This window comes from Dasypus novemcinctus, chromosome 16, assembly GCF_030445035.2.
Source record: "Dasypus novemcinctus isolate mDasNov1 chromosome 16, mDasNov1.1.hap2, whole genome shotgun sequence".
NCBI classification, from domain to species: domain Eukaryota; kingdom Metazoa; phylum Chordata; class Mammalia; order Cingulata; family Dasypodidae; genus Dasypus; species Dasypus novemcinctus.
The window spans coordinates 77,145,257-77,721,972 of NC_080688.1; the positions used below are offsets into that span (position 1 = coordinate 77,145,257).

At 37.8% G+C, this 576,716-nt stretch overlaps 2 non-coding genes across 2 annotated transcripts; one reads left to right on the top strand and one right to left on the bottom strand.

The window, feature by feature from the left end:
• Positions 1–87,763: 87,763 nt before the first annotated feature.
• LOC111767229 (small nucleolar RNA SNORA31) lies at positions 87,764–87,895 on the top strand. The gene has a single exon (XR_002799106.1). It is a non-coding gene; the product is annotated as a small nucleolar RNA SNORA31 (small nucleolar RNA).
• A 116,393-nt stretch (positions 87,896–204,288) lies between these two features.
• LOC111767227 (U1 spliceosomal RNA) lies at positions 204,289–204,449 on the bottom strand. The gene has a single exon (XR_002799104.1). It is a non-coding gene; the product is annotated as a U1 spliceosomal RNA (small nuclear RNA).
• Between the last annotated feature and the right edge of the window lie 372,267 nt (positions 204,450–576,716).

Genomic DNA, 576,716 nt, shown 5'->3' on the forward strand with positions numbered 1-576,716 from the left:
CCTTTCATTTACCTGTAGAGTCAATCACAGCTCAGATTGTGAATGTGACCTTAATAAATTGATGCTTGGCTCTTTGGATATGAGGAATGGCATGCTAAATAATAATATTTCAGCAGATGCTCCTTTGCCACAAGTATGCAGTTTATCATTTCAATGGCTATTTGATTTTAGAGAACAGAATCAAGAAATCTGTGGAATCTAATTTAAGGTATTTAACAGGGAAGCTCAGAATGGTGATTAAAGTAACAGAGCTTCTCAGAGCTTTTAGATTTAGAGCTGCTATCAACTCTTTATTTGAATTGACCATTTGTCACATTTTTCTTCATAATTGGTGGGAAGAAATTGGGGGAGATAGATACAGATAGTCTAGGTCGGAAATAAAGTGTGCTTTCATTCCAGAGACAAAACAAAATAAGTTTATTTTGAAATAGCATGTAAAAAGTAAACTATGAGCCAGATAAGACAGACATTTCATCTTGTTCTTCCTGCCAGTCACAACAAAAAATCTGGACAAGTATATATGACGTACCAGAAGACTCTGAAAGGGGTAGAAAAGAAGACGGATTGGCCAGTGACCTCAGGACTTGATAATAACACATGAAGATTTCCCTGGGGCTTTTATTTGTCTTCTGTATACCCCAGCCCCAGGGTTAAAGAAGCTCACAACCTGGAAATGCCAAAAAAAGACAACAACAACAACAAAAAAGGTAGAAGCCGACTCCTAGACCATACAGGACTGGGAAAAATGGTGGCCCAGTAGGCCACCTCTTTCTGAAACAAGATGGCGGCTTTCACCTTGCTGCAGTGACAGGGAGACCTCCCTCCCCAGTGGAGCCTGTGAGCAGAACTCTGACTCTGAGCCAGCACTGAGGAGGTAGTGTGGTAAAAGTGCCTGGATGGCACATAAGTGAAGCAGAACAGAGGAGCACTGAAGATGCTTTATAAACTAAACTGGCATTTTAACCTCAGCCCGTGAACATCAGCCAGGATTTCTAACCTAATAGGCTCAAATAGAAGACTTAAATAGGAGCAAGAGACTTATAACACAATACTCAAAATGTGCAGAGTACAGTCCAAAATTACTCATCAAACCAAGAGCCAGGAAAATCTCAAATGAGAAAAGGCAATCAAAAGATGCCAACACTGAGATGAGGTGAATGGTGAAATGATCACACCAGGATTTTTAGAAGCTGTAAAAAAAAAACTCTCCAATGAATAATTATAAACAAATCTTGAAATGTAAATGAAAAATTAGAAAAGCCTCGCAAAGAAATCGAAGATATAAAGAAAAATCAGTAGAAATTTTAGAAATGAAAGAAGAACTGAGAAGGAAACAAACTTCCCTGGATTAATTTAGTAGCAGGATAAATATGACAGAGTAAAGAAACAGTGAACTTAAAAATAAAAAAATAGCAACCATCCAATCTGAGCAATGGAGAGTGAATAGATTAAAATATTATAACTCAGAAAATATGAAATAAATACCAAAATCCTATCTTACATGCATTAGATTGGCAAAAAAATAAGGTTAATCAGATATTGGCAAGAAGATGGAGCAAAGAGAAGACTTAAATGTACTGTTGAAGGGGGGGAGGTTAAATCAGTATACTCACCTTGGAAAGGACTTTGTCAATATTTGAGAGTGACACCATGCACATAATCCTACCATCAAGCATTTCCAAGAGTCCATCCTTTAGAAACTTTGCTGCAAGGTACCCAGAGACAAGATATTCTTTGAAGGATTGTATGGAAAAGTGAAAAATCTGAAGCAATGTTTATAAATTAGGTAGGTATATTTTGGAATATTCAAACAATATTTGAGTACAAAGAAACTAAAATTAATTAGTTATACTTTCATATACCAGCATTTAAAAATTTTGAAATTTTAGGGTAACAGAAAAAATGCAAATTACACAATAACATTTCAGAGTATGAAATGCATATTGCTATATACTATTAATATCCTTTTTTAAAAACAAAAATATTATAAATTCATTGTGAATATATCAAGATATAGTAATGTATAAAAATATATGCTGATTAGTGATTGCCTTCTAATTGTTTATTACTTCTGGGGTATAATGAAGCTGAATAAGTTTGGAAAGGGCTCTAAAATGGACTTCAAGATCCATAACTTTTTTTCTTTTTTAAAATATTCAAAGCCAATATAGCATAATGTTAACATTTTAAAATTCTGATAGTCCATGAGTAGTTGGGTTGTATATAAGCAGAGTAATGTATATAAACAGGAGTGTATATAGATGGAGAGTTTAATGCACAGTGTTTGAAACAGTTTATTTTTCTAAAAAGTGCAGCTATTCTTGTAGGGTCTTCTCTAGCACCAGGAATGAAACAGATTTTCTGTGTTCTTCAGCCTGACTTTAATTCACCTCTAACATGTACTCATTGTTCCTTTACCTCCCAGTTGTTCTAAATTTCGTTTGAAATAGTGATATTTCATTTAGCTCCTTACTTCTGAGTAACATTGACCATGTGCTATTTCCAGGAAGATGAAAACCCCAGCTAAAGGGAAACAGATGCCTAAGAAGAAAGTATCCTCACCCACTTTCTCTCTCTACTAAGAATATTTTTATTTTAATTTCTAATAGAATATTTTAAGACACAGCAATGTAGAAACATAGATATTGTTGGGAGAAATAAAGGTCAGTGCAAATAAAATAGGTTACCTAAGAGCCAAATAAATTTAGAAAATATCTTTTAGGATGTGATGACATGTGTTATAATCATGAAAATAATTGGTATTATTTGTTGGTTTTGTGCAGTGCAAAATAACTTACAAAGTAGAGTTCACTTGTATTAGCAAATGTAATCCTTCCAACAACCTCATGAAGACAGATCTTATTATTTCCCCTTAAGGACAATGAAGTAAAGAAATGTTTAAGCAACTCACTGAAGGTGACACACACAGAATAATTATAGAGCTATAATTTGAAACTAAAAAGTAGGATTCTAGAGCCTGTACTCTTTATCTATGAAAGACTCTTACTACTTTATCTTACCATGAAATTAACCACATCAGTTAAGATGGGCAAAACTATGTTACAGTGTTCTAAGACCTCTAAAATCTCGGTTTAAGTTAACAAAGGTGTAATGTTTGCTCTTGCTACACAAATATTATCTCTGTTTGTTTGGAAGCTCTGCTTCACATTTTTACCTCTGGAATCAGGCTGATGTTGTAACTACCATCCACCGCACAAGGAGAGAAAGCAAGACCATTGCCCTCTGGCTCTTAAGATCCCACCTGAAAGCAGCACTTGGCTTCTGCTCACATTGACATTGGCCAAAGCACTGCACATATGCATTTAAAACTTTATAGTTAGGTGCAGGAAATGTCATCTTTCCATGTACCTGGGAAGAGGAATGATTGTTAAGCCACTGAACAAAATCATGTAAAAAGTCTTCCTTGTTTAAATCCTTAATCATACTATTTCAAAGGTTTTAACAAATGTTCTCTCTCTCTCTCTCTCTCTCTCTCTCTCTCTCTCTCTCTCTCTCTCTCTCTCTCTTATTCTTGCTATTCTTAAGCATCTCTCTCTCTCATTCTTGCTATTTTCAAGCATCTATCACATGAGGGATAGATTTTCAGTAAAGATGACAGATTTAAAGCAATAATCTGAGTTCTCTAAGACTAATAGGCCTACAAATTCAAATGGGCACTCTAGAATTCCATGGAATGTGTAGCAGTTTGATATTATTTATTAATTCCAAAAGTAGATATTGGATTCAGAGGTTTCACTTTTACTTGATTAAACAATGATTAAGGCTTTGATTGGGCCATGTCAGTAGGACATTCAGTCCCTGCCCCTTTGGTGGGCTACTCACAGAAAAACTGCACTGCAGAGAAGGGAGGTTGGAGTTTTGATCCTGGAGCCCTGGAAGTAAACAGAGAAGCAGATACTTCAGAGGCCACAGGAAGAGAGATGAGCCATTTGCCTGATAGTTTACAGCTGGTCTGGTGGAGAGAGTAGAGCAGCTGAGCCTGGAGAGAAATGAGGCCTGGGAAGAGAGGAACCCAGGAAGCCTGAACCCTGGCAGCCATCTTGCTCCAACACATGGCAACAGACTTTGGTGTGGGAAGTAACTTATGCTTTATGGCCTGGTAACTGTAAACTTCTACCCCAAATAAATACCCTTTATAAAACCCAAAAGCTTTCTGCTATTTTGCATCAGTGCCTCTTTTGGCTGACTAATATAGAGACCTTGAATAAATTTCAAGTAAATGAATATGCACATGAACATTTAAATATATGCATTTTTTAAAATGGGAACATAGATTTTTAAAAACATTTTTCCTCCCAAAAATAGACCAATACATTTTAAAGGATGTTACCAGAAATATACAAGATGCTTGAAAAATCAAAAAAGTCTTTAAACAAATTAATTTGGGATATTATATCACCAATTTGAATATTTACAATGATTATTCCCACACCAAGCTCCTAAGAAGCTAAGAAACCCTTTTTATCCTTTATTAACTCAGCATTTCCAAGCTTATCTGACCACAGACAAATTTTCTATCACCTTATTCCAGAAATACCAATAATTTCTATTCCTCTCACATTCCCTTTGTAAAAATCTTGCTTACGCAGGTCCCTGGAGTAAGCAGCCTGGCCTTGCCTGACTTCTTGAACTCTCCAGACACTGCTTATTGGACCACCTATGGGCTTTTGATCAAGATGGCAAATCAGACAGCTGTCCAAAAAGACTGGCATTTGGACCTAGGTACTCATTTGGAAAATTTTGGAAAATTAAGTGGAAAAACTTGGGCGCTGAGGCCAGTGTTTCAGGACAATCATGGTAGGGAATGTGCAAGTAGATAAATTAACTGTAAAACCATTGAGACAGAGAGAGAGAGAGAGAGAGAGGGAGGGAGAGAGGGAAGGAAAGAGTGAGAGCAATGAGAGAAAGAGAAACTAGTCACCCAAAGGCAACTTACTTATTCTGAGCTTAATACTACATTTACAATTGAATTCCAAAGATTTCCTTACATCTTTGTATTAAATATCATTTTTAATTGAGCTATTTTTACCATTAATTAAACCCAACCCTAGCTATCATCCTAATGGGTGCATAATATCATCCTAATGGGTGCATCCTAATGGGTGCATAATTCGTTTAAGGAATCTCATATTTTTGGTCAGGTAGTTTCCAATATACCTCCTAATTCTGGACCAGCTTAGTGTAAAAAGACCTAATCTCAAAAAAATAAATTAAAAAAAGGGGAGTGGGTGTAGTTCAGGGGATTGAGAGCCTGGGTTCAATCTCTGGTACCTCCTACAAAAAGAAAAAAAAAAAAAAAGACTTAAATTCTCAGGCCTCTCTATGCCTCTCCTTATTGTATCTTCCTATACTCTGGACAAAAGAGGGCAGGTTTGACCTTTGCAGCCTTCTCTGTTATAGTCTCTCCTACCCTAATGCAGCAAGCTACCAGAACCCATTGTCTTGAGAAAACAAGAAATCTTTTCTATACTGATGGATGTACTTGTATTATCTGAGACTGCCAGGCTTAGTTCTGATATGCTAGAATTTAGAAAATCCCCACTCTCTGGAGAAAGCCAGGTTTTCAAGCTTATTGTCTTCCTGCCAATTTAAACAATACACACACAAAATATCTCATTTGACAGTCAAAGCTGAAATATAACTTCCTTGTTTTAGAGAGTACTCAGTGAAGCACAGAAAGCCATTTCTTCGAAGGGAATAGAGGGTGGGGGGAGAGAAGTCTCTAGAATGACAGCGTTTATAGCATAAGGAAACATATCTGAAAATATTTTAAGATATTATCACTATTATGCATAATGTATTATAGCTTTGAAGCAATATATTTAGTCAAATCACAAAACAATTATGAAAAAAATGAAAAGAAAGAAATAGGAAAATATAAAGTGTCAAGAAAAAGCAGGCAAACATCTAAAATAAGAATTTGTTTAAAATGGGAGAATAGACTGTAGTAAAAATAAAAACTTTTTCAGGGGAAATAATATACAGAGTGTTATGTCGTTAGCATGATATGAATATTGTAAGATACACAGGCACGTAACTTCCCTGCTGGTATACAGAATTTTTTTAAAGCAGAAAGAATAATTAATGGGACTTGATAATCTTTACAACTGGGTAATGATACAAACCCAAATCCTTCATTAATTGGAAAATCTTAAAAGATAGAAGCTAAGAAAGATTTTTAAAGCAGTAATATAAACCCACATTGTGGTTACATTGTCTTCCAATAAAGCGTATATGCCTTCTTTGGAAAAGCTTAAAGAGACCATCATCATGAAAGTGTTAAGAGATGTTTCTTAAAAAGATGCTAAGCCTCTGGCAGGCACCAGAATGAGGTGCTCAAAGGTCCATCCTATTTTACTACCTTTCTTCTCTTTCAGCCTTTCACATGCAGATCCCAGAGTGTGTTTTTCAGTTTGTTGAGACCTGTTTTTGTATCAAGGGAACTAGCCACTCCTCTGGATAATGTTGGATTCAAAATAAATTTAATCTCGTACGTTCCATATAAATGCTACAAGCTATTTATAACAAGGTCAGTCCTTCCACTGCATAGCTCTTATTTATAAACACAGGGGCAAGTGAACACTTAAGAAGGTGAAGATGGACAGGAATAGTAAGTTATCTTATGCCCATGTCTGCCTGGCTCTACAAAGAGCATTACAATGAAGTACGTTTGTGAGTTAGAAGAGACACACCAGGCCGGATAGGGTGCTTACCTTTACCTCTAATATACTGGGTGGCTTTGCACAAGCCATTTATTTCTGCTCCTGTGTCTCTTTTTTTTATTTATCTCCCCTTCCTCTGCCCCCCCTCCCCAGTTGTCTGCACTCTGTGTCCATTCGCTGTGTGTTCTTCTGTGTCCACTTCTATCCTTATCAGCGGCACCCGGAATCTGTGTTTCTTTTTCTTGCGTCACCTTGCTGTGTCAGCTCTCCATGTGTGCAGCGCCATTCCTGGGCAGGCTGCACTTTCTTTCGTGCTGGACATCTCTCCTTACGGGGCATACTCCTTGCCCGTGGGGCTCCCCTAAGCAGGGGACTCCTCTGCATGGCACGGCACTCCTTGCACACATCAGCACTGCGCATGGGCCAACTCCACACGGGTCAAGGAGGCCCGGGGTTTAAACCGTGGACCTCCCATGTGGTAAGTGGAGGCCCTATCCATTGGGCCACGTCTGCTTCCCTCCTGTGTGTCTTTTATTAGAGGAGGAATGATAATCCGTGGTTCCTCTGGCTCTCGTGAGAAGTAGTTCAGAGAGGATCATAGCTATTTTGGCACATTTGGCAATCAAAGTACATATCATCTGTCAATTGTCATTTTAGGGAGTATCCAATCTGTACTTGAATTTTGGATTATTTTACTGTTCTTGTTAAGGATTAGCAATTTTATTTGTTCATTCATTCACTCATTTATCTACTTATTTAATTTACTTTTTCAGGAGAGACAGAAAATATCACAACTTTCTTTCTCAGCCAAAGTTCTAAAGATTAAAGTCCCCAACACAATAGATAATTAGAGATGACAGACTCCAGATTCTCAAATTTGGAGGTGAAAATGTATTCTATTAAGTTTCTTCCACAGTAACTGAATTGTATAAGAATTTACCTCCTTTCCTCAAACACTGTGATTTCTTTTCACCTGAAACATCCTTAACATTTTAGTGTAAGACTTACTGACTCATATCTTTCTCAGTTCCAGGATGACATTTTGTAAGTCAATATATAAATATTGACTATTTGTATTTTAAGTATTGGGCACAGTATCTAGCCCAATAGTTTATAGTCAAGGTTTGAAGTAAAAATTAATGCCCCTGTTGGATTAGAATTTAAGCACAATTTCAAAATAAAGTTCTGAAAATTTCAAGGAATATTCATTTTTTAATGTGTCTGAAATTACAACAAATTTACAATTAGAGGACATGCTGAGAATTATTCAATTTATAATTATAAAGTTCCTGATTCATATTCTAGAGAGGAAGCAGTGAAGAGGCCAACAAAGGACAATGACCTGGAAGTATTTTTAAAATCTCATAATGAGAGAATGGGTTTGGAAACTCTAACTCTAATACACCTGTGCTAGAGCTACAAATTCAGCACAAATTTGGGGGACTATTTTGGAAGGTGTATGCAAGAGATTAGGAAGATACAGGTAAATTTGGATTTAAGGTTCTCTAATTACCTTATGAAATCTAAAATTAAAGTCAGTTTTATTACAGTTTTTGACCCAGAATAAGAATTACACTAACTTTAACTATTAACGTATAAGCTATGAGTAGATCCTGATTGTATGAAATAATGCAAATGCAATAGTAAAGTAAAATAAAACTCACAGTTCAGCCTTTCAAATGCAAGTTTAATTAAGAGAATTTATAGACTAACAGATTTCAACTCTGTAGCCTACTTATAATATGGCTTCATTTTCTAGCTTTTAGATAAAGGATTAAATGCCCAAAATATTAATGGACTGTTGATTTACTCTTCAGTTAGAATTCAACTCATTTGTTTGAGTTAATTTTTGAGTATGGTGTGATAGAAAGGTTGATGTTTTTCCAAACAGATACATAGTTGTTTCAGAACCATTGTTCCAGAGATCATTGCATTACCCGAACTTTTACCAAAAAACAATTGACCTAAATGTGTCAGTTAATTTCTAGACTTCTATTCTACTACAGTATTTGATATATCTAACCTTATACTGACACCACACTGACTTCTTTACTGTTTTACAATAATCCTTTAATTATCAGTTTGGTGAAGGTTACTGGTGATATTGTTCTGATCCTCTTTGCCGTCATTTAATTTTGGTCACTTTTTTTCTACTACTCAATATGGGTGTTAATATTTCCTGCTGTATATTTGAACTAATCTATTTCTCCCTTTGAGCTCATGCCATGTTTGCTTCATGTGAACTGTGGCTCTGTTATTGAGAGTGTATATTTATTATTGTTACAAATTCATGATGAATGAACACTTTCATTATTATAAAATATTCCTGTCAATCATTAGTATCTCTCTTTGTCTGGAAGATGACTTTATCTGACATTATGATAGGCACTCCTATTTTCTCATGCTGCTACTTGTTTGCATGATACATTTTTTTCCATCTATTTATTTTCAAGTTGCCTGTCTTTGATCTGTAAAGTTTCTTGTAAACAGCATTTATTTGGGTCCTGCTTTTTTAATCGATTCTGATGACCTGTGCCTTTCACTTGGTATATTTAATTCACAATTATTTAACCTAAACCCTGATAAAATTGCATTTAGGTCAACCATTTTATTATTTCTTTTCTGTTTGTTCACATGGATTTTTGTTCCTCTTCCTTTGGATTATTTGAATATTTGAGAATGCTATTTTAATTTATTTATTGGCTTTTTAGATATACCTGTTTTCATGATTGTTTTGGTGGTTGATTCAAGGAATAAAACATACATCCTTAACTTCTCACAGACCAATAAGAGTTAATATTGTTCTCATAAAAAGTAAAAGCTGTTTAATGGTGATAGAACCATTTACCCATGTGCCCACAATTCTTTAAGCTAAAGTTGCCCTATGTATTATTTCTACGTACATTGTAAATCCACAAGGCAATGTTACACTTTTTCTTTAACAGTAATATGTTCCTTAAAGAAGTTAAGAGGGAAAATATTCATTTATATTTACTTAGATATCTACCTTTCCCAAAGCTTTTCATTCATTCATAAAGATCTGAATTCCCTCTGGGTATCACTTCCCTTAGCATGGATTGTTTTGCAAGTCTGGTGGCAACAATTCTTTTAATTTTAATTTATCTAAAAATACCTTTGTTTTACTTTTATTATTTTTTAATAAACTTTTTTTTTAAAGAAACTTAGCTTACATAAATGTTACACAAAAAATATTGGGGATGGGAAGCAGCTGAGGCTCAATCAATTGGGCTCCTGTCTACCATATGGGAGGCCCTGGGTTTGCGTCCCAGGGCCTCCTTGTGAAGGCAAGCTGACCCATGCGCCACAGAGAGCTGACAGCCTGCGCCCGCGGAGAGCTGGCACAGCAAGATGACACAACAAAGGGAGACACACAGACACAGAAGAACGTGCAGTGAATGGACACAGAGAGCAGACAGCAAGCAAACTGCAGGGGAGGGGGGATAAATTTTTTTTAAAAAGTAAATATAAAAAAAAAGGACGATAGACTTTAAAAAAAAAAATAGGGGATTCCCATATGCCCTGCTCCCTAGCTCTCTTACATTTTCCCACATTAGCAACATCCTTCATTAGTGTGGTACATTTGTGACAATTGATGAACATATATGGGGGCATTACCACTAAGCAATGGTTATAGTTTACACATTTACACTCTCTCCCACACATTTTTGCAAGTTATTACATGATATACAATGACCTGTATCTGTCACTGAAATGTCATTCAGTTACCTAGTCCATAAAATGCCCCCAAATTATACCTATTTTTCACTCTCCCTCCCCTCAGAGTTTTTGTGACTGTAGAAGTCTCAGTTGAGAGTTTTTATTCTTTGTTTTCATATCAGCCCTTTATTGAAGTTGCTCATGTATTTTGATGCTCTTTTATTAAGAAAATACACATTTATAGCTTGTGAGAGAAATCTTGGTGTCATTCTGTAACTATTCCCTTGTATGTAATATGTCATTTATTCTCTCTGCTTTCAGGATTTTCTCTTTATCTTTAGTTTTTGGCAATTTGGCTAAGATGTGCCTAGGTGTGAGTTTTTGTTTTATTTTTATTGTGTACTAATTTCACTTTGTATTTTGAATGTGTAAGTTTATGTTTTTCACAAATTTACTAAATACCTTGGCCATTATGCCTTCAAATATTTTTCTACTCCTATCCCTCTTTCTCTTTCTGGAACTCCAAGTACACACATTTTAAATGATTTGATACTGTTCTATATGTCCATGAGTCTCTGTTTTTTTTTTTTCAGTATTTTTCTTTTTCCATATTAGATATTTCATTGATCTGTACTAGAGTACCCTGTTTCTTTTTATCTCCATTATGCTATTAATCCCAGATAGTGTACTTTTTAGTCATAAAATATCCATTTGGTTTTTTTTAAAAGTATTTTCTATTTCTCTGCTGAGGTTTTCTATGTTTTATTGCTGGTGTATTTTCCTTTACCCTGTTGAGCATAACTGCACTAATTGATTTAATGTCCTAGTCTGATGAATGCAACATATGGATCTTTTTGGTGTTAGCTTCTGTTCATTTTCTTTTTCCCTTGAAAATGAACCACATGGGTGGTGGACTTGGCCCAGTGGTTAGGGCGTCCATCTACCACATGGGAGCTTTTCAAACCCCGCTATTCAAACCCCGGGCCTCCTTGACCTGTGTGGAGCTGGCCCATATGCAGTGTTGATGTACACAAGAAGTGCCGTGCCACACAGGGGTGTCCCCCGCATAGGGGAGCCCCACACACAAGGAGTGCACCCCGTAAGGAGAGCCACCCAGTGCAAAAGAAAGTGCAGCCTGCCCAGGAATGGCGCCGTCCACACGGAGAGCTGACGCAACAAAAAGAAACAAGATTCCCATGCCGCTGACAATAACAGAAGTGGACAAAGAAGAAGATGCAATGAACAGACACAGAGAACAGACAACTGGGGTGTGGGGAGGGGGCAGAGAGAAACAAATAAATACATAAATCTTAAAAAAAAAAGTAAATGAACCACAGTTTACAAGTATGTGCCAGTGACTCTGGACTTGGTTATATTTTTTGTAGATGTGATAATGTTTTTGTATTAGGAGCAAATATCTTGGTTAAACTTGTATTGATATCAGCTGTATGTGTATTCAAGAATGGTAGGGGTTGTGTGTATATTCAAGCTTGCTTAGTTTCCTAAAAGCCCTTAAGCCCCAAGAAACTGAAACCAAATCCAACAAAGAAAGTCCTTTCACATTGAAACACCTCCTGACCCCACCCCCAAATCCTCTGTGTAAAAGGGACCTGAAAACCCTGCTTGGGGCTCACCCTTTGGAGGCAAGTCCACCGGGCCTGGCCAGCTATTAATAAACCTTCCTTCTCAGAAGAGTCTTGTGTCCTGGTCTTCAATACTGTGATCACCGAATCATCTCAACTGCTACAACATTTCTGGGGGCTTGTCTGGGATTGCTATGAAGGCCAGCGATGGCAATGTTCAGTTGCCCCTCTCAGATGCCTCTGAGGAGGCCCAGAGGACCCAGTGAACCCTGGCCCAGGGTGCCTGGACCCCTTTAGTCCAGAGAGGTTGTGGAGTCCACTGGAGCCCTCCCAGAAGAAACCAGAGGCACCAAAGGTTTGAGGGAGACCCTGAAAATGAGGCAGAGGAACTCCACATGCCAGACTGGTAAGTCCCCAGGGGGCATAATGTAGGGAAAGCCTGACACTGGAAGTCAGAAGGGGAGGCTGATCACCTCCCAGGAAGACCCACGTCCTCCCAAGAAGGGAGGACACTGTCTTCTCCAGATCTGAGAAAGGAAAGGAAGGAGGTGGTTGTGTGCATGTGATTGAGAAGAATGTATGAGATGCAAAGAAATTTGCAGGGGTAGTGTAGAGTCTCAACCCATGGTTCCATAGAGGCCTCATATTGTTAGAAGCAGTGGAGGAGCTCTATTGAGGGCCCTTCATCCAAGACAGGGGTTTATACCATCCTCCCATACTAAGAGGTGCTCTAAGTCCCTGCAAGGGGAGTGGCTGGAGACAAAGTGAAAGACTGAATATGTGTCGCACAGCACCAACACAGGGTGGGAACATGGGAAACACACAAAGTAGGACCCCACTAGCTTCCATGCTGAAAACCTTTACCCAAATTTTCACCTTCCTACTTCTTGCCACTGAATTTCTTTTTACAGGTTTGTATTAGAATGCTTTGGAATGTTTTAAAAAAACATTTAATGAAAATAATAACACCACAAGGTAACATTTGATTTACCTTTATCAAGGTAGTAAAGGTTTGGCAGTAATGGAAGAGGTTTCATGGGTTAGAGGCCCACTCCCTCTCTCCTTTTAAGGGGAAGACTGCTGCCTTTTGGTGCCTTTATTTTAGCTGTTCTCTCTCTCTCTCTTTTCACCACCATTGGAAATGAGGCGTTGGTACCCCAGTGCTTCCCACTAGGATGCATCCTGAAAATTTGGTCTAAATTTGGGGAATCTTGGGTACAGAGATATAAATTAATTAATTTTTGTAATGAAAATGGTCTAAATATAGAGTAGATAACAGAAAATATTTGGCCAGAAATGAGTCTTTAAATTTTAATATTATATTGCAATTAAACCTCTTTTGTAAACAGAAAAAAAAAAAAAAGGCAAAGGTTCCCCACATGTTCAAATCTTCTTTGAGTTGTAGAAAGATAAAGGAACCAAAAATTGTTGGTTAATGCTGTGTGAGTCCCCTTTAGTCCCACTCAAAGATCTTAAAAGCAATGAAATAAAAAATGTGAAATGATGGAAAGCTTGGAAACAACCATACCAAAAGAGTAAGAATTATAAATCAAATTAGCAAACTTTATGTTTCTGTTGTTATATTTTAACTCTTTTGTGTTTGTCTGTTTGTTCAGTGTATATTTTCATACTTCCAGATGGTAATATTAAATTATGTGGAAAAGGGTGGCAGACTTGGCCCAGTGGTTAGGGCGTCTGTCTACCACATGGGAGGTCCGTGGTTCAAACTCCGGGCCTCCTTGACCCATGTGGAGCTTTCCCATGCGCAGTGCTGATACATGCAAGGAGTGCCATGCCACGCAGGGGTGTCCCTCACATAAGGGAACCCCAGGGGCAAGGAGTGTGCCCCGTAAGGAGAGCTGCCCAGCATGAAAGAAAGTGCTGCCTGCCCAGGGATGGTGCTGCACACACGGAGAGCTAACACAACAAGATGATGCAACAAAAAGAAACACAAATTCCCATTCTGCTGACAACAACAGAAGTGGACAAAGAGGAAGACACAGCAAATAGACACAGAGAACAGACAACCGGGGTGGGGGGGGAGGGGAGAGAAATAAATAAATAAATCTTTAAAAATAAATAAATAAAGTGGAATGGTAAACTTTAGTCAGGCTAGGACTTTGGGATGCCAGATCAGTCAACTAAAAAGGTGCTTCTTCATGCTTCCTAATGTAATGGGTGTGGCCTCTAGCAAACTCCCCATAGGAATCTCTTCTCAGGATTTGGGAAATTCTGCCTACTGCTTATCCACATGGCCACAGTATAGCCAAAAACGGCCTCTGTATGAAACACTGAATTCCAGTTAAACCAGTGTAAGAGGACAAATAAATCTGAGGCCCAAAAACCTCATGTTGTGTTTCCTTAAAGAAATGAGGAAAAATACTTCAAACTTCTCAGTTTAAACTCAGTTGTGCCTATACAAGGTATGAATAGTGATCAAGATAAAGGGAGTTCATATGCCATCAATTAAAATCAAAGAGTTTCTAAAAATGCTAACAGTGTAAAATTCTCTCTTCTGTTTTAGTCTGTGCTTAGCTCTGTGTTCAACTTTAAAATATGCATTTAACTTTGTCAGTTTGCTTATGCCTAGGAAATCAGATTTGGGGTTCACCTGTTAAAAATTGGATAATGGTGAAAGGTAACTTAAAAATGAACCTTTAAATGTTAGTACTACCTTGCTAGTGGATTTAATGTATAAATCACAAGCAGAATTTATTTAATTGCTGAAAAGCAGAGAAACTTCACAAAGTTGTTACTGATAAAATTCTTGTGGCTTAGTTAATGAAAGTACCCATTTCATCTTAGGTAAAACTTACTAAAAACTCTAAATTCTAAACTGACCTTACCTTCGTTCATGGTCATTACAAGCCTAGCCTCACCCTCTGTCTTTGCTTATGGTTATTTCAGAGTTGAGATTATTTATAGATGCCTTTATATTATAAAACAGCAGAAGGATAAAACTAAAATTATGTTTGGGTGAATTTAGCCTAACAGCCTCTGCCCCTATGGCTCAGGGGAAAATAAACTTGAGATATTCCTGTCTTCTGTCCTACTGGTCCCTAAGGCTTTAATAGCCTCAATGAATATACACATAATCAGTCTTGCTTATCCAAGTTCTGCTAAAGTTACAGTAAAATAGAAGGTTCTAAAGCAAGAGAAAATTGTATGAAAGCATTGGGGACATTTTGGTTATAAGCCATTAATTAGGAAACAAAATTCTTGTGCAAAACTGCATGGTTACAGTGCAAATTAAAGAAAAGCCTTCAACACTCTCAAATGAGCCCTCATGTAAACACCAAGCCTTGGGCTCCCAAACCTTAGCAAACCATTCTACCTCCCTTTATATGAAGCCACAAAGGGGGAAACTGTGAATCCCTAGTCTGGGGAAGCCCAAAAGGGAAAGCCTTCAAAGAGATCTTTCAAATGTTGCTTTACAGTTAAACTTGTTTTGTAAATAAATGAAAGTTTTAAGTAACTAAGCTGTGTTTCCATGTCAAACTATTCATGTCTGCCTATTTGCTCAATGTATGTCTTCACACATCAGGATAGTAATATCAAACTAACAAGTAATTCTTAAAAGATCTCTATTCTAATTGTTAAAAACTAAATATGCATTTATGTATGTGATAAATATTCCTAGAGCCCAAATTAGCCTAAAACAAAAAAGTCATATAAAAATCTAAATATATCAACTATTAAAAAAGGGAAAAAGATTTTCCTGAGCTCTTTAACCCACCCAGCTCCCAGGGTAGCTCTTTACAAGAGCTCTGAGGGAAGGGCTACGTGTAACAGATTAAAACTCCTGTAAGCAAAAGGAATTAAGACTCGATTAATTGATTCTTAATTACTTAAGGATTAATTGATTCTTAATTAATTAATTAATTAAAAAGGGTTTAGCTCCCTGAAAAGACATTTTTAAAAATTCTTTGTATAAACTATAACAGTTTCAATTTATTTAGCTTAGGTGTTATCTCTTTATAAAATACCAAGTTAATAAATTGAAATTATATGTATTAAATCTTTAAAATAATCAAAATTCCAAGTTCATATCTAATGAAATTAAGTTAAAGAAATGTAGACCTGCCCTCTCTTAAATACCTAAAGTGAAATCCATGAGTTGCTAATTACAATCAAAGGTAAATGAACCAATCTATGTGGTTGTAGTTAATTATAAGGAGTTTGTAAGAGCATCTTCCATTCTAAAGCATTTAAATGACTAGTTCTAAGAAGCCATTATTATCTAGAAACATAAATTGATGTTAATGGTGAAAAGTAACTTCATAGCAGTGAAATCTGTCTGAAAGTCATCTCAATGTGTATGTTCAAGTAGTGGTAATAAAAAGTTACTTTGATTTCATTGGGAATCTTCAGTTTTCATTTTAAAAATGCAAAACATAGTTTTTCCTCTACTGCGAAACTAATAATACCTGCTAATTAACATCTTCATGGTAAAAGTATAGAAGTAAAAAGCAATATTAAAAAGTTAAGTTCATTTAATATGTTACATGTTGCCTTGGAAGTGTTTAAAAAGTGTATAAAGATCAAGAGATAAACTTCAGCATTGTCAAACTTTCTTGTGCATTCAAACCAGGACTTAAATACACTGCAGGTTGCTACTCCATTTGAGTTATTGGTTAGGTTGGTCACTGACCCCTAAAAAAATAAATGTATCTACTACATCTCCAGCTGTACCTCCTAAAGTCAATGGAAATTATGTTGCAGTTCCAAACTCCTGCAGCAGCCAACGATGGTTCAGTACCATCAAATATACAATGAATATTGCCTCCAAACTGGCACAGTGGAATATTGGAAACCACTTTCCTAGCTTTTCTCTAGGGTCAATGGTGCTGCAGCTTCTGTGAAGAATATACCAAGTGGAGCAGTGAATACCAGAGTACTGTGAATAAAACTTAAACATAATTAGCATTATAGCCTGCTTCCATGGAGAGATAACATGTAAAGTATTGCAAACCTGAAAATTAAATCAATTAATTACAGCTCAAAGAAAAACTTATGCATTGAAAAATATGTTAATTAATATTAAATTCTGTACCTATATACTATTCCCTCAATCTTCTAATAATTATGGTGATAATCCTACTAGATCATATGCAGAAAAGCACTGAACTTGCTAAAAGTCCTGGTAAACTTCATCTTCTGAGTAGTTAATGAACATGTCTATAAAATAAAGAAATGGCTACCTTGCCTGAGAGCAGTGGGGCCAACAGTCCTTTTAATTGAGAAAGTCACCAAACTAACTCAGGGTCAACTACTGGTAGAGGCCCCTTCTCCACTCCTGCCTTGCTCTTAACCAAAACTACTCAAACAGGCTAGATTTTAAAATGAGCCTCTTGTGAACCCACACACTGAATAGTTCACAGATAAAATCAGTTTTATTAAGGAAGAAATTAGAAGAGAAAGCTATGCAGTGGTTTCTCAATTTGAAACCATAGAGGCCAAAGCTTTTTCCCCTGGAACTTCAGCTCAGAAAGCAGAGCTGATTGCCCTTACCCAAAGTTTAAAGCTAGCAGCAGGCAAATAGGCTAATATTTACACAAACTCTAAGTATGCTTTCCTTGTCTGTCACACTCACTCTGCTGTACAACAAATGAAACTTACTAACAGTAAATCACCTATTAAGCACAGGTCAGAAATCCTAGACTTACTAGAAGCCATACTGTTACCTCAAAAAATAGCAGTTATGCATTGTCCAAGACATCAGAAAACTCTACTACAGAAAAGGGAAATGCTCAAGCTAATGCAGCTGCTAAAATGACAGCACAAACTCAAGTTTCCCTTCTACCCCTTATTCCAGCACCTATACCAGTACTTAAAGTTTCACAATATACCCAGGATGAACTGACCAGGGCAGCTAGCTGGGATTCACCCTGGAAGCTGATGGGTGACTTGTTAAGAATACTCAAGTCTGCTTGCCAGGAGCAGTGCAGTGAAAAGTTCTTCATGGACTTCACCAAGTCACTCATCTGGGGAAAAATGCCCTAACCAGCTTAGCCAAATGGGTTTTTGAAAAACAAAGCCTGGTAAAAACAGTCAAATTACCAGAAGTTGCTCAATTAAATCCAAAATGTAAAAAAACTTTACTCTGTAGTTCAGGTCTCTCCCACAGCTATTAAAGTCAAAAGAATTTCCAGCATGTTGCACTAATCCTGAGTGAAGCCAGCTCCCCAAGAAAGTGCAAGTTCACCAGAAGCATCTGAAAAAAATGTATGAATGCCAGTCACTGGATGGCCTGAAATACCTCTTCAAGAGAAAATTAAGTAGTGTCTATGTCAAAGTCAGTTGTTCCCTCTAACTCTAGCCCAAATGCCTATTGCTAGAGGGAAAACAAACCAAACACCCCTTTAAGAAACTGTGTCTGTTTTCATCTCCTTTAGCTTACTTTAAAAAAGCAATGCTTCTTCCCATTCTACTGAAGGAAGAATACTGTGTCCCACCAACTTTGGGAAAATGCACCCTTTGCAGGCACCTGACCTTTTCTACTTCTGTGATCCAGTGTTCCCTTAGTGGGACCATATAGTCTCAAAAATCTAATCAAGTTTATTTCTTCCAGAATCAACATCTTGTTAGCCATATGGAAACTTCATTCAGCTTCACCCAGAATGCCAGACCCATCTTTCTCCAACTGAGATAAAATATCAAGAGAGATTTACACCTTGTCAGGCAGGATCTACTGTTCCTAACCAGCATGAATTAGCTACAGAAAAAGAAAGATCATTTCCCTTCAGCACCCCTTTAAGATCAAAGGTGTAAACTCTCTGAGAGGGAAATGAAGCAGGCTAGTAAAATAGAAAATCAATAGATGGATCTGGAACCTGGCAAGAAGTCCATGCAAACATCAATAACCCTCAAGATGGCTGCTGGAAGACTCTCCCAAAATTCTGCCACTCAGAAAAAGACTTCCTTTGGAAGCCAGGAGAAGCCAAAGATATTCCCCCAAAATCTTTATCACTGGGCCCTTCTGGAAGATTGATTGGAAAAATAAGCAGTCAAAGTGATGAGTAGCTGGAACTCCTCCCATGCTTTCCCCATACTTCCCTGCTTCCTCCCCTTAATAATAGCTAGGGTACCTGCTTTTATAAGTAATGCAGTAAGAACACAAACAGCCGCCCACCTCATGCCCCTGTACACATACCAGCCAGTCCAAGAAAACTCCGACAATAAGTGATGCTGAAGCTTAGTGAATTTAAGCAGGCATCAAAGGGGGAAGTGATATGGGCTGCATGTGTATTCAAGAATGATAGGGACTGTGTGTATATTCAAGCTTAGCTAGTTTCCTAAAAGCCTCTAGGCCCCAAGAAACTGAAAACTAATCCAACAAAGAAAGTCCTTTTATGACAAAATGCCTCCTGATCCTCTGTATAACAGTGACCTATAAACCCTGCTTGGGCTTGACTTTTGGACACAATCCACCAGGCCCAGCTGGCTGTTAATAAAACTTCCTTCTCAGAAGTGTCTCACGTCCAGGTCTTCAACACTGCAATCACTGAATCCTCTCGACTGTCACAACAGTAAAACAAACCCAGTCTTGCATGTAGTGGATGGCAGCTCAGATGTAAATTCAGTTCTTTTTTCCTTATCTAGGTTCTCAGTTTGTCTTGCACTGAACTGGATGGAGTTTATACAGAAAGTTCTCTGTCTTCTTATTTCCTGGATTCTCCCTTATGCTTTCATGGCCCTGATTATGCCAAGTTCCTTTCCTTGACTTCTCTAGTTGAGACTGTAGATGTACTCAGGTAAAAAGCATATATATGAGAACCTTACATATACTTATTGCTTGCTCCAAGTTTCCGGTCCTCTACAACAACTGCCTGCTTACAGTCAATTTCCAAAGCCCTTAGAGGGGAATTTTGTTGTTTTCATACAGAACTGCTATCTGTAGCAGTTCAGATAGCTGTTAATTCATTTCTCTTTGGCTGCTTTTGCTTTCAGTATTTTTGATGTTATGAATAATAGTGTTTTAAAATTCATTTCATATAGTAATATGTGTGTAAAGAAATATAATTTATTTTTTGCAGCAATGCTAAAATCACATATTAATTCTATTAGAATTTTTGTAGATTCCTAAGGATTTTCTACATACATGATCCATCTCATCTATATATAAAAATAGTTTTGTTTCTTTCTTTACAATCAGCATGCCATTTTTTTTCTTGTCTGGTTGCATTGACTAGAACCTCTAGTACCATGATGGATAGAATATTTTTTGGAATCTTAAATGGAAAGATTAAGTATGTTCTTATAAATAGGTGTTTTGTAAATGTCATTTGTTAGATTGAGGAGCTCTCTTGCATTTTTAGGATGCTGATAGCTTTTGTCATAAATATTGACAAGTGCCTGTACCTGCCCTTTCTAGCTACTGCTTAGGATGTTTTTTTCCTCTTGCTCCTGCACTGTATAAATTGCTGTAATAAATCTAAGTCATCAATAAAACCTTTTATTAAGTCACCTGAGTCCCTCCAGCACATCACCAAACTAGTATTATCAAGTTCAAAATATTTTCTAAAGTTTCTTTTGATCTCATCATTTACCCATATGTTATTCAGAAGTTCAAATTCAACATTTTTGTGGGTTTCCCAATATTCTTTTCAAATATCAATTTCAAATTCAATTCCACTGTAGTCAGAGAGCTTTTTATGATTTCAATAATTTAAAATTTATTGATATTATTTTGTAGCCTAGTATAAAATCCATCTTTTTTTAATGTTCTGTGCATGGTTGAAAGAAATATATAAGACATTTTTGAATGCAGACCAATAAAAACTTATGTTCACACATACACACACAAACCTGTACATAAATGTTTATAGCAGCTTTATTCAAAAAGTCAAAAACTGGAAGCAATTCAAATGTCCTTCAGTAGGTAAAGGATTAAACAAACTGTGGTACAACCGTACCATTGAATACTGCTCAGCAATAAAAAGGAATGAACTATTGATACATGCAATAACTTGGATAGATCTCAAGGGAATTATTCAGAGTGGAGTATATGTAGTTATAAAATGGCAGCACAAAGGAGCCTGGTGGTGATGGATCAGTTCTGCATATTGATTGTGGTAGTGGATACTCAGTTGTGCACACAAGGTGAAACTGAATAAAGTTACACATGTACTACACACATAGCTACAAATGAGTGCATTATAAAGCTGATGCAATCTGAATGAGTTTAGGAGATTGTACCAATGTCAATTTCCTGGTTTTACTCTTGTTCTAAAAATTGTTGCTGGGTCAATTAGTTAAGCCAAGTAGGAAAAAATAATAATCTTAGTCCCTACTTTATACTACACTAAAAAATCAGCTAACCTTGTTTGTAGAGCTTAATATGAATCCTATACTAATAAAACTTTTAGGAAAACAAAGGAGAATATCTTCATGATTTGGAAGTAAGAAAAAGTTCATACACTATTAACAATTGATAAATTAGACTACATAACTAACGAAAGACCTGCATTCAGAATAGATTTTTTTAAAAGCCTCCAACAAACAGTAAGAAAAATACAGAAACCATTTTTTAAAAAATGGGCATTAGACTTGGGCAGACAGAACACAATAAAGGACATACAAATAGCCAATAATTGGGTGAGAAATACTCAAAAATTGTTACTGTATATTGGTCATGTATACAGCAAATTTCTAAAACAGATTTATTAATTGTAATAATTTTCTGTATTTTTTCATATTTTCTTTTATTTCCTTCATAAATCATGATATTTACAAATAATAGTTTTATTTCTTTCTCTCCAACTTATATGCACTTCCTTCTTTCTTCTTTCATTTTGTATTACCTTATTGGCCTGGTTAGGAGCTTTAGTTCAATTTTTTTTTAAAGATTTATTTTTTATTTCTTTCTTTCCCCTTCCCTCCCCCTGCCCCCAGTTGTCTGCTCTCTGTGTCCATTCTCTGCATTCTTCTGTGACTGCTTCTATGTTTATCAGCGGCACCAGGGATCTGTGTTTCTTTTTGTTGCGTCATCTTGTGTCAGCTCTCCGTGTGTGCGGCACCATTCCTGAGCAGGCTGCACTTTCTTTCGCACTGGGTGGCTCTCCTTACGGGGTGCACTCCTTGCGCGTGGGGCTCTCCTACGCGGGGACACCCCTGTGTCGCACGGCACTCCTTGCATTCGTCAGCACTGCGCATGGGCCAGTGCCACACGGGTCAAGGAGGCCAGGGGTTTGAGCCACGGACCTCCTGTGTGGTAGGCGGACGCCCTATCCATTGGCCAAGTCCGCTTCCCTGGTTCAATTTTTAATAGAAGTGTTAAGAGTGGGTCTTCTTGTCTCATTTCAGTCACATGGGGAAAGTTCTGGCTATGTCACCATTAAGTATGATTTTTCTGTAGCTTTTTGTAGTAGATATTCTTTATAAGATTAATGAAGTTCCCTTTCACTCTTTGCTAGTGTTTTTAAAAATAACAAATCAGCATTAAATTTTTCCAGTTTTTATAAAATTGATCATAAGTATCTTTCCATTTTAAATCAGTGTGGTGAATTGCATCAATTGATTTTTTTAAAAATAATAAACTACAGTTCCTTTCCTGGAATCAACTCATTTACAATACATTATACTTTTCGTGTATCATTGAATTAGTTCAGTTCATGTTGCCTTTAGAATTTTTGTGTCTACATTCATATTTGAGAAGACAATGTAACGTCCCAGATCACAATTCTGTAGAGAAGAGAGGAGATGAACTAGGGTAAGCTCAGCACCACTACTGAAAATGAATTAAATGCATATGTCACCAATTTGACTCCAGTAAGTTCATCTTTGAATTGAGGAGATATGTCATTATACATATATATATATACACACATATTTGTAAATTGAAAGCAAAGTACTCTTTAATGTAACTCCATTAGGTGACTATTCTTCCATTATGAATAATTTGTACATGTAGTCAAACTGTACTGTTGTCAGCTTTGAGCTTTCCGGTTTTGTTTTTCAAAATCAAATTGTTTTGCTCTGGTATTTGACTCTAAGATTCTAGGTCTTTAGCTGGAGGCAATACAAACCTTATAACATTAACTTTCAGTAGACTTCCTTTCTCTCAGTAACCTTTAAGAGATTATATCTTATTAAAGTACCTATACAATCTTATTTCCTGGTACTCCACTTCACCTTCTGTGGCAGTTTCATGTTATTGATTAATTAATCTAGCATAGTGCTAGATTCTGGGCTGAATAATTGAACAACAAAATGCAAATTCCCTCTCTTTCATAGAGTTTGTCACCTAAAAAATATTAACAAATAACTCTATCATTACTTACTTAACTAAATTACACTACAAATATGTATATATGATATTTTATTTTGATGCTACTTTAGCATGTGTAGCTTATGATTGTCTCCATTTTATGATTATTGTAAAGGATTGATGAACTGCTAATAATGTGAAAATTTTACAACTCTGGTCACCTTAAATTTTGTTAGTATATTTTATCATTTCACTTTCTAAGAATGTTTATGCCTTTTTTAACCTTGACCATTTATTTTCTGCTATGTTTTTCATGTTTGTGTATGTGGGGAAAGCAGTATTCAAACTTTATAGTTATATCATTATATTGTCCTAAATTATTCTTGGAATTATTTTGACATTTTCTCCATAAGGCTTAGTATATCTCATCAGTGCCATATTTCAAACAATCTTCATGTTTTAAAGTTATTTTCTTTCAAAATCTGTTTATATATTTACCTTCCTATCTCCAAGATTAGTTCAAAATATCCCTGGTTCTATATTGTTTCTTAAGGTTGTAGAATATTAGCTCCATTTTATGTGGGTTGAAAAATTATATCTGCTCCAATTCCAGGTTTTGTGGTATTTCTGTTACAAATGTTTTCTCTTAGCATTACCTTATAATTCCACTAAATTTAATCTTTCTCCATCTAGGGTGGCCTTTATCTCTGCTTTCTTCTCAAGTCAAAATTTCACATTGCAGGTGAATTTTTTTTAAAGAGGTACTGAGAATTGAACCCAGGACCGCTGCTCCCCAATGTGAGTGGTTTTTCATTTGTTTGCTTTTTAAAAAAGGTATCAGGTTGAACCCAGGACCTTGTACATGGGAAGCAGGTGCTCAACCACTTGAACTACAGCCACTCCCTGAAGATGGATTTTTGAACAATGCAAATAAAATTTTTCTGCCTCACCCAACTTTTATTAAATTGTGAGAATGAATTAGAGAATGGATTTCTGTGTAAGAAGATATTACAGGGAATGGAGAAAAGCAAGGTACATCATCAAAGTAGCCAGAGCTTCACGAAAGCATGTGGATGGGGATTTAGTCCTGTGACAAAAATTTTAAAAAATGAGTCCAACAAGATAAGAGTCTTTTTAACAGAAAAAAAAGCAAGGTGTATGTGAAAAAAATGCAATGAAGAAGACTGAGTTGGGAATCTATTTATTCATGTGGGGAAAGATAATTTTTAAGTAAGAATGTGTATCAATAAGCCCTTACTCTTAAATGGGCCCCTACAGGTTTTAATATCTACTTATATTAGTAAACAAAGTAGGTTGGAAAGTAGCAGCAATGTTAAAATAATATACTAGACACTACATTATTCTAAAGAGGAGAAATTAATTAGCACAAATATATTAACAATAATCAGAACACAATATGTTATGTTAGTATGAAGAGAGTGATTATAGGAGAGTGAGCAAAGAAAACACAAAATAATCTAAAGAAGCAATTGAGAAACGTTAATTTACTATTATTCTTGCTTAACTCAAGAAATCAGCATGGAAAACAGAATGATGCCTCCAATGCCAGCTTCTCACTGTAGCACTATTGACATTTCGGGGCAGGCTAATTCTTTGTTGTCCTGAGCATTGTAGAGTATTCAGCACAGGACAAGGTATTTAGCACGTCTACACACTAGATGCCAGTGGCATCCCAATTCCACAGCTGTGAAAACCAAAACTGTCTCCAGACATTGCCACATATCCCCAGGGGCTAGGGAGAGGGCGAAATTGCTCCTTATTGAAACCAGTGATTTAATGAGATATTCAGATTTTAAAAATTAAAATAAAAACCAACCAGCTTCATTAGTCACAATATTGATTTTATTTAAAACAAACAACTCAGATATTGTCTACCCTTTTAAAACGTACACGGGAGATGATAAAAGCTTTACCTGTGGCACAGCTATTAAATGCTACAGTCTCATTGTTAGCCACTCAATGCATATTTTATAAATGAAAGTGTTGATAGTTGTGTTAGCAAATCCTGTGTTATACATTTTTAACAGCTGAGGCAAAGGTCAGTGTCTCAGGAATCCCGTTTTAAGGAAATCTGTCTGCTCAGAATCACCTCCATCAACTGTGTTACAAAGGAAAAAGGCCCTATTGAAAACAACAACAAAACAAAAACAAAAAAGGTTACTGATCTTGGCTGCCTAGCTCTTATCTCAGCACCCTTTCCTCCTTCTATGGAGTAGGAGCTTTTATTATTATGGCTTTAATCTCCTTGTCATGGAACCTGCTGAGCCTTAGACCTGTTAAGAAGCAATTCTGATGGCAATAAGACAAGGTTGTTTTGACAGCTACTCTTCTAAGTGGCCTGAACTGAAAGTTCTCCAGACTTTTTTTTATCTATCATGCACCATTATACATGTTTTTAAAAGTTTTTTTTCACTATAGTATATAATTTTTTTTTTTTTAGGAGGTACTGAAAATTGAACCCGGGACCTCATACCTGTGAAGCATATGTTCAACCACTGAGCTCTACATACTCCAGTATATAGTATTTATAAATTATATACCGGTATTATTTCACTAATATAATATGCATACCATATACATACAAAAATAGATACTATTCAGGGATGGGATTAATATAATATTACGAGATAAATTTTAATTTTTAATAGTACAAATTTTTTTGATTTCACTAAAGATATTATTCATCCAATTTTAGGGAAAATGATGTGATTGAACACCCTTGGAAATGCGGTTTAAGCACTTTGAGATGCAGCATTTCAAAAATCGGGTTTGAAGTTCATTTTGATAGATGAATCACAACGACCATAGTTTAAAAGATATATCATAATGGCACAATTCATAAAATAGAGAATATGTATTTGGGACAGGTTCACCATTATCAACAGAGGATGTAAATCTATACTTGAAACTGCACTTCTCCTCTTTTAAACACTTGGGTTAATTTCGATGAGTTTGCCATTGTCATTTAGCAGTGTAGTTGAGGAAGAGCTTATACTAGGAGGAAAATGTTATCCCCCACATTGTATTTTTCCTTGAAGATACCATGCATACTCCAGTTGGTGTTGAAGGGCATGAACATCTACCTGTATATTAAAAAGCAAGTATAAATTAGATGGAAATACATGGAAATGGAAATTAGCCATATTCTTTCTGTGCACCTATGGAAAGTCTTGGCCCTTCCTTGGCATTCCTTTAAAGCCTACTAATGTATGTGTTATTCCTCTTTCTAAGCCTTCTATTTTGACTTTCTTTTAAGCAAATACAAATATTTTCTAGATTTTGTAAGCAGTCAAGATAGGTCTTTTATTTGTCACTCTTCTAAGTTTCCTGTGTCCCACATCCAAACATAAAATATAAAAAGGCAAGACCTTGTAATGACACAGCATTTTAGTTTTAATTGGACACTAAAGAAGTCAGGAGTGGAAAAATGTTCTCTGGCTGTGAATGAATTCAGCAGTTTGTCAAGATTCTTAAGGACTAGAGAATAAACAACAAAATTATTTTATTGATAAACAATATAAATATTTTAAAAGCTCAATTAACAGCAATTACATATGAGAGCAATTCAGAAGAATGTGTTATAATTTACACTATTTTATGTCCTTAACAAATGGCAAAATCTATCAGCCCCGCTGAGTCCTTATTTCTGTTTTCCAACATCATAGTCAATGACCAACAGGTCACATTAGTCAATCAGACAATTGATTCCACTTTTACAAGTCCCAAAATTGCATAAGGATTTTAATCTCTGACACAGTAAAATACAATCCATATACATTTACACATTCATCAGAGAGATAGAAACCAGCGATATATTTTGGCTATGTTGGATGCAAGAGGTTACAGATGGAGTAAAACACTATTATCCAAATTTAAAAAGGGTAAATATATACAGAAGCAAATCCCTCAGAAAATAAGATTTATAATGTTCTCATAGAACTATGTTGCTGAGGCCATACAGTTGGTTTTTCCATTGTAAAGAAATAACTGAATGTACCAGACTTCTAGTCTCACAATCGATATGAACATGAATTGCAAGGCTAGAAGTTCTAGATGAGAATTTAGAAATACCTTTTAGAATGAATAAACTTCTTATATTTTTGTATTGTCATTTTTGCTCAAAACTCTTACCTAACTGTTACAGAATTTGTCTATTCAAATTTTACCTTGTCTCTATTTGAAGCATTTCTTTCATAGAAACCATATTAAAAACAAAAATTACTGTTTCAACAGTCATCTCTACTGATTTCAAGCCTCATCTTCACCTTCTCTTGCTCAAGCTAACTCAAGCTCCTTGCTAAGGCTGCACTCATGCTTCTCTAGGAGCACTTTCTGGATGAATATAAACTATTCAAGATGCTCCTTCTGTAGAACCCCTTTCCACCCTGTCCCTATTCCAGTATTATATTTTTTCCAGTGCATACCAAGCAGTATTGAAGCTTGAGACAAAAGGGAAAAAAACAATAATATTGATCTTGTCTTTATTTAAGGTGTTAATATTTTCATCATGAAATTTTCTCATTAATTTTGGGTCTTTTAAAGCATTGCATCGAAATATGATTTATCTAGATTAGAGTTGTGGGTTTTGTTTCTTTTTTTTTTTTGTGGTGCCACATTAAATTTGTGCCTGAGGAGAGTGCCTCACTAGACTTACCCAAGTCTCAGCCTTGCTTATAACATATGTTCTTAATCTTTTTGCACATCTCTCCCCTGCATAGAAACTGTGGATTTTCTGAGAGCAGAGGCAAAGTCTTTCCAACTTTGTGTCACCAGCACCTAACACAGGTTTAGCACTAGAGAATGCAATAAACACTTACTGAATATTGATACACATGCAGGCATTTAATCCTATGTGTGCTTTTAAAAATCATTCTTAATAAGTCCACTTGGTTTCAAATATAAATTTTAGAACCAGGAAACATAGTCATCATATATTCTTGATTTTCCTGAATAACATTGATTCTAGTATTTCTTTTTAAAATTCCAATTGCTGTGACATTACATCCAACCCACATTGACTTTGCTTGTTAGAGAAAATTGGGAACTTTTCCCTAATTGGTCTCCTATAACTCATACTTTTTCCATTTTTTGCTAGCTTTTTGTCCAATTTAATTGAGTTTTATTTCAAACGAACTGCTGCCAAGTGTCATTAGAGCTTTGATGTACATCTCAATAAGGCATGCAGCAGGGCACAGAGAAGGGTCACAGATTGGAGGGGCGAATGGTGACCTCATAAGTCGGCAGAGGTTTACCAGTTAATGACAGGGTTGTTGCTAGAGACAAAAAAGAAACGGATTAAATTGGAACCTGAAAATGAGAAGATCAGTAATAGAAATTGGGATAAAATAGGTACACTTGTAATTGGACTCTTCTATTTTATTTTTCTAGATTCTCAAAACAAGAAACCTTAATATTTAATTTGGAAGAACTCTATGTTTCAGTACTTGGCTTATAGTATGAGCACTGTACTGATTAACAGTATATTAACATTATAACTACCATTAAAGGTGGTGGGTATAATGTTCCAAATCAGGTCGCTTGGTTTAAAAAAAAAATGGTTAAATCAATCTCTTCTAATACATTTATTTCTGGGATATTTTAATGGATAATAGAATTCATGCTTCCTGCTGCCCCTCCTTTGGGCTTACCTCCAGGATAGAAAATATAGTGGTATACTGCTACTCTCCAGATTGCATAATGAAACGGCACTAAGAAAGAGCAAGTACAGTTGTAGACCAAATATTAAAATCATTTTTAAAATAAGAGAATGCAATAGTTCTGAGTATCTTCCTAAATCTGCAGAGAACAGAAAATGGTTCAAGTTCAGGTATTTCTGTCATATAATTTTAGCCTCAGCACAGCGCTGAAAATCTAGCATCATTTTATTAGTATTTTAAACTTATGTATGTTAAAATATAAAATATATGCTATAACTTATAACTATCAATACCGTTTGTGGATATGTAGTGTACAGCAAAGCTGGGGATCATATCCAAGGAAACAGTAGTTAAGAATGTGAGATATTCCCTTAAAATTGCCTCATTTGTTTGGTTGGAACTTTATTTCTCTTTGCAGTCTGATGATTGTGGCGATACATAAAGTTATCTTTCTGTTACTTCTGGGCACTGATCATTTGTCCTCTCTGATGAGTATATTTATTGGTAGGAAATCAATTATCTTCTAAAGAAGAATCTTCCACCTTGAGCAATTTTAGTTGTTAGAAAAGTCTTCTCTACGTTAATCCGCAATATGTGTTCTTATAACCTTGTTTCATTGACCTAGGACTTTTCCATCTCAGACATCTAAAATCTTGCTTGTAAGCAAAACTTTGAATATTAGAAGTCAGCCTTTATGAACTCTCCCTTGCTATCTTCCATTCCTAGTTAAATATTCCTAGATTCTTCATCCCTTCTTCAAATGATGCAATTCCTTATTCATTGTATTTTATCTTTTCTGGATATCATACTATTTTTCAATATTCTTAATATGTTGGCCAGAAATGAATACCATTCTATATTGGTGATCTGACTGCATGTAGCCATACTTTTAGAAATGCAGTAGTGTAAGATAGCAACAATCTTGGCTCACTGTAAACTCCATAGAATTTTGCATTCACATTTTAAGCAAATTCATCCATTCAGGTTTTTTTATGTATGTTACTATGCTCACATTTCTTTCAAGCAGTTTTCATGGGACCTAAAGTAAAGATTTCAATATTTACATGATTGAACTTCATCTTTTGAGATTTAGCCCACCATCTATCACCTGGATTCTCTTTTATAGAATATTAGGTATTCCTCTTAGTTTTACTTTATCAGCATGTCATCCATTTTTCTGCTAGGTGAATAAAACCTGATGAATAATCAAAGATACTGTCAACATTTTTCTTATTTTTGGCTTCTTCATCTCAATCTATAAACCTATTCAATTTTTCTCATCTTGAAAAAAATTAAACAAATGCCAAAAAACTCTCCATTAATTCTTCCCTCTTTAGCTCATCTGCTTTTCTGTGTTAAGTGTCTTTAAATAATAATTTATATTTGATACTTTCATCTCCAATCCATTATTCACACGTCCATTTCCTCATTCTAACTTCAATTTCCATCAGTTTTGGAGAACTGCTGTTGCTATAGTCACCCATGGCAATCAAATTCACTAATCTGAAGGTCACTTGTCAACTCCAAAGAACTTGACTGTTAAAGCTTAGTAAAACTCTCACAGAACTTGGCACGAACGCACTCTTCTCTCTAACATCTGATCATTCCTTGTTCCTCTTCATGGGCTCAGGCTCTTCTTTCTCTGTCCATGGCATACATGTGGCTGGTTGTTGGGCTTTCATTCCTTGTCTTCTCAGTCTATACACATTTCTCACTTGACCATATCCATGTTCCTGGTTTCATTACCAACAAAAGAATTACTATCAAACAAAAATCATTATCACTTGAAATCTTTCTTGTATATAGGATCTCTCTAACTAGATGCCCCACAGGTACTTTCAAATTAACAAATATATTAAGCATAATTTTCCTCCTAATAATCTCCCCATTTATCACTTTGTTTTTATTAGTGCCAGAAATATGGGTGTTATTTGCCTTTTTTGTTGTTGTTGTTATTTGCCTTTACTTACCACATCTTGTTTGTCACAAATACTATTGCTTTTCACTCCAATATCTTGACTGAAAAGATATCTCTTAAATATTTTTCTTTTCCATTTCATCTCCACAAAAATCACCTGAGTTTAGGCCATCATCATTTCTTGCCCAGATTATCACAACAACCATTTTAATTAAAATCTTATCGAAATAATTATAGATTCACCTGAAGTTGTATTAAAAAGTAGTGCTGAAAGATTCCATGTAGAATTTACCCAGTTTCCCCCAATGGACATTTTGCAAAACGTTAATAAAATATCACAGCCAGGATAATGACATTGACATACACCACACACTTTATAATGATTTCCCCAGTTGTACTAATTTGTGTGCATGTGTGTGTATTTAGTTCTGTACAATTTTTACCACATGTATAGGCTCACATAACCACTATCACAGTTAAAATTCACATCTGTTCCATCACTACAAGAATCCCTCTTGCCCTTTTATAGTCACACACATCAATCATCTCTCTAACAACTAGTAAATCTGTTCTCCATTTCTGATATTTTGCTATTTCAAAAATAATATGTAAGTGGAATCATACATTATGCAATCACTTGAGACTGGCCTTTTCCATTCAGCATAATTTCCTGGAGATTCATCCAAGACTCTGTGTGTATCAATAATTTGTTCCTTTTTATTTCTGAGTAGCATTCCACATTTTGTTTAACCATTTACGCATTGAAGGGCATTTGAATGGTTCAAAGTTTGAGCTATTATGAATAAAGCTCCTAAGAACATTTATGGACAGAGATTATAAGGCACGCCATTACTAGGAAATCTACAGGACAGGCAAATCTAGAGAGATATATAAATTGAGATTTGTTTACCTGGAGCCAAGCCTCTGAGCCATAAACTGGTAGAAACACTTAAATGATAATTTAAGTGAATTGCTGGGAAATTAGTATAGAATAGCCTTCCTGGGGACACACGCAAGAGGGATTCCCTCACAGCTCTGACTGGAGGAGGGGAGGAGCCCTCATCATGAAACAGGGGAGAGCATTCCTTCTATGGGTCATGTGCTCCCCAGGGAAAGAGCTTTGCCCAAGAGTAATACCAAAACCTTATTCCAGCGGGGGAAGGGAATTTTCCCCCTGCTCAGTCCAGCCCCCTCCTCCTTTATGTCTCATAAATAAAACAGCCATCGGGGAATAGGATTTTAAGGATATTGATTGGAAATGCAGTAGCCACCAGAATACTGGGCAGAGGGAAAAGCCACGGCTCTGGAGCAGGGATAGAGAAACTTTTGAAGGCCACAGCCTCGAGACACAGGCCCATAAAGGAAGATGATAGAATACCCACCTTCCACCCACCTTACAACCACACTAGCACTGCTGCATAATAAAATGGATGAAAGCGGGAAAAAATGCGAGACACAAACTCTTCTTTGAGTATTTGTATACAAGGAAGTCCCAAAGCTAAAAGGGTAGAACAAAGGACGGATACCAGAGGAATTCAAAGCCACTGATACTTATAGCTACAACAAACATTACACATGGCTCAAAATCTGGCCAGATCAACATAAAGCCCCATGCTGAAAGCTTATTTATCTCACATTCTATCACCCATTAGAGCTTGTTTGGCTTTCAATAAAAATTACAAGTCATGCCAAATGGCAAGAAAAATAGCCTGAAGAGACAAAGCTCTCATCAGAATTAGATTCACATATGACACAGATACTGGAACTACTAGACAGAGAATTTTAAATTACTATGATTAATATGGTGTGGTAGGTTGAATTACAGACCTCAGGAAAATATAATAAATAAAATCAGTGAGTCAGGATCCTAGCCCAAAGGGTCTTAGGAATCAACAAATTTAATTTTCCTATTATCAGTAAGAGGTTTACTTTATCTATCAAATATATTATTTATTCAATCTCCTCTACTAGACTTTAACCTGTCACTAAGTTTTAAAAGTAAATAAAATGCCAAGTAATAGACATTTATGGTTAACCAAATGATAAATATAATCAATTTGGAGCACATTATTTAGCCTATTCTCTTTTATTTTTGATCCTTATTATTATCTAGGGAAGTAAAGAGAGAGTTGGAGAACTGGTGAAATCACCTAAAGGTCCTTCCAAACTCTACTCCCAACAACTCTCTGAATCTCAGTCTAATATAATGAAGGTTAGTACATTCCTGAAAGTTCATTATCTTTTCCCTGTGCTGCTTTGGGCCTTTGCAGCTAGTGGGATTATTTCAAAGAAAATAAATCATGATTAGTTATTTAAACATAAAAGGAGGTTTGCTGTTTAGAGCTAAGTAACAGTGCTATGCTAAATAAGTAAGATCTTAAAAAAATAAAAAGCTAAAGGTCATTTCTCTTCATTGCTGCCACTAAGGAGTCATTAATATTGAAAGACCCAATATCAAGAAAGGAAATGTCTCCCAGCACCGAGCCTGAATTACATGAGGGAATTGGATTTCTGCAATTAAAATATCACATGAGAGAAAAGCTGAAGCAGGGCTGTAGAGTATCGCTGGAAGAGTCCATATGGTAAATGTGAGAGAAAGGAAGATCATAAACAACGGATTATGTGATTTACACTCCTGATGATATGACAGGCACGTTTCTGGCCTCACTTCTGTCATTATGGGCTTCCATCATGGCAAATCCATTTGCTTCAACAATTGAGTGAGTGCAAAAAGAAACTTCTTCCTTCTTATCTTTCATGTACAGCCTACATAAAATGCAATTTTATTAAGCACTCAGAGTACATAGAATGAGAGATTTACATTTACTCTAGATTTAATGGACTCTCAAACCACCAGCATAGTGGTGGCCCTCATCACATGGCTGTTAAATGAGGTCGCCCATCAGTGGTGCTGTGATAAACTGTCAACCCTGGGGGTTTTGAGGCTTCAGGAACAAAGATGACCAGTAAAGTGCTCTGGAAAATTAAATACTAGCCGCTTTAGGGCTAATTCTAATTTGCTCCATATTTCTAGCTCCAGCAAATTAGGTATTTCTAAAGCTCTTTCAATAAAGTCTCTCAAAGTTCAAGAACATCAAAGAAAAACATCCTTGGATATATATTTTGTTAACACTGAGAAATTATTATGTTCTCTGTTTTCTACAATGTTTGAAGGCTGTGACTAAGGTCCAATAAAGGATATGCTATTCTATTCATAGAGAAACTAATGAAAGTATAGTAAAAAAAAAAAAAAAAAGTAAAAGTGAGAGCAAGCCTTTAAAATGGCTACTTTATTTCTTTTCTATCAAAGTTATTATTATTTAATGTTGTTTCTAAATTCTACTCTGATTAGTTCTGTATCTTACCTAATGATTATAGAAGCTCTCTTAGTCATAGGGTCAAACCATTTTAAAATATTAACAAAAGGCATATTCACTGAACTCAAGTATATAGTTAATTATATGGTTAAAATCTCCTTGCCAAAAATGAACTAATAACATTATTTCCTCTAGCTGTGTGAAGATTATGTACCAAACACATTTTCACAGTGACCAAAATTAAAGAATGTGCAGAGAGGTCAAATATAGTTCTTCTGAAATATGAATCTTTCAGTTATATATTGTCATGTAACAAGTCATCCCAACATTAGTGCCTTAAAAAATGATCATTCTCACAAATCTGCATTTTGGGCCATCTCAAACTAAACTTTGCATTAGCTGGAGTGACTCAAAACCTGCATTACCTGTAGACTTGTTCATTCACACCTAATGCTTTGGTTAGAAAGATTCAAAGAGCCCAGCCATGCAGTAGCAGAATCTATAACATTTGATGTATTACTAGTGCTTTGAAGTTCTATTACTAGTGACATCAACCATTTGTTTTCCTAACAAAGAGAAAGCATAAAACTGAGAGAAGCATGAATTCTGAGGCAGAAAACCTGAATTGAAATTGACTACCCATTGCCCCCTCCCCCAATTTCCCAGCATATTATTCAACAAAATCTACTTCAAATAGTTATACTCCAACAAAGAAGTAATGATTAGAAATGAAATAGTATAAGATAGGTTAAAAAAATAGAATTACACAAATCAGGTGAAAGACACATGAAACAGATTGAAGATAAACAATATATATTAGAAAATTGCCCCAGAGTTTAGGATAAAATATTAATAAATTTCTATAACTCATGATTTCTTGGCAAAAAACAAAACTGAATTAATTTTAAAAGATACAACAAAATTAGAAAATGAGCAGAATATGTATGTGTTACTGAGCTTAGAAAATAAATGAAAAATATTTAATCATTATCAAAATTAAAGCCACCTTAGAAGCAACAGAAAGTAAACCTGACAGTGTTAAAAGTGTAGGTGGGTGTGTTAGTCAGCCAAAGGCATGCTGATGCAAAATACCAGAAATTGGTTGGTTTTTATAAAGGGTATTTATTTGGGCAGGAGCTTGCAGATACCAGGCCATAAAGTATAAGTTACTTCCCTCACCAAAGTCTATTTCCTTGTGTTTGAGCAAGATGTCTGTCAATGTCTGACAGGGTTCAGCTTCCTGGGTTCTTCTCTTCCCAGGTCTTGCTTCTCTCGAGGTTCAGGTCCTCTGTTTTCTCCACAAGGTCAGCTGTAGACTATTAAGCAAATGGTTCTGTCTCTTTCTCCAGGGTTTCTGCCATGTCTAAGGAGCCATCTCTATTCCTCTATGTTCTTCTCCTGGCTCAGGTCCTCTCTTCCCAGGGCTTGCTTCTCTTTCCTCTGTGTACTTACTTCCCAGGGCTCCAGTTCAAGACTCCAGCATCAAACTCCAAATAAAAACTCTAACATTAAAAACCCTCCAACTCTCTCCTTTGCCATGCCTTTTATCTCTGAGTCCCCACCCCTTAGTGGGTGGGGACTGAACACCCTACTGAAGTGGCCCAATCAAAGTCCTAATCATAATTTACTCACACCCAGGAAAAGACCAGTTTACAAACATAAGCCAATATCTATTTTTGGAATTCATAACTATATCAAACTGCTACAGTGGGACAAGAAGTCTGGAGTTGTAGAAATAATACAAAATTAAATGGAATGGGAATGTAGAATGGTGCAGCCTCTGTAGAAGACAGTTTGGCAGTTCATCATGAAGCTAAATATAAAACTGCATTATGATCTGGCAGTCCCTGTACTAGAATATATCCAGAAGGACTGAAAACAAAGATGCAAACAGACATTGGTACACCAATGTTCATAATGGCATTATTCACAATTGCCAAAAGATTGAAGCAACCCAAGTGTCCAACTGATGAACGGATTAACAAAATGTGGTATATATATCATGGCATACTATATTTTTTTAGAAGAAATGAAATTGGGGCACATGTGATAACATGGATGAATCTTGAGGACATTATGATGAGTGAAGTAAGCCAGAAACAAAAGGACAAATACTGTATGGTTTCATTAATATGAACTAAATATGAAGAATAAACTCATGGAGTTAAAATCTAGAGTATAGGATACTAGGAGATAGGATGAAGGTTGAGAAGGGGTATGATGTTTAATGCATGTAGAATTTTTAATTAGCTTAACTGTAAAAGTTTGGAATGGATAGACTTGATGGTAACACATTATAGTGAGTATAACTAACACAGCTGGTTTATAAATGGGATTATGACTGCAAGGGGTAGTCCAGGGAAGTAAATGTCAATGGAAAGAAAGCTAGAGAATAACCTAGGGACTGTATAACATAGTGAGCCTGGTAGTGGATGAGGATTATGGATAATAGTACAAATACAAGAATATTCTTCTATAAACCAGAACAAATGCATATTGCTATTATATGGTGGTAAGAAAATGGTTATGCATGGGGAAAATACAATTAACGTAACTTATGGACTATAATTAGTGATACTGTAATATTCTTGCATCAATGTCCAAGAAAATACTATATCAATGCTAAGTTTCAATATTGGGAGGTGTAGCAGTTTGATATGGTTTATGAATTTCAAAAAAATTATGTTTGTAAACTGGTCTCCACTTGGGCATGATTAAATAATGATTAGGGCTTTGACTGGACCATGTCAGTAGGATGTTGAGGATTTGAGGAAATAATACAAAATTAAATGAATCCCCATCCATGGTGGGTGGGGACTCACAGATAAAACAACATGGCAGAGCAGAGAAGTTAGTTGGAGTTTTGATGTTGGAATTTTGATGCTGGAGTCTTGGACTGGAGCCCCAGGAGGTAAGCACACAGAGGAGCTTGGTCATGAGGAAAGAGAGAAGGTTCAAGGAAGAAAAATAAGCCATTTGCCTAATAGTCTACGGCTGGCCTTGTGGAGAGATACAAAGCCTATAGAGCAACATAGTCTAAAGCTCACCTTGTGGAGAAAACAGAGGAGTTGAGCCTGGAGAGAAATGAACCCCATGAAGAGAAGAACCCAGGAAGCCTAAACCCTGGCAGATGTGGGCAACCATCTTGCTCTAACACACAGCAAAAGACTTTGGTGAGGGAAGTAACTTAGGTTTTATGGCCTGGTAACTGTAAGCTCCTACCCCACATAAATACCCTTTATAAAAACCAACCGATTTCTGGTACTTTGCATCAACACCCCTTTGACTGACTAACACAGGAGGTATGGGATTTTTTTCTTTTGGACTAAGAAAAGTGGTCAAAAATTTACTGAGGCAATGACTGCACAATTCTGTGATGAAACTGAGAGCCACTAAGTGTATACGTTGAATGGATTGTACAAGGTGTGGAACATAGTGAATCATATCGTAGATGATGGACTGTGCTTAACAGTACAAATATGAGAGTGTTTTCTCATGAACTACTGCAAATGTAAAATACTAATACATAGTGTTAATAATAAGATGGTGATGGAAAAATACACCATATATAAGCTATGGACTATAGTTTGTAGTAGTATTTTGATGGATGTTCGTTCATAATCTGTAAAAAATGTTCCACAACAATGTAAGGTGTTGGTAGAGGGGTGATGTATGGAAATTTTGTACATTATGCATGATTTGTAAGGTCACAACTTTACTAATAAAAAATATATTAAAGAAGAAATGAAATGGAAATCATCAAAAAGATAAGAGTGAAACCATGAAAGGCAAAGTGAAATATGTGAAAGACCAAATGAAGACACAGAATAATGCATAAATGATACTGCTAGAGAAGAGAACTAAACACCTGAATTTTTTTTTTTTTAATCAAAGATATTTCCTGAAGTACAGAAAAACTAGAACTTGCAGGAATAAGCACAATGAATTTGAGGAGAAAATGGTAAAGAATGATTACTACCAATAGATATCCTGGCAAAAATTTTAAAAATACGTAAAATAAAAATAAAGAAAGAATCGAAATAGCATACAGAAAAGTTGCCTTGGGGAAAATAAAGGTGATCTAAGCATTCCAAACAGCACATTTTACTACTGGTCTCATTTCTAAAGGAATGAAAGTTTATACCGAGAGTTTTATATTCAGTCATATGGTCATTCAGATTTTCTCACATACATAAGAGTTTTAAGAATATGATGGTCACAAAACTTTTAGAAAAAAACAACACCTTACCTAAATAAAACTGATAAACAATAAATGGATTCCAACAAAATACATAAATCTTAAAAAAGATTGCAGTCGAAGCAGTTTGTACTTGGGATGTAGAAAGCTGTGAAGAGATTGCCTCTACTGTTGCAACAAGTAAAGGCCAGATGTATTAGTCAGCCAAAGGGGTGCTGATGCAAAATACCAGAAATTGGTTGGTTTTTATAAAAGGAATTTATTTGAGGTAGGAGCTTACAGATACCAGGCCATAAAGCATAAGTTACTTCCCTCACCAAAGTCTATTTCCAAGTGTTGGTGCAAGATGCCTGCCGACATCTGTGAGCATTCAGGCTTCCTGGGTTCCTCTTTTCCCAGGTCTTCCTCTCTCTGGGCTTAGGATTCCTCTCTTCCCAGGGTTCCAGCTTCAGCATCAAACTCCAGCATCAAAACTCCAACATTAAGAACCCTCAACTCTGTCCTTTGCCATGACTTTTATCTGTGAGTCCCCACCCACCGAAGGGTAGGGCCTCAACATCCTACTAGCACAAGAGGTTTACATGATTACTTAATCAAGGAAACCTATGAATCCAATATTATCTAATATGCCCAGAGGAAAAAATCAGTTTACAAACACAGTCCAATATTTCTTTTTGAAATTCATCAATAATATCAAACTGCTGTACCAGATAATTTACAAAATCATAACTTCTCCTGAAATCTTTGAAAGGTGGAGGTCTAATGTCAACCAACCAGCCAAAATCTAAATAAGGACAAATACTGCTGAAGGTAGATGGGAAAAAAACCTTGGGACAAATCAGGGCAGGACACAGGAGGAAGATGGGGCCACCTCACAGAATAGTAAGAATTTAGCTAAAATAGTCTAAATTGCTAGAGGCAGTGTGGCATAAGAGTGTAGAAGCCCCTGGAGGCTCAGACAGCAGGAGTTGGTACCCACTCACAGATCCTGCTCCTTGGAATTCACCATGTGCTCCAGAAAAAGATGGGGCAATGAGAGAGCAGGAAAATGCCTCCCTTGGGATGTAAGCCTTGGGGAGGAGAGAAGCCCCTTGAAAGTGGGGATCCTTTTTCCCATGGAGCAAAGGACTTAAGCCCTTGGGTAAGAGCAGCAAACCTTTTTGTCCGTCTCTGGGGCTGGGGTGTAGAGGAGTGGTCAGAAAACTATCCTAGGCCAAAATCTTAGAGAATCTTTCCATTATGGGAAGTTCTGAAAAAGCCCAACCCCTGAGGACAGGATTACCTTCCAAGGATTGAGTGAACCAGGACAACTGGAGCCTTTCCTTATGCTTTCCACACTGCTTTAAAAATTCTACTAATTCTTCAATACTGTGGGAAAGGGTTACGTTTAATTTTCACAAAGCAGAAGCCAGAGCCAGCTCTGTCACTTGAGGAGGGAGGGAAAGGGATTCTAGTGGCTTTGGTGCACCAGGAATTTGAAAAGTGGTGCCCAAATGAGGGGGAGCCAATGGTGAGTACTGGGAGTGGGGCCAGAGTGAGAAAGGCCAATGGTGAGACGTGGGGACAGGGCCAATAGTGAAAATGGCGCCACATTTGAAAAGCTGCCAGGAGTGAATGTGGTGAATACAGCCCTCTGGGGTGTAGAGAGAGTGGGAGTGGTGACTGACAGTGGGAACCACGGAACTTAGTCAGACAATTCGGATAGGCTGTAACCCCTGAAGTACTCGATCAATGGGGAACCGAGGAGGGACCCATGTGTTAGGTTTAGGGTATAGACGTCAGTGTTTCTTGCTGTTTGGTGCACTGGCCATTTTATCCAGATCGTGCGCCCGTTCTTGCAAGATCATTAATAAAATACTTTTCTCCTCCACAATCGGGTGAGCTTTTGTTTTGTTATAGGTGCAGCTTTCTTTCTAACTATCTTGGGGGCTTGTCCAGGATCCAAAGCTTCAGAGGGGGACCCCAGGGCTGATGAAGGGAAGGCATGCCTTACTGACTGAGTGGCCGCAGACTCCACTATTGGGGGCCCACCTTTGACAGCTGGAAGGATCTGAGACCAGATGCTTAGATGTGCCAATTGTGGATGAGAAAAGGGGAAGGGAAAACCTGCCTCTTGCTGACCAGGTAACCCTGTGCATTGACCAAGGTAAGAAAAGGGACTGTTGAGTAATGCCTTAGAGGTGGAGAAATTCTCAGAATGGGGAACAGAGGAAGCTGGTCAACTGGGGAGGGGATATCTGTAAGATCCCCCAGGGACATTCTTTGGATAGTCCATTAGGGAGGATGTTATAACACTGGACCAATAACGATCAGACCAAGGGAAAGGAAATGATCACCTGATGTATTCTGGCCAATATATGGGGCAGATGAAATTTGGCTCTGTGCCAACCTTACTTTGATGATTCTTTTTGTGTTTTTCTGTTTGTTCAGAGTATGTTTTAATACCTCCAGGTGGTAATATTGAATTGATGATGAAAATTCTTAAAAGAACTCTATTCAAATGGCTAAAAATCAACAAAAAAGAACATATTAATAAATAAAGTATGGAAATCTTGAAATGCCTAAATTGAGAAGAATAGTTTATTATTATTTTCACAGAACAGAATGAGGAATATGAGACTTAAGTAGATATAGAAAGGCATAAAAGGTTTGTGGGAGTGCTGACTAAAACTTGGTAAGTTTGTTTAAAAGAATGTGTTTTTTCCTAAGATAAGATAGCTGTTTTTCTTAAAATCAGAATGGAAGTATGTAGGACAAAACTTGAACGCATATGGCAAGTTGTAGAATGTATTATAGAAGGTAGCATTAAGTAAGAGAATGTGTCTTGTGAGGGAGAATTTGTCTTGAGATGAAGCAACTATTGTCTTTGTTGTTATGGATAGTTATAAGAAGTTTTTAGAAGGAATGTTTAAATCAAAATATGTGAATGGCTAATTGCAGTAAGTTATTATTAAACAGAAACTGAATTTATTTCAATAACAAAATGTAGCTTCTTAACAGGAAAAACTGTCAGAGGCCACCTCATTCAGCATATTAAAGTGGTAGTAAAGGAAGATAATCTTGATTCCTTTGGGCATCTGTACTGCTGAAGTAAAATACTTGTTAATTAATGTCATCATGGGGAAGGTGTAGAAGTAAAAATCTCCATGATGCTGAAGGATGCTATGCACCAGGCCAGTGGAATACTGGAGCCTACCATGCTAGCTTCTTTCTAGGGTCAATGGTGCTGCAGCATGCTGGCTGTGTGAAGATCATGCCAAGTGGAGCAATGATCACCAGAGTACTGTGAGTAGACCTTAAACACATTTGGCATTATGGTCTGCTCCCATATAGAGACAACTTGTGTGGTGTTGCAAACCTGGAGCTTAGATCTATTCACTGAGACTCAAAAAGCAACTTATGCATTCATTAGTGCATTGATTGATATTAAACACTGTATTTATATCTCTCCTATTCTAGATATATGCTTGATGATTATGGTGTTATCTTTTCTAGATCATAAGCAAAGGGATAATGAACATGTTAAAAGGTCCTGGTAAACTTCATTTTCTAAGTAGTTAATGAACATGCTTAATCCAAGTCTCCTTCCTAGCCCTTATTCTAAAACCTATCCCACTCATATCCTGGGGAGTACTGGCAAACCCACATGCCATCCTGCCAGGACTAAGCATTTGTCTTGTTAGCCATAGAGAGATTTCAGCCAGTTTCACCCAGGATGCCATAGTCATCTTCCTCCAACCATGACAGAATAGCAGGAGGGATTTACAGCTTGTCAGGTAAGGACTACTGGCCCTAACCAGCAGGAAGCAGTTACAAAAGAGTGACCATTGTCCTTTCACATCCCTTTAAGAATGAAGGTGTAAGCTCTCAGGGGGAGATAAAGGCTTTAGAGGGGCTAAAACAGGCACTGGTACAAATTCCTGTTCTGGCCCTCTCTTTCCTTGAGAAGCCTTTCCACCTGTTTCTTACAGTAGATAGAGCGACAGCCTTGGGGACTGTGACCCAAATCTGGGGAAGTCAAAGGTAGCCTACCTTTCCAAGATTTTGGATCCTGTCTCCAGGGGATGGCCCAGATACACTCAAAGCTGCGGCAGCAACTGCTCTCCTGGTAGAAGAGAGCAGGAAGCTGACTTTCAGGGGAGCCTTAGTCATTAGCATCCCTCATCAGGTCAGAACTATTCTGTCTCACAAAGCAGGAAGGTGGTTGACTGCTTACAGAATTCTGACATATGAGACTCTCCTAATTGGAAAAATGACTTGATATTGACAACAGCTCCTGAGCATGATTGTTTAGACCTGATTGAGTACCAGACCTGAGTCCAATCTGACCTTGTGGACTTTCCCCTGCACTTGGGGGAAAAATTACTCATGGATGGATCCTCCAGGGTTCCAGAAGGAAGGAGGCACAATGGCTATGTAATTGTGGATGGACTAACTTGTGAGGTGAAAGAAGCTGGCTGATTGCTCATTGACTGGTCAGCTCAAACTTGCGAATTGTATGCATTAAATCAAGCCCTGGATTGAGGAAGAGGATGGTACAGTCTACATGGACTGTATGCCTTTGGGGTAGTCCATACCTTTGGAACAATTTAGGAAGAGAGGGGATTGATTAATAGCAAAGGAAAAGGGCTAGTCCACAGGGAATTAATAAAACAAGTACTGGCCAATCTATTTTTACCCAGGGAAATATCAGTGGTGCATGTAAATGGACACCAGGAAGGTCATATGTTTGAAGCAAAGGGCAATAGTTTAGCAGATGAAGAGGCTAGGGAAGCCTCCCTTAGTTCCTCTTTGAAGTTGTTGATCCTGATACTTTCCATTGCTGAAGAGTTTGGGGTCCCCACATTCTCTGAAAAGGAGGTGAAAGAGCTGGAGCAGTTAGGAGTGACCCTGGATGATCAAGGGAGATGGCTCCACATGGATGGCAGGCAAATGTTGCATAAACAAGTGATGAAAGAGGTATTAGCAGTCCAACACCAAGGGAGTCACTGGGGGTACAGGCCAGGTGTGATCTGGTTCTTAAGTATTTTGGATGCGTGGGCCTTTATACTGTAGCTAAACAAATGAGTGAATGATGTATAATTTGCCAAAAGGTCAGTAGGAAAGTCTTAAGGAAGCAATAACAAGGGGGATGGGAGCCAAGCCTCAGGGCATCCCAGACGATTCAGGTTGATTACACTGAAATGCCCCCAATGGGTCTGCTAAAGTATATTTTGGTTATTTTAGATCATTTGACAGGATAGGTGGAGGCATATTCTCTGGCCTCAGCTACAGCATTGGGAACTTCTAAAATTATCCTCAAACAAATCATTCCCCATTATGGGTTAATGGAAAATATAGACCCAGACAATGGTAGCCACTTTACCTCCCATGTACTTCAGGATATTATGAAAAACCTGGGTGTCACATTGGACTTCCATACACCTTGGCACCTGCTGTCTTCAGGGAGAGTGGACAGAATGAATCAACTTTTAAAGAAGCATCTTCCTAAATTGGTCTTAGAAACAAAGTTACCCTGGATTAAGTGCTTACCCATAGCTCTACAGAGGATTAGAACTGCCCCTAGGAAAGAACTGGGAATCTCCCCTTATGAAATGCTTTTTGGCTTGCTTTTTCCTAGGAGGACTGAAGACCTCCCTTCCTTGGAGTTGAAGGGTCTCGTCCTTAAGAATTATATACCAGCTTTGTCCTCTACTTTGTCATCCCACAGGCATCATGGTTTGCTGGCCCAGACCCCACCTTTCAAATTCAATGTCCATCAACAGGAACCCAGCAGTTGGGTCCTAATCAAGTCATGGAAGGAGTCCAAACTTCAGCCAACCTGGGAAGGACCCTAGCAAGTTTTGTTGGCAACTGAAACTGCAGTCTGGACAGCAGAAAAAGGCTGGACCCACTATATTCAAGTATAAGTACCAGTACCTGTACTGGACGATAAATATCCAAAAAAACCATCCAAGTCCTGGGAAGTAACTCCAGCTTTGGATCTCTTAAGGATTACTCTGAGAAGGCAATTGTTGTGAGAGCATATCAGAAAGGGAGAGGGACTGCTCAGACTCTCTATTAATGAACTCTGCAGGAAGATATCCATCCACTTAGAGAGAAGGTTATTACTTGTATCCACCTTATCTAGTGCCTTAATAGACTAGCAGATGAGGGATTTAAACTTTATGAAAAATGAGAATAATTATACTGACTATGATGCTCAGATTCCTGTCATGACAAACCCCATTAAATTGATAGTAAATATAACTGAAGGTCTGGAGTCCCAGACCGTGCAGTTTGATGCCTGCCAAGTAATAGACTGTGGGAATTTGGAGCACAGTGATGGCTGAGTGGGGAAAATAAGCACTTATGCCTAGAGCCAGTGGGGAATGGTTACAGTCAAGCCCCACCCCCTTGCCCCTCCTGGGATGATGTATGGTAGACTACCCAGTATAAGGGATGGATCATGAATACAGGATGGGTCTCACCAACTTCGAGGCCATTAAAGGGTAAAAATATCCTTTTATGAAGGTACTACCCTGCCAGACTGCAAAAGTCTTCAGTAGTAATAACTATTACTAGTAGTAGAGTAATAGTTATCCAGTAGTAATAACTATCAAGAAGGCAGACAAATCAATAACTGGAAGCAGTACCAGGGACCAAGTAGTCAATAGAGTATATGGAATAGGGTGGCCATTACAGATAAAGATCCTCTGGGGAGGTTGCATATTCGAGTCCTTCCTCCCCCTGTAGATATGACATCAACAATGCCCTCTCCAGTTAACCTTTCAGAGATACTAAGGGAAACCCCACCAAAAGCCAGTTCTCCAATACGGAATGATCCCAAAGCAGTCAGGATATTTAAGGCAGAAGACTTAATGCAGACCATAGAAATAGAGACAAGATATAGAGAAAGCAAATGCCTGGGTAGAATGGGTCAAATATACAATCCAGAGTCTGAACAAAAGCAATTGTTATGCTTGTGCAATAAGCTGACCTACAGCTCATATTGTACCCTTTTCACTAGGTATGAGAAAGCATGAAAGGGAGTTTAAGTGCATGATACTCCTCTTCCAAAGTGCTACTCCTGGTGAAAATTGAAATACATTGCACTCTCTCTTCCCTCCTGTCAAAAAGGGAAACACCAAAGTCTTACTGGCTTCCCACCTTGGTTCAGGCGGTCACTCTGCCTGTCTCTGTAGATGGGGAAAATGGCTCCAGGACCTTGGGACCTTGGCCTTGTATACATGAGTATGGAACATGAATGAGGATAGTACTGGCAATTTCTCCAGTTTGGCCATGCCCTGAGCAGACCTTTGGTGGTACTGTGGAAAGGGCATCCTCTGACCAGTGTTACCTGAAAAGTGGGGAGGAAGCTGTGCTCTGGTTCAACTGGCCATCCCATTTACCCTGGCATTTGAAAATAAGAAGAAACACAAAACCAGGGAAAGAGAACAAAAAGAAGTTTACTTGGTTCCTTCGATGACCAAATTTATCTAGGTAGTATAGGAGTTCCCCAGGGAGTCCCTAACGCATTTAAAGCCAGAAAGCAGGTAGCTGCAGGATTTGAGTCATTCTTGTTCTGGTGGGTCACCATTAATAAAAATGTGGATTAGATTAACTACATATATTATAATCAACAAATATTTATCAATTACACTAGGGATGCGATTAAGGGAATAGCAGAACAGTTGGACGCTACTAGCCGAATGGCATGGGAAAATTGGATAGCCCTAGACATGATGCTAGCAAAAGAAGGAGACATCTGTATTATGATCTGAGGTAGTTGCTGTACCTTAATCCCCAATGATACAGCCCCAGACAGGACTATCACCAAAAATTTAGCAGAAAAGTCTGGTGTTAAGAATCCACTCATGGGATGGTTAGAGAGCTGGCTTGGAAAATGGAAAGGAGTGGCACTGTCTGTCTTGACCTCCCTTATCATCGTGGCTGGGGTACCCACAGCAGTTGGATGTTGCATCATCCTGTGTGCCTGAAGCGGTCCTAACCAAACAGATGCCCATACAGTATAAGCAAAACAACTTGTACCCCCTTAAAGAGGAAGATCTCTATGATGAAGAATGTAAGGAGGCTCTTAGCAGATTTGAGAAAATGAATTGTGAAAATTAAGAGTCTAAAAGAAAGAGGGGGGATTTGTGGGAAAGGGTTACAGTTAATTTTCACAAAGCGGAAGCCAGAGCTGGTTCTGTCACTCCAGGAAGGAGGGAAAGGAATTCTTGCGTTTTTGGCACACCAGGAATTCGAAGAGTAGTGCCAGAAAGGGGGAGGGAGGGGCGGGGGGAGAGGGCAGGCATTGGTGAGTGCTGGGGGAGGAGCAAGAGCGAGAAGGCCAATGGAGAAAAGTGGGAGCAGGGTGGATAGTGAAAATGGTGCCAAATTTTAAAAGCTTCGGGGAGTGAAAGTGGCACAAAACCCTCCCAGTCTGCCGGGTGTAGAGAGCACACGAACAGTGACTGAGACCTGGAACCGCGGAACTTAGTTAGACAATTCAGATAGGCTGTAACCCCTGAAGTACACAATCAATGGGAAACGGGAGGGACCTGCACGTTAGGTTTAGGGTAGAAATGTCACTGTTTCTTGCTGTTTGGTGCGCCAGCCATTTTATCCAGGTTTTCTCCCCATTCTTGCAAGATCATTAATAAAATTCTTTTCTCCTCCATAATCAGGTGAGCTTTTGTTTTGTTATAGGTGCAGCTTTCTTTCTAACAAATACCTAGTCAAAATAGCTCCGTCTTTTATTCTCTTCCAATTTTCTCCTATCATAACCATTCAATCATTCATTCATTCATTCACTAATATATAAGAATCTGCTCTGTCTTTAAGTAGAGTTGCAGCAGTGAAATATCAAAGAAAACCTTTGCCTTCCAAGTACTTATATTCTAAAGAAGACACCAAAATAACCAAATATATATACAACGCCCAGCAGTAAAGAAAATTAAAGCATTGTAAGAGGTTAGAGTGACCGGGAGAGTAAATTGAGATGAGATATTCAGGAAGGACTCACTGAGAGGTGAATTAGCAGCTGAGTGAAAGATCAAGTAAGGCAAATAATGGGGAAAAGTCAGTCCTGGCAGAGAGATGAGAAAGTGAATTGTTCTGATGCTGGGACATATGTCATGTGTTGAATGACCTGCAAAGAGACCAGTGCAGCTAGGCCATTGTGAGCAAAGGGGAATGCACTGTTTATTCCTCCATGTCCTTGTACAAAAGCTGTCCCCCTACCCCCTTGGGCACTGTAGCTATTAAATAATTATATGTTGGTGGGTTTTGTGTCAGGTCGTCATAGTCTGGTTGGTGTTATTATCTTAGCCTCACTTGCCTGTAACCTGGGAGGGAATCATGTGTCATTCATTTTGGAATCTCAATATCTGATTTAATGATAGCTCAGTTGAAGTCCAACTAAGACCAGCATTTTCTAAAGCTGAAGAAAGAAAGCAAAAATCTGTATCAGCTTTCATGCTGAAGAAAGATCTTTGCACATAGGTCCTTCCTGAATAAACCAATGATAAGTTGCTTCTCAGACCACCACCTATATCTTTTGCTTCAGCCCCTTTGGAAACAGTTTCTGGGTCCCCAAGAACATCTGCCTTGACTGTAAGACCACGTTAGCTGACTCAGAAGACCTGATGTATCCATGTAGCAATACTAACATTGGTAACAATTTCCAAAGCAAAGACGGAGAGTTAGATTGAGACTAAAATTGGTTTTTCTCTTGAAGAATTTCTGAATACTTGGTTTTGTAGGTACTGTTTTCTCTGGAACGGGTCTAAACCTCAGTAAATTTCAATGGATTTGGGATCCACTGTTAGATTTCAGTTAAACTAATGATAATCTCTCCCTTTTTCTTGCTTACGGGTAGATGGTTGTTCAAATAATCTAATCATTTAACAAAAATGTCTTAAGTGACAATCATTACACTTCCTTTCATTAATTCCCTCATCTTTAAAAGCAAGTCCTGGTACCAGCTAAAATCTAGTCCCTTCTAGTTCCCACCTTCCATGATCCAAGGGGCCTTGATAATCAGACTTCAACAAACATTTCTTCAGTTGGAAATACAGCAGATTCTGTGCATCAGGCTCTTTGCTCTTTTATTTTCCTCTTAGAGATCCATATTTCTTACTAGAAATAGAAAAGAAGGTACCAGAGAGAAAAAAAGTAGTGGAACAATTTCATATATTCATGCCTGATACTTTACAGAATCAGATTTCTCCATGAATATTACAAAGGAGAGGTCAGACAGTTTAGCTTTGATACAAGAAACCATTTTAAAACTCTAATTAGATAAAAAAGAAATGTGGTTTTTTAAATTAAATCCTGCAATGACTTTAGTTTAAAATTTCCCTTCTGTGCTAATACTGATACTTTTTATCTACTAGGTTCCAAACAACCACTGATTAAAAGAATGAAATCTCATCATAAGATGGAAATTTAATGAGTTCTCATGAACAATTAAAAAGATTATTTTCACATTTTTAGCTACTTGGAGGAAAAGATACCAAGAGTAAATGTTTAGCAATAAGCATATGCTGAAAAGGAGTGGACAGGGAAACACTGAAAGCGTTCCATGTTCCTCCTGAAGCCATGGCAGTTTCAGGAGCCCGGTAGCAGTTCAGGCTTAGCATCCACATCAGAGCAACCTGGTTTACCACACCTAGGAATTTGGCAGGTATATATAACAGATGCTCCATTTTTGGTAGTTTTATCCCTCTAAGAAAAAATTAGGAATACAGAGAGGACCCATGTCAGCTTATGTTCACCGTGGCATATATTGCAGCTATGAGAAGAGGGAAATTAAACTCAAAGCAGAGCTGGAGAAGCGTCTGACCAGCTCTCTTTGGAGAATCTTATCTGTTGACATTTAGTCTTTGTCACCCAGTCCCTGGCACACTGATGCCATCAAAAACATCTATTCCTAAAGTCAAGGCTGGAAGGAACTTTGGCTTCAGATTAAAAAATGTTCAACCTACGATGTGATTTCAAACGAGCCATTTTCCTCTATATATCCATGGATTATACATGTAAAAAGATTGAAATAAAATTTTAAAAACTACCTTTTTTGATGATCAGGAAGAATGTATAGAAAACACCCATTGCTTGGGATTTACTCACATTAAAGTAATATCCATTAACAATCAAGCAGCACATCATTAGTGGAAAGAATGCTCAGGTTAGTCTCTAAAATGTGGGATACAAACAGAATCAGTAGAGTCACCTCAGATTCTGAAGACCAGTAAGGGCTTTTGTCTTGGTTTTCCATTACAGTGCACCTTCCAGCTGACCCTTTAATTAACACTGACACTGGAATACACTTCTTGTATATGGAACAAGCAAACTGAAGCTACTGGACAAGCCCTGTAGCATTTGCTTTTGCTGCCCTGAACCTCAGTTCTTCAGCTGACTAATTGCAGGCACATCTCTGAGAGGTCATATGACTTATGCTGACAGTGTCTCATCTGAAGATCTGCACATCTCTGTTTTTCTGCCTCAGAGATCTTCAGAAGCCACAGCAACTGCCTGACTCCAGCCTATAAGTACAAGATGATGGGGTTGGAGGATGGAGTTAATGTCACAAGCAACCTTTGACCAATGGGGACAGGAGCCAGTGGGAAAAATGTCCTAACCTCCTCTCCTTTGGGAAGGAAATTCTAGAAAGCATTCTTCTTCCTCCACAGAGATCCCTGCTGCACTGAGCCCCATTTCAGGCAACAAGGACTTCTGTAATGCAGAAGTGTCTTTTGGTCCTTTCTTGTCTCTCCATCCTACCCTCTCTAGCATCATTTGTTAAAGAAACTCCCTGTACTCAAGTCCTTGTTTCATGATCTGCTTCTATGGGGTTGTCCAGGAAAGGGATAAGCTGAGAACTGAACTCCTGGGCCCAACGACACCAGAAATTGCTGTTTTGAAAAATTCTGAGCTTCTGGAAAGTGTGTCCCTGAAGAACAGTGCTCCATGTGAGGGTTAAACTGACCGTGAAACTAATCAGATATTTCATTGCAAGCCAGGCTTAAAGTTATCCTGGAAGGATCTATGGAAAGTCCTATTATCTGATGGTTTGGGCCTCTGTGTACTATATGCAAAACTGACAAGTTTTGGGCAGAAGATTTGTATGAATGGAACCACTGGCAACCTGGACTAAAAGAGATAGAAAAGGAACAGATTGAGGTAAAATCTCTTCAAAGGCGGAACAATAGAAGCTGAGCTCTGGACTAAAGACATCATCTCAGGCCAAAAATTCAAGCCCATCTATGTGTATGAAAAGAGTGAATGTGCTCTGTAGCTTGGAAAAGGCAGGCCTTCCACCCCATTGCCCAGGAAAAGTGCTACCACCTCAGTTTCTCAGATGACTGGGGGATTGTGGAAATTCTGACCACCATGCCAATGCTTGAGAGGGCAGGAACTTCACCCCAGCATTTAGGGAGAGCGTGGCTTGTGTGCATGCACTTGAAAGGGGTGGGGCTGCTGCTTCATCAGGTTCAGAGGACAAAACATCATTTCATGGATGACTCTTAGACCTTGAAATGTAATGGAGTATACCCTGAGAGGTATCAGAATCCCTCCAATTTCTCCCTATGGGAATGTTTATCTTATGACCATCTCTTCACTGTATACTGGAAACAGATAACTTGTTGTCTAGGTTCCACAGGCCCACAGTTTTAGGGGAATTGTGCCCCAGAACAGACCACACCCATAATCCTGTAACCAGTTTTGATGAGACTTTGTACTTAGAATTGTTTTTGAGTGGGCTTAAGACTTTGGGCATGTTGTGATGGAATGAATAGATTTTGCACATAGAAAGAATATATCTTTTGGGGGCGCAGAAGGTGGAGTGTGGTGGCTTGAAGCTGTGTGTAACGCAGAAGAACATGTTCTTTGTTCATCCATAAGAACCAACTCCTCATCCATCAAAGTTTTAACATGAGATTGCAAAATTCTCTTGCTATTTCCAATACATCTGCAGTTACTTCCTCCACTGAAGTCTTGAACCCCTCAATGTCTTCCATGAGGGTTGGGATCAACTTCTTCCAAACTCTGTTATTGTTGATATTTTGACCTCTTCCCGTGAATCATGAATGTTTTTTTTTTAAAAAAAAACTAATCAATTTTGTTGATACATATTAATAACATACAATTCAAACAAAGTGTATAATCAATGGGATTTGGTATAATCACATAGGTGTGCATTCATCACTTTAATCATTATTAGAGCATTTTCATTATTTCAATAACAATAACAATAAATGAAAAAGAGACAAACAAGAAAATTTCTTACCTCTCAATCTCTCTATGTTTCCCCTGCTGTACATGGCTGCTATCTCTGGCTATTCTTGCACAATTACTTATTTATTAAGCAGGTTTATAGAGATATATTCACATACCATATGGTCTATTTAAAGCATATAATCAGTTGGCTTTTAGTATAATCACAATATTGTGCATTTATCACGAAATTTTTAGAACCATTTCATTACTCCAAAAAGAAAAAGTCCAAACCTCTTAGCATGCTTTCTCCAGCCCTAAATAATATATATGTATTTATATATCTATAATTCAGTCAAACAATAGATATTTAAACCTATTAGTACATTATAATCCTACATATAAATAAAATGCATCAATATGTAGACACTAGGCTTTTTTTGCTTATTCCTTATTTCTAAGGTTTATGCAGTAACCATATGTCCCTTTGAATTTTTTTTATTTTTTTTTATTGTCTTTTTTTAAAAAGATAAATCAATCATACAAAAAAATTACATTAAAAAACATAAGAGGTTCCTATATACCCCACTGCCCACATCTACATCCCCTTTCATAAGTAAGGCACATTCATTGCATTTGGTGAATATACCCTGGAGGACTGCCAAACCGCATGGACCATAGTTTACATTATAGTTCACACTCTTCCCCAGATGAATGTTCTTAATGGCATCTTCAGTAGTGACTCCTTTACAGAAGGTTTTCAACTGACTTTGACTAGATTCATAGAGGAATTGCAATCCATGGCCGCTGGAGCTGTACAAAATTTATTTTTTAAACAATAGGACTTGAAGGTCAAAATGACTCCTTGATCCATGAGCTGCAGAATGGATGTTGTGTTTGCAGGCTTGAAAGCAACATTAATCTCATGGTCCATCTCCATCAGAGCTCTTTGGTGACCAGATGCATTGTCAGTGAGCAGTGATATTTTGAAAAGAATCTTTTGGTGAGCCGTAGGTCTCAACGGTGGGTTTAAAATATTCAATAAACCATGTTGTAAACAGTTGTGCTGTCACCCAGGCTTTGTGTAGATTTAGCATAATTCTTAAGGGCCCTAAGAGTTTCAGAATGGTAAAAGAGTACTGGCTTCATCTTAAAGTCACCAGCTATGCTTGCTCCTAACAAGAGGATCAGCCTGTCATTTGAAACTTTGAAGCCAGGCATTGACCTCTCGCTAAAAGTCTTAGATGGCATCTTCTTCCAATATACACTGTTTTGTCTACATCAAAAAGTGTGGTTTAGTGTAGCCACCTCAATTATCTTATCTAGATCTTCTGGATAACTTGCTATAGCTTCTAAATTGTCACTTGCTGCTTTACCTCTTTCTTTTATGTTGTGGTGATGGCTTCTTTCCTTGAATCTCATGAACCAACTTTTGCTAGCTTCATACTTTCTCCTGCAGCTTCCCCACCTCTCTCAGCCTTCATAGAATTGAAGAGAGTCAGGGCCTAGCTCTGTGCCTTAGTTTGCCACAAGGCTGCTGATGCAAAGTACCAGAAATGGGTTGGGATTTATAATGGGGATTTTATTTAGGCTAAAACTTACAGTTCCAAGGCTGTGAAATGTCCACATCATTCTTACCAAAGTCACTACTGGTGATTGTGGACTCCTGCCATGTGGTGATCAGGCATATGGCAGGGTTTGTCTCCTTAGCTGCAGGCTGCCTCATGGGCCTAGCCCTGGGGGCCTCTCTCCATGCCTCTGTGCTCTGCTGGCTCCAGACTCTGGGACCTCTCTCAGCCTCTCCAGGCTTCTCTGTTTCCCTATAGTTCTGTCTTTCACATGGAAGGATCAATATAATATGGCATCCTCCTTTCTCTGTGTATCTCCTTTCATGTAAGAACTTGCAATAGGGTGGAGACTCAACCTGAGTCTGCCTCATTGATGTAATCTGATCTAAAGGGTCTCATATCCACAGGAATGGATTAGTTCAAATGCCTGGTCTTTTTCTATTGGAGATTCATAAAAGCACTTCAAACTATCACACTCTCAATTAGGCTTAGGCTTACAGCCATTTTGTAGGTGGTTTGATCTAGCCAATCCACTAAAACTTTCTCCATATCAGCAATAACACTTTCTTGTCATTTCTGTGTTCACAGGAGTAGCACCTTTAGTTTCCTTCAAGAAGTTTTCCCTTGCATTCACAACTTGGCTAACCGCTTAGCCCAAAATACCTAGCTTTCAGCCTCTCAGCTTTTGATGTGCCTTCCTCACTAAGCTTGAGCACTTCCAGGTTTTTTGTTTTATCATCATCCGCCCTCCCGAGGTGGTTCTCTCATCTGTCTGCTCATTGCTTGCTCACCTTCTCCAGGAGGTGCTGAGAACCAAACCCAGGACGACCCACGTGGGAGGCAAGTGCCTAACACCCTGAGCCACATCCGCTCCCCATGGCCTGTGATGTCTGCTGGCTTGTGGCATCTGCTTGTTTAGGTGTCTGCTCATTATGGCAGGTGCAGCATCTAACTCACTGTGGTGGGTACAGCGTCTGGCTCATTTTCTTTAGGAGAAACTGGGACCAGAACCTGGGATCTCCCATGTGGTAGGCAGGCACCCCACTTGTTGAGCTACATCTGCTTCATCATGTCTAGCTTTTGATTTAAAGTGAGAGATGCTCAACTATTCCTTTCACTTGAATGCTTAGAGACTATCGTAGGGTTATTAACTGTCCTAATTTGATTATTATTGTGTCTCAGGGAATAGGGAAGCCCAAGAAGAAGGAGAGAGATGGGAGAATGGACAGTCAGTGGAGTAGACAGAACACACACAACTTTTATTAAGTTTGCCATTTTTTATGGGTTTGGTTTGTGGCATCCCAAAACAATGACAATAGCTAGAGCAAGGATCCTGATCACCAATGACCATAACAGATATAATAATAATGATAAAATTTGAAATATTGTGAGAATTACCAAAAGGTGACACAGAGTCAAGAAGTGAGCACATGCTGTTGGAAAAATGATGCCAATAGACTTGCCCTATGCAGCCTTACCACATACCTTCAATTGATTAAAAGTGCAATATCTGTGAAGCACAATAAAGCGAAGCACAATAAAACAAGGTACACCTGTAACAACATGTAACTCAATTATATAGTGCCTTGCATTCATTTTACTTGTTGTTATATAAATAGAGGTAATGGGTTCCTAGAATATATGAGATATTAAAATGCAGATGAGAATCTTGTTTGAAGGGGATTTTTATAATTTTTTCACATAATACATTCAATTTTTTCATGTTATTTTCTGAGGCCTACAAAATTAATACTAGCCATTTAAATGTTTAATTAAAGAAAATTTCTAATACATATAGAATATACAGAATAATGTAATTAATCTCCATGTAACCATCACCCAGCTTCAATAGTTAGTATTTTCCCAATTTTGTTTTATCTTTCCCCTAACTTTTCCTTTGAAAATTTTAAAGCACCTCTAAGAAAATCATTATACCAATAAACAGTTCAGTGTAAATAATTTTGCCGAAAGTAGGAATCTTTAAAACATAATTCCAATGATGTGATCATACCTCACAAATTTAACATTAGCATCTCAATCTCATGTAATATCCAGGTCATATTAAATGTTTTCCAATTGTCTCAAAAATGTGTTTTGTTTTTTTTAATAATTACTTCATTTGAAGATTCAAACAAGGGTCATTTATTATATTTGGTTGTTATATCTCATAATTTATTTTTTATTATAGATCCTCTGCCTCTTATTTAAAAAATAAATTTATTGAAGTCTAGTGAAGATACAATAAGAAGCAGAGATTTTAAGTGTACAATATCGTGAGTTTTGACGAATGTATATATCAGTAAACTATCCCCCCAATCAATACGTGGGACATTTATATCACCCCAGAATGTTCTCTAATGCTTTACACTAATCATCACTCACCCCTCCTGAAAAGTGAGACAACTACCATTACTTGGTTTTTCTTCTAGAACTATACAATAATTGAATTATAAGGTGTGTATTCTTTTGTGACTGGCTTTTTTTTCTTTCAACATAATATTTTTAAGATTAATCTATATCATTGTTTGTATCAAACTTAGTACTGTGGGATAGTATTCCATTGTATAAATATAGCACTGTGTATCTAGTCACCTCTTCATGTGTGGTTTCTACTGTTTTACTGTGAGAAATAAAGTTCCTCTGAACATTCTTGTACAAGTGTTTTTGTGAACTTATGATTATATATTTTTATTTCTCCTGGGTAAATATCTAGAAGTGCAATTTTATGGGTCATATGATAAGTATGTGTTTTAACTTTATTAAAAAAATAATCATACTTCTTTCCAATGTGGATGTACTCCTTTTAAGCTTCAATTGACCAAGCAGGAGTTCTATTTCCTCCTCACCCTCACCAAAATTTGATGTCTCATTCTTTAAAGAAAAAAAAATTGTCAATTTCTTGGGAGTCTATTTGTTTTAAATTTTTATTTTCATGATAATTAATGATTTTTTTAAAAAACAAACTAATTGTATTGATACATATTAATAAAGCATAAATCCATCCAAAGTGTAAAATAAATGGTATTCAGTGTAATCACATAATTGTGCATTCATCACTTCATTCATTCTTAATGTTTTTTTATAAGTGTCTTTTTACATGTTTATTGGTCATTCCTGTTTTCTACATTATCTGTTGAATTCTTCTGTCCATTTTAATTATTTTTGTCTTATTATTGTGGTTTAGAAACTTTTTAAGTACTTTGGTGCAAGTTATATGTGAGATATTTACATTGCAAATATATTACCCAATCTGTGGCTTGCCTATTTATTTTCATAATGGTTTATTTTATGAAGAGTAAAAGTGTTAAATTTTATATTTTATATTCCAGTTTATCATTTTTCTTCTTTAATTCAAGCGCTTTTAAGTCATTTTTTTTTAATGTATTGCTTACACTTAGTTACAAAGATATTATCCTAGGTTTTCTTAAAGAAGTTTCATAATTTTAGCTCTTGTATTTATATCTGTGTTCTATTTCAAATTAAATTTTTGTGTATGGTGTGAGATAGCCATCAAGTTCATTTTTTTTCATATAGATACCCAGTTGCTACAGCACTATTAATTTGAAAGGTTATCTTTTCTCTCACTGAATTAGTCATTTTTGTGAAAAATAAAAATAAAAAGCAGTTCATTGAATATATGTGGATCTATTTCTGAACTCTCAATTCTATTGCATTGATCTATTTGTATCACCAAAGGCACTAATATTACACTTCTTAAACCTTTTTCTTTTTTGTTAATATTGTTTCTGGCTCTTTTGGATCCTTTGCATGTCTGTATACATTACAGAATACACTTGTTAATTTATTTAAAGTGACTACCAGCATTTTTATTGGGATAGAATTGAATATATATATCAATTTAGGTGAAATTAATGTCTAAACAAAATTGAATCTTTCAATCTATGAACATGGTATGCCTAATTTTTTAGGGCCTCTTTTTACTTATTTTGGTAATATTTTGTAGTTTGCAGTGTATAGGATTTTATCAATATTTAACTAACTTTATTCTTAAATATTTCATGGTTTTTGTTACTATTTGGAAATGATTTTTATTTCATTTTTCAAATGGATATTCCTAGTATGTAGAAGTACATTTGATTTCTTGTATCTTGACTTAGTGTACTGAAACCTTGCTAAATTATTATTTCTGGTGTTTTGTTATATTTTTTGGTACATAATTTAGAATTTCCTAACATAACCAGTCATGCTTTCTGAGTTTTTCATTGTTTTCAGATATTATTAATATAGATGAATAAAAATAGAAAAGCCATATTTTTGGTTCATCAAGTAAAAGTAGGTGGAATATATTTTTCCAAAGGAGTTTCTTTTTCATAGCACTGCATAGGTATTGTCAGATTCTAAATATAGAATAAAATGAGGTCCCAAGACAGAGTCCCATCTTAATTTTAATTGCCTTGGACACAACTCTAATCTTTTATATTTTTTATTTTTTGCCCAAAGGAATATACGCAAAGGTTATTTCATTGTCAGCCAAGAAAGTTGTGATGAAACCTGCCAACTACTTGTGTAACAAGGGAAAGCTCTTCCCAACAATGCTGTACACACAGATGCTGTCAGAATGTTGTATTATAGACGTGTATGCTGTGTGTGATTTCTGCTGTCAGTAATTTAAAAAGAGCTTTTTGCTGTGATAGGAACAGAGAATGTGATTTGAAAATTTAAAGATATTAGAGGACATTTCTCATTAGTTATCAATTCAGATAAGTATTGGGAAACAGAAAATATTGGTACTGTAGAGATAATATAGTTTCCTCCTTGAGATCAGTTGGATGATGTTGATAAGAATTGCTTTGAGCGTCTCATAAATCCCAACGCTTAGACCTTTAAGTCCAAGAAATGCACATCCCTGTCATCAGGCAGGGCAAGATGTTCCTCTTACAAAGCACATCTCCAGGCAAATCTTGCTGGTGTTGAGTTCTGTCTTGATTACCAAATTAGCCAAGTCACAATGTGTCCTCTATGACCAATGGCCTAGCAAAAAGTGTATTTGATGCTCACTATTAATCTTCCTGTCCTTTGAAAAGATGACATTGATATAGCACAGGGGAATTAAGCTCCAGTAAGGAAAACAAAGACAACGGGAAAACATTTCAAAGTGCTCTGAATTTTATGTTCCTTCATGATGTTTTTTCCAACTATCCAAACTTGCAGTTATTTATAAGAGAGAGATGCATCCAAAGATGCAAATTTTCCTCTGTTAAATTACAAATGGTACCATAGTATCTGCTGCTCACATGATATGGAGAGCTGTTCGAGCAAATAATTTCTAGAAATGAGAAAGGAAAAAAATATATTTTGTCCCAGTACTGAAGACAGTAAAATAAAGGAATTTTTTACATTATTTTTTAACAATGTTACAATTAGCATCATTAATAATGGTAAAGCAAACAAAGAATAAATCATTTTCTATCTCTCAGAAGAAACCCATTTTTGTGGTGCCTGTTACAGGAAATAAGCCGCAGAGGTATGATGAATGGAAAAATGATTAATAGCTGGGATAATCAAGGGACCAAGGAATATGAAGTCGGCACTAATATTTTTTCCTTATATTGGAGAGACAAGGTTTATCTAAAATCTGAAGACAAATAATGGAACAAACATTCATCTTCATATTGCCCTGCTTAAGCATTAGAACATCATTCTAATTATTAAAGAGTTCTCTTTAAGCTTCTGTGAACTCTCCATGAATTACCTTATATCCTCTCCTGAATCGCCAGTTTATCTTTCATTTCCTATAGAAATATTTACCTATTACTAAAAATTTATTATTCCTTTTTGAAGAGTTTTTAAACTTTTTATAAATGTTAATCTTGCTGCAAATCATTCTTCTGCACAATCTGTTTAAAAAAAAAAAAGATTTGTGAGTTTTATTTATCATCAAACCTGTAGCTGTCTAATTTGTTTTCACTATTGCATAGTATTCCAAGACATGAATATATGACAATTTATTTCTCTTTCCTACCTCAATGAATATTGAACTTGCTTCCAGTTTTTCTACAAATAAAAACATGCTGTGTACATTTTTATTTATTTCTCCTGGGAAACATGGGCAAGATTTAACTAGGTTATGTACTTAGGAACAGAATGCTTTTTATCATCTTCAACTCTCCTTGAGCATAACAAATTAATTTCCAAGGTGCTGTTCCAATTTATATTCCCACCAGAAATGTACATATGTTTCCTTGGCTCCACATATCTTCTTTGGCTCCATATACTTAGGTATTATCACTCTTGACTTTTTTGCCCATTCCAAACATAAGAAATGACACATTGTTTTAAATTGCATTTCCCTGATTTCAAGTGACTTTGAGCATCTTATTAAATATTTATTGACCATTCATGTTTCCTCTTTTGAGAAATTGATATTCATAACTTTTCCCCTTTTTTGAATGATTATGTTGTGCTTATCGATTTGTTGGATTTGTTTACATATTTTAGACAGTCATCCTTTATAGGGAATATGTGCTGCAATATTTTCTCCCAATTTGTCACTGTTTCTAATAATCTTTACAATGTCTTTTGTTGACGAGCTTTCTTAATTTTAATATATTCCCAATTTATGTATGCTTTAGTTTTTGATATATACCTTTTTTCTTGTCCAACAAATTTTAACCAGCCTCAAGTCATAAAACTAGTCCTGTCTTAAACAATATTAAGGCTTTCACTTCTACATTTAGACCACCCTGGCGAGGATTTTTCTGTATAAAGTGAAGTAAGAATCATATATTTTGTCACATATGAATACATGCTCATCTGAAGACTTACTGAATCAGCAACCCCAAGTTCATAATATGTATGTGGTTTATTTTTGTATTTGATGTTCCATAGGTCTACTTTTCCATAGATACCCTCTTTTTATAGTTACATTTGTTTCATAAAAGTTAAAAGTTGAAGCATCTTCAGACAACTTATGCTTTAGAAGCATTTTGACTAATTTTATCATTTATGTTTTTATTTTAATTTTGGAGTCATCTTTTGAAGTTCCCCAAATCTTCTGCTCTATTCTTAGAAGTGTACTAAATCTTGGATAAGTTCAGGAAAAAAATATACCTGGCATCTATTCAGTAATGAATCGTCTTATTCACAAGCATGGTTTATCTCCCCAGTTATTTTGCATGGCATTCTCATCTTTTCATAAAGGTTTATAATTGCCTCCATAAAGTTCATCATCTGAGTCATTTACTCCTTACAATTTTTGCTGTTATTATAAAAAGGATTTTTAAAAATTACATATTCTGTCTTCACCATTATGTATAGAAATGGAATAGTTTTTTGTGCATTGAATTTATTTTGTATTTTGACCTTATTAACAAAAACATGCTAAAAGTACTTCATCATCTAATATTTCTTTGATGCCTTCTGTAGACCATAATTAAAGATATTAAATGAAAGTCTGGTTTCTAATTTTTTAGTTTTTCCACTTTCATTTATCTTGTATTACTGAATAGTGTGTAATAATTGGCATCCTTGCCCTTTTTTCTGATTTTAATGATAACTTTTTATCACATTTAATCATTAGTATATTTGCTTTAGATTTTTGTGACTGGGCTTTGGAAGGCTAAGAAGTGATCATTTATTACTTTTTAAAAAGAATTTTAACACTGAATGAAAATTGAATTTCATTAAATGCTTTCCTATCTGTTAATATGATCATATGATTTTTGTATTTTAATCTCTTAATCTGTGGATCATGAAACCTAATTTTTTTGAACAATTTTCTGTCATTTTTAAAACAAATTGGATGGAATGTATTTTTATTATTTTACTAAATTATCTATCAGTTTGTTGAAATTTTGTTTAGGATTTTTGCCTCTGTCTTCAAGAGAAAGAAACATTTTCTAAAATATATAAATAGACTCAGGAAGTATAAACATTGCCTGGCTTCTTTCGCTCAAAGAAATTTTTTTGAAATTCATCCATATTGCTGCAAATATAAAGAGCTCATTCCTTTTTCTTGCTGAGAAGTATTCCATTGTATAAATACACCACAATTTGATTTGTATCCACCAGTTCATGGCATTAGGATTGTTTCAGTTTTAGTCTACTACGAAGAAAACCTCTGCAAATGATCATGTACAAGCCTTTGTATAAATGAAGGTTTTCCTTTCTTTTGGAATGAATGAGACATGTGGTAGATGTATCTGTAACATTTTAAGAAATTGCCAAACAACTTTCCAAAGTACATACACCATTCTAAAATTCCCACCAACATTATTGGAGAGTTTCAGTCACTTTTCACTTCCTTGACAAAAGTTGCTAGGGTCAGTTTTTGTTTTCTTTTTTGGTTGGGGGTGGGAGTTAGCACTCTAGTGATTATGCAGGCATATCTCTAATGGGTTTAATTTGCCTTTTCCTTATGATAAGGCTGTTGCTTATCTTTTCATGTGCTTATTGGTCATTTATATAACTTCTTCAGTGGTGTATCTGTTCAAAACTTCCAATTTTTATTAGGTTGTTTGTCTCTTATTATTGAAATGTAAGAATTCTTATATATTCTACATAGAAGTCATTTGTCTGAAAATGTACTGTAATATTTTCTCTCTTTCTATGCTTTGTTATTTAGTGTTTTTAAAGAAAAGTTCTTTTTATTTTGATGAAGCACTACTTGTCAATTTTTTTTTCTTTTATATTCAATGCCTTTGTGTTCTATGAAATCTTTTCCTAATCGAAGGAAGCAAAAATTTTCTCTTATGTTTTCTTTTAGAAGTTTTGTTGTGGAATTTAAGAGAAGTTCAATTATTTGAGTATAGAGAGGCCAGGACTCAGGAATGATTTTGAGAAGGAAAATGGTTTATTGACGGCCGGCCGGACTCGGGAGCTTTCAGTTTGAATCCCGAGCCCGGAACAAGATTTTCAAACGTCTTTTATACAGAGAGGAAAGGCCAAATGGTCCCTTTGTTTCAGTTCTCAATAGGCTTCAATTAGCATATATCTCTTTCACATCTTAGGTAAGCTTTTAGCAAGGACTCCAGACATTTTAGATAAGCCTTGGTTTTTGCATTTCCCCTAAATACTTAAAGTTTATAGCCCCCGCATTGTTAAACATTTCCTGGGACTGGAGCCCTGCTAGTCCCCAAGGGCAGGACTGCAGCCTCTTATCTTTCCACACTCACAAGTCAAACAGCTTAGTTATTTCTGAAGAGACAAAGAGCCTTCCACCCATAGCTCACATCATTCCCCCCTTTCTGCCAAAGATTAACTTGCTAAGCTTTGGCATAATTATTGTTGGAGCTATGAGGTGGATGGCTGTTTGTTGTTTTGATTGATTATTTATCAGTCTTTAGTACAGCATCAGGACTGTTTTTAGAAGTTTAGAGCTTTTCATTCTGGACAGCAGAATCTTGGGCAGGGGCCTCCTGCAGTTATTCTGTTGCCACTGGCACTCACATGGATTTCCAGTCAGGTTCCAGATCCATCTATTACTTTTCTTTTACTCTTAAAGAGTTTACACCTTTAATTTAAAAGGGGTGCTGAAGGGAGACGATCTCTTTTCTGTAACTGCTTCCTGCTGGCCATGGGCTGTAGTCATTGCCTAATAAGGTATAAAACTCTTAATTTATTCTAACTGGAGGAAGATGGATCTGGCATTCTGTACGAAGTTGGATGAAGTTTTCATATGGTTAATAAGATGTTCACTCTGAAAGAAACAAACTTAATTAAAAATTTGGAATACCCGTTTTTTTAAAAGAGGACACATTGGATTACAGAGGTAGACAAGGTTAGGTGCCTATAAAGATGGCACTCCTTAAAAGCTGGTGGGAACAGCATATATTCTTTTTTAAGTTATCCATCTTTAGAGAGAAATTGCAACAGACACTTAGCTTTGTCTGAAGACACATTCCAAGCTGTTCAATGATTGACACTCATTCGCTCTGTCAGATGCTCCTGGTGAACTGGCACTCCTTGGGCAACTGGCTTCACTCAGGATTAGAACACTAATTTGGAAATACTCTTAGTTTTCACCTGTGGGAGTGATCAGAACTACAGAATAAAGATTTTTACACCTTGGTTTTCATTGTACAATTTCTAGCAATTTTGACTTGTTCAATAGGTGACTCACCATCAGCAAGCAAGCCTCACTTTTGCTAACTTGAGACTGGCTGAGACTGCCACCTTATTCTATAGACATGTTATTAACTGTTTAGAAAATGATTTTACCAGGAATTTAACATGTCTAATATACTTCTGCACTTGATCCAAAATAGAAAAGATAACATTACAATTATTAGGCATATATTTAGTACAGGATAAAAGTACAGCACTTAATATTAACTAATGTATTACTTAATGCATAAGGATTCAGAGTTGCCATTATTAGTTTTGAGTTTCAGGTTTGTAATACTTTACATGTTATCTCTCCATGAGAGCAGGCCATAATGCCAATTGTGTTTAAGTTTTACTTACAGTCTCCTGGTATCATGGCTCCACTTAGCATGTTCTTCAACGCAGGAGCAAGTTGCAGCATCCTTCCAGTATTCCAGAGATTTTCCAGTATTCTACTAGCCCGGTGCATAGCGCTCTCTGGCACCATGGAACAGTGCCAGTCTGGAGGCGATATCCATTGTACACTTGGCTGTACCGAGTCATTATTGGCTGCAGGAGCTTGAAACTGCAATATAGTTTCCATCGACTTCAGGAGCAGAACCAGAGACTGATATAGCACATATTTTTAATTGAGGGGTCAGTGACCAGCCTAGCCAATAACTCACATGGAGAGGCCACCTGTAATGTATACAAGGCCTGGTTCGAATGCACAAGAGTTTGACAATGTTAAAGTTTATTCCTTGTTTTATATATATTTTAAACAACTTAACGCAATACATATATCAAATGACTATTTACTTACACAATTTTACTATGAAGATAACAGTAGGTATTTTACTTTAGTAATAGAGGAAAAATACTTTTCATTGTTAGAATGAAAACAGAATATTTCCAATAGAATCAAGACAACTTTTTATTACCATTTACTTAAATGTGTATTTTGCAGTGGCCTTCAGACAGGTTTATTATCATGAAGTTATTTCTGCTACCAATACCAATCTAAGTTTCTTTAGTTAACAATGACTTCTACAACTAGAATTATTTAAACATTTTCAGTTTGGAAGATGTTTTACAAACTCTTTATAATTGACTATAACCGCATTGACTAGACACCTCATGTTTAAATAAACTTACTAAATTACAATTACCAATGAAAGAAATTTACTCTCTATTTAAGAGAGCATATCTACAATCTTTTCCCTTTAGCCTAATTTCACCAATGTGAACTTACAATTTTCACTTACAATTTTCATTACTGTAAAGATTTTGTACATATGTTAATTTAGTTTATAAATTAACTATGGGAGATTACACTCAAGTTAAATAAAATTGAAACCATAATAGTTTATGCAAGGAATGTTCTCTTTTTCCCTTACAGGAAGCTAAAAACTTCTTTTCTTTAAGTTATCAAAATTATTAAATTAAAAGCATACTGACTACCAGGTTTTAAAACACATTACACAATTACTTAATTTTTTAAAAATCATAACCCAGGAAAGATCTCTCTATAGTTTTTATGGACTTTCCTTTACTTACTGAAATTTGTTAATAGAGCCACTAATTACCTTATTTTGTTGGAAAGAAATCTTCTGGAAGAAAATAAGGCTCACCAGATTGTGGAGAAGAAAATACTTTATTCTCAATCTTGCAAGAAGGGGCGCAGAGCCAGATATGGCTGGTGCCCCGAACAAAGAAAAATGACACAATTTATACCCCTAAGCCTAGCATGCAAGCTCTTCCTCTGTTTTCCATAGATTGGATACTTCAGAAGTTACAGCTTATCTGAGATTTAACTTTCCCACGCAAAAGTTTGATTTAACTGCTTCCTCTATCACATTCCAACCATTTTAGTTTTTACCTGCTCCCCCCTTTTTCAAATAAGGAATAGAATTTAGTGCTGAAATGGCACCGACTTAGTTAGCTCCTTCTTGGGCATCCTTCCACTGCCCATAGGACTGGCCTAAACTGGTCTCCTCCACTGCTGTCCAACCCGGGAGTGGGAGACTGAGGCAGCAGGCCGCCGGGTTACATCAACATTTTTCTTCTGTAAAAATTAACCTAATCTTTGTTTTGTTTTGTTTTTTTTCCAATTTATGGCTGACAAAGGTTTAAACTGGGAAATTACCAGGCAAACTGATTCTTAATTCCCTAGCCTAGTAGATAGGTTTAATCTGCCACACCTAGTCTTGCCTTAAAAGCTCTTGCAAAGAGGAGGCCCTTTCCCAATTGTTTCCATAATCAGATTTCTATGACTTTTTCATCCTGCTTAGTTCAATTTGGGCTTTAAGAATATTTATAAATATAACTGCATATTTTTAACAATTTGAGCAAATAGGCAGACATGAATAGTTTGACACAACAACATGACTTTAGTTACTTTAAACTTTTCAAAGACTTTTGAAACTCTTCTTAATTTGCACTATGACCATGCAGTTTACCACAAGAATTTTCTTTCTTACTTAATGGATTGTAATAACCAAAATGTTCTCAATGCCTTAGCACCATTTTGTTTTAGAACTTTATATTTTACCTTGAAATTAGCAGAATTTTGGATAAGCAACAAGATTAGTTTTATATATATTTACTGAGGCTATTTGAAGCCTCAGGGAGACAGACTGCTTTCTCTCATGAATTGCCACTCTTAGGAACACTGACCGTCAAGGCAGGAGACTTCTCCCCCTCCACCCCCCTTTTGGTTTTGGAGATAATAAAACTCCAGTGGTCATTTAACCTTATTCTATCAGGCAGCAATTTATTTAGTTTACACTTGAATTCATGAGAGAAAGGGTTACTAATACCAGGAGAGGAGACAGTGCTGTCCCAGCTCTTCTCAATTATGAAATAACCATAGGCAAAGGCAAAGGGTGAGGTTAGGCTTGAAGTAACCATAAACAAAGGAAAGGTTAGTGTAGAATTTACACTTAAATAATAGTTTCAGGCTAAATTCACCCAGCTATAATCTCAGTTATTGTCTTTCCACTGTTTTATAATATAAATGCATTTATAAATGATTTTAACTCTTAGTTACAGTTTTTATTAATTTTTTAAAACCTATTAATTTTATAACACCTTTAAATACCTTTCATTCAACTTATAACATATTAAATGAACTTAACCATTACTTTAATTTTTCCTTTAAAGTGAAAGAATAAATCTCTTGCAGTTAGTTTGAAATAAAAGGCTACTTTTCAGGATTTGATTTCTAGAACATAAAATGTTCTTTTAAAAGAGGTAAGACTCTTCTTCAAACATTGAGGATATGATGAGGTTAAAGCACAAGAAGCTATTGATAAAAGATTTTCTTTATATATTGATCTTACTCAATTTAATCATAAAAATTTCCCTTCCACAAACCTTCTACACTTTCAGTATTCATTCAGGTTCTGTCCCACACTCTACTCTTTCCAATAATCAATCATTTTATCTTAGGACAAAATCATCTTCTGTTTCCTTAACAATAAAAACCCACTCCATATATCCCACATACTAAGTTACCAGGCAAACTTCTTACAACATATAATTGCCATTAATACTAAACAAGTTTGTTAAAATAATGAACTTTTCTTCACTTTAAATACTTAGTAGCATGTAATACCAGAAACAGTTTTTTTGGAAGCAAGTTGGCAGGGGAGATTGGCTGCCGAATAAGTTTGTTATAAAATTGCCTTTTATTATTATTATCAATTCAGTTTTGTTAAATAATGACTTTCTGCAATTAGCCACTTAAATACCTTAAACAATGCTTTGTAAAACTTTTATAATTATTTATACCCTTAATACAAAGTTTACCTTCACAGAACACATTCTCTCACTTAAGGTTACTACAATACCTTCTAAGAACCTGAGCAGAATGCAAACGTATTTTGGCTTTGACACCCTAAGGAGGGAAATTTACTGCATTTATTCTGATTCTGCTTTTCACCTCCTTCACTTCCCCCCCTTCCAGGCAGTCGGGTGCACAACAAACAGGAATGCGGCTTATGAATAGAAGGGTGGACTCACTGGAAAGGGGCAAGCTGCTCCCCCCTTTCCAGCTTTCAGCCAAAATGGGCAGACAGAACCTACTCAAATTTGGCAACTCTCCCAGGAACCCAGCCGCCCTGACTGGGACATTCCCAACAGACTTGGGTGCTTGGCGCGGACACAGATGGCCTCCAAGCCCCGGCAAAGGGCCAGACCAGAGACAAGACAGCAGAGCACGCACAAACATCTAGACTCCTCAGCTTTTGCCCCAGAATCATTTCACCCCCTTGCCAATGGCAAGGGAGGGCTCCAGCTCAGCTGTAATTCTACTTCATGTAAGGACACAACTCCAACACTAACATTGAGCTGACACAGACAGAAGCACAAAGGTCACTAATCTGACTCACAAGTTTATATATTTATTTTCACCACGGCTGCCCCCACAGCCATCACAAACCTCAGAACACTTAACATTTGGTATAAAGCAAATTCATTCACAAATTAGCACCATAACAAAAGATTCCAGCTAGACTTTTCCACTGTTTAAACTTTACACCCAGACCAAGCTCCACCAGAAAAGCCGATCCATTTTCCTGTAACCAAGTTTTGTTTTCCTTAATCTAGACAAATTTCCAGGATATTAGGACTCGAACCTATAAATACCCTTCCTATTAAAATCGAGACTCCACTCCTTTAGTGGATATTAGACCAGTACCAGATTCTAACATGCAGTTAGACAAACCCAAAACACCAGGGCTTTTCCCCGGTTTTCCTCCTTTTCCCAAGCCTAGAGAGAACGGCTTCCCCCCAGCCTTCTGGGGCTACTAGGGTTCTCTCGGGAGGTGATCAGCCTCCCCTTCCTAGCAATTAAAGCTAGGGCCTTCCAGACTCTGCTCACCCGGGGAGTCTTACCTTCTTCCCTGTTCGGAGCTCTTTTTCGTTCCCAGAATCTTTCTCTTCAGACCTTCCATTGCCCCTTGATTTTGTCGGGAAGATTCTGGTGGAGCCCACATCTTTTCTGGATTAAATTTAATCCAGGGGCGCCCAGATTTGGGGTTCACCCGAGTCCTCCCGGCTTCCTCGGGGATTTGGAAGGGGCAGCAAAATGCTACCGTCTCTGGCCTTCATTTATTGTCCCTTCGTGGTCGCCATTAATGTTGTGGAATTTAAGAGAAGTTCAATTATTTGAGTATAGAGAGGCCAGGACTCAGGAATGATTTTGAGAAGGAAAATGGTTTATTGACGGCCGGCCGGACTCGGGAGCTTTCAGTTTGAATCCCGAGCCCGGAACAAGATTTTCAAACGTCTTTTATACAGAGAGGAAAGGCCAAATGGTCCCTTTGTTTCAGTTCTCAATAGGCTTCAATTAGCATATATCTCTTTCACATCTTAGGTAAGCTTTTAGCAAGGACTCCAGACATTTTAGATAAGCCTTGGTTTTTGCATTTCCCCTAAATACTTAAAGTTTATAGCCCCCGCATTGTTAAACATTTCCTGGGACTGGAGCCCTGCTAGTCCCCAAGGGCAGGACTGCAGCCTCTTATCTTTCCACACTCACAAGTCAAACAGCTTAGTTATTTCTGAAGAGACAAAGAGCCTTCCACCCATAGCTCACATCAGTTTTATAGTTTTAGGTTTTTTGTTTATGTCTATGATGCAACTTGAATAAAATTTTGCATAGTGTATGAGTTAAAATGATTGTTCATTGTTTTCTCATATGGATATCCACTAGATCAACCACCATTATTTAAAATATGCTTCTTTCAACCTTGAACTCACTCAGTACCTTTATCAGAGAACAAATGTCTATATGTACGTAAGAGTCTACTTCTGCTCTCTTTATTCTGTTTGGCTGATCTATATGTCTATCTTTTGCCAGTAATACACAGTCTTCAACTGTAAATGTCTGGAAAGCCTTAAAATCAAGCAGGACATTCTGAAAATTATATCTTTATTCTTTGGTTATTTTAGGCCCATTACAATTCTATATGTATTTTAGAATTCACTTGTCAAAATCTACCAAAAAACAAAGCAAAACAAAAACAGCTAGCTGAATTTTTATTGATAATTCATTGAATCTGTAGACCAATTAGGGAAATTAACATCTCAACAATAATGTATCTTGAATCTGTCAATTGGTATATTTTTCCATTTATTTAAGTCTTCTGTGATTTCTCTCAGCAATTTCTTATAATTTTCAGTGTAGAGGTATTGAATATCTTTTATTAAATTTTTTCCTAGGTATTTTAATTTTTTTGAGCTCCTGTGAAGGGGATTGTTTTATTTCATTTTTCAATTGGTTGCTGTAGGTATAAAATAATAAAAATTATGTTTGTATATTAATTTCATATCCCGAATCTTTTAAAAATGTATATTTGGTAGTAGTTTTCAAAATTCCTTAGGTTTTCTGCAAATAGGGATAGTTTTATATTTTTTCCCTTTCCAATCATTACTTCATTTATTTACTTTATTGTTTTATTGCTATAGTCAGGACTTCTACTTCCATGTTGAGTAAAAGTAATGAAAGTGGACATGTATCTTTCCTTATCTCAGAGGAAAACAATTCAGTCTTGTACCTTTATGATATTGCCTGTAGATTTTTCATAGATGCCTTTTATCAGTTTGAGGAAATTTTCTACTATTCCTATTTGCTGGGAATTTTGATCATGAATGGGTTTTGAATTTTGCCAAATGTTCTTTCTGTATCTATTAAAGAGATCACAAGGGATTTCTCCTTTTTCCTGTTAATGTGATGTTTTACTTTGATTTTTGATATAAACTTCCTTGCAGTCCTGGGATAAATGCTACTTAATCATAATCCTTTTTACCTTTAGATAGGGTTTACTAATGTTGTGCTAAGTAATTTTGGATCTGTATTTGTGAAGAATATTTATTGGTAATTTTCTTTTATGTCATAAAATTTCCTATCAGCTTTTAGTGACCAAGTTTTGTTGGCCACATAAAACAAGTTAGGCATGTTCCCTGTTTCTCTATTTTCTGAAAAAAAAAATTGTAAATTTTGTAAAGTTTCTTCCCTGAATGTTTATGGATCTTACCATACAAACCTTGAATTTTCTTATTTCAAGAGTTTTAAATAAGATTCAATTTCTTTAATAGAAAGTGCAGATTTTCTTCTTGCGTCAAATACAATAGGTGGAATATTTCAAGATATTTATCAATTTCACCTAAATCAGAATATTTGTTAGCATAAAGTTGCTCATAGTATTCTCTTCTTATCCTTTTAATATCCTTAGGCTCTGTGGTGCCAAATCCTATTTTTCTTCTGAGTTGGTGATTTAAACTTTTTTTCCCTTGATCAGTATAGCTAAAGCATTTTTAAATTTTGTTTATATTTTCAAAAGACCAGATTTTGGCTTAGTTGATTTTTTCTATTGTTTATCTCTTTAGTGTTTAATTGATTTCTTCTATTATTTTTATTATTTTCTTCTTTTCTACATTCTTTTCATTTACTTTGCTCTTCCTTTTAATTTCTTAAGGTGAAACCCCAAGTCATTGACTTTCTTTTTTTTAAATATTTATTTTTAATTTATTTCTCTTCCCTTCCTTCCCCCTCCCCGAGTTGTCTCCTCTCTGTGTCCATTTGCTGTGTGTTCTTCTGTGACTGCTTCTATCCTTATCAGTGGCACCGGGAATCTGTGTTTCTTTTTGTTGCATCATCTTGTTGTGTCCAGCTCTCCATGTGTGCGGTCCAATTCCTGGGCAGGCTGCACTTTCTTTCGTACTGGGGGGCTCTCCTTACAGGGTGCATTCCTTGCAGGTGGGTCTTCCCTACACGGGGGACACCCCTGCGTGGCAGGGCACTCCTTGTGCGCATCAGCACTGCTCATGGGCCAGCTGCACACGGGTCAAGAAGGCCTGGGGTTTGAACCATGGACCTCCCATGTGGTAGGCGGATGCACTATCCATTGGGCCAAGTCCACTTCCCATCAAGTCAGTGGCTTGAGATCTTAATTCTTTTTAGATAGGATTAATTTCTAATATGTTTCCACTTATGTAATGTTTTAGAAAGAGAAAATTACAAATATCCCTTATAAACATAGATACAAAAATATTATCAGATTAATTCTAAAAATACATAAAAAATATTATGGCATCACATTCAAATATAATTTATCCCAGGAAAACAATCAGTTTAACATTTGAAAATCAATAAATGTAATTCACCATATGAACAAATTTAAAAAACAAAATTATATGATAATCTAAAAACATACATAAAGTGCATTTGACAAAGTTTAACATCCATTCACCATGAGAGTTCTCAACATACTACTAATAGAAGGGAACATCCTCAAGTGGATAAGGGCATATACAAAAGATCTGGAGCTACTTAGTACTTAACAGAGCATATTGAATGTCTTCTCCCAAACACAGAAACTAATAACTGGCTGTCTGTTCTTACAATTTTTATTGATTATTTTATTGGAGATTCTAGCCATTGCAGCAAGGCAAGAAAAGGAAATAAATTGCACAGTGATCAGAACCAAACCATGAAATTTTCTCTTTTATGATGATATGATGTAGAAACTCATAAAGAATCTATAAAATAAATTTAAGAACTACTAAATGGATTTAGCAAGATTACAGGGTACCCAGCTTAATATACACAATCTGTATTTTATGCTAGCAGGAAATAATTGGGAAATACTTTTTATTTCTACTATATTACAAAAATTATAAAATATTTAGGAATATTATTTAAAACCATGCAAAACCTCTACAATAAATACTCTGAGCCATTCTAAAAGAAATTCTAAAAGACCTAACTAGATGAAAAGCTGTACCATGATCAAGCCTTGGAAGACACTATATTATTAGGTCAGTTTATCCTAATTGATTTGTAGATTCAATGCAATACCAGTCAAAAGTTCAGTGTGCCTTTTGGTAAAAAATTGACAAGCTCATCAAGATTATATAAAGTGCATGTGAAGGAGACTAGAAAAAACAGCTTGAAAAAAGAACAGAGTTAGAAAAGGACTACTTAATTTCAAGACCTTCTGTTAATTTACAGTCAAGATAATGTGGTACTAGCACAAATATAGACACAAAGACCAATGGAATGGAAGAAAAAGTCCAGAAATAGAACCACATCTCTGCCTTGCAATGGGGCAAAGGTCCTCCGAATGAAGGAGAGCCCTGCATCAGGGAAAGCCTTCTGCCTGCCCCAGCTTGATGTTCTTCTGCCTGTCCTATACCCACAGTTCAGGTCATGGGCAGGGGACTTTGTGAGGCTGGCCAGTTGAATCCTGCTGACTCTGCGTTTTGAGGTCCTGGCTCACTGTCCCCTCTAATCTGAATCAGCGGTGATTGTATTCTTTTTATTTCTGCCCCATGGAGTAAGGGAAGAGTCTCCTGGAGGATTCTACCCTGGACATTCATAACCCAGCTCAGACAAATATTAAATGTAAATTAAATTGAACTTGAACTTAATCAGGTTCACAGTTAATTGAGATGCCTTGTAGGGAAAAGATGAGCAGCAGTGTTTGCTCTTAAGTCTAGAGAAAGACACCCATGAAGAAGGAGACTTCACAAAGAAACTTTAAGTTATCTGTGAAAAACACATTTGTTTCTTTCCTCACTTAGGAGACAAATTCCTTTGTCATGGTCTCACTAAATCAGTTCTGTAGAAATGGAGTTTTCCAAAAAGACAAGTTATTGCCTCTTTAAATGCTGCAGAGACACTCAAACTTCTCAGAATTTCTAAGAAGAATTTCCAAAATTTTTAAAGTATTTTTCAAACATCACAATTTCTGCCAATGTGTGACTGTGACCTTTTTTTTAAACGAATGATTTGAAGTTTCCAAAATTCAGTCTTTAGCCTTGGCTCTGCCACAACACCATGGAAATTATTCTTTAGCAGAAAGCTGGTCCCCTGATCTAGGAAAACAGAGGCTCCAGGGTTAGGTTGTTTTGCTCTCTGCTGTGTTGAATGTGGAAGATAATCCAGTTTTCTTCTCAGGCTTCAAGGCCAGAGCAAGGACAAAATAGCTTCAAGTGGTCTATAGTGGTACACATAGTACTTTAAAAGGGATAATTTTTCCTAATTGATCAAGAAAATGCATCTTTCCTCCAGTAGTAATGAAAATAGAATTGATAATGCTTGCTGTGCTCTAACTAAGGTCTTTACCATACTGTTTGTCAAAAAGGATGCGGCATACATATTATTTTGGGAGCAGAGAGGTTGAATTTAATCAGTGCCTTTTGTTTTCTTGCTATTTGCTTTGATTGCTGCAGTTTAGCTGTTTGGCTCTGTTGAGTCATTATCTGTTCCTCCCTCCCCTTCCTTACTTCTCTTTGTTTCATTAGCATCTTTATTTTATAATTTCTGTATTGTTTGAGCTATGGCACTCAGTGTTCAAATGATTGTTTTGCTTAAAAATTTCATTTTTTCCCAAGAAATTTTATTTCAAATTAAAGTAGTTTAAGAAAATCTTATTTAGAATTATCTTTATATATTTGATATCTACGTCTTCATATGTCGTTATATACCTGAGAGTGGCATACTATTTAGTGATATTGATAATCATGTATAGCACAATGCCCTTTAGGTAGGGTGGGTTAGATTGATTACATTGACAGGCACAGTGAATGTCCTCACTACACACATGCCTTTTGCAGTGCGACTTTGCTGTTCCCCTCGTGGTGAGCTACAACCTATGTCCCCACTCCTGGAATCTGGACTGGTCTTGTGAATTGCTTTGGCCAAGGGAATGACTCAGATGAGGCATTTTCCAGTTCCAAGCCTAGGAACATTTGTGAGTGCCTTCATCTTTCAGGACAATAAGCCTTGACTAGCCAAATGGAGGATTTGGTACCTCCAGAAGGACAGAGAAGTATCCCGAGTGGAGACCATCCTAGACCAACTAACCTTGAGCCAATCCACAAACTGAGTGCAAGTGCATGAGCAAGTCTACTCAAGATCAGCCATCCCTGGTCATAGCAGCAGAACCACTCAGTTGACCCATAGACTCAAAGCAATAATAATTGTGAATGTTTCCTACCACTAAAGTATCATGGTTATTGTTACACAGCATGATCAGACTGTTAAGTAACTGATACATCAGCTTTCTTTTTTCATTATTGCACACAATTTTTTCCATCTAATTATTTCAAACATCTTATAGCAGAGTACTGAGATAAGAACTAAAGGCACAGAAATGCATGTCAACGACCCTTCCCACACCTGAAATGCTCATGTGGAAAACAGAGAGAAAGGCCAGTCAACATTTATAATAAAGTGTCTTGTGCTAAATCAGCTAAGAACAGGGTGCCATAGAGCCCTGAATAAGACATCAAGGTAGACTTCCTGGCAGTGATTGATGTGTGTGGAACCTTGAACGAGGATGAGTAGGAGCCAGGTAGGTTAAAAAGATGTGGCAGAAAAATATTCTAGGAAACAGTAAAATATTTTTTAAGTTATGAAAAAACAAAGTTATTGCAGAAATGGCAAATAGTTTTAAGAAGTCTTTGTAATGTGGCTTTAGCGGAGATAAGTTTGGGAATTTAAGGAAAAAACAGACTAGAACATAAATATCCTTGTTTGTCAAATTTTGAAAACCATGAAAATTGTAGAAAAACATTGAAGAATGTTAAGACGTACAGTTGCTATGGTTATCATAACCATTTATTGAGCTCTTATGACATCTACGGAGAAGAAAAATGGATCAAAGACAGGGAGTGTGTAGTAGGAGGCTAGGGAGGATTCAGGCAATGAGAGAGGAATACCTGAAGCCATGCAAACAATGCAAAGAAAGAAAAGAGGAAAGGGTGAGGGCCTAGGGAGTGCTAATATTCAAAGAATGGCTATAAGGAGGATGAGAAATGCAAAAGAAAGAAGAAAGACAACTACCACCTGTATAGAAAGAAAACCAGAAACTAAGTTTGCCAATAGCATCAATTACATGGTTTGGCATCTGGGGTAATTTCCAAAAGTTGCTGAGGTAGTGGCTGAACAAGTGATGTCTAGGAGGTAGAAACTGTAGTGTGGCAGAAAATTTGAATTCAGAAACTTTTGGGGACTGAATTTATGTCATGAAGTATAAATAGTTTTACAGCTCCTGGTGCCAGGGTCATTATGAAGAATTTCTCAGAAGGAGATGTAGTGGATGGCAAAATGGCCACACATGCTTTTCCTTCCTTTGGGAGAAACGATCTCTTTCTTTAAGTTCAGTTAACCTGCTCTAGGCCAAGAGACCACATGGAACAAAAAGCAAGCAACCAAAGCTAGTGGTGCCCTTCAGTCAACCAGGGCCAGCACCAAAGAACTGGCTATGGATGCAAGCATAAGTGCAGTTGATACCAGGTGAAGAACCTTCTAGCTTACCCCAGACCAAAACGCAAATGCTTGAAATTGTGAGCTTTATATACGACTGGAATTTTTAAGCTACTATGTTTATGATGATTTCTTTTTAATAATAAAAGCTAACTAATAAAGAAGGATTCCTATAAAGGTGGTTCCAGGATATCATAGCTTCCAAATGCACACAAGATACTACTCTTGTTCATGTTTCTACATTCCACAATAGTATCTGCAGAATATAAGAATATAAAGCAAAGAAAATGAAGCAGGATGGAAAGAAAATGATGTCTTTCTCCTTAACTAAACTAGGTAGGGATAAAATTGATAACCTTTATAGTTGGAATTCATCCACCCATTTTACCCTCAATTTAGTTTTATGACTTTGAAAGCTTCTGTCCGACTTTACAGATTTCATAAAAGAAATAATTTTCTTTCAAAATTTCAGGATTGCCTTTTTCTTCAATTAAACCATGATGCCAGGGCAACTAATGCTGTTGCGAGTTGACTATCTTGTATGTCTAGGCCAAGTGAGTACGTTCTGCATTTCTCTTTCTCTGCCTTGGATGAATTATTCATTGATTGAACTCACATTTCCAGGAACACAGATGGAAAACGGTTTTAAAAATGTGCCCTTTAATGAAGTGTTCTATTTTTTTTTTCTCATTATTTGTCTCTGTTCAGTCAACTTTTGTTCCCAACCAACCACAGTTGTGCCCTGGTGGCTCATTATCACTAGAGGTTCTTTTATTCTCCTGTAATACTCTTTACTCTATATCTGAGTTTGCTACTCCAGAAATCTTACAGAATTACTTACAGAAATCTGTAATGCTCATATTTGAAATCATAGTTTTATTCTCTTTTACCTGCCAAATGAAAAGTATGAAATGCATGTAATACATGGGACTGAGATAAATGCTCAGTTTCTATTCTTCCCTGCTCCCTTTCCTCTTCTTGTTCCTTCTCCTCCCCTTCCTCCCTTTCTTTTTTTTTACTTTTCAGAATATTCATTGCTTATTTGGTATATTGTTTTAGCTTGGATTAGTATCCAATATATTCTTAAACTCCACTCTGTTTTAAATGTCTCACTTTTTATTGAATCCATCATAAAAGTCTTGCTTTTTTCCCCCCTTAAATTAACGCAGCATATTAGGAAGAGAAGCACTTTTGAAGTCATATATATTTTGTAGTTTAGTCCAGACTGCACCACATACTTGCTAAGAAATGAGTTAAATAACCCAAGAGATTCTCACTGTCTTATCTATAAAGTAAGATAAAAAGACTATTTTGGAAGACAGTAAAAAAAATAGTATATTTATAAAAAAATAAAAAAACAACTTTTGACACAGGTGGTACCTTAAAACACTATAGAATTGTGGGAGAATACCAAAAGAGTAAAATTAATATTAAGGTCCTAAAGTGAGCTGAAGTGGAGAAAGACTTTTCCTGGAGTTAAAATTTTAAATGACCCTTGAAGGGTTTTAAAAAATTACATTATTGAGAAAGGAGAGTTCTTCCAGGAAGAAACTTTTAAAATATCTGGGTTCCTAATGGCTATTTCTGGAGTCTTCTGAATACTTAAAAATGAAACATATGCATTTTCATGATTACTCTAATCTAATATTTCACATTCCAAGCCTAAGATCTTGAAATAGTATACATATATATACTCTTGAATAAGTAGCAAATGCTTTTCTCTTTCATTCTATTTTAACTTTTATAAAAGAAGAACTGTCCTTATATAGGAAGAATATTTTTCCAAATCCACGTTCACAGCTTTTCTTCCATTTTCATCTTTATATTTAACCACATTTTTCACTTAACAAACTTGGCACATACATTATTCAAGAAAGCAGGAAGTATTATCTTAAGGGGAAAATAGTATATTGCAAATAGAGTTGGAATAGACTCCAAAATTAAATTTTTTTTGCTCAGCCTCGTTCTCTATTTTTCTCTTTTTTAGCCAGTTATTTCTTTTAGGGCTCTCTAATAACTGGTAAAGACATAGTGAGCAAATTTTAGGAAAGAATTCTTCATCTCATGAAATATGGTTTAACGAGGTAAAATTAAGATTTCCACCTCACTTTGCCCTGTTCGTTATGCTAACTTAGGTATTCTTTACTGCATAGGTTAAGGATACCATTTATTTTTAAACTTGTAGAACTAAACATGTGTTTGACCGTAGAAACCCTTAGTTTGCATTTTCTATTATGGACTCCAGAGGGCAGCAGCCATTCTTTCAATACTATAGAATGTTAATAATCCTCTATCTATCCATCTATCATCTATCTGTCCATCCATTTATCTTTCCATCCATCCATTCTGTCTGTGTTTCTGGGTGTGGGCAAGTAGGTATTAAAAGAGCACGTGCTTTGGGAGGTCTATGGTTCAAACCCCAGGCCTCCTTGACCCGTGTGGAGCTGGCCCATGTGCAGTGCTGATGCGCACAAAGAGTGCCCTGCCACGCAGGGGTGTCCCCGCATGGGGGAGCCCCACGCACAAGGAGTGCATCCCATAAGGAGAGCTGCCCAGTGCGAAAGAAAGTGCAGCCTGCCCAGGAATGGCACTGTACACACGGAGAGGTGACACAACAAGATGACGCAACAAAAAGATTCCTGTGCCACTGACAACAACAGAAGCGGACAAAGAAGACACAGCAAATAGACACAGAGAACAGACAACAGGGGTGGAGGTGGGAAGGGGAGAGAAATAAATAAATAAATAAATAAATAAATCTTTAAAAAATAAAAAATAAATAAAAGAGCACATGCTTTACTATCAAAGAAAGGTTATGAGTAAGATGGAAATACCATTTTTTAAAGTTATTAGATGATTTCTTTGCATTTCTGAGAGGACAAGTGCACTGTGGCCAACCAAATAGAATCCTTCTCTCTGAACCTTTCAATAATACTAAATATCAATTAGTTGAATAAATTATTTCATTTTCATAAATAAAAAACCTTATTCACTTTTATAAATAAGGCATACAAATGGATACTGAAAATTACTCCATTTCCTTCAAGAACCAGAAGACACACCTAGACAGGTAAATACTGACTTTTCTCATGACAAATAGTGAATTTTTCTAAGAATAAAGAGTGACTTGGGAAACGGACTTGGCCCAGTGGTTAGGGCGTCTGCCTACCACATGGGAGGTCTGTGGGTCAAACCCCGGGCCTCCATGACCCGTGTGCAGCTGGCCCATGCACAGTGCTGATGGGCAAGGAGTGCCCTGCTAAGCAGGGGTGTCCCCGGCGTAGGGGACCCCAATGCACAAGGAGTGCGCCCTGTAAGGAGAGCCACCCAGTACGAAAGAAAGTGCAGCCTGCCCAGGAATGGTGCCGCACACATGGAGAGCTGACACAACAAGATGACGCAACAAAAAGAAACACAGATTCCCATGCGCTGACAACAACAGAAGCGGAAAAAGAAGACGCAGCAAATAGACAGAGAGAACAGACAACCGGGGGGCGGGGGGGGAGAGAAATAAATAAATAAATAAATAAATCTTTAAAAAAAAAGAGTGACTTGGTAGCATGTTCTGAACATAACAGATCTCTTGATAAATTGTGAGGAAAACAGAGCTACTCCCTTTGTTAATGGCTTTCTTATGCATTTGATTGCTTAGATGTTTCACAGGTCAAGACCATTCACTAACCATTTATAGACTGTTAGTGGGTAACCAACAGTGGGGGTCAGGTGGAAATGGTAGGCATGTTGCCCAACTGATGAAATTTTTAATGCCCTTTCCTGACAAGCTACTTAATAACAATTCAGGAGGGCTGAGAGATTTATTCCAATTCATTCTCTCTTAATTCCATTTGTTGGTTGTCTTTACTCAAGAAAAAATATGGAACAAAATGATTGTTTTCACAGAGACATTTCAGTTAATGTCTGAGATAAGGACATCGACCTTGAATTTAGCACTGAAAATTTCAATCAACTGGGAGAGATTCTAGTTACAGAGAAAGGAAGACAAGGAATGGGGACCATGGAGAATGTCAAATATGAGGCATGTTATTAATAATTATACACAAAGTCACAACAAAATTTTCAACAATTTTTTTAAGTTGTGACTAATGTTTAAAAATGCAAAAAATGGAAAACGTATTATTTTGCTATGATATGCTTCCCCATTCACATTTATCTATGGTTATTTGTAGGACTTGGTGGGTTCAACTTTCACAATTACACTTATTTTTCAGGAAGGGGGAGCCCAGGTTCCTATAATTCACTTGCAAGAAAATAACACTTGGAGGAAAAGTGCAGAACAATGAAAAGGTGTTCTTAGCAAATCAGGCCATTTTTCTTTTCACTCTTAACAAGTTGGAATGAAGCTACATCTAAGGGATTCTTCTTTAACATCAGCAGAGTAATTTACATGCAAAATAAATTCAGGTGGTAGCTATTTGGGGAGCCTAGGTGTAACAGGATCGCCATTTGTCAGAGATTATTACTCTAGAAGGCTCCCTAGGAGAGGCATAAATTTGCCCTGAAATAACACGCTGCATAATAACAGCATGGAGCTTGTCTCTGTGCTCCTCACGGACTGCACACCTGCTCAGGAGGACTTTCCTACTGAGCCCATCGAGCCAACCTGTTCATTCATGTGGCAATCCCAGCCCTTAGTTAGGAACTACTAGAGCGATCACCCACCAACATGTCCTCTTTAGGGAGCAAAGAGAGAGAGATGGGTTTTGTTTGTTTTTAAGAAGGACAGATTTAATAGGAAGATAATACATTTTGGAGTCAAATCATTCCAGGTAAAAATTTTGTTTGGCTGTCTTAATAGTTATGAAGCCCTGTGTCCTCATATTTAAACTGAAAATAATAAAACTCTCCTTATAGAGTTACTATGAAGATTAAAATTGCTTTAGAAAAAGTATCTAGTGCAGTGCCTGGGATATAGTAAGCATTTCTTTCTGTGTTGGAATTAGGTGACTTTTTATAGCACAGCTACAAATGTTGCCCTTCATACGAAATGAGAAAGAACCCCATAGCAGTGTCACCTCATGCTCCGAGCAGTAGCATTGACCACTCCTGTTGTGTGTCCCTGCCCACTTTTAACTAATGGATTATGGTTATTAAAGGCTGGTTGAGCACATGGGGTAATTCTGACCATGGAACTGTAGAAAGTTAAAGGACCTTTAATGGGGACACACCTTGTGCTCATTCATCACCAAGTTGCAAATAGCACCATTCATCTAACTAGTTCTTGAACCGCTTGTAAGGAAGTTTTAAGGCAAAGATAGCCCTTTGAAGGTGGGAGCAAACCTCTTTGTTGTATTCTAAACTAAACTGGTACTCTTTGATGTTGAGTACCATTTTAGTTAATTGTATTATTAAGCCTTTTCTTCTTTACTGCATTTATAGATTCACTGTCATTTTGTCATTTTCAAAGAGTGATATGAAGGTGCGTACTGATTTATTGAGCCTCCACTAATAATTGGTAAATGTGGTTTTGCCCAACCTTAAATGAAAAGCTAAACTCAGCAGTTTAATCCAAATAATGAGCTACCAATAATTTTCAGGATCTTAGAGCCCTTTTTGGTTATTAATTGCTGTTTGCAGACAGTAACTAGTCAATCATTTTTACCACAAAGCCTGTTATGATGTAAAATGGTTTTAATCACTAAAAATGCTTGGAGTTTCAGAAAGTTAGACAGCACCAAAATATCTAATAATATACCTCTAATCCAGCTACAATGAATTTCAACTTTATCCAGCTCAAAAGAGAAAAATTGACTAAAATATTTTTGGTGAATGAGTAACAATGGGTTTCTACTACATATATTATTTCCAAGAGGGATGTGTATATGGTTAAGCAGAGTAAGAATGGATTGATTTAACTAAAATGTTTTTCATTAAAAACATAAATAGCAATCATATAGGGAAACATGACAAGCAATCATATAGGGAAACATGACAAGAACCTTCAAGGCACTATAATTTGTGTTATATATTATATATATGTATTTATGTATATGCTTAGTGTGGCAGTTTGATATTATTTATGAATTCCAAAAAGAAATATTGATTATGTTTGCAAACTGGTCTGTTTCTCTGAGCACGATATCCTTCGATTGTATTGGATTTAGCTGAGATGGCTTTGATTAAGTTATGTTAAGATTAGGACTTTGATTTGACCACTTCATTAGGGTATGCAGGATTGATTCCTAACCCCTTTGATAGGTGGACTCTCACACAGAAAAAGACAAGGCAGAAGAAGAGAGAGAGCTTGTTAGACACAGTAGAGGCTCCGGGAAAGAGAGGAGCCTGATAGTCTGCAGGTGACCTTGTGAAAAGTACAGAGCAGCTGAGCCTGGAAAGAAACGGGCCCCAGAGAGAGACACTAGCCTTATGCCAATGTGCAACTGAGTTGAAAGAAGCTGAGACCACAGAGCCTTAAGAGGAAGAGGAAGCCTGGACCCTCACAGATACCACTTGCCATCTTGCATCAACATATGGCAATAGACTTTGGGTGAGAAAGTACCTCTTATGTACCTTGAGTTGGACTCTAGGGATTTATGACTGTAAGCTTCTACCTCAAATAAATACTCTTTATAAAAGCCAACGGATTTCTGGTACTTTGCATCAGTACCCCTTTGACTGACTAATACACTTAGCTATATATGAATGGAATCTACATAAAAGGACCTCTCATTAAAATAATTAATATTATAAAATATTTTGACCCCCATTAAAGTGTCTTCCTTATATTTTTATAAACCATCTTTCTTTTTTATTACTATAAATATTATAAATTACCAGTGAATGAGATTATCATAAACCTAATTTTAAAATAAGAGAACATGAAGTCCTTCGAGAAAAAGGCAGTAGATAAATTTTCTAGGAATTGCTTTAGCTTATATAGAATCACTAATTCAAGAAAAGAGAGGGTTCCAATAGTATTTAGTATATTCCATATTGTACAAATTCAACCACATTTTGTTGGTGTGCATAGTGAAAGATTGTCATAGTTGATGTGATTAAATTTAAGACTATAAAAGATGTGTTAGACTTATATAAACAGGCTAAAGCAGAGTCCATAATGGGACAATAAAGATTTCTTCTTCTTCAAGAGAAAGAAGAAGTCCAAATAGGAAGCATAAAAATTTCAGAAGAATAATATCAGGATCTACTTTTGCAACTAGTTCATCTTCTAGGCTAGATTCCAAGCTCCTTGTGAAGAGCCATTAAAGTAATTCAATCATTCAATGCAGGTTTATTAAGAGCCAACCAGCAATCACTCTTCTAGATGCTGAGGACACAATAGTGAATTAAAGTCAATGTCCTCATGGAATTATTCTAAAGGAAATAGGCAATGGACAAAAATGAAATAGGTTATATAATGGCAGGTAGTGACAGTGCTGTGAGCAAAAAAAGGAAAGTGGTGTAAGGGTGAAGAAAATGGTGAGATTGCTATTTTAGACAGAGTGGAGAGAGAAAGCCTCCATAAGAAGGTAAATTTTGAAGAGACAATTAAAGAAAGTGAGGAAATCAATTAAACAAGTATCTAGGGGAATCACATTCTAAGTCTTAAATAGCAAATTCAATGGCTCCCTGTGGAAATATCCCTGAAATTTCCACAGATCCTCAAGGACGTGACTTGACTGGAGTTACAATAACTAAGCAGGACAGTAGATTATGAATGGGCCTGATCATGTAGCGACTTGGTTTTTACTTTGTGATTGGAAATCAGTTGTGGGTTTTACACAGGGGAGAAACATAATCTAACTTGGAGTTTTAAAGGATTATTCTGACTGCTGTGGTTTTAAATTTAAAGAGAGACCAGTTGGCAATGTTTTCCACATTCCTTCAGCCAAGTTCAACCACACAGGTGCAGGCATGGGGTAGGCAGATTTAGATTTAATTGGGATTAGAGTTGTACCAGGAAAATATTATAGAGGAACATATGGGAAAAATAGGTGAGGACAGTAGTGCTTTTAATTGTGTCCTATAAAAGATTAGCTAGATAAAAATGGAAGTGAAGATATAGAAAAGATGAAAAGACAAAAGTGATCCTGGAATGGGAGAATTGTTGAAATCTGGTTACTAGAGATAGGCAGTTGCATATAGCAGTGGTGGCTGGGAAACAGAATAACTGAAACTGGGATCGTGCTGGAGGTGCAATTGCTTGTCAAGTGTAAGGCTTGACCATGTATGTGTAAAGGCTGAGGTAAAGAGGACAAGGAGAGGAAGTGAGAAGGTAAAGGAACTGAGGAGTCATTAGGTTGGCTTGATGACCAAAGTGTCCATTGAATTACCCAGAATAAGGACTAGACAAGAGGTGGGAAGTAAGGTAGTGAGATGGGTGCTACTTAATAACTTCAAGGGAAGAGGGCGGAATGTCAGGCAAGAAATTGTCATTGCACTAAGGTTGATGAGCAGGTGGTGAAATCTGATTCCCTATGCTTCAAGGGAAGGTTTGTAGGATGTTCTAGAAATGGCAAAGAGAAGCAAGGAGAAAAATTACTCCTATTCAGGCCCCTTGACACAGGATATATATGAGAGAAAAGGACCACTATTTGTGAGGGATGTAGGATAATTATAATCCTAGGGGAAAAAAATCCTAGGGAAAAAATTCAGTACAAATATCGAGGAAACAGAAGATGCTGCAGGTGAGTATGAGTTGCACAGAATACATTGAAAGGGTTTGCTGGGTCAGAGAAAGGGTGTCTTAGCTCCCAAAGGCTAGTAACAAAGTGCCACAAATTAGGTGGCTTAAAAGAACAGAAATTTATTGTTTCAAATTTCTGGAGGTTAGAAGAGCAAAACCAAGGTGTCAATATGACCATGCTGACTCTGAACCCTGCAAATGAGACTCTTCCTTGCCTCATTTAGTTTACCAGCAATCTTTGGTGTTCCTTGGCTTCTAGATGCATCACTCCCATCTCTGTCTCTGCCATCACATGACTTTCTCCCCTGTGTCTATCTGTCTCTGCATGCAAATTTCCCTCTAATTATCAGGAAAATGGTCATTTTGGATTAGGGCCCACCTGATGTCAGTTTTGGCCTCATCTTAACTAATAACATCTTCAAAGGCACTATTTTCAAATAAGATCACATTCATGGGATGAGGGATTGAGACTTGAATTTATATTTTATGGGACATAATTCACCCCCTAAGAGGGTGAGATAGAGATGAAGGGATGTACAAGGCTACATGGGGGTAGAGTAGGGATTAGAAGAAATCAGATAACCATTTCTAACCCTTAGGAATCTGTAGTTCTCTTTTCCTGTGAAGCATTTGTCTGTTCCATATCAGGGTAATCCAAGCCTGAAGGGTAAATTTGGAATATTTGTACAGGCAGGGTTAGTCTCATCAGAAGCTAGTGAACCTATGGGGCTCCCCTTTAAATCCCATTGGATGAGAATCTCTATAAGACTGAGTCATAAAAGAAGAATTACTAGGTCCAAGTATATGTGGCAGTTTGATGTTATTTTAGGAATCCCAAAAAGAGAGAGATGATGTGTTTGAACTAATACATTCCTGTGGTTCTGATACCCTTTGATTACTTTAAATTCCGTTGAGGGCCCTTTGATTAGATTATTGTTGAGAGTACTTTAAGCTTTTGATTGGACTATGTCAGTGAGGCATGACTCAGGTTGAGTCTCCACCCTTTGCCCAGAGCTGATAAAAACGGAGACACAGAGAGACAGACACAGGAAAAGGAAGCCACCAGTTTTGATCCTGCCAGGTGAGCTAGGACCAGAGAATCACTGCAGCACGAAGCCACTAAGAGGCTGGGCCCATGCGGCAGCTCAAGAAGAGACTGCTAGATGCCTGATAGTTGACAGCTGACCTCAGGAAGAAAGCAGAGCAGGTGAGACTGATAGAGAAGGCTGGAAAGAGATAAGCCCTAGCCCAGGTTGCCCACTTCTGAGCAGAATAGAAGGCTGAAACCTTGGCAGAGCTCTTGCTTTGCCACGTGCCCAGACAATAGGGCCAACAGGCTCTAACTCTGGTGAGAAAGCACCTCTGATGGTGCCTCAGTCTGGACTTTTCACTGCCTTAGAACTTTAAGCTTTTACCCCCAATAAATCCTCTTTATAAAAGCCAACCCATTTCTGGTACTTTGCATTGAAAGCCTTTTGGTAAAGTGAAACTGTGTATGAGCATTTTTAAAGTTGACTATTGTTTGTATAAAGATGATGTTGGCTCTTAAAAAAATTTCAGTAATAGCGCTTAGGGCAAAAACAAAGAAAAAACAAATCCCATCATTCAGAAATAACTATAGTAAATAATATGTAACTTTCAGAGACAGCTCTCTGTATAGGCAGATAGAAAAAGAATTAGAAAATATTGGTAAGCTATTTTGATGATTCTTTATGGGCCACATTTCAATTTTTAAAAGCTGAACATTATTTTATTATATTGCAAATAAAAGGATGGTGAAATAAAGCTGAGGAAACTGCAGAATTTTTAATAAACATTTTTACACAGAAAATAAACTATTTCATAAGAAATTCCAGAAAGTAATGAAAAAGATTATGACAAACATTTAAAAATTGGAGTTACTGTATTTTAAGTACCTGTTTGAATTTTGAAGATTATTTATTCCCCACCAAGAATTATGACAAATTTAACTTTTTTACTTTTTCTTTTATCAGTTTCTCCAAATCTCTTATATTATATTATTTTTTATATTGTTAAGGTTTGTAACATTTATATTGTGCTTTTTTAACACATTTCATAGAGTTATTTCCTCTTACTGTCATATTTAAAAGGATTTGATGATAATTACTTGGGGGTTTTGGGTTTTTTTTTTTAACCAAAGGTGGTCTGCTCTTGAATTGTTTTGATTCATATGGCGGATGCCTGGATTTCATCAGCAAGTGATAGTGTCTTGAAGAAATGTTCAAAAGAAATATATTCTTCATGCTCTTGCTCTTGCACTTCATGCTCTTGCACTTCAAAATCTATGCTTTTCCCCTTTATATTAAATAAAAGCTTGCCTGCCTGTAATATTCTTGAAGCACATTATCTTTTATTCCATCCTTTGTAGACATTACTCCAGTGTATTTTAATACTGTCTGTTCCTGCGTAGAATGATAAAGCCAACTGGAATTTTTCTCCTGGCACCAACTTGCATTTTCTGCCTAGAACTTTTTTCCATATATTTAAGAATTTACCTAGGATTTGACACAGTGTCTCTTGCTATGTGACTTTTTTTTTTATTGGAATAAAAATCTCCTTTCAAACTGCATGTTTACCTTTCTTCAGTTGGGGAAATTGTGTCTACTACAACTTTAAAAAGATCCTTAGTAGGTGTTTAGTAGTAAAAATAATATTTCTGAAATGTGTACATATGCCCAGGTACCTCTGACCCAGTTTAAGAAAGAGAATGCTTTTATTACCCAGATGCCCTGTGTTTCCACTCCTAAATTCACCTCCTTCCTCCCTCTTCAGAAGTAGCTACTACCCTGAATTTTGTATTGGTTATTTCTGTGATTTTTAAATATTGTTTTACATCATGTTTTTTCCCTGAAAACAAAATGCTTAGTTTTGCATGATTTTGAAATCTATATAAATGGAATAATATCAGTTATTTTTAACTTATATTTATATTCAATATTATTTTCTAGAGACTCATTCCATGTGGCCATATTTAATTTTACTGGTGTATACTATTATAGGTATTGTTTATAACGTATTTATTCATTGTGCGAGTAAAAGTATTTGGGTTATTCCCAGTTAGGAACTGTTATTAACAACACTGCTATAAACTATTGTACATGGCTTCAGGATACATGTGCAAGAATTTCTCCAAATCTAGGCGCAGAATTTCTGGGTCATGGATTTGAGGCATCTTCATCTTTACTAAATAATGTCAAATTGTTTTCTAAAGTAGTTGTAAAAATTCTCACTCCCAAGAATTCTGTTTATGAGTTTAGGTTTCTATATGTCATCACTCATTAAAATTTGTAATTGTCAAATTTTAATTATTATTTTGTCAGATGTGAAACAGTAGCCGATCATGGTTGGACTTTGCAATCACATGCTATTGGCATTGGTCCTTAACTGTGTTCTTTTCTGTCAATTGCTTGTTCATAATTTTTGCTCACTTTAAATTGGGTAATACGTCTTTGGATTGTGGACTTGAAGAAGTCCTTTGTATATTTCAGTTACAAATTATTTATCAGTTATATTTTTACAGACTCTCTTTTCCAGTTTGAGGATTATCTGTCATGTTTTCAAATGACTCCACTTTCTTTGCAGAGTCTTTTGATGTAAGGATGTTCTTAGTTTAATATAGACAAAACTACTACCTTTTCCTTTATGCTCTGTGGTTTGTAAATCTCTTTAAAATTATAAATTACTCATATTATAAATAATATAAATGTTAAAGGCTTGTCTTTCACATTTGATCTTATACTTCCATGTGCCTCTGACAGACCTAGAGCAGTTAATGTCTGCTGCTAAGGTTTCCACTACAGATGCAAGAGAAAGAGGGTCCTTGGACCCTTCTGTCTATCTAGTTGTGGCAGCCAAGACTGAATGGGGGAATACAAGAAATTCTAAAAAGACAGGAAGGGAAATAATTTTTGCAATTCAGAAATAAACTTACAAACAGAAAAAAAAATCACTTGCAATTGGATTGTAGATCTATATGTAAAAGACAAAAATAACACTTCTCAGTGAAAATGTAGAAACATGTCTTCATGATCCTGGTGTATATAAAAAGGTTAGCACCATAACGGGGGAAAAGGATAAATTAGAAATTAGGAAGGCAAGACTTGGAATAGGAGAAGATATATGGCAGGACAGATACGCAACAGAGGACCATATCCAGAATATATAAAGAACTGGTGCAAATCAATAAGAAAAAGATCAAAGATCTAAGAGAAAAGGACAAATAATTTGAACAGACAAATAACCCAAATAAATAGTCACAGTGAGAAGTAAGGTAATACTGCGATTCATGAAGTAATAGGATTATTTTACATGGCACTATACTTTTGTTCTTCTGGAACCTATTTATTATTTAAAGAACAACAGAGAAATTGGTACATTTTTATTTTGAGTTACTTTAACAAATGCCTGGAAACATTTATTAAATGTTATTTTTATATTTACCTTATAAGGTAAAATATTTGCAGTTGCTTTTTATTTTTATCATAGGTTTGGCTATAAATACCTTTACAATGACATGGCTTAAGAACTGGCTTTAAAAGAGAAATCAGTGAGGACAGACCCTGATCTTAAAGATGAGAGATTTAGTCTTCTAAATCAGTAAATAAAATATTTCACTTGGCAGTTTTCCCAAAATGTGTAGAATTGAAAGCATAAATAAATGACCCGCGTTGAAAAAGAAATATGGATCATAGTTCTTAAGTAAAGATAAGCATAAGTAAGGTTCATAAATAGAATTATTATACAAATTCTTAGTTGAGTGGTTAATCATCCAGGTCATATTATTAATGACCAGAAGTTTATAGAAATTTTGAATTTTGTTTTTATTTCAATCATCTTTTCACTACTATTGCTCAATAATGTATTATTCCTCCCAGCCCCTTAAGAAACAATTCTCTTCCAACTGAAAAATGCCATCAAATTACATAAGTTTTTATAATCACTTTCTAGGCCTTCTAAGGTCTAATATGACTATAGCTTTTTAATGCAGTGTACTTGACATAATACCTTCTCTAGGCCTGTATATAAATAATTTTATAGTACTAGATTGTAGATAAGAGATGCAAGATGACCAGTTAGATTTATTAATTGAGCATCTATTATGTTAGAGGTTTCAGCATATGTGTAAGGCACTTTCTGTGCCATTAAATAGTACACATTTTAAGGAGGATCAAGTTGGTAAAGAGGAATAGGGTGGGGGGGGTGAGGGGTATATTTTTTTAATGTACCATTAAAAAATAATAAAGAAAAAAAAGATGAATAGAAAAATAAGCTAAAATATACTTAGAAGGAGCTAAGTGCCATGATAGAGATAAAACCAAATGCAAGAAGGGTTGAAGGAAAAGGAAGACAGCATCCACAGTGGAGAGAGTGTCTTGGAGAAGAAGACATGGATAAAAGGTACAGTGATGCGGAAGCATCTGCTCCTGTAGATTTGGTTCATGAGGATTTGATTCTGACTCATATGTTAACATGGTCTGTTGCTAATTATTAATGAAAAAATTTATAAACTAGGCTGTGGGAAGGTTCATTTCTCATTGCTAAACTGATTCTTTGATGCTATTTTCTTAGCCTAACCATTGGTTTTGATGTTGATGCATTTTATTACACAGTTTTGCTGCCTAAAATGAGACTATGGTCACTTGTGGGTTTCTATTCTATATGTTATCTTACAGGATCAAAGAGGATTCCAATGACATCTTCTTTTCAAAATAATATTTAGTTGAGAACTAAAGAATGTATGGACATGATATGTCTAGAAGAACGTAATGCCAACAATGAACAACTAAGGAATTTTAGAGGTTATTGAACTGGGAAGGAAGATTCTTTATTGCAAGTTCTTCTTATCATCAATAATTACAGAGTTAAATCAATGAGGAATGTGGATATTTGAAGATAGATGGTCAGTATAAGTAGATGTGTTGATGGTTATAATTTTATTTTAAATATAAAATCCATTATTTTAATATATGTTTTAGAATATATGTGGGATTATAATAGAGGAAGGTTTCGAAACATAAGTTCTTTCTACTCTCCCCTTTACTGTATATTTTCATCTCAAACAATATTTTCCCTTATATGTGGGATGGTAAATGTTTTTCCACTCAATATGATGAATAAAATAATTGGCAAGTCATCTACTATGCCATAGATATTGTACTGGCCACTAAAGACACAAAAGTCCATGAAAAGGTCCATGGCATGATAGCATTGATGTTGATTTTCCTATGCTACTATAATAACTAGAAGGAAAGAGTAGAGTCCAGTATCACTCAACAAAACTACTGTGCAAGGTAAACAAGGTAAACAGGGAAAAAGTCTCTAGTACCTCCTCAAGACTAAATCAAGACCCACAGCATTTCACAATGTGGTATGAATGGTCCCCCTTGCTGTTGGGAAGTATTGACTAAGCACATGGGTTAGTGTAACCAAGAGTAAGTAGGTTCAAATGATTGAGGTAGTCAAACTGGTACAGAGGAAAGTTTCTGTTTTGGAAAGTAGATATAACTGAATGGTTGCACATATATTTGTATGTTTTAGGGGTATATATTTGACTTGCAGAAACAATGTCTGGATAGGCTTGCATCTGCTCTGGGAAAAAGGACCCCAAACAATCTAATCTGGTAAAGGTGGTGCCAGAGAGAACCTGCAGACAATTTGTGATCCATCTCCTTGAAAGCTGGAGCTAATAAGTCTTGAAAGAGCTATGTTCTAAACTAATTTTTTCCTTCACTCTTTTTATAGTACTCAAGAAAAAGATGACAGCCTACCACTTAGAAAACATTTCTCTTAATGATTGCTTATTTGCAATCATGAAATCTTAACATACAGGGTTCTATAATTGCCAACTTCCTTACCGAAATTACCTGACTTCATATCTGCACAAATACAATATGCCTATGGTTTTGGGAAAAATGTATTCCACTAATATCACTAATGACAGACTTATTTCAATCTTGCCTGCTGAGATAATGAAGGAAATGGTACATGGACCACTCTTAAATTACATACTGGTGAAAAAGAAATTGTCTTTCTATCAGTCATTATTTTTCGCTCATGCACTGTGCAATTTGTGCCTCCATTCATTCCTCCAAATTGCTTTGCTATCACTGGCATATTCAAATTTGCCAGGAAGAATTGTGTAGAATTTGGTTAGGGAAAAAGGATAGTGTTTCACATATTTAATGTATACTAATATAATGCATTGAAGAAGTCATTATTAATTAAGTTATTGAGGTTATTCAAGGGCAGAGAGAAGTAACTTGATCAGTCTTAACTCCTTAACTCTTAATTCATCTAATCCTGTGGAAGCATAGCTCTCTGCACAGTGCCGCACTGTGGAGAAAACCTCCAGGTGGGTGGGTAGATATTCTCCTGTATGACATAGGCTTTTAGGAGTCTTGGCCTTCATCCATCCCTGTACCTTGGTGGGGCGAAGTCCTCTACTGAGGGCAAATTCTTTACTGTGGAAAGAGATGGCAAACCTGGTGCTTTTGTGGAGTGAGAGCCCTTCACAATTTCGGGGTGTGTAGTCACACAGCCCTCGGGGCTGTCTTTGACATAAGTAGAATTCAAGGGCCCTGCTTCTGTTCTTTCCATCCCTCCTACCTTTTCAGCTGCTGTGGACCAGTGCATCTTTCTAGAGGCAAGTATTCTACCCTGAGCTTTGCAATTGCTCCTCTCCATATCTTTCCTGCAACATGTTATAGATGTTGCGGCCTTAAGTTACTCCTGTCCTTATAAGCAGAAAGTAGATACCACACTGCGCTGAAGGCCTATGGAAACCAGTCACCCCCTGGCTAAGGGCTCCTACCTCTTCCCTTCCTACCTGTGGCACTGAACCACTCCCCTGCTGCCTCTGCCGAAGAGATTCCCATTCCTGCAGCGCTTGTGTCTGCCAAGGGTAACTCGGCTGTCCCTGTCCTGCTACCGAACCTGAAGGAGAAGGTGGTAGCTGGTCTCTCCCTCAGTAATGTCATTGTTTCTATTCCCTCTTTCTGGCAGCTGGCCTATCCTCTCTGAGACACAGGGTGGGATAGGGTGGAGCGTGGAGAGGAATGGGCACTCAAGCTGTAACCCCCAGAAGGAAATAGCTAAGATTCTTCTAGGGGTAACTTTGTACGCTGTTCCCTGTTCCCTAAACCCAAAGTTGTCTCCTCAAGCCTGTGGGCAGACTTTTAAACAGTTTTCTCTGTTGGTCCCCTGTGTTTAGCTGCCAGGATTTCTCCATATGTGTGTCTGGGGTTTTTCTGGTTACTGTTTTAAAAGGTGCACATTTGGGATCAGCATTGTGACTTGGAGATAATAAATTTTAGACTGAAAAAAAAAAAGGTTAGGGCTTTTTCTGTGTACACAATCATGATGAAAGGTAGCAGGATCGTTAAATGAACTTTCCTATTATGAGGAAATTTCACATAGCCCTTTCGTCTAGGCACCCAAATGTAAAGGTCATCTTGTAGTGGTCTGTCACAATTTGCTTGGCTCCGACCTCACATTCCCCTCAAAATAAAATCAAAGCATTCATCTTTCTAGGCACTACAATAGTCACCAGATATAAATCCTCTGACAAATTGAAATAGTGAGAGATGAAGGGTTTAAAAAAACAAGGGAAATTAATGGGCTTCCAACATTCTGCAACTTACATATAATAAGTGGCCAGCCCAATGCCCTCCTCTCTATTCTCACATCTTCTATTATATTACTTGTACTTCAGTCTTGTCCTGGCTTTCACCTGTGTTTGCCACAAGATCCTGTGTACTCCTTAAAAACAGGAGGTACTTAAACATCTCCTGTATTAATCAGTCAAAGGGGTGCTGTTGCAAAGTACCAGAAATTGTTTGGTTTTCATAAGGGGTATTTAATTTGGGGTAGAAACTTACAGTCACAAGGCCCTAAAGAGTCCAACTCAAGGTACCCTAAGAGGTACTTTCTCACCCAGAGTCTGTTGCTCTGTGTTGATACAAGATGGTGGATGATCTCTGAAAGGGTTCAGGCTTCCTCTTCCTCTTCCTCTTTCTCTTCCGGCTCTGTGGTTCCAGTTTCTTCCAATATCAGCAGTAGGCTGGGATAAATCTCATCTCTCTCCCAGGGCTTGTTTCTCTCCAGGCTCAACTGCTCTGCTTTTTCCACAAGATCAGCTGTAAACTCTCAGGTGAATGGCTACTCTCTCTTCCTGGGGCCTCTGCTGTGTCTAATGGAGCCTTCTCTCTTTCCTCACATATCTGCTTCTCTGTGTATTTACTTCCCAGGCTCCTGGATTAAAACTCCAACTAACTACTCTGCCTTGTTGTTTTCTCTATGAGTCCCCACCCTCTTGGCAGGTGGGGACTCAACATCCTACTGATGTGGTCCAATCAAAACCCTAGTCATAATTTATTAGTGAAACCTCTGAATTCAATACAGTCTAAAGGTATCACCAGCCCAGAGGAACAGAGCAGTTTACAAACATATCAGTATTTCTTTTTGGAATTCATATTGATAATATCAAACTGCCACATCCTCATTATCTCTCTAATGCCCCTCACAGTGTCACACACATAGTAGATGTTGGAGAAATACTTGCTGGGTACTCAGCTTGTGGGGATTCCTCTGTTTTCTGTTGATATAGTTTTCTCCCTCCTGCTCTGGGTTCTGTGGTGAGCCTGCCACCCACACTGGCACAATCTTTCTGTCCCTGAGTATTTCATACACTAATGTCCTCCTGCCTTCAAGCTGGCATCCTCTTTCTCCAGGATTGTGGCAGTTGTGCGCCTGGGGCTGCTTCCAGCTGAGCCTCCTGTAGCACCACCCACAGCTCTAGGATGCCTTTCTCTGTTCTGAGGTCTGTGCTTTTGTCCTGGGTAGGATTATTGTTCCTTGCTTGTCTTGGGCTTTCCATTGGATTTTTAACTCCCTTTATTACTATTGGAAATACCTATTTGAAAGTGTTTCTCTTTGAAAGTGTTCCCAGGGAAAAATCAAAGCCTGCTAATATTTCAGGGCTTTCCTCTTTGCCTCAACTAACTCATAATGGTGATCATTTTACAGTTTTTGGAATAGTACATGAGAATTAAAATCTCTGGGACAATTCACATGGTTCAATATAAGCATAAGAATCAATAAGCAGCTCAAATAAAATACTTTTCCAACTCCTTCCCAGCTCCCATCCATTTCAGGAGTCCAGGGAAAATTGGATGAGAGAGTTGCCTCCTCCACAGTGGTTAATCACTGAAGGAAAATGGAACCTTATATGGGTATAGGAAGGCAAGATATTAGCTCCTAATGGGACTAGGATTTCCTGGTTGTGGCCAAGATCTGAAAGCTTCTCCTATGTTTGGGGTAATCTCCCTTATGTGTCATGTTGTGAGGTAGATACCACATTCAACTATAAAAGTTAAAAATGCAGGACTCTTGCCCTGCTGCCTCTAAGCAGCTGGAGTGCAAGTACATATTCTAGGCTCCACCAGTTGGATTCTTTCTTACCAGATTCTGAATCTAGAGCTAGGGACATAAATAGCTTTGCATGATGCCTTCGTTATCATGTTACATAACAAATTACACCACAGTTTAGTTGCTTAAAACAACTGTTTATAATCTCAGTTTCTGAGCGTTGAGAAGCCAGGTACATGTTAGCTGGATCCTCTGTTTCAAGGTCTTCCACAAGTCAGATATTGGCCAGGTCTGCAGCCATCTCAAAGCTCACATAGGAAGGACGCATTGCCAAGGTAATTCACACAGCTGTTGCCAGGATTCAATTCCTCACTGCTTGCTGGCTGGAAGCCATTCTCAGTTCCTTGCCACGCAGACCCCTTCACAGGGCTCGTTGGTCCTATGTCCTTTTAGGGGAAGAAGGTAGTTGTACATGTCTGTGAGGTGAGAAAAAAGGGATTAAAATGTGGAAAGGTTCTGAGGGCCAGTGGCAATTAATCCAGCACTGGCCATTCTGTGCTGCATTCACTTTGGCTAGGCTTGGAGGCAACTTTGAGTCAGGAAGGCCTTTTGTATGGCCTTTGGGGATTGGTTTATGGGGTCGTCTTTGGTTTTCCTTGTCTTGGGGTACTTTTATATGTAGGAAACAACATTGATTTTAGGGAGTAAGAGAAGGAGTGATGGAATCAGAAAAGGGGGAGCTGGCAACTTCTAGCAGTTATAGACTTGGCAGTGCATGTGTTTAGGTTTCCTTACAGTTCTTCTTCCAATATAGCCCATGAGAATTTGAGAAAAAAACATTCAAGGAAAACACTTAATCTAGGAATAAATAGTGTAGGTTTATTTGACACTTCCCTTGCAATATGTTTTGTTTTTTCACCTGTTTTGTATAATACAGAATATTTAAAAATACCAACCCTTTGGAATTTTTGTATAACCTGACATTATTCCCAAACTGTACAGCCACCAAAGCACAGAAATTATTGTTCAGCTGAAGCACAGTTGTGAAGAGAAATCCTCCCAGGGGACAAAAACTTAAAGCAGTATACCTGGTTGTTCATTTTCTGGGAGAGGAGAAATGTCTAGAGGTGCATTTGTACACTGATTCATGGGCTGTGGCCAGTGGTTTGGTGAAGTGGTCTGGGACTTGGAAGAAGAATAATTGGAAAATTGGTAACTAAGAGACCTGGAGGAAAGGTATGTGGATAGAGTGGGCCAAGAACAAGAAGTTATTTGTGTCCCACATGAATGCTTTTCTTGGGGAATTCATTGAAACCTTCATCAGAATTCCCAACTTGCAGTGCCCTGTGGAATTTGGAGTTATCAATCTCCACTGTTGCATGATCCAATTCCTATAATAAATCTCATAATATTTACATAAACAGAATCTGTGGGCTCTGTTTCTCTGGAGAATCCTGACTATCTTTCCTGATGTGAGTCCCAAACCAGACAACACTGCCACAGAAATTATTATGCAGAACAGAAATATCTCAGTGTCTTTAGAAAGGACAACCCAGTTCAGAGAGAGAAAGATATCACCATTAAAGTCAAATTTCTATGTTATGTATTTTTATATTAAATTTGTCAAAATGTTTTGTCAAAAGAAGCAAAATCATTACATGTTTTAATTTGTATTCCACTGTGCATCCATATATCAGGAGCTAGATAACATATTTTAATATATAACTGAGTTTCCTTTGTTACACAGAAGGTACAAACTGTAGATGGACTTGCCATTTCTCAAATCCTTCTAAATGAAAGATTTAGAATGCCCTCCAGCAAAATCAAGTTCATAAAGGAAAAGAAAATTTCAATTTTAAAAAAGGACACAAACATTTCTGATTTTTAAAAGGGAAAGTCATTTAAAGGGAAAAAAAGTTAATATTTTTTCGTTTAGGTAAACTCTTTACCTCTATTATTTGGGATTTAAAACTCTTTAGGAGAGTAACTTTTCCATTATTGAGTTTCTCCTGGGTAGAGGCCTCTCATATGAGGATAAAAATCAAAGTAAAGGTAATTTATGGTCCACTAAAATTTTCATCTTCTGTCAGTTTCCAAAATATGAGAACATAGATATGAACCCAAATACAAATTATGAAGATTAATTTTATGAACATGCAGCAACAAGCAGAACTTTTCCCCAATAAAATAAATCTTTCAGATGGATTAGAGATCTTGAATTTAAGCCTCTGATGTTATCTTGCCCTCTTAAAAAAGATTATAAAATGATAGTTAACAGAATTGTTTAAAGAAATTACCATGGCTTCTTTCAGAAAACACAGCATAACACATTTTTCTTCAGGTTTTGAGGAGCTGATGAGTATGTAAATAAACGAATGAAAAGCTACTCATGTTCAGAAATTATTTATGTTAGGTATATTTTAACAAAATTATATAGTAGGTGTATTAGTCTGCCAAAGAGGTGCCGATGCAAAGTACTAGAAATCTGTTGGGTTTTATAAAGGATGTTTATTTGGGGTAAAAGTTTACAGTCCCAAAGCTGTGGAAAGTCCAACTCAGGGCAACATAAGAAGTGATTTCTCACCAAAGTCAGCTGCCACATGTTGAAGCAAGATGGCGGGTCATCTCGGCCTGGTCTCTCCTTCCTCTCTGGGCTTCCTCTTCCTCTTGAGCTCTGTGGGCCAAGCCTCTTGAGGCGTCATGCTCAAGTGATCCCATAGTCCTTTCACTTCTGGCATGGGGCTTGTTTCTTTCCAGGTCTTGCATATCAGTGTCTGTTGATATGCTCTCTTCCTGAATTCAGCTATAAGCTATCGGGCAAAAGGGCTCATCTCTCCCTGGGGACTCAGCTATTTGCCCTTCTCCTTTCTGCCCTGTGGCAGAATGTGACAGCGCTCTCTCTTCTGTGTGACTGTCTGTGTGAGTCTCTGTTTATATCAGACCCTGCAAGGGAATGAGGGCTCAGCCAGACTCATGCCCTACGATGTAGTCAGAAAGCTTTAAAGCAACCTCAACAGGTAATCTAAGCAAAAAGCCACTCGGATGAATGTAATGCACACAAGCTCTGTCACACCCAAAGGAATAGATTAGTTTACAAAAATAATCTTTCTCTTTTGGGCATTCATAAAATAATATCAAGCTGTCACAAAAGATTTCTAAATCAAGCCTTTTAAAGCAGACCTTGTGATTTAAACATTTAAGATAAATACGATAAAAATGATGGCCTGCTAAGTCTTTCTACAATCACCAGAAACACCCCATCCCTCAGAAGCCACAGCAGAAATTCTGTCACCTCAGGGCCGAATCCGGGTGTTCTCCTGCGCACATGGACATCTGTACTTTCCTCAAAGATAGGCTCATGCCATTACACCCAGAGAGTGTTGAAGGCATCAGAACACTCCTGGGGGTGTACCAGCAACCTGCAGACAAGCTCTGTACCCTCAGGTCTGTGGCTGCTGGGGCTGCGGCAGCATGCTAATTGTCATGACTTGAATTATTTAATTTTTGATCATATGTAATGATAAGAATAAATCCTCGAGGACTAGGAAGTGCTTATTACAGCTGAGGTCAAGTGTTTTCCTCTATTTACTCTGCTGTAAGGCAGTGGATTCAGTTATTTAAGTGCTCACGTACTTAAGGTTTCTAGGGCTCTAATTTTCCTCTTGGCTTCTTGATGGAATTACCCGATGTTCCTCTTGTGACATTTTGAAAGAATTTCGATCACCAAATCTAAGCCTTTATATTTCTCATTTGTAAACAAGTCTTTGGCTTTCTTGTAGAGCCTTCCATTAGCAGTTGATATAGGGAGATAGAACTAATTTATATTAAAACTTTTCAAATAATCGAAGCTGTGCATTTTTGCCATCTTATCTGATGGGATACCTCCAAATGTTTCAAACTTTTGAATCCTTCATGTCATAACAAGCCAGGAGTGTCCTAATCAGGAGAGGCAGGGCCATGTAGGGCTCCTGTATCTGGACATGGCTGCCCTGGTGTGGTTCTAAGCTCTTTAGGCATGCTGTTTTTAATCTGTATGAGGTGGATAAAAATGGTACTTGTCTTTCATAAACTGGATCAAAAGTCTTTGACCTCTGATAGCAGCTTGCATAAGGGTATGGCCCTTCCAGTCCTGGCCACAGCCCACTCTGTGGCCCATCCCTCCAGCAAAGGTAACTGACACCCAATAAGTACTGTTCCTTGGTTCCCTGTGGCCCCTTGACTTTCATGGTAACTGCTTCAGGCCCTCCCACCTCTTGCCCTTTCCCCCACTGCCTCCTCATGGCTTCTTTCTGCAGTATATCAATTTATATTAAGGTCTACTTACTCATTCTGCCTTCACTCACTTCTTAATAAAGAAAGTCTAAGCACCAAATATGCAGTAACAGTAGTAATCATAATTATGATAATGCCTTATTTTTAAGAGTTCCACCAAAATACTAGCATTCTCCTAGGCCCCTACCCCTAAAGAGGAAATATTTGGTAAAATTAATATGGTCTGGTGATTGAAATAAAACTACTGAGGGACCATATTGAACTGGAGGTGCAAATTGGATGAGACCGTGTTTGGCACATTCACATCCTCCGAAAGGCTTAGAGCCATATCGCATTTTTATTGGGACCATATTATAATTTTTCCTTTATTTGGCCAATATTTATTTTTGTGACTCCTATAGATCTGCCTCTCTATTGACATAATAATAAAAATTGAGTATTATATAGAGAACAAAAGGTAAATTGTAGCTCATAGTCTAAAAAAACAAGCAGACTTGTCAAAAGGAAATCATGTGGGAAAGGCGAGACTAGAGCAGGGCTCTGAGTTCCTTTCCTGTGAACACCTTTATGGGCATCCTTGTCAGTGAATTAGCGGGAGGGATACAGGTGGGGAGGGCTGAGGTAGCACAGATTAGGACATGAGGCTAGATGAGGTAGAAATGCACGTGCGGACCTGATGGACGGTGCAAGGCTTGGAGCTAAACGGGTGAGCTTTCGGGAAGTCTTTCTAGTTGCACAGTAACACCGTGCAAAAACCTGTCAGAGTTCTGCACAACCTCCTCCTCAAATAGGAGTGTGCTCAAGATTTTATCTTTCGGCTGAGAGAAAGAGAATCCTCTGATCATATGTCATTTTCTTAAATCTGTGCAAAGTCAGTTACATATAGTACAATTCTCATATCTTTATTTTCATGCTTTTGTTTCAGAGCAAATTGGCTGAAAAATATTTTATCTTCACCTGACCACAAACTGAATATGGTTGGACTATTTTGAACTCCACTTACCAAATTTTGGAGGATTTTACTGCATCCCTATGGAAATTTTGTTAAGTTTCCAAAAGATTATTCATAGGGAACCTTATATCATTAGACATATTAACCTAAATAAATTATTCCCCCAAATGATTCATGGTAGTGCCTGGGGTTTTTGTACGTATGTGGCAGGATTACTTTTAAGCTTCTGGAAGCCACATCCAGAGAAAAGGTCCCAAACCATATCTTAACAATTTTGTCAATCCAGGTATAATGATTCCCTCTGTGGTCCATATTCCAGCAGAGGCACAGGGAAAGATAAACACAGGTTCTTTCTTTTCCCAAGATAATAAAAAGTTAAACTTCTGAAAGACAGGCTTGATGCCAAATGGTTGCAGCCATTATCCACAATTTTATTAGTGAACTCCTGATTTCATATAAGAGTAGTTTGTAGAAGCTTCACTTAGAAAACCTGATTATTATATTTGTTTTTCTTTAAATATGCAGATGCAGTGGGAAACCATGCATGAAGTTTATTAGGCCAAGCTAATTTTCTATCAATTCTAGGAATCCCAAGTTTAGCCGTGTGCAGTTCAGAGTTGGCTTTGCCAAAAGACAAAAAGGTCACTTAGAAAAAGTGAGAAGCACTTTGTTCCTTAAAAATTAAAGTGATATGAGATGTAAAATATCACAGTACAGTTTGGAAAAACTAGCAAAGTTCTTGGAATCAATCAGTCGAAGATAATTGTGTTATTAAGAAACCATTTGACTGTGTGTAGATGAAAAGCCGTATTTTGTTCCATCTACAAAATCTTTACAGTGTATCTGAAACATCTAAATTACTTTTCTTAATATATATAAAATGTATAATTTTTTTGTAGTATGCTGGATTAATTGCCTAACAAAGTAAGTGCGTCCCATGAGCATGCTATGGCTAATCGTTTTGTAAAAGGTCATTTTTATTAGCAACTGTGGTCAAATCAAGTATGCAATTTCTGGAATAATGTGGAACATAATGTGCTGATACATTGAAATACTATGGCTATTAAGCCCAAAAAAACTTTTTTAGGAGGCTGAGTTTAAATTAAATGAATTTGATGCATTATTTGTGATTTCTCAGCATCACTTATTCCACTGATGTTCACAGATGGTGTATTAGTGAGGGTTCTTTGGGGAAACAGAACTGATAACAGATACCTGTAAATATTATGAGATTTTATAAAATTGTCTCATGCAACCATGGAGATGCACAAGTCCAAATTCCATAAGGCAGGCTACAAGCCAGGAACTTTGATCAAGGTCCTTGATGAGTTCTGCAGGAGAAACTGCTGTTCTGAAGTAGAGATGGGAATTCTCGCTCTGAATGCTGAAATCATTTGTCCTTTTAAGGCCTTCGACTGATTGATGAGACATCTCTTACTGCTGGAGGCAATCTCCTCAGGTGATTATAGGTGAAATTAAATGTAGATGTGATCAACTCACTGATGATTTAAGGTCATGAATTGTCCTTGTATTACAATTAGCCATGTACTTGCTTGACCAGACCACTAGGCACCAGTGCCCGGCCAAGGTGACACATGGCACCTACCATCAGTGATGGGCCACTGAGTATTTATCAATGGAAGGGCAGAGCTGCCCTCCCTTATTTATTCTCACCTTTGCAGCCTTAGAGTACTTTATTTCCAAACTTCTAGCATGTGGGCACACAGGAGATGTTCAGTAAATAACTGGTACTTCCACTCATGAAATATTTGTTGGGTGCTTTCTATGTATAAGACACCATTCAAGGTCTCTGGGATACAACAGTGAACAAGAAAGACAAGGTTCCTCCTCTCAGGGAAATCACCCTCACTGGGAAAGACAGACCATAAATAAGCAAACAAAGAAGCAAACAGCATCACTTCAGATAGCAGCGACAATTCTTAAGCAAGGCAGTGTGATAGAACGTGACTGGGAGAAGTGGGCATTTGATAGAAGGAACTGGGAAGACTTCTTGGAGGAAGTGGCTTTTCAGCTGAAAACTGACCAACCAATCCTAAGGTGCCAGGCAAACAAAAATTTAAGGGAAGTGCATTTCAATTGGAAGGAGCTGAGGCAAAAACCCCAAGTCCTGAGGCCATTTTTATCACAAGTATTTTCCATAATTAAGTATATATTTCTAAGACCCAGGTTGTTTCTTATTTTTCTTCAAGAGCAGAGGTTCCAAAACCCTGCTGGTGGGCTGGATGTTGCCTGCAAACCTGTTTTATTTGGCCAGCATTGTATTTTGTTATTGTTTAGCATGTTTGTTGTCGTTTGTTGTTTGAGACCTACAATCAAAAGTGAGATGTCAAATTAAAATTGAGATTTTTAACTTATCTTTGGAAATCAGAATATCTGGAATCATAAGGCCTGAATTTCAGTACAAAGGGCATCCGCTGGAATGGGTGGTAGTTACGTTCTTTACACAGAGGTGAGGTTTAGCATCTTATTTTTTGTCACATAGTCTCTTTCTTCATTGGCCCAACTCTGAGGCCAAGGGTCAGTTGTCATTTCATACCATCTTCTCACTCACTATTGGTTTTCTTTGTAACTATGTTGCTATCATAGTAGGGAAAGAAAAACTAGATCTAGAGGATCATGTGTTTCAAGAAAAATGGTAAAGGAAAATGTAAATCCATTTGCATGTCAGTTAAATATGACCCAGCCCTTTCCTCTCATTTATGTTTTCTTCTTGGTCCTATTAGTTATATGAGTTGAAGCACTTGGACTGGAGTTTTAAAAATCAAAAGCAGGATCCAAGTTTTGATTCTGAAAACATAAAATAAAATTAGAGTAACTGAAATTGTTAGATGCTGCTGCAGGACAAGTTTGGGTATGTGGTCTATCTGAACTTGGATCTTTGTTGCAACACTTAACTATTACTAGAATGAGTCAGTTTTATGTTCCCTCTCTTTCTCAGTGTCCTTGTCTGTAAATCTGTACATGTTGTTATAAAATAATCAATCTTGCCACATTATGAATAATTATTTTAGCTTATGTTAGTGCATAATACAATAAAAGTATATAGTTCATGTAAAATCCTCATTGCTCCATGTATGATTTTGTTTGACACAGAAACCCTCAGAAGAATGACTTACCTCATCTTAGTTATATTCTGAATTTCTAACAAAGTTATTAAAGGAGGAAGAGGGGAGGCGGATGTGGCTCAAGTGATGGGGCCTCCGCCTACCATATGGGAGGATCTGGGTTCAATCCTCTTGGTGAAAAAGAAGAAGAGAAAGCATGCCTATATGGTGTCAGTGAGCCAGTGCCCGTGCTGTGAGCTGAGTGCCCACATGAGTGCCCACATGGTGACAGTGAGCCAGTGCCCGTGCTGTGAGCTGAGTGCCCACATGAGTGCCCACATGGTGACAGTGAGCCAGTGCCCGTGCTGTGAGCTGAGTGCCCATATGAGTGCCCACATGGTGACAGTGAGCCAGTACCCGTGCTGTGAGCTGAGTGCCCACATGAGTGCCCACATGGTGACAGTGAGCCAGTGCCCGTGCTGTGAGCTGAGTGCCCACGTGAGTGCCCACGTGGCGAGCCAATACTCATGCAAGTGAGTCACACAGCAAGATGATGGTGCAACAACAAAAAAGAGAGACTAAAGAGACGGTCAAGGTGAAGCACGGCAGAGACCAGGAACTGAGGTGGCGCAATTGACAGGGAGCCTCTCTCCACATCAGATGTCCCCAGGTCAAATTCCTCTGAATCCTAGAGGAGAAAGAGGAGAAGAGAAGACCAGAAAAAGAGAGAAATGGGTACAGACGATCATACAACGAATGGATACAGACAACAAAAGAAAGTGGGGTAGGGGGGAGGGGAGGCGGAAAATAAATAAAATCTTAAAAAAAAAAGGCGAAGAGACTAGGGAGGGAGACTGTGGAGGGGCAAATTCGTTATTTGATATATAATGTGCGCCAGCTATGTACCAGCTTCTTTACCCACATTTCTATTATAACAAACTTTTAATGTTATATGTTAACCCCATTTTACAGCCAAGGAAGAGGAGATACAGAGTTACATAACTTGCCAAGGTCACACAGGAATAGGAGTGAGGGAGATGCTAGCATGCAAACCTTTCACAGCCCTTCCCTTTTCTAGAATAGATGCAGAGCTACTGTATAACCATAGAAATGAATATGTTTATAGTTCAGGGGTTTTGCTAATCTTGGGCATGCGTAAGAATCCACTGCAGAACTTATTAAAATTCCTTACCATTAAGGATTCTGATTCAGTGAGTAATCCATCCATCTCATCCTGAGAAGCACCAGTGGATATCTATCTGATCCCAGGAGCTAATTTTTAAGTGAAAATTGTAGAGCATGTCGATGAATTCCAAATGGTACCTGAAGATAAGATACTGCCTGAGAATGGACAAAACACAAGCTTCTAATGTCACAGAGAAATCTTGAAAATTGCCTCAGGTAGTCTTTTCATTAGGGTAATGTTGAGAGGACAAACAATACTCAATAGAGTGAGATTTAACTAAAATCATTCAATTCTAGTGAAAAATTTGGGGTCATGCTTTGTTCTTTTTGTGTATATTCAGATATATTTTACATAGTTTACTTATTCCAGTATAAAATATAAGAATGTTGAATTGCATACTAAAATATAAATTAGTAGGACCCTTCTTAATTGCATTTTATAAGAGCCATTCACATTTAAACATCTCTAATTTCCAAAATACTTCCTCTTGAAATGGGAGTCTTTCCTGCATCTTCTACCAGTTTCATTAAATCTTTCCTGACTGAGACTCCAAGAAGACTCTTTAGAGAAAACAGCAGACACTACTGGAGATTACTTTCACCAGGATGCGAAGGCTGGGTACTGTGGATATAAAAAGAAGTAACATTAAGTCTCTGTCTTCCTTATTTTTCAGGTAGAATACCTGTAAATATTAAAGTCGTCAAATATTCACTTACTATTTTAAATATCTTTTCTCTCTGTGATTAGTCTGCTGTGAAACCCCATTATTTTCTGGTGTAGAACTTAGGAAATACAGACCTCTTTTTGAAGTCAATATGTCCTGAGTTTGAATTCTGCCTCTGCTGTCCTTCATGGTACCTTGGGAAAGTTACTTAAAATTCCTGAATTTTAGCTTCTTCATCTATAAACTGGGGATAATATTGTTTCTGTCATAGAGGAACAATTAAAATAAATAAAAGGAACACGGGAAGACTATGTATGATAATATATGTGAAACACTTAGCATGGTTCCTAAAAGTCAGTAAGAGGTAGAAATCAATAATTAGCATTTAAAGACACACTGACAAGTGTGGCCGAGAAAAAATGAATGCCAGTCATTCTGCATCTCTGTCACAGCTCAGACAGAATTGAACATTAGGAATCTAGATTCTCTTAAGCTCAAGGAACCATGGAAACTGGAGGAGGAAGGAAGGAGGCAACTGCCACCAAGCAGAGGCTCAGATACCTAGGAAATGTGGGATTGCCTCTAGGAGAGCAGACGGGCAGCTCTGATCAAAGCACAAGGGTCCTGGGCAAATTTCAGAAGGGTTTGGTGTCAAGATGTCCAGCTGGATCAGCATCACAGCAGGACAGGGCATGGAGACAATGGGGATGATGAGCACAGTTGTAGGTTGGTGCCACCAGGTCAATCACAGGCAATTTGTCTAAAGTCAATGGACCCAAGGACCTGTTTACCTAATAATAAATTGATTTATGTCTTCATCACTGCACTTCATATTTGAAATATTAAATATTTAAGTATTCTTGCTTAATTTCTTTTGTTTTTGGCTTTGATTGACAATAAAATAAATGATTAAAATCTAAAAACCTATGAGACTCTTTGATTTATTTTACTGTGAGAAATAATACCGCATTGCACAAATTTGGATATAAATAAAGCATTTTTTCCTGTATTTATAATAATTACTTAAACTCTGAGTAAGTAATTATTCTAAATACATCAATAGTTAAGAAAGTTTTAAAAATTACTACATCAGTGGTTAAGGTTTTTAAAATTTCTTAATTCAAGATCGTTTTCCAAAGTAGTTGTGCAATTTACATACCCAATAGTAGTGTTAAATATTACTCATTTAACCAAATTTAGACTAGATTGCTTAATATTGTTTTAAACAATTTTTGTTAATTTGATTTAATTTATGGGTAAATATTTTTATTTATTTTGGTTTACCAAATGTAGCTCAGCATTTATGCACTGGCTGTCCATGACTTTTCATCCTTTATCAGCCAGGTCTTGGTGTTTTGACATCAGTGTGAATTGACTCTTTTTGTAATGAAAGATACTATATTTGTTTCAAGCAGTTTTCCCAATCAATTGTTCATATTTTTAACTTATGCATTTTTGTCTTTGTGAAGCAAAACTCACATGTAACTTTTAAATGTTTATACAACCTAATTGTACCCTTTTTTCCTTTGCATGCCTCTGATTGCTTTTTATCTAAATCCCTTCTTCATCCAGAAATCAGATAAATACATGATGATATTTTATCTGATTTTTCTATGGTGTAATTTTTTTTACTCCTTAGTGCATCTGAAATCTATTCCTTAGTATGGGGTGAAGTGAGGTTTCTAATTTCTGGCTTGCTATTCATCAAATGAATGTTGTTCATTATAATTCCAAGTACTCTTCTCTTTTAATCCCTAGAGTCTTCACTTCCGCCATGGCCAAAGAAAGAGAGAGAGAAAAGGTAAAAGAGAAGTGTAAAATACTGTGATCTTCATTTCCCTAATTAACATAGAGTGAGATCTATAAGAGAGTGACTTTTTCTGAATATCCTCATTTTCTGGTTAATAACTTGACTTTTGTTTGTTTATATCAAATTAGGGCAGAAACGATTTAGATAGCTTGGCCAAAACGCACATAAAATACTCATAATTAGGCAAAATAGAAAAATAAAGGGACAAAGAAACTCTCAACTTTTGCTAGAATCTATCATATGTGAAAGGCAAATATGAATTTATGATTTTAGAGTATAAGACAAACTGAAAATGCACATTTGTTTTAGGCAAATTATGGGAAAATCATCTGAAAAGGGAAGATCCCTGTACCTGGGCAGATCAGGTGTGCTGGACAGTGAGATGGGCAGGGGATAACCTGAGCAACGACGTCGACATGAGGGAAGCCGAGGGGGCAGGGACAGGTTCTGCAGCTCTTGTCTGCAAGGTGGCAAGCCTGTACGTAGGCAGAGCAATCCAGCAGAACTGGGGAGGACAGGCTCTGCAGAAGCCCAGACCTAAGGAGAGGGCTCAAGTGGTTTACGCGTTTCTGGAGGAAATGCAGAAGGCCAGTCGGTGCCTTGACGGCTGCTGCGTCAGTCCCCCAGGCTTTCTCTGGGCAGTGGCTTTTGCCTGGATCTTTAAGCAGAAAAGTAAATTTGGTGAGTGTGCAGAAAAGGACAAGTTAGAACTGGGCAGCTAAGGCAGATATAACTGAAATTGAGTTCATCCCCAAGTCACTGGCTGGAAAGAGTAGAAAGCGGGGCAGAGTGAGATGACTATAGTCTGGCAAGGCTTGTCTAGCTTTCAAAAAAAAAATAGTTTTGTTTATTTGTTTGATAGTGTGCTTGCTTGTTTGCTTAAATGTGTTTGTGTACCAAATGTTATCTTTAGAACCAAAGTTAACTCCAAATGGTCTGAAACTACCCACCCTCCCATTATTCACTGAGGTTTTACTATGGACCATCACTCATATTAGGTGTTTCAGATACATTCAAGAACAAAATATACATGGTCCATGTCTTTTTATTTATAAGTTTAACATATAGAACACAAAGAGGGTAATATAACACTTCCGTGCCCTCTCCATATTTAGTAAATATTAATATTTTACATATTTGTTTCAAAATTTTTTAAATGTAAATATTCCTTTTGATTTCTGTTTTTAAGCAGTGGTGTTATATACATAAAATAAACATACACAGTTAATGATAAAATAAATATAAAATGTAAAACTGTCACAGCTACCACATTAGCTAGCAGTGTTCCAATGATAAACCAACTGTCTAGAATATGTTTCTCTGATCTCCACTGACTGCCAGGAATGTTAACATCACCCACTGGTGGGTTCTATGTAGTGGTTATCTTTAAATGAGAGAGTAATATCTTTAAATGAGAAAGTAGTTTGTATCAAAATAGAAATTGAAACATTTGTTTCTACCTTTATGTAGAAACAATCCCTAGAACAAGCTTCCAGTTTGAAGCATCTTTATTCAAACATTTACATTTTAAATTTCCGTCCACAATCTCATTACTGCTGACTTAGACACTCATGTCCACACATATTTTAAGGGGTTCCTTTACTCTTAACATGCACTCCATCCCTATTACGCTTGTTCTTCAGTTCTTCATAAATAAGAAATAACCTCTATTTTATTTACTAGCATAAAAACACCATATGTTGGAGAAGGCATTTTAGAACCCTTAGAACAGGATTAAGTATACAATCTTTAAGTTTGTATCAGGACTATTTCACTTTACTAGAAGTTTTAGGACAAGTAATTCTCAGTTGTGATGTCATCCTGCAATGGCAAGGAATGAGCTCCATGGTGACAAAAGTATAAGCCCTAACAATTTCGTGTTTAAACCTTTTCCTCATTTAGGAGTGAGGCATTTACTATCATGATGTAAACACAGCCCATGTGATAACTCTGGTTGTTTTTGAAGAGTTTTAGTGTTTATCTACATGTCTTAAAAATACCTTATCAAAATCAGGAAAGAGGTGATAACCTTGGCCATAAATCTATTTTTATGTGTAATTTTTCATATTATATAAAACTTTGAAAACTTCAAAGACTAAATAAGTTAAGAGTCAAGAAGAAACCACTTAGGACAGAATGCGAAAGAATACCAAAGGGGTTAAACAAAGCCTATGTACAATATTGGATTCCAAAATTCTGGATATTTTTTCAAGTTTTGAGTTTACTTCAGCTTATTTAGGGTAAAAAAGGACAGTTAAAATATTAAGAGAATTGCACAGCCACAAGGAGACAAATTGATAAACAATTCAAATATTCCTTTTGGGATTGTTGTTATTTATTTTCCTCTCATATCCTCATTTGGAACATTTTTCTGGTTCTCTTGATGGCATGGGTGATGATTTAATTAGTGCTGATGGTTCTTTTTCAGCAATGAGAATTCCTTTTTCCTTCTTTCTGTTTGCCTTGCATTTTGCAGGTTCCATCAGGGTCCTCTGGCTCTTAACAAAAGGCCTGTCAAAAGCCAAAACGGCAAAAAAGAAAATGGAGAATACAGGTAGGAGACGAGGACCAAATTCACTACTAGAACATTTGTATCTGACTGAGCTGGCTGCCCTTGGGGTAGATGGAGCTAGTGAACCCTGGGACTACAGAGCAGATGTTTCCTCTCCAGAGACATAAAAGACCACACAGCTCCTACTGCTCTGAAAATGAAGATGGAAGGCGTCAAAAGACTTGCCAAATAAGCTTTTCTATTTCTTCCAGTGCTTTTACCTACATCTTAAATATGCTAGAAGTCAGCACTGATTATGCCCTTCTCCTTCACCACCTCACGTAGAAGCAAAACAAATACAGCTCCACAAATTAACTTCAATGCTAGAGTTCACTGAGTCACTGTACTCATACTCATAGCCTGAAGAGCAGTCCTTTGGTAAAGAAAAAGGGAACACTAATTTCAAAATAAAAATTGGCAATGATATCTTCCAGTTAATATTATTATTGCTAAAAAAAGTATAAGGCTATATCTTTGTAGTCCCCAACTAAATATAATGTGCTTGATTGATGAAGATGCTTAAATGAGTCCCTTTTTAATCACATAAAAGTGTTTCCAATGTCAGGGTTTAATTTCTAATTATTTTGACACCATCAGTGGTAAATTTCCAGAACTGTCCAGCCCAGGTTAAAATGATCGTTCATTTTTTTAAATGAAATTGGAGAGAATTGGATCCTGTGTTTCCAGTAACATTTTTACTGAATTTCCTTATTTTTGAAGTGAAAGTTTAACATTTTAATAATCCCAAGTGTAATTTTAAACATATATATTTAAAACAGTGTTATCTCCAAATTTTTAGCTATCTCATTTTCATTGAGAAAGGATATTTTATTATCCTAAGAAAATTAATTGTAGATGCTCCTTTGTCTTTTAAGACCAGGAAAGATAGGACAGTAATATGATGTCTCAGACTTTGGAAGACAGGCAGCTACAACTACCCACAATCATGTTTCCCAAGGGATTAGTCAACTCATGAAAATAATCTAGCTGGTGAACAAAACGCATAACTCTGTGACCTATAAATTTTTCATGTGAGAAAAATCATGCATAAGCTGCATGTGTACATTGTAAGCTTCTTCCTAGAATTCTGGAGAGAATCCTCTTTGAGAATTGGGAGAAATATCATGAGACAAAATTGAACATTTATTCAAGTCTCCTGAATAAATGCCAGTTTGGGTGTGGCATATTTTTTTGCATTTAAATGTTAATAGAAATATTGAAAGAACCCTCAGAAAAACTGGCTAAGTTTTCCAAACCCCAAGTTTTTATTTCTTTTAATTCTGTTATTAAGTAAATTATTCCTGACAATTTAACAGGCAGGTTGGTCTTATTCTGGAAAAAAATCTTCAAACTCTATTGTCATAGTGTTTTATATTAAATAGAAATATCAGCCTCTGAAATTTGTTACTTGATAATCATTTTGTAGTTCAAGATTAAAATTGGATCTAATTTGTCTGACCCAGTTTTTCACCATTTAGTATCTCTTACTAAGATAAAAGAACTGGTAAAGCAAAGAAAGCAATTGCCAACATTTCCATTATAGCCAGGACCTTAGAGATTTGTTCAGTTTTCTTCAGGAGGCAGGCCTTCAGTTTCACTCAACTGATGGAGCACCCACACTCTACTGCCCCATTACCACTGGACTTTCTCTTCCTCAGAAACATATGTTCTCTTCCAAGCAGAAAATCAGGAATCCATCTTTATTCCATGTGGGTGCAGCCATTGGGCCACTCCCATCAGCAGTTTTCTTTTTACGCTCATTGAAAAGTGGAAACATTTTATTGAAGTAAGCATAGGAGATAATGTTGGCACATGGCATTCAGAGAAGAATGGTCCTATAATAAGCCTTCAATGGTGATGGGATTAGCAAAAGCTCTAAGGAGTGTTTCCTGAGGTTTGTATTTTTTTTTCCACCTTTCAGAGTGAAAGAGGTTTAAAAAGTAGAAATTGAAAAAATCTCATCATAGTTCAGTAGAGTTACACTTCATAAAATATTGCTAACAGAAATTACAATTTAATCCAAGATCTGTGTATATTAATTGGATGTCTGGTAAGTGGATTTCCATTGGCAAATAATCTCAATCGAGGGTACCCATCTGAAACTGAGAAAACAAAACATCAGCAACAACACAAATAACAAAGGGGCCTGTGTAAAAACAGGGCAGGAAAAAAAAAGGAGGGAAATGTCGTCCTAAACTTGAAAATAGGAAGGCACCAAGAACTGTAACTGTGATAAAGAGAATTTATAAAACTTTTTAGACTCATAGAATGCAAAAAAATATACAATGTGTATGTTGAGGATGTGAAATGTGTACAAAAAGAACAGACTAACATGAATATACAACAGGATGAAATTAAATCAGAGGTGGATGAGAAAAGGAAAATTAGCAGAAAAATTCAAATGCTATGAAAAATTAAATTCACAGTAGAGATGAAAATTGATTTTAAAAATCAAATCAGTGATAAAATTAAAACCTCAATTTTCCGAGAAGGTAGGAAAAATGACTGGGAGATTAAAAAGAAGAGGAAAGGAGCTAAAAAGATAATCGAGGGGAGTGGATGTAGCTCAGTGATTGAGCACCTGCCTCCCACATAGAAAGTCCCAGTTTCAATCCCTGGTACCTCCTTTTAAAAAAAGATAATAGACATGGAGAACAAAGAATGGAAGAATGATTATTTTAGGTGTCTTAAAGAAAAAAATAAATTGAACACAAGTAAGATCTAAAACAAAAAAGCAAATGAAAATCTGAGTAAACCAACTGAAAAGCCCCACCACATTATACATAAAATAAATGAAAAAGTCCATACCTAGCCTCTGTTGGCAAATTTTTTTAATTGAATGTTAAAAAAAAAGAAAATTGAAAGAACACCCAGAAAAGCTGGCTGTCTTCATGTTTTCCTTCTGCATTACTAAGTGCCAGAAAATTTTGGCATAGCATTTAAACTGTTATTAAAGTAAAAGGTTGTAACTAAGAATTTCTTAACTACCAAAATTGTCTTTCATTTGTGAAATCAACAAAAAGTCATTCTCCTGTGCACAAAAGTTTTCAAAATCACATACCCATTTTCAAAACAAATAACTAAGATATTTTTCAGATGAGGTAAAAATCAGAATTAAGAATTTAAAAAGGTAAAAGTAGTGGTAGAATCTATACCAACAAATTGGTGTTTATTTTCCCCTTCTAAGAAATGTGCCATGATAAAATATTTTAGTGACAAGAAGATAAAGTCATGTAAAGAAATTGCACATATACCTTTATCTCTAACATTTTATTTCTTTAAAAAGAGATTGGAACTAAATATTAGAAAATCTTAACTTCTTAAAAATTTTGGGCAGAAGGTTTTCTATTTCTCTATATGTAGTTTTTTAGAATTATATTTTTCAGAAATAAAAGACCATAGAAAATAGATTTTAAGAAAAATTTACCAAACCTCATCTTTGGGTAGTGGTAATATGACTCTTTTTCCCCTCTATTTTACATTTTCCGTTTTCCATTAACTTCTTTATGTTTCCTAGGGAAAATAACACTGGCCCAAATGAAGGAAAACCATTCATCAGAGTGTCTTGGAATGAATGTAGGGTTTAGAAATAAGAATTTTTTTAAAAACTACTGTCTACCAATAATTAGTTAAATGAAACTTAACATCCCTGTCAATGTCCTTGTCCATAAAATAAAAGGGTTAAACATGTACTGCTTCCTGGAATTATTATGAGGATAAACTAATAAAATGCTCTGAAGCAATACATCTCTATAAGAAGGATATTTTTCGAATGGCTATCATTTTTTCTGGGGAGCTGACTCTAACTGGAATCATATCACTTTGGCATGTGCCTCAGAGGCACAACAATTGCTCTTTCAGTTAGAGTTTGAGCTAAGTTGCTGAATGAAGCTCTCTTTAACAGGGAAAACAGGGTGAAACTATACCAATATCATTCTGAGATTGTGGCAACATTCGTCTAGTCATCTTAGTTAGTTCTTCGTTCTCAATCCATAGCTTGATTATATTTCCCAACCTTCCTTGCAGTTAGATTCACCCAGTAACCAAGCTCTAGCCAACAGACTAAAAGCACAAGTGATGTGTCCAAGCTCTGAAGGCCATGTGCATGAGGTCCCATGCTCTGCCTTCTCTCACTGGTTCGATGCCTTTACCCATAGTGACCTTGGATGACACATGCTGACAAGAGCAGAGCCACAGAGCAGATGGAGCCTGGGCCCTGATCACTGCAGAGGCTAACCAGGAACACTCCCTTGAGTTTTCCATGAGCAGAAAATCAACTTTTAGTAGATTTAGCTACTCAAACTTTTAGTTTGTGTGTTATGGAGGCTAGCGTGACCCTAACTGATACAGCTTTCCTGAAACCAGGAAGCACCAAGATGAGAATACAAAAACAAAAGGCCAAAAACTTGAGAATAGAAGGGTGAAAATAAAAAATAATGGCAGTTCCCACAGACTATCTCAGGAAAAAAGGATTTTGAATCAAGGTAGCAGAGTGTGGGAATCAGGAACCTAACAGTGCTAGAATGAAAATTTGTTCATTTTAAGTGCCTTGCGTGGATCTTAATGTTATATAGATCATTTGCATCAACCATGGAATCATACCAAACTGGAAGTCAAAGGGATTTTATGTAATTTCTTCTTCCCATTAGCATACAAATATATCCCAATAGCTCCCACTTTTTGAAAATAACAAAACAAACAACAAAACACTTTCCTTGATTCAATATCTCCCCTATAATGACCACTCAATTTCTCAGCTCTTACCTCCAGCCAAACCTCAGGAAAGAGGAAATTGTCTATGTGCGCTATTTCCTATCATTTCCCAAGGAGTCTTCATCATACTCCAATGTTGTATATGCTCCCACGAATCCAATATAATTGCTTCTATGAAGGTGACGAAGGCCCTTCACATGGAAACTTTTGAGTTCTCATCAAACTAAACTTTCAGCAGCTTTCAAAGGATTTGGACATTTTTTTTCTACTTAAAACTATTCATTGCTTTTTTCTGAACATAGAATAAGATAGTAGAGTGTTTAGCACAGCCTGACTATCTACATGAGCTGCACATTGCCTGCCCTATGCTATACCCAAGTAATGTAACACAGACACTGCCTACATTCAGATTCTTGCTTCAGCACTTTTTAACTTTGACCTCTGCAAATCACTTGCTTTCTCTCTACCTCAATTTCCTTTATGCATAAAATGAAGAGAATTATAGTACCTACCGATATCAATTTGTTATGAAGATCAAATAACATAATGCATAAAAAGTTGTTGGAACCATGCCTGGCACATATTAAAATCTCTACTCTTATTATTACACTGCCATCCTTTCACATGGTTAAATATCTTCTAGCCACACTTAATTCTCCCTGCTCCTTGAATGAACCAAGTTTTGTTTATTCCCCTTGCCCCACCTTGACAACTTCCATATACTCTTTCCCTGCCTGGATTGTTCATTCCCCAATCTTCCTGACTGGTTCTTTTCATTCTTCCTTTTGGAAAGGCTTTTTTTCTAACTATCATATCTAAAATTGATTCCTGCTTTTATTTTTTCACAGTGTCCAATTCTATTCTATCATAAAACACTTTGCAATTGTTTTGTAACACACACACACACACACATATATTCAATGCTTCTCTAACACATTGAACTATCAGTTTCATAATGTTAGGTACCATGCATGTCTTGTTCCCCTGGGACCTACCACAGTGCCATGCACATATTAGGTTGTCAAAATATGTATTCAATAAATGAATAATGTAAGTGCTTCTTGAATTGGGGTTATAACCTTCTGAGTGGGTAGGCCTGCCTGTAAGAAGATTTGGAGCAACTGGTAGACTTTATTGTAGATGGAGGATGCAAATAACAAGGTAATGCTACAAATGAAGCCATGATATATTGTGAAATATTTAAGATTTAGATGTGTTTGTTTTTAAAGTAAACAAGAGCAAATTCAGGTTCAGACAACACTTTGCCAATATTTTATATAGCATAAAGTGTATAAGATTTGATTTCAGAAGTCTTCACAGAACCTTTAAAATACAGAAATGAGTGATTTATGTGCCAAGTGCTATAAGCTCATTGAAGGGACATCTTGAATGGTGCCTAAGCCAAGGCATTGTAGAAAGAAGATGCTTGATAAATACTGATTAATTTACTAATTAGTTAACAATTCCCTTGATGTTGTTGAGTGGCTGTAAATTGCCTAATAGATCCTAAGTGAATTGCACTTCATTCCATACTTATATGGAAGCAATCTGCCAAGTGAAATTGGCTAGAATCTCTGGCGAAGCTCAGCTTCCTTTAATATTTTTGGCTTTTCCCCAAAGTATTTATAGATTTTTTCACCTTCAGTGATTTACTATTCAACTGTGGTTCACAGAGGTTAAGGCATCAACCTTAGTACATATACAGTGTTGCTGTCAAAGTCTTGAACAAAATTTCTCTATCCAAGGGTATGGCAAATAATTGCCAAGCATAAATTTTATGCCCTCTTTTACATTTATTCATAAACATTTTAAACTGAGAGCGTATTATACAGCAGACATTACCTTTGGAAGTGACTTTAGTGGACTCATGGAGAGAGGGATAAGAAATGTGCCTCCTTATAACACAAGAACTTTGCTCTTTTGGTTAATGGTTTGAGTATCACAGTTGCTGCCAGGCTTCCTCTGTGAAATTTTGAGCCTACAGTAGAGAGAGAGAGCAAACTCTAATGTTCCTGGTATATAACATGAAAAATAAAGTATTATTATGATTACCATTGTGATGGTTAGGCTAATGTGTCAACTTTTCCAGGTAATGGTGCCTCGTTGTTTGGTCAAGCAAGTACTGGGCTAATCATAATAAAAGGGCATTTCATGGACTTTAATCATCAGCAAATTGATTGTGTAGATGGCTGGTTACATCTACAATCAACTGAGGAGATTGCCATCAGCAATGAATAACATCCGCTTCATCCAATCAGTTGAGGGCCTTAAAAGGAGATGTGATTTCAGCATTCAGAGAGAGAATTTCCATCTCTACATTAGGCAGCAAGCATCTCCTGGATAACTCATCCAGGAGAGGATAACTCATCCTGCCTTATGGAATTTGGACTTGTGCATACTCACAGTCACACGAGACAATTTTATACAACCTCAAATTATTTACAACTATGTCTTGTTGGTTCTGTTTCCTTAGAGAACCCTGACTAATACACCGTTATTGATTAAAGTGATGTTAAGAAACCTTCTCCCAAAGGGCATGCATCCCTCTCAAAGAATACATAAGAGAGGGTTGTATGATGAAGATCATCGTTACATGACAAGTATCTCAAAGTTAGAGAGGATGGTTCAACTATGTGAAATAAAAACAAGTTTAGTTCTCCAAGGGCCAGCCATCTTCAGCACTTTCAGCAGACCCTTGTGAGAATGGTGAGAATTATCCATGTGCCCCCTTCTCCATGGCTCCATTTACAATCTTTCCCCAACTCATTTCCTTCTCCCCAACAGAGAGGTTTCCTACCCAAAGTGTTAACATTATACCTTGCAGACCCTAACATTATATCTTTTCTGTTTTCTCCACCATTTCTGAATTTCACCATTCTTTTACAGGACAACAGATAACAAATTAGTCTCTATTATTGACCCCAATCCTAAGTGGGAAAAATGGGGATTCGTAAAGATAATTCTTTTTTGTTTTGTTTTGCTCACTTATCTCTTACATTCTCTTTTATTTCTATTACTACTAACAGTTTTAGTGTTTTGTGTTTTTTGGTCCCATATGTTTCATGTGCCCTTCTGGAACAATTTCAGTTTTTTTTCCCTAATGCAGATTAGTAAACTATAAATTTCTGCTAAACTATTTTTATTTTAGCTCAAAAAGTTCTTTTGTTGTTTTAATCTATTCTTATCTCTCTCCTCATTTCCACTTACCTTCTATTTAGCCAGATCCAATCTCTTCTTATCCAGCTGCTAGTACAAAACTAGACTGTCCAGTTTAAATTTGGCTAAACATCTTCATTCATTCATTAATTCAATGAGCATTTAGTAGACCAATGTGGCAGAATCTACCACTTGCCCCCAAGTCATCACCCTTGCCCCCAAGTCTAGTAAGTGAAAGAGTAGATGAAGTGTATGCTAAAAGTAAAGAAGAGAAAGCAAACTTTGACCTGGTTTGAGATTTATTTAAATCCAAGCATGAAGTCTTTAAACATAAAAGAGGTATCATAAAGTGTGTTTGGGGATTGCAATGTCAGTTGAGTTATATTGGTGAGTTGCTGCTCAATCTTGCTCATATTACAAGTAGGTTTTTGCTTTGTTTTCCCCAGTACTTATTTATATAGGGTTGGAAGAGGAAGCAATAACTCTGAATTTTGTTTCATTAAAAAAAAAAAAAAAGCTAATATCTTATATCAACATAAAATTCCTGGGTAGATTTGTGGACTTAAGTTTAGGATATCAAACAAATCTCTCTACCACTGATCCTTTCACAACTTAGATTGAACCCTGGATGAGAGAATTCCCAAGGCCCCAGGCAGCATATCAAACCTCTCCCCAGAGCCTAAGAATGCAATACAGGACACTGATCTGCAGTCTTGCTACATCTTGTGCCTGGTCTCCTGCTGACAGTAACAGCATGCCTTTTGGGGGCTGTAGAATGACCTCTGATAGAAGAAACCAGGAATTCATTCTAAGGGTCGAGGGCAGCAAGCTCATAGAAGCTATTGCAGAGCTCGGTAGGGAATGATTGCAAGTTGATGGTGAGTGTGCTTTTCCAGGCATGTAGAAGGGCTTTAGTATTGCAGGAACAATTACCACTTAGCAAAGAATCAGCACCTTCTTACTGAAATTAGAGCATAAAATGAGTCAGACTGGTGGACAAATTGCCGTACATGGCCCTGCTGTGTGAGTGACCTATATTCACTTTCCAAACTTAGTAGGAAGCTCCGTGTCTGGCCCTAGCAATTTAGTGGAAGGTGGCAAGGAAGATAATGCATTCAAGGGAGGAACAGGGAGAATTCAGTTTCATAATATCTTCAGATATCAAAAAGTTGATGATATAGTACAATCAACTTCCATCCTCTAACTTTAAAAATAATAACACTGGGAGAAGTCAAGTGTGCAAAGATGTGGATAAGGAAATGGAGCCCCTGGTAAGATAACAGGATGGCAAGGTTGAACACATTTAGGAGCTTGACTGCCATTAAAAATGGGTGAGCAACGCATCTAAATGTTCAACACAGAAAATGAGAAAGCTAGGTTTCAAGAATGCTTTTCATGGATGATATGCTTTTAAGTTTTTATTGGTGAGATTTAGAATGAGGTTATCAGTCCAGAAATTTCTACTTTTTCAGAGTGGTCTTCATCTGAATCACCTTGTAAATGGAAGTAAGCAGATAAATTTGATTGCAAACAAATTATAATATGACATTTTCTGGGAAAAATGATTAAAATGATATAATAGGACTTGCATAGAACTTACATATTAACTATGTTTCATTTTTTATTAGCTTTAAAATAAACATGGGCAGAAAATAAATGTTAAGGAAATGGGAAAATACTAAGAAATAAAGGTATCAAGTCCACATCTAAATGAAGTCACAGGAAAAAAGAATAGAGTATGAATTTTGCCTAATTTAAAATAACTGATATTGACAGGCTGATACTAGTTTAGTTTTCAGAGCTTGGAATCAAAATTAAACTTTAATTGCTAATTGCATTTGATTTCAATACAATGTAAAAAAAATATTTACTAAGCACCATTATAGACACTAAGGATGAAAAAAATTAAAGACTTAAAAAAAAAAAAGAAATCAGTCTTTTCTGATCCTAGAAAATTAAGTACTCTCTGAGTGCAAAGGCATGGTGAAAGAAATGAGTAAAAGATGTGTGTTTAAAGAATTCTGGCAGCAATTGGGAGAGTTCATTTTTAGTGACCAACTACTCAGTTTTGACTAGAAATCTAAGCCCAAGAATGTCCACATACACCAGGAAAGGGTAACATTTTAAGAAAAAGAAACATGGCAAACACTATGAAATCATCCAAATTTTAAGGAGCATAAGAACTGAAAAAAATATATGACATATCTATTATGAGTTGAAGTAGACTTGCAAAACTGTGTCGTAAAGAATTAGCTATATGTATTGCTTCAGATGTCTCATGGACTTTGCCTTCTTTCACAGTCCCTGAATTTGGCGATTAGCCTCTCCCGGGAGCAAACTCTTGTAGACTTGCCATCCATCCTTTGGAGCTGTAAATAATGAAGACTTTTTTCCTTTCTGTTATTTACTGCCATTCAAAGAACCTACTATTATACTTAATGCCTTAGAATTATAAAGCACCAATTGAAAGTTCTCAATATTTGTATTGTGGACACGCAGGTAGCAATTTGACAGAATAATGTTATTGTTTTTTGCAAACTTAGCACTTTTTTCTCCAAATCCACCCTATTAATATTTTTACAAAATATATATTTATGACAGAAGTTGTAAACTCACAAAATAATCATGTACATGTGCAGAATTCCCATACAACACCCCTTTATCAACACATCACACCATGATGGAACATTTGTTACAGATTATGAGATAATATCATCAGACTATTACCAGGCCAATAGCATCTGGCTTTTCCATACTTCCCCATTACCGACACAATACATCTTTGGCATAGATGAGTGATATTACAGTATTACTGTTAACCACAGTTCATAGGTCATTCCAATTATATTTTTTCCATGCTTCTCCACTTACCCACCACTCTGCAATAGTGACGTACATCTTCTGTAGCACACAAAGGACACTCCTGCATCTGTATCATCAACCACAATTCTTATCCACCTGTGGGTAAACAGTGTCATTCAGTCTCTAGATTATTCTCTAGCTTTCTTTCATTTGGCATTTACATCCTAGATTACTCTTTTCAGCTGCATTCTGATTTATAAACCAACTGTTAATATAATGTGTTACCATCAACGCTATACATTTCCACACTTTTACAACGAAGTTAATTAAAACTTCTACATACATTAATCATCAGTAGTCCATCTCAGTCCTCCTCTTATCTCCTTTAAAAATCCACCACCTACCACCAGGTCTTGAAGATGTTTTCCTACATTTTCTTCTAGAAGCTTTATGGTTCTTGCTTTTATATTTAGGTTTTTGATTCATTTTGAGTTAATTTTTGTACAATGTGTAAGATAGGGGTTCTCTTTTGTTCTTTTGGCTATGGATATCCAGTTCTCTCAGCAATATTTGTTGGACTATTCTACCTGAGCTGAGTGGGTTTGACAGGTTTGTCAATTCAAGAAAACAAAAAAAAGACCTAAATAATTGGAAGAATATTTCATGCTCATGGATTGGAAGATTAATCATTAAGATGTCAGTTCTACCCAAAATGATATACAGATTCAATGCAATCCCAGTAAAAATTCCACCAGCATTTGTTAAATAAATGGAAAACATGATTATCAAATTTATTTGGAAGGGTAAGGGATCCCAGATAACCAGAGACAACATATTACCTAGTACAGTAGTAAAAACAGCGTAGTACTGGTATAAAGACAGACACATAGATCAATGGAACCAAACTGATGGTTCAGAAACAGACCCTCACATGAGTTGTAGTTTTCTGAATATAAGTAGTATAGACACTCTGGCTTTTTTTTTTTCCCCATTATGCATGGAATGTCTTTTTCCAGGCTTTCACTTTCAATCTATTGGTATCCTCGGGTCTAAGGTGAATCTTTTATAGACAGCATATAAGTGGCTCATATTTTCTTATCCATTCTGCCAGTCTGTGTCTTGATTGGGGAGTTAATCCATTAATATTCAATGTTAATCTGTAAAGGCAGTTCTTATCTTACCCATTTTGACCTTTAGGTTTCATCTGTCATATTTTATTTACACCACTCTTTTGAGACTCTTCGTTACTTTTACTGATATAATCTCTCTTCTAAGCCTCTCTCTCCTGCCTTTTCTTTTCAGACTATAACACAGCCTTTACTATTTCCTGCAAAGCTGGTCTCTTGGTTACAGATTCTCTCAGATTCTGTTTATCTATGAATATTCTAAACTCACCCTCATTTTTGGAAGACAGTCTTGCTGGATATAAGGTTCTTGGCTGGAAGTTTTTCTCTTGCAGTATCTTAAATATATCATACCACTGTCCTCTTGCCTCCTTTCTGATGAGAAATTGGCACTTAATCTTATTGGATATCTCTTATATATTATGTATTGCTTTTTGCTTGCTGCTCTCAGCATTCTCCTTGTCTTCGGCATTTGACATTCTGATTAATATGTGTCTCGGAATTGGTCTTTTTGTATTTCTTCAGAAGGGAGTATATTGTACTTCTTGGACGTGGAAATCCATGGCCTTCAGTAGGGTTGGGAAATTTTCTACCATTATTTCTTAGAATATTCCTTCTGCCCCTTTTCCTTCTCTTCTTCTTTTGGGACACCCATGGCACATATATTTACACATCTCTTGTTGTCTTTTATTTCCCTGAGACCTTATTCATTTTTTTCCATTCTTTTCTTCATCTGTTTTTTTTTTGTGTTTGCTTTCAGAGGCCATGTCTTCAAGCTCACCAATCCTTTCTTCTGCCTCCTCAAACTGCTTTTATGTGATTCCAGTGTATTTTTCATTTAATTTATTGTGCCTTCCATTCCTGTAAGATCTGCTATTTTTCTTTGTATGCTTTCAAATTCTTCTTTGTGCTCATCTAATGTCTTCTTAATATCCTTAATCTCTTTAGCTATTCATTGAATTTATTAAGATTTGCTTGAACATCTATGATTAGTTGTCTCAACTCTTTTAAGTCATCTGGAGGCTTATCTTGTTCTTTTAACTGGACCATATCTTCCTGTTTCTTGGTATTGATTATAATTTTTTGTTGGTATCTTGACATTTGGCTTACTAGATGTATTCTGAATGCAGTTTCTATCTTTAGTTTAGGGCTCCTTCCCTTTCTCCCTTGCTGGTTGTATATAGGAGCCAAGGATGTATTTGGTGCTATAATCTGTGGAGGCTTATGTGCATTGTCCAAGGGACTGATGAAACTTCTCCCAACTTTCTCCTTTGCCAAGGGTAGGGACAGAGCCACAGCCATGTGTAATAATCCAAATCATGTAGGCCTAGACTAGTTGCCCAGAGAAACTGATGAAGCTTCACATCCCCTTTCTCCCCTGCCTGGGATGGGGATGGAGCTGCAGGTGTGGGCAGTAATCTATGCTGTGCAGGTCCAAAATGACCACAGTTGCCCCAGTAGTCTTCTGACTATTCAGTCTGTGCCAGCTGAACGTACCCACAGTTACCTGGAATGGCTGGTGCAGGCCCTGCTAGAGTTGGGGCTGAAGTTGGGGGTCAGACTGCAGTCCAGTCTGGGTGAAAGGAGCTGGTCCCTACTGTCACTGTGATTTTCAGTCAGCCTGGCTTCCCCTCATGCTGGGGGGTAGAGCCAAAATGGCAGGTCCAGGCCTCTTTCTGACTTGGACAGGTTCAAACTTTAGCTGTTCCTAGGGTTATGCTTCAGTAGGCCGAGTTTTCTAATCAATAGCTGAAGTTGGTGGCCAACCATCTTTCACACCCCTGTTTTTAGGAAATGGAACTTCCAACTCCAGCCACAGAATAGCTACTGAGGCAGCTTGTGCCACCCGATTAGGATGAAAATACTATGGCGTGGCCTGTATTTTCCTGGAGAGGCTGCCATAGGTCCCCCCAGCTTCCTCCCTGACTGAAGTGGGGCTGGGGCTTAGGCTAGAGCTGCAGTCTGATCTGGATGGAAAGAAGCTGGTCCCTATCAGCACTGTGATTTTCAGTCCACCCTGCTTCCCCTCATGCCAGGGGCATGACAAGTTCAAAGTTTAGCTGTTCTTAGAATATATTTTAGCCTGCTGAATTTACTAATTGTAGCTGAAGGTGCCCAACTGTCTCTTCCCCCTCCATTTTTGGGAAGCAGAGCTTCCAATTCCAGCCACGGAATGGCTTCTGAGGAGGCTTGTACCACCAGTGGAGGATGGCACCACCTCTGTGAGTTGAGTGCTTCACTTATGAACCTTCTCTGCAGATGGGCAGTCTCCTCCGTCCATTCTTTCAAGGAATTTTCAGGATACTCTTTTCATCTTCTGGAGACCACAAGCAGTTACTTTAGAGAGCTCTGGGTGATTATTGACTGCCCTGTAGCACGGGCTGCCTCTAGGAGCTCCTTACTCTTCCTCCATCTTGCTGGTTGTCTAAACTTAGTATTTTTATTTTAAGTAATCCTAAATGGTGGTATTTCTTCTAAAAACTCTATTTCTCTGGTTTTTTAAGATAGTGCATTCATCTCTGAATGCTTCAATTTATAGGTTATTTTAAACAATTCAAATATTCATTCTTAGAAAACTTTGAGAAAGAAAATTCTTTATCTTTTGTTATAAATAAGCACAGAGGTATTTATATAGAATAAGTAGTTTTCTCAAGATCATATAATTATTTAAGAGTAGATAAAAACCTGTAACTTTTTATAATTCTTCAGTCAGAGCCTCTCCATCTATTCATATAATGCTTCTTCCTTCTCTGATTCCTTTGAACTCTAAGCAGCTATCTTTTCCTCAAGAAAAAAATCTCCGGAGGGTTTTGTAGTGATGGTAAAACATCACTGGTTCATTGGTTAACAGAAATAGATCATCTTCATATGTAGAGTTATTCTACAATTGTGGTTTGGAGGAACGAAAGGGCCAGGTATGGGAATAGCAAGGAAGTTGGCACTCATGATAGCATATGCTCTCAAAATTAATGAGCATCTTTTTCCAGTCTCAGATTGAAGTTCAAATATTGAACTTCAGAAAGATTTTTAAGTGGAAGTTGTTACTTTAGAGTTTTTATAGGATCAAAAAAAGCACAGTGCTTCACCTCAATTATGCTTCCAAAGGCCACAAACTCTAACTTACCCTAAGGCCAAGGGCCTGGGGACTGCCATCAGTTCCACATTGGGATAACTCGATGCCACAAGGTGGAGGGTCTGCAGTCAAGAGACACTTGACCATGTATATCAGTAATACAAGACATACTGACTTAAATCAGTTAAAGTTATCAAAATGCCTTAAGAGAAGAACCAAAAATAACAGACATAATGGATAAGTATATGGATATATGAATATATTTCATGTATATATACGAAATAGGAAGGAAGATTTTGACCTAAGTCTTTAGCTAAGATCTAAGGAACTTGCAAAATAAGACAAATCAAGAAATGACAATACAAGCATATTATTTGGAAAAGTAAGGACAGACAAAAGAAGAACTATATGTGGAAACAAAAGGTCTTGGTTTCCCCTAAGAAAACCATTGCTCTTGTGCCCAATGCTTTGCAGCAGCAGCAGGAGAAAATTATTTTCATTATAGAGCTTTTTGAATAATAGTACTTTTAAAAATCATATATATGTAATTTAATAATTTTTAATTCAAAAATAAAATAAATTTTTAAATCCTGATGATTTTGAGATCCGTTTGCAATAGTGAGAAAATAAAAAATAATATTGGAGGAACAAATAAGATGATTTCACCTCATAAAACTTGTCTGATGTCTCTAGGCAGGTAGTTGGCAAGTGATAGTGAAAGATTAGAAATTGTAGGGCGAGGGAATACCCCTGCCTTTTTTCTTTACCTAAGGTAGTGTCTAGTAGTAGGAAAGTATTTCTAGTCAGAGTGCAAAACTATTTTTCCCTCAGAAACATCATCAACTATTTTTATGAATGTGAAGACACTTAACATTTCTATCTCACTGCACACTGTTCTTACTGTCTATAAAATGGGAGAAATATCCTTACTTTGATTTATATATATCTTCTCAACAGTTTTGTAATAATCTTTTTTTCATATTATTTATTTATAGCTATTCTTATTTTATTATCAGGTGTAATGCAATTTTATTGTCATGCTGTAATAAATTCTCCTTAGAAGGACTTCTAAGTATCAGCAAAACGCATGCTACTCCTGAATACACAGCAAGTTCTAATTGTCTGAGTTGTAAAACAGAGGAATTAAATAGTGATCTATTAACCCTGGGTGTGAAAGTGTCACTTACAGAACTATTTGCCATGACCCAAACTCTACCTGCTAATCAGTTTAAATGAATTCCATATCGAATGTGGGAAAAAATAAGCAAACAAATGTGTCATTGAGACCCTATAAAGCCTATTCCTACAGAGAACCCATAAATTGAATTTGGAGAAGTTCTTTTCAAGTTGTAATGAGCCACCTGCCTCAGCAATAAAACCCAAAGAGGATGGAAAGGAAATAAACAGAACAACATATAGGCAATTTCTAGCTTTGTCCAAAGGCTTCTCTCTAGTAAAGTAATCTTTTGGTTAATGTCACCAGCTTTGATGGATAGGCTAATGTGTAAATGTGGCCACATAATGGTGCCAGTTGTTTGTCAAGTAAGCACTGGGTTAACTGTAATATAAGGACACTTTAATGGACTTTAATCGTCAGTGAGTTGATTGCATAGATGTCTGATTATATCTACAATCAACTAAGGAGATTGCAGGCAACAATGAGTTATGTTTCATCCAATCAGCTGAAGGCCTTAAAAGGAGAAGTGATTTCAGCATTCAGAGGGAGAATCCCTATCTCTACTTCCAAAAACCAGCATCTCCTGGGGAATTCAGTGATGACCTTCATCTGAGTTCCTGGCTTGCTGCCGACCCTATGGAATTTGGATTTGTGCATCCTCACAGTAGCATGAGATAATTTTATAAAAACTCATACTATTTCCAGATATCTCCTATTGGTTCTGTTTTACTAGAGAACCCTGAATAATACAGCTTGGCACCAGGAGTGGTTCTTGAGAAACAGAATCTTAAAATGGGATTTCTGAAGTGGTTCTGAAATTTTGCAATTGGCTCCCTACTCTGATTATATTCAAGGGCACTAATGACTCCATATCCAATAATCAAGAGGCCACAACAGTCCATGGCATGAGTTGGAAATAGAAATATGCAAAATATCACCGCTGGATTTGACTACTTCCATGCTTATAAGAATCTGGGTGAGAGTGTTTGTAGCACCTTTACAGAGTTCTGTATACTTAAAAGTTAAGATGATGTTGACTGGCTGTTCCTAAATATGCTGGATACAGTTACAAAAGAAAGGGATGAACTAAAAAGGCTTCAAATTTGCAACTTCAGTGCTGCATGAATGATGTGAAAGTTTCTATGTTGCCCTAAAAAATACCTTTTGTGCAGCCACAGACTTCAGATCTCTGAAAACCAGACTCAGAGTCTTGTATGAGTAGCAGTGTTACAATAAAAACTAAAATCACAACCTTGCAGGGTGTCTGCTGTTAAAGTGAGGGCTTTGATAAGAAAGGAGTGGAATCCTGAAGATTGGGATGGAGACATATGGGTTGATGATAATGGCAATGGGAACATGGAAACCCTTAATTCTACTGAGACTTTGCCAGATAAACCTGTGATGGTCTGCCCTGAGAAGAAAACCACCCCATGTCAAATCTGTATCACCAACCTCCAGACTGCCCTGAGGAGGATATTTGACCTTATCATTTACTTTTTAATGCATCTTCAATTAAAAAGGATAAAAAAATGAAAGTGCAAATTTTATTTTTGAGAAATGGTTATTAAATATTTACTGAATATTAGTCACCATAGTTGGTGCTATAGACAAAAAAAGGAAGAAGCAGCAGCAATAGGCATCAACATGAAAGGACCATTGAGTCAGAGGAAACCATTATGGATCATTTGAAAAAAAACTCTATCTACTTCATAGACACATATATTGCAAATTTTGTTTGTTTTTGTTTGGTTTTGATATATTTCAGAGATGTTTGCAGAAATATCTGTCATAGGCCCTGTATTAGCCAGTCAAAAGGGTCCTGATGCAAAGTACCAGAAATCGGTTGGTTTTTATAAAGGGTATTAATTTGGGGTAGAAGTTTACAGTTACCAGGCCATAAAGCATAAGTTACTTCCCTCACCAAAGAGCAAGATGGCTGCCAATGTCTGCAAAGGTTCCAACTTCCTGGGTTCCTCTCTTCCTGGGGCTCATTTCTCTCTGGACTTAGTTCCTCTGTTTTCTCCACAAGGTCAGTTGTAGACTATCAGGAGACCAGCTCTGTCTTCTTCCTCAGGGTTTGATTTTCTCTGGACTCATCTGCTCTGCTCCTCTGTGGGCTTACTTCCCAGGCTCCTGCTCAAAACTCCCAACTGTCCTTTTCCACGTCTTCTCTCTGTGAGTCCCTACCCACTAAGGGAGCAGGAAAGCAAAGTCTTACTGACTTGGCCCAATCAAAGTCTTAATCATTATTTAATCAGGTAAAAGTGGAATCTTTGATAATATGCCCAGAGGAAAAGACCAGTTTACAAATAAATCCAATATTTCTTTCTGAAATTCATCAGTAATATCAAATTGCTACAGGTCCTTTTGAAAGGGAAAGACAGAGAGCAGATTGCCTACTGCATATTTTCCAGAATAGAGGTACACTAACCTGTGCTTCTAAAGCAACTAATAGTTAATTAATAAGGGGAAACATCTTTCAATTTAAAGAAATATAGATAAACCTTTTAAATTTGGGAATAATAGGGACAGAAAGCTAAAGTGACTTAAAATGCATAATTTGTCCATTTTTAATGGAGTTTGATGACTTTAAATACATCTAGGTAAGGGTAACAGAGTAAATCTTTCTTGTTATTATATTCTTTTTATTTTTGCTGTTTTTATTTGTTTGTTCTTAGCAAAGGAATGATATGATCAGAGGTATTCTTTGGGAAAGATAACTCTGGCAATGATAAGGAGGAATTGAAGGCAGTAAAACTATTAGGAAATAATTGAGAAACCTAGGCAACCTGAGAGAAGTGAGCAATGATAAGCCTGTTAAGATAAGTGTGAATATAATACACATTATGGGGGATAGGAATCAACAGAACTGTGCTTTCTTTATACTTTTTCTTTCTCTAATGCACCCAGATAAGCTGTCTATACTTAGAGGTTTCCCTAATACCAGCTGGTTGAATAAGTGAATGCTCACTTTGAAAGGACAAATGTTTGCCAATATGAATGAATGGCTTAACATTTACAGGATGGTAGAAATGAGCAACAATGAGGCAATGATAAATTTACAGTGATAAGCCTTAGTGGCTGTCAGTATTAGAGGTGGTCTTAGGTTAGGAAATGTTTTCACACTGACACTAGTTCTCACCAGTTTTGAAATTGTTGATCATTCTGGTTGAGGTGTCCAATTCTGGGAATGCAGGTCCATGGTACATAAAGATATTGTGGATGTGGAAGTGGAGGGATGTTTATTGCTAAAAGTGGGAACATATAGACCCAGTCACAAGACTTTGTGGGGACAGGGGAAGAAAAGGAATAGGAAAACAGAAGGGGAAGGAGAGGGCAGAACCTTGAGGAACAATGTTCAAAATGGGTCAGAGTTATACAGCCATCTAGTAAAGATGACATGGGCATTGTCAGGAAAGGTCTTTTCTAATAGGTATTAACTGTAAATTTAAAAAGTTGTTCTCCTAGATAACAGGAAACTTCTAAATTGGTAACCCTTTCACTATTTTCAACAAAGATCCCACTTGTCCTCCAGTCTTAAATAAGTAAAATAAAAACACTTGAACTAAATCATAAGTTAACTATCAGTTTTTTTACCCTGTCCCACAACTCTTTTTTTTTAATTTTTAAAAATTTTTATTTATTTTTTAACTGTATTTCTTTGATGATACATAGATCACAAAAATTGTTACATTAAAAAATGTAAAAGGTTCCCATATACCCCACACCCCACCCCACCTTACTCCTCCTACATCAACAACTTCTTTCATCATTGTGGCACATTCATTGCATTTGTGAATACATTTTGGAGCACTGCCGTACCACATGGATAAAAGTTTACATTGAGGTTTACATTCTCCCCCAGTATATTCAGTGGGTTATGGCAGGATATATAATGTCCAGCATCTATCCCTGCAATATCGCTTAGGACAACTCCAAGTTGTCTACACATGCCTCTTCTGTCACTTTTACTGAAACTGTGGTTGGTGCTGGGGTTGGTGTATATCAAGCAGACTTGAATCTCTGGACTGTCCATGTGCCAGCTGGGCCCTGAGCCTCAGCAGAGTTGCAATTCCTACTCTCCAGTTCATTAGACCTTCCCAGCTCAGCTAACAGGGAGGTGAAGATGGTCAACCACCACACCAGGGAACCCTGAGTGCCTACAACTGCAAGCAAGAGAATCACATCCATCAACCATGTGGGATCTAAGACCCCTCTCGATATAGAAATGGAGTGGACATCACCATTCCAAGGTCCACAGGATGGAGGAGGAATAAAATATGGATTAGAGTGAATTTACTGGTATTCTACTATAGAACTATTGTGATTAGTAAGGGAAGAAATTGTATCATTCATGTGGAGAAAGTGGCCATACTAGTGGCTGAGGGCAGGGAGAGGAAAGAAGAGATATAATGTGGGGGCATTTTTGGGACTATAAGTTTTAGATGCTGATATGGGGGAAATTATTAATGAAATCCCAATTATAGAATGCTTTTTTAAAAAGTTTTTCATCAATAATGTAATTTTTGTAAAAATTATTAAATTTTGATTGTATGTTTCATTTTACAAAGCATAGCTTACTTTACTATAAATTGTTAGAACTTAAATCCTAAACTATGAGTGCCAATACAAATCTTAGATCTAAAAGTTCAAGCCACCTTTTATTTTTTAAACACAAGGCTAAAATAATATTTATTTTAGTTTAGGAAATGATTACAATTACATAATATATTCCAGATATTGTATGAATTAAATTAATATACTATGAAGAAACAGAATCATAAGATTTTTTGAGATACATCATTTTTATCATGTTATTTTCATATTCATTAGAAACCTCAGAAGTTAAAAATATATGGTAGGTGGAATGGGAAGGCAATCTTCAAGGAATTAATATATTAAAAAACAAAAATAATTTGTGAAATTTGTGACTAAAGACCAGGCATTATTGAATTATATCTGATAAATATTTGAAATAATAGATATCCATTCACTAACCAGGGACATGATAGTAATACAGGCTCCATGTTTTTCAAATTACTTGGGCTCTGACTCTTTCGTCTGCTAAATTCTCCCTGCAGTCTTGAGCTTGCTTTGTCACTATTGCTCTTCTGCCTTTTTTTGCTTCTGTATCAAAATGTGCATTTTTTTTTTCTATTGCAAGCAGTGCATTTATTGATTAAACTGTCTCTTCAAGTGCCTAGTCCAGGGATGTGCATAGTGTTTGAAGAATAAATTAAAATGATGGAGAAGCTGTGGTGCTATTCTTTGTTCAAATGAACCAAGCTAGATATTGATAATTTTAGAACATTAGAGCAAGCCATTTGTAAACAGTGTAATGGACATTTACCTCCCTAACTCTGGCAACATAGTTTTGTATGAAGTCTCGGAAAGGTAAACAGGCTTGCTAAAGTCACCAAACTAGTTAATAGCAAAATTAATTTGGTATGCTTTCTTTGGGGGCACGAGAGCAGTATTTTAGGGTTGGTGAACAAGTGAGGGAGGAGCCGGGGGAGTGGGAGAGATGCAAGCTGTGGACCACAGTACTCAAAGTACAAAATAAAGAAAACCCAAATACTCATTCTTTCAGCTTCACATCTTTTGCTTTTAAGCTCAGTGCTATTTCAACTGAATTTCATTCCTTAGAGAATAATGGAATAATCAGAGGAGTATTCATTTCTGTGAGATTTACAGTCCTACTATCACCCTACAGTCTACTACAGAATTCTAAACTGTGTAGAAAGAAATAGTAGGATACCCCAAATTTTCTTGAAACAAAAAAGGATAAAACCCACACTTTGTTCTTTGCTTCTCATCCCATGTGCCTTTTTGTACCTTCTTGGGTATTCGAACACTTAGTTAAGGCAGTGTCGTCGTCTCTATGACACATGATGAATTTGCCTATGGAGGAAGGAGACTTTGAACAGGAAAAAAGCAGCAGGGACAAACAAGCCATTAAAGTACAGCGATCCCATTTTCAGGTAAATGACCTTGCTAATGAAGGGAACTGTACTGGAATGCCAATGACGACCTAAATAGAATCCTCCCAAAATCCACTCTAAATTTAACATTCTATATAAAGCCTAGTTGAAAATTTTCCATAACCTATTAAAGCATTTTAGTGAATATCATATTGGGATGGAAGGAGGCCATTACAGGGAGCATCCATTGTGGGGGGGAGTTTGCATTAAATAGCGAAAAAAGTATTGGTCTCTGGCTCTTTAGCAACTGCTAGTGATTTCTTGTTAGTTTTTTTTTTTTCCTGCTCTAAGATGACCTTGTTCTTTTTCTTAAAACTGTATAGTCCCAAGGGGAAGATGGTCTCAAAGAATGGTTCTTTTTAAAGTGCTAGTTTTATGAATGTGCTTATTGTCAAACTAATTTTCAGAAAGAGACAAACTCCTTTCCTCTCATTTTGGGTATTCTACTATTTGGGGGGGAGATATTTCACTATTTATTTTCCACACAGTTTAGAATTCTAATGGTAGAACAGGACTATCACTCTCGCAGATGTGATTAATACTGCTTTGAGTATTCTGCTTCTCCCTGAGGAATGAAATTCAGTCAAAATAATGTTGAGCTTAAAATCAAGAGGTGTGCACCTAGTCCTGACTGGGGAGATGCTGAATTTGGGGGATTGCTTTATCCTAATGAAAACTAAAATAATGACCTTTAACACTTGCGGAGTGTTTACAATGTGCATGTATTGCTTGTAATAACCCTAGGCAGGTGATGTTAATAATATCCCCCTTCTACACATGAGGAAACTGAGGCAGAGAGAGATTAACTGGTCCACAATCACACGACTACTAGGTGGTACACCCAGGATTAAAATTAAAGCAGCTGGACTAGGTTTTGTTTTGTTTTGTTTATTTTATTTTATTTTTATATGAGGATTTTTTAATTGTATTTTTTTGAAGATATATAGATCACAAAAAATGTTACATTAAAAAATATAAGAGGTTCTCACATAATCCACAGCCCTCCCCCCCCCCCCCCCCCCCCCCCCCGCCAACTTCTCCCACATCAACATCTTCCTTCATCATTGCGGCACATCCTTTGCATTTGGTGAATACATTTTGGAGCACTGCTGCACCACATGGATTATAGTTTACATTTTAGTTTACACTCTCCCACAGTACATTCTATGGGTTATGGCAGGATATATAATGTCCTGCATTTGTCCCTTCAATATCATTTAGACAACTCCAAGTCCTGAAAATGCCCCCACATCACATCTCTTCTTCCCTCTCCCTGCCCTCAACAACTACCGTGTCCACTTTCTTCACATTAATAATACAGTTTCTTCCATTACTAGTCACAATAGTTCTGTAGTAGAATACCAGCAAGTCCACTCTAATCCATATTTTATTCCTCCATCCTGTGGACCCTGGAATGGTGTTGTCCACTCCACCTCTACATCGAGAGGGGGTCTTAGATCCCACATGGTTGATGGATGTGATCCTCTTGCTTGCAGTTGTAGATACTCTCAGTTTCCTGGTGTGGTGGTTGAACATCTTCACCTCCCTGTTAGCTGAGCTGGGTAAGTCCAACGAACTGGAGAGTTGGAGTTGCAACTCTGCTGAGGCTCAGGGCCCAGCTGGCACATGGGCAGTCCAGAGATTCAAGTCTCCTGGATATACACCAACCCCAGGACCAACCACAGGTTCAGTAAAAGTGACAGAAGAGGCATGTGTAGAAAGGTCACACCTGAGTCCAATTCCATTACACTCAGGAACACAAATTCCAAAGTGGGGTCCACTGACAACACACTGAACTCCAGAACCAACTACCATGACCGTAGAACATGTGTCTCCATAGCCCTCAGGAGAACCAGTACCATCTTCCTTTGTCTAACTGCGACAGCTCCCAGGTAACCATTAGATAGAGATCAGTCTAGAATCTCTCATTTGGATGGATATTGTTGAGGCAGGTTAGTTTAGGATAAGGGTAGATGAGTCTAAGATCTGGCAGAAAAACATGGCCACAAAACACGTGGCCCTGGAAACCCCCTAAGGGAACAACGGCCACCAAGGAGGCTGCTGGAAGGCCTCCTATTTGGAATGAGATCTCATTGGGTTCTAGGAAAAGTCCGAATACCCTCAAGTGGCCTCATCACTGGGCTTCCTGGGGAACTGACTGGTGGTGTCATCCATCAGAACAGCAACCAGCCGGGAACTCTCCCCCAAACATTAGCAAGAGGAGGAAGAATTAGTGGCTAAAAGGTGACCACACAAGCTAAATCTCACTCTCTCCACTTAGAGGGGCCCACATCAAATCTCAGTGTGTATGTCTGTCCTCTCCCATTTCTCAGCATGCTCTGATTTTTTCCCCCATTTCTCAATAAATTCTTTTTAATGGACTAACTAAACTTGTGCATTCTTAAATTCTTTTATGCGACCTAGCCAAGAAACTGGAGGAATCCAACCCTTCCCCAGCTCCCTTGTGAGTTCCCAAATCCTGGAATATTAGAGTTTAAATGGACTCTAATAATCATGTATTTCAAAACCCCATTTTACAGCTGAAGATCCCAAGGACAGTTATGAAGCAAGTGAAGTTAACGTGCATATCTAACACTTTCTTTTTCCTTCTATCCTGCATTGACTCTTAGAACACTTGGAGAGAGAGGGTCACCTTATCATATGCTTGGAAAATGTTATTTGTACTGATAAAAATAATTTCAATAAATGTTAGCTACTATATACCAGGAAATAAGTTAATTGCTTTTATATATACAGTCCCTAACTTACTATAATTGTTACCCTTATTTTAAAGATAAGAAATCTAAGATTTAGGTCACATGCTACCAAAATGGCTTTTGAGGTAGTTTTAATTCATAGATTGCCCTTTTCCTGTTGTCAGGAACCTGTCATAATTGGAAGTTGCACTGTCCACCAAGAACCTCCCTTTAGACAGAAGGATTTACACACTTAGCTGCTCCCTCTCAGAGGGAGATTGCCTGAGTCGAACAAAGCTTCCTCACCCAAGTCCCTCCCCCAACCAGGAGGCAGCACATATCCAAAGACTGCACAGGGCACCTTTGAGAGCTGTCTTAGCCTCAGAGCTCCCTGTGGGACGGTTGGGATGACCTCTCTAGGTGCAATCCTGCCTCCTTTCCGTTCCTTCTACCACAGGTCTAAATCCCCAAAGCCCATCCTCCAAAATTTCATGCCTGCTAATCTCCATCTCAAAATCTTCTTTCTGGGGAAATGGACACATGACATTTACCACCATGTTTCACTTGAATTAAGCAATCCTTACCACAAGGTGCACGCCCCTCCAAGACCATCTCCTGGTAGATGCAGTAAAAAACTGAGAGTCAAACACAAATAGAATAAACAAAGAGAGAGAGAGAGAATAAAGTCATCATTCATGAGTCATTTCTTTCTGAGCACCCATACCACCCATGCCTGATCTCAAGGTTAGCACCCATTCATGATCTGAGCATCATTTCTCGGAAGAGATGCAGTTGGCAGTGGTTTTTGTGCTCCTTATTCTTGAATCTGAATTTGACACTGTTAGTTTATTACTTTCTTTGTTCTTTGAATGGCAGCAGTTGTGAGGGGATCTAGTTCAGTCTGACAACACCCTGTGAGTAAATGAATTGTCCCTCTTACTGGTGCTCTGGTTTTTTTCAGTAATCCCAAACTTCCATATCCCCTCTCCATATCTGTTCCTACTGGGAACATGGTCAGTTTCCTGCAAGATCCTCTCCTCCCACATTGTTATCAGAACTTTAGATTCATTTCTCATTAATGTACGTATTCCTATGACAACATTCAGCAGACATACAGCAGACAAGCTTTATACCAGAGAAACAAAACAAGTAGGATATGGAGATATATATGTATATATATAAATTTTTTTCAAGGAATTGACTCTGGTGACTGTGGGGGACTGGTAATTCTGAATCCTGTAGGACAAGCCATGAGGCTGGAAACTCCCAGGCAAGACTTGATGCTGCAGTCCCCAGGCAAAATTCCTTCTTTTTCCAGGAAACCTTGATTTTTTGCTCTTAAAGCCTTTCAGTTGATTAGATAAGGCCTCCTAGATTATCAAGGATAATCTCCTTTAAGTAAAGTCAACTGATTGTAATTGCTAGCCACATCTACAAAATACCTTCACAGCAACACCTAGATTAGTGTTTAACTCAGTAACTGGGCAGTCAGTGAAAGCCAAGTTGACACATGAATCTAGCCGTCACAGGAAGGATGGTCTATTTTTATCTCAACCACTTTATCTAGTTAAAGGAGAATATTAGAAATCAGTTTTGTCTGCTGGGTAACTAAAGACCCCATACAAAATTATTTCACCCATTGTGGATTTCTTTTTTATAATAGTTTATACCAATTGAACCTTGCAATTTTGATCTTTTACAGAGCAGCTGAACATAAGAATGTTTTACAGGGGAAGATCCTCAACACATAGTTGACACCTATTGTTTCTTTCTTTATCCTAACCAAACTTAGATATGCACAAAGAAATATTTTTTTTCATTTGATAATTTACCTAAGGCCTCAAACTGATGAATAAGAGAACTTGGACTTGAACCCATGCCTTCCTGATATCAGAGCTCACTCTTGCTTAAATTCACTAAGCCATTAAGTAAAAAGGCCAGGGCTAAAACTCATGGTTCCTGATTAAGCGTTTTTTTCTCTTCAGCAATGCTGATGGTGCTCTGTAATCATACAATGGAGGCATACTGGCAAGTGCTTCATCTGAGGAAGAATGGACAGCAAAACACCAGTTATTTTTAGCTGCAAATGTTATTTTTTTAATTCTGTGGATTGTATTTTTCAAATCTAAGGCAAAATGATTCTATTTAGATTTACATAGGCTAGCACATCTCATGTGATAAGTAATAAGAGCAGGAAAGAAGAATTAGGTTCTTTTTGAAAATCTACTCACATACCCAGTTTACATGAAATAAAATTTAATCTTATTATGATTGTTATACTTACAAATTACACTTACAAACATAATTTGACAATAGATTCAATCTTCTTTTATAGCAAAGCACCAGTCTAAGGTAATTTTCCTTGGAGTGGAGTAAAACTGTGTCTTAGAAACAAAAACACCAGATCATCATGACGCAGGACCTCAATAATCCAGATGTGTATGCTTTTTTATATGACAATAGAAAACTTGCAATACTTAACAGAATTGCACAAGAAAAACTTATTAAAGAATTTCAGGCTACTATAATGTATCTTTCATGGTCAGGCAAATTTATGAAGCAAATTGAAGTTGACTTTTGTCAGCTTGGACATATTTTCATAATTCTTATTCTTGTGCCCATCGTTCCTTATTAATCTCCCTAGCTCTAAAATTCGACAGCAGTTAGTTGAATAACCTCATTCATTGTTACCGCGAGGAATATTACTTACAATTTAGTGTAATTACTCAGCTTCATAATTTTCTATGAAGATTTCTATGGGATTTTAAATGATCAGCAGGAATGGGTTATAGAAACCAGAAATTCTTCCAAATTTCTGTCTGTTCTTTCCAAGTCTGCAAAGGCTTAGCTCATTTTCTTATTTGAAATTGAACTCCTTTGGTAAACAATCATGTATGCCTAAGAATGTTTAATAGCATTTACTCTCCTAATATACTTCAGCATTCCATTCAACCCTGTTTTTTTCCTAGAAACTCAAATCTCTCAGCAAAGTGCTGATTTTAGCAATTCTACCAAAACAGGATAATTATGAATAGGGATGTATATACACATTGTAACTGGGTATGACATATTCAGAGGGAAAGCTTAGAGCTTATCTGAGTGAATAGTATTCAACAAAGGCAATGCATATTTTTACATAAGTTCATTTGAATAATAAGGAATTCAGCTCAGTGTGTCATAATTTAAATAGTTCGTGTGTTACCTGAGTTGAGGGAAAACTGTATGATCTAATCATATCACCGTAAAGTACAATGACATCGTAATACCTGCTGCAAGCCCCTCACTCCAGTGTGGAGTGCATCACCCTGTATCTTGGAAATTAAGCCAAATGGGTATCACCAATTAATGCCCGACTCTAAGGAATGATTTTCTTTCTCTTTCGGTTTTGCTTTCTGAGTAAGGTTTGCTGGAGCTCCTTCCTTCCTAGCAGTCCAGACTTCACCTGAGAGAAGGGAAGCGTGCTGTTCCTAAATGGTCACTTGGGTTGAGCTGCACCTCTCTTACCCACAAAGAGACATGGTGCAATGCAGCCGATTCACGTACCCTGAGATGGGGGCTAGTCCTACAATGGGCAAGTCTGAGTGAAACACAGGGATGCTCCTTGTCACCTCTTGCATTTTCACACATGGTAAACAAGAATAATTTTTTAAAGTAAGCTTTTTATTTTAAAATAATTTTAAATTTATAGAAACATTGCGAAGTGAGTACAAAGAGTTCCCATAAACCCCACACTCAGTTTCCCTTATTATCAACATCTGATATTGGGATGGCACAGTTGTCACAATTCATGAACCAATATTGATATCTTATTATTTACTCAAGTCCATACTTTATTCAGATTTCCTTAGTTTCATTTATTTTTTATTTTTTTTAAATTTTTTTTAAAAAGATACTTAGATTACATAAATATTACATAAAAAGTGTTGGGGATTCTCATATGCCCCACTCCTTATGCCTTCCACATTTTCCCACATTAACAACATCCTTTATTAGTGTGGTACATTTGTTACAATTGATAAACACACATTGGAGCATTGCCACTAAGTATGGATTATAGTTTACATTACAGTTTAAATGCTCTTCCACGCAATTTTGTAAGTTATGACAAGATGTACAATGACACATATCTGTCTCTGCAATGCCATTCAGGACAACTCCAATGTCCTGAAAATGCCCCCAAACCATACCCATTCCTCCCTTCTCCCTCCCTTCAGAACCTCTGGTGGCCACTGTCTCCACATCAATGATAAAAGTTCTTCCATTGCTAGAATCACAGTTACGTCTATAGTAGAATAACAATAAGTCTACTCTAGTCCATCGTTTATTCCCCAATCCTGAGGATTCCTCAGTTTTAAAGTAATGTCCTTTTTCTTTTTGAGGATCCCATCTAGGATACTACATTATATTTGTTCATGTCAACTTTGGCTTCTCTTATTATCACAGTTTCTCAGAATTTCCTTGTTTTTGACCTTGACAGTTTTGAGAAGTACCAGTCAGATATTTTGTCTGAAGTTATGGGAAAATCACAGAGGTGAGGTGTGGTTCTCATCACATCTTATCAAGGGCATATACTATCAACACAACTTATCACTGTTAATGTTGACCTTGACCACCTGGCTGAAGTAGTGTTTGTTAGGTTTCTCCATTGTAAATTTATTCTTTTAACCCCCTTTCCACACTATGCTATTTGGGACAAAGTCATATGCGCAGTCTGCAGTTCAGGTTATACTCCATCTCTTTGAGCCTGGTGTATCTACAAAAATTATTTGGATCCTTCCATAGGATGGTTATCTCTTCTCCTTAGTTTGTTTATTTATTTTTCAGTTATTTATTTATATCAGTATGGACTCATAGATACTTGCCTTATACTTTATATTATAATCTAATACTATTTTATTTATTTTATCACTCAAATTGTTCCAGCTCTGGTTTATTAGTCAGCCAGAGGGATGCTGATCCAAAGTACCAGAAATCTGTTGGCTTTTATAAAAGGCAAGTTATTTGGGGTGAAAGCTTACAGTTACAAGGCCCTAAAGAGTCCGACTCAAGGCTGCTTTCTCACCAAAGTCTGTTGCCATGTGTTGAAGCAAGATGGGGTACCATCTCTGCCTGGTCGCTCCTTACTTCTTCCTCTTAGGGCTCTGTGGAACCAGCTTCTTCTTATTTTAGCTTTGGCTGGCCTAGGGCTTGTCTCTCTTTCCAGGGCTCTAGTTGTTTGAGCCTTCTTTCTGTCACATGGCTGGACTGAAATTACAAGTTCTCTCTTCTGTGTCTACAGAGCTCTCTTCCCATGTCTTCTGTGTGTCTTCTTGAATGAGTGTCTGTTTATAGCAGTCTACCAGTGGGATGGGGACTCAACCTTGAGTCATGCCCTACTGACACGGTTGAAGCAAAGGCCTAATCTTTTATCAAATAAACTTAAAACTCTTGAATTTAATACAATCAAAGGGTTTCAGAGAAACAGACCAGTTTACAAACATAATTTTTCTTTCTGAGGATTAATAAATAATCTCAAACTGCCACATCTGGCCCTTGGGAACTCTTTTAGTTGGCCTCTATGTCCTTTTAACATATCCCTATCATTCTGGTTGCGTGTGTGTGTGTGTTTGTGTGTATGTATTTTAGCATTTCCTTACTTTCTGGCACTACAAGATGCTCCAGGCTCAACTTGTCTATGTCTTGCCCCAGATCTAGAATCAGTCATTTCTCCAAGGAGCTTGTTCCCTTTAACTGGAGAATAGTGATAAAAACGAAGATCTGGGTGCTAGGTGTGCTCAGAAGACTTATTTTGAAAAAGAAATGAAGTCACTAAAGGGCACCGGACACCTAAGGGAAGAAAGGCAACTTTGGAACAGCAAAGTATGTGGATATCAAGGATACCATGAGCCAATTGGATGTATGCCCATAACTTTGAGGCTTGCCCTTTTTGCTTGCTGGTTTTTGCTTCTTTTTTGTTGCTGTTGTCATTATAAGATAGGAAGGTGTTCAGACAGGATCCTAAAATCTCCAAACCTCAAATTATTCAAATACCACTGTGGCCAGTTTTAGCTTTCTCCTAAATATGGACACAGAGGCCCACTGGCCTGCTCCTGTATCTCTTTGCCTAATGGTTTTCTCAGGCCACCAAGTCTGCTTTGGTCATGTATCCAAGATTACACTCCAGTGGCCCAGTCATAATTTGCTACACCAGGCATATTTCAACATTTTATTTCCATTCCCAATCACATTTTCCCAGTCCCCTATGGTGTTGTTTGGAATCACATCCCAAGTAAACAGTTTGCACTTGAATATTTGTCTTAATACTTGTCTGGGGAACGCCAATTAAGAGAGCAATGTAGGGTGCTGAGAACATTAAATGAAGTTCTATATGACAAGTATTTGCATCAGTGCTTGATGCTTAATAATAGCAGCTCAATAAATGCTGATTATCATGGTAATTTGAATTCCCAGACCTATTGAGCTGACCTGGACTCCTTTTTCTCCTCTAGCCTAAAGTCTAAGCAAAATTTAGCTCTTATTAATCAACCTTTTCCCCCCTGTACATATCTTAATACAGCTTCTAAGGATTCCCCAGTCTAATTGGGAAAAGAACCCCTAAAGATGAATATGTATCATGGGCCACAGTGTGTTTCCTTACAGGGGTTGGGGCAGAAAGTGCCTGAGCAAATCTCCGAGTGTGGTGGGGTCTGTGAAGTGGCTCCAGTTCATTAGTTTGAAGGGCTTCTTTTCCACAAACTTGTGAGGTTGTTTGCTCGCACAGGGAGTTGCAAGTGCAGTGTGGTTGGACTGAGGGTTTCTGCGTACAGCTTCACTGTACATCAGAAATGCCCCCAAGATAAGAATGTAATTCTGATTATACATACAATTTAATCATCTAGTCGACTGACCACTTGGAATCCAGCAATTTTTTTTTCTAAAGCACAGAGCTAAGAGTCAAGACCTGGGATTTAGCCCTGGCTGTGCAACAAATTCTGTTTACCTTGGGTAAATAATTGGATTTCCTATGAGTCTCAGATCATGCATGTGAAGATTGATAGATACATTTAGGTGGTCTCCAAGTTTTCTAAAATCCTAAAAGGGTATGGGTTTTCTTTGAGTCAATTACTAAATTATGAGATACATAAACCTGCACATGTGCAGCAGCAAGTAAAAAGAACTGGCCCAAAATTGGAATATGAGATAAACTATGAAAACACTGCAGTGCTAACATGCAAATTTGAAGTTTGTTTTTTAAAGAATGCACACAACCAGCAAGTGCATAGGATAAAACATAGGGAAATATTCCAGACCATGCTACTTATCATTTGAAAGTAGTTTTTTGTCTTGTTTTTTGCTTTTTTGAGGTTCTGGGGCCAGGGATTGAACCCAGGACCTCCTATGTGGGAAGCTGATGCTCAACCATTGAGCCACATTGACTCCCCTGAGTTGGTTTTTTCATTTGTTTGCTTGTTTTATTTTGTTTTGTTTTTAGTAGGCACCAGAAACTTTACCCAGGACCTCTCATGTGGGAAGCAGTGTTCAACCATTTGAGCTTCATCTGCTCCCCTGAAAGGACAGTTTTTAATAGTCTGATGGTGGCATGCAGGGGCCTAGTCTGAGACGTGTGCTGGAGCAGGAGTCACTTGCAGAGTTCTGCAGGCTGTAGATGAAAGGAACTATACACTACTGGACAAACTATGACATGTAGTATGGATTATCTGACGAAAAATCAATAAACTGCTCTTTTTCATGCTTGTGCATGAACATACATAAATGAAACTGACTTGAAATCAAAATGAAACAGACTCACCTATTTCTTTGACCTAGATAATTATAGAACAGAACTGAGCCAAGAGCAGGCAGGATAAGAAGTAAATGGGTTTTCAACGATTTTTTTTTCCAACATTTGAAAACAGAGCATGTATCTTTCCTTATGCCCTTCTCTCAGTCAGTACAAAATTACTAATCACCCAAATTTGAAGCCTTAGAGCTGACTTTGCCACCTTTAGGACCTTCAAGGAATACATGCACAAAAGACAAAATGAAGAAGAGAGTGCCTCATCAGAGAGAGTACATTCCTCTCCCGCCCTCTTCAGCAATAATAAGAAACAAAGAACTGCACCCAGAGAAGGGCATTTTCTGACCTCTGCTTTTGGGTACTCTACTCATTTTTTTCACCCTTTCCATCCAGTTCTATTCAGTCACCAAAGCTTATTGCTTCTTTGTCTCCTACATCTTTCTTATATTCCTTCTTTCCATTTGAGAGCAGTTACCTCAATGAAACCCTTACCTCTCAGACCTCCACAACATTCACATAAATGGAATTTTGCTTTTACTAATTTTCCTTCTTTAATCAAGCCTACAATGTGCCATCCAATTAATGTTTACATAATCCTTCAGTCATAGACTTCTGCACAAAAATGTGCTAGAGCTTTCCATCTCCAACAGGCTAAAGCACAGACTTCTTAACTGGAATATTAATATCAACATAACCAGATAGTAAACTAGCTTTCCAGACTTATCTCTAATCCCTCCTTACACTGCACTTCCCAACCAATTAAACTAGTCTTCTCAGCATATTGAGCTTCCTTCCATCATTACAGTTTGGCTGATAGTATTGTTCTCTATTTAGAATGACTCTTTAATCCCTCGAATTCATTTAGTTAACTTTTCTCAGCCTTCAAGGACCAGCACATATAAGATGCCTTTTTCCAATTACTTTTCCTTTTAAGATTAGAGAAAAAAATATAACTTCAAACTTATATAAACCTGGCTAATTTTTTTTACCAAATCTCTTTGTGGCCCTATTATTAGATATAATATGCACTAATCTTTGTCACAACAGCCTGATAACTTTATAGATCTGTGTTAACCTAGTACATATATTTAACAGAAATAAAATCTGGATATTTTGCAAATCAGTTAACTGATTTACAGGCCAATTTAAATGGCTCACAGACCAATCATTTAAGTGATTTACAGGCCAATAAATTGTACTTATTGAATAAATACATATAAAATGCATAGGCAATCAATTTTTAATATAATAAATAAACCTAATATTATTTTTTCTGTGATGGAAATGTTCTACAATTGGACCGTGATGCTGGGTGCACAACTCTGTAGACTTACTAAAAAATCACACTTAGCAAGGTAAATTTTATAGTCTCTAAATTATATCTCAGTAAAGCCATTAAAATGGTATCGTCATGCCTGTTATGAAGGCTTCTTAAAGATACGTGTTTAAGATTATAAAGAAAATACCAATCAACATTGACTCTTCACTCTACACTCAGTTTATCACCCTCTTGAATTATAGAGTAAATTTATACCCACTACCATTATTTTCTTGCCCTTCAAACTTGCTCAAGGTTTCAATGTGCCTAAAACATTCTCTGGACTCCTCAAATCTCCATTTATCATATTCTCTGCCAAGACCATTTTGAAAGGAACTTTCAGGAAAAATAGACCAAACCCCTATGTTCATATGCTACGCACACACAATTTAATACTGTTTAGGTTCCATTTGTTTAACTAGGTTTTCTCTGAAATCTGCAGTAAAAAGACCATGGAAATTTCAGAGAGAATGAGGGCAAACCTAAGCTCCAGACCTCCTTTAACAAACAACCGCTGTATAGCAGTCTCATTCTAAATGCCACCCAATCAACCCAGAATATTCCCTCAGTCAATATATCGTTAACTCAATGCCTTTCAGATCAACCTTCCCTGCTCCTCTCTTGGCACACTAAGAGTTAGTACCACTGGCTCTGCTGTGTGTCTGGTACTTGACAGTTCAGAAGCACCTCATCTCTCCAACAACCAGAATGCAGTATCACTAATAGGGTCTCCTGTAGTTTAGAACCTATAAGTGTATTCTAAAATATCACGTCACATCTGTGTAGGGTAAGTCTGATAATTTACTGGAAATAAGCTTTTTAATGTAACAAAATAAAACAAATATGTACACACAAAGTCCGTTTTTATCAATATGCTACATAACTAGACTCACTCCTGGAAGCCATTGCCTTTATCTCGACTTCCTTTTTATCCCCTTTGATGCCTTTCAACTTGCAAGTTTTATGCAACTCTTCCTTAATTGAACTTGTTTTCTCTTCACAACATTTCAGGTTTTAGTGCTTGAATGAAGGAGATGCATGAAAATGCAAGTGGTGAGAAAATGCAAGTGGTGAGAAAATGCAAGTGGGTTTTCTTCTCAAATAAAACAGACTTGAAACCTCGGACTCATGACTTGTGAATCTTCATTCTCCTTACCTCTACAATCTGATCAGCTGTCTCTGCCTGCACATCTTCTTTCACACACTAAGGCGACATAGGCATGGGGGTGGGTCAGTGTGGGGGTGGTGGTGAAAAGAATAAGCAGAGAAGAAAGACCAAAACCAAATGAGGACCTCTTCATCTCAGCATTACTTGACTTACATCTCATCTAAAGTTTGATTTGCATAAGGTCTTCATACCTGGAAGAGAAGTTGTAAAAAAAAAAAAAAAATACAACCAAGGATGGAGGGGGTGGTCTGTTGTGCCTTAAAGTTATTATTCCCCACATTATAGCACCAGATCAAATTTTAAGGATTGGGACTGACTTGCACCCCAAAGATCTTGGTAATCCATATGTTTAATCATATTTCAGCTAAGAAATATTGTCCAACATCTGTAATTCATGGCCATTGTTATAGTTTTGTCATACATTTACAACAGAAAGAACATATACCTGTAGGAAAAAAATACATGTCTAATTTGCTGATTATATCCACAAAATCACAGAAGCATTACATAATCTATGTATAGGAAACTTTTGGTTTATGGCATATTTTCCAATTCACAAGACATGTTAATTAAACACAACTAAAATAGTTTTTAAAATTATTGATAATATATTTTCTATCAAATTACAAAGTGTTTCATATAAAATGGATGATTTCATTCCTGTGATAAGGAACAAATATTTTGTACAGCAGTACTATTTCTATGTCTCAAAAGAAAAAAAAAATCTACAAATTGCAATGGTGTTCACATAGAAAATCACTGAAAATTGCAGTTTGATTATCTAAGGAAATCAAGTACAAATGATAAAATGAATATATCTTGCATTTAGTGGGATTATTGTGAAGGTTAATGAAATCAAACAACCTTGAAGGGAGGTAGGTGGCGGGTAATATACCACAATGAATTTTTGGATTAATATTAAAAGAAAACGATCTTATTCATTTCTGTTTATTCCAATATTCAAACCAAGTAAAACTTCTGGGAATTATTAGAGAGACAAATTAAAACAACAGATGGACTTGCATTTGCCAGCATAAGAATGTCTTTTCACAAAGCCTCCTGACAATTTCAGAGATTCTAAGGTATGCAATTTAATTTCAAATAAAAAACACTACATTTTTTCCCTTTTACCGCACTGTCAATCTCAGAGGGCTCCAAAGAAAATAATTTGAAAACATCATGAAAGCATTTTCTCTGGCCTTTTATAATACACATCTTGTAAGATAGGTATAAGACTCACTCTTTGTTAATGATGGAAGAAAAATTGTCGCAATTTTTATCTCCCAAAGTATGAATCTTCATTTTTGGTATTATATGAGAACAATTATTTTTATGGAATACAATTTGACATGGATCTTAAAGGAAAAACAACCAATTTCCTACTATGTCTTTATTCCAAATAATTCAGTGACATTGTTCTTATTTTTTGGCTCACTGAGTTGAATCAGTCATTCAAATAGTGCCTGTGTTATCACCTGGCTCTGTGTAGGATGCCTCTAAAACCTCCAGTCTATAGATGGGTAATTTTGTTCCATATTGTTATTGAAAACACTTTGGATAAATACATGTTTTGACTATTCAGTTATTTAACCTTTGTAAATAAATTTCTTTAGGTTTTTAAAGAAGATTAATGTCAACACCAAAAATATATAATGGAATCCTCTAGTTGATAAAATGCCTAATTTCAAAGCTGGTTGTACAAAAGGTCCAAGTAAAGAAGATTCAATGCCTGTAACAACACATTATCAAAATAGACCCTTGGAATTTATTTCTGCTTCTAGTGATATCAGAGGAGATTTTTTAATAATCTACCTTCCTGCTAAGAGCAACTGTAAAGCTGAGAACAACTGTAAAGCCTGGTGTCATAGTTTCCCAGCACCTATGTTGCAAAGTACCACAATCTGGGTGGCTTAAAACAACAGAAATCTATTATACAGTTCTGGAAGCTGGAAGTCTGAAATCAAGGTGTCGGCTAGCGCCATGTTTCCTTTGAAGTCTATAGGGAAGAGTGTGCTCCATGGCTCTAGCAATTTACAGTGTTCTCTGTCTCAGTCATCAAATGGTGTTCTCCCCTCCATCTCTCTGTGTCCAAATGTCCTCTTATAAGGACACAAATCATACTGGATTAAAGCCTACCCTACTCCAGTATGACCTCACTGTTACTTGCCTGTTTTATCTGTAATAAATGTTTCCAAATAAGGTGACATTCTGAGGTACTTGCGATCAGAATTTCAACTTATCTTTTTGGGGGACACAATTTAATCCATAACATCTGGACATTTTTTTTTAAAGTCTGTGTGAAAGAACCAGAGAGCTACAAAGGGACTTAGGTGATCAAAATCCCAGAAGGAAAGAAAGCTCTGAAAGAAATGAACACAACATTCATTCCCACTTTTCTCTTTGAGAAATGTGTTGATTCTCAAAAAAGGTGAGAGAAGAAAACATTGGTTAGAGGTTTAGAAGCTGAGCTTCGAACAATGTTATATGACTAAGAGGGGGGACATTTTTTAATATATCACCCACAAAGGAGAAGGGACTCTGTTAAACACACCAGACTCTCAGTTGAAATTGATGGAGGGCTATATCCTCTGTAGAGATAAATGAATGGATCAGATTTCACAGAGACTATTGGATTAAGGGGATCTGTCCCTAATCTAAATGCTTACCAGAAATAAAACTAAATGTCCTGTAGACAAATATAACACAATTATTTCTAAGTATTTTCATAAATTATGTGGGCCCTCAATAAAAAATTTAAGTGTATTTCATAAGCCTGGATAACAGAATGCACACAAAAAGAGAAAAAAACAGATAGTAGAAGTAAACATATGACCTCTAGATATTCAAGTAATTAGACATAAGATTTAGAATAACTATTAATATATGTTCAAGAATAGAGATAACATGGTAGAAATTTTTGTTAAAGAACTGAATGCAATAAAAAGAACCAAAATTCAGATCTATAACTGAGAAATACAGTAACTAAATAAAGAAATAATAGATGGGTTTAACACTAAATTAGACAAACTAGAGAGAATTAGTGACCTGGATGATAATTCAATAGAAGATATGAATGAAACACAGAGAGAAAAAAAGATGAGGTGTAAGGGACAATGAAAGGGTCCAATGTGTTTAACTGGGGCCAAGGAAGGGGACATAAACAGACAACTGAGAATCTTCTAACACTGATGAAAATTAAACATCCACAGAGCTAAGAAGCTCAATATATTAAGCACATGAACAGGCAGAACTAACCATTACTGTTAGAAATCAAGATAGTGAGTACTTTTGGAAGGCTAGGAACTGGAAGAGAACATGAAGGAGCTTTTGGGATGGGCATTGTTCTCTCTCTCCATCTGGGTGTTTGATCTGAATACAAAGGTATGTTCAGCTTGTACAAATTCATTGTATTGCATATTCAAGACATGCACTTTTCTCTATTTTACACTTCAATTTAAAGTAAAAAATATAATAATGATAACCAAGATGCTATACAAATTCGCAAGCAGGGTGAATACAATGAAAACCACTCTAGGCACAACATAGTAAAATTTCTGAATAGGAGACCCTACTATATACTGCTACAAGATACATATCTTTAATGAAAGAAGAAAGAAAGATTGGTTTAAAAGGATTGAAAAAAGATAAATCATGAAAACATTCACCAAAATAAAGCTTATATAACTATATTATTATCATACAAAGTAGACATCAAGGTGTAAAGCAATACTAGATACAAAAAGAGACATTCCATGGTGATAAAGGAGTCAATCCAGCAGGAAGATATAACAGTTATAAATTTATATGTGATCTAAAAGGTAGCTTCAACATATGGAAAGAGATATGGACAAGAGATATATAGAAAAGACATATAAACAAATCTGTGATCACAGGGAGATATTTTAATCATCTGTTTTTATAAGAGACCAAAAAGTAGGCTACAAGTTAGGCTATAGAAGATCTGAACATCACAATTGGAAATCCAATAAATTATGACATATGTCAAACTATATGGAAAATACATACTATTGTCATGTGTGCACGGAGTACTTAACAAAATTGACCCAGTCAAAATGTACCTAGTCTCCTCATTTGTAAAGTGAGGAAGTTGAACTGATGATCTCCGTGAACAAGAGAAATGAAGCAATTGGCTTAAGGTCATAATGATAGTGATAGCGCTTGTAACAGAATGTGGATCTGAAATCCAGTCCACAGTATTGCAGCCTCCTCAACTTAAATAAGCAGGACCAAAAGTACATTCTAATAAATGATTTGCAAATTGATCTGGCTGCACAAAAAGGAGACAGCTGCTATGAAGATTGTGCCAGAGACATAAAGAGAAAATTCTAGTGACTGTCACTTTCTATTCTAACTAGTGGTAAACCAGTATTAAGACAGTAGGCAAATTCAGTGCCATAAAAACTCTGAGAGGGGCATTCCATTTATGTGTGGCAATATGATAGTGTGTAATGACCCCAACATAGCTTACACTGGGCTGTAATTTGCTGCTGCTTTGGCCCAGGGGAGAGTAGTAGACTGTGCTGGGCATGAGTCTTCTAACCCTTAAACCCCAAGCTGCTATAATCAGGTGGAATTTGACAGTAACTAGTGGGTCTCAACACAGTTTTGCTGAGTATGTATTGAACAGGAGTGCAATTCCATTCCCCCCTGAATTTCTGTGCAAATAGGAATAGACGTAGAACAAACAGAATAAATTTTTGGCAAATCTTCTATATACAAAGTATTAACATTAACCACAGCTGAGAGTAAGACTGAATGTGCAATGCAATTAGTATGCTAGCCACCATTTATTTGATATTCATTATGTGCCAGGCATTGTACTAGATAATTTACATATGTTACATTTAATCTTCCCAAGACAATTTCAAGGTAGATTTATTCTCCCTTTCTCATAGTTGAAGAACCAAGTATTTTGAGGGTTTAAGTTATTTGCCCAAGGTCAACAAACTGAGTTTTGGACTCATAGCATGTCTATCTTCCTTCAATGGCTATCTCATTGTATTTCTACACTGAAATATGACACAGGAAAGTAATTATTCCAGGGGACACTACTGTGAAAGTAGGGAGATGTGAAGCACAGAAGAGCAACAGCAGATCATACAGAAACAGAGTACTGAGAAGAGAAAGGCCAAACAACACAAGAGCAGAGATGGGTCTGAGGGGAATTGGACATTTCTTAGAGTAACCCAGGTTGTATTACTCAGAGTTTGGGATGAATGTGTGAGTGTGTATGTTGAAGTTTATATGTGTGTGAGAAAGACTGTGCATCTTTTATAATTAACTGTTAATAAAACGTGTTTTGCTTTTTTCATAGTATGCTTACAGTAATTTTCAATTGATCCTTTTAGTAACCCATCCTCCTAGGTCAGTGATTCTCAAACTTCAACATGCATCAGAACTATCTGGAAGACTGGTTAAACACAGCTTATTGGGTGCCCCCCCGTCCCCGAATTTGTGGTCCAGTATATGTCAGGATGAGATACAACTTTTCTATTTCTAGCAAATTGCCAGGTGATGCTGATAATGCAGGTCCTGAGACCATGCTTTGAAAACTACTGTTCTAGATATTGTTCTAGGGTAAAGAGAAATTTTCAGTTAGGAATAAACAAGTAAATTGGTAATTAATAAAGTAAGATCTAATATTTACTGATAAATTTTTCTTTTCAGGCACAACGCACAATAGTGACCTCATTTAACCTCCACAACAATCATTTGAGAAAGGTACTGTTGGTTTATCATTTTATAGATGAGAAAATGGTGGCCTAACAAACATAAGAAACTGTCCTAAGTTATAGTGCTAGAGTCAATTGAACCCAACTAGCCTGGTGTCAAAAGGCCAGCTGGTAACCATGAAACAATACTGCCTGGTTCTCCAATATCAGTGAGCAAAGAATTTCATAAAAATGCAGATTCCCGAGTTCCATATTCAGGGATTATTCAATTTAAATTGAAGCTCAGAAACCTGCATTTTTAATGAGCAACATATTGGATTAAGCAATAAAAGACTGTGGTTCCAGAGTAGGCACGCCAGGTGAGTAAGAGGATGCATTTTATTAGGTTATAGAATAAAGGCTTATTCTTCTCTCTTTTTTTTTTTCTTCTTATTCTTGAGGTTATTTCCAAAATGTGATTTTGTGACTTAGTCAAACAAGATTCAGGGGGAGAAGAGACTGCTGATGACAAAAATTATGAGCACTCATATGACTCCTGGAGAAAAGTGATAGAAAAATTGATGGTCAATATCTGGGTCAAAACCCATTTTATGGATGTGAATGTTTCCTCCGGGAACAAATGGCTTGATGTGGGGAAGATCCACTACGGACGTTCAAAGGGAGCACACCGCCCCATCTTCCTGCGAGATGGTTCGTGCCTTCGCAATTTAGCCTACCAACCTGGGAATCAGCAGGTCTCTGCCAGTTTTGCAGGTCTTCACTGAGAAACTTAAAAAACCTCGCTCTCACATGGAGCAGTTTCTTCCCTTGCCTGGGGCACTGGAACCATATAATGTAAGTATGGTGAAAGCAAAGGGCTGCCTAGGACCGGAAGTGTTTTGAGGAGAAAAGGTTGACAAGCCATAATATTTGAAAGGAGGTACAGGAAAGTGAACCCAGGACCTACTACTTGGGAAGCAGATGCTCAACCACGGAGCTACCTCCACTCCCCAGTCTCTTTTTATTACTGAGTGTTCCACTATGTGACTATATACCACAGTTTATCTGTTCACTTGTTGATGGTTTTTTTGGTATCATCAGTCTTTTTAATTTTAGCCACTCTGGTGGGAATGTGGTAGTATCTCATTGTGGTTTTAATTTGTATTTCCTTAATGAATAAAGAGCATTTTTTTCATGTGTTTATTTGTCATCCATGTATCTTGAGACATGCAAGGGCAAAAACTTGGATACCCAGCCCCAGGCTTATGGCAGTCAATCCAGGTCAGCCGATCACACCAGGAGAGGGACGCGCGCTTCCTGAAACATGAACACTGATTTGGGGAGATCTGCAGCCAGCTTGCAACATCATAAAGCTGTGAGATCAGTCATCAGCCCCCATCATGCAAGGAAACACCAGCTTCTCCACAAGTATGAATGCTGAGCGGATGGGATGGGGATGGAGTTGAAATACTGGCATGTCCTATTATTCTTTTTTTCTTCTTGTTCTTTATTAAGAAAGCTGTGGGGTTTTTTTTCAGAAAAGTCATACATAAAACACAGGATTCCTATGTATCACCACATCACCAACACCTTACATTTTGTGTCAAACACTTTTTACAGTTGATGATAGCACACTTTTACAAATGTACTTTTTTTTTGCATAAGGCATAAGAAGATCTTTATTTCTCCTTCACTTTTTCTATATTTTTTAATTTATTTTTCAAAATTTATTTAATTGCCTTTTTTATAAAGATACATAGATCACAAAAAATGTTACATTAAAAAATATAAGAGGTTCCCATATACCCCACACCCCACCCCACTCCTCCCACAATAATAAATGTACTATTAATTAAAGTCTATGGTTTAACTTAGGGTTCACTGTATCATGTAGGTTTATGGATTTTTAGAATAATTTTTATTTTACCATATGTAAAATCTACCATTTCCCCTTTAATCATATTCAGATATATATTTCAGTGCTGTTAATTATCTTCAGTGTTGTGCAACCATCACCACCATCCATTACCAAAACATTTCCATCACTCCAAATACGAACCCCATTCCCTATCCCTACCCCATTCCCTGATAACCCATATTCTGAATCTAATTGTTTCAATCAATAAGATCATACAATATTTATCCTTTTATGTCTGGCTTATTTTACTCCACATGATGTCTTCAAGGTTCATCTTCATTGTCACCTGTGTCAGGGCTTCATTCCTATATGTGGCTGAATGATAGTCCATTTGTATGTGAATATATATATACATACATACCACATTTTATTTATCCATTCTTCATTTGATGAACACTTGGGTTGCCTCCATCTTTTAACAATTGTGAAAAATGCCAATATGAACATTGATGTGCAACTATCTGTTCAAGTCAGTGCTTTCAATTTTTTCGGGTATATACCCAGTAGTGGGATTGTCAGGTTATATGGTGGTTCTATATTTAGCTTTCTGAGTTACTACCAAACTATATTCCACAGTGGCGGCACCATTTTACATTGCCACCAGCAATGAGTGAGTGTTCCTATTTCTCCACATCCTCTCCAACATTTGTTATTTCCTGTTGTTGTTTTTTTAAAATAGCAGCCATTCTGATGGATGTGACATTGTATCTCATAGTTTTGATTTGCATTTCCCTGATGGCTAATGGTGTTGAGCATCTTTTCATGTGCTTTCTGGACATTTGGATATCTTCTTTGGTGAGCTGTCTTTTCATGTCTTTTGCCCATTTTTAAATTGGGTTGTCTTTTTGTTGTTTAGTTGAAGGATTTCAGGATATTAATCTTTTATCAGATATGTGGTGTCCAAATATTTTCTGCAATTGTGTAAGTTGTCTTCTTACTTTCATGATAAAGTCTTGTGTGGAACAAAAGTTTTTAATTTTGATGAGGTCCCATTTATCTATTTTTGCTTTTGTTGCTTATGCTTTGAGTGTAAAGTCTAAGAAATCATTGCCTAACATAAGGTCCTGAAGATGCTTCCCTACATTTTTTTAGGAGTTTAATAGTTCTAGCTCTTACATTTGAGTCTTTGATCTATTTTGAGTTGATTTTTGTATATAGTTTGAGGTAGGAGTCCTCCTTATTTTTGCAAATAGAAACCCCATTTTCCCATCATTACCACTTGTTAAAGAGACTGTTCTTTTCCAATTGAGTAGTATTTGCACCTTGTCAAAAATCAGCCGGCCATACATGTAAGGGTTGATTTCTGAGCTCTCAATTCAATTCCACTGGTCTTTATGTCTGTCCTTGTGTCAGCACCATGCTGTTTTGATTATGGCTTTGTAATTAAGTTGCAAGATTGGAAAATGTGAGTTCTCCAACTTCATTCTTCTTTTTCAAGATGACTTTAGCAATTCAGGGCCCCTTATTCTTCCATATAAATTTGATGATTGGCTTTTATATTTCTGCAAAGAAGGTTGTTGGAATTTTGATTGGAACTGCATTGAATCTGTATATTGCATTGGGTAATATTTACTACTTAATGATATTTAGTCTTCTAATGTATGGACACAAATATTCTTCCATTTATTTAGGTCTTCCTTAATTTCTTATTGTAGTTTTCTGTGCATAAGCTTCTTCCATCTTTGGTTAGATTTATTCCTAGATATTTTATTCTTTTAGTTGTTATTGTGAATGGAATTTTTTCTTTGATTTCTTTTTCATATTGCTCATTAGTAGTGCTTAGTGGCTTTTGTTTCACCCTTGGCCTTTGCAGACTTGTGTCTCTATGCCTGGATATGTTTGAGTTCACTGCCTTGAGTTGCTCTATAGTCTGCATCTGTGGCAGGAGGAACTAGGGCTGCATCTGCCCAACTCCCAAGTTGTGTGGACCTAGTGAGGGCTAGGGGTCCAGACTGACAGCTCCAGGAGGAAATTTTCCTACCTGATCTTGGTGATTATTCCTCTTTTTATTTGATTCAGCCTTTGTGGAGTCCTTCTCCTTCTCTATCATCTTCCAGAGTTCTAAGAAAGTGGGATTTGTCCTTTTATTAGTTAATTCTGAGGAAAGACTTTTCCAGAGAGTGTCTTATGTGGCCTTGTTGATGATGTCACCTCCTGAAGGCTTATTCTTGTCTGTGGGAGTTATACAGAATCCACCGAACTTTTTCATTAATGTAGAATATTAAGTAAAGTTAGAGTTTAACTTATCGTTTAACCATAAATTTAACAATTCAGTCAAACTTAAAATACATAGACTATTATTTATGGTAACTGCATTATTTCCCATTGATCTCAAAGAACTTTTCCCACTCATCATCCATTGCCTGTTTAAACTGTAACAGTGGTTCTCAACATTGAAGTGTATCCAAATCTCACTAGAGTTTTGCTGGTGGTGGTTAGTTGGTTGTTTTTAATGAGGTTTGGAAGTTCTGATTTAGAAGGAGTGGGATGGGGATCAAATGGTTGTGTTTGTAAAAACAGCCAGGTGACTCATAGCATTAACCAGGTATGGAAACCACTGTTTCAGACCATTTTTTCTAATTAGGGTTATTTCTAACTCTAAAGAGCTAAATTTCAGATAGTGAATTGTGCCTTTTGCTCAGCTGTTTTTGAGTATGTGTTCTACTTTAGTCCTTTCACTTTATTTCCTCAAGGAGTCACAGATGGTTGTCCTGTCAGTCACATCCGCACAGCTTAAGATGAGACTGTGAGGAAGGTGGAGAGGGAGCTGAGCAGCAGAAGAGATCTCACTCTTCTAACTCCTGGTTATGATACTCAGTGGGAAAAATTATGATTATTCCTTCATTTATTTTCTCTGGCAGTCAAATAATTTCAAGTAGAAAAGCCATCAAACTGATTTGTACAAGTAGCAGTAGCAAGAGTGTGAAGATGGTCGTTGGAAGGGAACAGGCCTAATATATATGTGTTGCAAATCTACTATGTGCCAGTCACTGTTCCCAGCACAGGTGACCATGTGGGAAGCCAGAAGACAAGGCCTCTGCCTTGCAGTGGTTTAAACGGATTAGAGGGAAAAAGCAAATAAAAAAGTAAAAAAAAAATGAATAGCCATGATTCCAATAGTGATAAATATTATACAGAAAACATAAAATGGAATGATCTGAAAGCAAGTACTGGGGATGAGATTGTACTACTTAAATAAGGTGGTGATGAGAAAAATTAATGAGGTGTTTGTTAGATAAAATGTTATATGATGAAAAGTGATTAGCCATGTGAGGAAAAAGGATTTCAGATAGAAGAAAGAGCATGTATATTTTTCCTGAGACTGTTCTAGCTTGGAGTATCCCCAGAACAAAAAATGAATTGGTCAAAGGAAAGGAAGGGCTATATCATGGAGAGTTTTGAGCATTGACATTAGGAATTTGAATGTTGGTCTCAATGCAGTGATAAGTCACCATGGAGTTTTAAGCAGGCAAGTGACATTCTCTGGTTTATATTTTGTAAAATTTTCACTGCTATTTATTGTAGAGAATAAGTTGCATTGTAATACAGAAAAAAATAAGCTTTTAGAAAAGGTAATATTTAATATTTGCAATATAAAAAAATTTAAAAATTGTGTAAGGCTTTATTAAAAAATAATTATAATACTATATAATACTGTGTTGAAAGACCTTAAAGATAATCTAAATAAATGGTAACATGAACCTGTCCTTGGAGATAAAGGGAATGTCTTAAAATAACAAATGTTCCTATGTATCTATGAGTTCCAGTCAAAAGTATTTCCAATCAAAATATTTACTGGTAATTTTGTGGAACTTGGTAAAATTAATTAAAAATTTGTAGAGAGATCCCAGAACAGTGACATATTTCAATTATATAAGCAAAATAATCTATTTCAAATTTTAGAGGCAAATATCTCTTCTTTTTTTTCTTTCTTTTTCCTTCATTCATTCTTTCTTTCCCTTCCTTCCTCCTTCCTTCTCTTTATCCCTCCATTGCTTTCTTTCTTTCTTCCTTCCTCTCTCTCTTCATCCTTGTCTCTTTTCTTTTCTAGCAATGTATGATTACTTCTGGAACATATATATATCCCAACCCAATCCAAAGGCAACATCATGCTGAGAAAATCTGAGAACAATCTCGTTGAAGTCAAGAATAAGTAAACAATGACTTATATCATCAATCTCATTTAACACTGCATGGGAGATAATGGATAACACAATTATTAAAGAAAAAGAAATTGGAAGCATAAAAATTTGAAAGAAACAAAATGATCCCTTTTTGCAGATGATAAGATAGAAAACTAAGAGACTCAGTCACCTAAAAATCAATTTCAAAGAGTGGTGGTGTCCCTTTCTGGGACAACCCTAAAGGACAGTGGTGAGGGCAAATCTCAGTGAGCAGAACTTCAATTAGTGCACCTGGCTGTTCATTTGCTTGGAAGAAGAAATTGCCAGAGGTGCATTTGTACACTGATTCATGGACTTTTGCCAATGGTTTAGCTGGATGGACAAGAAATTGGAAGGAAAATGATTGGAAAATTGGTGACAAGAAGGTGTGAGGAAGAGGCATGTGGATAGAAAATTCTAAGTGGGCAAAAAACATGAAAATATTTGTGTCTCACAACAGGAATGCTCACCAGAGGGACTTCAGCAGAGGAAGATTTTAATAATCAAATGGATAAGATGACCTGCTCTGTGGCTAATGCTCAGCCTCTTTCCCTAGCCACTCCTGTCATTGCCCGATGGGCTTATGAACAAAGTGGCCATGGTGTTAGGGATGGAGGTTATGCATGGGTTCAGCAACATGGACTTCCCCTCACCAAAGCTGACTTGGCTACTGCCACTGCTGAGTGCCCCATCTGCCAGCTGCAGAGACCCATACTCTGGTCCCAATATGTCACAAATCTCTGAGGTAATCAACCTGCTGCATGGAGGCAGGTTGATTAACATAGGACCACTTCCATCATGGAAGGGGCAATGATTTGTTCTAACTGGAAAAGACACATACTCTGGATATGGGTTTTCCTTCTGTATTAGTCAGGGTTCTCTAGGAAAATAGAATCAACAAGGGATATCCATCAATAGTAAGAGATTTATCAGTCTTTTACACAGCTGTGGGGATGAATAAGTCCAGGTTCTGCAGGCAGGCTGCAACCAGGAGCTCCAATGAAAGTCCAGTGAAGAGCCTTGACAAGTTCTGGGAGATGCTGGCTCTCCAAAGATGGGCTGGGAAATTCTCTCCCAATGCTGGAATCACTTCCCCTTTTAAGGGGTTCAACTGATTGACTGATTGGGTTAAGTGTCACTCACTGCTGATGGTAATCTCCCTGATTGATGTAATTATAACCAACTATCTATGATTTACCACTGCAGTAAAGTCAATGGTGACTAAAGTCCATAAATGCCCTTGCATTACAGTTAGCCCAGTGCTTTCTTGACCAAACAACTGGGCACAATTACCTGGCTGAGTTGACACAATAGCTTAACCATCACACCTTCCAAAACTACCATCCTTGGATTTACTGAATGTCTTATCCACCACCATGGCATTTCACATAGCATTGCTTCTGATTAAGGAACCCACTTCATGGCAAATGATGTGCAGGAATGGGTATATGTTCATGAGTTCACTGGTCTTACCATGTTCCTCATCATCCTGAAGCAGCTGAATTGACAGAACTGTGGAATGGCCTTTTGAAGACTCAATTATGGCACCAACTAGGTGGCAATACCTTTCATGGCTGGGGCAGTGTTCTCCAGGAGACTGTGTATGCTCTATATCAGCATCCATTTTATGATGCTGTTTCTCCCATAGCCAGGATTTATGGGTCCAGGAATCAAGGGGTGGAAATGGGAGTGGCACCACTCATTATTACCCCTAGTGATCCACTAGGAAAATCTTGCTTCCTGTACCTGCAATCTTAAGCTTTGATGATCTACAGGTCTTAGTTTCAAAAGGAATGCTCCCAGCAGGGAACACAACAGTGATTCCATTGGACTAGAAGTTAAGACTGCCTTCTGGCTACTTTGGGCTCCTCATTCCTCTGAATCAACAGGTAAAGAAAGGAATTACTCTACTGGCTGGGGTGATTGGTTCTGACTATCATGGTAAACTAGGACTGCACCTACATAATGGAGGTAATGAAGCATTTGCCTGGAATACAGGAGATCCTCTAGGGCATCTCCTAGTACAACCATGTCCTATGATTAAAGTCAATGGGAAATTGCAACAACCCAATCCAAGCAGGACTAACAATGGCCCAGAATCTTCAGAAATGAAAATTTGGGTCATCCCACAGGCAAAGAACCACAGCCAGCTGAGGTGCTTGCTGAGGATAAAGGGAACATGGAATGGATAGTGGAAGAAGGTAGTAATAAATACAAACTTTGACCATGTGACCAGTTACAGAAACGAGGACTATAGTGGTCATGAATATGTCTTCCTTTTTTGTTGTATTATTGTATATGTATAAAGTGATTATCTTTGTTTTCTTCCCTAACATTTTCCCATATCATATGAAATAAGTTGTATTAGTTTCATGTCGTAATGTTTAAGGATGTCAAGTTTAATATATTACCCAAGGACTTGCACCTTATTCTAGAGGGAATTAGTGTGTTTCCAGTTGTATGTAGGATAGTGGACTATTGTTAGGCAAGAAAAAATATATATATATATATATCAAAAATATATATATATCAAAAAAATATATATATATATTTTTATTTAGAGACTAAGTTTGGTTTAAGGTGATGTGTATGGCTGCCATGTTGACAAGGTGTGGATTGTAATGGTTAGGCTAATGTGTCAACTTTGCCCAGTAATGGTACCCAGTTGTTTGGTTAAGAAAACACGGGGCTGGGGGAAGCGGACTTGGCCCAGTGGATAGGGCATCCATCTACCACATGGGAGGTCTGCGGTTCAAACCCTGGGCCTCCTTGACCCTTGTGGAGCTGGCCCATGTGCAGCACTGATGCACACAAGGAGTGCCATGCCACGCAGGGGTGCCCCCTGCGTAGGGGAGCCCCACGTGCAAGGAGTGCACCCCATAAGGAGAGCCGCCCAGTGTGAAAGAAAGTGCAGCCTACCCAGGAATGGTGCTGCACACATGGAGAGTTGGCGCAGCAAGATGATGCAACAAAAAGAAACACAGATTCCTGTGCTGCTGACAACAGCAGAAAGCAGACAAAAAGAAGAACATGCAGCAAATGGACACAGAGAACAGACAACTGGGGTGGGGGGTGGGAAAGGGGAGAGAAATAAATAAAAGAAATCTTTAAAAAAAAGAAAACACAGGGCTAATTTTAATACAAGGACATTTCATGGACTTTAATCATCAGTGAGTTAATTACATAGATGACTGATTATATCTACAATCAACCACGGATATTGCTGTCAGCAATAAGTGATGTCTTATCCAACCAGTTGAAGACCTTAAAAGGTGAAGTGATTTCAGCATTCAGAGAGAATTCTACTTTGGACAGTCAGCGTTTCCTGGGAACTCACCAAGGATCTTCATCAGAACCCCTGTCCTGTAGAACTTGGACTTGTGCATTCCCACAGTTGCATGAGAGAATTTTATAAAATCTCATACTATTTACAGGTATCTCTGTTGATTCTGTTTCCCTAAGAACCCTGACAATGTAAAGAGTAAGAGAATTCAATAAGGCAAGAAAAAATTAAATAGACAAAAATATGTAACTTTTAATATTTATAAACTACACCCAGCTAAAGACATGATAGAGAAAAATAAATCTATTTTTCATTACCAAAACAAAGATTAAATACTTGTGATTGATCTTCACAAAACTATGCAATAAATATCTAAAGAAAATTTTAAACGCTCCTGAAAGTTATGCACATATATGAAAACTTGAATAATTATAAAGGCAAATTATATTCTTATATGGACAGAATAAAAAACATACAGATGAAAATTTTCCTCAAAGAAATAAAAAGAAATACTTTTGTACCTTGATAAAGTGATTCTAAAATTAATATAAAAAACAAGCAAAAGAGTGAAAAATAAAATTAGTGAGAACTAGCTCTTTTAGATTTCAAAATATAAAGAAAGCCTCAATAATTTGAAAAGTAAGGTTTTGGAACATAAATGAATTCCATCCATCATATTGAGCTATCAGTGGAGCAGAATAAAGAGTCAAAGAATGAAAGCAAACAGATATAGAATTTTAGAATATGATAAAGATGGCGTTTCAAATCAGTAGGGATATTGATAAATTGTGATAGAACAACTGGATAACCACCTGGAAAGCAAAATAAAGGTGAATCTACATCTCATCCACAGATCAGAGTAAGTGTCATATAAAGAATAATATTTATGTTGTATGTTAAAATAGTTTATTTACTTTAGAAAATGGTTTGGCAGTTTCTTTTAAAGATAAACGTGCTTACCATGTAACCCAGCCATTCTGTTTATATTACTCAGTAAGAAGTGAAAACATATTCAAGTGTTTATATTGGATTTATTTATAATCATCCAAAACTGGAAACAACCAAAATATCCCTCAACCTAAATGGATAAATGGAACACTATCAACATAAAAAGGGACAAATTACTGCCATATGTTTTAACATGGATCAATCTCAAATGCATTATGCTAAATGAAAAATGTCAAGTTCACACGATTTCTTTCTGTATGATTCCTTTTATAAGACAGCTGGAATAGGCAAAACTGGAGGTACAAAATGCAGCTCAGGGATCAAAATGCAGCTCAGGGGATAGAGAGTGGGAATTGACTAGAAAAGGGCATGAGGAACTTCTTGGTGGGATGAATTTACTCCATGCATTTGTCAAAGATTCATAAATGTGCACATCCAAACATGATGAATTTAACTGTATGTAAAATTTACCTCAATAGATCTGCCTTAGTCTTGTTATTATGGTTTATTAAACCTTAAAAACATTAGAAGAAAAATTTGGAAGAATTATTTTATGACCTCTGGTGAGAAGACTTCTAATAATGATTCCAAATAAGAGTTCTAAAAGAGCTCAATGATATACTTCACTGCCTGAAAATTAAATCCTTATGCAAAGGAAAAGCGTTGCTAAAAAGACAAATGATATATTTGAAAAGATACTTACAACTCATATCACAGAAAAGTGTTCTTCCTAGTGTGAAATTAGGAAGTGGACAATTCTACAAATTGCTAAGAAAAACAGTCCAATAGAAAAACGGTCAAATGATATCAACAGATAGTTCACATAAAATGAATGAAAATTAAATAAATAAAAAGAGCTCAACTTCAAGAAAAATAAGGAAAAAATTAAAATTTTATTCTGATTGAAATATTCACCTATTGTATTGACAAAAATACAAAACATAGCCTGTGAGTAAGGGCTGTAAGAAAATAGGAGGGAATAAGGACTAGTATAGAGTTCTGTGGAGGTTCATTTCCAATACTTCAGATTTACAAAGTTAACATGAATATACTCCGTGATTAGGCAATCAATTTGTCTTTTAGGAGTCTTTGGGAAATGAAGTGTTTGCATGAGGCAATGTCTATAACAAAAAGAGCCAAAGTTTATTTGGTATTTAACATGTGATAGTTCCATCCTAAGAACTTGGTAGCAGCTATTAACTTATTTACCTCCTATAACTTCTGCATCAGGTAGGTGCTATTACTTAAATTTACAAATAAAGAAACAGAGCATAGAAAAGTTAATTCACTTGTCCCAGATTTAGAGTTGGTAAATAGTAGACTGGTGTTGACACTCAGGTGTTCTCCTGTTTCTGCTCTTAACACTTACACTACACTACCAAATGATTGGAAACCACATATGTGCTCATCGGTAAAAGATTGGTGAAATAAAATATTGTATGCTCATAAAGTAGAATACCATGTAAGAAAGAATGAGGAACACTTCATGTACAAATAAAGAAAGATGTTCAAGATATTACTTTCAGGGAAGCGGATGTGATTCATACTATTGGGCATCTGTCTACCATATGCAAGAACCTGGTTTGATCCCTGGTACCTCCTGGTAAAGGCATGCCCACATGGTGAGCCAGGCCTGCGTAACACAACAAGGTGATGATGCAACAAAAAGAGAGATGCCAGAGGGAGTCAAGGCAAGACACAACAGAAACCAGGAACTGAGGTGGTACAAGTGACAGGGAACCTCTCTCCCACATCAGAGGTACCAGGGATTGAACCCCAGTGAAGCTAGAGGAGAAAATGAGAAGTCAAAAAGAAACAGACACAGAAGATCACACAGTGAATGGACACAGTAAAACAGCGGGGGGCGGGGGGGGGGGAAGGAAAAAAGATACTACTTTCAGTGAAAAAGAAACGGCACCTAATGTATCTAATGTGGTATAGTATGCTACCATTTGTGTAAAAGGGTGGGAAGAGAGGGAAGAATATATATATACATTTAGTTGTGCATTAAAAATCTTTTACAGTATATAATATGCTCGTAACAGTTGTTCCTGTGAAATGAGGAACAAGGTAGAGAGAAGGTGTGTAAATGGACAGGCACCTAGTACCTGGACTATAGGGCCAGGGGGGAGACTTTTGATTATATACCTTTGCATATTTTGATGATTTAATTAAATAATGTGGATATAATACCTACTGTAAAAGTAAATATGAAAATAAAATAATTATGAACTATATGTCAAAAAACTCTATGAAAAGGCTGAAGAAAACACTATAATATACTTGCAGCTCTTATAATCAGCACTGGATTCCTTTCCAGAATATATAGAGAGCACCTTTAATTCTAAAAGAAATAGTTTACATAAGCATAGAAACTTGAACAGGTATCTCACAGAAGAAGAAGCACAAAGTAGCTAAACATATAAAAAGTGGCTTAGCTTCTTTCGTAATCAGGGAAATGTGACTGCAAAAATAGAAACATCTGATAATCACAAAAGCTGGTGAAGATGTAGAGAAAGAGGAAATAATACTCCCAGCTGTTAGGAATCTAAATAGATTAAGAAATGATGCTGTGCTCATACCTAGGAATACTCTTACGTAAGTAACCTAGGAAATATACTCAAGAATGAGCATAGCGGGACTGTTTGTAACCATGGAAAATCTAAATGTTCATCAGGAGGAAAATGGACTAATAAATTGTATATATACATCCAACAGAATACTATAACTGTAAAAGATAACTAAATGATAGCTACATTTATCAAATAGCCTATCACATACATAATACTGAGCAAAGGAGGTAATTGTAGCAGGATAAAGTATATGATTTTTATAAATATTAAATTATGAATATCACCTTCATATATTTTCAAGGATGTATACATATGAGTAAAGATATAAAGAGATGCATGGGCCTGATAAACATTGTACAGGTTGGTGGATACATATGAAATTAGGAAGTAGGAATTAGGGTAAGTTACCTAGGGAAGTGCAGCTCTTTGGTAATATTGTTTAAGTTGGATGGTGAGTTTAAATATGTTTCTTGTATTAGCCTTTATATCTTTCTGATGTCTGAAATAATTAAAAAATAAGATAAATATAAGTTGTGAGGTTTTGCTTCAGGGGGGAAAGGTTGCTTCAGGATGTAAATGGGAATGATAATCACACTTGCAGCACAGGTGCCTTTTGGGGATCATAATCCTTAATAAATAAAATGATTTTAAGATTGAACTCAGTGTATTCTAAGTGTACTAAGTATACTAATATTGTAAGGGCCCAATAAATGTTACTGCTATTATTATAAATTGGCCATATTTATAATTATTATTGAGAGATTTCATATGAATAACTAGCAGACATTGGTTTATTGATGCATTCGTTCACATATTACGTAAATACTAGGAAGTTCAAGATTAACTAGATAGATATCCTACCATAAAGAAATTAAAAGTCTAGTTGGGAATAATACCATATAAACATAACAAGAACATCAGCAGCAACCACCACCGTAATTATAGCACAAAGTAATAAGTGCTGTAATGGAGGCATATATCAGATTTGTTTGGAAGCATAAAGAAGAAATTGAGTCCATCTGCCTGCAAGGCAGAGGGAGGAGGCAAAAAAGGCTTCATAAGAACCCTGGAGATTGGGAAGGAATTCACTTTACAGTTAAAAGGAGAAAGTCATTTTAGAAAGAAGAATATTAGATGCAGAAACGTGCAGCCATGAAAAAACCTAGCACAATTAAGAAAATGTAGTAGTTACTCCAGCACCCAGCACAGTGCTTTACATGGTACCTATTCAAATGTTAGATTAATATATGATTGAGTGAATGCATGCATGAATAAAGTAACCTTAGGACAAATTTTTGGTAGTAGTTTAAGTCAATAATTCACCACCTGATTTAAATTAGCCTGTAAGCTTGAATGAAAGTCCAATTCATTTGTTGCTTAGCTTTTGAGAGAGTGCATAACTAAATTTTTTACTAGTCTATGGAAACTATTAACACTTTTCTCATGAATGTTTTTCTGCCAATTATAATACAGGCTCATAATCTTAAAAAAAAAGCAATTTTCATGAAATTAACAGAAAATAGGTGGTTAAAAACAGTAAATATTAGGTTATCTTATTTAACACTATTGTTTTAAAACCTCGTTATTATAAATTTAATAATCAGCATGATATTAGGTAATTAACACTACAAAAATAAAATGATTTTTCTTTGGAAGGATTAGATGAGATACTAAAATAAGAATATAATTGTTTCTCATTTTTCTTTAACAAATTTGTGTAGGAATTATAAATATGGAGGCATTCTAGAATATTTCAAATATTCTGAAAGTTTTTATTTTGTTTTGTTTTGCTTTTAAAATAATATTTTAATGTAAAAGCATCTCAATTTTATATAAATATAATTTAAATACACCATGTTCCATTTTTTTCCTTTAGTCTTTTAAATGGAGTTCAGTGAAGGGAGATTAAAAAGAGATATTATAAGTTGCTTCATTGAATATTTTCACACAGCCAGTCCTTGTAGTGCTTCAATTCTGCTGAAACTGCTAATGTGACACTGAATTCATTAGATTGATTTTTAAATTTAAGTGTAATTGCTGAAGAATCCATAGCTTCAGATTTTTCTATTATTAGGTTATTTCTAAACTCTAATGAAAGTCTATATATTTCCCTATTTTGTTTTATTTAACAGTAATCTCCCATTTCCGGAATCAAGACCCAAAGATGTCTTATGAGTAAGCACAGTGTAATAGTGTTTAATCCTAATCACATGCATTTAAGTTGTCACCATAAGGCAGTGAGGTAAATATTGACTAACCTCACCTATTATCCTCATATCTGAATCCTCAGTCTCCCAACCCTGTTGGAGCCTTTCCTTCAGCCTAAAACATGCTCTGTTTTTCCTGTCACTCCATCTCTTCACTTTCTTAATATTTCTATACTCAATTTTATACCCAATTCCTTCTTACATTTATAGATTATGCAACCTCAAGCATCAACTGGACTTTGATGGTGGCCACTCTAAAGAGAGACTTTTGTTGTTCCATTGGGTAGCTGATAACCTTGGGGATTGCTCTGACACAAAGGATTAAAAAGAGGTAAAATCTTCAACTCCTCTTCCCTTCTTGTCTCTCTTTCTCAATGTCTCCAATTGATGGCTATGTTTTGTGGGCTTTATGTTTGCTTTTTTGTCCTTAAATCAATTATGAGCAAACACATTTCCCTCCTGTGGTAGTTTTTCTCTACTACCATACCTTAGACCCTCCTCCTTATTTTACAGTACATCTCCCCTTGTTATGCTAAGGGCACTTCTTTCATGCAGTATTTTCAACAGACTACTTGAAATTAGATGGTTTGTGCCATCTGAAATGAAAGACAAAATCATCAATGTTTTGGTCTTGATGATGGGTACTTGGGGAGGGGCAATGGCAGGGAGGGATGAGAAGAGATAGAATTTCAGCCCACCATGCCCTTCAAAGAAACTCACCTGCAGAGGCTACATTTAAAATCATAGTGGGCAAATACCACTGTCCCTCTTTTTTCCTAGTTCACATGTTCACAACAAAGGTTTCACTGTTCACATCATGCTGTTTCATGCCTCTGTATCTTTCCTTCTGGAATGTTTTTCCCACCTCTCTTGATTTGGAAACATTTTATTCATCCTACAGAAACAACTCCAGGTTGGGTTAAATGCTCCCATTCTACCTTATGCAAATATATAATGTAGGTTTTACCGCTAATCTATTTTTGTCTGTTTCAATACACTGTAAGCTGATTGAGGGTAGAAAATGTACTTTTTCTCTACTAGGGTTGTCTAAAAGGTGCTCAGTAAATGTCTGAAAATAATTTGGTTAGGATTAGTCCAACTACTTTTATTTTACCTTACTTTTCGATAGCATTTACACACATTTACATGCTGAGTTTGGCTTCGAGACTGTCCACATTTGAGCAACACAGAGTCTCTCAGGAGGTAACTCTTAGGCACCCTGCAGCTCTAGGCCTTGTTCTTATTTCAGGTGCACAGGCTCACAAGCATAGTCATTAGTATCAAGGGCTCATTGTTGGACCTTCATTCTTTTTTGGTCTTTGCTGTTGCACTTGGGGGACTGTTGCTGTTCCTTTAGGGACTGTGATAGAGCTTCCCTGGCTAGGATCTCAGCACTCCATCAGTTGTTGTTTTTAATTGTATCCACTATGAAAATATCCAAACATTTTTATGTACCCTGGATATATGCCCTGTAGAACTCCCTGCCAACCATGTGTCCCCTGTCAATAACATCCCACACCAGTATTCCTCTGCTGCCATTGTTGAACCTCTCTGTGATCCAAAACTTCCTGAAAAGTGAAGCCCAATATATTGCCAGGTTCCATTAATAGTGAAATGGAATATAGCGATGAGTTTAAAGGTTAGATATAGAATACATATTAATTTGGAAAAATTACGGTAAAAATAAATTGGGGTATCAAAAAATTAAAAAATGCAAATTGTATATATGAATTACTGTGATCTAAAACTCTTGTGAAGGTAAGCTTAATAATTAGAAAAAAGAAAAGAAAAAGATAGAATGAAGACACTGAGGAAAAGATGGAAGTAGTTGCCTTGCCAATTTGCATACAGGGCAACATTTATTGCAGTGATGGAAGGCGAAACATCAAAAACAAAGCTTTTGCATCAAATAGAGCCCTTTCTAACCCCTCAAGCTACAGTGTTGAATCCAGAATTTCTGCTTAGTGGGCCCATATCAATAAACTCCGCCTGATCCAACTTTATATTCCTTCCACCATTATCCCATCCCTTAGTATCCCTTCCCACACATATTCCCCTGATTTCTGTCTATGTAAGTTGGAAAACTCATGCAGTTCTTCTTAGTATATCTTACTTCCTCATGGGTCACACTTTTTATTTCACCTTTGGGGGTTTGTTGTGATTTTAGTCTAGTAATAGGTCTCGAGGACAAGAGAGGTGGTGGGGTGGGTAAGGAGAAGGATTAGAAATGCCTTGCAAGCTACTGACCTCAGGGCATTCCTTTGTATTTTCTTCTGGTGAGACTGGATTAATCTCCTCAGGCAGGGGTTGGAAGGCAGTTTCTTCAGGACAGACTGGAGGCTTGGCAGTGCATGCTGGAATTTGGCTGGTATGTGCCTATGGCTGGGAGAAGGTCCAGACTCCCTGGGGCAGGCCAGAGGCTGGGCAGGCCAGGCTTCAGTTTGACAGGTACCCACCTCAGAGCTGGAAGTTGTTTCAGACTCCCTGGGGGCAGGCCAGAGGATGGATGATACAAGGTTGACAAAGTGTAGCCTGGACAGGGCAGGCCATGGCAGGCTTATCTGGCAAAGTCTCAGCAGAATTCAGGGTTCCAATGTCTCCATCAATATCATCATCCCATATGTCATCATCCCAATTCTCTGGATTCCACTCTTTTCCAATCAATGCTTTCCCTTTAACTGCAGGGTTGAGATTTTAGGTTCCTTTGTAACTCTGCTACTCAAATAATGAAAGTCTGAGTTTGGTCCTCAGCTATTTTGAGGTGTAGCTACAGGAGACAAGGTTTTTTTTCAGAGCACAATTAGAAATTTTAGCATCATTCATTCGGTTTTTAAGTTTCAAAATCGAAGCCTTTAACTCATCTCTTTCTTTGGTAACAGTATGCAGAGAATCTAGGAGGAACCATCCAACATCATTATACTGTTTGACTCTATAAAACTCTGTTAAGGCATTGAAAACACTCTCACCCAAATCCTTGCTTCTTAAACACATGAAAGTAGGGGAATCCAGTGATGCTATTTTGTGGATCTCAATTGCCAACTCATGCCATGGACTGTTAGCACCCACTTCATTATTGGAAAAGGAGTCGTCAGTACCCATGAGTCCAATTAGAGTAGAAAGACAATTGCAAGACTCCCAGAACCACTTCAGACATCCCATGTTTAAGACTCTGTTCCTCGGGAAACGGACTTTGGCCCAGTGGTTAGGGCGTCCGTCTACCATATGGGAGGTCCGCGGTTCAAACCCCGGGCCTCCTTGACCTGTGTGGAGCTGGCCATGCGCAGTGCTGATGCGCGCAAGGAGTGCCGTGCCACGCAAGGGTGTCCCCCGCGTGGGGGAGCCCCACGCGCAAGGAGTGCGCCCGTGAGGAAAGCCGCCCAGCGTGAAAAGAAAGGCAGCCTGCCCAGGAATGGCGCCGCCCACACTTCCTGTGCCGCTGACGACAACAGAAGTGGACAAAGAAACAAGACGCAGCAAATAGACACCAAGAACAGACAACCAGGGGAGGGGGGGAATTAAATAAATAAATAAATCTTTAAAAAAAAAAAAAAAAAAAAAAAAGACTCTGTTCCTCAAGAACCACTCCTGGTACCAAGCTATATTAATCAGGATTCTCTAGGGAAACAGATTCAACAAGGGATATTTGTTGATAGTAAGAGATTTATCAGAGTCTCTCACACAGCTGCGGGTATAAACAAGTCCAGGTTCCACAGGAAGGCTGCAACCAGGAGCTCCAATGAAGATTCTTGATGAGTTCTGGGAGATGTTAGCTGTCCAAAGACAAGCTAGGGAATTCCCTCTCAATGCTGGAATCACTTCTCCTTTAAAGGGATTCTGGGTAATTCTTTCTCAATTCTGGAATCACTTCCCCTTTTACGGGATTCAACTGATTGGGTTAAGCATCACTCACTGTTGATTGCAATCTCCCTGACTGATGTAATTATAACCAGCTATCTATGATTTACCACTACAGTAAAGTCAATGGTGACTGAAGTCCATAAATGCCCTTGCATTACAGTTAACCCAGTGCTTTCTTGACCAAACAACTGGGCACAATTACCTGGTCAAGTTGACACAATAGCCTAACCATCACATTGTGGGAATGAAAGATTCACACACCAAAAGTCATATGCAGGAAGGACTTCATCTGGTTATTTCTCTTGCTTATATATGAGCCAAGGGCTGTCATTAAAGTTAAATTTCTCAAGGATGTTTTGTCTTGGAACAAGAAACCTTGTCCCTAGGCTTATATCCTATCTAGTGGCAGAGATGCAAATGAAAAGAGATAGCCTGTGTAGAGATAAGCAAGGACAGAGCTATTTTTGCTCTGAAGCAAGAACAGATGAGCTTTAATAAATCCTTTAACCATGCCCTTGCTGAGGTAGTGGGACTAATCCCCCCATCTCTTGAAGAGGTATTTCAGGCTGTCCAATGACTGGCACACATACATCCTGTCAGGTACTTTTGGTGAGGTGGCACTTCCTTGGGCAGTTGACTTCACTCAGGCTAAGTGCACCCAGCTGGCAATTCCTTTAACTTTAATAGTTGCAGGAGTGATCAGAACCACAGAATAAGGTCCCTTCCATTTTGGCTCTAATTGAGAGTGAGGCCTGTTCTCCTGCCAGGTTTTGGTCAGAACCTGATTTTCAGGTCTTCGGTAAAAAAAGGTTATCCATAGACCATCCAGAAGGGGCTAAGCTTAAGTGGGTCCTAGCCACCTGTTTGTTGTTTCCCTTCTGGTGGGAAATGCTTAACTCTGGTAGGATGGCATGTGGGTTTGCCAGTCCTTCCCACGGTATGACTGGGATAGGTTCTGGAATAAGGGCTAGAAAGGAGACCTGGGTTAAATACATCTTTCACCTGATGTGGGTGAAGATGTGAGAGGTCACCCCCAAGTTAATCTGGTGGCCTTTTTTAAATAAAAGGACTGTTGCCCCCACTGCTTTCAAGTATGGTGGCTATTCCTTTATCCTACAGGAGTGCTTATTTACTTAGAAAATGAAGTTTACCAGGACTTTTAACATGTTCAATACCCCTCTGCATATAATCTAGAATAGGAATGATATCAACATAATCATCAGGCATATATCTAGAATAGGATATAGGCACAGTACTTAGTACTAATTAATGTCTACCTAATGCATAAGTTTCTCTTTGAGCTGCAATTAACAGATCTAAGCTCCAGGTTTGCAATACCATATATGTTGTTTCTCTATGGGAGCAGGCCATAATGCCAGTTGTGTTTAAGTTTTACTCATATCACTCTGCTCCACTTGATATGTCCTTCACAGACAGCATGCTGCAGCATCATTAACCCTAGAGAGAAGCTAGAGAAGATTCCACCAGCCTGGTACATAGCACCCTTTGGCTCTATGAAAAGTGCCAGTTTGGGGGCAATGTCCATTGTGCATCTGGCCATATCAAGCAATTGCTGGCTGCTGCAGGAGTCTGAAACTGCAATGTAATTTCTAGCACTTCAGGAGCACAACCCGAGATATAGTATATAACTTTATTGTTTTAGGGGTCAGTGAACAACCTAACAAGTAACTCCAATGGAGAGGCAACCTGCAGTGTATTGAAGGCCTAGTTTGAATGTATAAGAGTTTGACAATGCTGAAGTTTCTTTTGATTTTTATACATTTCTAAACACTTCCAATGCTATGTATAACATATCAAATGAACTTAACTTATTAGTACTTTGCTTTTTACTTCTACTCTTTTACCATGGTGACATTATTTACACAGGTATTTTATTTTAGCAGCACAGGAAAACTTACTTTCTCAGTTGTTTTATGAAAACTGAAGCTTTCCAATGGAATTAAGACTATCTTGGGAGCGGACTTGGCCCAGTGGTTAGGGCATCCGTCTACCATATGGGAGGTCCCTGGTTCAAACCCTGGGCCTCCTTGACCCATGTAGCGCTGGCCCATGCACGGTGCTGATGCATGCAAGGAGTGCTGTGCCACGCAGGGGTGTCGCCTGCGTGGGGGAGCCCCATGTGCAAGGAGTGTGCCCTGTAAGGAGAGCTGCCCAGCACGAAAGAAAGTGCAGCCTGCCTAGGAATGGTGCCACACACACGGAGAGCCGACACAAGATGACACAACAAAAAGAAACACAGATTCCCGTGCTGCTGACAACAACAGAAGCGGACAAAGAATATGCAGCAAATAGACACAGAGAACAGACAACCAAGGTGAGGGGGAAGGGGAGAGAAATAAATAAATAAATAAATCTTTAAAAAAAAAAAAAGCCTATCTTTCCTTACCACCACTTTAACATGCAGATTGAGGTGGCCTTTGACAGGTTTTCCTGTTATGAAGTTACATTTTGCTATTAATATCAGTTTAGATTTCTATAATTAATAATGCCTGCTTAGAATTAATCATTTAAATGCTTCAGTTTAGAAGAAAACGCCTTATAATTAACCACATAATTAACCATATAGACTGGTTACTTTATCTTAAGATAAGCTTATTAAATTTCAGTTAGCAACCAATGAAATTTACTTTATCCATTTTAGAGAGGGCAGATCTACATTTTCTTCTTTAGCTTAATTTCATTAAACATGAACTTACAACTCTCATTATTTTACATGCAAACTAAATAAACTGAATGTTCTTTTTCCTTCCTTTATAGGAAGCTAAAATTTTAAAAAATAAAATAATATCAGTTTCTCAAATATATTACAATTGTTTAATTTGTTTTAATCATAATTTAGAAAAGACCTTTCCATAGCTTTCAAGGACTTTTTATTTACTTACTGAAATTTGGTAATAGAATTAATAAGTACCCTTATTTTAAGCCTGTTATAAGGTTTAACTTGAGGAGTTAAAGGACAAACTGACTCTTAATTCCCTAGCCTAGAAGAGTTTTAATCTCTTACACCTATCCCCCTACCCCCCAGAGTTTTTTGCAAAGAGAAGGCTGAGTAGGTCAAAGAGCTCAGGAAAATCTTTTTCTTTTCCCTAATAGTTCCTATATTCAGATTTCTATATGACCTTTCTATTCTGTTTAGCCTAATTTGGGCCTCAAGAATATTCGTTCACATATATAACCACATATTTAATTTTTAACAATTTGAATAGAGCTCTTTTAAGAATTTTTTTTGTTAATTTGATATTATCATCCTGATGTATGAAGATATACACTGAGCAAATAGGCAGACATGAATAGTTTGACACAAAAACACAACTTTCTAAAGTTACTTAAAACTTTCATTCTTTTACAAAGTAAGTTTTACTATGAAATAATATCTGAAAGGTTTCTTTAAGGTTTTTTCCCCTCTAATTTGCATTGTGACCATGCAGTTTTGCTCAAGAATTTTATTCCTTAATTATTAGCTTATAACCAAAATATCACCAGTGCTTTAATAAAATTTACTTTGCTTCAGAACTTTGCTTATTTCCCACTTTGACTTTAGCAGACCTTGGATGAGCAAGACTAATTCTATGAATACTCACTGAGTCTATTAAAGCCTCAGGGAAACTGGGTTCTCTCATGAATTGCTGCTTTTAGGAACCCCAACAGTCAAGGTAGGGTGCCTCCTCACTTCCCAGTCCTCAGAGATAACAGAACTCTAGTGGCCACTGGATCGAAAGAGTGGATGTTCAACCCCAAGGGTTAAGAATTCTACCAGGCAGCAATTTAGACCATACTTGGTACCATGAAATAAAGGAGGGTCACTGATACCAGTGCAAGGACAGGAGATAGGGGTGTCTCAAGTTTGCTTTTCCCTGAGCTATAGGGGGCAGAAGTTGTCATGAAATAACCATAAGCAAGACAACAGGTGAGGCTAGACTTGAAGTAACCATAAACAAAGGCAAACTCAATTTATAATTACCACCACAATAGCTGAAGTTTAAGTGCTAGGTGAACTTAGTTGCAGAATAACCATAATCATAGGTGAGTTTAGTTTAAGATTACCATTACAATAGCTAAGTTTAGGCTACATCCACCCCGTTATAATAATTTCAGTTACTATTTGTCTGCTGTTTTATAATATAAAGGCATTTATGCAATCATCTTAACTCTTAGTTACAGTTTCTAGTAAATTTTCGTGTAAAAACAATTTGAGCACTTTCGTTCATTAAGTAACTAAAACAATTTTATTAGTAATAAATTTGCTAAGTTTGTGATTTCCTTATATATCGATTTCAATTGCAAGACAGCATTGACATTTAGACTCATTTTTTAAGGTTATCTTTCACCATTATCCAATTTGTAAAAGGCAAGTCCCAAATCTGATTTACAATTTCCTAGGCATGAGCAAACTAACAAAGTTAAAGTAAGCCCAGATTGGAACAACAGAGAGCTTACACACTTAGCTTAGGGAAAGACTTGACTTTAAAATCACCTGGACACAAAGCTCCCAGTGTCTATCCATGGCAGAAATTTCGTACAGGACCATCCAGCTTCATTCCTCCAGGAAAATCCCTGGGCACCTGCTATCTATGGAGCTAATGGGTCTAGAGAAGCCCTGTCCCCAGTGAGACATGAATTAGTTACTCCCACAAGGGGTAAAGCCTTTTTTGCTGGAGAGATTGGAGTGTTACAAGGAAATAGGGAGCTAGGAAAGCCAGGAACCTTTTAAGCACAATTGATGGCATATGTGGTATTCGATGTGAGAGTGAGACAATTGGGCAGGTTAATAATAAGCTTGCAGCTTCTGCAAGTTGTGGCTGTTATGGGGGCTAGGGATGGGACCTAATTCTGTCATTCTCGAGTTTTTATTATAATAATAATAGTAAATAAAGTAAGTCTGGGAGTGGATGGCCAGGCTCTCATGTGAAGGGTGGAGGAAAGGGGGTGTCAACTCATTCTGGCTGCTTCCTGCTGTTAGGGGGGCAAAAGAGGTTTCCTTCTCATGTGGCACAGCTGGTGGGGTTTTGCTTTCTGAAGTGGTTATCTATTGTTGCTCTTGTAACAGGAAGGCCCCATTTACATATTCTTGGGTAGTTGTTTGAACAACCTGGTGGATGAATTGGGTGAGGAGCTGTAGGAGACAAGGGCCACACATGAGAATTAGAAAAATAATTATTAGTGAGGACATCTGGGTCTGCCCATGCAAAAGCAAAGATGTTTTGAGAGTTTTCATCTAGGGGGATTGTAAAAAAGACATCTCTGAGTTCTAGTACTGTGTAATATGTGGTTTGGGGAGGGATATGTGATGAGAGGCTATTGGGTTGGGCACTAAGGGGACCATAGGCTGGGTTGTCTGGTTGGTAGCTTTTAGATTTTGTACTAGACAATAACTGCCATTAAGTTTTTTAACAGCTGGGATAGGTGTATTGAATGCAGAGTTGGTGGGGTGTAACAGCCCTGTGGCACAAAGATTGTTACTGGTGGGTTTAAGTCTACACTTGGCATTGAAGGAGAGAGGATATTGGGGAATGCTGATGAAAGAAGAGCTCTGTTTTAGGGTGATTTTTAAAGGGGAGAGTCAGTTTTCCAGACTTGGGGATTTACTTCCTGTTGTAAGATAGGAGGGATGTTGGTAAGAGGGGAGGAAGGAGTTAAGGCTGGGGCTGGGGACAAAAGGAAAAAGATCAAAGTTGAGATTTTCAGGAGATTTGGGAGGTGGGTGAGAGGGAGATGAAATTTTCTGATTGAGCAATAGGATTTGGTAAGAGGAACACAACTGACAGAGAGAAGGATGGTTTTGGAGAAATAGGAAGGCCTGAACATAAGGGACCTCTAGCCACTTGCCACTGCATTGGATGAAGTTTTCCAGATCTCTAAGGATCTGTATGTCAAAGGTACCATGTTCCAATCATTGACTTTCATGTTCTAATTTGTACTGAGGTCAAATTGTAATGTAGTAATAGATCCCATTTTTGGAAGCTGGGATAAGGTCAGAGACTCTAAAGGTAAAGTGAACAAGTCAGGCATCCCCGACTTAGTAAGAGAACCTTATCAGCAGTAAGTCCACACCTGGACCAGACATCTCTGATTCCTGAGTGGCTTCTAGGGATGCAGATCAGGCACCTGCCATGGTCCCCAAAAACGGAGAGAATCACTGACTTAGCTACAATTTATGGAGTTGTAAAACAATGAGAGAAACAACAGGATCCTCCAGAGGAGAATTCCCTTAACTCACCCAGCTGGTAATCAAGTCTGGTGTTGGATGGAGCTACAGCAGCAGCAAGGGTAGATCTCTCACCAACCTGCCAGTCTCAACAAAATCCCAAGAGTCTCTGGGTTTGCTCTGGGGAGTTCTGGGAGAGGGCAAAAAGGAGGATAGGACCCAGAGTTGCATGATCATGATCAAGGAGTAAGCCTGGGTAAGCTACCACTGTCCATTGCTTCCTCTTTCCAAGATCAGGCAACAAGCTGACCAACCAGGATCTGGGAGTAAGCGCAAACAAGCTGCCACTGTTCACTGCTTCCCAGGTTGCAAGGTATGGTAACAGGGGTCTCCTCTTCCTGGATCCCAGGTTTCCAGCACCAAATTTGTTAGATGTCAGAGTGAGACCACTGGGATGCACAGACCAGTGATTGCAGGCAAGGATTTATTGGAAAACTCTCCCAATGGAGGGAGTCTGAAGAATAAACTTCAGCCCACCTCTGGCACAGGTAGTCATGAATTTCTACAGTGCATCTATAGGCAGGAACATGCTTAGTTAGTGGGAGTGGGTTTTGGCTTGGGTGAGACCCAAGGGCCTGTAGGGAAGGCTAGGGGACAGTGGTCTAGGGGCAGTGAATTCTAGGGGTATGGGAGGGGTTTGTGGGGGTCATGTGGCTTCTTTGTCTATTCTTGTGAGGAAATGAACTGTATCTGGACATGAAGGCTCAGGATAGGGGGCTCTTCTATGTTATGAGATGTGGCTCCTTCTGCATAAACAGCTTGTCGCCCTTCCACAATACAGCAGGTTAATAATAAACTTGCAGCTCTGCAAACTGTGGCTGTTATGGGGCTAGGGATGGGGCCTAGTCCTGTCATGAAGAGGTTCCTTATTCTACAGGGGAGAGGTTTGGTAATTAGACTGCTTTTCTTCATCCCTTTAAGGCAGAGAGTATCAGCTTTCTTTCTTTTTTTTTTTTACATTTAAAAAAATTTATTGAAGTATATCACTCACACAAATGTATGTGAACAATAAATGTATAGTAATAGTTGTCAACTTACAAAACAAACATACGTAGCAACATACAGGATTCTCATAACACCCCACCACCAATACCCTGCATTGTTGTTAAACATTTTAAACTAATGATTAAAGAGCATTGTCGAAATATTACTACTAACCGAAGTATTTTCCCCCAACCCACTCTATTATTATTATTATCTTTATATCATTTATTTATGAACATACATAAACAATGAGTATATAGTAAAACTTGTGAACTTACAAACCAAACATGCATAACATTATACAGGGGTACCATATATCAACCTTCCACCAATACCTTGCATTGTTGTGAGACATTTTTTACAGATTATGAAAGAATATTGTCAAAATCTTACTACTAATTATAGTCCTTATCTTACATTTGGTATATTTTTCCCCAAACCCACCCTATTATTATTTTTTAAATATATTTTTCATGACAGAAGTTGTAAACTTATAAAACAATCATGCACATGTGCAGAATTCCCAAACAACATCCATCTATCAACACACCACACTGTGGTGGAATATTTGTTACAGATAAAATAATATCATCTATTCTTACCACATCCATAGTGTACATTTGGCACACATTCTCCATACTGCCACATTATCAACACAGTACATCTTTGGCATAGATGCAAGAATATTATATTATTACTGCTAACCACAGTCCATAAGTCACTCCAGTCATATTTTTCCCATGCTTTTCCACATTCCCACCACCCTGCAGTAGTGATGTACATTTGCTGTAGCTCACAAAGGACACCTTGCATCTACCATCAGCCACAATTCTCATCCACTTCTTGGTTTACTGTGCTATTCAGTTCCTATATTATTCTCTAGCATTCTGTCAATTGGCATTTACATCCCTAGACTACCATTCTCAGCCATATCTCCATTTATAAAGTAGTTGTTACTTGTTATTTGTTACCATCCACTCTATACATTTCCACACTTTTGCATTAAAGCTAATTAAAGCTTTATCTCCTTTAAGAAGCCACCACCTACCACAAGGACTTGAAGATACTTTCCTACAATTTCTTCTAGAAGCTTTATGGTTCTTGCTTTTATATTTATGTTTTGATCCATTTTGAGTTAATTTTTGGATAAGGTGTGAGATAGGGGTCTTCTTTCCTTCTTTTGCTATGGATATCCAGTTCTTTCAGGACCATTTGTTGGATGGACTATTCTGCCCGAGCTGTGTGGATTTGACAGGCTATTCAAAAATCACTTGACCATACATGTGAAGGTCTCTTTCTGAACCATAAATTTGGTTCCATTGTCTATGTGTCTGCTTTATGCCAGTACCATGCTGTTTTTACCACTATAGCTAGTTAATATAATTTAAAGTCGTAGATGAGAGTTTGCTTTTCCTTTTTAAGATGTTTCTGGCTATTCAAGACCCCTTACCCTTTCAAATAAATTTGATAATTGTGTTCTCAATTTTAAAAATTGCTGGTGGAATTTTTTATCAGGATTGCATTGAACCTGTATATCAATTTGACTAGAATTGACATCTCAAGATATTTAGTCTTCCAATCCATGAGCATGGAATGTTCTTCCAGTTATTTGGGGCTTTTTAAATTTCTTTTAACATTGAGTTGCAGTTTTCTAAATACAAGTGCTTTACATCATTGGTTAGTTTATTCCTATTTGAGTTTTATCTGTCATATTTTATTTTCCCCTCTCTTTTGACACTTTTCTTTACTTTTATTGATATAATCTTCATTTTCTAGACTCTCTTCCAGGTCTTTCTCTTCTGTCTTTTCTTTTCAGGCTCTCGCACACCCTTTAGCATTTCCTGAAAATCTGGTCTCTTGGTTAGAAATTCTCTCAGTTTCTGTTTATCTGTGAATATTCTAATCTCGTTCTCATTTTTGAAAGACAATCTTGCCAGATATAAGATTCTTGGCTGGAAGCTCTTCTCTTGTAGTATCTTTAATATACCATACCACTGTCTTCTTACCTCCCTGGTTTCTGGTGAGAAAGCAGCACTTAATCTTCTAGAGTATCCCTTATATGTTATGCATTGCTTTTCTCTTGTAGCTCTCAGAATTCTCTCTTTGTCTTTGGCATTTGACATTCTGATTAGTATGTGTCTTGGAGTTAGTCTATTCGGATTTTTTAGGATGGGAGTACGTTGTGCTTCTTGCACATGAATATCTATATCCTTCAATAGGATTGGGAAATTTTCTACCATTATTTCTTCAAATATTCCTTCTGGCCCTTTTTCTTTCTCTTCTCCTTTGGGGACACCCATGACATGTATATTTGCATGTCCTTTCTGTCTTTAAGTTCCCTGAGACCTTATTCAATTTTTTTCGTTCTTTTCTTCATCTGTTCTTTTGTATGTTCACTTTCAGAGGCCATTTCTTCAAGCTCACTAATTCTTTCTTCTGCCTCCTCAAATCTGCTATTATATGATTTCAGTGCTTTTAAATTTCATTTATTGTGCCTTTCATTCCCATAAGATCTGCTATTTTTCTATGTATGCTTTCAAATTCTTCTTTGTGCTCATCCATGTCTTCTTAATATCCTTAATCTCTTTAGCCATCTCATTGAATTTATCAAGGAGATTTGTTTGAACATCTATGATTAGTTTTCTCAACTTCTTTATGTCACCTTGAGGCTTACCTTAGTCCTTTAACTGGGCCATATCTTCTTGTTTCTTTGTGTGGATTATAATTTTTTGTTCGTCTTGGCTTCTGGTTTACTAGAGTATTTATTCTGGTTTCAGTTTTTCTCTTTAGTTTAGGGCTTCCTGCCCTTTCTCCCTTGCTGGTTGTGTAGTAGGAACCAAGGATGTAGCTGATGCTATAAGCTGTGGAGGCTCAAGCTGCCCTCCGTGCCCGAGGGACTGATGAAGCTTCTCCCAACTTTCTCCTTTGCCAGGGGTAGGACAGAGTCATAGCTGTGTGGAATAATCCAAGTCACGGAGACCTTGACTATATTTGCCCAGAGAGACTGATGAAGCTTCACACCCCTTTCTTCCCCGCCTGGGGCAAGGATGGAACTGCAGATACAGACAGCAATCTATACTGTGTGGGTCCAAGATGACTGCAGTTTCCCCAGTAGACTTCTGATTATTCAGTCTGTGCCAGCGAAATGTATCTGCATTTACCTGGATGGGCTGGTGCAGGGCCTGCCATCTTCCTCCCTGTCAGAAGTGGGGCTGAAGCCTAAGCTAGGGCTGCAGGCCAATCTGGGTGAAAGAAACCAGTTCCTACCATCACCGTGATTTTTGGTCCCATACAAAGCCCACTCTTGGCCATACTGCAGCCATGTGGTATAGCAGGAAGAGTAGATGAGGCAGGTTGTCCCAATTTAAGAGGCTCCCATTATCCTAGGGGAAGAAAACACATTCATCAGTTTGGATGGCATCCTACCACTGTCTTGACAGAACAGGGTTGCTTGCTGAGCCAGTGTCCTGGAATCGACCTGGAATCGGGAGCCCTGCTAGCTGTCCCACATTCTGGGGATTGGGAGTTTTGTCTCTGGGCATCCCCAGAGTCTTAGATGTCTTGGGGGCATCTGGGTCTGGTTCCCATACTGAAACACCCAAGTTGGGCTAACCCTAGGAAAGAGGCTGGCTAGGGACCTTTAAACACTTAAGCCTATTTTGCAGAGGTCTTATGAGCTGACCCTGAGTGAGCTCAACCCAAAGCCGCTCCCAGGGGCTGAGTTCCTCAGTTAAACCCAACATTAAAAGCCCATAAAAACTAGAGACTAATTGTCCTGTGACATGCTGGCAAACTCCCTCAGAGTTCATCACCCCACCCCAGACAATCTCCAGCCTGCTACCAGGGTGGGGGTGTTGAGAAATAAAAAGCATAACCTTGCAAAATATCTAACAAGTCACTCCTTCCCCTGCTTCTGTGGATCAGTCTGTGAGGCCATGGCCTTGCACGAGAATATCAAATAAATAACTCCTGCCCCAGTTTCTGTAAATCAGCCTGTGAAAACATGGCCTAGTGGAAAGATATCAAACAAGTGACTTCACTCCCCCACTTCTGTAAATCAGCCCACAACCTTGCAGCTATATTCTGTCTCTGTAACCATCCCCGCAGCTGCTTGCAAATTTTCACCTAGCAACGCATTAGCTAATGAGCAAAAGTTATGCTGATCCCACCTGAAATCCTATGTAAACCTATGAAAACTGAAAAACAAGGCTCAGAATTTGGAGATTGACTCTTCTCTGGGCCTGCCTGTAATAAAACTGTTCATCTACCTTTCTGGAGTGCTGGTTGTGAGTTTCTACGGTTCAGAACTCCTGGCTTTGCTGTGACAGGGGAGCAAGGCCTCAGGGCACTGCTGAGGGTGGGGCTTAGGCCTCACTCTAACAAAGGCATTTTCAGTTTCTAAGGCACTCTAAAGCATCTCACAGACCCAAAATGGGACAGCAGCAGCTGGAAGAGCAAAGACACCTTTAGTTAAAAGTAGGTAACTAGCAATCTAAGTTAACAATAAGGGCGATAGCCTTTCTGGACTTAGAAAGGGTCTGGTACCTCCCTGCGGACTCCTGCCAGCTTCCTCCATGTGCCCACTCAGGTCTCAAGGGCAGTTTCACCCACCACCCAGAACTTCCTTGGATCTACACAGCATGGGGGCTAGCCCCTACCCCCTCTGGAGAGGGAGCCGGAAGTCTGGGCAGACCAAGTTTATGTCCTTTGGGAGCTTCTCCAGGAACCCCCTAGCCATTAACCCCTTTTAAAATGGCAGAACCAAAAGAGGGCACAAACAGCCTTAAAACTCACCAGTTTCTGGCAGGGGCCTGGGAGTGCCACTCACTTATATTAATATTTCTCCTAGCAATGGCTTGCCAAATGAAGACAGAGAAGCACTGGGTTCCTCCAGGTTCTTGGCCATGATGCATAAAAGGATTTATGAACATGCCAATTTAGTTAGGCCAGTGAAAAGAATTTCTTTGGGAAATGGAGGAAAGAACAGAGTTTGTGGAGAAATGGGCGAGAGACAGAAATACCAAGTTTTGGTGCAGACCCTCTAGGCAGAGAATGCCCATACTTTTATTTTTGAAACAGTCTCTCCTGTGGTCTCTTGAACACTCTTCTTTGCTTTTTCTGTCTATTGATAAATCTGATTTCCTAGCACCCACATAATGCTCCATTCTCTCTCTTTATATCCTTGCTTCATAATCTTCTTCCTTTCATCCCCTACTCCCCTTCCCTTTAACTTCCTCTCAGTACAAACTTTATTCACTTAGCATTTGATGGTTTCTCTTATGCATTTATGATGCCCAAGTCCTTATCTTCTTATCTATTGATTGAGATATAGTTTTCCTCCTGATTGATAGACATTCTCAAATATAGACTTTTCAAGGTTAACATGACTAAAACCAAATTAATTCCATAAAAACGCCAGTAGCGCTTTTAGCAGGTTGTTATTGGATAATAGAATCTCTCTCTAGTCAATTGCTCAATCTAGAGGTCTCAGATTCATCTTTGGATGTGGAATATAAGAAAAGAATATCAGTCTGGTTGATTTTCACTCATACATGTCACTCAAGTCTATCTGTTTAATTTCCACTGCATCTACTTTAGTTTAGGCCCTCACTTGTTTTTTCCAAGATTATTGTAGCAGCTTTTACCATATCTTCCTTTGTGCAAGATCCCCCACCAATCCACTTTCCAAGCTGAACAAAATTTGATCAATGTTCATTTCCTCTTATTTTATGTTAGATTTAAATACTCCAAAATCTACCCTGATACTATTGCCATGCTGAACTATTTTATAGCTCCCTGGAATTAAGACATAATCTCATGTCACTATATTTTTGCTCTCTCTGGATTATTCTTCTACGAGAGTTAATATATATAAAATGTATGTGGACAGTGTCAGACACATAGTAAACATTAAAATAATGATTATGATGATGATGATAATAATAATATATTCTGCAGCATTCTCTGACTTTTTGAGAACAAAGTAATTGCTATTCCTCTACATTGCTGTAGTATTTTTAAAATAACTATCTTGTACTGCTAAATGTGTTATACTGTATTCAACTGTTTTTCATTACCCACCTAAATTGTAGTTTCTAGAGGTGCAGACTACATCCATTTTCTTTTCTTTCTTTCTTTTTTGATAGATACATTTTGGCTGAGAGCCTAAGATATGGAAATTAATAAATACTTAACTAATCTATCAATGAACCATTTAATGGAACCCCAGTTTATAAATAAATAAATAAAAGGAAGCATCGAATGTTAAAATGACTTGTCAGGATTGAACAAATAGTAAGCCAAAGTCAACTTCTAAATCTAAGGCCAATGTTCAAACAATTAGTACATATTTTACATTCATTTCCTCAGAAAACAATTTGTGACACTTAGTAGGCATTCAAAAACTATTAAGGTGAATTATTTTCTGTTATACATATTTGGTGCCATGCTGATAATTTATTCCTTACCAGGATAATGACCACTGTATGTGCTCCCTATTATGTGCCAGGCACTGTTCTAAGTGCTTCACGTATATTAATTCCGTTAATCTCCACATTTTCTGAAAACAATTAGTCATTAGCATCTGGATTCTAAAATTGCCTTTGAGAAGACTGTTCTCAGTTTAAATGTCTTTTTATTATAGGTAATCTGACATTTACATCTTGTTGCTTTTAAGATGTATTCTTTGTCTTTGGTGTTTTGCAATTCACCAGGATATGGCTAGGTATGGATTTGTTTATTTTCTGCTAGAGATGTGTTATAATAGCTAAAACTAGGAATTTGTGTCTGTGATCAAAGCTCAATCTTTTGGATGTTGCATCTTTGAATATTGCCCCTCCTGAATTATGTCTTGTCTTTTCCTTCTGAAAGTTTTATTGCATGTGTGTTGAACCTTCTCATTTTCCTCTCATGCCTCTTAATATCTTTTTTACATTTCCCAGCTTTTTGTTCTTCTTTGAATTCAGAGTAATTACCTCAAAACTGTGTTTTGGTTCACCAATTTTTCTTCCAAATGTACAAACCCTGCTTGCTGTTCAATCTGTTCACAGTTTTTAATTTAGACTTTTGTATTTTTAAATTTTAGAGGTTCTAGTCTGTGTTTTAAAAATGACTTTTTGTGTTTTGTGTTTTTCTCATGATTTCATCCTATTCTTTTATAACATTATTCATATGAAACACGTTTTATTTTGTAACTTAGTGGCCCATAGGCAGTTCTGGCATCACTCCTCGTAGGGTAATTGTTAATGAGCAGGAACACTTGTGGTTGTCACGATATCTGGGGTCAGGTGGGATATTATTGGGTTTTAGTGCCAGGATAGAGCAAGAATGTTAAATATCCTACAATACACAGGTCAATCCCACCCAGTGAAAAATTGCCTTGCCCCAAATCGCAGAGATGTTGTTATTAAGAAAAACTGATTTAACCCTAGCTGATAGTACTTTTATCTCTAGGTCTTCTTGCATCTCTTGACTCTTCGACATTATAAATTTCTTCTTTGATTGTTTTATAATTTTAGTTGTGAGCTCGTCTTTAGACATATTTATCTGTGGAAATCTTATGCTGAGCTTCAAGGAGGGTAAGTCTCTCCAGAATGGTTTTATGTTTACTTATATCAGGTGCCCCTGGAGTACTAATAGTCAAGTTCATTTTTTTATACTCGTCTATAAGCTTTGGTCATATACTTACATATGGACTGGGTAAATTTGAATATGAAAACTGTATGATGGCAGGCAGGCTGTGGCTATGTGATTTTCTGGGAGGCTTTTTCATTGCTGTATTCACTCAGAATAGAAACTAGGGCATTTTAATGTCATCTCCCCTTGAGGAGGCAAATGTTTTACCTACCGGCCCTTCCTTGTAGTGATGGTAGCCTTTAGAAGGCCCTGACTTTGTGTCTGGGATTCTCAGCTGCAGTTTACCAACATGCATAGAATGAAGACCGTATCTCTGCCAACAATACAGGCCTTAAATCCATGCTTCTACATTACCAAGACTGGCAATCCAACCCGCACCCTGGCTTAGGGCAGCCACAGTAAGCCCCTGCCTAGAACTCTGGGTTTCAGAGGTCCAGTATGTTTTCCAATCATAGTTAAAATCAACAATGTATTAAGAAGGAAATTATTTTATCTAACATTTCAGGTTTTATTTTTTCAGCAGAAATGTCAATTACCTAGTTTGCCATGGTATCCTGTTCTTCACATTCTGGAACCAATGATCTTTTTTTTCTTGCGTTAGAGTAAAAGATTTAAAAGAGACAGAACTGAGTAAATGCTGGATGTGGAGGTTTTGGCATTTGCTAGCCTTTTTGATATTAAATATTTAAATTTAAATGAAGCTTTAAAGTTCAAATGATATATCCTAAAGTTGGCTCCGTTTACAACAGCACTTAATATTTATAGACATTTTTAATCTAATGGTTTAAGCAGTGCGATAGTAGATTTTTCAGAGCTTGATGGTAGTGTAGCTAATTGAAGTTATAGAGCTAATGCACTGACCTATTCACAAGATGATTATCCAAGATTTATGGCTGTCACAGAACAGCAAAAATGTGCTGATTTACTTAAGAAATTTGTAACACATGGAAATGTGAAACGGTTCAATAGGAGACCATTTACCGCTGTCTTAATCTCTTGTCTCTTCCCATAGCAATACACAAAACTGATCAATGCACATTTTCTCTTCTACTTGTAAAAACTAACAGCTTTTCAAATTCTAGTTAACAATGCATTCCCCATTTACTTTTGAATCCCGAATGTGCCGTAGAAATATAGAATTTCAAAAGGCAGATTGTTATTCATTTTCTGAATTTGATTCTTTTAATTATCTGCACAGAATAGTCATATTCAAGATAGACAAAAATAGGAAGTAATTGCTGTTTAATTTATAGAGTGTACTACAGGCAGAAGTGTTACTAGGAGAGAGCATCAAGTTGCAAATTAGGACATAGTTTCAATTAATGGATTATAAATCCAGTATGTGAATGTAAACCCATTCCTCAATTGTCAACTAAATTCCACTTTCTCATAAAGATCTGGTAAATATAAGAGCAATAGCATATGTGAGATTGTTTTGATCATTGGGGGAAAAATGTTTATTTAAATCAATTGCATTCTTAGAGTTTTTGATGACTAAAACATTGGCAGTGTAAAGTGTAAGTGCATCATTTGTGTGAATTTAACGTATTGGATTAAATGAAATATATATAATCACCTAATAAGCATTACATCTGATAATACAGTTATTATATAGCAAAGATAATCTCAGTAGAAGAAATCCGAGTGGTAAGGATAAAGAAGCAAGGGGAGTTTGGGTTTCTAACCTGGTCCAGTGGCCAGAAGGACAAAAAAGACAGAAGAGTCACTGAAGCTGAGACTATGGAAGCATCTCTTTTCCTAGGATTCATAAATAAGTTCTATGACCTGAGGAATGCAAGGATTGCCCCAAGAAAACCAAATGAACTCTTTGAGTGCACCATCAGATTTGGCCAAGACAAGGCAAAGAGCTAGAGGATGGAAAAGCAGTGTTTTTTCTCTCTTCTCTATGGGCAGAAATTGCATTGCTCAATAAAGCTAAGGGAACCTATGTTCCAAGGCTGTAAGAGTTCTCTGGTTGCTGTCTTTTGATGAATTTGGCTTTCATATAAATTATCAGTGCTTGGGCTACCAGGCTCAAATGCAATTATGTTAAAATCATACTTTGATCCTCCAGCATTTAGTGCTGTTTCCAAGACCTGAATTTCAAGCATTAATGTTAAACTGAAGTACAGTGTTAATTACTTAAGTATTACATGGTTAAAAGGGATCATTGTTGAGTTTGTGCTTTAATCACTGAAGCCTTATTTGACTCTTAGATGAAAAGAGAGGTAGTTATTCCCCCTGGGTAAATTTAAAACTGAGTTCATAACCTTGCCTCTATGAACACTCAATCCACAAGTACTTTCTATTATTGGGTTGCATTTTTTGGTCTACTCTTAATATTAATTCTCCTACTGAATCACATGTCGTGATAGTTTGGTTGTTTCTCTTTTTACTGACATCACCTGAAGTAAAAATGTTGCTTTTGTCACAATACCACAAACTCAAGAATACTAATTGTTATTTCTTTGTAAAATTTGTGTTTTGAATAGTAGTTCTATAGAGGAAAATGACATACAATGTATAAATAAGACCTTGTAGAGAAGTTCTCAGGGTAGAATTTGAGATCTGTTTGGTATGTGGAGATAAATGGACATCTGACAGGAGCCACAGGCAAGGTGATAGCAGGTGTGTATGTGTGTGTGTGTGTGATGGTGTGTGTGTGATGGTGTGTGCGTGATGGTGTGTGTATGTTGTTTGTTTTTTAAATAATACCCAAAGGCAATGTGGGCCATTACAATCGGGTGCAACTTGGGCTCTAAATTAAGTTGATTAAGGGATATTATTGAAGGGGAGAAATACTTCCGCATCAGTAAGTGCACCTACCTGAGGATCTGTCAGTCAGAGAAGGCAGCGATGATCTAAAATGAATAATTTAATTACATACAAATACAAAAGATGCACATTAAGAGGAAAGCAGTCATTCAATAGTCTCAGTATTATAAATATACTCTAAAGGCTTTGTGATCTATTCCATATTAATCTTATTTTTATTTCTTTGGTAAACAAAGAAGTCAACTTGTTATTGATTAAATTATAAGGCTCAGGTATCATTTGCCATTATTAATTAATCCAGTTTGCTATGCAGCTTAGTTTCGTGCTTTAATTACAGGGATAGCCTTATACTAGAAAGCTCCAAAACCTGAGGGCTAAGCGGAATTTACTAAGCTGTGATTTTAAAGATTGTTTTATGAGCTTACAGATGACACCTGGGCCTCACTCAGTGTACACATCCTCAATTACTTATACTTAGAGTGACTATTTGACACTTCCATCCTATCTAGACCTTAATAATTTTGAACACATCAAAAATCTCTATAAACACCCACAGACATTGATAAGATAACTTTTGAGTAAAATATTTAACATAATTTACAATTTCCTGGCCCCTACTCATCCAGTCCCACATAGCAACACTTTTCTTGGCACCTAGCAAGGGTTCAGGCATGGTTGCTGAGTAATTGAGGAACTGTAGGTATATTGGAAAGAACATATTGCCAAACAGCGCTGGACTTACATAGTTCAGCCATGTGACTTGAGGCAAGTTCTTTAAACTTCTGGGCTTCAAATTCATTCTCTATTCATAATACCTACCTGTCAGGACTGCTGCAAAAATGAAATAAGACAGCATGAATAACATACATAGGATATGGCCTGGGACATAGTAAGGGTTCAATAAATATTAATTTCTCTCATCAGATATCTTGTCAATGCCGCACATATTAGCAAGTGAGTCGTGCACCTCAGCCAGCGTGGAATGGTTTTGCCTCATTTATTTAATTAAAGGTAAATATAGCCATTGTGCAAAATAACAGTAAGAATAGTAGAATGGTAGATAAAGAAAAAACCCCACTGGATCATATGAATTTGCTTGATCTAAAATTTGAAATGAAATAAGAAATAAAGAGTGGTTTAGACTTGGGTTGCTATTCATTTGGGGATAAATGTTTTGTCTAGAATGGTGTCACAGAGAGCAACTGATTATAAGGAACAGAACTGACTCAATCTGACTAAACTGAGACATGACTATATTATAAGGTTATGGTGCTATATTAGGAACATAGATAGAAACTTTCGGTGGCCTACAAGAGGTCCTAAAACTGTTGGGAAACAAGCCATGAAAGCCCTCTGTCTCCCCAGTCTCCTTTCACTCTATAGTCATTCTCATTCTTTGCAAAACTCAGATTTTTCCCCTTTGAATCTCCCATTCCTCATACCTGGTCACTCCAATTCCAGCTGTTCATGACTTCCTTTATCAAGTCTCTAATAGTGATTAGCTAGAGTGGCTAAGTATCAACTCCAGACTTATGCGTGAGCAATTTGACTGACTCAGTGGGAACCCATAAGTGGCTCACGCTGGACCAACTGATCACTCAGGTCCAAATCGGATGGCCCTCGGAAAGCTGTGAAAGCGTGGATGAAAGTCAAAGCAGAGCCCGACAGGCCAAGTTAATATGATATCCTGATTCAGTCTTATAACCACAACAATAAGAATATCAAAAAGATAGAGGCTTTGTTCTAGATACTGTTCTAGAGCTTTACATGTATCAGTCATTTAATTTTCTCAGCAATGTCGTGGGGGAGCTGCTGTTGGTGTCCGTGTTTCAGATGATGAAAACGAGGCACTGACATATGAAGCAATGTTCCCAAAGCCCCATCACCGGGGAATGCCAGAACTGGGCTGCTCATGCAGACAGTTTAGCTTCAGAGTCCATGCCCTGCCAGGAACTGCCCTGCTATTCTGCCTCTCTCTGTTATTGCTTTTACCTGTTAAACAAGTTTAATTTTAGGACTTGTTGCTATAACTAAGAGTCAAATTTCTAGGACCTTCCTGCTCAGAAGAATTTCAAGGACAGAGCTGTGTTTTACTGACAGTCCAGCGCCCCATGGGTAACCTCCACCAGCTCAAAGCAGCTGGATGGAGTCAAGACAGAACCACCTGTTCCATATGTTATCAGTGGAAGGGAGAGCCTGCTTGTACCTCACCAAGTTGGGTACAAAATGCTGACAAGAATGCCCTCTTTTACCCATTCAACCGTGAACAAATCTATCCTATAGAAACCCATTTTCTCTATGAATCATCCATGAGTTTTACCAGTTTTACCACAAAGTCACAATAGACCCCACTGATTTCCATTTTATTAATATGAAGAGATTAGAGGAATCTTACTATTGATATTATAAAAATCACGTCAGGTGCCTAACATGACCATGAAAATGTTTGCAGAGGCATCATGCAGTATGGCATAATCTGTGAAGTACCGGTCTGATTATTTCCTGTCTTCCAAAATGTACTTATCACTGATGCAACTTAAAATAGCAATTTTAAGAAAGAAAAGCTTTCTGGAAAATAAGAAATGTTAAATCAGTTTTATTATACATTTCAAATAGAATTTTTAGTGTCTCAGGTAATTAACTTCATAGAATATTATTATAATAAGTTCATTATGTAAAACAAAGGGAGTGTTTATACCTGCTAATGATTTCTCCATCAGCCATGTGTGACAAAATATTTTTAAAAGACGCAGCTAAAAATGTATCTTAACAATCTTTGAGAGGCATATTTCAAAACTTCCATCTAACAGATGTGCCTGTGACAGTAAAAAGAAAAATAAACTTCCAAATATTCATGGGCATGTTTGCCCACCTTCCAAACCCAGTGAGCAATTGCTGTATGCTAGAAAATCAACAACCTGTAACGTGGAATAATTGATTGACTGTGACTAAAGGCTGTGCCAAAGTTTTGAAGCCTTCTTCAGGCTCCATAACAAAACACATATAACAATGGTTGGTCACAAAGCTAACATTGACAATTAAGTTTCATGAACTAACTGAGATTTGCAACCTTCTGGTTTCAATTTTACAGTTCAGTTCTGCCAGATGGAGTAGGGAGAAAATAACACACATAATTAAAATCAATGAAGTTATATCAACCCCAAACACCAAAAAAAAAAAGCAAGGAAGCAAGCCAGAAAGAAGTCCCAATTTTTTGTTTCCCACATCTGTAGCCAAAGTTAAAAATATGCAAGTCAGGACTTAGAAATTTTGAAGAATAAATCTTAGCTGTTTATACAAAAAGCTTCAAATAAATCACTAAGATCAGAACAATATCCAAGAATATAGACACTTCTATCTAACCATATATTCATTTGGATGAAGAAAAACTATGGCCATGAGGATGTTCAAAAAGATCAAAAAATGATAAATTTGAAGTTAGTAAGTGTGCTATGAGGGTAAGAACGGATAGACTCTTTAGTGGGAAGAAGAGAGAGTAGTACAGTGGCTGGTATGTTGTAAGACCACAATTACTTTTAGCTCATTATTGACCTATTGACCCCATAAAATACCCTACTTTGTATATCAGCATTTTACACTTGATAGAAGCATGCAAATTAATGGGTAGCAGACAACTAGATGACTATTTGTGGGTGGGAGAATCAATAATACTAACTCCTGATAAACATCAGATAAATTAAGCTTAAGGTATTTCTGAGGCATCCATACTTTCTGACAATGAAGTATGTCAAGTGTAACTATAATCTTCTGCCATAAACGTTATTAATCACTTTTCAAGGAGCCCTAGTTCCTCGTAGTTGAAAAAAGTACTGGAGACCAAATATGTAGGCACTAAGGGCAGAAATTCAATTGTTTCATAATCTGGCTCCATTAGAACACTATATAAAGATAACAAAAATTTCCCCTTTCCCTCACACATCCTGGGTTCATGTTTATAGTTCTAATTTAATTAATTACCTTTTTACCTTCTCTAATAAAAGTTTTTCAGTCCAATTTTCTTCTCTTTCCACTAATTGTAATATCTTAAACCCAATGTATCCAAATAGTATTGTCCTCAAATTTGGAAGGCTCCAATTGTTTTATTTTATTTTTGAACTTTTGGGTTCAAATGCCCTGAAACTGGCTTGAAAGTGTACAGGACTCAATGATCCCTATCTTTCCCCATACCAACTCTTGGTATTACTCCAGTGCTAACCAAATGAATAGAAAAGAAAGGAAAAATTACACCTTCTGAAGGAACCCTAATCAGGGCATATATGTAGAATCCCATATAATAAGGATATGTTAGAAATGAAAGGGAAAATGCAGACAAATGCACAGTTTTGATAATTTGCTGAAAATTCTCCTAAAATGTTTAATTTTCATAACTAGCAGTATCATTGTTGTTCACATATCATAAACAGCTTGAGGGTTAAATCACAATGTTTTAAAATCTTTGGGAAAATACAGGTATTTGGGAGCTGATGTGGCTCAGTGGCTGAATGCCAGCTTCCCACCTATGAGGTCCTGGGTTCAATCTCTGGCCCCAGTTCCTCAAAACAAACAAACAAACAAAAACAAACAAAAAATCCAGGTATTTATTAAATTATTTTTGTATCAAATAATTTCAAAAATTAAAGATTTCAAAACATAATCAAATCAATGTGAAAAATCATAAACATCCTTTAAATTCTATCAAATATTAAATTGAAATTATCTCTGCATTTCCACATTTTACCTTGTTTTTTCCACATTACACAAGAACTAACATGTAAGAGATGCAAATGTATTTGGATTATAAATGCAGTCCACCTATAATTTTAGATTAACATTACTTTTAGTTATTTTTCAAAGTGTTTATAAGAAATCCCCATGCATTTTTTTATCCACTTGCAGAGATTTTAATTTTCTAAATAAACAAATAAATAACTAACACAACATTCAGCAAATTACAGCAATGGAAAGTTTCAATAAAATTGTACAGATATTTATATGAATTAGAATGTCCACCATCCATCATACAGCTTTTTCAGCTGTATGCATGATTTTAAGAAGAAAAGTTTACTTTTTTCCTGCAATTTGGCTCATTAAAGCCTCAAATTTAAGCTGTAATTATTTCATCTGAAAAAAACTATAATTTACCCTATATCCAAATAGTTTGACCATTTGTCAGTCTTCCAGCTGGGCAGACTAGGGTGATTGATTTTTAATTACTTGTGCTATATCAAAGAGGATCCCTTGTTCAAGCAATCCCTATGATGAAGCAGCTACTTGGGGGACAGTAACAGACATTCTTGTTTTGTTGCTAAATAAGCACCTCCCTTTGTGGGGAAGGGATCCTACCTGAAGGCGCCATGTAGCTACATTCAAGGCCTCCTTTTGAAATAATTGTATTTTGCAAAATGAATGTAATATTCTACTGCTCAAGAAAACACAACAAACATTGTTACAACCCTTCAGTTTAAGAAACAAGACCAAAAAGATTAAAAGCCCTTTTCGAGAACACCTTCCTCTTACTGCCCACCTTGTCCTCAGTGTCTCAGAAAACTTATTTTGAATTTTGATGTTATCATTGCCATGCATATTATTAAAATGTATATTTATGTATTTTTAAAGTATGGGATTTTTGGCATATTTTTAAAATCTATAAGTCTATATAAGTCACACTATATATATTCTATTTCCTCTTTGTTTTCATCAAGGATATATTTATAAGATTTGTCCGTGTTAATGCAAGTTTTAGTTTACTCACTTTCACTGTTGTATAGTATTACATTGTATATTATATTTTATACTCATGTGCCAAATGATACAAAGGTAATTCCATTTTTAAAGTGTTATAAGTATGTTGATATAAACGTTCTTATATATTCTTATTACATAAGAATATATAAGAGTTTGAGAATTTCCCTCAGCTATGTGAGTGGGATCAAATTATGATATCCTCATATATTAGGTAATACTAAATGTTTTCCAAGGTGATTTACACTCATGCCAACAGTGTACCAACGTTTCTGATGGTCCATGTTCTTGATAGCTCTTGTTCTTTACTCATTAATATTTAATATATATATTTATTTGGGGCGATTAATTGTCATCTTTATGCTATTAAAACACCATGTCTATGAAAAGTCCATATTTCTCCTGTGTTTGGGTCTTCCTTAATGTCTTTCCATGCAGTTTTATTATTTTTCATTGTATTTATTCCTTGGTATCCTATATTCTGTGACTATTTATATTTTATTATTTCCCCCAACAGAGTTTTGAAAATTTTCAAACCTACAAAAAATTTGAAAAATGTGTAATGATCATAGTACATCTTTCACCTTTTAAAATATTTACCTTTTAAAATATTTCTCACATTTTCTCTCTTTATCTATTTTTCTCCCTATCTGTCATTTACCTGCCTACCAATATACCTATATAATGATCTGTCAACATCTTTGGTGAACCATTTGCAAGTATCACATATTATGAAACTTCACATCTAAATACTCAGTATGTATTTCCTAAGAAAAAGTGCTTTCTCCTGCATAATCACAGTAGCAATATAAATAACGCTTAAGCGTGGGACATGACACCCGGGGATGAGCCTCCCTGGCAACGAGGGACCACTATCAACTACCAACTGATGATGCAACTGGAAAATGACCTTATACGGAAGGTTCAATGCGGATCAGCAGAATATCCATGTCTACATAAAATACCATGACTTTAAAATGCTGTTTGACCTAAAGTAAGGGGGAAATGGAAAGGAGAAATGAGTTTATATGGCTACGAGTTTCTAAAAAAGAGTCTGGAGGCTGGCAGAAGGTTTGCCCTCATGCACAACTGAGCAGAGTCAGAGAGACAGATAAAGCAGATACAACCCCCAGATATTGGTTCCTTTGAGGGCTAAAGAGACCCATGGGAGTTATGGTCATGGCCGATGGGGTTAACTACCAGGGCAGATGGCCCCTCTTTGGAAATGGTGTTTATGTGTGATGAATCTGGACTCAGATGGGATCTCCCTTCATAAGACTTTCATGCTAATGTGCTGGAGGTGCAGTTAATGTTGGGGTTTAAGATATATTTAGGGGATTTGAATCTCTGGACTGACAATGTGATAGCCAGATCCTGAGCCTCAACAGACTCCAGCACCTACAATCTGATTTATTGGACTTACCACACTCAGCTAAGATGGAGGTGAAGAAGGACAACCACCACACCATGGAGCCTAGAGTGATTACAACTGAAAATGGGAGGATTGCATCCAGCATCCAGGTGGAATCTGAGCCTCCTCTTGACATAAAGGTGCAATGGACACAACCAATCCAGTGTCCACATAGAAGAGGTGGCATTGGATTGGGAAAAGTGGACATAATGGACAAAGGGTATGGGGAAAGGCAGGAAGAGATGAGAGGTGGAGGCGTCTTCGGGACATGGAGCTGCCCTGGATGGTGCTTCAGAGGTAATCACCGGACATTGTAAATCCTCACAGGGCCTACATGATGGAATAGAGGAGAGTATGGGCCATGATGTGAACCAATGTATATGAGGTGCAGAGGTGCCCAAAGATGTACTTACCAAATCCAATGGATGTGTCATGATGATGGGAACGAGTGTTGTTGGGGGGGGGGGGAGAGGGGGGGTGGGGGGGTGGGGTTGAATGGGACCTCACATATATATTTTTAATGTAATATTATTACAAAGTCAATAAAAAATAAAAAAATTTAAAAAAAAAATAAATAAATAAATAACGCTTAATACTATTTCCTAATATAAAGTCCTTATTCAACTTTGCCCCATTCCAATAATATAATTTCCTTTTCTAAAAGCCAGAATTCAATCAAAGGTCACATATTCTTTATCTTATATCTTCAATCACATTTAATCTTTTGTCTTTCTGAGATGTAGACACTTTTAAAGAGTCCAAGCCAGTTGTCTTGAAGAATGCCCCACAATTTGAATTCTTGTGATTGTTTCCTCATGATAAAGTTCAGGTTATGTTTTTGGCAAAATTTTTACATAGAAGATGTGTACTTTCCATTGCATCACATATTAAAAGCATATAATATAAGTTTGTCCCATTGTTGGTAATGCTACATTGGATTATTTGGTTAAGGTGGTATCCACCATATTTCTCCATTGCATAGGAACTCTTCCCCTTGGTAATTAATAAGTAATCTATGGGGTGAAACTTTGAAAGCACATGAACGCCATGTTCCCCCATAACATTTTTGACAATGGTTTTAACAACTATTGAAGATACTTGCTTGAATCAATTATTATACCATAGGTTTGCAAAATCATAATTCCATAATTTTCATTCCTTTTACACTTACTATCTTGAATTTTTCCATGAAGATATTGCCTTTCCCATTCTTCTTTATTATTGCTAGGGGCAAATGACTTTTTTAAAAGTTTCTATGTTCTATTTCTTTTTTTTTTTTTTAAGATTTATTTTTCATTTATTTCTCTCCCCTTTCCCTCTCCCCCCGGTTGTCTGCTTTCTATGTCCATTCACTGTGTGTTCTTCTTTGACTGCTTCTATCTTTATCAGCAGCACTGGGAATCTGTGTTTCTTTTTGTTGCATCATCTTGTTGTGTCAGCTCTCCGTGTGTGCGGTGCCATTCCTGGGCAGGCTGCAGTTTGATTCACGCTGGGCGGCTCTCCTTACAGGGCGCACTCCTTGCTCACATTAGCCCTGCGCATGGGACAGCTCCACATGGGTCAAGGAGGCCCAGGGTTTCAACTGCAGACCTCTCATGTGGTGGGCGGATGCCCTATCCAATGGGCAAAGCCTGCTTCCCTATGTTATATTTCATTGCAGTCATCATTATTTTAATGTTTAAACTGTCCAGACTTTGGTGGGAGCTCTTCAAATTGGATTCCAGATTCTGTGCTTTTGGCATACTGTCGTCATTTCTTTTCATTATGGTACAATAAGATATTTCATGCTCACCTGAGTACTTTCTGTGCTCAAACCTGGGAACAAAAATTTCTCCAAGGGGTTATGACTCCATTTATGATTTATATTTAGACACCACAATCTGGGCTCTAGGGATGCTCATTGTTACGTAGATGTTACTGCTTCTGGGTCCTTTCAGTAGTCATAGTAGGGCACATGTGTTCATTCAGATACCTCCAACTTCGATCACACACCACACTGTTCATAACTTTCCTCCCAGTTTATAATGGTGTCTTCTTTCTCAAAACATTATATATTTACTTATTGGCTTTTTCCTACAATACCCACAAAATAACTTGAGAATCACTATATTGATACTACTAAAAACAATAAAAATGCTAAGTGAAGTTGAAGATTTCTTTGTTGGCTTTGCTATTGTTGGTTATTGTTGTTCTTAGAATAATCTCATTTTTGGTATCTAATCAAAATACTCTGTTGAAAGGTCATTTGAAATAGTTATTTTGTTTGTGTGATAATGTGAATTGTCTGCTTATGTCTTAGCCCATTTTAATTGGGATTAAATATTTTCATTTTTTAAAACATATTACAGGAGATTAGTCCTTTATCTGCTGTGCATTTTGCAAACTGTGATTCTAAAATCATCTTGCAAAGACTGTAACATTTTGAAAGCTTCCCTACTTAAATATCACCCTCTCTCTCCTCAGCTTTACCTGATCTCCTAAATAAGTTGCCTTTTCTTTAGGGCTTTCTCAGGTAAAAGAACAATCACATTGCTAGGGCGGAAGACAGATCTATAATAGCTAAATTAAAACTCTGGTAAAGAGCCAAGTAAAGGCTACAGTTATGGATTTTTCAAAACCTCTGGAAGAGAGGCAGAAATTTGAAGCAGAAGTCAGGATTTTGTTAGGTTGTTATTGTTCTGGAATACAGAGCTGTAGTTTTTCCCTCAGATGAGGACAATTGTTTAAAAGTTGAAAGTAGATTTATATAACCCAGATATATAAAAACAATTGCCTTAAAAGAGCAAGAGAAATAAAATATTTATAACATTAAAAAATTTCAGAAACCTTCCTGTTAATGGAAAATTGGAAAAAACATAAAATTATAAACTAAATAAAGATAAAAAAAGATCTTAGAAAACTTTCAAACAGTTTTCTGGAGTAGAGTCAACAGCTAAAGTAAAAGGTGAAATGCCCTCTCTTTTTGTATGTGAGCTCAAAAGCAGAATAGAGAATGTTTAAAAAATTGAAATATAAAATTGTCGATTAGAAAATATCTTCTCTGTGGATAGATATTTCCTAAAAGCCTCAAAAAGTTAACAAACTAGACATCATAGAATGTGTGGTTCTCTATAGAAAACAACCAAAAAGCTTCTATCATTAAGGATGCTTGTAGATGTTGCAAACAGAAAAGCCACTTCCGGACCAAATTTCCCTGTTGGGTAAGAAATCTAGAAATGACTGTCCCAAAACTGCCAGAGATGCCACTATGAAGGAATTAGTAGCATCCAATATTTCCTGTCCTTCCTTTAAATTCCCCATTGTATCATTACAAATGTACATTACAGCTTTATTAGTTTTTGGCCATCATGATATCTGCCAGCCTACAACTACTATAGAACATCATATAGGTCAGAGCAAAATTATAAAGATCCTTGAAAAACAAGAAGGAAGGCAAATTTACATGAAGGTAAGTCATCAAAAGAAAGGGAGGACAGGAGAGAGGAAGAGAGAGAGAAATTTTACCCTAAAATAAAAATAGATGGTTGTGCCAGATTGTGAAAAAGACTAAAGAGCTTGATGGTATACAATCTGTTGTGAAAGACTTGAGGTCGAATGGACTTTTTTGCTTTGATTGTTACAAACTCTCAAGTTATGAAAATTTCTAACAAATTCTTTCCCAAATTGCAAACTGTAACTTTTATTTTAGGATTCTTATCAGAAGACTACTCCTTTCTCCAAAGGGACATAATTCCTACAACTTTAATAGGAAATAAATTAAAATAGTAATTTCCAGATAAAATATACTCCAGAGATATTATTTTAGAAGTTTTAAAAATGTCCCCATACATATTCAGTTTATGCTGATCTTGACTTCAGAATACCTACATTATTTACAAGTCAAGAAATTATCAAAGAATTAGCTGTGGTCCCAGTACCTCTATCGATAAAATAATTTTGTGACATAGATATTTTAATTGTAGCAGAGTCATTGATTTTTCCCCTAGATGAGCATCAGTCTTTCTTTTCATATGTTTATAGAAATTTCAGCCATACTCAAGGACTGGCCAAGGCTGAGATTCCTTACCTCTGAGCAATGACAGGCCTCAAATAAGTTAGTCAAAGCATCTTCAGGTCTTATATACAGATCAGTAAATCTCTTTATACCACATAGAGTAAATCCTTAGTACTAAAGGAAAACATCAAAATTTTTCTACTGATTGATTAACCTATTATGGATTATTGTTGAGTATCCTTCTCATAACAACATCCACATGTGTAACACTCTTAAAGTAGCAACTCTTGAACCATTACCCAGCATAGGAGAATTTCCTGAGTGTGTTTTTTAGTTCATGCCTGTTCTGGGCATGGACATGAACAATTACTTTGAATGCTTTCAGAAAAAGTCCTGACTTAATGTCTTTAACTTATTGGTCTTATATAAAAATGAAAACAAAAATGAGTATCAGACTGATATGCAATAGTGAGTCTCTTATAGGATCTTGTTTTTCACTGGAAGTCAAGTAAGTTCAAATGGCCCAACTGTGGTACTTTCTAGGGCATGTCAGATAGTGAGTCTCTTATAGGATCTTGTTTTTTACTGGAAGTCAAGTAAGTTCAAATGGCCCAACTGTGGTACTTTCTAGGGCATGTCAGATTACCAAAATATAATACTAACTATATATACCAATAGTATGTTTTTAGAATAACACATTTCTTTAAGATGTACTGAAAAAAGAACTTTCTTGACCTTCTTGGGTATACTTCAAAAGTGAAAAACAGATTTGAATTACTTCATATCCTGATGCTATAAACATATCTGCTATCATTAGGTAAAGGTTCAAAATAGAGGAACTACAATAAAAGATAATATACTGTACTATGGCTACCAGGAAAACCTCAATATATAATAGAGATTCTAGGATTTAAGAGTCCAATACCCTCCCCTTACAAAAGGTCAAAGGAATAAAACTATTGCTAAGATTACAAACAATTGATGAAACAGAGATTTAAAGGTATTAATGCCAGCAATATGGACTGAAGAAAGCAAGGTGGTCTTTAAAAACTTGGCTCTCAGTTTCGTTGGTACAGTAAATAATAAAGCCTACGTTTTGGGAGTTCAACAAACTCATTAAATATCCTTAGCCCAAGTAGTTATGGACAGTAGAATAGTATTGCATTTCCTTTTGGCCAACAATTGAGGAGTCTGCACCATTTCTAAAAATTCTAATATTGACCTGAATTAAGACCCTAGGGAAATAGGATGGGGGTGAGGTGGGGTAGGATGGATATTCAGTGGAAACTACAAAGCCTTAAAAGTATTGGTTAAAAATTAACAAAGGTTAAAAAGCAAAGAATTAAAGGATCCTCACAAGAACCCAGAAGAAGAAGAATAAAACACATTACAGAAAAGGAAAAAATTATGAAAATAAAATGTGTTCTTATCTATATTTTGGATATGGTCTATCAAACAATAAGAATGGTAGGCCAAAGTACCTGATTAAAATTAGTTCTTTTTCCTATAAGCTTATATCAAATTTTTTGCATGTATAATTGTTTTGTTTTCTGTATGGTTTCTTCTGCACAGTGCAGAGATTACTTTATTAGCTCTTGAGCAAGAATTAGAAAACAGACAGACATTGAAATGTATTGAAGAGAAACAGAATAAAACTATGAAAGCAAGAGTCGCAGACATGGTGTTTTGATGCCTTGTTTATTCTCATTTCATGTGGTCCCAGAGGTAAATTTTCTATGTAAGAGAGCGTTAATCCAATAGTTGATGTAAATAGAAAATACAAATGAATTATAAAAGTGTTTGTAATGTTTAATAAGAGAAGTCGAGATACAATTAAACTTAGAGCTATGGGGTAAACAACTATGTACTACTGTAACACACGACTTACAGTCATAGTTGTTCTTAGAGTTTTTAGAGTGGGGAATCCTCAGAGCTTATTTTCACCAAGATGAAATGACTGCATTACAAATAACTTAAAATGACATGAATATTTCCAACTGATTTTTAACAGGTCAGATACGTTTGGAAAAGTGAATAATCTCTTCAACAAATACAGGATTTGTTATTAAACCCTTTCCATAGTTATTTATCTCTAGGCTACCACTTTGATGCCACTTTGATGCCATCACTTTGATCAAAGTGATATCACTTTGATGCAAGGACTCTGGTTCTGTCAACTTGCTCTGAAACTTGTATGCACAGTTCAGAGTCACATAAGGGGCTGCATCCTGATTTTAGGGAGGAAGTTAAATATATGCATAAAATCAAATTTTCATTCTCTCTCAGTAGATCCCTGTAGCTAGGGAAGAAAACTAAAGCTCTTCTGATTGCACTTGGGTTACAGCCGCACCAAATTAGAGAAACTCAGCTGCAGCTTCTCCAAAATTGGCAAAAGCAGGCCAGCAAGGGGCCATGTTTGCCTTTTGGGTTATTTGAAAATCTCTCTGCCATCTAGGGTGTTTAGAAGGAAATGTCTGATGCTGGTCAAAGTTAGTCAATGTTCCAGATTTCCTTGTTGCTCTCAGAAAAGCTATGCAAGGAAACCAAGAACCATTCAAAATCTAAATTAGGTTTTATCACCTATAAAGTAGGCTACGTTTAAAGAGGTAACAACTTGCTAATCAGAAGAAAAATTATTAGCTTAAGGAGAAATGGGAAAATGCAGGTCCTTACAAGGACCATCATCTAAGTAAAGACTCACTGGAAATGTTCCACATCTAGTAAATAGAAACATATTAAGAGCAAGAAGAAAACCTTGGACATCTCTTTTTGGAAAATGTTCAAGACTATCATTAGAAAACATTTTCACCAAACTTAGGTTTAAGAGAATAGCACAGAGTCATTACTTCAATTCTTTTGACTAACCAATGAACTTTGGAAAATACAGTTCCTTAATTCTGAAACAACTGCAGTAAAGAACTTGATCCAAATAGATATACTGATCAATCTTTTCCAGAATTGATGCTTCTGGAAGATGCCCTGAATGTCACTGGTGTGAATCACAATGAGGTATTTAAAACTCTGCAGTACTGGGATTTTTTAAATAATAAAAATAACACTGAAAATGACTAAGAATCACTGTTTCAGTCTGAAAAGTAAACCTTTTTTTCAGCCAAAGCATGGCAACAGTGTGTTTTTTAAAAATCCATCTTGAGTATGTAGTTTTCCACTCAAATGATGACAGATGGCTTTACTCAAATAAATGATTGCACCATGTACAATAATAGGTAGAATGCTGTTTTTCCAGGAGCAGCTACACAGTTCTGCAGCAGCACATATCAAAGGATTTCACCTTTGGAGGACATGAGGATGAATTGACTTGCAGTCATTATGTTTCCAAGATATACACAATACTGCTGAGGACTTTATAAGGATGCATAAAACCATTAAGATGCAGGTTTATGGTCATCATAGATGGAGACATTTTGAGGTCAGGCCCAAATTTCTTTTGTCAAGCCTTACCATGTTCTGGTTGAAGCTGTAAGAAATAAGATCCACAAAGAAAAAAAGGGAAAGTCAGAGATTTTAGTCCCATTTTTGAAAAAGTTTGGTTCCTTATCAGCTTGTGAAAAGCTGCTGGAAAGTAACAGAGATTTTGCTGCCAGGTCTTAACTGCAGGGGTGGAATTGGCAGTAGTAAAACCAAAAAAGATTGAGCAAATAAAAGATAATATAGATTGTCTCCTGTTGTGTCTGTTTTCAAATTACTGTGTTTAAATGAACTTCTTTTTTAGCAAACTGTCTTTAGTCTCTCTCTGCTTGGCCTCCAGTGACCTTTCACCGATTCTTTATCTCTTTTGTGTCCCAAAGCATCTAAGACTTCGATCTTACTCTCAAAAGCTTCATGTGAATAAATATAGTATAGACTTTTTTGGATAAACAGCTTGATGAAGATTTATGGATTCTGAGGAACAAAATGTAATTCTACATTATTCTTCTATTTGATGGGTCTAGTAAAATAAAAACAATTAAGAAAAAAGAAAACAAAAACAGTATGTAAACCTGGTGCATTTCATCTATAGAGAAGGTCTGATAGTAATGGAATAAGACTGCCTTTTTCATGTGGTCTGTAATATCAACTTCAACTTGATAGAATTACCTTTGATAGAGTAATAGGATTTCCTTCCACTTTTGTGTGCTAAGGAGCAACAAGACTTCAAAGAGAAAGCCAGCACTCAGGAAAGACGAATAAGTACCTATAGTCATGCTTCTACTAAGTTGAACTATATGGAATTGCAACTATATGACCATATGTGATCAAACAAAAAGCGATGATTTCATAGGGGTCAACATAACAGGTATCTTTGGGAGACTAGGCAGATAGATATAAGACTAGAATCAGAAGGAAACATCATAAGCTTTTGTAAAATCTTAGGTAAGAATCTGACCTTTTTTTACGCAAGGATAGGCAATCATCCTAAGCACCATTTATGGACTAGTTGGTCCTTGCCCCATTGATATGGAGTGTCATAGATTGAGCCACGTTCCCCACGAATGCTCAAGATCGAATCCCCGGTTTTGTGGGGATGTAATCTTTGTAATTAGGGTTGTTTTCATTTCCCAGCTGCTAAAACAAATACCATTCCACAGATTGGCTTAACAACAGGAATTTATTGGCTCACGGTTGCAGAGACTAGAAGACTTACTTGCTTTATTTTGAGTATCTTCTGGCTAGTTGGCAGTCTTTCGGGTTCTCTGGCTTTTCTGTCACATGGCAATACACGTGGCAGCGATGTCTCCTTTCTCTTCCGGGTTCTGTTGACTTCTAGCTTCAGGCTACTTCTGGTGGCTTCCTTCCATATCCCCTTTCCTTTGCTTGTAAGGACTTCAGACTTACTGGATGAAGGCTCACCCTCATTCAGTTTGGGCTCACCCTAAGTAATAACATTTTCAAAGGTCTTACTAACAAATGGTTTCACACCCACTAGACCTGAACATGCTGTTTGAATCCCCAACAAGGATCTTCAGAGATCCTATTAAGATGAGATCAGACTGAGTCACAATGGACTTTATTCTGGTACTATGGAGTCCTTATAAGCAAAGGAAATTTGGACATGGAAGCATACATCACAGGAGGTAGAAAGAGATAGAATACAATGTGGCAGAGGCAGAAGCAGAGATTGATTGCCAGTAAACTACCATAAGAATGCTACAGACTTCAGAGAAGGTATGGCCTTCCAAAAGCATTATTTTGGATTTTAGACATCCAAACCATGAGCCAATAATTTCCTGTTTTTTAAGTCTCCCAGTTAGTGTTATTTGTCATAGCATCTCTTGCAAACTAAGACATATGATTATGTTTCTATTTTTTTCATCATTGATTTATTTTTTATCCCTGAACAAAATTTATATATTTCTATAGTTTTGGCTTAGTATTTGGACAAGCAGTCTCCCCACTTTATACATACACCCCTAATTCTTCAAAGTTATTTAACTATTTTTAATCTCCTTACTTGTAGTTTTCACTGCAGTTGCATTAAATTTATGGAATAATTCTGGAAGAATTAATATGTCAAAGACAGCGACTCTTTGCATTAATAAATAGGATATGCTTCCTCCACTCATTGAAGTCACAATGTTCTTAAATAATATTTAAATTTTTTCCCATATAGACTCCATTAGTTTCCTATGCCTGCTGTATCAAATTAACACATACTAGGTGTCTTAAAACAACAAAATTTATTCTTTCACATTTCTCGAGGTCAGATGTCCAAAATTCAGGAGTTGGCAGTGCTACACACCCCCTGGAGGCTCTAGGGGCAAATCTTTCCTTGTCTCCTCCAGCTTCTGGTCGCTGTTGGCACTTTCTGACTTGTAGCCTTGTGGCTGCATCCTCCAGTTTCTGCTTCCGAGGTCACTTGGCCTCCTCTTCTGCATGTCTGTTCTCTGTGTATCTCTTATAAGGATACTTGTCACTGGATTTAGGATAATCTCACCTCAGGATCCTTAACTTAATAACATCTGCAAAGACCCTTCTTCTCAACAAGGTGATATTTGTAAGTTTCAGGGCTTTGATGTGAATATTTGGGGAGGTTTTTTTTTTTTTTTTTTTTTTGCTTATCACAGAGATTTTGCACATTTTTATTAGATTTTTTTGCCTAGCTACACTATATTTTTGGTTTCTATTGTGAACAGAATCTTTTTATTCTACTAATTGTCTAATTGGTAGTTGTGAATATAGAAGATTATATTAGTTGTTTAACTAGCATATTTACTAAACTGATCTAATACTTCTTATATTAGCCTTTCTCAGATTATATGTTAGTAAATAATGTATATTTGTCCTTTCAAAATTTATACATCTTAATTATATATAAATATATCTTGCTACATTAGATAAGACTACTAGTATGATACTACAGAGAAATAGTAATAGTGAACATCCTTGACTTTGTCTGCATTTAATGTGAATAATTCTCAAGCCAGTAACAAAAGCCGTCATGGAACACTTACATGTCACATTATTCTATGTAAATGTATACATTCATTTAGCTCTCACAATAGTAACCTGAGGAATCATTATGATATATAATTTACATATGAGGAAGTGGATACTCATCACAATCTACTTCAGGTTAATCCAGACTTAATTCTGATTTAATAGAGAAAATTTGCTCCAAGATAGCTTCGTTTCTTACCCTTCCTGTTTCTTACATTGTAATACTTAATCACTTCTATATATGCTATAAATTCAACAACGAAGTGTTATAATTATTGCTCTCAATAGCCTTGTGTTGTTTAAAGAAATTAAGAGAGTAGAATATAAATATATAGTCTTAAATTTGCCCACATAGTTACTATGGCTATCTTTTTCTGTGTAATGGTGCTCTATACAGTGTATTATTCTGAGCTGTAAAAATATGCTCCTTCTTTAAATTTTTTTAATTAGAGAAGTTGTAGGTTTACAGATCAATTATGCATAAAATACAGAATTCTCATACACCATCCCACCACCAATATCTTGCATTAGTGTGGAACATTTGTTACAATTGATGATAACACATTTTTATAATTGCACTATTTTTTTTTCCAGAGGAGAACATGAACACAATCCCCCACTACCACAAATTATGCAACTGAGTTTCCTCATTTGGGGAAATCGCACAGGTCAGCACATCCGGAGTGCAATGGATAAACCTCATCCTGGGAAGACCACCTTCGTGATCATGGTATCTCCCCTGCCAGGTAAGTATTACAATTGCACGATTAATTAAAGTCCATGGTTTGACTTAAGGTTCACTGTGTAGTGTAGGTCCAAGGACTAAAAAAATTATTCTTTTAACATATGTATAATCTAACATTTCCCCTTTTAATCAGATGTTGATAGATAATTCAGTGCTGCTATTATTATCCATTTTGATGCTGCTCATTTCTTCCTGTGCATTCAAGTTACTGTCTATTGTCATTTTCTTTCATCCTGAAGGACTTCTTTCAGTGTTTCTCATAGGGCAGGTCTACTAGCAATGGATTTTCTGGTTTGTTTGTTTTTTTGTATTTTTTTCTATTTGGGAATGCACTTATTTTCAAAGGAAACTTAGATGGATTTAAAATTTTTGCCTGACTTAGCTCTTAGTGGTTCGAATGTGTCCTTCCCTTGCCTTCTGTCCTCCACTGTTTCAGATTAGAAGTCTACAAATGTTCTTAAACTTGTTCTCACATGTGTGATGAGTTGGCTTTCTCTTGCTGCTTTCAAGATCATCTGTTAGTCTTTGACTTTCAGAGGGTTTGATAATTATGTATTTAGGTTTGAATTCTCTGTGTTTATCTTAAGTTTTACTTAGATGTGTAGATTAATTTTTTTTTTATCAATTTGGAGAAATTTGGGACCATTTTCTCCTCAATTTTTCACCCCTTTCCTTCCCTCCTCTCTTTTTGGGACTAACATTGCATGTCAATTGGTGTGCTTGACATTTTTCCACAGGTATCTGAAGCTCTGTTCATTTTACTTCAATTTTGTCTCTTGCCTTTTCTTCCAATTTGATAATTACTATTATTTATCTTCAAGTTCACTAATTCTTCTGTCATCTCAAATCTTTCAATGAACACTTTGAGTGAATTTTTCATTTCAATCTTTGTATTTTTCAATTCTAGTATTTCATCTTGGTTCTTTTTTGCATAGTTTTCTTTCTCTCTTAAGAATCAATATTTGTTGATTCCATGTCATACTCTGCCTTAATTCTTTGATGGTTGGGACATAGTTTTTTTAATTATTTGAATATATTTATAATAGCTACTTCAAAGTCTTTGTCTCCTAAATGGACAATAGGACCTGCCCATAATTAATTTCTCTTGACTGCTTTTCTTCCTGAGAATGATCATATTTTCCTGTTTCTTTGCACATTATGATATTTCTTATTGAATACTGGAAATTTTACATATTTTAGGAACTCTGGATTTGAATATTCTTTCTGAGGTTGTTTTTATAATCTTTTTATAACTTGCCTATATTTAAACTCTAGAATCTTCCATATAGTGATTGTCTTCTGATGTCTCTCTTCAATTCTTTTATTATTCCAATTTTTTGACTGGCTTCCTTGTAGTTGGCCCTGTGTCTGCATAGCTTAGTTTTAAGTTAGTCATTGGGGCAGAGGTTGTACTTAAACACCTGGAGTCTACAATTTCCACTCACTGCTGATCTGTTCAAGTCAGGATTGGGAGGACAGTCATAGTTGAGCTGTTTCTTAAGTGTCACCTGGCCTTTATTTTCTGCCTGGATCTCTTGGGTTCCCCTGCATATGTAGTTTTCTAGATAAGAAGGTATAGATAGAGAATGAACTTAGCTTCTCACTGGATCTCTCCTCTCGAGTCTTTTTGTGAAGTTCCTCCTGATCCACTACTCATTCCAACTGAAACAACATACTCAGGCTAGCAAAGCTGCAGGTTTTCCCCATTCATTTCCAACTGAGTTAGCCATATTTAGCTGACAATGTTATGGGGATTTTCTTTCCATTCCAAATCAAAGCCACCCTTTCCAGTAGGGGATATGCTGGTTTTTTCATCCAGACACACAAGTAAACCATTATTCTCACCAACTGACTATGGGGTCAGGGTTGGGAGAAGCCTCCAGCAAGAAGTGCACAGACTCCCACTGTTCTTAAACAGCAAAGTTCTCGCTGTTTTAAAAAATAAACACTTCTCTAATTTGTCCACATTTGGTTAATTTCCTGAGTCCTGAAATGGTTTTTGTTGTTGTTTGTTTTCACAAATTTACCAGTTTTATATTTGTTTTTCATTGTTGTTTTTTCAGGTTTTGTTTTTGTTTTTTTTCAGATGAGGGGCAATTCAAGAAACACATCTTAGACCCAGGGATTCACAGAGGTCCCTGAACTTTCAACATATCATGTGTGGAAGTTGCAGTCAACAGTATCATTTAAAATAATTTCTGGTGCTCAATTTTGCAAATGAACAAAGATAAATCTGTAATTTTATTATCACTATTTAGTAGGTAAAAAAAACTGAGCTCAGAAGAAGATTTGTACTACATTATCTATATCTAGATTATATAAGTGATAGAATCAAATCTGAAGTAAGTTTTTTATGATGCAAATGCTCTGCTTTTCACATTATATCATGCTCCCTTTCAATTAGAATTTCAATTAGAGATGTACTTTATTTTTTTTTAGACCAATGGATTTTAATATAACCAAGTATGACAATTTCATACTGTTTTAGATTCCACATTGTAATAAACTATAAGAAGTTTAAGTGTAGTATCAAAGAACATTGATAATTATCTGAAAAGGCTATTGAAATACACCTCCCTTTTCTAATTACATATTTGTGTGAGGCTAATTTTCTTCATCTATGGAGATGTACTTTAAACCAAAGAATTAGTCATAATGATGATTCCATGGAGTAGTTGGAGATTTCCCAACCTATAGACAAAAGTCTTACCTCCCAAGACTGCTATGACCCATGAATAAGCGTATAACCACTTACAGGAGCCATTAACCCCCCCTTTTCCTTGCAATTACTTACACATCCAGAATCACCTCTCCTCATCTGTCTGTTTCTCTCTATTTCCCCTATACTTTTATAACATCAAAAACACAAGTAAACTCAAAACTAGATCTTCATGAGGGAATGTTCATTGCTAATTTAGGAAAAGGAAAAATAGAGTGTAAACTTGTTCCTATGTCTTCACTGGTAATTACTAAATGTGAAAATAAACTTGCCAATAGATTTGAGAATTCCACCAAAATATTGGATGGATGGAGAGATAGATCGATAGACATAGCCATACTATTTGCTAGCCACTGTGCTAGATGTGATCAGAACTATGAAGAGTAAATCTTAGTGTCTGTTTTGATGGCACTCAGTCTAGTGGAAGTATTGGAAATATGGATAGTGGACTTGTCATTTTTCATTATATTGTCTACCATAATTTTGTATAGTAAATATAACCCTTTGGCTGATGATTCATCCATCTTCGTATTTAGAAGAATATAAATGACATTTAGAAATAATTCCAAGTTCTGTAAAAGAGTAAGAAAATTAGACCAAAAATTTTATTCTTGCCATCTGTGCCCTTCCTATTTATTTAGTAAAAGATATCTCGAGATTATGGGGTATATGAATATCAAATAATTTTTACTTTCAATACTATATGTGAATATTTACTATAAAAGAACATGGATTATATGTTATTTGCCTATAAAAGTGTTCAATGGGAAGGAGAGAGACTGAAAATGTATATAAATTTGTGCACCTTAATTCAGGGTATGAACAGAGTCAGTAAAATGCTGAATAATCATGTATGTTTATTTTGGTACTCTTTACAAAGCACTCCCTTGGTAAAGGGAACTGCCACTTTTTCAGGATTTTTCCCAAGTACCTATTTCCATACTATAAAACTAGGAAACATGTGACTATAGACTTGCCAATAATGTGCATAGAGGAAGTGCTTTATTCACTATCAATGTGCAGGATGAAAACATCAAGATGCAATTATTAGATAGGCTTATGAGTTGGGAGAGGAGAAAGAGATGATTTGACCAAAGTTCAACCCCATGTTCAGCCTTGGGTTTAGAGTACCACAGGTGCAGCCCATTCCATCACTGATCCCATGCTTATACATATCCAGCACTGCACTAATTTACATTGATTCCCAACACCTGTTCCAGATGATGAACACTAGATTTTACCTTGTCATACATTTTCTTTCTAATGTTGCATCAGACATACAAGCTGCAGAATGAGTGCTGAAGTCGGTTTGCCTGTGAGCTGAGTCATTGAGTAATATATTTGCACAGAAGTTTACATCTTTTAGTTTATTTATTTTTTAGGAGGTACCAGAGATTGAACCCAGGACCACATATGTGGGAAGCAGGCACTCAACCACTGAGCTACATCTGCTCCCCCCTTTCAGTGTATTTTTATCTCTGATTAAAAAGCCAGAGGTTTTTTTTTTAAAGATTTATTTATTTATTTATTTCTCTCCCTTCTCCCCCTCCCGGTTGTCTGTTCTCTGTGTCTATTTGCTGCATCTTCTTTGTCTGCTTCTGTTGTTGTCAGCGGCATGGGAATCTGTGTTTCTTTTTGTTGCATCATCTTGTTGTGTCAGCTCTGCATGTGTGCGGCGCCATTGTTGGGCAGGCTGCACTTTCTTTCACGCTGGGTGGCTGTCCTTACGGGGCGCACTCCTTGTGCGTGGGGCTCCCCTATGTGAGGGACACCCCTGCGTGGCAGGGGACTCCTTGCGCACATCAGCACTGCGCATGGGCCAGCTCCACAACCTCAGACGCCCTAACCACTGGGCCAAGTCCGCCGCCCAGAGGTATTTTCAATTGCTGTTATTGTGAACTGTGACAAAGGTGAAAATTATGAAACCCTGTAGGATCCCAAGTCATCTGAGCCCTAGAGATAACCTATTATGTCAATATATTACATAGAGGAAGGACAGCATGCTGGGCTGGGCATAGCACTGCAGGACAGGCCCATAGCTGCTATTCTTACTGCTGATAAACCATTTTTAGCCTCTAAATTTTCTTCAAGTACCACCCACGGTAAATCTTTTCTTCTTAAAAAAAAGTATTTTTTGGCTCTGACTGACCCACATTACTGATCTCAAATAAACTATTTGTAGACAAACTCTGTGTGGTGCTTCACACATAGTGCATGGTAAAGAAATCCATGTCCCTTTATTAGTTTCCATGGCAGTGTTAAGAGTTTAGAATTGACATTAATTAATTTTCAGATTTAAAAATTATGCACAATTGACATAATTTTAACTAAATACTGAAATTATTTTGTCTGGTAATTATTTGCAACTAATATTTTAGTTGGTTAATGTAATTTTCAGCATGAGTTGCATCTCTCATTTGCCTTATAACTATTATTAAATTTTCATTCATCAATATATTTTTCATGATTTATCAAAATAATATCAGAATTACTTGGATATATCTGCATGAGTTTGTGTTTATATGTATGCTTGTATATAATATTATTTAATAGCATATATTAGCTAAGTACAGGAATCTAGACTTGTCCTGCTTGGCTGAAAATAATAACACTAAATTGTAATCAATTTGAGAACAGGGGTTATTATTTTCCTATCTTTTTTCACCTAGGATCTAGCCCACAAAGCAGCCCACAAATAAATAGTGTTTCAAATAATGATGAATAAATACATGAACATATACATATTTACTATTGATAAAGATATATAGTATGTCTTACCATGAGTTTAGACACTTGGAGGCACATATTTTATTATTATAATTTAGAAAGCAATATATTCTTAAATATATTTTTTAAATTCTAGGTCACAGCAGCAAAAAACATATTTTTTGAAAAAGTTCAAAATACTCCACTATCATGTATTTAAATCTACTTCACAATCATCCCTAGGTAAGTACCAGATTATTTCCTCCTAATCCATGGGGGGATGAAATGAGATAGAATCAGTGAGCTAGAAAAAGAAAGAGATTCTTCTTGATATCTATCTTGATATACAGGGATTTTTTTTTTTTTTTTTACCAGTTTCTAAAACCAAACAAAGAAAAAACTTGCAAACATCACTACTCCACAAACAGAAAACCTCCCAATAGCATGAGGGCAATTCTTAGGATGTGAATCCTCTAAGAAGAGGCAATAGTGTAACTAGTGTGACTAGTTGCTGTTCTGTCTTCATTCATCCATAATGTCACTCATATGTTAATTTCTTTCTTTAAATATTAATGGTGTAATAACTTGCTTATTTAACCAACATTTATTGGGCACATACTATCATAGACACCAAAGACTCAGAAATGGATAAAATAGAGTCCCTGCCTTAGTAGAGCCTATGTTAGGAGCAATATATTCACAAATATGTAACTATACTCAAAGTGGAAATGTAACAATAGCGATATGCACAACATATTTTCAAGGTCAAATAGGAAACCATACCAATTCTTGTGATGAAGCAGAACAGATGGGACAAGGAGTCTTCCTTGAGATTAGCTCTACTCAAGGGGCACAATCTCATTCAAAGTTAGTTGCTTAGGAAGGGGGTAAAATTTGCTCTGTGAACCTGAAAAGATCAGTTATTTTCTCCATTTAGTTTCCATATCACTAAAATGTCAAAGTAGAACATGATCTCTGGATTTGTCTCTATTGCAATATCCTATCATTCTTAAACAGCAGGCAAGCAAGAAAAAGTCCATCACCAACCCACTCATGACAGTCTGCAAGCTGTCACTTACAGTTTTACAGCCACAGGTGGCTGGAGCAGGCTCCCTCCGAATGCAGGGCTCCCCAACATAGTTAGGAAACTTTAGAGGTGGCCCACTATTTGCACAAACACTTGTAAAATAATTGTAACACTAAGCACAGCCAAATTCAAATGAGGGAAATTGTAAAGAGGGGGAAAAGATTAGCTTGTCAGCAAGGGTGCCTCTTATGATATATTCCAAAGAGCCATGCCAGAAAGCTACAGGTGCACTCGGTGAGGGCTGTCGGATGAAGCCAGGAGGGGGTATGATGACAATTCTGAATCCATGTGAGGCTCATCCTAGTGCATGCTTACCCATCTGTTAGGATGTGGCGTATCCTTTTCATTAGTGCTTTCCTACCCCCTCCAAGAGCCACTGTTGGAGAACCAGCAAGGAAAGGGAAATTGAGAGACTGAGAAGTTAACAAAGCATATATGCATTGATCTGGAATCTCAGCCCTTTTCTCTTATTAATAAAATTGATTCAATATTTGTATAAGTGAATCATATGTATGAATGTCTGCATATTATGTCTATTTATCTCTCTCTCTGTCATCTATCTAATCTTCATAAAATCTTATAGGAAATTGGAAAACAAAGCAATCTCTCAAGATCAGGTTAATTTTTTAAACTATCATACTGACTGTACTTTATAAAATATTTGTTCTGTACTACACTGAATAGTTTTATTTGACTCCAAGTAAGGCAACAAACTTCCCTCACTTAATAATTGTAAATCTAACCTAATTTTGAGGGTGCAGTGAATCAGGGTGATGCCACATAGCTCATTTCAATAAAGCAACCAAAGGCAAACTAAGGTGCAGCAAGTCACACAACTTTGTGTTTTAGTTCATCAATATGTGGACTTTCTGGAATGCTAAGGATAGCTACCTATATGTATCACATTCGAATAACCATCTTTTAAATAGGGTTTGAAGAGAGCAGAGTGCTGTTGGCTGAGCTGGCCTTATACCTATAAGTCCCATGTAGGTAGTTATATTAAATTAAATTTAAAAATTAAAAATTAAAAATAATTTTCTATGTGTTTTATTTTTGATAGGTTTTTCAAGATAAGGAGAAAGAAAGTGCCCAGCAAATGGGCATTTTACAAGAAAAAAAAATAATGGGAAAGACATGTGAAAGATCAGATGCAAGTTTTTCAAGTTTAGCTATAAGCTGCAAATGTGCAATGTTATTTTCACTTTCTGTGTTAAATAAAGATAGTGACACCCATTAGTAAAAATCCAGCTTCTCCTCCATGACAGTAAGGATAAAATCTGTTGATGCTGTTGTTTATATCTACGCTGTGTTTAATCATCCATTTCTCCATTTATTTGTTCTTTCATTCAGCAAATGTTCATTGAGCATTTATGATGTTTTTGGCATGGCTAAAATAATTAAATCATCAAATATAAAGACAAAATTCCTAGTTTCAAAAACTACGTGGTCCGAGGGAGAATACAGACACTTTTTTCAGACTGTTGCAATATAATTTAATAAGGGCTAATATGGAGATAGGTATAAATTGCAATTATAGAGAGAGGAGAGAGTAACTGGGACTATGTACATCGGAGAGGGAAAAGGCAAGGAAAACTTTGAAAGGAAGTGTCATTTGGATTAATTCTTCTCTGTGGACATTTCCGGAGGGATAGGTTTGGGAAGTGAAGGGATTGGCATGGGCAAATGAATAGCAGAATAACAACATGCTTAAAACAAAGAAGTTCAAATTGTTTGGTATAAAGGAGAAAAGAGAGGAGAAGAGATTGAATAAGCAGGTAGGAAACAAAGAATGAGCCGAGCATCATAGTGATATATATATGCATTGCCTATGTCTGATTTCTACATCATAATACTCCAAACTTTCTCCTTCTCAAATGTTAAGTACGTTTACTAACTTTGCTAAATATTTAAGGTGATTATTTGTAAAAGTTAATTGTCTTTTGTAAGTATTATTATCAGAGTGAAGAGTGAGAGAGGACTTGTGAAAGTAGAAAGTAAATTGGTAATAGGGACAGACTTTTTGGCCCAGACATATTTCAAAACTTACCCAACCAAATCAACAAACAACCTACTGCTTTACCGATCAGTGTTCAAAATAGGCATAAACCACACAGGTTCAAAGAGAGGGACACAAAGGACATGGAAAATTTAAGTGCAAACATCATGCTAGCTATAGACTGGATACCCTGCTTTACAAGGTACTTTATAATCTCCTAAGTGCAAGCTTTTTTGTTTTCTGTGGTTTTTTCCTATAGTGTCATGTTTACTTTTTTATTAGAAAAGTTGTATGTTTACATAAATATCAGGCATAAAATACAGAGTTCCCATATACCACCTTATTATCACACCTTGGATTAGTGTGGTGCCTTTGTTAAAATTCATGAAAGAATATTTCTATAATTGTACAAATGCAATTAGTTCTAAAGGTAATTATGGATGCAAGTAATAGGAAGGTATGGATTCAGATAAGGTTATTCATCTTACCATATAGTTTTCCAGTTTTATGGACTTGCCCCATCCTTTAATATGTAACAAGAATTAATAGCATATATTCACAATCAAGTCACCAAGAGTAGTTTGAATCTTGTCATATTCAATATACTTAGTATTCTGCTGGACTCTAATTCTGAAAAATTCATTACTTATTCATTGATTTGACAAATGTTTTTGAGGGCCCACTACCTACTGCTTCCTTTCATTATGATGTTACTCTAATCAGAGCTCTAAATAAATTTAGAAATTTATTTATATTTGTACATACCTACAATCACAATGCTGAGTAACAAATAAATAAACCATAATGCTGAGTAAACAAAATCCCCAGAAAGTAAACTGTGATCTTCTTACTCAAGGCTCCACCTCTGAACTAACCAGCTCTCCTATGGGCTCTGGTCTGGCTCAGTGCACACCAGGAGCCTCATTCTTCAGTTAGTGATGACATAAGGCACGCTTTTCTCTCGACCCAGAAAGCCATGCTAAAAGAGGCAAGCCCTCGGCTGTGTCATGCCCTCTCCTGTTCCTTGGCCAAGGTGAGTCTCACAGGGCTAATCCCAAGTCAATTGGGTGGGCAAGTATGTTCTCCCCATGCTAGGTGGCAGCATCCTGTCCAGAGGGAGGGTGTGAGTTGGAAACCATCCACCACCTATAAACACTGGAAAATATTTACGTGCACTTCTCACCTAAACATTCTAGCTTCATTCCTTTCACTACTGCTGCCCAAATCTCATTTGATTGCCTCTCTGATTATTCTACCCACACCTAATGCCCAATCTTACTGCCCCCTTTCAGTAGGTATTAAGTCCAATACTCTCACTCTCTCCTTTCTATCTTATTTGCTGCTCTACCACAGGCACTTCAGGCTATTTCATTTAACTGTTAGCAATTCAGATAACTTTGCCAGTTCCAGGTGACACGTCCTGTCATACAAATTCCCACTGATGGCTTTTAAGGAACACCACCATAATAATTTGTAACACCCACCTTCAACCCTTAGCATCTAATTGTCATTCTCCTCACCATCTCTGCTAAGGCTTTCCCAGAAAGATCACAAGGGCAGACGTGTTATATCATCAAGTTCTGTCTAAACCTTGGTGTCATTGATAATCTTCAGTCACCATTTGTAGAAGAACCACATTTGCCATAGATGGAGGTTGCATATTTACCTGCAATCTGAGCCTGTATATGGTGTGGTGATTGAATTCTACTGTTGTATGATTTTATATGTTCACATGCATCCACTGTTAACCAGATCTCAAAAACTTCTAATGCTCAGTAATAAAGGCAACTATTTTTCTTACTAAATCATAGAAATCTCACATGTATTATTTATTTTTTTCTTCCCAGCAAGCTAGCAGGTAGGTTTTGTTATGCTACAGAAATGAAAACTGAAGGAGACGCCTTTCCCAGGTTGTAATTCCTGCTGACTCTAGCCTCTGAGTGCAGATCTTTCTGTTCCTAAAGCCATTTTTCGACCAGTAGACTATACTCTCTTCCAAAGTGAAGGATCTTGATTCCCTAAATCTCAGGGCTTATTCCGTAACATAGGGGCTGTGCAAACACATGTTCTTATTCATTTGGGGATGAAAAAGATTATGGCCAGTAAAGTGTTGATTGGCCAGCAGAAATTTATGAAGACTTAACTGCAGATTCAAAACAATGGGATATTTATATCTCTTGTTGTATATTTGTAAGTTCCCAATTCTATGATGGTTATTTTTATTTGTAAACTTGATTAGGTTATGGTGCTCAGTTTTTTTGGTCAAATACTAGTCTAGATATTGTTGTAAAGGTATTTTGTAGATCCTATTAACATCTGTATTCAATTAACTTTAACCTCAATAATAAAGGTGGGTCTTATACAATAAATTGGAGACTTCATGAGAAAAAACCTGAATTTTCCCAGAAAAAAAGAAATTCTGCCTCAATACTGCAATGTCAAGTTCTGCTAAATTTCCAGCTTGCCAGCCTGTCCTACATATTTCTGGCTTGCCAGCCCCCACAATCACATGAGCCAATACCTTAAAATAAATCTTTTCATATATGTATACATATATTTTATTGGTTCTGTACCTCTGGAGAATGCTGCCCAATACATATACTAGTATAGAAATGTAATTATATAATTGCTACAATTAAAAATATCAATGAATTTTGTGTTTAATAACATAACATATTTAGGATACCTACATATTTAATTCATTTTGCTTTTGGACAGTGACCTTAAACTTGACTATCTGCCTTCAAGCATTACATGGGCTTGTTAAAATTGGCATTAAAAGAACAGATTTATGGTTTGCTGATGAGATATTTCCTTTAATGTGAGTGCAGTATCTAGTTGTTCATTTTTGACTTTTTGTTTAAGGTCAAGTGCAGGATCAATTTAAAATTTTTAAAGTCTCTGTCTAAAACTCTGTCCTACCATAACCAAGATGATCTACAAGGCTGCTTCCATCTCTCATTTCAATATGTGAAAGTTCTATTAGAATTTCAGGTGACAAATTGCTTGCAGCATGAAGCTGCAAAAAACAAATTAGAGAACTCCATTGCAGTGCTGTTAGGGCATTCTCTCTACCTATCAAACAGCAGAGTTTAAAATCAATTGGATTATATAAAATGCATTTTTCAGCTTGAGCTCATGTTTCTCTTTTCCATGAAAAATAAGAAAATTGAAGCAACAGGGATATGAAACAGGAATAGAAATCAAAAATTGTTAAAGTATTGAAAAACTGAGGACCTCATCTTTAAGGTCTAACATGTTAGAAATTTCGTACTGCCATAGGTTCTGCAGCTGATAAAATGTAGGGGAAATGGTTCACTTTTAGAAATGGGATGGAGATTTATGAAAAATAGAATGTGAGCCATATTCTCCCAGTACACAAACTGCATGCTATTATAAGCTGTGCACTTTTTATAGCAGAGTTAACTCTTTGTAAGTATGAGTTCCTTTCTTTTTCCTTTCTTGCACTTACTTCCTAAAGAGTGAATATCTGTCTTTCTACAATTCTTGTTCCTCCTGCCCTGCCAGTCAGTCCCTAGACTGGGCTGGTGCTCTCATGCACTTTCATAGATTCAACTCTAACATCCTCATAGACTAGCTGCACAACTCCAACTCTAACTTCACTCCTGATTATTAGTCTCACTTCTCTAATTACCTGCTGGTCATGATTTCCTGGCTTCCCTGTGTTAGCATACTAACATTAATATCATTCTGTTTTACAAGCAGTATTTCCTCCAAGAGATCCAATGCTAGTCTATTGTGCCACATGCTTCCACCCACTCAGGTTTAATAACTTGGAGTCTTACATAATTCCTTCGTTTTATTTTCTCCCGTGATTAATACCACACTTCATTGATCTTTTCAGTATAATGTCCCTCTCCCTTTTCAGTCCTTCAACTTCCCCTATATAAATTATTATGATCATTTTTTCTTTATACATCAGTTTCACCCACTCCAATCCATCCTACATATTAATGGTGTATGTATCTTGCTGCAAAAACGTTATGCTGTTCCCATTGCTCTCTCGCTCAAAAGTCATTAGAGTCTCTCCACCTCCTAGATGATAAAGTTTATATTAATCACCTGGCCTGCAAATATCTTAAAACAGAGTTCTTAGTTTTCTTTCTAACCTTACCTCTCACTGTTCCCCTACACAATCCCTTTAGTCAATCCATTGTTTCCTGGGCATGCTATAAAGCACCAACCTTATTTGTGCTAATGCCCCTTCCTTGAATTATTTTTTCCTTATTTTTCATAAATCCCCAATCAGGCAAGCCTCTATAATGACCTCTCTCAAACCCTTCTGTGGTTCCTATGCTCAACTTCTATGCCACTTCACATCTGTTCCTCGCATGAAAGATCAGTAACAATATACCCGAACTTCTGGCTCTCCATGTGTATTGTAATACTTTGAAGGAAAGGCTTCTTATTTCCCCCATTTCTAACATTCTGTGTTCTATATACAGTAGGCTTAAGAAATATTCTGTGTTCTATATACAGTAGGCTTAAGAAATATTCCCTTGGTCTTGTTGAAGATGATTATAAGGATAAAATTGGCAATATAAGTACAGGGTTGTCAATAGAAACAATTTCATGGTAAATAGACTTGGGACCCTCCCAGGTCCACGTTCACCACCCCCGTGTGAAAGAATAAAAATAATGGCAGAAATAAATCTCACAACAAAAAATATACATACATGGTTCCTTTTATATGAAGTTCAAAAGCAGGCAAAATTAATCTATTGCTTAAAGTCAAAAGAATCATTATCCTTGTGGGTATTGTCAAGGAAGAGGCATTGAAAAAGCCTTCTGATAAGCTGGGAGTGTTCTATATCTTGACCTAGGGCATGGTTATATAAGAAAATACAAATGTAAAAGCACAGAACAATAAACTTAGGGTTTTTTTTCCTTTTAGCTATAGCTAAATAAAAAGAAACAAGTACTAAAAGAGTAAGTTATATACAAGTAAACTATTAGTGCGATTTCTTACTATTTAAAACATACTTCAAATATTATAAACAAAAAGACATTGACTGCAAATATAGCTCTTTTATGAAATCTGTGCACTCAAATGTACTTGAGCATGTATGCTTCAGTGTGAAGCAGGAGTTCAAGATGGACTTGAATTTTTCCCTGAATTTTTCTACCATGAGTTTTTAAAAAAATGAGGCCTAGGCACAGAAGCCTTGGGAAATTTAATTTTACTATAGTTATAGCAAAGTAGGATCACTAATGTTTCAGGGAATTAAATCTTCAATGATATAGAAAGACTATTATCATCATCCTCATAAGCACTCAATAAATGGTAGCTATTATTTTCTGCCGAGCACTGTGGAACCCATTCTGAAAGCATTATCTCATTTACCTCTCACAGAAGCTCTCTATACATTTGCGATTATTATCTGTATTTTAAAGATCAGGTAAACGAGGTTGAGAAATCAAGTAATCTTGCAATTAACACAAATAGTAAATGGCAGAGCCAGTATTCAAAACCAGGTTTGAGGCCAAGGCTTGTATCCTGTTAATTATATATTATACTATACTGTCTCAAGACACTGGGAAATTAAAAGAAATTGTATATGGAAGCACTTTGGGAATAACTATTAGAATACGAGTACTTCACATTTCCCTCCTACCTATACCTTTCCCATATCATGAACATAAATAATAACATACAGAGAATGAAACGTCACCTATATTTATTTAAGGAAAGGACACACACAGCTATTGTTTAACAGTTAAAAATATAAATCTAAATGCAGACTTTTATTGAAGGAAAATTTAAAGGGTGTAGTCACAAAAATCCTTAAGAAAAACTCCACTTTTCTTTTGCCTCTATTTGCTGGAGAGTATGGGGGTAAATCCCATAGAGGGGAGAGCTGGAGCAGAGGACTCCTTAATTCTATAGACAAGCAGAAACAAATAAAAGGCTCAGCCCCGAACTGAGCATGCATGGAACAGACTCCAAGCAGCAGGTCAAAGGCTTTGATTAATCCAGATAGACCTATTTGGGACAGACGGAACTCAGCGTAGTATTAAAAACTAAACTGACATTGGAACTGGGATCCAAATACTTAGCTATTCAGAGTTCTTGTTTCTGGTATTTTGGATACCTATTCCATAAAAAGGGAATCATACAGTATGTTATCTTGTTTGTCTGGATTCTTTCACTCTAATAATGTCTTTGGCATTTGCCCACATTGTAGCATGTATCAGTACTTCATTCCTTTTTATGTCTTCAAAATATTCCATTGCAAATGTGTGAATATACTCTCTGTGTGTATACATATTGTTTATCCATTCATCTATTGGTGGACAGTGGACATTGGACATTTGTATTGTTTTTACATTTTGGATATTGTGAATAATGCTGCTATGGACATTTGTGTACAAAAATTTGTTCACATACCTTTTTTTGAGTTCTCTTAGATATATACCTGGGAGTTACTATGTCACATGATAATTGAATATTTAACTTCTCCAGAAACTATTTTCCCACAGCATCTGCATGATTTTATATTCCCACCAGCAATGTTTGAGCATTCCAATTTTTCCCTATTCTCACCAACATTTGTTATATTCTGGTCATTTGTCTTTTTATAGCCACTCTAGTGGGTGAGAAGTGCTATCTCATTGTGGTTTTGATTTGCATTTCCCTAATTATCAATGATATTGAGCATCTTTTCACATACTTGTTGACCATTTATATATCTTTGGAGGAATGTCTATTCAAGGTCTTTACCCACTTTTTAGTCAGATTGTTTGTCCTTTGTTGTTAAATTGTAAGAGCTTTTAGTATATGCTAGATCCCTCTCAGGTATATGGTAACCAAGTATTTTCTCTCATTCTCTGGGTTATCTTTTCATTTTCTTGGTAATGTTCTTTAATATATGAAAGTTTTAAATTTTGATGAAGTACAATTTATCTATTTCTCTTATGTTGTTTATGCTTTTGGTGTCATATCTAAGAAGCCACTGCAAAATTTAAGGTCATTAAGATTTACCCCCATATTTTCTTCTAAAATTTTAGCTCTTACATTTAGGTTGTTCATCCATTTTGAGTTAATTTTTGTATATGGTGTGAAGTACAAGTCCAGCTTCATTCTTATGCATGTGGATATCCAGTTTTCCCAACACCATTTCATGAAGAGACTATGATTTGTCCATTGTATAGTCTTGGCGCCATTGTTAAAAATTCTATTTCTGGACTTTAAATTCTATTTTATTTGCCTATATATCTAACATTATTCCAGTACCAGATAATTTGTATCACTAGCTTTGTAGTACGTTCTGAAATCCAGAAGTGTGAGTTCTCCAACTTTGTTCTTTTATGACACTGATTTGGCTGTCCATGGTCCTGGCAACTCCATATGAATTCCTCTTCTGAAATTTTATTTATTTATTTATTTTAAAAGCTTTATTTATTTATTTATTTATTTCTCTCCCCTCCTCGCCCCACCCCCCACCCCAGTTGTCTGTTCTCTGTGTCTTCTTCTTTGTCCACTTCTGTTATTGTCAGCGGCACAGGAATCTGTGTTTCTTTTTGTTGTATCATCTTGTGCTCTTGTGTCAGCTCTCCGTGTGTGCGGCACCATTCCTGGACAGGCTGCACTTTCTTTTGCGCTGGGGGGCTCTCCTTACGGGGCACACTCCTCGTGCGTGGGGCTCCCCTACACGGGGCACTCCTTGCGCACATCAGCACTGCACATGGGCCAGCTCCACACGGGTCAAGGAGGCCTGGGATTTGAACCACGGACTTCCCATGTGGTAGACAGATGCCCTAACCACTGGGCCAAGTCCACTGCCTTCTGAAATTTTAATAGGAATTGCACTATTCCTGTAGTTCCCTTTGGGTAGTATTGCCATCTAAACACTAATAAGGGAGGGGAAGTAAGATGGTGGCTGAGTGAGCTTGCCTTTCGGTCTCTCCTGGGAAGAGGCAGCTGGGCGCAGCTGGAGGTTCTCCGAGAACAGGCTTTTTTGGGATTTTTGCAGGGCAGGAAGTGTCTGGACATTGATTTGGAGGGAAGGTAACGGAGAGGATTGGTCTATAAGATATAATTTGGGTTCTATTGCCGGGAGGTGAGACCTGCACACGGGTTGCCCCCTCCTTGGGGGTGGGTGGAGCCGTGGTATCGCCGCTGCCACCGCGTTTTTTGGTGGCTCTGCGGTGCTGGGGAATTCGCAAGTCCTGGGCGGGCTGTTGGGCTGATGGGACAGGACGCCTTTGCAGATAGATTTGGGGAGACAGACGGTGTTTTGTGGTGAAGCGGGGGAATTTTTGATTGCGGACACAAATAATAGCGCTTCCGCCTGGAGCCCTGACCCCACAGGCCCGGCTGCCTATCTGCAATGGAATTAGAGTGTTGACAATAAAGGGACGTAATTGGGAGATTGTTATAGGGTGCGGCGAGGGAGGGGGACACATCTGGTAGGCGATTGGGGAATATTTTGTGAAGCTTGGGAACACAGGTTTTGTCGGAGTTTCCAACTGGAGCCCCACCCACCGGCCAGACTTTTGATCTGCGCCATTAAATTGGCCGAGGTGTAGAGGTGCCCTCAGGCGGCCGTTGTGTAGAATCACAGGGTGGGAGCTGTCCAAAAGCTGAATTGACGATATATCCTAATATAATAAACTGAGTAAGTGAATTGCAGGGTTCAGACATAATATAGAATTTGCGGATCTGACTTCCCCCATAGGGCTGGCACCCAGCTGTGGGGGTCCCTGAGGGCTGTGTTACACTGCGGGGCTCCTAGACTTCCTGTTGACCAGATTTGAGGTGGCCAGGTCTGAATCCCCTAAACTCTGGTGGCCCACACCCCAGAGACTCACACCTCTTGAGTCTTCCATATCTCAGACTTTCCACCCCTGAATCCATCATGCCCTGAGGTCCATCTGAGGTCCTCGAATGCCCTCGCCTTAAATGTTTGCGTTTTTTCCTTATTGTTTCATTTTGTTTTGTTTTTATTTTCATTTAATCTTATTTTTTACTTTTTTTAATGTCCTGATTGCTAATATTGCATTATCCCCTAGTCTTTTCTCCCAGCGTATCCCCCAAAGTCCTTTTTTTTATTCAGTTATTTAGGGGTTTTTTGTTGGTGTAGTTCCTGTTGTAATTGTGGTTCGTGTATATCTATTTTTGTCTTTCCCCTACTTGTTCCCGACCCTTTGCCCACCCCCTTTTTCTTTCTTACTTTCTTCTCTTCTTTCTTTTTTCTTTTCTGTCTTTTTCTGTTTTCTCTCTCCCTCTTGTCCCTCATTTTCTCCTTATTTTATTTTAACTCAATTATATAATAGGTGCTACAGGGAACACCTCACAGTTGCTGGGTTTTCTCATCCTCCACTCTCTCATCTCTGTGTGAACCAATTTAGACTACCTACACTCTCCCCTTTCCCCTACATCTTGATATCCGTCATCATCTACTGTCTTTCCTATATTCCACCTCCCACCTCCCTTTCTTTGATCCACAAAGTGTCTAACTCTTAATTTCTAATACCTTTGTTTTGTCTTCTGTCTGTTATCCACTCTTGAAACAATTACCTTTCTTTTCTCTTTCCCTCTCTCACGAAAATAATAGCTTTCTACCTCATACCATATTCCTCCCATATTCACTCATCTACCTCATAATAGGTACTCTACCTACTGCTATAACTCTACACAATTTACATGAATTTAACCTCCATCCTCCCAGATCTCATATTCTTGCTTTGTTAACATATATCACCAATACTACTTTACACTTTTCCCTTGCTTACACAATTGCCTTTCCTTGGCACTAATACTTTCCTTTAAAGTGAACTTAACCAGAAACAAGAAATTAGAATAAGAAGAACAAAGGGACAAAGAGAAGATATAACACTTACACAAAAACAACAGCTAATTAATCTCCAAGACTAGACAAAGAAGCAAAGGAACTGATTAAACCCGTCAGGATAAAATGATGACAAGACAGCAACAAAAATCTACAAACCAAACCAGTAATCAGGAAAACATTGCTGAATCCAATCAACAAACTAAAAAAATCAGGAAGGGGAGCAGAACTTCGCACAAGCAATGAAAGATCTCAGAACATTTATCACCGACAAATTTGATGAAGTAATGAAAGAGGTTAACAACATGAAGACAACACTTGAAGGGGAAATTGCAGACATATGCAAAAACATAACAGATACGATGGGAATGAACACCACAGTTCAAGAAATCAAAAATACACTTGCAGCAAATATCAGCAGACTAGAAGAGGCAGAGCAGAGAATTAGTGATGTGGAAGACAGTACATCAGAAATCAAACAGATAGTAGAAGGGGTCGATAAAAAGATAGAAAAAATCCAGCTAGGACTTAGGGACCTGAATGACAATGCAAAACGCTCAAACATACATATTATAGGCATTCCAGAAGGAGAAGAGAAGGGAAAGGGGTAAGAAGGAGTGTTGCAGGAAATAATGACTGAAAACTTCCCAAATCTACTGAAAGAGACAGATGTACATATCCAAGAAGCACAGAGCACTCCAATAGTCATAAACCCCAAAGGCCCACCCCAAGACATATACTTGTCAAATTATCCAATGCTCAAGACAAAGAGAAAATCCTAAAAGCAGCAAGAGAAAAGAAAACCATCACATACAAGGGAAGCTCCATAAGATTAAGTGCTGATTTCTCATCTGAAACCATGGAGGCAAGAAGGCAGTGGTATGATATAGTCAAGGTACTAAAGGAAAAAAATTTCCAACCAAGAATACTCTATCCAGCTAAACTAGCATTCAAACATGATGGAGAGTTCAAAATATTCGCAGATAAACAGGAACTGAAAGAGTATACCAACAAGAAACCTCCCCTTCAAGAAATTCTAAAGGGAGTTCTGCAGGAAGAAAGGAAAAAACAGGACAGGCAAAGTTGGAGGAGAGTATAAGAGCAACAAAAAAAGACAAAAATAGAAGGGAAAAAAATACAAACAAAATATCACAAACACAAATCCAATCAAAATATGGCTAACACAAATAATTCCTTGAAAGTAATAACACTGAATGTCAATGGATTAAACTCACCTATCAAAAGATTCAGACTGGGACATTGGATAAGGAAATATGACCCATCCATATGCTTTCTACAAGAGACACATCTTAGACCCAGAGACACATGGAGATTGAAAGTGAATGGCTGGAAAACAATCATACAAGCAAACAATAACCAAAAAAAAGGCAGGAGTAGCTATATTAATATTAGACAAAATAGACTTTAAATATGAAACAATTGTGAGAGACAAAGAAGGATACTACATTTTAGTGAAAGGGAAAATCTGTCAAGAAGATATAACAATCATAAATATTTATGCTCCTAACAAGGGTGCCTCTAAATATGTGAGGCAAATGCTGGAAAAACTAAGTGAAACAATAATTCATCTACAATTATACTGGGGGATTTTAATACACCTCTATCAACTCTGGACAGAACATCTCAAAAGAGAATCACTAAAGAAACAAAAATTTGAACAGTATATTAGAGGAGCTGGACCTAATAGACATATATAGATCATTACACCCAAACACAGCAGGATATACATTTTTCTCAAGCACACATGGATCATTCTCCAAGATAGACCAGATGCTAGGCCACAAAAAAAGGCTGAATGAATTCAGAAAGATTGAAATCATACAAAACAATATCTCTGACCACAGTGGAGTCAAGCTGGAAATTTGCAAGGGACAGAGGCCCAGATTTCACATCACGATTTGGAAATTAAACAGCACACTCTTAGAAAAACAGTGGGTCAAAGAGGAAATCTCAAAAGAAATCAATGACTACCTTGAAACAAATGATAATGATAACACAACATACCATAATTTATGGGATGCAGCAAAAGCAGTACTAAGAGGGAAATTTATAGCCATAAATTCATATATCAAAAAAGAAGAAAGAGCAAAAATTGAAGAATTAACTGCACATTTGAAGGAATTAGAAAAACAGCAAAGTAACCCAACAGGAAGAAGGAAGGAAATAACAAAGATAAGAGCAGAACTAAATGAAATAGAAAATAAGAAAGCACTTGAAAACATAAACAAGACCAAGAGCTGGTTCTTCGAGAAGATCAACAAAATTGACAAACCTTTAGCGAGACTAACAAAGAAAAAAAGAGAGAAGATGCAAATACACAAAATAAGAAATGAGAAAGGCGATATCACCACCGACCCCACAGAAATAAAGACTATCATAAGAGGATACTTTGAAAAACTATATTCCAACAAAAATGACAATTTAGAGGAAATGGACAAATTCCTAGAAACACATAAGCAACCCATATTGACGAAAGAAGAAATTGATGATCTCAACAAACCAATCACAAGCAGAGAGATAGAATCAGTCATTAAAAATCTCCCAACTAAGAAGAGCCCAGGGCCAGATGGCTTCACAGGTGAATTCTACAAAACATTCCGGAAAGAACTAACACCAATCCTGCTGAAACTATTCCAAAAAATCAAAACAGAAGGAACATTGCCGAACTCGTTCTATGATGCCAACATTACCTTAGTACCAAAGCCAAACAAAGATACCACAAGAAAGGAAAATTACAGACCAATTTCTCTAATGAACCTAGACGCAAAAATACTTAACAAAATACTTGCTAATCGTATTCAACAACACATTAAACGAATTATACACCACGACCAAGTGGGATTTATTCCAGGTATGCAAGGATGGTTCAACATAAGAAAATCAATCAACGTAATGCACCATATAAACAGACTGAAGGAAAAAAATCACATGATTATATCTATAGATGCAGAAAAAGCATTTGACAAAATACAGCACCCTTTCTTGATAAAAACACTACAAAAGATTGGAATACAAGGAAATTTTTTGAACATGATAAAGAGTATATATGAAAAACCTACAGCCAACATTGTTTACAATGGAGAAATCCTAAAATCCTTCCCTCTAAACTCAGGAACAAGACAAGGATGCCCATTGTCTCCGCTCCTATTTAACATTGTCTTAGAAGTATTTGCTCAAGCACTGAGGTAAGAACCAGATATAAAAGGCATTCAAATTGGAAAGGAAGAAGTCAAAATTTCCTTATTTGCAGATGACATGATCCTATACATAGAAAACCCTGAGAGATCTACAACAAAGCTTCTAGAACTCATAAATGAGTTTAGTAAAGTCGCAGGTTGTAAGATCAATGCGCAAAAATCAGTAGCATTTCTGTACATCAATAATGAGCAAGATCAGGAGGAAATCAAGAAACAAATACCATTCACAATAGTATATTAAAAAATCAAATACTTAGGAATAAATTTAACTAAAGAGGTAAAAAACTTATACACTGAGAACTATACAAGACTGTTCAAGGAAATCAAAGAAGACCTAAATAAATGGAAGAATATTCCCTGTTCATGGATAGGAAGACTGAATATTATTAAGATGTCTATCCTACCAAAACTGATCTACACATTCAATGCAATCCCAATAAAAATCAACACAACCTTCTTTAAGGAACTAGAAAAACTAACTATGAAATTTATTTGGAAAGGAAAGAGGCCCCGAATAGCCAAAGACATATTGAAAAAGAAAAACGAAATTGGAGGAATCACACTCCCTGACTTCAAAACATACTACAAAGCTACAGTAGTGAAACAGCATGATATTGACATAAGGAGAGACACACAGACCAATGGAATCGAATTGAAAGCTCTGATATAGAACCTCACATATATAGCCATATAATATTCGATAAAGCCACCAAACCCTCTCAACTCGGAGAAAGTGGCCTATTCAACAAATGGTGCCTGGAGAACTGGATAGCCATGTGTAGAAGAATGAAAGAGGATTACCATCTCACACCTTATACAAAGATCAACTCAAGATGGATCAAAGACCTAAATATAAGAGCCAGACCATAAAAACCTTGGAAAGCAGTGTAGGGAAACATCTACAGGACCTTGTAATAGGAAATGGATTCATGAATATCACACCAAAAGCACGAGCAGCAAAAGAACTAATAGATAAATGGGACTTCCTCAAAATTAAAGCCTTCTGCACCTCAAAGGAGTTTGTCAAGAAAGTAAAAAGGGATCCCACACAGTGGGAGAAATTATTTGGCAACCATATATCTGATAAGAAACTTATAACTTGCATATATAAAGAACTCCTATTTCTTGAAAATAAAAAGATAAACAACCCATTTAAAAAATGGGAAAAAGATTTAAATAGACACTTCTCCAAAGAAGAAATACAAATGGTTAAAAAGCACATGAAAAAATGCTCCAAATCTCTAGCTATCAGGGAAAGGCAAATCAAAACTACAATGAGATACCATCTTACTCCCATAAAATTGGCAGCTATGAAAAAAACAGAAGAATACAAATGCTGGAGAGGATGTGAAGAAAGGGGAACACTCATCCACTGCTGGTGGGAATGCAGAAGGATTCAACCATTCTGGAGGACAGTTAGGCGGTTTCTCAAAAAACTAACCATAGATTTGCCATATGACCCAGCAACACCACTGCTGGGTATATACCCAGCAGAACTGAAAACAAGGACACAAACCAATATATGTACACCAATGTTCATAGCAGCATTGTTCACTATCGCCAAAAGTTGGAATCAACCCAAATGCCCATCAACAGATGAGTGGATCAATAAAATGTGGTATATACACACAATGGAATACTACTCAGCTGTAAGAACAAATACACTACAAACACATGTCATAACATGGATGAATCTTAAAAACCTTATGTTGAGTGAAGCAACCCAGGCATTGAAGGACAAATACTACATGACCTCAATGATATGAAATAAGAAAACTGCCTCAGAGAGCTAGAGACTGAACAATAGGCTTACAGGAAATCGGGGGGTGGAGGAAGGATTTGAGCCGACGTCTGCAGGGGTGGAATTTATGATGAGCTGGCAGTAAGTATGAACACAAAGAAGAGATAAAATGGGGGCAAGGGGTTGCCTTTGGGTGGGACTTTGCGGGTTTGAGGGGGGCTGGGGCTGGGCGGATGGGTAATATTGCCCAAAAAGTGGGGGGAGGGAGGGGTATCATACGAACATAGGAGAGTGTCAGATGTTGGTTGAGAGTAAAATGCTGAGAAAATCGTATCAAAATATAATTAGGAGGGTTACTTGTTTAGGATGCTCGGAGGGGATAGTCTGATGCGGGATGGGCTCCTGGGAAATGTCTGAATGCTTATTTTGCCAGAGTGGGTGGTACCATTGGGTAGAGACCCAAGTAGTGAGAGTGTGGGTGGACCCACATCCTGGGGAGGACTAATGCCATCAAATAGAGGGAACCGTATCTCTCAAGAGTAAGGGTGGCTCCCAGGGCATTGGGGCAGTTGAGCAAGTTGGGCCCTGAACACTGTTGCAAGTGTCTCTGGACGTGGCTCCTCGGGAAATGGAGATTGGCTGTCACTGTGGGCACCAAGGGGACGGGAAAATGGATGTTAAATGTGTGGAAGCAAAGTAAATGTGGGGTAAGAGAGGAGTTTCGCGAGAGTGCACAGGGATGGATATAAAACATGTAATATTACAACATAAACATATAGGGGACAACAGACTAATAATGTAAACCATAATGTAAAACATAGGATAACTAAAAATTTAGAAAACTGTATATCCTAAAGTATGGACCACAATGTAATTGCGGATGTTGCCTTGTTTGAAAGCTATTGTCTCAGAGTCTGTACATCACTTTAAGTAAATATGATATTAATAAGTTATAAGAATATCACTGTGGAAGGGAAAAGGTTCTATGGTGGATGTGTGGGAGTACTGTATATTGTATATATGAATTGCTGTGGTCTAGGGCTCTTGTGAAGAGAAGTTCAATAATTAGGGAAAAAAAAAAAGAAAAAGAAAAAGATAGGATGTAGAATTTTCCCAAGTCAACACATATTCTGTATCTGACCTTTAAACTCATCACCTTATCCCATTTTGCTAGTAAGGGATCCTGATATTATATTGGGCTTCAATTTTCAGGAGGTTTTGGATCACAGAGTGGTTCGGCAGTGGCGGCGGAGGAATACTGGTATAGGACACTATTGACAGGTGATATATGGCTGACAGGGAGTTAAACAGGGCATATGTCCAGGGTGCATGGTAATGTTTGGATATACTCATAGTGGCAACAATTAAAAACTAAAGCTGGGGGGTACTGGGTTCCTGGCCAGGGGTGCTCTGTCGTGGCCCCTAGGGGAGCAGCGGCAGTCCCCCAGGTGCAACGGTTAGGACCAGGAAGGAATAAGGGTCCAACAGTGAGAGCATGATACTAATGACTATGCTTGTGAACCTATATGCCTGAAATAAGAACAAGGCCTAGAGCAGTACTGTGCCTGGGAATTTCCTCCTGACAGCCTTCGTGTTACTCAAATGTGGCCAGTCTCGAAGCCAAACTCAGTATGTAAATGCAATGCCTTCCCCCCAGCATGGGACATGACACCCGGGGATGAGCCTCCCTTGCACCGAGGGATCACTACCAAGTACCAACTGATGATGCAACTGGAAAACGACCTTGAATTGAAGGTTCAATGTGGATCAGCAGAATATCCCTGTCTACATATAATAACATGACTTTAAAATGCTGTTTGACCTAATGTAAGGGGGAAATGGAAAGGAGAAATGAGTTTATATGGCTACGAGTCTCTAAAAAAGAGTCTGGAGGCTTTCAGAAGGATTGCCCTTAAGCACAACTGAGCAGAGTCTAAGAGACAGATAAAGAAGATACAACCCCAGGTATTCGTTCCTTTGAGGGCTAAAGAGACCCACGGGTTCTGTGGTCATGGCAGATGGGGTTTACTGCCATATCAGATGGCCCTTCTTTGGAGCTGGTGTTTCTGCGTGATGGAGCTGGACTCAGATGGGATCTCTTTGCACAAGACTTTCATGCTACTTTACTGGAATTGTAGTTGGTGTTGGGGTTTAAGATATATTTAGGGGATTTGAATCTCTGGACTGACAATATGATAGCCAGGCCCTGAGCCCCAACAGACTTCAGCTCCTACAATCTGATTTATTGGACTCACCTCACTCAGCTAAGATGGAGTTGAAGAAGGACAACCACCACACCATGAAGTCTAGGGGGCCTACAACTGAAAGCAAGAGGATTGCATCCAGTATCCATGTGGAATCTGAGCCTCCTCTTGACATAGAGGTGCAACGGACACAACCAATCCAAGGTCCACAGAGAAAAGGTGGCATTGGAGTGGGAAAAGTGGACATGGTGGCTGATGGGTATGGGGAATGGCAGGAAGAGATGAGAGGTGGAGGCGCCTTTGGGACTTAGAGTTGCCCTGGATGGTGCTTCAGGGCAATCACCGGACATTGTAAATCCTCCCAGGGCCCACTGGATGGAATGTGGGAGAGTATGGGCCATGATGTGGACCATTGACCATGGGGTGCAGAGATGCCCAGAGATGTGCTTACCAGGTGCAATGGATGTGTCATGATGATGGGAGTGAGGGTTGCTCGGGGGGGAGTGGTGGGGTGGGGTTGGTAGGGTTGAATGGGACCTCATATTTTTTTAATGTAATATTTTTACAAAATCAATAAAAAAATAATAAAAAATGAAAAAACAAAAAATAAATAAATAAATAAATAAATAAACACTAATAAGTCTTTCAGTAAATAAACACAGGATCTCTTTCCATTTATTCATATCTTCCTTAATTTCTTTCAGAAATATTTTGTGTTTTACAGTATACAATTCTATCACCTACACTGTTAGCTTTATTCCTAGATATTTTATTATTTGGTAAGCCATAGAAAGTGGAATTATTTTCTAAATTTCCTTTTCGGAGTGGTGATGTGCTAGCGTATACAGTTACAACTGATTTTTGCATGTTGATTTTGCATGTTGAAACTTTATTGAGTTCATTTACTGCACTTATAACATATTTTGTGAATTATTTAGGATATCACATGTATATAGATCATGTCACCTGCAAATAGAGAAAGTTTTACTTCTTCCTTTCTAATTTGAATGCTTCTAAAATCTTTTTTTCCTACATAATTGTTCTGACCAGACCTTCTAATACAGGATAAATCCCATTTGTTCAAGATGTGTAATGTTTTTAATATGCTGTTAGGTTTGATTTGCTAATAGTTTATTGAGGATTTTTGCAACCATATTCTTAAGAGATATTGGTCTGTAGTTTTCTTTACCTGAATTCTCTTTGTCTTGTTGGAAAGTTTTTGATAACTGATTCAATCTCTTTACTTATTATAGATCAGTTCAAATTTTCTATTTCTTGTGTCAGTGTATTTCTAAGATTATGCCCATTTCATCTTGGTTATCTAATTTTTGGGCTTACAATTTTCCTCAGTATTCCTTTTTTTTCTCTTTTGTAAGGTATTGGAGATTTAACCGGGGACCTGTCATGAGAAACAGGTACTTAACCACTGAGCTATACCCCCTCCCCAATATCTTCTTCTAATCCTATTTATTTTGTAAGGTAAGTAGTAACATCCTCACTTTTATTCTTGATGAGTCTTCTTTTTTTTTCATGGTCCATCTTGCTAACTGTTTGTCACTCTTTTTGATCTTATCACAGAAACAACTTTTAGTTTTGTTAATTTTCTTTATTGTTTTTCTATCCTCTATTTTAGTTATCTCTGCTCTGGTCTTTATTACACTTACATGATAAGTGTAATGAGGTTGTAATGCAGCAGTTTGTCTAGAGGTACTCACTTTGTGGCTTGCTAGGCTTGCTCCATTTGTGTTTGAATGTTTAATGTTGCCTCGAATTGGAAATGAATCTTTAGTTGGACAAATGTCAATAATAATTAAAATAGGCTAAATTGTGTATTTGAATATATAGAAAAATACAAAAATAGCAAATGTTGAAAGCCTTAAAGAGGTCAGTGATTTCTGAAGAGAAAATATTGAATTATGCTAAAAGTGGCCTAATTAAAATTTATTGAAATACAATTGAGGAATAAACCAAATGCCTAATCATTTTTAAATGTTTTTCTTATTTTGAATTTGAACATTTATCAAGTTTTCTAAAGATCAAGATGATACCTCTTTATGCAGGTCTGTATATCCCCACATGTTTTTCTTTTGTAATTTTAATGTATCAAATAAACTTGTGCAGACCTAGAAACAGAGCTCTGATTCCACAGTATTCTGCAATGAGGGCATTTAAAAGAAATCTGTCAAGTAAAGTAATATTTAAGCTGCATAATTTAGTGAAGGAAATGCTTATTTTCAGAATATCTTCTGAAAGTATGGGGCTCTTAGGTAAGCAGGGTTAAACCTAAAGAAATCTTCACATGGCAAGTAAATAATTAAGGATGATTGCATTTCACATCAACTTCACTCACAATTGATATTCAAAATAATAGTACCAAAATGCCCCCATTATTACCACACCAATATAAAATGAATACTTGATTAGTCACTAAAATTTAGCCAACTGCAAGGCTTCTCACAAGCATTAGATAGCTTATTGCTTATTTGAATAAGATGGTTATGTACAAAAGATAATGGAAGAGTTGATTATAATAACTAATTTTTAGAATTCCTACTATTGATGGATCTTGAGTAAGTTCTTTAGACACGTATTTACGTAAACCTCACAACAACCGTACATAGTGGGTTTCTCATCACCATTTTATAAATGATGATACTAAGGCTCAATGAGCCAAACTGCACTGTCTGAGCAAAGTATTTGATAGGAATCAGAATAATAAAGTGCAACGATGATCAATTTGTGATCCAGACCACACTGACTGCATGACTTCAACAAAGTAACATTTTTTTGAACTTCAGTTCAGCTCCCTCATTTTAAAAATGAGAACAGCAGCCTTTATGTTGTAAATCATGCTAAAATCTAACTAAAATTTTCGTGAATTGTCTGATGTATAAGAGTTGCTCAATGAAGGATCATTATTCTTACTGCTAAAGCAGAGAAAACATCCCATTCCAGGTCTATTTGCTTATAAAGCTCTTTTTTTAATGCCATTATGATTTTTTGCTTATAAACAAAATAAAACAAAATGAAAATAAAAAATACAGCCCCTGCTTTTATACACAATTACAAGGTCACACAGTGGTGGGAAGGATACTAGGTTTGCCACTGAGAAATGTGTACTTTTTCTTATCTGGGTCCTTAGCTAAGGCAACTGTGTAAGCTTGGACAGCTCAACCCTATACCATGCCAATCTTTGGTCTATAAAAAGAGAATAATGTAATTTTCCTTGCTAACAGGACAATTGTAAGTATAAAATAAATCTAAGAAATATAAAAGTATGAAGTGAACTATAAAGTATAATTTATAATATATAAAATAAGAGGTATTATTACAATTATTTTATTTTAATTATATTGTTTCAGTTTGTGAAAGTACAGATTTTCACTTAAAATTTGACTAAAGATAAACTAACAGAATCAAAAATGAAAGCATTTATTTCATCAAGCGACAATTTTTAAGTATACTTAACAATAGTAATAGCTGCATTTATTAAGTACTTACATGTGCTAGGCAGTATCTACATGTTTTACATGTATTTGTTCATCTTATTCTAAGCACATATCCTTCTAAAAATCTGAGTGTTTGTCTTTTTCTTATAAAATATTAATGAAACTTGGTAAGAGTTGTATAATGTAGCATTCGTTGCCCTGTTGCATTTAGGTAGGCAATTTAAGGAACCAAAGAGTTGGGTCTGATTTATTAGTTCAATTGAGGTTACTTTATAATTTGGCTTCAGAGGGGCACCTTTCTTTATATGAGCAAGATCCTTTTCATTTTCAATCAAGAGTCTGTCAAGACAGATGCTGATAGTTCACAGAGAGGTTTTCCAAACATATGAGGTATCCACTTAATAGCTCAGCCAACATTACTTTTCTCAATTTGTTTTAAAGACAACCCTCTGGCTGAGTGACAATGAATACCCCATTACAACTATATTTGTCTTCAGGATAGCAGCCACAGGCTCACTTTAAAAATATTAGCTTCACTAATTTGATCAAAACTATAATTATCAGAGCCAGGGTACTAACAGTGGCTAGCAAATGTGATTGTTGTACACTATCAGAAAGTTTGAAAAAACATTCTAACTGTAATTCTACTATAATAGAGGACAGACCTACTTATTCGTTTTATACAAGTTCTTGAGGGTAATATGAACTGTCTTGCCAACTAGAGAATATGGTCCCTTTTAACTCAGTTGTCTGAAAAAAATCAAGGCCAGTATTTAATCTGCTATAGTCCAAGGACAGGGTATGATTTAGTAAGTTTTTAATAGGGAAGACCGTCATGGGAAATCTTTTCTTATTGTGACAACTAAGCCTATCCTCTCTTCATTCTTGTCTTATTAATACCCTCTTCTTATTTGTTCCTTCCTTCCTTCATTGCTTCATTCATGTTTTAGATTTCTATTACATGCAAGAAACATACAAAGGTATAATGCTGACAGGGTTCACACAAGGAGCAGTTTAGTGCCCCTGCCTCAAAGAGCTAGTGAAGTATGGAAGAATTGACTATATGATATGATTTTGCAGTTCTTCAATGTGATTTCAATGTTCTGGATTCTAATCACCTAGGAACCATGGTGTATCAGTATAAAGTCATTTTTCCTTATTAATAGAATATATCAGTACTTACAGATCTGAACGTTTTCTCATGCCTTGAATACTTAATTGCATATGTTAGCTGATCTATTGGATGACAAGTGCATCCTGATTCAACTTTGTATCTCTTAAACCAATTATTCCAATATGCATTGTTGCTGCTCAAAGGATTTACTCAATGAAAGAATGAATAAAGAAAATGATTGGATTGGGGAGTGGCTGTGGCTCAAGCAATTGGGTACCCACATCCCACATTGGAGGTCCCTGGGTTTGGTTCCCAGTGCCTCCTTAAGAAGATGAGCAGACAACAAGCAGACAGACAAGGGAGCCATCTGGTAGGGGGGTGAGAATAAACAACAACAACAACAACAAAAGATGCCAACATTAAAAAAAAGAAGAAGAAAATGACTGGATTGGAGATTATATAATAGAATATTTCTTATCCCTTCTATTTACTTCTTCAAAGCTCATTCATTTTCAAAAGACACAGTAAACTCATACAAATAAGAGCAAAAGAATGACTGTACAGCACTTGCTGCAAATGGAGAAATAAGGGAGCCCAGAGATCATCTTGGGTCCTCAGATTTGCAATTTCAGGAATGAAAGAAACCAACTAATGAGGCAATTCTGCTATTTGGTTTGGCAACTTATTTCTTTTAATTCCTCACAAAAACCCATAAGGAAGGTATTATCTCAGTTTTGCAGATGAAGAACCTGAGATTCGTGGAACTTGTCCATTGCCCAAGATCATGCAGTTAGGATGTGGATGATTTGGGACACAAACTTCAGTTTATCTGATAACTCTACTGCTTTGTTCAGAAAAATATGTGTGATTTGTCTAGGGTAGATTGAGCTCAAGAGGATTGAGCTCAAGGAGGAAAAAAAAAAAAAGAAAAAGAGAAAAGCAAGCAAGCAACATTCTAAGTAGCTGCGGGTTCCTCTTCAATTTGAGTTCTTTACTCTAAGATTCACTCTATTCACCAATACAAAGTTTCTGGTGTACTTCCCTGGGTAACTAACATTGGGACTTCATATCAGACTATTCAGACTTTTGATAGTTTCCATGTATCTGGAATTGCTAGATTCTATGCGCATGCATCTGCCATCTATTCTGATTGGATTTTTTTTAGGAGGTACTAGGGATTGAATCCAGGACCTCATACATGGAAAGCAGGTGCTCAGCCACTGAGTTACATCTGCTCCTCTCTGACGGGGGTTTTGAACCACATGAAAACAAGGTTGACTTTTTTCTTGTCAATTTTTAAATCTAAGGGAGTTTATTTAAACTTTCCCTCGACTTGAACTTTCAGAACTTTACAAATCCAATTAGAGAAGCTTCCTTGGAGGAACCCACAATCAGGATTACTTCTACAAAATGGGTTGAAACTTAATTGCAGCAATTTCAAGTGGATTTTCTTTTTTAAATGGTAAGAATGGTTGGTTTGCAGAGAATTACAGGCTATTATATCTTGTCAATTTTAACATTTTTCCCCATCAAGTAGAGTTTTTGAAAACATTGTGGTACCCAGCATAGATAGAAATCAACAGGAAATTTAGTGAAAGGACATCCTGCTATTTCATAGTATATCTCAACCCCAAATGAAAAAATAAGTTAGTCATGACTATGCACATGAGTGCCCTATAAACCCAGCAATGGAAATGGAAAGGGAAACTAACAAAGTGTGTTGTAGAAAATACAAAAATGCATCTTGAAAGTAACCAATCACCTATTATGTTTTGCTTTTTTTTTTTTTACTAAGTCTAACCTCTGCTGCTTAAAACAATGTGTGTTGTTGGTTTCCCACTTCTTTAAATAGCACTTGCAGTATTAACAGCCAACAAGAGAATCATTTAAACAAATGGATTTGTAAAACATGATTGTTTTAAGCCTGTCCGTGTCAGGACTACAATTTGAATTAAACATAAGGTGACTTCTTTCACTGAATCAATAAGTGCAAATAACATCTCTCGAAACCATGTTTTATTTCACAGACAAAAATGGTTCTTAACAGTTTTCTGAAGGCTATGCTTTAGCCACCTGCTGTTAAAGTTGTTTGCTTTCTCTTGCAAAATTTGTTCTTTTGCAAAATTAAAACAGAGGGGATTGCAGTCAGCTCACTTGGGGCTAGAGTCTAGAATGTTTGAAAGGCACTTTTCTTAATGAATGCCATAACTTCCTGCATGCTTCCTACTGGCAAATCAGAACAATAGGAGGAGCAGAGGTGTTGGCCTGAAACTTGTTTTTCTAAAATTCTTACCAGAATTAGCTGACTCCTAGTCAGAGGCAATTTCTACCACTTTCTTATAGGGAGTCTAACAAGTGGTCGATGTGAGTTTTTGACTTCTAAAAACACAGTGTTTATTGACAAATAATTAATTCCACAGTGGTCCTGATTAGTAGAATGTAAGGAACTTCATTACATCTACTCCTATCTTATCTATTGTTTCTATTTCTGAAAATAAGATAGAGATCATTATAATATTTTTTATTCTTAGAGTTATTGGGTCTCCACAAAAGAAAAGTGGTGACTTTGGGCATAAAAATGGCCATGATGTGCAGCAGTGCTCAGAGATATATTCACCAAATGCAATGAACGTCTAATGATGATGGAGGAGATTGTTGTTATGGGGGGAGGAGTGGGGTGAGGGGGATGGGAGGTATATAGGGATCTCATATTTTTTTAATGTAATATTAAAAAATAAAAACAAAAAAAAAAGAAGATTCTAGGGAAAAAAAATGTGCATAGCTTCTTCAACTTATAATGTTGACTGATGCAGTAAAATTTGGAGAAGAGAAGACAAACTGATGAGAAAGATACTTCATCATCACTCCTGCTTGGCAAAATTCCTAGAAATAGGTATTACTAGCTATCCTATCCTGTCTAATCCTCTACTATTCTCCATATTGTAAAATGAATACCTGACAGTGGAGTCATGGACCCAGTGGAGTCACTGGGTGAAAACAAACAAACCAACAGCTCAAGGATTTAGAAGGTTTTTTTCTGTCAAAATCTTAGTGTTTTATTTTATGATCTGGAAAGTAATATGTGTTCTGTGTGAAGCAAAGGCAAGATACTTGAAATTAAGTCAAAAAGAAAATAGTGGGATAATGACACTGTCATAGGATTAAAGATATAAAATTAATATTTAGTTCACAGAGACTTCACAGTGGTTGATGTGTGTAAATTTTCAACAATTTTTTTAGAAAATTAAGTAAAATCTTGAAAGTTATATATAACTTTAATTTTTTCCAAAAAAATTTTTTATCTATTCCTCTAAAATAAATTCCACTATTTCATTCAACTTTAAATTTCAGTTTTAGACATATGAAGTAAAATATTCATCTTAAGAATACATCTTGGAATATTGTGACTTGGTGTGGTTGGCACAATTCTAAGCTGCCACCCCCTACCATGAGTGTTACCCTCTGGTGTTCATGTCCCATAAATCACTTTCCCTTGAGTGTGGACGGGGCCTGTGAATTCCTCTGGCCAAGAGAGTATGACAAAGGTGAAGGGATTTTAAATATGTAATTAAGGTTCCAAAACAGAAGATTTTGAATTAATCAAAAAGGATATTTTTTCCAGAAGGGCCTGACATAACCAGGTGAGAATCCTTAAAAAAGAATTTGGCTCTCCTTCAGATCAGGGGCTCATCTTGCAGACTTGATGAAATAAGCACCCATCAATGGAGAAGCTCATTTGTCAAGCAACTGTGATTGGCTCCTAGGACGTCAGTGTGACTTCCCAGGAAAAGATGCAAAAACCTAGGGTCCTCAGCCATAATCCTCAAGGCAGTGAATTCTGCCCACAACCTAGATAAGATTGGAAGTGGATTATTCTTTAGTCAAGCTTGCAGATGATAATGCACCTAGCCACCACCTGATTACAACTTTGTGAGACACTAAGCAGTTAGAGGACTCAATTAAGCCATGCCCAGACTCCAGACCCACAGAAACCATGAAGTAATTAATAGGTTTTATTCTAAATTGCTAAGTCCATGGTAATTTGTTATGCAGCAATATAAATCTAATACACATGAATACAGGTGCTGAAATATCCTATATCCCATCTTCATCCCTTATTCCCCACACGTATATTTATATAACATATCCCAACTGAAATGCCTAAATGATACATTTTGAAGGATTTATTTAATTAGTGCTGGACGCTTTGGAAGATAGCCACAAGACATAAAATTTAATAATAAACACTACAGGAGTTTTAAGAGGTCTCCTCATTCTAAAGAAAATTGTAAAAGACAATTGCTAGCTCTTCTTCCTTTGAAAGAAGTGCATTGACACTAGAAATAAGAAAAGAAGACTTAAACCTAGATTTTAATTTGGATGATCAAGTGCAGAAGTGAAAGAAGAATATGAGGGAATGGGAAATTGTTTTTTCACAACAGCATTCAGTGGCCATGCCAAATAAAAGCTAGGGGCTCATAGTTCTGCCCTGTGACACTGCATGTACCCCTCATGCTACAAAGATATTTCCTAACAGGGCAGACAACAGCACCAGAAAGGAGATAAAACTTACCATAAAATTTAGTTTCAGTCTGCAGAAAGATGGAAAGAAGAACCTTCACAAAAATAGTGAATAAATTCCACACAGAGGTGAATTTTCCCACTTGGAATGATCCATGGTCCCAGGTCCTACTACATTCTGTTCAGCATTCCAATTTAAGATTTGAAAGATACTTTCATTAGCATCTAGATGGCTTTTGAAGTGACTAAAGGAGAATCTATGCCCACTATTTTAGGATGAATACCACATCTATTTCACCTTTGAAGAGTAAGTAAAATGCAAGGACAGAGGAAATGGATAAATAGATTGTGTTATGGATTGAATTGTATCCCCCAAGAGGATATGTTGAAGTCTTAATTGCAGGTATCCATGATTTGACCTCATTTGGATATAGGGTCTTTGCAGATGTAATCTAGTTAAAATGAGGTTATACGGGATTAGTGGGTACCCTTCTCCAATAGATAGATAGGTAGATAGATGATAGATAGATGACGGATGCATAGTTAGATAGAAGATGAGAATATTCAATAAAATAAAGGAAGAAGTTGACAAGACAGTTGAAGCATTAGGGATAAGAAGTACGGAAACAAATAATTTTAGCATGAGTCTGACCCTGTCCACATTCTATGCAATCTCTTCCAAAGGGTTCCAATCTCAGTGAAACTAAAAGCCGACATACTTACCATGACTTTATTCAACACTTCATAGTCAGTGTCTCCTTATTCTTTGTCTTTGGCTGTTATTCTTACCTTTAACCTCCTGCTTGGTATCACTGGCCTTTTTCTATCACTGGAATATGTTGTACATGGTCCCATCTTCACCCCTTTTATCTTGCAGTTCCCACTGTCTAGAATTTTCTTCCTCCAGATAGCTTTATGACCCTCTGTCTTTCTGAACTCCAAGATTTTGCCTACATTTCACCCTCGTGGTGCACTCAATCCCCAATCATAGCACCCCCTAGCTCTCTTAAGAACCTACTTTACTTTCCTCCAAAGTAATATCATCCGACATATTACATGTTTGGTTTCTTCTTTTTTTTCCAGTCATGGAATATAAGCTTCTTGAGTAAAGGGATGTTTTTCAAATGAAAAGCTCAACATCCCTTGAGTAAAGGGTGTCCCCAGTGCAAAAGGAGGCATTTAATAAATATTTGTTGAATGAAATAATGGCTTGGGATTAAAAGAAACCTTAGACAATATAGTCCAAAACAAGAAATAGCAGAAAAATTTTAAAATATATGAAATAAAGAGTAGGAGTCACCACTCTGCTGAGGCTCAGGGCCCAGCTGGTACAAGGTCAGTCCAGAGATTCAAGTCTCCTGAGTACGGACCATCCCTAGGGCCAAACACAGGTTCAGTAAAAGTGACAGAAGAGGCATGTGTAGAAAAGTCACATTTGAGTCCAGCTCCATTACACTCAGGAGCAAAATTCCAAAGTAGGGCCTTCTGACATGTCACCGAACTCCAAATCCATCTGCCATGACCAGACACCCTGTGGATCTCTGAAGCCTTCAGAAGAACCAGTACCTAGAGTTGTAACTACTTTGGCTTTTTCTGGGGTCCTGCTGAGGTGTGCATAAGCGTGACCCCTCTGGTGACCTCCCTACTCTTTTTGGAAGACACTCAGCCATATAAACTCATTTATATTTGCCATTTCCCCCTTTTGTTCAAGGTCAAAAAGCAGTTTTTAACACTTGATCCAACATGTAGGCTGAGATATTCTGCTGGTCTGAGTTGACCCTTTCATTCATGGTCTCTTTCTAGTTGCTTCACCAGGTAGTGTTTGGTAGTAATCCCTCGGCACCAGGGAGGCTCATCCCCAGGAGTCATGCCTCATGCTGGGGGGAAGGTAATGCATTTACATGCTGAGTTTGGCTTAGAGAGTGGCCACATTTGAGCAACACGGAGGCTCTCAGGAGGTAACTCTTAGACATCCTGCAGCTCTTGGCCTAGTTCATATTACAGGCACACAGCCTCCTAAGCATAGCCATCAGTATCAAGGGCTCATTATTGGACCATCTTTCCTTGTTGATCTTAACCTTTGCACTTGGGGGATTATTGTTCTTCCATTGGGGGAATGTGATAGAGCTCCCCTGGATAGGAACTCAACACTCCCTCAGTTGACGTTTGTAACTGTAACTACTATAAAGATACCCAACATATATCATAACATATTTATGTCCTCTATATACCTGCCCTGGAGAACTCCCCCCCACCCATGTGCACCCCATCAATAACACCCCACACCAGAGTTCCTCCCCTGCCATAGTTGAACCTCTCCATGGTCCAAAACTTCTTCAACAATGAATCTTAATATATTGCCAAATTCAATTAATAGGAAATTGAAATATACTGATGGGTTTAAAGTTTAGAAATAGAATACATAGTAATTTAGAAATACTAAAATAATGTAAAAATAAATTGGTGTATTAATAAAATGAAAAACATTATAAAACTTTGTTTCTAAAGTTTTGCCTTTCATCATTGTAATAGGTGTTGCCCTGTATGTACAGTGGCAAGGCACTTTCTTTCATTTCTTCCTCAGTGTCTACATCCTTTCTTTTTTTTTTTCTAATTTTTAATTTTGTCTTCAAAAAAGTTTTAGATCACAGTAATTCATACACACAATATAGGGGACTATTATCTATGTGGTACAACAGTGTCCCAAAATGTGTTCATGTAGTGTGATGAGAGTGCCACAATGATGGGGGAGGTGGTTGGGGTGGGAGGAGCAGGATGGGGAGGTGGTGGGCATATGGGAACCTCTTATGTTTTTTAATGTAACATTTAATTGTGATGTATATATCTTCAAAAATACAATTTACAAAAATGATGAGGGGATGGGGAGTGGGTTATATGGGAAACTCATGTTTTTTTACTATTTTTTAATGTAACATTCCTTGTGATCTATTAACTTTAATAAAAAATTTTAAAATTTTAAAAATATATACAAAATAAAGGAAAAGCTTAAAAATATCCTTCCAGAATATAGATTATTAAGAACAAATAGTATACAATTAAAAACAACTACAACAGATCAGGTGAATCTCCAACATAAAACACATATCATTGCTGTTTCTGAAGCAAAAACAAGTGACAACTAGGCAATAATAAAATATAGAGGGAAGCGGGTGTGGCTCAAGTGATAGAACTTCTGCCTACCATATGGGAGGACCTGGGTTCAATCCCTGGGGCCTCCTGGTGAAAAAGAAGAAGAGAAAGCATGCCCATGCAGTGAGCCAGTGCCCTTGCAAGTGCCTGCGTGGCGAGCAAGTGCCCACATTGTGAGCGAGTGCCCACGTGGTGAGCCAATGCCCGCATGAGTGAGTCATGCAGCAAGATGATGATACGTCAAAAGAGAGACAAGGGGAGAGTCAAGGTGAAGCACAGCAGAAATCAGGAACTGAGGTGGCACAATTGACAGGCAACCTCTCTCCCCATCAGAGGTCCCCAGGATTGAATCCCAGTGAAACCTAGAAGAGAAAAATGAGAAGAGATGACAACACAGACAGAAAAAACAGCAGGGCAGGAGGGGGGGGGGCAGGAAATAAATAAATCTTTAAATGTATAAATATATATATATATATATATCATAAAAGCAAATGTTCCTAACATGGGGACCTAACTGTAATCAAAATGTGTTTACCATTTCCAGAAGAAAATTAGTTTAGAAATGGCTGTCAGCTGGAACAAAACACAACAATAACAGAAACCCCAAATCATAGAGCAGTGAAAATATATTTCAAAATGAATAAATAATGACTTTTTTCAGACAAAACCTATAATACCAAAAAGAAGGTTGAATATACACAGAGAAATGATGTCCTCCAGAAATGGTACAAATGAACATTTATATAATGAATATTTTTTCATTATTAATTACCCTAAATGTTTATTGACTGCCTAAAGCTAAGTAGTATCCATGTAATATGAATGTATAGACTATATAAAACTAGAAAGTCTGACAAGAATAGCGCAAATGATGGGTGGGAGGAATTGAAGGTACTCAGTTGTAAAATTTTTACACAAATGAAAAGTGGTGTAATATGGCTTGAAGGTATTCTTTGATTAATTAAAAATGTATATTGTAAACCTTAGGGCAAAATTCTAACTTTTTAAAAGAAGGAATAAATAATGAGCCAAGAACAGAAATGAAATACAAACAAACAAAAAACTTACTCAATTCAAAAAAGGTCAATAAATAGGGGGAAAGAACAGATGGACAAGTAGAAAAAATTCTAGTATGAGGATGGATTTAAAGACAACCATTTCAATAATTATATCAAAAGTATGTGGTCTAAACACACCAACTAAAAAACAGAGATTGTGAGATTGAATACAAAAGGAAGACTGAACTATATAATGTCTACACAAAATGAACCTTAATTATAAAACCATATGTATGTTAAATGTAAAATAAAAATGAAGAAATTATACTATGCAAAAAGTATTAAAAGAAAGCTTGGATAGCTATATTAATATCACACAAAATAGATTTCTGAACAAGGGATAGCAGAGATAAAGAAGAACTTTATATAATTATAAAGAATCTAGTTCAAACTGGACACCATGGATTATTGACATGCTACTGCCCAAAACCCTAAACATGGCTCTACCAGCATTGTGGTCCAGACTTCTGGCCCCAAGACAGTAAATTAAGCAAGACAGTTTGTGACACTTTGTTCCGGCAGCCCTAGGAAACCAAGATGAATAACTCAGAGGGCAAAGTGTAAGTCACAGGATAATACAGAAAATAGTTAGAATTAAATGAAGATAAAAACCTAACATAAGATTTTGGGGATATAGAATATGAAGCAATAATTCAAGTTGGAGTAGTGCTTAGAGGGATATTAAATGCTTTTATTAGAAAAGAAGAAAGAAACATCTATGATCTATATTTCCATCTTAAGAGCTAGAAAAATTAAAGGAAAAGAAAAAACAAGGGGAAAGAAATAATGTAGATAAAGGTAGAATTAAATGAAGTTGATAACATATAAACAATAGATAAAAGCAGTCAAACCAAAAGCTGGTTGGTCCTGTGGAAAGATCAGTAAAATTAATAGTTCCATAGCCATGATGGTAAAGAAAATAAAAACATAAATTATCAATATCAAGAAGAAAGAGGGGATACAACAGATCCTACAGAAATTAAAAGAGAATATTATGAACAATTATATACCCATAAATTTGACAACATAGATACATTGAACAAATTCCTTGGAAGACACAAAGGTATGTATTATAGACCCTAGAACATCTACTAAAAAGTTTTAAAGAAAGGAGGGTAACAATGTTCTCTTAAACACTGAACAATTTGTGACACATAACAGTATCATCGAATATTTATTGAATGAATGAATTTTCAGTTAGAAGTATGGAAATAATATTTACATAGGTCAGAAGCATTTGAAAATTGATCCACAGTGATGCAAGGATACAGATTGGAATTTCATAGATTATTAGGCTTCATGCAGCCCAGATTGCTAGCTGTGCTGTTTTTCTCTTTCAACTTAATTTGATGGCAGATAGTACAGCTATTGGTATACTGGAAATAGTATTGGCCACGGAAATCAGAGCCAATCCTTGTCCTGTAAATAACACTCTGCCTCCTTTGGGAAGATTTCCTCCTTCCCACAGTTTCTATTTCTTCCATTGAAATTGAATCATCTTACCTTTCTTGATGTGCTCCACAAAATAACTTTCCATGAAAAAAATAATTTTGGGAAACCCATATTACTTCCACTCAGAGAGAGGCCAAAGTCTAATATAGAACTAGGCCTTAACCCTGTTCAATTCTGTGAAGGATGAGAGGAAGAGGAAACTGCAGAAGAAAAGTTTGAAGCTAGCAGAGGTTGGTTGTGAGGTTTAAGGATGAAGCCATCTCCATAACACAAAAGTTCAAGGTGAAGCAGCAAGTGCTGATGTAGAAACTGCAGCAAGTTATCCAGAAGATCTAGCCAAGATAATTGATGAAAGTTGCTACACTTAACAGCATATTTTCAGTGTAGATGAAACAGCATTATACTGGAAAAGATGTCATCTAGGACTTTCAGAGTAGAGAGGAGAAGTCACTATCTGGCTTCAAAGTTTCAAAGGATAGGATGACTCTTTTATTAGGCACTATGCAGCTGGTTACCTTAAAATTGAAGCCAGAGCTCTTTACCATTTACAATTCTGAAAATCCTCAGGTCCTTAAGAATTAAGAATAGGCAGTCTATTCTGCCTGTGCTCTGTAAATAGAACAAAGCCTAGATGATAGCACATCTGTTTATAACATGGTTTACTAGATATTTTAAGGCCACTGTTGTGACCTACTGCTCAGGAAAAAAAGTTTCCATTCCAAATACTACTGCTCATTGACAATGCACCTGACCAACCCAAGAACTATGATGGAGATGAAGTAAGATGAATTTTGTTTTCATGCCTGCTAACACAAGATCCATTCTGCAGCTCATGGATCAAGGAGTCATTTTGACTTTCAAGTCTTACTATTTTAAGAAATACATTTTGTAAGGCTATAGCTGCCTCTGATGGATCTGAGCAAAGTCAATTGAAAACCTTCTGGAAAGGATTCACCATTGAAGATGTCATTAAGAATATTCATGATTCATGGGAGGAGGTCAAAATATCAATACTAACAGGAATTTGGAAGAAGTTGATTCCAACCTTCATGAATGACTTTGAGTGGTTCAAGATTTCATTAGAGGAAGTAACTGGGGATGTGATGGAAATAGCAAGAGGACTCAGACTGAAAGTGAAACCTGAAGACAAGACAAAATGGCTGCAATCTCATAATAGAACTGTGATGGATGAGGAGTTGCTTCTTATGGATGAGCAAAAAGTGGTTTCTTGAGATGGAATCTTCTCCTAATGAAGATGCTGTGAACATTGTTGCAGTGACAGCAAAGGAATTAGAATAGTCCACACATTTAGTCAATAAATCTGTGGCAGAGTTTGTGAGGACTGACTCCAATTTTGAAAGAAATTCTACTGTGGGTAAAATGTTGTCAAACAGCTTCACACACTAGAGAGAAATCTTTCATGGAAGGAAGAGTCAATCGAGGCAAACTTCATTGCTGTCTTATTTTCAGGAATTGCTACAGTCATTCCAACCTTTAGCAACCACCATCTTGACAGTCAGCAGCCATCAACATTGAAGCAAGACCCTCCACCAGCAAAAAGATTACAACTCTAAAGCTTAGATGATAGTTAGCATTTTTTTAATCAATACAGTATTTTTAAAAATAAGGTATATACATTGTTCTTTTAAAACATAATGCTATTGTACACTTAATAAACCACAATATAGTGTAAACATAAATTTTATATGCACTGGTAAACCAAAAAATTCATCTAACTTGCTTTATTGTGATATTCATTTTATTGTGGTGGTCTGGAACTGAACGTACAATATCCCCCAGGTATGCCTGTAAAACTACAAGTTAGCAACAAAAACAGAGATGAGAAAAAATCCATGACCTGAAATTAGAGACAATAAATTTCTCTTACAAACTTCTAAAATAAAAAAGAAAGCAAAATTTAAAATTTATATAATATGGGACATGGCTAAAACTATTCACACAGGAAAATACAGAACCTTGAACAAGCTAAGTAAGAAGGAATATAAAGTAAGAATAAAATATTCAGTGTAAAATGTTTGGAAAAAATAAGAAAATTAAACCAATAGAAAGTAGCAAGGAGAAGTCATAAAGATACTAGCAGGCATTAATAAATTATTTCAAAAAGTAACTTCAATCATTACATTCAGAATATCTTCCTTTGAACAAAATCAATAAATAGATAATTTAAAAAGCAAGGAAAACCCACAAAATCACAAAACTTAAATTAAGAATGAGAAAGAAAGAGAGAGAGAGAGAGAGAGAAAAGAAAAGAAAAGAAAAGAAAAGAAAAGAAAAGAAAAGAAAAGAAAAGAAAAGAAAAGAAAAAAGAAATTAAGATAACCCTTGGGGACTATCTGTGTCAACGCTATGAAAATATATTTTAAATCAGAGTGAAATGCAAGATATGCTAGGAAAATACAAGATAGAAAAAGGGAAGAATGCTGAGCAGATTAAAAATTGATATCTTTTGTTAGCTCTGCTAGACTTATAGGCATATTTATAGATTTCCTAATATAATTTGGGTGATTTTTTAAAGTTTTAAAATTTAGAAAATAAGCTATGGGCTCAATATTATTTGTTTAATTGATAATTCAATACAGAATAAAGTCCTATCAAAATGCAATATGTTGAGCCTATAAAAGAAAGCAACAGTCGTATGATAGAAGTAATTTGAAAGGAATGATATTGAGTTGCCTTAACTAAAAAAACAAATGCCACCTCAAAGGTTCCTTCCTTCAGTATCACTTTCTGATTTTGCCAGTCTGTTAACTGTCTCCTTTGGTGCTCCTATAGATGCCGTCTAGTTTAGTACCCACTACTCTCTGCTGTAATTATGTATTTATATGTGTCCCTTGAAATCAGTGACTCTTATTTTATTCTGTAATCCAGGAACTTGTCACAAAGTTTGGCTCATTATAAGGATTCAATGACTATTGAATTCATTCGTGAGTTAATTCATTTATTCATTTAACAAACATCATTTGAATTTTGACTTTGGTTAATGAAAGAATCATAAGTCCTCAAACCTACATTTTGTGCAGCTCTGCTGTGTTCAAATCCTTGTGAGTAACTAATATTTACTTGTAGCTCTTCCTGTGCCAACATCAGGACACCTTGGGAAGTATGGTGGCTTAGCTATCTCTAGGCAAAGAGAACTCAAAATCATCTGGGGAAGGATGTTCATCAGAATTACAAAGAGATGGGAAAAATACCACATCTAGAGTAAAGCATTGGTCACATGAAAGAAGGAATCAGTTAGTGGTAGAGTTGAAGCAAAGACAAATATTAGGGAGAGGGGACTGGTCTAGCTCATTGTCAAGATCTCCTCCAAAGAATGGCCAATACCCCCAGCACTCAAGTTACCATTTTCTACAGCCCCAAGACTGGGAATAATTTGGGGAAATGTATTGCCTTGATTGTGCCCAGATTGTAAGTTTCCCCACCTCTGCAGACAAGGCTGTGAAGAAGTCACTGATCCATCAAACTCTCTTATCTAAGTGGTCCAATGTCTTTCCTTATTGGAGACCCTCTAACCATAAAGAGAACTCCGTGCAGCTCATTAGGAAAAAAACCTGAAAGCTAAAAGAAATGTTCTTTCCAAAGTTTCACTTAAACTGGAGCTGTGCCCAATGACTCACTATTATTCTAAGTGAAGGGAACACAGGGTAGCCATCAATCCTCAGACTGCAGAGCTATTTGAGCTACCCAGGAGGCTGATGCCAGCTTCTAACAAAACGGCATTTCCACAAAGATCTAGTCAATGCTCCCTTACCATTCCTTTCACCTTCCTCGTATTCTTCAATTCCTGATATCCCTTAAGTTTATCAGAAAGTCCCTCATGCAAAAATGAATTTTAAAATATATATCTAGCATTTTCTTTATGTATTTTATTCAGTTTACCCTAAAATAAGTCCTGCAATCTGAGTTTAAGTTTTTAAATGAGGAAAAAATGCTAACAAAGAATATATTACTTCTGAATAATCACAGTTCTGGCATGAATGAGGCACACAATAAATGTTCATTGAATGAATGAATATTAATTTGTTGTGAATTCAGCTGAGCCCCTCAGACAGTCTTTAAAAGGTAAACAAAAATAAATGTCTCTAAACTTGCATGATATTTCATTTCTATATCATTTGTTTGCATGAGAAAAAAGAAGATAATGAATGTGAAATCTGTTATCCTCAAATAAGCCAGATTTGTAAGGCATGTTGCCCACCCGCTACTTTATTTCATTTTTGTGAATTAACCTTCAGGTAGTTGCCACCAGGAGGCAGCTTTGAAGTTATACATACAAGGTTAACTGAAAGGGACATCAAAATATATTATTCAGTCCTGGGTTTGAATATAAACAGTCTGATTATTACAATATCAAAATAAGAGTATCTAAAAGTTTAATATACACATTTACACCATGCGCTAAGAAAATACCATTTAAAGCAAAATAATAAGTAGAACTAATACCAAAGTTGAAATAGCTGTTGTTTTGAAACTTGTGTTAGGAGTAGAAGCTGTCCAGAGTATGTTATAAATCAGTATCACCATAGGCCCCCAGGAGCTCCAGGTTTTGTTCCTCTTGTCTAAATTCTCCTTTGTGCCTATTACAGGAAACCCTCGTCTCTGCCAGACCCTCACTGCACTTTGGTACCTGGCTCTATTTTTAGACTCCTCCCCAGGTATCTGAGTCATATGGAGGTTATCAGTTCAGCCTACTCTTGATTTCCATGAATCCAGGATTCTGCTCACCCAACCAGACACCAGGTATCCATCGGTATCCCTTACTGATCAGCAAATCTCATTACAATGCAGACTTTATCTACTTCACAGCTCCGATTTGTCCCTGCATTAGTGAAGATGCATGGAAGTCACCTTGACACTTTATGAATAAAAACTCTTCTTTATGTTGAGTTTCATTTGACAAAACCTAAACAAAATTTCACCAAGCCATCCCCAAAGGCCTTTCCTTCCCTGGCACTGCCTTTTCTTTAGTTATGGCTTCACAGACTGAATGCAGCCAGCACTTATCTCCTTGCAATGAATTCTTAACCTCCTTCCTTTCTGTTAACTTCTGCCTGGTCAGTGTTACACTGTGGCTAGTCAACAAACATTCAGATAACTTTAAGGGGTCATTGCCTTTTTACTCTAGAACTTTTAAAACATTTGGACATAGTATGTACATTTCTCACATAAAAACAGTTTTATGCTATGATTTTTTTTCTCCGTGGGGAGGGCTTCATCTGATAAGTCAGTAAATATCTCACCTCAGAAGATGTGCTTGTGTTCCATAACAGAAAACATCTGAAATTCAGCGAAGTTTGTTTCCCTTGCAGCTCAAAACTTGTGTTAGTCTAAGGGATTTACACTAAATCATGCCACACGTTGCTGTTCCTCCACTATCCTAGTTCCGTGACTTCTTTATTTCATAAGGGTTTACCTTTAAATAGTTTCTTTATCTTGTTTTGCTTAAAGAAATACAAGTGCTTAAGCAAACTGATAGAAAATCAGCCTGCTTTGCAATTACATTTTTTAAGCTGGTAACATACAAAAGCAACTACAAGAAGGAAGAACATTTGCCTAGCTCAGTTCTAAGAGATGGGACATTGAGTCCTGGTTTCCCCATGTCCTAACCTTTAGTATAACCTCAATTGTTTATTTGATAATGTTGGCCTGTTTTCCTGATGGTGTGTTAGATTGGGCTATCTCAAAGGAGATTCTCAATCATAGCATCCTATGAAAACTCTACTATTTGCCATATAACCTTATATTGAAAGCAAATAATTTGGTAAATTAACTCTTTGCATACCACTATTTAATGAGGAGTATTCTGTGCCCTTACATCTAAAGAATTTGAGCTTCCTTTGGCTCAGTAAGGAAATACCTGTAATAAGCATTCAGTAAATATTTGACACAAAGAGGAAAAAAGAAAGGAAGAAAGAATATAATGGAGGAAAGTAAGCTTTCTCTCCACTATTGGGAACATCTCCAACTCACCTAAACAGCAAGAGCCAGGCTGAATTATGATCTGTTCCTGGAAACTCATAGACTTTAGAATATGTTTTCTTTGGCACACATGCACACACACACACAAAGCCTCCACACTCTTCATCTTAGTATTTCTTCGCTTTGCTGAAAATATGGAAGCAATGTTTTCCTTCCCATACCGGTTCTCCTTTGTGCTTATAAGCCGTGCAGTTATTCAATGTAATTGTCTGCATGACAGCTTTGAGATAGAATATTAGGTCAGCAATGAGTCACATATCAAACTAAGAAGGTATTATGGGACAAACCACATTTTAATCAGTTGGAACTTAGATAAATGCAGTAATATTGATAGCATTTATGGTTTACATAACAGCCCATGGTGTGACAGAGCAATAGCGCTTTGAAATATAGCCAGTGGATGTTAATTAACAGTAAATCATAATGGAACTCCTGTGGTATTACATGATGTCCATGTGAATTCACTAATAATTTATAATGCTTGATGTGGTCCCCCAGCGTGTAACAAGAAGTGTGATTATCTGTATTTCTGCTTGATCTGTAACATAAAATTTACTTTACAGACAATGGCAGTGTTACTAGGACACACCCCTTGCAGGAGTGTTGCTTTCATGGAGACTTGTCAACTTTATCAGGATCAAGATAAGAAGCCGAGGACTCAACTAAAACATAATTGTGCAGTGACTAAACATTATCTCACAGGAAATACATAAATACCATTTTTTTATCCTGGAAATAATAAGTGGAAAGGAGTTTCTTAATTACTAGTTCATAGCTGGCTGGTCTCAGATGCCATGAATTTGAGTCCCTAATGCTCTAATCTTAGACTAATTGCATCCTTGACATCTAATTGTTCTGTTCCAACTCTGACAGCCATGCTGTTCTTTCAGATGCTTCCTGGGGAGGTGGGAAAAGGGAAGGGATAAGAAGAAACTTATAATAGCAGACTTAAAAACATTTAAACATACTTAGCCCTATTCCCAAAATTTTTCAGTCTTTAAATTTCAAGAGTCGAAGAATCATGACACACGTTAATGATATGTTCCCTCCACATTTCTAAACTTCTCCCACCAGTTAACAACTGTTAGGTAAGTGGCAAATGCCCCCCCCCAAATGCTAATTGGTTTCAACAGGCATTTTTTAAAAAACTGGTACCCACAAACTAGCTGCTGTTAATCTACTTGTGAATATCAGTTGCAAAGTTACGAGAAGCAACATTCCTCAAGCAAATGACGTATACTTTTCCTGGGCTCTCTTTCCTTTTCCCTGCCCACCTACCTTTACACTGAAATTGGAGCTACAGAGTGAGGGGCAGAGAATTTTGGCTGGAGTGAAGGGCTTCATCTGCCACTTTCTATGCAAAACCAACAGACCCTTAGCCCATAATACCAAATCCACATTTCTTCCTTTTGAAAATATCACAGAAGCAGCTGCTCCTCAGCTATTTTGAGTGGATTTTCTGAGAACAGCTTGTAGCAGCAATATTGTACATGGTGGATGGTTGGCAAGAAGCTTACAGTGCGTGGCGAGTGCGTAAAACCTAACAACCAGTGTAAACTACAGTAACTGACAAATGGGGATCGGGGATGGGGAGTAAGTAAGCCCATGCCCAGAAACGGAAAGGGAAGGATGGGAAGACTCCATTATCCCCTGGCAAAGGCAGTAGATGGTTTTATTTATCTAAATCAAGCATAACACTTCTAACTTGTTAATGTCATTTTAAGTGAGGAAAGACAGATTTTGGTGGTAAAGACAATAGCAAAAAAGAATCAAAAAAATTAAAGAAAGAGAAATAAATTCAAATGCAAATGAAAACCCAAGCTTCAGCCAGGCAGCAGGAAATAGCATCTTTGCCTCAATGACAGCTCAGCAGAGGAGGAACCTGCATTTTTCTTCCACCTTGACCTGCACATCTTCTCTCTAGCTGAGAGCTAAGGCATTTTTAAGTCCCAGCTCTGGGTCCTAGGAGCTCTTCCCTTAGGGCAACAAGGTAGCATCGTTAGCCTGTCTGGTCAGTTGCTGTGGATCTTGACATGCTAACTACCTGATGTGCAACAGCATCCCTTTGAGAAGCTAAGCTGAGAAGAGCACCTTAGAACCCATGCTCTTCTTAGCAATCAGAGGCTCACAGTGTAGTTACCTAACACATCCCGAAGGACCCTTGCTTTATTTTGTACTGAACTTTCCCTCTCAGTTTTCCAACCCAGGTTAATGACAATCCAATATTCTCAAAACCCATTGTGCTTTTTATTTACTCATTCTCCAGATCTTAGCTACTTTCCATCCCAACATCACAAGTCTAGTTCTGTCCTAGATCCTCCCATAAATAGGTCTTAAGGCTCATAATACTTTCACCTTCTTTTGTTTTAAATACTTAGAGATACATAACTGCTCTGACTTACACAGGCTTTCTTATTTTGACAGGTTTTTTTTATTAACTCCTTACACCTACCCTTAATTGTGACTTTGACTACATGTAAGTATTTAATGAAAAATCATGGATCGATAAATTATATAAGGTAAATAAATTTTCTGAAAATTTTTAAACACTTCCCTATGATTTAGATTATAAATCCCAAATAATAGATTTACAAACACTAGAAGAATTGCTAATAGTGACCCTGTGTGTTCTGGAAATCTGAAAGGATGTCAATGATTGGTGGAGTAGGTCACTTCTAGAATGTAATGGACAAGTTCCTGGGATACTAAATGCCCTGATTTATAGTCCTTCACAAATGAAAAATTTCCCTGCATTCTGCAAGACTTTCAGATATCTCTTAAGACATTCTTATAAATGAAATATATTTATAATTATAACATAACTACCTTTTGAAGGTAAACATATTTTGCATGGGTTTACTATACTTTGGCTAGTTTAGAAATGTAACAAATGCATAGAGAGGAAAGATTGCAAGATTCACCAAGAGTTCATTACCATTGTGAGAAGTCTCAACACCTTATGGAAATGCACTCTGGAAGTTTGAGTTGCAATACAGTAAACCTGTATCTGGCAGCATCTGCAGCAATCACATTCATGGTGATTCTACATTTAGGTGCAAATACCTGACCATTTCATTAGCTCTCCAAATGTTGTCATGCCCAAATATTTACATCTAAGAAATAGGTATTATTTTAAACTATTTTTAATTCTCCTTAATTTTATAGTTAAAGCAGTAAATGATTTGTTTGCTCAATTGTATAGTTAGGTTATGTTATCTATGAATTCTATGTCAAGATTAAAGGAGGCAGGAAGTGGATGTGGCTCAAGCAATTGGGCTCCTGTCTACCATATAGGAGGTCCAGGGTTTGATTTCTGGGGCCTCCTGGTGAAGGTAAGCTGGCCTGCGCAGTGAGCTGGCCAGAGCAGAGTGCTGGCCCTCATGGAGAGCTGGCACAGCAAGATGATGCAACAAAAAGAGACACAGAGGAGAGAAATAATAGACACAACAGACCAGAGAGCTGAGGTGGCACAAGAGATTGAGCACCTCTCTCCCATACCCGAAGGTCCCAGGATTGGTTCGCAGAGTCACCTAAAGAGAAGACAAGCAGACACAGAAGAAAGCACAGCAAATGGACACAGAGAAGACAATGGTGTGTGTGTGTGTGGGGGGGGAGGAATAAATAAATAAATAAATCTTTAAACTATTAAAGGGGCATGATAAAATAATACATTTTTATATAAAAAAGAAGGAATTAAGTCTGACAGCAATAGAACAATATTTTTAAAATTTATCGATCAAATGCATGATGACAAGTTTGCTCCTTTAGACCTACTCTTCTCCCCATAATCTATATTTAGATATTCTACTTGTTGCATCCCTATAATATGTTGATTTCAAATCTGCTTCCACTATTCACGGGAGATGGCTCCAAGTGGAAGACTGTCTAGGTTCCTCTGAACAGCAAAACAAGCATTCACCATTGCACCATTCTGGATCCCTGATTTCTAGACTTTTCTTCCCTGCTGAAAGGGCTATTGAGAGGACAAGAGAAGACCATTTCAGTGTATTGCTTCATCATTCATTGATGCAGATTAGGTTAGACTTGAGCACAGATTTGAAGCCACTGGAGCATCAACAGGCCAGCAGTACCAGGAAGATCTCTCTCTCTCTTTAAATCCTGAGTGCACAGGTTCCTGTTAAGCCTTTTGTAACTCAGATTTAGTCATCCTCCCAAGATGTGATTCTTGGTCTACAATACAAATATCTCCTAACTGCCTCCCTAGACCTTTCCCTAAATGGGGCCTCCCTAGACCAATTATAAACCTTAGTTACTGTTGGCCTTATTTGCACGAGGTTTTTCTTCTTTTCTTGTAATTGCCACAGGGAAGGACCTACCTCTTGGGTTTCCACAAGAGAAGCATGCTCAGTGCAACTTGTGTCAAGACTCTTAACTCTACTTGGTCTGATGCCTGCAGTGTTCTTTGCTGCTCTCACTCTTGTAGTCAGGCCCTGCCACTTCTCTCTTGCCTTTCATCTCTCCCTCCTCAAGCTCTTGCAGACCTGAGCAATTTCTCTGGAATTTAAGAATTTGAGTTTTTTTATGTCTACTCATGTCTACTACGTAATTGTATTTCCCCTCCTCCTAAAAAGCCTCCTCACAATCAGTATATAACTCTTGCTCTTAGATGATAATAGTAGCTACATCGAAATAAAATGTTTTCTTTTTTCTTCAGTAGGCTGGATAGATAGATGTAAAGCTTCAAAGTCTTGTCCTTACAGTAAATAAGTTATGGAAGTAGAAAGGCACACATTAGACATCAGAGCCATTGCAACTAGCCAAGTACCTTCTCTTTTCCTGATTCAAATGGCCCCAAGGAACTTTTTGTATTTGGCTTCCTATATAGAATTTCCTACAGAAGTGAGACTGAATTGATCAATTGGCACAAGGTTCTTGTACTCTTTGCACTTGCATTGATCATTACAAATCAATAAATTGACATTCATATTTCTATGTAAATCATTTACTATGTAAATCTTTTGTGGGTTGAGTTGCCCTAGTCTATTCCCTGTGTCTGATTAATTTTGGGTATGCTAGCAATATATAAAATTCATGGATATGCAAAATTGAGAACCAGATCATAGATCAAGGTATTCACCTTCAAAACTATGTATGTAAACAACTAACTTCCAAAGGAAGAACATCAGACTACATAAAGACAACATGGTATAATGTGGGAAACTTAAAATATAAATTCGAGAGTCAGAAATACCAGGAATTGAATCCATGCTTAGCCATTTATTACTGGGTATGGTGTAACATTGAAGAACTAAGTGTTACTGCACCAGTCTCTAAGACTTACTTTAAATGCTTAGCACACACATGCATGCCCACACACACATTAACTTGGTATTTGCTGTTTTAAATTCTTAGATTGCATATGCACACTGCTATTTGCACTAATAAGAATGGACTTCGTTACTAAGGAAATGGCCCTGGTGCTTAGAACTAAGGGAATGTCTTAGTAAAGGTTAAATAAAGGCTTATTCTTTGGATATTATTCTCTACTACTCCCATACTGTCCTGGGTTGTCAACCGCTATTATGATGGAAAATGACAATCCTAGATATTTCCTATGTTTGCAATCCAGCCAATGGCTTTCTTCATTGTCACTCCTCCTTCTTTTTTTTCTGGCAAATAGACAGTAGTTGTGTGATATGGTAGGGCCTACCTGTGAAATGGGGACCAAGGGCCGTTTTTGTTTTGTTTTGTTTTGTTTTGTTTTATTGATTTTGTAAAAATATTACATTAAAAAAAATATATGAGGTCCCATTCAACCCCACCACCCCCACCCCACCACTCTCCCCCCAGCCACACTCATTCCCATCATCATGACACATCCATTGCATTTGGTAAGTACATCTCTGGGCACCTCTGTACCTCATGGTCAATGGTCCACATCATGGCCCATACTCTACCCCATTCCATCTAGCAGGCCCTGTGAGGATTTACAATGTCTGGTGATTGCCCCTGAAGCACCTTCCAGGGCAGCTCCAAGTCCCAAAGACGCCTCTACATCTCGTCTCTTCCTGCCATTCCTCATACCCATCAGCCACCATGTCCACTTTTCCCACTCCAATGCCACCTTTTCTCTGTGGACATTGGATTGGTTGTGTCCATTGCACCTCTATGTCAAGAGGAGGCTCAGATTCCACATGGATACTGGATGCAATCCTCCCGCTTTCAGTTGTAGGCACTCTAGGCTCTATGGTGTCGTGGTTGTCCTTCTTCAACTCCATCTTAGCTGAGTGAGGTGAGTCCAATAAATTGGATTGTAGGTGCTGGAGTCTGTTGAGGCTCAGGGCCTGGCTATCACATTGTCAGTCCAGAGATTCAAATGCCCTAAATATATCTTAAACCCCAACACCAACTACAACTCCAGCACAGTAGCATGAAAGTCTTATGAAGAGAGATCCCATCTAAGTCCAGACTCATCACGCACAAACACCAGCTCCAGCGAAGGGCCATCTGACATGGCAGTTAACCCCATCTGCCATGACCATAGCACCCATGGGTCTCGTTAGCCCTCAAAGGAACCAATACCTGGGGGTTGTATCTACTTTATCTGTCTCTTAGACTCTGCTCAGTTGTGCATAAGGGCAATCCTTCTGACAGCCTCCAGACTCTTTTTTAGAGACTCATAGCCATATAAACTCATTTCTCCTTTCCATTTCCCCCTTACATTAGCTCAAACAGCATTTTAAAGTCATGTTATTTTATGTAGACAGGGATATTCTGCTGATCCGCATTGAACCTTCCATTCAAGGTCATTTTCCAGTTAAATCATCAGTTGGTAGTTGATAGTGATCCCTCGGTGCCAGGGAGGCTCATCCCCGGGTGTCATGTCCCACACTGGGGGGAAGGCATTGGATTTACATGCTGAGTTTGGCTTCGAGACTGGCAAGGGCCGTTTTTAAGTAGCATCTACTATCCTCCCCCATTTCAGCAGAAACTGTTAAAGAGTTCCAGGTGGAAACATTCACCCTACCTACAGGGTCGCTAATCAGGAACTAGAGTTCTGTATTTTAGCTGACTGCCAGTGCTCTAGATTCTTTTTTGTAGTGAGTACCTCAGAGGCATGGTTCTGGGCCATGGATGACTGTAGAATCCTTGCAAGAAGAGGGGAAAGACCCTCAGAGCCTACCAAACAACAATCTTGGATAAATCTGTTTTTGACACAAATGCTGTCTTTTTAGATAAAAACTATGTAACTCTTCTTTGTGTTTAAGCAAAGAGAAGGCTGAAACTATTATGTTTGCCCTTGAGAGCTCCATAGGTTTGGGGATGAAGCGAATCAGTCTAATAATGTCAACACTTTATGGGCTGTAAGTCTTCCAGAATTCTCTCTGAGACTTATTAGTTTAAACAGATATAATATCCACCTTCAAAGGATGTTGTGAAAATTAAACATAAAAATACATAAAGGGACTTGTATATAATTAGCCTTCAAAACATGATAGTTTGTTTTTTTCTTTTAATTACTATAAATCAGTACTGACCAGGATTTCACATCCTGGTGGTGGTGGGGGGCGGGGGGTCAACTCATCCAAACAACCAAGTAATTGTGAATAACACTCCATTTTCACTAAGTTTTAATTGTGGGAACTATTCAAAGACTATTCTCATAAAATGAATAATAAGTTCCTTGCAAACTGCAATAACTTTCTACATTTGTAAATGCAAATATCCAGTCTATTCTGCCAGAACTAAGAAAACAGCCAAAGAATTAATGATAAATTAATTTTAATATATTTGAATTAGTATAAATGGAATTCACATTCTGTGGTAAAAATATTTCTTTACTATTAAATTATATATTTGTATGTATTTACTATTAAATTATATATATTGTATATATTTGACCCATCATTTAACAGGTTTGAGAGACTATGAGGATGTAGAGGAGAATACATACTTTCAACCATGGGCTTTAACAATTGTGCAGGATAGCTGGCATGCACAAAAGATTCTATATGAAAGTTGCATATTTCATTCAACTAGTTCATCACATTTCTTGACCTTAAGCTTGTGAAGAAAAAAAAAACCTTGAATGAACAAATCCTGTGCATATGTTTACTGAACTCATGCAAAGAAATCAATGTTGGTTACTTTGCTGCAATTGTTTTAGGGTGCTGTCAAAAGAAATATGGGAGGTGGGGGGCAGAAATCCCATTGTAGAAGCCTGGAGGAGACAAGGTGACACCCTATCGCCAGAACTGCAATATGATGTCAAACTGTGAATCCTTTAGATTGTGCAATGTTTTCAGGTAAAGAACTTTATAAGAAAGAAAGAATGACTTGAAAGAAGAATTTTAGGGTAAGGTATCTCCTTTTGGTGAGAAATAAAGTTCAAGAGAACTTATCTCAGAATGTACACAATGCTTATTTTTATAAAAGAGAAAAATTTGAGAAAAACTCGACTCTTCATCCACCACAAGTTACTGAGAGAAGAACAATGTTGAAAATCTAATAGCCTAGCATATATACTAGAATACAGTCCAAACCATGAAAGTATACAATAGATTAAAATGGAAACAGTGGGAAGGAATAGTTTATTTTATTTTACAGAAGAAAGTACAATGTCAGAATAAGAACCATCCAAATGGGTAAATATTATGAGATAAAATCTAATGAGATATAAGGAACTAAATCAGGAATTACATTTGGAGATGCATAGTACTTTGGAATAATAAATGTATTAAATAGTCATTAAAGTAACTCTGAAAAAGTGAAAAGTATTTGAACCATGCCTTCAAAAATATTACATCAAATTACTTTAAAATAACAGAGTCATGAAATAAGCTAATTTTTCTATCCTAATTATGTTCACTTTCATATTTTTGAAAAATGTATGCAAGAGAGAAAAACAGTCATTACGTAAAAGAGAAGTAAGGAGTGCCCTCAGAACTTGTAAATAAGTGAAAACATAATGCCCAAAGGCATTATAAAAAAATGAAAAGACAGCCTACAGAATGCGAAAAAAATAATTAGAAATAATTTATCTGATAAGGGATTAATATCAAGAATATATAAAGAACTCCTAAAATTCAACATCTAAAACACAATAACTAATTAAAAATGGGCCAAGGATTTAAATAGACAAATCTCCAAAGAAGGTATACAAATGGATATTAAGCCATTGTGGAAAACACTTTGACATTTCCTTAGAAAGTTAATCATCAAATTACCATATAACCTGGCAATTCCACTTCTAGGGATATGTCCCAAAGAAGTGAAAACAGGGGTTCAAACAGATACTTGTACACCAATGTTCATAACTGCATTATTTACAATTACAAAAAGATGCAAATTACCCATGTCCATCAACTGATGAATGGATAAATAAAATGTAGTATATACAGAGAGTGTAATATAGTTAAAAAAGGAATGAAGTTCTGATGCATGCTTTAACATGGATGAACCTTGAAAACATCATCTTGAGTGAAATAATCCAGACACAAAAGGATAAATATCATATGATTTCTTTTATATGAAATACTAAAAAACAATAATCAAGTTCGTCAAGACAGAGAGCTGAATAGCAGTTTCCTAGAGCTGGGGGAAGGAAAGAATGAGGAAATATTGCTTAATTGGTATGTGTTTCTGTTTGGGATGATAATAATGTTCTGGAAACAGATTGGTGAAGTTACAAGTTATGTAACTTTGTCAGTGTACTAGATGTCACAGAAATACACACTTTAAAATGGCTAAAATGATTTTATATATATTTTATCACAAAATTTTAAATTAATAAGTTAAACGATGTATATTTTAAAAGAATTTCAAGATTGCAATAAAGACAATACAAGTGCATTATTAAATGATAAACTAATTGTATAAGTGGTTGTATTAGTCAGGGTTCTCTAAGGAAACAGAACCGAGTTGAGATATCGGCAAATAGCATGAGATTTTATAAAATTGTCTCACATGACTATGCAGATGTGCAAATTCAAAATCCGTAGGGCAGGCTGCAGCTAGGGACTCCAGTGAAGGTCCTCCTTGAATTCCAATGTCCATAGATAAAAAAATGAACTTCAATCAATACTAATATTTCATACAAATATTAGCTCAAGTGGATAATGTACCTAAATAGAAAATGTCAAACTATAAAACTTCTAGAAGAAAAAATAGGAGAAAATCTTTGTAACCTTGGATGCGGCAAAAATTTCTTAGCTAAAACAACGAAAAGTTGTTCCATAAAACAAAAAAAGTTAATAAATTGGTAAATTCGACTTTATTAAAATAAAAACGTTTGCTTTGCACAAGACATTGTTAAAGAGAATGAAAATACAACTTATGTGTTTATCAACTCTAGATATTCCAATTGGTTCTTCTTTATCTTCATTTTTCTATCCTAATTATGTTCACATTTCCTTTTCTGTGTTGGAGCATATTTATAATAGTTGTTATTAGTCCTTGTCTGCTGATTCCATGATCTCTTTAATTTCTTTTTTTTTAATTTTATTTTATTTATTCATTTTTTAAAAAATATTGCATTCAAAAAATATGAGGTCCCCATTCACCCTACGGCCACCACCCCACCACTCCCCCCATAGTAACACTCTCCCCATCATCATGACACATCCGATCTCTTTAATTTCTGAGTCTGTTTCTATTGATTGATTTTTCTGATCATAAGACACATTTTTCTACTTCTTTGCATGTCTAGAAAGCTTTTGTTGATACTGGATGTTGTTAATTCTACATTGTTGAGATCTAGATTTTTATGGTCTTCAATTAAAGTGTATTGGACTATGTTCTTCAGAATAGTTAAGTTACTTATGAAACAGCCTAATCCTCCTGTGGCTTGGTTTTAATATGTGTTGGAGTTGACTTAACTAGTCTTTATCTAGGGCATGTGTTGGCAAACATATTCTGTAAAAGGCAAAGTAGTAAACATTTTAGCCTTTCTGGGCCACATATTCTCCATCACAATTACTTGATTCGGCCATTGTAGCACAAAAACAGCCATAGATAATATGTAAGCAAATGAGTGTGGCTGTGTTCCAATAAAACTTTTAACAAAAAGAGGTGGCCAGCTAGATTTGGTCTATGGGTTATATAGTTTGCCAACCCCTCATCTAGGATTATGTTAACTCTGCTCTTAGAGTCTGACCATTTGGTGTTTTCTAATAAATGTGCTGGATGTTCAATCTGGTCTCTCAACTTTGCCTGAACAGAACTCAATCATCTCCCAGGCTTTTGGGATGTCTGAGCTTAGTTGTTTCCATCTAAGCAAGGTGCAGCTTATTATTCAGTAAATAAACTCAAAGTAACCCCCAAAGTTTCCTGGCACACTTTCTCTGTAGCTTTCTTCTCTTTGGACTCTTCTGATTTCTTCAACATGACCAGAGCAAAAGTATAAAGTTTAATTATGATATTAAAATAAAGAGACCCATTATAGTATAACCTAATATTTATATTTACAGGAAACCACATTATAAGATTTCAAAGATATTTTATGGTCAGGGGTAATGCTTATTTATTCTTCTTACTTATTTGGGCTACTTGAATGGAAAGATTCAGATATGGTGTCTTATTCTGGTTAGCTTAGCAAGGAAAAGAAAAAGTGGTACACAGGTAAGTTTCTTTTCAATCTTTGTATTTTGAAATAGTTTCAAATGTACAGAAATGATACAAAAATTATACAAAGAACATTTGTATACCTGCACCATAAATATAGAAGCTTAAAAGAACAAATATTTATTATTTTACAATAAACATGATCCAGCCTAACTCAGCTGAATCTTCTGATCAGGGATTCACAAGACTGCAGTTGAAGTGTCAATCATATAGTGTTCCTTCTGGAAACTTGAGATCCTCTTTCAGGCTCAGTTGGTTGTTGGCAAGATTCAGTCCCTTGTAGCGAAGGACTGATCTTGCTGCATGTCACCTGGGCCACTCCCAGCTCCTATAGGTCACCCTTTCTTACCAGATGACCCCTCTCATAAACCCTCTCATAACATGATAGCTTATTTCTTCAAAACCAGCAGGAAGGGCTCTCTGACTTCTAGATCCTCTTTTAAAGGGCTCATCTATTTACATCCAACTCAACCAGGAAAATATCCCTTTTAATTAACTTTAAAGCAACTGATTTGGGACATTAATTACATCTGCAAAATCCTTTAACCTATGCTATATAACAAAACATAATAACAGGATTGACATCTGCCATACTCACAGGTCTCACCTATACTCAGGGAAGGTAATTATATGGGTCATGGACATCAAGGGTGGGGATGTTGGCGCTATCTTATAATCTACCTATCACAATATTCTTTACACAGTTCACATCTTAACCTTTTGCCATGTTCAAATTGCTTTCATTCTCCCATGTGTGTGTTGTGTACATATGCATATACACATAAGAGCATATACCCAAATACATACAAACATATACATACTATGTTAAACTAGTTTGCATATATCACATCCCTTTATCTCATGAAACTTCAGTGTATTCCTAAGACCAAGAATATTCTCCAAATATCTAACATGCAATTTTCAAACGTAGGAAATTTAACATTGATATAATACTTTATATAATCTCTAATTTATATCCAACCTTATTGTTTCAAAAATCCTTTATAGAAATTTTTGCAGTAGGAATCTAATCCAGAACCATGTATTACATTTAGTTGTTGTATCATCTTCAGATCCTATAACCTGAAACAATTCCTCAAGTTTCTTTGTTGTTTGAAATACTGACAATTTTGAAGAACACAGGACAGTTTTCCATAATAGGGTTTGAAAACTATGTCTAACAGGATAAATCCAGCCCACTGCCTGTTCTTTTACAGTCCTCAAGCTAATAATGGCTCTTATATTTTTTAAGTGTTTTAAAATACAAAGAAAATATTCAGTTGAAACTGTATGTGGCCCCCAAAGCTTAAAATATTTACTATTATGCCTGTTACCAAAACAGTTTGCAGACACCTATTATCGAATATCTCTCATTTTGGGATTCTTTGATTTTTCTTCATGATTATATTCAGGTGATGCCTTGTTTGGAATACTATGTAACTGATGTTACATTCTTTTCAAGGGATCACATTTGGAGGTACATGCATCCATTTGCCCCTTATCAGTGCTTTTAATTTTGATCTTTTTAAAAATCTGATTTCTTCACTCTGTAGTTACAAGTTGTTGTTTTGTTTTTTGTTTAACTCATATAAAGTTTATAGCACAATACTCTTAGACCCTGTAAATACTATCAAACCTTTCCCTTAGACTTAGCATTTATTGATGATTCTTACCTGAATCAATTTTTATTATGATAGTCATAAAATGGCAATTTCCTAACTCCCTCATTCTGTCTACATTTACTAGTTCCTGTTCTCTCATAGGCAAGCACTTTCTGTTCTCCTTATTTATTCATTTACTTTCCTACTTACTTCTTTGCTTATCTATTGTCCCTATAGACTTGTAATCTTTATTTTATTTAATAAGTTAAAATCTATGACTGCCCTTATTTATTATGATGTTCAAGTTTTGTCAAGTGTTGCCAGTGGAGGCCCCTTTGAGCTGGTTCATTTGTCTTAACAGGCCTCCATCATTTGAGGGGAATAATTCCTAATTTTCTGTCACAACAAGATGAACCTTCTCTGCCTCCAGCATGGAATCAGTCATTTTTATAGAACCTCAAATTCCCTTTAGTGGGGAAAGATGTTTAGAATCCAAGGTATTAGTGTTATAAGTACTGATCACTACTGAGGTATCAGTATTTCTAGCATGTCAAGTCAAACTTTGATAGAGAGAGGATGTAGTGGTAGACGTAAAGCATGGGCTACTGTAAAAGGTGGCAAGTGAGGCAGACTAAGAAAGTGAAGAATTCTCAGACTACGGACACATCCCTCAGACTGAGGGAATATACTAAAGATAGATAACTCTCATTTAACCATTTTTCATTCAGTTGACAACATATTTCAGATGTATGTCCTCATAGTATATGAATTTGCAGGAAATACATTTTTTAACTAGTTGTGGGGAAAATTCCCTCCAGGGAATAATTTTCACATGAGTAAAATAAATTCTTCATGCAAAACAAACTTATTTTATATTTGGGATACTTTTTGTTCCTTACAAGTAGCCATTAATATTTTTAAAAATCAGATATTTTATGAAAAAGACATCCACAATTTCTACTATGAGAGAGTAAAATTTACGTCAAATAAGCAAAGGAAATTCTAGAATACACATAAAAGAGCAAGCGAGTTAAGGTATCAAAATTTCTCTCATTGCTTCCCTGGAGCCAACTATAAATGGTTATTGGAAGTTTCTGAATATAAAGGAAGTGGTCACAGCAATGGAAAAGTTGTGGCTTTAGTACTGTCATGATTTTGAGCCTGCTTTGCCACTTACTTTTGAGTCTCAATTTCATATTACTTAACGTATACATTTATTATAAAGTTTAAATGGGATTATGTCTCTAAATTGCCTGTACACATAAGAAGGGAACTATGTTACTGTCAGTAGGTACTGATATTGCTTATTGGGGAATGTGATTTTGTAACTCTAATATTTAAAATAAGAGTGGAACAAATGATTGACAAGATTTGAAACAAATGAAAAATCTTTAGGCATGATACTGATATAGCTGGTTCATTATCAGTTCCAATCAAGACTTACAATGCATAGACAAAACTAATGTTTGTGTATTGATAAGAAGAGTGACAGAATCTGAGCACGAACAGCTGATCCTATAGCAAGCACTAATTTGTTAAATTCTGGAAACACGTTTTGACTGCTGCAGATGTTCTCAGGTCAAATCATATTTCTATGAAAACTTGTGGGAAATAGTCATGAATGAGTCAGAAGTAAGAAGATAATGAGTTTGCATCATTTTTAATGAATCAGTATATTATTTGAAAATCTGATGATGTTGAGTGTCATAGTAAAACTTGCTTAACTATTTGGACTAAACATATATTGGTATAAAAAAGAATGCAAGAGTGACTGTAAAGAAACAACATTTGTGAATATTAGAATGAGTCACATCATCTCTTACACTGGAACAATCTCATTCAGAAACAAAGAAGCAATTTTGCAAAGAAGAAAAATAAAACTTTGGTGGTGGCAATGCTAATTAAAATATCATGAAGTGTTAAGAAAATTATTGTTTGAGAGAAGTTGTTACTATTTCATATCATTTTCATGAATATAAGAATATAATCCCATTTTTGTAGCAGGATAATTTAAACATTTATTTATAGTCAAAATTTGCTTAAACCTGCTGCCTCAAAAAGCCCAGCAATAGTTTTCTTACTGAAATACAGACATTATCCTAAAGGACTTGTCACCTAGCTTTCAGCAGTACTGACTCAACCAGTAAGTACATTATTTGGTAAGAACAGACAGGAAAATTGTGTGAAGAGTGGCATAAGTAAAAAACAGTATTTTCAAAAGTAGTCTAATCACCGATGCTTTAACAATACTATCAACACTGGAGATAGCTGTGAGACTTGCCTGGTGAAGGACTGAAATAGATTTACCTGGGTGGGCGGGGAAATGGCTCACTAGAGTAGCCCAGGCACATTCTAAGCTGCAATGCTTTATCCAGAAAATATTTATAGACCTTTAAAGGTGTTCAAGCCCTGGTTCAAAAGAATTCACTGGGCACATTTAGAGGATGAGGTAAGGTGTTTTACAAAGGTGTGCAATGTATTGTGAGAGATACAAACATTTTATCTAAAAGTATAATCATTTCCCAAAGAGTTTTCAATGCTCTGGACTAAAATTTAGCTAATACCTCCAACATTAGCTTTAGGTTGAAGTAATGGCAAATGAAAACAAGCTGCCTGTAGCAGTTTGATATTATTGATGAATTCCTAAAGGATATTGGATTGTGTTTGTAAACTGATCTTTTCCTCTGAGCATATTAGATTATATTGGATTCAGAGGCTTGCTTGATTAAGTAATCATGTAAACCTCCTGTGCCAGTAGAGCTTTGAGTCCCCACCCTTTGGTGGAATGGCAAAGGAATAGCAAAGGAAAGAGTTGGGGGCTTTTAATGTTGGAGTTTTGATGTTGGAGTTTGATGCTGAAGCTGGAGCCCCAGGAGGAGAGACAGAACTGTTCACCTGATAGTTTCTAGAACTGATCTTGTGGAGAGAGGCAAAGCCTAGAGAACCTCATAGTCTACAGCTGACCTTGTGGAGAAAACAGAGAAGCTGAGCCCTGAGGAATCCAGGAAGCCTGAATCCTCGCAGACATCGGCAGCCATCTTGTTCCAGCAGGTGAAACTAGACTGGTGAGGGAAGTAACATGCTTTATGATCTGGTCTCTGTAAGCTCCTACCCCAAATAAATATGCTTTATAAAAACCAACCAATTTCTGGTATTTTGCATCAGTACTCCTTTGGCTGACTAATTCAGAATTTGGTACTGAGGAGTGGGGAAGTGCTTTTGCAATTACCAAAATGCTGGATTGGTTTTATAAATGGGTAAGGGGTATTTTTTTGGAGGAATTGTGAGATGCTTGATGGAAAAGGCCTAGATTGCTTTGAAGAGACAGTTAATAGCAATATGGGTGTTAAAGAGACTTTTTATAATGCCTTAGAAGTAAATGATGAAACTGTTATTGGAAACTGGAGGAAAGGCAATCCGTGTTTTAAAGTTGCAGAGAACTTACCAGAATTAACTCCTGGTGTTTTTATGTAAGGCAGAATTTGAAAGGCAAGCCTGGGCATTTAGCTGAAGAACTTGCCAAAGTAAACTCAGAGAATACAGCTTTGCTTCTCCTTGTAGCTTATAGCAAAATGCTAGATGAGTGAGATAAGCTGACAACTGAATTGTTGGGCACACACAAACAAAAAAATCAGAAACTAATTCTGGAAATTCCAAGCCTCCAGAAATCAAGCTCTCAGAAGAAAGTACCCCATTGGAGGACTTAACTAAACTTGGAACTTGTAAATCAGGATTGAAGATGCAGTTATCTCGAAAAGGCTTGTGGAAATTCTTACTGATGGCTTGGACCCCTTTTTCCTGCATGCTAAACCAACAAGGCTTTTGAGAGAACTGTATGAACAAAACCACTGTCAGCTTGGACTAAAAGGGACATGGAAAGGAGAGATTGAAGGAGAAACAGTAAGAGGAAAACCATGGAAGCTGAGATCTGGAATTAAGACATCACCTTGGGCCAAAGGAGGAACCCCACCCATGTGTACAAAGGGTGAGTTTGCCCCAGCAGTTGAAGAAGGTGGATGTTCCTGCCCAATGTTCTGGGAAAGTTTTGCTACCCCAGGGTACAGAGAGGGTGGAGCACATTTTCCAAGAATTAGGGTGGTTAAGGTCAGCACCCCACAGGTCTGAGAGGGGTCCCTTCCCTAACCTGTCCCCCAAAGGTTAGGGAAGGCCAGGTGGTCAACTCGTTGCTCTGAGAGGGTTGAGCCTGCATGCCAAAGTTTAGGGGGAATGTTGTCTTCACATCACTGGACTAGGGGGGTTAAGACTCTAACCCAAGGATTGGGTAAAGTGTGGCAATCACCCCAATACTCTTGGAGGGACAGGTCTGGAGCTTGGTCAACACCCAGATGCTTGATGAAGGTGGAACCAAGAAAATGGCCATTAGGCAAGCATGTGGAAAAGGGTGGGTTCCCATAAGGCACCAAGGAGAAGAAACCATCATCTTAAGAATGACTCTCAAACTGAAATCGAATGGAGGATGACCTGCAGGTTTACTGAACTGTAGAGGACCCATGACTCATGTTTCCCTCTCAGTTTCTCCTTACTGTAGTGAAAATGTTTATCCTTTTTCTGTCTGTTTGTGTCTTGGAAGTATAAATTGTTTTGTAAGCTTCAGAGGTCTGTAGCAGATAGGACTTTGCTCCAAGACAAACTATTTCTTTAAATTGATTGTGATATGATTTAGTACTTACATTGTAACTGATTTTTTTTAATATTGTAGTTTCTTTTTGGAATTCAGAGGGTGGAGTGTAGCAGTTTGATATTATTGATGAGTTCCAAAAGGAAATATTGGATTATGTTTGTAAACCAGTCTTTTCCTCTGGGCATATTAGATTATATTGGATTAGAGATTTGCTTGATTAAGTAATCATGTAAACCTCCTGTGCCAGTAAAGAAAAGGAATGGAAAAGGAAAGAGTTGGGGGTTTTTAATGTTGGAGTTTTGATGTTGGAGTTTCATGCTGAAGCTGGAACCCCAGGGAAAGAGACAGTGCCATTGGCATGATAGTCTACAGCTGACCTTGCGGAGAAAACAGAAGAGCTGAGCCCAGAGGAACCCAGGAATCCTGAACCCTTGCAGGCTTCAGTGCGGTCACCCCTCGGGCTGAAGTGTGGTTTGCTGGCCTGGCAGGGGAGCGGCCGCGGTAGGCCTAATTCCGCTGCCCCCATAATAGGGTGGTTGGTCGGACTCACCGCCACCCCTGAACGAAGCTCGGCATGGGCGCAGAGTGCCCTCGGGTCTCCCCTTCTCGGCAGCCATGCTTCCGCGGCCGCCCCTCCTCCCAGATGGCGCCACCCGATGCCTTGTGGGGCGGCACCCTTCTTCCTTCTCCCTGCGCAGGCGCAGGGCAGAAAATTCCAGTCTGCCCTTTTCCCCTCCCCCGACAGCAGCAACAGCCAGGTGTGGGCGGAAAAATCCAGCCCGCCCTTTTCCCCTCCCCCAACAGCAGCAACAGCCAGGTGTGGGCGGAAAAATCCAGCCCGCCCTTTTCCCTTCCCCCTACAGCAGCAACAGCCAGGCGTGGGCGGGAAACTCAAGTCTGCCCTCCACCCCAGCAACAGCAGCCACCAATCCCTAAACCCTGCCCCTTCCCCCAGCAACAGCGACAGCCAATCCCTAACCACCACCCCTCCCCCATCCAGTACCGCCCACTGACCTTTCACCGGCAACCAATCAGAACAGGGTGTGGCTTCGACCAATCAGCCTTCCCCAGCCCCTATAAAACTGTTGCCTCTCCCTCAGTAAAGTGGACTTGCGTGTTTACCTTGTCTCCGCGGTAGTTCTTCTGCCGTGCGCCCTCCAGTTCTGAGAGCCCCCGACAAGGGCCTGGCCTCCCTTGTCCCCAGTTCGTCGCCTGCTTCTCCGGGCGACCCCTTCGTCGCCGGCTTCGCCGGGCGACCCCGTCAGCCGAACCGCGCAACCCCTTGTGAGACCGATCCCTCGTCTGCTGCCGGACCGACCCCTCGTCCCAAGTGGGACCGACCCCTCGTCCCAAGCAGGACCGACCCCTTGTCCAGAGCTGGACCGACCCCTCGTCCGCAGCCAGACCCCACCTCTACCGACCGAGCAAGCCGCCGCACTTCAGCAGCCATCTTGCTCTAACAGGTGAAAATAGACTGGTGAGGGAAGTAACTTATGCTTTAAGGCCTGGTATCTGTAAGCTCCTACCCCAAAATAAATACCCTTTATAAAAACCAACCAATTACTAGTATTTTGCATCAGCACCCCTTTGGCTGACTAATACACTGCCTCATCTTTCATAATGCTTTTCATCCTTTTTCTTTAGACAGTCTATAGCTTGGATTCATATCTGGATGTCTGGAATTCTGGGGAGATAAATTAGGAAGTACCAGCACTTTTTTTTTAAGACAAAGGCATAGATTAATCATTTTAGGTAGAAGTATAATGTAAGAACAAAAGCTAGAAATGATCGAGAAATGAGCCTCAAGAATTGCTGACACTTAAGAGTCTTATTAGAGAAGATGGTACCAAAGGAGTCTTCAAAGAAGCAAACAAATGGGAGGTAAAAAGCCAGGATATAGGTGGAAAATGTACTGTAATGTCAATAAGTTTTGAGAAATGCCATAGGATTTAGTAATAGGGAAATCTTTGGTTAACTTTGAAAGAGCAGTTTTGGTGAAGTGTTGAAAGCACAATTGGAGGTTTTGAAGAATGAACTGCTCATGAGAAAATGAAGAACATATTTGCATATATGTTCTTTTCAGATGACAGCATGGAAGGACCATTCCAAAGGATTGGGAGCAGTATGTTAGAGATATTAGAACATAATTAAATGATGAGGGATAGTTCAGAAGAGGAATTGAGGGAGAAGAGCATAACTAAAAAGGCAGGATCATGTGTGTTCCTAAGAGCTCCTAAGCACCAATGGAAGGACTTGCTTTTTGATGAGTGCTGAGATCAGTTCAGTGATAAGTTGGCTCAAAGCGAAGGCAATGTGGAACTTAAAGAAATAAAGGACAGAGAAAGAGACACAAGAGAGAAAATAAAGATGGGACTTGGGGACTCACAGTCTCTGAAAGTGAGAGCCTTGACCCTAGTTTCCACATCATATTTATTGGGAACTACCAAGCAGCTGTTTGCTATCAGAACTGCAACATCATCTACAATAATAGGGAATAACTGCAACAGCTACAATAAGGAACAACTGCAACATCTACCATGAGGAACATTTCATACAAAGTTCAAATACAATTTAAGCTTTTTCCCATAGATGAGAGACTGATAGCATCAATCACAACAGAAAAGAAAGAACACATGTAGATGCAGGTATGCTTGTAGATTTATGAAAGGGTTTTGAATTGAAATTCCCCTTTCTCAATAAATACCTTTTGATTTGGCACTTCAATGTCTTCAACCAAGCCCTGAAAACACTCAACACAAGATTATTTTTTTAATATAATACACTGTTTCTTTATATGAAATATACAAGTCTAGCTGGGAAAAAATTCATATCCTTAAAAGTGCCAACTATAATTCTATTTCTCATTTCTTTTCAATGTCTCCTCTTATCAGAATTTGATTCCTTTTGCAGGACTAATGCAAGTTCTCCCCTCAACAAAATCCTTTTTATTTGTGCAGAAGCAGTTGTCCACTTTGAATATTCTCAGGACTTCCTTATTGTGTTGAGAAGATATTTCATTCAATAGATGATGGGAAGCATAGTTTGATGTTGGGAAAAGTCCATTTTTATGAGACTATATTAATCAATACTGTCAATTATTATGGAGAAAAGAACTAAGCATACATAGCCAATAGGAGAAGCGAGAGTAGATATCAAGTTACCATGGGATTCAATAAAAGGATAGCCATGAATTGGATATAGCATGTATGCAAGTTATCAACTTATTGCCTCTTAGCTCCAAATGTACCTTTCAATATTATGCTCTGTAATAAACAAGAGGATTCCTTTGAATACGTCTCCTTTAAAGTGAGCACAATGTTAAGCATTCTCAGTAGAGGGCATTAGAAAGATATTGCAAGAGGCTGTCCTGCTTTCATCAGTAGCAGAGGTGGGCTCTGTGGGTGTAAGGAATCCAGTGAAGCCTGGTCCCACCATGGTCCCAGATCACAGTCCCTCTGCAGCCTTGCAGCCTCAGCCTGGTGATGACCTTTATTCACCCTCTCTCCTTGAAAACCTGAGTGCCCCCACATCCCACCCACTCTGAAGGCCTCTTCCCTTCACTGCCCCAAAACTTCCACTGCATGCCCACACAACGAGCTGCTGATCACTTGCTCCCTACCTGCATCCTGGAGTGTCAGTGTATTAGTTTTCTATGGCTGCTGTAACAAATTACCATAAACTTAGTATCTTTAAGCAACACAAATTTATTTTATAATTCTGGAGGTCAGAAGTCTAACATGTCACTTGACAAAAACCAAGGCATCTGCAGGACTGCATTCCTTTCTAGAGACTCTAGAAAAGAATCTCTTTCAGGTCTTTCCCAGGTTCTAGAAGCCACCTTCCTCATGACCCCCTTTCTCCATTTTCTAGAAAGATTGTTGAATCTCTATGACCATTCTTCTTTAGTCACAACTTTTTCTAACAACAGTCAGTCAAGTTCTCAGTTTTTAAGGATGGGAGTGATTAGATTGGTCCAGACAGGATGATCCAACCTAATCTCCCCTTCTCAAGGTCTTTAATGTAACCACACCTGAAAAGTCCCTTTTTCAAGGTAGGGTAACCTATTCACAGGTTCCAGTGATTAGGGCATGGGTATGTTTTGTGGGGGGTCTTTATTCTGCCTGCCACAGTGATTTATTGTTAATTCAGCAACTGCAGAGCAGTCCTGGCCCAGCTAACCCTGCAAACTTCTATTCTGTCTGGTGGACTGAACTATATTCCCTCCAACAAGGTCAGAACCCTTCCAAGTTTGTCCTTCCTTGGGTACTGGCCCTCAGCCTGAGAGTACGATAGGCTTTCCTCCTAATTTATAGTTACTCTTCTATCACAGTTTATGCTTCTTTATATTAACCTTCCCCTATTTAACTATTGTAGGATTCCTATCTCCTGTTTGGAGCCAGACTGCTACAGCATACCTGAACACATTTTTCAAAAGTTATCTAAAATAAAAGACAGTACTAGACTGTAATAGCAAACATAGAAAAATAATCAAGGGTATAAGTTTTGGTTTTGTTTGTTTGGACTTAGGAGAAAAATAGCATTCTAGTAAGTTGAAGGAAAGAATCAATACAGAAGTAGGATGAAGGTACTAGAAAGAGAAATACTGTCTCAAAGATGAGGGAAGTTAGAATCTATTCTAGAAATTTAAAACACTGCTTCTCAACTGTGGGAAGCTTCTTAAAAATCCCAATATCCAGGTCCTATCCTCAGAGATTCTGGTTTAAATTGATCATTGGTGAAGCCCAAGTAGTAGTTTCTGTGGTAGATCGAAATACATATCCCAATTTAAATATATTCTTTTTTAAGCAATTTTAGATATATTCCTATTCCATACAATCCATCCAAAGCATACGTTCAGTGGGCTTTGGTATAATCAGTTGTGCATTCATTGAACAATCAGTATTAGGGCATTTTCATTACGCCAAAAAGTTAAACTCCAGACCACTTAGCAGTTATCTTTCAATCCCTCTATCTATGCCCAGCCATACATATCTACTAATATAATTCCATCTATATAAATATATTTATATTTACATTTTATATGAACAAAATCAGACAATATCCAGTACTTTGTGTCTGGTTTCTGCAACTCATGATAATTCTCTTTTTTGGCAGTTGATGAAAAAATATTACTATATTATTATTCACTACAGTCCTTAGTTCACTTCAGATGCATTTTTGCTGATACTATTCTATTATTAACATCTTATAATATTAGCATACACTTTCTCTGTTTCATTGAAGAACATTCTTAAATTTGTTCTATTAAACATACTTGTCTGCAGCAAGTTTTGCTATGCTATACAGTCCCATGTTTCACCCTTCTGCTTTTTTTCTAGTAATATACACAGCACTAAACTTTCCCTTTCAACCACAGTCATACTCTCATATTGACATTGCTAATTATATTCACTCTAATGTGCTATCATCACCTCTATCCAATTCCAAGCATTTAAAATCAATCTTATTAACAATTCTGCACAAATTAAGCCACTGATCTCCATACTCTAGCCTTGTTCTCTCTTCTGGTGAACAATCTAGCTATTAACTCCAAGACTTTGCTCATTATATTTAGTTCATATTAGTGAGATCATATAGTATTTATCCTTTTGTATCTGGTTTGTTTCACTCAGCATAATATTCTCAAGGTTCATCCATGTTGTCATGTGCATCACAACTTTATTTCTTCTTACAGATGAGTAAAACTCCATTGTATGCATATGCCATATTTTGTTTATCCATTCATCTGTTGATGGACACCTGGGTTGTTTCCATCTATTGGCCATTGTGAATATTGCTACTATGAACATTGAGGTGTAAATGTCTGTGACTCTAAGTTCAGTTCTTCTGAGTATATATTGTAGAGTGGAATTGCTGGATCATACAACAAATCTATATTTAGCTTCCTGAGGAACTGCCAAACAGTCTTCCACAGAGGCTGCTGTGTGAATAAGTGTTTGTACTTCTCCACATCCTCTCCAATAGTTGTAGTTTTCTGTTTTTAATAGTGGCCTTTGTAATAGGTGTGAAATGATAAAAAGTTTTAATTTGCATTTCCTTAATAGCTAGTGAGACTGAACGTTTATTCCTGTGCTTTTTTTCTATGCTTATTACTTTTTTTAAATTTTATTATTATCTTTTTTAAAGATGCATGGATCACGCAAAATGTTACATTAAAAAATATAAGAGATTCCCTTATACTCCACTCCCCACACCCCCCACTCCTCCCACATCAAGAATTTCTTTCCTTAGTGTGGTATATTTGATGAGAACATTTTGGAGCTTTGCTACACAGCATGGATTATAGTTTATGTTGTAGTTTACGCTCTCTCCCAGTCCACTCAGCAGGTTATGACAGTGTCGGGCATCTGTCCCTGAAATATCATTCAAGACAACTCCAAGTTCTGAAAATGTCCCAATATCACCTCTTTTTCCCTCTTCCTGCCTTCAGCAACTCCTGTGGCCACTGTCTCCATATCAATGACATAATGTTTACCATTGCTAGAGTCACAATATTTCTATAGTAGAATTCTAGTAAGTCCACTCTAATCCATATTTTATTTCTCCATCCTGAAGACCATGGGATGGCAATGTCCACTTCACCTGTAAGTGGAGAGGGGGCTTAGATCTCACATGGCTGATGGATAGATGTCTCGCTTGCAGCTGTAGACTCTCGCAGTTCCCTGGTGTGGTAGTTGACCATCCTCACCTCCCCTTTAGTAACCTGGGTAAGTCCAGCAAACCAGAGAGTAGGTGTTGCAACTCTGCTGAGGCTCAGGGCCCAACTAGCACATAGACAGTCCAAAGATTCAAGTCTCCTGAGCATACAACAACCCCAGAGCCAACCACTGGTTCCGTAAATTTGACAGAAGAGACATGTTTAGAGAGATTACATCTGAGTCCCTTTTTCCTGTACTTTTTGTCATTTGTATTTCCTCTTTGGAAAGATGTCTGTTCAAGTCTTTTGCCCATTTTTAAATTGAGTCATTTGTCTTTTTATCATTTCTTTTGTAGGATCTCTTTATATATCATGGATATTAAAGCCTTAATTGGATATGTTATTTCCAAATATAATCTCCCATTAAGTAGGCTGCTTTTTTACCTTCTTGACAAAGTCCTTTGAAGTACAAAAGCATTTAATTTTGAGAAAGTCCCATTTATCAATTTTTCCTTTAGTTGCTAATGCCTTGGGTATAAAGTCTAAGAAAACCACCTCCTACCACAAGATATTGAAGATGCTTTCCTACATTTTTTCTAAGGGTTTTATGGTCCTGGGTTTTATATTTATATCTTGATCCATTTTGAGTTAAATTTTGTATAAGGAGTGAGATAAGGGTCCTCGTTCATACTTTGGGATATGGATATCTAGTTGTCCTAACATTAACTGTTAAATAAATTGTTCTTTCCCAGTTGAGTGGGCTTGGTAGCCTTGTCAATACTCAATTAGAGGAAGGGCAAGATGGCAGCAGAGTAAGGTGCTCCATGAATCAACTCATCCTAAAGGGCAGTTAGTAATCACCCAGTGCTTTCTAAAGCACCTGTTTGGGGGACCCAGTAGACCAAAAGAGCATCCTGCAACATCCTTGAAAGTATGAAAGAAGGAGACTGTCCATCTGCAGAGAAGATTGTGAGTAGAGCACTCCACACTGCAGAGGCTGGTGCCTGCCACACAATCTGCCTCAGGAGTTATTCTGTGACTAGAGTTGGAAGCTCCATTTCCCAAAAATGGGGGAGAAAGAGATGGTTGGGCACTGACTTCCACTACAAATTAGTAAATGCAGCTGGCTAAAGTATAACCCTAAGAACAGTTAAAGTTTAAGCCTGCCAAGTCCAAAAGAGACCGGTAGCTGCTATCTTAACTCTGCCCCCAGCATGAGAGGAAGTGGGGTGGACTCAAAATCACAGTAACAGTAGGGACTGGCTTCTTTCCACTCAATTTGGATTGCAACTCTAGCCCCAACCCCAGCCCCATCTCCAGCATAGAGGAAGCTGGGGGAACCAGCACCAGTGTCTCAGGGAAACTGCAGGCCATGCTGCGGAGGCTGGTGTCCATATTCCACTGGTGGCGCAAGCTACCTGAGGAGCTAGGAGCTACTCTGTGGCTGGGAGTTGGAAGCTCCATTTCCCATAGATGGGGGGAGGCGGGGGGGAGTCAGTGACTTCAGCTGCTGATTAGTAAGCTCAACTGGCTGAAGTATAATTCTAGGAACAGCTAAAGTTTGAACCTGTCCAAGTCGGAAAGATGCCAGTAGTTGCCATTTTAATTCTGCCACCAGCATGAGGGCAAGTGATACTGACTGAAAATCACAGAGAAGTTAGGGACTGGCTTCTTTCCACCCAGATTGAATTGCAGGCCTAATCTAGGCTCCAACCTTACTCCAGCATGGAGGAAGCTGGGGGGACCTGCACCAGCCTCTCCAGGTAACTGCAGGCAATTCTGTCTAGCACAGACTGTATAGTCAGACACCTGGGGCTCTCTGCAACCCAGTAGGATAGGAGAGGACCTGTGTTTCCTCAACCTTTCTGGGCAACTGCCACAGTTTTCAGCCCACATGAAATTGTTGGTTGAACACATTTGATTTCATCCCCACCTCTCCCCACCACCCCATAGGATAGGAGGGGGATAGTGTTTTATCAGCCAATCTGGGAAACTGCAGGCACTTTTGGCCTGCATAAACTCTACTGTTGGGAACCTGTGGCTCCACCCCCAACCCTAATAGAATAAGAGAGGTATTGTGTTTCCTCAGCTTCTTTGGGTAACTGCATGTGTTTTGGCCCACACAGACTGAACAGTCAGACACCCCCATCCCCATCCCCAAGAAGCTCCATCCCCATCCCCAAGTAGGATAGGAGGTAAACTGGGTTTCCTCAGTCTTTCCAGGCAATGGCAGATATTCTCAGATCACATGGCCTAGATTGGTGGGTACCTGTGGATTCACCCCGACCCCCAGTAGGAAAGGAGAGGGGTTGTGTTTCCTCAGCCTCCCTGGGCAATGGCAGGCCCTTTCACCTGCATGGACTGGATTGTTGGATGTCTTTGCATTCACCCCCACCTCCTAATTGGATAGGAGGGGTCTGGTGTCTCCACAGACTCTCCAGGCAGCAGGGAGTAGTTTTGGTCTCCAGGGACTGAACTGTTCAGTTTGTGTGGATCCTGGATCCCCACCCCCTAATAGGTTAAGAGGGGGCTGTTTCCACCACCTCTGCTAGCAACAGTAGACATGTTCAGCCTATACAGACAGAACTGATGGGTATCAGTGGTTCCATTCCCACCCTCTAAAGGGCAGAAGGGACAGTACTCTCAGCTTCTCAGAGTAACTGCAGGCATATTCAGCCCACATGGATTAGATTATTAGGCACTCTAGAGGGTCCATCCTTAATCCTGGCAGGGAAGGGGGTGGTGCTACATCAGTCTATCTGGGCAACTGTGGTCACTTTGAACCCAGACAGCACAGATTGTTGCTTATGTCTGTAGCTCCATCCCCACATTCAATGTTATTACTGTTATTACTATAAAGGCAGTTATTATTTCACCCATTTAGAACTTTGGTTTTTTGTTTTTGTTTTTTTTTTTTTTAATTTTTTAATTTTTTATTGACTTTGTAATAATATTACATTAAAAATATATATGTGAGGTCCCATTCAACCCCACCCCCCCACCCCCCCTCTCCCCCCCCCCAACAACACTCGTTCCCATCATCATGACACATCCATTGGATTTGGTAAGTACATCTTTGGGCACCTCTGCACCTCATATACATTGGTTCACATCATGGCCCATACTCTCCTCTATTCCATCATGTAGGCCCTGTGAGGATTTACAATGTCCGGTGATTACCTCTGAAGCACCATCCAGGGCAGCTCCATGTCCCGAAGACGCCTCCACCTCTCATCTCTTCCTGCCTTTCCCCATACCCTTTGTCCATTATGTCCACTTTTCCCAATCCAATGCCACCTCTTCTATGTGGACACTGGATTGGTTGTGTCCATTGCACCTTTATGTCAAGAGGAGGCTCAGATTCCACCTGGATGCTGGATGCAATCCTCCCATTTTCTAGAACTTTGGGTTTTATCTGCCATGTTTTATTTTCACCACTCAACATTTTTAGATACTGTTAATGATATAATTTTCATTTCTAGACTCTCTTTCAAGATTCTCTCGCCTGTCTTTTCTTTCCAGGCTGTAACACTCCCTTTAGTATCTCCTGCAAAGCTAGTGTCTTTGTTATAAGTTCTCTCAATTTCTGTTATCTGTGAATATTCTAAACTCACCCTCATTTTTGAAAGACAATCTTGCTGGATATAAGATTCTTGGTTGGCAATTTTTCTCTTGCAGTATCTTAAAAATATCATACCCTTGCCTTCTTGCCTCCATGGTTTCTGATGGAAACTGAATTTACAGTAATAGCATTGAATGTTAATGATTAAACTTCCCAATCAAAAGACATGGATTGGGAAGCGGACTTGGCCCACTTAGGGTGTCCATCTACCACATGGGAGGTGTGCGGTTCAAACCCCGGGCCTCCTTGACCCACGTGGAGCTGGCCCATGCGCAGTGCTGATGCATGCAAGGAGTGACATGCCACGCAGGGTTGTCCCCCACGTAGGGGAGTCCCATGCACAAGGAGTGTGCCCCATAAGGAGGGCCACCCAGTGCAAAAGAAAGTACAGCCTGCCTAAGAATGGCGCTGCCCACATGGAAAGCTGACACAACAAGATGATGCAACAAAAAAGGAAGAAACAGATTCCTGTGCCACTGACAACAGAAGCAGACAAAGAAGAAGACACAGCAAATAGACACAGAGAACAGACAATGGGGGGAGGAGAGAGAAATAAATCTTTTTAAAAAAAGACACAGATTGGTGAAATTGATAAGAAAATATAAGCCATTTCGATGCTGTCTGTAAGAGACTCACCTTAGACCCTAGGATACCAATACAGTGAAAATGAAAGGTTAGAAAAAGATATTCTACACATGCAGTACCAAAAAAAAAAAAAAAAAAGCTGGAGTAGCAATACTTACATAGGATGTAATAGACTTTAAAAGCAAAACTGTTATTAGAGATAGAGAAGGAAATTATATTTTAATAAAAGGGGCAATACACCAGGAAGAAATAACAATCATAAATGTATATGCACCTAACCAGGATGCCTCAAGATGTGCAAGTCAAAACTGAATGGAGAAATAGATATTTCTACAATAATAGTTGGTGACTTCAATGCACCACTGTCAGCATTGGATAGAATATTTGGGCAGAGATCAATAAAGAAATAGAGCTTGAATAATATGATAAATGGACTAAACCTAGTAAACATATACAGAACATTGCCAAAACAGCAGGATATACACTCTTTTCAAGTGCTCATGGATCTTTCTCCAGGGTAGATCATAAGTTGGGTCACAATATAGATCTCAATAAATTCAACAAAATGAAAATTATACAAAGCACTTTTGCTAATTGTATTGGAATAAAGTTGGAAATGAACAAGAGACAGAAAAAGAGAAAATTCACTAATATATGGCGATTAATCAATACACTGTTAAATAGTGGGTCAAAGAAGGAATTTTGAAAGAAATCAGTAAATATCTCAAGATGAATGAAATTGAGAACACAACATATCAGAAGCTTTGGGGGGAGGTGTGGCAAGATGGCTCTGAGTCAGTGCACCTCATAATCTCTTCTGCAAAGAAGTGGCTGAGTAGGGTTGGAATCCTGCTGGACCAGGCCGTTAAGGGTGTTTGAAGGGCAGGAGGTGTCTGGACGTTGATTTGGTGGGACAGTGACAGAGGAGATTCTTTTAAGAGGTAGAATTTTGGGTTTCTGACATGGAGGTCAGAAGTTGTGGGCAGGACCCCTCCCCCCAGAACTGGTGGCCCAGCCGCTGTGATCCCTGGAGGCTTTGTTGTGCTGCAGTGTTCCCAGGCCCCATGTTGGCCAGATGCATGGTTACCAGGTCTGTGTCCCCTAAACCCTTGTGGCCCACACTCCAGAGACTCATGCACCTTGAGTCTGCAGTGTCACGGACTTCCCATCCCCAAATCCACTGTGCCCTGAGGTCCATCTGAGGTCCTTGATTACCGTAGCCTTACGTGTTTTATGTTGTGTTTTTTTCTCTCTCTCTCTCCTTGAACTTGGAGGAGTATACCAGCTGACTCGGAGAGTCTGGGAAGAAAAGAGAGGCGAATCTTCTGAGAAAGCACAATTTACCTAAACGTCCTGGGATAGGAAACTTGGTCTGGGAGAAGGTGGAGTCAGAAAATTAATTAGACCTCCCCTAGCACACCTAAGGGGGAGGGACTGTAGAGGTGCTACCTGAGCTTCCAATAGCATATTTGGGGTTTTTGGAGAGGTGTAGGTGCTCTCATGCTGGAAATAAAGAGACATAGTCTTCAGTGTTGAGTTGGTTCAACAAAGACCTACTTGAATCTCCTACCAGACCTCTCAAGCAGCTTTCCTGCTGTCCTAGGAGAGAGAGAAGTGAGGAAGGGAAAAAGAGGGAAGGTCAGATCCCTAAGCATATTATTTAAGTGCAAAGAGGATTCCTAGCTTGAAACTTTGGTTCCTTTTTTTTTTTTTTCTTTTGTCATGGTTGCTAATATTGCATTGTCTCCTGGTCTTTTCTCCTATTTTAGCCCCCAAGGTCCTTTTTCATTTATTTAGGTTTTTTTTCTCTTTTTCTTTTTCTTGCTTGTTTCCCCTCCTTTTCTTTGACCCCTCTTTTTTCTCTTCTCTCTTTTTTCTTTTCTCTCTTTTTATTCTTTTTTTATTTTATTTTATTTATATAATAGGTGCTGCCAGGAGTGCTTCTCACTTGCTGTGTTTCCTCATCCTCCATTTCCTCTTTTCTGTGTGTATTCATTTTGGCCATCTACAGTATCCCCTTTCCCCCACATCTTTCTATCCTCCATCATCTACTGTTTCTCTTACATTCCACCTCCCTTTCTTTGGCCCAAAAATTGTCTGACTTTTATTTCTAATACCTTTGTTCTGTTTTCTGTCTTTTATCCACCCTTGATATTATTGTCTTTCTTTTCTCTTTCCCTCTCTCCTGAAAACACTGGCCTTTTAATTCATACTATATTCCTCCCCATATTCAGTTGACTGTCTCATTATAGGTGCTCTACTTACTGCTATAACTCTACACAACTTACATGAGTCTCATATCCATTCTCCTAGATCTCACATTGTTGCTCTGTTAGCATTTATTACCAATACTACTTTATACATTTTCTTTTCTTTCTCATTTTGCTTTCCCTGGCCCTAATATTTTCCTTCAAAGTGAACTTAGGCAGCAACAAGAAAATAGAGTAAGAAGAACAAAGAGAAGACATAACACTTACCCACAAACAACAACTAACTAATCCCCAAGACTAGACAAAGAAGCTAAGGAACTCATTAAACCAGTCAAGATAAAATGATGACCAGACAGCAAAAAAAAAACTACAAACCAAACCAATAATCAGGAAAACATGGCCGAATCCAATGAACAAACTAAAAACCAGGAAGGGGAGCAGAACATTGGACAAGAAATTAAAGATCTCAAAACATATATTAGAGACCAGCTTAATGAAATAAAGGAAGAGGTTAACAATATGAAGAAAACACTAGGAGAGGAAATTGCAGACATATGCAAAAAAGATAACAGATATGATGGTGATAAACACCACAGTTCAAGAAATCAAAAATACACTCTCAGTAAATAGCAGCAGATTAGAAGAGGCAGAGGAGAGAATTAGTGATGTGGAAGACAGTACATCTGAAATCAAACAGATAGTAGAACTGATAGATAAAAAGATAGAAAAAAATCCAGCTGGGACTTAGGGACCTGAATGACAATGCAAAACACACAAACATACCTATTATAGGCATCCCAGAAGGAGAAGAGAAGGGAAAGGGGACAAAAGGGATGTTGGAGGAAATAATGGCTGAAAACTTCCCAAATCTACTGAGGGAGATAGATGTACATGTCCAGGAAGCACAACACACCCCAAACACCATAAATCCCAACAGGCCACCCCAGGACATATACTTGTCAAATTATCCAATGCTCAAGACAAAGAGAAATTTCTGAAAGCAGCAAGAGAAAAGAGAACCATCACATACAAAGGAGATACCATAAGAAGATTAAATGCTGATTTCTCATCTGAAACCATGGAGGCAAGAAGGCAGTGGTATGATATAGTCAAGGTACTAAAAGACAAAAAAATTCCAACCAAGAATACCCTACCCAGCTAAGCTAGCATTCAAAAAATGATGGAGAGTTCAAAATATTCACAGATAAACAGAAATTAAAAGAGTATGCCAACAAGAACCCTGCCCTTCAAAAAATACTAAAGGGAGATTTGCAGGAAGAAAGAAAAAAAACAGGAAAGGCAGAGTTGGAAGAGAGTGTAAGAGCAACAAAAAAGACAAAAAGAGAAGAAAAAACAAACAAACAAAATATGACAAACACAAGTCCAAACAAAATATGGCTAACATAAATAATTCCTTGAAAGTAATAACACTGAATGTCAATGGATTAAACTCACCTGTCAAAAGATTCAGACCGGAAGATTGGATAAGGAAATATGACCCATCCATGCTGTCTACAAGAAACACATCTTGGACCAAGGGATTCAAGAAGGTTGAAAGTGAATGGCTGGAAAACAATCTTACAAGCAAACAATAACCAAAAAAAGGCAGGAGTAGCTATATTAATTTCAGACAAAATAGACTTTAAATGTGAAACAGTTGTGAGAGGCTAAGATGGATACTACATATTAGTGAAAGGGATAATCTTTCAAGAAGAATGAACAATCATAAATATTTATGCTTTTAACAAGGGCACTTCCAAATATGTGAGGCAAACATTGGAAAAATTAAGTGAAAGAATAGATGCCTCTACAATTATAGTGGGAAAATTTAATACACCACTATCAACTTTGGACAGAACATCTCAAAAGAGAATCAATAAAGAAACAAAAACTTTGAACAGTATATTAGAGGAGCTTGATCTAATAGACATATACAGATCATTACACCCGAATACAGCAAGATATACATTTTTCTCAAGAGCACATGGATCATTCTCCAAGATAGACCATATGCTAGGCCACAAAGAAAGGCTCAATGAATTCAGAAAGATTGAAATCATACAAAATAATATCTCTGACCACAGTGGAGTGAAGCTGGAAATCTACAAGGGCCAGAGGGCCAGATTTCACACCAAGATATGGAAATTAAACAGCACACTCTTAGAAAAACAGTGGGTCAAAGAGGAAATCTCAAAAGAAATTAATAACTACCTTGAAATGAATGAAAATGATAACACAACATACCAAAACTTATGGGATGCAGCAAAAGCAGTACTGAGAGGGAAATTTATAGCCACAAATTCATACATCAAAAAAGAAAGAGCAAAAATTGAAGAACTAACTGCACATTTGGCGGAATTAGTAAAAAAACAACAAAGTAAACCCACAGGAAGAAGAAAGAAAGAAAGAACAAAGATAAGAGCAGAACTAAATGAAATACAAAATAAGAAAGCACTTGAAAAGAAAAACAAAACCAAGAGCTAGGTCTTTGAGAAGATCAATAGAATTGACAAACTCTTAGCTAGACTAAAAAAGGAAAAAAAAAAGAGAAGATGCAAATACACAAAATAAGAAATGAGAAAGGAGATATCAAAACTGACCCCACAGAAATAAAGACTATCATAAGATGATACTTTGAAAAACTATATTCCAACAAAAATAACTATTCAGAGGAAATGTACAAATTCCTAGAAACACATAAGCAGCCTATATAGATGAAAAAAGAAAATGATGATCTCAGCAAACCAATCACAAGTAAAGAGATAGAATCAGTCATTAAAAACCTCCCAAATAAGAAGAGCCGAGGGCCAGATGGCTTCACAGGTGAATTCTACAAAACATTCCAGAAAGAACTACCACCAATCCTGCTGAAACTCTTCCAAAAAATCGAAACAGAAGGAACATTACCTAACTCATTCTATGATACCAACATTACCCTGGTACCAAAGCCAAACAAAGACACCACAAGAAAGGAAAATTACAGACCAATCTCTCTAATGAACCTAGATGCAAAAATCCTCAACAAAATACTTGCTAACTGTATTCAACAACACATTAAATGAATTATACACCATGAACAAGTGGGATTCATTCCAGATATGCAAGGATGGTTCAACATAAGAAAATCAATCAATGTAATACACCATATAAACAAATTGAAAAAAAAATCACATGATTATATCTATAGATGCAGAAAAAGCATTTGACAAAATACAGCACCCTTTCTTGTTAAAAACACTGCAAAAGATTGGAATACAAGGAAATTTTCTGAATATGATAAAGAGTATATATGAAAAACCCACAGCCAACGTGGTTTACAATGGTGAAATCCTAAAATCTTTTCCTCTAAGATCAGAAACAAGGCAAGGATGCCCACTATCAGCTATTCTATTTAACATTGCCTTAGAAGTACTTGCTTGAGCACTGAGGCAAGAACCAGATATAAAAGGCATTCAAATTGGAAAGGAAGAAGTCAAAATTTCATTATTTGCAGATTTGCAGATGACATGATCCTGTACATAGAAAACCCTGAGAGGTCTACAACAAAGCTTCTAGAACTCATAAATGAGTTTAGTAAAGTTGAAGGTTATAAGGTCAGTGCACAAAAATCAGTAGCATTTCTGTACACCAATAATGAGCAAGCTCAGGAGGAAATCAAGAAACAAATACCATTTACAACAGTCGATAAAAAAATCAAATACCTAGGAATAAATTTAACTAAAGATGTAAAAACCTTATACACAGAGAACTACACAAGACTGTTCAAGGAAATCAAAGAAGACCTAAATAAATGGAAGAATATTCCCTGTTCATGGCTAGGAAGACTAAATATTATTAAAATGTCTATCCTACCAAAACTAATCTACACATTCAATGCAATCCCAATAAAAATCAACACAGCATTCTTTAAGGAACTAGAAAAACTAGCTATGAAATTTATTTGCAAGGGTAAGAGGCCCCAAATAGCCAAAGGCATATTGAAAAAGAAAAACAAAATTGGAGGAATCACACGACCTGACTTCAAAACATACTACAAAGCTACAGTAGTGAAAACAGCATGGTATTGGCACAAGGAGAGATACACAGACCAATGGAACCGCATTGAGAGTTCTGATATAGATCCTCATATATATAGTCATATAATAAAAGCCACCAAACCCTGTCAACTGGGAGAGAATGGCCTATTCAACAAATGGTGCCTGGAGAACTGGATATCCATATGTAAAAGAATGAAAGAGGATTACCATCTTACACCTTGTACAAAAATCAACTCAAGATGGATCAAAGACCTAAATATAAGAGCCAAGACCATAAAGACTTTGGAAAGCAGTGTAGGGAAGCATCTGCAAGAACTTGTAATAGGAAATGGCTTCATGAACTTCACACCAAAAGCATGAGCAGCAAAAGAACAAATAGATAAATGGGACCTCCTCAAAATTAAAGCCTTCTGCACCTCAAAGGAGTTTGTTAAGAAAGTGAAAAGAGAGCCTACACAGTGGGAGAAAATATTTGGTAACTATATATCTGATAGGAGACTTATAACCTGCATATATAAAGAACTCCTATATCTTGAAAATAAAAAGACAAACAACCCATTTAAAAAATGGGAAAAAGATTTAAACAGACACTTCTCCAAAGAAGAAATACAAATGGCTAAAAAGCACATGAAAAATGCTCCAAATCTCTAGCTATCAGGGAAATCTCTACCAAATCAAAACTACAATGAGATACCATCTTACTCCCATAATGTTGGCAGCTATGAAAAAAACAGAAGACTACAAATGCTGGAGAGGATGTGGAGGAATGGGAACACTCATCCACTGCTGGTGGGAATGCAGAAGGATCCAGCCATTCTGTAAGACAGTTTGGCGGTTTCTCAAAAAACTACCTATAGATTTGCCATGTGACCCAGCAATTCCACTGCTGGATATATACCCAGCAGAACTGAAAACAAGGACACAAACTGATATATGCACACCAATGTTCATAGTAGCATTGTTCACTATTGCCAAAAGTTGGAATCAACCCAAATGCCCATCAACAGATGAATGGATAAAATGTGGTATATGCATACAATGGAATACTACTCAACTTTAAGAACAAATATACTACAAACACACGTGATAACATGGATGAATCTTGAGAATCTTGTGTTGAGTGAAGCAACCCAGGCATTGAAGGACAAGTACTACATGACCTCAATGATATGAAATAAGTTAACCAAGCTACCTTGGAGAGCTAGAGACTGGATGATAGGCTTAAAGGAAATTGCAGGGGAGAGGAAGGATGTAAGCTGACATCTACATGGGTTAAATCTATGATAAGCTGGAGGTAAGTATTTGTACAAGGAAGGGATAAAATGTGTGAACAGGGTTACCTTTGGGTGTGGCTTTGCAGGCTTGAGGGGGGCTAGGGATGGGAGGATGGGTAATATTGCCCAAGAAATTGGGGGGGAGGGTGGAGCAACATATGAACATAGGAGATTGTCAGGTATTTGGTTGAGAGTATAATGCTGTGAAAACTTTTTCAAAAATATAGTAAGGAAGGTTACCTGTTTAAGATGCTTAAAGGGGATAATCTGATGCAGGACAAGCTCCTAAGGAGCATGTGAGTGCTCATTTTGCCATAGAGGGTTATATCATTGGATAGAGACCCATATAATGAGAGTGAAGGTACACCCATATCCTGGAGAGGACTGATGTTCTCAAATAGAGGGAATTGTATCTCTCGAGAGAAATGGTGGCTCCCAGTGCATTAGGGCAGTTGAGCATGTCAAGCCCTCAACACTGTTGCAAGTATCTCTGAACATGGCCCTTCAAGCAATGAAGATTGACTGTCTCTATGGGCCCTAAGGGGAGGGGGAAAGAGGTATTGAATAGATGGAACCAATGTAACTGTATGGGCAATAGAAGTGCTCCATAAGATTACGCAAGGATGGATATAAGACATGTAAAATTACACCAAAAATATATAGGGGCTGATAGGCTAAAATGTAAATCATAATGTAAAACATAAGATAACTAAAACTTTAGAAAATTGTATAGTCTAAAATATAAACCACAATGTAAACCCAAATGTTACCATGTTTGAAAGCTATTGTCTCAATATCTGTACATCAGTTTCAGTAAATATAGTATAAATATGTAAAAAGATTATTGCTGTGAAAGGGGAAAGGGTTTTATGTTGGATTTGTGGGAGTACTGTATATTGTATATATGGATTACTGTAATCTAAAACTTTTGTGAAGATAAGCTTAATAATTAGGAGAAAAAAGAAAGAAAAAAAAGACGTAGACACTGAGGAAAAGACGGAAGTAGTTGCCTTGCCAATTTGCATACAGGGCAACACTTATTGCAGTGGTGGAAGGCAAAACATCAAATACAAAGCTTTTGCATTTTTTAATTTTTTGATACCCCAATTTATTTTTACCTTAATTTTCTAAATTAATATGTCTTCTATATCTAAACTTTAAAATCATCACTATATTCCATTTTACTCTTAATGGAACCTGGCAATATATTGGGCTTCACTTTTGAAGAAGTTTTGGATCACAGAGAGGTTCAACAATGGCAGGGGGGGAATACTGGTGTGGGATGTTATTTACAGGGGACACATGGTTGGCAGGGAGTTCTACAGGGCATATATCCAGGGTACATAAAAATGTTTGGATATTTTCATAGTAGTTACAATTAAAAACAACAACTGAGGGAGTGCTGAGTTCCTAGCCAGGGGAGCTCTATCACAGTCCCTAATGGAGCAGCAACAATCCCCCAAGTGCAATGGCAAAGACCAAAAAAGAAGGAAGGTCCAACAATGAGCCCTTGATACTAACGGCTATACTTGTTAGCCTGTGCACCTGAATAAGAACAAGGTCTACAGCAGCAGGGTGCCTAAGAGTTACCTCCTGAGAGCCTCTGTGTTGCTCAAATGTGGCTAGTCTCAAAGCCAAACTCAGCATGTAAATGCATTGCCTTCCCCCCAGCATGGGACATGACTCCTGGGGATGAGCCTCCCTGGCCCCAAGGGATTACTACCAAATTCCAGCTGATGATGTAACTAGAAAATGACTTTGAATAAAAGGGTCAACTTTGACCAGCAGAATATCTCAATCTACATATATAATACCAGGAGTTGAAAATGCTTTTTGACCTGAATTGAAGGGGGAAATGGAAAGGACAAATGAGTTTATATGGCTATGAGTCTCCAAAAAGAGCCAGGAGGTTATCAGAGGGGTTGCCCTTATGCACACCTCAGCAGTGTCTCAGAGACAGATAAAGTAGATACAACCCCAGGTATTGGTTCTTCTGAGGGCTACAGAGGCCCACAGGTTCTATGGTCATGGCAGATGGAGTTCAGTGCTATGTCAATTGGCCCTACTTTGGAGTTTGTGTTTCTGTGTGAGGGAGCTGGACTCAGATGTGATCTTTGTCCACAAATCTCTCCTGTTACTTTTACCAGAACTCTAATTGGTGCTGGGGTTTAATGTTTATCTAGGGGACCTGAATCTCTGGGCTGACCATGTGATAGCCATGCCCTGAGCCTCAACAGACTTGCAACTCCTACACTCTAGTTTATTGGACTTACCCCACTCAGCTAACATGGAGATGAAGAAGGTCAACCACCTCACCTGGGAGCCAAGAGTGCCTACAACTAAAAGCAGGAGAATTGCATCCAGCATCCATGTGGAGTCTAAGCCCCCTCTTGATATAGATGTGGAGTGGACACAACCATTCCAAGGTCCACAGGATGGAGGAATAGAATGTGGATTAGAGTGGACTTACTGATATTCTATTCATGAACTATTGTGATTAGTAATCAAAGAAAATCTGGCATTGGTGTGGAGAAAATGGCCATTGTGGCTGCTGGGGGTTGGGAGTGGGAGAAAGACATGTGATGTGGGGGCATTTTGGGGACTTGGAGTTGTCCTGGGTGGTGCTGCAGGGACAGTTACTGGACATTGTTTGTCCTCCCATGGCCTGCTGGGTGGACTGTGGGAGAGTGTGGGCTTTGATGTGGACCATTGACCATGAGGTGCAGTGGTGCTCAGAGATGTATTCACCAAATGCAATGAATGTCTCAAGATGATGGAGGAGGTTGTTCGTTATGGGTGGAGCAGTTGGGTCAGTGGTGTGGGGAGAATATGTGGACCTCTTATTTTTTGAATGTAACGTTAAAAAAATAAAGACAAAAAAAAGAAGCATCTTCTATGCTTAAACATAGTAGATGGGGCAAAATGTAAGGTTTCACTTGGAATTGCACAAAAATATGTTAGTCTTTTATATATGATCACCATGGAAATATTTATCTGTTGTAAATGCTAAACTGGACAGGATGTTGGGATATCAGGAATAAACTTGCAATCTCTCAGGCAAATGAAATGTATGGTTACTCTTAGCAAAGGGGGTATGTGAAATGCTATGTCCTAGAGTGATATGTATAATTAATGCTCAAATTAAAGGGCACAAGATTTAGGGCCAAAAAAAAAGAAGAAGAAGAAACTATGGGATGCAGCAAAGGCAATGCTGAGCGGGGAATTTATATCCCTCAGTGCTTACATTAAAAAAGAAAGAGCTAAAATGAATGACCTAACTACATAGCTGGAGAAGCTAGAAAAAGAACAACAAACTAATCCCAAAACAGGTAGAAGGAGTGAAATAACAAAGATTCAAGCAGAAACAAATGAAATTGAGAACAAAAAAAAAAAAAAAAACAAAAAACAATAGAGAGAATTAACAAAACCAAAAGTGGTTGTTTGAGAAAATTAACAAAATCAACAAACCCTTAGCTAGACTGACAAAAGAAAATAAGTGAAAATGCTAATAAATGAAATAAAAAATGAAAACAAGAGCATTACTACTGACCCCAAAGAAATAAGAGTTCATAAGAGGATAATATGACAACTGTATGCCTAAAAACTAGACAATGTAGAAGAAATGGAAAAATTCCTAGGAACATACAAACAATCTATAGTGACCCTACAAGAAAGAGATAACAAACCAATCACAAGTAAAGAGATTGAAACAGTCATCAAACAAGCCAAAATGAAAATCCCAGGACCAAATGGTTTCACAGGTGAGTTTTACCCCATGTTCAAAGAATATTTAATACCAGTCTTACTCAAGCTTATCCAAAAAATTGAACAAGGAACACTACCAAACTCATTCTATGAAGCCAATGTCACCCTAATACTAAAGTTAGATAATGATATTATGAAAAAAGAAAAATACAAACCCATTTCCCCAATGAATATGGATGCAATAATCCTCAACAAAATACTTTCTAATTGAATTCAGCAACACATTAAGAGAATTTTTCATCATGATCAAGTGGGTTTTATACCAGGCATGCAAGGGTGGCTCACCACAAGAAAATCAATCAATGTAACAGACTACATTAATAAGTTAAAAAAGAAAAATCATATGATTCTATCAATTGATGCAGAAAAGGCATTTGACCAAATGCAGCATCCTTTCTTAATAAAATACTACAAAAGATAGGAATTGAAGGAAACTTTCTCAACATGATAAAAGCCACATATGAAAAACCCACACCTAACGTAGTACTCAATGGTGAAAGACTAAAAGCTTTCCCATTGAGATCAGGAACAAAACAAAGATGTCTACTGTCACCACTGTTGTTCAGTATAGTGCTCGATGTCCTAGCTAGAGCAATCAGGCAAGAAAAGAAAAGGCATCCAAATCAGAAAGGAAGAATAAAACTTTCACTCTTCACACATGATATGATCCTGTATCTAGGAAGTCCAAAAAAATTTACAACAAAGCTCCTAGAGCTAATAAACGATTTCAATAGAATGTCAGCATACAAGATCAATACTCAAAAATCAGTGGTGTTTCTATACAATCATAAAGTGCAATCTGAGGAGGAAGTCGGGAAAAAAATTCCATTTACAATGGCAACTAAAAGAATAAAATATTTAGGAATAAACTTAATCAAGGATGTAAAGCACTTGTATTCAGAAAACTACAATGCATTTTAAAAGAAATTTTAAAAGGCCCAAATAATAATATTCAATGCTTATGGGTTGGAAGACCAAATATTAAGATGTTAATTCTACCCAAATTGATATACAGATTCAATGCAACCCAAAAAAAATCCACCAGCATTTTTGAAACAAATGGAAAACACTATTTTCCAATTTATTTGGAAGGGTAAGGGGCCTAAAATAGCCAGAATCATCTTAAAAAGGAAAATCAAAGTTGGAGGACTCTCACTTCCAGACTTTAAATCACATTACTTAGCTACAGTGGTAAAAAAAAACAAACAAAAAAAAAACAGCTTGGTATTGACCTAAAGATAGACACATAGATCAATTGAAGTGAATTGATAGTTCAGAAACAGACCCTCACATCTATGGTAAAGTGATTTTTGACAAGCCTGTCAGTTGGGACAGAACAGTTTATTTAACAAATGATGTTTAGAGAACTGGATATCCATAGCCAAAAGAAAGAAAGAAGACCCCTATCTCACACCTTATACACCCAGCTGGGGTAGAGCAATCTATTCAACAAATGGTGCTGGGAGAACTGGATATACATAGCCAAAAGAAAGAGATTGTGACTGAAAAGGGTAGTTGAGGGATGTAAATGTCAATTGAAAGTAAGCTAGAGGGCATGGAACCCAGAGGTAGATGAGAATTGTGGTTGATGATACAGATGCAAGAGTGTCCTTCTGTGAGCTACAGCAGATGTGCATCACTATTACAGTGTGGTGGTAATGTGGAGGAGCATGGGAAAAATACAAGTGGTGTGACCTGGACTGTAGTTAACAGCAATACTGTAATATTCTGCATCAATGCGAAAGAAAGAAGTGTACATTATGGACCATGGTTGGTGGTAATAGTCTGATATTATCTCATAATCTCTAACAAATATTCCACCATGGTGTGGTCTGTTGGTGAAGGGGTGTTGTATGGTAATTCTACACATATGCATGATGTTTCCTAAGTTCGCAACCTCTGTAATAAAAATATATTTAAAAAAATGGTGTAGGTTGGGGGAAAACATACCAAATGTAATATATGGGCTATAGTTAGTAGTATTATTTTGACAATGCTCTTGCTTAGTTTGTAACAAATGTTTCACAACAATACAAGGTGTTGGTGAAGGGTTGATGTATGGGAATCCTGTATGATATTATGCATATTTATTTTTTAAGTTAACAAATTTTACTGTACATTTATTGTTTTTGTATGTTCATGTATGGATGCTATGCTTCAATAAAATGTATTTTAAAAAATTAATTGATTTTAGAGGTGAGGGTCTACTTATGAACTCTCAATTTGATTCCATTGATCTATATGACTATCATTATGTCAATACTGTACTATTTTGGCAACTGTAGCTTTGTAATATGTTTTAACATAGAAAGTGTAGTTCCACTGACATTGTTCTTTTTTAAGGTTTTTTGTTTGTTTTTTGTTTTTTTGTGGTTTTTTGGGTTTTTAGTTTTTGTTTTTGTTTTTGCTATTCTGGTTCCCTTTCCCTTCCAAATAAATTTTGTAATTGGCTTCCACCTCTGCAAAGTACATTTCTGTTGTAATTTTTATTGGAATTGTGTTGAATCTGTAAATCAATTTGGGTAGAACTGACATCTTAACAATATTTAATGTTCTAATCCATGTACATGGAATGTCCTTATTTAGATCTTCTTTGTTTTTTTTTAGCAATGTTTTCTGGTTTTCTGAATAAAAGTTCTTTACATCCATCTTTAAATTTATTCCTAGTTATTTGATTCTTTTAGTTGCTATTGTAAATGAAATTTGTTTCCTGATTTCCCGTTTGTTAATTTTTACTGCATAGGAACACTTCTGAGTTTTGTGTGTTGATCTTGTATCCTGCAACTTTGCTAAATTCATTTATTAGCTCAAGTAGTTTCATTGTTCATTTTTCAGGGTTTTCTAAATATAGTATCATGATATCTGCAAATAGAGAATTTTTTTTAATTTTAGCAAGGGTAACATTTATTTTTAATTTTTTTTTATTTTTTAAAGATACTTAGATTATGTAAATGATACATAAAAAATGTAGAGGATTCATATATGCCCCACTCCCTACCTCTCCCACACTTTTCCACATTAACAACATTCTTCATTAGTGTGGTATATTCATTACAATAGATTGGAGCATTGCCACTAAGTGTGGATTATACTTTATATAATGGTTTAAACTCTCTCCCACACAATTTTGTAAGTTATGACAAGATAAATAATGCCCTTTATCTGCCATTGCAATGTCATTCAGGATAATTCCAATGATCAGAAAATACCCTATATTACCACTATTTTTCCCCTCTCCCTCCTCTCGGAACTTCTGGTGACCACTGCCTCCACTTCAATGATAAAATTTCTTCCATTGCTAGAATCACAATAAATCTGTAGTAGAATAACAGTGAGTCTACTGTAGTCCATTGTTCATTCCCCAATCCTGAGGATTCTGGAATGGTGAGGCCCACTGCACCTCTAACTGAGAGGGACCTTAGATCCATGGGGCAGATGGATAGGACTATCTTGCTTGCAGTTGCAGACTCTCTGTTCTTGGGATGATTGTTGTCCATCACCATTTCCTTGTTGGTTGTTCTGGGTGAATACAATGAACTGGAGAGTAAGTGTTTCAACTGTGTTGAGATTTAGGGCCTGACTGACACATGGAAAGCCCAAAGATTTAAGTCTCTTGGACATAAAACTATCAACTCTAGCACTGACTATAGGTTCAAATATAGGGGTGGAAGAGCCCTTTGTAGGAAAACCACAACTGAGTCCAACTCTGTCACACTGGGGAGCATAAATTCCAAAGAAGGGCCCACTGGCAGGGCACGAAACTCCTGAGCTGTCAGCCCTGCCTGTAGTGACTGGATGTCTCTGGAGTCCTCAGGAGCCCTGCTCAAATACTGAAAGTTTTACTTCTTCCTTTCTAGATGTTGATTTCTTCTATTTCTTTTTCTTGCCTAAATATTTCTAGCTAGAGTTTCTAGTATAAGTTGAATAACCATGGAGACAGTGAGCATTCTTGTCTTGTTCCAGATCTTAAGAGGTAAAGTTTTCAGAATTTCACCATTGAATACAATATTGGCTGAGGGTTTTTCATATATGCCCTGTATCATATTGAGGAAGTTTCCTTCTATTTCTGTCTTTCAAAGAGTTTTTTATCAGGAAAGAAAGCTGGATTTTGTTAAATGCCTTTTCTGAATCAATGGAAATGATCATGTGGTATTTCTCCTTTGATTTGTTAATGTGGTATATTACATTAATTGATTTTCTTGTGTCAAGCCACCCTTACATATCTGGTATAAAGTAATGTTTTATAATTCTTTTAATATGTTATTGGATTCAATTTGTAGGTAATTTTTTGAGGATTTTTGCATCTGTATTCATTGGAGAGATTGGTCTATAATTTTCTTTTCTTATCATATCTTCATCTGGCTTTGGTAATAGGGTGATGTTGGTTACATAGAATGAATTAGGTAGACTTCCCTCCATTGTCTCGCATTTTTTTGGAAGAGTTTGAGCAAGATGGGTATCAGTTTTTCTTGAAACTATTGTTAGAATTCACCTGTAGAGTCATCTGGTCCTGGGGTTTTTTTTGCTGGGAGGTTTGTGGTGACTGATTCAGTCTTTTTACTTGCAATTGGATTGTTGAGGTCTGCTGCATGGCTCTTCTGCCCCTTTTATTTGAACCTATAATTAGCACTATACTTGTTAAAATATATCCCAGAGACATAAATCTTAGTTCTGTGCATGTGCTGGTTGAGCCCTGAATCTCAGCAGAGTTGCAACATCTACTCTCCTTTTCATTGGACTCACCTGGAAAACACACTCTCATTTTTGAAGGACAGTTTTGCTGGATAAAGAATTCTTGGCTGACAGGTTTTTTTTTCTTCTGGTATTTTAAATATATCACACTGCTGCCTTCTCCATGGTTTCTGATGAGAAATCAGCACATAGTCCTGCTGAGCATCCTCTATATGTGATAACTTGCTTTTCTCTTGCTGCTTTCAGGATTTTCTCTTTTTCTCTGGCATTTGGCATTCAGAATAGTACATTCCTTGGAGCAGCTCTATTCAGACTTATTCTGTTTGAAGAGCATTGTCCTTCTTGGCTATTGTATTTATATCATTGATAAGGGTCAGGAAATTTGGGGCCATTATTCCCTCAAATATTCTTTCTGTCCCCTTTCCATTCTCTTCTCCTTCTGGGACATCCATAATGCATATGTTTGTGTGTTTCATGCTGTCATTGAATTCCCTAAGACCCCATCCAACGTTTTCCATTATTTTCTCTGTTCTTCTGCCTTTCAAGTATGGGTGCTGTGTCTTATAATTCACTTATCTGTTCTTTCATTTCAAATCTCCTGTTGTTTGCCTCTAATGTATTTTTTTTATTTGATCCATTGAATGTCATTAATTCCCATAAGATTTGTTACTCTTCTTTGCAAACTTACAAGTTCACCAGGGTCTTCTTAATATCCTCTATTTCTTTAGTCATATTTTCCTTCAACTTCTTGAATTGATTTAGGAGATTTGTGTGAACATCATTGATTAGTTGTCTTAAATCCTGTGACTTGTCAGGATTTTAATTTTCTGCTTTATCTGGTCCATATCTTCCTGTTTCTTAGTAGGGCTTGTAATTTTTGGCTTATGTCTAGATATTTGATTATGTTGGTGAGTTTACTCTGATGGTCAATTTCTCACTCTTTCTTAGGATTTTACTATTGAGTGGTTTTGCTTCAGAGCTTTTTAAAAAAAATTTATTCAACTTATTGTGAATCTTTAAAATTTCCCTGTTTAAGTTATCAAAACAGGCCATGGATCCACTAATGGGGCATACAACACATCCAAGGGGGCCTGGGGAGACAGGAGAGACTCCAAGAAGTCTTTTTTTTTTCCTTCATTTTCCTGGCATGCCAGCAGATGGCACACTTCAACCAGTCTTTCCTCAGATGTGTCTCTTTCCATCTCCTCCAGCTGGTGTTTTGGGCCACTTAGTGCCAGGATTCAAAGCAGGAACCTGCCATTTAAACTCACTGAAGAGAAACTACACTCTGCCCTCTGGTGCACCCTCCCTCTTCCCAGGGGGGAAAATGTCCATTCCCCTGTCAGTCAGCAGCAATAAGCCTAGGAACCCCAGGCTTGCCAACTAGCTTGTACTTGAATGCTACAGACTTTAAGGAGAACTCATTGTCTTGTTGATGCCTAAATTTTGGACTGCTAGCCCCAAAGTCATGAGCCAATGAATTTCTGTTGTTTAAGCCAACTCATTGTGCAATGTTTGTTATAGCTGCCCAGGAAAATAAAAACAGTTCCTTAGATGGCTATAGGTAGGGGAGGTAAGTATGGGGATACCGACAGACAAATATGTACACATAGGGAACTAAAATATCAATGAGTTCCCCTATGATTATCTTCATTTTATCTATGAAATTGAAAGTAATATCATATTTGAAAGTGAGTCAGGAATTGTGTGGGAAGGGGTTGCAGATTTACTGACAACATTGTGTGTTCAACTTGTTGTTTAATTATATGGACTCAGATAAGCATGAATTATGGTTCCTGACCTCAAGCAACTTATACTTTAGATGGGAGATAAGAAAAAAAATGATAAAAATATGAATAATAATACCAAGTAGGATCTATCAGCCATGTGGGATCTAAGCTCTCTCTCAATTTAGAGGTGGAGTGGGCATTGCCATCCCAGGGTCCTCAGAATGGAGGAATAAAATATGGATTAGAGTGGACTTACTGGTATTCTACTATAGAATTATTAGGGCTCTAGCAATGGAAGAAATTACATCATTGATGTGAAGACAGTGACCACAGAAGTTGCTGAAGGCAGGGAGAGGGAAAAGAAGTATGATATGGGGGCATTTCTGGGATTTGGAGTTGTCCTAAATGATATTGCAGGGACAGATGCAGGACATTATATAAACTGTCATGGCCCACTGAATGGGCTTGGAGAGAGTATAAACTACAATGTAAACTGTGGTCCATGCTGTGGGGCAGTGCTCCAAAATGTACTCATCAAATTCAATGAATGCACCATTCTGATGAAAGAGGTTGTTGATATGGGATGAGTGGGGGGTATGGGGAGTGGGGTATATGGGGACCTCATATTTTTTTAATGTAACATTTTGTGTGATCTATGTATGTTTAAAAATTTTTTTAAAGAAAGAAAACGAAAAAACAAAAACAAAATAATAATACCAAATAGGATGTTGTTAAGTTTTAAGAAATCTTATAGGCAACGAAAACATTGGAGTTTAGAGGAGTGAAAGGATTTTGGGCTCATATGATAGGCCAAGATTTCATAATACAGAACTGATCAAAAGGATGGAAGCAAACATGCCTGATGCTGAGATGGACATACACCCCACTTGAGAGTTTCTGAGTTGAAATAGAAGACTTTTGAAGAGAATAATGAGAAGTTGGATATGTTGCTTTATGTAAGATTTCGTTTTACATCAGAGTTAGACCTAATACATTAAGGAAGGCTATGAATACTACACTTAGGAATTAGACTTTATTCTGTGATGAGGAAAGCTGGTAATGTGCATCTTCTGCATCCTTCTCCCTGCCTCTTGCAACACTCTAGTCAAATGTAGAAGGTTCCCTGAAAACACACAGGCAAACTCACTGGGATTTCAATGACATGAGGCATGGTTGTGAGAACAAATTAAGCATAGCATGTTGCTAAATTAAAAATGTACATTGAAATACTATGTGAACAAGTTAGTGTACTTAAAGTTTATAGGAATGTGGAGAATGTTTTGGAATGTCATATAATGAATTAAATATTTCTCCCTGCTTGGGATAGTGTTTGTTTTGTTCTTTGCTTTTGTGTTACGTTTTGTTTCCCCCGTCAGCTATGCTACTAATTAAATATATCTGTGATGCTTACTACCCCCAAAAAGGGGGAGAACAGTCCAGACTTCATTAGGCTTTTAGAAATCCATAAAGCCATTTTATGCCCAGTCTTTTAAGATAGCTCTCTTGATTTACATCTTATGAATAAAGCTTGGAGGGTTACCAAAGAATCAACCCAGAAATAGAAAAATATAAATAAGCAGAATGTTATTTATGTTAATTAAGAGAAAGTCCTAACACACAAGAAGAAGGAAACACTTCTGGGGCTGGGGATGGGTGGGGAGAGGTAGACAAAATGGAATGGAGAGAAAGGCAGGAAAATTTCAGATGAAAGAGTCATAACTATCAATAAGAATTGAAAACCCAATGGGGACAGGATAAAAACATGCAAATAAGTTTGGGTGAATCTAAGGACTTCAGACTGATGTCCCTCCTCCCCAGACATAGCCTCAGAAGTCTTTAAACCTTTCAAGATATCCTGTTTGAAGCATTACATCTGACAACTATGGAAATGGAAGAGGAGAAATGGCCAAATCAGGTGCTGGGTAGGTGAGCGTGAAAACAGCATCACTCTTCTTATTTGGTGTAAGAGCATGATGTTTAAAAAGGTGTGTGCTTACTCATAAGAGTATACAACTATTTTCCAGGGGTAATAGTTTGTGAAGGTTGATTTCAAGCAAAATTAATTTCCAGATGCTCAAAATCTGAATGTCCTCTTTCCAAATTTGGATCAATCCTGAGAACTCATCAAATTCTCCTTCTTTCACTTTTTATAATAATCCCTCTTCCATTTCACAAAAGAATATATTCTTTGGTGCATTGCTCCAGTTGTAAAAACTTATGGACAAAAAGAAAGAGACAATTTGAGTTATTGGTCTTCCTATTGAGAAATGAATGCCTTTAATAACAGGGTTAAACATTCCTTTATAAACCAAATAGTTATCCATTCTTCCTGTTCAAAGATTCAAACAGGACCTATACAGTTGTTAGCTGTTAACTCATTAAAAATTCCCTTGATTATAGATCAATATGTGAAATTTAGCACATAACCAGGGTAGACATCAAATAATTAAATGGTGTTGCTATAATAAAGTCACTCTCACTCCCATAAACTTATACAAGTTTCTGGAGCACTTACACCAGTAAAAATTTTTTTAAATGAATAGAATTGATGATTAGTCTTTTTCATGCAATAATATATAATGTTCATCCATGAGTCCTCAAAATAATTGGAAAAAAATCTTCATCTCTCTTATAATGGGATAAATCTCAATAAAATTTTACATTTTTACTTTAAAAAATATCTATCAAATTTTATAACATGGTTATGTTCTTTAGACTAACTTCATCCTAATAATAATGGAATCGATAAACAATGAAGAAAAACACTTTTTAACATTTAGAGTTTATGGTCACAGAAACCAAAAATATTTAATTTCTATAAATTTTGTACAAAAAGTTGGTAGGCTGTATCAGCTAGCTTTTACTATACTCACGCTGCATAAAAGCAACACAAAACCTCCACAGCATCCAGCAATAAACCTTTTGTTCACTCATTTGCGACAGTGGAGGTTGGCTTGGTGGCTCTGCTTATCTTGGCTAGTCTTGCTCAGATGTCTGTGTTGGCTGATCCAGGATCCAGAGTGGGGTGCCCGGGGCCATGCGGCTCTACTTCAGGTGTCTTTCATCCTGTAATAGACTAACCCTGGCAGAAGCCTGATCACTAAAGAGCTTTTCAAGCCTCTGCTTACATTACATTTACTAAGGTTACATTGCCCCAGCAAGTCTCATATCAATGCCAGAGTCAAAATGGGAAGGTAGTACAAAATCACAAGACAAAGCACAGGTGAAGCCCTGAGGCCATGTTGGAAATGTTGCACAGGATGATAATTAAGACTTTCAGGCATTCAAATATACTATATGAGAATAAATTCTGTAGGGAAAATAAAGTGCAAATATGAGCCCAGGAGTAAAGGGATGAGGAAAGCATTTGTGAATTTTAAAGAAAAGCTTGTTCAATGTTTGTAATATGACATTTTAAAATAGAACTGATACATCATGTATACATATATCTATCTTTACTTTAAGGAATTGGCTTGCGCAATTGTGGGGGCTGGCAAATCTGAAATGTGGAGGACAAGCCAGCAGGCTGTAAATTCCAGGCGAGGAGTTGATGCTGCAATTCTAAATCCAAAATCTGGAGAGAAACTCAGAGAGGGGCTGTTGACGTAGTCTTGAGAACTTCAGTTCTTTGCTGTTAAGGCCTTCAACTGATAGGAAAAGGCCCACCCACACCTTCTTGGCTTAAAGTTAACTGAATGTGGATGCTTATCACAGCTTTGAAATACCTTCATAGCAACATACAGGCCAAATGTTTGAACTAACAATTGGACACCACAACCTATCTGAGCTGACACTCAAAATATATCATCACAGTGCATATCAAATCATTATGAATTCAGATTACATTGGATACATTACTTTTTTTTTAAGATTTATTTATTCCATACACATACACCTTCAGTGTCTGCTCTCTGTGTCCATTTGTTGTGTGTTCTTCTGTGTCTGCTTCTCTTTAGGGGGCACCAGGAATCAATCGTGGGACCCTCCAGAGTGGGAGAGAAACACTCAATCTCTTGTACCACCTCAGCATCCTGGTCTGCTACGTCTCCTGTCTCTCTTCTGCCTCTCTTTTTGTTGCATCATCTTGCTGTACCAGCTTTCTACTCAGGCCAGCTTGCCACGCAGGCCAGTACTCCACATGGGCCAGCTTGTCTTCACCAGGAGGTCCCAGGAATCAAACCCTGGACCTCCCAAATGGTAGAAGGGAGCCCAATTGCTTGAGCCACATCCACTTCCCCATACCATACATTTTAAAATGTGATATAGCACTTCTATTTTAAAATGTCAATATTTACAACATGCTAAAATTATACCCTTTGTAACTATTTAAACTTATGATAAAACTAAACGAAAAATGTGTGACTAGAGAATGATTTTAGGGGGTATATGAGCAGAATAATTTGAGTTCCACTGATTTGACATACCAGAATGCAAGGGGAATGTAGAATTTCTAAAAGAACCAGTTAACTGGAAGAGGCTTAGCTCAGATCAGAGCTTATCAGGTATGGGGACCTCACAAGAGGCAAAGATATTTGCAGGGCTGATGTGACCCCTGAGGTCAGACCTATTTCTGTCAAAGTCCTGGGTATAAGAACTCTGTGTTCTGTGGTGTGTGGTTCCCTATATTAAATGAAAAAGCCCTAGGTTTAATGGCACAGCTAAAAAACCAACATGAGAAACCCTGAATTATGTATTAGGTCTGGGTACACAACTCATAGATGATTATAGGCTCTGTGAGATTGAATTAGGAAAGTCATGGTGTAGACTCATTGGTTGATAGCAGAGAAAAGCTAAATATAAGGAAGGCTAACCAGGGAGCCATGGCCTCTTTAAGATTAAGAATTAGATACTGAATCATTTGCCAAATCATATACCAGAGTTCAGGCCAGGACACTTTAGCAATTAACAGTGCAGGATACCTATTGAGAAAACTAGCCGAGCTATGGCACAGTAGATTCAATGGGACTGAGGCCAATGGCCAGAAACCAGAAGGAATAGCAGCTCAACCAGATAATAGCATGAGGACCCATACACAGCCACACCCTCCCTATGCCATGACATGTTATGAACGTCTTCATGTGCTCAGGTAGCATCTCAGGAAAGAGGAGAGGGAAGGGATATCCATTATGAAGTGGGTTACCTCCTGAGTTAGTACTACAAAAAGACTAAGAGGAGAGTGAGATGTTTTAATTTAAAAAGATTAAACAGTTTCTCACAACCCCTTGAATGTGTGCTTGAGAACAAAATATAATCCATTATAGAAAAATTCATGCTTTACATTTTGTATTTCTAAGTTGTAGTGTCCTTATTTTGATGATGCTACAAATTACCATAAGATTTATAACTATAAAAACCTATGTACATGTGGCAGTCTGAGATTATTTTGTGAATACCAAAAAGAGAAAGATTATGTTTGTGAAATAATCCATTCCAAAAGGTGTGAGACCTTTTCAATTGGACTGTCAGTGAGGTATGACTCAGATTGAGCCCCTGCTCTCTTGCTGGATCTGATAAAAACAGAAAAAAGGAGCAGCTGTATTTGATCCCGCTATGTGAAAAAAAGGACTCTAGTTTTACCACGGCTGAGCTGCAAGGAGAGAAGCCCCGAGAGTCACAAAAAGCTGAGGCCCAGAGAGAGATGAGCCATATGCCTTATAGCTTGCACCTGAACTAGGGAAGAAAGTGGAGCAGCCAAGACTGATAGATGAGGCCCAGAAAGAGACAAGCCCTATGCATGGTCTCTTACAGCTGACTCTGGGAGCTGGACTCAGAGAAACAGTGAGCCCAAAGGGCAAGGCCGAGATCCCCCGCAGAGATTGGTGGCCATCTTGCTTCACCACATGGCCGCTCACTTTTGTGAGAAAGCACCTCTTAAGGTGCCTCGGTTTGGTCTTTTCATGGCCTTGGAACTGCAGACTTTTACCCCAAATAAATTCCCTTTATAAAAGCCAACCCATTTCTGGTACTTTGCATCTTCAGCCTTTCGGCGAATTAAAACAGTACATTATAAAATGCTAAGCAATATTTAAATTGTTTAAGTAATGATTTAGAAATTTTAGGACAAATTTTTAGTTTTTTCTTTTGTGTCTTTTAATATTTCAATATTTGATCAAAAGGATATGTTCAGGGAACTAACAGCAAAATAAGGTAATTTGGAGAAATATAATATTTGTCTTAGGATAAAAATCTTTCATCCAGGTAAGAAATTCCTTATCAAGGCATAATCAACTTCTATGTCTAGATTATGTAATTCTTTTATCTACCCACTTTATGAATATCTAGTATCTAACTTTGATGGGAAAACAAAATTATATAAGTATCAAGATGTAGTCCTGCCTGAAGCAAGCAAATTAACTAAACGATTTCTTAACTTTCTTTCCAAGTCCTATGAGTTAATGAAGTTGTGCAAAAGATGACCAAATGCAAAACGTGTGAACATACCCCCAATGTGGAGAGTTTTCCATTAGAAATACAGCTTCAAGCCTTGAGAGTAAGCGAAATGTGTCCTTTCTGTTGAAGGACTGAGCTTTATTACATGTATTCATGGGGCATTTACCAAAACCCGTTAGAGCAATTGCTTAGGCTTCTTTGTTGTGAGATCAGAAAGACAGGATGTCAAAGAGCCTGGAGTATTTTCTAGGACGGGCTTGAAGAAGTGACCCAGGAATGGATGTGCCAGAATACATGAGTAAGGGGTCTGCATCAGTCACAGACCAATCAGGAGACAGAAACCATCACAGTTGTTTTAAGAGACAGGATTTAATAGGCAGAACTAAGTACCTACAAAGAACTGTGACTATGTAAACCAAAAAGGCAAAACAGGAACAAAGTACTAACACACTTTGGGGGCAGCACCTACAGGAAGCGGCTAACACTTGTATGGCTGAGATTTCTTGGAAAAAAGCCCTGAAAATCAGAGCTTTCCGGGGGGGGGGGGGGGAGGGGGGAGGGCACTGGCTGGTTGTGCTGGTGCCTTAGAGGGGGGTAGAAAAGGCCAGTTCTTCAAGTAGTATATAAAGTCCAAACTGGAATTAACCTTTCCTCTAAGAACTGCGTTGTCAGGGTAAAGAAGTAAGAGGGGGTGACACTGACAGAAGCAGGAAGCAGATGGGATTAGCAAGTCCCTTCTCTCACCCCCACCCCCAGGCTTGCCCTCTCCCTCTAGCGCCCCTCATAGACAGAGATTTACAAGGAACCAACTGCAAGACAGAAATGTAGTTTGCAGAGTCCCAGTTGGGGCAAGGCAAAGCAGGGCATAGAAGGGTGAGTTTGAAGCTAAAAAACAATAGCGTAGTAATTGGACTAGGTAAAAAAATTTAGGGACAACAGTTTGCTAAATCTACAGAGGACGTTTACTGTATCTGGTGTGTTTCTAAAGGGCAAATACAAAAATGTTAGAAAATGTTTGAAATGATAAGTTCCTAACACTTATATGAAATTTTGCCTGCCTCCCCTCAAAATCAGACACCATAAAATAACTCTCCAAATTATTAAGGGCATTTTTTTCTTTGATTTCATAACAGCTAATGTGACTTCCAAGACAAGCAGCTGACTTTCTAAAGTTCATTAAAAAATTCTGGAATTAATCTAGAGTGAAATATTGACAATAGACATGCCCTCCATCTACCAGTCCTTCCCAGTATATTTGGTGGCTCAAAAATATACTGCAGCCAGGTCAGCGCTTTTTTGTGAGAGAAGAATCAATGTGGGCTTCTAAGGCCCTGGCAAAATGTAGTGACATGACAGGTTGTGAGAGAAGGGAGGCTTGGACAAAGGAAATAAGGAAGAAAATGGGAACAAGTGACCTGTCAGGAAAACCCATTTTATTGTACGTAATATTGCTTTTCTTTTATGTGCCGAAGACCTGGGAGGCGTGCCAAAAAGTAAATGTGTGGTAGAAAAAAATACATTTATATGTTATAATCACAAAAATGAACAATTATTGCATATTAGGTAATTCTCTAAGCTATACCAACTATATATTCTCAGTATACTATCAAGATTATATTGGCTCTCATTGCTTCTAGCTCTCGTGCCTTCCCTCACCCTCCCTCTCCCTCTCTCATAGTTCAGTTTTATTCAAAGCACAGAGCAGCCTGAAGGCAGATAATTCTGTATTTCGAGATGCAGATTATGTCAGGAATAAATCCATGCCCATTTCATGCCAGCATATTAGACCTGAGCCTCCATTTTCCAGATATCAGAAAGAAGATTATTTCAACAGTTTATACCTGAGCCAGAGGGAAGTCGACAGATTCAAGAGGAGAGAGGAACCCGAGTATGATTTAAGATGCCCTGTTAGTCAGCCTACACAGACCCTCTAGCACGTAAGAGTTCCATATCTGTCACTGGCAAGAGCCCCTTGAAACGGCTGCGAACCTGGGAGTATTCACAACAGAGGAGGTTGAATCCTTGGCAACTGTCTTCCTGGTTCCTGCTTTCAATAAGCTCTTAAATAATTTGTTTATCACTTGGCCCCTTTGGTGATAAATGGAGTTCATTCCGTGTGTCCTCTAATTAATGAGTTTGCTTTCTGTGCTATTAATGGAGGCAGAAGTATCCCCATCAGTCCTTTGGGAAGTCTCTTGCACGCAGCCTTTGAAAAAGGCACGTTTCCTGGCTCTGTGTGCTGCTGGCTCCCGGGAATGCTGTCTGGGCGTCCATAGGAAGTGGAGGATTTTCTCAGACGATCATGTTTTCCTCTAGCCCAAAAGGGAAAATAAATATCTACTGGATTGTGCTTCTTTAGAAAGGGATCTAGTTTCACTGCAATTTCCAACCAACGCACCATGCGTTTTATCAGGGTACGGATGGGCCGTTAGGTTGCTAATTAAGTTAACAAGGGCTGTGTGCTGCTTAATTTGGCAACAAGCTATCCTACAGATTGTTCAATAGAAAAAGCAGCATTTCCATAATGATTCTGTTTTTAAGCTTAGAATGATTCTTCTGAAGGGGCATCTGATACATGAGGTCAAAGTACAGATAAGGAGAATATGTTGTTCAGCATGTTGGATACTCACACCTTTTATTTACTGATTTACTGCACAGTGTAGCAGAAATAGGGGTAATTACCTGTATACATTTTTAATTCATCATAATTCAAATAAAACGTATTTCTCTGCACAACGTCCTTCTTGCAGCTGTCATTTTGCCCAATTGCAAATTGACATTTAGTAATGAATTTCAGAGGCAGTTGGCTAATTGTGGGTGTGATTTATCTTCTTATTATCATCAGTTGATCTGCCTCTCTGATTTCTAGAGGCTAAAAAGAAACTCATCAGTTCATTTATTTAATAAATATGTGTTTCAGATATTGCACTAGGCTCTAGGGACACAGAAAAATGTGCATAGAGTGGGATCTTAAGAGAGGTTACAAAAATTAATTGTTTATTCCATCAACGAAAATGTAGTTTAGAAGGAATACAGTTGGACTAAGATTCTGGAGACCAAAGCTTAGGTGTATGATATACAGTTAGACCTAAACTCTGTCCCTAACCAAGGAAAGAAAATGAGTAAGCAAATTGTCTAATCTCTCAGGGCTTCATTAGCTCATTTGTGAAGTGGAAGGCTTGGCCTATTTGTTAAATCCCTTTCAGCAGATTTCTTAGATAATCCAAATTCCCTCATGACCTGCCCTCAACCAAATGTTATTTCCTCAACCTGGAGTTATTTTCTTCCTCTGGCCTCTCTGAATATTAAAAGACTACTCAATAAACTCTGTAGTCCAGTTAGTGGTATTGTACCAATGCTGATTTCCTGATTTGATAATGTACTATAGTTATGTAAAATGTTATCATTAGGGAGAGTGGGCTGACCAGTACATGGAAATCCCTGGATCCTATTTTTAGAACTCCTTTTGAGTCTATAATTATTTAAAGAGAAAAGGTCGAAAAAATACTCAAGTTTTAGATGCTCACACAGCCTCGGTGCAGAGATTGCTAAATCCTGAACTCTGCAACTTTGTACTTGGCTCCTCCTGGACCTAAGGCCGCAAACGTTCTCTGCCAGATCCTTCATCAGGCCAAGAGGCATGTAGGCTGGACCCCCACCCCCATCCCCACCCCCACTTCATATTTAATGGAGCTGGAGGTACTCGAGAGCACGTATGTCTTGTGTCTGCCAAATATCAATCCAGATGTCAGTTGGGACAGAAAGAACCCAGAATCCTAGAACAAACAGGGTTCCCATGAGTAATGCAGGTTTTACTCAGTGCGTGTGGATAACAGCAAACTGAAGAAAAAAGGCCCAGACTTCTAAATGAAAAGTTTTCCTTGAAAGTTGCCTAGAATGAAGATATTCCAGAAGCCCTCCACACAATTTCCATTTAACCAGGACATAGTTCCTCTCCAAATGTATAAAATCATGTTCGTGTGTAGTGTTGGGGTTTACACTGATAAATACATATCTGAAACTAGAAAAAAATACTCAAAGTTCACAACCTAGTTAAAAAATGAAATCAGTCTCTTCTTCCCTTCCCTCTTATAACACTCTAACTGCATAATAGTTAGTTACAAAACCACCTGTCTCTTGATTTTAAACTCTGAGAGGTAAAACTATATCATGTTTATCTCTGTGTCCTCTGCAGACCTTAGACTATATACCTTGGCAACTCAGGTTCATTCAATTAAATTCAACAAACTAGGATCAAATCACTGGTTAAAACATTTCCTTATATCTCTTATCAGGGATTACATTCTGTTTTCCCTTTAGTGGCATTCAACAGAATCTGTATGCAGAGCATGTGTAGGCTATAGGTATACTTGATCACAGATTCATTTTCTCAAGATGTGACTGGTAGTAACACTCACCTGGTTACCAAGAACAAAGAGAGTTAATTAACCAGTGATGGTAGTATATAGTACACAAAAAATGGAGCATTATAGAACTAGGGATTATGTTGTATAAATATTCAGGGCCCACAATATCCTAGTCTGAATTTGATTTTCAAATGGAAGACAATTAAAATAAACTACACTTTTATTTGGTTCTGAAGATGCTTTCCCTAATACTTTTTGAAACCTTGAACCTCCAACATGAAAACACATATTTATAATGTGAAATAAATGGGGATTAACAAGACAAGAAATGGCTCTAAAAGGTCACTACCACCCATCTGTGACTAGTATTTGTAAAAGTTGGTAGAGGTTGGGATCAGCCACCTGCAGCTGCTAAGTTAAAGATTTTTTTACTACTCATTAAATATAGGTCATTGCAAATGATTAAAAGGTAATTTCAATAAAATTTACTGAACTACCAAACAAACTTCTAAGTCAAGGGCTACAACTTATATGAGAATATAGGGAGATGTTGGGAAGAAAAAACCCACTCAGGACAGAAAATTGCAAAAGCTAATAAAAAATTATTTGTTTACTTGTTATACTGTATGATTAAAATGATATCTGTACTTGATTTTGTCTCCAGGAATGATTGATGAATGTCTTGAAATATCCCAATCATGTATATAGAGAAAGAATATAATTTCTAATTGTGACTCATTTTCTCTGGTCTTTTTTTTTCCTTCTTTATTTTTTTTCAATGTTACATTAAAAAAATATGAAGTCCCCATATACCCTGCGCCTCCCTCACCCCACTCCTCCCACATCAACAACCTCTTTCATCATCATGGGACATTCATTGCATTTGGTGAATACATTTTGGAGCACTGCTACACCACATGGATAATGGTTTACACTGTAGTTTACACTCTCCCCAAGTCCACTCAGTGGGCCATGGCAGGACATACAATGTCCAGCATCTGTCCCTGCAGTACCAACCAAGACAACTCCAAGTCCTGAAAATGCCGCCACATCATATCTCTTCTCTCTCCCTATCCTCAGCAGCTACAGTGGCCACTTTCTCCACATTGATGCTACATTTACTTCCATTACGAAACACTAGAGTTCCATGGTAGAATATTAGTACGTCCACTCTAATCCATACTCTATTACTCCAACCTGTGAACCCTAAGATGGTTATGTTCACTCCCCCTCTATATCAAGAGGGGGTTTAGATTCCACATGGATGTTGGATACAATTCTTCTGTTTGCAGTTGTAGGACCTCTTGGCTGCCTGGTGTTGTGGTTGACCTTCTTCACCTCCCTGTTAGCTGGCCAGGGTAAGTCCAATAAACCAGAGGGTAGGAAGTGCAAGTCTGCTGAGGCTCAGGGCCTGGCTGTCACATGGACAGTCCAGAGATTCAGGTCTCCTGAGTGTACACCAACCCCACTGCCAACCACAGATCCGGTAAAAGCAACAGAAGAGGCATGTGTAGAAAGGTTATATCTGAGTCCAACTCCATCACACTCAGGAACACAAACTCCAAAGTAGCACCAACTTACATGGCACTGAACTCCAGAGCTATCTGCCATGACCATAGAACCGGTGGATCTCTGTAGCCCTCAGGAGAATCAGTACCTGGGGTTGTGTGGTATATGACTCCATTTAAATTTTCTTTAATTTTCCTCAGCAATATTGTAATTTCTAGTGTATACAATATCATTAAGTTTCTTCCTTAGATATTTTATTCTTTTTTATATTATTATGAATGGAATTATCTTAACTTCATTTGTTGCTAGTATAAAGAAAGACAATGGGTTTTTGTGCATTGATCTTATTGTTTATTGTTGATTTCTTAGGATTTTCTGCATAAAAGTTCATGTCATTTGGGAAAAAAAAAAAAGGCAGTTTTCTTCTTATTCTTTTCCAATCCATGTGTCATTATTTTTTTTCTTGCTTTATTGCACTGAGTAGAACTTCCAATACAATGTTTAGTGTAAGTAGTTCTTAGGGGAAAAAATTTCAGTCTTTCACCATTAAGTGTGATATTAACTATAAACTTTTTATAGATACCCTTTATTATGTTAAGGCAGTTCCCTTCTATTCCTAGTGTGTTGAGAGTTTTGGTTTTCTTATCACTAATGGATGTCAAATTTTGTCAAAAGCTTTTTCTGCAGCCTTTGAGATGGTTTATTTTTCCTTTGTGCTAATAATATGTATTATGGTAATTGATTTTCTTATGGTGTTCTGGTCTATATTATTTCCTTCCTTCTAGTTACATTGGACTTCTTTTTTTTTTTTTTTCCAGGTGTCTTGAGGTGAGTGAAACTTAGATTATTTGTTTTAGAACTTTCTCCTTTCTAATATAAACTTTTGAAACTACAGATTTCTTTTTAAATATGGTTTTAATTGCATCCCTTAATTTAGATATGTTTTGTTTTCATTTTCATTCAGGACAAATTTTTTTTTTCTAATTTCCTTTGTCATTTCTTCCTTGACCCATGGTTTATTTAGAAATCTGTTAACTTAAAATCTAATTACTGAGGATTTCCCATAATTCTTCTGTTATTCACTGCTAATATAATTCTATTGTAATTGGAGAACATGCTTTGTATGATTTCAAACATTTTAAATTAATTGAGACTCGTTCTCCTACCTAGGACATAGTCTGTCCTGGAGAATGTTCCATATGAGCTTAAAAATAACATTTACTCTTGTTATTGGATGGAATATTATACATATGACAAGTCAACTTTGTTGATGGTGTTAGCCATGGTTTTCATTCCCTTACTTATGTCCCATCAATTACTATAAGGGAAATATTGAAATCTCCAAGTGTAATAATTTCAATTGTCTATTTCTTCTTTCAATTCTTTTAGGCTTTGTTTATATATTTTGGAAAGTGTGTTATTAGATATATATATACATATCCATATATATAAGATTTTATCTTTCTGATATATTGACTATTTTATCATTAGGAGATATTCCTCTTCGTTTCTAGTAATATCTAGTGATATCTGTCTGATATCAATATATAGCCACTTCAGCTATAGTTACTTTTTGTATGGTATTTCTTTTTCTATTCTTTTACTTTAAACCTATTTATAGCTTTCAATCCAAATAATTTCTCTTGTAAACAATATGTAGTTTTATCTTATTATTTTTATCCAGTGAGACAATCTCTGCCTTTTGACTGGAGCATTCAGTTGCTTTACCTTTAATGCAATTATTTATAATATTAGCTTTATATGCCACTTTGCTACATATTTTCCATATCTTGCCTGTCTTTACCCCCCAGTTCTTCTTTTATTGCCTTCTTTTGTGTTAAACAAATATTTTCAGTTAACCATTTAATACTTGATTTTTTTTAGCTTTTTTTCCTGAGATTGTGTGTGTGAATGTGTGTATGTGTAATTACAATATGCATATTTAATTTATTACCATCCACTTTGGTACTACCTACTGAATAAAATGGTATAATCCTTGAATAAATAAGAATATATACAGTGTTCTTAACTTTGTAAAAATAAATAAATTCTTCCTGAATTACCCTAAATGAAATGCAGTTTAAATTACCAGCAGTTGTTTGTGGACAGGGGAAGGTGGGAAAAGACAACTTTAGCTTCAGACTGAAACTTAGATTTATCTGCAGAAATGAAAATGTTAGAATAGCTGAGAAGTGGTGAAAGGTCATCTTTATCTCATTCCTAGTTTTAAAGGAAATGCTTTTTTAACAGTTCTACATTTAGGCTAAATTTTTTTCTTATTTATATATAGCATTTATCAGGCTAGGGGAAATCCCTTCTATTTCTAATTCTAAGCTTTGTGTTGGATGAGTATTTAATTTTATTAGATGTCTTTCCATCTGAGATGATTATTTGATTTTTCTCTTTTAAGCTATTAATATGATGAATAACCTTATGTGATGCTTGTGTACTGGGATAAACCCAATTATTTATGGTATATTTTCACTTTTTCCACCTATCTGCATTCAATTTGCAATTTTTAAAAAGGTTTTTGGCATGTATATATTAATAAGTGAAATGGACCTGTGCTTTTACCTTTTTGTAATCTTCTTTTTCTGTTTGGGGATAAGAGTTGTACCAGCCTCCTAGAATGAGATGAGGGAAGTTTTTTCTTTGCCTACTACGGAATTTTGAAAAGAAATATCAGTACATGCATTTTTATTTTGGGGATGGCACGAAAACTCTATTATAGTGACCACCTTGGGGAAAAAGGATGAAGATTTCAGGGACAGGGAGTGATGCCGAGAGAGGGAGTGATGCTCTCCTTGGGTTGTTTGGTTTATTCATCATGTTTAAATATTCCATTATTTTTTAAGGAAAAAAAATGTTGAAGGATGGAAGTTTTCTATTTCCTACAAATATAAAGTAAACTCATCCCATCGACCTCTTTAAAAATTAGAGTGAGCCTCCGGGGTACGTGTGCAGAGCCCACATAAAAGCCCTGTTTCTGACTTTGTAGTTCCAGTTTATACCACCCACTCTATAGGGATGTTTGATGTTTTTCTGCCCGACATCCAGATGTTCTCCAGCTTAGTGACTAACTCTAATTCCATCAAGGGAACCCCACACTCCTGAACTCTCAGCGCTCATGGCCGAGGGAGGCCTCACTCCAACTTTAGGGATGATTCGCATTTCCAATCCTAGGCCAACCTGCAAACCACATTCCGCTGTTCAGAGGGATGTGGTTAAGGTCAGGTATGTGACCTTTGCCTACAGTGAGTCTCAGTACTCTTGTGGGACAGCATGGGTCAGAGAAACCCTAGATCCCCCTCTGTTCAAAGCAGCCTTGAACTGCTCCAAACTATTTTTCTGCCATAAAGATTGTACACCAGTGGGCATACCCAAGAAGGAGGACAGCTGGGAAATGTGCAGAGGGAAGAGCCGGGGATCTGGTAACATGAAAAAAGTCTCTGAACGAAATGATTTCTGAAACTCCAGACCTACCCAATGACAATTCAGTTACCTGGACAAACTAGTCCATTTCCTAAGTGAGTTAGGTTTTATGTTACTTGCTATATTACTTGCTTCAAGGTTTCTTAATGGACAGCACCCACCTAGGTAGTAAGAGGATTTTGTCAAGCAATTGCCAGCCCCAGAGAAAGAAAGGTAGAAGTAAGGCAGTGCTTACTTTCTAAGTAAAAAGGAATATTAATACTTAAGGTAAATTCACAGTCTGCTCCACAAAATGTTGCCTTTTCAAATTGGTTGCATGGTGTAGCAGTTTGATATTATTGATGAATTCCAAAAAGAACTATTGGATTGTTTGTAAACTGATCTTTTCCTGTGGGCATATGAGATTATATTGGATTGATTACTTGATTACTTAATCAAATAAACCTCTTGTGTCAGTAGGGCATTGAGTCGCTACCCTTTGGTGGGTGGAGCCTCGCAGATAAAAGGCAGGGCAAAGGACAGAGTTGAAGGCTTTTAATGTTGGAGTTTGATGCTGAAATTTTAAGCTGGAGCCCTGGGGACAGACAGAGCCATTCACCTGATAGTCTACAGCTGACCTTGTGGAGAGATGCAAAGCCTAGAGAGCCTCATAGTCTACACCTGACCTTGTGGAGAAAACAGAGGCGCTGAGCCGAGAAGAACCCAGGAAGCCTGAACCCTCACAGACGCCAGCAGCCATCTTGCTCCAACATGTGAAAATAGACTAGTGAGGAAAGTAACTTATGCTTTAAGGCCTGGTATCTGTAAGCTCCTACCCCAAATAAATACCCTTTATAAAAACCAACCAATTTCTGGTATTTGGCATCAGCACCCCTTTGACTGACTAATACACATGGATTTAATGATCACATCTAGATGTAAGCTCCTGGGGCAAATGGTCTCCTAAATGTCAGTATGGAAGGTTGGGGTGAAAAGTCCATGAGCCGTTGACGTTTCTAGTGGGTGACCTTGAGGGATTATTCTAGCGATTTTGGAACTCAGTTTCCCCAGCTCTATAATGTTTTTCCTAGCAGGGCTTTTGTAGGAGTTGCATGAGATCATAAGACATACTTTCTAATACCTTGTTTAACATAGACTAGATCATCAGTAAACCACAGAACCTGGTGGTATTCTCCTTATTAACAGAAGTACCGTGTGCTCTTATTGAAACGGCCCAAGACTTTCCTAGCCTGGGGTGTTTTATGATACCAGTTGGACCTAATTTTTTTTTTCAGTTTGATACTTTCCCTTTCTTCCTCCAGAATCTAGAGACAGCCGAAGATCTACCTGTTGTGCGCTTACCAGTCCGTGAGGCTGCTGGCTGTGCTCTCTCCCTGCCCCTCCTGGGCCCCAGACTTTCAGCTGGAGTGCTCCTCTATTCTGGTCTCTGCTTACTCTGCATCTGCTTCCAGGTATCTTTGAGCTGCCCCTATGGCCCTCGCAGGGATGGTGCTGGCACCCAGAATGTTCTCTTCTTCTGGGTCAACACTGTCACCCATTCTTCATGTCACCCATCTCTTGACCCTCATTGCTATTTGTGATGATTTTCTGGCTGCTGCTAGAAGCATTTACTCCACCGCTGCCCTGCCCTGCTTCCACAACCAAGTGCTCTGGTCTACCCCTCTTTCCATCCCCACCTTGTTAATTCTACTCCATAGCACTGGATAAAACTTATGATGCCATTTTTCTGAGCCTCTACTCCAAGCTTTGATTCATGAAATACCCAGTATGTAACTTTAACAAAAGAAGCTTACCTTAGGCTCAGTCACTAAAACACCTCAAGGAAATATTTCTCTATTTGAGTATTTCCATTATGTGTTACAGCTTTCTCCTCTACTACAGGATGTGGCCATAAAGTAGTGGGTACAAATGTGGTCCAATTTATTTTTTTTCCATGTAATAAATGTGGTTTTAAAGTTTTATTATAAGTTGCTGCTAATATAAAATTTTACCTCTTATAATAGCACACTTTATTATTTTCAAAGTTGCCAAGGTGATCTTTTTTATTTTATATAGTTGATAACTTTATTTTGCAATTGGCAGAAATAATTTTAAACTAGGACATGCCTTCACCACAAAGCAAATAAATAGTATTTTCATGTGAATACAGAGGAAGAATAAGCCTCAAATAAAAGTGGAATAATAGAAAGGCGCATATTTCAATTTTACAGTCTTTCTGCCCATGGTACAACATTTGACTTGTAACCTTCCTTACATGCACACCATCTGCATGCTACTGTGATAAAGGAAATGTGTGATGAGTCGGGGTCATTTGGACCTATAATATTAAGTATGAATATAACATCTAAATAGAATGAGCCTCGTCTGGAGCTGTGAACTAGAAGTCACATAATTTCTGTATCCCAGTCATCACACATTTGTCATGTCCTTCAGCAAATTATTTAACCTTCTGTGCCTCAGACTTTTCTATGAAATAGGATAATACGTATTCTCAACACAGGCATTTTTAGAAGAAAAATTTAGAATTAAACCTGTTTGCCATTTTACATAAAGGGTGTTAGAAAACAATAATTCTTGGGCAATAATTTGAAAATAAGCCATATCTACCCCCAGCTGCCACCTTTATATATGCAGCTTCCCTGCTAACCTCAAGGGAGGCAGACAGACACATAACTCCAGCTGGGGCCCCAAACTAATATAATAATAACAGCATCTATCAAGCACTTACTATGTGTCGGGCACAGCCTTAAGTGCTTTCCATATATTACCTCTATTAATCCTCACACTAACTACCTGCGCCAGGCACCGCTATTAGCCCACGTAACAGTTGAGGGAGCCATCAGCACCAGGAGGTTAAACAGATTGTCCAAGGTTACACAGCCGGCATGGCGTGGGGCCAAGGCTAACTCCAGGGCCCGGCTCCTCAGCCCCGGCAGTCAGCAACCCCCGGGAGGCATGGCCATCCCCACTCTGCTAGAAAGCCTCCCAGGAACAGCAAGGACCTGAGCTCTGTTTGCCTGGAAACCTAAGAACCATCCTGGGGAAAAATCCTAATGGAAGGAGTGATCAAGGCACAGAGTAGAATCGACAATAGTCCATGTTGAAAGAGATGGGTGATACATATTTTTAACAAGCATGGCACTAACCATTTGGAGAACTCGGTAGACAGGCCAGTTGGTCAATCTGCCAATGGATAATTATTGAGCACCTACTTTTTTTCCAGGTTCTGTGATCATCACTGAAAATTCATTGGTAAACAGAAAAGATGGAGTCCCTGTCTTTAAAACATTTCCTTCTTATTGGGAAAGGGGTGGCGGCATGAGGAGGGAATATACAATAATAGACAAACCAAGAACTAGCATAATTTCCTATATTGAAGATCGTTATGGAGAAGATATGAAAAGGGCTTTTCCTGAGTCCTGAGGAGATGAGAGTAAAACTAAAGGAGCTCTTTCTTGGAAAGCCCTCAAGCAGTATTTAGAAGCAGTGATTGTAATTTTTTCAAAAGTGGTGTGAATGGGAAGGTATTTATCCAACCTAAGCTGCTAAGGGAGGCAGCAGAGACGCAGTGGCCTAAACTACAAGCTAGAGCAGCCTACATTTTTTCTTTGGGGGTACAGAATAGAGAATGTTCTTTATCCCAACAGAAAGATGAGAAAAGAACAAAAGATAGAGAATTCACTGAAGAAATTAATATGGCCAATAAACCTGGAAATAAGTTCATCCTCACCATAATTAAAGTAAAAATAATATAGCAATGATATGTGTGTGTGTGTGTGTGTTTTTAAATTTGGTTGGTAGGATTTTAAAGAATATAAAATCTAACATTGGGAAAAGTTGTGAAGACTCATGAATTATTCTACTCAGTAACGATTTATTAAGTGTTTAATGGGTCTGCAGTATTTTGCTCTGCTCGAGGGATGCAGGCATTTATGCAACCAACACTTAGGGAACATATATTGTACACAAAGTAGTGGCTGGGGGGTTCCTCATGGACAGGACAGGTATGATTCCTGCCCTTGTGGAACTTATGTCCTAGCCAGAGAGACAGACATTTAAAAATAATGACATGACAAATTGTATATGTAAAATAGTGAAAACTGTTATGAAGCAGATATTATGGTTCCTTGCATATGAACGCTGGCATTACCATTGAAAAATTAGAATCAGTTTAAATGCCCATCAAAAGGAAATCAAATTAGTACAGTCTAATACATTGGTGTAATTAAATACTATTCAGTTATCCACAAAGATTGAGATGAATCTGCCTCTACTACTCTGCAAAGATGTTTTTACAGAAATGAAGTTCAGAGTTATAAGTATAGATCTATCCCAAATTTATTAAAATAAACTATCAATTATATACATAAATACAATATACTTAAATAAATATTACATTAGTGTATACATACATCAAATAATATATATAAAGCAGGAGATTTTGTTCTTTATTTATTTTTTTTAAGATTTATTTTTATTTATTTAATTCCCCTCTCCCGGTTGTCTGTTTTCTGTGTCTTTTTGCTGCGTCTTGTTTCTTTGTCCGCTTCTGTTGTCGTCAGCGGCATGTGAAGTGTGTGCGGCTCCATTCCTGGGCAGGCTGCACTTTTGTTCACGCTGGGCGGCTCTCCTTACGGGTGCACTCCTTGCGCGTGGGGCTCCCCTACACGGGGGACACCCCTGCGTGGCAGGGCACTCCTTGCGCGCATCAGCACTGCGCATGGGCCAGCTGCACACGGGTCAAGGAGGCCCGGGGTTTGAACCGCGGACCTCCCATGTGGTAGACGGACGCCCTAACCACTGGGCCAAAGTCCGTTTCCCAGATTTTGTTCTTTAAACATTCCTATTTTGTTAGATTTTTATAATAATAATTATTCATTAAAATGTAATAAATATCAACAAAAATATTAAAAAGTTCAATGTGTAGGAGATAATTTTTAAGGGTCTGGTGCATGTTTATAATGAAAGAACAGGCAAAGGTGTTTTTCAAAAGAATAGATAAGATCAGCAAACAGACTGACTGACAAACCTCAGATGCCTGCCATTTTGGGGCATCATATTCCTCCATTAAGAATTGATAACAGTGGGAAGCGGATTTGGCTCAACTGATAGAGCATCTGACTACCACGTAGGAGGTCCAGGGTTCAAACCCAGGGCCTCCTGACCCGTGTGGTGAACTGGCCCATGCGCAGTGCTGATACGTGCAAGGAGTGCCCTGCCACACAGGGGTGTCCCCCATATAGGGGAGCCCCACACACAAGGAGTACACCCTTCAAGGAGAGTCACCCCACATGAAAAAAGTGCAGCCTGCCCAGGAGTGGTTCCACACACACAGAGAGCTGACACAGCAAGATGATGCAACAGAAAGAGACACAGATTCCCGGTGCTGCTGACAAGAATACAAGCAGACACAGAACACACAGCGAATGGACAGAGAGAGCAGACAATGAGGGTAGGGGAAGGGGTGAGAAATAAATATAATTAATTAATTAATTAAAAATCATTTAAATAAGAATTGATGACAACCGGTAGACAACCTAACCAATTCCAGTTTATACAGATAGAGAACACATTCCATTTCCAACGTTTTACAAAATGGCTATTGTTTGTTTGATGGCTGCTTGGTTATTACCAATACAGCATGAACCATTTCAGGGTAGAAGTGTTTCCACTTGTTTAAGATCCCCCAAGCCCTAGAAAAAGGATTGGTTCACTGTAAGCATCTGATAAATTATTATGAAATTGTAAGAATCTCACAAAAGCTGATTTCTGATTCTTTAAATTCAGAAATAAGTGAGGAAAACTATAAAGTGCCTGAGGCCATGTGTGAGATAGTGATAATCCCATATCCTAGGACCCCAGATTTGTCATCTAAGGAGAACATTCTAACTGACTGCAAATAAAAATGGTCATAGCCGCAACTCAGGCTGATCTCTCAAACAGTAGTTCTCCAGAATCAGAGCAGACTTTCTTTAAGGATAATGTCACGGCTGACTAAGATCTCATCAAGGACCTCTAACGTCCATTAAAATCATTTAAAAGCTCTCAGCTGAAGCCAGCAAAGCATCATTTAATTATGCAGGATTCTGATTGCTCGTCACCAACCCTGTTCTTGTTCCGCTCTTCACCCCTCCTGCTTCTCCTCTGTGGAGAGTTCCCATTAGCTGTGAATAGCAGCTTTTATCAAGGAAGATGTGAGTGGGCAAAAGGGGGAGGGGGGGAAAAGCCAGAGTGTGGAACAAGGAGACAGTAGGCAAGTATTTTCTAGGGAATTCCTACCATGCTGCTTTATTCACCAACTTGTTTATCTGACAGTCAACCATTTTACAAGTTTCAAATCTCACTTCTTTTCTTAACTAATAACCAATGTTTCAGGTGAATGAAACATAAAAGTTACGTTTATGGGATTAAAAGGCAATGCCCCATTGGGATTTACAGACACATTTCAAAAGCAATTTAATGATCTTCCTTGCATAGAAGAGAATGAAGAATTATTTTATCAATTTTTGTAGGAAACATGCCTTACATTTTGACATGAAAGAAGTAACTTCATTATAGGACAGTAAGCTAACTTATTCTTTGTGGATAATCTTGAATTATGTGATTTAAGGATTCTCTTAATGCCAAATGAAGGCTATTAAATTAATCCTCATGCACTCTAGTTTTAACATTTCAGGTTCCATCAGGACCTGAATTTCAACTGTCTCACTATACTGAGATTAAATAATTCAGGAAGACAGAAAAATAAATCCAAGTTATTGTTTTGAACAACCCTCCCTCAAAAGAAAAATTGTTCCCTAGGCTGAAAAAGAAACAACAGATAGAGCATTAGTCAGATGGACAAATCAAATGTGTACACTAGAAAAAAGTTTAGAAATTTGACCAGAATTGGATCCCTGGATAACAGAAAACTCCTCATTTTTGTTTATCTGTTTCTACAATGTAGTGCATATGTATGTTTGTGTTTCCACATAAAAATTTAGGATAACTATGGACAAGCCACTTCAGATACTTTTCAAGGAGATCACATTAACTCTGTTTTCAGTAGAGTTCCATTGGAAGTCATTGACAATTGATTTTTGACAACCTGAAAGGATTTCCAGATTTGGAACAGGTGCAGATTCCAATGGGCATGCTTCAGCAAGGGAACAACAAAGTCCTCCCTGATATAATTACACTTATTATTCTGTGATTGCTACTTCCTGATCAGGGATACATTCAGTTGTAAAATTATCCATGGATTATGTATGAAATTGTTGGGGGAGGGGGAGAAGCACAAGAGAAGGCTCTCAAATATTTTCAGTTGATGCAGGGTGAATGACAGTTCCAGGTGGATTTCTGTACAACAGAGGGCCATGATTAATACATTGTGTTTGTTTAAAAGAAAATGGGACACAGAATACAGCAGAGTGTTTTTAAAGACGTTGTTTGAGGGAAGCATAAATTGGAGTAAAATATGAGGCCCTCATGATTTTGAATATGCATCGTTCAAAGGATGAGATGCATAGACAGGACACCAGAAAGGATTGTTTCTGGTGTTGAATTTGTTTGTATGAAATTCATCTCTTTGAAACAAATTGCTTTTGCCCACCTCCTATGCATCCTATCTCAGTCAAGATCAAAAGTAGATTCAGCTCCTATGCCAGTGCCAAACCAGGATTAAAGAGCAGCAATGCCAGGCATTGGAAATTTCAATATCAGCAAAGCGTTGGTAGGATGGGCAAAACAAATGTGTACCTTAGAAGGAAGGCTTAGCTATTTGACCAGGGTCAGATCCCTGGATAACAGAAGAAAAGACACTAAATTTGAGTGGGTCTGTGTAGAGTAGAAAGTCACCAGGACACTAGGACCAGCTGTTTGAGCCCAGCATTTATATTGGTGCTTCTCAAACTTGGCTGCACATTTAGGATCCTAATGATGCCCAACTTCATCCCTGGAATTCCAGATTCAATCAGCCAGAGGTAGAGCCTAAGAGTCAGAGTTTCTAAAAAAAATTGTATGGGCCTCTCTCTGAAAAGGATCACTTATTTTCTGCTAGGTAATCGGGTAGAGCAAATATAAAGAGAGAATATAACTTCTATACGAATAGAGTTTTTAAAATCTTCTCCTGAGGACATACACGCATAAAATGAATATATGGCAAACTGTGCAAATCCAGCAAAGTGCTCTAGTTATTTGGAAACAGTTGGAAGCAAGGACAAGAGTAGAAAATATATTGGGAAACACAATGGAGCAGGATACCTATAGAAATTAAGTTTCTTGCATTTGCCTGGATTATAGTAACACCACAAAAATTATAAAAGGAGGCAATTAAAAATAACTAGATAGAAGCAATAGACAGACATTAAAGGGTTTCCAGTATTGTTCCCATTTCTGGAGTTAACTCATAACACTTTTGTCACATTATTCAGGATCTGTGTGAACAAGGGTAGGTTTCAAGCACCTCAAATCGATAGCATACAGTACTAAAGGCAATTTTCCTTTTTCATAACTACAGCAAAATTGTTTGTCATTTAGACTAAACTTTTAAAAGTAAGATGGTGTGGAAAAGGTCAAGTTACAAAGCAAGATTACAGTATGACCACACTCTAAGTACCCACACGCATGCATGTGCATGCACACACACAGAAAAAAGGAAGTTAATTCTAGACACCAAAATATAACATGTAAGTATCAGGATTAAGGATGAATTTTATTTTCTTATTTTCCTACTTTATATAACACCTTTATAATGAAATTTTGAAAAGAAATTCTATCAGAGATAGCGCATTGTTCCAGAGTTCTATAATTAATATCCACACTTTTAGGGATAACTTAGAGCTGTGACATGTGGAGTGTTCATGCCTTTTTCTCTCTTTGCTCTGGTTCTCCTTTCTTGGTCAACTGCTTCTTTAGTGTGACTCAGAATTACAATAGTAAACATTTGAATGTGTGTAGGATCATTTGCTAGTTTCCTGTTTCTGAGCCCAGAAGAACCAAAAAAATTTTTAGAATTAGGGGAGGGAAGGAGATAAGAAGTAGAAAGTCACTAATTTAGAGACAGCTTACTTTCTTTCATTCTATCCATGTAAACTTACTTGAAACAGGAGTTTATTTTTCCAGGAGCCCATTAGATATATGCCACCCATTTACCAGAGGTTGTCACACAGTAATTTGGAGAACTGCGTTGTTGACTATAGGCCTGTAACAAACAGTGGGTCTATGTTATTCTCCTCTTCAACTGGTGGCATATTTTTTACATCTTATTTTTCTGAATAGCTCCCCCTTCTCTCTTTTATGAATGTTAACATAAGCCAGTATATATTGTGGTTCTTTGAGGGAAACACATTACGTATTTGCCTTGCAGTTCCTCTATTTCTGGCAAATACAAAGGATTTTTAAAAAATTTTTATTTAAGTTAATAGATCACATAGAATGTTACATTAAAAAAACATTTTAAAAAACATAAGAGGTTCCCATATAAAGCACACCCCACTCCCCTCACCCCCATCATTTTTGTAAATTGTATTTTTTTGAAGATATATACATCACAAAAAAGGTTACATTATAAAAAACATGAGGTTCCCGTATAACCCCCATCTGCCCACCCCACTCCTCCTACACCAACAACCTCCCCCATCCTTGTGGCACACTCATCACACTAGGCGAACACATTTTGGAGCACTGCTGCACCACATGGATAATAGTTTACCCTGTAGTTCACACTCCCCTCCAGTACATTCAGTGGGTTATGGCAGGATATATAATGTCCAGCATCTGACCTTGCAATATAATTTAGGACAACTCCAAAGTCCCAAAAATGCCCCCTCATCACATCTCTTCTTCCCTCTCCCTGTCCTCAGCAACTACTGTGGCCACTTTGTCCCTGTCAATGATACAATTTCTTCTATTAGTAGTCACAAAAGGTTTATAGTAGAATATCAGTAAGTCTACTCTAATCCATATTTTATTCCTCCATTCTGTGGGCCCTGGAATGGTAATGTCCACTCCACCTCTACATCGAGAGGGGGCTTAGATTCCACATGGATGATGGTTGCAATTCTCCTGCTTGCAGTTGTAGGCACTCTCAGTTCCCTGGTGTGGTGATTGACCATCTTCACCTCTACAATGACTTTTTTATCCAATAAGTACATTGACAGTCTTTTGTTTTCTTTTTTTTCTCTCTCCTTTATTTTTTTTAATGTTACATTAAAAAACTATGAGGTCCCCACATACCTCTCCCACCCCCCTCACCCCACTCCTCCCACATGAACAACCTCTTTCATCATCATGGGACATTTATTGCATTTGGTGAATACATTTTTTTTTAAATTTTTTTATTTTTTATTGACTTTGTAATAATATTACATTAAAAATATATATGTGAGGTCCCATTCAACCCCATCCCCCCACCCCCCTCTCCCCCCCCCCCCCCCAACAACACTCGTTCCCATCATCATGACACATCCATTGGATTTTGTAAGTACATCTTTGGGCACCTCTGCACCTCATATACATTGGTTCACATCATAGCCCATACTCTCCTCCATTCCATCCAGTGGGCCCTGTGAGGATTTACAATGTCCGGTGATTGCCTCTGAAGTACCATCCAGGGCAGCTCCATGTCCCAAAGACGCCTCCACCTCTCATCTCTTCCTGCCTTGGTGAATACATTTTAGAGCACTGCTGCACCACAAAGATAATGGTTTACACTGTTGTTTACCCTCTCCCACAGTCCACCCAGTGGGCCATGGCAGGACATACACTGTTCAGCATCTGTCCCTGCAGTACCACCCAGGACAACTCCAAGTCCTGAAAATGCCCCCACATCATATCTCTTCTTCCCTCTCCCTACCCTCAGCAGCTACCATGGCCACTTTCTCCACATCAATGCTACAGTTTCTTCCATTACCAATCACAGTAGTTCCATAGTACAATATCAGTAAGTCCACTCTAGTCCATACTCTATTCCTCCAGCCTGTGGCCCTGGGATGGTTATGTTCACTCTACCTCTATATTGAGAGGGGCTTAGATTCCACATGGATGATGGATGCAATTCTCCTACTTGCAGTTGTAGGTATTCTTGGTTCCCTGTTGTGGTGGTTTTGTTTTCTTTTGACTTTATTTTAATTTTATTTTTACTTTTGTACTAAATGGCATCAAATGATCTGGATGTAATACTGCATTTTTCAGATAGAATATCTTTTCCTGGTGTTCAGAACTCTAAGTTGCCTGCCATGGAGATGACTGACAAGTAAATCTGGGTCAAAGCTACCAACAAGCTGATGGAGCTGCAAGCAGGTGCCTAGGAAGATTCCCGGCCTCTATTTTCCCCATTTCCAAAGTGTGGAAAAAGTATTAACAAGGTCAGCAGTCCCTGCCCCTGTATCATCCAAGACAAGATATCTCTAATACTTTTGTGAAGACAAGAGATCTTAAGATTTTTTAAGACAAGGGTCTTCAGATTTCTGTCAAAATCCTCCATGTCACTGCAGCCAAGAAAGTTCATACTCACCATCTTGGTATTTATATCCTTTATCTCTCCATAGAGTTTGTTTCAACCCAAATATCTCACTCCTCCACAATTAGGAAACCTGCCTCTTGACTACCTACTTCTTTGTCAACGTGGCATCCACATTCCAACCTGTGCCTTTACTCATGTCTTCTCCTGAAATTCCCTTTGTCTTCTTTGCCTAGTCAAATCCTGCCTAGGGTAAGTAAGTCTTCCTTTAAAGATGGTAGTTAAGCTGAACCTTGATCCTGACTCCTCAATAAGATGTCTCATTTCACTTCTCAAAACCCAACACACTGCCGAGGTCAAAGGCAAAGTTTAGGCTAGAGGCACTCTGGTGATTGAGTTTTCACATTTGAGGAAATGCATGAAAATGAGCAACATTAATATAAGATCTTTGGAAAAATATGATGTCGAATTCTAGATCATAACCCACTGTTGTGTCTCTGACATGTGCACCTCAGAGTATTTAAATCCATAAATTAAACTCATATACTAAGTGCATGCCTCATTTTTCTATTCAAGAAAAAAATTGTAGACCAAGAGATTTTATATAGTATATTTGAACAGATATTTAATAGGAATATAACTTTATTCATAGAGGATATTTGATGGAGAAACAGCAGACAAAGTCTTGACTTCTACTCTGAAGATGGGATCTATTACATGAATCCCCTTTAAGCATCAGTTAAATAAAGTCCAATCATTTTCCCTTTTGTGCTTACTGTTAGAGAATCAGTTGAGCAAATCTTTAGGATGGAGTCTACTCAAGCAGGGAACTAAATAAAAATAGTAGCTGTGATATCAGAGGAGTAGACACATTTCAGATGATTTTACTTAAAAAAATTAAATAGATTCTGTAAATAAGGTTTCTCTAGGAAAGTGTTATAAAAGAACCAAATTTACTCTTTGAAATGAATTGTAGGTGCATGTACATACACTCACACACACATATACTACATCATAAAAAATTCACACAGCTATGTACAATTAATACACAGGTTTGGTGTCATCTTGCAATCTTTCCTACCTAGGTATTTGCAATTCCTACAGCCAAGCATGATTAAGGTGGATTTCAGTTAATTCTTTGCTAATTCTGTACTTCTATCAGCCTATTTCTGAATCCTGTTGTTTGCTATGCATTCCACATGATTCCATCTTCACCAATGATCCCCAAGTATTTAGGTACAGGAAAGTATATGTCACAGGCTTATTTTGCCTAAAAGTCTTTCCAGAATAAACTTAAATGCTCTTCTGTATTTTACTATCGGGTCCTGATTTAAAAAGTAGGAATTTAAACTAACCATTAGTGATAAATATGTTTCATTGACTCAAGGATAGCGATTGCAGAATAATGTTAAATAAGAACAAGAAATATCACTGATTCTCTAAGTCCAGCCCATTTGGAAATTCAGATGCACACCTGAGTAAGTCACACATGTACTCAGTGGCCATCTCCCAAGTTTTGCCTACCCTGCCCCTGCTCCTTTTTCTCTTTTGCTTGTTTCAAGCATGCAGGTGTTCATTTGTTTCAATTTTTGCTTACATGTGTGGCATACAGGTGATTGGTTTGTTTCTATTTCACAAGAGACTGCTGGCAGCCTGAGGTATACATTAAATCTTAACACACACACCCCACCCCAGCTGCTTGCCAGGGTACAAGAATTGTTCGATAAATGCTTTGTGCTCATTAGTGAGGTTCCCTCACCTTGAAGTGTATAAAAATCCAGTCACTTGGGCCACACAAGTGTCCCTCATCTCTGATGTGAAGCAGGGCATGTAAATCTGCTGGCTCTGATCTGAGCAATTGGCCACCTCAATTGGGCTCTCTTCTCCTGCTCTTTTGGACCCTTTGTGACACATGGTTTTGAAATTCCTTCTCCTCCTTTTCTTGCCAGTTAATGCCTTTTCTGGAATATATATAAAGTTATACATTGTATGATGTTTTCTCCCATTTATCAGAAAAATCACTACTTCTTCTGTGCTTACACATTTCTTTTCACCAACTTCATGGCTCTGAAATTGAGAATAGTGGTAGCTGGGTGCCTGGTATAAACTTCGTGGGTTACAAATTCAGCTTCAGCTCTTATCAGCCATGTCACCTTAACCCAGCCACTTCACTCTCTTAGTGTTAGCGTCCTTATTTGTAAGATAGGCAGAATAAAAACTTATATATAGGCTTGCTGTAAGGAAAGCACATACAGTAAAGTATTTAGTTCATTCCCTAACTCATAGTAAGTCTTCAGTAGATATGCTGTGCTGGTTCAGGTCCTCTGAGAAGAAAAAACACTATGATATGATTAGGTGTACAAGAGATTTTTAGGGGGAAAGTTCTGTGAAGTACAAAGGGAAGGAGCAGGCGAAACCTGCTAGGGAGAACCTTCTGACTGAATGGTAGGTCAAAGGAAAGGAAGAAATATGGGGTAGAAAAAGTCTCAGCCTGTGTCAAAGCTCTGGCCAGGCCATTGGGAAGTCCTGGATTCAAAGTCACCTGGGGGAGAAATCTTTTGTCCTGTTGAACAGAGTCTGTCTCAGTATTCCCGCAATGCTTTGTTACTGAAAGCAGGCTGGGGAAGGCATAGCCTCAGCACAAACGCTATGGCAGATCCAGAGGGGAAGGGGCTGGGGCCATAAATCAATTATACCCTGTGCAGCAGAAGAGCCAAGTAGAGCATTTTCAGGGCCACTATGTATTGTCTTGTGAAAAGATAAATATAACAACAGTTTTACTATTGCCTCAATTAACAGTGGTGTAAATAGGTTTATTTTTCTTTATCTCCCCCATCAGACAGAGCTCCTGAAAGATGGAGAGTGTGCTTTTCATCCTCATATCCAAGGCATCGTGCAAGAGTATGGTATATGTGAATTACATAATAAATGTGCTGAATAAGAAAAGAAAGAAGAACATATGTATTAATACAGATTGGGATTCAAAATTCTGAATCCAAGCTGAGTTTTCTGAGGTCTGGCTTAGGAGCTGTTAAAGAAGGTAAAAGCACTGAGGTCACCATTGAGACAAGCAATGGTTATAGAGGTAAACTTCACCTATGCCTCCATTTTTCCTGGAATTATCTCTCTTTCCTTTCCATGGACCAGGCTTATGTAGAAATAATGTGAGGGGAATCTAGAGGAAAGAGCAGATGGTAAGTATTACCTATTGTGAACAACTCAGTCTCTAATGATATATAAAGCTTTAGTTGTTCATTGAGCAGAGATACTTTACACAAAATAATTTTGGTTCAGGTAAATTAGAATTGCTTAGATTGTTGCTTGATTTCACTGAAAAATGCCTTCGCTTGACCCCTTCCAATCCGGAAGTTTGGTTCACTGTTTAAAAAAATTGAATTGAGGAGTAAACATCTTACAGCTAAAATTTGAATATCTTACCTCTGGTTAACAAATTGACAAAATGAAGATGAATGCTATTTGCATAGGTGACCTGTAGGGATAGCAAAGCAATCCTTTGAGAACTCAGGTAGTGGTCAGAATTACACCTGAACACACCCTCACAATCACTCCACAGAGAAAGTTGTTTTGTATTGAGTTTTTTGTGTTTTATAAGAAAACAGTGAACCTATACCTATTTCCAATTTTTTTCCCACAACTAACTTGTTTTATACTAATACTTTTTCCTAGTCATATGATTATGGAATTTTGAAATTGGCACAGTTACACACAAATTGTTGGGTGGTACAACACTCAGCTTGATAAATTAGAGCAGAAATCTACCCTCTTTCCCAAATATTATTTTCCTTCCATGAAAAAGGTTTTCCCAATTCATATAGAAATGCAAAAAGAGAAGTCAGTAAAATGAAAACATATACACCTTAAGAGTGTATGAATCATTAAAATGGTATCTTTTTAACCAGAACTCATCATCTATTTTCTAGATCATTTTATTGTTCACAGTTCATTAAACAGTATCAAAATATTATTATCCAATGGAAACAAACCTAAGCATTATACTCCTCAGATTCTATAACTGCTATCCACTGAAACTAAGCACAACAGTCTTCGATATTTTATGATTACAAACTACTTTAACTGAATTGATCTTACTAATTATGTGGCTGTGCTATTATGATTCAGTATGTCACTATACTGTTTTACTATTAGCAAATACAAATTATGTCAGCAAATGTCCTTCAGATGTCATTTCAATATAATGAAAGTTTTTAGTATACCACAAATATTAGACTTCATGAAGAAGAAAAAAAAAAGAGAAGAAAGTTATATAAACCAGTATAATGTGAAATAGCAAAATTTTCTATTACCAAACACTGACATTAAATGTGTACCCTGGTAACAGTTCAATGCCCAAACCTGGAAAGGCAAAAAGAAAAAGCTATTCATCCCTTAGGCAGACATATCTTTTTTTCTCTAAAAGAAAGAAAATAAAGGACATTGCTTGCTATAACAAAAATACTAAATGAATGTATCCAATTACTCTACCCAAATAATATTTTGGGGGCTATATTGTACACATGAGTTCTGTTAACATTTATGGTATGTTTAATTAAATGTCTGTGCATGTCAGTGGTATAGTAAAATTTTAAAAAATAGTTGTAAAGTATGGAAATGCATCTCAAGAACAAAAACGAAGCCACTGCTTTAAGGCAATGGTCTTAATAGAAATTTTTATTAGGAAAGTAATTATACAAAAAAATATGGCTGCATTGAAAAATGCCTATTGCAATGCTATCTACAATCAGGAAATTTTGAAAGAAGTCAAAGTGTTCTTCAGTAGATGAATAGTTCAATCAATTCTGGCATAGTAGCTCAACTGAAACATTATATACCCATTATAATTATAATTATGAAATCTATGTGAAACATAGAAAACTTTAATATTCTAACATCTTGTGAAAAATGAAACACAACAAAATTCACCAAAGGATTGTAGTGATGTTAAAAAAATGCATCTGGAGAAATTGTGAACACGATTCTACATAATAGTACAATTAATTAAGGCAATAAGAATAATAATAAGTTCATTTATCACAAATATTCCTTTATCTCCATGAAGTAATTATGGGTATAATTCCAGAGGAAAAAATAATAATTTGCACAAAATTTCGTAATTTGTAGTAAGCATGTGTAGAATGCATCAGTGATATCTTTTTAGGCTCAATAGAGTCTGATAACCTAGAGTTATTCTGTCAACTATTTGCACAAATAGGACAATTATATATCCTTTATTTCTCTATATTCTCACCAAAGAGACTGCTCAGAAGTATCACCATGTACTTTCAAAACCATAGATACTAATATTTAACTTGGAGCATCTTATTTTGCCATGAAACATGTTAAATTGTCAGCACTTTATTGAAATGTGGCACTGGAGATTTGATATACTATTGCCTTTCCCACAATTTACCCTAAACTCATCCTTTTATCTCTGGGTTATCTCCTTATCACATGGAAGGCATCCTTCCATTTCTTGGCAGATGCCAAATATGAATCATTACTAAGGCTGTGGCAAATACCTAAAGGGCAGCATGAGCTTACAGTTACAATAAAACATTGTAACTAATGTAGAATCTTAGCACTTTCTGGTGTCACTCTAATATTAAAGTGATAATTGCACCATTGGGTTGTTTTATTAGGCATTCAGTTCACCTGCAGAGTACATAAATAGGAAGAATGAAAATGTTAGAAAATTTATCTGAATGGTAGAATGGAACTATTGCTTAGGAGAAGGGTACGCAAGAGTCCATGGTAGAATGCTTTGCATTTTCTTTTCCGCATGTGTTTCCATTAGCCAAATTTAAATTACACTAGAATTACTTCAAAATTAATTTGTGCAAAATATAAAAAAGGAGTGAAGAAATTTCCGGCCGAAAAAATGAGTTCCAAATAAATTGTAAAGTAGTGTATATGTAATTTATGTGTAATTGATAGTATATGTCAAATTTTATGTAAGTTGATGAATTTCCTTTCCTTGGTAGGTTTAAATTCCTTTATAGTCCCTACTCAATCAATTTTAGGAAATCTTCAAAACATCATGAAGTACTGTTAGAATAAGGAGCAATTACAGCAAACACTTGTGCAAACCATCTGCCAACATGTTGAGTCCACAGTGTTAATATTTCACAAGAATTGACCTTTTGTGGAAGCTTTCAAAATTTGCAGGTGGAAATTTTAGTGATGAGAAGCATGCTGAAGATAACATATGAGTCATAATTATATGTATTTTTTAATAAACTTCTTATTTTGGAAGAATTTCAGATTTCCTGAAAAGTTGCAAAGATAGGACCAAGAATTCTGTATGCCTTTTGCTCAGTTTTTACTCCTTTAACATCTTGCTGAGGTACATTTGTCAAAACTGAGAAACTAACATGAGTACAACATTCTTAACTAAACTCCAGAATTTATTTGTATTTCCCAATTTTCCCACTATTTCCCTTTTTCTGTTCCGAGATCTGATACAGAATGCCCCATTGGGTTTAGCACAATTACTTTTCTGTAGGAAAAAAGGAGATGCATGTAAAGTACTTCATTATGCGCTACTGTTCTTGCATCATCCTTTCCCCCACTTCATTTGCCGCTTCCTATCGGAATTGATAGTAACTCACCATAAAATATCAATAACAAAAGAGAAATATGCAGACACATTCAAACTGTGTATAGACTGTAGAAAACCAGAAAATATGTAACTATTTTCTTCCTCCAAATCAAAACTGCTAAGTCCCTACCTGTTGGACTAGTCCCAACATCCTGTTATCACTTTAATGAGCAACTCCTTCCCCCGAATTTCTCCCCAAAACACCCTTCTGGGTTGTGTCCAGTCCAACATGGAAGGGAGTTGGTTGAATTTTCATAGTCAACAGAGAAATCACTAGTGTCCAATGAACCTGCTTTTGACTTCGTTCCCACTGCGGCCAGTGTTGTTGGTGGAAGCTGGCACCAGGCTTCCTGAGGTCAAGAGGCCAAGGGCTGCTCCGGGGTCCTTCTGTGAGGTGCCTCAGTGCCCAGGCCTCTGATTACCTGTCAGAGGAAACAACAGCTTGGCCTCTCAGATCAGATCTTTCAAGTGTGCTTCCCTCCTGGGTTTTCCAGGCAGCCCTTCCCTTACTCCTAGAACTTTCCATCTAGACATCACACAGCCGTTTCTCAAGGCTGCAGACGTTCAAAGAGCACTGCCTGGGGATGGTGCTTGTTCTGGATTCAGATTCCTACCTTTCTACAGATTCTGTCCCTTTCTACTGCTGGATTCAATTTCCTTCCTTACTCCAGGCCTAGGAGTTGGGCGCCCTATTTCTTTGTCAACACTCAAAACAGAAAAACTCCAGCACCTTCCACCTTGCTCTGTCCATATGTAGCTTGATACTTTATATGAAACCATATCGTCAAAACACAAAGCTAGTTGGGGGTTTTCTGGGGGATGAGATAGAAATGACAGGTTTGCATACTGCCCCTCCTTGGGCTTGTAATAATCGGATTACCTTTTTCTTCCATATAAGCCTGGAGGCGAGGAGTAATGAGGCACTATCTCTATTCTTAAAACAGCTGCTGGGGGTAGGGAGTGGGAGGAAGAGATGAGATGTGGGGGCGTTTTTGGGACTTGGAGTTGTCCTGGGTGATGCAGCAGGGACAGTTACCAGACATTGTACGTCCTCCCATGGCCCACTGGGTGGACTGGGGGAGAATGTGGGCTATGATGTAGACCATTGACCAGGAGGTGCAGCAGTGCTCAGAGATGTATTCCCCAAGTGCAATGAATGTCTCATGATGATGGAGGAGGTTGTTGTTATGGGGGGAGGAGTGGGGTGAGGGCGGTGGGGGGTATATGGGGACCTCATATTTTTTTAATGTAATATTAAAAAAATAAAGAAAGAAAAAAAAACTCTAAAAAAACAGAGATAAAGAACACTATTTTTTTTAGCTAACCTTTATTCTGCATTTATTACAATGAAAAAGGAAACCACAAAATATTAAAAGTCTGCTTTCAAAGAAAATTGAAAATGCATCATTTTTGTTATTTTCTTTAAATAAAGGTTTTTAAAAAGTTAATATATTTCATAATCATTGAGAAAAATAGAAACCATTGAAAAGAAATAAAATCATTCAGAATATAACACAGAAGATCACACAGTGACCACTACTATTATCTGTGGTTAGATAATTTCCTAATTAATATTTTTAATGTCAGTGAGAATCATATGTACTGTTTTTATGGCTTGCATTTTTTTCTCCCGCTCCTCCTCCCACTCCCCCTCCCCCTCCCTCCCCCCTCCCCCACCTGCTGTTTTTGATGCCTGTATCCATTCACTGCGTGATCTTCTGTATCTATTTCTCTCTCTTTTTTTTTTTTTTTTTTTGTCTTCTCTTCTCATCTTTCTCCTCTAGGATTCACCAGGATTCAATCCTGGGGACCTCTGATATGGAGAGAGATTAGCTGTTGATTGAGCCACCTCAGTTCCTGGTCTCTGCTGCACTTCACCTCGACTCTCCCTTTCATCTCTCTTTTGTTGAGTCATCATCTTGCTGTGTGACTCACTTGTGCGGGCACTGGCTCACTGCATGGGCACTTGGCTTGCTGTGTGGGCACTCACGCAGGAATCAGGCACACATGAAGGTACTCACTCATCGTGTGGGCACTGACTGGCTACATGGGCACTCACTCACTACGCAGGCATCCTTTCTCTTCTTTTTCACCAGGAGGCTCCAGGGATTGAACCTGAGTCCTTCCATATGGTAAGTGGAGGTCTTATCACTTAAGCCACATCCTCTTCCCTATGGCTTGCATTTTAATAGCTTTATGAAATAAAATTTAAATACCATGTAATCCACCCATTCTAACATACTGTACAATAATCTTTCTTATATTTTCAGATTTTTACAATTATCACCATAACAAATACTAGAACTAGAGCATTTTCACCATCCCCAAAGAAATCTCATACCAATGTTTTCATTTCCCTTGAGTATATATCTTGGAGTATATTTGCTGGATCATATGGTTATTCTCTGTATATCATTTTGAAGAACTGCCAAACTCTTTTCAACGGTGGCTGCATCACATTCTCATCAGCAATGTATGAGTTCTAATTTCTTCACATCTTCATCAGCACTTACTATTGTCTGTCATTGTTATTACAGCCATTCTAGTGGATGTGAAGTGAAATCTCATTGCTGAGATTCTTTTCATGTGCTTATTGGCCATTTGTGTATCTTCTTTAGGGAAATGTCTATTCAAATCCTTTGCCCATTTAAAAATTATTTGACCTTATATGATTGAGTTGTAACAGTTCTTTGTATATCCTGCATGCAAATCCCTAATCACATACATATTTTGCAAATATTTTCTCCCATTCTGTGGGAAATATTTTGGGTTTTTTTGTTTTTGTTTTTTTTTTTATCCCCTCCCCCTTGAGGCCTGCTTGCTATCTATTCTCTGTCCATTCACAGTGTGTCCTTCTGTATCTGCATATCTCCGTTTTTTGCATCATCTAGCAGTGCCAGTTCTCCATGAGCGTGGGCCATCAGCTCTCCGTGGGCACAGGCCATCAACTCTCCACAGGCACGGGCCAGCTTGCCTTCACAAGGAGGCCCTGGGACGCAAACCCAGAGCCTCCCATATGGTAGATTGGAGCCCAATCGATTGAGCCACAGACGCTTCCCCTGTGGAATATGTTTTCAATGTCTTCATGGTATCCTTTGAAGCACAAAAGAGTCTAATTTTTATAAAGTCCAAATTTTTCTATTTTTTTTCTTTTACTTCTCCTGCTTTCCATGTCATATCTAAGAAATCATTACCTAATCAAAGGTCATAAAGATAGACTCTTATGTTTTCATCTGAGAGTTTTAATGCTTTACCTGAAATTTAGGTCTTTGAACCATTATGCATTAATTTTGCACATGGTGTGAGTTAGGAGTCCAACCTCATTTTTAGGCATGTGAACATCCAGATATGCTAGCACCATTTGTTGTAAAGGATATTCTTTCACCAAGTGAATTGAATTGGAACTCTTGTTGAAATCAACCATAAATACAAGGGTTTATTTCTGGACTCTTAATTCTATTTCTTTGATCTGCTGAACATATCCTTATACTTGTACCGCACTGTCTTAATTACTGTTTCTTTGTAGTAACTTTTGAGTTTGGGAAGTGAGTATCTTCTAAACTCTTTCCTCTTTTTCAGGATTGTTTTGGCTATTCTAGGATTGTTGAAATTTCACATGAATTTTAGGATCAGATTGTCAATTTTTGCCCAGAAAGCAGCTGACATTTAAAGGATTATGTTGAATTTATGGATCAGTCTTAGAAGTGTTGCCATATTAAAAATATTATATTTTGTGCAAGTTCATGACATGCGAGAAACAGTTTTAACTCTTCCTTGCCAATATGGATGCCTTTATTTCTTGTTCTTGCCTAATTGCCCTGGCTTACCTCCAGCAAAATGTTGAATAGAAGTGGTAGGAGTGTACATCTTTGTCTTGTTTTCAATCTTAGAAGAAAGACATTCAGTCTTTCAGCATTTGGTATGATGTCAGCTGTAGGTTTTTCATAGACACCCTTTATCAGGTTGGATAAGTTCTCTTTTTTCCTAGTTTGATTATTTTATCATGAAAACATATGGAATGTCAATGCCTTTTCTGTTTCTGTTGAGCCGATTATGAGGCTTAAGTTTTTATTCTATTAATATAATATATAATATTAATCGATTATTGGATGTAATAGTAAACACATATTCTAAGAATAATTCTCATTTGGTCATTGTTCTAGTTTACAAAAGCTGCTCCAAGAAAATACCATAAAATAGGTTGACTTTTTTAACAGAATTTATTATCTTAAATGCTTACAGTTTTGAGGTTGAAAAAATGTCCAAATTAAGGCATCATTGGGCAATGCTTTCTCCCCAAAGACTGGCTGCTAGTCATCCTGGACTCCTCTGTCACATGGCAAGGCACATGGTAGTGTTTTCTGGTCTCTCCCTTCTATTATGGGTTTTGTTGCTTTCCGCTTCCTACTTTGGTGGCTTGCTTTCTTTGTTTGAATTTCATTCTCTTGCAAAAAAAAACTCTCATAAGATGATTAAGACCCACTCTGGATGAGCTGGGTCACATGAGTTAATATTGTACTCACTGAAGGATCCTTCTTACACACCACAAGAAAAGATTAAGAGCATACTTTTCTGGGGTGTATATAGCTTCAAACCATCACAGTCATAGTTTATAATAATTTTATGTTTCTGGATTCAGTTTGTTAGTATTTTGGTAAGGATTTTTGAACGTACATTCATAAGGGATATTAATCTATAATTTCCTTTTCTTTCTGGTTTTGGTATAAGATTAATACTAGTCTCACAGAATGAGCTTGGAAATGTTCCCTCCTATTTAGCACAAAATACTTTGTGAAGGATTTGATATATATTTTATTCCTGGATATTTCCATTCCCTCCTCTCTTTCTTGTACTATTAATGTTGTGTAATGTTACATGTCAATATATGTTACAAACCAAACAATACATTGTTAAAATTATTGCTTTATATAATCTTACATCTTTTAAAGAATTATGAGAAGAAAGGAGAACATGGCTACATAGGAGACTTTTTAAAAAATATATTAATATTTTTATTTCCCATTTTTGGGTCTTTTTATATTCCTGTGGGTTTGAGTTACCATCCAGTATAATTTCCTTATTTAAGTATACTTTCAGTTCAATAACTCCAATTGTTTTAAATCAGTGAGATCTATAACATTTGTTCTTTTTTTTGTCTTTATTTCTTTTTAATATTACATTAAAAAAATATGAGGTCCCCATATACCCCACACCCCCCTCACCCCACGGCTCCCCCCATAACAACAACCTCCTCCATCATCATGAGACATTAATTGCACTTGGGGAATACATCTCTGAGCACTGCTGCACCTCATGGTCAATAGTCCACACCATAGCCCACACTCTCCCACAGTCCACCCAGTGGGCTATGGGAGAACATACAATATCCAGTAACTGTCCCCACAGCACCACCCAGGACAACTCCAAGTCCAGAAAATGCCCCCACATCACATCTCTTCCTCCCACTCCCTACCTCCAGCAGCCACCATGGCCACTTTCTCCACACCAATGCCACATTTTCTTCGATTACTAATCACAATAGTTCATGAATAGAATATCAGTAAGTCCACTCTAATCCATACTTTATTCCTCCATCCTGTGGACCCTGGAATGGTTGTGTCCACTCCACATCTTTATCAAGAGGAGGCTTAGATTCCACATGGATGCTGGATGCAATTCTGCTTTCAGTTGTAGGCACTCTTGGCTCCCTGGTGTGGTGATTGACCTTCTTCACTTTCATGTTTGCTGAGTGGGGCAAGTCCAATAAACCAGAATGTAGGAGTTTCAAGTCTGTTGAGGCTCTGGGCCTAGCTATCACATGGTCAGTCCAGAGATTCAGGTCCCCTGGGTACACACTAAATCCCAGCACCAACTACAGATCTGGTAAAAGTAACAGGAGAGGCTTGTGAACAAAGATCACATCTGAGTCCAGCTCCATCACACAGAAACACAAACTCCAAAGTAGGGCCAACTGACATGGCACTGAACTCCATCTGCCATGACCATAGAACCTGTGGGTCTCTGTAGCCCTCAGAAGAACCAATACCTGGGGTTGTATCTACTTTATCTGTCTCTGGGACTCTGCTGAGGTATGCATAAGGGTGACCCCTCTGATAACCTCTGAGCTGTTTTTGGAAACTCATAGCCATATAAATGCATTTGTCCTTCCCATTTCCCACTTTTATTCAGGTCAAAAAGCATTTTTAACTCCTGGTATTATACATAAACTGAGATATTCTGCTGGTCTGAGTTGATCCTTTTATTCAAAGTCATTTTCTAGTTACATCATCAGCTGGTACTTGTAGTAATCCCTTGGCACCAGGGAGGCTCAGCCCCGGGAGTCATGTCCCACAATGGGGGGAAGGCAACACATTTACATGCTGAGTTTAGCTTCAAGACGGGTCATATTGAACACAGAGGCTCTCAGGAGGTAACTCTTAGGCACCCTGCAGCTCTAGGCCTTGTTCTTATTTCAGGTGCACAGGCTCACAAGCATAGCCGTTAGTATCAAGGGCTCATTGTTGGACCTTCCTTCTTTTTTGGTCTTTGCCGTTGCACTTGGGGGATTGTTGTTGTTCCTTTAGGGAATGTGATAGAGCTCCCCTGGCTAGGAACTCAGCATTCCCCCTCAGTTGTTTTTAATTGTAACCATTATGAAAATATCCAAACATTTTTATGTGCCCTGGATATATGTCCTGGAGAACTCCCTGCCAACCATGTGTCCTCTGTCAATAATATCCCACACCAGTATTCCTCCCCTGCCATTGTTGAACCTCTCTGTGATCCAACACTTCTTCAAAAATGAAGCCCAATGTATTGCCAGGTTCCATTAACAGTAAAATGGGAATATAGTGATGAGTTTAAAGGTTAGATATAGAATACACATTATTTTAGAAAAATTAAGGTAAAAATAAATTGGGGTATCAAAAAATTAAAAAGCACAAAAGCTTTGTTTTTGATGTTTTGCCTTCTATCATTGCCATAAGTGTTGCCCTGTATGCAAATTGGCAAGGCAACTTCTTCCATCTTTTCCTCAGTATCTACATCCATTCTTTTTCTTTTTTCTAATTATTAAGCTTGTCTTCACAAAAGTTTTAGACCACATTAATTCATATATACAATATACAGTACTCTCACATATTCAACATCAGACACTTTGTCCCTTCCCCAGTAATAATCTCTTTACATGTTCATACAATATTTACCGAAACTGACGTACAAAAATTGAAACAATAACTTTCAAACAAGGTAACATTTGGGTTTACATTGTGGTTTATATTTTAGACTATGCAATTTTCTAAAGTTTTAGCTATCTTATGTTTTACATTATGATTTACATTTTAGCCTATCAGCCCCTATATATTTTTGGTGTAATTTAACATGTCTTATATCCATCCTTACGTAATCTTGTGGAACACTTCTATTGCCCACACAGTTACATTGATTCCATCTATTCAATACCTCTTTCCCCCTCCCCTCAGGGCCCACAGTGACAGTCAATCTTCATTGTTTGAAGGGCCATATTCAGAGATACTTGCAACAAAGTTGAGGGCTTGACATTCTAGACTGCCCTAATGCACTGGGAGCCACTATTTCTCTTGAGAAATACAGTTCCCTCTATTTGAGAACATCAGTCCTCCCCAGGATGTGGGTATACCTTCACTCTCATTATATGGGTCTCTATCCAATGATATAACCCTCTATGGCAAAATGAGCACTCACACACTCCCTAGAAGCCTGTCCTGTGTCAGATTATCCCCATTGAGCATCTTAAACAGGCAACCTTCCTTATTACATTTTTGAAAAAGTTTTCTCAGCATTATACTCTCAACCAAATATCTGACAATCTCCTATGTTCATATGTTGCCCCACCCTCCCCCCCAATTTCTTGGGCAATATTACCCATCCTCCCATCCCTAGCCCCCCTCAAGCCTGCAAAGCCACACCCAAAGGTAACCCTATTCGCCCATTTTATCCCTTCCTTGTACAAATACTTACCTCCAGCTTATCATAGGTTTCACCCATGTAGGTGTCAGCTTACATCCTTCCTCTACCCCCCAATTTCCTTTGAGCCTATCATTCAGACTCTCTGAGGCAACTTGGTTTACTCATTTCATATCACTGAGGTCATGTAGTATTTGTCCTTCAATGCCTGGGTGCTTCACTCAACATAAGGTTCTCAAGATTCATCTATGTTATCACGTGTGTTTGTAGTGTATTCATTCTTAAAGCTGAGTAGTATTCCATTGTATGTATATACCGCATTTTATTTATCCATTCATCTGTTGATGGGCATTTGGGTTGATTCCAACTTTTGGCAATAGTTAACAATGCTCCTATGAACATTGCTGTACGTATATCAAAGGCCATAAAGACTTTGGAAAGCAGTGTAGGGAAGCATCTACAGGACCTTGTAATAGGAAATGATTCTATGAACTTTACACCAAAAGCATGAGCAGCAAAAGAACAAATAGATAAATGAGACTTCCTCAAAATTAAAGCCTTCTGCACCTCAAAGGAGTTTGTCAAGAAAGTGAAAAGAGAGCCTACACAATGGGAGAAAATATTTGGTAACCATATATCTGATAGGAGACTTATATCTTGCATATTTAAAGAACTCCTATATCTTGAAAATAAAAAGACAAACAACCCATTTAAAAAATGGGAAAAAGATTTAAACATACATTTCTCCAAAGAAGAAATACAAATGGCTAAAAAGCACATAAAAAAATGCTCCAAATCTCTAGCTATTAGGGAAATGCAAATCAAAACTACAATGAGATACCATCTTACTCCCATAAGACTGGCAGTTATGAAGAAAAACAGAAGACTACAAATGCTGGAAAGGATGTGGAGGAATGGAAACATTCATCCCCTGCTGGTGGAAATGCAGAAGGATCCAGCCATTCTGTAGGACAGTTTGGCAGTTTCTCAAAAAACTAGCTATAGATTTGCCATATGACCCAGCAATTCCACTGCTGGGTACCTACCCAGTAGAACTGAAAACAAGGACACAAACATGTGTTCTTTTGTATCTTATTTAAATCAACATGATGTCTTCATGGTTGATCCATGTTATTTCATGAACCAGAACTTCATTGGTTCATGGCTGAATAATATTCCATTGTATGTATATACCACGTTTCATTTATCCATTCATTGGTTGAGAGACACATGAGTTGCTTCCATCTTTTGGCAATTGTGAATAATGTCACTATGAATATCTGTGTGCAAATATCTACTAGAGTTCCTATTTTCACTTATTTGAGGTATATACCTAGTAGTGAGAATGTCAGGTCATGTGTTGATTCTATACTTAGCTTTCTGAGTAACTGTCAAACTGTCTTACACAGTGGCTGTGCTATTTTACATCGTCATCACCAATGGCCGAGTGTTATTTCTCCACATCCTCTCCAACACTTGTTACTTTCCATTTTTTTTAAATAGCAGCCAATCTAATGGGTGTGAAATGGCACCTCATTGTGGTTTTGGTTTGCATTTCCTTGATGGCTAATGATGTTGAGCATCTTTTCACGTGCTCTCCAAACATTTGTATGTCTTCTTTGGAGAGAAGTGTTTTAAGTCTTCGTTCATTTTTAAATTGGGTTGTTTGTCTTTTTGTTGTTAAGTTGAAGGATTTCTTTATATATCCCTGATATTAATTCTTTATTGGAGATGTGGTTTCTAAATATTTTCTCTTATTGTATACGTTGTTACTTTACTTTCATGACAAAAGTCCTTTGAGGCACAATTTTTTTAATTTTGATGATGACCCATTTATATATATATTTTTTAAGATATGTTTATTTATTTATTTATCCCCCTCCCCCTTGTGACTTATTCCTTTTCTTTTGTTGTCTCTTCTCTGTGTCCATTTGCTGCATGTTTTTTCTGTATCTGCTTATCTCCCTTTTGTTGCATCATCTTGCTGCCCCAGCTCTCCACAGTGCATGCATTTATATATTTTTAATTTTGTTGTTTGCACTTTGGGTGTAAAGTCTAAGAAACCATTGCCCAACACAAGGTTCTGAAGATGCTTCTTCACATTTTCTTCTAGGAGTTTGATAGTTCCAGTTCTTATATTTAGGTCCTTGATCCATTTGGAGTTGATTTTTGCATATTGTGTGAAGTGTCCTCCTTTTCTTTTGCAGTTTTCCCATCACCTTGTTGAAGAGAGCTTTATTTCCCAATCAAGGGGTCTTTGTCAAAAATCAGGTGGCCTTAAATATAAGGATTGATTTCTGAGTTCTCACTTTGATTCCAATGGTTCATATGTCTGTCCTAGTGCCAGTACCATGCTGTTCTGATTACTGTGGCTTTGTAATAATTTTTAAGATAAGGAAATGAGTCCTCTAGTATCTTTTTTTTTCATTACTTTTATGGGCTATAATTGCAACTTTGTTTTTCTCTTTGAAAAAATAGTTGTATGGGAAAGGACTGTGTATTTTGCTTTTAATTTCCAAGTGTTTGGGTTTTCACTGTTTTACCTTTTATTTTCTAATATTGCTATCAATATTTTACTTTGGTTTAAAATAATGTTTTCTTTTATGAAATTAATTTTAGGTCTTTTTGTCATCTAGTAAATGACCCATCAATTATTTGCAGTAGTTGGGGGGAAGGGGGAGAGTGAGGGACAAGTTGTCCATGAAAAAGAAAGAACACCCAAGTTAGCGAACAATTCATTGATCTTAAAGGTCCTCATGCTGGCAGGTTTCATCAAAACTAAGTATAAGGGGAAATGAATGTGGCTCAAGGGATAAGGCTTCTGCCAACCATATGGGAGGACCTGGGTTTGATCCCTGGAACCTCCTGGTGAAAAAGAAGAAGAGAAATCATGCCTGCATGGTGAGCCAGTGCCTGCGTGGCAAACTGAGTGCCCACGTGGTTATCCAGTGCCTGCACAAGTGAATCACACAGCAAGAAGATGACGCAACAAAAAGAGAGACAAAGGGGAGAGTCAAGGTGAAGCCCAGTAGAAACCAGGAACTGAAGTGGCACAGCTGACAGGTAAACTTTCTCCATATCAGAGGTCCCCAGGATCAAATCCCAGTGAATCCTAGAGGAGAAAAAGTGAAAAAGAGAAGACAAAAAGAAATAGATACAGAAGATTACACAGTGAATGGGCACAGACAACAAAAACAGCAAAGCGGGGAGAAGTGGGAAGGGGAGGGAAGGAAAGGGAGGGAGGCAAGGGGGGGAGGGCAAGGGGGAGGGGGAAAATAAATAAATCTTAAAAAAAACAAAACTAAGTATAAGGAAATCTCAATAAAGTCTTACTTTGCTAACAAATCCTGACCAAAAAGATTGGCACTACATCAATTTTGTAGGAAATTTATGGCATATTGAATGGCAAGAGAAAATTTCCTTTCTAGTCATTATTATAGCAGGTAAGTACAAAGCCATGGAAGAGGCTCGTAAGAAATAAATAGCCATATCCACATTTTGTACTAGCTGAATTAGTACATATGAGGATATAAATGTGTTTGAACAGGCATATGTTACTATTATTGTCTTGTGGTATTCTAAAGGATGTTACCATGCAATGTGAACAGGTATTAGAATATCTGTTATATCTAGGAGGACACTTCTATGTTATACTACAAAATGATAGGGCAAGGCAGTTACAATGAGTTGATACACATATTGTTCTGTAAACATGGTTTTTCATTCAAAGGAGGAGAAGGAAGTCATATAGCAGGGCATTCAAAGATTGTTCTTTCCTTAATTTAGTGGGTTATGAGTACAATTACTTCGCCTTTTAGAAAAACATGGAAAAGAGACTAGTTACCCGTGAGAGTATATCCAAAATCCAGTGGTCCATATTACTGATAAGGATGAAATGTTACTTGAACCCAAGGCTTCATTGGCCATATCTCCAAGAAGATAATTTTCAGCTCAAGCCAAACAGGGAGAAGGGTCACCTGGTAATGGATTAATGGATAAATGGCTCCTGAATGTGAAGGGAAAAGACTCAAGGTTAATTTTATTGATCATCAGATAATGAATATTGGATACAAAATCTGAAACAGAGTTCACAGATACAAAATAAGGCAGAATAACATAGAGTTCAGGACCTAGGCACAGGTGATTTAACTACCTGGTATAGTATCCTGATTCCACCCCAATTTACTGTGTGTTCAAACAGAATAACCCTTCTATGATTCAGTGTCCTCACCTATAAAATGTAGATAAGAGGGTTGCCATAACAATTAAAAAATATACCCATGAAAATGTCTTTAAACAATTCTAGGAACATGGAAAGTACTCAATGAAGTACAGTTGTCATCCTCACTACATAACTTCATCAACCACCACTAAAAATCCTCCTAAATAATTAATTAATCTCTTTTTAAAATATAAAAAGTTTAAACCATGAAGCAGATATTTCCTAATATAACTACACGTAGGAATAGAATTTCAGACTCATGTGAGGGCAGAACAATAATTATATCTGTCCAGGATTTTCTCTGAATAATCATCTTGGAATCCATAAGTCAGTTTAACCTTAAACACCTAGCCTTATGAAATACTAAATTAAATGTCTCTTAATATAAAATGAAACAGTCCACAATAGATTTGTTCTCCCTCAGTGGACATCACTAGCAAAGGAGGGAGTAGGGGAGTCCTGGTTTCTTGGTTAAGGTTTTCTCCTTAGGATGATATATAGTAGTAACTAATATCAGTACACCGAACTCTAGAATTATCTACAGAAATTTAAACAAACAAATATATTAAGTGCTGTAGGGGTAACACTGATTAAAGAATGATAATATACTCCACATGATTTTTCTTTTTCGACCAATGCTTATTCAGTCAAATGTTATATACCATCCTACACCACACTTCAATCCACTTAGGAGAAACATGGTGACACATTGAAAGTGAGTCCCATGTCACATGAATACTACATGTCCTAGGATTCCTGCAGAACACCATGACTTGATATTTTTATCCTGTCATTTTCAGTCTGGGACTTCTAAGGGCCAATGGGAAGACCAATTGTATTTTTGTTAAAGCCCTCTCAAGATCTTCTAGTCCAAAGAGACTGACTTGGAGTCTATGTGTAGGATGTCCCCTGTAGCAGGGACTGACAAAAGAGGTATCCTGAGCTAAGTTGATACTGCTTTTTGGGTCTATGGAATCTTATTTTCTCTTCATCTCATCATTGCCACTCTCTAGACTATATTTACTATGAACTGTGTAACTGGGTATGAATATTGAAGCTACAATTGAAATGCCAAGATACAATAGATATGAAATCCCAAAGCCAGATTATCAAATGCAGAAGTTAAAGAAAATTTTCAAAAACCTATTCCTCATTTTTTAATCCATTTGCTCAAATCCAGGATATCAAGAGGTTAGGATAGAGACAGTCAGCAGATTGTGATGCAGAAATTTGGAGCCAATTGTTGCTTGATTTTGAGGTCCGATCACCCCTTGAGGGAGAGACTTTGGTGGAAATCTGCATCTTCACTTCAATTCTAGTGAGGGAGACTTCAATGAGGCTGCTTGTTCCCTGCATTTGGAGTGGGGTGGGAATTCCTTAAGTCCAACTGAAGAACACAGTGCAAGATAGAGGTGTGGAGCTGGGGTGTTCTACAAGACTTGGGGTTGCCGTCCAATTGCAGAGACTGCAAGCAAGGGGGTATGTGTTTCCCATGGACTTTATGTGGGGCACACAAGAAAGAAAGAATCATTATGAGGTGGCCCTGAGTCCTGGTCAGTAGGAACATTAAAAGGGCCAGGGAGACCCTAGCAACAAAAAGCTGAGAATGAGTCAATGGCTGAACAAGGAGTTGCAGTTGGACCATCTGGGTGGGACGTGCATCTATAGGAGTTCAGAACTTTGCAGTGGGAGGGGCTGGGAAGTGAACTTCCTAGGATTCCATAAAAGTGCCTCAAGAGAAAGGAGCCAGTCCTGAATTCCTGGGACCTGTGGGTGAAAAAACAGTTTGCCAAAGAATAACTTCATCAGACACTTCCCTACTTCTTTTCCCTTCTTTTTTTTCCCACTTGCCAGCCCCAAAGAAGATGGAACCAGAAGTAGTCAGCTTGGTGAGGCAATGATAAGGAACATGAAGGCCAACTACAGCCACAGTCTGAATAGGCCCTTGGTGGAGATTTTGATGATGAATCAAGTTTGGAATTTTAAATCAGAACAAGGAATGAACATGCTAATTAACTAATTGACTCTGTGTTTATGATTTAAAATTAACCAATAAACTAGTCTGTTACAACTAAGGAGAAAAGTCATGGACCTGTACAAGTGTTCAACCAGGGGTCAGAGAAGAATACCCCCTCTGAGTACATTTAAAGGAGATAAAAAACAAAGTTCCATTTTGGTTAAGTCGTGAGTAATACTTGTCTTACAACCAGTTCTTCCTAGGTCACTATTTCCTTTACTCTCTATGGAGAGTGGGATTGTGGTCATGATGGGGCTCAAGTAATTTCTAGACTCCCTTCTCTTCCACATCTCTCTGACCCCTGAGCTGTATCCATTCAAAACACTGTTTGAATGCCAGTCCTTTGGACAGTTCTGTTGACTGTCTCCTTAAACATATGCCTCCTAAAATTCTATCAATTCAGCTGACATCTATAGATCACTACAGATACATCAAAGATCTGTTTTTCCCTTAAATTCAGAAATTGATCTAATTGCTTTTGCTAATCTTCTCCTGGATATACCATTGGCATCTGAGACTCAACATCTCTTGAATTCCCTTTTATAATTCCTGTGAGTCATTCTACAATGTAGAATATACTTTCTCCTTGCCCTTTCTTACCTAATCCAATCTAGCAGTTAATCTTATCAATTTTATCTTCTAAATGTCTCTGCAATCTATTTTCTCTCTTCCAAATCAATCTCCACAGTCTTATATTAGGTAATAATTATTCTTTCATAAACTTTAAATATCTCCTTGGCATCTTGGCTACCAGAATGTTATATCTAAGAAAAAATGATCATATCGTCTCTGAAATTCCCTAAAAACACAGGTTACATGGAACTATTTTAAGCTCCTCAAACCATGTTTCTCTCCATCTGGAGCATGCATTGGAATCACCTGGGAATCTGGTTACCATGACAGATTCCCAAGTTTACATAAAGTAATTTAGATCTAGGCAGTCTGTAACTGCATTTTTAACATGTTCACAGATGATCCTAGTGCAAGTGGTCTGAGGACCAACTATCTAAAACAATATTCTGTAAATATGTTTGCATATGTGAATAAAACATGCATACTTTACCAAGTTGCTTTCTTTCATTCTTGAATGCCTCTACTGAGTCCACCATTAACACTCAAAGATCATTCATCTCCTCCTAAACGGTTTACCTAATCCCTCCTCAATCTGCTCTATGCCAATTTATTATCAGAATATCTTGACTGTCTTTTCATTATTTCATTTATTCTTTGGATTATGTTATTTGTTTACACACCTGGCTCCCAACTAGACTCTGTCCTTTGTGGAGGCAGAAATTCTACTTTACTCATCTAAGTTTCTCATTTATTCAATGAATAAGTTAGTAAATGGTCTTGGCCTTTCTGAGGTTGTTGAGAGTCAGGACAAGGAAATTCATAATCAGTACTGTTTCTACTATTGTTTCCTTTATAGCATTTCCCATTTACTAATTGTCTTTGTGACCAAATAAAGTAAGAAAGTGAGTTGAGACTCTGGAAAACTACTGATATAACAGGACCTCCTAATATAAACAATACAGTAAAAGAAAGAGAATGTTATTTTGAGATTGCATTTGTAACATGTGGCTCACTTACATAGCAATAAATTCTGATAAGGTAACAGGCATTCATGAGGTATACTTAATTCTTTTGTCCCTGCTACATTCACACACCTTGAGCACAATATCTATTTATAACTATTATCTGTACTCATCCTCAGAAGTTTATTTGTATTACAGAAGAGTTAAGAATGTCTTGAAACCCCGGGCCTCCTTGACCCATGTGCGGCTGGCCCATGCGCAGTGCTGATGTGCGCAAGGAGTGCCCTGCCATGCAGGGGTGTCCCCCGCGTAGGGGGGCCCCATGCACAAGGAGTGAGCCCCATAAGGAGAGCCGCCCAGCGCGAAAGAAAGTGCAGCCTGCACAGGAATGGCGCCGCACACACGGAGAGCTGACACAAGATGATGCAACGAAAAGAAACACAGATTCCCGTGCTGCTGACGACAATAGAAGTGGACAAAGAAGACGCAGCAAATAGACACAGAGAACAGACAACCGGGTTGGGGGTGGGGGGGAAGGGGAGAGAAACAAACAAACAAATAAATAAATCTTTTTAAAACAATGTCTTGAAACAAGAATAGAGAAAACAAAAGCATCAGTTATATACAAGAATGACTACAGTATTCAATTCCAATACCTACCTGAAATTCTTCTCACTGAAGAGCAGGTCAATGATAGGAATTGGGCATGGCCAGGAAATTATCATGACTTCTTTATTCTGTCCTGAATTGCTCTTCTTTCAGAAAGTGTGGCCCTCTACACACTCTGTTATTTCACATTGTTTTGTTCTGAGAAAATTGTTTCCTCGTATCAATCTCCTCATTATGGAAAATTCTTGTTCTCATAATAATTTCCTAAAATTCAGATTTTTGGCACATGTTCTTTACTAATTATATTTTAAAGACTTTGTCTACTATGCTTGCTAAATACCTGCCAACCGTACCTTTTAGTCCAGTCATGGCCTCTTTTTCCATTTGCTTTTCCCTGAAACTCAACTCCCCATTTGATGTGTTTCTTGCCTTACAACTTCTTTATTATTCCCCATATTCCATGTTCTATAGTAGAGAAAAGAAGTCTATTTTCTCACTTTCTTCTTATCAGGAAAACTAAATCCCAGATTTAGCATAAAAATGGATACTACAGTTCTTCCTGTAAGGCATTTAAATAGAGAATTTCACGCCCACAAAATAGGCAAACTACATTAGAAAATCTACTAATTTGCTGATTGCCATTGACACTAACTAGTTTTCATAATTGATCTGACACTATAATTTGAAGGCTGTTAAATAACTAGGAAAAGGAGTTTACATATAATTCACTATAAAATGGGGAACCAGCAGAATAAGATACTTTTTGACCAGAGCTGCCCCTTTTAGAAGACAAATCTAGCAATGATGAGTAAGCAAGTTCAAAATGAGAGGACCCTGGAGATCAGAAGACCTGTTCAAGACCTGCATCTAGGAAGGATGGTGATGGTGGTGGGATAAATGGAGCAGAATTCACCAGACTTGCCAACCTCTGCCTTTTCAAACTCCTTGGATAGCATAACTTAAAATGGTTAGCTGAGTTCTCATGCTAGTCATATCTGCTGTGCTTACATAATTCAGAAAGCCTAACCAAGCACAGCCTCCATTCTCTCTCTCTCTTGCCATGTTTCTATAATCTCATTTTAGAATTTTCTTTAGAAGAGCACACTTACAATAATTCCAAATCAGCAGGTAATCCACATGTAAAACCGAACATTTAAATCTGAGATCTGTGATGATTCCCTTTCTAAAAAGGTAAGAAAAGAAAACTCCACGTCCTGCCAGCCCTCTGTTAATGAATGCTGAATTCACAGCTCCAGGTTCGGTAAACCTCATTTAGATGTGTCAGCAAGAGCCAGAGCTATATTAAAGGTCTGAAACAGGAACAATAATTAAGAAGGCTCAATGCCAATTCCTTTTCATCTTTAACTGCTGCTTACAGCAGTACACAACAAATACTAAAAGGTCATCAGAACTCATTTTTTAATGAATGCATACTTATATTTCCAAAATTTTCCCTCTGACAAAGGTAGTGAAAATGAACTGAAAAGAATTCAATTTGGTCATGGGGAACAGGTATAAAAGGGGATAGAAAGAAAGGAAAAACCCAACTAAATGCATACTGCACAGCACAAACTACACTCTAAAAGTCCCTTTAGAATTTACATTTAAAATTGCATCCTGCATGGGGCAGGCAACATGTCACTTAGAGGAAAGACTCTTATTATCAGGAATCATGGAAACTTGATAAAGTGCTTATTCTATCAGAGTCTTGGTTTCCTCAGCCATGAAGTAGGAAAAAAACAACAACACAGTACTACCTGCCCCAAGTTATCTCCTAGGATTATTGTATTGATTGAATGAATTAACTCATATGAAAGTGTTTTAAAACTTTTAAACATGCACTCATAGATAATGTGTGTTATTGTTCTTCTTTAACTCCTCTCAAGCTTTCCTTGTCTTTCTCATAAATAAGTGGTCTTTTTATTCCAGGATAAATCTTTTTACTCTGAGATTCTTTCCTCAGTCAAGGTAAGAACTTGGGCTGAAACACCCCTGTCCCTCTTGTGATTGATGAAAAACATCTTGGAAATTATCGACTAGTAATTAGTACTAACTGAATTACTAGTACAGTACTAACCATAAAACCCAGGAAAGATAGCATTTCTATCACCACCGACACAAACTGATGACAATGAAGATAGCTTTAGTCCATTTAATAAATAGTCCATATTACTTTTAAAACATAAGATCGCCGCCTCCGCGCTGAGTCCACCTTGTCGCAGCCATCTCCCATCTCTCCCCAGGCCTGCCTTACCCTTGCTCTCTATGTGGCATTCCCCACCCAGCGTCCAGAAGGGTGTTCCCAAAACCACGGCCAGAGTTCCCAAAACCTCTGCTCCTGGTCCTCCAGGAACCTCCCATGCACATCAGCCCTGAGAGGGTGGTCCCTGGCCATGCCCTGTGACTCCCATGGACTGTCTCAGTTCCCTGAATACAATGTTTCTAGGTTAAAAATTTCATTTTGACACCAAAAAATAGTACTGAATGAAAAATGGCTTCAAGTAATGTTCTTACTATAATTGCATCCTTTTAAGAGGGAATTGTATGTTTCCCCTGATACAAATGTGTATTTTCTCACTTTGTAGTGAAAATCTTAACACAAGTATTATAGAATTCTGGTTTAAAAAAAAAAAGATGGTACAATTTCCCAAAAGTCCCTTAAGCTTGCAGCATGATTTTCTTTGGTCCTGGATACTTTAGGACTTTTTGCTTCTCTTTGTTCTATTAATGTGCACATTTGGCTCATTCCTTCTAAAGAAGATGGTTAGTCTTTGAAATTCAAGCATGTTTGGCATAAAAAGGGCTTGTGGTATAGTTCAGTCATACCATCATATTGCCACTGGTATATTTTCATAGCCATAGGACTCACCATTGAAATAGATGATGATGGGGCTATCAAGTGAGAGTTTTACAGAACCTAGATTTCTTTTTTTTATTTTTTTAATTTTTATTATTTATTTCAGAACCTAGATTTTTAAATTCTGTTTCATTGAAGAATAATAAACACACTGAAAGTGAATACATCTTCAGTGTACAGCTTGATGAATTTTCAAAAAGTGAACATACCTTAGCAACCTAGCATTCAGATCAAGAAACAGAAATTTGCATCTCATATACCCCTTTGTGCACCTTTCCAGTTTTGTCTACTGCTCCAAGGCTAACCACTACTGTGACATCTAATGTCATAGATTCCTTTTTGCCTGTTTTTGAAACTTATATATAATATGTGTTCTTTTGTGTCAGGCTTCTCACAGTTATGGTTGATAAATTAACCCACAAATTGTTGCATATAGTTGTGGTTCAGAATCCTAGATTTTTAAAAGTTTAAAACTAATACAATGATAATTCATTTCACTGTCATAATCTCACTTGGTTATTTTCAGCTGAGAAGATTCTATAACATTCCTCCCTCCCATTTTAGTAACTCTTCACTCTTGCTAACCTGAAACATGAGTAAGTTTTTCTCTTGCAGTATATTCCAAATATTTTTTAGATTTTGCTAGATGGCAAAAGATGTTGTGGGGCCTCTATTCTTACCTTTTGCTCCTTCAGCAAACAGCTGTCGAGAACAGATGCAGACCCAATATTTCTCCAATGGCCTTTACAAGGGATGCCACTTAGGTTTTACTCATTCCAACGGTTTCTAAATGGGGAAATATGTGTGGTTTCTCCTGAATTATCAATAATCTTCATGCCAAAGATGGAAATTCTGTCTTTTCTCTGGGCTTCATTGTAAGTCATTTGCTGATGGGTAAATCTAAAACCCCCTGAGGGTATCAAAACTGCAATTATGTCCCCGAGTGACCATTTCTACATGGGGGTCTCTGTTTGGGCTGAAACACACCAGGGCAGGAGGAATCACATTCAACTACAGCTTATGGCAGTGATTTCACAGCTGCAGATGCTCAAGAAAAAAAAAACTATTCCCACTAAGGCTCACATTAATCTAATCTCAAAATCCGTGCTTCCCTTCAGCCTATTTACAAAGACATCACAATTCCAAGATTTGCGTTTAGCCAATTTGCCCATTTAGTAGAAAACCGTGTCTCCTTTTTGGGGGATCTGTTCCACTTGAAATTCAGAGGTCATGCTGTTCTAAAAACTAATTTTGGAACGTCCTAAGCCTATCAGCCACTTTGCAAATATATGCAGAGGATTTGGGCAGCTCCTTCAACTAGGTATGAGTTGTGTTTTGAGAAATAAATGTAGAAGCCTTCCACAAATGTATACTGCTCTTTGATACAAACAAGTGAAAAATGATTATCTTTGAAGTCAAGTGATATTTGGATGTAGATCTTCATTCTGACATGTAAGAAACAGACTGACCTTGGCAATACAAATGAGGTTGAATTTACATACTGCTTCCAGCAAATTCTTGAGGATGAAAAATCACCACAAGAATATAAAACATGCAGGCCAAACTTACCATAAGCACTTCCATCAAATTGACTGTTGAGGAACCCATATAGAAATAAAATGTGCATGACTCATTTCATAGCGAGGACCTCTGTCATGCCTCCATAAGGCCAAATGAACAGAACTGCTTGCCGTTTTCCAGGTACTTTCTACTTCCAGGTCTTTGCTGATGCTGTTTTCTCCACCTGGAATTTTTGATATTCCCTTCTCTAGGAGTCCACATCCTACTCATAATTCAAGGACTATCTCGTATTCCACATATTCCTTCTGAAGCTTTAATAAATGACCATATCATTCAATAATCTCTCTTCTGAATAATTATGATAATGACTAAAACAACAACAGAAACAATAGATGCTTCCATTCTCTGAGCTTCTCTTATGCCCCTGGCACTTTATCTGTTACCTAAGGTAATCCTTATCACCCTCTATAATAGTTAGCCAAAGGGGTGCTGATGCAAAATACCAGAAATCTGTTGGTTTTTATAAAGGGGATTTATTCGGGATAGACGTTAATAGTTACCAGGCCATAAGGCGCTAGTTACTTCCCTCACCAAAGTCTGTTGCTACGCGTTGGAGCAGGATGGCTGCTGATGTCTATAAGGGTCCAGCTTTCCTCTTCCTCTTAAGGCGCTGTGGTCCCAGCCTCTTCCAATATAAACTGTAGGCTGGAATAAGTCTCATTTCTATCCTGGGGCTTGTTTCTCTCCTGGCTCAGCTGCTCTGCTTTCACCACAAGGTCAGCTATAAACTATCAGGAGAACAGCTCTTCTCTCTTCCCAGGGCCTCTGCTTTGTCTAATACAGCCTTCTCTCTTTCCTCACATATCTGCTTCTTTGTGGGTTTACTTCTCAGGGCCCCAGCATCAAAACTCTAACTTTCTCCTCTGCCATGTCATTTTCTCTGAGTCCTTGCCCCTTGGTGGGTCCTACTGACCTGGCCCAATCAAAGCCTTAATCATTATTTAATCAAGTAAAAGTGAAAACATTGGATCCAGTCCAATCTAAAATGCCCTAAGGAACAGACCAGTTTACAAACACAATCCAATATCTCCTTTTTGGTATTCATAAACAATATCAAATTGCTACACCCTTAAACAGAGAGATTATGATACTCATGTTACAGGAAAGGAAATGAAGCCATCAAGGGTTAAGTATTTTGGGTCAAGTCACACCGCTAATATACAGCAAAATGGATGTCCACCTGACCCCACAACCCATGCTCCTAAGTTGCTGCACTGACTCTAAATAGGCCATGTCTGAATAAAAACGGAAGGTCTCAAACTGTGCAAGGGTAGCACTCTCCTCAACTTGGAAATATCAAGCAGACTTGCCGCCTCTAATTTCATTTTTAGGAATCTTTCTTTTTTTTAAAGGGAAATGTTACAAATTTGTATGCATTATTAACTGCATTAACCAAATAGTTTAATGTTATTGTACCTATTGTAAGTATATCATACAAGTAGATGTTTCACATTGTCCATCAATTCTTAATCATGCAGGAAGTTATTTGATCAGTTTCTCAGTCCTGCTAAATTTATTGGTTGTCATCTTCAGTAACTCTCTCGTCCTTTCCTCTCATGTGTTTGTATATGTGAATGTACATTGTGATCATTTCCTACCTACCGTGGCTCATCACCTGACCAATTTAAATTTTTATTTGGGCTTTACTTTACTTTGTGAAGTATGCTATAGAGTTCTCTCATGCCTTTCCATCAATCTCCTAACTTTGTTTTTGAATATTGTGTCCTTAGATATCTCCTTCCATTCTCCTGCACATTTTTCTATTCCTTTTTCTCTGGGAGAAAAAGAGAAATAGGCACTTCCACTGCAGCTTCCACTGCTCTTGATGCCTCCACTGTACCTTCACAGATCCTACATGGTTCATGCTTGGCACTAGTTCAACCGCAGCTGTCAATCATCAGATCTCCTCTGGTGCCTGCTTTTCCCATTCCTTTTTCAATCCATTAGTTGACTTCAGGGAGCAACACTAAAAGCATTCCCTTGGAGTGTGGAGTGGTTTCAAGGTTCACCTTTTAACCAACTCTCTGAACAATAGAATTTTCTATTCATTTTCCATCTAGAAATCAAGTTATTTTAGGAAAAAAGAATTTGTTTCCTGACAGAAGACTTCCTTGGCCATTCTCTCCAAAAAATGAAACAAACCTAGATTCTCATTTGTGTCCTAGTTTCCTTGCTTTAAACCACCGGTTCTCAAATTGTCCTTCATGAAAGTGATTTACGAGGACATAGAATTTGGTCTTTAACTCTTTGTTGCCAAATTATGTGAGTCATTGTAAACCTAATAACTTTTCAAATTGTTCAAGTACACCAAATTTCAACCGCATCAAAGAAAAAAATGAACTATTTTTTTGGCTGAATTATTAGGAAATTGCAAAGTTGCTTATTCTGTACAATGAATTGAATGTTCAGTTCATTTGAAATGAATTACCATTAACCCTCAGTAGGCACAACCTGATTTACTGTGACAAAAGCAACATTTTGAATGGAAAATTAGCCTATATCTGGAGGGACTTGAAAAATAAAAGTATGATATGATAATAAATGGAATTGAAAAGCATGCCAGTGAAGTAAAAGAACAAATTTGAACTCTGCTTCAAGCAGCAGACTACTCATTAGAATGAACCAACAAAACAAGCTTAAAGGAGATAACAGTAGATCTTATCCTTTGGATCTTGTTTAAATGCAGAAGTATGATTGTTTCAGATAGATAGACCTTCCGTGTTTCGATGATTAAGAACAATTTTGAGGCTCAATGAACAATGTGAATAACTCCATAAAAGGGAATATTATTTTGAATACAATGAAGGACTCAATGAATTGTTCAATGGTTTTTGACAAAACATAATTTTTGATGATTAGTGGAGCATGAGCTATGCTTGAAAGAGAAAAAAAGTTTTACCTAATTCATCCAAAATATCATGTTCCTTACACATTTATTGCTCCGTATTGCTTTAAAACTATAAAAATATCATGTTCCTTACACATTTATTGCTTCATATTGTTTTAAAACTGTTGTTTGGAAAATCCTTGTGCTTAAATATTGCCATTCAACTTGTTAGGATGACCAATATTATTACCGGGAAAACAACCTTTTTGAAAATAGGTTCACACTGAGAAGAAAATGATGCAAAATTTTGAAAATCGTTGCTTCCCTGCACCCCGAGATGTGTTAGTTGAACAACACTCTAGAATAGAAAGGAATTTTTATTTCCCTACTTGGAAATTGTTAATTTTTTAAATGACACTTTAACAATCAACACTTTAATCTATTAGTGGAGACTGTTTAAGGCTGGGCATTGTACAGCTTGACTTTGCTCAACTGCACTGTTTTATACCAGCGCTATTTGAATTGCAGCTGGGAAAGAAGAAATCAGTTGGTTTCCTCAATTAATTTTGCAGGTGCATGGCTTCCCAAGGAAAACTAATGCTTTTACAACTTATCTAAATAAAGGCCAGTCAACATTGCACATTGTGCTCAGCACCGCATACTGAGAAAAATGGAACTTTTGCGTCTTAGCAAATAAAAGAACCCTATCAAACATTGTCACATAGTTTTAAAGAAATGTTTTTGATATATTCAAAAGCTCCACTACATATTCTAAGAAATTCTGTGTACCCATTCATTGTGTCAGCTGAGCAGTGGATGCTACCTTTGATGCTACAATTATGTGGTCTACAAATTATGTTTCCTTTATTAACAAATGTGACTTATATTTGAAAAAACCCAAAGTTCTAAAACAAGGTTAAAATTTTTAAGTTCCCAGAGGTCAGAAAGTTTCCTTTTTTAAAACAAACTTTGGTAGGATTTGCTGGAATAAAGTAATCTGAACTGGGAGGATATAATTAAAAATTTTAAATGTGATTAGCAAAAATCTTCCCATATTTGTAAGCATTAGATGCTACTGTGGAAGTCAGCTTCTAACAGGAAAACTGGCACTATATCCACATAAAAGAGAAAAGCTTTAAATAAAATTTCTCAGTGAATTATTTGAATCTCAACCTCTTGCCATTTTTTACTACAAAACAAAATTTGAATATTGTCAAATTAGAATCATTTTACAATAAGCTGTTTTGCAGTAAAGAAAAATATATAGTAATACTATTTGCTGAATGAAATATTTATCTACTTTTAAAAATAATAATCTTATGCAAGCTACTTTCTTAATTAATTTTACAAAGGAAATGTACCAAGCTGGAACCAGTGGATAAAAAAAGTTTAAGTTTATAAAAAATTTCCTTCTCTGTGAACAGATAATCACTGTTTTATAAATAGAAATTTTGTCAAATGTGGAACTATTCCTTTTCTAATAAATTACATATGTACCACTCTGTTTAGCTGGTATTTATTTCAGGGTCCTTATATTTAATTTTATAAGGTGTAGTACCATTGAATAATATTAGAGGACCATTCTAATTTGCTATTATCTTTATAAAACTCTAAAAATTTTCTAAATGCAGCAATTATATATTAAATGCATACATAATAGTTACATGTATTTTGGTATAAATATAGATTCTACCATTTTGTCTTGTGAAACCATACCTGACAGAAATAGAGAACAAATGTTCTTTTCAAGTGCCAAAATCTCATAAAATTGTTGTCTGATTTTAATGAGATGATGGATATGAGTGCACTTAGCATAGTCCCAATGCAAGAAATGATAGCTTCTCTCATCTCTCATCTCTCTATGGGCAGAAACTATGACCCTCTGTATGCCCCTATGTTCTGAATGTTTGCCAGCATGTAAGACACATCAAGGGTACCGAATATATATTTGTTGAGTCCTCACTAAGAATCAGATGCCTCCAAGAGTCTAGGGATACAGACAGGAAAAAAAAACAAAGAAACAAAACAAACAAAGCAATAAACCTTGCTTCTTGCCATTTTTGGATGTGGAGGCCATTATTCAGTGAGGTTATAAATCTAAAAGGCAATGTATTAAAAGATCACATCAGAGATAGTGTCCAACCTCTACCATGACTCAGGATGAAAATACTGACATAAAATCAATACACACTATAGGTTGAACCCCATCTGATTAAACTGTAAGAATGATTGGGAGGAGCCTGGAGAAAATAAAGCCACCTAAGCAAATAATAGATGGGCCTGGCAAAAGGCTTGTAACATAACTACAGTTATTTAGTATTTTTGTTTAATATTATTTTTGTGATAAATTTTGATTCTTTAAGATTTTTCATGCAACTTTCAAGTTACTTCATTCATCATAGAAACACCCCTTTAAGACATTTGCTCCTTGAAATCATAAAATTTTTAAGTTCAAGCAGTATCTTATTATATTTCTCAAGCCCCAATCCCAAACTCTTCCTACTCACTCACTTCTAAGAAATGGTCATGTCATTGAATTTCAAGGATGGAGTTTTCATAATTTTTTTTTGCCTCTTTTTGGGTCTGAAGCCAGGAGAGTTTACTCTTGTTCTATTTGTATGCAGGGAAATATTTGGGATGTTTTTTAAATAGTGTTTCCAGTTTTGACATAATTTCATATGAAATGTATTAAAATAATTGTCTTCATATACCAAACACTACTAAAACATACCAATGGTTTATTTGTAAAGGCCTACATTTCTCAACTTAAAGAGTTTCATCAATATACAATGGAAAAGTTGGACAAATTTCAAGGAAAATCTGGTAGTTACATGTAATGATGTCCACCCATCCCTAAGTCATTCTCTTAGAACTGTCTGGACTTCACACACACACCAACGCTGAAGGAATTGGCTTGGGAAACCATTCATATTTCACATAAATATTTGTTATCTGTCCTTTTCCCTGTACATACACAGTTGTAGCTGATGGGACCAGGGAGATTCAATCCATGAGTTTGTCAATGAGCAATCATATTCTTTCTCGAGAATTTATACTCAGAATATAGAAAAGTGTGGGTTTTTGAATGATCTTGAAGCCCAAGACCTAGGGAGTTTTTCATGATCAATAACAAAGAAACGTCAGTGAGTCCCCAGGACGAAGCTAAATTCTTATCTTGGCTCCAGATCTCACCAAAGTCTGTTCTCTGCTCACCTTTTCAGTTTCTTCTTTCTACACAGTCCTTGCCACATTCTCCCATAGTGGATGTCCAAACTTCCATGAATGTTCTCTGCTTTCTATTGCTTCTGGGATTTTTGATGATCTGCCTTTTTCTACCTGGGACATTCCCCCACCAGCTGCCCAAAGCTCTTTGCCCACAAACTCTGTTCATTTGTTGTGACCTCAGCTTAAATATCACCTTGTCTGGGAGGCATATCCGGCTTATAGACTAATGCCAGTTTTAATGCTGCTGGGTTGTTGTCTGTATTATACCTCCCTTCAGAAAGACATTAATGGGGTTCTGATGAAGCTGTGAGCCATGTGGCATGTGATCCAGTCTGGACAAGCATACTAATCAGTCTCCTCCATCTCCAGAGTGATTGGTTCAGGCATTGTCACAAAATTTTAAGCAGGATGGATCAGGTTCTTACATGAGATTCATGTACAGATGTACAGAAAAGTGAAATTCCCTTTCCACTGGGACAGTTAAACTGGGAAGGTTTGAGTCTGTGGCTGCTGGGACTATCTTGCAGACCTTTGGTAAAAGACTTTCTGGGGAATGAAGCTCAGGCTAAAAGCAGTGTCAAGAAATAGAGCCACAGAGAACCCTGGTGGTGCTTTTTTTGAGCCCATAAAACCATAACCCCAAAGGCATATGAGCTAATAACTTCCTATTTTACTTAAATTATTTGAGTTACGTTTTTATCCATTTTAACCTTGAGAGTCCAGATCAGTACTGGAACTTATGCTATGTGTTCAACTACTACACTTTCCGTATTAGTTTACTCATAGTCTCTTTAGTGACTTATATGTTACTTTTCTGCCTTCTTGTTCACTGCTAGATCTGGCAACCAACCTAGAAGAACAGTGGGCCACAAATAATTGGTGAATGAGTGAGTGAACAAATGAATAACAAATAAATACTGGACTGATGGGCCATTACAAGAAGAGCAGAGCTGAAAGACAATGTGAACCCACAAACATAAATCATCCTTGATCCTTGCTGGAGCTTCCTGGTTCCCTGGACCCCAGTTTCCAATAAACCAAGGGTATTTCATCTGACTGAGATACTATCCAGTGTCCATTTAATATTAATGGTAAGACCTCACAACTTGTTTGAGTTTGTCTCTATATCTTAAATCAACATTCCATGGCCAAAAATAGTGGGTTGCCCTGGAGGCAAAGTTTAAAGAATATGGACAATCATTAAAGATCCCTCCTATAAGAAAAAAAAAAAAAAAAGGTGTTGGGAAGGATCAAAGGTTAAAGGGCAAATCCTTGTCTTTCTTCTAGAGAAATCTGACTTGGGTCAAAATTGGTTGGGAGGTTTTTGTTTTTTGAGTGTTTGTTTGTAAATCACTAGAATCTAGATGCAGTAAAGATTTATTTTAGAAAATTGTATGCCAGTAATATTCTTTCTTGCATGTGGATTTACCAAAAGAGGTCATTTATACAGAGAAATAATTCCTTCCTTATGAAGCAAGTACAACTTCGTGGAGTCAGAGCTCTCAGACATAAAAGGAAGAGCATTGGCAAGAGATTGAAACAACTATAAGTCTTCACAAACAGAAAAAATGGGATTGAACACAGGAATAATGGAAAGAGACAGCAAAGAGAAAGAAAATTCTTCCATAATCTGCTTCAACCTTTAGACTTTAAAATGTGATGCAATAAGTGAAGATATCTAACAATACTACATCCTGAGGTGAATTAAAGAGTCCCCAAGACTAGTTTTATTCAACAAAATATAAGAAAAACAGTAATCTATTGAAAAAATCCAAGTTAGTCAAATTTTTCAAGTTATTTTAATTAGTGGGATTTTTTTGTTTTACTTTCAAAAATGGACATTTTCTACTAGCACATATATCTCCCCCCTCCCTTTTTTTTCCAGTAAATTGACTAATTTATATCTAGAAATCTCGGGAAGAAACAAACTATAAGAAGCCTTTCAAAGAATATCTACTCTCACATCAAACTGAAAATAACAACAATATTGGCAAGGATAAACTATATTTTGCTTATTATAATAGTAAGAATGTTATATAAATGTATCATTTAAACTTGTTTATTTTCCCCTATTAATCTACATTGTGTGCTTAAGCATCTTAAAAGTTCATTATGGAAGTACTTAATTGGAATTTCCAAATCATCAAGTCCATAATTATTTTCATACTATACTGGCAACAAGCAATATGTGTTTTGTAAAATATTTAGGTTATCACTTCAAGTTATATTGATGTGGGCTATGGGTGGAAGGCTCTTTGTCTCTTCAGAAATAACTAAGTTGTTTAACTTGTGGGTGTGGAACGGTAAGAGGCTGCAGTCCTGCCCTTAGGGACGGTGACAGCAGGCTCCAGTCCCAGGAAATGTTTAACAAAGCAAGGGCTATAAACTTTAAGTATTTAGGGGAAATGCAAAAACCAAGGCTTATCTAAAATGTCTGGAGTCCTTGCTAAAAGCTTACCTAAGATGTGGAAGAGATATATGCTAATTGAAGCCTATTGAGAACTGAAACAAAGGGACCATTTGGCCTTTCCTCTCTGTATAAAAGACGTTTGAAAATCTTGTTCCGGGCTCGGGATTCAAACAGAAAGCTCCCGAGTCCGGCCGGCCGTCAATAAACCATTTTTTCCTTCTCAAAATCATTCCTGAGTCCTGGCCTCTCTATACTCGAATAATTGAACTTCTCTTAAATTCCACAACATTAATGGCAACCACGAAGGGATAATAAATGAAGGCCAGAGACGGTAGCATTTTGCTGCCCCTTCCAAATCCCCGAGGAAGCCGGGAGGACTCGGGTGAACCCCAAATCTGGGCGCCCCTGGATTAAATTTAATCCAGAAAAGATGTGGGCTCCACCAGAATCTTCCCGACAAAATCAAGGGGCAATGGAAGGTCTGAAGAGAAAGATTCTGGGAACGAAAAAGAGCTCCGAACAGGGAAGAAGGTAAGACTCCCCGGGTGAGCAGAGTCTGGAAGGCCCTAGCTTTAATTGCTAGGAAGGGGAGGCTGATCACCTCCCGAGAGAACCCTAGTAGCCCCAGAAGGCTGGGGGGAAGCCGTTCTCTCTAGGCTTGGGAAAAGGAGGAAAACCGGGGAAAAGCCCTGGTGTTTTGGGTTTGTCTAACTGCATGTTAGAATCTGGTACTGGTCTTATATCCACTAAAGGAGTGGAGTCTTGATTTTAATAGGAAGGGTATTTATAGGTTCGAGTCCTAATATCCTGGAAATTGGTCTAGATTAAGGAAAACAAAACTTGGTTACAGGAAAATGGATCGGCTTTTCTGGTGGAGCTTGGTCTGGGTGTAAAGTTTAAACAGTGGAAAAGTCTAGCTGAAATCTTTTGTTATGGTGCTAATTTGTGAATGAATTTGCTTTATACCAAATGTTAAGTGTTCTGAGGTTTGTGATGGCTGTGGGGGCAGCCGTGGTGAAAATAAATATATAAACTTGTGAGTCAGATTAGTGACCTTTGTGCTTCTGTCTGTGTCAGCTCAATGTTAGTGTTGGAGTTGTGTCCTTACATGAAGTAGAATTACAGCTGAGCTGGAGCCCTCCCTTGCCATTGGCAAGGGGGTGAAATGATTCTGGGGCAAAAGCTGAGGAGTCTAGATGTTTGTGCATGTTCTGGTGTCTTGTCTCTGGTCTGGCCCTTTGCCCCGGCTGGGAGGCCATCTGTGTCCGCGCCAAGCACCCAAGTCTGTTGGGAATGTCCCAGTCAGGGCGGCTGGGTTCCTGGGAGAGTTGCCAAATTTGAGTAGGTTCTGTCTGCCCATTTTGGCTGAAAGCTGGAAAGGGGGGAGCGGCTTGCCCCTTTCCAGTGAGTCCACCCTTCTATTCATAAGCCGCATTCCTGTTTGTTGTGCACCCGACTGCCTGGAAGGGGGGGAAGTGAAGGAGGTGAAAAGCAGAATCAGAATAAATGCAGTAAAGTTCCCTCCTTAGGGTGTCAAAGCCAAAATACGTTTGCATTCTGCTCAGGTTCTTAGAAGGTATTGTAGTAACCTTAAGTGAGAGAATGTGTTCTGTGAAGGTAAAATCTGTCTTAAGGGTATAAATATAAAGGTTTTACAAAGCATTGTTTAAGGTATTTAAGTGGCTAATTGCAGAAAGTCATTATTTAACAAAACTGAATTGATAATAATAATAATAAAAGGCAATTTTATAACAAACTTATTCGGCAGCCAATCTCCCCTGCCAACTTGCTTCCAAAAAAACTGTTTCTGGTATTACATGCTACTAAGTATTTAAAGAGAAGAAAAGTTCATTATTTTAACAAACTTGTTTAGTATTAATGGCAATTATATGTTGTAAGAAGTTTGCCTGGTAACTCAGTATGTGGGATATATGGAGTGTGTTTTTATTGTTAAGGAAACAGAAGATGATTTTGTCCTAAGATAAAATGATTGATTATTGGAAAGAGTAGAGTGTGGGACAGAACCTGAATGAATACTGAAAGTGTAGAAGGTTTGTGGAAGGGAAATTTTTATGATTAAATTGAGTAAGATCAATATATAAAGAAAATCTTTTATCAATAGCTTCTTGTGCTTTAACCTCATCATATCCTCAATGTTTGAAGAAGAGTCTTACCTCTTTTAAAAGAACATTTTATGTTCTAGAAATCAAATCCTGAAAAGTAGCCTTTTATTTCAAACTAACTGCAAGAGATTTATTCTTTCACTTTAAAGGAAAAATTAAAGTAATGGTTAAGTTCATTTAATATGTTATAAGTTGAATGAAAGGTATTTAAAGGTGTTATAAAATTAATAGGTTTTAAAAAATTAATAAAAACTGTAACTAAGAGTTAAAATCATTTATAAATGCATTTATATTATAAAACAGTGGAAAGACAATAACTGAGATTATAGCTGGGTGAATTTAGCCTGAAACTATTATTTAAGTGTAAATTCTACACTAACCTTTCCTTTGTTTATGGTTACTTCAAGCCTAACCTCACCCTTTGCCTTTGCCTATGGTTATTTCATAATTGAGAAGAGCTGGGACATCACTGTCTCCTCTCCTGGTATTAGTAACCCTTTCTCTCATGAATTCAAGTGTAAACTAAATAAATTGCTGCCTGATAGAATAAGGTTAAATGGCCACTGGAGTTTTATTATCTCCAAAATCAAAAAGGGGGGTGGAGGGGGAGAAGTCTCCTGCCTTGACGGTCAGTGTTCCTAAGAGTGGCAATTCATGAGAGAAAGCAATCTGTCTCCCTGAGGCTTCAAATAGCCTCAGTAAATATATATAAAACTAATCTTGTTGCTTATCCAAAATTCTGCTAATTTCAAGGTAAAATATAAAGTTCTAAAACAATGGTGCTAAGGCATTGAGAACATTTTGGTTATTACAATCCATTAAGTAAGAAAGAAAATTCTTGTGGTAAACTGCATGGTCATAGTGCAAATTAAGAAGAGTTTCAAAAGTCTTTGAAAAGTTTAAAGTAACTAAAGTCATGTTGTTGTGTCAAACTATTCATGTCTGCCTATTTGCTCAAATTGTTAAAAATTAAATATGCAGTTATATTTATAAATATTCTTAAAGCCCAAATTGAACTAAGCAGGATGGAAAAGTCATAGAAATCTGATTATGGAAACAATTGGGAAAGGGCCTCCTCTTTGCAAGAGCTTTTAAGGCAAGACTAGGTGTGGCAGATTAAACCTATCTACTAGGCTAGGGAATTAAGAATCAGTTTGCCTGGTAATTTCCCAGTTTAAACCTTTGTCAGCCATAAATTGAAAAAAAAAAAAAAAACAAAACAAAGATTAGGTTAATTTTTACAGAAGAAAAATGTTGATGTAACCCGGCGGCCTGCTGCCTCAGTCTCCCACTCCCGGGTTGGACAGCAGTGGAGGAGACCAGTTTAGGCCAGTCCTATGGGCAGTGGAAGGATGCCCAAGAAGGAGCTAACTAAGTCGGTGCCATTTCAGCACTAAATTCTATTCCTTATTTGAAAAAGGGGGGAGCAGGTAAAAACTAAAATGGTTGGAATGTGATAGAGGAAGCAGTTAAATCAAACTTTTGCGTGGGAAAGTTAAATCTCAGATAAGCTGTAACTTCTGAAGTATCCAATCTATGGAAAACAGAGGAAGAGCTTGCATGCTAGGCTTAGGGGTATAAATTGTGTCATTTTTCTTTGTTCGGGGCACCAGCCATATCTGGCTCTGCGCCCCTTCTTGCAAGACTGAGAATAAATTATTTTCTTCTCCACAATCTGGTGAGCCTTATTTTCTTCCAGAAGATTTCTTTCCAACAAAATAAGATAATTAGTGGCTCTATTAACAAATTTCAGTAAGTAAAGGAAAGTCCATAAAAACTATGGAGAGATCTTTCCTGGGTTATGATTTTAAAAAAATTAAGTAATTGTGTAATGTGTTTTAAAACCTGGTAGTCAGTATGCATGTGTTTTAAAACCTGGTAGTCAGTATGCTTTTAATTTAATAATTTTGATAACTTAAAGAAAAGAAGTTTTTAGCTTCCTGTAAGGGAAAAAGAGAACATTCCTTGCATAAACTATTATGGTTTCAATTTTATTTAACTTGAGTGTAATCTCCCATAGTTAATTTATAAGCTAAATTAACATATGTACAAAATCTTTACAGTAATGAAAATTGTAAGTGAAAATTGTAAGTTCACATTGGTGAAATTAGGCTAAAGGGAAAAGATTGTAGATATGCTCTCTTAAATAAAGAGTAAATTTCTTTCATTGGTAATTGTAATTTAGTAAGTTTATTTAAACATGAGGTGTCTAGTCAATGCGGTTATAGTCAATTATAAAGAGTTTGTAAAACATCTTCCAAACTGAAAATGTTTAAATAGTTCTAGTTGTAGAAGTCATTGTTAACTAAAGAAACTTAGATTGGTATTGGTAGCAGAAATAACTTCATGATAATAAACCTGTCTGAAGGCCACTGCAAAATACACATTTAAGTAAATGGTAATAAAAAGTTGTCTTGATTCTATTGGAAATATTCTGTTTTCATTCTAACAATGAAAAGTATTTTTCCTCTATTACTAAAGTAAAATACCTACTGTTATCTTCATAGTAAAATTGTGTAAGTAAATAGTCATTTGATATATGTATTGCGTTAAGTTGTTTAAAATATATATAAAACAAGGAATAAACTTTAACATTGTCAAACTCTTGTGCATTCGAACCAGGCCTTGTATACATTACAGGTGGCCTCTCCATGTGAGTTATTGGCTAGGCTGGTCACTGACCCCTCAATTAAAAATATGTGCTATATCAGTCTCTGGTTCTGCTCCTGAAGTCGATGGAAACTATATTGCAGTTTCAAGCTCCTGCAGCCAATAATGACTCGGTACAGCCAAGTGTACAATGGATATCGCCTCCAGACTGGCACTGTTCCATGGTGCCAGAGAGCGCTATGCACCGGGCTAGTAGAATACTGGAAAATCTCTGGAATACTGGAAGGATGCTGCAACTTGCTCACTGCATTGAAGAACATGCTAAGTGGAGCCATGATACCAGGAGACTGTAAGTAAAACTTAAACAATTGGCATTATGGCCTGCTCTCATGGAGAGATAACATGTAAAGTATTACAAACCTGAAACTCAAAACTAATAATGGCAACTCTGAATCCTTATGCATTAAGTAATACATTAGTTAATATTAAGTGCTGTACCTTTATCCTGTACTAAATATATGCCTAATAATTGTAATGTTATCTTTTCTATTTTGGATCAAGTGCAGAAGTATATTAGACATGTTAAATTCCTGGTAAAATCATTTTCTAAACAGTTAATAACATGTCTATAGAATAAGGTGGCAGTCTCAGCCAGTCTCAGTTAGCAAAAGTGAGGCTTGCTTGCTGATGGTGAGTCACCTATTGAACAAGTCAAAATTGCTAGAAATTGTACAATGAAAACCAAGGTGTAAAAATCTTTATTCTGTAGTTCTGATCACTCCCACAGGTGAAAACTAAGAGTATTTCCAAATTAGTGTTCTAATCCTGAGTGAAGCCAGTTGCCCAAGGAGTGCCAGTTCACCAGGAGCATCTGACAGAGCGAATGAGTGTCAATCATTGAACAGCTTGGAATGTGTCTTCAGACAAAGCTAAGTGTCTGTTGCAATTTCTCTCTAAAGATGGATAACTTAAAAAAGAATATATGCTGTTCCCACCAGCTTTTAAGGAGTGCCATCTTTATAGGCACCTAACCTTGTCTACCTCTGTAATCCAATGTGTCCTCTTTTAAAAAAACGGGTATTCCAAATTTTTAATTAAGTTTGTTTCTTTCAGAGTGAACATCTTATTAACCATATGAAAACTTCATCCAACTTCGTACAGAATGCCAGATCCATCTTCCTCCAGTTAGAATAAATTAAAGAGTTTTACACCTTATTAGGCAATGACTACAGCCCATGGCCAGCAGGAAGCAGTTACAGAAAAGAGATCGTCTCCCTTCAGCACCCCTTTTAAATTAAAGGTGTAAACTCTTTAAGAGTAAAATAAAAGTAATAGATGGATCTGGAACCTGACTGGAAATCCACGTGAGTGCCAGTGGCAGCAGAATAACTCCGCGAGGCCCCTGCCCAAGATTCTGCTGTCCAGAATGAAAAGCTCTAAACTTCTAAAAACAGTCCTGATGCTGTACTAAAGACTGATAAATAATCAGTCAAGACAACAAACAGTCATCCACCTCATAGCTACAACAATAATTATGCCAAAGCTTAGCAAGTAAACTTTGACAAAGGGGGGGAATGATGTGGGCTATGGGTGGAAGGCTCTTTGTCTCTTCAGAAATAACTAAGTTGTTTAACTTGTGGGTGTGGAACGGTAAGAGGCTGCAGTCCTGCCCTTAGGGACGGTGACAGCAGGCTCCAGTCCCAGGAAATGTTTAACAAAGCAAGGGCTATAAACTTTAAGTATTTAGGGGAAATGCAAAAACCAAGGCTTATCTAAAATGTCTGGAGTCCTTGCTAAAAGCTTACCTAAGATGTGGAAGAGATATATGCTAATTGAAGCCTATTGAGAACTGAAACAAAGGGACCATTTGGCCTTTCCTCTCTGTATAAAAGACGTTTGAAAATCTTGTTCCGGGCTCGGGATTCAAACAGAAAGCTCCCGAGTCCGGCCGGCCGTCAATAAACCATTTTTTCCTTCTCAAAATCATTCCTGAGTCCTGGCCTCTCTATACTCGAATAATTGAACTTCTCTTAAATTCCACAACAATATCATTAAAATTAGTTCCCAATAAAACATAGTATATTGAATTTCAAAAGCTGTTAGGAAAATCTTGTAGGCACCAGAAGCATTAGATTATTTTTGCCCCTATCATATCCTCTGTGTGGTTAAGATAAAGAGATATTGGGTTTGCTGCTCCACAGACTATTAGGTTAGAGCACCACAGTGAATGATCTGAGGTCTAACACATTTTGATAAATCCTTAAATTCTTTTGTCACATTAAAGTGGTACGTTAAGGGAACTATTAATATATATACACAATCTTACACCATGAGGAGTAGTCAAATGAGAAATATATCAAGCTTATACAGCCTTCTTACGAGAGGCTCAGCAACATAAAAATATTTGGAGCTGTTTTCTCCCACCAGTATGTAAGATATTCACTGAAGACCAATAAGAACTTTATGAACTGCATTTTTGTATGGGACGGTGAGGATGATTCTTAGTGGAATACTGCCATCAAATTCTAAGGGGCATTTGATGTATTACAGTCAATGCCACTTTCACATTATGATTTGTTTTGTTTTATGTTTTGTTTTAAACAAAGGGACATTTTATACACCAGCAAAATCTGATCAACTCCTCATCTAAACAACTTTACATTACCAAATGCCTCTCTGGAATGGTAATGACAGTAACAGTTCCCTTTGTTTCATCCTCTTCATTCAATTTAATTAAAATTCTGTAAATGTTTTTCAATTATACTTTAATTTTATCATCTCAGTCTATCATGATATATTATTTTCAGTTATTCAGATACATAGTCTCTATTTTTCTAAGTCTCTGAAATGAGGCTAAGGCCAAGGACACATTTTTCAAAGCAGTAATATTAAATATTGTTAATGGTAGTTGATAACACAATTTTCTTGTTTCAAAAATTATAGTAAAAGGAGAGTAATTTCTCTAGAATCTGTATTTTCTTTGATGTGTATGTTGTGAGGAATTTATTTGCTTACAATAGTAGTGACTAAAGAAAGTCATAAACGAGACCTGGCCAACCATATGACTCTAGATGAATCAGTGGAGGCTAATAAACTAATTTAACTAATCTACATGATTAGTTAGGGACTAATTCTTAGAAATATCATTCTGTACACTAATGTAGTATTCATTTTTCCTTTGAGAAACTAACCAGGAGTTTTTTCTTTGCTCAAATTCAACAGCAATTGTATGGACACGGCTTTAGAGATATTTCAAAGGAGAGCACAGAGCAAAAGAATAGCCTTGCTGCTGTGATGACTCATTGTGTGTATATATTCATGATAGTGCTAAACTTATTAGAAGATTGTCAGAGAGGATAATGGGTCAACTGAAATTTGTAACCTCTCTTTTGACCATTCTTAGGTTTTATGTCATTGAAGTAACTGATTCAAAAAAGAAACATTTTTGGTGAGTATTCTATAATGACATGAAAATTTCTAGAGAGAATGTGAAAATACACACAGACAATCTTTACAAAGTGCCTCAAAACTCATGAAAATTGTTTTTTCTTTGCCTTTGGGCATTTTGGAAGAATTCATCATTGTAATGCTAAAGTTCATATATGGGATAAATTTATTTCAGTTCATTACTGTTTTTTGCTGAAAGTCTAATAGAAGATACTAACAAATTTGCTTCATAACACCTAAAAATGTATTTTCAATTATTTTTAAATTGTATTTTACAAAGTAGATTTTGTTTTCTGCAAAGTAGCCTAGAACCTTTATCCAAAACTTATTTTGGAGGAAAAGGCAGTTTTCATTTCTCAGTTACACAAGAAAAAAATATCATTTACTTTTATTCAGTTCACTGAGTATAGATTTCTAAGCCATATATAACACTCAGAAATACATTATTTCACTAACATTCCTAATTTTGGGAAATGCAGAAAACTTACATCAAGTTTGCTTTTATGAAATAGTAACTATAAAATTTTAGAGCTGGAAGGCACTAGTATATTCAGTTTACTTATTTTATGCTGGAGCTAAAGGATGCTCAAGCTCAGAAAGTGTTCATACTAGATGAAGGTGTCGCAGGTTGTGGCAGACCTAGGAGCAGATGTCAGATCATCCACTCAATTACTCATCAAAGCCAACCACTAATGAACTTACACTGCTTTAGATGCTTGAGATGTACCAGTGAGCAAAAATGACAAGGACCCTGGTCCAGGGCACATATATTCTAACGGGCAGAAAGAAAATAAAGTGACAAGATAAATATGCAGAGTATGTACTATGTACTGTATTAAAAGATCATAAGGACAATGAAAAAAAGTGAAATGTAAAGAAGTTCGAGAGTGCTGGAGAGAGGCGAAGTTTGCAGTTATCAATATAGAGGTCAGGATAGATACTGCTGAACATTTAACAAAATTTAACATTTTGTAACATTTAAGCAAAAAGTAGAGAGAGATGGGGGTGTTAACTTTGGGGATATTGGAGAGAGAAATACTACAAGCAGAAGAAATACCAGTTCAGATCATTCCTGGCTAGATAGTAAACCTGGGATGACTGTGGGACCACAAGGAGACCATAGTGGGTGGAGCAGAATAGAAGAGATGAAGTCTGAGAGGTTGTTTGGCTCCGATTATGTGGAAACCTCTAGTTCACACATGATCTTACTCTGAGTGAGGTGGAAAGCCTTTGCAGGAAATTGATAGGAGAGTGATATGATAAGCATTTCAGTCTTAAGAGAAGCATCAGACAAAGAAGCAAGATTAATTAGATGATTGGTGCAATCAAGGTCAGTGATGTTGGCAATTTGAACAAAGTAGCCACAGAGGTGATAAGATGTGGTTTGTTCTGCTGAAATGGGTGGACCCAGTGTGATGAGGGAAGTTTAGAAGTTCTCCTGGGGCATAAGACTGATATACCTCTTGAATACATGAAATGCCCCATAGGCAGTTGGATTTTAGGGGGGTTGGCTTGGAGATGTAAATTTGGGAGTTGACAGTGTGGAGATGGTATTTAAAATTGTGATATTGGGTGAGTCTCAAGCAAGGGGAAGAGAGTATATAGAAAAGAGGAAAACCAAGGACAAAGCTATGGTTCATTTGTGCTGAGTATCTTTCATGCCCTGAATGACATCCTCTCAGCCTACCTTGTGCTCCAGCCATTGCTTCCTAGCTTGGGCCTCCTTCTCCCAGTGGGAGAGAAAGAGAGATGGGGAGGTCCAACTGGGAATAGCACCTGGGCTTCTCAAAGGAACAACTCAGCCATGCCATTTGCATGTAAACAACCTCCTTACTTCTGGCCCTTGTCCCACCACTTGTTCCCAACTCTGAGTCTGGCCCATATTCTTTGCCCACACAGCCCTGTAATTAGCTGTGTAATGGCAAGCTTTTAATGAGGACCCATTAGCTTCTGGCATAATAAAGAGACCTTGAGACCCAGCTGCTGGTACTGTTGCAAAAAAGTTTATTTAAAAATAATTTTATTTTATTTTTTTACAAAGAATAGATACAGGAGCTATTCCAAATCATGTACTTCAATATATGAAATATGTATTCAATAAAAATGAAATAATGAAATATGACTTGTACTGACTGCTGCAGTTATCTTGATGCTTGAAGATATGAAATCTATGAAACGATTTTAATATATTACCTTTTGTAAAAATAGTAGTAGTCTATAAGTATAGTATACTGCTTAACTCTAGAAATATAGACCTTCATCTCAGCTGCTCTGTGTATCTTTTGGTTTTTGCCCTAATGAATGGCAGCCACTGCCTGGGAGCCTATGGTAGCCCTCTCAGCCATACCAGTGCCTGTTCCCATCAAGAAGCTTTGCTGTACAAAGCTTACAAAGTGGTACAAAGGGATGGAGGCAACGCTTGACGAAGGAGATACATAACTACTCCCCTCATCAGCATCTTGGGGGGACTGCTACTAGATGCAGTTTACATGATTTCTCAGAAAACCCCTTGAAGGACTGATCCAGTTATCCACAATGGTCATCATCAGCTCAGTAAATTGTCTTTTGTTTGGCTTTCCCTCCATTTTTGATTCATACTTCTCATCCACCCATTCCTCCTCTTCGGAATCACTTTATAAACATAATAACCTGCAGGCAAGTCCTTGTATCAGGATTTGCTTTTGGAAGGAACCCAAACTGTGGCAACACTCTAACTTTCAGGGCTTGGGGGAAAGATGGAAAACTATCAAAGGAAACTGCGAAGGAGTGACAAGGGAGGGAGCAGGAAACCAGGAAATTAGGGCATCTTAAAAGTCAAGTGGGGAGAACTTAAGGAGGAAAGAGGACATTACCCATGTTCAATGCAGCTGTAGTTCAAGTCAGATGAGGACTAAGAACTGAGCATTGGATTTAGCAAAACATGACATTGGAGATGTTGACATGAGCAATTTCAGTAAATAAAATGGGGAAGGGTGAAGTCTAAATGAGATGGACTTAGAAGAGAATGAAAGGAGAGAAATTATAGATAGTAGGGACAGTGAGCTTCTACAGAGAGTAAAGAAGAGGTAGCTTGCTTGTTTATCACCTCCAACAAGAAGGTTGACTTATTTGTTTAAAAAGGGGAGAAATAGGAGTAGATTTTGTGCTATCAGGAATGACCCAGTAGAAAATGAAAAGTTGATGATGAAGAGGAGAAAGGGGAGAATGAGTAGGACAGAGAGGAGGTATCTAATTCCCAGGCAGTGGGATTGGCTTTAAATAGAAGCATCTATAACCATTTGTGAGAGAGCAGAGTGTGTCGTACCGATGCTAGTCAGTGGGTAGATTAATGGTGAGGAAATGTGGGAAGTTCTCTTCTGAATTATTGTATTTTCTCAGTGAAAAAGGATAATTGTCTGCTGAGGATGAGAATGGAGGTGGAGGGATTGAAGATTTGAGGAGAAAGACGATTTGGAATAGACATTGAGCATAAAAGGACAGTGAATGGATTGATTTTCATACTTGTAAGGAGGAATCGCTTTGTATCACTGTCTTTTAGACTGCCTATTTCATGATTCACGTTCTTTCTAACATCACTGATAGCTGTATGCATTAATAACGCAAGGACAAGTGTCATAAAGGCATTAAAATTTATATTGGGTAATATATGAAATGTGGTTTGTCTAAACAGCATTTGTTTGAGGATTTTTAAAAATAAGTAATCCCAAGTACATTGCAGGAAAATGTCTGACATTCTTTTGTTTCAAAGTTTTCTGCCCACTTCTCTTATATGCCCATTGAAATATGGCCATTGGAATCACAAACGGCAGCTCTGAGTTAGAACACTTGACCTGCCAGGCACAGGCAAAGTCAAAGAGATGGAGCTTGCTTCCAGTGCCCTCCATGCAGATTTTCGGCTTCTCCTTCCCTTGTAGGAGACATGATTTTGTCCCCACCATGCCTTTAGATTTATACATTACTGTAGGAACTTGCTTCCAGTTTCTCCACTCACACCAAGGGGCAAATAACTAATAAAATCCCTGTGCCATCATTCAAAGGGATATGTTCTCTGTTAAAAAAACGATGGTGGGGGGAGTGGGGAACGGACTTGGCCCAGTGGTTAGGGCGTCCGTCTACCACATGGGAGGTCCGCGGTTCAAACACTGGGCCTCCTTGACCCGTGTGGAGCTGGCCCATGTGCACTGCTGATGCGCGCAAGGAGTGCCGCCCCACGCAGGGGTGTCCCCTGTGTAGGGGAGCCCCACGCGCAAGGAGTGCACCCGTAAGGAGAGCCGCCCAGCGCGAAAGAAAGTGCAGCCTGCCCAGGAATGGCGCCGCCCACACTTCCCGTGCTGCTGACGACAACAGAAGCGGACAAAGAAACAAGACGCAGCAAATAGACACAGAGAACAGACAACCAGGGGAGGGGGGGGAAATAAATAAATAAAATAAATCTTTTTACAGAGAACAGACAACCGGGGGAGGGGGTGGAATTAAAATAAATAAAATAAATCTTTTTTTTAAAAAAAAGAAAATGATGGGGGAATTTTGGACATTAGTCTCAGGTGGAGAGATTTGAGACCTTTCTGGAGCTCCTAATAGTACACTATGCAAAAAGCTATTCCCTCAGGTCACCTGCCCATGTGGAACAATTTTCTCTCCCTATAGAAATCAGTCCTTCTCTATATTCTAAACAACTCCTATGATCCATATGTTTTCCTACGAAGATGTACAACTGCCTATTGCACTATTCTTTCTAGGAATTATGTATGGTGGTATCAGAATCCAAATGCGGACTAGGGCAGGACTTCTGTTCTTGAGGGGCATATTGCTACTACCGATGAGGAACTCTAGCTTTTGGAGGCACAACAATTTCCACAATGTGGTTAAATTTGATGTTAGTTCCAGTAGTTGCAGGTGAGCCACTAAGACCCTGATATGAAACAGATTCTTTGTGTTTGTTTGCCTTTTAAAGTCACTTGGGAACTGACATGGGGAACAGACATGGAGCCTATTTCTTTCTCCTGGATAGCTATGAAATTAAAATCATTTCCTTGGATTAAAACAATGTTAGTTTCAAGCTTCTGGTTATTGACAAGCCTGTATATGGATCATCAGGTTAATGGAGAAAGCAAGCTGCCTGAGAAAGACCACATGAACACAGAGGGGGAAAAAAAGGAAGAGAAAGAGGTCTGGTCCAATGTGAAACAGAAATAATCCAAAGAACAACTCATAAAAAGTGCTTGAATATTCTCATAAATATTTGAAAAGATATGTCTGTAAAATAAGAAGAGAATGCTGTGAAAAAGGAACAATTAGAGAAGGTAAAAGTGCTTTTAGAGGATAAAAAGTCAAATAAAAGGACTAGAAAATAAAGTTGAATGTTTCTCTCAGAATAGAAAACAAAAAGAGAGCAAATTTAAAATATGGAAATGGTTACAGAAAAGCTAAAATAGAACCAATAAAAAAGTGACTTATCTTCAGAGTTGTAACTGGCTTGGGGAGAGAAGCCTCAAAAAACAGTTAATATCCATCCTAAAATAATTTGTATTATTTTTTATTTGTTACCAAATATGTTTGCTATTTGAATAAAAAGTTACTTGGAAGTTACAACTTCTTATTATGATTTCTAATTTTTATTTTTGGCCTTTAAATGTAAAAGAAAGTAAATTTAGAAGTTTAAAACAACAAGATATTATATTTTTCCTTATATAATCAGCAAACTAGAAAATATTAAATTAGTCACTGTGGTGGAGAATACAATTAGGAAAATGTACTCATATGTTATTAATGCCAATGTGAATTGGTAAAAATTAGAAGAAATCTGTTGACATAGCTCATAAATTCTTAAATGCAAATAAATCTACTTGCTCTAAGGTATTCATTTCAGCATTAATTCAACATTAGTCTTTGGGAAAATATATCAGCTGAGCTTAGACTTTATCAGTGCTGGACAGCTGTGCTTGCTTGAGGAACTAGTGGGACAGAACTGATCGATGTTTATTGGAATGTGGATTGAGATGCTTCCTGAGATGACACAAAAGATCTTTCTGCTGTAATGCTCTGACAGAACATAGGAGCCCCAGCAAATTGATGGCATGGCTAGTGAAATTTTCATAAGTGAAGGGTAAGAAGTCCCCTAGAAAATACTCCCTCAAATATGTACCTCAGTCTTCTGAAGATAAACTTTAAGGCAGTGCACTTAAAACAACTGGGCCTGCAATAACAGTACTGCTTTAAGATTCTTTCAACAGAGTAAGTCAAAGGATGGAGAGAAAATCTTCCTTACTCTTTCTTAGACTACCTCAAGGAGAGGTTTCGTGCATCAGTGGCATCAAGTGCATAAAGAAGGTTCTGCCGAGACCTTTATCCTGGAGGAGCATAGAAGCCAGGTTACCCAGCAGGAATCAACTTATTCCTAAGCATATGTAGGTCACTCCTAAATACTTTGGAGGAACAATTTTAACTTCCTAGGTTCTTGTCGAAGTCTGTTCACGGAGAGCCTTGAACCAGGGAAGATAAATGCACGTAGCAAATATACTGAAAAGAATACAAAACTGCTCATCATCACAGGTTTGGTTAGATTATTGCTCATTTTTAAAAAGTAATGGCTACCAAGAGTAAAAAAAATGCTTACATATTTCAGTTAAAAAAAGAGAAACAAAAGAAAAAACAACAATGCACACACACATACATAAAATATAGGAAGGGATGATGCTAAGATGAAAACACCATTAACTCTGAGGGGTAAGTTATGCTGATGTTTAATACTTTATCGCCACTTGTCCATCACAGGTCCACTGGGGGCCTCTACTCATCAAAGAGACATAGGACAAAGGAACAGCCACCACTGTCTGTCCCAGAAGGAGAGTGCTCTAGAGCAGGGGTTGATACCAAGAAGTCCATGAGATTGAATTGAAATTTAAAAAACATTATTCTTGTGGGGACATGTTGGTGCAGGTATGATATATTTATTAAATAATACACAGTATAGTGTGGACTTAGTAAGGGGTCTGTGGTTTTCACCTGACTGGCAAAGGGGTCCATGGAAGAAAATGTTTAAGAACCTCTTCTCAAGAGGGTTTCACATTAGCAATCAAATGTCCTAGCCCAGAAATGACAACAGGATGCCCACTCGGCTCATTGTCCTGACCCAGTCACATCTCCCCCACCTAACAATGAGGAGGCCAGGAAGTAGGATTCTACCCTATCCCCAGAAAGCTGAAACTAATGACTAACTCAGGTTTTTACAGAAATGTGGAAAAGTGTGACTTATCATTTTGATAATAAAGAAAATAATAAAGGAAAAAATTAAACTTCAAAGGAACTTACAGAGTTATTAGATATTCATTTCCTCCCTCTTCTCTCCTTCCCTCTTATTTTTATAACAACGAACATAAAACCAGAAAATATAATGAATATGTATATAGGTTAAGGCTTTGCTTTCTTAATTGAATTTTGCTTTGACACTGTTTAATGATTCTTCTCATGTCTACCGAAGCTGCCTTCCATCATTCATGGGTAGTGAAAATGGGAAGTGAATGTCACTACTGACAGTGGAATCACATCCTCAAAATGTAGTTGAAGTTCCCATGATTGCTATGTGACATTAAAAGAAAAGAATTTCAAAGATAAAAAGATATCAGACATGACAAAGATATCCCTGCCTCCTGTCTTTTGTTTCTATCTTTCATTCTACAGAGTACTGCAAAATTAATCTTCTTAAAGCACAGATCTGATCATGTCATTGAGGTGCTGAAAATCTTTTCAACGAATCCACATTCTCTGCAGAATAAAGTACAGTTTTCTCAGCCTGACATTCAGTGTCCTCTGCAACTTGGCCTTAACTCAATTGTCTACCCCGTTCTTCCACCATTTGCCTGTTAACATTCTAAGTTCCTGTGCACCGATGACCCCCATGCATGACTTTGTTCATGCAATTCTGTCTGCCCAAATGTTTATCTCCTTTGACTCCAAATTCATACCAATTATTGAAGACCAACTATAAGTTCATCATCCCATCAAACTTCCCTGTATTCTAGGAAAAAATAACATCTCCCATGACTTCTATACAACTTTATATTTACAGTTACAGTACAAGGAGAAAACAGCAAGCCTTAGAGTTCTTGTGAAAATTTTCTTATTTTAATTACTCAGAGATAGCTACAGAATTTCTTTATAGGAGGGTCTTGGGGAAGTGATAGAAGGCCATGAAGAGATGGAAGGTCATCAGTGGTTCTAGGGAAAAGGTTAAGTCTGGTTTGGTATGGAAAAAGCATGTATGTTTTGTAATTTGGGGAAAATTGGTGGGAAGATATCACAGGGCAAAACAACCTAAAGCCATCCCAAGTTTCCTCATGTGGCATCATTACTCCTATTAGAATGAGGGAAAGGGTTTTGCCTTACTTTTTTTTAAGTAAGATTTATTTTATTTATTTATTTCCCTTTCCTATCCCCCCTCCCCGCCGCCCCACCATTGTCTGCTCTCTGTGGCCATTTGCTGTGTGGTTTTCTGTGTCTGCTTGCACTCTTGTCAGTGGCGCCAGGAATCTGTCTCTTTTTGTTGTGTCATCTTGCTCTGTCAGCTCTCCATGTGTGCAGCACCACTCCTGGGCAGGCTGCACTTTTTTCGCATGGGACGGCTCTCCTTGCAGGGTGCACTCCTTGATGGTGGGGCACGTCTACACAGGGGACACCCCTGTGTGGCACAGCACTCCTTGAACACATCAGCACTGTGCATGGGCCAGCTCACCACACGGTCCTAGACTGTATTTTAAGTGTCAAATCCAGGCAATGTCAATTCATTTTACTGAAATAGGATTTTCACATATGCTCCTATATTATTAATGAAATAAGAGTATTTTAAAACTTCTCTACAAAGGTCCCTAGTTATTACACAATGACTATTTCTTGCTTTACTACAATTTCATTGGTGTATAAACGATTCATGAGGCATCAGAGACTGATGTTCATATTTATTAATTTTTGTTCTATTGCTTGGTGTAAACTTTGATAATCACTCAAGTTAGTGAAAAAGAGTTTGCACAGTATATACAATATACAAATGAAAAGTTAGCAAGCAATTCAAGGAAGACTCTGTCTTATAATTAAATATCTGTTAATGACATCTTCATTCCACATGAAAGTAGTTGTATCCATCTGACCACCTATACCTTCCTGATCACCCTAGCTAAAGCTTCACAATCATTCAGTGTGATTTTTTTTTCATAACACTTAACATGGCCTGAACTCACCTTTATTTATTCAAGTGCTTCCTTTACCATTTTCTACCTATCCTATCAGACTGTTAGCTCTAGAAAAGGAAATGCTTTTCTAGTGCAGTCATGGTTACATTCTCAGTGCCTTCGAGCAGTGCTTGGAACAAAGGGGGGAGCTCAATAAATATTTGCAGAGGCTCAACAAATACATTATGGCTAAAAAATAGTAGTGCATCTATGATGTTATAACTAAACTGTGAATGATTATGGGGAGAAATCATGTGTGATATATCTCCATAACCTCAAAGCACCAAGAACAATGTTTTAAACTCGAGTCATTAGATAAATATCTGTTACTTAATTCGTTTATTTTAAGTTCTAAAATAAATCCTTGGGAAGGAATTATCCAAGTTTCTGTAAGATAGAGGAGGTGATTGCCTGAAAGAGAGCCCAATACATAATCATTTGTTATGAGTACAGGCATAGTCTCCTTAGCATAAAGAACACACTCCTGAAATTAGGAGCAGCAACTATTTAGGATCAGTGTTATTCACAGACTGTAATTAGTACTCCCAGAAAGCAACCATAGCTATGCTGCCATTAGTAATATGAAAAGACTTCCAATCGATTCCTCTTTCCTCACCCATGCCTTTGAAAGTGCTCTGGGCACTGTAAAACTTGCATTCTTCAAAACATTTCCACTCTTTCTTTGCAATAAGTACAACCACTCAAACCTGGATGTTATTATAGTTAGCTCTTTGCCTGAGAGCATTTGCTTTAAGGGTTACTAAAACTCAATAATATTTTGTTGAATGAATGATAAGCATTGAATATGCCTCTATGTTGAAAGAAAATGGAAGACATGGGTCTCTCACATTTCTGCATGTCTTGCAAGCTGGACACTGATTGCCTTTTTGTTTTGGACCATCTTTGCAAGGATGTTTGCATAACAAAATAGAATATAATATGTAATGTTTGCTGTAAGTTTGCCCTGTCTATTTTTGGAACATAGGAATTTGCCAGCACTATTCTAGATACTACGCATATTGTAGTGAAAAAGACTTTTTGCTAGAGTTTCTAGACATTAAATGATGAAAGGAAGAGAAATAAAAGTTAGAAGCATAGGAAAGGAAGACATGTCCTTATTTGCACATTATGTGATTTGAAACACTTAGGTGATTGTGTTGGTTTTCTACGTCTGCCTTTACAAATGACCACTAGTTTGGTGGTTTACCCCAACAGAAAGTCATTCTCTCACAGTTCTGAGAGGCCGGAAATCTGAAACCAGGTGTCAGCAAGGAGATGCCCCCTCCACAGGCTGCAGGAGAGACTCCTTCCTTGCTCGACCAGCCTCTGGAGGCTCCAGGTGTTCTTTGGTTTGTGGTTTGCATGACTCTAATCTCTGCTTCAAATGATCTTCTCCCTTCTCTCTTCTTAAAGAACACTTAAATTTAGGGCCCACTATTATCTATGATGAGTTCATCTAGAGACCCTGAACTTAATTACATCCGCAAAACCCTTTTTCTAAAATAGGGTCGCAGTCACAGGTCCTGGGAGGACTTAACTTTTAGGAGATCACATTCAACACACCAGATGCGAAGACACCAACAAAAAGTTACAATCCACACCAAGAAACAGGAAGCTATGGCCCAGTTAAAGGAACAAGATAAGCCTCCAGATGACATAAAAGAGTTGAGACAACTAATCATAGATATTCAAACAAATCTCCTTAATAAATTCAATGAGATGGCTATAGAGATTAAGCATATTAAGAAGACATTGGATGAGCACAAAGAAGAATTTGAAAGCATTCATAGAAAAAAAGCAGATCTTATAGGAAGGAAAGTTGCAATCAATGAAATTTAAAAAACATTGGAATCATATAATAGCAGATTTGAGGAGGCAGAAGAAAGGAATAGTGAGCTTGACGAAATGGCCTCTGAAGGTGAACATACAAAAGAACAGATGAAGAGAAGAGTGGAAAAAATTGAACAAGGTCTCAGGGAAATAAATGACAACAAAAGGTGAGCAAGCATATGTGTCATGGGTGTCCCAGAAGAAGAGAAGGGAAAAGGGGCAGAAGGAATATTTGAAGAAATAATGGTAGATAATTTCCCAATCCTATTGAAGGACATAGATATCCATGTCCAAGAAGCACAACATACTCCCATCTGAAAAAAATCCAAATAGATCAACTCCAAGACACATACTAATCAGAGTGTCAAATGCCAAAGACAAAGAGAATTCTGAGAACAGCAAGAGAAAAGCAATTCATAGCATATAATTGCTTTTCAGATTAAGTGCTGATTTCTTACCAGAAACCATTGAGGCAAGAAGATGGTGGTATGATATATTTAAGATATTACAAGAGAAAAACTTCCAGCCAAGAATCTTTTATCTGGCAAGATTGTCTTTCAAAAATGATGGCTAGATTAGAATATTCACAGATAAACAGAAACTGAGAGAATTTCTAAGCAAGAGACCAGATTTGCAGGAAATTCTAAAGGATGTACTAGAGCCTGAAAAGAAAAGACAGGAAAGAGAGGCCTGGAAGAGAGTCTAGAAATGAAGATGTTATCAACAAAAGCAATTAAAAGTATCAAAAAAGTGGTGAAAATAAAATATGACAATAAAACTCAAATAGTCAGAAATAAATCAATGATGTAAAGCACTTGTATTCAGAAAACTGCAAGTCAATGTTAAAAGAAATCATAAAAAACCTAAATAGCTAGGAGAGCATTCCATGCCCACGGATTAGAAGACTAAATATCATTAAGATGTCAGTTCTACTCGAATTGATATACAGATTCAATGCAATTCTGATAAAATATTCCACCAGCATTTTTTTAAATTGAAAACACACAATTATCAAATTTATTTGGAAGGGTAAGGGGTCCTGCTTAGCCAGATACATCTTAAAAAGGAAAATGAAACCTCATCTACAGGATTTAATCATATTACCTAGTTATAGTGGTAAAAACAGCATGGTACTGGCATAAAGACTGACACATAGACCAATGGAATCAAACTGATGGTTAAGAAACAGACCCTCACATGTATGGTCAAGTGATTCTTGACTAGCCTGTCAAACCCACACAGCTTGGACAGAATAGTCCATTCAAGAAATGGATATCCATAGCCAAAAGAAGGAAAGAGGACCCCCTTCTCATACCTTATCCAGAGACTAACTCAAAATGGATTAAAAAACCTAAATATAAAAGCAAGAACCATAAAGCTTCTAGAAGAAATTGTAGGAAAATATCTTTAAGCCCTAGTGGTAGGTGGTGGATTCTTAAAGGAGATAAGAGGAGGACTGAGAGGGTCTACTGATGTTTGATGTATGTAGAAGTTTCAATCAGCTTTACTATAAAAGTGTGGACATGTATAGAGTGGATGGTAACAAATAGTAACAGCTAATTTATAAATGGTGATATGGCTGAAAATGGTAGTCTAGGGATGTAAAGGCCAATTGACAGAATGCTAGAGAATAATCTAGGAACTGAATAGCATAGTAACCCAAGAGGTGGATGAGAATTGTGGTTGATGGTACAGATGCAAGAGTGTCCTTTGTGAGCTACTGCAGGGTGATGGGAATGTGGAGAAGCATGGAAAAAATACAGTTGGAGTAGCCTATGGACTGTGGTTAGCAGTAATAATGTAATATTCTTACATCTATGCCAAAGATGTACTGTGTTGATAATGGGGCAGTATGGAAAATGTGTGCTAAATGTACACTATGTACATGGTAACAATCAGATGATATTATCTTATCTGTAACAAATAAGATAATGTTCTACCACAGTGTGGTTTATTGATAGAGGGATATTGTTTGGAAATTCTGCACACATGCATGATTGTTTTATAAGTTTACAACTTCTGCCGTAAAAAAAAAATATGTAAAAAATAATAATAGGGTGGGTTGGGGGGAAAATACACCAAATGTAAGACAAGGACTATAATCAGTAGTAAGATTTTGACAAAATTCTTTCATAATTTGTAACAAATGTCTCATGACAATACAAAGTGTTGGTGGAGGGCTGATGTATGGAACACCTATATGATGTTATGCATGTTTGCTTTGTAAGTTCACAACTTTTACTGTATACTCATTGTTCATGTATGTTCATATATAAATGATATAAAGATAATAATAATAGGATGGGTAGGGGGAAAATACTTTGGTATCTTGACAATGCTCTTTAATCATTAGTTAAAAATGTTTAACAACAATGCAAGGTATTGGTGGTAGGGTTAGTTATGAGAATACTGTATGATGTTATCTATATTTGTTTTGTAAGTTCACAACTGTTACTATACATTTATTGTTTATGTATGAGTCATATACTTCAATATTTTTTTAAAAAAAAAAGTGAACCCTAATGTAAACCATGTACTTTAGTTACCCATAGCATATCAATATTGGTCCATCGATTATAGCAAATGTATCAATGCAAGATGTTACTGATAGGGGAAACAATGTGTGGGGTGGGAAGAAATAGGTAATATTGGAACTCTGTACTAAAAAGAAAAGTCGGTCAATGCCAAAAAGTAGGATAAACGTAATTAAAATTTTAAATGAAAATGTTAAATTTAACTTTTGGGGGAAAAAAAACCACTTTACTTATAGAATTTACTACCCAAATCTCCCTAAAGTGAGTATTCTAGTAGACAATGTGATAGGACTGGTATGACATTTTTTCAATGATCACTTTACTGAAAGTCTAGTGGAGACTCTTTGGTGTTCTTTCTGAAGGAAGACCTTACTCTTGCTCTTTGGAATAAATTGATCAAACAATAAAATTTTGGTCTTAGATTTAGCTTGAGTGCTTATCTTCTATTTCCTCAGTGCCTTCTCAGAAAACACCACAAACCTTGTATCTTCAAGTTCTGTTCTCAACCGTGTTTGGGTTACAGACTCTTGAGAATCTAGCAAAATTCTCATTCCTAGACTAATGCATAAACAATACCCCAACAGCAACAAAAATGAAGTTTCATATAATTTCAGGTGGACCATGGAACATAGATTTAAACATCCTTCTCTAGAATTTGTTGGCATTAAAAGTTGGCATATAAGAAGTCTTACATGCCCCTTTCATCTAAATATTTTCTTTAGAAAAATATGGCTTTTCCAGGCATTTGGAAACTTTCTCTCCCCCACCCCCTTATGTTGTAGTTATTCTTTAGTCCTCTAAGATCCTCTGGGTCCTTTTAAGTTGAATAAAGTCATTTCTATTTCCCTCAAGAAAATCCAGGGCCACATCTGCTAAGTTACTGCCATCTGTAAAAACATCACACTCCACAGGAAGTGGAACCCAAAGGAGAAGAATAGACAACAAATCCCAGCATGCATTATCGGAAGAAACCTGCTCCAAGACTAGAACATCCAAGGACTGGTTAGAACTAGGAACTACCAACATCCACCTCTCTTATTTTAAGAGACAGTTTACTTACAATAGCAAGAGTGACAAAATGGATAGATTCACTCTCTAGATCTTAATAACACACCACACTGAATGTCAGGTTCCTACGGGGTTTCCTTTTTGCTTTTTTCCTTAAGTCTTAGACTATACCAATTCCATATTGAGGGAAATATATTGGAGTTCTCTTTCCTTTCCTCTTTAAGTGGAAGATAAATGATGCCTGACAACATTTATCAACCAAATAATTTTTCCAAAGCCTTAATGCTAAGGGTGAAGTTTTGGGTTGCTTGATTCAGTCTTTGTACATTATGTACAGTCATATCTTAAAACTTGTAAAAGAAACTTTTGCAATATTGAAAGGACTTTCTAAAGGGAAAGATATATCTATGTAAAACTTGCCAGTTCAGTTTCCTCATGTGCTTAAAAAATTGAGAAATTAAATTGCAAGATCTTTATTGAGTAGAAAAATGCTTTTTCCCTTCTTAGTCTTCTCCCACTAAAACAGGATTTCTCTAAGCAATGGTTATCATAATATGGGTGAACACATCTGTGCTTCATGGCTTATGACGCCCTAGGGTGTGTTTATCTCCACACTGCTTTTATGGCTCACAGCACTCCAGGGTGCAGTGAGTTCCTAATGGCTCCAGAAAGTACCTCCAGTAATTTTTTACCACTTAAGACAGATACTATCCCACACGATGATTACAAGTTGGATGGTATTTTGTTCTTTCTCTGCATTGCTCACCCCAGATCATTTAATAATTGTATGTAACATCACAAGTGATGTATATTCGGACCAGAATGATTACAAGTTTATACAACTAAATATGCCTAAATGCTCACATTCATATACAAATTTCATAGTTCATACAATGTAGGCAGGGTACCAAGATTTAATGATAAAAGGTCATGAATAGCAATAATTCTCTCAAGATTTCAGTGGAAATGACAAAGATATACAATATGTAAAAACCAAAAAGCATTCTTAGGATACAAAGGAAGTACCTGCTCAAAGTATATAATTTTATGGGATAACTTTAATGAACCACTCCATAAGAGTGTGTTACATAAAATTATATTTTACTATGTTTTATTCTTAAGCAGATATAATTAATATCTTCTAGACAGCTTTAATTTAGCAGTAATGGAAAAGTAGTGTACCATAATGGCAATCTATACAACCCAAAATATTATTTAGTATATTGGTTAAGATTGAGCCACCAAATTCCATTCAGTCAAAATGGTATTCTCTCTAAGGCACTAGAGATAAACTGGAGGTTTCATTCAATGATAAAGTTTTCAAGCTATTTGCATTTTTCTTTTCAAATGTATCACTTAGAAAAAGATAACTTTTATAAAATCTGTCTTCTCTTTCAGGGTCATCATCTTTAGGAATGTGAATAGGTCTGATAGCTGTGGATGTTCAATATGGCACTCAGGGTTAGAGTCAATTGTGGTAAAATATCCATCGAAGAAGAACATCATTAGCCTTTTCTTATATTCACTACAGCACCACATACTTACTGGGAATGTGTTAGTAGTAAATCTATATTTATTAGTCTGATTGGTGGAGGAATTCATTGAATAATGGAAAGTGATTGTGGCTAAGACAATATTAGTAAATGAAAGAATATCTTCAAATAAAGAGTTAATTGAACTGTTTTAAACCATTATTTTAGGTTGACTGAAAATAAATGGACTTGGAATCTGTGCTATTTTCTAGAGGCAAAGAAATAAATGTAGCAAAATAGGAGAATAGTGAGTCATGAAAGAGATTGGACATTGTTAAAATTGTTGTTAACTCATGTTTGGAAATAACTTCATGGCAGGACCCCAGAATAATAATACCTATCCTTATATCCTCTAAGTATGTTCTTTAACTCTGCACAGGTTAAATATGAATTGAGGAAGTAAGCTTTTTTTTTTTCAAAAAGAATAAAGAAACAGCAAAGCTTATCTGCCTGTCTCATGGTTAATGGTCAACAAAAGTAGGAAATTCTTGGCACCTTTCAGATCTTTTAAGACTTGAAGCAATTTTGAGATAACCTATTTAAAGTTTCATATATTGGGGGCCACTTCTTGGAAATAGCTTAAATGTAGTTCCAAGTATCCATCTCCTTGTACCTTGACTCTATCCTCATCATCTATCCTTATTCCTCTTCCTGGATGTAGATGCCAATGCTCCCTTAATTGGCATATTAAAAAATTATTTTTAGAAGGTCAGCAGGAAAGGGCAAAATAAACAATCCCAACAATTGCATAATGCTTAGAACTCATACTATTCCTTAAGGAGAAAAGTGAATAGCTGGTACTAGAATGCGATGAAACAATAAAAATTGGATCAAAATTGGTTGGGCTGATATTTTTCCAGTTTCTTGCCATATAATCTGACCAGTGGTTAGAGTGACCTGTGGCTGTGGCCCAGTATGTGGGCAGGGGCTTGTGGCCAATGTATCATGTAGGTCTGTAATCAAGAGGTAGACTGAGACCTCAGCAAAGCCTTTCCTTTTCCCCAGGGAGTTAACATCCCTGGGCAAACTGCCAAGTGGCTATCTGCAAGTGATATAAGAATGGAATGAAGTGCTCATTAAGAGTTTGTCTGAACTGATTTTTCCCAGAGTACTCACAAGAGATTTTCTCAATCTTACTGAGCCATAGATGTGTCATGTATCAATAGAGCCTGAGTCGCTTAGTGGCACTTTTGCTAGAGCACTTCCCCTTTATGATCAATAAATTTCCTAGAACTAGGTATTTATACTTAGGGGACTTTTCCCAGTGAGAGAAATTCTATTCTTATCGGCCCCTTTTATGTATGTACATAAAGAGAGATGTTTGTGAGTCTATAAAAAGTACCCTTGATCTTGTTTGATAGACTGTGCCTCTCAGAGTGAATAGGCTTTCAAGTGGGTGACTTTGCATTTGCAAATGGATGGCAGTACGTGTGCCAAATCCTTCCCCTCCCACAAATGTAACAGGATGAAGATTTTATTTGTGGAAAAGGATTTCAAAACAGGTCAGTTTTCATTTACTCCTCAGCGGGTGCTACTAAGAAACTAGAAAAAGTAAGACGTGGCCATGAAACACAGCAGATAAAACAATACGTACATCAATCAATGCCCAGAAACAGGCTTTGAAATGTTATTTATTACCCGTATTCATCCAATATGCATTACTCTAATGATCGGCATATTATGAAGACAGGCATTTTAGAGACAAATTATGTGACCGATGAAAAAAGATTGCTATCTTCTTTGTAAGGAACGGTAGTTTAATTTTTTAAAATCATATCACTGTTATGGAAAGAATCTGTATAAATCAAACATTTTAGAGGGACAAGATTTTTATTAATCATGGCAGCCCTCTCAACTTTCCACACAAAATCACATAAGAATAGATAATAAAGTCATATGTTAGGCTGTTACAGTCAAAAGCAGGCTTTCACCTGACTGAAGTTCTGCTCTATTTACTTGGATAGTATTGGTGTGAGAAGATTAAAATCACCAATAGAAGAGACTCTCCACCCTGTTTTCCAGGGCATTTATTGCTTGGCCCCTGGAGGGTTACCATAGTTATCGAAAAGTCAATACAGAAACCTAGTGCATGTTCTTTTTTTCCTTCATTAGAGAAATAGATAGCTGAGAGGAGCCGTCTGGTTACCTGACAAGCCATGTTAACAAATACTCCTCACCTCAGGCAGCGCAGGCAGCATAGTCTGAAATTCTCAGCACCCCTTACTAGTGATGCTGCACTGTTGCTACTCCTCTGTCTATTCCAAGTGTTGTTAAGCCTCACAACTTGCCCGGTGTCCTGTGTTCTACATCCATTTTTGTACTCAACTTTTATATGGCAAATTGCATCCTTCTGCATGAGCCAGGGGTAGGATCCTACTCAGAATAGTAATATTGGTGTGTTTTGTTACTTCCACTGATGATGAGAATCAATCTGAGAATTACTTAATTACATGCCTTGGTAATGGGGTTTCTGACCTCAGAAGGAGGTGACTGGGTCCAGATGTAGGACAGGAAGTTGCCTTAATCCAGGGGTTCTTAACCTTTTTTGTTCCAAAGACCACTTTGCAAGTCAGGTGAAATGAATACTATTGAAATTTATTTATTGCATACATTCATAAGTAAAGGAAATGTTAGATTTCAGTTAGAGGTCAGAGAAAATAAAGATAATAAGTTGATTGCTTTCAATTCAACCTCATGGACCCCCTGAAATCTTTCCATGGACCCCTTGGGTATCCATGGTCCACTGGTTAAGACCCCTTGCCTTAATCTTTACCACGCTGAACCACTACCAAGAGGTAAACAGAGCATTTTTGGTGAGAAAAGAAGCAGGTGTTGGGAGAAATTGCAGAACTTGCCTAAAACCAAGAGAAGGAAGGAAAAGAACATGCTTGGGAATTTCCAGTGACTAAAGGAAGTGTGACAGAACAGAGGAGAACACACACAAAAGAGGGACCAAGTGGCCCATTGAGAAGATGTTCAGTGCTTATTCCACACTGGGCAGATATAAAAGAAGGGAGAGTAGGATTTTTAGCAAATATAAATTAATTAGCATTCCTTTGTTACTATTTAGAGCATTTGCTTTATTTTGTAATTCTAGGTATTTTAGGTCTCTGGGTTTCTTGATGCTCCTAGTAAGAGTCACTAGTTGATGAACAATCTATAGACAAATCTGGAACCCCATTTGTCAACAGTCCCTCAGTTTTGTTCATTGTTATATTTTCCTCTGTGAAGTTCTTTGTGTCATATTTCCATCATCATTTCTTGTGACTTAATTAAGCCTTCTTTGAAGCCCAAAGTGAATTGAAAGTATTATTGAAATTGGTTAATTATGGTAACTTTTATTTAAGGCAATATTCCAGAACTGTAGAGAAAAATCAAATATCCAAAAGAAAAAGGGAAGGAAATTGGATGTTTGGTTTGGGGAAAGGAGAGCCACCCTACACACACACACCATTTGGAAAGAAAATAGAGTAAGGTGGAAAAGTAGGTAAAGCAAAAGACATCTAAACTACTAAGAAGACTGAGGGGAGAATCAAATGAAATAAACAAAATCTGCTTACAAATTAATCATAGAGCTCAGAGGATTCATAGCAATTACATTAACACACATTGCCAGATTCCAAGCACTCCTAAGGTATGGGACAATTGAATCTAAGAAATGACATGGTGTGGCAGTTTAATATTGTTTATGAATTTCAAAAATAGATATTAGATTATGTTTGTAAACTGGTCTGTCCCACTGGACATATTAAGTTATATTGAATTCAAAGGTTTCACTTTTACTTGATTAAATAATGATTAAGGCTTATATTGGACCACATCAGTAGGATGTTAGATCCCCACTCCCTTGGTGGGCAGGAACTGATTGAGAAAAGACATGGCAAAGGACAGAGTTGGAGGTTTTGAGTTGGAGCCCAGGAAGTAAGCACACAGGAGAAGAGCATATAAGAATGGAGGCAGTTCCACAGACACCACAGAGGCCCTGGGAAGAGTGATGAGCTGTTCACCTGATAAGTCTACAGCTGATCTTGTAGAGAAAAGCAAGTCTGAGCCCAGAGAGAATCAAGTCCTGGGAAAAGAGACAAAGCCTAGAGAGTCTGATGGTCTCCAGCTGATATTGGAAGAAGCTGGGACCACAGAGCCTTAAGAAGAAGAGGAAGGCTGAATGTCGGCAGCCATCTTGCTCCAAAACATGGCAACAGTCTTTGGTGAGGGAAGTAACTTATGCTTTATGGCCTGTATGGAAACTGTAAGCTTCTACCCCAAATAAATATCCTTTATAAGAGCCAATAGATTTCTGGTATTTAGCTTCAGCACCCCTTTGACTGACTAATGCACATGGATAAACACATCTTAGGAATATAATTATATTTACAGGAAAATAAGTAAATATTTATAGATAAGGCAACTAGAGAAGCCTGGTCCCCTGTTTTGATCCCCATCCCACAAAACCACCTGAAGAGCCCAGTAGAGCCCAAACAGCCAGCATTTTCTTCCCAGGCAAAACTCTAAAGGCTCTTTCCTAAAGGAATTAAAATCAAAGACGGAAAAAATTCAAAGATTCTCGTGGCAAGCATTCTTCTTTTCCACCAAATCCCACTGAGTAAAATGCTACTGATGATAGCAGTAAGGTGGGGAATGGGCTCTACCTGGAAAAGCAGTACTGCAGAGTTCATCAGAGAAAATATCTAAGAAAGCACCATACCAGCCTGGTGGCATAGTAAATCTTTATCTTCCATAAGCCTTAATGGACTAAAAAGGAATGCCAGGTATATGAAAAGACAAGCTGCATACAAAAGAAAGAGCTAAATAAGCAAACATTTTAAATGGCCTCATGGAAGGTTCAGAAGTTAGGAAGGAATTTTGAAAACCTCAAATGTATTTAGAGAGGTCAGAGAGAGCATTATACTGACAAAACAGAAACACAGGCACAATCAGAGAAGGAACAATCAGGGAAGGAGAAAAGGCTCTCAAGATTAAACATATTATTGAACAAGTAAAGAAGAACTAGCAAATAAGGTTGAGGGCATATGCCAGAATATAGAGCAAAAGGGACAGTGTCAGAAAAAAAAGAGGAATAGAAGGGCCATCCAGGTTGTCTGATGTCCCACTAATAGGAACTCTGGAAACAGAGCAAGAAAGTAGAAAGGAGTCGATATCAAAATAATATGGAAAATAATTTCCATCTTCAGATAGAAGACAAATAGAAACAAACCTGTGAAACAAATACAAAAGTATCCATGCTTAAAACATGAAATTTAAAAATATTAAAAATAAGGAGAATATCCTAAAACTATCTTTCTAGAAGAAATGATTTCCCACAAAGTCCTCAGCTGTCTCATCAGTCAACTGGATACAAGATAATATTGGAGTAAGCAATGCCTTCAAAGACATGGATGAAAATTACTCCCCCCTCAGAATTATTTACATGGCAAAACTATCAGTCATTTTAAGAGTTGAAATGTGTCTTCTATGCAGTGTTGATTAGGAAGTTGAATGAAGTTATAGTCCAGCAAAAGAAGTTGTAAATCAAGGAAAAGGAAGAAATGGGATCTAGAAAATCCAAGAAATCAGTGAGTACCAAGCAGAAAACCTGTATATTTTGCCACAGAAAGTTATAAAACGTCATTATTGGAAGTCTCTATGAACAAAAGGGGAACTCAGTAGAGGATCTAGTTGTGACGGAGCAGAATGAGGATATTCTAAAGACAGTACAAATGGAAAAATTTAAACAATAAAAACTATAAATAATGGTGCAAACATGAGAAAATAAGGACTGATTTTTGTGGGAATTTGGTAGCAGCTAATTTTTTAATATCTCCACTTGTTCTCTAAAAACATCACTAAAGTGCTTCACGAATATAGAGAAGGTCTAACCCTGAGAAGAAACAGCTGCTCCAGGTCCTAATTTGACAAGGACAAGATCACTGCGGCAGGCAGAGGAAGAAGGCTCGGAAAGTGGAAGGGACTCAGAAATTGTCGATTTCAGAAATCACTTACAAAATACAACTTTTTAGAAGGCAAAGGAAAGAGATCTAAGGTCTCCCAGGACTCAGTCACTGGAGGCTCTGACAACAGAAGAGGAGTGGCTAGGCTTGTTCCCATATTTTAATCTTCCAGTGTAGCAATAGCGAAAGGAGGCTTTGAGATGTGAAAAGAAATAATTACCCACCCAATACCTACTCTTCCCCGCAAAGTGTAGTAAAACTCAGTATATAAGTAACAAAGCAGAATACACTCTACCTCCATACAAATATACTACTAGAAGGGGAGACAAAGATGAAAAAGAGGAGAATGTCCTAAGATAATAAAAATGCACCAGAAAAACTTTTGCCTGAAGTAGATGGAAATTACAATTTAACATTCTTAAATAACTGAAATAAATTGAAGAGAATCAGCACTATGAAGGAAGAATCACAAAACAAAAATTCAAGAATTCCAAGAAGAGACGGTCAAACAACAAAAGGAATTGACAAAAATAAGAAAAGAATTAGGGGGGAAAAGGATAAAACCATCTCAGGAATGAATAAAAAATTATAAGATAATAGAAACTGTAGAAAGCAGAATGAGGTATATGGAGAAAAGAATTAAGAAAAGCAAATGTAAATAAATAGAAATCAAGAGATAAAAAAGTGATCAAAGATATAAAATAAGAGAAAAGGTGAAAAAATGGATATCCAGGCAAAGGACATCCAAGATATACATAATTAGTGTCCTCAAAGAAGAAAAAATATTTAAAGTTGTAGATAACAAAACTCTTTCTGAATTTAAAGATGATTTGATTGTACATATGGAGATGGCACACTCTGTTGCTGGGAAAATTGATCTAGAAGAGTCATCATTAAGACATATCCCATTTTTTGTGAAATACGTATCTTCAAAAAAATACAATTTACAAAATTGATGGGGGTGGGGTGTGGGGAGTGAGTTATATGGGAAGCTCTTATGTTTTTTAATGTTTAACATTCTCTGTGATCTATTAACTTTAATTTTAAGAAGTGTAGAAATAAATAAATAAATATGGAATAAGAAAAAAGAAAAAGAAAAAAGACATATCCTAGAGAATTATTGGATTTTAAAACTATAGAATCTTTGAGTCTCCAAGAAAATAACAAAAATGTTCCATTTAACCTAGGATTATTCTAGTGAAAACATGTTGTCCTGCTCTAATTATTAATCTTACCTATTTTCACTCACAAAATTATCATAGTTAGATCAATAGAACTCCAGATAACTGGGTTGAAAGCTCAGCAAAAATACTAGCTGTATGCATTGAATATATTTACCTGTAAACTGAGAAAAAAAATCTATTTAATTATATATCTAAGTAAAAAATAAAGATGGGGTAAAGAAGATAGAATAACATGAAAATATTATATGCTCTGACAGTGAAAAAATAATACAACCAAGAAAAATATTGGTGGAAAGAGAGAGTTATAATAAAAAATTACAATGTAATTAATGATTACCAGTATACAGTATACCAGTATACCTGTATACCTGTATACCAGGATCATTAAGGAAATAATTGATCATAAATCAAGGTGTAGAAATATGAGTAAATGTTATCTAACAAAGATAAAAGTTCCAGAAATACTATGCTATTGATTAATGTTGACTGTTGGGTGTCGAGGTCACACTGGACTGGCCTACTGTGATTCAAATGTTAAGCACTAAATAGCAGAGCAAGTTAATGCCCTGGTTGTTTGACTTTGGAGATAAAAATATAACTGTAGGTCTCAGCTAAGTTCCTGTGGAGATTTGTCCACATCCCCAAAATACCACACACACTTGACAAGAAAGGCAGAGTATATCTAAAGGAGGCTCAGATCTTAAATAGCAAGAGTATTTTGAGTAAAGAACAACATACAATAGCAAAGCTCCCATTCTTAGGTATGCCATATCTCTCTCTAAGTTTCTGTAAATATTCTTTTCTTCTTTCCTTTTTCCACCTCTCCCCAACCTGAATTCCAAACTCTACAAAATTGCAAGAATGACTTTCATCTTAGGTTATATTTGAGATCTGATAACAATCATAATTAAATAATTCATCTACCCCTTATTTTCCTTCTTTCTCTTTCTCTTTATTTTCTGATTGGTCTCTACAATGACAATATGTATTAACTGTATAATGAAAAAATAAACTTTATTAAAAATAATTTCAAAATTATCTCTCAAAAGTCATGCCCACTTAGTTTTCTTCCTTGTGTTTTATAGCCCTTACATTTCTATTTGTTTTCCTTATAATTAGACTTGAATGAGATGTGTGGTTTTGTTCCTGGTAGAACTCTTTTGTAAGGGAAGGATGGTTTTATTTGGCATATTGGTAAAAACTGAAAGACTGGATGCTACAGCTGTCTGAGAACCATATTCTTCTAAAAATATTTAAATAAACTGTAGCTGAGCGTGGGGGTTTCGTCCTCACTCAGGCCCAAGAGTCGGGGGGGGGCTTGCTCCTGCCGAACCACCGGCGGGGGGTGCCCCAAGAGGGAGCACCGGTTCTCCAGGCGTGGGGGATGCGCGGTTGGGGAAAAACCACGGAGACCGCTTGAGCACAAGAACAGGTCTGCTTTATTGCGGAAGTACACTCAGTTATATAGGGTTGGGTCGAGGGAGGAGTGTGATGAAGGGAGGGCAGGCTACGGGGCGGTTGTAGATAGGCTGAGGCAGGCAGGCAGATCTGTGGTGGTCTGCCGTAAGCAGTTACTGGGGAAGAGGGCAGACTGTAGGTTGGCAATAAGGGTGAGACTGGCGGGAAGGACGGCGGGGGCTGAAAGGGGAGGAGGGGCGGAGAAAGGCGGCAACAATAAACCCTCTCGGAATTGAACAGATAAGGGGTACAAGATCGATGGTTGTATTGGATCAATGCTATTGATTCAGGATAAAAAATCAGGTTGATATATAAATCTTTTCACTAATTGACTACTTAGAATTTATGACTAAACCCATTAAGAATTTTGGTTTCTTAAAATGCTTACAAACTCATCAATGTTATTAAGGCTTTAACTGATAAATTCTTTTAAATATTTTACTTCATAACAATATGATTCTTTATTAAGCTTGCTTGCTTGTTTTTAATATGAGCTAAGCTCAGACCCCGAGATACCATTTAACATGCCACAATATTTACCATATTCCCAGACTTACTGAAGGTACATTATAACAGTCATAATTTGATGCCTTTGTCCTTGAAGGATAATGAGAAAGGAGACTATATAAGGCAGTTTTAAAGAATTCTTCAAATTCAAAATTGAATTTGGCAAATTAAAACCTTGGATCATTTTCCCATTTTTCCAAAAAGTCCCTACCCCTTCCCAAATAGGGACAAATCACAAGTAACAGGAGACATGCTCATCACTGTCATTCCTTGGTATTCTGCTTCCTATCAAGTAGAAACTTGGCTTATTTCTTTTACAACCTTCTCCCTATTCCCAAGATGTAACTCATGTGAAAATAGCATTGATATTAGAACTAGCATTTATAAAGCATATTATATGTCGATGAAACCTTGTTGTTAGCCAGAATAAAGAAGAAAGGGGGTTTCTAATTACCTTCCTCCTTTCCTCCCCTCTTTGCTTCCTTTATTTGTTTCCTTTCTCTTTCTCCCCACAAACCTCTGGATGCGTGTGTGTATGTGTGAGTGCTGGGAATTATAGGATTGTCTATAGGTATTTTTGTCTAACACAATCACAAATCCAGAGAGGCAAATTGTGAAGAAGGAAAAAGGTGTGTCTGGTGCCATTTCACCACATCTTGTAGTACCAATTCTCTCTTGCTGATGCAGCCTCGCCTTATGAGCACTGCCTCTGTGATGGCATGTTGGCTGGCCTTGCTACAACCCTCCCTACATACTGTTCATTTGCCAATTTGTTATTTAGTCCGTACTCCGTGCCAGTCTTGGGCTGGGTCTGTCTCTTCAGTAACCTTTCCATGCACTCAGGACATTCGTGATTCCCCAGGTATATTCAGTCAAACACTCAGCTCTGAGAGCTGCCTCTTGAAGGAGGGGAGATTTGGGAGTTATATAAATTTGGTATCAAATGTAGAGGCTGAACATAGACTAATTCCTGGTGAAAAACAGAACAAATAAACAGAAACAGCTGTTGTAGACATTCTTGTAGCAACTGGGAAAATTTTAATAAGGACCGGATATTAGATCATATTAGGAATTATTGTTATGTTCCATTGTAATGTAGTAATTTAGAAGAATTTCTTTATTCTTAGCAGATGCATGCCATATTTAAAGGTGAGGTATTTAAAGTGCCATAATGCATGCTATTTGCTTTCAAGTGGTTCAATAATAATAAATAAAAAATATATTATATATAAGTAATGTATTTGCATAAAACATATGGTTCATCAAACAGAAATGCTGTATTGGATATTTGGATGCTATATATACACACTCATGATGCATAATATACATGTTAAGGTATTAACATAAAATATATTTGTTATATGCATATTGTGTGTATATCATATATAATAAATGTATACACAGTAAAAAAAAGTTGGGTATTGAAGAAATGGCCAGGGAAGGAAGAGAAATAAGATAAAAGATCATTTTATTGCTGCTCATAGGAAAAAAGAAAAAGGATAAGATAGAAAGATACATAGATAGATAGATAGATAGATAGATAGATAGATAGATAAATAGATACAGACAAAGTTATCATCTCAAGGGTTTAAATATAAGGGGTTATATAAAGTTACCCATGAAATAACAAATAAAACTTTTCTATATATCAAAAAGACCAAAGTTTTTAAAAAGTAAAGAGAAAAGACAAAATAGCAAAAACATAAGCATATCTACATAGGTATATGTATGTATATATGTACATGTATTTCAAACAACAACAAATTATTATTGTAAAAATAAAAACAAACATAAACATCATCACATCATGAGTATAAATTAACTTATCTCACTAATTTAAAAAAATCTTCCACTTGGGTGCAAAGCAAAACCCAAATCTATACATTTTACAGAAGATACACTTAAAACAAAATGATTCAGAAAGTTTAAATATTGCAAGTATGGGGAAAGATAGACCAAGAAAATGCAAATCAAATGAAAGCAGAGGCTGCAATCTTACCATCACACAACACAGAATTCAGGGTTCAAAGCCTTAAACAAGACAAAGACCACAACTTAATGGTAAAAGAAGCAAATAACAATAAAAAACATACATGTTTTTATTATTTAATCACCAGTAACATAGCAAATTTCATAAAAGAGAAATTACAATTGATATAGGGAGAACTAGAAATATATTTCAAAAGAATAATTTACCTCTTTTACCAAGACAGATCAAGTAGGCAAAAACAAAAAACAAAAAAATCTCAAAAATATGAAAGACCTAAATGACCTAAAATATTATCGGCAATGTTGGTCTTTTATATAACCCAACAGTGTGCCTTAAAATTGGAGCCAGCACTTTCTTTTCAAGATCCCCTAGTAGAAAGAAAATGGACAATATATTAATCCAAAAGGGAAGCTGCAAGCAAACAAAAACTTACAAACTTGGGGAAAAAAAAAAAAAAAAACAACCTTTTAAAAAGTCTTGAGTAAAGGGAGAAATACAAATTGAAAATACAGAAAGCGAATGTTGGTGCTAAAAACTGCTGTGAGCAATATACCAGAAGTGGGTTGGTTTTTATAGTGGGAATTTATTAGATTAAAAATTTACAGTTCTGATGCTGTGAACAAGTTCAAATCAAGGCATCATCAGGGATGCTGTCTACCAAGCTGCAGCCACAGGCATGTGGTGTTGTCATCTCAAGATGCTCTATCTTCAGGCTCACTTGTGGGTGATCAGATACGTGGCAGGGTATAATGGGGGTCTTTCTCTCAGCCTCTCAGGGTTTCTCTGTCTCTGCTGCTGTTTCTCTGTCTCTGAGGCTTTTATTCCTCCATTTATAAAGGACTCCCATAAAACGACTAAGACCCACCCTGGGTCACACAATCTAGCCAAAGGCCTTGAATAGAAGTAATTTAATGAAGAGTTCCCACCGACAACAGGTTGACGTGAACAGGAATAGATTAGCTCTAAAGATATAACTTTTTCTGGGATCCTCAAAATTCCTTCAAACTGTCACAAATGTATTGAAAATAATACATATCAGAACCTCTGTAATATAACCAAAGTAGGTTCTAGAGGAAAATTTTAAATGAAAGAATGAAAATAAATACATAATATATCTGACTCAAAAAGTTAGAAAATTAAAATAATACAAATTAAAAGATAAGAAATTAATAAAGATAAATGCATAAATTGATACTTAGAAAAATTGAATGGATGAATGAATGAATGAGCTGTATCTTTGAATATGACCAACAAAATAGATCTATCACTAGCTAATGCATTCAAAGCAAAAGCAAAACAAGGTGGTATCATCACAGTAACAGAAAACTTTAAAACTTAAAAAGAAAAATACTACTTCATACCACTTCATGCAAACAATGTGAAAGCGTACACAAAACTAATAATTTTCTAGGAAATATAGCTTAATAAGAGCTACACAGAAAGTAGAAAAATGCTTTTCATTCAGTAAAGATGAAGTAACCAAAAGACATAGAAAAGAAGTAATGACAGTTTTAGGTAGCCATTGGAGCTCAGGGAACATTCACTCTGAGTAGGGGCTAGTAAGTAGCAGGGTGGAATATGACAGTGCCCTCAACAGACTAGGTCTTTGTTGGGGACTTACTCAGAAGTAATCACTTATTAGGAAGTAATTACAGTGTGTCTGGTATTCTCTTTGCCCTCAGAGTCAATTTTATCCTGTTAAAATAAGCAAGTTTAGATTGAAGAAGCAGAAAGGGGCTCTTTTTCCTTCTTTCTCTTATCATTCCTGCATGGCAACCATTAAAGCACTGATGGCAAATAGGCTGTGGATTTTACTTTTAATTAAAATATGTTCCTTATATTAATGAGCCATTAGTTCCCGACATTAAATTCTACCACTCATTTCTAATAATAACGCATCTGGTGTCTTAGCACTTTCAGGCATAATTTTAAGTTACAGGCTCATCTTTTGCAGTAAGAAATACCTATCATTAAAAAGACAGTTTTAAAATACAAGTATGCACATGTACACACAAGTACATACATAGTTTCTATGATGTCAAACATCCAGGGAGAAAGAAAGAAACCCAGTACTACTAACATTTTCAATGTTTTTATTCCTTATTTCATTGTAACTGATTATTTTAATAGATGTAGCTCAGATAATTTCACACATATTGATTTTCCCTTTCAATTCTTGGAGAAAAAAATAATAAAGAAGTAATATCATTCAACTTATCCAGTGAAAACATTATTATTTTCCTGCGGTCTTAGTGTTACTCTTGCAATTAGATGAAAGACATAGAACTTAATAAATGTTTATTGAGTGCTTAAGCGTTGGGTAGTCCCTGCCTTCAAGGAACTCACACAACATATGCAAACATGCACACACACAATGGCATACACAACAGTGACCAATTACATTGTGGATGACAGAGGTTGTAGTGATGACTGGGAAGCAACTAATATTTATTGACCACCTATAATATGCTTACCACTATGCTAGCTCCTTTTATCTTTACAAAACCTCAGGCTATTATATTTTATATCTATGTCTTGAGACTTAGAGAATTGAAATAATCTACTCATGTTTGCATAGTAAATGGCAGAGTTAGGATTCAAACTCACATCTGTTTCCAAAGCCTATTGATTTGTTTGTTTTATTTTTAAGTAGGTATGCCACAGAACTACAGATGAAGGAATAATTAATTTTACTTAGGTGACTTAGGGAGGCATTCAAAAAGAAGTGGTGTGGGAACTTATCTTTAAAAAATTAATATGATTTGACCAGAAGAAAGAAGAGGACAGCATCAGAAGAGAAAGTAGCTTGTGCAAAGTCACGGACATGTACAGGAGCATGACACGGTCATAGGCAAGTTGTGAGTACTTGGCAGCAGCCCAGAGGATGATGGTGAGGACGAGTGCCATGGATTGGGAACTGGTGGCAAAAACAATGGGCCGTGAATCTATAATGGTATGAATGAGATCCTTTCAGCAGCATCCTCTCACTTTTAGCAGCCATCAATACTTTTAAAAAATAAGGAAGTGATGATTTACCAGTTCCCTGTTTTACGTGAATAATTGAGTTGAACAAGGACAAGCTAGGTAATAGTCCAGGCAAGTCATGATCAGGTTCTGGGCAAGGGTGGTGACTATGGAAATTTAGATGTGCTTTGCTGAGGGAAATCCATTTGTCAATGTGGATTGGGCAGACTACTATTATTTTCAAAGTTGATTCTGAGATTTCTAGCTGCAGTGTTATTGTTCCTTAAAGTAGGAAGCACAAAATAGAGTACAGGTTTGTGGGACAATAAAACTCACTGAAATGATTCATTTACTACCAATTATTCTATCAAGACATTACCTGATTTTTTATGGCAAAATAGATAATTGGGAATAAGAAGAGGGAAAGAAAATTATGCTTTCACAGGCACTAATATACTTCAACCCTGGGGAATATTCGAAAACTCTATGATGACATGCTTTATACTTAAAGGTGAAAGAAGGATTTTTCAACAACTCAATTATTTAGCCAAAATTGTTTTAGTTTTCATTTGGTTGATTTTCCCATGCTAGTAAAATTGTCAGCAATTAATTAATGTCTTTTGAAGTTGCAGTCTTTACCAGCTGAAAAATAAGAGTGGGAAACATTTTGAGCCAAGTAGCATGTTAAGGTGCCCCTAGATTTCAAACCCATGACGGTTTAAAATGCGTACAGTTGTCCTACTGGGGTGTTTTAACTTTATAAGACACTTCCAGAACAATCCCCTCTGACCCTGAGTGAATTGCCACTATCTTCTGAGCCTCGAGAGCTGTAGGTACGTGGCTACCGAGGCTCTCAAATGGGTGGCACATGTTAGAGTGCTCCCCTGTGCTTACGATATCCTCCCACCTTCTGCTGCTCTGATGGCCTCTCATCTGAATAGAACGTAACCGAGGGAGAGAGAATTTAAGGAGAAAAAGAGCAACGTGAAACTTAATAAGGCAAAAATAATATAAAATTATTATTTTATTCACTATCGTTCTTTTTTTTTTTTTCAAGGAGGTACCAGGGATTGAGCCTAGGACCTTCTCATACATGGGAAGCAGGTTCTCAACTACTGACCCATATTCACTCCACATGCCATTCTTTTTTTTAAATAAAATTTTATTGAAGTGTATCATTAATACATAAAGAATAAGTGAATAGTAAAAGTTGTGAACTTACCAAAAAAATGCATAACATCATACAGGACTCCCATACCTTACCCCACCACCAATACCTTGCATTGTTGTGAGACATTTGTAACAAATTATGAAAGAACACCATCGATATATTACTACTAATTATAGTCCATGCTTTACATTTGGTGTATTTTTCCCATCCACTCAATTATTAACACCTTATATTAGTTGTACGTATTTGTTATCACTCAGGAGAAAATGTTCTTGTATTTGTCCTGTTAACCACAGTCCATCTTCCACCACTGGATTCCCTGTGCTATGCAGTCCCATGCTTTGCACAGTCCATTCAAAGAGCACACTCAGTGGCTCTTATTTTCATCACAGAGTTGTGCTGTGATCACCTCAGTCAATTTTAGAACGTTTTCATTACTCCAAAGGAAAAATCCCTACCCTTTTATCTCCCCCTATTGTCCCTTAGTACTCAGTATTGAAACATCTTCTTTTCATTGCTGCAAAATATTACAATATTACTGGTAACTATCTTCCATAATTTGCATTAGTTGTAATTATCCCATGTATTACCATATTCTTAGCACTTTGTAGAAGAAGAGCATTCTTATATGTATATTATTAACCACAATCTTCATCCACCACTGAAATCACTGCATTATACATTCCCTAGATTATTCTCTAGTTTCCTTTCAATTGACATTTACTTCCAAAGACTACCCTTTAAGCGACAATCACATTTATAAATCAGCAGTGTTAGTTATACTAACTATAATTTGTTATTCTCAACTCTATTCATTTCCACTCTTTTACAATTAACCTTATTAATAATACTACTGGGAGCAGGTGTAGCTCAGTGTTTGGGCATCTGTACAAGGTCTCATGTCCAATCTCTGATACCGCCTTAAAAAATAAAATAAAATAATGCCCATTCTCAACCCACATTCTATTTCCTAGTAACCTATACTCTAGAGTTTAAGTCTGTGAATTTATTTATCATATTTAGTTCATATTAGTGAAATCATACAATATTTGGCCTTTTGTGTCTGGCTTATCCTCTAGGTTCATCTATGTTGTCATATGTACCCAAATTTCATTTTTTCTTATAGCTGAATAGTATTCCATTGTATTTATGTACCACATTTTGTTTATCCATTCATCAGTTGGTGGACACTTGGACTGGTTCCAATTTAGCAATTGTGAATATGTTGCTATGAACATTAGTGTGCAAATGTCAGTTTGTGTCCTTGCTTTCAGTTCCTCTGAATATATTACCAGTAAGAGGATTGCCGTTCTATATTCAGCTTCTTGAGGTTCTGCCAAACTGTCTTCTACAGAGGCTGTACCATTCTACCTTCCCACCAACAGTGAAGAAGTGTTCCTGTTTCTCCACATCCTTTCCAATACTTGGAGTTTATGGGGGGAGTTTTGTTTTATTTGTTTTAATAATGGTCATTCTAAAAGGTGTGAAATGGTATCTCCTAGTTTATATCTGCATTTCCCTAATAGCAAGTAATGTGGAGCATTTTTTTCATTTGCTTGTTGACCATTTGGATTTCCTTTTTGGAGAAATGTCTATTCAAGTCTTTTGCCCATTTTTAAATTGAGTTGCTGGTCTTTTTATCATTGAGTTGTATGATCTCTTTATATAACAGCAGCTAGTTTTAACACAAAAAACAATTAATGGTTCTGACGTCTGAAGAAGAAAGCAGAATTAGGAAAGAATAAGAGGAAAGTGTCCTTGCAATGATTCCTAGCCAATAATAAGAATAACAAGAATATAATCTTATATGTACGTAGCACTTCTCATTTATCAGGCAGTGTTTGAAGAATTTCACATATATTAAGTCATTTGATTCTTACAGCTCTGCAAGGTATGTGCTGCTATTGTCATCATACTTTTACAGATGAGGAAACTGAGGCAGAAGAAAGTTAAATAACTTGCCCAACATCACACAGCTAATAAGTGGCCAAGCTTGGATTAACTCAGTTGGCCAGCAGACAGATTCTGTGCGTGGTATCACTGCATATTATTGACTCAGATTACGGTCACTGAACAAATGTTAGTCACTATTATTATGCTTATTATGACAAATGCTGCTTCTATTGTTGCTGATCCTTGATCCTTTTGGAAAAATTCAGATCAGGAGCACAATAAGAGAAAAAGTGAAGCAGGGAAGTCACACCAACAAACACACTGAGAGGGCAGGACCCAGGCTTCTCCCTAAAAGCATCACTAAAATTGAGAGGATTGGGTTTGGCAGGAAAATGAGCCCAGTTTCATGCTGATTTTGACTGAGTGTGTTCACATGCTGAGTGGCAAAGCAGGGGTGAGAATCCCTTTACTTCTAACTTTTCGTTAAGCTGCTCTGCACCCTCTGGTAAAACTGTAGCATGATAAGATATGGCAGGGGGGAAATGCAAAAAATATTCAGACTAGGGCAGGGGAGTGGATGGAAGGAGGTGAAAGAAATACTGCTTTTATAAACTCAAAAAAAGGCCTACATTCTTTTAGGCAGTGGTTGAATAGCGCTAAAGTTGGATAAAAACATGGTATAGTTCAGGGATTGGCAAATTAAGGCCTGCAGGCCAAATCCAGCCTGGTGCCTATTTCCATACAGTTCTAGCAGCTTACTCTGGAATTCACTTTTTTTAAATGTTTGGAACAAAAATCAAAGGGTAATATCAGAACATGTTTTTGACATGAAAATCATATAAAATTCAAATTTCAGTTTTATAAATAACATTTCATTGGAGCACAGCCATGCCTTTTGCTTATGTGTCTGCCATGTCTGCTTTTTCACTGCTCTGTTGAGTTGCCTCAACAGAGACCTTATGGCCTGCAAATACGAAAATACTTTCTATCTGGCCACTGACAGAATAAGTTCGCCGACCCCTGCTATGGTACCATGGAAAAGAACATGGGTTCTGTCCAGAAAAATTTTAATTCATGTGACTTGGAAAAAATGCCCTACATTTCTCATGCCTCGGTTTCTTCATCTGTAAAATGAAAGAGTTGGTGTAGGTCCCAGTGGTTCTCAAACTGACCTCTCTGGAACTCTGGGGATGATTAGGAGCAGGAGATAAATGGCAAAAAAGAAAGCCAGCAGGGAAGACCTTAGTTCTACATACAATTCCCCTTCTTCAACTAGAACCTTATTTTCTAAGGAACATTTTGAAGCACCAAAAGCAAGCTTTGAGCACATCTGGGCAGGCCTCTGTCACCCTGGGTAGGCCTAGTTCTGCGCCTGTCCCAGATCCCATGCTGAGTGCAGTTCTCTGGGTTTCACCTGTTCAGGCCTGTCCTTTATCACATCAGGCAGGTTCACTTATTCCTTGTAAAGTCTATTGTCATATATTCATCAGTGGACATTTTTGGTGGTTTTCATTTGAAGTTTTAAGTCGATGGATTAATGGTAAAACCTTGTGCCCAAAAATACCAAGAACAAGACATTGTCTAGGCTTGCCCCTGGGCTTTGGAATCTCTAACCGCATCATGAGAAATAATGGATAGTCTTTTGGGTAAAAGGAAAGGGAAAGAGAGGGGACTAAAAAACCTGACTTAGCCCCTGCATTTCAATTCCTTTTTGCCAGAAAGAAAGAGCACTTATTGTGCTCCCTCAATAGTGAGATTTCATGGACAAAGTTGGTTGGGGGAGAGGGATATATGCAAGATATTGAAAAACCATTCGATCTTGTTTCACATTATGTTGACCTTCGGACAGAATCCTCGGGTAACTGGTTGTTGTTGTTTTCCAGTGTTGTGAAGACACACTTACACAAACTTCATTTGTTTCTGGGAGGATGTTAAAGAATGGAGTCTAATCCCTTCTCTGACTCTTTGTGTATAGATATCCTCTGACTGAATGGCAGACGATTTTGAGATAGATTATTTTTTTCCTGCTACTGGTTTTGCATTTAGGACCTCTACCCACGTTATTTTTCAGTCTGGTTTCCTTTTAGAGATGGCAAAAATGCAGCTTTATGGTTCAAAGAGAAACACTTAACATGGCTTATAAAAAATGTATAGGGCTTCTCTAACATCAAATAACTCTTAGAATACTACAGCTTGGTAAGCTAAGTGTAAATGAAACGGAAACATGCTCAAAACATACCTGAATTTAAAAATTAAAAAGGGAAAAAGACTCCAGGCAAAATGTATCATGATTTTGCAAAGCCCAGCTCATTTAGAATGTTATTAGAAACATTTTGTTAAACACACCAAAACTAGGACTTCTTGTCTCTGTGGAATTGTTCGGTGGAAAAATAAAAAGTCTGAATGTGGAGATAACACACAATATTCTTGATGCCATGGTTTCAAATTGAAATAGCCTGCTATGCTTCCCTTCTGATGCTCCTGTGTACTCTTGCTCTGAGCTGTTAAACACTGGCCGAGGCAGCAGCAGCTGCATTGCACTGGGGTGTGAAATTATCCTTAAGCATATTTGGTGGAAGAGTTAAGTTTATTCATTGTCATCACAAAAGTAATTGCAAGGACAGTCAGGCAACTGAACAGATCTAGTCTTCTTTGGACAAAATAAGAATTCTTTGCTTCTCTCTTTGTAAATATATATTTTGCAATAGTATGTGCAATAAGCATTTTATTTTAAAAAGTCTTATCAAAGACTTGGTGCATTAAGAATATTTAGAATTTTCTTTCAATTTAGTTTCCCGTCTGGACCCATTTTCCATCCCTTATCTATGCAACTGGACCAAAGTGCTCCTATCTCACAGGACTCTCCTGAGAATTCTCTTTTAAATATTCTTCTGAGAATGGCAGGACAGTTATTAGAATTGGCACATAATTTAAAAGCGAGGGGAGTCAATTGTATGGATTTTAAAAATGGCTATGAAGCTGCCATCATAACTCCACCAAGAGGTAGCATTCAGTGGGAATGCAGGTTTGAGATTGACCTAGAGTTCAACATGGGAATTATATCAATAGTTGAGCCTCTTGAGTAAGAATTCTCCTTATCCACAAAGAATAACCATGGAGAAATAACTGATTCTTCTCAGAAAGTTGGAAAAGCTGTATTTTTATTCCTTAGAGAGTTTTCTATCTAATGGCACACTCCCAAAGCACAAGTTAGGAAGATGTCAAGACTGAGAGAAGACACTGTCATCTTGACTCAGGCCCAATTTCCTGGCTTTCTTTTCTCACCTATGATAATGAAAAGTGCCCTGGTCCTCTTCAACTGTGAAGTACTTAACCTCCTTTCATTTTCTGTTACATTTTTTCTTGGCACCTTCATTTAAATGCATGTAAATATATGTAAAGTGTCTATGCCAATGCCCAGCACCATGACTCTTCGTGCCGATCCCCACCCCCACCCCACATCGGCCCAGAGGTGGAAGTATGCTCAGATCCATTTTGCAGGAAGCAGAGGCCCTGAAAGGTGAAGCAACTTGTTTAAGTGGCCCAGCCGGTGTCGGAATTGCGTGTGACTTAAAAGCCTCACAAGGCTCTCCTACAACAGAATATTTTACTGACCCTGAGGGCATATTGAGGGGCTGCAGAGTTCTCTGTGATACTTCTTACTTTATTATACAAAAGCGATGGGAATTTTAGGTTTTACGCACATACACCTTACATTTCCATGTTTGACTTTTGGCTACTATCCTAAAAGTTAACGTGAACATACCGTCATGCCATGTATCACCCGAATGGCGGGGTTCCACTGGAGCCTGGCATAGTTGTGGACTCCACAAGGATATTCCACTCTTGCTCCTTTGCAAGCCATCCTCCACATAGCAGCCAGAACGCTCTGTTGTTGCTGTTTTAAATAATGTAAATCCCCTAGGGAAAGTCACCTCAAGGCTGCCCACTGGCCTTCAAAGACCTTGGTGTTCCACCTCGCCCACTTCTCCAGCCTGTGCTTCTACCTCTTCACTCCCCTCCACACCCCCGCTCCAGCAGGCACCATGAGAGCATGTTCTTGGGCTGGACTTTTTTTTCTCCTATACCTGAAATAGTGCCTCACAAATAAGATCAAGCACTCAAAAAGCAGAGGAAAACCAAGTCATAGCATGTTATACTGTCTAAATGAACGTTTCTCAGGAATTTAAATAGAAAAGTGGTGGCAATGTGGGTCTACCCACACACCCATCGTTGCCTGCCAGGGCCACAGAAACCATGCTTACAGTGCAAACATTGGTTTAAAATTGCCCCCAAACAGCATCATTAGTCAATTAAGTTAAAATTGCTTATTTAAATTTGTTTTTATAGTTTCCTTTGAATTCAGTTGGGAATTGAAAGTTTGTTCTGGATTTACAGATTATAAGCTATAGAAGGATAAGCTTCCACCCTGTTGTTTCTTTTAGCATAAAGTAATGTTATTACACAAATAACTCCGAAGGACCCAGACATTTCTCAAATTGGAGAAATCTTGCTATGTTCCATGTTTATCTCCCACTTTGTGATGCTAAAATATTCTCTGAAATCCATTAGTTGTTAAATATTAAACATGAATAGTGATCAAAACATATGACATATGAATTGTTGACATGAACAACTTTCTCTTGTCTCAAAGAATTAAACATACCATCCTTCAAGCATTTTATGAAAAATATCCCAGGAAGGAGGACGTTTGCACGATGGATTCAATCAGTAGTTTTCTCCTGTGGTCCCAGGGACAGCAGCACCAGCATCTCCAGGGAACCTGTTGGAACTGCACGTTCTCCACCCCAGACCTACTACCTCAACAAGCCTAATGGTGGGGCCCAGCAATCTGCCTTTTAACAACACCACCACCCCAAGTGTTTCGCAATCGATGTAGAGCTTCCCCAAAGAAGATGTGCTTTACAAGGTAGTTTTCTATGTTCATGTATAAAATTGTCTTTCCCTTTGATGTGCATCATTTATTATTCCAGCTAATTTTTCTTTCCTTCGTCAGGCCTCTAAGGTAAAAAACATCCAAATACCTGTGGGATAAGCAGGGCATATTTGCAAGGTCCAAATGAACCAGTAATCTTGACCTTCTAATTCAGTTAGACGTGGAAGAGAAAAATGAAGCCACTCACTCCACCTCTTTGCTTCTGCCATTGAAGGATACAGGAGCCCTTATATAGTTCTGTTTCAGTCACGCTCTACAAAGCTGTCTTTGAAAGATTATCTGGAAAGTGTCCCACAAACCATCATGTAGCTTCAAAATCTGCATTGGAGCCATACTCTGGCCCACTACATTGCCATTATTTTCTTCATTATGTCCTCTCGAATTCTGAAGTCTGTGATTCTTGTACAATAGACATCTATAAAGCCAGGAAGCTTTCAGATGGAATGGGTTGCACTGAACTTGCAAATTCAGTTATCTTGAATTAGTCTGTGGGAGAAATGGAAATGCAGTTTCCCTTAAAAATTTTTTCAGAAAAAAACAAACAAACCTTGATTTCTCCTCTTAAAAATACCATTTAAAATAACAAATTGTTTTCCCACACAAATTTCCTCATTGGCCCCTAAGCATTCTTGTATTGTTTAAAACGACAACAGAGACTCTCTTCTCCAAAGAAAGATGCCACGTGAACAAACATGCACTCCAGGAAAACAAAATAACCAGCTCATTTATCTCGGAGGCTGGGTCCCTCAGCAGCAGGGGGCTTGGCACTGAGGAACGCTTTTCACCCCAGGTCTCTGACAAAATTATCAGTTGGAAGAGTAAAGTGGCTCCTGTTGTGCCCAGAGTCGCAGCACAGCTAGGAAACCGAAGCAGTCTCTCTAAGGAGGCGGCATTTACTGGTATAAGTGTTTGTTGAAGGAGGGAGGAGGAGATAAAAAAGTAAAACTCGATCTGAAAAGAAATCTGTCTTCTCTTTGACAGACATACTCATATTGTGTAATATGTGACCCTTTTCTTCAGGGTATCCAGAGGTCCTTTGTACTTTAATTGTGAGGAGAATTTATAAATACAAATGCTATAAGGCAACCCTCTGACTACACTTACTTGAACTGGCAGCAGTCGGAAGAATTGGTGTTTACGTATTTCTTGACACTGTGGTTAAAGTGTTTATCTGTGCTGTGGTGACTCTTGCCTTTTTCCATCTAGGATCAGGTATCCAAGAACGATAAATTCATTTCAGGATCTGTGGATCTAACCTCTTGTAAATTCAAAAGGTTTTCTTTGAACCCAAATCTATAAGATTCAAAATGGTAGAAAGCCCGTATTCTGATAAATTTAAGGCAAAAAAAAATTAATAAACAAAATAATTGTTGGCTGTATTTATATTGCAAAGGCACTCCTTGCATCAGCACTGCGCATGGACCAGCTCCACACGGGTCAAGGAGGCCTGGGGTTTGAACCACAGACCTCCCATGTGGTAGGCGGATGCCGTAACCACTGGGCCAAGTCCGCCGTCATGATGAAGTCCTTTGATGCACAAAAATGTTTAATTTTGATGAGGCCCAATTTACCTATTTGCTTTCTCTGTTGCTCAAGCTTTTGGTATAAAGTCTAAGAAACCATTGCTTAACACAGCGTCCTGAAGCTTCTTTCCTATGATTTCTTCTAGGAGTTTTATAATCCTGGTTATTATACTTAGGTCTTTGATCCATTTTGAGTTCATTTTTTTATATGACATGAGGTAGAGGTCCACCTTAATTCTTTTGCATATAGTTATTCAGTTCTTCCAGCACCATTTGTTAAAGAGACTATTCTTTCCCAATTTAGTGGACTTGACAACCTTCTCAAATTTTGTAATTATTTTAAAACAACCTTTTCTGAGCCATTCTACAAAATGACTTGAAAATATGTATTAATGAAAGTAGCACTCCTTACTGTATGAAAAGTGCACAGGTTTGGGGTCCAGTCAGTTCGAATTCAGGTTCCAAGCTCTGGTCATTTCTTGTTGTCTGAGCTTGGGTAAAAAACAATACCTCTCAAGCTCTGTTTGATTGACTCAACAGATATTTATTTAATTAGTGCTTACTACATGCTATTTCTAGATCTGGGGCAAGGAACAGCAAGGAGGCTAGTGCAGGCAGGAGCAGAATTAGTGACAGGGAGAGGCGTCAGAGAACTAAGGCAGAGCCAGACCATGCAGGGCCTGTGAGGCCATGGTGACATTTTCAGTTTTTGTTCTGGGTAAGATGGGAGCCACTGGATGGAGTGAGCAGAAGAGAGGCATGCTCTGGTGTACATTTCAGCAGGAACACTTTGCCTGCTCTGCAGAGGGTTAGGAACATCAGTTAGGAGAATATTGCAACAATCCAGGTGAATGATAATATTGTCATGAACTATGGTGATAACTGTGGTGTTAGTGAGAAATGGACACTGGATATACTTTGAAAGGAGAGCCTATAGTGTTTGCTGTTGGATTCAATTAGGAGTATAAGAGAAAAAGGGAAGGCAAAAGTGACTCTAAGATATTTGGCCTGAGCAACTGAAAAAATGAAGTTGTCATTAACTGAGACTGTGGATGGAGCAGGTTAAGGTCATGGGATGGTAAAATATCAAGAGCTCAGTTTAAGCAGATTAAATTTGAGATGTCTGTTATATATTCAAGTAGATATGTACTTAAAGACAGGGTGTCCAAAGAGTCAGTCCAGAAAGAAGTGAGTACTGAACTATGTTAAATACTTCCAAGAGGCCAAGTCAGATGAAGACTGAAATTCAGCCTTTGGATTTAGCAAAGTAAAAATCATTGTTAACTTGGTAAAAGTGGATTTGATGATGTGGTAGAATGATAGTGTGCTGGTTTGCCAGTATGCTATGAGGGTACTACACAAGGGGTTGACTTAAAAACAGGAATTTATTGGTTTTGGAGGCTAAAAGTCTAAAATCAAGGCATCCCCAAAGTCTGTGACATTATGATCTTGGCTTGCCTCTCCTTGGGGTTCCTTGGCTTGCATCTGTGAGATCTCTTTCTTTCTCTCTCTCTCTCTACCGCCCTCTTCTCTCTCGTGTCTGTTCTAGTTTCTGATGATTTCCAGCTTCTTATTTGGCATTCTCTAATTCACTGTGTCTAAATTTCTTCTGCTTATAAAGAACACCAAAAATATGAATTAAAGTCCACCTTGATTCAATTGGGTCACATCTTAACTTTAAAGTAATATTTCCAAAAGTTCTATTTATAAATAGTTTCACACCCACAAAAGTGTGGCTTAAGATTAATGTCTTTGCTGAAGTACATAATTCAATCTAATACTGATGGCCTGATGGGAATGGTTTCAAGAAGGAACAAGAAAAGAAAAATTGGAGCCAGCAAGTGAAGAGATCCTGTTTTCCATAAAAGGAAGGGAAGATATGGGATAAGTAGCAGAAGGGAAAACTGTGGTCAATGGGGAGTGTAGAAGTTTGATATGGTTATGAATTCCAAAAATAGATATTGGATTATGTTTGTAAACTGGTCTGTACCTGGATGTGATTGAGTTATGATTAGGGCTTTGATTGGGCCACATCATTAGGGTGTTGAATATCCACCCGCCTTAGTGAGTGGGGACTCACGATAAAAGGCATGGCAAAGGACAGAGTTAGGGGTTCTTAATGTTGGAGTTTTGATGTTGGAGTTTGATGCTGAAGTCTTAAGCTGGAGTTCCAGGGACAGAGACAGAGCCGTTCACCTGATAGTCTACAACTGACCTTGTGGAGAGATGCAAAGCCTAGAAAGCCTTATAGTCTACAGCTGAACTTGTAGAGAAAACAGAGTAGCTGATCCCAGAGGAACCCAGGAAGCCTGAATGCTCACTATGGTTGGCATCCATCTTGCTCCAACACATGAAAATAGACTTTGGTGAGGGAAGTAACTTATGCTTTATGGTCTGGTACCCCAAGTAAATACCCTTTATAAAAGCCAACCAATTTCTGCATCAGCACCGCTTTGACTGACTAATACAGAATTTGGTACCGAGGAGTGGGGAAGTGCTTTTGCAATTACTGAAATGCTGCAACAGTTTTTAAATGGGTAAGGGGTATTTTTTGGAGGAATGGCTTGGCTTCTGCTTACAGCTTATAGCAAAATGCTAGATGAGAGAAATATATTGAGAACTGAACTGTTAGACACAAAGAAAACAGAAACTGATTCTGGAAATTCCAAGCCTCTGGAAATCAAGCTCCCAGGAGAAAGTGCCCCATTGGAGGACTTAACTAAACTTGGGACTTGTAAATCAAGTTTGAAGATTCAGTTATCCAGGAAAGACTTGTGAAAAATCTTACTGTCTGTTGGCTTGGACCCCTGCTTCCTGCATGCCAAACCAACAAGCTTTTTGAGAGAGCTGTATGAACAAAACCACTGTCAGCCTGGAATAAAAGGGACATGGAAAGGAGGGATTGAAGGGGAAACATCTTCAAGAGGAAAACCATGGAAGCTGAGATCTGAAATTAGGACATCACCTTGGGCCAAGAGAAGAACCCCACCCATATGTACAGAGAGGGTGAGTTTGCCCCAGCAGTTGAAGAGGGTGGATGTTCCTGCCCGATGTTCTGGGAGAGTTTTGTTCCCCCAGGGTACAGAGAGTGTGGAGCACACTTTCCAAGGATTAGGGTGGTTAAGGTCAGCACCCCACAGGTCTGAGAGGGGTGGACCTGTCCCCAAAAGGTTAGGGGAGGCCAGGTGGTCAACTCATTGCTCTGGGAGGGTTGAGTTTATATGCCAAAGGTTAGGGGGATTAAGACTCTAACCCAAAGATTGGGTAAGGTGTGGCAATCACCCAACACTCTTGGAGGGAGTGGTCTGGAGCTTGGTGGACACCCAGATGCTTGATGAGGGTGGAACCAAGAATATGACCATTGGGCAAGCCTGTGGAAGGGTAGGTTACCATAAGGCACCAAGGAGAAGAAACCATCATCTTAAGAGTGACTCTCAGACTGAAATCGAAATGGAGAATGCCCTGCAGGTTTACTGAACTGTAGAGGAGCCATGATTCATGTTTCCCTTCCAATTTCTCCTTATTGCAAGGAAAATGTTTATCCTTTGTCTGTCCATTTGTGTATTGGAAACAGATCAATTATTTCATAAGTTTCAAAGTCTATAACAGACAGGACTTTACCCAAGACAAAACATATTACTTTTAAATGATTGTGATATGATTTAGCACTTGCATTGTTACTGATTGAAGTTTTTTTTCAAATATCATAATGTCTTTTTGGAATTCAGAGGGTGGGGTGTAGCAGTTTGATATGGTTATGAATTCCAAAAATAAATATTGGATTATGTTTGTACCTGGTCTGTACCTGGGTGTGATTGAGTTATGATTAGGGCTTTGATTGGGCCACATCATTAGGGTGTTGAGTATCTGCCCCCCTTGGTGGGTGGGGACTCACAGATAAAAGGCATGGCAAAGGACAGAGTTGGGGGTTCTTAATGTTGGAGTTTTGATGTTGGAGTTTGATGAAGCCTTAAGCTGGACCCCCAGGGAAAGAGACTGAGCCATTTGCCTGGTAGTCTACAACTGACCTTGTGGAGAGACACAAAGCCTAAAGAGCCTCAGAGTCTACAGCTATCCTTGTGGAGAAAACAGAGGAGATGATCCCAGAGGAACCCAGAAAGCCTGAACCCTCACAACGTCAGCAGCCATCTTGCTCCAACATGCAGAAATAGACTTTGGTGAGGGAAGTAACTTATGCTTCATGGCCTGGTATCTGTAAGCTCCTACCCCAAGTAAATACCCTTTATAAAAACCAATCAATTTCTGCTGTTTTGCATCAGCACCCCTTTGGCTGACTAACACAGAGAGGTTTTTTTTTTTTAATTTAAGATTGGAAAAATAACAGCATGATGTAGAGTGATGGAAAGAATTTAATAGAGGATGGAAATTACTTACAGAGAAGAGAAAAATGAGAAGAGAAAAATGCTGGAGGGGTGTTTTTAAGTAAACAAGGGAGGATGGTATTTAGTGAACAAGAGAAAAACAAAGCCTTAGCTGGAAACATGACCATTTATTCTCAAAGGAACTGTAGAGAAAGCAGAGTGCCTAAGCATTGTTACAGAATGAGGGGCTAGGAAAGAGAAGGTATGAAATAATTAGCTAACAGAGAGAATGTGTGAACGAAGTAGGGAAAACAGCATTACTGCCAGGCAGCATTCAGGACCAACTTGTGGTTCATTGGTTATGAATATGGTTTGTGATTTGCTCCAGCAATGTTTGCCTACTCATATGCAGGAGCAGAGTAAGGGAAGAATTGAAAAGTACAAGATGAGGGTAGAGCAAGGGAGATTCAAGTGTATGCAAGAGAGTGATCATAATAATTCAATCTAGAATTTAAACTGGGAAAAGAATGAAGTGTAGACATGAGGTGAGTGAAGGGGGTCAGAGCAATGTGCAGAAAATGGAAGTAGATGTATTAAGGAGAAATGATGTATAGATATGAGATTCAAACCTGGACATTTCTAGGAAGAACAAATCATCTTGGAACATCAATGAGAATCAAAGAGGATGTCTACCCTTCCTTAAGATCCAGTGGTATGTGATGTTTGGGAAAACAAAACCTCCACCCCTTGCAAGGGCTTCATGGTAAAGCATCAGGGAAGATCCAGATTTCCAAAAGAACAGAGAAGGATGAGGATATTGAGGATTTTCAGAAGAAAACTGTGAAAGGGGTTCAGAAGGCAGAGAAGAATGGAAGATAGGATTAAAGAAGTTGATTCACAGAGTTAAGTGGAGATTAGAGGCTAGGGTTGAGAAAAGACCTTGGGACCAGGACATCACTGGAGGTGAATTAGTCATGAGGAGACTAGAACTGAGGGTCCCAAGGCCAATAGGGGTGCTGACACTTGGAATATTGGGAAGCACTGGGGGAGGGGAGCATTGCCAGGAGAAGGACAAGATATGGGATGTACCTGATTGCACAGCAGTACGTTTACCTCTAACGCTCAAACCTACTTCTAGTTACTCTCTGCCCTTGAATGTAAAAAACCAGCACCATTTAACATTTATACTAAATATCAAGTTGGCCTGAACTATGCGATCTTCATTTATATTTAACAGTAGATCATTTGTTCAAACCAACTTAGCCTCCAATTAGTTTAAATATCTCTTTTATTAAAAGAATACTCCATTTACTACATTATCCTCTCCCTCCACCTCTTGTGTTTTATGAATTTATTCTTTTCATGCTGCTGTCAACATTACCTGCCTGAGTATTAGCCGTGTATCAAAGTGAGGCATGAGGGCCTTCAGGAAGACTGTCCATCCCACATTTGCTAAAGGATGCAGTTTCCTTTGGTGTCCTCACCTCATTTTCAAAGCTCCTTTCTCACTCCTTGTCTCCCTGATGATTGGTTTGCATGTATTGCTTGCCTTTCATTGCATACTCCTACAATTCCCAATGCTAAAAGTCAACCCTAACTTCTGCCCGTTTAATTCCCTACACTCGCATTAGAATAATTAACTCAATGATTTATTCAAAGGTGAACATAGGTACTCATGGAAAGAGAGAAATACACTTCTACTGGATACAAATATGTATGTCTTTTAAATGGGGAGGCTGTGTGGACCAGCTACTTACCAGGGACCCTTATCTACTCTTCATGAGAACGGTCTCGTTTTCATTGTCACCACCACCCCCACACATACATACACACACAATCAGGAGTTATGACACGCCATTCCACTTCTAAAACACTGTTTCCTGTATTTTAACAACCATCTGCTTTTAGTTTTTCTTTTTCACAGATGCTTTTTATTAGTGGAAAGGACTTTTTTTTTTCAAGGACATGCCATCAAACATTTGGCCGTATTAATCTCCCATCTGTAAAACACAGTTTACTTAGATTATCAGCAGGGCATGTGTCCTCTTTGAGTTTGTTTTCTGGGGAATGGGAATTTATTCAAGTAAATTTGCAAACAGATACAGCTATTGTTGGATGAACGCATTTTCTCTTGGCACTTTGAGGTGTAGCTCTGTGTGTATCTAGCCTACTGGCATTCACTAAAGTCCTTAGATTGTCTGCCAGACACATTCCTATAATGCTGTAAGAAAATATGTATGACAATTTTGCAGCTCAGAACTCTGCTCAGCCATTAGCTTCATACTCTACTATTTGAGTCTTTAAAGGGATTCTGTAAATTCATCTTTTGAGTAGGCTTTCCTTGATATGGCCATTCAGTTGTTTTTTTTTTTTTCCTTTGAATTGTTAATATGATACTTCTACCATTTGTATTCCTTGTTTAAAATATTCTAAGGGTTCTATCACATGAAAACATTCTCTTGAGGTTTAACAATACACAACAATCCACTTAGAGTTGGCCAATTTTGGAAATTCTTCAAACTAGAGTTTCAGAAAATACTCAGCTACCATACTCTGTTGCTCTGAACACAATAAACCAATGTCAGTAGGTAGGATTCACTGGCAATTAAATATAGAGTAAGGTAGGGCCTTGATCTAGCAGTCAAAAAATAAAAGAGTAAATATATCCAATCATGTAATGAAAATATATCATATAAGGCTTAATGGTAGTAATTTTTGTTTTGTTTGTTTTTAATTGTGTCCTCAGTGCTTAATACAGAAACAAAATTAAACTCAAGAGGAGGAGGCAATATTAATAGATGCCTTTTCATCAATCTGTATGGAGAACTTTGATAGAAAATGAGATGTCCCTGAAAGCCTTCCACTGTAAACTTGTAAAAATTCTCATTCACAAAATTTTCCACAGTCAATAACGCTCCTGATTTCCTGAGGATCAACTGCCCAGCACACTCAGTTATGGGTAACACTGATTACAGTTAGTCCGTGAAAAGATGGAACAATGAAGAAGAGAGCTATCCTCAGTTTATGTAACAACAGCTGAAAATAAGGAATAGAGAGTCTGTTTTGTGAAACTGATTTGATAAGCATTTTTTTAAATGTCTGGTCTTGGGTAGTTACCTGTTCTGGGTATCAGTTTTACTCTCTTTAAAATGAGGAGGTTAGAAACAAATGAACTTGATATTCTAATTTTATGGCTCAGAGCTCCTCTATAATATTTGGGTTTTATTTTAACCCTTTATAAGATGCTCTCTTAAACACTCCAAATTAAAATTCGATAACTAATTTACCAATGTATTATTTTCCCAAAATAAATGTGCATGTGTCTCAATTGAATATCAGAGACCTATAAAAAGGATATTTTAATAAAATGAAATATCCTTTTGTGGGTCTTTCACAGTTCTGGAAGAGCCCATATTTATGCAGAGAAATAGAAGAAATTTCTGGAAAAGAGAAAAGGCAGAAATGGAAAGAGCATGAGAGTCAAATGGAATACAGAAAGGCTCACTCACAGCAGAAGGCAAATTTGCTTTCCCCATTAGCTAAAAAACCTGTTAGAGAGTTTTCAGGCAGGAGGGAAAAGAACTGTAGGGAAAGGAAATGGTTCTTCCCAGATTTCCATCTGCCAGGCTCCTATTCCTGGGGAAGGAAAGGCATTTAGAAGAAAATGCTGGGTTCTAAATCCAATTGAGCATTGACTCTGCTCCTGCCCTTTTCCTATGTGTAATTTTACTTTATTCTTTAAGAATATGTGAATTCTTCCCTCTTTTTATAACTTATAGGAGAGCACCAGGAACTTAGAATTAGAACTGGGCTTCTAGTTTGCCCCTTGTGGGGCTATGTTACAGGAGCTTGTAAAATATCAGGCAGCAGCAGTGACTGGTTGTTTCTAAGATAATATATTTCAAATGGTCCCTTGTGGGGGAAAAGAAGCCAAAGGAGGGTGTAAATCAATATGACCAGCAATTCTTTAATAGTCAAGACTTAATGTTCCCATCCTCATGGGAGAGCAGCTATTCAAATTCTTTCTAAAGGAAAAGTCGTATACCTCTCCACAGAATGCTTTGGTGAATCAATACCTGGGTGATTTGTTAATGTTCATCTTGCTTGTGTTATATTCCTTCCCCACTTGAGAGTTATTCTTATTCTTCTAAATTATTATTCTTTAATGATTTATTACATTATAAAAATATAAGAATCAGATTTTTGCTATCCTATACAATATGTTGTGTGTGTGAATTCCTTTACTAAATTGCACTTTATGAGGAAAATCTTCATTTGTGTTTTCTTGTCTTAATTTTAACACAACTTCTAAAATAGCCATTAAAGTTTACTTTGTGTGATATGTACACATGAAGAAAGAAATAAGATATTACTGTATTTTACCTGTTTTTTTCCCACTTTGAGCAGCAGACTTCTGATGCTAGTAGGTGAGTAAGGTCTCTACCTATACTGTCCAATTCAGTAGCCCTATGAGACTATTTGCATTGAAACTAATTAAAATTAAATAAAATGAAAAATTCAGTTACTCAGTTGTCCCAGCCACATTTCATTTCTTCAGTTTCTACGAGTCGTTAGTGACCATTGCGCTGCACAGTACAGAAATAGAACATGTCCTTCATTGCAGAAATTTCTATTGCACAGCACTGGTCTACAGAATTTGAGTTTTTATGTCTAACAATGCCTGGAAAGATTTTATAAATGAAACCTTCCTGAAATAAAATATTTTAAGGAAAATGGCTGATTCCACTCTCTGCAATACAATTTATATGTGATTTATGTTACAGCCAGTCCTTGTCTATTTTTGACTTTCAAACAAACCAAAATTTAATGTCTTATACAATGACATCCATTTAAATGCCTTTTGTGGGTAAGGTTGTTCTTTTATACCCATTTATTAGTGAATATTTCCTTAGGCTTTTGGCCAACCAACAATTAAGTTTCTACAAGGTTGCCCTCTGTCCCTATAGCAGTTTGAACAATCACTTAATATTCTATTAACTTTTACTCCAGTATTTTATTTAAAATAATGGGAAAAATTAAAATGGTAATACTTATACAAAGATGTTCAAGTTTCATAAATGTCATACAATTAGGGTAAAAGGATCTTATATGTACCCAAAGTTGTAAAACTTTAGCTCAAATTGTATATTTTATTCAGAAAGGAATGATGAAATTAGTTATGCCCAATGTAGCCAATATTTAGCTTAAATCAGATGTATTTGTCAAGAGAGGCTAAGCTCAGTGGCACAGCACAATAAAGGTTGTTCTGGGATCCTAGCAGTAATTCTATGACCCAGCTTTTCCATCTTATGGCACAACTATTGTCAACATGTGGCCACCACAGTTGCTGCATGAGAGAAGCTTGACAATCTCTTGTCTTATGTATATGTTAAACACTTTCATTATCCAGAACTCAGTCCCGTGGCCTCCAACCTATGTGCCAGGAAACTTGGAAATCCAGTCTTTCTTACTGCCTATGAAGAGGAAAGGTAGTGTGATGACATTTCACATTGTTTCTGCCACAGTCTGCCCATAAGGTCACTAAACCAGATATTTTCCTTTAGTTTCCCACATGTACACTTATCTCCTCCCCAAGGGACACAATCCATCTAGTCACTGCATCTAGTTTAGAGTCCAAGATGTGAAGATGATGTGCGTCCCTATGCCCTCTTTACCTGGCCATCTTTGGACTAAAAATGGAAGATTTTGCTCCCCTACATCGTCTCCCAATATAAAACATTGACACAAGGACAGAGCATATCCAAGGGGAAAGAATGGGGACACAAAGAAGTCACTGCTTCATAGCAATTTTGATATCCTCTGGAAGAATCTGTGACATGTCCATCCACCAACCAGGGGACAGGGACTTAAATAGGTCCTGATTTCTGCTTTGTAGCAGAAATGACCTTGTCCAGTGTTCTTAGCAGCTTCTGGCTCAAATTCTGGAAGATTACTTGTTATTCATATTCTTCTTGGCAACAACTTAAGCAGTGGGTAGGAAATGTGCTATACTTGAGGAACACTCACAGCCTTTGGAGCCTGCCCCTGGTTCATGGAGAGCTGGAGGCCAAATGGTTGTTTTACCTTGAATAATCAAAGGCCTCTTTTAGTACAGCTTCATGGATTCTTTGTCAATATAATTCTCTCACTAACTCAGTTGGCTTTGAATTCGTTTGACCTCAGCCAATTCCATGAATTAATAACTCAATCAAAATTCTTCATAAACATAGTTCTCATTGTAATGGTAACTGCCTTAAGGTTGCATGAAATAATGGGAGGGAGAGAACAACAGCCTTAATCTGATTTTCTCCCTGAATCCCTTGGTTCTGCTAATAAGGCTTACTGGAACTTTGTCCCTCAAAGCCTTTTTAAAAATCTCTAGAAGCTATAGGTTCTCCTAATCATTCAAGGCCCTAAATCTCTGTACTCTGTCTTTTCACATCTGCTTGCAAATTGGATAAATTGTTTCCTGGGATCATCTCTTTCTTATAATACTTTGTCAATGCAATTAATATTGCAAGCACACACTATTAAAGTTCTGATTTCCAACCTCTTCCTCCTCTAGAGCTGCAAGAGCAGAAGATGCAAAGTCTACCATCCAAGATATAGTAGATGATAGTTTAAAAATACTTTGCTTAACATGTCTCCAAGCTTTTCAGTCTCCCATTGTAAGTTCCCTTACTGGTTATCATTCTATTGCTAAGCAAGTGCCACATAATTAAGGTCATTGTTTCAGAAGCACCCCACTTTCAATATCAAATGCCTTAGCAGTCAAAGTTTAATCAAATTCACAGAATAGTTTTAATATAGCCATTGAAAAGCAAGGGAAATGAAGATGAGAAAGGCCACTTTTCAGCAAGTCCTTAAGCACCTGGGAAGTTGCCACAAACTATATAAATACTTTCTTGACACATCTGAGCTGAAACCAAATTCCAGGATCCTTCTTTGTTCTGATCCCATGTAATCTGCTCCAGGCCAAGACATAAAGCCCTTGATTCAAGGCTGTTATTGAAGATACAGATGGATATTAGTCTTTTCTCATAGTTCTTGGAAGGCTGCTTCATGCTGTAGCTCTGTCTATTTAACCAGATCTTCTGTAGACTGCATTTACTTTGACAGGTCAGCCTTTGTCCTGAGAAGGCAACCTTCCTTTGAGTAGCACAATAGCACATCCTCTAGGCAACAGAAATAGATCACATTGCCAATAGCCAATACTATATGGGTAACAATTTCAGAAATGGGTAGAGAAAGTTCATGTTCCTGATGGAAAAAGAAATTTTAACTTCAGTGAAATGAACTATTTCCCTACTTCTCTGTATGATTTCTCTGGATTGTAGCTTTTTGGAGTGATGTTCATAGCAATATAATCTGTAGAAATACTAGCACTTTCTAGGAATGAGGAACTTGGAATAGAAAGCATGCTGGTGATCCCATCCTTCCCTACTCCAAGCTCCTCAGTGTCTTCTTTTTCTTTAAAATATAATTTTTTATATTTTTTTTTACTTTTAAAGAACCTCTAATTACATAAATGTTTCATAAAAAAATATAAGGGATTCTCATATACCCCAACCCCTCCTCCTCCCACACTTTCCCACTTTAATAACATCCCTCATTAGTGTGTTACATTTGTTACAGTTGATGAACCCATATTGAGGCATTGCAACTAACCGTGGACTACAGTTTACATGATAGTTTAAGCTCTGCTCCACACTATTTTGTAAGTTATGACAAAATATTCAATGACCTGTATCCGTCACTGCAATGTCATGCAGGACAAATCCAATGTCCTGAAAATGTCCCCATATTATACCTCAGTGTCTTTTATAGAAGATTCATCAAGAGTAAAATATATCAGGGAATATCCTATTAAAAATATGATTCAAAATGCCAGATAGTAGCATGCCACCAAGGAGTCCCATACAATCTTTTCCTGAGAAGATAACAAAATACTCAGTCCTTTTTTCTACTCACTTAACCATGTAAAAGTTTTGGGTTGTTGCAGTTAAAATTCAAATGTTTTTCAATCACAATTCTTCCTTTGTCATCTCTCATGCACAAAGCCTTAGATCTTTCTACCTATTATTTTAAAAAAGAGCAAAACAGTCATTTTATAGGCCTCCAGGACTTTCACTCAGGAAATAAAAGACTTGGAATGAACAATGAAACATCGCCAAGAGACCCCCTAATAATATTTGACAATGTGCCAGAAAACAAAAGGAACATGGTCTAAAACAGAATTGAAAACCAGCAAATAGGAGTGCTGATCTGCCACAATAACTGTTCAAGCCTCCTGGGAATAAGTCTGAATTAACACGCAGTTGTTTTTTGGTAAGTTTCCTCCAGAAGTAAATATGAGAAAGAGCTTTTGTTTTTACATTTCTACTTTTAAAAAGCATACTAATAAGTGTCCCTCTTCAAAATGCAAAACAACAATATTTTAAGCTTGAAAATGAAAAAAAAGGGAATATGCAAGGGATTCAGAAGAAAAAAGGGCATAGAGAAAGTGGATGAGTTCCTCCTTTTACCCTAGTCTGTAATATGAGAGCAAGGAGACACTCAGTGAAATTAGTAGGCAGTAAATTTCGATCTAATAATAGGAAATATTTCATTAGCTGGGTATTTGGAATTCTCTGCAGCAAGAGGTCTTGAGATGAGTTCAGTGGCTGGATTTTTAAAAGAACTGGATCATTTTATGTCCATTAATAACTTCCTGAATTTGGCACGCAAAGGTAATAAGAAAGGTAATCTGATTACTTCATCAGAGTACAAACCAGTTATTTCAATCAGCATAGGAGGAAACTTTTTCCCCTTTCATAGAATGTCTTAGAATTGAATGAATGTGTCCTGTTTGTATGTTTCTTCTGAACCATGGGGTTTTAAATCATTAAATGGAGAGAAGATTCTAGGTCTATTGAATCAATGTACAGATGCTTAGAGCATATTATTATAGTTCACAAACTTGAGGCTTACTCTTCAATGGTATAAAATATACACTTAATAAACTGTCTAAAATCAGTGAGCATCTTCTTTTCATTCATCTCCCTTCCACAGTAGTGAAGAAAGCATTGGAGTAATAGTTGGAAATTTTGTGCAAGTCACTCAGCCAACATCTCAGAGATACAATTAAACTCTTCTATATGCATCAGCATTTCTATAGAGAAGTGGGGACAATAACAGCTTCTTTAGAAATAGTTATGTAAATGTAGACAAGACAGACAATCAAATATATTTTTCAAAAGCTTGTGATGAGCTGGGCACTATTTGTAGGCTTAAGAGCTGCGATTGTGAACAAAAGAGCCATAGTCCCTGTCTTCATGGAGGCTACAGTAGCAGAGTGGGCATCACCATCCCAAAACCCTCAAGACTGGGGAATGAACAATAGATTAAAATAGACTTACTTATATTCTGCCATAGACTTATTGGAAGAACTTTTATCATTGATGTGGAGGCAGTGGCCACTGGAGATTCTGAGAGGAGGGAGAGGGAAAAATAAGTGTAATATGGGGGCATTTTAGGGACAATGGAATCATCCTACATGTCATTGCAATGACAGATACAAGGCCGTTATATATTTTGTCATAACTTGTAGTAATCCTTCAATATGTGTTCATCAATTGTAACAAATACACCACACTAATGCAGGATGTGGTTAGTGTGGGAAAGCGTGGAAGGGGGAGGAGATGGGGCATATGGGAATCCCCTATATTTTTTACGTAACATGTATGTAATCTAATGTTTCTTTAAAATAAATTAAAAAGTGGGGGGGGGGGGAAGGAGACGGTAGATATTTTTTAAATGCACAAACTGCAGTGTTTTCTTTTATTCTTATCTTAGAAAAATGGTTGAATAATCCAGAAGTACAGTTACTAACCCAGTTAGGAATCGTTGCTCATCTTCTGTGTAACAAGTGAAAGGGATAATTAGTCCAATCACCCTGTCTCTGTTAGGACCTGAGTTCATCACCTTAAACCTTAGAAATAACACCATCCTCTGGCTATAAGGAAAATACTTTCACTTAGCAAACTATGTTTTTCAAAATGTTTCCAAAAGGGGGCGTATACTTGTGTTGACAATCACATATTCTCTTGTCCACTGCATATGCAGAAAACAGTGAAAGAGTGTCTGCAGCTAATCCTAACTCAATTCTCTTATTTGCTCATTAAATAAGAACACACTCATATTGAGAGGGAGTAAGGACCAGGAGCAGGTGATGTGCCAGAAATGGAACCAGGATACTGCTGGTTATATTGTAGAAAACTTTTTATGCCAAGCCACAGGGTAGGGATTTATCCTACAGGTAACAGGCAACAGTGAAGCTTTAGAGCTGAGTAATGCATTAATAAACATGAGTTCTCAAAATATCACTCTAGTGGGAATTTAGATCTATTCAAGAGTATAGCCAAAAAAAATTGGTAAAAAGCTCTTTCAGTACCTAGGAAAAATGATGAGGATCTGAAATACAGTTGTGTCAATGATACAAAAAACCAGAGGGTGATGTCTTCAAGAAACACTTGAGAAATGGCATCTGCAGGACTCTGTGACTAATTGAATATGGGGGGGAGGTTAGAGAGAAGGAGTTTATAGAGTAACTTCAAGGGATCAGAAAATGCCATTATTTGAGGCATGAAAATGGTTCTTTCACCTGTCTGTATGACAAAATCACCCATGGAGCTTTATGAAACTACATGTGTGCCTGACCCAGCTCCAGATATTTATTTTGAAATATTAGGACAAAAGCAAAAGCCAGGCACTTGTATTTTTCACTCCAAAGATGAGGTTGCAATTGAGGCAGGATTGAAATGCACTGAGATAGGGAACCTAAGAGAATCTGAAGATCAGGTTAGTGAAGGAGAGAGGAAATAACTTCCATGTTGAGCAAAATGCAATTTAGTTCTATATGGAAATGAAACCCCCTGAAGGGGAACTGGGTCTCTCCTACATTATGTGCCTAGTCCAGTGCCTGGCAAACAAGGGCATCTCACACAGTTTCATTTAATTAAAAGAGTGAATATCAGTGGGCAATCAAGATCTGAGAATAGATTTCAAGGAGAGACTACATTGAGATATAACATGCCTTGAAGGAAAGAGGATGAACTTTACAAATAGAAGGGCAAGGTCTCAAATCCCACCTATTCCATTCACTGGGTGACTGAAAAAGTTACTTACTCTTTCTGACATTCAATTTCCTCAGCTTTGAAATGGAGAGAATAATATCCCATTTTCAAGGGCTTTGAAAGCAATATGCTAATTTTTATGAATGTATGTATAACTACATGTAGTAATTAATGTATAAATGACATAGGATTGTGTACTAACTCAAAAAGTTAGCACTAGTGATACATCAACCATTCTCCTTATATGGACTTTGAAGTCGATGAGACCTTCGAAGAAGGATTTGTAAGTCAAAGAAGAGCAGTAGCAGAACCCAGAGGTACATGAGCCATTGAAGAGCAGAGAGGAAAAACAATTGAAAAATAATGAAAAGTGGTGATAAGAGAGAAGCAGTCAGCCAAACAGAGTTTCACGAAGGAGAGAGTAACCAACAGTGACATGCAACAGAGAAACCAAGTGTTCAGCTGCTGAAAATTGACCCTCGGGTTCAATATCTAGTTGGACACTGGTTACTTTGGTTTGAAATGGGAATACATACATTTGAAGAAATTGCAGAGAGTGAGTGGGCACTATCTTCTTTAAAAATTTAGTTCTCAAGAAAAATATTCAGAGTAATAGTTAAAGGGAGAGTCAGAGCTGAGGATACACTGCTAGGCCTGGAGGAAAAAGCATCATTGTTGGGTTTGTTGAGGCTGGTCTAAGTATTTCCTCTGAGCACCTATCGCACTGCTGGCCATATATTAGTTCTAGTAAATATAGCTCTTGAACGGGTGCGTGAGTAAGATATTCCAATGACAGGGAGAGGAAAGGGGAGAAAAGCATCCTAGGGTTAAGAGGAAGCTTAGCAACGGATTATAGCCCAAGAGTCCTGGAGGAAGGAAACTATGAAGGTGGGAATGTGTGGCATTTTGAAGCTGTATGTACTCCAGCAGAACATGTTGTTAAATTTAATTCATTCCTATTGGTGTGAACCCATTGTAAGCAGGACCTCTTGTTGAGGTTACTTCAGTTAAGATGTGACCACCTCAATCTAGATGGGTATTAATCATATTATTAGAGTCCTTTATAAAAGGAATGAAATTCAGAGAGAAGAGAGAAAGCCACAGAGGAAGTGAGAAGCTAAAATTCAGCAGAACCCAGGAAAGAATGGAGAGACCAGAAGAGAATGCCCTATGCCTTACCATGTGATAAGCTAAGAATCAAGAATCTCTTGCAGCCAACCCCCAGAATGCCTGTCTTCATGAGGCAAGCATCACCTTGATGATGCCCTGACTTGGACTTTTTCCCACCTTCAAACCATGAGTGAATAAATTCCCATTGTTTAACCTAACCCATCTCATGGCATTTGCATGAGCAGCCTAGGGAACTGAAACAGAGTTTGGTTATCGGGAGAGTGGGGTGCTACTATTACAAATACCAAAAATGTGGAAACGATTTTGGAATTGGGTAATGGATAGAGGCTGGAAGAATTGTGAGATGCTTGACAGAAAATTCCTATATTGCTTTGAAAAGAATATTAATGGAAATATGGATGCTAAAAGCACTTCCAATAAGGTCTTAGAAATGATGAATGTGTTATTGGAAACTGGAGGAAAGGTAACCCTTATTTTAATGTGGCAGAGAACTTGGTGAAATTGAGTTCTGATGTCCAATGGAAGGCAGAATTTGAAAGCAATGAACTTGGATATTTAGCTGAGGAGTTTTTGAAACTAAATGTAGAAAATGCAGTCTGGTTTCTCCTTGAGCTTATAGTTAAATACAAGAGGAAAGGGATAAACTGAGAACTGAACTCCTGGGCACAAAGAATCCAAGAACCAATGGCTTGGAAAATTCTGAGCTTCTAGAAAGCAAGTCCCCTGAGATTAGATCTCCATGTGAGATTTTAACTGAATATGGAATCACTCAGCAATTTCCATGCAAATCAGAATTGGAGGCGCAGTTATTCAGGAAGAATTTATGGAAAGTTCTTGTCTGATGGTTTGGACCTCTGTGTACTACATGCAAAACTGACAAGATTTTTGCTTTTTGTGTTATTTTCCCAAGATCTGTGTGAACAGAACTACTACCAGTCTGGACTAAAAATCACTTCAAGGGCAGAACCAGAGAAGCTGAAATCTGGACTGAAGACATCTTCTCAGGCCAAGAAAGTGGGACCACCCACATGTGTGGAAAGGGTGAGTCTGCGCAGGTGCTTGAAGATGGTGGGCCTTCCACACCATTGTTCAGGAAGAGTGCTGTGATGGCAGTGCTTGGCAAAGGGGGGAGCCTGTGCCCAGGGATTGCAGAGTCTGGCTGCCACCCCAATGCTCTGAGAGGGTAGAGCCTTCACCCCAGTGTTTGAAGAGAACTTGGCTGCTGGGCAAGCACTTGGAAAGGGTGGGGCTGCTGCTTCATCAGGCCCAGAGGATAAAATATCTAACCGTAGATGACTCTCAGACCTTGAAACCTAGTGGAGTATGCCCTGCAGGGTTTCAAAATTGTTCGGGAACTGTGACCCCTGTTTGCCTCACAATTTCTTCCTATGAAAATGGAAAGGTTTATCCTATGCCTGTCCTTCCATTGTATATCAGAAGCAGATAACTTGTTTTCTAGGTTTCACAGGTCCACAGACAGATGGGAATTGTGCCCCAGGACAGACCACATCCATAACTGATTATGATGAGACTTTGTACTAAGCATTGTTTATGAAACAACTTAGGGCTTTTGGTATATTTTGTTGATGGAATGAATGTATTTTGCATGTAGAAAGAACATGTCTTTTGGGCAGTCCAGGGAGTGGAGTGTGATAGTTTGAAGTTGTATGTACCCCAGCAAAACATGTTTTTAAACCTAATCCATTCCTGTGAGTGTGAACCCATTGTTAGTAGAACATTTTGATGAGGTCACTTGCTTTAAGGTGTGTGTGGGGCAGACCAATCAGGATGGGTCTTAACCCTGTTACTGGAATTCTTTATAAGCAGAATGAATTCAAGCATGAGAGAGAAGCCACAGAGGAAGCAACCAGAAGCTGTAATCAATGGAACCTAAAAGAAAAGAGAGAGACCAGGACATGCTGCCATGTGCCATGCCAGGTGACAATCAAGGATTGCTAGTAGCCAGCTTCGGAATGCTGGTCTTTGGTAAGAACGCATCACCTCAATGACACTTTGATTTGGACTTTCTTTTAGCCCCAAAATTGTAAGCTAGTAAACTCTCATTGTTTAAGCCCACTCATTTCATGGTATTTGCTTGAACAGGCTAGGTAACTAAAACAGAACGGGTTCCTGTTTCGTCTCTTAAAGTCATATATGTTGGTTTTGACTTCTAGTAAATTTGCCTGCCAGGGACTTTGGTCCCTGGAAAAACACCAATGAGAGCCTATTCTTTTTTTTTTTTTTTTTTTTTTTTTAAAGATTTATTTATTTATTTAATTCCCCCCCTCCCCTGGTTGTCTGTTCTTGGTGTCTATTTGCTGCGTCTTGTTTCTTTGTCCACTTCTGTTGTCGTCAGCGGCACGGGAAGTGTGGGCGGCGCCATTCCTGGGCAGGCTGCACTTTCTTTTCACGCTGGGCGGCTCTCCTCACGGGCGCACTCCTTGCGCATGGGGCTCCCCCACGCGGGGGACACCCTTGCATGGCACGGCACTCCTTGCACACATCAGCGCTGCGCATGGCCAGCTCCACACGGGTCAAGGAGGCCTGGGGCTTGAACTGCGGACCTCCCATATGGTAGACGGACGCCCTAACCACTGGGCCAAAGTCCGTTTCCCGAGAGCCTCTTCTTGGTCAAAATGTTTTTAAATTATTCATATTGCCTCATATCAGAACATATTTCTTGATCTTCCCACCCTTCCTTCCCTTGTTGCATTCTGTGTTCCCCTCCATGGGCTAATGCCCAGATTTGGGCCCAGAGGGAAGTTTGTGAACTTTCACTCTCCGTTGTTCAGAGTTCTTGACTTTAAAGCCTACATAAACAAGACCAAAATGAGTAATGCCACATTCCCAGTACTGTCACCACAGGAAGAAAGCCACCAAAACCACAGATGATGTCAAAGAAGGCAGAGGGCCTAGGTAGCATCTTGTCACAATTTCTAAACCTGGGGAGACTGATATGTCCTCTGGCTATACACAAATATACAGAAATTTAAATCAACACAAATATACACAGACACAAATACACATACACACTTGCTCCTCACTCTTCAAACCACTGAAGGGTCCTCCCACAGAGTTTCATCTGCACCTGAGCTCTCAGGTGTTGACCCATCTAGAAGCATCTACTCCATTAAAATTAACCTTTTCATTTCCCATTCCCAGGTCTTGGTATACCTTATAGATCTGATAAATGAATCAATTTAGATTTGACAATGATCACTATCAAGCTAAGAGGTTGGTTCTCCCAGTGAACATATTTAAAGGCAATGGGTTGCCATACAGGTCACATTAAGATTTCGGAGAATCCTATCACAGGAATGCCAAGCTCTATAAGAGGTATAATACATGCAGTAGGAAGGCTTGGTGGGTTACAAAGGCACAGATTGATGGATTCTCTTGTTACTCTTTAGTGGTGAGAACATAAATATAAGAATATTTTAGTAGACAATTATGAACTTTCTGCTTTGAGTTTAAGAAATGTGAGATAAAATAAAACTTGACCAATTCTTACTAACCTGCAAAGTCTTTTTTCTGAGAGAAAGTAAAGAAAGGCTTACTGACGTGGGATCTTAGCAACTTCCTGTGTTTCATATTTGTTCTATCTCTAGTGAGAGAGAAGAAAAGGCAATTTGAAACCACAGAATGATGGACATAAATCTACAAACTCATTCAATATTACTTTAGAATCTCTAATTTTCTTAGGCTCCTTTTACTACTTGTTGTAAGATATTTAAGGAAAACTGCATACAGAATTAGATAGTCACCAGAGGTGAAAACAACAAATCAAAGTGTAAAGTTAAAAAAAGAAAACAAAGTAATAAAAGCTTTGAAAGGACCACACATCTAGGTTAATCAAGTTCACAAAATATCCTGGGTGATGTTAAGCTTATAGAATGCTATTTTTCTTTGTTTTTAATGAAGTATCCCTGTAATATTTAAACATAAAAATGAACATTGTAAGATATTCATTTTACCACAATCAATGATCCATTTTTGTGGGGCTTTCCCACCACTGGAGAGCTTTAAAAGTTTAGATGGCGGCTCATAGAGCCAACTATCTAGAAAGGTCACCCTCCAGCCTTTTCCAGCTCTCTTTAATATTTACCACTCTGGCTGTTCATTTTATTTAGGAACTTACATTTTGCTGATATTTTTACTCTTCAGAAATTTTGCTCTAATATCTCTTGCAAATTCATTTCCCTGAACTTTCTTGGTTTCTGCAACTAGACATATAGATAGTACTTAATACCATAATGTTTTCGTTTTCCTTGGGCCACAGAAGCATATACCATGCAATGGACCGACTTAAAATACGGAAATTTGTTAGCTCATGGTTTTGAGGCTGGAATAAAATCCAAATCAAGGCATCAAAAATACTTGGGAGCTGATGTGGCTCAAGCAGTTAAACCCCTGTTTCCCACACGGGAGGTGGGTTCAGTTCCTGGTGCCTCCTAAAACTGAAAAAACACACAACAAGGAAACAAATGAAAAAACCAACTCAGGGGAGCAGATGTGGCTCAGTGGTTGAGGACTGGCTTCCCACATACCAGGTCCTGGGTTCCTGAAGAAAAGTGATGCTTCTTCCTCAATCTTCCTCAAACACTGTGTTTTTTGGGGGCTGGCTGCCAGAGATTCTCTGTCCATGGCTCCTCTGTCACGTGCCAATGTACGTGGCAGCCTTTTCTGGCCTCTCAGTTCTGGTCCTAGTTCTGCTGAATTTCAGTTTCTTGCTTCCTGTGACTTTCTCTCTCTCTCTCTCTCTGCATTTCATTCCACTTACAAAGGACTCCAGTAATGGGATTACAACCCATCCTGAATGAAGTGGGCCATACCTTAACTGAAGTAGCTTCATCAAAAGATCCTACTTACAGTGGATTCACACCTACAAGCATCGATTAAGTTTAAGAACCTGTTTTCTGGGGTACATACAGCTCAAACCACCACAAACAGCAATCTGTTAAAAAGTAAAAACTTTTTGTACTTTTTCTTTATGACACAAAACAAGCAGATTTACTTTCAGAAAATTGGTGACGAAGCCTGTGTTAATTTGAGCTCCAAGGGGATGTGGTATATACAACTTACTTGCCATTGTGTGCCCCAGGCCAGGCACAGAGTGCAAGCTGACAGATAGTGTTCCTATTCATTTCATCAGGGCCTGTACTGAAACTTATATGTCATCCTACTCATTAACAATTCATAAATCATGAAGCAATTCAAGGTGAATGTACCTAATAGTTTGAAAAGTGAAGAGTTTACAACTAGTTCTAAAAGGGCAGGCCTATATATTCAAAATAAGCAGAATATCTGCTAAAGAATGAGGTGTTTGCATATACATTTGTATATACATATACATATATACACACACATGCATATACACAAATATGTGTATTGTTTTTCCAAACACAGATCAGATATATATTCTTTAGGTTGTCCTTAGTTCTTGTCACTCCAGTAATTCTTAAGGTTGTCAGTACAGACCCTTTTAAGTTGAAGTATTTAGGTCATTCTCCACCAACAGAGATAAGATAAGAGGGAATCACCACCAGGTATACCATAGTAAGTGATCAGAGTCATTTACCTACATAGGTAATTATGAAATAGAAAAACGTGCCTGAGCCTCAATTTGAGCTCCCTAAGCCACATAGAGTTGAAACTCATCCTCAACCAGTTTTCAAGATGTGCTCATCAATTTAAGTGCTCCCTGCTTGCTTATCCCACTTTGGGGTCTTTTATCAGTGTTCAAGGCCATCGCTTCATTATTTTCATCTTCCAGTTTAGTCTGAACCAATAATTAAGCCATCCTGCATGTTTGTTCCAGCAGGAGGTCTTGGTGGAGAGGTACAGGGCCACCATGGGAATAACATGGCTTTGGATATGACTCCAATCTTAGATTTGTTAAACACGAATTCTGTGACTTCAGGCAAACTGCTTGACATCTGACTCATCTCATCTTTAAAATGGGAACTAGGGAGCCAATATAGCTCAAGGGGTTGAGCACCTGTTTTCCATGTACAAGGTCCCAGGTTCAATCCCCCATACCTCCTTTAAAAAAAAAAAAAAAGAGGAAAGAAAGTGGGGATTAAGTTTCCTTCCACTGGAAGAATTAATTGTTCCAAGGAAGACCAGAACTAGGGTGAGATGAGTCAGGGAGTAAGGCACTCACCTCAGGCATCTCAGGCAGAAAATTTAAGGGTATACCAAAACACTGAATCAAGATAGATATTTTACATAATATTTTAAAAAATCAAAATCAATGTGAAAAATTCATGAGGAGCAAAACATCAAAATTTTACAAAAAGACCAGATGGATATTACTGGTATTTTTCTTTTTTCCTCAGGATCCAATATGATGCCACATGGCACTGATCCAGCTTGATCCGCTTTTTAACTGGGCCAGCCTGGTGCCTTCTAACGTTGATCCCCAAAGGATGAGCAACAAAACAAATAGGCCAATTATGACACAGGTCTTTGGATGCTTGTGACCAGCATGACTCCTGACCCAATCAAAGCACAACTAATTTTGTCTCTCACTGTCCCTGTAAGCTATTCAATGTTGATAACCTTCAGCTGTCCCAGGATTCAAGTTCCAGCAAGCTCATGGCTTTTCTTCTTCTTCTTGGGTAATAGACAGCCCCAGAGTCCCTTGCAAACACAATCTCCTTCAATAATTAGAATGACTGATATCATTTAAAAAGAGATAAAGAGCTGATTTGATGGCAACAACCCTCTCTTGGCAGTTTGTCTCTCCTCGGGCTAGAAGCCTAAGGTAGGAAGGGGTTCCATTCTTCCTGATTTCTCTGCCTTGTCATTCTGCAGTCCCCTTCGCCTAAGCCAATCCCAGCTTGCTAGTCTGGTTCTTATCCCCAGAAGCAGGTGGAGGCCAGAATTGGGTGAACTAGAAAGAACTTATTGCTACCATAGAACACAGGCTCTGTACGGTGTTGGCCTTGCAGGTGTTCAATGCTGACACTTGTGACCCCTGTGCAGGCTCTTGGCATAGCCCCTGTTTGGTCTCTTGGACTTAAGTTCCCTCAACCCAGCTGGGTATTAGGGAGGGAGTTGTAACTCCTTCCTCAGTCCCCAAGAATTCAGGATTTATTTCCAGATTCATGCTGTTGTGAGCCAGCCACTCCTCTAACTGGTACAACTCTACGGTACCCAAGGCAACCACACCCATCTCTCTTTCCTTGACCCACATCTGCTCCCTCAAAACCACCCCCACATCCCTTGCCCTGGCAGACTCCAAGAGTGCAGGGGAACCCAACGCAGCCGCCTGTCCTGCAGGCCTAGTGGAGAATCACTCCAAGGCTGCACATCTCCTACCGCAGGAGGAGCGCTGGAAGGTGTTCCCATGGAAACGCCTCCCTAGAGAAGGGCTAGCCGCAGAGCGCCCACTCTGTGCCCAGAACTCTTCACAAATCCATTCCACTCTCTACTCAGACCTCTTTAATATATCCTGAGTCTGACTGATGGGTCCAAGAATCCGAGAGCAAGTTCTCTGTAATTTCCTCAGTAAATTCATCAAATGTTGATGCCTGCATTGGTGTGGGACTGGCATCACAGTGAAAACCGACCCAGAAAGAGTTCCCCGTCAAGGTCTTATTTTACCACGTCACAAAGAAATCTCACCAAATTCAGCCCATTTGACAACCACAAGATCAAAATTGTGAACTCGTAAAAAGAGAATGCGACTTCCTAAAATCCAAATAAATAAATGTTAATTACACTTAGGAACGTGAATCTGTGGTTTTTAAAGTACCTGCCCGGCATCATGTCAAATATTCAATAGAGGTGTACAGAGTGAGAGAAATGTACTATCTAACTGATGTTCCAAGAGGCTAATTACCTGGAGAATTGGTGTAATAAATGTAATGACAGCAGGTTATGCTCAATATATTGCACTTTTAGTGCAGTTGGGGAAACTGTAGCTACAGATTTTGCTCATCTTTTAGCTTACAGTAATATTAATGATCAGAATATTTTGTTGTAGAATTTTGAAATTTAATCTGCCCATGTGGATCTTTGGAGGTATCTTTTTTTTGTAATGCTTTAAATCTTGAATTCCTAAATGCATCTTCAAATAAGAGTTGCTCAGATATATACGGTACAAATAAAAGTTTTCACCTGCCTGCACGTTTTTAACAGTCCTGCTTACATTTATTAATGCCACCTCTGTGCTCTCTAGACCTACATTCTCCTCCTCCTGGCTTCTCACATGATCAGGCCTGCAGTCAAGCCTGTTTAGACCCGGGCCACAAACAGAAATCGCAAGAAAGCACTCTGGGAAGGAGTTTATGGAGACCTTACATTTTCTTCTAACTTGTTTTCCAAATTAAATGCTTTCATGTCATTTGAGTCCCTTTCTTGATCGCAGGGGAGCTTTTGAGAATTTTCTTATGGGAGGTTTTCTGGATCCATATATCATTCATTGCCTACCTCTTCTTTTCTTAAAGAGCAAATATTCAGTCCTGTGGGGCAAGGTCATAATCAAGGAGGTAAAAGTGGTAGTGAACAGTGGTAAGGTGAGAAACGCGGTCTGAATTTTAGGAGAGTTCCTTTGGCTATCTCCCTTCACACTACCTTTTCCCCCAAGCCGAGCTTCTCCACCCCTTTTCCATGGGAAAAAGTGGAGACAAAACGCCTAGCATTCTAGTCGGCTACCTCACGGCTCCCTCAGGCTCCCTCCCGCCTCCAAGTCTGTATTTCCAGCCCTTCTAGACACACAATCAAAGGCCTCTTGCAACATCTCCATCTGCCTGAAGCTTTGATGCATTTGCAACATTGGCACCACTCAGCACAGAGCACAAGGTGCTTAACAAGTAGGAACTCAAATAGAAAAGCTTTGCTACTGTTATATCTTGGCCATTATTTCCCTAGTCAGACACCTCTGATGGTCACTTCATCATGTCTTCCATGTTTTTTACTGATCGAACCTGAAAGACAAGGACAAGAAAAGCCTTAACAAAGAAAAACACCCCCTTCTCAATGCTTACATGGCTTTGTTAAATTAGGAACCCTTTTAAATAGCTGCATGGCTATCTTCAGCTCTGCTATTTCTATTTCTCCACTCAATAAACATTACCTCCCAGGAGTTAGTAAGTAAACTCTATGAGCCAGTTAGGATCCTGACAAATGACTAAGGGAAAAGGGAGATGAAGACGCCTCATAGATTTTCTACCCCAAATCCTCAATTTAGTACCATTAACCTTCTCACTTTAAGTTAAAAATCCCATGGACATCATCAACACACATCTATTTCATCCTATACTTTCTGTGAATTCACTTAACTCAGTGACTTGATTCAAAAGCTACAAAATATATGGAAGATGAGGAACCAACACAATAGCCAACACTTCCAAGTGTCCAGATTTTGGTGCCATGCAGATAAAGCAGCCAGGGGATTTCTGAATTCCATCCAGATGCTTTAATATTATGCACACTCATGCCTAGCCCTCATTTTCTGAGCATCAGGGACATAATGCTTTGAGATAAAGAAATCTAAGTTGTAGTCCTGATATTCTCTCTTTCATTTCATACAGCCACTGCTTTTTGGTGAAGTAAAATAAGAACACAGTGTTCTGAAAATAATTTCTCCTAAAATAATTCTGTAATCTACAAAATATTTGTGGTATTAAAATGTTCTTTTAACAGAAGCACTATAAAAGAAAAATAAATAAACCCTCTATTCTTTAGAATTTTCTCTGCAATATTCCTTGTCATAGTTTTTTTTGAGTCTATCCTCCTGGCTCATTTGTAAGTTCTCCTATTTACCCCAGACAAAGCAAGTCCGTGAAGGCAAAAATTTGAGTAGAGGTGGAAGAGGACTGAAGATTCTTTGGGTTTATTTGTCAGCTATGAAGTTTGGTGTGGGCTGGGTGATACAGTGGAAAATTGCTGCATTATATTAAGCTGGCTGTTAACAGTGAGGTTTAGTGTTAATCCAAGACTCACTGAAATTTCTCATATAACCTGTATCTTGAGATGGGATTGCTCCTTCCCCAAGTTTCAGGAGCTAGATGTATGCACAGAAGGAGTTTCTTCCACAACTCACAGACTCCTTCTCATGATTACTCATGTGTGTTAAGCCTGCTAAATTCTAATGCTATAATTCCATAGCTGGGTCCCCCAAACTATTGTCTAATCGACCTGAGTACCAGCTGTCTAGGATTTACTGAAGTGGTTTGGAATTATGCTCTGAGCAAAAACTGGTCAAAAGCACTGAACGTGCTTGTGATTATACCTCATTTCCTTGTGTTGTTTTGTAGATGTCTCCTCTTCATTATTTTTGTCATGGTTTCACTGAAGATAAGAAGCATGAAGAGTGGGATATTCTTCATTTTATGCCTCATGGTTCCATATGAATAAGCTGTTCAGTTGAAGGAATGCAACTGTAGTGATAAAGGCAGCAGTACAAATAGAGGGACTTTATTTTCTAGTCAGAAAAAATGAAAGAAAAAAAAAAAGAATTACTCATTTGATGATGTCAACCTAAGGTTTTTTGAGAAGTAACAGATCTTAATGGATCAGTTGATGGCAGGGGAGTGAAAGCATTCTTGTTATTTTTTTCTTAATGCAGCAGAAATGCTCTGTTTATCTTCTTTCTTTTATGAAATCATGGCAGTGACCTTAGGGCAGAAATATCGGAATTCATTGCTGGAAGACTGCTTGAGATAGCATGATTGATTAGCACTCCATCTACCCTCTATCTCTTTTCAGATCACATCTAACATTGTGCTTCTTCCCTTTCTCATGCCTTTTAATTCTGCCCAGTTTTCATTACTGGCCTTGTGGCTGAATGCACTTATTTATTCACTTGATGATTTCTTCTTGTTTTTCCCCAATCTTCTCAACCCAACACATTTTTATATCACATTTAAAATGTAGCAGCTTTTGGATGAACATGCATAAGACACTCAATAGTAAGCAATAATTTATTTAAGTGATTATATCCATGTTGCCAAACAATACATTTAACATAACCACTGTACATTTATTACAGGTACAGTACACACATAGTGTCTTTTTATAGACCCAGCCAAAGGCTCTGTACATTACACTGTGCCCAAGAACACACTACAAATATTACATTTTATGAATGACTTATTGTACAAATGGGAGATAGACAGAGTCAGCTCCAGAGCCTGAGAACACACTGATGAAGAAACAGTCCTTTGTCCACGGTGAGGACACTAGGAGAATGCTTATCTTCCTTTGAGTAGCTACACAGAGTCTCCTAAAATTACCCAGGAATATCTACCCAACCACCTTGAAAAAAAAAACAAACAAACAACTCAGTCATACACCCTTCCTTAATCCCCATTCCAACTCCCAACTCCCCACCAGCAGTGCATTTTCCACATTTTAAAGGAGAGCTCATTGCAAAGCCTGGGGTAGCAAGGAAGGCAGGTGGTCTGGGCCTCACTTCTGGGGCTCTGTGCACATATCCTTGTCATACCAAGTTGTACTTGGATTTCATCACTCTGTAGAAAACTAAGTAATAGTTAATATAGTACTCATAGGGAAGTGGATGTGGCTCAAGCAATTGAGCTCCCACCTACCACATGGAAGGTCCGTGGTTTGGTTCCCAGTGACTCCTAAAGAGGACAGCAAGCTGGCACCAGGGGCAGGGGCAGCAAGCTGACACAACAAGATGACGCAACATGAGACACAGGAGAGAGACAACAAACCAGGGAATGGAGGTGGCTCAAGCGATTAGGTGCCTCCCTTCCACATGGGAGGTCCTGGGTTCAGTTCCTGGTGCCTTCTAAAGAAACAAGGAAGATGAACAGACACAGCAAGTGCAAACAATGAGGCGGTGGGGAGAAATAAATAAATCTTTTTAAAAAATAGTACTCCTAGCATAATACGGCCAGTAAAATTGTGAGTGACCAAGATGTGCTGACTGATCTGCAATTTTGAACACCAAGGATTTGATTATTTTAAATAGGAAATTGGATTGTCTGGATTGTCAGTTCTGAGACTATTCAAATAAGCTTCCATTGGCAAAAGGACAGAGCATTTGTTGAATGACCATATTTCAGTGCTGTACTCATTCAACCTTCATGAAAGGTTTTCAGCACTTACTATTATCCTCATTTCATAAATAGGAAAATTGAAATTCAGGTTTGGTAAATTGCCCAAGTTAACTTCTCTAATAAATACTGGAGGAGAGATTCAAATCCAGGAGTGCCTTTCTACAAACCCCATGTTTTCAAACTCCTCTACCTGACGATTCCAGAACAAAACTTGCTTACAGATTGGAAATTGCCAACATTAAAATAATAAAAATAATAATGTGGTCATAGCTTTATTTTACCTTTAATAAAATTTAAACAAAAAGAACAAACCTAAACTCCTACCAACAAAATAAATCAGCCTTTTCTTTTTCCTGTATTTTTTCTGTTTTGGCTTGTGTTCAAATTTTGGCTCAGCCTTTAAAAACCACACAACTCTTGGCAAATTGTTCGATTTCTTGATTCTGTAACTGTGAAAATGAAGGAAATAATTGTGACCTCCTCATAGTGTGGTTGTGAGCATTCAATTAGACAACGCTCATGACGTTTGCGGAGGTGCCTGGCACATGATGCCAACTCTGTCAACGTCACATTATTATTACTTGTGATCATGGCATGGATTCAGAGCAGTGTATTTTTCTTATAAGCTCCCTTCAAGTAAGTACCAGGAGGAAAAATTAAATTTGTCAATCATGAGAAGTGTATGCCTCTTTGGGTTTAAACTGTCTTATTCTAGCAAATCAGAATCTTAGAAGTAAATAATCAGATTTACCCACCCCGCCCCCCACACACACACACACACATCTCTGCCACCCTGCTGCCCCTCTCCCCTCCCCCAGATTCTGTCTGGGTTATGTGAGCATCAACGAATTCACATGGCTGTGGGCCACTATGAGCTGGAGATCCGTATGCTACCTCCTGAATCGTTGTTAATGTCTGCTGAAGGGAGGCTGGCCTGGTTCATTCCTTGGACTCTGCATTACTTTCCTATGGCTGCTGTAATGAATTAGCACAAATATAGAGGCTTAAAAACATGCAAATGTATTATCTTGAAGTTCTGAAGGTAAGAAGTCTAAAATCAGGGTGTAGCTTTCCCTCTGGAGTCTCTAAAGGAAAATCTATTTCCTTCCCTTTTCCAGCTTCTAGATGCTGCCCACATACCTTGGCTTGTGGCCACAACACTCTGGTCTCTGCTTCCATCATCACATCTCTTTCTCAGATTCTGACATTCCTGACTCCCTCTTTCACTTTTATAAGGGCTTCTGCATTACATGAGCTGACCAGGAAAATCCAGATTAATCTGTTTTTTTGGTTTGTTTGTTTGTTTGTTTGTTTGTTTTTAAAGATTTGTTTTATTTATTTCTCTCCCCTTCCACCCCCCCACCCTCATTGTCTACTCTCTAGTGTCCATTCACTGTGTGTTCTTCTGTGTCCACTTGCATTCTTGTCAGGTGGCACGAGAATATATATCTCTTTTTTGTTGCATCATCTTGCTGCATCAGCTCTCCGTGTGTGCAGCGCCACTCCTGGGTGGGCTGCGCTTTTCACGCAGGGCGGCTTTCCTTGTGGGGTGCACTCCTTGCCCATGGGGCACCCCTATGAAGGGGACACCCCTGCATGGCAGGGCACTCCTTGTGCATGGCAGCACTGTGTGTGAGCCAGCTCACCACCAGGGCTAGGAGGCCGCGGGTTTGAACCCTGGACCTCCCATATGGTAGGTAGATGCTCGATCCATTGAGCCACATCTGCTTCCCCAGATTAATCTGTTTTGAGATCCTTAACCTAATCAGATCAGCAAAGTCTCTTTTACCATGTAAGGTGACATAGTCACAGGCTCCAGGAATTAGGGGATGGGCATCTTTCAGGGTTGTTATTCTGTCTACCGCAGGCATCTCACATTGGCACCCATTGAGCAAGTTGTGGTATGTTTGTGATTTATTCTCTTGTCTCAGACAGAGGCTGGCAATCTTCCTCTGTTTTTGATACCTCCATAGCTCTCATTCTCCTGTGTCTCAGTCACAGCTGTTAAGTATATCCTGACTGAGCTGAACCCTCAGTGGATTCTCTGTCAAGGTCATCACCACCTCAAGGTAAGCCCTTCCTGAAAGTCTTTCCTCTTAGTTGTTTTCTAACTCTCTCACAAAGCCCAAGGAACCTTTGGACCCACTGCATGCCAACAGGAGCCAACAGCAGCTCGGTTGCTCTAACGCAGAGTCATGCTCCCCACCAAAGCTCACAGTGCCACAAAGTTGCCGTGCATTGCAGGATTCCCATTTTCCACCATCCCAAGTTCCAAATAGAGATCAGGACATGAAGGCCTCTCTGACTTTGACGTTCCCATCACCATCTAATACTACCCACTCCCTCCAAGAGTTCAGCTCAGAGGGAGGCAAGGACAGGCAGCCTCATCTCCTTCTCCACTCCACTACTGCGCACCACAGTGATAGCAGGGCAGGGAGCAAGCTCCCTTTGCCCGGCCCCAGGTTATTTCCCTCTCTTTTCCGAGTAGGTGTTTGCCCTGGCCTGTGTCCAGGAGCCAAAATAATGGGTGGGCCACAGGAAGAAAAAACAATAATAAGGAAAAACTATGAAATATTATCTTGGGGATGGGGCCATTTTACATGTTTGCCCTATTTGCTATATAATAATACGATACTTATCTTTATTTTTTTTAATTTTTTAAAAAGATTTATTTATTTTATTTATTTCCCTCCCCTTTCCCCCCACCCCACCCCGGTTGTCTGTTCTCTGTGTCTGTTTGCTGTGTCTTTGTCCCCGTCTCCTTCCCGCCAAGTATTGGCAGCCGGCTCCTCTCCTTCCACCATGGGGCAGCCCCCGTCCGGAGAGCCTGCCCGGCCATCCGCGTCGACCCTCCCGGAGGCCCGCTGCTGCCCACATGTCTTCTTCTTTGTCCCTTCTGTTGTCAGCGGCACGGGAATCTGTGTTTCTTTTTGTTGCATTATCCTGTTGTGTCAGCTCTCCGTGTGGGCGGTGCCATTCCTGGGCAGGCTGCACTTTCTTTCGCACTGGGCAGCTCTCCTTACAGGGCGTGCTCCTTGCGCGTGGGGCTCCCCTACGCGGGGGACACCTCTGCATGGCACGGCACTCCTTGCACACATGAGCACTGCACATGGGCCAGCTCCACATGGGTCAAGGAGGCCCGCTGTTTGAATCGTGGACTTCCCATGTGGTAGACGGACACCCTAACCACTGGGCCAAATCTGCTTCCCACAATACTAATCTTTATACAACAAATGATAATCTTCGTATGTTATAAAAATCTCTGTAACTATAAATAATCCTTATAACTATTAATAATCCTTGTAGCAAGTATAATAATCTTTATAATTATTTAAAAATACTCTCTATAACTATTATTTGTAATGATTACATAATATTCCTTCATATGGAGTAAACATTTTTCAACATTCTAGTAATGGTGATATTTAAATTACACAGTTATATTATTCTCTTTGAATTTTTTTCTTTGGGATAAGTAACGTGGGGTGGAATCATTGTGGCAAAAATTATATGCATTTATAGTACTTAGATCATATTTCCATGATGATTTCCAAAAAGATTATTCCATTTACACTAATAGCTACAGTATCAGCATATGCACATTTCAAAATATACATTTTAGCATATGGCATTATCATTTTTAAATCTTTGGGTAATAATAATAATGATAATAATAATGAATGAATATATTGAGTGCTTGTTCTGACTCTGAGCCAGGTAGTATTTTAACGTTTTTCATGTAGTAACTTACTAAATGCTCATTGTATCCCTGTGATATAGGTCCTATTTTACCACATCTAAAATATGAAGAACCTGAAGTAGAGAGATTAGTAAATTTCCAGGATAACACAGACAGAAACTGAGGTAATTTTATAGATAGTTTAAATTTAATTTCTTTGTAGTTTAGATGTGGATTAAGAAATTATATCTCCTCTTAGGTAAGTCTTAGAGAACATTCCCTAGTTTGTTTTGTTACCAAAAAATGTACAAGCTTTTCACATAATATATGCTAACCTTTTGCCTGTTATTTCTGTAATAGATATTTTCACAGTCTATTAGTAATAACTTTTTATATGTTGAGTCTACCTGGTATGCTAAAAATATGATTATTCATATAACCTTTTCCTGGGGCTTTGTTTAAAAGAAGGAATATAGGAGGAAATCTTGTAGACTGGTTTTTAAAAATAGCCTACTGGGACTTCCTAATACTCAAAATTACACATAATATCTAAAAGGACATTTCATCACATATAACATTAACTTTAATTTATATCACCTGGCATGCAACGAGCCATATTTCTTTCAGTGGCTAAGCTGTTGCCAGGTTCTAAATCAGGGCCCTTACGGAAACTGCGTTAACTCTTTCAAGATCGCAGTGCAGCAGTGAGGACAGACGCTGCCTTAGGAATTGCAGGGTGGTCGTGTTTGCTGACCAGGACGGGAGGCAGTGGGGCCTCCTCACTGGACACCTGGCACCCGGCTGCACCAGGAGATGAGCTTGGGTCAGCTGGGGCCAGGGAGGAGCCAACCAGCTGGCTCATCAACACCTGTCTTGGTCCCCTACGGCTGGTGTAGCAAAATACCACAGACTAGAGGGCTGAAAACAGCAGAGATGGACCGTCTCACAGTTCTGGGGACAGGCAGTCCAAAATCATACGGAGGAGTCCTTCTTTGCCTCATCCTAGCTTCTGGTTTTGCCCCTTTGACCTTCTCCCCAGGGTCTGTCCAGGTCCAGGTCCCCCCTTCTTATAAGAACACCAGTCATATGAGATTGAGACCCATCCTAATCCAACTTGGGCTCATTTTAACGAGTAACATCTTCAAAGACCCTGTTTGCAAATAGGGTCTCATTCGCAGGACCAGAGGTAGGGCCCTGGCGTGTCATTTGGGGGAGGCACAATTCAACCTAGCGCATAGTCTGGAAGGTAAGTGGAGGTAGGAGGCTGACCGGAACCTAGCCTGTTGTGGGCAGCATGATAAACTGTGTGAGGTTTGCATACTCTACTGCAAAGCTGCTCTCACTGTTCCCTTTACCCCCTCCTACACCATCAATTTCCTCACTTCTGCCACCCAACTCCTGCGGCACCTGAACTTCTCTACACAGCTCATCAAACTCGGGCTCCAGAATTGATCCCAGCATCATTTATTCAACTGAAATAGTTATTAAGCACTGCTAGTGCCAGGGGTGACAGCTACTAGGAGATGAAGGCACGGCCCTGTTCCGAAGGCCGTTACGTCTTAGTGGGAACTCTGCCTAGGCGCTGCCTTTCACCAGAGTATTTGGAAGTAAGCTGTATTTCTTGTCAATTAAATTTCAGATGTCAGTAAGGAGGAGTTGGTTACAGTGTGAGGAACAAGGAGGCCTTCGTGGTACCCTCTCAAATCAATCTCTTTTTCTCTCTCGCTCCTCTTGTACCTCTAGACACATGTTCAATATAGACCCTCAAGACTCCGCTGTTTTCTAATTTGCTGTGGAGGCAACAGTGAACTGAGTGTCAAATTCAACATTCTACTTATCCAATGAAGAAATCAATATTAAAATGCTTTTACAATGCAAAATTTGTGCTGCATTAAGATGAGAAATATCTAAATGAAAAGAGAAAGAAGATTGTAGGAAATAGATGTTGAAATTGTACACATATAGTGAATGACTTATGATGGCTACATACCGTTCTAACCTTTATCTTCAGAAGGGAGCAATTACTCACTCACAGCCACATGATGTACATGAATTATCATTACTCACTTATAAAAATGGATGTGTAAATGTCACTGCAGGCACTAATAGTCATGCAATATTGCTCTACTTTTAATAGAATATTTGTGCTGATATATTTAGTAAATTTAAAAAGATTCTTTATGCATTAGAGAGCCTCTTTTATTACAAGGGAAAGGGGAAAGAAAGGAGAGAAAATTTGGGAAAAAAAATGAGACAGTGCTGTAAGGAAAGTGAAGGAAGGTAGGGAAAAAAAACAATAAAACACTAATGTGTGGTTTTATTGCTAGGGTTTTTACATTAATTATCACATTTAATGTTTATTTTTATACCTACAAAATAACTATTATTATCTTCATTTTTAGAAATAGGAAAATGGAGGCTCAGGGTTGTTAAGTCATTCAGGGACACACAGGAAACCTGGAAATTAACTTGTCTGTGCCTCAGTCCTTCCATCTGTAAAAGGGAATATAAAACAAACTTTTTGTGGTGGCTATAGGGATTCAGTGAGCGGAATCCCTCACGTGTTCGGAACACTGTACCTGGAATAGAAGCAGATCCCCAGCAAACGTCCACACAGGCAGGGCGGGATGCAGGTTCAAGGCTGGCTAACTTCAAGCGAATCTGCTACCTAATACAACTGCCACGGGCATGGACGCGCCAGTCTGTCTCCCATAGAGGTGTTGTATGCCGTGTATTTAGGCTATTGCTTCAGCAAGCATTGCACTATCATCTTCTGCTTATCTGAAGCCTTCCATCAGGTTCTGAGTTGAAAGGGAGGGCAGAATACAAAACATGAGTGAGACAAGGTCATTGCCCTCAGAGTAGCTCACCGTGTAGTCTGGAAGACAGACACGTACTGGCATCACACGCGGTGCAAGCTGAGCCGCTCAAGGGGTGAACTGGAACTTGTCACTCGGGCATGTGCTTCCTTCAGGTATTGCTTCATCAGAATGATTGACACAAATGAAAAAGAGTAACAGATTGTTCTCATTCCCAGGATTCTCGTGGAAGACCAGTCCCCGCAGGGCTATATGAATCATCTCTGTGAGCAGTAAGGTAAGGTAAAACAATGTACACGGCAAATAATAAAACAGACTATTACATACATGCGTGGGCCAATACCATAACCCAAAGAAATTACAGTGGTTAATGACCAGCTCGCTGTAGCGTTACTGCCTGCTTTTTCTTCTGGGCTGTTAAGTGACAAACATCCACCTGCCAGTCATAGTCTGTTCTGTGGTGATCATTATTTGATAAAGTATTATTTTTGGTATGCAGTTAGGTACAAAGGTACACCTCTGCAAAAGCAATCTATTTCCTTTATTCTTTTTTCCCTTTTTATTATGAGAGAAGTTGTACATTTACAGAAAAATCACACATAAAATTCAGAGTTTTCATATACCACCCTATTATTAATGACTTGCATTGGCATGGTACATTTGTTACAGTTGATGAAAGCACATTTTTATAATTGTGCTATTAACTATTGTCCATGGTTTAACTCAAGGTTCCCTGTTTGCGTTACACAGTTCCATGGATTTAAAAAAAATTTTTATTCTGATAAGATATATACAACCTAAAATTTCCCCTTTTTTACCATATTCAAATATATAATTCGGTGCTGTTAATTATGTACACAATGCTGTGCTAGCATCACCATTGGCCATTACCAAAACATTTACATCATCCCAAATAGAAACTGTGCACATATTATGCCTTCACTCCCTGTTCCCTATCCCCATGCCCTAGTAGCCTATATTCTAGATTGTGACTCTATGAGTTTGCGTATTCTAATTATTTCATGTCAGCGAGATCATACAATATTTGTCCTTTTGTGTCTGGCTCATTTCACTCAGCATAATGTGTCAAGGTTCATCCATGTTGTCACGTGTATCAGAACTTCATTCCTTTTTACAGCTGAAAAATATTCCAATGTGTGTATAAAACACATTTTATTTATCCCATCATCAGTTGATGGACACTTGCACTGCTTCCACTTTTTTTGGCAATTGTGATTAATATCACTATGAACATTGGTGTGCACATATCTGCTTGACAGCTTGCTTTCATTTCTTTTGCGTATATATCTAGAAGTGAGATTGCCAGGTCATATGGTAATTCTATACTATCTTACACAGCAGCTGCACCATTTTATATTCCCAACAGCAATGAATGAGTGTTCTGATTTCTCCGCATCCTCTCCTATAGTTGTATTTTTCCATTTTTTTAAATAGCGGCCTTTCCAGTGGATCTGAAATGGTATCTCATTGTGGTTTTGATATTCATTACCCTGATGGCTAAAGATGTTCAGCATGTTTTCATGTTCCTTTTGGCCATTTGTATATCTTTTTTGGGGAAATGTCCACACAAATCTTTTGCCCATCCTTTATGGGGTCGTTTATCTTTTTGTTGTTGAATGGAAGGATTTCTTTATATTTTTTGGATATTAAACCTTTATCAGATATGTGGTTTCCAAATATTTTATCCCATAGTGTAGGTTTTCATTTTACTTTCATGATAAAGCCCTTTGAGGCATGAAAGTTTTTTAACTTTGATGGGGTCCCAATTATCTATGTTTTCTTTCATTGCTTGTGGTTTTGATGTAATGCCTAAGAAACCATCGCACCCGGATGTGCTGCGTATCAACAAAATGAGACTCAGGGAGACAGACTGGCAGATAGCTTTGGTTCATGAGCCCCCCCACACCCAGGCCACTCTACCACCACCCTGCTTCACCGCCACCGCAGCCCCATTGCTGGGCTGGTGCCCCAGGGCAACTTGCAGACCTGACTTGCCTCCAATTTCCCAGACATCCTCACTCGGGGAGCTTTGCTGCAACCATTAATAAAGATAGCAAAAAAAAAAGAAGTCCTGAAGATGCTTCCCTATGTTTCCTTCTAGGAGTGTGGTAGTTCTGGTTCTTATATTTATGTCTTTGATCCATTTGGAGCTGATTTTTGTGTAGGGCTCCACCTTTATTCTTTTACATGCGAACATTCAGTTTTCCCAGCACCATTTGGTGAACAGACTATTTGTTCTGCATTGATTGACCTTTGTCCCCTTGCCAAAAATAAAAGTGAAGATTGATTTCTGAACTCTCAGTTTGATTCCATTGGTCTATAGGTCTATCTTTGTACCAGTAACATACTGTTTTGATTAGTGTGACTGTGTAATAAGTTGTAAGGTTGGAAAGTGTAAGTCCTCCCACTTTATTCTTCTTTTTCAAGATGGCTTTAACTATTCAGAGCTCTTTACCCTTCCACATAAATGTGATTACAGGCTCTTCAATTTCTGCAAAGAAGCTTGTTGGAATTTTTATTGGGATTGCATTGAATCTGGAAATCACTTTGGGTAGAACTGACATCTTAGCAATATTTAGTCTTCCAACCCATGAACATATCCTTCTATTTATTTAGGTCTTCTTTGATTTATCTTTTTCAATATTTTGTACTTTTATGTGTACAAGTCTTTTACATCTTTGGTTAAACTTATTCCTGGTTATTTCATTCTTTTAGTTGCTATTTTAAATGGTTTCTAAATTTTTCTTTCTGATTGTTCACTACCAGTGTATAGAAACACTACTGATTTTGGGGTGTTGGTCTTATACCCCTGTCACTTTGCTGACTTCATTTATTAGCTCCAGTAGTTTTGTTCTGGAATTTTCAGGATTTTCAATATATAAGATCATGTCATCTGCAAATAGGGAAAGGTTTACTTCTTTCTTTCCAACTTAAATGCCTTTTATTTCCTTTTCTTGCCTAATTGCTCTGGCTAGAACTTCCAGTACAATGTTGAATAATAGTGGTGACAGAGGGCACTCTTGTCTTGTTCCTGATCTTAAAGGAAAAGCATTAAACTTGATGTTAACTGTGGATTTTTTATATATGCCTTTTATCATGTTGAGGAAGTTTCCTTCTATTCCTAGTTTCTTAAGTGTTTTTATCAACAAGGGGTGCGGGATTTTGTCAAATGCTTTCTCTGGGCCAGTTGAGATAATTATGGTTTTTGTTTTTGTTTTTTCTTTCATTCTGTTAATATGGTGTATAACATTAATTGATTTTTCTTGTGTTGGAACTCCCTTGCAATAATTGGGATAAATCCCACTTGATCATAATGCATAATTCTCTCAATGTGTTGTTGGATTCAGTTTTCTAGTCTTTTGTTGAGGATTTTTGCATCTGTATTTATAAGTGATATTTATCTGCAATTTTCTTTTCTTGTAGTATCTGTATCTGACTTTGGTATGAAGGTGCTGGCCTCATAAAATGAATTAGGGAGTGTTTCTCTTCAATTTTTTGGAAGTGTTTCAGCAGAGTCAGTGTTCATCCTTCATGGAATGTTTCATAAAATTCCCCTGTGAATCCATCTGGTCCTGGACTTTTCTTTGTTGGGAATTTTTTTATTACTGACTCTATCACTTTACTACTTATTGGATTTCTGAATCAGTGTAGATAGTTAGTGTGTTTCCAAGAATTTATCTATTTGTTCTATGTTATCTAATTTGTTGCCATACAGTTGTTCCTCATATCCTCTTATAGTCTCATTTCAATGGAGTCAGTAGTAAGGTCTCCCTTTTTATTATTTCTGATTTTAGTTATTTGTGTCCTCTCTTTTTTCATCATCAATCTAGGTAAAGGTAAAGGTTTGCCAATTTTATTAATCTTTTAAAAGAACCAACTTTTGGTTTTGTTGATTCTATTTTTTTGAAGTCCCTATTTCATTTATTTCCTTTTGCTTGCTTTGGTTTAGTTTTCCCTTTCTTTTCTAGTTCTTCCAATTTTGAGGTCAGTTCTGATTTGAAATCTTTCTTCTTTTTTAATGTAAGCATATAAAGCTATGAATTTCCATTTCAGCACTGCTTTTGCTGCATCCCATAAATTTTGATATATTGTATATTTATTTTCATTCACTTTAAGATATTTTCTGATTTTCCTTGATATTTCCTCTTTAACACATGAGTTGTTTAAGATTTTGTTGTTTAATTTGCATGTATTTGTAAATTTTCCATTTCTCCCTCATTCTATTGTGGTACAAGAAGATATACGGCACGCTTTCAATATTTTTTAATTCAGTGAGCCCTGTGTTGTGAGCTAAAATATGGTTTATCCTGAAGAATGATTCACATATACTGGAGAAGAGTGTGTATTCTGTTATTGCTGGGTAAAGTACTCTATATAGTCTGTTCAGCCTAGTTTTTGGAGAGTATCATTCAAGTCCTGTATTTCCTTATTGATTATCTGTCTAGATGATCTATCCATTATGAAAAAAGTGATGTATTAAAGTCTTCTACCATTAATGTAGAACTGCCTATTTCTCCCTTCAAATCTTTCAGTATTTGTTTCATAGTGTTTGGGGTCTGCTGTTAAGTATGTATCTATTTCTAATTTTTACATCTTCTTGCTGAATTGACTCCTTAATCAGTATATAATGACCATCTTTTTCCCTCATAATAGTTTTTTACTTAAAGTCTATTTTATCTGATATTAGTATAGCTACCCCACCTCTCTTTTGGTTACTAGTTGCATGGTATATATTTTTCCATCTTTTCACTTTCAGCTTACTTGTATCTTTGAATTTAAGGTTATTCTCTTATAAACAACATGTAGTTGGGTCATGCTTTTTTTTTAGCCATTCTGCCAATCTCTGCCTTCTGACATTTTCTTTTAAAGTCACTAACAATAATGCAAAACTTTCTTCTGCCATTTTGCTATTCAGTCCTTATAAATTTATGACATTTTTTGGTACCTCAATTAGTCCACTAATGTCTAATTTCATATTTATTTGAATTTTTTGTATCATACCACATTAAGGAACTTCTTAGTCTATCCTGATACATTTTTCATGTTTTCTTTGTGGTTATTATGGGTTAAAATTTAATCTTCAACTGTAGTTCTGTTTGGTTCCTTTTCAAAGTTTCTCTTTATTAAGATTCTCCTTTTGTTCACTGTTTTCTTGATAGCCTTTAATTCTTTCTCTGTGTTTTATTTCTTCTCTTTTTTATCTATAATAAACTTTATTTTTAAAGAGGTTTTGGTTTACAGAAACGTTATATTGAAAGTATAAGGGATTTCCACGTACTCCATCACCTTCCTCTTCCACATCTTCACCTATTAATAACATCTTACAATTGTGTGGTACATTTCTTACAATTGAGGAATAAATATTTTTAGTAACACTGCTACTAACCAAAGTCTATAGTTTATATTATGGTTTATACTTAGTTTCAATGTCCTAAAAATGCTCTATGTTCTACCTTTTATTCCCTCCCTCTCCCCTCAGAATCTCTGGTAACCACTATCTTTATATCAAGGTTGTACATTCCTCCAATACTACAATATTAATAAGTTTACCTTGTCCATGGTTGCATTAACCCTTCTGTTTGTCAATTCCTCAACCTTGAGAATTTGGGGATGGTGAAGCCTGCTCAGCCTCAGATTGAGAGGGGGCTTAGATCTTATGGAGCAGGATGGAAGCAACTGTTTTGCTTGCAGTTGTAGATACTATTTATTCATTGGGATGGGGGTTGTCCATATCATCATTTTTCAGTTGTTCTGGATGAGTCCAATGAACTGGAGAGCAGATGTTAGCTGCAACTCTTCTGAGATTCTACTAATACATGAATAGATCAAAGATTGAAGTCTCTGATACATATAATGGGTATAGTGCTACCCATTAGGCTCAAATAAAAGGGTAGAAGAATCATGTGTAGGGAAATTATAAATGAATTTAATTCTGTTACAGTGAAGAAATATGTTATCACATATTTCAAGGTAAGGCCCACTGACAAGGTGCTGATTTCCTGGAGTTGTATGCCTTGCCTATAGTGTCTGGAGGCTCTAGAACCCTCAGACGCACCCTTTTTGTACTTTGTTTATAGTGGCAGTTAGTCAGCTCTGCCTAAGACATGCAGAAGTGTAACCTCTTGAATAACCTCCTGACTCATTTTTAAATCTCTGAGCTGTAAAAACTCTTTTGTATTTGATGTTTCCCCTTTTGGTCAAGTCTTTGTCCAAATGCATCACTGGTTGGTGCTTGTTATTAATTTTTTGGTACCCAGGAGGCTTATCCCTGGGAGTAATTTCCCATGTCAGGGGTAAAGGTAGTGCATTTATTTGCTGAGTTTGAGTTAGAGAGAGGCAACATTTGAGCAAAAAGGAGGTTTACTGGAAGTAACTCTTAGGCTATAATTATTTTTAGGCTAAATTATAACTTTACAGGAATAAGTTTCATAATTGCATGCATTAATATTGAGGGCTGGAGGAAGGAACAAGTGAACTCTGGGAGTTTACCTCCCAAAGGAGGAAAACAGTCTGTTTTCTTTTATCAGGAACTGCCTCTGTATTTGAGAGATTTCTGCCCCTCTATTTGAGAATGTATCAGGACTCCTCAGGGAGGGAGTTTAATATTTTGTTGTTTATTGTGTGGGTCTCCAATCTCTGAGATAACGCTCTATGACATGATGAGCACATTCATATTCCATAGAAGCATGCCCCAGTGCATCATTTCCCACACATCCCCCACCACTGACATTTGCCAAAAGAAAATTCCCACAATTGTATTTTCAACTGGAGACCTCCACACCTCCCAGAGTTCACCTGTTCCTTCCTCCAGCCCTCCCCCACCCAGTACTACAGTCCAACCTACCACCCCAACCCTGAAAAACCTTACACTCCAGTATCATCAACTCCACTCACATCACTGCACCACCATCATCCCCATCCACTGCCAAACCACCCCCTTCCACCTTATCATAGGTTTTGCCCAGGTTCGGCATCAGCTAACCACTTTCTACTCCCTTTCTTTCTCCTGGTAATCTATCTTCCAGACTATCTCTATGAATCTGCTCGATATGTTTAGGTCATATCAATGAGGTAATACAATATTTGTCCTTTATGACTGACTTACTTTACTGAATATAAGGTATTCAAGATTCATCCATGTTGTCTCATGTGTCAAAATTTCATTCCTTCTTACAGTTGCTTAATATTCCATCGTAAGTATATGCTACATTTTGCTTACCCATTCATCTGTTGATGAACACTTGAGTTACTTCCAACTTTTGGCAATTATGAATAATGCCACTATGAACATTGGTATGCATATATCTGTTCATGTCCCTGCTTTCAATTCTAGGTATATGCTAGATCAAATGGCAATTCTATAGTTAGCTTCCTGAGAAACTGCCAAAATATCCTCCACAATGGTTGCACTATTCTACATTCCCATCTGGAGTGGATGAGTGTTTCCATTCCTCCACAACCTCTCCAACACTTGTAGTTTCTGTTTGCTTGTTTTTTTAAATATCAGCCAGTCTAATGGGTATAAGACATATCATTATAGTTTTGATTTGCAACACCCTAATAGCTAGTGATGTTGAGGATATTTTCATATGCTTTTTAGCCATTTATATTTCCTCTTTGGAAAAGTATCCATTCAAATCTCTTGCCCATATTTAAAATAGGTTGTTTGAACAATTTCATTACTCCAAAGAACCTATTTTAACAATGAATGAAATTGTTCTAAAATTTTTCTGTGGCAATATATGCACAACACTGTGATTATGGTAAGCCATTGATTATACACTTTGGATGGATTGTATGGTATGTGAATATACCTCAACTAAATAGCTTAATAGATAAATAAATAATTCTGCAAGAATAGCCAAAAATAGCAGCTATGTAGAGCAGGAGAAGCATAGAGAGATGGAGAGGTAAAGAATTTTCTTGTTTGTTAGTTTTTGTTTAATAATAATTATTATTGAAATAATGAAAATGCTCTAATAATGATTGAAGTGATAAACACACAACTATGTGATTATACCAGTTATTGATGGTACACTTTGGATGAATAGTATACTTTATTAATATGTATCAATAAAATTGATTTGTTTAAAAAATGAATAAATAAATAAAATAAATTAGGTTGTTTGTCTTTTTATTTTCAATATTTAGAATTTCTTTATATATGTTAGATATTAGACCTTTACTGGATAAGTGGTTCCCAATATTTTCTCCCACTAAGTAGGCCGACTTTTTACTTTCCTGACAAACTCCTTTGAGCACAAAAGTTTTTTTTTTTTGAGGAGGTGCCAGTTATCTATTTTTTTCTTTCATTGCTCACATTTTGGGTTTAAGTTTATGAAATCATTTCCTACTACAAGAGCTCATAGATGATCTACATTATCTTCTAGGAGATTTATGGTCTTGGCTCTTATATTTAGGTCTTTGATCCATCTTGAGTTAATAGATGGTGATCCTCTCTCATTCTTTTGGATATGAATATGCAGTTCTCCCAGAACCATATGTTGAAGAGGTTATTCTATCCCACTTAAGTTGTCTTGGTGGCCTTGTCAAATATCAATTGGCTGTATATGTGCAGGTCTATATCAGAATTCTCAATCTGGTTCCATTGGACGGTTTGTCTATCCTTGTGCAAATACTATGCAGTTTGGACCCCTGTAGCTTTGTAGTATGATTTAAAGTCAAGTAATGTAATTCCCCCAGTTTTTTTTTTATTGACTTTGTAATAATATTACATTAAAAATATATATATATGTGAGGTCCCATTCAACCCCACCCCCCTACCCCCCCTCTCCCCCCCCAACAACACTCGTTCCCATCATCATGACACATCCATTGGATTTGGTAAGTACATCTTTGGGCACCTCTGCACCTCATAGACAATGGTCCACATCATGGCCCATCCTCTCCTCCATTCCATCCAGTGGGCCCTGTGAGGATTTACAATGTCCGGTGATTACCTCTGAGGCACCATCTAGGGCAGCTCCATGTCCCAAAGACGCCTCCACCTCTCATCTCTTCCTGCCTTTCCCCATACCCATCGTCCACCATGTCCACTTTTCCCAATCCAATGCCACCTCTTCTATGTGGACATTGGATTGGTTGTGTCCATTGCACCTCTATTTCAAGAGGAGGCTCAGATTCCACATGGATGCTGGATGCAATCCTCCCATTTTCAGTTGTAATCACTCTAGGCTCCATGGTGTGGTGGTTGTCCTTCTTCAACTCCATCTTAGCTGAGTGTGGTAAGTCCAATAGATCAGATTGTAGGTGCTGAAGTCTGTTGAGGCTCAGGACCTGGCTATCACATTGTCAGTCCAGAGATTCAAATCCCCTAAATATATCTTAAACCCCAACATTAACTGCACCTCCAGCACATTAGCATGAAAGTCTTATGAAGGGAGATCCCATCTGAGTCCAGATTCATCACACATAAACACCATTTCCAAAGAGGGGCCATCTGCCCTGGTATTTAACCCCATCGGCCATGACCATAACTCTCATTAATTCCCCCAGTTTTGTTTTTCTTTTTCAATATGCTTTTGACTATTTGGAGCCCCTTGCCCTTCCAAATACATTTTGTAATTGGCTTTTCCAGTTCAGTAAAAAAATGCTGTTGTAATTTTTATTGGGATTACATTAAATCTATAAATCAATTTGAGTAAGACAGACAACTTGATGTTTAGTCTTCCAATCCATGAACATGGAATATTCCTCCATTTATTTAGGTCTTCTTTAATTTCCTTTAACAATACTGTGTAGTTTTTTGTGTACAAGTTCTTTACAGCCTTAGTTAAGTATATTCCGAGATAGTTGATTCTTTTAGTTGCTATTCTAAATGGAATTTTTTTCTTGATTTCTTCCTCAGATTGCTAATTACTAGTACACAGAAATGCTACTGATTTTTGCATGCTGATCTTATATCCTGTCACTTTACTGAACTTGTTTATCAGTTCTAGAAACTTTGTTGTAGATTTTTGGGGGCTTTCTGCATATAAGATCATGGTATCTGTAAATAATGAAATTTTACTTCTTCCTTTCCAGTGTGGATTCCTTTTATTTGTTACTTACCTGTGTGTTTGAGCAAGTACTTCTAATACAACATTAAATAAGAGTGATGATGGTGGGCCCCTTTGTCTTGTTCTAGGTCTTAGAAAGCCTTTCACATTTCATCACTGAGTGTGGTGTTAGCTGAGGGTTTTTCTTATATACCCTTTGCCATGTTGAGGGAGTTTCCTTCTATGCCTATTTTTAAAGTACTTTTTTCAATAAAGGATGCAGTATCTTGTCAGATGGTCTTTCTGCATCCGTAGAGATGATCATATAATGTTTTTCTTTTATTCTGTTAATGTGGTGTATTACATTGATTGATTTTCTTTGTTGAACCATCCTTGCACACCTGTAATTTGTTTGATGTGTTGAATATGATTAGCAAATATTTTGTTGAGGATGTTAGCATCTAAGTTCATTAGAGAGGTTAATCTGCCGTTTTCTTTTCTTTTGGCTTCTTTATGTAGCTTTGGTATTAGGGTGATGTTGGCATCAAAGAATGAGTTAGGTAATATTCCCTCCACTTCATTTTTTTTTTTACAAATAAATTTTATTGGTACATATTAATAAAGCATGAATCTATCCAAAGTGTACAATCAGTGGTATTTGGTGTAATCACATATTGGTGCATTCAACACTTCAATCATTCTTAAAGCACTTTCATTATTCCAATAATAATAATAATCAAACTTATCACCTTTCAATCTCTCATTGCTTCCCCTACCATACAAAGCTGTTATTGTTTTTCCTTCTCTGGTATATTTGTATTTATATTTTGTAAAAACAGTCTTACATATGTAATATCACCTATATTCATGTTTTATATGAGGTTTTACTATCTTATACAGTCCCATGTTACAGTTTTTACCTTTCCTTTTAGTAATATACATGACTTTAGACTTTCCCTTTTGACCATTGTCATACCCATGTAATAGCTCTGCTAATTAATTACAAGCACCATGATGTGCTTTTACCATATCTATTCATTTCCAGAGATTCACTACCATCCCTCTATTTTCTGGTGCCCTATACTCTAATTATTAATTCCATGAGTTTACACAATATATTTAGATCATAATAGCATAATCATACAGTGTTTGTCCTTTTGTGTCTGGCTTGCTTACTCAACATAATATCCACCAGGTTCATTCATATTGTCACATGTTTCATGACTTCATTTCTTCTTACCACTGCATAATATTCCATCATGTGTATATATCACAATTTGTTTATTCAGCAGTCGATGGGCACTTGGGTTGTTTCCAGTTTTTGGTAATCATGCATAATGCTACAATGAACATTGGAATGTAGATGTCTGTCCATTTCTCTGTTATCAGTTCTTCAGGCTATGTACCTAGTCATGGTATTCCTGAGTCCCATGACAAGTCTATATTCAATTTCCTTAAGAACGGCCAAACAGTCCTACGCAATGGCTCTACCATTCTATGTTTCCACCAACAATGAATAAGCGTTCCTATCCTTCCACATCCTCTCCAGTATTTACAGTTTTTTGAATTTTTAATATCAAAGTCTAATAAGTATGAAATGATATCTCATTATAGTTTTGATTTGCATCTCCCTAATTGTTCATGATGTTGAATATTTTTTTCTGTGTTTCTTTGCCATTTGTATTTCTTCTTTGGACAATTGTCTTTTCGAGTCTTTGGCCCAATTTTGAATTGGGTAGTTTTTCTTTCTATTGTTAATTGTATGATTACTTTATATATCATGGATATTAAACCTTTATCAGACATGTGATTGCCAAATATTTTCTACCATTGACTTAGCTGCCTTTTCACCATTTTGACAAAGTCCTTTGAGGTGCAAAAGTGTTTAATTTTGGGGAGGTCCATTTATCTATTTTCTCTTTTGTTGCTCATGCTTTTGGGTGTATGGTTTAAGAAACTACTACCTATCACAAGGCCTTGAAGCTGTTTCCCTAAATTTTCTTCTAGGAGTTTCATGATTTGCACTTTTGTATGTAGGTACTTTAATTTTTGTGTATTGAGTGACATAGAGGTCCTCTTTATTTCTTTTGGATATGGATATCCAGTATTCTTACTGCCATTTGTTGAATACACTGTTCTAGCCCAGATGGGAGGGCTTGACTGCCTTGTCAAAAATCATTTGACTACATAGATAAGAAGGTATATTTCTGAGTCCTCGATTCAGTTCCATTAGTTAATGTGTCTGTCTGTGCCAGTACCTTGCTGCTTTTACCACTGTAGCTAAGTATTGTGCTTTAAAGTGTAGAAGTGCGAGTTCTCCAACTTTGTTCTTCTCTTTTAAGAAATTGTTAGCTATTCAGGTCCCCTTACCCTTCCAAATAAATTTGATAATTGATTTTTCCACTTCCGCAAAAAAGGCTGTTGGGATTTCTATTGGGATTGAGTTGAATCTATGAATCAGTTTGGGTAGAATTGACATTTTAACAATGTTTATTCTTCCAATCTATGAACACAGAATGTCCTTCCATTTATTTAAATCTTCAGTCTTTTAGCAGTATTTTGTAGTTTTCTGAATACAGGTCCTTTATGTCCTTGCTTAAGCTTATTACTTAATATTTGATTGATTGTTACTTAATATTTGATAGTTGCTATTATAAATGGAGGTTTTTTCTGATTTCTTCCTCAGATTGCATATCAATACTGTATATAAGCGCTATTGATTTCTGCATATCAATCTTGTATCCTGTCACTTTGCTGAACTAGTCTATCAGTACTAGTAGCTTTGTTGTGGATTTTTCAGGAAATTCTACATATAGGATCATATCAGCGAATAGTGACATTTTTACTTCTTCCTTTCCTATTTGGGTGCCTTTTATTTCTTTATCTAGCCTAATTGCTCTATTAAATAACAATGGTGACAGTGGGCATCCTTGTCTTGTTCCTGGTCTTATCAGGAAAGCTTTCAATCTTTCACAATTGAGTACAATGCTAGCTGTAAGTTTTTCATATACGCACTTTACCATTTGAGAAAGCTTCCTCCTATCCATATCTTTTGGAGTATTTTTATTAAGAAAGGGTGCTGTATTTTGTCAAATGCCTTTTCTGCATCAATTGAAAGGATCATGTGATTTTTCTTCTTCAGTTTATCAATGTGATTTATTACACTAATTGATCTTCTTTGTTGAACCACCCTTGCATACCTGGGATACCAATTGATTGTGGTGTATAATTCTTTTAATGTGCTTTTGAATTCTTCTTGCAAGTATTTTGTTGTACTTTTGCATCTATATTCATTAGAAATATAAGCCTGTAATATTCTTTTTCTGTAGTAATTTTATCTGGTATTAGTGTTAGCATGATATTGGCTTTATAGAATGAGTTCATAGCATTCTTTCCTGTCTAATTTTTTGGAAGACCTTGAGCATTGGTATTGGAAGATTGGTATTAGATTGTCTTTGAATTTTGACATACAGCTGTTTATAGTATCCTTTTATGAGGTTTCTTATTTCTCTGGGGTCAGTGGTAATGTCCACCTTCTCATTTCTGATTTTATTTATTTGCATCTCCCCCCCTTTTTTCTTTTTCAGTCTAACTAAAGTTTGTCAATTTTGTTGATCTTCTCAAAGAACAAGCTTTTGGTTTTGTGGATTCTCTGTATTGTTTTTGTTGTTGTTCTCAATTTCATTTCCTTGGCTCTGTTCTGTACTATTTATTTCCTTTGGGTTGGTTTGAGATTTGTTTATTTTCTTTTTCTAGTTCCTCAAGGTGCAGTTAGATCTTCAATTTTAGCTTTCTTCTTTTTTAATGTAAGCATTAAGGGCTATAAATTTCCCCCTCTGCCCTGCCTATGCAGTGCCTCAAAGGTTTTGATATGTTGTATTTTCATTTTCATTCAGCTTAAGATATTTGCTAAATGCTCTTGTAATTTTTTCTTTGACCTACTGATTATTTAAGAGTATGTTGTTTCATCTCCATATGAATTTTCACTTTTACTGTCCATCATTGATATCCAGCTTCATTCCATTATGATCAGAGAAAATATTTTGTATAATTTCAATCTTTTGAATTTACTGAGACTCACCTTATGACCCCAAAATATGGTCTGTCTTGGAGAAGGATCCATGAGCACTTGAAAAGAATGTATATCCTGCTGTTCTGGGGGTACAGTGTTCTATAGAGGTCTGTTAAGTCTAGTTCCCTTATCATATTATTCAAGTTTTCTGTTTCTTTATTTATTCTCTGTCTAGATGTTCTTTCCAATACTTAGAGTGGTGTATTGAAATCTCCAACTATTATTGAAGAGACATCTATTTCTCCCTTTTAGTTTGCCAATCTGTGCCTCATGTATCTTGGGGCACTTAGGTTTGCTGCATTAGTATTTAGTAGTTATTTCTTCTTGGTGAATTGCCCCTTTTATTAAAATAAAATGACCTCCATCTCTTTTGCCTTTGAAATCTTCTTTGTCCAATATTAGTATCACTACTCCAGTTCTCTTTTGATTAATGTTTACATGGGATATTTTTTTCAAACCTTTCACTTTTAACCTGGTTGTGTCCTTTCATCTCAGGTGGGTCTCTTGTAGACAACATATAAATGGCTTATATTTTTTAATCCATTCAATCAGTCTGTGCCTTTTAATTTGGGAAGTCAAGCTATTAGCATTCAATGTTATTATTGTAAAGGCATTACTGACTTCATTCATTTTGTCCTTCAACTCTCTGTTGTCATATCATTCTAGTGTCTCTCTTTTTACCCTTTAATTTACCCTTCCTAATAATCTTTATTTCTACAGTCCTCCAAATCTCTCGCTGTTGTTTCTTCCTTTCAGGCTGCAGCACTCCCTTTAGTATCTCTTATAATTCTGGTCTTTTGGTAACATATTCTATCAGTTTTTGCTTGTCTGTGAAAATTTTGAATTCACTCTCATTTTTGAAGGATAGTTTTGCTGGGTATAGAATTCCTGGCCAACAGTTTCTCTCTTTCAGTACCTTAAATACATCATACCACTTTCTTCTCACGGTTTTCTTCTCTCCATGGTTTCTGATGAGAAGTCAGTATTTACTTTTATCTAGTTTCTTTTGTATGCAATGCTTTGTTTTTCTCTTGCTGCTTTCAGAATCCTCCTTTTATCTCTGATATTTGTTAGTCTGAATAGTAGGTGTCTCAGAGAGAGGTCTATTCAAATTTATTCTGTTTGGGGTGCCTTGTCCTTCTTCGGTATTGATATTTATGTCCTTCATAAAGGTTGGGAAGTTTTCAGTCATAATTTCCTCAAACATTCTTTCTGCCCCTTTTCCATTCTCTTCTCCTTCTGGAACACTGATAATGTGTATGTTTGGATGTTTGCATTTTACCCCAGCTTATTATCTTTGGGGTGGGGGACAGAGCTCATACTGGCTACCAAGGGGGTTTGGTAACTCACATTTGTTGTTTCATATTCTTTGTCTCTCTGTCCCTCACCCTCCTGGGAGCACTGCCCTGGTGTGCTGACCCCCAAAGCAATTCCCTTGGACAATTTTGGCCCTTTCTCCATTTTTTTTTTTTTTTTTTTGAGAGAATTGAGCCCTGCCTGCATATTCTGATGCCATCTTCCCACAATTCCCCACACACACACTTCTATTTTTGGAAGAGTTTAAGCAGGATTCATATTAGTTCTTTCCAGAATGATTGGTAGAATTCACCTGTGAAGCCATCTGGTCTTGGTCTTTTCTTTGTTGGGATTTTTTGATGACTAACTCAATCTCACTACTTTGACTGGTCTGTTGAGTTCTTCTATTTCTTCTTTCATCAGTGTAAGTTGTTTGTGTGTTTATAGGAATTTGTGCATTTCATCTAAGTTATCCCATGTTTGGCATACAATTTTTCAAGTATCCTCTTATGATATTCTTTATTTCTGTGGAATAAGTGGTGATAGCACCCTCTCAATTTTATTTTACTCATTTCCATCTTCTCTCTTTTTTTCTTTGTTAGTATAGCTAAGGGTTTGTCAATTTTATTAATCTACTCAAAGAACCAGCTTTTGGTTTTTGTTAATTTTATCTAGTTTTTTTTTATTCTCAATTTCATTTAGTTCTGCTCTAATCCTTGTTATTTCCTTCTTTCTGCTTGCTTTGTGATTAGTTTGATTTTCTTTTTCTAGTTACTCCATGTGTGCAGTTAGGTTTTTTAAATTCTAATTCTTCTTTTTTAATATAGGCATTTATGGCTATAAATTTCTCTCTCAGCACTGCTTTAGTGCATCCTATAAGTTTTGGAATGTTGTGTTCTTATTTTCATTTGTTTCAAGGTAGTTGCTGATTTCTTTTGAAAATTCTTCCTCACCCACTTATTGTTTAAGACCATGTTGTTTAACTTCCATATATTTGTGCCTATTCTGGTTATCTGCCCCTTATTAATTTCCTGCTTCATTACATAATGGGCAAAGAAGTGACTGTATTAGCCAGCCAAAGGGGCTGCTGATGCAAAATACCAGAAATTGATTGGTTTTTATAAAGGATATTTATTTGGGGTAGGAGCTTACAGATACCAGGCCATAAGCATAAGTGACTTCCCTCACCAAAGTCTATTTTCACATGTTGGAGCAAGATGGCTGCCGACGTCTGCAAGGGTTCAGGCTTCCTGGGTTCCTCTCTTCCAGGGCTTGCTTCTTCCTAGGTTCAGGGTTCCTCTCTTCCTGGGACTTGCTTCTGTTTCCTCTGTGAGCTTCCTTCCCAGGGCTCCAGCTTAAGGCTTCAGCATCAAACTCCAACATCAAAAACCTTCAACTCTGCCCTTTGTCATGTCTTTTATCTGTGAGTCCCCACCCCTTGGTGGGTGGGGATTCAACGCCCTAATGACGTGGCCTAATCAAAACCCTAATCATAACTTAATCATGCCTGGGTACAGACCAAATTACAAACATAATCCAGTATCTATTTTTGGAATTCATAACTATATCAAACTGCTACAATTACCTTGTATAATTTCAAACTTTCTGAATTTGCTGAGATGTGTTCCATGACCTAGCGTGTAGTCTACCCTGGAGAATAATCCACATGCACTAGAAGAATGTATATCCTGCTGTATTTGGGTGCAATGTTCTATATATGTCTATTTGGCCTGGCTCCTCTAACATATTATTTAAGGTCTCTGTTTCTTTATTAACCTCTGTCAAGGTGTTTTGTCTAATGGTGATAATGGTGTATTAAATTTTCCCACTATGATTGTAGAGGCATGTATTTCCTCAGTTTTGCCCTTGTTTGCCTTATATATTTTGGGGCACCCTGGTTAGATGCATAAATATTTATGACTGTTCTTTCTTCTTGATAGATTATACCTTTTATTAATATATAGTGTCCTTCTTTGTCTCTTACATTTTACAAGTAAAATGTACAAGTTACAATTTACATTGCAAGACTATTTTGTCCAATATTAGTATAGCTACTCTTGCCCTTTTTTGGTTATTGTTTGCAAGTAAAATCATTTCCCAACCCTTCACTTGAAACCTCTTTTCATCCCTGGATCTGAGGTGAGTTTGTTGTAGACAGCATATAAATGGTTTATATTTTCTTATCCATTCTGCCAAACTATGTCTTTTGATTGGAGAGTTTAAACCATTAACATTCAATGTTATTACTATCAAGGCAGTCCTTACGTTAGCCAATATTTCTTTAAGTTTATGCATATCATATTTTGTTTTTATGTATCTTTTCATTCTTTGGCTACTCTTACTAATAATTTTCCTTTCTTCACTATCCTCCAACCTTCTCTGTCCTGTTATTTTTTCCTTTCAACCCGCAGAACTCCTTTCAGTAATTTTGAAGAATAAGACTTTTGCTGGCCAATTCCCTCACAATTTCTGTTTATCTGTGAGTATTTTGAATGTTCCCTCATTTTTTAATGTTAACTTTGCTGGATACAGAATTCTTGGCTGGCAGTTTTTTTCTTTTAGCACTTTCCCTGTCTTCTCCCCTCCATGGTTTCAGATGAGAAATCAGTGTTTAATCTTATCAAGTTTCCTTTGTATGTGATGGATCTCTTTTCTCTTGTTGCTTTCTGAATTCGAGGCTTTGACAATCTGATAAGTATGTGTCTTGGGGTAGGCCTGTTACATTTTATGCTGTTTGGAGTGTGCTGTGCTTCCTGGACATGTCCATCCATGTCCCTCATAAGAGTTGGGAAATTTTCAGCCATTATTTCCTCCAGCACTATTTCTGTCCCCGTTCCCGTCTCTGCTCGCTCTGGGATGCCTATAATGTGTATGTTTGTGTGTGTGTTTGTGTTGTCATTCAATTCCCAAGTCCCTGTTGAATTTTTTCTATTTTTAAATCTATCTGTTCTGCTATCTTGCAATTTTAGATGTTCTGCCTCCAACATTACTATTTCTTCCCTCTGCATGTTCAAATCTCCTGTTCATGCTTCCCTTGTTTTTTAAATTTCTTGTTTTGTGCCTTTTATCACTGTCAGATCTGTTATCTTTTTAGGTATGTTTACAATTTCTTCTGTATGTTCCCCCAGTGTCTTCTTATATCTTCCTTCATTTCATTAAGTTGACTCATGATATTTGATTCATCATGCTTAATTAGTTGTTCTGTGTTCTGCATCTCCTCCTGCTTTTTTAGTTTGTTCATTAGACTGGGCTATGTGTTCTTATTTCTTAGTATGACTTGTAATTTTTGGCTGTGTCTAGGTATCTGTTTATCTTGATGGGCTTATTCAGTTGGTTAGCTTCTCTTTCTACTCTAGTGTTTTATTTCATTTGTTCTGTGTTAAGGGGTCCTCTTGACACTTGGTTTTATATCCTTTTAGTTGTCCATGCCCTCCCCCCAAATGTTAGAGCCATAAAAAAAAGAAAGAAGAAGAGAAAAGGAATTTTTAAAAGAATGAAAAAGGACCCCTGGAAGAGCTGGGGGAAAAAATTAGTAATAATATCGAAAAATCAAAAAATAAAACGGCATAAGAATTTAAAAGTAGAAGAAAATAAAGAAGAAATGGGGGAAAAAATAAAATAAGACTGGAAAGATGAAAAGAGAACCAAAAACATGAAGACCAATCAAGAGAAAGGGGAAAGAAAGAAAAGAAAGTGGGAAAATGAAAGTAAGAAAAAGAATAAAGAAAATAAGGAGAGAAAAGTAAATAAGAAACAAAGGAAAAAAACAGAAATCAGGCCTCCCTCTGAGGCCACTAGCAAGCATCTCAGGCTGCCAGTGTTCACCAATCAATTACCCTGCAGCCCACCCTCTGCAGGTAAGGTACCCAGAAGTAGGGAGAAAAAAAAGAGAGAGAATAAAAAATTAAAATTTAAAAACTCAGTCTAAGTTCTCTGTCGTGGCGGCTTGTCCCACAGCTCCCCCTCCCCGGAGATGGGGCTGGATGCCTAGCAACCTGCTGGATTGTGCTCTAGTTCCCTTCTCTTCCTGGATGGTTTCACTCCTGACAGCTCACTGCTGCTCTCCCCACCCCCTTTCCCGCAGGCCCGTTGGGTGTCCACCGGCTTGCCATCTGCCCGTCCTGGTTCCCATCTCACCTGGGCTGTTGGGCTCCTGTCAGCCCACCTCCCTCACTGACCCCATTCCTAACTCTCCTAGGGCTGATAGGTGTGACAGCCGGTCTGATCAGCTCCCCCCTTCCCACCTCCCTGGAGCCATTTCAGTGCTGGCTGGTGTCTTTCCTTTATCTAGAACCAGCTGAAATTCAGTTTGCCCACCTTATCTCCCCTCTCCCCTGCACTCTCTCCCCCTGAGCTGCCTGGGTGCTGGTCCCCACACCTGTTTTCCCCAAAGCTCCCCGACCTTGAGAGCCAGCTAGGCACCAGGATGTACCGCTCATTCCCTGGTGGCTTTCCTCACTCTCAGAGCTGGCTGAGCACTGCTCTTCCAGCCAAATCACTTCCCTGCTTCTCTCTTCTTCTGAGCTGGCTGGGCACTGGCTTGCCCGCCCTATCTCTTGGCTTCCCCTCCCCCAGCCACCTGGACTCCCCTCTACTGCTGCCCTTTCTGATTGACGCTCTGGCCCTGCAGCTTCCCTTCTGCCAGGTAAGCCTGACTCCTTCCTGCAGTTACTGGAGGAGGAGTGTAGCCTGCCCCAGTTTCCCACTCCACTGTTTGGATCTTCTACTCTTTCCTCTCTATGGACACATTAGAGATTATCTTTTTTAAAGCCTTTGTCTACAGTCTGATCTTCTTCACTGATGTTTTCTGCATTTTTATTCTCTTCCGTTGGATGGTTCATAAGGTCTTGTTTCTTTGATGTCTTATAATCTTTTGTTGCACACTGTACATTTTAATGTTTTAATATGTTAAATCTAGGGTTTATTCCCTGACATGTCTGTTTCTTGAGTTTCTAACCAGCTGGTGATATGACAGAGAATTTTCTTGAGTGTAAGGAGCTAACTAAGCTAAGCTAACATAGCCAAAAGGCAATTTTCACTGTTTTTGCAAATTGGCTTTGTGTTGGCTGGTACTCTCCCTCAGAATTCAGCCTTCCTATGAGGAAGGTCAGCCCAAGGTGAATGCAAGGTGCAGGATCCTCCCAGTCTTTTGTGACCCTGTGTCATGTCCTGGGTTTGTGCTTGCTAGTGGCCTTAGGAGTTGCCCTGATTACAGGAGTTCACATGTCCCCTGCCCCTCTACTTCCCAGGAAACAGATCTACACCCTCTCCTGCGTCTTCTACTGCAGCATTTAAAAGAGTTAAGCCTTTTCTCCAGACTCTCTGCCTCAGTTTTTTCATACACTTCTTTCATTGTTTCAAACCGCTTGTACTTAGAGTACAAATTCTGAGAGGGGAGTGGTATTAGTCAGCCAAAGGGGTGCTGATGCAAAATACCAGAAATGTTAGTTTTTATAAAGGGTATTTATTTGGGGTAGAAGCTTACAGTTACCAGGCCATAAAGCATAAGTTACGTCTCTCCCCAACGTCTGTGGCCATGTGTTGGAGCAAGATGGCTGCCAACGTCTGCCAGGGTTCAGGCTTCCTGGGTTCCTCTCTTCCCAGGGCTTGCCTTTCTCTGGTTCAACTAGTCTCTACCTCCACAAGGCCAGCTGTGGACTATCAGGCAATCAACTTATCTCTCTTCCTGGGGCTTCTGCCATGTCTAATGGAGCCTTCTCTCTGCGCCTCTGTGTGCTTACTTTCCAACCTTCAGCATTAAACTCCAACCAACTCTGTGTTCTCTGCCCTGTCATTTTCTCTGTGAGTCCCCACCCACCGCTGGGGCAGGGATGCAATGTCCTACTGACATGGCCCAATCAAAGCCTTAATCATTAATCAAGTAAAAGTGAAACCTCTGAATCTAATATGGGACAGATCAGTTTACAAACATAATCCAATATCTATTTTTGGAATTCATAAACAATATCAAACTGCCACAGGGGTCATGCCAGAGAAGAGTTTCCCAAGTCAGTCTTTCTCAGCTGGAACAAGGCCAGGGACAAATAAAGGGAGTGCCAGCCTGCTCCAAAGTGCCCTGGGGTGCAGAGGAGTGGGGGGGGGGGGTGCTGGGGGAGGGCACTTGGAGCTTCTTCCAGGGCTCCAAAAAGCTATGCTTTCTTGACGTGACCCCTGCCCATGCAGCCCTTCAACCGTGCTCTGCCACTCTGAGGAAGCTCATCATCTTTAAGTCTCCTCCACCTCCTTTGTCCAGGGGGATTGGAACGATGGCTGCTCTCAGAGATGGGCCCCCAGGGATCCAAACTAGCCAACCAAAAGCCAAGATCAGAGATCAATCAGTGCTCACCCCAGATCTTGGGGAAGTAGTTTTTATGTCTCTCTGGCACAGCAAGCTACACCAGGGGCCAGACCCCACTGCAGCCTGCTGTGAGAGTAGAGGCTGGGCACCCATATCACTATCACAGTTTGCAGACTTCAATTTTCTGGTATTTACCATAATTTACCAGTCTCTTCCAACACTGTATGTTGGTCGGTGTTCTACTGGACTCAGAAGTGTTAAGATAGTAGATTCAGACAGTTCCTGCCAATTTTATAGTTGTTTTGGTAGACGGACCGATTCCTAGAGTTTCCTACTCCACCATTTTCCCACAATCCCTATCTTCTTCATTCTTTAGTTTAAAAAAATAGATGCTAACAGAGGTTCCTTTCTGTTTTATGTATTGACTTATTACATGCACAAGGGAAGAAAAAAAATAAAAGCAGTTTACAAATTTGTAAAGCTCCTTTTTTTATATTCCCTGGAAAAGGGACTGTTTAATTCTTTCTTCTGCATTGTGAGCAACTTCCTACACTTCAGAAGTGATCAGTCAATTAATAATCATAATTTGCTGGTGTTGATATAGAAAGTAGAATTTTAATTTACCAAATCCTTGTTTCTGTTCATCCTACAGTTGTGATTTCCTGCAAATAAATAACTGTTGAGTGCAGTAAGTCTATGGCCCCTCCTGTTCCCTGCCTATCCTCCCTCCCTATTTCTTACCACCCCTCTACTGAACTCATATTTTAAGAGCTCTTTCAGTTATTCCCTCCTCTTCAAAGACTTTCCAGTCAGCTTGCCTTGTACCCAACCAAGCAGTAGCATGGATTCCTCCTTCACGTGTACCCTTTGCCTATTTGTGCATTGTATACAAACTTTTAAGAGTATAAGACTTTATGCCTCATTTTTGCTCTGTGTCTGTCTCTTACTAGACTGTATGTTTCTTGGGACCAAGACTATATTTTATTCATCTTCTATTCCCAATGCCTAGAGTGTATCTTGAATACATTAAATGATTAACAATCATAAATAAATAAATGAAAGGGAATATGAAAGTTGCTCCCCAAAGTGCTTCTACTACTTCCAGCTAGTAGTTTATCCACTGGAGAATTTGTCAGGATGAGTGTGTGTCTTGTACCCAGAATATAGAAAGGACTTGAGGAACCATCCATATCTCATTTTACAAATAAGGAAACCTTGACCAAGGAGGATGAATTTTCTAAGGTGACACAAATTTCAGGACCAGATTTACAGCTTGCCAGATGTCCTTGACCCTCTACCATGCTCTCTCTTGAAAGTAAACAAAATAAAGTGCATTGCCTTTAAAAGATCTTGGATATTGACATGTTTATTAATACACCTTGGTTTTCCTCTCTCTTAATTATATTCACTAAGCTTGTTATTATAGCATTAATTCTGGTTTTCCCAAAGGTTGTTACCTTTCTCAAAAGGACTCCTTATGATATGGCTTCTTAAAGGGATATATTCAGATTTTAGGATCCTTATTTGAAAAATTGAATTGATATATGAAAATACAGTTCATCTGAATAATATAATTTTATATTAGATGTCTAAAATGTATTTATTTTTACCAATGTAGGGCTTTTTAAAAGATTAGTAAGTATGGTATGGGATACCAATGACAGGTGATATATGACTGACAGGGAGCTGTACAGAACATATGTCCAGGGTGCATGGTAATGTTTGGATATACTCATAGTGGCAACAATTAAAAACCACAGTAGGGGGGGTACTGGGTTCCTGGCCAGTGGTGCTCTGTCGTGGTCCCTAGGGGAGCAGCGACAGTCTCCCAGGTACAGTGGTGGGGACCGGGAGGGAGTGAGGGTTCAACAGTGAGCCCCAGATGCTAATGACTATGCTTGTGAGCTGATAAACCCAAAATAAGAACAAGGCCTAGAGCAACTTTGTGCCTGGGAATTTCCTTCTGTCAGCCTTCATGTTACTCAAATGTGGCCAGTCTCGAAGCCAAACTCAGCATGTAAATGCAATGCCTTCCCCCCAGCGCGGGACATGACACCCGGGGATGAGCCTCCCTGGCAACGAGGGACCACTATCAACTACCAACTGATGATGCAACTGGAAAATGACCTTATACGGAGGGTTCAATGCGGATCAGCAGAATATCCATGTCTACATAAAATACCATGACTTTAAGATGCTGTTTGACCTAAAGTAAGGGGGAAATGGAAAGGAGAAATGAGTTTATATGGCTACGAGTTTCTAAAAAAAGAGTCTGGAGGCTGGCAGAGGGTTTGCCCTCATGCACAACTGAGCAGAGTCAGAGAGACAGATAAAGCAGATACAACCCCCAGATATTGGTTCCTTTGAGGGCTAAAGAGACCCATGGGAGTTATGGTCATGGCCGATGGGGTTAACTACCAGGGCAGATGGCCCCTCTTTGGAAATGGTGTTTATGTGTGATGAATCTGGACTCAGATGGAATCTCCCTTCATAAGACTTTCATGCTAATGTGCTGGAGGTGCAGTTAATGTTGGGGTTTAAGATATATTTAGGGGATTTGAATCTCTGGACTGACAATGTGATAGCCAGATCCTGAGCCTCAACAGACTCCAGCACCTACAATCTGATTTATTGGACTTACCACACTCAGCTAAGATGGAGTTGAAGAAGGACAACCACCACATCATGGAGCCTAGAGTGATTACAACTGAAAATGGGAGGATTGCATCCAGCATCCAGGTGGAATCTGACCCTCCTCTTGACATAGAGGTGCAATGGACACAACCAATCCAATGTCCACATAGAAGAGGTGGCATTGGATTGGGAAAAGTGGACATAATGGACAAAGGGTATGGGGAAAGGCAGGAAGAGATGAGAGGTGGAGGCGTCTTTGGGACATGGAGCTGCCCTGGATGGTGCTTCAGAGGTAATCACCGGACATTGTAAATCCTCACAGGGCCCACTTGATGGAATGGAGGAGAGTATGGGCCATGATGTGAACCAATGTATATGAGGTGCAGAGGTGCCCAAGGATGTACTTACCAAATCCAATGGATGTGTCATGATGATGGGAACGAGTGTTGTTGGGGGGGGGGGGAGAGGGGGGGTGGGGGGGTGGGGTTGAATGGGACCTCACATATATATTTTTAATGTAATATTATTACAAAGTCAATAAAAAATAAAAAAATTAAAAAAAAAAAAAAAAAAAAAAGATTAGTAAGTAGACTGTTGTGTTCATGTCGTATTATACTCTTGGGCATGCCCTTCATTACTCTCTATTGGATGAGTCCCAATCATGAAAATAATAATTTCATTTATGTTAACTTATCTATAAGTAGAGATTTTTTTTCCCAATTTTTTAAAGTAGAGTGTTTTTTTAAGGATTGAACAGCTAAAATGATCAACTATATTACTGGTAATTCCATTTAGGAGTTTGATTTACGTATGTGTTATGACACTCAGAAGTAACATTCAAGTTCACCTCAGCAAGTAAAGTTAGAGACCACAAGATTATAGATGAATAGGGCCAGCCAGGTGATTCTTTCTTTGAAAATGTTTCAGATATATTTTAAAATCTGAATTACCACTTTCAAAGGAGAACCCATTTATTTTATTTTATTTTTTTGTATTTCTGTTTTTACATTTATTGAGGATTAAAAGTTCCTATCAAGTCAGCTTGAATGTGACAAGTGGTTGGTCTTCAAATGGCAAATTAAGATGTAGGTTTGGAGCTGTTAGAATGCCAGTCACTTTGATTGACAAATTTTACTCCTGTATTAAGCTTTAAATTTTCTATAAATTTGACTGCCAGTTGGAGTGTTTGATGTGTTCTCCAGTACTCTTTGTAAAAAATGCTCTTTTCAATAAAGAATAAAAAATGTTGCATGGTTGGTAATGGCAATGCTTGCCTATCTCAGATTTTTCTTCAGACGGCTATCCACTTGTTTTGAGGGGACAACTAGCTAGCCTTTCACTGACCTCAAAAGAATATTTCAATCTGAACACCAGAATGCTAAGAAAGCACGGGACATGTAATTGTACTGTGTAGCACAAAAAGTAAGAGACAGTAGACTATAGTTCATAGTACAATTATAATATTCTATCATTAATTGTAATAAATTAATTGTAATAAATTAAGTATGTACCACACTAACATAAGGTGTTAATAATGGGGAAGAGGTTTTATATGGGAACTCTGCATTTTCTGCAAGATTTTTCTGTAAACCTATAATTTCTCTAATAAAAAATGTATATTCTAATGATCTAAAAATTAATGTGCTAGAAGGTAACCTGTAAGAATAAACAGGAGTAAGAGACAAAAGAGAGTCACCATCCTGTTATCTCTGGGGTTGTTAAGATTAACAGAAATTCTCAGGAGAAATGTAGAACTGTATTTATATACATGTAAGCTTAATCTAAAATTATTTTACTGTCCACATAAACGGCATAGGTAATTTATGGATGATAAACACATGAAGAGATATTCAACCTCCCTAGCTATCAGGCAAAAGAAAAACAAAGCAAGATCAATTTTTACAGATCATACTGCAAAAATTATAAAGATTGACAATAATCACTGGTGAAGATTTTAGTGGGAAATCAGGTATTCACATTTGGAGAGGGTGAACAATAAATGGTTACACCTTTATGGAGAACAATTCAGTATCATAGTGTAAATTTCAAATGCACATATACCCTCTGACCAAGCAATTACATTTTCAGAAATCTCTCCTTCAGAAATGTTCACATGGGTACAAAGGTATGTCTTTAGAAATGGTCATTATAGCATCAATAAAGAAAAAAATTTTAAAACATGCTAAATGTTTACTAGTGAATATTATTGTACATACATATGGAATACACTGAAGCCTTTAAAAGAAATAAGGAAAACGTAATGGGCAAGCATGGAAAGACAGAAAAGATAGGTTAAGTGAAGACAGCAAATCAAATATGATCGGGCTTACATATTCTTAAAAGCTATCTATAATTTGAAATTAGTGTGTCTGTAAATGTGAGTATATAAAAATGGTCCTGGAAGAATATACAATCAAGTATTAAAACTAATTGCTTATGAGTAGGGAAATAGGAATGGAATAAGGAAAATAAACACTCACTTTTCTTATCATATAAAATATGTTTATTTTTTACAAGAATCCATTCATTTATTACTTTTTAATAACAAAATGTAATAACACACACATGCAAATATGTATTTATCCTACATTTACCAGGAACTAACTCATACGACCTATGTGCTGCACAGTGCCAATTCATACGACCTATGGTTGGTTAACGCACACAAACGGTTTATATGTAACAAAGAGTGATAAATTGGGAGAGGTTCTTAAAACATTTCTACTGAGCTTTTTAAAAATATATATATACTCTCTATCAATCTGTTCATACAATTTAGACACGTAACCTACAAAGTTAAGTATTTGCAACATATAGAGAAATTCCTATTCAAATCCTGTTACCATTACTGCAAATTCCAAACTACTAGAGCTAAGACTCACGGGAATTTACTGAAATGATATCATTTGTATTCATGGATATTGGTGAAGCAGAAGACTTTCGTCCTAGCACGTGTAAATATTTAAGTTTATGAAGTTGTCTTTTTTATGGCTTTAGCCACATTGCACTTAAAAATATATTTCATTTTCCTTTCTGGAATTTTTTTTTGTACTGGGTAAAGAAGTGATCAAACAGTTGATGTCTGACTTTTATTAAGCAAGAATGACTAATAAGCTTTTACCCTAATAAGATATGGAAAAAGTAATATAAACCAAATAACATTGATGAAAAGATTTATAATTCAAAAACAATATCCAAAACTGTTGAAATTTGCTTTATTAGTAATATAACAAAAATTGGCTTTTCTGAAAGATTGAAAACACCAACAGTGGAAGATGTGGTAAACTAAGTTAACAGACAAAAGTTGACCTAGTATAATATATGTACAATGAATGAGACCAAAGAAAAATAGTAATCATATGTGAAAATGAATTCAAAATTAGGGAAAGATAAGCAACCTAATAGCTTTTAAATGGAATTTTTTAAGTGTTTCTGAATATGGCATGCATTCCTCAATTCATCACAAGATACTCAATCCCTTATTGCTTTACATCTGCCCACTTAGTTTAACTTCCTCTGCTTGACTCCTGAAAGAACTGGAGTTTGTAATATGGGACAAAAACTATGAATAGGAGATTTTTAAAAAGCAAATATGAAAGAAAGAAAGAAATGCAAATCTATATATTGTTTATAGCAATCTGGTAAAAAACAAAACTTATTGACATTGACCAATATTGGCAAAGGTGGGAGGAATGGGGAAATCTTTACTTTGTTACATTTGGCCAATATCTATTGGAATGATTAAACGTGCATTTACTTTTGACCCAGAGAATCCACTTTAAGGAATCTCACTTCAGAAAACACACAGATTCAAAATGATATTAATTGAAGCTCTTTCTGGTGATAGCGGAAAAAAAAATTGAAATAACTTTAACGTCCATCAAGGAAAGATTGGTTGGATAAATTCTGTGAAAATGACATACTATGAACATTATTCAACATTTCATAAAATTAAACAGATTTACAGTATTTTTTTTCAAATTCTACTCAATTTATTGATTTTTTAAAAAATATTACATTAAAAAAATATGAGGTCCCCATTCACCCCCACCGCCACCACCCCACCACTCCCCCCACAGTAACACTCTCCCCCATCATCATGACACATCCATTGCATCTGATGAGTACATCTCTGGGCATCGCTGCTCCCCATGGCCTGTGGTCCACACCATAGCCCACACTCTCCCCCATTCCATCCAGTGGGCCATGGGAGAACATACAATGTCCGGCAGTTGTACCTGCAGCACCACCCCGGACAACTCCAAGTCCCGAAAATGCCTCGACATCTCATCTCTTCCTTCCATTCCCCGCACCCAGCTGCCACCATGGCCACTTTTTCCACACCAATGCCACATTTTCTCGATTATTAACCACAATAGTTCATGAATAGAATATCATTAAGTCCACTCTAATCCTTACTGTATTCCTCCTTCCTGTGGACCTTGGCTTGGTTGTGTCCATTCCACATCTATGTTAAGAGGGGGCTTAGATTCCACATGGATACTGGATGCAATCTTCCTGCTTTCAGTTGTAGGCACTCTAGGCTCCATGGTGTGGTCATTGACATTCTTCAACTCCATGTTAGCTGAGTGGGGTAAGTCCAATAAATCAGAGTGTAGGAGCTGAAGTCGATTTACAGTATTTTTATGGAAGAAAGCTGCAGAAAAATATGTATGGTGCAATCTTGCTTTATATATATATATATATATAATATCTCTAATCCTGCCTAGAAGGACCTTACCAAACCTAACTTATAATACTCTACCAATCACTGCTCTAGAGAAACACTGGGCTCATCACTGGGTTTCAGATTTAACAAATCCTTTTTCTCTTTCTCCCACTTACTGTTTCCTTTGCCTTTAATGGTCTTCTTTTAGCTCATCCCATGATTGGATCCTCCTCAAAGGTAGGTCTCAATTCAAATAGTATCTTTTTAGCAATGCCTTCTTCGACTATGCATATAAAGTGGTTTCTCACTTTCTTCCAGCTCATTATCTTCTTCATTACATTCATGGTACTCATCACAATCTGTAATCATCTCATTTATTTTTTTAGTAGCTTATATTCTGTCCTAAATTTTCTTAGCAGGATCTCTCATTAATAACAATGCTTTAAAAGAGTAGAGAGAACAGGCAGGCCTATAACAACAGCTACCAGATCTCTGAAGTAAGGAGAGGCACAGCACACTCCAGGTTTGTACAACCCCAGAAGATGAGGCATTTTGAAGCAAGAAGCATCCTACTCCTTTGTCATTAAGAAAGCCAAAGAAACAGTAAGGGGGAAAAGTGCAGGAGAAGTATTTGAATATGTTCTCTTTGGAAACACGAAACATGAGAAAGAATATGGCGAGTGTGAGAAACCAATGAGAATTTGGCTTGGATGAAGGAGATAGGAGAGAGTAGGAATAATGTAAGATAATATCAGAGAAATAAGCAGAAAGAAAGGAGGGCTAAGTTGTTACCTGAGAAGATCAAATAAGAAAAAGGGGATTAAAAGGACTTCAAAAAGGGTAAAGAATGATTCAAATGTAAGGTATTCATCTTAGAAGAAGTAAAAGAGATGGTGTAAAGAACCTTGGTTATATCAAAAGCCATAAGATCTGGGAATGTGGTCTGGCTTTTCTGGAAACAAGCTTAGTGATTTTGCTTAAGTCACCTAAGGACTGCAGACACATTTATAGAGAATGGGCAGTTGACTAGGTGATTTCTAGAATCCTTTCCCTGCTTCAAAATTGGGGGCATAAATGAATCAGTCAAGCCTTTGTCCACTATTGTTTCCTGAAAAAAACTAATATTTCAAATAAATGGTGATGGTCCTTTTGTCAAATCCCAGCTGCTAAAAAAAATACCTTAAATGGGTTGCCTTAACCAGTTGAGATTTATTGGCCAATGTATTTAAGGCAGTAGAAGTCCAAAACTGAGTAACAAGGTAAGATGCTTTCTCCCCAAAGTTTATAGCATTCTGGGGATGGTTACCAGAGAGCCTTGGCTACCAGAGATTCTTACTCCTTGGCTTTTTTATCATATGGCGATGCACATGGTGGCCTCTCCTTTCTCTTCCAGTTCCATTGACTTGCAGCTTCTGTCAGGTTCCTTTGGCTTCTTCCCTGTGTCCAATTTCCTTTGCTTATAAGAACTTCAGCCGTATTGGACAAAGGCCCACCCTGAGTCAGTTTGGGCACAGCTTAAACAATAATATCTTCAAAAGCCCTATTTACAGATGGTTTCAAACCCAAAGAGTTAGGGGGTTAGGACCCGAGCATGCCTTTTGTGGGAGCCGTGCTTCAATACCCAACAGTAGACAATTCTATTGCAAATACCGTATGAACAGAATACTGAAAAGTAATCTGTCAGAAAGCAAGCCCCAGTTTGGGTTATATTGCTTCTTTGCTGTAGAGGATGTCACTGTTGTAAAGCGATCCTGCCCATTAGCTGCAGCCCTACCCACTGTTATAATAATGCATATCTAGAAATCACTTAGTCAAGTAGGTATTTGTGTTTGTTTGCTTGTTTTTGTTTGTTTTTAGACACTGGGGCCAGGGATTGAACGTCAAACCTCATATGTGGGAAGCCAGCGCTCAACCATTGGAGTCACATTGAGCTGGTTTTTTGTTTGTTTGCTTGCTGTTTGTTTTTCAGAGACACCTGGGACTGAACCAGGGACCTCCCTCGTGGGAAGCAGGCATTCAACTGCTTAAGCCACATCTGCTCCCAGATACTACTATTTTGTATAATATAATTTAGGCAGCCAGTCTTCCCTACTTCAACCTAGCTACTTCAGCGGGAGCTGCCAGCCTCAGTCCACCCCATCTCTGGTGATAGCAGTGTGGACACAACCAAGTCTGGACAATCACAGGGCATAATCTAAGTGACCAACTTAATTTGTCAGATATGGACAAATGACCTGGCACAGCCAAAACAAGCAGGCTTGTCTTGTCTGGGGCTATGGGGGGAAACTGCCACTCTTCCATGTAGCTTTGCTTTGTGCCAAGAGAAGTACTCTTTCAGAACTTCAACCCAGAAGGTCCAATGGCCAATAGATGAAAAGGTGATCATTTCATTGGTCATGAGAGAACAAAAGGTAAATTATAAGCTATACCATTATATACCCAGAAGATGGCAAAGTAAAAAGATTAAAAAATTTTTGAATGTTAAGCACATACATAATGGTAGAAATAAAATGATTCAACTACTTCAGAAAACTGTTTGATGGTGTCTCCCAAAGCCAATCATTTGCATAGGCTCTGATCCAGGATATAGCCAGCCAAAATGTGTGCTCTTCCAACAACACGTGCTGGAATAATCACAGCAGCTCTGAGCAGTAGCTCTAAATTAGAAACTATTCAAATGTCCATTCTGTTTGCCAAGGGTATAGCATACAGTGTTCAGAAGAATATCAGTAATGAGGCTGTAGTTTTTACATAAAAGTAATTTTGGCAGTGACAATAAAGGATCAAAATTAAAAGATCAAGCACTTATATCATCTCTGTGTATGTAAAGATAGCTACGTGGCAGACAGATATACCTATAGGAAACCCAGAACCATATTTTTTTTTAAATTGATAATGAAGGATTATCTGGGGAAAGGAATATAAAAAAAATCCCTCCCCTTTCATTGTCTGTTTCTTTTCTTATTGTCCATCCTAGTTGGTGGAGAAATTTTCTAAGAACTTTTTTGTCAGACAAAAATATCATACATGAGTTTTCCTATGTCTAAAGGGGAAAAAATGCCATAAAAAGTAATCAAATCAGTTCTTGGCACATAGCAAATACTCACATACTCACATTTAAACATTAAATGCTTTTCTCTTTCCCATTCTGAGATATGGCTGCAATAAACATCCTTAGATGCCTTTTTACACTGTTAGGTCGTTATCTAACTCAATTCCATCAGATTCCCTGAAAGATCCACTCAGCAGGCTGTCTGTGCATTGTCCCTCTGGCAGTTTGGTCTCACTTTTTAATTTCACAACATGAGTATGATTTATGGACTCCAGTAACATCTAGGAAATACTTGGTTTGGGGGCGAAGTTTGCACACTAGAGAACACTGGCACACTGGGTTTGAGCAGGGAGATTAGACTATGTACAATCTCTATGTACATAGAGTACTACTTCATGACTTGATTTTAAATCAAACAACCTATTTTATCTTACATGGCATGATTGCAACCATCTTTATTTTACAGTAAGAAATTAATATGGCATTAATTATTGTTACTTAATCATTTGAGAGCACTATAAATGTTTCCATAAAAACTGCTTTGCTAATCAAAATATTTCCTGCGTCATTAGAACTATGAAGTCGCTCCTGTGACTGCAAAATGAGCAATAAAGTTTGATCGCATGCCTTTTGGATAAGGGTGCTTTTCTTTCAAAATGTGTTATATGAATGCATTAAGTATTTGATGCTTAATAAAAGCAAAATCGCATCCCTTTCCATTAAGCTGCTTCAAATACCAATTACATAAGAAAGATATGTTAAGCTAATGATTTTCTAAGTAGCCACAAATGCTTCTTTAATTTCTGATGCTTTCTTCTTTGTTCTTCAAAATGAATGTGAGTTGTTGTTCCCAATATTTGGTGGCTTCACTTTTTTATAGCCAGGATTTACTTAACAAGCCCTTGTACTCTGCCTTGAATTACAAACTGATGCTTTTTAATAATCTGTGAAATTATCAGGGAACACTGCCTCAGACATGAAAGCACTGACATAAAACCAGGATTCGACTGGTGCTTCTCCATCCTAACTATGTGACCGCTGGACTGGTTTGTCTTAACCATATTTGGGGACACAGCAGTATTTGTCACATACTTGCATAAAGAAAACAGCCTGGTTTATTGATGACTACATATATCATCTAGCTTACTACCTTAATGATGATGCACTTCTCCTAGTGTCCACACCCTTGTGTAACTCCCTCCCTCTTTGATTCGGGGATTGGCTATGTGATCTTCTTTGGTCAATGGCACATTTGCAACTATGATACAAACAGAAACTGGATAAGTGCTTGCGCTTTAGGGTTTGCCCTCTTGGAACCCAGCTGCCATGAGAGGAAGACGCCATAGGGAGAGAGCACATGGTGGAGAACTGAGGTGCCTTCACTAATCCCTAAGTAGCTGTCTGACATGTAAGAGAGGCCACTGAGGATAAGCCAGCCCTAACTGACTGGTCACTGACCACAGATACATCCGTGAGTCCAGCCAACACCACACGGAGCAGACATGAAGCATCCCAGCTGAGCCATGCCCACACTGCTGGCCCACATAATTGGGAGCAAATAGTTAGCATTTGTTTTAAGCCATTAAAAATTACTTGACTTCTACTCTCTGCTTCCCCATTCCTGGGGATAAAAATAGGGGCATGGCACTGATGAGAAATGCTGAAGTATGTGGATAAAGATAACACTTGAAGAAAATGTTCAGGATAGAAACAAGAGGCATTTTATTTGACCAGGAAAGATCGATTAGTCTGTGATGAACACCTCACTTGGGGCCATTCTAATATAACTGCCGAACACTTTGGCAACATGTCAGCCACCTGAAACTTAAATCTAAATCAGCAGGGGTGACACTAAATTGTTTTAGTTAAGTTTTTCCCTCAGCAAAATCAGGGCTTAAAATAGAAATTAAGTTTGGAATGATAAAGCTATTTTTCTTGTACCTCTGAGGTTTTAAGGCAATATCTGTACCACTATATGGGTATAAAATACCTAATTTTTACAACAAAAAAAAAAGGTAGTTGTGGACATTAATTATTTGTATTTTCCCACCAAACCAGCTTATATTTGCTTGATTATTTACCTTGACAGCTACCTAGCTTTTATCCTCCTTAATCCATACATGTAGTGGTTATTTACAAGTATCTTCCATGTGCCAAGCATCGAGCCAGATATTGGTAGACTGGACAAACAAGGTCCCTGCCCTCATAGCGTCAGTTTCCATTTTGGAAAGATAGGAGAAAGATAGGAAATAACCCCAAAGGAAAATTGAAAAGCAAGGTAATTAAAAATTGTGATAAGTGCTCTGAAAGAATGAAACAAGGCAATTTGTAAGAGAGAAAGTGCTTAGATTGGGGTGGGCTGTTGATAGGGTGATACCAACAAAGGTCTCTCTGAGGATGAGATATCTAAGACCCGACAAATATGCATAGTTATCTCAGATCACCATAGTCTAAAAGATCTTGCCATGAAGATTCCATACCAAATTGCTAAATTTTTACACCGTCAGCCAGCAATGAATACAGCAGGGGAAGGCAAATCCCTATGGCTATCATCAATACTACCAGACAATGCACTGAAAAACATTTGGTATTGAGTAGATTAAATTAACTGGCTTGTAGTTGTATCAGTCAGCCAAAGGGGTGCTATGCAAAATACCAGAAATTGGTTGGCTTTTATAAAAGGTATTTATTTGGGGTAGGAACTTACAGATACCAGGCCATAACACATAAGTTACTACCCTCATCAAAGTCTATTTCTACATGTTGGAGCAAGATGGCTGCCGACGTCTATGAGGGTTCAGGCTTCCTGGGTTCCTACATTCCTGGGGCTTGCTTTTCCCTGGGTTCAAGTTTCCTTTCTTCTTGGGGCTGGCTTCTGTTTCCTCTGTGAGCTTACTTCCCGGGGTGCCAGTCTTCAGCATCAAACTTTAACATCAGAACTCCAACATCAGAAATCCTCAACTCTGTTCTTTGCCATGCCTTTTATCTGTGAGTCCCCACCCACCAAAGTTGGGGACTCAAAGCCCTAATTCTAACTCAATCATGCCCAGGTACAGAGCAGATTACAAGCATAATCCAATATCTATTTTTGGAATCCATAGCCATATCAAACTGCTACACTCCAGAACCACTCCCGGTACCAAGCTGTATTAGTCAGGGTTCTCTAGGGAAACAGAATCAACAAGAAATATCTGTCAATACTAAGAAATTTATCAGATTCTCTCACACAGCCGTGGGGATGCACAAATCCAGGTTCCACAGGCAGGCTGCAACCAGGAGCTCCGATGAAAGTCCAATGAAGATTCTTGACAAGTTCTGGGAGATCTTGGCTGTCCAAAGAAGAGCTGGGAAATTCTCTCTCTCAATGCTGGACTCACTTCCCCTTTTAAGGGATTCAACTGATTGGGTTAAGAGTCACTCACTGCTGATTGCAATCTCCCTGATTGATGTAATTATAACCAGCAATCTATGATTTACCACTGCAGTAAAGTCAATGGTGAATAAAGTCCATAAATGCTCTTGTATTACAGTTAGCCCAGTGCTTACCTGACCAAACAACTGGGCACAATTACCTGGCCAAGTTGACACAATAGCCTAACCATCACAGTAGTTTTTCACTTTCAAATTAATTGGGATGACGTGTTATAGAAACACAAATCTATCTGTATGTTAGCCCAATATTTCTATGTTACCTCTACAAGCCATCTATTTAGAAATATTACTTCTGATAAAACCAGCCTCAGTCCCCAAACCAATTTGCTTACATGGATCCTTCCAATGGGTTTGAGTTGATTATAGATATATATTTCTATTGTATTGTACCAATTTAAAGACCAAAAAACTCAAGAAAATTATGAGATGTCTATCCCAGAATGAGAACTGGAACAGGATTGTTTTGAAACTTTTAAAAAAAAAGTATCTAGAGCTCTTGACTTCTAAAATTCTGCTCATTAACTTTAACCTTTTCCTCATATTCTTCTTATAAGTGTTAGTTCCACCATAAAGAAGATGCTATATTTATGTTTTGGACACAAGAGAGAATTCTTATATAAAATTTTAGCTGAACTAGGTCCATAGAAAAGAAACATCCCAAGTATAAAAATAGAGTGGGGTGGTAGAAGCAAGACGTGTACAATAATAGCTATTTCACACTTTCAGAAAGTTGATTCCAGCATGGTTTGCAATTACAGGAACAGAGACATGAGCTAATTAGTTATTGAGTCCCTATGTTCTTCTTTAAGGAAAGCCATCGATCTTTGCCCTCAGAAAGTTATTTTTCTGCGGTCACATGGCAAGCTGGTAGGTGATGGACTGCCAGAGGGCCCTCCTTTCAGCTTTGCTCTTTGAAATGAAAATTATCCTACTTTTATTTACAGGGAGTTTTGAGTCTTGTGAACAGTTTGGAACATGGCAATAGCACCAAGTGAACCATATTAATTACCTATGGCTAATTACTGTGTAGCACTCAAATATATTTAATATTAAGGTTCCAAAGCCACATGGGAGGTCTTTTAACTATGTGCCTTCAAAAAGAGTCCTGTGGCTAGACTTATGTATATTATTGCTTCCCAAATGCTGATAAGAAGATTTGAGAAGAAACCCATTTGGCTTCTATGAGCTGAATAAGATATTACATCTATTTTAAAATTAAAGTGGTTTTGTTCTAATTTGGGACCTTGTGGGTTACAGTCCAAGGGTGCATTCATTATCTTAAAAACAAGATAGATTAACATATTTACACATTACTGCAATCTTATCCCACACAATGAAATCACATTAGATTTTCTCCCACAGAATATTTTAGTGAGTATAGATTTTCAGGCCTTTATTCTCCTATTGTGTTGCTGGAAAGTCTGACTAATATTAAAGGAACAGCAATTGGTCATCAGGGTGTCCATGGAAATAGAGTCAGGGATGGGATCTAACTGCTGCAACTGATGACCAAGACAGGATTGTGCACAGGTCATATTCCTTTATGAGACAAGGCATGGGGAGCCCACCCCCTACACCACAGCTGGCCAAAGCTACCTACCCTTTGTCTTTTTTCCCTTGCAACTTACTTTTGCTGTCTGCTGAGCCTGACAAACAGGAGGTTAACTTTTTTCCAATGGAAAGAGGCCCGTCATTTTTCAATACCATCCTCATGGGGCTTCCAATGGAGCACACCAATCGCCTAAAAGGCATTTCATGCCAACCGGAGGGCTTCTACCATCTTTGTTGTTCCCTTAGAAAGCTCCACTCATGGGTGTTATTGCCCAAATTTGATTCTTCAGTGTTTAATTGGGGAAGTACAATGAAAGAGAAAGATGCTCATACTCTCTTCTTACCGTTCAGACCATGTCCTTGAGCAGCCTCCACATGTGACACTCTTTATTCTGCTGACTAGACGTAGACGGTAGATGAGGGGTCTTCCCAACCTTCTTAAGGAATGGGTTGTATGCCATATCATTAAAGCCCTTCCCGCACTGTGTGATGTTGCTATTCTAATTACCCCTTCATTCCTGGGACCAACAAGAGGGACATTTCAGTAGAAATGCCTCTTGAAAGAAAATTTTGAATCTGCTTTTCAGGCTCTCCCTAAGTTTAGAGGATCTCCAAACTAAGTTCCTTTTCTTTCCATCTCAGTTTTCAATCAGGTCGAGTTTATTAAGCAGGATTAAGGTGTGGCTAAGAGGTACAACTGCAATCCACAGGACCCAGCACTATTTCTGTAAAATATACCACGTATCCTCATCCTAGCATCACACAAATCCTCATCCTTTTCTAGGCATCCCTTATTCACACATGGACATCAACATTCCAACAAAATAAGACTTCTCTTCCTTGTTCCCACAAATACAAGTAAGTGTCAGAAATGGGCAAAAGCACCTAACAGATAACATTCTCATGGCTGAAATTTTTATCTTCCTCCTACCCCAAACTTGCTGCACGCACATCTGTCAGTAGCTGGCCATTCCATCCTTCCAGTTGCTTACTGGTAAAAAAGATTCCATTCCAGTCTTATATGTGAGCAATTCTTATTACTCTACCTTCAGTGTATGTCTAAAATCCAGCCTCACAGATTGCACTGATGGTTGGGAAGCCTCCTATTCAGACCCAATGTTGCCCAGGAACCACAGCTATTTCCTAGTCACCATTTTAAAAACATCATGATTCTCTCCTCCCTTGCTCCCCGAATCAGTTTTTTAAGGTTTGTAATATTAATAATTAAGTTGGCCCAGTGAAACAGTCTAGAGCTTCAAAAGTGAAAGAAAAGTATAACTGAACAAGGTTGTTTACTGGGGTAAATATTTTCCTTAATGTCATATGAGCACAGTGAACTATTCTGGTTTCAAATATTTTTCTGACCTAGTAGTCCTTTGTGTGCTTCTTAAAATTTTGTGCACACAGCATGATTCCCCTAAATCTATCCGGCTAACTTGCATTTTGTGACAGAAGTAAGAGCATTCTGATGTCCCTCTTGTTTTAATCCTCATTTAAATGAGGATTAAAACAGCTGAACTAGCTGTTTTAAGGAAGAAGAATATTGGGATTTTTACTTATTAAAGTTTGCTTATTAAGTTAAAAAAAATTTCTGGAATTCTTGCCCCCTACAAGACCTCCCTCAATAAGCTAACTCTTCAGCTCCTTCCAGTCATTGCTTGAATGTCACTTTCTACATGAAGCCTCCCCCTAATGCCCCACTTAATACCATAAAGTGTCCCCACACCCTCACCCTGGCATCTTAATCCCCTTATCCTATTTTCTTTTTTCCCACAAGACATACTTCCTATACCCATATTTACTTTTTATTAGCACTTTCCACTAGAATGCAAGCTCCAGGGAGAGGGATCTTGTCTCCGGGCACACAGAACAGGGCCTGACACAAAGCAGTCATCCCCAAATGCCTATTGAATACATTTCCTCATGATATGGCTCAGTTCCAGCTTGAGCGGTCTCACCCCAGTTTCTGGATGGGCTCTGGGTCTCTTGAACAACCGCAGCCGGAGGTAATTGCAGCCTCAAACACTTCCATTGAAAGTTATGATGGATTCCTCCAAATTGAGCACAATTTGTTCAGAGTTCCCAGGAACTGTCACAACACATATAAATAACAGCCATAAGCCTTGGAAACACAACCAAATCTCAGAACTAAACATGAGCAGTCTAGCAGCCTACATATTTGAGGACACTGCTATTATCTCAAAGTTGAGACCAAAAGATGTCACATCCTGTTTGGTCACAATGGCCAAGAGAGAAGATTTTCACATATGCTGAAGGCTTCCATTAGTGCACAAGGCATTATGTACAATTCCTAGCCTGCCAGCAATACTCCTGTGACGCTCTCCTCTCTGTCCTGGAATCCAGTGTGGAATTGAGTAAAGTGTCTGCCATAACTCTTGCGTAGAAATGTCTTCAACTTGTAATTTCTGATAAGAAAGGAGTTTCCCCCCTTATTTCCACATTTGGGGGGGATGTCTTCCCACAGACTTGAGAACTTGGCTTTCCACTACTTCCCTCTTCGTAACCTGACTACAAAGGGTACATGAGAATCTGGGCCACCCAAAATGCTGGCCCAAACTGCTTTCTCCTCTGCTTTGAAATTCTTGGGGACTTGAGCGATTTTTCCTATTTTAATCCCTTTTCCAGCTACATCAGGATTGGATCCTGCTTGCCAAGGTTCTAGTTCTCTTGGGTGTTCCCTTAATCCCTTCAGCTGTGCTTTGAAAACTTCAAACACGAGTGTTAGAATGGGGCAATGTTAGAGTAGGGCAACGTTAATGCTGAATCTGAACATCTCCTTCCCCTCTGTTTTCACTCTCCCACAGTTTCTGTATTGACTTCAATAATCATTTTTTAAATTAAATCTGTTTCTCCCTGGATTCCCAGAGTTCTTGCAAAACCCGAGCAACAGTTTTCTTTTCACATGCAAACAACCACAACCAGGGGCAAGGAAGCATTCATATTTCCCCATGGCTCTAGAAACTGGTTTTGCTCAAGTAGCAAAGAACTCCAAGCATTTGTTCTTTTAGAGTCCATTTTGGGCTGTGAGTTGTAATAAATAAATTGGTGATAAATAAGTAAGTCAGGAAAATAGCATATCCCCTTCAGAGCAGGATTCCCTTGGGGTTGACACTGGTTTTCCAATTTGGGGTTTCCATTAAAAAAAAAACCTGAAAACATGTCTGCCTCTCATCTTTGGCTAAAAAATCAAGAATACAGAAAACAAACAAAAGCAATCCAAGGTAGTGAGTGCCATGCCAGGCAGCGATCTAAAGCTATGCACGAGGAAAGTTTGCCAATTTTGGTGTGAGCGCTCTCTGGCCTTTAAAACAACACTTGTCCTCCCAGAACTAGTTTCCTCCTGGCCCCATGTGAGACATTACCCAGCAGACATGACACAGCTGCTCTTGCAGACTTAGGTCTGGCACAGGAAATGAAGCCCTATCCATGCCAACATGGGCTTCTGCCTATTCCTTTTCCAGCACAGGAAACATGTTCCTGCCATGCAGAACACTGTCTGCAATTTCCCCTGGTTTCGTTAGTCTGAGGTTCCCAAGAAAGCCTCTTTCCAAATTCTCGTCCTCTCTGTGCAGGTACTCACCCCTCTGAAATTACAGCGAACATTGGAAGCCCTGACTCTCCAGTCATCTAACCCTGCTGCAAGTTCTCGAAGGGCTTGTGCAGAAGCGACATGGCATAATGACCCTGCTTATGACCATGCATATCTTTGATCCCCAACACCAATATGCTTATAAGCTGAAATGAACCACAAGTGACCTTCAAGGACTTCTTGGCCCATCAAGTTTAAAACTGGGCCAAGAAATAGGCCAAAGAGTTACACTGCCGCCCGGCCCCTACATCTCGCCAGTGTGAGATCCTCTGGTTTCCATCTTTCTAACCACGAGAGAGAGACATGAATACACTAGTGCAAACAGAATCAAGTTTGTCATCAATTAATCAAATTAGGCAATTACTTAGATCTTCATGTATGCAAGGGTAAAGCTAAGTTTCAGACCTAGAGTAAGAAACCCACAAACATCCTCAAACATGCAGATTGTTGCCAATGAAAATATATCTACTCAGTTCCTCAGGTAGAGTTTATGCTAATTACGCAATAAATATATGTATTGTCTTTCAGCTAACTGGGGAAGGTGCACTTGGGATATTCCGAAATAATACTTAGAACAAATCAAAACATTCTATGTACTGTGTGAAATATAAAAGGTGTGTGTTAAGGTGGGGGGAAGCAGAGAAAACTGGCACTCTTTTAAAACTTTATCTCTGACAAATATTCATCACAATTGAGCTATTTAGGTCTGGCACTGCTTTTTGTTGCAATTCACAGAAAACCCAGCTAACATTGAAATGGCCGTATTGGTCTCACATGACAAGAAGTCCAAACAAGGCTTATGTAGCTCTTCTGGGCTGTTGCCGTCATCACAAGCTCATTCCTTTCTCTGCTCAGCCATCATCACTGCCTGGCTTTCCTTCTCGTGGCAACAGAATGGCTGATGTATTTCTTGGGATGGCATCATGTCTGTGTTCCATGGGGAAGAGAGTCATAGGTACAGGTCTGGTGACAGAGGGGCAGAACAACAGGATCTGTCCCTTTAAAAAGATTTACCTTCAGGACCATCCAGTGGCCTCTGCACACATCTCATTAGTCAGAACTGGGTCAATGGCTGTTGCTGACTGCAAAGGAGTTTAAGAAAGCAAGTATACTTAGCTTGCTTCTCTCTCTCTCTCTCTCTCTCTCACACACACACACACACACACACACACACACATACATATAAACACTCACTTACCCAGAGTATTTCTGTTTATAACAGCTATCAGAATTCAGTGCCTAAGATTTTCTAGTAGAATATAAAAAATGAGTTGCCTCTGGCTAGTAAATAATAAAAATAGTATATCCATGAGAGAGAGAAAACATGATAAAAGCAGAGAATTCCAATCGTCTTTTACAGAAAGGAAAAAAACTTAGTAAGAACGCCGGTAGATTCTTTGTATCTGATAGTTCAATAAATCTCCAGACTCTTCTGCTCCCTGTGATCTGGAAAAGATGTTTCCCAGATTTGGGGGCTTAATGGTTCCAGTAATCTTCCAGAAGTGAACTCAGAAACCACTTTAGTGTTGCCACCTATTGATTTCCCCCAAATAGGACATGCCGCCAGTTATCACCATGATTTCATAAAGACAAGGCTTTTTTGATTGATACTAAGTTGTCTTGTTTTTCCTATTTCTCCTAGAACTGGAAGAAGTTTGTAAATGACAGATATAGATATAACTGCCCAAAATTGCTCTCCCATACTCCATCTTCTTTCCCCAAGGCCCCACATTGGTGCCCACTATTCTTTCAAGGGTCATAGGTTTCACTTTCTATGTGGGCTGTTTAACCAAATTTTCCAAGAGTTTTAAGAATGAAATATAATTTCTTCACAACACTTCGTGTCATAGAGATTGATTTTAACCTTGTGATTTCTCCCATGAAAGGTTCACCTCCAGTTTTGCCCTTGACCCACCTTCAGCTCTTCTGCCTTAAGAATGGAGCAGTGTACATATAGCCATGGCCCGTGCTGTGTTGGTCAACAAAAGCAGTCTGGAAATAGAATGTGATTCAAAATAGCACTGCGTTTTGTATGGCACTAATGACAGTGCTTTTTAAAAATTGTTCTGAAGCATACTATGGTTCCATGGAAGTTCCTCAAGACTTCTGTGCCAAGGAGAGTGGAGTTAATGTTTAATAGATGGCTCTGTCCCTCTACCCACAACCAGGGGAACTCTGTTTCTTTCTCTTTAATCAACTGATGTTCTCATGAGATTTTGTTTTAATGACAGTTTTACTACTGTGGAATAATAATAAAAATAATTTGAAAACCAATTTGCAACCATGGCTATTTCCTCTTAAAATGAATGTCTTATCTTTTGCAATATCCATTCCAAAGGCCAAGAACCCTTATGTCACATTTGTATCAACAGTTCTGTTTAAAATGTCATGCAAATGAATTTTGAAAAGTCGAATCATAATGCCATGTTTTGAAAAGTCTAAAAAAATAGAAAATAATTTAGAGGATGAATAGGTTGAGAGTACTAATTCCATAAATGTAGGATTTTCCAATAAAGGCAAAAGAAAAAAAAACCCACAGAACTTATTACATTCTCACAAGACAATATTGTATCTCATGAGTAAGAGAGAAATAGAAAAATCTTATATATTTCCAAAGTAAAATATAAATCTATCTGTGAGTGGGTAGAGCTAAGATAATATCATTAGCTTCACAGTTAAAAGTTTCCCAATGTACAATGATAAGTAACAAGCTTAAGTCTAGTGGGAGAGATAAACACAGAATTATTGTAATTCCCTTAAGCATTATGACTTTCTGTTACTGACAGCCTATTCTTCCATGTTTCTTCTCACTTTCTCTACAGACCTTGGTTACTCAAATCCTCCAACTCGCGAGTTCTATCATTTTTATAACTCATCTCCCCCTTTTCCCCAAGTCAAATCTCCTTGTGTATTAATCACCATGTTTAATGGTGTCCCTGTGTCGGTACTCCACTGCCTACATTAGAAATATCAAAGTTTCACTTAATTGCTCTCATTTAATGGTTTATATATTCATTCAACAGTTTGTTCCTTCATGCTTATGGTAGATGTGGAGGTCACAAAGGACAAAGAACATAATCCCTACCTTTCAGCATCTTACAATCGACTCTCATAACATAACTGAGATAAGGCAGAAGGGAAATTGCTTAACTCTGGCCAGGAAGGCAGAGAAGACATTCCAGAAGAGTTCACATTTGAGTTGATTTCAGAATGAGTGAGTTTAACCTGCAGACAAAGGGGTAATGCCATTATTGACAGAGGGAATAGCATATGGTGTGTGCACAGAAGCATAAAGCAGCACGAGACACTGGGGGGACTGCAAGTACTTCAGCCTGATTGTCACACAAGTCAGAAATGGTGAAGTGGTGGTAGATTAGGCCAAAAGGGTGGGCAGCAGACAAAAGCCTTGGATACCATAGCAAGAAATTTGAATTTGACCTTATAGGTATTGAAGAGTTTTTATTTCTTTAGCAGCAAAGTGATTGATAAGATATGCTTCCTAAAAATCATGCTTGCTGTATCCAGGGAGTTAGAAGGTTAGTAGAGACTAGAGGCAGAGAAAACAATTAAAAGGCTCTTGAAGCATTTCAGGGGTGAAATAATGAGTGTGTGAATTAAGGCCGTGGAATGGAAAGCCATTTTATACTTCAGAAAGGGCAGTTATTTGGAGGTTTATCATAGTATATGAGTCACTAACACAACCACCTAGCCCAGAACATTTCAGCACTGGGTGGTGCAGCAGAGAAGTCTCCTTACCATCCAGCAAATAATTAAGCATATAAATTGATCTAATGACCCACCTTTTAAGATTCCATCATAGAACACCCATCTCTCTCACCACCAAATCTCTAAACCTCCTGCATCCTGTCGCCTTCAACTGACTTCCCATATCAATGGAAGATCTTCCCCAGTTCCTTACAAAAGCAAACACTTCAACCTTTGCTCTAGATCCCACACCTTCTCATCAACTCATGAAGCCCCCTTCTTCAGTTATTACTTTCATGACGGCATCCTCAGTCTTTTCTCATTTACTGGATTAGTCTCATCAGCTTACAAACAAGTTATAGAATACCTTTCTTTTTAAAAAAAACTATTTTGCCCTAACTCCTCCACAAGTAAGTCAATGCTCTGCTTTTTTTTTCTGCTGAAGTCTTCTTTAGAAAGGTGGTTAGACTGTTGTATCTGATTCTTTTCCCATTTCCTTCTTAAAATTATGAAATAGATTAATGCATAAGAAATGATCTCTAACCACTGATCAGTCCCTCAATCTCTTGGATATATCCCCTTCCTATCTTATACCAATAAGCATCCACGTTTCATGTGTTTGTGTTATATAGAACACCTTTTTCAACCTTCTCTTCCTATGAAAATATCATTAATCACTGGAACTGTAGCTTAAAAATCATTTATTCCATACAAGTTTCCTCAGTCTCTTTTGTCAGATAAATATTTTTCTCTTCACTCCTTGCTTGTACTTCTATTATCATGTCTATGTCTATTTTGCCTGAATTATAGTTTATAATTCAAAACTCAAGATCATTCAGGCTCATGTGCCTGACACCCACCATGAATTCTGATCTTTGTAAAAGTAGGACCCTTGTCTTATCTTCCTTTCTCTATAGTATACTCTAGCACTCTGCCCTGTTGTAACAAATGTTCATTTACTTAAGTAGTTGATTGATTAATTGAGTGGATCAATAGATGGATGAAGATCCATCCATCTATTACTAAGTAAAATTATGTTTTGCTTAGGCTGAGACTTTATACCACATTTTTTATATTAAAGTTGCATTCTTTAAAATGATTCTAGATATTCAATACTGTCAAAAGTTCTGATCAAAATTTGTCAAGCTTTTATAACCCAGGATACTGTGTGCTAATAGTGAGCATAAAAGAGAAAGGGTGGGTATTCAGTTCTGTCCCACAGAGGAAAGGGAGAAAAAGGCTTACTTCTAAATAACTACGTAGGGAAATGGACTTGGCCCAGTGGTTAGGGCGTCCGTCTACCACATGGGAGGTCCGCGGTTCAAACCCCGGGCCTCATTGACCCATGTAGAGCTGGCCCATGCGCAGTGCTGATGCACGCAAAGAGCGCCCTGCCACGCAGGGACTGCCACACAGGGGTGTCCCCCCCATAGGGGAGCCCCACGGGGAGCCCCACGCAGAGCCCCACGCGCAAGGAGTGCGCCCCATAAGGAGAGCCGCCTAGCGCGAAAGAAAGTGCAGCCTGCCCAGGAATGGCGCCGCCCACATCTTCCCATGCCGCTGACGATAACAGAAGCAGACAAAGAAACAGGATGCAGCAAATAGACACCGAGAACAGACAACCGGGGGAGGGGGGGAAATTAAATAAATAAATAAATCTTTTAAAAATAAATGAATAAATAAATAAGTAATCTCCTTTCTCTAAGTTGCAAGTTTATAGTTTTAAATCCAGTCCAGACAACAGGGCCCACTTCCTCTTACTCTTACTTCCACAGGGGACTAATGTTATAGCTAGTTCAGTCAATTCAGTCATATCTGTTATATTTAAACATATTACTTATCGCTAAGGATTGATATTTGGTTTACAGGTTTAATTAGTGTACATAACAATCCACTCCATAGCCTAGTGGCTTAAAAACAATGAACCATTTATATAGTTCAGGATTTTGTGAGTTGGCAGTTTAGCCTGGACTCAGCTGGGTGGTTCTTCTGGTTTATATTGGCTCACTCATGAGCCTGCAGTCAGTCAGCAGGTCAACTGAGGACTCACTGGTCTAGAATGGCTTCAAGTGGGAAATTCATTTCTGATCCCATGGCTGCTGAGACCAGCTCAGCAATAGGTCTGCAAGAAGGGAAGGTAACGCAGAACTGAAGAAATGAAAGGACAGAAAGATACAAGAGAGGAAGTAATGATGGAACCAGGGGACTCACAGCTTCTGAAACTGAGAGCCTCAACTCTAGTTTCCACATCCTATTTATTTAGGAATGAACAATCAGCTGTTTGCTGTCAGAACTGCAACATCATCTACAATAACAGGAAGCAACTGCAACATTTACAATAAGGCAACATTTACAATAACAGGAAGTAACTGCAATGTCTACAATAAGGCAACATCTATAATAACAGCAAGCAACCGCAACATCTACAATAACTGGAAGCAACAAATAGGGAACAGGTAAGTGAGTTTTCCCCTTTTTGTTTTTGTAAAGCAAAGAAGGCAGATTTTGTGGTTTCTCACTGCCTCATACCCCCAAGTGCTCATTGCATGCTTATCATTTAAGTAACAATTTCAAATCAGACAACAATATTTTATACATAATCCATAGCTACAGCAGATTATACAAACTTCCAACTAGCAGATGATTTATTTTTCATGGGCTTAAGATTTTCTACCAGCAAGGCTATATAGGCCAGTATTTGATCAAAAGATGACCTCATTTTCCCCAATTTGCATAGTTTAGGGAGTAGGTTATGACAAATTATTGTTACTTCCCCATTTTGGGCTGTGGGGCAGCTGGAAGTTTATCACATAATTTCATTGACTTCATTTCATTGACTTCTCTTAGCATCTTCACTGGACCGGGAGCCATAACTCAGTGTTGAATTTAAACTTAGACCTTCATTGTGAGGACTCATTTTCCAGGCAGAAAACTATAGCTGGCTTGTTATAAGAGTCCTGATGTAGTGTCTGCAGCAGTGCAAGTATATCTTGCCCCTCCCAAGAGCAGGAGGGGACTGATGCCACAGTCATTGAAGTGAGCTTGAAGGACACTCATGGGTGATGTCCACAAGCTACTGGTGAACAACAGGCAGCTGGAACCGCTGGGCTAGGCACCACAAGGTCTGGTACTCACGACATTCGCCTTTCTGGTGGAGCCACTCTGCTTCTTCTCAGGTCTCAGTTGTATAGTTCTGGATCTTCATGAGACATCTGCCTCAACAGTCCTGAGAGGGATGTTAGAGGAGTGGGCAGGGACATGAGATATAGTTACCTGTCACTGCTGGCAGGTGTCCCAGATGTTCTTCCACAGATCTCTCCCCCAATGAGGGTGATTCACAACAATCAAAATGCAACAGTTTTTGTCTTGCTTTTAGTATTTGCAATCCACCCCTGGATAGGGATGTCAATCTTCAGAGTAACCAGACACCATTGGGTTAAGCCTTTCACTTTCAGCAGGGCTTCCTGTGCTGCACACAATTGGTTTTTTATATTGTACTTATTGCCTCTTCCCACAATTGTGACTAAAACACAAGGGGTACTAAATTAGAATGTTGCCTTTGCCACAAACCCACCCAAAGCCAATATTGGTGCTGGCCACATCCAATTCACAGACCAAGTCAATATCCACTTTCTCCCTCCTTTTTTTTTTTTAAAGCAACCTGCTGGAGGTCCTCCTACTCCAATGAAGGACCTTTCCCAGTTAACACATCTCATTGAAGGATAAAAGATTTTTAGTATTCCAACAATATCACAAATTCTGTCAACATGAGAAAACATTGTACTTTGTCAATTATAGCAGAGAATATATTTTTGTCTTACCCAACCAAACAACATTTAAGAATCTGATAGAGTAGCAGAGACCTTACAGCTCATCCCAATTGTTTGCCTATTCCAGGCCCTTAAGGTACCATTGTCTCTGTTTCTTAGTAGGGTCACTGCCACAGGTTTCTTCTATGCAGGCCAGGGCAGAAAGCCTTAAAGAACTGCAAAAGTCAATTTTTGTCCTTTTCACACATTTTTGTACTTTTTGTATTCATTCAGGATTGTTTCACTTTTACAAAACACATTCTCTCACTGAATGCTACCACAATACTTTTACAACTTGCTATATGCATCTTTATAATTAAGACTTACAATTATAGAGATCTCATTAACATTTTAAATTTAGGTAATAATATAAACACTTATTTTTTAATAGAGCTCTTTTAGAAGGTTTTATTTATCAAATTATATCACCATTCAGAGGTATCAAAATATACACTGACAATGAACAATCACAAAAACCATTACAACACACACTGACATTGAACAAACAAACACAAAAGCAGTCCTTTCTTCCTTTCTTTCTTTTGTTTAATAACTTAATGTAAAGCCATTCTAGCCTATAAACCTTTTGCATGCTTAAACACTTTTTGTAAGAATACTAGTAGCAAAGCATACATATCAGGCAAGGACTCAATCCTGATATAAGATGTCACTGAGCTCTTGTTCAGCTGTTATTCGGCTGCTTGATTTTAGATTTTTAACTCACCCCCCAGAAGGGAGGTGGAGATGCTCTAACCTTCAGAATAGGACCCAGACATGCAGTTTTCAGCACCAGTCTCTCCATCTGCACGACTGGAGGTTCTGGGTTCCAAAACAGATTTAATAATCATCCAACTGGACTAAATAGTAACTTATAATAGTGTAAGGGAGTGGGACACCTTGTACATGTAATTTTTCTAACCCTTTCCTACTTTTTCCCAGTCTTCTAATTCTAAACTTCCTACTGCTGGGAACCATGAGCAATATTTTTCTATAATCTATAAAAGTTCTAAAATACAAGGCTCGCTGGCCTCAGCTCCTCCTGCCTTAAGGAGTTGTTTGAGACAGACAGACATACAGGCAATATTTTGTTGAACTGTCTCCGTTTCCCACTGTAACCCTGCTAGAATACCTAAGAGTGTCCTTACTCACTGAGGACTTGGAAGACCTTCTAAACCACTTGGGGCTCTGCACCATGACAATACCTTTAATTTGATTTGTCTTCCCCTCAAGCCCCACATTGGATACCAGTTGCTGAGACCAGCTCAGCAATAGGTCTGCATGAAGGGAAGGCAACACAGAACTGAAAAAATAAAAGGACAGAAAAAAAGACACAAGAGAGGTAGTAATGATGGAACCAGGGGATTCACAGCTTCTGAAACTGAGAACCTCAACCCTAGTTTCCACATCCTATTTATTTAGAAACTAACAATCAGCTGTTTGCTATCAGAACTGCAACATCATCAACAATAACAAGAAGCAACTGCAACATCTACAAAAGGCAACATCTACAATAACAGGAAGAAACTGCAATATCTACAATAACAGGAAGCAACAAATAGGGAACAGGTAAGCCAGTTTCCCACAACACAAGGCTTCTCCTATCCTCCAAGCTAACTAGGCTAGCTTTTTGCACATGTGTTTACTTACAGGTGGGTAGGGTTCCAAGAGAGAAGCAGAAATAATAAGGTCTCCTGAGGCCTAGGTGCATAACAACATTCTATTGGCCAAAACAAATCACAAACCACCTCCATCTCAAGATGAGGGGGAAATGGTTCCACCTCAGGAGAGAGATGCTGCAAAGTCACAGTGCAAAGAGTGTGGGCTTGTGGAGTGGTAAAGGCTGTCATCATTTTTATTTAATCTACACAAACAGTCAAATCTCCATGAGTCTATACTGGGCATTTACCATGAGATCATTCAAGAAACATATAGCCTAGTGAGGGAGATAGACATTAACCAGGCAATAGAGTATGATAGCAGTATATGCTTTTTATTCCACTTGGAACCCTCTTTCTCCTACTATTTTCACAGTAAACCTTTAAGATATCAAAAAAAGCATCACTTCCATTAGAAAGCTAGGACAGGGAATCATTGGACAATATTGTCCTAGTAGTCAAGGTAAGACTTTCCCAGGTGGCGAAATTTTTTTCTCCTGTGTCCATATTGAAGTCGTTTTAGAAGATAGAGTACTTTGAAGCATAGGCCATTCTATTGGCAGAAGTTAATTCACAAATGATAACAACAGAAAGAGAATGAAAGCATAAAATATTCTTTATTTTTTTATGCCAGGCATTGTGTCATGAGAATGTTTATATTTGTCCCACTTGATAATCTTTCTCTTAGAAAACAGCTGAAATGCACAGATGTTTTCAAATACCAGAATGGTAATTTAGTCAGATTTGAAGATCAGAAAGATAATTTCTCCTGGATTATGGGCAGAGATCGATTAGGAAGCAAATACTACAATCACTGTGGGAGATGATTGGGGATTTGAAGAGAAAAGGAAGTTGCAAAATTTGAGAGTTATATGTGAAGCCAAATCCACACATGATTGGTTGACTGGAGATTGGGAGTGATAAAGGCAAAAATGAATTCCAGGTTTCTAGTTCAGGACACTGAGCAGTTAGGACCCTCAATGAATGGAAATTTTTAAAAAGAAGCATAATGAGAGAGAATAAAAGAAGCTTTTTCTGAAAGGGCTTCCTTTTCAGACCTGGACTCTGTACATGGGATAACATGTATGGACCTGGTAATAATGTGACTTATAATTGTCATCACTACAGTCCTTTGCTAATGATGAATTGAGGTCCTAAACCCTTTGGCGTATCAGCTCTTCAAAGAGCTTGATGAAAACTATCTACTCTGTCACCAAACCGAAAAATATATATCATGAACCACACAATTTAATAGGTTCACCAACCCCCTAAGCTATTGGGCCCATGGACCTTAAGATCCCCTGTTTAAGTAATTGGATGTGTTGACATTAACACAAGCTGTATCCCCTCCCAAGAAGGGGGCACACATAGGTGAAGCATGGTGTTTAGAAAAATGCAGGTAAAATGTGAGTAAATTAACACTTTCAGCCTGATAAATTTATTATGTAATAATGTAATTTTTAAAACATGATGCACATCTGATCTTATGCTTAAATATTCTCATTTACTTCATTTTTTGGTAACATTTTATTTATAATGAGAGTTTAACTCAAGGCATTCTCTATTTTTTGTTGTTGTTGTTGTAATAAAAAAATTTATTACAGAAGTTGTGGGTTTACAGAACAATCAAGCATAAAATACAGAATTCCCATATACTACCCTATTATTACCATCTTGCATTGGCACGGTACACTTGTTATAATGATGAGTCTTTGTTTTTAGTGAAATTTACCCAAATGTATCTGTAGAGGTAAGTATCCAATTCAACACTCATGCTTAGTCACCACCAGGCTCCCCTCTTTCCTGAAGAAAATTCTTGGAAGTGTGTGGAAAGTCCTCACATGGAAGGATGACATGGGAGAGAAGAAGGTGCTGGCAAACAGTCTACTTCCCTTAAGTTGAATCAGAATGCTGAGGTTAAAGTCACTAGGATTTAACGCTACAAAAGCTCAACCCCTTATTAAATGTATTAGATCCCCTCAGTCAATCACTGTGTAAATAAAAGAATTCCTCCTCACATTTACGATTTGGATTCCAACCAAAGCCCAGCATCATAATTGTTTTAAATTGTTCATCATGACCAAAGGCCCCCTTGAAAGATGAATAAAATTAATGAAAGTTTAGACCCATTCTACAGCAAAAAATCCTCTATTTTTCATATAAATTTAACAATACCTGGATATAGTCCAGAAAAATCCACAAGAAGCAGGTATTGATAATCAGATAATTAACCAGGTAACCTTTGCAGTGAAAATATAGCTTCTCTAATGCCAAGACATTGGGGGCAGCTTAGTTCAATATTTTCTAAACCAGCTCACAGATGGGAGCTTTAACAACTGAATCAATGTGTTGGAGAAAGGAAGAGCAACCAGGTTTTAAATTATTGCTTTATTCAACATATTTACAATGCTTTTCCTTTTCTGCATTTGTGCTACCATGAGGATGTATCACAGTGATTTAGCCAGGAACAAAGAATGTCCAAATCTTCCCTTATGAATTTCTTTGTAAGGAATAATGAAAATATAGTCATTTTTGTTTGCATAGTTATTTCATGTTCTGTTGAATGCTCTATAAGGAGTTCACTGTTTATATTTGTTCTTTTTTTCTTTTATGAAAGAAATTACCCATCTTTAATTATAGTTATATAGTGAAGGAGTTTCTTATTGAATTTTCCTTTTTTTAACATAATTGATTTCTTTATTGACTCTAGAAGTGAAAACTAGTAAGTAGAATTTGGCATAAAAGGTATATTTGCCCATATGCTTGTATCATTTGCTATCATCTGAATTCAACCAGAATACTAACTGCTTTTGGCTTCTCACACAGATGTAAAGGCACATTTACCGGTGGAAAAGTCACTGACTCTTCCAAACAGGTACATAAATCTACTACAAAATCACTTGTCTCTTTTGCTGAAGAAATTATGCAAAGGAGAAACCAAACAAGAGATATGTGCTTGGCACAGTTAGCAACATTATGGCTTGAAGAGAATTAGCATCTAGTTCTAGCAACCAGATACAGCACAGTTCCCGTCTGCTTTAGTCATATGGCTAAAGAACAAAGACAGTGTGGGGCAACGTGGGGCAATGGTTGGTTAGAAACAACCCAAGGGGTCCAAATAACTCTCTTCATCTCTGGACACAGAATATACAAAAATTTCTAACAAATAGGCATGGTTTGTCGTAAGGCTGCTTGGGAGACTATAAATGTATCAGATTATCTCTATGATAACGACAAGAAAAATAAAGGGCATTACCCGTGCAATATGGAATTTGCACGTTCAACTTGGTGAAAACAGACACCTCTCCTGGGTTGAAATAAGTTGGTCTGCTTGTTCACCAGCACTATTCACTATTTCCTGAGTTGGTGATGATAAACCTATTTGTAATCATGTGAATTCTTTCCTGCATTTTGACAGGTGCACTTTGACTGATTTGAGTTGACACAGGTAATAATTTACCAGTGACATTTCACTATCTGTTCAAGAAAAAAAATGTCACTGTTCTTACATGACTCAGACATGAAAAAGGTGCAGCCTGTAGAAGGATGTGACAGGAAAGGTCTCATAATAAATTAAATCATAGGCCATGTTGCATTGTATTTTGACTATATATTAGTATTGTTATAACTACAGTATTTCTTTGCATTTGAGCTATAGTGGACTCTTGTGTAAACCTGAGACATTTCAACCTGCAAGGCCATGAGTTTTTCCTCTGAATATCAGTTAGCAAATATAATATTAAAATGTTCATTTACTGCTTTGACATGAACTTACAGCATGTGAATTTTGGTTCAAAAGCCTTTTTTTCTTGGAAAGATGAAAGTCTTTTTGAGTATACATGCTTCTGCTTAAATACAATTTTCTTTGCAAAAGAAAACTGTAATAAAATTCCAGGGGATGAAGTTAGGTGAAAGAAAAATGGGAGGAAATGTGTTTTACTGAGCCAAATAACAAAACATGTTATGTGTTTGTTGGGTTATATTAAGGGACATTTATGAATTCTTCAATAAATGTTCTTGTTGACTTAAATGGTGACTCTGAGAATGGATAAGAATATAACTTTGATTCTTATTCTACTGAAAGCATGAATAAATATCAATGAACAGCTGGAATCAGCACTCAAATAATTCATATCCTTTGGAAGGCTGCTCTTTGTCAAGGTTAATTCTGGGGCCAAACGAGTATTTTAAAAGCAATGCAAACTCACATCCCTCTCGAAACACTTATTTACTTGGAAGGTGCAAGTGGGGTAAGATCCATCCATGCCCAGGAAACATGGTCTCTTACAGGAGCTGATAACATAAAACATAATTTTTGCCTCTCAGAATCTTAGAAAATATCATGTCCACTTGAAGTCTACCATATCACTGAAGTAACATATAAGGTACAATCTGGAGAAAGAAACTTAAACCTTTATTTTAAAAAATGAGGTGCTATCTTGCAGTGTCTTCTCAATTCCCCTCTCAATTAGTTCCTTCCATGATGGCTCTCAGAAAACAAAAGGGCATAGAATAAAGTTTCTCACATCTGCACGTCCGTGTATCTTTTGATATTCCATGACTTCTAATATTACCAAAACATTACTATTGTGATTTAAATACCCCATGTTTTTAAAATGTGCATGTTAGCAAAGTTAGATTTATAAAAGATGAATATAGAATAATGGCTGTTTTCTTAAAATTAATTGTTGAGGAAATAAAGAGAGCTAGAATAACATTTCATAGTTTTATGAACATTCTAGGCTATCTTGCTTAAGTCAAAAATATAAGAGGATCCGCAAAGTAAGGGCAGATGCTAAAAATCCATATGTTTTAGCCTTTCTGTGTTTATACCAATTCATTTTAAATAATTAAATCTCCTTTTGGGCCTCTATATTATTAGGCCTATAGCACTTTATTAATATTCCTTAATATTTGGAGTGAATCTAGGCCATGCAGGGAGGGAAAAGGAGGAAATAAAAAGGGAAGAGTAGCAGCAGTTGCTTATCTCCACAGTACCAAAAGTTACCAGTTCTTTTAGCGACTTTGGACTAAACAAGGGTGATCATAACAGAAAATCGGTCTACACTGATATTCTTCTGAGACCTTCTGAGAGCTGATGGGCTCTGAAGGAATGGTTAAAAGGCTGGCTGGATCCTTGTGTCATTCCAGTCATGGCTTCCCTTTTGAATGGTTTCTCAGGCTGGAAAGGCATAGATTTAGAATCATCCAGCTTTTTCCCAAGGATTATCTGAATGTTTCAGAAGAGAGAAACAACCATCTTTGAATAACAGCTACATTATCAGAATTTAAAATACTTTGGAAAAGTGCTTCCATATGAAATCACTTAGATTCTTTCATGAACTGAACTTGGTTTTAAATACCAATTTCTATAAACAATGTTATAGGCAGCTGATTCTACAGATTCCTGAAGTTGCTACATTCTCTTACATTTGAGTACCTAGTTTAGGAATTTTATCCAACCATAGTAGATAAAGTAGAAAAATACACCCATCAAATAAGGAGACTTTATTAGGGCCACTTTTCACAAAGAAGGTTAAGACACTATTATTTTAATTTTCAAAAGGGGTCTTACTTTTCCTTCCTAACACCCAAATATATATATACATATATATCATTTCAGACAGTTCTTCAATAGAGCAGTAAGGATTCGATGTCTTTTTCCAGTTGATGGCTTCATAGATTAACTGCCTGTCCCAAATGTCTTGTTGAAAAGGTTAATATAACCTGCTCTATCATTATGTCCACACATGGGATTTTTTGCACCTGTTTCTCTCCATATCTAAGAAAGGAATCACACTGTTTATTTCTGTAATTCAATAACTTCAAATATATAGGTTACTTTTTCTTCCTGCCAAGAGACAATTTGGGGTGATTGCTAAGATTTAGTCACATACACCACATAAAACTAAATATTATCGTATATCACAGTCAAAGGACAGTAAGAATGTACCTGGAGAGATGTTACAGAAATTGAGTCTAAAATAAAGTACTAAGCTAAATGAATCTTGTGTTAGGATTTGTGATTCACTGAAAATCATTAAAATGATCTTATAAATCTAGAATATACTAAAGAAATTTTATTGTTATTGTATAAACAGTATAATTTAAGTAAACACATTTAAGATTCATTGAAAGTTTTTAATTTTATTTCACTTATTCCCCGTTAGATGGCCAGAAATTTATGGTGAATGGGATTTTATATATAGACCTGGGTCCAAATTTTTTAATGAGTTTTTCAAAGTAATTCATGTACATAATTTACTTTGTAATAAAAGGTTTATAATTTTAAAAAATAACAAACCTTGTCCAATCCCTCCACACTACCAATCCCCAGGGCAACTGCTTTCAATTCTTTAGCTGTTTCTTCCGATATTCGATATTTTTAAAAACCTGCCTATATTGCTATTTTTTAACTTCTCAATTTTAGACATCATCTGTTGACTCCCTTTGGATCAAGATTAATCTCTCACTATCATAATCCTGCATTCCAACCATCCATTGCCTTTCATGCTCCCAATAGATATAAGTATATATGTATTAATATTTTAAGTATATATTGCAATTTAATAAGTATTATTCGAAATAAGTATTATTCAAACATGTTATGCATTGGTTTGAATCTTTCCTATACTTTTCCTTCCAAAGCCCTTCTAATCCTTGCTCCAATTTAAACTTGATCTTTGGCCTGCTGTGCTGTCCTTAGATGTCTATGTGTTCCCCTTTTTATAAGTTTCATTGTCTTAGTTTATTCTTTATTTTGCTGAAGTGTATCCTTTATAACTTTTGAAGAAAGTGTGCACTCAAGTCAACTGTTTTGAATTTTTGGATGTTTGAAAATATATTTATTGTATTCTTACACTTGATGAATAATTGGAAACTATTTTCACTATGAATTTTGGAACCAATTTTCATTGTTTCTGACTTCCAATTCTGGTGTCGAGAGGTCCAGTTCCATTCAGGTCCTTTGTCTGTGAACTATCTTTTCCCTTTCTGCATCCTGAAGACCCTCTCTTTATCTCTACAGTACTAAAATTTCATGCTAATATGGTTTAATATTGGTCTTTTTTCTTTATTTGTGCTGGACTTGTGATTTGGAGATTTACGTTCTTCAATTCCACAATATCTCGTATTATTTTTATGGTAACCTCCTTCTATTTTTACTGTTCTCTTTTTCTGTAAATCCAATTAGTAAGATTTTGGACCTCCTAAACCTCTCTGTTGGTTTTAGTCTCTTCTATTTTTTTTTAACTACTCTGAAATATTCCTTTGACTTCATCATCCAATTCTTTGAGTGCTTGTTTTCCATATATTTGCAATTCTATTTTTTTTTTAATTTCCAAGATCTCTTTTTTTGTCATCTGAATATTTCTTGCCTGAATTATTATCCTTTTCTTGTCTAAATTATTATTTTTCACTTATCCCACTTAGATATTCCTTAAAGATCTTTTTAGATGTTTTCGTTTTTCCCTGCATTGTCTTTGCCTCTTACAGATTCATGAGTTTAGATAGAAGGCCTTCTTCGTAAGTCTTGTGATCTTTGGTGATTCATTAATATTTAACCTGAAGTTAAGTAGACACTTTTGAGTCAGGGGAGACATTTCACTGTAGTGATTGTAAAGGTGGTTTTCCTACTAAAGAGACAAAATACAATATCTGGGGGTCTTTTTTCTAGGATTAGTCAGTTATCTGGGGATAATATCTCCGTTTTCCTGCCTGACTGGGATATATGCTTAGCTGTAAGTACCCTGCAAGCAAACATACAATAGCCCCAGCTATGTGCTAATTCCGGGTTTCTGCAAAGGAACTCATCTGGCTTCTCGTCAGTAATATCTCCTCTAACCCCATAAGGTTACTTCCTCCATTCCACTAATCAGCTATGGCTTCTCTAGGTGTTCTCAAAGTTTAAAAAATAAATACACCTGTTGAGAACCCTTGTCTTCTTTTTACCTCCCCTCTCAGCCCCCGCACTGTGCTATTGGTCCTGTTGGACTTGTAATGTTTTATCCCTTTACTGTTGTTTAATTGTGGTTTAAGGAAAGCGAAATAAATGTGTATGATCAACTGACCATTATTTTCCAGAAGTATTAATATGATTTTTAAGATGTTCACAATTATTGAGCTTACTTTTAAACAGGAATCCTGAGATCTTAGGACAAAAAGAGAGAGCATACATTCTATCTTAGAAAAAGTTTTAACTAGTATGACCTAAAGTCTGTTTTCCTATGTGCCCCAGTGAAAATTTGAAATGTAAAGAATGCCTGCTAAATTAAAAGTATTTAAATTTTGTATAAAATAAAAGCATTAAAAAACTGAGATATTAAAGTACCTTCTTATGTGAGATGACATAAATTCACAGAAGATATAAGTACAAAGATGAGCAAAATTACATTGTTACAGCTGTGAAGTTGTAGAAAAAGAAAGTTTGATAAACACATTATCACATATTTATAAAGTAGAATACCATATAAAGTAGAATATACATATAGGTCAAAGTTTTTTCATTTTGCTCTTCAAAGACACAGTTAAGGATATGAAAGTGCAGCTACAGTGTGGGAAAAAATATTTCCTATATTTGTAGAGAGAGAAATAGATAGATATAAGGACTTGTACCCAAAATATATAAGGAACTAAGAACTATCACAATTTAAAAGAAGAGAAACAACTTGATTAGTAATGGGCAAAATATTTTTGTAGACACTTCACCAAGAGGATATACAAATGACAAACAGACTTAAGATGCTCAACATCAGTGGTCACTTAGGAAATGTAAATTAAAACATCAACAAAATACCACTACTTATCTACTAAAATGACAAAATTAAGAGGCTGACAGTACAAAGTTGTGGCAAAAATGTGGAGCAACCAGAACTCTCATATATTTGTGGTGGAATGAAATTATAGAATCACTTTGAAAAACAGTTCTACAATTTCTCATAATGTTACACCTCTAATTACCATAAGACCCAATAACCCCACTCATAGGCATTTACCCAAAAGAATGAAAACATGTCCACACAAAGACTTTTATACTCCAATGTTCATAGCAACTTAATCCATAATAGCTAAAAACTGGAAAAGACTCAAATGTCCTATAACTGATAAATAAAAAACAATTTGCTGTGTATTTATACAATGGAACACTACTCATCAATTAAAAAGGAATATAGGCATCATGGATTATGTGACTGAAAGAAGCATTATGCAAACCGAAAGAAGCCAAACACGAAAGATAACATTTTGCATGAATCCTTTTATGTAAAATTCTAGAAAAGACAAAACTGTAGTGATAGAAAGTACAGCAGTGGTTGCAAAGGATTGGGGGTGGGAGAACTGACTGCATAGGAGCACAAGAGATCTTTTTGGGGTAATAGAAATGTATTATATTATCAATATAGTGATAGTTACACGTCTGTTCTACTTGTCAAGGCTCATCAAATTGTACACTTAAAATTGGTGAATTTTATTTGTATGTGAATTTTTCCTCAATAAAGCCAATAAAAATATGATGTGGGTCTTAAAATTAATGACCATGGAAAAGCATTTACAATATATGAATTAGGCAAGTGGCTTTGTCAATAGACTGTCAAGAAAAACGATCCTTTTTCAGGTGACTTAATAGAAGGATTTCATTTACAAAGGTGTGAGAAGTACTGAAAGTCTAACTAGAGAAAGATGAACAATCCAGAGAAGAGCAACATCTGTAAGTCACTCACACACCGAAGACTGGGGGTAGGGGGGTGTCCTCAGCTCTCAGGTGCCAGGGCCATATAAGAAGGGCGAAAATAAAAGCAGGGGCTGCTCAGTGAGAGCACCTCAGAAAGCAGAAAACTCTGGAAGGATCTAGAATGAAAAAGGAGGTGAAAATACTTTCAGAAACACTGACCAAAGCAGAGGGAGAGGGAGAGAAAGAATTCAAGTCCTTCCTTCCTTCCACCTACCCACAAGGGCCTTCTGTTGGTTGAAACCAAAACCATTGGCAAGATAGCCTGAGGAACAGTTTGCAGGATTTAGCCTCCGGTGAGACAGAGTAAAGCAGGGAAAGGGTGGTTTCAATCTGCAAAGAAAAGACTGCAAGGTAATATGCATACCTCATAACCATGGGTGGTTCTTAACTCCTTCCTTACACTTTGACTTTTTTTCTTAATCTATGTATTTTTTTTCCAATCAGTAATGAACACCATTGTAAAATTTGAATCAAATGAAATTTGAATCAACATTATAAAATTTGAATCAAATGAGGAATTCTCTATAATTTGTTGGGGTCAAAAGGATTGAAACAGAGTCCAGAGTTTTCCATACAATCATATTTTCTCCTCTTTAAAAATACAAAGAAGATAAAGCTTCTGGATTCAGCTTAGATTTGACTGTAGTCAGTAAAAACATTAAGTCTTCAGTCATCACTACTTAATTATATTATATGCAATGTTGTTTTAAAACGTTCCAGCGGAGCTTGCTTGGCACATGAGGCTTTCCCATCCCGCCAGCTGGAAAGGCCGGCATTCCAAACCGGAGCCAGGAAGAGCTGCAAGGGAGAGCTGGGGATCACATGGGCAATTCAGCCTGTGGCCAGATGCCTTTCACAGTTTAACCAAATACAAGATACAAGGCAAAGACGAGGCCAGTGAGACCTCATAAAATTTATTCAGGTGGTTTTTGCATAGATTTATAAACAATGTCTTCCCAATTTCACAAGTAATGGTAGTTTCTCTGAGCATAAAATACATGTAAAAATGAGGTCACGGTATTATTTTTAAATCTCATCGCATCAGTCAGGGTTCATTCACAGAAACAGAACCAGTACCAGTAGGAGATTTTATATATATATATCAAGAGATTTGTTACAAGGAATTGCCTCCAGCTTGCTAAACCTATCCAAGACCGGAAGAGCAAAAGCAGGCTGAAAGCCCACAGGCACAAGCTGAAGCTGTGTCCTCAGGCAGTTCCAGAAAAGGGAAACTGCAAATTCAGCTGCTGCTGGGAATCACTTTTGCCAAGAAGAGCCCAGCCCCTTTCTAAGAGTTCACCTGATTAGGCCTAGCCTACCAAGCTAATCTCCACAGTTTAAAATCAACCCATTAGGGACTACAATTATATCACAAACCCATGGCAGCAGCTCCTAGAATAGTGTTGGATTGTTTAACAGGAAGAAGCTGAATGGGTGCTGCAAAACGGCTGCTGCCCTCTCCTCTATCTTGGAGGTTAGCCTAGCCGAGTTAACGCATCAAAAACCCATCATGGGGAAGCAGCTGTGGCTCAATCAGCTGGGCTCCTGTCTACCATATGGGAGGCCCTGGGTTCGTGTCCCAGTGCCTCCTTGTGAAGGCAGGCTCGCCCACATGCTGCAGAGAGCCACCCAGCCTACAGAGCACCGCCTGGCCCACAAGCACCGCAGAGAGCCAACTCAGCAAGGTGACGCAACAAAAAAGGGAAACAAGCAGAAACACAGAAGAGCATGCAGCAAATGGACACAAAGAGCAGACAGCAAGCAAGCCACAAGGGGGGAGAGGAAATAAAAAATAAATAAAATACAGACACAGAAGAACACACAGCACACAAAAACAAAACGAAAAAAAACCATCACATTTGGTAGCCATATACTGAGAATTAAATGTGTATGTATATTATTGTTTATCATTGTTTAGAGAAATAGAAGATCTCCTCACCTCCTGAGAGTATCTCTCTTCTTCCAAAGTCTAGGTATCAGTATATGGTAGGTGCTAGATATTGTTTGATTGCATGAATGAATGAATGACATTTTCTACTATAGATGCTACAACAATGAAACGCATGCTATGTGTCCATTAATTTTAAATCCATTTTAGTTTGAAAGCAAAGCAAAAATTTAACTTTGCAGGTACAGATAGAAAGAGTGGCCTAAAGGGTGATACTCTGATAGCCCAGAAGAGGGTTATGGGCCTCTCCCCCTCATCCCACTCGCTCCCTGTTTTATCTCCTAAGCCCGCCTGCCCTTAGCCCAGCAAGGCTGACCCAGGGAATGTGGAACCTGGGTGGGCTGCCGAGTGTTGGTTAAGGTTTCACAGTCTGAAGGGTCATCAGCAGGCTTCTCTGGTTTTGCCTTCATCCTTTTCATAACAGGAACTCTTTTCTTAACACTAGCTTAAATGTCCCTAAACTTACCCTGAGTGCAACTTATATCAAGCGCTGTGATAATTGGCCATTTACTAGTGTTTCTCATCCTCTTCTCTTTTTAGCTCCTTGACAACAGGGGCAGTTTATTATTCACAGATAGCCCTGAACAAGCACACACTGCCTGGGACATAGTAGGAGCTCAAATAGTCATTGAGAGAATGAACTGTGGCCCTTGCCTTAAACACCTAAGAAACTGCAGAATCTTTAAATTAATAGGTTCCTGAGTAAACCCTTTCCTTCTTACCTCAATCCCATCAGTAATCCTGAAACAGGGAACAAAAATAAAACCCAATTGTCAGTGGCTATGTTACTGACCAATACTAGATCTCCTATTTCTCCAAGGATTATGTATATAGCTATGAGGGTTTAATTTTTTTAATTAAAAAAGTACTCATCTTGATGAGTCCTGCAGACTCAGTGGAGCAGCTCAATATCGATTAATGGAGACATTTAAGTCTGGGGAAACATGGTCAAATAAATAAACTCCAGGAAAGCCTCGGTGAGCAGCCTCATATATCAAGGACAATCTCTTGAGAACACAAGTCTGGATTATGGGCAGTTTCATGCTTGTCTTCCTTGTCATACACTCAATTTTCTCTCAGGAGAGCCGTTGAGAAAAGAACTCGGGGATAGAAAAGGCAACTTATAATCAACTGCAGGCACCTTGGTAAAAAGTACTAGCTTGGCACGCTTCACTCTGCTAACAAACTAATGGTAGCATAAAGACAGGAAGCCACCATATTTGGGGTGAAATTTCATTGTGTGCTTTCCTGGAAATTTTTAGTCTAACCCAGTGAATATTTTATTAGAATTCCCAGTAGGGTATCTTTTTTTTTCAGTTTGTTATGAAAGCTGGTGTTCCCCATTACTAATTTATAAATAAGCCACACTGTGTCACATACATTCCTCTGCTCTCTGGCTGTGTTTCCCAGTGTCCCATAGATATATAAGTAGCAAAATGTGCTAAGGCCCAAAGAGGAGCATTTTAAGAAATAAACATTATTAGTATCACAATTAAGGAATCCAGATATCCTCTTCTGCTAGCTGTTGGCCAGGAGAGACTAGCCTTTATTCTCAGGTCTCTAAAGGTAAGCATCCAACCCCAGATGCAATGCTGCTCCAAACTCTAGACTCAGTCATTGAAGGTGGGGCACTGAAAACACAAGGCTACAACTAATAGGGAATAGACTTCTAATATAGTTGCCTGCTCTTGGGGAAGTTGTGGAGAGATTGACTTGGTCCTCTTGCTTTCCCCTAAGGACAGTGATTGAGAAAGAGCCCAATGCACTGTGCAAATAACCCAAGGATGTAGCTATCCGTCCATTTATGCCTGATAACGAAGACTGTACTAGTTATTTATTGCTTTGTAACAAATTACCACAATCTTAGTGACTTAATGCAACAGGTATTTATTGTTTCTCAGTTTCTGGAATCTGAATTTCAGGCATGCTTTTGCTGAACCCTCTGCTTCAGGGTCTCTGAAGGTGGGACTCATGAAGGATCACCTTCCAAACCCATGTGGTGGTTGGCAGTGGGCCTCAGTTCCTTCCTGGGTGTCAGCCCAACACCTCCCTCAGTTCCTTGCCACATGGGACTCTCCACAAGCCAGCTCACATCACAACAGCTTGCTTCATCAAAACCAGCAAGAAATCCTGAGTATGATGGACTTGGACTCAGATGTGACTTCTCTACACGTGCCTCTTCTGTCCCTTTTATTGAATCTGTGGTTGCAGTGGGATTGGTGTATGCCCAGGAGACTTGAATCTCTGGGCTGTCCATGTGCCAGCTGGGCCCTGAACCTCAGCAGAGTTGTAGCATCTACTCTCCAGTTCATTGGACTTACCCAGGTCAGCTGACAGGAAGGTGAGGATGGTTAACCACCACACCAGGGAAGCGAGTGAGTCCACAGCTGCGGGCAGGAGAATCCCATCCATCAGTCATGTGGGATCTAAGCCCCCTCTCAACTGAGAGATGGAGTGGTCATCACCATCCTCGGGTCCTCAGGCTTAGGGAATAAAATGTGAACTAGAGGAGACTCACTAGTATTCTATTAAAGAATTATTGTGATTCTAGCAATGGAAGAAATTATATAACTGATGTGGAGACAGTGGCCACAGGAGTTGCTGAAGGCAGGGAGAGGGAAATGAGTTGTGACATAGGGACATTTTTGGGACTTGGAGTTGTCCTGAATTACACTGCAGGAACAGATGGGTTAAGAGATGTCTTAACCCATCCATTCAGTGAGTTAAGACAGTGCAGTGCCTTAACCCACTGAATGGACTGGGAGAAAGTATAAACTGCAGTGTAAACTATAATCCATGCTGTGTAGCAGTGCTCAAAAAGTATTCATCAAATGCAATGAATATACCACACTAATGAAAGAAGTTGTTGATGCAGGAAAAGTGGGAGGTGTGCAAAATGGGGCATATGAGAATTTCCTCTATTTTTTAATGTAGCATTTTGCGTGATCTATGTATCTTTTAAAAATAAATTATATATTTTTAAAAATAAAAAGAAACTCCAAAAAACAAAACAAAAAAACCAGCAAGAGAGAGAGTTACAGAGAGACAGAGTCTGCCAGCAAAACAGAAGTCCCAATCTTGTATGACATCCCATCACCTTTGTTGTATTCCCTTAGTTAGAAGCTAACCACACTCAAAGGGAGAGGATTACACCAGGGCATGAATGCCAGGATATAGGGATCACCAGGGCCATCTTGAATGGAGGTCCTGGTTCTGGTCAACACAGGGCATGAAAGAACTGGGGACAGGAGAGTAGGTCAATTTTCCAGATTGGTTACTATATCCAATAAAGAGACTCTTCTTAAGCAGACTGGACATAAAAAAAAAGAAGGCTTCATTAAACTGGCCTGTTGGAATTAGGGTGGATGGGTAACTGCTTCTACTGCCAGGTTAGCTGTGTGCTCCTAGAATACCCCAAGGCATTTAGAGCCATGGAAACTGAGCCTATCCAAGAGCAAATAGATCCAATGGAATGCCAGACCCCTGATAACATTCATTTTAACATATAAAGTATGGGGAAGTGGGTGTGGCTCAAGTGATAAGGCCTCTGCTTACCATATGGGAGGACCCAGGCTTGATCCTTGGGGTCTCCTGGGAAAAAGAAGAGGAGAAAGTGTGCCTGCACGGCGAGCCAAGTGTCTTCATGGTGAGCCAAGTGCCCCCCAGTGAGCCGAGTACCCACGTGGGTGCCTGAATAGCAAGACTAGTGTCCACACTAGTGCCTGCATGGTAAGCTGAGTGCCTACACAGTGAGCCAAGTGAGTGCCTGCATTGTGACCCAGTGCCTGTGCAAGTGAGTCACACAGCAAGATGATGATGCAGTAAAAGAGAGATGAAGGGGAGAGTCAAGGTGAAGCACAGCAGAGACCAGGGACTGAGGTGGCCCAATTGACAAGGAACCTATCTCCATATCAGAGGTCCCCAGGATCGAATCCCGGTTAATCCTAGAGGAGAAAGGTGAGAAGAGATGACAAAAAGAGATACAGATACAGAAGATCACACAGTGAATGGACACAGACAGCAAAAACAGAAGGATGGAGGACAGGGAGGGTGAAAAGAGGGAGGGAAAAGGGAAGGGAAAGGGGAGAGAGAAGGGGAGGAAAAAAATTTTTTTTAAACATATAAAGTATGTAGTAGAACTTTTGTACACTTCATGGCTTGCCTGTTTCTATCATTTATGTTTTAGTTTCACTCTACACATCCTATTGGTGGAACTATCTATAACAGTAATCATGCCTTTCATTAAGTCATTTTTACCCCGGTCATCTACATTGCTACATTGGCACATTGGGATTAAGAGGATGTGTCAGTGAGATGTTTGGCCTACAAACAATGGCCATAAAATCAAATTAAACTAAATGACTTATGCAGAGAATGAACAAATAACTCTTCTTAATTCCAAACTATGGAAAACTTATCATCATGGTCAATGAAGATAAACTAAGTTATGAAACCAGAGAAGATCCTCAAAGTCTGTCATTTCATTGAAAACTTTCCAATGTCAAAATTTCTTCTTAATTTAATTTAATCCAAACTCTAAGCATATGAAATTCAAACACTGCTACAGATTGGCTTGTCCGATAATCTTTCCAAAAACTGAGTTTAGAGAAGTCAGTTTAGAAATTTGGAAGTAGAACAAAGAGAAGCTTCTCATACCACAAAAGGCTTTGGAACCACACTTGGGTTTCATTGGCAGTACTTTAACAATTTTAGCTTTTTTCTCTAATGACCCATCTGAATCCCACCTCCTCAACAAGCTCTAACTGGGATTCCACAAGCCCAACATTGTGTTATTATCTTAGATTATTTGTTGTTTTCCCATAAATTTCTTATTTTCCAAAATTATTATAAGCTCCTTAAGGATAGGATACATAGCATTTAATTCTTCTGTGCCTCCCATAGCCCAGGGCTCACAGTGTCTTCCTAGAGTGTAAGCTCTAGCACATATGCTCAGAAGTCAATTCAAAACTGATAAGTTGACCTGACTTAGAATTAGAACCATGCTGGATTTATGAGAAAGACAATCAGAAATAAAGAGAGGGAAGCGGATTTGGCTCAATGGATAGAGCATCCACCTATAACAAGAGAGGTCCAGGGTTCAAACCCAGGGCCTCCTGACCCTTGTGGTGAGCTTGCCAATGTGCAGTGCTGATGCGTGCAAGGTGTACTGTGCCATGCAGGGGTGTCCCCCACATAGAGGAACCCCACATGCAAGGAGTGTGCCCCATAAGGAGAGCTGTCCAGTGCAAATAAGTCCAGCCTGCCCAGGAGTGGCACCGCACATACAGACAGCTGATGCAGCAAGATGACGAAACAAAACAAGACACAGATTCCAGGTGCCACTGACAAGAATACAAGCGGACACAGAAGAACACACAGCAAATGGACACAGAGAACAGACAATTGGGGGTGGGGGGAGAGAAATAAATAAAAATTTAAAAATCTTTAAAAAAAAAAAAAGAAAGAGACTTCGTGGACAAAGACAGGACCAATCAAAAGGGGTTTGTGACCTACCCTCTGGTTTATTGGACTTACCCCAGCCAGCTAACAGGGAGGTGAAGGAGGTCGACACCACACCAGGGAGCCAAGAGTGCCTACAACTGCAAGCAGGAGAATTGCATCCATCATCCAAGTGGAATCTAAGCACCCTCTCGATATAGAGGTAGAGTAGACATAACCATCCCAGGGTCCACAGAATGAAGGAATAGAGTGCAGATTCTAGTGGACTTACTGATATTCTATTCTGGAACTATTGTGATTAGTAATAGAAGTAAATGTAGCCTTGAGATGAAGAAAGTGGCCATGGTAGCTGCTGAGGGTAGGGAGTGGGAAGAAGAGATGTGATGTGGGGGCATTTTCAGGACTTGGGAGTTGTCCTGGGTGGTGCTGCAGGGACAGTTACTGGACATTGTATGTCCTCCCATGGCCCACTGGGTGGACTGGGGGAGAGTGTAAACTACAATGTGGACCATTGACCATGTGGTGCAGCAGTGCTCAGAGATGTATTCAACAAGTGCAATGAATGTCCCATGATGATGGAGGAGGTTGTTGTTATGGAAGGAGTGGGGTGAGGGGGTATATGGGGACCTCATATTTTTCTAATGTAAAACAATAAATAAAGACAAAGAAATTTAAAAAAATAAATAAATAATAAAGTACATTATCAGAAAGTGAAAAGACAACCTACAGAAAACAACTGTAAATCATATATCTAGTAAGGGATTAAAATACAAAGAAAAAATTTAGAACTTCTGCAACTCAACAACAAACAGACAAATAATTCAATTTTAAAAATTGGAAAAGGACTTAAATAGACATTTCTCCAAAGAAGATATACCAATGGCCAATAAGTACATGAAAAGATGCTTGACATCATTAGTCATCAGGGAAATGCCCAATTCACTACCACTTAATACTCTGTAGGATGGCTATCATTTAAAAATGAAAAATAACAAGTGTTGCGACTATGTGGAGAAATTGGAACTTTCGTGCATTGTTTGTGGGATTGTAAAATGGTACAACTGCTGTGGAATCAGTCTGGCAGTTCTCCAGAAAGTTGAACATAGACTTCTCATATGATCCAGCAACTCCACTCCTAGGTATCTACCCAAAATCATTGAAAACAAGGACTTTAAAAGATATTTGGACACTAGTGTTCATAAGAGCATAACTCACAATATCTGAAAGGTAGAATCAGCCCAACTGTCCATCAATGGATGAATAATAAATAAAATGTGGTCTATACATACAATGGAATATTATTCAGCTGTAAAAAGCCATGAAGTTCTGATATATTTAACAACATGGATGAACCTTGAGGACATGTTGTATGAAATAAGCCAGATACAAAATAACAACTCCTAGAGGAAGCACATTTATAGAGACTGACAGTGGGTTACTGGTTACCATGAGCAATAATGTGGGAGTGATACACAATTATTGCTTAATGGGTGCAGAGTTTCTGTTTGGAGAAATGAAAAATTTGGGTAATGGATGGAGTGATAGTACAATATTTGAATGTAATAATACCACTGAATTGTACCATTTAATCACTTCGAAAAAACAAACAAACAAACAAAAAAAAGGGTTTGTGAGTTTGAATCTTCTGTCTTCCTCATACAATGTTTCAGTTCAGAAAATGTCAAACGTAACCTTATATGGTTCTGAGATTTCCAAACAATCCAGTCTTCTGGGAATCATTTTCTTTGGCACCGAGAGGAAGGAACCCTTGTCAAGGAAGCTGGAGATCTAGTTTCAGGTGATTCATTTGCTTTTTTGACTTTGCAAGTCCTTCAGCTCCCTTAGCTTCAGTAGCATCAGCTATTGCAATGAGAAGTGCTGACCTGGATGAGTTTAATTGTCCCATACAATTGTAAATTTCCAAGCCAAGTTTTCCTAACCTCAGTTTCAGAACTTGTACCATATGACACCTGACTGGCAACTAGGGTGCTTCATAGCAGCAGGTGCTCCAACTCTCCTTAAAGGGCTCTACCTTACTCTCCCTGTTCTCCTGGGCCTTGTCTTTCAAGCAGTTGTCCACGGATACAGCAAACACTCGTCAGTAGTTTCCTGTGCACCCTCAGGACTACATTGAAATTATGAAAGCATTCCTTCTTCCACAGTAGCCTGGTTTTTTCTCCTCTCCTTAAAATGTTTACATAGGAAAATTTTTAATATTTTAATGTACGTGCCTTCCAGACAAGGACTGAGTTTATCTCTTCCCTAATTTGGAAAATTCAAACAAATATCAGAAAAATGCCAGGAAATAGAGAACATTTTTAAGGGAATATGAAATAGCCACAGGTTGGAAGATTTATTTACTAGCCCAAAAAAAATCCATAACTGCCTGTTTTGAAGAATTTTCCAGAGAGTACTTTCTGTCCTTGTTCTTTGCCTTTCTTTCCCAGTCTTGGAGAAACCCATCTGATAGTACATAGTTTCATAAGTGTTATAAGTTGACTAAGAAATGCCTGTATCAAACACAATATTCTTCAACAGCCACTTGGAATTGAGAACTTCGAGAGAAAAACCTTTCCTAGAATTAACGGAATAAGTCTAGAGAGGGCGTGTGGTGCAGCCAATCCTTAAATTTGAAATGTAACAGCAAGAGGCATTTTATTTTGCCTGTTCACTGTAAACCCCTGAAAGGAGATTAGCCACAAAATAAATACACATCAAAAAATATTTACTATCCAGTTCGCAATCATTATAGGGTACAAGTACTTTAAGTTTTCTTATGACACAAAGTAGCTTTGAAGTTGCCTCTTGTTGGCATCGGATAGCTCTTGGCATAAAAAGCCAAGTGGGATTTGCAGGGCAGTCTGCCACTATTGAACCAAAGGAAAGGGGTAACCTTCTGCTGGGAAAACACACGTGTGATAAGTAGAATGTTGACTTCGTACTTTTGAAGGCCTCAAACTCTATCTATTTAGAAAACGAGGCTATTTTAGAGCGAGTCATACATGAGCTAGTCGTGGAGAGGTGGGGTGGAGACGGAAAGGATAATCTCCCTGAACATCTGTCATGACTGCACATAAAGCCTTACTCCGAAGTTAAACGCGAGCTGTTAGGTACTTTGGACCGTTAAGCCTCAGCTCCGATAAAGAGCATCTGCAGCCACAGCTCCCAGTTTCCATCTGGTTTTATGATGCCCATCACTACAGGCCAGGCAATCAGGGAAGACAGAAGGACTGCCATCAACAGGTCAATAGAGAGTATGCACTTGACCATTTAAGTCCGAGGATGAGGCACATAGTGTCATGTGCTCCCTTGTTCTTTTCCAGAAGGAGTCAGGCAGAGAAGTGAACGTGTTCAGCATTACAGTAGCTGTCAGTTCTCTTCGCCTTTCTCAATTGATAAAGCTGCAGGCCATCGTCACTCTGAATCTTATCAGCAAAGATGGCAGTAGAAGAGCAGCTGCGACACACAACAGCCTTCGCCTTCCCACTGCAGTGAGAAAGGACAGCAATTCTCTGACACCCTGGCACATGTGGCGAGAAGGCAAGCCCCAGCATGGCTCCTATAGGCTTGACTGCCTACTGCACAGGAGGGCCTTTGGTAATTTATTTTTGATGCATATTAACCTTATTTTCTTGGCACTATCCTGGGAGTATGTTTTACTGGAGGATTTGGGAAATAGGGGTGGGGGTGTCCAGCACCATCTTCCTCTGTCCTCACCATTGAATTCACCCACTTGCCACCTCTCTCCATTGCAGCATGAGGCTAAAGAAATGGAATATTTAGATATAATTTATTACCCTTTAGATGTAAAAACCAGGTAGGAAGGGTTTTTTTCTTAAAGTATTTGCTAGCCAACTTCTTCAAAACAGCAAAGATTTCTGACATAAAACTAATTCTCCAGAATCAGAAATCCACAGACATTTTGAACTGAAACAACACTGCAACAATGAAGTTTAAATGGCCGTCACCTCCACACTAGCAAACAGACATTCTTTTACAATTCATGACCCAGCATGCCATTGTTTTGGAAGCGGTGTCTCATGCTTTCTTAATCCATTAAAAACATTTAACAGGGAAGTGGACTTGGCCCAGTGGTTAGGGCATCCGTCTACCACATGGGAGGTCCGTGGTTCAAACCCCAGGCCTCCTTGACCCGTGTGGATCTGGCCCATGCACAGTGCTGATGTGCGCAAGGAGTGCCCTGCCACGCAGGGGTGTCCTCCGCATAGGGGAGCCCCACGCACAAGGAGTGCACCCCGTAAGGAGAGCCGCTCAGCGTGAAAGCAAGTGCAGCCTGCCCAGGAATGGCGCGGCAAACATGGAGAGCTGACACAACAAGATGACGCAACAAAAAGAAACACAGATTCCCATACCGCTGACAACAGAAGCGGACAAAGAAAGAACAGGCAGCAAATAGACACAGAGAACAGACAACTGGGGCGGGGGGGAGGGGAGAGAAATAAATAAATCTTTAAAAATAAATAAATAAATAAAAACATTTAACGAACATCTTTTAAAAGTGTTACTTTCCCCTATGATTTTGTATCCTTCCTTAGCCACAGCTTATAACCTATAGGTAATGTTAAAATTCAGTTCTCTTCCTCACCCTGAATTTTTAAATACTCAAAATGATCACCATTTAAATTTGGAGTATGCTTGTTATTTTAGCACATCAGAAACTGTCAAGGTTTATATTTTCATAATACCTTTGAACTAGGAACATAAGACACATGTATCATCAAATGTGCACTTGACACCAGAATAGGATGAAGAGTTGCCATACTATAATTCAATGACAATAGATTCAGAAGGAACCACAGAGTTTGGTTCTTACTCAATCCCTTCATTTACCCCATGAGACAAGGGAAAAGTTTTTAAATAAATTGGCCAACATTGCACAATAGCCTTCTGACTTTGGTTTAGTATTTTCCATCATACCAGAGTGCATGCCAGAACCAGATATAAATATATATGTACTAATTCCTAATTCAACATTTTAACCTCCCTCATTGCTTCCCTCATGATCTCCCTTGTTGCTCTCAAACTTTAAACCCTTTTATTTTTCTTCCTAGCTCTTACTGGGATACACACATTACACATTTGCTGTTGCTTGTGCATCGTCCTCCACTGGAAAAGAAGTGCCACAGGGCTATGAATCATGACTTCTTTATTCCCTGCTGTAGAATGCCTGGTACATAATTGGCACTCAATAAACACTTGAAAAATTGCTTAATTTATTAACGTTTGCAGTTTTAGATAGCAGGCTTGCACCTCGTTGATACTGGAAATCACACAGACAGCTACGCTGATGAGTATGCCCAGACTTGCTTAATTGCAAATTCATCCTTTGTTCATACCAACCTCAACTCAACTGCAAACAAAATTCTGCCCCTGCCACTCCACTCAAACTCCCAAGTTTCCCCAAACAGTCTTAAGTGTAATATCCGGTGGCTTTTTCTCCTCCTCATTCTCTGCTCTCTTTCTCATGGCATTTGACATGTCTAACCACTGAAGCTAGAACCTTTCTGTTCCTTGGCTTATCTCCTTTTGACTAACTCCTGCTTTGATTCTCTTGATGACTCTGCCAGGTCTCTTCTCCTCCCAACTCTGACCCTCAGAGGTCACCCCATTTCTCACTGCCTCCTTCTCCCCTCTCCGTAGATAACTCTCTACCTCAGCCTCCAGTCTTATCCTTTCTTTTTAATTCTAGGGCGTTATTGCCAAACTTCTGCAAGATATTTCTTTTCCCATGTACTGCTATTACTTTAAACTCACCATGGCCCAAACTGCCAATTGTTCATATTTATTTTTATAGAAATACATCTTTCTCTTCCAAACAGATTAAAGAAATTGTTCATTATGCTTCTTTGGATCCCTATATCAATAAGCCAGCTCAGTGCCTTAGACATTCTAGGCACTTAATAAATACCTGCACTTGAGCAGTTGTCCCCTGCTCCCACCCTGCCTTTCGCTTCCTTACACTTTGCCCGCCTGTTCCTCGTAACCTCCCTGTATTATGGCCCTTCTCAGCAGCAGTTTGTGCTGCTGCCTCCCTCCGCCCCTCCTCCCAGCCACTGTTATCTTCCCCCTCCCAGCCGATCGCTGTTCTCCCCGCCTCATTTCAACCGCCCTCATCCCGTATCCACCCCGGCACAACCTCGGAAACAACCCCCTCTGCCATCAATGGCTTACGTCATAAACCGCAGGTCCGCCCTTGCCTCTGCAGCCAATCCTCAGCTGCCCCGCGGACATGCCCCTCCCACAACCTCCCCGCCTCCATGACACTATAAAACCCCATGTACTTCCCGAATAAAATCAGACCTGCGCATAGACCTCGTCTACGTGGTTTTTCCTCCATCGAACCGCGCGTCCCCCAAGCCTTGAGCCGCCCGCTGCCGCCCCGGTCAGGCCGTGGCGTAGGCCCGATCCCCGGCAGCGACTCGCCTGCAGTGACCCGCCTGCAGTGCCGCAGCGGAGGCCAACAAGCAGTATCAAGTGTAGTAACTAAAGGCAAAACTTTGGGGTCAGACAAACCTGAAGCCAATCCCAAATCCACCACTGAAAGATAGGACCTTGAGAAATGTATTGACTTCTCTTGGGTCTCAATTTTCTTACTTGTAAAATGAGAATGATAATATGAGTTTCCCAGTTTTTTAAAATTTTCTTTTATTTTTTAAAGATACTTAGATTACAAAAATGTCACATAAAAAATATAGGGGATTCCCATATGCCAAGTTCCCCACATCTCCCACATTTTCCCAAATTAACAACAACCTTCATTAGTGAAATACATTCATTGAAATTGATGAACACATTTGGAGCATTACCACTAAGTGTGGATTAAAGTTTACATTCTAGTTTACACTCTCTCCCACCCAATTCTGTAGGTTATGGCGAGATATATAATGGCCTGCATAATTGCAATGTCTTTTAGGACAATTCCCAAGTCCCAAAAATGCCCCAGTATTACACCTGTTTTTCCCTCTCCCTGTGCTCAGAATCTCCAGTGGCCACTGCCTCCACATCAATGATATAATTTCTTCCATTGCTAGAATCAGAATAAGTCTACAGTAGTCTACTTTTTTTTTTCTTTTTTAATTTATTCTTTTGTTGTCTTTATTTATTTTTTAATGTTACATTAAAAAGTATGAAGTCCCCATATACCCCTCCCCCTCCCCCACCCCACTCCTCCCCCCATAACAACAACCTCCTCCATCATCATGAGACATTCATTTGGTGAATACATCTCTGAGCACTGCGGTACCTCATGGTCAATGATCCACATCATAGCCTACATTCTCCCACAGTCGTCCATAGTACATTCCCCAATCCTGAAGATTCTGGGGTGGTGATGTCCACTCCACCTGTAATCGAGAGGGGGCCAGGATCCCATGGGGCTGATGGATGGGACTCTCTTGCTTGCAGTTGTAGACTACCTTGGTAGTTGTCCATTATCACCTCCCTGTTAGCTGTTACGGTTGAGACCAATGAAGTGATGCAACTGCGTTGAGATTCAGGGCCCAGCTGGCACATGGACAGCCCAAATATTTAAGTCTCTTGGATGTACACATACCAATTCGAGTACAACTTATAGATTCTAATAGAAGGATAGAGGAGCCCTGTGTAGGGAAACCACAACTGAGTACAACTCTGTCACACTGGGGAGCATAAATTTCAAAGTACAGCCCAATGGCAAGTCACCAAACTCCTGAGCTATCTTCCCTGACTATAGTGTCTAGATGTCTGCAGAACCCTCAGGAGTCCCACTATTTGAGGTAGCATCTACTTTGACAGTCAATGAGATCCTGCTGATATATGCATAAGTATAACCTCTGGAATGACCTCCCAACTCACTTTGAAGTCACTTAACCATATAAACTCTTTTGACTTTACCTTCTTCCCCTTTTGTTCAAGGTCTTTTTCCTGTTGCACTGCTAGTTGGTGCTTGGTAGTAATCCTTCTGTGCCAGGGAGGCTCATCCCAGGGAGTCATGTCCCATGCTGGGGAGAAGGTACAGCAATTCCACTGCTGGGCATATACCCAGAAGAGCTGAAAGCAAGGACACAAACAGATATATGTACACCAATGTTCATAGCGACAGTATTCACTATTGCCAAAAATTGGAATCAACCCAAATGCCCTCAACAGATGAATGGATAAACAAATTGTGGTATATACATACACTGGAATATTACTCAGCTTTAAGAAGGAATACAGTATTAACACACAGGGTAACATGGATGAATCTTGAGGACCTTACGTAGAGTGAAGTAAGCCAGGCACTAAAGGACAAGTCTTACATGACCTCACTGATATGAATTAAGCAAATTGAGCAGACTCACAGAGCTAGAGTCTGGAAGCTAGGTTTATAGGAAATAGAAAAGGAAAAGAAAGTTGTGAGTCAGCATCTATATGGGATCTATCATAAGGTGGAAGTGTGTAGTTCTACAGTGGAGGGGCATGACAGTGGTATAAAGATACTGTTGGGTTGGGTGGTACTGGTTTGTCAGGGGGTGGGGTGGGGAAGGTGGATGGACTGTCCATAGAACTGAGGGGAGGGTTGGGGAAGGGAGCAGAATTTTTTAAGAGTTAAATTTGATCATGTATATTACAAACTTTATGCAGAATCCAGCATAGAGTATGTGCTCAGTAATTGATATCTTCTTTTCCATTTGCATTTTTAAATGAGTATTTTATTTACAGGACCTGGTATAGTCATTGAACAAATATTTATTAAATGTCTTCTCTGAGTTAGAACCTGTTCCACAAATTTGGTATACAACAATAAACCAAACAGGAAGAAGACACTTCTTTGGGGAACTTACATTCTATAGATAACAAGCCTTATTTCTCTTTCTTAGTGAATGAATTAATGTACTAAACCTGTCATTACATATTGTCCTAAAGTCTCATAAAGGAACCATCATGATGAGCACGAAATGACTGAATTTGGCTATTAGGCTCTAGTAGATCCTTTACAAAGTATCAAAAAACTTATATCAACTAATCATCTCATAATGCCTTACTTGCTATGGTATAAAGCAACATAAACTGAAATTATTTTTCCCTTTAAGACTAAGGAAGAAAAACTTTTTTTTTTACTTTTCTTCACTGCAATTCCACATTTTAATGAGATACAGTAAGAAGCCAATTAAATTTAGCACATAGGAAAAGATAGTAAAAGGTCAAACTGTCACATATAAAGATACATTCGAGTTAATCTTCACCATTGAAAAGGAAGGAATATTACCCTCGATGTATTTTCCAATCTTAAAAAAAAAAACTTTTATATAGTTACAGTCCTTCTTATAGTGTCTAAATTCATTTAATGGCACTAGAGTAATGGAGAAAATTTTAAGCAAGCACTGTTAAACATGTAAAGCAATTAAAGTAATAAAACACCAAGAAGCTCCTAAGCTTGAGAGTTTTAAGAAGGAATGAAGAGGATCATTTCTTCATCTCAAAGACAGTAAATTATTTTGTAGGTATTTAGTATGATACATTTATCAGCAAGAAGGATGTCAAGGAATGTCACGTGCCTCACGAAGCCTGCTGATTGTGAATTCTCTCCCTCATCCCACTTCTCCCTAGCTAACTATGTCCCCAGGGTCCCACTGCCCTGTGTGGTAATCATAAGCCACTTGGGCTACTGTGCCCTTGAAATGTGTTCAGCCCAGATTGAGATGTGCTGCAGGTATAAAATGCACACCAAATTTTCAAGACTTAATATGAAAAAAGGAATGTAATGCATCTCATTAGTGATATGCTGATTATATTTTACATGATAATGTTTTGGTTGTATTGGGTCAAATAAAATATATTAGAAAAATTACATTCACCTGTTTCTTTTTACTTTTAAATGTGTCTACTAGGAAATTTAAAATCCCATATGTGCTTTGCATTTGTGATTCACATCATATTTCAATTGGATAGCACTGTTGTATTAGGAAGGTCATAGCTGAGGGGAGGAGCCAGGACTTGCTGTAAAGATCACAGACCAAGAGATTACTTAATCTCCACTACCAGCTGAGTGTGTAATCTTGAACAGAGAAAATCACTTAACCTATTGAAGCCACTGTTTACTCCTCAGTAGGAAAAAAAAAAAAAAAGTTAAGGTGTTAAATAAATAAGACACTCCCTTGAAAACAGCAGCATTTGTACCTCCACCCATATTAGCCTTAAGGATATAGTCTGCCTTTGCGGAAATTTTGCTTTCATTTCTGACTATTTAACCCACAGAAACTAGTAAGGACTCTGGTTTGAAAGTTGAAGGAAATAGATTTTGAACCTGCTTAGGCAACAATTGGATAGATACTGGAATAGCTCTTGTAGTCATCGGAAAGATGTGGAAATGAAACCCTACAAAGGGCAGAGGTGTGCCTTAACCTCAGTGTTAACTGACTCCAGTTGTACCAGTGCTACAGAACTTCCACTTTCTTCAATTTGTGCTTTCCTGTGTGTTAGCTTGACCAAATTCTTCCATACAGCCGGGAACAACAACACATTTTTACATTTGGTTATACTTGCCATCGGTGAATAGCTAACACATTCCCTCACTAGTCTCATGTACAACAATTCTAGAAAAGCTCTCTGATGGCGCAGTTTAAATCAGGTGCCTATTATGAGACCAATCAACTGGAGGTAAGTGGATGGCATCTGTAGGAAAATGCAGCTCCAGCTCTTTTGTTTGTTTGAAGTTCCTTTAAAATGATGATGCTCCTAGAAGAAGTAAAAATACAGGGTGGCTTTACTTAACAGATATCCATTATAGTAGGAAAGTGTTGGTAATATTGCAGAGAGAGAACTGCATGTTTCTACTTGTGAGAGGCTTACACTGTTGCTATGATCTAGCATCCCTTCCTTTGCAGAACAGGACCCATCTTATTCTAAGTTGTCTACTGAGGACAGTTAATGCCCCCTTCCCCACCCATAATGAGAAGGGCATTTGACCTAGACCTAGCCAATTGCGGTACCACATTCCCCTGGGAACAGCGATTGTTCCACAGGTGAGCACATGACTAAAGGAGGACCAACCACATTCCTTCTAGAATTGAATTATGAAACTGGAATGTAAAAGTTTGCTTTCTACTGTGATTGATAAGCTGAAAAGAGGAACCTCAGTGAATAGTAGAGGTCCATCTGCAATGGGAGAGGACAAAGACAACAGAGAGGGAAGCAAAGCTGATAGAAAGAGAGAGAAAAAGAAAAAGAAAGACAAGGAAAAGGAGAGGAAAATTGTGCGTAGGCTTCCGGACCTAGCAGTAAGTCAAGCCAGAGCAATCTTGGACTCCCAGTTCTGTGAACCAGAGCATTTCTTATTTTGTTTGAGCCTACTCTGAACCTGGATTCAAACTTTTGCATCAGAAAGACTCACAAAACACCATCTATTCTGATTGTCTTAATAAGCAAATCAATTAAACTTTTGACTTTCAATCTATGCTTCGGTGGGAAGCTATCCTGCAAATGACAAAAAGCTTAAAATAAGCCAAGAGTCAATATACAGAGAGGGAATCTCTACACAGAAAGCTAATTTAAGCAAGATATTCCTTTCCTTGAGACAAGCAAGTTGTGTAGAGTCCAGCATGCCTCCCATGTGCTCCGCTCCCATGTCTATCACAGCCCTCAATTAACTTGACTGATTTATTTATTCACTTCTCTGTCTCCCACTGCTGAACTTTAAATCTCCTGTGAGTAAGACACACTTTATCTTTATATCATGACTTCCTAGCACAATGCAAGGCAATGACTGCTTGTGGAAGGAGAGTAAAAAGGAAATAAAATGGAGAGAGAAATGATATTGTGTTTCCTATGTCCTAGGCACTCTGCTAAGTGGTTATATGATTTCTACTTAGAATGTTGAATTTGGCACTAAGAAGATGAAAATGGTTTAGAATATTTTATGCTCTAGTACTTTATAGATTGCAGAATACTTCCACAGACAGCTTCCTGCTTGCAATTCTTTGCAACTCAGTGAGGAAGACAGGAAAATATTAAGATCTCATAATTCATGTGAAGAAAAGCCTTGAGAAGTTGAAAGACTTTTCTTAAGTAACAATATTACTAAATCAGAATAGGAATTCAGGTCTCATGACTATGACCACTGTGTGTTCCATTATAAAAAGGATATCTAATATCATTACAAATTAAATGAAAGGAATCTATGAATTACCCAGGTAATCATTCCATCAGTACCTCTTACTTCCCATTTCCCAGGGATTTCAAGCTTTAATTTCTGCATTAAATTTCTTCTCCCCCACCTCCCTCCATTCCCTTGTTCTCTTAATACATCCACTTACAGGAATGAAATGAAGTGTCATGACTTGTACCTACTACAAGGTTTTGCTTGAAAATAAGAAGGCTATAGAACATCCCCTACAAGTAATGCCTGCTGCTTCTAAATAAGGGACAATGAACCATGACAGAGGAAACTTCCTTTGCCATAATTCAAAGAAAATCTCTCCTTGATATTCCTGCCAGGGCAGTCTGGTTCTGATTACAATAGAGCAATACTCAGGTTCATTGTGACTTCAGTTCACTGAGTTAGAGAGGGTGCACTGTAAGAGGGACAGATTCTCCTTCTCCCTCCCCACTACTGCCCTATACCTGTCTTCAATACAGTAATGTGTTTAGCTAAATCATGGGCACCATAAAATCCCACGTATATATGCATGTTATACACTCTAACATGTACTCATGCAGACACACATTTAGGGAAATAGAATAATAGCAACTTATTTTCAAATGTTTCAGCCAAAATTAAAGATAAAAATATATTTGTATAAAATAAAGCAAATATGGCAAAATGTGTTAAAATCATTGAATCTAGTTGGAAAGTATATGGGGGTTCATTGAACTAGTCCAACTTTTTTTAATGTCTGACATTTTCATAATAAAACACTGGGCAGGAAAGTAGGGTACTAGTGATTAGTACCCAAATGTACCTGAGAAATCCAGAAGGTAGGCATAGATACTGGACTTCTGGAAATTAGAATTTGGACTTTTGGAAATGGTGAAGATTGAAGGCAAAATCCTAATTGGCGTGATTTAATGAAAAAATGGGTGATGAGGAAGATGTGAGATTTTCTCTAAAGGAGAGCTAAGAAATTAGTCAAGAGCTATAGTAATGTACTAAAGGTCCTAACAGAGTTGTAGAAATTGGGTGAGAATAGGAGGATACAGAGCTTCAGAAGGAGCCAATACATCTGAAAGGATTAAGAGACTCTTACCAGAGTGAGAGAAAAGGAAAGGAATTCCAGGCAAGGAGATCAACATGGACAAAGGCATGAAGTTGTGAGAACAGTGTGATGCTCTACGATGTTTGAACATCTGTAGTTTGACCAGGACTGAAGCTGGGAAGATGAGTAGAGGTCACATCACAAGACAGTCAAAGTCCTCAAAGAAGGGTCTGAAGATCCCTTGAGAATCACCTGAGTCCTGGTTAAAATGCAGAATTACAGGCTCCACCCAAGGTCTGTTAAATCACAGTCCCTAGGGTGGTACTCAATCTGGAAACTGGAGAAGGAAGAATTGAGTTTGAGAGAGAGATTGCATGTTTGTGTGTGTGAGTGTGAAAGAGAGAAAGAGAGTGTATTCCCAACCCACATTGCAGGTCTTTTCACCTCTGCTCATCTCTGTGGAAGAGTCTTTTTCTCTTACCTGCTTCCTCCTAGCCTCTGCTCTCCAGTTGTTTGATTTACTGTGACTTTGTCTTGCAAGGTACTGATTCTAAGCAAGGACTTTGATCTCACAAATCCACCACAAACTGACATCTCCATCTAGATGTCTCTACCTCATTTAGTTCATATTGCAGAAAGAGAAACGGATGAGGAAAGAAGGAGAAAAAGGAGAAGAGAAAACCTAACAGTCGATCAGGAGCAGACTTTAAGCCCAATAAATACTGTCTAAGGGCATGTCACATGTGCATAGGGGCAGGTTGTCTAGGGCAATGCGGCTCAAAATGTCCATCTGCCATGAGATAAGGAGTTTGTTTGAGAATGTCAATCAATGCACTGCCTCCTTCATTGTTAAAGTCTTGTAGGGAAAAAATAGTCAGCTGAACTACACATGGTGCTTAGTGACACAGGTAATTTTCATTCTGGCATAAGCTCCTTATTTTATCAAGGACTGGTAACAAACAGCTCCAAGACCTGCTGCCAGTCCAAGGACCAAACCTGGAACTGCATTGCTCTAATAAGGACTGAGAACACTCAGACAATTAAAATACACTAGATGCAATATATATTGATATCAGTGATCAGAAATTACCAAAAATGTCCATTGAGCAAACCCATGAGAAAAGCATTCTGAGGAATACACAAAAGTAAAAACCATAGCCTTAATCTCTGTGATGATTAAATTTGTGTGTAAACTCAGCTACATTATGGTGTCCAGTTTCTTGGTCAAGTAAGCACTATGAGATATTATGTGGATTTAAATCATCAGTAATTTGATTGCATTTATGGCTGATTACATCTACAATCAACTAAAGAGATTGTATTCTGCAATGAGAGAAGTTTTATCGAATTAATTGAAGGCCTTAAAAGGAGACCGATGATTTTGGCAGAAAGAAGGAAGAATTCCCATCTCTATTTCGGCCAGCCAGCTTTTCATAAGGAATTCACTGAAAACCTTCATCACAGCTTGCAGCCTGCCCTACAGATTTTGGACTTGCCCATCCCAACAGTTGCATGAGCCAATTCTTTTAATAAATCTTATAATAATTACATTATATCATATCACTTCTATTCCCCGGGAGGACCCTGACTACTGCAATCTCCAAGCATTAGAACTTATTTCTGAGGATAGTGAGAAACTAGCTTAAAATTTAATTTACCACTGAAAATAACTCAGGCTACTAGTAACTGAGAGGTAGGCTTTTAGAAAGAAGGAAGGGTAGACCCCAAGAGAACTGGGTGTATGCTTTCCTAGCTTACATTTATTCTTCTCCAGCAGGTACGGTCACTAGAGTGACCCAGGAAGCATAAAAATCAAAGAACATTTTTTTAACTCTCTTCAAGGGTGTTAGGAGGTATAAAAGACACATCTTGAGCAAAATAAATGTATGCACCTCAAGAAGGTAATAAATCATTTGTAGTTTTACTGTTGCCAGTCATTGGTTCTTGAAGGGCAAACTGCACTTGATTCTTGACTTGCTCTTTGCTTCACTGATCATTGACTTTTCTCAGACGTTACAAAGTTTTCAATGTTGACAACTCTGGGATTTTGAGGGAAAAATTACAAGATGTTTTTAGGATATTGTTTCATGGCCAAATGGGTGTACAATTCAATTCTACAAATCTCAATTAAACACCTTCTATGTGAGGTGAACTGTTTCCTCGAAGCTCTTGAAGGAACACAGAAAAGAATAAAATGTATCAAGGAGCTCACAACCCCTTAGGGAAGATCAGTGTGTGCACACACAACTTTAATTACTAGACTGCCATTAGTGCTATATCTAGGTAAGAAGAGGGAGTGATTAATTCTATCTATGGGGCTACAAGAAGACATCACAGAGGAATTGGCCCTTGAAAGGTAAGTAGAATTTCAAAGATATGGGTAGGAGGAAGGGTAGGAGGAATTAAAGAGCATCACAGACACAGAGGAAACATTGGGACTCAGATCTGAAAGAACGTGGCCTATTCAGGACAATTCATATAATCCACTAACACTAATCTATAAAATGTGTTAGAGATGGCAGCTGACAGAGTGACCTCAGTACAGGCTTATGAACGCAAATTGTGCTCACGGAATTGTGGAAAGTCCAAAGCTATTAGATCACACAAGTTGTATAGAAGAATGGGGTGCTCTGCAGCTGGGATGTAAAGACCATATTATAGAAGTCTTTGAATGTCATGCTCAGGAATTTAGAGCAAGGAAGCTATACCATAAGTTTTATGGTATTGTAAAACAGTCTTTGAGTCAATTGTAATAATGTTTGAAATTATTCATTCCTTCCTTCCCTTAGAACATGCTTCCCTCCTCCATTGCTTTGGCCTCAGTTTGTGATCGGATTTGGGAAGTGGAGTGAAATGTGAGCAGAAATGCTCTGCATCACTTCCAAGCAGAAACTTTTAGAGGCACTGCAGGTTTCCCACCAGCCTATTAGTTCCTGTACCCTCTGCCATAGACAGGGGATGCTCCGTTAGCCTAAATCTCAGAATGGGAAAAATCATAGAACAGACCACAACCTGTATAATCACAGCCTGGAGGATATCCTTACTTGCTGACTGACAGCCACCAACAAAACAAAACAAACTACTGCTGCAAGCCATTGAAAAAAAACAAGATTGTTATACAGTTTATAATCTAATGAAAACTGACTAATTCACTCTCTTATAAGTATATAACCAAGACACTTTTATTGTAGAAAATAAATAAATAAAGCTAAAGTTATCCACAATACGGACATGTATAAAGTTGATGGTAACCTATTACAGTGAGTAGCAGCTGGTTTATAAATGGGAATGTGGCTGGAAAGTGTGGTCTAGGGATGTAAACATCAATTGAAAGAAAGCTAGAGCATAATCTGGGGACTGAATAACACAGTGAACCCAGAAGTGGATGAGAATTGTGGTTGATGGTATAGATACAAGAATGTCCTTCTGTGAGCTAGAGCAGGTATACATCACTATTGCAAGCTGGTGTGAATGTAGAGAAGCATGCAAAAAATACAACTGGAGTGACCTATGGACTGTAGTTAGCAGGAAAACTGTAGGGGGACTTCCAGGAAAATGGTATTGAAGTAGGTAGGTAGAGCTCAACTCTCCCACAAAAAAGAACAGAGAAAGGGCAAAAATCTATCCAAGGGAGCTGCTTTGGAGTGTTATAGAAGGGGAAAATGCTTCACATCAACCATGAGGGAACTAGACAGATAAAGAAGCCAAAGGAAAACTGTGAGTTACTCATCCCTGTGGCTGGAAATTGCATAAATATTCCACCCTCAAGGCATATAGCCTTGGTAAGGCCCTTGACTCACTGCAATCAACTGAGTGGGACAGAGTATTCCCTGTAAGGAAGACAGGTCTGGCAGAGAGTGGAGACTGGTTTGTTTTTGGTGAGTTTGGCCAGCTGAGTCCCCTTTGAGTCTGAGAGAGGACTCCAATACTGCACTGAGGCAGCAATGGGGAGAAGGGAGGAGGGGATCTGATCAGGCAGGCTATCACACCCAGCCAACCTGGGAGAGAGGGAAGTAAGGTAGAGAGGGGGAAGAGACAGGTTCTTAAATAGCCCAGCTTGGCAAACTGTTAGAAGTCTAACTTGCCTGAGGGAATGGAGGCAGGAAGACTCAGGTGAGCTTTCAGAAGCATCCTTAACCTGTGATGCTGGTGTAGCTCAGTGGACAAATTCCTGCTTTGTCTATATGAGGTCCCTGGTTCCATCCTGGGTCTCCTTAGAGAAGTGATCCAGAGAGTGATCCCTTGAAAAATCAGGCACCCATCTGGTACCTTATGATAGGAACATATAAGCAGATTTTTTGTTTTAGATTTTCTTGGACCTGTTATTTTTTATTTTTCTATTTTTTGTTGGTTCCTTTTTCTTTTTTCCTTGATTTTATTCACTAAAACCCAGTACATCACCTCCAGAGGACATGCTGAAGGATGACTGATTGATGAGCATTGGCAGCAAGGAAGTCTGTTTTGTTGTTGCTGTTGTTGTTTTCTTTCTTCTTTGTTGTCTTTTTGTTTCTTTTTCTTGTTTCCTTTCTTTTTCTTTTACTCATTTTTCCTACCTACTTAGTTTTTTCTTTACTTCATTTTTCTATCATCTTTTTTCTGTTATCTTTAATTCCACATCTTTTTTTAATTTGGCCTTTCTTTAAATTTCTCTTTCTCACTCTCATTCTTTCTTTTCTCTTTTACTCTCTTCTCATCATTTCAGTCCTTTAATTCATTCTAATTTTTTCCTTCTATTCTGTTTCTTGTTCCAATTTTTCTATTGCACATTCTTTATTCTTATTCATTTATAGTTTTTTAAAATTTTTTATCCATATTACTTATTTATTTTCCTAGCTCTTGTATGGATCATCTTCCACCTCTTTTATGAATTATTACTATTATTCCTTTTTTCTTCTCTCTTTTCTTTTCTCTGGTCTTAATTTTTTTCAAGGAAACACAGACAACTCCAAGGATATAGATTAGAGGAATTAAGAGTATGAAAGGGACCTTACCACATATACAAAAAAAAATGAATAAATAAAACCGTAGAGTAGAAAAGAAGCTAATCAACCAAATAAGCCCATCAAGATAAACAGATGCCTAAACACCAAAAAAAATTGTAAGCCATTCTAAGAAACAGGAAGACATGACTGAGTCTAACAAATAAACTAAAGAACAGAGGAGATGCAGAACATGGGACAACTAATCAGGGATATCCAAACAAATATAATGAATTAACTTAATGAAGTGAAGGAAGAGATGTATGGGTGTAATGTTCTGTACATATACAGCAGAATATACTTTCTTCTCAAGCACACATGATCATTCTCCAAGATAGACCACATGCTAGGTTACAGAACAACTCTCAATTAATTCAGAAAGATTGAAATTATACAAAGTAATTTCTCTGGCCAAAATGGGATGAAGCTGGAAATCAATAAGGGTCAGAGAAGAAGATTAGGCACAAAGATATGGAAATTAAACACCACACTCTTAGACAATCAGTGGGTAAAGGAGGAAATTGCAGAAGAAATCAGTATCTACCTTGAAATGAATGAAAATGACAACACAACATATCAAAACCTATGGGATGCAGCAAAAGCAGCGCCAAGAGGGAAATTTATATAAATGCCTATATTAAAAAAGGAGAAAGAGCTAAAATCAAAGACCTAACTGCATACCTGGAGGAATTAGAAAAAGAACAAAATAATCACAAAGCACGTAGACAGAAGGAAATAAAGATTAGAGCAGAGCTAAATGAAATTGAAAATAAGAAAGCACTAGAAAAAAGTAACAAACCCAAAACTGGTTCTTCCAGAAGATTAATAAAACTGACAAACCCTTAGCTGGACTAACAAAGAAAAGGAGAGAGAAGATGCAAGTACATAAAATAAGAAATGAGTAAGGGAATATCACCACTGACCCCACAGAAAGAAAGCACATCATAAAGAATACTTTGAAAAATTGTATACCAACAAGATGGATAACTTAGATGACATGGACAAATTTCTAGAAACACACAAGCAGCCTACAATGATGAAAGAAGAAATAGAAGAACTCAACAAACCAATCACAAGTAAGGAGATTGAATTACTTATCAAAAACCTTCCAACTAACAAGAGCCCAGGACCAGGTGGTTTCACAGGTAAACTCTATCAAACATTCTGGAAAGAACTAACACTAATCCTGCTTAAACTGCCTAACTCATTCTATGATTCCAACATCATCCTAATACCAGAGCCAAAGAAGCCACAAGAAAGGAAAACTATAGACCAATCTCTCTAATGAAGCTAGATGCTAAAATCCTCAACAAAATACTTGCTAATCATACTCGTCAACACCTCAAATGAATTATACACCACAATCAGGTGGGTTTCATCCTGGTATGCAAGATTATTTCAACATAAGAAAGTCAACATAATATACCACTTTAACAGATCAAAAGAAAAAAAAAATCACAAGATTTTCTCTGTTGATGCAGAAAAAGCATTTGACAAAATACAGCACACTTTCCCAATAAAAACACTTCAAGATTTAAGAATGAAAGGAAACTTCTTCAACATGATAAAGGGCATATAAAAAAACCCACAGCTAACATCATATTCAATGGTGAAATGCTAAAAGCTTTCCTTCTAAGATCTGGAACAAGACAAGGATGTCCACTCTTGCCACTCTTATTTAACACTGTGTTAGAAGTACTTGTTTGAGAAGTTAGGCAAGAAAAGGATATAAAAGGCATCCAAATTGGAAAGGAATAAGTAAAATTTCTCTATTTACAAATGACATGATCCTATACATAGAAAAACTTGAGACATCTACAACAAAGCTTCTAGAGATTATATATGAGTTCAGTAATGTGACAGGATATAAGATCAATGTGCAAAACTCAGTAACATTTCTGTAACCATTAATGAGCAATCTGAGGAGGAAATCAAGAAAAAAATTCATTTATAATAACACTAAAAGAATCAAGCATCTAGGAAAAAACTTAACTAAAGATGTAAAGGACTTGTGCACAGAAAACTATACAACACTGGTAAAGTAAATCAAAGAAGAACTAAATAAATGGAAGAATATTCCCTGTTCATGGACAGGAAGATCAAATATCATTAAGATGTCTATCCTACCCAAACTGATTTAAGATTTAATGCAACTCCAATAAAAATCACCATAGCACTTTCTCCTGAATCAGAAAAGCTAACTATAAAACCCAAATGTCCATCCACAGATGCATGGATAAGCAAATTGTGGTATATACATACAGTGGAATGTTACTCAGCTGTAAAAAGGAATGCAGTATTAATACACTGGGTAACGTGGATGAATCTTGAAGACCTTATGTTAAGTGAAGTAAGCCAGGCACTGAAGGACAAATCTTACATGATCTCAATGATATGAATTAAGCAAATTGAGCAGACTCACAGAGCTAGAGTATGGAATATAGGTTTACAGGAGACAGGAAGGGAGTAGAGTGTTGTGAGTCAATGCCCACATGTGCAGAATCTATGATATGGTGGGAGGGTGTAGTGGTGCAGTGGATGACTATGACAGTGGTGCAATGATGCTACTGGGGTCAGAGGTGCTGGTCTGTGAGGGGGGTAGGGTGATGATGTTGGGTTGGACTAACCACAGAACTGGAGGAATGGTCGGTCTGTGGTTAAAACCACAATGCTGGGAATGCCCTTTTGACAGATGGCAGGGGATGATTACTGTTGTAGTGTGGGGGGGGGGGGCATGCAGGAGAGGGTTCATCTGGGGCAGGCTTCTATGCAATATATAAGTATTGGGAAGCGGACTTGACCCAGTGGTTAGGGTGTCCATCTACCACATGGGAGGTCCGCGGTTCAAACCCCGGGCCTCCTTGACCCGTGTGGAGCTGGCCCATGCACAGTGCTGATGGGCACAAGGAGTGCCATACCAGCAGGAGTGTCCCCCGCATAAGGGAGCCCCACACGCAAGGAGTGTGCCTCATAAGGAGAGCCGCCCAGCGCGAAAGAAAGTGCAACCTGCCTAAGAATGGTGCCACCCACCCGGAGAGCTGACACAACAAGATGGCGCAACGAAAAGAAACACAGATTCCCATGCTGCTAACAACAACAGAAGCGGACAAAGAAGACGACGCAGCAAATAGACACAGAGAACAGACAACCGGGGTGGGGTGGGAAGGGGAGAGAAATAAATAAATAAATCTTTAAAAAAAAATAATGTATATATATATATATAAGTATTGATCTTGTCATAGTGTTTTATATCAGTGGATGGAAACCCACACAATAAACAAGCAAATATTAAACTCCCATCCTGGGGAGTTATGCTATGTTCTCAAATAGAGGGGCAAGAGTCTCTCAAGAATATAGGCAGTGCCTAATGAAAGAAAACAAATGAATATGTCAAGCCCTCGATACTATTGCAGTTAACTATGAATCTTATTCTTCAAAAAGTGAAACTTGGTGGTTACCATAGGTCCTGAGGGGAAGGGGAGGGAAGAATAGAGCAGATGGAGCATAGGGCATTTTTAGGGCATTTGTATTGTTCTCCATGGTCTTAAAATAATGGATATAGGCCATTTTAAATTTTGTCAAAATTTATAAAAGTATACAATACAAAATAAATCATATGTAAACTATTGATCAAGGTTAGTAGCAATGCTTCAATATTTGTACATCGATGTAATAAATGTACCATCCACATTATTATATTAATAGGGGAGAGGGAAAAAGGGGGAGGGCATTGGGTATATGGGAATTCCTTATATTCTCTATGTGACTTTTTTGTAACCTAAAGCTTCTTTGCAGATAAAATGCAAAAAAAATAAGATACTGGGGAAATACAAGGAAGAAAATGTCACAGTACATACAAGACAACAGATCTTACAGTGATGAAAAACATGTCTAAAATTTTTTAAATTATTATTTAATTATATTTCTTAAATTTTTTATACTTTATTATTTCATCTTATTTTTATTTGATTATTTTCTTGGCTTCATCTTCAGAGAGGTTTTCAATCACAGAAGGTTCACATCTGTGGCAGGGGAGGATCATTGATGCAGGGTGTCAGTAATGGGGGATGCATGGGAGGGGGTTCATCTGGAGCATTCCTCTAAGGCATATGAATGTGTCCAAGTGTTCATGGGTCATTGTCACGGTGGGTGGACATTCACACAGCAAACAAAAGAATACAGAATTTCCAACCTGGGGAGTTCTGCTACATTCTCTAATGGCACAGCACGAATAGGTACAGGGGTAGTACCTATTGAAAGAGGACAGACCATTAGGCCAGGCCCTTGATACTGACGATTGTACTTATGAACCTTATCTTTTGAAATTGAACCTTAGCTTAGTATTATAGGGTGCCTAAGAATTACCTACCGAAATCCTCCTTGTTGCCCAAATGTAGCCTCTCTCTAAGCCAAACTCAGCACATAAATGCACTACCTTCCCCCTGGCATGAGACATGTATCCCAGCAATAAGCCTCCCTAGCACCAAGGGATTACCTCCAAACACCAACTAGCAATGCACCTAGAAAAAGACCTTGACCATAAAGGGAAAATGGTAAATACAAATGAGTTTTTATAACTAAGAGATTTCAAAGTGAATCCGGAGGTCATTCCAAAGGTTATGCTTATGCACATTTCAGCAGGATCTCATTGACTGCCACAGTAAATACTGCCTCAAATAGTGGGTCTCCTAAGGGCTCTAGAGACATCAGACTCTATAAGAAGGTCAGACAGCTCAGGAGTTTGGCACCCTGCCAATGGACCTTACCTTGGAATTTATGCTCACCAATATGACAGAGTTGTACTCATTTGTGGTTTCCTACACATGGCTCTTCTGCCTCTTCTATGTGAAACTGTAGTTAGTGCTATTCTTGATAGGTGTATGTTCAAGAGACTTAAATCTTTGGGCTGTCCATATACCAGTGGGGCCCTGAATTTCAGCAGAGTTGCAACACCTGCTCTCCATTTCATTAGACTTAACCAAGACAAGGACCATCCGATGAACAGAGAGTCTGCAGCTGAAAGCCAGAGAGTCACATCCATCTGTTCCCATGGGATCTAAGACCCTGTCAATAGAGGCAGAGTGGGCATCACCATCCCAAAATCCTCAAGATTGGGGAATTAACAATGAACTAAAGTAGACTTACTGTCATTCTACTATAGACTTACTGTTATTCTAGAAATGGGAGAACTTTTATTATTGATGTGGAGGCAGTGGCACTGGAGGTTCTAAGGGAAGGGAGAGGAAAAAATGCGTGTAATATGGGGGCATTCTTGGGACATTGGAATTGTCCTGCATGAGGTTGCAATGACAGATACAGGCCATTACATATTTTGTCATAACTTACAAAATTGTGTGGGACAGAGTGTAAACCACAGTGTAAACTATAATCCATGGTTAGTGGCAATGCTTCAATATGTGTTCATCAATTTTAACAAATGTACTACACCAATGAAGGATGTTGTTAATGTGGGAAAGTGTGGGAGGGGGAGGGAATGGGGCATATCGGAATCCCCTATATTTTTTATGTAACATTTATGTAATTTAAAATTTCTTCCAAATAAATAAATAATTTAAAATAAAAAACAAAAAACAGTAATACTATGTGTGTGTGTGTGTATACATATATATATATATATATATATATATATAAAATATTCATGCATCTATGCCAAAGATATACTGAGATGATAAGTAGGAGAATGGGAAAAGTGTGCCAAATGTATGTTATAGACCATGGCTGGTAGTAATAGTCCGATTATATTATTTCACAAACTACAACAAATGGTGTGTTGGTGAAGGGGTGTTTTATGGGAATTCTACATATGTGTATGATTATTTTATAAGTTCAGAACTTCTGTAATAAAAATATATTTTAAAAAACATTAATGGGGTGTGTTGAGGGGAAAATGCACCAAATGTAAGATATGGACTATAAATAGTAGTAAGATTTTGATGATATTCTTTGACAATTTATAACAAACGTCTCATAACAATGCAAGGTGTTAGTGGTGAATTGATGTATGGTACCCTGTATAATGTTATGCATGTTTGTTTTGTAAGTTCACAACTTTTGCTTATTATGTATATTCGTGTATGAATGAAATACTTCAAAAAATGCATTACCCACAATCCACAGAGATAATCATGGAGAAAATTTCGGTAATCACTTTCTGTGTATACATATATGTTTTAAATGAAATTATGATTATACTTTTTTTTTTGAGGTACTAGGTCCAGGGATTGAACCCAGGACCTCATATATGGGAACCAGCGCTCAACTGCTGAGCCACATCAGCAACCCCAGATACTGACTCAGAGCAAATTTCCATGCATTAAAAATTATTCTAAAACAATGTGCAAAAATTCTGTTTATTATATTCTAATTTCAAAGCTAATGTATATTTCTTATAGATTTACCAAATAAAGGAAAAAATAGTCATAACCGCCTTTCCTAGAAATAAGCAAAATGGAAATCCTTATAGATTTTCTTTTTTATTTACATGGAATTATTCTTATAAATATTTGTTATACCTAATAGGCTATTTATATGCTATTATCAGTTTTATATTAATTCATCAGGAACTATTTTTCTATTCACCAAAATATTTCTGTATCATCTTTGACTTTGTTATTTTAATTTCTGATATGCTATATATTCTGTTCATAATTCTCTCCTCTCCTTTATCTCCACCTCTTCCCCATCCCACCCCCAATAGAAAATGGCCAAGGAGCAAATTAAAACTTGCCTCTAATATTACCATCCAAATATCTCACCAGGACCATTTTTGTGCATATCATTTCAATATGTTTTTCTCTCTTATACATTATCCTGAAAAATGTTGTCATACCAAATATACTGCTTTGTAGTCTATATATTGCACTTGCAATACCATGAGAACTTCCTCAAATGAAAAGATATTTTTCTACAATGTGCATTTTAATTACTTCATTTTATTCCATTGAATGGATCCAACATAATTTATCTCATCTATCCCCTATAATAGGATATGAAGGTTATATCCACATTTTTAACTAAAACTGTTCATTCTTCAAGTCTCAGAATAAATGTTACTTTTGAAACAGCATTCTTTAATTATACACTGTCTATACACTGTCAGTACTTCATCATATGCTGTTATAGCATATTGTACTTGTCAAATTTCATAGTATTTATCATGATTTATAATTCAATATTTATTTGTGCTCTTGCTTGATGTTTTGCTTTCCACTTCACTACAATTTCCTCAGTGCAGGGATCATGTATGTCCCCATCGCTTGTTCCTAACATGGTGCTAGGCATTTATTAAGTGCTCCAATAAGTATTTTTGAAACAAATACCTCTTCAATTATTACCTTTCTATGAACATCTCTGTCCAAACCTTTGATGATTTCCTCTGGAAGAGGAATGGAATTTCTGGGAACTGGACAATACATTTTTAAGCTAATGATATCAGTTGTAAAATTATGGCAAAAGAAGCTTGACTCAGTCTTGCTTTCCATTAACAGTATATGAAGAGTATTGATTTCCCACATTCTTGACTCTTGCAGCTCATCCATAGGCGAGAGCTTCTTCTATCCCTGAGTTGTAGATCAGTCATAGATCAATTTATGAAAAGTAATACAGAGTTTGCTGGAAGAAAACATAGGTCATATCTTCATGACCTTGGAGTAGGCAAAAATTTCTTAAACATAACACGAAGAGTGCTAAAGTTAAAAAATCATGAAATTGGACTTCACTAAAATACAACATGCCTATTAACAAAAGACACCATCAAGAGTGAAAAAACAAGTTGCAGAAGGCCAGAAGATAAGTGCAATCTCTATATCCAAACCAGGGCTCATACCAAGGATATGTAAGAAGAAAGAAAACATGTCCATAGGAAAATAGTGAAAACACTCACACTGGCCCTTCAACCAATAATACTCTTATTTCTTGTTCTGGTGCTGGTTACACTAATGTGTTCACTTTGTGAAAATGAATGGAGTTGAGCACTTATGATTTGTGCATTTTCCATAGATATACTGCATAACAAACTTACATTAAAATGATAGTACCCAAATTCTTATGTTAGGCTTTAATTAAAAGTCTTTATCAGAAACTTCTCAATTAAAAGTGATAGGATCCTTTGAAAGTACCATTGGAAGTTTTCTTCATGAAGTCTTTTAGTGCACAGCGCACTCAGCTGAAAATTATTACATGAGTCAGAAAAGAATATAAAGCTCTCTGCAAAACTTCATGACTGGCAATATAATATTAGTTGTCAGAAATCTTTATATCTTACCCAGATGATTTTAATGAATTTAATTTTTGGAGAATATCAAACTTAAACATTCTATTATATTATGACTGACTAACCTTGCACAGTTCTCCAGCCAGATATTAATAAATATGAAAGATACATTTCCTTTACATTTACCTCATTCTTCTATTAAGTACCATGGGAATCATATTTCAATCAATACATCTGATCTTTTAAAATTAAATTATCTTCTTTTAGAGCACCAAATAAAAGATGTTTTGAATAGATTAAACAATTTGGTTTATTTTACATTTTTGTGATAAATTCTATTTAAATGCAATTTCTTTACCAATTAAATTACGTCACTAGTTGTTCCAGGTTGCTATTCTCTTTTTCTTTAAAAAAAAAAAGGAAAACCAAATTCAAGGTGATATTGCAAGGTTTTATGACTAAGTAAAAACTTTTCATAAAATTAAACAAAAAATATTTTGATATATTTGGCTGTTACAAATTAATGCTTATGGTATTTCACTTCATTAGTGTCTTCTTCCACATCACTGGAGATATAACTTAAGTAATAATCACAGAATGATTCAATAATTTTAAAAATATTTATTCATTGCTCACTCCACTTTGTACCAGTCCTAATTTCAGAGGCCGGTCCTAGAGATAAACAGAGAGACAAGGTCTCTATTCAAGGAATTACCTTATTCAGGGGTAACACAAAGAATTTAGATTGCATAGTATAGTGGTTTGGAGCTATGTACCTGTATTAATCAGGGTTCTCTAGGGAAACAGAATCAACAAGGGATATCTGTCAATAGTAAGAGATTTATCAGAGCCTCTCCCACAGGCGTGGGGATGCACAAGTCCAGGTTCCACAGGCAGGCTGCAACCAGGAGCTCCAATAAAAGTCCAGTGAAGATTCTTCAAAAGTTCTGGGAGATGTTGGCTGTCCACAGACAAGCTGGGAAATTCTCTCTCAATGCTGGAATCACTTCCCCATTTAAGGAATTCAACTAATTGGGTTAAGCGCCACTCACTGCTGATGGCTATCTACCTGATTGATGTAATTATAACCAGCAATCTATGATTTACCAATGCAGTAAAGTCAATGGTGACTAAAGTCCATAAATGCCCTTGCATTACAGTTAGCCCAGTGCTTCCTTGACCAAACAACTAGGCACAATTACTGGCCGAGTTGACACAATAGCCTAACCATCACAGTACCCCAGAAAAAACACATTCTTAAACTTAATCCATTCCTGTGTGAGTGTAAACCTATTGAAAATAAGTCTTTTTGATGAAGTTACTTCAGTTAACGTGTGGCCCAACTCAATCAGGATTGGTCTTACTGTCATTACTGAGGTCCTTTATAAGCAAAAGGAAATTCAGGCAGATAAAGAAAACATTACGGGAAGCAAGAAGATGAAAGTCAATGAAACGCAGAAGAGAAAGGAAAAGTCAGAAGAGGTCAACATGTGCATTGTCATATGACAGAGGAACCCAGGACTAAGGGTCACTGGTAGCCAGCCTAATACCAGTTTCAGGAAGAAAGCATTGCCTTACTGCTGCCTCAATTTTGGAATTCTAGCATCAAATTATGAGCCATAAAATCCCACTGTTTAAGCCGACCCATTGTGTGGTATTTGCTAGCAGCTAAGTAAACCAGAACAGGTGGCAGAGGAAGGCTATGGAATAACTCAGAACTGAACCAAAAAAGAAAGGAGTCTTTTGAAAAACTAGAGGAAGATGACACCAGGAAAAGTGACCAGAACTACAAAATGAGGAACTGAACTGGGAGAGCAGGCTCGTCTGTGTGGACAATGGTAGGAAGGAATAGATGAAGAATGGAAAACTTTAGAAACCTGAAGTGCTGTTAAAAGGCTCTTGAGCAGACTTGGCTGTGGTAGAGCATCTGCCTACTACATGGGAGATCCACGGTTCAAACCCAGGGCCTCCTTGACCCATGTGCAGCTGGCCCACGCGCAGTGCTGATGTGCACAAGGAGTGCCCTGCCATGCAGGGGTGTCCCCCGCGTAGGGAGCCCCACGCCCAAGGAGTGCGCCCCATAAGGAGAGCCGCCCAGCACGAAAGAAAGTCCAGCCTGCCCAGGAGTGGTGCTACACACACACAGAGCTGACGCAGCAAGATGATGCAACAAAAAGAGACACAGATTCCCAGTGCCACTGACAAGAATAGAAGCGGACACAGAAGAACACACAGCAAATGGACACAGAGAACAGACAACTGGGGCAGGGCGGAAGGGGAAAGAAATAAATAAAAATAAATCTTAAAAAAAAAAAAAGGCTCTTACAGTAATCCAAGGTAAAAATGATGGACGCAAACACTAGGGTGTGAAAAAAAAAGATGCAGATGAATGTGGGAGTTAAAAGAGGACATGGGGACTATCTTTGATGTTCCTCTTTTTGCAGCTGAGGAAAATGAGTCATGGATAAAAACCCAATGCTATACAATAATCTATCTTTTTAACTCATATTTTAGAGATTTCTAAAGAAAATTGTTAATATACTCTAATGCCCAAAATCTCTAAGTTACTACCCAGAAATTTATCTGAAGACCAAATAAAAGCAATTCTTATTAAAACAATCATTTCTGTATTTTTGTGTTCTTCCAATCAATGAATACTTGTAATTTTATTAATAAACAATAAGATCATCTATCATCTTTTCAGTTTTCATTCAGACATTTTGACATGAATATAGATACATTTTATTTCATATTTTATAATTAGTATAAGTTAGTGGAATCATTAGATCTCATGTATTTGCCAATAACAATTTAGTTATTGAATAAAATTTTATTCTTTAGGCAAAGCTTTGTGTGTATGTGCATGTGTGTGTGCATTTGTGTTATAAAATCTTTATTTGCCTTTAAATTTTTACACAGAAAAAATCTGAACTTTTATGGGCATTATTGAAATGGAAATGTAATTGTAGTGACATATAATGTAAAAATTTTGCATTTTAACTTTTTAAATGTACAATTCAGCAGCATTAATTATTATACACAATGTAGTGCTACCAACACCTCCATCCATTACCAAAACTTTTCATTGCCCCAAATAATAACTCCATACCCATTAAAAAAAAACTCCCTAATTCCCCTTCATCCAGACTTTCTGTATCTACAAATTTGGTTATTCTAGATATTTCATAAAAGTGAAATCATACAATACTTGTCCTTGTATGCCTTGCATATTTCATTCCATTTCAAGGTTCATCCATGTTGTAGCATGTTCCAGAGTTTTATTCCTTTTTACAGCTGAATAATATTCTACTGTATATCAATATATATACCACATTTTGTTTATCAGTTCATCTGTTAATGAACATATGGATTTTTTCCACCTTTTGGCGATTGTGAATAATGTTCTGTGAACACTGGGGTGCAAGTATCTGTCTGAGTCCTTGTCTTCAATTTCTTTGGTTATATACCTTGGAACGTAATTGTCAAGTCACATGATAAATCTCTGTTTAACATGCCGAGCAACTGCCCCTCTGTTGTCTGCAGCAACAGCACCATTTTACATTCCCACCAACTCTGCGTGAGAGGTCCAATTTCTCCAAATCCTTGCTAATGATGACTTCAATTTTTAAAATAATAACCATCTTAGTGGGTATGAAGTGGTATCACATTGTCATTTTGATCTGCATTTCCTTAATGACATGATATCGAGCCTCCTTTCATGTGCTTATTGGCCATTTGTATATCTTTTTTGGAAAAACATTTGTTCAAAACCCTTACCCGATTTTTAATTGGGTTGTCTTTTTGTTGTTGAACTGTAGGAGTCCTTTAGATATTATAGATATTAAATGCTTATCCGATATATACTTTGTGATTGTTTTCTCCCATTTGGTAAAATCTTAACACTACCCAAAGTGATCTATAGATTCAATGCAATCCTGACTGAAATTCCAGAAGCCTTATTTGAAGAAATGGAAAGGTCAATCCTCAAATTCACATGGAATTACAAGGGATGCTGAACAGCCAAAACAATTTTGAAAAAGAGCAAGTTGGAGTACTAACACTTCCTGATTTCAAATTGTACTACAACGCTCAGTAATAAAACAGTGTAATATTAGCATAAGGACAGACATCTAGAAGAATGGAATAGAAGTGACAGTCCAGAAATAAACCCACATATCTATGGCTGATTGATTTTTGACAAGGGTGCCAAGACCAGTCAATGAGAATAAAAGAGTCTCTTACAATAAAACAGTTCTGGGAAAACTACATTTCCACATGCAATAGAATGAAATTGGATCCTCATCTCATACTGTATGCAAGAATTAACTCAAAGTGGATCAAGGACCTAAATATACCTGTGAAAACAAAACATTCTTGGATTATATAGGGGCAAATCTTCATGGTTCTGGATATGGCAATGAATTCTTAGATATGACACCAAAAGCAAAAGCTACAAAAGAAAAAATAAGTAACTTGAACTTCATTAAAATTAAAACCTTTGGGCATTAAAACCTTTGTGCATCAAAGGTCATTATCAAGAAAGTGAACAGACAACCTATCTAAGGCCTTTTTACTAAATTGATGTATCCCATGACCAAATTAAAGCCATAAAGACTTTCAATCCCTTATTGCTGAAATATTGGTGAAAGAAACTATGTTATCATTTATCAATGTGAAAACCAAATTATTGTCCTTATCTCTGAACTCAACTCTTCATATCTTTATATAAAGCTTACAAAAATGACTGAATTAAGAGTCCATTACAGGGAAGTGGACGTGGCTCAACTGATAGAGTGTTCTCCTACCATATGGAGGGTCCAGGGTTCAATACCCAGGGCCTCATGACCCATGTGGAGAGCTGGCCCATGCACAGCGTTGCTGCATGCAAGGAGTGCGGTGCCATGCAGGGGTGCCCCCATGTAGGGGTGCCCCCCCACACAAGGAGTGTGCCCTGCAAGGAGAGCCACCCCACATGAAAAAAGCCCAGCCCACCCAGAAGTGGCACTGCACACACGGAGAGCTAATGCAGCAAGATGACACAACAAAAAGGAGACGCAGTTTCCCAGTGCCACCTGATAATGCAAGCAGATGCGGAAGAACACACAGAGAATGGACACAGAGCAGACAATGGGGGGAGGGGAGAGAAACAAATAAAATAAAACTTAAAAAAAAAGAGTCCATTACAGAAGCAGATGTGGCTCAAGTGATAAGGCCTATGCCTACCATATGGGAGGATCCAGGTTCAATCCCTGGGGTCTCCTGGTGAAAATGAAGAAGAGCCAGTACCCACACAAGTGCCCACATGGTGAACCAGTGTCCACAAGAGTGCCCATGCTGTGAGCCAGTGCCCATGCGAGTGAGTCACGCAGAAAGATTATGATGCATCAAAAGAAAGACAAGGGGAGAGTCAAGGTGAAGCACAGTAGAGACCAGGAACCGAGGTGGCGCAGCTGGCAAGGAAACTCCCTCTACATCAGAGGTCCCCAGAATCGAAACCTGGTGAATCCTAAAGGAGAAAAAATTAGAAGAGAAGATGAAAAAGAGAAAGAGATACTGAAGATCACACAGCAAATGGACACAGACAGCAAAAACAGCAGGGCGGGGCGGGGGGGATGGGGGACAGATAAATAAATAAATAAATAAATAAATAAATAAATAAATAAGAATCCATCATATGCTATTCTCCTTGGAGATGATCTCAGCCTGAGAATTTTCACCACTCTTTACACAGTAAGCATGGGATCCTTTTATTTGATCCATAATTAACAAAGTGACTGTTCTTTGCAACACGTTGCTCCAAGTCAAGCAAGGTGACGTTTTCCCTCAAAGATTGTTCCTATGGACTCTCAAGTGAGAAAATGGCAAGAGCAAAAAATGCTCCAGAGAGTTAAACTGCTGGATCAATATGCCTATCATCTGACTTATGCTAGGAAACGAAAGCTCATAAATCTTAAGTAGCGTAATTACCCTCTTACACCGCTCAACTGCCCTAACGTGGCCACGACTTAATTGCTTTTAGGTTAGAACATCAGTATCCATGAATGGGAGGAGTAGATTTCTCCCTTAATTCCTGACTAAAATGATTTTTGTCATTTTCTGCTCTCTGTGACAAAAGCAGCACCATTCTGAGAAGAATAGCAGAAGACAGTGCAACAAATTAATACAAATGAAGTCATTCCTGAGCGACTCCATCTGCTTTAGAAATAAGGCTTGGACAATAATGTGGCCAAGATCCAGATAATCAGGCCTGACTCCAAATGAAGGCACACAGGTAACTTATAGCTTCATTAACTCTCTTCAAGAAGGCAGGCATCCAAAACCTACCCTTAATAGAGGCAGCATATGATCCATTGACAACCTGTTTGGTGTTAAAAAATGAACTTCGTTTTTGCAACGTAGCATGAACAGGAGGCAAATGGCACATGCGACTCCAAGTACCAGGGACCAAGACATGGTTGGGCGTCCTAGATGCCAAGTCTCTAAATCTGAAGAACCAGCCCTTAATTTTTGTTTACAGAATTTAATCAAAAGACATTAATAATCTCAAAAACAAGAAAGGCACACAAGGTATCAGCAAGTCTCTTTTCTCTGTAATCAACGGGAAGATTATTAGGTAATAACAAATGTTATTCATCTTCATAATGGCTAAATGACAGCCTGTTTAAAAATAACAAATGACTGCTCCTCATTGACTATTACGGGGTAAGTATGACCTTCACGTATCTTAAGCAAACAAGTCCTCCTTTCAAAGACTTCAGGAGTTCTTTAATTGATAATGACGAGATGTTTTATCTTTACCAAGGGACCCTAAACCTTTTAAGATGCAGTTTAAATTGAAATAATTTTATACAATTTTTTACAACTTAGAAGGGACACTGAAGGTCTTGCAAGATATTAGTGAACCATACGTGTTATTACTCAGCTGTATAGAGAAAATTTATACAACAATGTTTCTTCTTTATCGTCTCTGGTTTTCCTATTGTGGAACAGTGAATTTCAAATGACAGGTCAAAAAATAAGTAGACAATGTTAAAACTGGACTTTTAAAGATTATCCTGTTCCCTTTGAAGTACAAGCACTACATGTCTCCCAGTTACTGTAAAGTTCAGGTCTTAGTTTGGAAAATCTCCATGGCTCTAAACAGTTTTGACAATCACACCAAGCATAACTTAGAAATCCCTCTTTCAGTATTTTAAGTTGTCATCTTTCTGTGCCTCCTAACCATGACTTTCAGTGAAATAACAAGATTAGTTGCTCCAAAGTGACGTAGTAGCTGTGATTTGCAGAGACCTGTTAGGGAAACCCTGGAAGAGAACCTGCTAGCCTCTGCCATGCATAACTGAGTAAACAGAGCTGCTCGCTGCAGATGCTGTATGGTTTTAACATTTGTCAAATGTGACTATAAACCATCTGTGCCATTTGGGGTGTGGAAGACAGAAAATACCTCCCAAGGATGTTCACCTCTTCATCCCTACAAACCTGTTAAGGTGCCACCTCACATGACAAAAGAACCTTTGCCAACATGATTAACCTAATGATCCTGAGATAAGCAGAGTATCCAGAATTATCTAAGTGGGCCCAATGCTATCACAAAACCCTTATAAGAGGGCGGCAAAAAGGTCAAAGTCGGAAAATGATATTTGACAGTGGGATTGGAGGTTGGAGTGATGAGCTTTCACGAGGAAGGAGCCGTGAGCCAGTCTCTACAGATGGAAAAGGCAAGAAAACAGATTCTACCCTGAAGCTTCCAGAAGAAAACTGACTTTGGACTTCTGACCTCCAACTCGAAGGTAATAAATTTGTTCCTCTCCTTGGTAATAAAAGCATGTGTGTGTGTGTGTGTGTGTGTGTGTGTAGAAAGAGAGAGAGAGAAATGGAGAAAATCAGGGGAGAAAGCTAATGATAAACTTGAAGTTTCTTTTCTATCTCGGATCCATTTTTTTTTTTCTTTTTTGCTCCTGGTTTTTTTCTTTGGGGCATGAGTTCATAAAATTACAACAGTTGTACAAGATACCTTAGATATAATTTATAACAACTCTTACAGAAAATGAGAAACTAAGGAGGTTAAGCCAGTTGTCCAAGGTCACAGAGTTAGTATTAGAATAGTAGAACCTGTGTCAGACCCAGATTTTGCAGAATCACAAAACTCCCATTTGGATGATGGAGCCATTTAAACATATATTTTAAGAAAGTAGTAAGTATTTTCTCCCACCACTAGCAAGAGCCTTTCTATTTTAAGCCTGCGTTTCCTCTTCTGCAATTTGACAGAGTTCAATCCAGTACTGTCCAAGTTCAGGCCTAGCGCCAACATCCTGAAGTTCTATCCTAGGCAACATTCTGCTGCCACTTTGAAATCATGCAGATGTATTTTACTTTTATTTCACAAGAAGGTAAGTTTGCCTTTGTGCTTTATTTGATGATAATCCTGATTATTTCACCCCAGGTCCCATTTCCTCTAAAGGGAAATTTTAGCTGCAAATCAGCAAAGGTTATTTATCATCAATCTGCCTTTTCTCCAGGACTGAGCACATGCATTGATTTTGTAACACAGTTATCAAATTATCTTCATAAATCGACTAATAGCCAAACAAACAATGTCACAAACAAAAGTAAAAGACATCTTGGACTTTAGAGAAAGGAGTGAGCCTCTATTTCCAAACTATGTGATATCTACCAACTGCTATAATTAAAAGCATCATTAAAAATTCTTGTCCTGAACTTTCTGTTCAAATGGGGAAGTGACATCCTCAAATCTAAATGAATTTACTGAAAGTAGCATGCAAGGGGAAGATGGGGAAGGAGTTGTTTTCTGATAATGCCTTGGGCACATAGTTTTAAGTTAACGAGACATGGCAAGAGCAGGTGGGTAATTCGATGTTCACACAATGTAATGGGCCAAAGGCTAATTACTATTCACTGTAAAATGAACATAAAAGTAGCAATTATGCCTTCATCCTCATGGATGTGATGTATTAAAAGCTATCAGCTTCACCTTCTGTAATAACAGCTTTTGTCTGTTTGTACCAGGATGTGCGAAAATAAGATGGATATGAAAGAGGGGGAGCTCTGTGGTTTTATGTGAGAGCAAACATTAGATTCTCACTGTCCCTCTCAGACAGAGGAAACCCTGTGACTTAGAAACATCATCTGTAAATATGGCGCTTCTCTTCCTTGGCCGTGAAATGCCAAATGAACTGTTCACATAAAGGTTTTCCCTTACCAGCTCTTCCTGTCACCTGTACACCAGACATACACTCAGAGTTCACAAGGGGAAAGAAAGTCTTACCATCAAGTTCAAATTGTCAGAGTTAGGAACATATTTGAGTAGTGCTGGCAGGTGGAGTTGAGTGACTATTACCTTCATCTTTGCCAAAAACTGGGTTAATCAATCTACTTGTTACACAGTTCATAAGCTCTTATGATCCTGGAAGATATAACAAAGAAAGAGTAAGATCTGGGGATGCCAGTATTGTACAATAATTCCCTTCTGATACTAGCATGAAAACTACCATCGCCCAAGCAGAGGGGAAAGGACACTGAATATCGGAACAAGAGTCCAAAGGGAAATTCTGATTTCCACAGCTGGGAATGAAAATCACCTCCGACATTGTCTGCCAGTTCCACTGCTTGAAGTCTTCTAAGATGCATCTAGGGAGTGAGCTTCTTGCTGTACATAAAAGGGCTATAATACTAAGCGCCTGGACGCAGCCCGTTCTCCGCCCTGTCTCAGCTTGTCCTGTGGTTGAGCCTCTGCTCTTCTCCCAGGATGTATGGCTGATTTACAGGTACATCTCTGCTATCAAATTCCTGCGCTGCTGAGCGGGACCAGCCGAGTCTGTGTCCCCTTCAGCTTCTACTTGAGAACCGTCCCTTAAGCAGCTCTGACAGGTGGAGCCGGGTATTCCCGGGTATTCCCAGGACCTCACAGTGCCCTGGATGGTCAGGCACTCAGCAGATATTAGAGAGCGACATACGGAGCACCGACTCATCCACAGTTGAGGGAGCATCGTGAAGTGTGGTGACACAACAAGAGCCCACCTACGCACACAGTCGGTGCAACGCTCCCCACTAACAAAAGCTGGAATGCCACACGCAATGTGAAGATAACGTCACAGAAAATGTCTTACATGCTGTCTTAAACGAAGTCAACCTAGAACTGGGATTTTGCCCAGATTATTTCTGTCTTTCCTTCAATCTGCAATTCTCTGGGATTCTATTTTGATTTGCAAATGTTGAAAATTCAGTTGAAGTTTACTGAAGGAATTGCAATTTAACATGTCTTACTCTCAAAAGTTTTCAGGGATTTCAGGATAACTCCTGAGAATGTTGTTTTTAGCTAAAACATCAGCTCCCAGAGACAAGATGGGCACAGCCCTGAGTAAGTTTTTATCTGTGTCAGGAAAATCCCCATATCAGGTGTATCTGACCCAACTGTTTGCTGAGCTCTGCCCTGTGGGCCTCCTTGCCAACGAATGTCCCAACCATTATGCAGCTGCCCATGTGCTGAAGCCCTCACTCTATCCTCAGGATAAAGTCAGGGCAACAGAACTACCCTAGAGGGAAGCAGACGTGGCTCAACTGATAGAGCATCTGCCTACCATATGGAGGGTCCAGGGTTCGATACTCAGGGCCTCCTGACCTGTGTGGTAAACTGGCCCACGCACAAGGAATACCATGCCACACTGGGGTACCCCCGTGTAGGGGTGCCCCACATGCAAGAAGAGCCACCCCGCGTGAAAAACACATAGCCTGCCCAGGAGTGGTGCTGCACACATGGAGAGCTGACACAGCAAGATGACACAACAACAACAAAAAGACACAGTTTCCGGGTGCCATCGAGGGTGCAAGCAGACACAGAATACACAGCAAGTGGACACAGAGAGCAGACAACAGGGGAACGGGGAGAGAAATAAATAAAATAAATCTTTAAAAAAAAAAAATAGAACTACCCTACGAGCTTCTCAGAGGTACACTTAGACCTCACTATTTTCATTGTGGCACATGCAACACAAATTGAGAGGGCCGTGGATACATCCACAGCACAAATTGTATCCCCCATTCTAATGCTTTCTACTTTATGGGTTTTACAATCCAGTGCTGATTTACTTTGAGCAAAAAGAATTATTTGATGACAAAATTTGAATTTATACCACATCAAGATTCAATTAAAAAAAAAACAACTTTACTCCCAGATATACTGCTGCAACTAGCTGAAATTGCCTACCGCCTAACTCCCCTCCAATAATCTGAATCTCACGTGTAGTTAATGACTTATTTTCCTTCTTTAAACAATGATTTCCCTCATCAAGATAAAGCTGGAGACCACCCGGGGTCTCCAGACGTCCCTGTTCTAATTATGTTGCATGGTTTTCCTTTAATCTCGTTGCTTTAAAATTTGTCTGAAACAGACTTTGCCGCCTTTGCGTTCCCATCATTCTTAGCGTACATCCTGATTTTATGTACCCTTGTCTGCTCAAGGAGATTACTGAGGTTACTGATGTGTTTTTAATGTAAATATTCTACCTTTGTCATGAAAAGAGAAAATTACAAAGATGTCAAGTAATATTGAATGTAAATAAGCCTTTCTCGCCTCAGCTACTGCGGAATTTCTGTCACTTAGTAAATAAACTGGCATCGGTGGAGGATTAGTGTCAATGACCCAGTGACGGTTGCTAGTTTGAGGTAAGACAATAAAACAAGGAAGACAAATCCTAATGACCCTTGCGAGGGTTGGTATTGCTTTCTTCCCCCAGGGATTCACAAATCTAAATTCTGTCTTTCTGGCATTAATATGGCTAGGTAGCTCTTAAAATATGAGCATTAGTAATTAAAAAAGAAAAAACCACCTATCTAGTTGGGCAGATGACCCAGGTGTTATCAGGGATTTTGTGCCTCCTATTTTCAGTTTATCCCCAGAATTTAAAGGCTCTGAAAGTACACCATTCATTCTGGGCCAGCCTTCAGTCTGGCCTCCTAGCAACTAAAAGTTAGTGAGGGAGAGACAGATATTTGTGTAAAATACGCTGGTGAGTCAGAAGTTAAGGGGAATTCTGTCTGAAACTGGGGGTCAGCAATGTTTCAGAGACTCCTGCAAACTCTGAACTATTTACTCTCTAGCCCCTGCCAGCTCCTGTTCTGAACGCTCTCAACAAGAACAGTTCATGCACGGCCTGGGGACATTTAATAGGGCTGCAGAGCTCGGGGACCACCCCTGCAGGCCAGGCCCCGCTTGCCAGGCCCCGCTTGCCAGGCCCCGCGTATGGACGCCTGAGTGAGGAACCCCCGCAGCCGCCCTGACATGAGCATCTGTGTGCAAGGGATTTTTGAAGCAAGCGTTCCCAGGAGAAGCCGGAAGGGAGTGGGGGAAGCTGGACAGGGCAGGGAAAGAAGCAAAGCAAGTGTGAGCTTGAGGCCAAGCCCAGCTTCGGCCCGGTCTTATAGGGAGCTCAGGAGTGTGCGTGACCAAGTTGGTGCCACCTAGAGGCAAAGGAGCTGGGCGTCCACACCCGTGCGCCACGCAGTCCCTGGCTGCGGAAGGAAGCAGGGGTGCTAACTCGTAGGCACTTCTGCCCGCTGGCGTGCTGGCAAAACAGCCCAGTTCCACCGAGGGCGGGAGGGCTCTCAAGGAAGTCCCTGGTGGAACCATCCGGAGCAAAGCGATGTCCCCATAAGGCATTAAAAGGCACCTGCGGGAATGTGGGTGGAGCACAGATAGAATCCAATATCCAGGGTGGGTGCGCAAATCCAGGCTGGAGAAGTAGGAGAGCCCTTGGAGCTGAGCAGGAAAGACTGGCTCCTTGAATTTACTTAACCGGCGCACCCAGGGGCCTTTGCCCCACCTGGCCCCGGTGGGACACCTCCGTCCCCAGCGGGAGCGCAAGGGTATTAATAATAATGGTTAATATTTATTGAGCACTGTCGAAATGCATGAGCTCTTTGGATGCATTGTTTTCACTGATTTATTTCCTCTTCATGACAACCCTGAAGAGTGGGTGTCATTAGCTTCATTTAGGGCTGAAAATGACTTAAAGGAAGGTAAGTGGCCCTAGAGATACTCAGAAAAGTAGGACAGAATTTAGACCAAGTCTGTCTTACTCCAAAGCCCTTAGTCTTCCTACTCTCCACCTTTAACCATCTAATTAAGAGCGCCAGGGCTTAAAGGGCAACTAGAAGGGGATAACTTTTTATTGTGAATTGGGTTTTTCAAACTGTTTTTAAGGAACAAAGCTATTACTTAAATAATTCAGTCATCAGCTTGCAGATTTGTCCTACGTTCTAATGGGAACGGCCTTCGTATATTTCAGAGCAGTGGTTCTCAAACTTTGCTGTGCATCAGAATCAACCGGGGTGTGCATTTAAACGAAAAGTCTCAGACTCAGCTCTCAGAATCTGTTTCAGTATGTTTAAGTGAAGCTCAGGTATTTGAATTTCTTGTAGGAAATCTGAAGCAGATGGTTCACAGAATGCCCTTTGAGAAACACTGTCTCAGAGAAATGGGCAAGAATAACCAAAAAAGAAAAGAAAAAAGAAAAAAAAAAAAAAAAACCACTCCAGGATCCTCTGCCTAGCCTGGAGTTAAGGTATAAATTTTTTTTAATATATGGCATCTATCCAGCTGTACCATTCAGGTGTGATAAGAGTTTTCACTTACAGACAATTTCACCATATGTGACTTATCTGTATGCAATCTAATTAATGACCTAGAATTGGAAATTAAAGTTGCTAATTTATGATATCAAGTACGATTGACTGGATCCAGATATATTTTTGAATATAAACATGGGCACCAAAGCAGTGTGATTATTTTTTCAGAAATTCCAAAGTGCGTAGGAGGAAGAACAATTTGGCATGCTGGCCGAGATCTATTCTGGGGTAATTAAAATCTGCCCACTTAAAATTCTTTTTGTCAGTTTCTCTATCTACAGGCTTCTTCTTCACTTCCTGTTCTAAAGGACCACAGACTGGTTCTGTTGTTAGCTCACTGCCCTGTGACTCTCCCAGGTGACATTCTCTGCAGCAAGTGCAGGGTGGTCATGTGTAAAACCAAATGTGAATCAGATAAACCATTCGTGTCAATGCAGTATATAGTGGTACATTCAGTTAACCTGTCCATTTTAGGCTTTGATTCCAGAACCTTTAAAAAGTGTATTTCTAACATTATTACAATTTAGTCTTGTAAGGATAGCTTGATATAGCCAAGTAAATTCATAATGAATTAATATACATGATTTATTGAAAGTGCATCTCATTATCTAGATAAATAGCAACTTGTCAGATAAAGGGCAATCCTGTGCTGGTTTTCTGTTTTGTTTTCTTTTCATCCCAAATCATTCCTGTGTGGCCTTAGAATGCTTATTCAGAGCAAGAGGCTTATGTCCCTTCTCTTTCTAAGGACTTTTGAATACTTTGCGTATATTAATGATTGCCTCTGACAATGCTCTTAATAAGACAAGCAGCAGGAAAGAAAATCAAAAAGGAAATGAGGAAGGGGGTTGAATGAATGAGAGTCGTGGGCAAACTGAATGGAGAAAGGGAGAGGGAGAGAGAACATGCAAACTACCACACGGTCCATAAATAAAGAAGAAAAGAGAAACATGTCGCCAGCTGGCAATTGGGGCAGTGGCCATTTGTGACCGTTTACAGCCGTTAGAAGGAAAGCATTCATTAATGATTTCTGTTACTGTATTTCTATCTAAATATGGTGCTAAAACCTCTTTGGGCTTACTTCAACATTTGAGATGCAGCAAGGAAACACATTTGGCAGAAGGAGAATCCAGAAAAGAAACAGAAGGCAAGATCCCACAGGGACTAAATGGGCCTGCGCGAACATAGGAATCAAATAAAGACAATGGACATAGATTGCTCATTTATAAAATGCTATCTTGGATTCTAGAATGGAAATTTATGAAACCTTCAAGATGAAAGCCAGACTTTGCTTCCCCTAGTTCAAGTTTACTGTTCCTTTTACCAAGAGACTTATTCCAAGCAGCAGGAATGCCCAAATGTGATACTTAAGAAAACAGCCTTTTGCTCTTCTGAGTTCCTATATAAACTTAAGCTTTCCAGGCATCTGACTAAGGTGATTTTTAAGCAACTGTGATGTTTAAAAATCTAAGTATCGGGGAATGGGTGTAACTCAGTGGTTGAGTACCTGCTTGCCATGAACAATGCCCCAAGTTCAATCCCTGGTACCTCCTAAAAAAAATCTAAATATCAAATACTTAATTATCACAATAGAGTATTCTAATCTGGATATAGATTAACACAAAAGCAAAAGGGAAGTAAGTTTAGAAATGAAATGACACCAAACAAAAATAACATTAAAATATATATAAAAGAATATGAAATATCATAAACATTTTATTCATATTTGCAGAAGTTTTGTGTTTTTACAGAAATTAATATTTTTACAAGAAGTGATAGCACCCAATTTTAGCAAATCAAAAGTGGTTAGAAAATAGAAAGGTTGAATAGAGGACTCACGGTTGAGAAACATGCAGCTTTTTATTTGAAAATGCTCAGTAATGTCTTAGTTGATTGAAATTGCTAATCAAGGTAAAAGATGTATGATTCAAGCAATTACAGAGCAAATATAGTTTCTTATTTTCAAGACACACAGTGGATACCTAAACAGGTTTTTAATAAGTCTTTTGAAATGCTTTACACCTTAGATATTTTCAATTATTTACTATTCTTCCTTCCCTTTCTTTTTCCCCTTTCTTTTTTTTCTTCATCTCTATTATATGACCAGCTAGCTCTAAGTATAACAATATGATCCAGATTTCCAATTCCTCCTGTTAGATAATCAATTAGTATTTGGCACATGAATAAATGAACGGTGCATGGATGGATGTTACATGAACAAATGGGTGGGTATAAAAGCAAATGAATGAGTGCTGCCTTAGGTTAGATTTCCTGAGGTAAAACTCTGAGATGAAGAATTGTAGGCAGGGGGCTTTTGGGGAAATGCTCTTGGAAACAGCGTCCATAGAGAAAGGGCAAGCAGGATTCAACAGGAATGGCAGTTAAACTGAGCTGCAGCTTCAGTAGAGGCCTCTTCAGTTAGTTCCAGAAGGTACTCTGGAGCTGAGATGGCCCTTCAGGGTGTCCCACATTGAGGCATGGACTTTTACACCCCATCGACCAAGAGAGCAGGGCATAAAACCTTTGACAAGAAAACAGATCTTTCAGTGGAGAGTAAGTTAAAGAGAGGAACTCAGCTGAGTGATATTGGTGGCCACCACTCCCAGAAGCTTGGGAATTGCTGCCTTGGTCAAGAAGGGAGGATGTGATGTACACAACGTCCACTGGAATGCCTTTCCATGGATTTTTCCAATAGGACTTAAGAGCTACGAAGAACTAGGAGCTGCATATCCAGTTTTCCAAGAGTCACTAATTTTGACTTTTGGATGAGGCAGCTTCTGTGATGCAATATCATGGAAAAAGGACAATTTAGGATCTAGACTGAAAGACTTAGGTTTTAATTCCTTTTCAATAATTTACAACTTATGTGACCTTGGGAAGTTATGGGAACTCTCTTAGTCATAGTTTTTACATATAAAATTAAGATAATAGTGCCTCGCTTGGGAGGGTTTATTAGAATTGAATAGAATAATATAGGCAAAATACCTGAAGAATGATTGCATACAGCTGGAGCCCTATAAATATTAGTTGCCCTGCTGAAACCACCAATCAGCCACTGCAAAGTGGATATCAAGCCACCAGGTGAATATTTCTACTTGTAGGAGCATCACTACAACCTATATAGTTCATTCTACCTTTAGACAAATTTAACCATGAGAAATGTCTTCTTCTGAATGCATTCCAGTTTCTCTCATTATAATAGACAACATAATATGCCACATGGGACTCGGAACAGAATAGACCTTGTCATTTTCATTCTAGGCTGAGCCTAGATCACACTAGCCACAATCCAGAGTACACAATGAGGTTCAGAGAGCAAATGGTTAGAACAGTAGTCATATCCAAATAGACAAAATGATAGGGGAAAAAACTGGCACCCTTTAAAGGTTTTGATAGGATATAGCCCCTTTCAAGTGACCTTCCTACCCTAGGGTAGGTCCCTGAATTAGAAAGGGTTTGAAACCTGTGGAGCTCCAGAAAGAGAGCCAGATCAAATTACCTAAAGATTCAGATTCAGGAAAATCTTGAGCTGGTTATCATCAGGTTTTTCCCCTGATTTTTCATTCTTAATAAGCAGGACAAGTGTTTTGACCCTGAACCTTTAGGAAAGAGATTCCTACTGAGCTGATGAGGCTGCAGAACTGAGCACCTGAGCAGCTGCCAAGATGGACAGAACGCTACCCACACCTGTTCTGGGCAGCACATAACGTGTTTTCAGTCCTGTTGGCCAACTCTACCTCCAGGCTCCCTTTCAGACCACCCTCCCAAACCAGCTAGTGGAAAATGAAAACTGGAGGCTCAGCCCAATGAGTGGAGGGCTCCATTGCCACCCATGGTGGAAAGAGGTCGAGCCTGGGTGACTAGAGGGACACCATTAGAGTCAGAGCCTGGCTAAGCATCAGCTGTACTCCTCCTTCACTACCACCACTCTCTGGGGTGCCTGGCTATGGCAATATCTGCTAAGTATCAAAAGAACTAGTGCTCATTGAACCATTTGCCCCAATTCAATACTCCCTGGGCAGTTACTGTGTTCAGTGCAAAGCCATATGTGATGGCTCCCCATGCTTTAGTCACCTACCTCCATGCTCTTCTCCCCTTGGCTCCTGCTCCAGCCACATGGCTCCCTTTGCATTTCCCCAAACAAGACAAGTTCCCACCCTAGGGCCTTTGCCCTAACTTCCCCACAATGTGAAACAGTCTCCCCAGATATTTAGTTATAATTAATTTCCAAATCAAAGGATTTGGTGTGGTTTTCAGGAAATCCATACCATAAGTATATATATTCGTGCAATTCTACATAAATATATTGGGGCCAGAGAAAATATAAATTAGGATGAGAAATAAAGATAGAGTAAAAAGAAAAATAGCACAAATAGAAGACCATAAAGTCCCTTAGCAGAGGCATAAATTAGGTACACTTTTACAGAAAAAGAGACTAAGGCAAAAAAAAATTAAACGACTTATCTAAGATCCTATAGCTACAGATTTTTTACATTTATCTGAAATTGGTTTAGGAGGTTGGGGATGGGAATTTATTGCCTTGTTGAACTTATTGAGTACAGTTACACCTTGGTATTCGACAGCTTTGAAACTAGTAGAATTTGGTACTTGACATGTTTTGATGTGAAAATTGTGTCCCCATTCTCATCATTTGTTTGGTACTTGACATGCAAGCTAGAACTTGTTAGTGTCCATTGCCTCATGACTCACTACCCTTTCCAGCTGAAACAAAGGGTCATGCATTAGCCACACAATAATTCTTACCCTGCGCACATCCTATTGCAATCTTATCTTAGCTTCTGTAGTCATTTTGTGTATTTTTGCCTTTTTTTTTCTTATCATGGGTCCTAAGAAGATTAGCAGTGATAGCACTGAGCAGAAAAGAAAAATTACTTCACACCACCATAGAGCAAAAAAAGAAATAATAGGTAAATTGAGAGTGGTGTTCACATTACTGATCTTGCTAGGGAATACGGTATGCCTAGAACAATGGCCCCCACCAACAATAAGAATAAAGAAGCAATTAAAAAAGGCTAATATTGCAAAAAGAGTTGAAGCAGTAACAAAGCAGCATTCCCAAATGCTCCAGGAAGTTGAAAAGCCGTTATAACTTGGGTGAAAGAGACAGTGTATCAGAAGCCATGATATGTGAAAAAGCAAAAGGGTTGCATGCCCATCTTTTGAAAAACAAGCTAGAACCAAGTGATGAGAGTGTTGGAGTTTTTAAGGCCATGCACAGCTGGTTTGATAATTTTAAAAAGAGGACCAGCATCCATAGAGTCATGAGGCATGGTGAGGCAGGAGTGCTAATAAAAAGGCTGCTGATGAATTGATCAGGGAGTTTCAAGACTGTAGAGTCTGAGGGTTTTACTCCCCACCAAGCTTTAAGTAATGAGACTGGAGTTTTTTGGGAAAAAATGCCAAGTAGGACCTACTTCACAAAAGAGGATGTGGCATTACCAGGACACAAAACCAATGAAGGAGAAGCTCACTCTATTGTTTTATGGGAATGCTAGTGGGGACATAAAACTCAAGACTCTATTAGACTATCATAGTGAAAACCCTTGAGTTTTCAACAAGAACAATGTCATAAAAAGCAAACTCCATGTGATGTAAAGGACAAACAGCAAAGCTTGGGTCATGAGGCAATAGGTCACTGAGTGGATAAACGAAGTGTCTGGTCCCTCAGGAAAAAAATATTTGCTGGAGAAATATTTGCCTCAGAAAGTTCTCTTACTTTTGGACAATGTGCCTGCCCACCTCCCAGACTTGGAGGATGACTTAACTATAGAGTTCAGCTTCATCACTGCAAGGTTCCTCTCATCCAGTTCATGGACCAGCAGGTCATTTCAAACTTCAAAAAGTTGTACACCAAGGTGCTTTTCCAGAGGTACTTTGAGAACACCTAGTTGACCTTCACAGAATTCTGGAAGGAGCATTTCAATATCCTGCATTGCCTTAACCTTATTGATAAGGCCTGGAATAGTCTCTTATAGGACAATGAATTTGGCATGGAAGATTTGTGACCAAAAGCTGTGACTTAGAGAGACTTCAAAGTGTTTGAAGCTGACCTGAAGTCCAGGTACAGAGGGTACAGTTGTGTAGGATATTGTATTTTTGGGCCAATCCATGGGTCTGGAGGTCAATGCTGCTGATGTAGAGGAGTTAGTGGAGGAACATCATGAAGAGCTCAGCACTGAGGAGCTGCAGGAACTATAGAAGGAGTAGCAACAAGAAGTGACTGAAAGATTTCTTCAGGTGAGGAGGAGATAAGGGAGGATGTCTTTGATTTTAAAATGTGGGCAAAATGGGCAGAAGTTCAAAACTCTGTGGAAAAGTACCATCTGGACAAAGCTCTGACAAGCAGAAATGTGAATGTATTGAATGGCCAAACAATTTCACACTTTCAGGGAATTCTTAAAAGAAGACAGAAGCAGTCCTCATTGGATACATTTTTAGGGAAGGTGACAAAGAGTGTGGTTAGAGCCTTTGGTACAAGTTGAAAGAAGGCAGAAAAGAAAATAAACATCTGAAGTGAAAGTGCCTGATGTTCTACTGGAGAGGGACTCTCCTTCCAAGCAACACTCCATGTAACCTCTCCTCACCACTCTTCTCCCACCACCATCCCATTAGACCATGGACTCTTCTCAGTACAGGTAAAGTGAAGATTTTATTTTATTTAATCTAAGTATTTATTAATTTTTAGGTTTATTTTTCATGTAAACTAATGATATACAGCCCTATCTTTTTCCATATTGCCTTAAAACTGTGCTTGTCTTTGGTTTGGGAGTAAATGTAAATGTATTGACATTATTCCTTATGGGAAAATTTTGTTTGGTACTGATCATTTTTAAGACTTGTCACACCTTCTGGAACCAAATAATGACAAATACCAAAGTACCATTGTAGTTGAAAAGTCCTGTGAGAAGATTTAGAAAAAGTACATCCAGGGTTTCATAAAATGTATAGTATTTCTCCATCTCTCAGTCTACTTTCCTCTCTCTTAGCAACATTGACAGGCTCTTTACTCATGGTGGCAAAATGTCTTCCAACAGCTCAAGTCTCATAGCCTAACTGCTCTAAGTAAAAGAGAAAGGAGCCAGTGCCTTTCTCATTTTTATAGAATTATTAAGATTAGTTATATTGAGTCATATCTCCATCTTTGAATCAAGTATTATGGCTAAAGGGATGAAATATTCTGGTTGGTCAAGTTCCCTCCTGACACTGGAAGTTAAAGTCAGGTCCACCCTAACCATGTGGACTGAGGGAAGGGTTCCACAGAGGATACTAGGGTTATGAGTTCCAGAAAAAAGGAGAATGTATGCCAGGTGTTCAAAATCTACAAATGTTCACTAAAGAAAGTAAATGCTAGAACTGAGTCTCTAGCTCAGATTTTTCTGACTTCAAATCCCATAATCAGGTCTAATAACAGCCCTTCTACAAATTCATTAGCAGATTCTGTTTGGCTCTTTAGCCTAGGGTCCTTGAAAGATCCAGATAGAATACCAAAATTGAGCAAAGTAAAATCAATTATGTGTGTGTATGTGTATGTGTATTTAGGGGTTGGGAAGAAGGGGGTGGAAACAGGACAATAAGACCTAAATATGGAATTTTCTGAAATCACTGTTTGATATTCAGCCTAGATGAACTAAATGCATGTCCTTCAAAAAAGTCCTGAAAGGCTGTGACCCTATGTCATAAAACAAGTTTCACAATCCAATTCTGTGCACTGGAGATCCAATGAATATAAAACAAATAAACATTATCACTCTCCACTTGGTAACTTAAGGCTATATCTTTGCCAAAGACCTAGGTGACATAGTTCTGTGTTGGTGACTGGGTAGTAAATAATTAACCTTACCCAAAGAGAGATCTGGCCTTTTCCCTCCATTCCTAGGAGCTGGTCCCTAAGCACATGAAATGTCCTGCCGCTACACCTGATAGTCTAAAAATATGATTTATGGTGGTTGCTTTAGGTCACATGGTATCAACTTGACCTCTGCAGGTACTGGGACTAAATGGGTGGTTAACCATGTCCTCATGACCAAGCCCAAATAAAAACTCTGGGCACCAAGGCTCAGGTGTGCTTCCCCAGTTGACGTATTGACACACAGAGTTGCAGGCAGAAGATCATGCTATCCACAAATCCACTGGGAGAGGAAAACCAGGAGCTCCATGCATGGACAGCTCCTGGGCTCTGCTCATGTGTCTCCTGCCTTGGCTAATTTTAGTCTGTATTCTTTCCCTTCAATAAACCAGAACTCTGCATATAACAGCTTTTGGTGAGTTCTGTGAGTCCTTCTAGTGTATTATTGAAACTGAGGTGGTTTGGAGGACCCCAGAACTTGCATTTGGTGTCAGAAGTGAGGGTCAACTGTGGGCTTCCCTCACTTTGCAGTGACTATGGATAGACCCACAAACTGTAGACAAACTATGAAACAATAAGAAAAGCTCAATGGACACTAAAGAACTCACCAAACCTCTCACCTGGATGGACAGACAAGGCAACACCTCCAGAAAAAGCCAGAATTTTTCTTAAGATAACAGTAATGGGTCCACTCTGGTTCTTGAGTAACTAATCACTTTCAGTCTGGAAAGAAAACTGCATCTTGTAACCCCATATTGTGTGGAGACCATGACGAAAGCACTCACAAGAACTACACTATTAGCTTTGTTCCCTGCATCACTGGTTGCCATTGATGATTTGAAGACATGGCTCATCAGTGTCCTCAGATTTGAAAGATTATATACCACCACAAAGCCAGCACCCATACTGTTAATTATTCAGTGATATGTATGTTTTTACTAATCAATCAAGACATGTATAATTGCAATGTTTAATTTTAATTTACTTCATAATTAAATTTACTTTTATTTAAGAATTTATTAAATAAAATTTTAAAAATGTTTTCTAAACCATTATAGTTTTAAGTAATCAAATAATAATAAAAACCCACCATCAGCTCTTAGTCCTATTGCAGCTCTATATAACCTCTAGGATCAGATGGACACTTAAAGATACTGCAGGCTAGAAGAGTCTGCATCTTTGACTGCCAGAAACAACTCTGCTTTGAGTCCTAGTTTTAGTTCACTCCAGGCTCCTTGAAGCTGTGCATCTCCAAAACAGAAGACAGGCAGACATGTTACAGCTTGTAGTGCTGAAGAAGATCAAACCCACCCTGCACCTCCGAGGTAACTCATACAATTAAAGGGAAAATGAGGTGAGGGCTAGAGTGGCAGAAAGTTAAATTCCACAGATTCACGTATGGGTTAGACTCTGTTCCAATCATTTTGATTATTATAACAATACTAGTCCTAGAGCTACACCAATTTATGGGGAATTACGCAAATACAATCATCATCATCTTCTCATCTATCCATCATTTACTATTTGTGAGCAGATTAATTCAATCTGGATATAATCCTGCATGAATTACACCTAAAGTTCCCATTAGGCATCTTTAGTGCAAGGAATTAACTTCCAACCATATGTAACTTTGTGGAAAAATGAAAGGACAAGGACATCAAGTCACTTGGTATGCAAAGCCAGCCCTAACCCACTGTCATGGAGTGTGATTTGTGAGGTGACACTTCTTCTCCTTGCACTTCAATCCTCCTAATTACTACAAATTCTACAGAAACCTGAAGTGACTTACATCTAGATTTTCAGTCCAACATTTGATGGTCTATTCATCAGCCAGTTACTGAACTTATTTTATGTGGGGAAATATTATTCCTAAATGGTTTCCATGTTTCTGTTATCTGAATGATAAATCCAAAGGCTAACTTTTTCCCTATTTACTGGGCGTAACATTCAAATGCAAAAAGAATGCCACTGATGGAGCCAAGATGACGTCAGAGTCAAGCTCCTGGAGTCAGCTCGTGAAACAGGGCAGTTGGTGGTCACCCAGAGCTACCCAAAACACCTTTTGGAGGACCTAGGAGACCAAAGGAGTATTCTGCAACATCCTTGACAGTGTGGAGGGAGGAGACTACCCATTCGCACAGAGGAATTGTGAGTAGAGCACTGCACGCCACGGAGGTCAGTGCCCATCGCGTGCAAGCCGTGTTGGGAGCTAGTCCGTGGTTGGAGTTAAGTTCCATTTCCCTCAATAAAAACAGGAGGAAAACACAGTGTGGCACAGACTTCAGCTACTGATTAGTGGATTTGACAGGCTAAAGTAGAATCCCAGGAACAACTAAACTTCAAGCCTGTCCAGGTCAGAGGGAAGCCGGTGGCCGCCATTCTGACTCCGCCCCGGGCACGACGGGAAGTGGCGCTGACTGAAAACCATCGTGCTTGTAAGGGCCAGCTTCTCTCCACCCAGGTTGGATTGCAGGTCTAGCCTAAGCCCCAGTCCCACCTCTGGCAGGGAGGAAGCTGGGGGGACCTGCACCAAGTCTCTGGGAAGCTGCAAACCATACTGCAGAGGCTGGTGCCCATCCTACTCTAGGGTTGCAAGCCACCTCAGGAGCTATTCCGTGGCTGGAAGTAGAAGCTCCATTTCCTGTCCAAATGGTGGAGGAAGAGACAGATGTCCACTGAGCTAAGCTACTGATTAGTGGACTTGGCTGGCCAAAGTATAATCTTAGAGACAGCTGGGGTCTGAGTGTGTCCAAGTGGGAAAGTCCAGTAGCTGCCATTTTGACTCCACCCCCTGCATGAGTGGAAGCCAGGCTGACTGAAATCCAGTGAAGTGAGAGACGGGCTTCTTTCTACCAAGATCGGACTTCAGCCCTAGCCTAGGCTCCAGCCCCACCTTCAGCAGAGAGGTAGCTGGTGGGACCTGCACCAGGCTCTCCAGGGAAGTACAAGTGCTCTCTGTTGGCACAGGCTGAATAGTCGGACACCTGGGGCTGCATCCCTGCACCCCAAGAGAATAGGAGGACCTGGGTATCCTTGGCCTCTCTGAGCAATGGCAGGAGTTTTCAGCCCACATAGATTTGTTGAGTGCCTTTAAGCCCATCTCCACCTCTGTCCTCCCACAGGATAGGAGAGGGCTGGTGTTGCCTCAACCTCTCAGAGCAACAGTTTTGGGCTGCACAAATCTGACTGTTGGGCACCTGTGTCTCCACCTCCATCCCCAATAGGACAAGAGATGGACTGTGTTTGCCCAGCCTCTTTGGGTAACTGCAGATGCTTTTGGCCCACACAGCCTGGTCTGGTGGGTACTTGTGGGTACACCCTCACCCCCCAATAGGAAAGAAGGGGGCTGGTCTTTCCACAGCCTTTTTGGGCAACAGTAGAACTTCAGCCTGTATGGACTGGACTATTGGATGCCTATGAATCCACCCCGACCCCAGTAGGATAGGAGGGATTTGGTGTCTCCACAACCTCTCTGGACAATGGTGGGTACTTTTAGCAAACAGAGATTGAACTGTTGGATGTCTATGGATCCAACCCCATACCTTAATAGGATAGAAGGGGGCTGGTGCTTCCTCAACCTCTCCAGGCAACAGCAGGTATTCTTGGCTTAAAGGGACTGAACTGTTGAGCACCCATAGAACCACTCCTACCATCCAATAGGATAGGAGGGAGTTGGTGCTTCCTCAGCCTCTCCAGGCAACAGCGGGTACTTTCAGCCTACAGGACTGAACTCTTGAGCATTTGTGGTTCTGTTCCCACCCTCTACAGGGCAGAAGGGACAGTACTCCCTAAGCCCCTCAGGACAACTGAAGGCATATTTGGCCCACAGAGATTAGATTGTTGGGCACTCCAGAGGATCCATTCCCACTCCTGGCAGGAAGAGGGTCTGGTGATACATTAGTTTACCTGAGCAACTGTGGTCATTTTGGACCCACACAGCATAAATTGCTGACCAAAACTATAGCTCCATCCCTGCCTAAGGTAGAGGAGGAAGTAGTATGAAGCTTCATCAGTGTCTCCAGGTGACTACAGGCAGTCTTGTGCCCAATTGTTTTTATTATACATGGTTACAGCTCTGTCCCTACCCCTGACAGAGGAGAAAGGTGGGAGAAGCTTCCTCACTTCCTGGGGCAACATGGGCAGCTTCAGCCTCTATAGCTTACAGCACCACCTACATCCTAGGCTCCTACTACACAACCAGCAAGGGAGAAAAGATAAGAAATCCCTAAACTAAAGGGAAAAACTGCACCCAGAATAAATACATCTAGCAAGCCAGATGCCAAAACACCAACAAAAAATTACAGTCCATACCAAGAAACAGGAAGAGATGGCCCAATTAAAGGAACAAGATAAGCCTGCAGATGATATAAAGGAGTGGAGACAACTAATCTTAGATGTTCAAACAAATATCCTTAATAAACTCAATGACATGGCTAAAGAGATTAAGGATATTAAGAAGACATTGTATGAACACAAAGAAGAATTTGAAAACATACATAGAAAAATAGCAGACCTTATAGGAATGAAAGGTGCAATAAATGAAATTAAAAATACACTGGAGGCATATAAAAGCAGATTTGAGGAAGCAGAAGAAAGGATTGGTGAGCTCAAAGACATGGCCTCCAAAACTGAACAAACAAAGGAACAGATGAAAAAAAGAATGGAAAAAATTGAACAGGGTCTCAGGGAATTAAAGACAGCAAGAGATGTGCAAACATACATGTCATGGGTGTCCCAGAAGGAGAAGATAAGGGAAAGGGAGCAGAAAGAATATTTGAAGAAATAATGGTGGAAATTTTCCCAATCCTGTTGAAGGGCATAGATATCCATGTCCAAGAAGCACAACATACTCCCATCTGAATAAATCCAAATAGACCAACTCCAAGACACATACTCAGCAGAATGTCAAATGCCAGAGACAAAGAGAGAATTCCGAGAGCAGTAAGAGAAAAGTAATGCATATCATGTAAGGGATACCCAGTAAGATTAAGTGCCAATTTCTCATCAGAAACCATGGAGACAAGAAGGCAGTGGTATGATATATTTAAGATACTGCAGGAGAAAAACTGCCAGCCAAGGATTTTATACCCAGAAAGATTATCTTTTAAAAATGAGGGTGAGATTAGAATATTTACAGATAAACACAAACTGAGAGAGTTTATAACAAAAAGACCAGCGTTTCAAGAAATACTAAAGGGAATGTTACAGACTGAAAAGAAAAGACAGGAGAGAGAGGCCTGAAAGGTCTAGAAAGGACAACTGTATCAGTAACAGTAACTAAAAGTGTCAAATATAAAATGACAGACAAAACACAAAGATAAAAATGGATGAAATAAGAACTGCCTTTACCGTAATAACACTTAATATTAATGGATTAAACTCCCCAATCAAAAGACACAGACTGGCAAATGGATAAGAAAATATAAGCCATCTATAGGTTGTCTGCAAGAGGCTCACCTTAGACCCAAGGATACTAATAATTTGAACGTGAAAGGTTGGGAAAAGTTATTCCACACCTGCAGTAACAAAAAAAAGCTTGGGTAGTTATACTTATATCAGATGATACAGACTTTAAAAGCAAAACTGTTATTAAAGACAAGGAAGGACAGTACATATTAATAAAAGGGATGATTCACCAGAAAGAAATAATAATCATAAATATATATGCACCTAAGCAGGATGCCCTAAAATACGTGAGGCAAACACTGGCAAAACTGAAGGGAGAAACAGAAATCTCTATAATAATAGCTAGAGAATTCAATACACCACTCTCAGCATTAGATAGAACATCTGGGAAGAAGATCAATAAAGAAACAGAGAACTTAACGAATATGATAAATGTACTAAACCTAATAGACATATACACAACATTGCACCCCAAAGCAGCAGGATATACATTCTTTTCAAGTGCCCATGGGTCTTTCTCCAGGATAGACCATATGTTGGGACACAAAGCAGATCTCAATAAATTCAATAAAATTGAAATTATACAAATCACTTTCTCTGATCATAATGCTGGAAATCAACAAGTGATAAATAAAGAGAAAATTCATGTATATATGGAGATTAAACAACACACTCTTAAATAATCAGTGGGTCAAAGAAGAAATTTCAAGAAAAATCAATAAATATCTTGAGATGAATGACAATGCGAATACAACATATCAGAGCCTATGGGATGCTGAGAAGGTGTTGAGAGGAAAATTTATAGCCCTCCATGATTACATTGAAAAAGAAGAAAGAGCTAAAATCAATGACCTAACTACAGAGCTGGAGGAGCTAGAAAAAGAACACCAAACTAGTAGAAGGAATGAAATAACAAAAATCAGAGCAGAAATAAATGAAATTGAGAACAAAAATAGAGAAAATTAGCAAACTAAAAGTTGGTTCTTTGAGAAGATTAACAAAATCGACAAACCCTTAGCTAGACTGACTGAGAAAAAAAGAGAGAAGATGCAAAGAAATGAAAGAAAAAATTGAAAAGGGGAACCTTACAACTGACCCCACAGAAATAAGGGAGATAAGAGAATACTATGAACAACTTTATGCTAAAAAACTAAATAATGTAGATGAAATGGAAAAATTCCTGGGAATGTACAAACTACCTACACTGACACTAGAAGAAATAGAAGACCTCAACAAGCCAATCACAAGAGATTGAAACAGGCATCAAACAGCTCCCCAAAATGAAAAGCCCAGAACCAGACAGTTTCACAGGTGAGTTCTACCAAGCATTCAAAGAAGATTTACTATCAATCTTACTCAAGCTCTTCCAAAAAATTCAACAAGAAGGAATGCTACCAAACACATTCTATGAAGCCAATATCACCCTTATACCAAAGCCAGATAAAGATATTACAAGAAAAGAAAATTACAGACCCTTTCTTTCACGAATACAGATGCAAAAAATCCTCAATAAAATACTTGCTAATTGAATCCAACAACACATTAAAAGAATTATCCATCATGATCAAGTGGGTTTTATACCAGGCATGCAAGGCAGGTTCAACACAAGAAAATCAATCAGCATAATACACCACATTAATAAATCAAAGAAGAAAAATTGCATGATCTTATCAATTGATGCAGAAAAAGCATTTGACCAAATACAGCATCCTTTCTTGATAAAAACACTACAAAAATAGGAATTGAAGGAAATTTTCTCAACATAATAAAGGCCATATATGAAAAACCCGCAGTTAACATTGTACTCAATTGTGAAAAACTAAAAGCTATCCCATTGAGATCAGGGACAAGACAAGGATGCCCACTGTCACCACTGTTGTTCAATGTAGTGCTAGAGGTTGTAGCTGGAGCAATTAGGCAAGAAAAAGAAATAAAAGGCATCCAAATTGGAAAGGAAGAATTAAAATTTTCACTATTCACAGATGATATGATTGTATATCTAGAAAATCCCAAAAAATCTACAACAAAGCTGCTAGGGCTAATAAATTATTTCAGTAGAGCGTCAGGATACAAGATAATGTGCAAAAATCAGTGGTATTTCTATATACTAATAATACACAATCTGAGGAGGAAGTCAGGAAAAAAAATTCCATTTACAATAGCAACTAAAAGAATCAAATATTTAGGAATAAACTTAACGAAGGATGCAGAGCATTTGTATTCAGAAAACTATAATGCACTGCTAAAAGAAATTTTAAAAGACCTAAATAATTGGAAGAAAATTCCATGCTCATGGATTGGAAGACTAAATATCATTAAGATGTCAGTTCTACCCAAACTGATATACAGATTCAATGCAATCCCAATAAAAATTCCACCAGCATTTTTTAAGCAAATGGAAAGCACAATTATCAAATTTATCTGGAAAGGTAAGAGACCCCAAATAGCCAGATACATCTTAGAAAGGAAAAGTAAAGTTGGAGGATTCTCACTTCCAGACTTTAAATCATATTACCTAGCTACAGTGGTGAAAACAGCATGGTATTGGCAAAGATAGACACATACACCAATGGAACCAAACTGATGGTTCAGAAACAGACCCTCACATCTATGACCAAATGATTTTTGACAAGCCTGTCAAACCCTCCCAGTTGGGGCAGAACAGTTTATTCAGCTGGAGAACTGGATATCCATAGCCAAAAGAAAGAAAGAAGACCCCTACCTCACACCTTATACAAAAATTAACTCAAAATGGATCAAAGACCTAAATATAAAAGGAAGTACAATAAAGCATCTAGAAGAAAATGTCAGGAAACATCTTCAAGACCTGGTGGTAGGTGGTGGATTCTTAAACCTTACACCAAAAGCATGAGCAACAAAAGAAAACATGGATAAATGGGACCTCCTCAAACGTAAACATTTCCATGATTCAAAGGACTTCATCAAGAAGGTAAAAAGGTAGCCCAGTTGATGGGAGAAAATATTTGGAAACCACTTATAAGGGTTTGATTTTCATTTTGTATAAAGAGATCATACAACTCAACAATAAAAGAGCAAACAATTCAACTTAAAAATGGGCAAAAGATTTAAATAGACATTTCTCCAAAGAGGAGATACAAATGGCCAAAAACACATGAAAAAATGTTCCATATCACTAGCTATTAGGGAAATGCAAATTAACACAACAATGAGATACCATCTAACATCACATAGAATGGCCATTATTAAAAAAAACAGACAACAATAAGTGCTGGAGAGAATGTGGAGACATAGGCACATTCCTTCACTGTTGGTGGGAGTGTAAAATGATGCAGCCTCTGTGGAAGACAGTTTGGTGGTTCCTCAGGAAGCTAAATATAGAACTGCGATATGATCCAGCAATTCCTCTACTAGGAATATATTCAGAAGAACTGAAAACTATGACACGAACAGACATCTGCACACCAATGTTCATAGCGGCATTATTCACAATTGCCAAAAGATGGAAACAACGCAAGTGTCCATCCATCAATGAATGGATAAACAATATGTGGTATATACCATACGATGGAATACTATGCTGCAATAAGAAGAAATGAAATTGGGACATATGTGATAACATGGATGAGTCTTGACGATATTACACTAAGGGAAATAAGCCAGACACAAAAGGACAAATATTGCATGGTCTCATTAATATGAACTAAATACAAATAATAAACACATGGAATTAAAACCTAGCATATAGGTTATAGGGAGATAAGAGGAGAATTGAGAAGAACTATGGAAGCTTAGTGTACTTAGAAGTTTTAATTAACTTGACTAAAAAGTATGGGGATGGATACAGTAGATAGTAACACTTTATAGTGAGTAGCAAATGGTTTATAAATGGGATTGTGACTGAAAAAGGTAGTCTGGGGAAGTAAATGTCAACAGAAACAACACTAAAGAATAATCTAGGAACTGAATAACACAGTGAACTCAGAGGCAGTTGAGAATGTGGTTAAGGGTACAAATTCAAAAGAGTCCTTCTGTGAGCTAGAGCAAATGTACATAACTATTGCAGGGTGATGTGTGGAGAAACATGGGAAAACTACAATTGGTGTGACCTATAGACTGTGGTTAACAGCAATACTATAATATTCTTACACCAATGCCAAGCTGTACTGTGTTGATAATGGAGGTGTATGGAAAAAGTGTGCCATATGTATGCTATGGCCCATGATTGGTGGTATAGTCTGATGATATTATCTCATAATCTGTAACAAATATTCCACCAGGGTGTGGAGTTGTATGGGAAGTCTACAAATCTGTATGATTGTTTTGCAAGTTCAAATATCTGTAACAAAAATATATTTTAAAAAAAATAGTATTGGTTGGGAGAAAAAAAAACCAAATGTAAGGAATATAATTGGTAGTAATATTTTGATGATGCTCTTGCATAGTTTGTAACAAATGTTTCACACCAATGCAAAGAGTTGGTGGAGGGGTGGTGTATGAGATCCCTGTATAACATTATGTATGTTTATTTTGTAAGTTCGCAATCTTTACTATACACTTATTATTTATGTGTGTTCATGTATGAATGATATACTTCAATAAAAATTTTTAATTAAAAAAAATAAAAAGTAATGACACTGCAGAAATAATGTCATATTTGGTACATAATTTAATTAAAGCTGATTTCAATCCCAGAATTTTATGAGAAAATGTCAAATACAATGAAAGATTTACTTTTAAAGTTACAAAAAAGAATGAAAATTAATAAAATTAACTTAGTGCCAACAATTGCTTAGGTATTTAGGCTATCAGAAATGATCATTGCTTTGTAAAAATTATCTATAGTATTTAACATTCAAATAAAGATAGATAATTCACATTGGACTACAATAAAATTCTTCTGAAAACACTTTTGGAATCCAATATCACCTCAAATATGTTACTGAAGATTAACATTACAACAGAGTTCTAAAATAAATTACCCCAAAAGATCAAATTAGCACAAATGTCTTTTATTCTTAAGATAGTCTAGATAGCCACATAATTATTTCCTGCTTTAAAATGCGTAATTAAAGCTTGGTAGAGATATTTAGTTTCCAAAATTGATCCTTCAAGAATGCTGTGAAGGTTTAATATTACTTGCAATACACAGGGCAACTGACGATATTACTTTTTATTTGTTCCCTTATGAAATAAGTCAAATATAAATGTTATAGGCTAAGGAATTCAATATATCCCTAGGCCTGTTCACTTTAGATTGTCCTTTTCAGTAGATGGTGATCAGTCACTGCTAATGTCTAACAGCTAAAGTGAACCGTTGTCCAATTGTTTGTTTAATTTAGAAGTACATACACATCCCAGGGTCCTCAGGATGGAAGAATAAAATATGGATTAGATTGGATTTACTGGTATTCTACTATAGAGTTATTGTGACTCTAGCAATGGAAGAAATTATATCATTGATGTGGAGACAGTGGTTGCAAGAGTTGCTGATGGTAGGGAAAGGGAAAAAGAGGTGTGATATGGGGACATTTTCAGGACTTGGAGCTGTCCTAAATGACATTGCAGGGACAGAGGCAGGACATTATGGATCCTGTCATAACCCACTCAATGGACAGGGAGAGAGTGTAAACTACAACATAAACTATAATCCATGCTGTGTAGCAATGCTCCAAAATGTACTCATCAAATGCAATGAATGTACCACACTAAGGAAAGAAGTTGTTGATGTGGGAGGAGTGGGGGGGTGTAGGGAGTGGGGTATAGGAGTACCTCGTATTTTTGTATGTAACATTTTATGTGATTTATGTATCTTTTTTAAAAAGACAATAAAATTTAAAAAGGAAGTACATACAACAGTGGAGTTATATTTCCTAAGAATTATTCTAAGCTCCTCATTTCAAGGATGATCATGGGATATTTCTCCACAGAAAGGGCAGGGAGCCCAGTGGTTATGAGTCTGTATTAAGAAGTCAGACTTCCTTTTGTTTTTTTTTAAAGATTTATTTATTTATTTCTCTTCCCTTCCCCCCCACCCCAGTTGTCTCTTCTCTGTGTCTATTTGCTGAGTGTTCTTTGTCCGCTTCTGCTTTTGTCAGCAGCATGGGAATCTGTTTCTTCTTGTTGTGTCATCTTGTTGTGTCAGCTCTCCGTGTGTGCAGCACCATTCCTGGGCAGGCTGTACTTTCTTTCACACTGGGCAGCTCTCCTTACAGGGCACACTCCTTGCGCGTGGGTCTCCCCTACACGAGGACACCCCAGCGTGGCAGGGCACTCCTTGCGCGCATCAACACTGCATGTGGGCCAGCTCCACATGGGTCAAGGAGGCCCGGGGTTTGAACCGCGAACCTCCCATGTGGTAGACGGACGCCCTAACCACTGGGCCAAGTCCGCTTCCCAAGAAGAAGTCAGACTTCTTGGATCTGACTTCCACCTAGGCCCTGTATAAGCTGTGTTACCTTTAAAAATTTATTTTTAACCTTTCTGGATTTTAGTTTCCTCATCTGTAGCATAGGATAATAATAGAGCATGCTCTGTAGAGTCGTGAGGATTAAATGGGCTAATATATATATACTACTCCTGGGGCATAGTAAGTGAGCAAAACTAACGGCTACTGTGCATACCATTTTAAATGCAAATAGTATTTATTTTCTATTTTAATGCAATTGACTTGAACACTTAGAATAAAAACTCTTTCACATAGGAAATCATTGACTTTAATTCAAATACATAGCTATTCAGTAGAACCAGGCAAGAACGCTTTAATTCTGAATCCATTCTGAGACTGTTACCAAATCCCAGTGGTCAGGATCACAACGAGTACTTTGTACCTTTGTATTATGCTCTGGTATTCCAGTTTTAGTAATTGAGCCTCTGTCTTGTTTCTCCAGGTCTGAGTTCCTGCCTTCATTTCCATTCATTCTATGCTCTGTCCCTTCGGGCCTCCTGCAGAACTGAGCTTTATGGCTGACCAGTCCTTCTAGCTCACTATTAACTCCTTCCTGACAATCTCAACTTATTTCTCCTGGCATTCATTCATGCCTTCGATCATCAAATATTTATTTAGCCTTTATTATGTAAGAAGCATTGGTTTAGACTCAGTGGTACTGAAAGGATGAAACAGACATGTAAAGTCAGACTCTCCTCTTGTAAGGCTTTGCCCTCCTGATTAGACACCTCCCTGGGATGCCACCACACCTAGTCTACCCAACTGACTGGAATCCCTTGCAGCACTCGCTTCTACCATCTATCCTAACTGACCAAATTGACTTGCTGCAATTCCTCTAAGAAGCCAAAGACTCCTACGATGGCCAAGAAGACCTGCAACAGATTATATGGGAAACCAGTGTAGATGACACAATAAATGTGGCCTTCTACTCTACATCTAAGCAAATCAGACTTCCAGGGGTGTGAGACCAGGGTGCTGTCCCCTGGCCTGTCAACACCTAGTCAGTTCATATCTCTGAATCTGTCCATTGTTCCTCTTCTGCTCAGCAAACCCAAATCCAGGTCACTGTTCATACCTTCCCCTGAATCCCAAGCCCAATGAGAGCACTTTAATTCAAAGGCCATCACTATCATCTGAGACCCTGTATACCCCCCAAAATGTGTCTGATGAAATTGGTAACCTCTGTGCAAAATGCAACACTTCAGAGACACAAGAATGTAGAGGAAGGGGCCCAGATAAAAAGAAACCCATCCATTTTGCTGAAGTCACTTCAAGGAATGAGCTCTTCCTTTAGGAGGCCTTGTTACCTAATACAAATTTGGCAGAGAAAGGCCATCTCTTACATGTGGGAGGTGATGCAACATGAGGGAAACCAGCACTTATTGGAGGTATATCAAGGTGCAGAGCAATGTAATATATGATTCATATATAACCTCAATCCTCATGAACCTTTGTATCAATCTCCATTTTATAGACTCAGAGACATAAGCAGTTTTGTCAAGGTCACATAGATCTTAATTAGCACAGCTGAGACCCTCTTTCCACAAGAGAAGGCCACTTCATAGGAAGAATGCAATAACAAAGCCTCATGGGGGATGGGGGCTGTGATATTTTTAGCAAGGATGCTAGTGATTGCCTCCAGGTGCTGAATCCAGAAGGACCTTAGATAGCTGCATGGAGAAACCAGCTAGGCGCTTCTGAGTAAAACAGACATCCCGAAATCAGTATCGGCTTTGGCTTGAGCCAGTCAGTAACCATGACTCACCTTGGTCCTAACTGGCCAGAAAGAACAGGATGATAGAAGCTGCATATTCCCGAGCTTCCCCTTTGCTCCTGAAGCAGTGCCTGGAAGTTTTAAAACCATTTCCTTTCCATCTCATGAGCAGCAATGGCCCCTCGATACATGGCCCAAAATTAGTATCCTTTCAAATTTATGAGTGCATTTATACAGTTAACAATCAGCAAGTAAGTTTTAAGCAATGAGAGAGGTCTGTGAGCTTTAGAGATGAGAAGAACAAAATTGGGTCCCTATCCCCAAAATGTTCATAGTCCAGTGATGGAGACAAAATTTTGAAGGGGTAAGCCAGGCATCATTTGAAAGTTGTTACACAAGAGGTGTGAGCCAAGGGCTTTAGTGGGATCAGAGAAGAAGGGTTGAGTGGAGGAAACTTTCACAGGGAAAGTAATATCTGAGCTGTATGTGAAAGACAAGTAATGGGCATGATCGATCATTCATTTGGGGTCTTGGTTGGAGTTTAAAACCCTGGTGATCAGAGATAAATCACAGGTAAAGTGGAGAAATTTTCTTTATGACTGTTTTTGGGGATTTTGTTTTTTGTTTGTGTGTGTGTGTGTGTTGGTGGTGGTGGTGGTGGTGTTATTGGCAAGGAAGTAAAGAGTTTATTGGGAAATGAGAGAAAAGAAGAAAAGTACACACACTAAGTCATGGGTGCAGGCATGCTACAAGGTGAGATGCACACACAGGGCTCTGGGTTAGGTCTTTTTCAAACCTTTCCTCTATGACTGTTTCTAACATACTTTTCAACTCCAACTGAACAGAAGCTGCCAGGGGTTTTCTTCTGGCATTTTCATAAGCATTCAACCATTTTTTTTCTCCAAATTCTGCAACACTATAACTCTGGTTCATGTAGCATTTGGAGTATCAGGCTCAACAGCCCACACAAATTTAATCTAGGTTCCAGCTTGGCACACTATTTCTTAAATCTAGAGCATATTTATTTCCATAGTTTCCACTTGAAAAAAAAAAAAAAAAAGAACAGGCCACTTTTAAGCAGCATACTCTGAGCTAAAATAAAAAGTGTCTTTCATCTTGGTTTGAAACTTAAAAACAGACTGTCAACTATTCCCTGGCTAAAAGATAAATATGCTAGGTGTCAGTACAACAAATGCAAATGCTTTAACACTAACGCCGTCTGACTAATGCCAGCAGTCTTTAAAAGGTTCTTGGTGTGGCAGCTGTGGGGTATGAGCTTTCACCAGGTCCTGGAGGTAGGTGCTCCAAAGACTGAGTGATAACATTTTCAAAGCACCATGCAGCTTTCCTGGAAGGCAAGGTAAATTCTTGCATGAAGAGAATCTATGCAGATTTAGCTAGTTTCCAAATGGGAAGATGAGCTGCAGAGTTTTATACAGTTTGGAGGTTAAATTTGCCCAGCGGGAAGACCAGTTAAAGGAGAATTACAGTAGTTTAGACTTGGGGGAAAAAAAAGAAAAAGCAGGCCATGAATCAACACTCAGATGGAGAGCAGTGCTTTTAGGCTTAATGTTACAGCACATTATTTTTCCCCTAGAGGAAAAGAAAGATTTTAAATTATATTATAAACATGACTCGTAAATAAGAATATGGCACTGGGTTATTTTAATCTAACACTGATGCTACCAACAATTACAGTTTTCCACTGCAGCAGAAGGGTGCTACTATGAGAGGTAAGAAAAAGCCAGCATAAATAATATCAGTTTATCTGTGTTTTAAATATCAAGTCTATTTTTAAAAGGAGTTAATAAGAAAAAATGAATATAGTCAGTAAAGCTCCTAATGATCTGCCTAATGAAAGCCAACAATATTAATGCTATTTAGTGTATATCCTGTATGGTGGGTAACAGTCTCAATGCCAGACTAGGGGAACCCTGGGGCCAGCATGGTCTTGATTTTGTTGTTGGTTGGGATGTTTGTGTTTGTGTGTTTTTGTTTTGTTTTTTACCTGATGGCAATTGTTTGGGGGAAGAGGAGAATAAAGAGCAAAGAATAATGATTCTTGGTGGTCTTAAAAAATTCTCAGTGGTACCATCAAACTCAGACTGGATGTTGGAGGCAAAGGTTGTAATAGAGACAGGTATTTCCAGGTAAAGCCAAATTCAGTTCAGTTGATCAAATTTTAAGGACTGTTCTTGTTTCTTTTCTTATACTCCTAGTTTTCTTCATGCACAGTAAGGAACTGATTGCTACAAATATTGAAGACACTTATTTAAAATCAAACTGATCTCCTGTCTTGAAATCTATTTCACGTAGATCCAGGAGTTAGGTTTTCAGGGTTTGTGCAAAGTTAACATCAAATTCCATAAAGTTTCATGTCCAGAACATTCAGAATGCCTTTGTGACTCATTTTTATCAATTTTCCAAGGAACTAAATGGTATCACATATGAGAAAGTTGGCTTATCCCAATAAGGCAAATTTGATCAAGTTTTGAATCTCTTTCAGTACTTGGAAATTACCTCTACAGGTCATGGCTCTCTTCAGCTTGGTGGTCATCACTTCAAGGCTGAGGGATAAGAATGCAGCCTTGCCGTTCTCGCCTCTCACAGCAGAGAAAACAGACGTGGAGCCTGCAAAGTTGGTTTCAAAGAGCCCGCTCCTTGAAAGCCATCACTGAAAGTATTGTCCAGATGTAAAAGTGTCGCCAAAATGCATTACTGTTGCTAAAACAACCCCGGCCTTACCATATGCACACTGGGCGAAAGAAACCTCTTTAGACTGAGAAGAAAAGAAGGAATTCCATTCTAAAACTAAGGTTTGGAAATCAGGTGTCTATCCCTGGCCTCACACGGACTACATCTCTACTCCATTCAGCTATGACTCCCAGTTACTGGCCTGGCACCAGGACACATGAAATAAATGCCTGTGAATAAAAGAATGAACTACTAAAGTAAGCCAAATGAGTCTAACCATCTGAAAGCCAAACGAGTTACACCTTTAGAAAACAACTTACAAAAACCTGGGATGTTTTTGCTTCCACTTGTCTCCCCTTCCTTGTATGGTCTTTCCTTTATATTCTAACTGCCTTAGTCCTTAATTTCTCCTTCTGATAAATGGGACAAATTCATTGCATCAGCAACAGCCATGACAAAAAATCTACCCTGGTTGTTATCTGCTAAATCCCACTCCCAGAAACCTGGGGAAAGCTTTCCCGTTGATAGACATCACAACTATAAATGTACCTGGATACTAAGTGCTGAAGGAATTTTACCAAAACAAAAAAGTCTTTTAACTATTAAATGCATATATCATAAATGTAAATATATAATTTTTACATAGTACCTAGTTATGAGGTACCACAAAGAGTGCATCTAATATCTTTAGAGATATTAGGCTCACAGGTGCACTCCCTGGACATACTACACTGTATTTCCCCTGAGGTCTTGACAGTCCTTCGTGGCTCTGACAGGAAGTAAGGGGTGTATTCCAAAAAATATACCCCTCTTCCTCCTACTTCTCTGAGACATGCAGCATCATCTTTCCAAAGAATTTTTGTTTCCAGAATAATGAAATTTGCCCTTGGTTTCCCACAGTGCCTGCTTTCTTCTCCCCATTATAAGCTTCTCCTGAGGTAAGGTACTTAAAAGGTACACAGATGAATAACTCAGTACGTTACTTAGCACCTACTATGTGCCAGTTACAGGTCATCTACTTCAATTACCTCCAAAACATCCTAACCCCTGTTCTCAAAAATCATCCTTCCATTCTTTCATTTGACAAGAATTCATTAAGTGTTGGAAAGTGTTCCATAAGAGAATAAGGCCAACATGGTTCCTACTCTTACAATGTTCACTATCTAGTGAGAAAGAGAGGACAAGTCAAGAAGCAGATAGAAGACAGTGTAAAAGTGCTGTTTTGGCGATTGCAAAAGTTGGAAGCAACCCAAGTGTCTGTCAACAGATGAATGGATAAACAAAACATGTTATATACAAACAATGAATATTACTCAGCTCTAAGAAGGAGTGAAGTATTGACACATGTGACAACACAGATGAATCTTAAAGACCTTATGTTGAGTATAGTAAGCCCATCACTAAAGGACAAAAATTGCAATATATCACTGATAGGAGCTAAGGATATTGAGCAGACTCAAGAGGTAGAGTCTGGAAGATAAGTCAGCAGGAGAGAGCATGGGATGGAGAGTGGTGAGCCAATGCTCAGTCTGGGCAGAACTTATGATAAGGTGGATGGAGAAGGTTTGGCAGTGGATGGGGATGCCGGTAGTAGAGCAATGTGAATGGGGTCAATGGTGCTGGAGTATGACTATAAGCAGGGTTGTGGGGGTTGGGTTATCCATATAGCTGGAGGAAGGGCTGGAGGAAGGAACAGAAAATCTCTGAGGAGGTAGAGGATTGTGGTTCAGAATATAATTGTGTTTGAGTTCTTTCGGTAACTATAGCAGGGGAGGGTCTCTGGTTCAGGGTGTCAGTGGTGGGGGGATGTGTGGGAAAGGGTGTACCTGGGTCATGCTTCTATGGAATCTGATTGTGTTCATGTAGTCATAGGGTATTATCTCAGTGGGTGGAGACCTACACAATAACCAACAAAATATTAAATTCCCATTCTGGGGAGTCCTGCTATGTTCTCTAATACTGTGACAAGAATTTCTTGTGTACATAGGCAGTGCCCAATAAAAGAAAACAGACCAATATGTCAAGCCCTCAGGATTAATGCTTGTACTTATGAACCTTATTCTTGTAAAATTGAAACTTAGCCTAATAATATCTATTGCCTAAGAGTTACCTCCTGAAAACCTCCTCGTTACTCAAATGTCTCTCTCTAAGCCAAACTCAGCACATAAAGGCACTACCTTCCCCTGGCATGGGACATGACTCCCGAGGACGAGCCTCCTGGAACCAAGGGATTATTACTAAGCACCAACCAGTGATGCATTTGGAAAAAGACTTTGATAAAAAGGGGGGAGGGAATTAAATGTGAAGAGTTTTTATGGCTAAGAGATTTCAAAGTGAATTAAAGGTCATTCTGAGATTACTTATGCATGTCCCAGGCAGATCTCACTAACTGCTACAGTAAACAAAGCCTCAAACAGGGGTGCTCCTGAGGGCTCCAGAGACATCTAAACACTATAGGCAAAGCACAAAATCCCATGAAATCAGCACCCCATCTGTTGGCCTTACCTTGGAATACACGATAACCTATTTCCCCAATGTAACAGAGTTAGACCCATTTATAATTTCCCCACGCATGATTCTTCTACCCCTT